Source organism: Aedes albopictus, chromosome 2 (assembly GCF_035046485.1).
Source record: "Aedes albopictus strain Foshan chromosome 2, AalbF5, whole genome shotgun sequence".
NCBI lineage: Eukaryota > Metazoa > Arthropoda > Insecta > Diptera > Culicidae > Aedes > Aedes albopictus.
In genome coordinates this window covers 354,224,678-354,781,970 of record NC_085137.1, presented here as the reverse complement: position 1 = coordinate 354,781,970, position 557,293 = coordinate 354,224,678, and the positions used below count along the sequence as shown (strand labels likewise).

Genomic DNA, 557,293 nt, shown 5'->3' with positions numbered 1-557,293 from the left:
ACCAATACCTTGTCCTGGTATGATATCTGACTTTGTTATGCTGTAGTTAAATGTCAGTTATTTGTTCCTGCTCGGGTTTGGGCATCTCAGCCAGGGACGTGAAATTTCGAAAGGAAAACATGACGCACGAAAGCTGTAGCAAATCGTTTCCCATGCGACGGGACTGCTGCGATGCTTCATAACTCACACAGCAACACGCTCGTTCATTATTGCTACCGAAACAAGTGTATTTGAAAATTGAAGTGAAACACTTTGGATTTTTCAATTGTGGGTCATTGAAAAATTTCAATGTGCTAAAAACACTATTTAAAACAATTTTTCAAATAGTGGTGCACGCCAATAGAATGATCATTATGTTTTATGAAAAAGGAACACAAGTTTGACCGCTTAAATCCAATTAACCGGCACCTGTAACCATTGAGAGACTAACGCGCAAGAGTAAGACACTACTGCTCTGCCGAGTGAAGCACAAGCAACGCCACCCCAAAGAGAGACTACCGAGTGCTACGATGAATGAGAACGTTTTCCGAATCGAAAAGAAAGACTCGAATAGTGTGTCAAACAGATAAAGTGACTCATTCAAATGTTGCATGAAAGTGTCTCATTGAAACGAAATTAAACGCTCCTGATCTCAGCTGATATGCGATCGACCCCTGGGGCCCTGTTCGATTTCATGCTACGGATGGCTGTTTCTGTCTCCTGCACTGATAGCTTCGGTGTTGACACGGGTTATGCGTCGAACCCTTGGCGGATCATGCTGAGGTGTTGATGGCGTGGCCTAGAGCGTGGCTGACATTTGAGTCAAGTACAAGACACTGAAGACGACCTTACACTGTAAGGCTTACAGTTGAGGTCGAAATACGTATCTGTCAAAGGATGCAAATTCTTAGTGGAATTCAAAGGAACAGTACTTAACCCGATTTTCTTTTTATTTATTTGAAAAAGGTTTCCAAAGTGCTCGAACCAGCGTTTCAACTGGTCAGCCGGGTCGGTCAGTAACTGTCCAAACGTGTCTTTCACGGGAATCGTAGCATTCATCTTGGACCCACTAAGGCAACGTGAAACATCGTAGAGAAGACGGATGTCGCCTGTGCTTGCGGCTTTCTCGCCTTCGTCGGCTAGGGAGTCTGCCCACGCTCTTTTGTTCCGTCTATATGAGTGTTTCAAATATTCGGGAGCGATCCCTCAATCACCTCAATCATCTCATTGTTGCCACAAAACTCTGCAAACAGCTCTCCGTTTTCGCTCATTTTTCCGAGACCATGGCGACATGCTCATAGTCCGAGTTGTCGGAACAAACCTTCGCGTTGAATTCACCCATGAGGATCTTGATATCACCTTTTGGAATCTTGTCCACGATAGCATTTAGTTGACTGTAAAAGTTCTCTTTGTCTTGCAATTCGGCAGCATCGGTTGGCGCGTAACATTGGATCATGGTAAGGTTTCGAACCCGTTTTCTGAATCTGGCTACAATTATCCTCTCATTAATAGGTTCCCACTTCATGAGCTCAGCGTGGGCGTGAGCGCTGAACAGCAAACCAACTCCACGGTAGCGAGGAGCGTGTTCACCCCGTAGGCCACAGTATAGTAGAATTTGACCCTGGCCAATCTGTGTTCTCCAAAGTTCGACCAACGGACTTCGCTTCGCTCAGTCCTAGGATCTCAAGCTTCATACGGCATACCTCATTAACTAGTTGTGCCAGTTTACCCTGCTGGGCTAGGGTTAATACATTCCAAGTTCCAATGGATCACTAAAATAACTAAAACGGCCACTATGAAATGAACAGATAGCGCCACCGTAGCCTTGTGTGTTTGACGTAACTCGACTGCTGTCACTGTGTTACCGTCCATATACGGTGGCGCTTTTTTTTTTGATGCGATGAGTAGCAGAAAAGTCGGTTTCAATGATCCATTCTTGCCCGTTGTTTCGCGTTACTCCCTTTTTCTTTGAGTAGTATTAAGTTCACCGAGAAAAGCCAATAAAATTCAATTATGATAAAGTCATGCGGTGATTAAACCTAGAAAGTAAAATCCAGTTGGCAAGAAAGAATGAAACTCGGTTCGAATAAGATCATTTTGGACACAATAGGAGCATACGAGATGAAAGCGCGAAAATCAAATAAGTAACGTTCGCTCGATATGAATCTCTGAACAAGTGTCACAGATCGATAGAACCGAAAGCAAAGCCGAACAACATTTAACAGATCACAACCACGATCTTTTTGCCTGTCTAGGGCTAGCAGTCATCATCAAACTACTAGTACCTAGCCGTTCAACACGAGAACGTTAGGCAAAGGGGTCGTCGTTGTGATTGTGTTGTTCAATTATGGCCCTCTGTTAATTTTCAACTTCTATTCAATTTCTCTCGTCGCACACTTGCGATTCTATCCACCGTTTCTTTCATTACTTTCGTTACTCCCTCCTTCTTTGAGTAGTATTAAGTTCACCGAGAAAAGCCAATAAAATTCAATTATGATGTGGTCTTACTGTTTTCCAGATGGTAAGTAGAGAACAACAACATTTTGATTAACTAACAACCAATGTTTTAACTTAAAAATACGATATTTTTTGGAAAACGATTTTTGGTTTCATCAAGCGTTTGTTCCCTCGTTTACAGATTTTCACCCCACGCTCCCCACCGTTTAAATGCGCGCCCGCTAGCACCAGCCGAGCTGTCAAAGCCCGGGTGCGGTGCTACCCGTGGCCACGTAATGTTCGCTGTCACTTTGAAGCAGTTTTTCGGTCATCTCTCGCCCAGCGAGTCCATCAGTCGTCCTCCGTCGTCGCGTATTAGTTTTTTGTTCCGTCGTGCGTGTGTCCCCGTGAGGAAAAGTGACCCCCGAAAAATCGTACCAATCGTTCGGAAAAGTGCGTTCCTGATCCGCCTCCGGGTGGTTAAAATGTTCCACAGTTGATTGCCGTCAGTTTGGTGCAAGGAAATCCGACAGCAAGCGCAATTCGGAGCTTGCAGAAGAAGCAACTACGTTCGCAGCCTTTGTGCGCTTTCCTAATCCTGCCTGTGCTACGAGAGTGTTCCGCAGTCGTGGGTTTTCAGTTCGTCCAGTTCAACATTGGGAAAGGTGAGAAAAAATTCGGTGTCCACCGATGGTGCATATCAGAATCACGCAGTGGAATAATACGAAGCAAAAGTGTTTGGAAAATCATTATCGTTAGAAAAAAAATGCTCCGCAGGGGCTCCTGGTTTTTTGATCCGGGCAGTGATTTTCTGGTTTACGTCAAATAGCAAGCAAGTGGAAGCACCAGTCACAGTGAATAATAATTCTCGAAGCAAACGTCATTGAAAAGGAGCTCCCCCAAGTTCCTCCTGGCTCCGCTTGCCTGCATCATCACTCTTGTGCCTCGAGCATGGGGAACCCGAAGTTGTGTGCACGAGTTCGTACGGGGGCAATAAATTGCCTTGATGGAGAATACTTCTCTGAGGGTGATTGCGTTGTATACGTGGTGGCGATGTGACAAGAAGAATACGGAAGTGGGTATTCCCGGTTGACCATTGAGTAGGAATATAATAAAAACCGTAAGTTACCAAGAAGCTAAGAATGTTTCCCCAGTGGAGCAGGTCGGTCGTCGATGCACCTAAATGGGAGCAAATTAGGTCAATATCAGTGCACCTTTTCGGAGGTTCAGAGAAATGAATCAAGGTAAAGCGTTACGTAGAAGAGGTGAATCGGAAAAAAAATCCACTGTGAAAGGGGTTTCAACATTTATATTTGGCGGAGCACCTTGAATGCTGTGTTCAACAGAGCAGTTGTTAAAAAAACCTATTGGAGTTCTTGAAGAGATGCTGTTAGAATTCGGTGGCGAAGAAAGAGTGGTCTTCCGAGATTTTAAATATCCGCGTGTATTTGGAGATATTTTAATATCCTGCATGAAATTTTACGATTATAAGACTCATATTTTGTTTGTTTAGTTGCTACTCACGTTTAGTCAATCTTCGTGTTCTTTGTCCCTCCTATGTCCAAACTCGATCCAAAATCCCTGACTAGCGTTGTGAGGTCTGATAGCATGTTATTTAATAAATATTTTATCCAATTTAAGCAAGTTTGTCTCATTTACCTGTAGGTCTTCGTGTTGAAATTAGATATAGATTTAGGTTAGCTTTAGTCTTAATTTGTGTCGCACTAAATTGTTCGCTAAATATAGGAAAAGAAGGATAATTTTGTATATATTCACATAGTATTAAGCTCAATTCACCTTTTAGCATATAATGATTTAGTTTAAGCAAATTTTTAATTATTAAGAAGTAAATAAACTATCAAATTTTAGCTTTCCAAATTGCATGTGTCTTCAATGACTTTGCTATTCACTCCTGCTGGCTTGTTTACATTTTTACCTCTCCCTCAATCCATCTCTATGAACAATAGTCCCTATCCATTGTCATCCATCGGCGCACGGCCACTCCGTAGATGGGGGTACGATCAATAGGAGCGATACAACACCGTGGGGTTGTAACAGATGCTGTAAATATCCTTAGAAGTTTCAGATTCTTGTGTAATCCTTAAACCTTGCACATTCATTATACAAATCACTAGAGGATTTCAAGAGCTTATATTTTTTTCGAACAAGAAAGGGCTGCATTCTTAGCAAGTTCTTCCTGAACTCATAAACATTTGTTAATAAATTAAGTAGAAGATATTTCATATGTCACTTTTCTGCGTTTTTAGGACCTACGTGATCCAAAAAGGCAATGAAAACAATATTATTGAAAATAATTATTATTATACAAGTTTCCATAAAGTTTTTTATTCCACGATAATTGAAGCGTTTCTTGAATTTCAAATGTCTTCTAAAAGTAATTCTAGAAAATGTGCTTCAATTAATTAGCTGCTATTAAATTTTAAGAATTATGTTGCAAATCCTAAGCGAAGTAAACCATACAAAACACAACAAAATAGATAACTTTTTTTTTCTGGAAGGAGGACCAAGACTTCGTACAATTTCTGTGAGAATTCTTTGTAAAAACTTTGGAATTTCTGTTAAATTTCCTGAAAAATTCTAATGGGACTCTGAAAACATTTGCTGTGCATTGCTTGTATGAATTGTTGAAGAAAAAAAATCTTGATGTATTGCCAGAATAAATTCATAGTGCAAACGATAAGAATATGGAGTACCTTTTAAAACTTTTAGTAAAACGCCTAAAAATTATTGTAATCGCAAAAGTGATTCGTAGAAGACATTTGCAAGAACATTTAATGAAATTCATTGAAAAATGTACGACGAACTTCAATATTTTTCGCCTAACTCACCGGATTGAATCCGCTCCTGAGGCAGTTTACCTTTAAGGCGAACTTGAAAATTGTTTCGCCTAGCTCAACGGATGGAATCCGTTCCTGAAGCAGTCCTTTCCAAAGGATCTTGTTTTTTTGTCATATTCAGAGAACAGAAGTTCGTTGCCTAGCTAATAACTTGTTTGGTTAAGTTGTTTTTTTTTTTCTCGCGAGATGTCCCATATTGTTGGCAGAGCAGGAGAAAAGTTTTTTCTTGACCAGGGTGTCTACTTCTCTAAAAAAAAAAACTGGAAAACCAGGAATCTTCAGGGAATTTCATTTAACAGGGAAAAACGTGGAATGCTCAGGGACTATCTTGAATACTCAGGGAAATTGTACTTCGATAAAAAAAAAAAAAAAAAACATTGTTCACTACATTGCTAGTATCGGTATGCATCTGGATCTATTCCCAGAGATTTTCTCGAAATCCTTACCGGAAATCGTTCCAAAATTCTGGATGTTCATTTTTGGGATTTCTTTAATAATTGCTTCCGGTGTTCTTGCGTGGATTTTTCAATGATTTTTCCCACTAATATCACCTGGGATAACTTACTAAATTCCTTGTAAGAAATTCCCGGAAAAATATCGGAAGATTGCCAGGTGAAATCTTGCTAGAAATCTTAAGAAAAACTTGAGAGATAGTTTGGACGAAATCCTGAAAAAAACTGAGAACATTGATGTGCTAAACTACCACAGTATCTATATAGTATTGGAATCTATAGGATCTATAACCCTACAATTTAATGTTCCAAGGATTGCTTCAGAAACTCAGCGATTTCATTAAAATACAAAATAAATTTCTGGAGATATTTCTGAAGAAATTCCTGAAGAAATTTCCGAAGGAATCCGTGGATACATTTCTGAAAAAAAAAACAATTACTGAAGGAATCTTTGAAGAAATCTCCAGTTTATTAGTTTTCGGAAGAATCTCTAGATTAGAGGGATCTGGAGATACCTCAGCGAAATTCCAGAAAGAACCCTAGGAGGAATTTCTGAATAAATTGTTGAGAAATGTTAATATTCCTTGGTAAACCCTTGGCGAAAATTGAAAAAAAAAAGATCTTATTGTACCCATTTAAAAAAATCCCGATGAAGTCCTCTAGAAAATGTTTTTTCCAAGGATTCCTTCAAAAAAAAAATCAGATTCTACAATGGATCTCTTTAAAAATTACTTCATGGATTTTTATTACTCATAAAATTCGTACAAAAAATCTTCTGTGAATTCTTTTAGAATGTTTTACAGAGATTCTTCAAAAAAGTTATTCATGGTTTCCTACAGATATTCAATTAAAAATTAAGATTTTTTTTTTACTTTAGGAAATTTTATGTTCCATTTGGTCGGCGTTAAGTCAGACTGGACCATCTGTTTTTCAATGATTTTGGGTAAATGTCAAGCAAAGGCTTAGGGTATCAAATCAAGCGCATTATTTTTTTTGAAAAACTATTATTCTTTTATGAAATGAAGCATCTGCATCAAAATAACATCGAAAAGTTCAGAGTTCGCTGAACGCCGACCATTTCATTGATTTTTTTTTTATTTTTTTACAAAAGTTCTTCGTAATATATTTTTTGAAAATCTCCCTGAGTTTTTTTTAAAGAATTTCTGCAGCGATTTTTCCATTATCACTTTAATTAATTCCAGCAAGTATTTCTACGGAGATTCCTGCAAAAAAATACACAGAGATTCCTTCACGTATTCCTGCATGTACACAACACAACCCGCCATAAACATAGAAACGCATATTGCAACACTCATACAGAATATTGCAGCACCTAAAAAGTTTTGTATCACACTAAAATGTGATTATTTCAGGTCTTTGAAGCACAAATCACTTAAATCACCCCCCCCCCAATTCTCTCTGAAAATGCAACTCGTATCCACACACTACCTAATTAATTCTAGGTTCACTCCATTTTTCCTCCTTATACAATTTTGGGTGCTGCAATACTGAGTATTGCAACGATTCCATACTATTGGCGGGTGGTGTATTTTCCCAGAAATTTCTCCAGGGTTTCCTTTATGGATTCTATAAGAAGTTCATTCAGAAATTTTACCATAATATGTTCTAAAAATTCAAATACAGTAATTCCTTTAGAAATTTGTGATTTGTACAGGAATCTTTACAGAAGTTTTTCTAGATGTTTCTCCAAATATTCCAAGATGGGGTCCTTTAGAAATACGGCTACTCCATAAGTATTTACAGAAAACCCTCCAGTATTTTTTTAGTAGACTATCTCAGAATTGTCGTTAGTATCTCAATAAGAATTCCACCAGGGAATTTTCAGTTTTTCCAGGTTTACCTCAAAGAATTCAGAATTGATCCTCCTGGGATTATAAATTTCGCTGGGATACCTCCAAATGTACCTCCACGTATTCCTGCAAGAATGCCCTAAGGGATTTATAGAGGAATTCAACTAAAGATTTATTCATAAGTTCCTTTCGAGATTATTTCAGTAATTTATGCATGGATTCCTTCCAAAATTTCACCAAGAATTCCTGCAGAAATGTCAATTGAGATTCCTTTTATATTTTTCATTTTGGATTTTTTTTTTTTTTAAATTCAATTTCAATGATTCATTTTTAAATTGCTTTGAAGGAATCTCTATAAGAATTGCTAAACGAATCCCAGATTTTTTTTTGAAGCAATATGAACTGCGGGACAAATGTCTGGAGATTCCTTGAAAAGACAGATTCCTGTACAAAATTTCCCTGAGAGAGAAGTCCCTGAGATACCTTCGGAGGCATTTCTGGAAGAAATGTATAAGACATTTCTGTAGAAACTCTGGAAATAATTTCGAGAAAAAATTCTTTAAGAAATTTCTGAAAAAGTCCTTGAAAATCATCCTGAAGCAATTTCTTAATGACAACCTTGAGGAATTTCCGAAAGAAATCCAAAAGATATTTCTGTAGCATTCAAAAAAAACATTCAGCGGAAATTCCTGCTGGAATTTCAAGCACAAGTGGTCAAGGAATTTTTGAATAAATTATTGAAGGGATATCTAAGCCACTGCCAGAAGGTTTCCTGGAGATACTTCCGAAGAAAATCTAAAAAGAATTTCTTGTAAAAATCCTGTACAGAAAAGTAGACAAAAATCCCAGAAGTAATTTCTCGAGTAATGCCTGGAAGAATTTCTTTAGAATTCTTTCATGAGCTTTTGAAGGACTCCTGAAAGAATAAATGACAGTTTTACTGGAGGTTATTGTAGAAAAAAATGAGTTTGATTGGGGTTTATTTTTATTCTTATGTCGAGTTTAGGAAAAGTAATCCAAATACATAATATGCAAAGGGCGCATTATCAAAGTCATTTTTTTGGGGGCCTAGCAGTATAGGAGGCGTTGAACCCTCGAGTAACGAGCTTTAGATTTGCCTGACAGCACTACTCCACAGACTCACCTTGCACCGCACCTCTTATTCTGAGAAACCCTGATCATCGAAAATACTACGTTTCCACCTACATATAGGGACCGAAGAAGATAGATAAACTACATAGTGAATGTAACTGCATTGCGTGGCACAGTCGTTATTACGACAGTATCAAGGTGGCGAAGCAAACTCGAGAAAAACACCGATTTATGGTCACTACTGTTCAGTAGCCTCGAACAAGTTGCAGAACGGCTGCGAAGTCGCCAAGCTTGTGTTATCACCATTGTGTATGGAAATAGGCTTAAAATTGTTATGAAGGAATGATGACATTTTTGTTTTGTTGCTTGTAATTACATATGTTCTCTTAGCTCTGATAACTGATTGGATATTATTTCATCCAATAAGCCACCATAATAAAAACAAAATAGTGCCAGTACACAAATTTTAAAAATAAAGATCAATATAAGTGCAAACAACTAAAAGAACTATGGAAAGTTCTCGGATAAAATGTGAAAACTGTTAAATTTTGAAATGCCCTAGTGTATACTTATATTTGCCAAACGATCTACTAATGGAAGAATCGTCAATTATCAAAAGAATGCCCCAAAATCTTTGGCAGGAACATTACAAATGATTCTCACTACAACTCCAATAAAACGTTGTCTAAATGTATTACATTTAATTTAATTTAATCACAATTCGGAGCTGGATTGCATATTCGCATCAATTAGATTCCCATGATTATATAAGGCTTCGCAAAAAAATGATTAGAGCATTTTTCACGGCTATCGCTAATGCCAAGGCTATATTGCCTACCTGTGAACTTCAAGATAACAACCAAAGAGTGACGATCACGCATGGCACGCGTTTGCGAATGTAGGTGTATAACTCGTGTCCACTCAGCGGGTACAAGTTGTGTGCTCAACGTGTCACACTAAATAGCGGGACAAGAGCGAGGTAATGACCCTTTGGTTTGGGTTTGTCCTAGGCATAGTGAGTATTTTTAGATCATCACTTATATGTGTCTCACAATTGAGGGGATTTGCCTTTGGCGAATGTGAACGTTTGAACACATGATGAATAAGCAGTAATTTGCGCACACGTTTTTACAGTGTAGCGAAAAAAATTTTACCAGATATTACCAGTCATCCAATGGCTTTTATCGCTATGATAATTGATAAGGTGCACAATACATAGTGATAAAGGCGACAGCATACAGAAACAGCACATGGTGTGGCACAATTAAAGATATTTTTTGATTAGGTAGCGTTACGCACTTAATGCCAGATATAAGGAAATAATTGCTAAGTTATGTAACTGGATTATTCATATTTTTTGTTTACCAGTGTTGAATGATTATGAATATAGGATGACAGAGGGTATTATCGGCAGGTTTGTTCTCTTCGTCATAAGGGGTTTTCGTCGGTCAATTAATCTGAAACTTGGTCAAATTATTCTACTTGTTTGGGAAAGATTTGAAACCAATTTTGAATTCAATAGCATTAGCATTAGCATTAGCATTAAGCGAGTCGCACAAATTCGTAGGTGGTACAGTCCTAGACCGCTGTTATGAGGGTTGCCTCCTTCCCGTCCGAACCAAAGCACAAAGATTTGGGACTAATCTCTGACTCTTAGACAAGACTGACGCAATCCTCCAATGGTCGAGCACTGTCCTGGCCACGTCCTTGCGACTGCTGAGGAATGGGAAAGGATGGTTAGTTTTGGACACCTATGAAAAATGTAGACAACTCTACGATCTCTCAGGCCTAGGTGTCACGGGAATTTGGGTGTTGTTAGTGGAAGGGTAAACTACAGATGATACGCTTGGTCAACGTTCAGGTACACCATTGTTAGTCTTCTTCGAATCCGTTGTCTGCCCGATTCATCCTGGATTCCTCGTCGTCTTGATGGCATTTGGTTGAATTACCAGATTCTTCGGTTGATAATCTGAACTGAAATATAAAATAATATTAACATCGTACGTCAAATAAGCTACATATTAGTGATACGCTCGCCACAGTTACATATTTTTAAAATATTATTTATATCGTACGATACATTTACCTGAATCCTGCTGAAATGAAATGTTAATTAGCAGTACATTGAAACACAAATACTACAAAACACAAAAAAGAGCATCAAACTTTGATCTTGGAATATTTGAAAATACGGTAAATATCAAGATCGAAATTTGATTTGGTAGATCTTACACCGCAACGCACCATTCTAAGGTGATCTACCCACGTTACGGGTGAGAAACCAATTTTGAATTCAATAGGTATAAAAAAGAACAATTCCGAAAATACGTAAGTTTCCCTATAAGGAAATTTTCTTAAATTTTCATTTCAAATGAAAGGTATGGACTTCCCGACTAGAACATTATAATATAATGATATTATCAAGTTTCTATCATATTGTGTTATGATGTTTTAATAATTTTATATAACTTGTTATGTTATAAACTAAATCCAAAATAATGTTAAAATAACTAAAATCGTGACAAAACACTGGCGAAATCAAGAAAATAACTAATTGTGTTGTAATCAAATCAACATCATAACAAAACGAGATATGAATCGTAGCTGCAATATAACTAATTTCTATCATAATTTGTTGCTACTTTGTAACATGCCAAAGAACCCAAAACTGAAGTATAATACTATGAGTTTTTTTTTATTCTTCAGTCACTTAACCTAATTTACAGCTCTCTTGTCCACTAGGACACTGCGGAAGCTGTACTTACACTTTGTACAACGTCTAAATGTATTCTATTTTAATTCTAATATATCGAACTGGTTGCCGTTGCGCTGCTTTTATTTTCTACTCTATCATGGTAGAATGATGAGCACGGGGATGTTGATGTGTGGCTGTTGGTTGTTCCTTTTTCCAGTCGGATTGGGGGTCCATAATGAGTTGCCGTTGGCCATTATGAGTTGCCCGTCCATTTGAGCCATGGGCTTAGAAGAGAATCAGTGTCAGCTGCTCTCAGGGGGAAAGAGCAACTGACGAAAGTGCCGGAGCTGGGATCGAACCCATGATCATCTGGTTATGATATATGTACTATGAGTTATCAAACATCATTTTACAGGGGATACTCAAAATAACTGAGATAGGTAAAATTTTCACTTTTCAAAAAATGTTCACCTCGCTGTAACTTTAAAAAAGGGCATCAAATATTCTCAAATTTTTACTGTAAGCTCATCAACTAGTTGTGTATCAGTGGTTCAAATTTGAAAAAGATCGGGCCATTCTACACGAAGTTATAAAGATTCTAGAAAAGGGTATAATTATTCGATAGCCAACTTTTGAGCACCCTCCCCCTGGATATTCGATCTTGACGCGATGGGAGGGCTTAACCCATTAGCACTTTAGCGCCAGTTCATTCACCACCGCTTGGACTTTGAGCTAGATATATCTTGTTTACGAGTTGAGCGCAAGTGAAGGAATCGCCGTAAGTGCTAATGGGAACCAAAGGAGTATCCGTCGTGCATTTATCACAAGTCAAAAACAAATTATAATTCAGCTTGCATAGACCTAATCTTTGTATTCTTTGAATTTTTTTCAAATTTAACAATAATTGTTAAATTGAACGTAATGCAAGAGTGGGTAGAGGAGGTCTCTGCGTTACACTCATCATTCGTTACTTGAATTCGTTAGTACACAGGACAGGGGACGCTAGGATAAGTTGACTTACAGCCTTACAGATTAGATTCATTACAATTAGAAAATTATGGACTGATTAGGTAAAGATAAAACTGTTGATTATAGGAGTTTATATTTGTATTTCTTATTTTTATGGGTTTTGTGAATTTATAAAAGTTGACAAATAATCATTATCATTTTTATTTTTGAAAAAAATCAGTTGACTGAACTTTTTGTTTTTATGTCTTAGACGGTATTATTTCACTGATCAAAAAAGCAGGAATTTAGTTAGGGCTTAGAACGGTTGACATTGTAAAGGGTTACGATGGATATAATATTACTTTGGACTGAGATGATCACAGATATGCAGAAGACGACTAGCGAAATTAGAAACACAATTTGATACATTATTGACTATATTTCGACAAATAGGGTTTGACAAATTTCTCTACAATATCGAATGGAAGCTCAAAAAGTGTTAAAAAAAACTAATGTGAGAGTTATTTGGGGATGATGCTGGTGCTGTCAATGACTAACATCGGTTATTGACACTATTGGTAATCAGCTTGAAATAATTTTCAGAATGTATTATAAAATAACTGAGAATATTATCAGATTATTGTTTGGGGAAGCTGTCAGAAAAACTAGTTGCCCATATCGGCTAAAAACGCTAGCTCTGGTAGCTGTCTTCGACTAATTTTCAGAAATATCAAATCTTTAAAAATTAGCTACGACACATTTTTTTCTTTTAGCTCTTTGTATATTTCTTAAGAATAGTACTCTGAAGGCGTGTTAACATAGACATAGACACCTTTTTTATCTCTGAATGTTGTCCAGTGTCCTCAGAGATTTTTGATTATTGAAATATTGTTCAATTATCAAATCATCTTTGGAGCTTCCATTCGATCGAAACACTAGTGCGATGGGAAAAGTTAAAAACAGTATTTTTAAAAACTACTACGACCCAATGCTAATTACTACACACTTTGCTCAAGTTGACGACATCGTCTAGTCCATCGTGAGTATTGGTCCTAGTAGGGGGAAAGTTGGGAAAGGGTCCAGGCTTTGCTATCAGCTGTCCTGCAGCTCCACCTGGTCACTCTTAAAAAAAAAAAAAAAAAAATTCCATGTTTTTTCAGTTAATTTATCTATTTTTCATATGCATCCCATTTCTTTTTCATTTGAATGAACGCTATTTGGTTGCTTTCCTTTGAAACATAAATATATTTAATTCAATTAGAGGGAATTTAACCCTAAAAGGGATACCTGGGGTCCATTGGACCCCAGGCGCCTTTCAGAGCTCGACTTTGATCGAACACACTCATCGAGGTGACGAAACTGAGACCATGAAGGTATCCCTTTTAGGGTTAAATGAACTATAATTACTATCTCGAATTTTGAAACGATGATGAAGTTTTGGATAAATTGGTGTTAAATTAGAAAAATAATGTAATCGAAATAATTTTCTATCGCGTGAAGAATTTTAAGTTTAGTCAAAGTTTTTTAATAGCTCATTATATAAGTCATAAATGATCAAAATTTCATTGGATTCGGATCATTGAATCCGGAGATATAACGGCTCAAAATTGGCTATCGGATAATTATACCTTTTTTTAGAACCTTTATAACTTTGTGTAGAATGGCCCGATTTTGACCACTGATACACAACTAGTTGATGAACTTACAGTAAAAAATTGAGAATAATTGATGCCCTTTTCGAAAAGTTACATCGATTTGAACCTTTTTTAAAAGGAAAATTTTACCTGTCCCAGTTATTTTGAGTATCCCCTGTATATTATATCATTTTAATAACCGAGTAATAAGTTTATGGGCACAATGACGATCAGATATTTCACAAACAATCTTATTTACAAACGTACATTGTTCACGTTTAAATCAGAACGCTTTAAAGGTAGCTAATCGTTTCGTGTTATACACCATAATCATAATGTGTTATAATAGTGTTTTAATTTTTCAAAAACACCTAATCAGCATTTTTACCGAATGAATTACAAATGTCATGGTTTGTTATAATTACCCAACACTTTAGCTGTATAAGAGTTGAACTGACAACTCTTAAGCAAACTTTAACTTAAGAAACTGTTATTCAGCTATCTCTGTTTCTTGGGTATGTTACATTTTTGTTAGAATCTTGTAGGCGCGTTACCTTCCCGTTGTGTCTACCCAGGTAACCACTAAGCATTTGAATAAGCCGTGTATCAGCCCGTATTACGCATTTAAACTGCTTGCTGCCCTACATAAGCAGTTCGAATGCATAACTGCCTTGAGTTAGCATAAGCTGTGCTGCTCAAATGCTTTTGGCTGTTGATTAGCATTTCCACTGCTTGAAGTGTTTTCACTTGGGAGCAATCAGAATGCTTTTCAACTGCTCCTTAAATGCTAGGAGCAACAAGGTTGGGAGATATGTTACGCATTTGACAACACATATTGTCTCTCTCTTACAGAGCCTATGCTTCTGTTTACAAATTTGTGCATCTTATTTGTTTCTTCATTTTCCCCTACTCATCCAAAAGCACCAAAGAAAACATCACTGCAGCTGGATTGGATTGAGAATTTGTCCATCAAAAAATCACCAATTATTCATCATTTCGTCGGAAAATGTGTGCCGAATAGGTGGATGCTTTGGTGGATCATAGGATTGTTTGAAAGAGGGAAGAAAGAATCATATTCCACAGATATTTAAAAGAAGGGATCGTAATGCTCTACTACAATGAAAACAAGTTTTGGATGTTGAATCTGAAGCTGTTATCGAATCATTCTTTATATTGGCGATTAAATCAACGCACGCCACCGGAACAGCTTTAGCATCGTGGATCAGGAGCAACAGAATCAGAAGCAGATATGATTCATCAATCTCCGGATCGTGAGTTCATACCTACATCACTACAAAAATCATCAAAAAAGTAAGGTACCCCGGGGCAAGTGAGAATCCGGGGCAAGTGAGACCTACAGCTATAATTTTTTTCTTTGTAAGTTTTAAATCAAACATTCTTCATAGAAAACATAGGTATCACATCAACGGATACTTTGAATTCAAAAATTGTTATTGTTCTCACCATAAAAAGACCATATATGTTATTGTTGTTCATATGTAATTTTCAATTCACTAAGTGAGATTAACGTACTCTACCACATTCGTCGTTTAAAAATAGAATAACAAATAAAGCAAAACTTTTTCGGTTTCAGGATAATATTTGGAGTGCTTGCAAATTATTTTAAGCGAAAAAGCTGGAATTTATTTTCATTTATTACCTTTTGTTAACTGCTCTCACTTGCCCAAGTGCATTTCAGCAACTGGGGCAAGTGAGACCTATGAGAGTAAACAAGTACAATTTCATAGTTTGATCTCGCTTTCTTCAGCCTAAGTCGAAATTTACACAAAAGTGAAGTAAAAATCGGCGCCTTACTTAAATCGTTGAATTATACCTTATTACTTCTATTCTGATGATGAAGCTATTGTTTAAAATGGTAAAGTCTTTGATAGAACATATTTTTTTTTCGAAATCATCTATTTTCCACATTTTCGTTCAAGAAAATTCTATTATGTTTTCGTTTTTCGCTGCATAATGAGTTTTTCTGAATGCTAAGGAACCGGCCATAAAGTATGAAAAAATTTGAATACGACTTATTCGAAGTTCACGATTTAAAAATCTTTATTTAACGATCGTAAAATTATGCAAGGGAAAACATAACATCTGTAAATCTTGAAAAATCTTTTGGCGAGACTCATCAACTACGTAATATGAAAAGTAAGTTTGGAAATCTTTCGGAATTTAACCTATGGGCGCTTTTTGTATAAATAAAATCAATTTGTTTTGCACGAGCTGCAAAAATTAAATCAATTTTTTTCTCAGTGATTCGTTATTATATATGTTACGTAATTCATGCACGATACCAAAAAACTTTTCCAACATAAATCGCTAAACATAGTTATTCGTATAAGATATTTATAATTTATGCTACCTTACATATATGCAGCAACTATTAAGCTATTTGTACAAACATTCCGAATAGGTCCCACTTGCCCCGTGATACGGAGTAAATGAAGATCTGCTCCACTTTTCATTATATGCATAATATACAAAATGTAAAATTTTTAAAACAGTTCTAACAGTTCTAATAAGAAGAAATATACCAACAATGTATTTTAGAACCATTGGAATTATAAAATTATTTATGTTAAGAATTTTTTGGCTTGACAAAAGCAAACTAGCATTTTTTTAGGTCCCACTTGCCCCGGGGTACCTTACCACCTAGCACCGGCTGGAATATGGAAGGATGATAAAGCGAGGAAGCTGGCTGAGAGAACGAGAAGCAGACGTCAATCTATTTTTGTTTTTTTTTGCTCGACGAGGCGTTACGCTTCTTTGACATTTCGTCACGACGTTCCTGAAGGGATAGCACTAAGACAGCCCGTTATTTTGCCAAAACCTGCTGTGGGCATATACGGCGCATGTACGGCTAATTAGCATTTAACGCCTTGTCGTAAAGGCTACTATAATGCTGAAGGAATGCTATTTTAAATGCTTACTGGTTACTTGGGTAGTATTTTGTCATCATTTTTTCCAAAAAGTGGAGTAAAATATTTCTAGTGAGACAAAAAATTTCCTTACACTCCATGTTTTCAGATAGCGTGCCACATCGTAAGCAGTTTCGATTGCCACACACTTGTTCGCACATTCCCCGTAACACAAAAGCAAAAATCGAAAGTTTTATCGAGGAGGAAAGTGTCGAAAAGATCAACAAGGGAAGTGCACATATGATGTGTTGTTCACTTTCAATGCCCTATTTACTGCACTTAATGAAGCAACGCAACGGGTAGCAGAATGGGGAACCAGCCGAATGAAGTGCGGAATCCTCCAAACCAATCGAAATTGAATTGTCGAAAACTGTTCACATGTTTTGGACTGTCTGATTGCGATAAAATCTGGACACTAAACATTAGTCTGATTTCCTATATAATTTCTTTTGCCCCGTTCTTTTACCCCATATCCCATTAAGTAGTGTATCGTCAATTAGTTAATAATGCTCACAACTCCCTTAAAATAATTTATTCAAAATATTATTTATTTTATTATTGAAAAAAACTGTATAAATTCTAGACAAAAGGAATGGCAGTTTTGATTTTATAAAATAATCATATAGTTGGGAATTTCATTTCAAAGATTAAACACATGCATTACTAGAATTACGCTAAAATTCACAAAAATTTAAAGATTAAAAAAAAAGGTTCTATTGGGTACATTCATTGAAGATTTTTTGGTGAAATCAATGGAAGACATTCCTAACTTAATATTTAGATAAATTTAGGAAAGTTTCAAGTAGAATGCATGGAGTATTGAGATACACCAGAAAACACCAACGAAAATATTGATGAAAACATCGGAAATTTTTTGCAGAAGCTGCTTGTCATGTACCCGCTGAAACCTTTGGAGAAAGTTTGAAGGAAATCTTTGAAAGAATTATTCAATGAACTTTTGGCACACTTTCTTGTGGAATTCCGGACTATCCACTTAAGAAATACAGGCAAAAATCTTCAAATGATTTTTCATATTTTTAGAAAAATATTTGTAAATGAAACTTTTTTTGGTAAACCTCTCAGGAATTTATGAAAAATCATTGTCGAAATATATATTCTATGAAGAAGAATAAAATGATTGTGACGTCTGTTTCTCTGTGATTGAAGGGACATTGTCAAAACCACATAAACTTTTTCATGAATATGATCCGGATTTTTTCGCGAATATACCCCATCCAGCTTGCCTCATATTGATCTCGAACCATATTACATATCAAATACTGCGAAAGCACCAGTCCATCCAGCAGTGGGTCAGTGGTGAATTGCTTTCGTACCTATCTGGATATATGGCGCTTGCCGTCATGGAGCTTGAATGAAATTATAAATTTGTTTGTTATCATCTCTATTTCACTTTGATTTTCGCTTTGACCGACGGAAGGCAATCTATTAGCACTGCCATTATTCCATTACTGTGTTCCATTCGCATAGTAGGTATCTATCTGCTCGCGGAATTTGCGTGCCGCGACTGTCGTCACGTGTTTGGAGGAATGTGTGTGCTCGCTCATGATGAATACCAAATAGGATTGCTATTTTTAGCACGTACACTGTATGTAGCGGCATTTTTTTTTGTCGAATTATGATTAATATGATTTTGTTATTTTCGCTTCGTTTACTCATTTTCGTTCTCGCAGCTTATATGATAGTTGACATTTAAAATTATGACCGATTTCATGGTTGGCCAGTTCATGTTATAGCAGAAAAAAAAAAACAGTGTCCGAATCATTATTATCAACATTTCTCGTAAACTCTTTCAAGAACCGTTCAATTGCACCTACAAATAATTTAGAGATTCCTTCAACAATTTTTCATGTTTAAACGTTTTTATTTTGTTTCAAAATAAGGGTTCGATGGTTTTTGCAGAAAATTTAAAAGCCTCGATGGGCAAAAAATTGAAAAAAAAAACATTGACTCCAGGAATTTTGCCAAAACCTAATTCAATAATTTTTTTTTTCATGAACTCTGGTATTCTCAGAGAGTTCCATGATTTTTCCGGGATGTATAAAATCTCCTCATAATACCTGGATTTCCACAAGTAGGAGATACAATTTTCTGGATTTTTGATCTTGTACTCTGAAACATTCATACAGTTAGGTGTGTTGAATCCTGCAATTTGTTGACAGCCAATTTTTAAATGACTTACATTCTCTTTTCAAAATTAAATTATGGCCCGTTACCCGAGCAAAGTCTGATAGCAAATTGAAAACTAATTTTGATGTTGTGATATTGCAAATTTTGATAACTCAGGTTGTTGTCGTTTTGGTCGTTTTAACGGTTAACATTATATACTTAAGGCTGTATCTATATCCTATTGTATCATAAAGAGTTGAAATATTTCCTTAAATTTGTTCGTGATATGGTCAAATAAATTGATACACAGTGCTGGTTGTAAAGAGACATCATTCGATTCAAATGACTAAATTTGGCATAATCTCTTCGATGATTGTTTAAAGCAACTAGATTTGTATTTCTCAATTGTCTAGTTGGAGCATTAAAAGTTATACACGATAGTAGATTTGCCGAGTAAATGCGTTGCCAAACAATATCATTTACAAATGAGACTATAGAAGATTCTCGGCGTTCCTTCAAGGTCTGGAAATCTATAAGCTAGCATCGAGCCTTATATGAAGGCAACGGAAATGTGGTCAGCCTAGATTGCGTAAAGCATATAAGAGAAATTGCTTTTGTATTGATTCAATTCGTTCTTTAAATGACACGGACAACGTCTTCAGCTTTCGGCTGTACAGACTGTTTTAAACTTAACATTAGACAATGGACAACGGAGCATGCACCAGTGGAAACGGGGAAGAAACTATTCTCACGAAAAGTTTCAACGTCCGAAGCGGGAATCGAACCCTCACCCCATAGCATGGTGCGATTATAAGCTTGATGACCCTAACCGCACGGCTACGAGGCTCCACATGTGTTATCATATAGGGAGACCAAACTATACTACGGTATTCTAGAACCGATCTAACATAAGCTATATACAATGCTTTAATCGTATAAGGGTCCTTGAAATTGTATCCGAAACGCTTTATAAAACCCAGCATATTGGTTGCTTTATGGATTATGGCATTATAATGGTCAGTGAATGCTAACTTAGAATCAAGAATAACTCCTAGATCTCTAATTCTGTCACACTTTACAACTACTTGATTTCCTAGAGATACAGTTATAGGCGGTGTGCTATGTTTCCTCCTATTGAACGTAATCAAATTACATTTTTTGACGTTCAACTGTAGTATACTTTTATTACACCATTGATCGAAAATACATATTTCTTTAAGATACGTGACCATGTCTTTTTCGTTTGTGATTTCCATAAAAAGTTTCATATCGTCAGCATATATTAAAATGTGTAGATGCTTAAGAAAGTACGAAATATAGTTAACAAATAATATAAAAAATAAAGGTCCTAAATGTGATCCCTGGGGAACTCCTGACGATACATTGATAGGGTGTGATTTTTTCCCCTCAAATTTTACTATCTGTTCTCGGTTGGTTAAATACGATTCGATCCATTTCAAAAGTCCCAATTCAATTTCCAATCTATCAAGCTTGAAAATCAGCATAGGAATGTCAAGTTTGTCGAATGCCTTACTGAAGTCACTGACTTCAAGTCAGTATAAAGTGATTCGACGTACATAGTTACCATTGTCCATTGCGGTTAAGATGTAATTTACAAATTCTAATGAATTAGTTGTAGTTGAGCGGCCTTTGAAAAAACCATGTTGTGCATTTGTTATTCTATGTTTTATTTGATTAAATACACTTCTGTTTATAATAGACTCAAAAAGTTTTGGAATGCATGAAATAATTGCAATTCCACGATAATTACGAACCTCAGATTTTTTCCCAGATTTATAGATGGGTATAAGAACAGATTTTTTCCATTCATTCGGAAACATTCCAGTTTCAAGTGATTTGTTGAAAAGCCAAAATAATGACGCTGCAAATTCAGTTGCCAAGTTTTTCAGAAATATCGGTGGAATCCCATCTGGTTCTGATCCTTTGTTGGCATCTAAATCTTTCAGACCTGTCATTATATCCCGTAACAAAATTTGGTTGACACCAATATCGCTGGTCAAATCAGGAAAATGTGTGAAATATTCTAAATCACGATCTGCATACGAAAATTTACTATAAGTTTCTTGAAAAAAGGTCGCGAAAAGGTTGCAAATTTGCTCGGAATTTTCACCTACTTTGCCATCCAATGACATTTTTGATGGAAAAATACTCGAGTTCAACCTAGTTTTTGCATAATTGAAGAATCTCTTGGGGCACGATTTTACTTCATTCTCTGTTGTCCTATTATATTCTTCAAGGGCAGCCGATACAGCTAAATTAAGATGATCACATGCACTCAAATACTTTCCTAAATTTTTTTGATTTTTGTTTTGTCTGTAAACTTTGTGAAATTTTTGTTTTCGATTTTTTAAATTGATAATTTGCTTGTTGAGCCAGACTGGATTTTTAGAACTATTATTTCGACGCTTCTTTATGAGTGGAACCTCAGAATGAATTATTTCCATCAAAATGTTATAAAAGACCTCTACGACACAGTCTACTTCGCAATGTTTCAAAGCGGATTGCCAGTTTGTATTATTTAGTTTAATTCTAATGTTGTCATAATCGGCATTATTATAGGAGTTCTTCAACTTTATTGCTTATTAACATAAATTCCTAATTGTGTCCAGGTGTCTCAGAAAATTCCAGGAGTTTCCATAGTAAAAGCCCTTGATAATTACAAGTTTTCAAGATTTTTCTGGTTCCGTCAAAGTTACAGTAAAGTTTTTTTTCCAAAAAGTAGCATAGAAATGTAAAAAAAATCACAAAAAAAACATTCAAGTACGAAATCAATCCAAGCGTTTTTATTATAATTTTTCAGGAATATTACCTTAGAATAACCGGAAAATAGTTCAGAAATCCTCCAGAAAAAAATAAATGTTTTTCTTTCAAGAGTGTATTATGGAAGGAATTTGATTTTTTTTTATTAAAATATATAAAAAAGACACGGACACCGTCTTCAGCCAGAGCCTGTACAGACTGAACAAAACTTAACACTAGACAACGGACACGATATACATTGCGAGCACCAGTGGATACGAGGAAGAAACATTTCTTGCGAAAAGTTTCATCACTCGGAGCGGGAATCGAACCCTCACCCCATCGCATGGTACGTTTATACGCTTGGTGACGCTAACCGTACGGCAGTGGTGGAAAGCATCATGCGCTTGACGTGTTTTTTGGTTCGCATCAAACACAATCTTTGCTCACGCGCTCGCGAACCCAAAAAGAGAGAACGGTTCACGATTTCCCGGATCGACGAACCAACACAAAACAAATGTCGAACGAGCAGAATCGCAGTTGGTTCGCCAGAAGGATCACAATGTAGAACACTTGGTTTGTTGCCATTTTTTGTACACTTAAAGGTAATTAGTTGGGTGTTTTTTGATTATACTGGTCAGGTACCATTCCAATGAATGATATCGACGAAAAAGTTTTTCAACATTTGATTTCATTACAGAAATATCGGCCGCGAACCTCTAAAATAAAAAAGCATCGCGCTTGCAAAAGATGCGATGCACTCGTTGGCGTTCGTGTCGTACGATCGTGTGCCACAGACGTACGAACACCATCGCACAGCAAAGGTTTGCGATGCGATAACAATTTTTTGTAGCGCGTAAGCACACGTTCGCGATCAATTTCCACCACTGCCGTACGGCCATGAGGCTCCATATACCAAAGTCTTAAATTGGTTGTGCTAATCACCGTCTGATATTTATCATTTTTATTGGTGTTTTTCGGTGAGCCTAAGAAAACAAGCATTTCATCCGTGTGACGTTTCGCTTTGGGGCTGTCCATAAACCACGTGGTCATTTTTTTGGGACTTTTCAAACCCCATTTGAACTAACATAGATACTAACATAAAATGCTTAAATCTCTCAAATTTGATTTGGTGAAACGAAATATTTTGCATAAGTCGTTGAAATGGATGTTGATTGACCAATTTACCTTTTGATTGCTCGAAAAAAATATTTCCATGCCTAATGGCTGGCAGTCAAAAAAGCTCAAAATCGCATATTTTGCCCTATAAATAGAGGTATAGCTCAAAATTGTGACGTGCTGGAGCAAACCTGATCTCGGACTCGGATTCAGCGGCCCAAAATCTGTCAGAGACACATAAGTTTGCTCTTGAGACAAAAAAATGTTGCGCTGTGTAAGGGTTCATATTAGCCTGGGACACGGTTTATATGGGGCTGTTCATAAACCACGTTGACCAACATTTGGCCATCTCAGACCCCCCTCCCCCCTCGTGGACTTTCGTCCATACAAAAAATTGAAATTTGTATGGAGCGTAGACTTTGGCCAGACCCCCCCTCTCCCCCCCAAAAAGTCTACGTGGTTTATGAATGGGCCCTATGGGAAATATAAAAAAAAGGAAAAACTCCAGCGCCTGTATACTTTTTGAGTTCGTCGATGAAAGATTTCTATAGTTATCTTTACGAGTAAATCGTATAAAAGCCGTTTAAGCTGTCGCAAAAATATAGTGTCTCCGATCGAGCTGAAATTTTGCACAGTTGATATAGGGCCAAAATGGGAACTCAAAAAGTGTAAAGGAGTTATTTTTTTTCTGTCTCATGCTAAGCCACATGCTTAGTAAGGGTACCAATACCCTATCTCAGCTAAAAATATACTTTTTGATTGCTCAAGAAAGATAAATAGGGTATTGGTTCCCTTGTTAAGCATGTGGCTCCCATTTTCATCCTACGAAAAACAAAGGATTGAAGCTCTGTTTGTTTTGTTACTTATTGTTGTATTTTTTGTTGGAAGTGAGCACGCATGGAAACAAAAAGAACGGAATCAATCGGTGCCGTAATCGCTTGTTTTCGAATATGATCAGTATAGGAGCGTGGGACTACTGATGGCACTCATACCCTACACAAATTCTCAAATTAGGATAATTGTTCCCATCGTTGTGGTAGTACCTAATGTTGCGGTAGTGGCAATTGAACAGTTTTTCGACTGAAATGTTACCAAAAGGTATTTTAATAGATGAATGGTGCTTAAATTACACAGCGCAACATTTGTTTGTCTCAAGACCAAACTTATGTGTCTCCGAAGGATTTTGGGCCGCTGAATCCGAATGTGGGCTCAGATTTGCTCCAACACGTCACAATTTTTAGCTATACCTCAATTTATAGGGCAAAATATGCGATTTTGGGTTTTTTTACTGCAAGTTATTAAGCATGGAAATATTTTTTTTTAAGCAATCAAAAGGTTAATTGATCAAATCACATCTAAATTAACGACTCATGCAAAATATTTCGTTTTACCTAATCAAATTTGATAGATTTAAGCATTTTATGTTAGTATGAAAACTTGCATGCAAATTTTGAAGGGTGACTTGTATGGGAAATATCGTACCTAGCATAAATCGCTTAAAACTATCAAATTTGATTCGGTAAAACGAAATATTTTGCATGAGTCGTTAATTTAGATGTTAATTGACCAATTAACCTTTTGATTGCTTAAAAAATATTTCCATGCTTAGTAGCTGGCAGTCAAAAAAGCCCAAAATCGCATATTTTGCCCTATAAATTGAGATATAGCTAAAAATTGTGACGTGTTGGAGCAAATCTGAGCCCGGATTCGGATTCAGCGGCCCAAAATCTGTCAGAGACACATAAATTTGCTCTTGAGACAGTCCAAAAGTTAATTTTTGTTACGCTGTGTTATGAGATTTCACCATTTGTTTGCTTAAAATTTGCCCAAAAACGTATTTAAAAAAAAATATTTTCCTCAATGTGTTTGCTGCTGTGTTCCTATTGTTCCGGTAGTGTTCCTAATGTTGTGGTATCCCATATGATTTCAATGGGATACCGCAACAATAGGAACAAATACCGCAACATTAGGAACACAATGTTCTTTCAGATAAAAACAGGGGCGTCTCGTGACCCGTAAAGCTGACTGTGCACTTGAAAAGTTTTCACATGGGACTGTAGTATGAATGGAAAACAGCAGGAACCTGAACTCCGCTAGACAAGCGAATCTATCGACGATTTCGTCGAGAAAACTGCCTTGTTGCTTCAATTGATGAAACGGGGGTTTTCTACCGCCATCAGTTTAAGCCTCTTTAGTCTTTGCTCGCTCATTGTAACTGAAGATAGGTTCTTATTCTTTTCAAGAATCTTTTGAGATGGAAAAACTCCTTCCAACGGCATCAGTTGTAGACGTAAGTGTTATTATCAGAGGAATAAGCAGATACGTTTCTGAGAAGACGTCTTCCAAATTGTTCTTAGTAAGCACCTTAGCTATCTCTGCGACTTTTTTCGTGTAAAACATTCTCAGCTCATTGGTCAGCTGGACTTAATCGAAATTTGGGAAGCGAGAGTAGACATTGCCCACCAATTGTTAAGGGATTTTTTCGGAATAACTTTTGAACTTCGAAGAATCCATTCAGAAGTGGATAACTGACACTGAAGAAGTGAAACACCCATTGCACAATTATGGGTCACTCTGTAACTTAGACGATTCGATACGCGGTACAAGCTTTTCCTCAATCGACCGCCTGGCAAACGAATTGCTGGAGTAGATTGTCTACGATATCGCGCTCCATTTTCCTTTGAATGTTGCTAGAAAATGAAACCGTACGCGACGTGCAACTAGTAGTGAATGAAAATGCCACCCATTCATGCACGCATGCCAAGAGTGGATGGGCGGCCTCCGTTGAATGGTACAAGTTCTCTCGCTTTGCTCTTTCGCCTCGCTCTCTTGCTGAAGCATACAGTAGCTCAAATGCGACGTTGCCAAGCTTAGCAGCTTCCCCGCGAGCGCAAGCTTGGTGTAAGCAAACAATCTTTCCTTTCCTCCGCCACCGATGAGGCCCACGTCCATTGGAAGAAGTGCACAAAAATTTTACTAATACATTGCCAAAGCAGCACAGAACAGTCGAACACAAGTAAACACAGTTCTTGCATGCATATACAGCGCTCCCGTGTACTTCTGGAAGTGAACTGAGGCGAGAGATTTTTGGCGATGCTGTCACATGGATGTTACGCATGCTTCGGCGTGGAGAACTCTGGCAGCGGCAGGGTGGTGGCATAGTGAGATTAAGTTGGAAAATTTACTTGATTCCTATTGGATACGCACTAGTATTTCATAGCGGTTTGTTCACTTGAAGTTGTGAACATCAAAAGGATCGAATGAGTAGTTTATATCGTTTGTAGCAAAATGTTGACATTATAGTGATTTATTTTAGTTTTTATCAACTGTGTAGTGAACGCAGTGGACCTATGGACGAGACGCCACTGGATAAAAACGAATAAAATGCTCATACACGGAGAAAAAAATAAAGTTATATCAACCATATTGCGGTCGCGATCAAGCATATTTGTGCACTGACTTTTATATAAGCCCTTTTTGAGATTGTATTACGCATAATACCATAGGACGAAGCATAATACAAGCTTGAAATGATTAAAATTGTTGAACTGATTGAAGCAAGACATATGGTTGACTCCATATTATGCATATGTCAACAATATTTATTGTTGATGGTTTGACAGCTCATTTAAACTCATGGTAGACTCAAGCATATGTATGCTTAACTTAATCATTCTTAACCCTACACTTGAAGCTTGAACTAACTGAATCGGATGATTGTTGTAAGCATGCACAAAAAATCGTTCAAATGGGGTTATGTTACTAGAATCAAAAGCTTCAAATTAAGGATGAACATTTCTATAATGGTGGTATTTTAGTGCTATATGTTCTAGTTATAACATATTGCACTAAAGACCACCATTAAAGGAACGTTTTATTAGCAAAAAAAATCCTTTATTTTCCTTTATTTTTATTGTTTTTGTGATTCAAATGATTACAAACCTAAATGCGTAATAAAATTCTCAAATATTCCTGGCGCACTCTTGGCGGCATCCACCTAGAAGTGCAGTTCACGCGAGGGCGTAGTAGTCGGCCAGGGACTTAGTCCGCTCGTAATAGGCTTCTTCTAGGCGTTTCATCACCGCTGGTCTGATGAATCAAACGACTGGTGGTACGACGCACCAACAGATTTACGTCGATTCCGGACTTGTGTCTTGTGCTTCTCCAGCAGGTCGTCCAGTTTCTTGACTTGCACAGTCGTCTAAGTAAAACCGTCCAGGAGGAATCCACTTTTGCACTCCAGATTGCAGTTTTTCCAGATTGGAATCGATCATCTCCTGTAGCAGCGGAGGCTGGTTTCCCTTGTCCGAACCGGGAGGTCCCAACCCCAACAAGATTGCGTTGATTCCGGTGGATGCCTCTTCCTCTGGTTACGATGCTACGGCTACTGCATTTCGGGCCATCTTTTAATCAGTGGTGTACGGTTAGCTGCATTCGGAAAACATTGAAAACAATATAGATACCTATCATGAATTTGCGAATTCATGCACCCCATTACCATCAGCCCACTTACCTGAAGCTCAAGTGAAGAATTCCATTAAGATAACTAGAAGCACACTCTTTATTCTCCCAGGAAAAAAACAATTCAAGAACAGTCAGGAAAACGATTCATTCAATGAAATTATGACAAGACGACAATATCGTCGTCGTCACATTGAACTGCCGCAGCCGCCATGATGAACAATGACTGAGTAGACAGTTGTCAGGCGTCCGGGTCAGTAAAGGGTTAACGTAATGACTAATATGCTTGGTTTAAGCATTTGAAGGTTAATGTTCAATGATGTTTATTTAAATGAAACATATGCTTGATGCAGACATCAAATCATTGTGAGTCAACCATTTGAAGTAATTAGCCCAAGAATATCTTTGAAGCTTGAGAGAACTATGGAAATGGTTATATGAATCAGAAGACATTTCTGTCCGTAATAACAACATCAAAGTGGCAATATTTTGTTATTTTTCCGGATGGATTTTACTATTTTCAATTAAATTCATGTAAAAAGTTTGCTTGGGGCGATACAATTGTGGTTTAAACATGAACCCAGTGCTTAACTCCTCCATGATCGGATCAATTACCCTATACGTCGTTTTACTTTTATATTTTTTGTTATCATGATAGGATGCATTTGAGAGCGTAAGATTACTAATGGCTCCGTGACCTTTTTGGTGTTACGAAAAAATGAATTTACAGTGTACATGTAATCATTTTTCAATTCGTCGAATAATCGGTTTACGGATTAAAAAGTGTAGTATGGTAGTATTAAATAGTGTCGAATAAGCGGGGTAAGACGGTAGTTAGTGCTAATAAGTACTGTTTTTCATCCGAAAATGAATTACTGCGGTGGTCTTTTTCAGTTCCACGTTGAGAGAAGCATTCACACACGGTTCGTGCTAACATGCTATATTCGTCAGAATCGGTAGCTCGTGAGAGTGAGTTTCACCACAGGTGACAACACTCACCTACAAAAAAAAAATGAATGAAATTTGGCACCTTTAGTTCTCGCACAGACAAACAGACGCCTCACTCTATTCACTTCCTATCGTTCTCTTTTAACCCCTTTCTTCCCACGACTTTGAACAACTAAACCTTATGCCATGAAGTCGTTCCAGAAAAAAGTGCTCGAACAAAAGCTATTGCAAATTGGCTATTTTTTTTTGAAATCAACAAAACATTTTACTTGTATTTCAAATTTACTTGTAAATCAATAGTTTTTTGATTGTTTATCAATAGTTGTTGATCATTTCCCTTCCGTGTTGTCGACTGGAATACAACCATACTAGGCAAACTGAAACGGTGAAAATGAAAAAAAGACAAAATATCGCAATAATTAACCTTCCGTCCAGACCCCCGACAACTCATTTTCAAAAGGCTGGCATTTCGTCAATTTTCTTCCGATTTTTTTGAAGTCGCTCTTAATTGATCATTAATTGGTGCAAGTTTATTATACTGAAGTGGCCATGTAATATCCGGAACCATAACGAAAATATTCCGGATTGTACTGTGGTCAGTTGGTTGGGGAGGGGTCTGTTTTGCCAAATGGTTAAAAGTGATTATTTCTTGTGCTATTGTGTTTGAGAGGCCCCCGCGGAACCTGTTCCAGGTATTCTGGAGCGGTCACTTCAGTTGATATGGGGGCATCCATTAAGAACGTCACGCTCAATGGGGGGGGGGGGGTTTGGTTTGTTCAGGAAAGTGTGACTTGTAATGCATTAGGTATACGAAAAACCCGTACGAAAATTCCTAAATTTTGCGTGACGTACTAAATGGATGCCCCCTAAATACTTTTTGCCCCATTCTCTCGAAATCATGAAGATAGATACGTCACACGGCATGTTTTGCTTGCAAACCAGTAATGTCTCCGATGACAACCCCGTGGAACCTGCGCTAGATGATCCGGGGTGGCCATATTAGTTTATACAGACTTAAGGCTATCGTTTCTGAGTTAGTCTTTCGAAATCATGAAGATTGATATGTCGCACGGCATGTTTAGGTTGAAAATCAGAAGTGTTCCCAATGAGGTCCCGCGGGACCTGTCACAGGGATCCGGATGGGTCAACTTGTTCAAATCTGGTTATCGCAGTTGTGTTTCGCTGTTCGCAACAAAAATTTCGCTAAAAACCGCTGGTTCAAACGCAATAACACACGAAATAATCAATTTTACCCAGTTTTGCAACACCCTGATCCCAGCAAAATCCGGTATATCACTGGAATGGTTCCAGATATTGCATGGCCACTTGAGTATAATAAACTAGCACCAATTTATGATCGATTCAGGACGACTTAAAAAAATTGGATGAAAATTGACGAAATGCCAGCCTTTTGAAATAAGTTGTCGGGGGTCGGGTACGTGAAGGTCAACCATACCTTACCACAACACGACAAATATTTGGTAAAAAAGCCCAACAGCTGATCAATACAACGTGATTCATAAAAAAACTGAAGTTAATGTTGGACTACAACGACGAATATATGGTCTTATCTAATAGACTCTTTAGGCTCTAGATTCGTTGAAATTATATATTTTAACTCGCAAATATATTCACAGACTCCTTTCAGGAATTTCCGTAGGAAGCCTTTTATACATTTCTTCAACAAAATTCCTTTATTTTTTCGGAAATTTCTTGCATCACCAATAATTTCTTCTGTCAAATATAATCTAGCAATTGCTTGACTTGAATTTTCAATATTTTTTATATTCAATCAACATCTTCAAAAAAAAATCCTGAAACTTATCCAAGTATCCTTTACTACATCTCAAAAATTTTCAAAAGTTTCTGCCAAGGTTGCGACCATTCATTTGCAAAGATTTACATTCATTTGCTGTTATCTCAGTTCAGAAGCATGCTATCGAAAAAAATGTAAATGAAGGTTTGCCGAATAACATTGGAGTCGCAAACGTATACCAAAGTCGTGAGCGAACTGTGAAGGCAACTCTCCACGCGGTGAATGTAAATTTCATTCACGCTATGGAAAGTTGCCTTCACAGCTCGCTCACGACTTTGGAATGCGTGTGCGACCCCAATGTTATTCGGCAAACTTTCAGATAAAACTACAAGGTTAAATTCATCCATACATTGTTTTTCGATAGCATGCTTCTGAACTGAGATAACAGCAAATGAATGTAAATCTTTGCAAATGAATGATTGCAACCTTGGTTTCTGCGAAACCTTCATGGGAAATGTCCCACAAGTTCCGCTTGAAGTGCTTCCAGAGCACTTCTTCAATAACTTCTAGTGACGTTGGAAAAAAATTAAAGTGAGGGGCCCAGATGCAAAAGGGGTGTAAGTGACCATTTTGTCGTTTTTGAGCAGAGCACATGGCTGAGCATATCAATAAATTCTCCAGATATCAAGCTTTCAGGTACTCTTTTAAGTTTATTTTTACGATGATAAAAAAATACAATAAATCTGAGAAAATAGGGTTGATTTTGAAGCTTTATGCATTTTGTATGTGATGACAAATTGGTGAAAAACTACCAATTGTAATCTTCCTCAGTGTCAGTTATCCACATAATAACTTCATATTTATCTCCGGATAATGGTTTCCCAAGTGAAAAATTATTTTTTAAATGCGAACTGTGCCACAAAAGTTCAGTCAATTGGACGCAGTGGCAATTAACCCAACAGCGGAGTAGGAAAAAATGCAAACTGTACAAAAATAAGCGTTTCGGTTTTCAAAAAATTTGATAATTTTTCTAGACATAACTGATGGCTCTAGAATCCTAAAGAGTGAAGTTTACATTAAAATTAATACTGGTTTTTGAGATATTTAGAATTAGTTTCGATCTCCAGCCAATTAAAATACATAATAACGATCACCAGCCTGAGAAAGTAGTATAAACATTACTGCTTTTTAAATCTGTATAAATGAAACGGAGATATAGTGTTTTCGATGAAAAAGGCAGAAAAAAAGTTTGGAAGATAAAGAATTCGGTAGTTAATTGAAAATGTAAATTAAAGAATTGATAAATTAATGAAAATTCTATCGAGTTAAACCAGATGTTTGAGCATTGGCTTGTTTTTGGTCAAATGTTTGACCCTGTGTACTCGCATTTGAGGAGTGTTAACTGTGACAATCTAACAGTGTAACCGTCTTGTAAAGTTTATTACCACTGTCTTGTAAAGTTTATTAACAAATACGAAGAAAACATCAACCAAAAAAAACTCATAGGGATAAAAGGACGTCAAAACATTAACTTCAAATTGATAAAAATGGTATTTCAACTAAAAAAACATTTACTTTTTTGACAGTTATTTATTGTTGCTAGAAATGAATTTCTTGCTTGGTTGATTGTAGGTTCCATTAGAAAGTTATATGTTGAACTGACGAGGCTCAAATATACAAAAAAATGCTTATAGATTCAGCCCTGGTAGCGTAGATCCAACTGGATATCCTTAAAAAAATGATACATATCTACGTACAAATTGATAATAATTAAAACAATTCCCACCTAAAAGCGTAATGTTCTTAGTCATTTCGCAACAATATTCTAATGAATGACATTATCACTGATTCAGAATGTCTGACGAACTTTGAATTCTGTTTCGTGGTCTGATAAAGTGTTTTCAACTTAAATTAAATTGCAGCTAGTCAGAATCCTATTCGTATGAAGTGATGAATATGATCCATATTAGTCATCTGAATTGAGAAACGGCGTTCGGCAAAATAAGTTTTTGTGGAATATTTTTTTTGCTTAGCTCCTACCTCCTCGACCAAAATTGCATGCTTGGCGTTGATCATTTCCTGGAATCAGAAAATACATCTAGACTTGCGGCGCAACTGTAAGTTCACATCCGCATCTTTCATTCTCGATCGAGTCATCGCCACCACCGCCACCGGCCGTTGTTGCGTTCCAATTCACGGCCAAGTTCAACGTGCTCTGTTGGTCGCATTTTATTTGTTTGTCTGCTGTTGATCATCATCACCCCCCAAATGCAACACATTGATCAATGTGTGGTCGGGACTAGTGAATGGTCCAAGGCACCAAGTCGCAAGCTATGGCGAAAATGTGTCAGTTTACATTCGCCGCCAACTGGTGTAGTCTGACTAAATACACTAAATACACACACCGAGTTCAAGCTCTCGAAAAAAGAAGGCATATGCCGTGCTCGTCTATAATGAAATCTGTCGGTAAACAGTTGTAGTGGTACAAGTGATTGCGCGTAACGGCGCAATGAGCACTAATAACCGATTGGTAGTTACAATAAACTTTACGTTGCTAGTAGCTAGCAGCTTTTGTCTGGTAAAACCGGCGGTACGAGTGGGTTATCTAAATACCACGTGTTTGCGTAAGGCGTGGAGAACGGGTGCATCTTGATTGTAGATAGGTACCCAATCGGTTCACCGGTCGATGAGCGTTGCCCTCTGGCCAATGCTAACTGCTGAGCTATGTATAATTGTGATTGTGGTAGCGGTATCACTAAGCGTTGTAATAAATAACTGATCGGTTGATTAGACTGGCCAACAGAGTCAGAAATATGAATTAGAAATTGCATGACATTTGTCCGCAATCAAAATAATATTGGAGCTCTGAGGTATCGTTTACCGTATACTTTGTGCATTTCGGTGAGCCTATTTCTTGGAAGCCAATGGAAATAGCCAATCATTAATAGATATTACGAAATGCCTCATTAGATTCGGATTGCGAAGAATTTGACAAACTTTACTAATTAACACCTACGGTCAAACTATAGTTTTTAGTCATCCTAATAGGATGTACTATGTAGTGTTAGGTAGAAGGTGTGCCGAGGATTGAATTCAAGTTGTGCACAAAATAGACGTGGACTAGACGGAAACAAAAATCGAGGAACAATTATTCAATCTTATTATATTTACGAAATTATAGTTCTTTAACATTTGTTTTCACATGATACAGAGACTAATTTATGAATTAGTAATTGATACCAAATTAGCCATGAGACATTGGGCAAGGTGCAAGAATAAATTCGATCATTATTTGTCGGAGCTTAGCTAAATGGGAATTAAATAAAACCACATTTCTTGAAGTATTCTTCGATAGCTTCTATTGCGTGATTCCATCATCTGTATTATAGCTTTATAATGCTCATTGACTGACATTCATTTTTATTCATAGTTAACCCAAGTGGATCCAACAGATGATGTCGAATCCACCTCAATACTATGGAATGGCAAATGGTTATCCTCCAGCAACTAATGGACCACAACAGCAGCAAAGCCAATTTCCGCCAACGTCCCAGCAGCAGATTATGCCACCACAACCGCAGCAACAGTATCCTGCGAAGAACATTATGATGAACGGACCATCACAGTATCCCCCAGGAATGCCTGGAGCCACCTCTCAATATGGTGTACCACTAACATCTGTGGCCCCGGTTCCATTGCAAAATGGACCACCGATGATGCAGAAGCCGCTGTTCAATACTCAGTTGCCGCAGCCGAACAATCGAGTAGCGAATCTAGTTTCGAATGGCAACAGTGCTACCTCATCTAGAACGTCATCACCTGCTCTAGTTAACAACAATATTCCGGCGTCGCAGTTGCCACCATCGATGAGCAATCGATCAACAGGTACCTCCTATCCGACGCCGTCTAGTCAAATTCAACAGACTGCTATGCCTCCAACCAACAACCACAGCATGGGTTCCAACAACAACTGGACGAGTGGGATTCCTGCCGGCACGATAAACACACCTCCAAAGACAGCTTCGGGTCTTTCAACTCCACTAAATGCCTCTACTCCAACGTTAGGAGGGATGGCACCCCTTAATGGGCCCGTCAGCAATCTAACAGCTAGCATGCAAAATCTAAGCGTCAATCGACCGCCATCTGCGCAACAGCAAGTAACCCAAGTAAATGGGTCTGGCACTCCAAATCCTTCAATTCCCGGCAGCAGCTATCCTAATCAACCTCAACACGGACAAGTACCACCACTGAAGCAGCCAAATGTTCCACCAACCACAAGCAGTATACAGCCTGCATATGGCCAGCTACCACCACTAACCAACCAACAGGGGCGACCTATGAATGGAAACCACGTCCCCAACCCACAAATGCCTACACAAACTCAACAGCAAATTCTGCCTCCTTCGAGTAGCGTAGGCCAAACTGGCCCAGGCATGCCACCAACCACTTCTTCGGTCGTGACCTCTACTACTTCAGCCATCGGCAAGAGACCTCTGTATCCCTCACAGACCATGCCCCCTATGCCCACGCCCCAACAAACCAACAGCTACTATCCAAATCAACAACAGCAACAACCACTTCAGCAGCAACCCCCAATGCCCGGTATGCATCCGAACCAACAATTCCAGCAGCAGCAGCCCCATCAGCATAGTCATCTTCCTCATCAACACCATCATCACCATCAACAACAACAACAGCAACAACAGCAGCTTCAACAACCCTACGGTGCCAACTATCAACAGCAGCAGCAATCACAGCAACAGCAGCAGCAACAGGACCCCCAGTACGGTGGCGTGGTGAGGGGTGGGTTCAACCGACTGTGGGGTAACAACACGGTAGACCTCCTGCAGAACCGACATATTCTGCCGGTGGAAAAGGTTCGGCCGCCACCGATACACCTGAACCATCCGTTCCAGGAGGCGGTCAACTGTAATCCAGAGTGAGTATCTTAAAGTTGTCTCACCTAACTATACGAGTCAGAGTTAACGATCGCCGATCACCTTTCGTTTTCAGTATTTTCCGGTGTACCCTGACGAAAATTCCGGAAACGAATCAACTGCTGCAAAAATCGAGACTTCCACTGGGTGTGCTGATACACCCGTTTAGGGATTTGAATGTAGGTGGTGCTGTATAGCAGGTTTTGTTTGGACCGTTAATTCATAGATTTGTTTTTGTGCCGCTTCAGAATCTACCGGTAATTTCCTGCAATACGATAGTGCGATGCCGGGCCTGCCGAACCTACATCAACCCGTTCGTGTTCTTCGTCGACAGTAAAAAGTGGAAGTGCAACCTGTGCTACCGAGTCAACGAATGTAAGTATCAAATCGTTTCATTTTTATTCCTGCTTTCGAGCCATCCGTATGATTTTTTTTATCCTTGACAAATAGTGGGACCAGGCAGTTCTCAATCTACACTGGCTGTTTCACACAAATTGTAGGGAACATATTAGTTCTCCATTTGACATGAGGTCGTTGGGCACAAGGTCACCTGGCATAAAGACGTTACAAAAATTCAGCTCATTAGACGCAGTGGCTTACTTTCCCCTATATCGGGAGGAAAAAATGGTGTCTTCTGCAAAGTTGCATGCAACGGAATCCCTACAGGAATTTCTGCTGGTATTACAAGGTATTTCATGGAGAAACCATTGAAGGATTTTTTAGGAATCTTTGAAAGAAGCACTGAGAGAATTTGTATAGGAATACTTGGGGAAACCACAGGTGCAATCTCAGCAAGAATTTTTGCTGAGAAATTCCGTCAGGAATTTGTGGAGAAATTCAAAGAGGGTTTCTCCAAAGATTCTTCCAAGAGTCCCTCTTGGCATTTATCCAGGAATTTCTCCAAGAGTACCTCCCTTACGGATTCTTTTAGGAAATCTTCTTGTAATGCCCACTAGGATTCCTGCAGAAGTTCCCTCTGTGATTTCTTCAGGGATTTTTCAAAAATGGCATCAAAATTCCTTGGAATTTCCCCAAGAATGCCTACTGAGTTTCCTTCAGAAATTTCTCATGTTCTCTGGAGTTCCTGTTGGAATTTATCCGAGACTTCGTCTGGGATAATCTCTAGAAAATCTTTCTGGCATTCCTCCAGTTATTCTTGATGGGATTTGATGGGATTCATCCAGCAATCCCGACTGTAAAAAGACTGTAGAAATTCACCTAGAGATTTCTTCAGAATTCCGTTAGGTATTCTTCCAGAAATTCCACTTAGTATTCTTACTGAAAATCCTCGACAAACTTCCCTGCAGAATTTCTGTTGAAAATACCCCTGGAATGTGGCTGATTATTTTTCTTGGAATTCGTGGTAGGAATCTTTCAAAAAGTATTGCTACAATTCTTCAAGCAATTCACTCTGGGAATCCTTCCGGAATTCCTGGAGAACTCCTAAGAGCAATAACAGCAGAAATACCATCTAGGAATGCTTGAATAATAAAAAGGAATGAAGGTATCCCAGCAGAAATTTCTAGCTGAAACCCATCAGACATTTCTAAAGGAATTCCAATAAGACTTCTTAATAGATATTTTCAGAAATTCCTCTTGGAAATTCTTCAGAGATGCCTGCTGGGGTTCCTCTAAAAATTCCTCTTAGGATTTCCATCTGGGTTGCATCGAAGAAGTCCTATTGAAGTTATTTTAGAAATTCCTGGTATAATTCGTTCAGAGATATCTTCAAGTATTCCTCTACAATTTCTCTTGGAATACATCCAGTAATTACTACAGGGATTCCTTTAGAAATTCCTGTTTGATTTTCTATGGGAATTCTTGCTGATATTTGTCAAACATTTTCAGCAGGAATATATCCAATTATTGCTCTTGACAATCCTCCAAGAATACCAGAAGATTTCCCAGCAGATATTGCATGGAACACCCGAAAACCAGAAAAAATCCTCGATTATTTCTACAATAAATGTCTAAAGGAATCGTAGTAGCAGTCCTGGAGGAATCTCAGTTGAAGTTCTTGAAATATTCTTAAGAATATTCACAGTAGGACTATTTTTGCAGCAATCCATGAATAAATTACTGTAGAAATTGTTGGAGGAACACCAGCAAGAACTTCTAGTCTTAACACCTGAAGAATTCTTGAATGAATCATTGCAAAAATTGCTGGATAATCTCAAGGGGAGTTTTTGGATGGATTCATGGATAAATCCCTTGAGATGTCTCAAGAAGATTTTTTAAAGGAATCACAGTAGATATTCCTGGAGGATTTTCGAGAGCAAAATCTGAAGGTATGCTTGAAAAAATCACTGCAGAAATTATTGCGGGAACTTTTGAAAAATCCCTGAAGGAACTCATGACGAAATTCTTGGAGAAATCCGTGGACAAATCGAAGAAGCAATTTCTGGAGAACCTTCACTGGAGGAATCTCTAAAATTCTGGAGGAACTTCACTGTAGGAATTTCAGAAGAAATTTCTGGACGAATTCTTGAAGGTATTTCTGCTGGAATTTCTAGAGACATTCCTGGCGGGATTCCTAGACAAATAAATATTTGGACAAAAATTCTCTTGGAATTTCTCCACAAATGTCTGATGGGATTCCTCGAACCATTTTTGTTGTAATTGCTTCAGAGGTTACTCCTATGATTCCTATACATATCCTTTCCGTGATTCCTCCAAAGATTCCTCAAGGGATTCCTCCAAGCATTCCTATAGAAATTCCTCTTACGATTCCTCCAGAGATTTTGTTCAAGAATTCCTTTGTAATTTATCTTAGAGTATCGGCAGATATTCCTACTAGGATTTCTCCAGGAGTTCTTGCTGGGATTTCTCAGGCAAAAGGATTTTACCATTACTGAATAAAAAAATGAATCTCATGGTAATTTCCAAAATCTGGGAGTTAGTTTAGTTGTACCTAGCGGTATTAAAAATACTACCTGCTTACTTGAACTTTTCGGCTGTCCAGAGGTCGATCACAAAGAGTTTTTCTCTATGTTTTGTACAATATACAGCATTGCGACTACACAGTCTTTGCTATAATAGCGAAGCCTTCTAGATATTCTAACTTTACGATACGTTTATGTCCTTTATTTTTACAGTACCGGAGGAGTTCCAGTACGATCCTGTAACGAAAACTTACGGAGATCCAACGCGGCGACCTGAAATCAAATCCAGCACGATAGAGTTCATCGCACCTTCGGAGTATATGGTAAGATCGGCAAAGTACCTCGTCACAAATTCCTCTTCAACCAAAACGTGTTCCTTTCCTTCGCATAGTTGCGACCTCCTCAGCCGGCGATCTACCTGTTCCTGTTGGACGTTTCTTCGCTGGCCCAGCAAACCGGCTACTTGCACACCGTCTGTAGCACGCTAATCGAACAGCTGGAAAGTTTACCGGGTGATGCGCGGACCCAGGTCGGCTTCGTTGCCTACAACAGTGCGATCCACTTCTACAACATTGCCGAGGGCTACAATCAGCCGCACGAGATCACCGTCCTGGATGTGGAAGGTTAGTGAACTAGGGGGTTTATTCAAGGGACAGAATATAATGTTTGTTTCAATTTTTTTTCTCAGATGTGTTTCTACCGTACCCGGACAACCTATTAGTAAACTTGAAGGAGTGTAAGGAACTGATCAAGGATCTGTTGACCCAGCTGCCCAAGCGGTTCGAGCATGCCCACGATAGTAATAGTGCGCTGGGTGCGGCACTACAAGTGGCATACAAACTGATGGTACGATTGGTTCAACAACTGTAACGTATACTTATTGTATAACAATTTCTTCAAACTTTCTTTTTAGAGCGCCTGTGGTGGTCGGGTCACCGTATTCCAATGCTGTTTGCCAAACTACGGCCCTGGTGCTCTGCAATCGCGGTGAGTTCCTTGGCCGCTTGAGATAGATAGAAACGCTCACATTCTTCTTTGCATTGAAAATTCTATATTTCTTTATTTTTTTTTCATTATTCAGGGAGGATCCCAACAATCGCTCATCAAAGGACGTGGCCCACTTGGGCCCGGCAACGGACTTCTACAAGCGATTAGCTCTGGATTGTTCTGCCCAGCAGATCGCCGTTGATCTGTTCCTGTTAAATAGTCAGTACTGTGATGTAGCAACAATTTGTAAGTTTCTTATTAGCTTTAGTGATTCAAAACCATGGATGATAATCACTAAATGTGTTTTTCTTTTCTAGCTGGAATAAGTAAATTCAGTGGTGGATGCATGCATCACATCCCGCTGTTTAGTACATCGAAACCACAGCTGGTGAAAACCCTGCAGAAGTGTTTCGAACGCTACCTAACCCGAAAGATCGGCTTCGAAGCTGTTATGCGGGTGCGTTGCACCCGGGGGCTAGCGATACACACATTCCACGGAAACTTCTTCGTGCGATCGACGGATTTGCTTTCGTTGCCGAACGTGAATCCGGACGCCGGCTTTGGCATGCAGGTAGGTTCCAAAGAGTATGTTCAAGTCTTGACAGAATAACCGTATCCTTCCCATTCGCAGATCACCTACGAAGAAAGCTTGGCCGACGTCAAATCGGTATGCTTCCAGGCGGCGTTGCTGTACACCAGTAGCAAAGCCGAACGGCGGATTCGCGTCCACACGTTGTGTATTCCCGTCACTGCGAGCCTGTCGGAAGTTATGTACTCGGCCGATTCGCAGTGCATCGTCGGTTTGCTGGCCAAAATGGCCGTGGATCGATCGCTGACCTCGAGCCTGTCCGATGCCAGAGATGCCTTCATCAACGCCACCGTTGACATATTCCAGGCGTTCAAGATTGCGCAAAATTTGCCGCAGAATTCCGGATCGATCGTGGCCCCGGAGAATCTCTCGCTTATGCCTCTGTACATCTTGGCGCTGCTGAAACACGTAAGTACCTAACACATAACTGAATTCTCGGCTAACCGGTATATACCTATTCTCGTTAGAGATTATAATAACTTTTCTAACGCGAAAAACAAAATTCAGGAAGATGGGTCTCTTCCGGGAAATTGTTTTCCGGACTTCTAAAAGTTTCCTATCAGAACAGCACACGAATTTTACAAACAAAACTAACATTTCAGGCTGCATTCCGGGTAGGCACCAGTACCCGACTGGACGATCGAGTGTTCGCGATGAGCGAGATGAAAACGATGCCCCTGGATCAACTGATCCGATACATCTATCCCGACTTCTACCAGCTGGACAGTCTGTTCCACAGTGCTACCCAGGAGGGAGCGGATGGTGAATCGCATTTGGTGGAACCACCGCGGTTACAACTGTCGGCCGAAAAGTAAGTTTTTTTATTAGCTACTTGGAGTCGTCGTTTTCAGTTATGCAATTTGTTATATTTCATTTACAGGTTCGATTCACGATCGATGTTCTTACTGGACTGTGGACCTCACATGTTCATCTACGTGGGATGCAATGTATCACCATCGATTCTGAATGATGTTCTTGGTATGTGTACCTGCTTATACTATATAACACTGTACATTTTAACTTGTAAACTTTTTTTACTCGTTTTTCTTTTTAGGAGTGAACAGTTTTTCGGAAATACCAGACTTCTGTGTCGAGCTGCCGAGCCGGGAGACCCCAGCCAGTGAGGCATTGTTTGCATTTATCGATGCCATCAACGAGGAGAAACCATATTCTTCTTACGTGCAGGTCATCAGGTATGTGTTGTCTTTTCATTGAAATTCATTCGACACGGCGTACAATGATGGTCGCTGATTGAAAAATGTGTGATTATATGACGGTGTGTAAAGAGAAGATGACACTTTGAAGTAAGGAAAGTTTATAAAAAGATGATGATCGTATAGACCTTTCTTCTACAGAAATTATTGAACTTTGTGAAATCATTTACAACTGTCGTCACGGTCGCCATGTAGATTTGAGATGAGCGAATTACCTGATAGGGGATGCTACAACATTTCATCCAAAGGTTTTACCGGTATTGCTCCCAGAATCCCTCGTGAGATTTTTCACGGTTCCTCCTATGGTTTACTCAAAGAAATTTTCGTGGGATTTCTACCAAGATTTATCACGAAGTTTCTACAGCAGTTTCTTTAAGGATAAATAGTAGAAATTGCCGCGAAATTTTCCCTATTAATTTCTTTTGGGATTCCTCGTGGAGATTTAACGCGATTGCTTTCGTTGTTACTTGGGACTTCCCCAGGAGATCTTCCCGAGATTTCTCCTTGATTTGCTACACTATTTATTGGTGGGATTTCCACGAGAGTTTCACCTAGAATGTCTAAAGAAGTTTTACACGAATTTTCTTCAGGAATTCCTCCCGGGATTTCTTACGCAGTTTTTTTTTTTCAAGAAATTTTCGTAAGCTATTTTCTATGGTTCCTCCTGGTACGGGTACGGGTACGGGTGAAATTCCGTGAGCGAATCCAAGAGAGATATCGGTAAACTCTGGAAGAAATATATGGAACTCCCGCAAGAATCTCATACAAACGACAAGCGAGAAACTGTGAGAAAGCTATCCCGTAATTCATTGAGACAAATTCGTGAAGGAGCTTTGGATAATTTTGAAAGGATCTCCAGAAGGTATCCAGCAAAAAAATCTGGAGGCATGTCGGGAAAACCTCTGGAAGAAATATCTTCAACAGATATTACGTGAAACACTCCTGCAGAGATCATGGAAGTAATTAGTATTTACATTTATAACAGATCAAAAGTGTTAACGTCGAGTCGATCCGCGAATGTTGTTCGTCCGCCTCACATAAAACTGCATCAGTACATTCAGGCGAAAGGTTTTTTCCTTCAAGAAGATATTGAGCCTATACAGAAGTAGAACGACGTAGTTTGTTCAGGCGGCTCAGGTACGGCAATGACGGCTAACGTTTCCAGTATAGACGCGACTTTGATTTTCAAATCCATCACCTCTTCATCGATGGTACGAGTTGTATTAGTATTTTGAACCGGCTCTTGACGATCGCGATATTTACAAAAATCAGCCATACAGCCACCACACAACCAATAACGTTGTTTGATAACGCATTCCGTTGCACGGTGGTCCGGATTTCAAAATACGTGGCAAAAATGCCAAATCATAGTAGTCTGCTAGTTTTAGCCACAATGAATATACTGAATTATTGAGTTGTCAATTTCATATTAACGGCATTTTCATTATTTGTCGATTTCTTCGAACGAATTCCGAACAAAATTACTGTTTTTCATACAATTGGGCTAAGTTAAGTATATACATATCAATATGGCGCTAATGTTTTGGCATCTCATGGCAGCTGTAATTGTCCTTAATCAATTCTGCATACTTAGACGAGTGTTTGAACCGAATATCGGCGCGGGGAGTAGCTGAGAGCGATTTGTTAGACACTTTGAAGTTGAAGTATAAGAATTTCTCGCACTAATAATATGTGATGTCAATTTTGAAGCCAAAAGTGTTATTTTGATCTCTTGCTCCATTGCAGATGTCTGATATACACAAGAACTTGAAAATATACTTTTGAAAGCAATTGTATTTATTACTTATATTAACAGACTTTTGTAGTGGTTGAACTTGTTTGTGTTCTTTGCCAAAAAATCGATACTTTTTCCATTAGCAGCTATTCAGTGCTGTAACAAGATACAAAATGAATATTTCCTACTTATTTTAAAGGGCAGTTAGTGCTCCTGGTAGGGGTAGGCGGGGCATTATGGACACACGGGGCAGAATGGACACCCTCAATATTTTGAAATATGCGAACTTTTTTGAACTTTTAATGAATGGAGAATATAGTCCATTTGTCTAAAACGTAGTTTCAGGAAAGAAACATTCGAAATTAAAATTAACCTTGATTTTACACGAAAAAGTTGCGTTCTCCGTTTTTTGTGCATGGAAATTATAATTTTCACACCATCTAAAATAAGATTTAGTGATTAATTTATTGCAGGTCGATTAAAACCTGATATTTCTAGAACACATGCAAGTAGTTTTGCTGTATCTACATGCTTAACATGTTTATATTTTCTTCTTTATTATACCAAAAATCAAGTTTGGAAATATCTTCTGCTGCCGGGGCAAAATGGACACTCACCTTTTTGAAAGAAGCGGCAAGGGAAAAATATAACCTAAATCACAAACCAACCAAATTCTTCCATTTCAGTATGTTTTCGATTAAATGTTCACTATAGTAGACGGGATGATAACATAAGGCTGAATTTCAAAAGGCTGAATGCACAAAAGGCTGAACACGGAAGGCTGAAAGTAACAAAAGGCTGAATTTCAAAAGGCTGAATGCACAAAAGGCTGAATTTGCGAAAATGTAGGATAGGAGTTATAGTACTTCTTCTTCATTTTTTATGGCGTAACGTCCCATCTGAGACGAAGCCTGTTTCTCAGCTTCTATACGCATTTCTACAGTTATTAATTGAGAGCCTTCTCTGCCAATGACCACTTTGCATTTGTGTATCGTGTGACAGGCAAGAAGATACTTTATGCCCGTGGTAGTCAAGTAGTTTTCCTTTACAAAAAGTTCCTGGTCCGAGCGAGAATCGAACCTGTCACTCTCCGCATGACTACTTGTTCGCTTAACACATTGGCTACATATATGAGCCCTAGTCATAGGTTGTGCTTAGTGAAGAGGCTAATGATGCATACCAACGAACATAAAAAATGACTGATGATATTTCAATCGGTGATTGTTATGCTGTTGAGATTGGTTGCCATTCAGCTGCTAACAATGTGATGAGAGATTTTCCCTTCTTTTAAACATATGCTATTCTTTGGAGAAATACTATCATAGTTATGGAGGTGATCAATAATGCATAGCGCGGACAAACAGTTCTAACGCTTCCCGATGTAAAACATAGTAACGGAAGCATGTTCGCCCAATGCCAAAAATGGTTTAGTTTGACCAACCAGTGACCAATAAGCGGTAGTGTGCGTCAAATGTCAAACTCAAGCAAACCAATACAAGTACCAAGGCTGGTTGATCGGCCAACTAGCAAATTTTCAAAAAGACCGTTATATCAGTGTACGATATGAATAATAAGAGCGTTATGTCTGTTTGTCTGTGATGTTAGTGTTGGGCTGGTCTTCAGCATGACTGCTTATGGGCTCGTCGTTTGAAAACTAGTCGAATCATTATTTCAGCCTTATGTTTTTTCAGCCTTTTGATATTTTCAGCCTTTCGTTATTCAGCCTTTTGTAATTCAGCCTTTTGTTATTTCAGCCTTTTGTGTTTCAGCCTTTTGTACGTAACCCATAGTAGACAAAGGGTGAAACAAATTGGTCAAAAAACGACAGAAGTGGAAAATAGATGTTCTAGGCACAGCTGTACATGCCGACAAAAACGAAGCTTTATCCAAAACAGCCTGAATTTAAATTAACTGAACAAAAATGAACTACTTCGGCGTATTATTCATCCATAATAGTTGTTTTGTAATGAAATGACTTTATAGGTGTAAATAATGTACGAAATTCGTAAAAGTCTCATGGTGTCCATATTGCCCCATGGGGGTGTCCATTCTGCCCCGTATGCTTGAAGACGGTCATGAAAAACTAACATTTTTCATAACATTTTTTGAAGTGAATAAATCATTTTTCTTCGTGAGCATTCTTATGCAATAGATGCTAAATAGACTTTAGAAGGATACATGTATCAAAAAACTAAACTTTTTTGACATCTTGCCAGGTAAAGTTGGCAAAAACCTTAGGGTGTCCATATTGCCCCGCCTACCCCTATCGTGGATGAATGTTCGATGTACTATATCCCATTTAGGACATGTTCAAAAATTGAGTTTTTGCCAGCTTTTCTCGAAATTGGACCTCTGTGTGCCATCTGGAATTATTCCAGCAATTTCATCCGCGGTTTCTCCACGAACTTTTTCCATGATTCTTCCAGCAGTTTCTTCTAGGATTCTTAGAGAGTTTCACAGGGCATTATCCAGGATTTGTTCAGAAGTTCCTACTAAGACTCTTCCAGGAATTTCTTCTTAGATTTCCATTTGGTATTCCTCCTGTCCTCGGGATTCCTCTAGAGATTTCTTCCGGAATTTCTTAAGGAATTCCTCCCAAGATTTCCCCACGTGTTCCTTTACGAGTTTCTTCCATTGTTCTCTCTGGAATTCCTCAAGGATTTTCTTCTGAGATTACACCAGGAGTTTCTTCCATTGTTCTCTCTGGAATTCCTCAAGGATTTTCTTCTGAGATTACACCAGGAGTACCTTCTGGGATCCTTCCAGAAATTTGAGATTTCTCCAGGATTTTCTTTATCTAGGAAATTGTTCCGGGAATTTCTTTCAAAATTGCTGCTAGTGTTTTTCCACTTCCGGGATTCTCCGAGGAAATACTTCCGGGAATGTTTTAGAAACTGCTTCGGGATTTTTTTTCAGGGATTCCGTCCATGATTTCTCAAGGAGCTCTTTTTTTGGATTCCTCCAGGAGTTCCTGTTGGAATTCCAGCAGATTTTTTTTTGGAAATTCACCAGAGGTCTTCCCTGAAATCTCGGATACTTATTCAAAACGACGTATAATACATACCATTCCTATGTTGATACGTCGTTTTGAAAAAGTATCCGAGAAATGTTCCCAGATATACCTGGGATGGAAATCCTCCAGGAGTCAATTATAGGATACCTCCAACGAGTTTTTTTGTGATATGATTTATGGAGCTACTTAAGGAATTGCTAATAAAATTTCTACAGGAGTTCCTTGAAGAATTCCTGCAAAACATTGTTCAGGAATTCTCAAGAAATGCCCGCTGGTGCTCTTTCTTGGTGTCCCCCAATAATTCCATTCGCGATTCCATTTGTCCAAGAATCCCTTCTGGAAATCATAGAATTCAAGCATCTGCGGGAGGAGATTCCAAAAGAAATCATTAGGAGAATTTCAGAAGAAATTTCTGGGGGAATCTTGGAAGTAATCTCGGAAACAATTCAGTGCTTGCAAAATGAAGCGTTTTCCACTGGACGAAGCAAAATTTACTCCTCTTTGACCGACGCTGTTCAACCCAGAGCGGTAGCTGTATACCTTCACTGGCTAACATGCTTCAGAAGCAAGTGGGAGCATGAGCAATCAATTTTACTACTGAGAGTGAGAAACGGTGGTTCATATGCGTGGTGGCTCTCTGAATCTTTCTCTTCGCCGGCGTATACGGCAATGAATATACTTAGTTTTTATCCCGTTATTACAGTGCAAATAACTAAAACCCAAATCAAATCGATTACAATAGTCACGTACAACATTCCCATACCAACAGAATGATTGTTTTTACATTTTTTGAGCAACAAATAAAACCACTGAATCATTTCCCCATCTTCACACTCACCGCAGCAACTGAGCATGAACGATCACTAGTCAGTTTGCTTCACAAGCGAACCGACCGATGAGGAACAGCAGTCGCAGTTGGTTCGGGTTTTCTTCGCTCCCTTTGCGTATTCGTTCGTAGTGGTTGCTGGCGCTGATAACTGGTCGTTTTCTTCATATTCACTCAATTTCAAGCGCTGAAACAATTCTTGGAGAAATCCTTCTTGGAGTTCCAGAAAGAATCTCAGAAGAATTCCATTGGAAACTTCTTAAGAATACAGAATAACAGATGCGGCTCCCTGAGGTGTTACTCCTACAGGAATTCTGGAATACATTTCTGGAGGAAGCACGTCTAAACTTTAGACTCTAAAGGAATCCTAGAGGGAATTCCTGAAGGAATCTCGGGACAAATTCTTAGAGACATTTCGGAAGTGATTTCTGGAGAAATCTAGGAACTTTTTTTTATCTGTATTAACGAGATTTTTAGTCCTAGGCTAGTTCATCTCGGGACCCACGCTTTACTTCCCTTCCGAAGGAAGAACTCACATTTTGCGAGTTTGTCGGGAGTGGGATTCGATCCCAGGTCCTCGGCGTGATAGTCAAGTGTTCTAACCATCACACCAGGTCCGCTCCTTCTATGAACTCTTGGAGGAATCTCACAGACGCGGAAGGAATTGCAGGGGAAATTCCGGAATGAATTCCTGTGAAATCCCAGAAGGAGTTTCAGGAGAGATGCCACCAACATGACATAAACAAGTACACTTTCTCACACACGCTGTGTAGTTTAAACAACGAGGTCACGAAACGTCAGAGACTTTTCTTTAGTAACTGTGGCGTGCAGAACCCTATATAGAAATAGTCGTTCAAAATCGTAGAAAGGACATGGTTAACTATTGAATGGCATCTTTAAGTACCTGAGATGAACCAGCCTCTTTCAGCCTATCAATATCCAGAACTTCAGCAAAGGAGATAGTTGAACACATCTTCCGCCTTTTGTTTATAGCAAATAGTCTTTGGATATGATTTTACTACATCTTGGAAAGGTTACTATCGCAAATGTTCACTTGAAGCTCTGAGTTCTATTCGGATTATCCAAAATATTTTATTTAATTATTCTTGAGTTAAATAGGGTAATGTTTCCTTGGTAATGTAAAATTACTGTTTATAACTGGTGTTGAGTTGAAGGACCAATCTCCGTTGCAGTAGAGGAAGAAAGTAATACAGTCCTGTTCCTGTTAGATTTCTCATTTATGATTGTTTTGTTAGTTAAATTGTCCCCAAGGCTAACGTTAGATTCCATCTTAAAAAAAAAAAAAAACAAACACATTCTACACGCTATTTTTCCGATTTTATAATATTTCTACGTTTCACATTCCACAGGGACAACAGTCAATTCCGTGCGTACTTCGTGGAGAAGTTTGTCGACGACAGGAATCAGAGTTCGCTATCGTACTACGAGTTCTTGCAACACCTGAGAACCCAAGTGAAGTAATGCAAAATAAACCGAAAAAAATGAAGATGAAAGTATATTTAGCTGTTTTCAAGTTGAATGTAGCGAGCCGAGCGGAGAGATTTTTAATAGGTAAGCATCCACACAAACACACATACACAAGAAGAACCACACCACACCACACACACACTGTAGTAAATGTATCGCAAACGGAACGGTTGGGGCGATAATTTTATCCTTCTGCGAAAAACACAGGACATAAGTATGTAGCAAATTATGTAAAATAAAAAAATATAGTGAGAGTAATGCAAAAAAAATCTAGCTAATCAATGGTTGCAAGTGTAAAGTGAAACAATAAAATTATATATATTTAAATATGAAACCATCGTAGGTAAACTGAAAGCAAATAAAAACACTGGAATATCGACGACTGCGAACGTTTACTGTCTACGATTGTAACATACTACGCTAGGGTAATGAAGAAACAGCAAATGTAATCAATTGATAGAAACACTGTAAGATGTATCCCCCTAAGATGTACCCAGATAAATAACTTATAGTTTACCTTTTCGATAAAAAAAATCTGGCGCGTTTCGGTAACATTTCCTACCTTATCAAAATCCGTAGTTCAAGAAACGAATTTACATAAATTGAGATTTTTTGAATTACTATAAACCAATAATGCATTCAAAATCAACACGATAGAAGCCTTTTTATCCTTCGACGATAGAACCTGTAGTTACTAGAGGAAGAAAACGTTTATGACTTTCAAGGCACCTGATAAGCTCGGTTGATCGATAATTTTATTTCTGCTCAAAGCAAAAAAAAATCTATTGGTTTCGCCAATAGAGAAGGCATTTTCATGTTATTGGTATTCTTGTTTATTTTTTCGTTTATTAATTACGTAATCGGTAGGTTAGTTCTGTAACATATTTAGAGTGCTTTTTTAAATGAAGAAACATCATTGTATTAGGTTGTACAGATCCATTCACTTATTATTGTTTAACGCAAAGTCATCATGTAAGAACAGCATGTACATTTGGATGCAACTGTGGAAACGCTACGCGGAACAAGAACGTTGCGCGGACGACTGGTGAGCTATATTTACTGTTTACCTACTATATTATGATAATTATGTATCCTTCAAAGTTAGGTTATTGTATAGTTATTTTGTTGGCACATTTCAATGTCCTCTTTCGGCTAAGTATGTTTGCGTTTAACTGCTAATCTATTGTACTGGAAATGGAGTATCATTGTTTAAAGCTTTACTACTGTTTGTTTATGCTACGATTGTTTCGGTAACGGGCAGTAAACGAAATAGTCAGAGTAAATGAAAACAATTTCGGTGTATGCATGATGTTGATTATACATAATCAAATCTTATGATATGAGTTATCAATAAATTACAGATACTGTATGAGCAGAGATAATGATTTTTATTCAGTTTGATGACAACATTTTCTAATCTAAATTCAAATTCCTCGAAGTTTCTTGGATACAAGAAAAGTTTTTAAGTGATGTGTGTTACGATCAACGATCAATCGATAAACTCTGACTACAGTATTGTTTCGATTTTATCTCGCCCCTTTTCAAAAATGCTGTGAATTATTCTACAAAATCTACACGCATTTTCAATATTTTTAACGATGCAAAACGCGTCTTCAACATTTATCTTAAATAATAAGGGAAACACTTGCTCTCAAATTTAACAGCAAATGAATGAGAAATGAAGGACAAACATGTGAAGGGTGTGATAAAATCGGAACATTACTGTATACATGTCAATGGTTGCTCCTCCGTGATTGATCTGAACTGGTTCAAATTGAGCTGAGATTTAACTGAATAAGGGGCTGAGACACTTATTCTCAAAGTGCAATTTAAGCAGCTCGTACATTTTTGATCAATAACGACGCCGGCCAAGTATAAGGCTGGGAAGGGAAAGGAATGTTAGGATGTACTGGTTTTTGCTACTGGAGAGCAAGAGCACTCTGCGTCCCCACATCCTGCACGGACTGTGGTATTTCGTTAGATGGAAAGGATGGAAGATCTGGGAGTCACCGTTGGATGATGCGATCCATGGACATTAGACTACTAATTTTTAAGTTGTCATATCTCGGAGAACATAGAACCGAATTGAATGAAATTTTGAACGTTTATTCACAATATGTTAATGCTTGAAAATAATAAAATTTTGTTTTTGATATCCAAAGATTTTCTGCTTCTGTTCATAAGATATCTATAAAAAGATATATTAGAGCCTATTTGGATTAAAGGAAGAACACATTTATTCTTTTTTTGCAGTATAGTAAATTTGACTCATTTTCCTCTAAATGGATGAAAATGTCAAACCATCATAACTTTTTTCAACGTTTAAAAAGTATCTATGTCCTGATGAATTTTTTCAAGCATTATCATATTGTTGATAATCGCTCAAAATTTCATTCAATTCGGTTCACTGGTCTCCGAGATATGACAGTTCAAAAATTGATAGTCTTAAAAATAGTGTTTTACCCTAGGTTTTACCAGATCAGTTATAACTTAGCGTAAGATTAACCAATCGAGCTAAAAACTGTACCACTGATGCACATATAATAGGTTAATGAACAGTAGGCCTGTCCAGCTTTTCAAAAATGTTCTCTGATTCTCAAGTCCACCCCATATTTTGATTGGCATCTTCAAAGAAGTAACTGGTCAAAATTTCAACCAAATCCATTGAAATTAAGAGGCGCATCAAATCAATTTTGTGTTTTTCGACTATATTTGAACTTCAAAAAATCATAACTACACTTAAACATGTCAAAACTTAATTCTTCCGGCAGAAATTGAAAGCTATACTTGTTTGCTACAACTTCTCCGAACAACGTGTGCCAATAAAATTGAATGAAACATGTGTAATTATCACATTTGTAATCAGAACAACCTTGAAAAGTTGATTTTTTGATAGATTTCGTTCTGGAACACTTTAATATACGTAATAAGTTGGATTTTTCAAAACAGCATCATATTCTGCAAGGTTTTTTGATTATTTGCTTCTTTGACACCAATGTTGTAGGAGTTGAGCAAAAATTACTAAATTTCGTGAAAGCCAAATGTGGCCTGAAAACTATATATACACTAACTTTTTTCTGCCGAACTCAGCAATATTTTTGACGAGATTATAACAGCTGAGCGCTCGGCGATCATTTCGGTAATTGAAACAATTACTGAGCGCTCAGTAGTCGCGGCACTTCAACGAACTGTCAAAAATAACTGAAGCGATTGCTATAGTTTGAAGACAGCTCAGCTATTTTTTGAAAACCGTTCGGTTAAACCATATGCATTTGGCAGGTAGATAGCTGACCAGCCCAGTACTTTTTTCTGACGAAGTTCGGTTACAATGGGATTGTTTTTATTCTACAAATAACTGAGAAGCTCAGTATTTTTCGACGAGTTTCAAGCAACCAGAGCATGTTTTAGATAATTATTATGCTGAAACCAGCCCTTTATTAAAATACAATAAAATTACACTGTTTGTTTATAAAAACCAGTGAATCGAAATTCAACCATCGCGCAACAATAACGACAATGTCGCAACCTGAATTTGTTGCGACATTCTACCCAATGCGACATACGTTTGTCCCAACTTGAACAGAATAGGACAAAGATCGTGCACCACCAGTTTAGAGATTTTTAAGGCTTGCATTGTGATTTTCGAGCGGTAACTTCGAGTCGGTAAACACTGCAACGCTGCTGAAGATGTACCATCAAAAAATTTCGATTTTGGGTTGGTAATAATTGATTATTCACGAGTTGAAAAGTACGCAACAAATTCAGGCTCCGCTTTGTCTGCAACAAAAAATTTCGAGATCATGTCATTATCTGTTACCAGTTGGGATAAAGAGTAATCGCCGCGCCTTCTTTGTTGCTTGTTTTGTGCCTCTTTTGTCTGACAATTCTCTTCACTGATAAAAACTCTTTCTTGGTGGTGCATTTGAGTCCGAAAGGTGACATCGTCAGAAGAAAAAGTACACGATATTTTCGTTTACCGACGTGCATTTCTATAAAAGGAAAAAGAAACATGAACATCAAAGTACTTACACTGATATTCTTTGTGCTTACATCACATTGTTATATACACTCGATAATTCCTTCCAATTTTGTTTTTCACAGCCGTAAAATTATACTTTCCCTGCTTAAAACTTCGAAATTTTACTTTCACTGCACACAGAATAGAATTAGATGGCGTGCGTTGTAACAGTTTGACAGCTCTGCCATGATTAACAATCGTACGGTAATAAAATGACGACCATTCAGTGAAAAGTTCAAGATTGCTGACTGATCAGTAACAATGTTTACCGAACTTTTAGACTACAGGGGAGAACTTAGATGTGCTGAACATATCAGCAATTATTTTCACCGTTCACATCATATGATCTTGAAAAATAGCAGTCGCCAGTAGTTTCTGATGCAATGTTCAGTACAGGCTCGAGAAAAGCACCGAGTGTTCAGCAATTTTGTAGTTTTGACGAACTTATCCGCTAAAAAAAAGTACCGAACATCGAGTTTGGGATTGAGTGTGATAGCTTTTTGGAGCTGCTCCAAGACAATGTGGGTGATAGCAGATGAAACAGCATTCAAACCTCACAAGTCCGGCTCAGAGCTAAACTATTTAAGCTGCGTGGATTTCGAAACCCTCAAGGTTGAACACTACTTTCGGGCTCGAATCGAAAGGTAAAATGACATTTGGTCGAAAGTACGTTTCGTCGAAAGGACATTTGGTCGAAATTTTATTTTAAGATCACCTATTTAACGACATTAAGTTGAACGTACGTTTGGTCGAATGGACGTTTAGTCTTATAGCAATTTAATCGTGTTTAATAATATTAAAAATTAACCCTAGTAGGATGTTGGGGTCAATATGACCAAGACAGGCACGCTGGACGTAAACTACGCCATTGGTGCAAAAAATCTAACATCTTAGGAGGGTTTAAAAGCAAAAAAATGAAAGCTAAGATATTTAAACATACCATATCAAAAAATTAGAGATGTATTTTTCTTCTTTCAAAAGTTATCTGCCGTTTTGTAAACCATACCACTTTTGCGCACTGGGCCTGGTGCCGGCCGCTTACATAAATTTTCGCAGTGTTTACGAACACGAATTTAAAATCTGAACCCACTAATGGAAAGCTGAAGGTATAATCTTTTCAAAACACTCTAAAATTTATAAAAGAAATGCCCGCATCATTGAGAAACAGTCAAAAAAGGAAACGAGCCTCCGATTTGCCCAAATTTTGCGGCAGGTGCCTTTGTGTATAAATGCAGGCGTAAACTCGGATGCTGTTGCATGTCGTTGCCGGTGCGCATGGAAATGTATGGAGAAAACTTGGCCTAATTTACAAAACGGCAGATAAGAATACATCTCTTATTTTTTGATATGTTATGTATAAATGTCTCAGCTTTCATTTGATGCAAAAATTCTAAAAATCGGTGGTTGCCATCATAGTGAAAAAAATGTTTTGGTATAAAAATCCAAGATGGCGGCCAAAATCAATATGGCCGACCCAACTTTTTATTATTGTAAATAGTAGCTCTATCTTTCCTCTTATCAACAACAGTTCGTTTGAGGTGTTTTTTTTGAAGAAACTTTCGAGTTATAACGGTTTATATGAGCCACCATTTGACCAAAATCGAGGGGTCTGAAAAAATTGTTGTGGCTCTAACTAACGGGGGCTCCATAAATTTGAGTAACCAAATGCATTTTCCTTATTTTTTTAGCGAGGACTTTCAGAAAATCGCCACCTTAAACATTTTTGAAGACAAGGTGTAAATAGTGGACCGGTCTCAGCAAGAGTTACCCAGTTTTAAGCTATTTATGTTAAGGACAAACGTCTTGAAATCCCACTCCAACAGTGCATCAGAATTTCAGACGCATAAATCTCAAGAAGCAAGTTTCAAACAACAGTGTATTTTATTATTCTGTTCTTGCTAACTTGTAATAAGCTTAAAATGAGAAGATCAGGTGCGCTGGTTTTGTTTACGAAGAGATTTGTGCGCTTGAAATCGTGAGTAGGTACCGAAGTCTTCCATTGTGCGGGCATTTTGAGATTCTAACAAGTCTGTCCTTAAGTACGATATTCCCATACAAGTCACCCTCCAAAAGTTGCATGTAAGTTTACTTACTAACATAAAATGCTTAAATCTATCAAGTTTGATTTGGTAAAACGAAATATTTTGCATGAGTCGTTAATTTAGATGTTAATTGACCATTTTACCTAGTGATTGCTTTAAAATAGTTATTTATGTAACGAGTTGCAAAAAGTTGATTTTTTCAGCACAAGTCGTACATTTATCCAACTAGGCTTGCCGATAATGAGTTGCATTATGAACATTATACAACTATTTTTCATTATGCAACTCATTTCAGTTGCATAATGAGCCAGTTCGGAAAAATTGCTCATTATGATACCAAAATGAGTTATATAAAATGTAAATTATGATACTGAATTGCATAAAAAATATTTCAATGTTTTATGGCTTGCAGTCAAAAAAGCCCAAAATCATATATTTTGCCCAATAAATTAAGGTATAGCTCAAAATTATGACGTGCTGGAGCAAATCTGAGCCCGGATTCGGATTTAGCGGCCCAAAATCTGTCAGAGACACATAACCCAAGTAACAATCAGCATGCCTTGAAGGTTTATTCATGTTTTATCCTGGTTTTATAAATTGGTTTATCAATTGGTTTGAAAGTTACTGGTGTTGATAGAGGTGAGTGTTAGTGGAAATTTTTCGGGTTTTTCATATGCGATGTTTGCCTATTCATAACTTTTGAATTTCTCTGCCAATTTTCATGAAACTTTCACAGAAGGTAGTTGATTATGTGTATTTTATGTCTGCAAAATTTGATGATTATTGGTATAGTACTTTCAATAGTACAATCGAAACAATAAAGGGTACTGATTAATTGCTGTCTGAGGGGCTAAAATCACGTTCAGTCCCAATACATGTTTTGACTATAAAACTGTTGATAGTGCATCGATTTTTTTGAGATTTTGCCTATGCAACGAAGGTAGATTGAGAGGTTTGTGTTCAAAATTACAGCCATTGCCTTTGCCAAATTCAAATGTTGCAGCGCTGGCCAGCAAAACTAGGGGCTGTACAAAATTCAATGGCGCACATTCTACTCTTTCATTGCTACAACAAAAAGCACTGCACCGATTCACATGAAATTTTGAAGGTGAAATGAACACATCTTAAGATGTTATTAGGCCAAATTTGAGCAATTTTAATCTGTATATTGCAGAGTTACAGCTGTATTTCTGTGTCCCGATTATTGCGGATACAGGCTTTACGAGCATGTCAAAAAGCTGGTTGTTCTAAACTAGTTTTATGTGGTAGTTTTTTACTTTGAACCTTTTGTGTTCCATAAAACTATCATATAACTTCTGCTATAAACATCTTCAGTTAAAGACTTGCAAGTAGACATGAATTGGTTTTATTACTTATTATATACCATTTCAATAAAACTTGCATTTGCGGCTGTTGTCGGAGAGATTTCTTTTTGTTAACAAATACACAAAACTGTGAGGCAATGCATAAAACCAACAAAAGATTTCGTGGCCGTAACATAAACCAAAAAATGCTGTGATAAAACCGCTAGTTCTATCATGAGCTCAGTTATGACTACCTCAGGAGGGTAAGCCCTATTGGAGGAATCATCAGGAACACAGAGTTTTATCAGAAAAATATGTCGCCTAGCCGGGATAATTTATGAAAATACAGAAAAATTATTTCTCAATTTTATGATTTCACGTACAGCTTAAGATCAAATTAAACCACACAACACGTTTCCGTCATTTTATTTTGTCAGAAAAATTACATAATGTCTTTTAAACTCCGCTGTGTTGAAAAAACTTTTTTTGCACCCAATTCCACCGAGTAAATTAAATGCATTTACCTTCAAAATTATGCATAGTTTGTGTGGCGCACTTAGTTTTTGTCATTGTCACAGTCACATTCACCACAAATTTTCCGTGGCATGTCTCCTGACACGTACCAAATAGGAAAACAAATCTGAATTCCATATCTGCATCTTTCCAATTGATGACTGGATAAACAACCAAGCATAGTTTATCCTGACGATCGAACATTGAGAGTGAAAAATAATCAAAACAATTATTTGACAAGTCAGAAGATGGTTTTATTTAAAAGATTGATAAAACTATGATACAACCCGAAATCCTAAGCCGGTTTGCGTACGAAGTCCTGTAGACCCAAATAAGACTGGGCCAACTAGTCAGAACGTGGGCTTATTGAGGCATACAAGAACTCGAGAGCATTTTCAAGTCGACATCAATGGTTTTATGTTTAGGATTTTTGAATCGCTAAAAAACTTTGATAAAATTAGAATTGTTACTTGGGAAGTTTGCTGTTGAGACAAAAACATGTTGCGCTGCGTGCATTGAACTCAAATGTATTTATGTGAATAAATATGTAGTATAAATGTTTTTGTTTATTTCTTTTGCATTTCTGAAAAAGATGGTATTCTGCTGAGGCTTCTGGCTTGGGGGGTTTGGTCGAACATATGTGAGAACTAGATTAAAACTTGAAAGGTCATTCCTACTGCGACCAGCAGTTAGCCTAGCGCACTGTATTAAATGATATTTCATAACTCAATGGTGCTTACTACTCGTGAAACCTAAAATTAATTTTCAGTGGTTAGAATTCAAAACGGTGGGATAATTTGAATGAACACGGTAGTTTTGTAACTACTGCAATAGACTGCAATGACCTTCATGACCGTCGATTTTTGCATTTTTCTTATAAAAGAATAAAATTATTCTGAATGTATTTTACCGATTATGCAAAAGTATAGCCTCAGATGTCCTGAAAAACTTTACTGAAGACCGCAAAGCGGTCCGAGTCTTGTAACGAAAGTTATAACCTACTGACCGCCTGAGTGTGCTTATCTTTTAACTTGTAAAGATCGCTTTGCGGTCTTCGACAAAGTTTTTCGGCGCATCCTGGGTTATGCTTTTACATTGGCGGGTATATAGTATAGGACAGTTTAGAGCAACTTTCAAGAAACATACGAAAAAGTATGATTTCCCATGTAAAATCCCATACAAACTTCTATCGCGATGCGCAAAATGTAGGCTAAACCAATCATGACCAAATTTTGCACAGTTATTTGGGACCTCAAAGGGCATCTTAAAAACTTTGATCTGATTGAATCTGACCAATTTTAAATTTTCCCATACAACGTTGACCCACCCTAATGGTTACTCGAACCTTTCGTTCGATGGACGTTCGCAACTCGATAAGCTCCTGAGCAACGGCGTAGGTAGACGATTTGATGAGCATATTACGATGACGCGAATGGGAAGGAGAATTTTCTGATACAGTCATAGCACAATCATGGGTCACCCAGAATTATGGGTCAATTCCATTTGAATTACATCGTGAACTGTCTGACTAATAATTGTGACAGAGTGATCCATAATTGTGCAATGACTGTACCTGAAAGTAATTTGCAACGGTGATCTATGCCAAGCCTGAGTCCAAGTCCCCGTTCAAAAAGTATAAAACATAGATTTTCAAAAACTTTTCCATTTTTTCGCCTTACAAACCTTCCTTGGGTGAAAACTAACAGAACAAAACTAAAACAACCCAAATCGGACGTTTCGGTCCCACGTATGCCACTGTTTTTTTCATGTACAAAGATACTCTGATGAAAAAAATATTTTTTGCAATTTCTCATCGTAATAGGTTGTTTTACCTCACGCAAATCTGATAGGAAAAGGCCTACTTTCCCACACCAAATTAACAGTGCTGTAATGGTTCATTACAGCACTGATTTGCGTTGCGTAATGAACCATTACAGCACTGTTTTCAGTTTTGGTCAACTTCTTGATGCTTTCTGGATGCAGTTTTGAAAAATAGTGACAACTGCACAGTATAACCTATTCTGATAAGATTTTCTTAAACATTGGCTGTGAACATCAGTGTGCAGTTTGATGAAAAAGTTTTGTTGAAAACTATCCTCAAGGGTAATTTATGAAATTGCAAAAAACGTTGTACGCAACTCGGTGCAGAACTCGATTTTTCCAGCACTCGTCGTAATTATCCAACTCGGCAAGCCTCGTTGGATAAATGTACGACTCGTGCTGTAAAAATCTTCGTTCTGCACCTTGTTGCGTAAACTACTATTAAAAAGGCTGAAAACTACTGTTGGGTAAATAAAATGATCTTTAAGATAATTTTCTTTTCAAAACGGAAAATGCTTCGATATAACGTATCAGGTATCAGGTATCAGTAGGTCGGCTCCAGAGGCACCCCGAGCAAAGGCGGATATCAAAATGATAACAAGTTCTGTTACCTAGTAATCATTCGTTTGATAATTTACCATTTACCATTTACCATTACCATTCGTTACATTACCATTTACAATTTACCATTCGTTTGTTACCATTTAGGTTGAATTAAGAGCCAACATAACAAAAATGATAACTCAAATTTACTCCACCAATACCAAAATGATAAGAAGTTGAGTTATCATTGAGTTCAAGTTGATAACTAATTGTGTTATACACTATTTTATTCAATATTACATTTAGTTATTTAGTTATCAACACGAAAAAATACAGCTGATTGATAACAGGTTTTGTTATCATTTAGTTATCATTCAGGGCTATTTTATCTACCAAAAATAGTAAAAATCTACTTTACCGACATAGTTAGCAGCTGAAAAAAGTTTCTTATAATTATAACTCATGTTTTCAACAATTGCGCCCAGTGGGTCTCGAACCCTGATCGAGTGATTACCGGTCGCAGCCGATAGCTCCTAAACCAACGGAACTCAGTGAGAGGGAGAGTAGTTGAAGGCTACGCTTTAGTACTGCAGTCGCATTAAAGATGGAAAGCGGAATCTATTTTAGATGCGAGGTCCACCAGACCCTCAGTTTTGGGGAAACTTTGAAATGTGCGTTTGGAAACTGATAATATATTTTGTTATCATTTAGTATTTTTATGTTATCGCGACATACCAAAATTATTGATACTAAAATTGTTATCATCTGATTATCATCAATTGGAAAAGATGATAACAAAAATAACAACATGATAATACCGATAACATAGTTTATTATCAAACTGATATCACTTAGTTATCCGCCTATACAAATGAATCAGCCTGTTGAGGCTTGTGATGAGCAAAATCATATTCAGGAAAACCACATTGAGTTATCTCAATTACGTTTCTGCTACGAGATTCCTCAAAAGTGATGGCAAGACTCCCGCATGGGGGCATCCACAAACAATCAATTTCCTAGTCGCTGCTTGACGTAATGCCGAGAAGAGATGTTGGTTTTTGAGCATTTGGTAAATCCAATTGGAAATGATTGAAAGATAAGTAGGACAATCAATGCGGCTTCCAATATGGAATCGAAAGGTACGTGTTCAAAAGTATCCTGGAAATCCAAGAAAACACCCAAAACAAAATTGTTTTTGAATGATTGCTTTTCCGATATCGTAAACAACATTGTGTAAACAAATCACAGTGGACTTCCCATTTTGGTAAGCATGTTGATTCCCATAGAGAGGCATGTTTGCCAGAAAAACATCACGGGTGTTATGCTCGACAAAGCGTTCTAATCTTTTCAGAAGAAAGAGGTCAAATTGATAGGTCTAATCTTCATACGATGCATTATCCACTAACGGAATAAACTTGACAGTATAATCCCACCAAGATTTGAGAATAGCAGGGCTGCAAACAAGCAGTTTTATCAAAACATTTTGAGGCTCGAGGCATGACACGCGAGATTGCCATTTCAATTTTACTGAAAGTAGCAAACATCGGGGCAAACGCAAAATGCGGAACCATATGGGTGTTAATTAAAGCATTAAATCTACATAGAAACCCGAGTAGGTGGAAAAATCTGATGAATGGCATATTCAGTTATGATTGATTGAATTACTGAAGAGCAAAAACTGATATTGGTTTGATTGATATAAGAGGTATAAGAACAGAAATAATAGCAATATCTAATATGGTGAACTACTCAATAATAGCTCGTTAAGATATTACAAGATCAAAACAATAGCAGACAAGATCTGTCACTTATTTCTAGAAAAAAAAATAAAAAATGTCAGCATCCAGCATCGAACCTACGACCTTAAGATTCACAGGCGGCGATGCTTACCACTCAACTGTGGCTCACTGTTGTTAATGACATGGGAATAAGAGCATGCGGTTCTTCGTTTCTACAGCTCAGAAAAGGGCACATGGCATTTCACTAACATTGAGTGTTCCATTTCGTGCAGAAGAGCTAAACTTGTTCTTATGTAGAAATTTTCAGCTATTTCGACAAGAACAAAAACTGATATCATATCACTTTGAGATATTCGTGCGATATTCATTAGATTTTTGAATAACTCATCAAAATCACATCGAGCTATGACAGCAAAACGTGTTCGATTTTAGATATGATTTAGATATTCTCGTCTACCCGGGAATTCCTTCTACGAAAGTAAGGTTCTTGGACCAAAACTGTTCTTTTATGCTGAAGATTGATCTGAGCTGTCATAACCATAGCCGTTACCCAAACTAAGCACGATCAACCTCTTACAATCATGTCGAAAGAAAAAAGAGCAGCGATAAAAACCATTTCGATATCGATTGAAGAACGCCAGAGACGAAGATACACAGAGGACACTGTGAAGAACGCATAATGCGAAGAGCCATATAGGTTATAATTAAAGCTAATAAACAACATACTAATAACCCCACCCTTATTGGGCCTCGCAGTTGAGGCTTAAGAAGGATAGCAGATTATCTCGGAGAAACACAAGGTCAACTGCACCATTATTGCTCCGGTTAGCGCAGTAAGGGCAGAATACTGTGGAGGGCGCCCTAGTACTCCACAGGCTCCGTTAAGCGGTTCAGATTTTATTAGACTCCCCTAACCATTTATTCCTAGGCACGGTAAGCATATAGCCGCATCACACCATGAATTAGGGGTCACCTGTTTAATGAACTCTTACCACCGGAACAGGCAGTCCGTAGTGTTATTCTTAGTCACGGTGTGTCTGGTGGACAACATTAATTTAAAAAAATCGGTATCGCTAAGACACCCACCAAACGAAAGCTAAGGGTCCCCCCTTTCATTTGAGACTTAAAGGAGAAAGTTCTATCGGCGGGACTAGAACAATTTTTTTTTTGATAAAATTTGATGTTTCTTCTTTTTTTTTCGATGAACACATTTATGACAAAGCACTGTTTTTCCATTGCAAGCATGATTTTCCGACGATATATTTTTTATATTATGTTTATCATTCTTCACATAAAAGCACAATAGTCCCATGTGAATGGGAAATCCAGCAGATGACAGTTTTGTGTTTATGGACAGTGTGGTGAAAGTACTAGAACAGTGAGTATAAAATCGAGTTATATGCTGTTCCTTTGAATTCCAATCTAGATTCCAATAATGTGTTTGCATCCTATGACAGATGCGTATACGTCTTTAGGGTCTCGTATTTGATTGGCACCAGCAGGTCACCAATCGACCACCTTTACAGCATATACCGTCATTTGGTTCTTCAGATTTGTGCTCTTGAAATTTCGGGGTGTGACTTCGTCATATATTCTCCTCAAACAGCTTCACAACTTCAATGCGCGTCTGGTACTCAAGACACATGTTTTCTTTCGTCTTCTTCTTCTTCTTCTTCTTCTTCTTCTTCTTCTTCTTCTTCTTCTTCTTCTTCTTCTTCTTCTTCTTCTTCTTCTTCTTCTTCTTCTTCTTCTTCTTCTTTTTCTTCTTCTTCTTCTTCTTCTTCTTTTTCTTCTTCTTCTTCTTCTTCTTCTTCTTGGTGAAACGTCCTTACAGGGGCAAATCATGCTTCTTAACTTGTTCTATGAGCACTGTAGGAGATGTAATAAGAATAAATGAAATCGTTTGATTTGTTTGAAATTTTCTTTTTTTATCTCCTACAAGCACTTTCACAGTTTTGACCTAAAAATTTCTTTTGCCAATTACTATTTTGCATGTGTATAGCGTGTGACTTGCACGAAAATAATGCATGCTCATTTAAGTCGAGGAAATTTCCTTCACGAAAAGGTCCTGGACTGACCGGGAATCGAACCCGTCATCCTCAGCATGGTTGTGCTGGGTACTCACGCCTTTGCAGCTGTGGCTTTATGGGCACTTTTTATTATCAAAAACAAATTATCGGCGAACAAAATCGGTTTACTGTTCTGGTCACTCGTTGACGCCGGTTTCCATCTGGATGGTAGTTCATGAATATTTGAGAGCTTCATCTGATCAGCCTGATCTCTGGGTTTTGCCCGCAAATATTCAGCAACCTCAGCAACTTTATGAGAAGTCTGAATGATGTTCAACAAGTTTCAATATACTTCAGCTTAAGTGCAAACAAGCTGCTTGCCTTTGATCATCTTCTTGTAGCATCTAGAACATAACTGCAACGAGCAATTTCTTTCTGCGTCATCGATAGTAGCGCTAGATCTGCCACGTTTGCCCTTTATGAGAAGTTGTAGTTCTTGCAGAACTACATATTTCACAAACAAGGGCCGTAACTCCATGTAGAAGGTTTCAAATAATATGTAAGCTCATAGAGAGTAAATCTAATGGGTATATTCGCCACCATTGAATGAGATAAATTTGAATGAGCAAGTCCGAACTTTTTTGTGGGGTAGTACTAACTGCTATCTCTGATATCTTTCAGAAAAAAAATTTTTCATAAAATCAACAACCTGCAAGTAGAAACAAGAACAAGTTAAGACATTTTCAATCCGTTCTGATTAATATGTTTGTGCTCAGACATATGTACTATAATGTAAAACATGTGTATATGTCAATAAAGCTGTAGAGTTGAATGAAAAGTTGCTAACTCGTCTATAATGCCGTGATGCTAGCAGAAGATGTGGAGCGGACCTGGTGTGATGGTTAGAATACTTGACTATCACACCGAGGACCTGGGATCGAGTCCCACTCCCGACAAACTCGCAAAATGTGAGTTCTTCCTTCGGAAGGGAAGTGAAGCGTGGGTCCCGAGATGAACTAGCCAAGGGCTAAAAATCTCGTTAATACAGACTAAAAAAATAAGCAAAAGATCAAACTATTGATAACCGACAGATTAGCAAATTGTTCTTACTACATATACCGTTAGACATGTAGCATTAATTATTCTGTTTTTGTCAGTTGAGTAAGGCTACCTGTTCACAAAGATATACTGTTACTAATATTTTTTGTCTAATTACCCGTTATTAGACAATTTTTCTAAACAAATCTAAAACAGTGAATATTAACTGCTTTCGATGATAATTGTGGCCGAAAAACACTTCTTCAAACACAAAACGTACTCTTTGGTTTGGTTTTCCTCGTCACTTGGGGGATTCTTGTCGTAGTTGTTTCTTTAAAAGTAAGGAGCTATACCTAACTGCAATAGTCTGAATTAACTAAAAATGTTTAAGTCTTAGGTACCATAAAGGTGCACAAATTGAACAAACACCGGCATGTGATAATTCTATCTGAACCACGGCATACAAGAATATAAGACAGGGCATCACATTGATAAAATTGGTGTGGAGTTCTAGATAGTTTTATTCATAAATTGCATCATCAAAAAACTTTCAGTTTTCCGAAATGGATTACCTTCCAAATGTTGTGCCCCGTTATCCGAGCTACTTTGATGTATATTCTATTTTTGTTGACATTACTCGGCCTACTTTGAAACTGTTAAATCATAAGACACTGTCAATAAAAAACAAGAAAATTGCAGCCGCAATAACTACTTCCACATGTATAAAAGGCGAAGTTTATTTGTATATATGCCCAGATACTGCTGAAATTCTATTCAACTACATTATTTTTTTTTGCACTTTATGTCTAAGCAATATTTTGTAAGGAAAATTTTAAATTTTTGATTTAACCCGTTTACTCTTTTAAAAAGACACGTTACTAATGGGCGACCTCATACAAGCCCATTTGGCTACACTCAAGGTTTAAAAAAGAAAAAAAACACAAGCCTCATTTGAAAAAAAAAAAATGTTCTAGACCCGCCGATAGAACTTTCTCCTTTTAGTCTCAAATGAAAGAGGGGACCTTCAGCTTTCGTTTGGTGGGTGTTTTAGCGATACCGATTTTTTTAAAATAATTTTGTTCAACCAGACACACCGTGTAGTCTTTGTGACAACCGCTACCGACACTACACAGCTATCTAGGTTGATCGAGAAAAGAAGTTAATATTGATGATCAACTTCATACGGACCCGAACAGCCGTGAAAATAATAAAGTAACTTCGATATATTGTCGTCGCGGTTGAAACCCGAAGTTTTCCCACACCCGACAATCGAATTTTATCAAAATCTATACATGAAGCCTAACGTCAGACGTAGTGCGCTGGACAGCGAATGTGGTCCTCTATCCAACGCACTGTGCCCGACGTACGTCCGAGGAACACGCTTCCCAATAAACGTTGAGCACACCGAACAGCGAATACTAACCATATTAGCATGGAGACGCATGGTCGATAACGCAACACCTAGTGTTGTTCATGTGTCTGATATAAAAAAAACACCGCGCGAATGGGAGGTTTCGTCAAGTTTCCCACGCTCCGCTTTTGAAATTCACCCAGAGCGAAAGAGAACGCGAGAGAGCTTCGAGAGCACGAGCAACAGTGAGAGGCGCGCTTTTTGGCACAGCACCTCCAGAACAGAAGGAACAGTCGATGGGAGGATGGTAAACGAACAAATTGAAAGCTTTTCGCATAATTTTTGCGTGAGGCAACAGTTCAACAACAGCTTGGAAGCTTTGAGTATGATTACCTACAATGTACATTGTATACCAACAGGTGCTCGGAGTTGTATAGTAATCCGTACTGGTCGTTAAAAACCGGGGGAATGGGATAGAGTGGGAGAAAATGTAAGAGAAATCGGGTGGTTTGAGGTTTTGGGTCGAATATCTGTCGATTGGTCATTACCAGCACGAGCAAGAGCTAGGCTTTGTAGTTTATGGAAATTTGCGGTTTCTTGTAGCAATAACTTCTTCGTCACCCCTGAGCTAAAATTTCTCATTTTTGGGATGATCGTATCTCGACCGGGGAAGAGCGCGGATGGGGGCAGCCTGGATTCGTTTCGTTTCGCTCCACGGAGCTTGCGGATTCAGGTGAATAACCTTCGTGAGCAAGTATTTGTGGGAAAAATTTGTGCCTAAGTTTCGGGGCAGCTTTGGTTGGTGGTTGCTCCTTTTCGGAGCTAGATCCGGGGAGTTATTTCTGATATGGTACTTGCCAGCCATGTAGCATCTCGTCGTGTATGTAGTACCTGTGTGTATGAATGATAAATTGCGTTGCAAAAAAGTCACCGAAAGAGCAAACGCGGATGATGGATGTGTGTTGCTCCAGCCTTCTTAAAACTTAAACATTCGCGAGACCCGGGAATTTATTTGTATTCTGTAGTATATTTAAAGAGAAGTACTGCTGTGACATGCATATCTGTTCCATTTGTATAGGAAATCCAGCAAAGATGGACTGATATGCGATTCACGGCAGAGTAGGAGCACAGAGAACAGACATCCAGGCTAGAAAAAATTTCATTCAGAAAGTCGTGTAAGGCTTTGAATCTTCACTTGAGTAAGGTTGCAAACCAATGCACGATGAACACACTAACGCCGCCAAACACCATATTGCCACAGTCAGTGGTGAATTGAAACATTTCAAGTGGTGAATTAAATTAGTATGGGAAATTAACCGATTGCAGCGCCGCTGTGTTGCCACTTGTGTTGCCGATTTCAAATGGCCGTTAAATTCCTTACACAGTTTGGGAACTGGACTTGGATGTCTGTTCTCTGTGGTAGGAGTACGTATTTCATTGTGGTTCTTGCATTTGCTTTCGGTAAATGTTGCCAGAAACCGGACGTTGCGGATTGGTACCCGGCAGAACAGAAAGCGGTACAAGGGAACGATAATGCTGAATAACCACGCCTTTACAGCTGTGGCTATAGGGTCCCTCCACACCTTCTTGTGACAACCGCATAATTAGCGAATACCAACTTTTCAGAAATGTTGTCCGGCATTCTTACAAGATGACCTGCTCACTGTATCCTTCCGGCTTTTGCCACCGGATGCAGGGTTTGCCGTAGAGTGTACCTAGCTCGTGGTTCATCCTTCTCAGGTTGATCTTCAGGTAGAACTTCAGCTGTTTCATTTCATCGTACTCCGCTTTTTGCAGGAGACAAGTGTGATCTTTGGTTTGCTTTGTGAAGTGCCTACAGTGAGACTTTGCTGTTAGGTACACGGAGAAACTGAAAAACTCAAAATTAGGTACTTTTAAAGTCAATTTTGAGTTCCTTTTCATGCGCTCTTTCTGTTGTTGTCAGAGAGTGAAGAGAGAAACAGCCCAACTTTTGCAGTTCCGTGCGTCAAGCCAACACTGAGTTTCTAGCACAGTACTCAAATTTGAGTGAATACAACCTAGTCAAAATTTCGGTTGGGTGGAAAAAACTTAAAAGTAGGTATTTTTTTTCCATGTGCAAGCGGGAACAACCCAACGAAAACATCGATTCCATCAACTCAAAATTGGCTTGACGCACGCAACCCCGAAGTTGGGTGGAAAGAACTCACTTTTGGGTAGTTTCGTCTCTCCGTGTACGGTGTGCAACATTTAAAAGGTGATATCTCTCGGAAAACTGACAGTTTATTTTTGTTGGAGTAGCAACCGAGCAACCGCAGTGCTGCAACCCATTATCAACAAGTTGGAAAATTTTCATTCATTTGTTAAATAACCTCTGTATAATAAAGACGTTCTATTCCAAACGCTCTGACTAATTTATTAGGTTATGGGCCCAGCGTGAATTCAAAATCATCGTAAGTGTTCAAGATGAGTGGCGAAAAACTTTGACTGTTTAATGGAGAAAACTTCGGAAGCTGGAAGTTCAAAATCGAAGTGCTGATGGAGGATAAAGGTCTGCTGGAGTGTCTGCAGATGGCTGTCGCAAGGGATCTTCCGGAAGACACTGCTGAGGAGAGGCAGCACAAAAAAAAAGCTACTGGACGAGCGGATGGCAAAAGATTGAAGATGCAAGAATCATTCAACCCGATCAACTAACCCTCTAATACTTAGAGAAACACCTATTGGATGAACAGGTGAAACGTTCCGGCTAGTGTTCGACAAACTCGGAAGACACTGGAGAATCTACCTTCGCCGGGAGAAAAATTGGTTTCAAGCTGCGGACGTTTTGGACTTAAGCGAGCAGACTGCCCGAAGCCCGTCAAGCCGAGAAGGAACGGTATTGAAAGTGCAGCAGTCACCGGTGGACTTGGACGATGATGACTATATTATCGAACTAGTGGAGGAAGAATTAGATGAATAACCTACGAAATTAACAAAATCGGAGCAACGTTACTCTGATGCGTGATACGAAAAAGAGAAGCGTCAGAAATAAGGTATGGAGACTCTACACTGAAATAAATTTTGTTGTGGAAACTACCGATTCCCTAGTAAAATTACCAACCGTATCTATGATTCTCAACCGAACACAAAATCTGTTAAGGTAACTGAATTATGCTTAAAATTACAATGCATTGTAGTAAATCCAACTAAAAGCATAGTCGTCTCAACAACAAAACATTGTTAAGTTTTCCAGGACACACATTTTACAACACAGTATGGTTAAAAATACAATGCTCATTTGTTAAATGAAGATTATTTTTGGTAATGTTAACTGCACTGCTAGTTAAGTTGACAGTGTTTTAGTGGAGTTAACTGGAAATTGTAGGTACGGTTAGTAATTTTACTATGGAATCGGTAGTTTTCATAACAAAATTTATTTCAGTGTAGAAGAGGTAGGCAAAGCGATACAGAAGCGTTACGATGAGTCGCCGTTTTATTTCGATCGGATCTATTTTTGACAACTATTGCGATCGGTTCAATGATATGGAATGAGGTGGTATTATTGAACTATTACAGAAAGAAAAACAAGAAATTTCACCATGGATATCATTTGACATATTTCGAAGGTAGTTCGTGACATTCACCTAAAATATTCGAAAAAGTGCGGTTTTTCTGTAACTTTTTGTAGAACTAGTCTAGTCGCACAAGCTTTTCATATACCATATTCTCAGGTTCAGCTAATAAAATGAGCTGTAGGTGGTTGAATTTAAATATGTCGAAATTACATTTTCAGGACTGCTTCCAAACTCCTTCTAGAATGCTTCCAGAATACTTTAAGGGTGCTTTCTGAATTCCTCTGGAATGCTTCCAAGTTCCTTGTGGGATGCTTTCAGATTCCTTATGAGAAGCTTCCAAAATCCTTCTGAGATGCTCCTATAGTACTTCTAGAATGCTTCCAGAATTCTTTTGGGATGCTATCAGAATCCTTTTGGGATTCTTCCAGAATACTTCTGCGATGCTTTCAAAATTCTATGTACTGGGATGTTTCCAAGTTCCTTCTAGAATGCTGCCAGATCCATTATGGGAAGCTTCCAGAATACTTCTAAGAATCATCTGGAATACTTTCAGAATACTTCTGGGATGCTTTCAGATTTTTTCTGAGATACTTCCAAGTTCCTTCTGGGATGCTACAAGATTCCTTGTGACATGCTTCCAGAATACTTCTAGGATGCTTCCAGAATTCTTCTGGGATACTTCTAGTTTCCGTCCGGGATGCTTCCAGAATCCTTATGAGAAGTTTCTTGAATCTTTCTAAGATGCTTTCAGAATTCTTCTGGGATGCTTCCAAGTTTCTTCTGGGATGCTTCCAGATTCCTTATGGAAGGGTTCCAGAATTTTACTGAGATGCTTCCAGAATCCTTCTGGAATGTTTCCAGATTCCCTCTGGGATGCTTCCAGTATCCTTCTTTGATGCTTCCAAAATACTTCTAAGATGTTCGCAGAAACCTTCTGGCATGCTTCTAGAATACTTTTGAGATGCATACAGAATACATTTGGAATGCTTTCAGGATTTTTCAAGGATGCACTGGTCGGTAGGATGCACTGATATAAATGACAGTACTTACGTCTCAATCTCGAAATGCTATTTTGTAAATTTGTACGGCCTCTGCAAGGGTTCATCGTCAATCCCGACATCACCTTTGGAAATCACATCATATTTAGGGGAGACTGAGGAGACTTGATCTTCCCATATTTTCTCGGAATCAAAAACAGTTTTCTTCTAGCATATTTTTTCCAAAACAACATCTGGACAGACGACAATGTTTTGGTTACAATTGGTTTTAATTGTGTATTGCATTATTTTTTAATGGCTGATGGTTTGTTTTCAGTCCTTCAGAAATCTTTTAGGCGATTCCGAAAAATATCAATAACTTTGTGAAAATTGAACCAAATCGTGTCAAAATTTCACAGCACATAGTATAAATAAAATACTATCAAACGTATTTATCCAAATATGGTTGTTATATAAATATTTCAATTAATGTAGCTTAGTGTATACAACAGTGACATGGGGAGACTTGATCCCTCGAGGATTACACACACATTATACATGTGAAAAATAAAATTGTATTTGGAAGCCTCTATTTACTCGGAATCCTAGTATATTCAATGATAAAACGTGTCAGATGATTATTATTTTATTACACACCATTAAGAGGGGGATCAAGTCATCCCATTTTCAAAATACGGCATATCCTTAACAATTTAAGGAAATCTTATAATTTCAAATACACCATATTCACCAAAAATGTAAGAAAACTTGAAAAAAAAAATATGAACAGGAAGCTTCTGGAGTTATTTTCCCTTTAAATTAAACATATGCTCAAAAGGGGATCAATTGTGACCCATTTTTGAAAAATACATCATGCCTCCATAAAAACACAGTTTTGACAACTTTAACAATAATTTAAAATCCTTCTGTTGTGTATAAACTTGCAATAGATGTTTACCTGCTATTCTGTACGAAAAATGGATCTAGTTTTGTGTTTTTTTCTTAAGTTACAGGCAAATTAAGAAAAAGGGATCAAGTCTCCCCTACTTCTGAGATGCATCAGAATACATCTGGGATGCTTTCAGAATTTCTCAAGGATACACAGGTTGGTAGGATGCATTAATACAAATGACAGTACTTACATCTTAATCTCGAGATGCTATTTTGTAAATTTGTACGGCCTCTGTAAGGGTTCATCGTCAATCCCGACATCACATTTAGAAACCTAGAAAGCATTTTTTGAAGATATCGCATCATATTTACACCAAAACACGATTTTACCCTACAGTTTTCTGATACCTTTCAGAATACTTAGGTATGTTCGGAAAATAAACGCTAGCACGGAAATCAAATACACACCGTCGTGGCGAGTCAGCGAAGCAGAAGGATGTGCCTTTAAAAAACGAGAAGCAGATTGCTTCTGTTGTTGATGTTGCCGGTGCTATCAGGTCCCCGCAGCGCAGCACAGCTCTCATGTGAAAATGTAGCTCACCTGACAGAAGCCTAATGGGAAGGTGAAATGGCACAGAGTCCCCAATGGAATAGTGGTATGTAACAGGTATTCGCACCATCCCGAACGATCGTCATCGTCGTCGTCGTCGTCGTCGTCGTCGATGCAATATGATGGTTATGGTACAGTGTATAAAACAATTGTCCATACAGCAATTTTTTGGTCAAAATATTTTTTCATTTAAATGTTTATAACTTTTTTATGCGTCAATCAAAAATGCTGAAAATTTGACCAATCATGAATCATATATACCTAAGGCTTTCATATGCAGCTATGTTTGGGGTTTTTTATTCACTACAAAAAATATAAAAAATGTGTTGACGATGTTCAAAAATTTACCATATTTTGTACATACAATCTGCCAAACGTTTTCCACCAATAAAAGTGCATTAACTGAACGAAAAATCCATAGGACCTACTACACTTCATATGTAGTTTAGTAGGTCCTGTATAAAAATATTACATTAAAAGAGTTTAAAAAAGTTGAAAACACTTGGCACTTTTATTGATCAAAATATGATAATTTTCCAAATGACACTCTGAACATATACAGATTTTTCATATTTTTTGTAATGAATATAGAACCTTAAACGAAGCTGCATATGAAAGCCTATAATAGGTATAAGCTGTGACACAAAAAAAAATGAAAAAGTTTCATCAAGTACGTATTGAGATATAATGTTTTAAAAATGTGTTCAAAAATCTTATAAGTTTTACTAAAAATTCTATAACTTTCAGAAAACTTATTCGATCTCGCTCAAAATTTTACCAATGGAGCTTTAATATGAGCTTTAATCTTTGGTCAAAATTTCAGCGTTTTTGATTGTCGTATAAAAAAGCTAGGGTATGTGTGCCATCAGTAATCTCACGCTCCCATATTCATCTTATTCGAAAACAAGCGATTACGGCACCGATTGATTCCGTTCTTTGTGTTTACATGGGTGCTCACTTCTAAAAAAAATACAAAAATAAGAAACAAAACAAACAGCGCCTCAATCCCTTGTTTTTCGTAGGATGAAAATGGGAGCCACATGCTTAATAAGGGAACCAATACCCTATAAACATTTAAATGAAAAATTATGTTGACCAAAAAATTGCTGTACGAACAATTGTTTGATACACTGTATATGGAAAGCTCTCGCCTCGTCATGCTGTCTGTATATGTGTGTGGGTATGTGTGGTGTGAAAGGAAAGCGATACGAAAGCAAAAGTGGAATGAAAAATGTGAGTTTATATTCTCTATGAAAGCAAACATTGCAAGCATCAGTGAAGATTTAATACGGATTATTGAAAACTTGCTCCGCATTGCATGATAGCTTGTCGATGAGCATGAATGCTAAAAAAAACATTGTAAAGGGTTTTGATTCAGCGATCGCTCAATATCCACATGAATGATTTCGCAGTTACTGATGCTGAAATGGTTTGCGCTGCGGGGAAATTTTAAAAAATAATGTTATGAATAGTTTTTATAAGCAATAGTGTGTATCGTTGTGCTTGCCATACAATAGGCGGCAATTTTCAATTAAAATGAAATTTGGCTAATGCCAACTATCTGGAAATATTTTTCGTTTTATTTGTTTAGCAATATTATTCACCCAACTTTTGAAAAGGGCGTATGGAAAAAAATGTTCTTCTTCTAGAATAAATTATAACTGGATAACGGTTTATTGACTACGAAATCAGTTGATCACAGATAACACCTGAAGGAACATATCACCCTAAAATTGATAAAACTCATGTCAAAATAAATTTCATAGGGTATTGTACCATTTGGGCAGGTGTACCTATTTTGGGCACTTGCCGCTATAACTAAGTCAATTTCAAACCGATTGATTTGAATTTTTGTACAGAGTTAGATACTGTACGTGCCTAGCTCTATACAAAATTTCAAATCAATAGGTTTGAAATTGTCTTAGTTATAGCGGCAAGTGCCCAAAATAGGTACACCTGCCCAAATGGTGCAAGACCCTATGTCCCACAATATACAGGGGATAGACAAAATGATCGGGACAGGCAAAATTTTCACTTTTCAAAAAATGTTCAATTAGCTGTAACTATTCGAAAAGTGCATCAAATATTCTCAAATTTTTACTGTAAGTTCTTCAACTAGTTGTGTATCAGTCGACAAAATTTGGAAAAGATCGGACAATTCTTCACGAAGTTATAAAGATTTTTGAAAATGGTAAAATTATCCGATAGCCAACTTTGAGCTGCTATATCTCCGGATTCAATTAACCGAATGTAATGAAATTTTGACCATTAATGACTTATATAATGAGCTATGAAAAACCATTGACTTAACTTAATATTCTTAACACGGAAGAAAATTATAACGATTAGGTTATTTTTCTAATAAAACACCAAATTATCCAGAACATCAACATCGTTTCAAAATTCAAGATGCAAATTATAGTTCATTTAGTTTCCCTCAAATTGACTTATATATAAATGCGTTTTGAAGGAAAGTAACAACATAGCCGCCAATAAATTGAAAAAGTAATGGGATGCATAATAAAAATAGACCAATTTAGTAAAAAATCGTAAACAAAATTAAATCGCTATAACTTTTTCGCTTGTTAAAAATTTCAAGTTAAGTCAAATGTTTTCCAGAGTTCATTATATAAGTCACGAATGGTCAAAATTTCATTGCAATCGGTTCATTGAATCCGGAGGTATAACAGCTCAAAGTTGGCTATCGGATAATTTTATCTTTTTCAAAAATCTTTATAACTTCGTGAAGAATTGTCCGATCTTTTCCAAATTTTGTCCACTGATACACAACTAGTTGAAGAACTTACAGTAAAAATTTGAGAATATTCGATGCACTTTTCGAAAAGTTACAGCTAGTTGAACATTTTTTGTAAAGTGAAAATTTTGCCTGTCCCGATCATTTTGTCTATCCCCTGTATATTTTTTACAAGAAGCAAATCGTCTGAAAATTTGGCGAAATTTTGAAGTTTCAGAATTAATTGCTAAGTGGATCTTTTTTTCTGTCATATCAAAATTTTTAGGCAATTTTCCCAAATGTCAATTTCTTGATTTTGCTTTGGCTGACCAAGCCATGTGGGAAATTACACTGTTGAAAATGCTTTGACATCCATGTGCACAACAGAACACGTGCTCGATGAACAAATTGAGATTTGAAATTATGAAAAGAAATCCACGTACTCCGGTGAGAATCGAACTCACGACTCCCAATTCGCTAGACGGGCGCTTCTATTCCTTCAAGCTACGGAGTCACTCGACTATCTCCGTCGCCAGCAGGCCTAGAACTGAACTCGATTCCACAATCGCACATGGTTATCTTCTTTTCACAATCCAAACCCCCTTCGGATGGGATTAGATGAACATCTAACACATTGTCTGTTGTGCACATGTATGTCAAAGCGAGAGAGGAAGCTCTCGACAATTAAAAATAACTTCCTCTCTCGCTTTGACATACATGTGCACAACAGACAATGTGTTAGATGTTCATCTAATCCCATCCGAAGGGGGTTTGGATTGTGAAAAGAAGATAACCATGTGCGATTGTGGAATCGAGTTCAGTTCTAGGCCTGCTGGCGACGGAGATAGTCGAGTGACTCCGTAGCTTGAAGGAATAGAAGCGCCCGTCTAGCGAATTGGGAGTCGTGAGTTCGATTCTCACCGGAGTACGTGGATTTCTTTTCATAATTTCAAATCTCAATTTGTTCATCGAGCACGTGTTCTGTTGTGCACATGGATGTCAAAGCATTTTCAACAGTGTAATTTTCCCAATCTTATCAGAAATCACTTTATTTCTCAAAAACCAAATATTTTTAAACACAGATTTACTGAAACAATGTAAAATGGATGTAGTGCATTCATTGAAAGGTATATTTTATCATTTTTGGATGTAGCTTTCATTAGAAACTGTAACCACTCTATGATGGATCTTTTTTGTGCCGGTCACTGTAGCGAAGTGAAGGAACGCCAAAGCAGCGATAGAGCGAGCGAAAACACGAGGAGCCAAAGCTGTTGCCCGTCAGTGCTATGCGGTTTTCTAGAAGGAAGTGAAACGCTCCTGCGGACGGGTCAAAAGAGCGTGGGTGGACTACCTAGCCAACGAAGGCGAGAAAGCCGCAAATACAAGCGACATCGCCTAAGTGAGACTAAGATGAATGCTGTGATGCCCGTGAAAGACACGTCTGGACAGCTATTGACCGACCCGGATGTCCAGTTGAAACACTGGCGCGAGCACTTCGGATTCCAGGAATTTATACAGGTTTTTTTTTAATGTCTTCAGCAGTTCATGAAGAAATATCCTAAAAGATTATGTATTTGGCACGGTTTGCTCCAAGAATTTCTTCAGGTATTCCACCAAGAATTTACACAATTCCAACAAAGATTGCTTCAGAAAGTAGTACATACATGTATCATTCAGAAATTTCTCAGGTGAAATGGTGAAATTTCCTTCAGCAATTTTTATTATGGATTTCTCATTTTTATTAGTTTAAAATAATGCTTTAAACCTGAAACAATGTGTAAAAAATGGCCAGCATCTGGCTAAAGGGTTACTCAATGATGAGTTTATATTTTTTATTGCAATTAGTCACATATTTCTGTATTAAGTTCAATATTTTCATAAACTGCGTATTAGACTAACTTCGAAGACACTTTCAAACTTTTGTGACCGTAGCTGTATCGCACATTTAATGAATATTAGAATGGATGTGTTTAGCTGCCAAGAATGCGCTAAACACAATTTTGTTATCAAATACAGTATTGTTCCGATTTTATCACGCCCCTTTTCAAAAATGTTTTGAAATATTCTTCAAAATCTATACGCATTTTCACTATTTTTAACGTTGCAAAACACGCCTTCAACATTCATCTTCAAGAAGAGGGGAAACACTTGTTCTCAAATGTAACATCAAATTAATGAAAAATAAAGGACTGATGTGTTGAGGGCGTGATAAAATCGGAACATTACTGTATTCTATAAATTTTCAAATTTATGCATAAAATTGCACTTTTCCGGAAGTAATCACATATTTAGTGTGAAAATTGCATACTTTCCGGCGTTTATTTTGGATTTATTAAATTTTAAACTTTAATATTTAATAAATTAGAAAATTTGTAGGAGTTTTGCGTAGTTTTTCGCATTCTAGGGTAGTAAATTTAGGTGAAAAATATATTTTCAGCACTTACAAAGGCATTTCATTTACTGATCAATTTCACCCCGAAAAATTATTGATTTTTAATTGTAAATTATATTTATTGCAAACCATTTCTTGCAGTAGAAGTTCAAGTAGTGTTTTATAGCATTGAGTTTGACCATATCGATAACTATTCAAAAATTAGACGCCAAAAGCTGTTAAAAGTGATCAATTTCACGCGAAATCACGGTAATTCTTCTTGACATTTCTCAGGAAATTCTTTTTGTATTTTTGACTACCTGCAGCGACGCCGTGCTCACGCTGTGTACCACAAGCGTGCATTTTTCATGGTGCATGTATTTAGTACACGACGCGACCGCTCCCGGGTTAAAAAATGCCTTCAGTTTTTTGTTCATGTATTCGTTCAAACTGCTCCGTAATTTTGTCTAGAAATAATACTACTGTAGGAGTACCAGTGTGTTCAAGGAGTAGTGCAGTGTTTTTCAGTTCTTCCTAGTATTTTATTAGAGATTCCATAAAAATGTCATTCAAGAGTTTTACTCAGTGATTTGTTGATGGATTCCTATAGGACTATGGTTTTCAAAAATTGCATCCAGCTTTTTACTCATGTGAGAAATTGTACAAGATATTCTTTGAAGCATTTCTCCTGAGGTATCTCCAGGAGATCTTTTGGGGATTGCTTCAGATTTTTTTTAGGTTATTTTTCTAGGAATCTACACAGGTATTCTCAACAGTAGGGGTTCAGTTCAGAGATTCAAAAAATCATGAAGAATTCCTCCAGTAATATTTTGTGCAATTTTAGGAAAATCTGCTGAAAAATCTTTGGAGAAAGAATTGGACGGAAACGCATGAGCATCTCAAAAAATTAAACATTTGCAGAATATTCTGCTAGAAACCGTGAAGGTATATCGCAAGGAACTTTTGGGGTAATCTGTGCAGGATTTTTTTCGAAAGCAGTGAAAGTTTATGAAGAAAAAAAACATGGAACAACTTTTAAAGAAATTCCTTGCTGAAATTTCTGAAATAAGCCTTACAACACTAAAAACGTCCCTGGAGATTAGACTGTCCCAAACAAAAAATCGATGTTCAAAAAGACAAGGTGCTCAACTCTTAAGTGAAATATACGCATATTTGAAGCATGGTTGTAGAACATTTCGATTTTCTAAAAATTCGTTTAGAGGTTCCGCCAGAGCAATTTTTGAAAACGACCTTTTTTCCTTAAAATTCTCACGAAATATTTTTTCAAATATATTAAACCTTTGTTTAGACGCATATGAATAGTTCTATCAGATATAAATTTAATGGCGGAAAATAAAAAAAAATGGTGCATGCATTTTTTTTAGTAAATTTTTATAAAAAATGATCAAAAATTAGATTTTTTACCAGCCTTGGCAAAACCTCTAAAAGATTTTTAGAAAATCGAAATGTTGTACAAAAATGCTCTGCCCATATTCGCATAGTCGATGTAACCACCAACATCTGCTCTGATGGGAAAACACGATTTTATAGATTTTTTCCATATTTACATATGCACCGACTATTTGAATGAAATAATCTGTCAGTTTCGTGGATTACAGCTACAAAAAGTGAGCCGCAATGATTTTAAGATGTTTCATGTAATTTTTCCATATTTAAAACGTGTACGTCAGTTTATGCGACCATTCAGTCGTTTTGATGAATGATTACACGGATAAGTTGACGTAACAACCAAATTGCTATGACCGTTATGTTAGCTATTACGGTACGCGTTTTCTGAACACGTGTTAGATTTTTTTCCGGAATGTCCGTCTTCTTCTTCTTCTTCTTCTATGTGGCTCTTCGTCCCCACTGAGACTTGGCCTGCCTCGGTTCAACTTAGTGTTCTTTGAGCACTTCCACAGTTATTAATTGACGGGCTTCCTTTGCCTGCCATTGCATGCATTTGTATATTGTGAGGCAAGTGCAATGATACACCATGCCCAGGTAATCGAAAAAAATTTCCCGACCGGAACGGGAATCGAACCCGGGTCTCTGGCTGAATGTCCGTATTTGTGCGTTAAATACATTCTTTGTTGATAGGCAGCAGTCCCGACTCGAAAGAAGATGTACTAACCGTGGTTTCAGAAAAAAAGCTAACACGTCACATTCTGAAAATGTGAACTATCTGATAGTGCGAGCGTACCATTAAGCGTGGGCATCGTAGTAAGATTCACAGTTGGTCGGCTTTAAATCAGACCGGACAAACTGTTTTTCAATGATTATGGGAAAATGACCTGCAAGAAATTGGGATATCAAAGCATGTGCATTATTTCTTGAAATACTATGATTCCTTGGCTTATCTTTACCTGTCCAAAAAATCGCCTAGTCCAATTTGACTTTACGCCGACCAGTTTTCTTATTTCGTTTAATGTGTGCAAAATACCGGAATTAACATTAATCCCCAGGCTCTGCGATGGATCCTAACAACTTTTTCCAATGCACCTTGCAATTAAGACCGTCTATATACCTTGTGCTATTACTCTACACTAAGTTTTTACAATTAAATTAGTAACATCAAAAGCTCATACACCCAACGCCTAATCAGATAGATATGGATTGAATTTATCTAAGTTTTGGAGGATATTTACGACTGGGAATAAATGTTGAACTGTTGTGGCTTTCTCAATCTAACAGGATTAAAACAGCTATGCCAAACTCCTGACCGTTTCACTTTTGTTAAAGCCACAACAGTTCAGTAGTATTGTTTCATTGATGGTTTTGAAACAAAACGTAAAACTTATAATAGTTTTGCTGCGGAATGATTTTACTCGTGGCTAATCATGAGTTTACTATTTCATTAATCAATGAGGTGCCACAAAAACTCAAGTTTCGGGTTTCAATGAGTTTGCTTCAAGCACTTAGTAAGTAGCTGAAAGAAGGTTTAAGGAGTTTACGTCGTAATTCAGGGGAAGCGATAGAGATCTACCATAACCATCCATACAAAAAATATAACTGTTCATACATGAGGTGTTTGGATTCTATATTTAGGAGATTTGACAAACACCCATTTAAGAGTAATTTAAAGTAAGCACGTTAACTGCGAACAATACTCGCTGCTAACCAGGATGCCAGGATCACGGCATATGGCGGCGTCGCATGAACTACGAATTGTACCAAGTATGTAAATAAATCGATACAGTATGAACCCAATTTTGTCAGCCCCACAAACTGTTTGCTCTCATTAACTTACGGTCAAACTTTAACTAATTCAATCATGTTCATCACTAAACTACTGCTTGAAAATCTTTTTAGATATTTAAGGAGAACAAAAAATGTGTCCCCGAAACAGGCTGACAAAATCGGTTAACTGATGTATAATGAAGCGGATAAAACACGGCAGCTCGTAAGCCAGAGAAATAACAAACTTATACCATATTAGCAGAGAACCAGGAAAGAGCCGTTGGCTTCGTGGTAGGGCAAGCACGTTGGCCTTTTAGGTCTTCCTCAACTGCATTTTGCGGCCCTAAGGGGCTCCAAAATCTCAGGGCGACTGGAAGCGATTGATCCAGGACTAAGACCAGTGGAAACGATTACTTCAATCGGCGTAGACTCACCATTACGAGTTGTAGGCTATCAAGTATCAATTTGTTAAATTATTCGCATGTTGTTGTCAAAGCATCATAAATGTTTCAGTATCTACATTTATGGATGCAATAAGTATTAAACATAATTGATAATATTCACTATGAAAGTTGTTGATATTGAAAATGATTTTCAGGCATCTGAAATCAAACAATTAGATATCTCAAATATAAACTATGTTTATGTCAATAAATTATCTCAATAAATTATGTTCAATCACGTTTTATGGGGAGATTTTAGTTTTCTTGTACACAGACGTCAGTATTGCGACCACATGGTGGTTACGTCAAAACGTTCTTTTCAATATACTCACATGTTTTAGAACAAACACATTTTTTTAATAATTGGAGCATATGCTATACATTGTGTAGGACAGGGGTTTTCAGACATTTCGGCTCGCGGTGCACTTTTTGAAAATAAATCGCTCCACGGTGCACAAGTTCATTATTGTTAAAAAAAAAACAATTATAAGTTCGTCAAAAGCTGTCGTCTTTTTCACAGCATTTCCAAAGTGCATACACTCGTCATTATTTTTTTCCACGAATTATGGCACTGTCTTTCATCATTTATCGGAGCATAGTGAAGTGACATAGTTATTCGACTTGGAATATTTCTTGCTCAGGAATGTTTCTGAAACTTACAGACAAGATCTTTATAAACGCTAAATGAAATCTTGAGCTGAATTAGTGGTATTTTGTTTTTAAGAACCTCGGGGAAGTCCTTTGAAGACTACTGTATTATTTCTAGTGTGTTTTTTTGATAGACGTTTTTCCAAGACTTTTACCATATTTCTTAAAAATTTCTAGCAAGACAGTTGGATTATTTTATTTTATTTGGTTTTTTTTCAGAACTTTGGCATATACTGACAATATTTTTGATTAATTCCTTCCAGGCTCTCTTGTCAATTCGGAAGGAGATTTCATTGAAAATCATAAATACGTTATCAGTAGAATTCTTGGTTAACTGATTTCGAGAACAGTGATAGTTCCTTCTCTGGTATTAAGCAAAGCCACAGAAATATTAGTAAGATTTCTTCTGAGATTTTTTTAACGAATTCATTGAAGATACATTGGAGATGCCTTGTAGGGTGCTTGTAAATGTACATTACGAGATCTTGGAAAAAAAAGAATAATATTTATTAGGAGAGTTTTGGCCAAGATTTTGGCAGATTTGTTCCGTGATTCTTTGCGAATATCTGAGACGTTTCTTGCTGGATTCGAGTTTAACTTGCCGGCTGGAATAATGGAAATTTTATTCTCAATCCCTTGAAGCACCTTCCAATAGTACAGTTGTTCTAATTTATTCGAATTATTTTTCATGAAATAGGTAATGAATTTAAATTTAAATTTGAATATGCAAGACTTTTCTGAAGTGCTGCGGTGCACTTGTCATGGCTTCGCGGTGCACCAAGTGCACCGCGGTGCACGATCTGAAAACCGCTGGTGTAGGATATGTTAAGCCAAAAAAGTGAATTTGGACCTATGTGGCGTTTACGTCACCTATGCGAATATGGGCAGTGCTTCAAATATGTATATCTTTTATTTAAGAGTTGAGCACCTTGACTTCTCAAACATTGACTTTTTTTGGGACAGTCTACTGGAGATATCTTAGAAGGAATCCATGTAGGAATTACTATAAAATTTTATATTTTTCTGAATAAATCTCCAGTCTAATTCATGTGAAAATTTCTTATGATATTTTTCAAGGAATCCCATGGAAATTTATGAAGGAATCTCAGGAGGATTTTTTTTTCAAGATAAATCTGGGGAAACTTCTCGGGGAACGCTTGGTGAAACTCCAAGATTTTTTTTTTTTGAAAAACTTTAGAAGAGTTCAATAGAGTACCCGGAGGATTTTCTTTAAAAATCATAGAAAATTTTTTAAAATCGTTTGAGAAACTTTCAATGGAGCCGCTGTAGAAATTTCTAGAAAATGTTTCTGGAGAAATTTTTGAACCCGTAGACATCCTAGAGGTCCTTGGAGGTAATGCTGGAAGATTTTCTGTGGAAATAAAAGGAGGAATACTACTTATATTCCTGAATCTAACTATACAAATTTCTGCAGGAATCTGTGGAGGAATTGCTGCTAGCTTCACTGAAAGTAACGGTGCAAGAATCTCTGGAGAAAGTGGAGCGGACCTGGTGTGATGGCTAGAGCACTTGACTATCACGCAGAGGACCTGGGATCGAATCCCACTCCCGATAAACTCGCAAAATTTGAGTTCTTCCTTCGGAAGGGAAGTAAAACGTGGGTCCCAAGATGAACTAGCCTAGGGCTAAAAATCTCGTTAATACAGATAAAAAAATCCCTGGAGGAATTCCTGCTAGATTTTCTGGATGAATCCCTGAAGTAATTAAAAAAATCCTGGAGACATTCCTGCAAATATATTTTTTAATGAAATCCTTGTAGAAATTTTCGAGGAAATCTCTAGAAGAGTTCGTGAAAAAAAAAATAACTATACGAATTCCTGAAGGAATAAGAAAAAAAAACGATGCGGGAAGAATTTCTGAAATCATCTTTAGAAAAATTTCTGAATGAGATGAACCAGCCTAGAGCTGAGAAAATCTAAAAGCTGAAAAATATAAAATTTCTAGAGAAAGTTCTGATTCCTTCAGAAGGATTTTCTTAAGGAAACCATTGAAGTATGTCTAATCCCCAGAGAAGTTTCAGAAGGAATCCTTTTAAAAACTTCCATAACGAATTCTTGGAGAAAATTTTGAAGAAATTCTTAAAAGTTTATCTGAAGGAATGCTGGAGAAATGTATTAAAATTCTCTGGAAGTGTTTTTGAATCCTTGGAAGATATTATGAATAAAATGATGGAGAAATTTCTGAAGATATCTATAGAGTAGTTTCAGAAGATATAATCCATAGAAGATTTTCTAAAGAAGACTTTTCTGAAGAAATCCTTTAAAGAATTTCCAATAGAAACTTTGTAGATTTTTTCACGAATCCCTGGAAATTTATCTTAATAAATCCTTTTTAGAACTATTATAAAGAATTTCTGAAAGAATTCTTGAAAAAAAATTTAAAAGATGTGCTAAAGAAACCCTTTGCGAAATTTCTGAAGGTATTCTGAACTTTTGATTTTATGAAAGAAACTATTGGAATTTCTTTTTAACAAGTCCGAGGATGAATTTTTGAAAAATCCTCTAAAAAAATCTATGAAGCATTTTCTGAGGAAACTCATGGAACTCTGGAGAAATTTCTGTAGCAATGGATGATTTAATAAAAGAATTCCTTTTGAAGGAAATCTCTGGAGGATTTTATAAAAGAATCGATGTAACAATTTCGGAAGGAATCCATGGGAGGATTTATCAAAGACTCATTTAGTTTCTGGATGAATCTTAAAAAACTTCAGAGTAATTCATGAAAGAATCTATGAATTTTCTAAGGAAGTAACCGGAAAAATCTTGAAGAAACTCTTGAAGAATTTCTTGAAGAAATTCTTGAAGGAATTCTCACAGGCATTTCAGAAGGAATCCCTGGCAGAATTACTAAAGATTTCATGAAAGACTTTCTAAAGTATGACTGGAGAATTTTCTGAAGTAATAAATGGAGGAAATTTTTAAGAAATTCATGAATGATTTTCTGAATAAGTCCATCGTGAAATTTTTGGAGGGATTACTCGAAGAATTTCTGAAGGAATTTCTTATGCATGGAGGAATCCCTGTAGCAATCCTACTAGATTTTTAAAATAAATCTTTGAGATTTTTTGCAGGAATATCCAATGGAATTTGCGAAGATAATTTCTAAATAGTTCTTTGGTACATTTTTAAAAAGAGTAAATGCAAAGGAATTCATGAAGGAATCCTTACAGAAATTCTTGGAGCAATAATTTTAGAAGACCTTCTTTCTCTCTCTCTCTCTTCTTGGCGTAACGTCCTCATTGGGACAAAGCCTGCTTCTCAGCTTAGTGTTCTATGAGCACTTCCACAGTTATTAACTGAGAGCTTCCTCTGCCAATTACCATTTTACATGCGTATATCGTGTGACAGGCACGAAGATACTCTATGCCCAAGGAAGTCAAGGAAATTCCCTTTACGAAAAGATCCTGGACCGACCGGGAATCGAACCCGTCACCCTCAGCGTGGTCATGCTGAATACCCGTGCGTTTACCGCCTCGGCTATATGGGCTAGAAGACCATCTGAATGACGAATTTCTGAGAGTATCCCTGAGAGAATCCCTGAGAGTAAGTAGCATCCATATTATTTTTTAACATATAGAGTAAATTGTAATATTCACATAAAAAATTATCTAATTTCTATAGGGGCGCAGAATGCAGATAGATCGTTTTATTATATTCAGGAAGGTGGAGTGAAAATTTCTTTCATACTGGAAAAGGAGATTTTTCTTACAAAGCATTTTGAAAATGGCACTAATAACTTTTCTTAAAATTATGGCAGCACGCAAAACTTTGAAAAAAAAAAGTCATGAGTCAGCTATAAGGACCGACCAACTTACAGTGCCGCCAAATTTATAATCGAATTCTTTCAAGCCAAATTTAAAATCGAATTGGTTCAAGCTCTCTGAATATGTCTCTTGTCGCCAAATGAACATAATACTGGATACGCAAAATTATCACTATCCCCCACAATATCAGGATCCTAGCTACGAGTGTGCGAGTGCGGTCACTCCTCGGGGGCAGGGCTTACCATCAACGTCAACAAGACTAAATCGCTCTACGGTAGCTGGGCAAGCAGAGGAGAATGTGGAAAGCTTCCAAATTGCGGCCGATGGCGGCACCAAGATTCATAGAAATGTATGGAAAACAGTTAGATTAGTCGACGCTCCAAATCCCGAATTTTCAACTCGAAGGTGAAATCTGTGCTGCTATACGCCAGTGAAACCTGGTGTGTATCAGTGGAGAAAACTCAACAGCTGCAGGTCTTCTTCAATAGATGCCTGCGGTATATAATTCGTGCATGGTGGCTCCAATGTAGAGCTCCATCGTCGATGTCATCAAAAGCCGATAGCGACAGAAGTTCGGGAGTAAATATGGAGGTGCGTGGGCCACACAGGGGTGAAAACGGAATCGGCAAGCAAGCGTTAGATTGGAACCCATCAGTACATCTTAGTAAAGGCAGGCCTAGGGGGTCATGGTGGCGCAGCCTCAACAAGAAAATAAAGGAAGTTGACAGAAAATTGCTCTGGCTACAGATCATGATGGTGACTGGCTATCGCCTAGGATGGAGATCTTTCAATCCGGGCCTCTGCACCACCATGGGTGCTCAGGAATGAAAGTAGTAAGTAAGAATTCTAATAACCTTTCGAGATTCCTCCAGAGTTGTGTTGGGATTACTCTAAGGCTCCTTCTGGAATTACTCAAACAACTTCTTCTTATTATTATTATTAAATTGCAGTTCATTGTATCAAAGGTTACATCTAAGCAATACAACAGAATACATCAAATGCGTATCAGGAAATCTGTCAACGAGTGACAGAGAAACTAAGACTGGTTCCAGGCATAGATTCGCAGCATTTGAAAACGAATAAATGATGATGGAACCTGATCGAATGGTGTCACTGGTGGACCGCGGTGCTTTTATGCCTTCCTTTGCTTGTGGGACTTTGATGCGGCAGGTGCTTAGGCATGGGAGGAGGTCCTTTCGTAGTTTTCCACTAGTATCGATCGGACCGGCGACGACATCCGGCTGGCAGCCGCGCCGTCAGCATGAAGCGACTATCGAGTGGTTAATTTGGTCCATTTGTATGCCAACTTTAATGGATTTTTCTGATAGTGAGGTTGTTGTGAATAATTAAATGGTCATTGGGCACGACCACTCCACTGTACGTCAGTCATGGGTTTTACATTTCTATTAGAATGATGAACACTCTAATAGTAAAATATGAAACATCTAACATGTGTGTTCTGATGAACCTTCTGGAAGACATCAATGTTATTTTATGATCTCGATCAGTCTACAAAACTAACTACGTTTATTCTAAGGATGTTATTGCCTTTAGCATTACGAACTTCGGTTTTATTATTCATAGATCAAAAGAAAGTCTTACAATAATGATAGGTTTTCTATTTTCAGCCGAGAATGACAGGTAGACGTCATATTACTAATCAATGTGGTTGGTGAAAGGAAAAAGTGATGAAACAATCGCACGCCCACAGCAGACCGTGTATAACAATGCACAAAAGCTCATGCCTGCATATGCCACTGTAAAGATGCAAAGCTCCATCTCCGCAACCGTTTCTACTGCATCTGCAGTAGAAACGGTTACTGACCTGGTATACTTTTATTTTCCCGATGATGATAGTGTCAGTACTGACCACATCTTTCAATTTCATGAAATGTATACATTTAGAATGGCAAGCTTCTCCAAATCTACAGTCATCGATTCCTTGTAGGTACATTTTCGGTTATTACCAAAAATAGAGTAGAAACTACGAATCTTACATAATTATTGTTTCTAATCTCCACTCAATATCCCCTTCACTGCTTCGTTGAATCCAAATTGATGCTCCTGATTGAGCAATTCAAAGTACATAAACTAACGTGTGTCGAGACAGCATGTGACTCGACCTTTAGCACACTCTATCTGCTTTTTTTTATTTTAATTTACTCCACAATACTCCATCCATCTTCAATCACATGGGTATCATGAATCTCTTCTTCTGATTAAAATTAAAGCGTGATGCCTGAGCGAAGCGAAAAAGCCTCTCTCAACGCAGGCTGAAAATAAATTAGAAAAATAGCGTAGCCAGAATACCAAATGCAGACTCCAAATCCGGAGCATTTTTGTACCTTTCCGGTTCTACCTTTGCCCGACCTTCGTTGGCTGTCCGCTGGGCCGACGAAAATCGCTCACCGAGAGTTGTCCTATACAAATAACCATTATGTTTCTGTCGGAATAGGTTGCCAGAAATATACGTTGCAGCACTACCCGTTGACTGTGTCTTTTTCGGGCTTCCGGGTCCGCCAACGAGCGGATTATGGTTGAATGCCGCTTCCGAACAGCGCGCTTTAATGGACCGGGAAGGCGGTGGAATGGGAAACCAGTATAGACTATAGACCATAGGACCTACCTATTTCGCATACAAAGGTTCGGATTGAAATATAATCCACCCACCTTTTTTGGCAACCGGTAGAAAAAATAACCAAAAATTACATATACACATTTCCCGCGCTGGTTGTTATCTGGCGAGTTATGTGAAAGCCAGCTGTCGTGCAGATTCCGTTCGCCATGTTACATTTTGGCTGGAACACTGCGAAATTGTTGCACTGAATAATTGAGGCAGTGAATGGATCCCTAGTTTTTTTTTTCATCTATGTGATCCTCATGGGTAGGAGTGGAATCCAAACTAGTGCAAGTTCAACATTTGAGCGTATTGTAACTTTGTATTCATATATCACTTTAACATTACTACTTATCTACTTGATACTTGATGGGCTACAACTCGTAGTGGTGAGTCTACGCTGAATGAAGCATTCACTTGCACTGGGCTTGGTCCTGGGCAAATCGTTTCCAGCCGTGTGAACATTTAGAGTCCTTAGGTCCTCATCAACTGCAAAAAGCCAACGTGTGAGTGGCATACCACGAGATCGATGGCCGATTTATGGTTTTCCGCTGACATAGTTTTAGCTTGTCGTTGCTTGGGTATTCAATCTGTGTGCACAGCCCACCGGAGCCTTCCGTGTTTTATTCGCTTCACTTTATCCAATCATCTCTTTATATACAGGGGGTGGCCAAAATGTTTGGGATAGACAATTTTTTTTCCTCTCACAAAAAAGTTCAATATGCTGTAACTTTTCATATAGTGCATCAAATATTCTCAAAGTTTGACTGTTTGTCAAACTACTAAAGTGTCAGTCCATCATAACTTTGTTCAACGTTTAAAAAGTACGTATGTTTAAAGAATTTTCAAGCTATAATACATTGTTGTTATTTAAACGATCAAAATTTCATTAAATTCGGTTCACTGGTCTCCGAGATATGATATGTAGTTCAAATATTGGTTGTCTGAAAATAGTGTTTTACAAGAACGGTTTTAGCTTCGCGAAAGATTAACCAATCGACCTCAAATTTGTACCAATGATGCACATATAGTAGTTTGATAAACAGTCAAAATTTGATATGTTTAATGCACTCAATGGAAAGTTACAGCATGTTGAACTTTTTTGTGAGAAAAAAAGGTGCCTATCCCAAACATTTTGATCACCCCTTGTAATTGATTAACTTCGTAGTTCATGCGACGCCGCCAGATGCCGTCTTCTAGTTTACCGCTGAGTATTGTTTACAGTAGCACAGAGGTCCAATTTTGAGAAAATCTGACAGAAACTCATTTTTTGAACATGTCTTTAGTGGGATACAGTTTATCGAGCATTCATCAATAATACCAGGAGCACTGACTGGCATTTAAATAATTTGGAAATATTGATTTTGTATCTTGTTACAGCACTGAATAGCGGCTGATGAAACAATTACTGAATTTTTGACAAAGAACACAAATGCGTTCAACCACTATAAAAGTCTGTCAATATAAGTAATTCAACTGCTTTCAAAAGTTTACTCGTAATTTTATGTGTATATCAGACAACTGCAATGGAACAAGAGATCAAAACAACACTTTTGGCTTCAAAATTGACATTTCTTGCCATTGGTACGAGCAATTCTTACACTTCGACTTCAAAGTGTCTTACAAATCGCTCCCCGCGGGGATATTCCGCTCAAATGCTCGTTTACGTATGCAGAATTGATTAAGAAAAATGCAACTGCCAAGAGCTGCCAAAACAATAGCGCCATGATGATATGTGTATAGCCAAATTGTAAGAAAAACATCCATTCTGTTCGAATTTCGTTCTAAAATAAACGACAAATAGTGTAAATGCCATTAAAATGAAATTGAGAGGTATATCATGTCCCAATTCATTCAGTTAGGCTTAAACTAGCGGACAGTTATGATTTATCAATTTTTACCAGGTATTTTCAAATCTGGACCACTGTGTTCTTGGTTTTCTATGGTTCTCCTAGTCTTATTGAAAACCATATATTTTTGTTGTGAACAATATTAAGTTAAATAAAAAAGAAAGAAAAGAAAATCGGGTTAAGTACGGTTCCTTTGAATTCCACTAAGAATTTGCATCCTTTGACAGATACGTATTTCGACCTCAACTGTAAGGTCGTCTTCAGTGTCTTGTACTTGACTCGACTGTCGAGTCAAGTACAAGACACTGAAGACGACCTTACAGTTGAGGTCGAAATACGTATCTGTCAAAGGATGCAAATTCTTAGTGGAATTCAAAGGAACCGTACTTAACCCGATTTTCTTTTTATTTACAGATATTCCCCTAACAAGCCCAGGTTAATCATCATCAATATTTAGTTTTTATTCATTTACTAGCTGTCCCGGCAAACTTTGTCTTGCCAAATTATGTTGGTTTGATAATTGTTAATGTCATTCCAGCACCGCACTCTAGATTGGTTTCGTTTCGATAGTGTTGATTTTCTTCCCAGCTCATGAAAAATCAGCATTTTGTCTATTTTCTTACATTTTAGTTCATTTTCCTAACTTTTTTTTACATATAAACACAGCCACCATGAATACGAATCTAACCATGCAAGAGTCATCCTGATCGGTTCAGCCATTCGTGAGTTTTGTTGCCTCAAAGGGACTTCAAACTCATTTTTATATATATAGATTGGTTTGTTCACAAACTTTGAACTGTCAGTAAGGTCCAACACAGGTTTTTGATTTTTACTGCTTACTATGCCATGCTTATCTTCTTATTCTGTGATGTAGTATTAAAATAGTAGCCACTTGACACAAGCAGAAGGAGATTTCTTCAAAACAGGAATATTTTAGTGCAGCGGTTTTCAGATCGTGCACCGCGGTGCACTTGGTGCACCGCGAAGCCATGACAAGTGCACCGCAGCACTTCAGAAAAGTCTTGCATATTCAAATTTAAATTTAAATTCATTACCTATTTCATGAAAAATAATTCGAATAAATTAGAACAACTGTACTATTGGAAGGTGCTTCAAGGGATTGAGAATAAAATTTCCATTATTCCAGCCGGCAAGTTAAACTCGAATCCAGCAAGAAACGTCTCAGATATTCGCAAAGAATCTCGGAACAAATCTGCCAAAATCTTGGCCAAAACTCTCCTAATAAATATTATTCTTTTTTTTTTCCAAGATCTCGTAATGTACATTTACAAGCACCCTACAAGGCATCTCCAATGTATCTTCAATGAATTCGTTAAAAAAATCTCAGAAGAAATCTTACTAATATTTCTGTGGCTTTGCTTAATACCAGAGAAGGAACTATCACTGTTCTCGAAATCAGTTAACCAAGAATTCTACTGATAACGTATTTATGATTTTCAATGAAATCTCCTTCCGAATTGACAAGAGAGCCTGGAAGGAATTAATCAAAAATATTGTCAGTATATGCCAAAGTTCTGAAAAAAAAACCAAATAAAATAAAATAATCCAAGTGTCTTGCTAGAAATTTTTAAGAAATATGGTAAAAGTCTTGGAAAAACGTCTATCAAAAAAACACACTAGAAATAATACAGTAGTCTTCAAAGGACTTCCCCGAGGTTCTTAAAAACAAAATACCACTAATTCAGCTCAAGATTTCATTTAGCGTTTATAAAGATCTTGTCTGTAAGTTTCAGAAACATTCCTGAGCAAGAAATATTCCAAGTCGAATAACTATGTCACTTCACTATGCTCCGATAAATGATGAAAGACAGTGCCATAATTCGTGGAAAAAAATAATGACGAGTGTATGCACTTTGGAAATGCTGTGAAAAAGACGACAGCTTTTGACGAACTTATAATTGTTTTTTTTTTAACAATAATGAACTTGTGCACCGTGGAGCGATTTATTTTCAAAAAGTGCACCGCGAGCCGAAATGTCTGAAAACCCCTGGTCTAGGGTATAACCTTTTACACAGAAGTCGGATCACTTTGCGGTCTCCAAACAAATTTGTTTGGCATATAGTCACCTACAATAATACCAAAGGGTTTAACTATTGAACGCTTACGGCGTGGCGCCACTTAGCGGCAAAATTCGAAAACTTAAGATTTCTGCATACATTTGGCCAAGTTTTCTCATACAAATTTTAAGCTTGTTGAGCGCCCCCTTAGGCTTAATCGATTTTGCTTAGATTTTTAACGTAGCTTCTAGGGGTCCCAAATAACTGGTTAAGGAGGTAAGACTTGGCATTTTCTCCTACGATTCAATGCTATAACTGCAGTTTTCAATAGACTCAATCGTTTGTAATGTGTTGTACCGTGTAACCGTGTAATTCCTGAAGAAATCCTCAAAAGAATTTCCGAAGGAATCCCTGGGAAATCATTGTAGAAATTCGTGGAGAAACCCCTAGAAAAATCCCTAAAGTTCCTGGAGGCATTTTTAGCGGAATTCCTGGAGGAATCCCTGCAGCAATTCCTTGAGGAAGATCTAAAAATTTTTGGTGGAATTCCTGGAAAATTTCCAAAAGGTATTTCTACAGAAAATCCTGGAACATGTTCAGAAGGAATCCCTGAAGGATTTTCTGGAGAAATTCCTGGATGAACTGGTGACATAATTTATTAGGGAATTCCTTGATTAATTCCTGGAGGAATGCCTACATGAATTTCTGGAGGAGTCCCAAAAAGAATTCCTGAAGCAATTCCAGGAGTCCCTGAAGCAATTCCTGAAGGAACATCTGGTGGAATTACTGGAGGAATCGCTGAAAAAATCCTGGAGAAATTTCAACAAGAATTCAATGAGGAATCTATGAAAGAATGCCTGGAAAATTTCTCGGAAGAAAGCCTAGGAGAATTGCTGATGGAATTCTTGGATGATTCTCTGGAATAATTCCTGGAGAAATCTTTAGAGGAGTTCGTGTACGAGTCTCTGGAAAAAATCCTTGAAGAAATTCCTTCAAAAAATCCTGGATAAATTTCTGTAGGAATTCCAGGTGGAATTCTAGGAATAATCCCGGGAGCAATTTCTGGAGGCATCTCTAGAGGAATGCATGGAGGAATTCATGAAAGAATTCATCGAGGAAACCTTGTAGGATTTCTTGGAGGAATCTCTGAAAAAATGTAGGAATTCCTAGAAGAACGCCTGTAGGAATTCCTGAAGGAATCTCCAAAGGAACTCCTGGAGAAACCTCTAGAGGAATTCCTGGTGGAATTTCTGGAGGAATTTTTAGAGAACTCCCTGCAAGAATTCCCAGAGGAAGCCCTTGAAAAAATCTCAGAGGAATTCCTGAAAAAACATCGTGGATATTTTTTTAAGGAATTCGTAGAAGAATACCAGGAATAATTCCTGATGAAATCGCAGATGGAATTTTTGGATGAATCCTTGGAATTTTAGGAGGAATCCTTAGAAGAGTTTCTGGAGAAACACCAGAAGGAATCCCGGAAGCAATTTCAAGAGGAATTGGTAAGGGAATCCCTAAACAGTAACAGTGCCTAATTAATTCCTGGAGGAAACCCTTAGAGAATACAAGGAGGAATAACTGAAGAAATCTTAAGAAGAGTTCCTGGGAGATTTCAGAATTTTTTTTTTTGCAGAAATTCTTGGAGGATACCCTAGAGGAATGCCTGTAGGGAATAACGAAGGAATCTCTAGAAATACTCCTGGAGAAATATCTGGAAGAATTCCTAGAGGAATCTCTAGAAGCATTTCTGAAGAAATTCCTGGATGAAATTTTAGGGGAATCCCTGCAGCAATTCCCGAAGGAATAATTCCTGGAGGAATCCCTGCAGGAGTTCCTGAATACCGGAAGTAGTCCCATTAGGAATTCCTTAGGAAATCCCAGGAAAGCTTTCTTAACAAATTCCTGGAAGATTTTCTGTAGGAAATAAAAATATGAAGATATTCAGGTCTGCAATAATTTTTGGTCGAATTTTGGTTGGAATCTTTGGATGGACTCCCAAAACAATGTTTTGTACAATGTTTCAAGGAACTCCTGGATTAATTTTTAGCTAATCTCTGGTAAAATTTCCTGTAAGAGTTTCTGGAAAATATTGCTGCTGAAATACTTCGAATAATTCCAGATTGAATTATTAGAGCAATCTCTAGTGGAATTCTTGAAGGTATATATGGAGAAACCCCTGCAGAAATCTCTGAAAGAATACTTGCAGAAATAACTGGAAGAATTTCTGTTGGCATTCCTTTGAGAATCCGTGGAGAAATTTCTGGAGGAATCCTCGAAAAAAGCACTGGAACAATCACTGGAGGAACCTCTAAAGATATCCCAGGAGAAACTCCCGGAGAATCCCATAGAGAAATTCTCGAAAAATCTGAAGGAAGCTATGAAAAAAATCCTGGAGGAATTCGTCGATACATTCTTGCAGAAGTATCTGTAAAAATGTCTGAAGGAATCGTGGGAAGAATTCTTGAATTATTTCTTGGAACAAACCCTAAAACAATCACTATCGGAACCCTGAGTATCTTATGGAATTCACGGAAAAGAAACTTCTGGAGAAGTCCCTTGAGGAATTTCTGAAACAATCTCTGGAGAAGTTCTTGATTAAATGCCTAAAGGAATTTCTGATGGTGTCCGTGAAAGAATTTGTAAAGAAATCCCAGGTATTTTGCTCTTAGCATGAGGTTTGTTTGAATTGAATACTAGTGAAATTCGTGTAGCAGTAGCACATAACTGCACTATGCAGCATATGGTTCTACAAAGTCCTGCTTTTCCCTACCGGAACTGGTTGCGACATATCTAGAAAATTTGGCATGCTTTTTTTTGTATTCGATGTTTTTACATCACATAATTTAGCCATTCAACCAAGCTTGTTATTTGTTAAAACTCTGTGATAAGATTGAAGTGGCTCTCTTGGAGAAATATTTGGCGAAATTTCCTATCGTTCTCGAGTAAAAAAAGGTTGATAAGTGTGGATAAAAACCTTAATTATTAGAATAGTTAATTTTTTGAGATATTTTTTCTGAAACTCTTAATTATTGATAATATTTGAGTTAGCTCGAATAAAAAAAACTGGCGGCCAGGGGGACGGGGGTGTTTAGGGGGCGCGTCTTGTTGTCTTCAGTCCTCCAAGTCCGCAAGTCTTGACCTCATCTAGCATTGGAGGTTCCGCATCCTGTCCGACGTCGTCGATTTGAGCTCTGTCTGTCACTCTTCCATTTCCACGGTTCAATAATTCCTTGAAGAGCTCTCTGCACCTGGCAGCCACCATTGTCACCACAGTCGTTTCACCACATGGTGATCTCCCGCTGTTTGTTCCGCACGAGATTGACAGTTTCGTTAAACCTCCGCATATCATTCTGTTCCATTCTCTTTTGCATCTGAGCAATCGCATTTTCCTTATGCTCTCTTATGCATTTCGTCTACTCTTGCTTCCCTACACACTTAATTGAGATTGCCGGGATATCAGCATTTTCTAATTCTTTTGCCGAGATTTGCACAGCCGAGCAATCAGCAAACAACAATTTTGCCGGGATCTCAGCAATTTTGACAGTTCAATGCTGAGATTCGGCAAACATTTTGCTGAGAGTCAGCTAACAAACGTCACTTTTTGCTGGAATATCAGCTAATAGTTTTACTGAGCACACGGCTGTGCGCGTTTTTGCCGAGCCCGCAATTCTGTTTTGAGTGTGTATATAACTTCTTGCTCTGCCGAGGCCCCGATACCAGCATCTGGCTTCTGGCAACATTCTTCTCGCCCGTTACCCTCTGGTATTCCTCATCGAACCACCCATTAGAATAACTAGCCACAGAAGTCCAATGTCGCGACTGTTCGTGTGACTAACATCTAGTTTGTCACGCCAGGACAGGGTCATTAGCGGTACTTGAAGTGTCAAATAAATTTTGTTTACCAAAACAAAAGATCCTCTACCATGTGGAAACTTATAAATAATCAATATTACTATTAAAGTTATTAATTTAATTAAATAGGGAAAGTGGCTACAGCGCCATTGGAGTTCTAGTGTATTTCTATTAACCACCCATTCCTAGGTCGCAGTATCTACCAACTCCCGCGCACTCATTGCTCCGGATCAGGGGCGTACAATTTCGTTTCAATGATACACTTTCATGCAGCATTTGAATGAGTCACTTCAAGTGTTTCATACATTTTTCTAATGACTCGGTCGTTAAAAAAAACTTTTCCACTCATCGTAGCACTTGGTAGTCTCCCACCCGGTCGCATTGCTTGTGCTTCACCCGTCAGAGCATTAGTGTCTCACTGGTGCGCGCTAGTCTCTCAATGGTTACGGGCGCCGGTTAATTGGATCCAAGTGGTCGAATTTGTTATCCTCTTTCATAAAACATAATTATCATTCTATTGGCGTGCACCACTATTTAAAAATGTGGTTTAAATAGTGTTTTTAGCATGTTGAAGTATTTCAATGACTCATAAATGAAACGAAAATCCAAGTGTATCATCCCATGTTTCATACACACTTGTTTCTGTAGCAGCAACGAACGAGTGTGTTGCTGGGTGAGAGATGAAGCATCACAGCAGTCCGTTCGCATGGGAAACGATTTGCTACAGTCGTCGTACGTCATGTTTTCCTTTCGAAATTGCACGACTCTGCTCCGGATACACTCTCACCCCACAGGGCGTTAAGGTTATCGCTCTCTTTGATATCACTTATCCGCTCGTTCAGCTTCTGGTGATAGTCACCTACCGTTCCGTCTGCTAAAACCCGCTGGAAGTTGAAACGCATCGATCGCCGATTCGTAGAATCTGACACGGTGTAAAACTGAGCTCGAATCTTACTAACTACGAGATGATGAAGCGAGAAGCTTTGATACACCTTAACACCCATTTATTCTATTACATGATAGATGCATCCCGATGCTGACATTGTCTGAACAATAATCATGATGCATTTTCAGCCATATCCGTTGAACAGTTCTTTAAAATGGTGCTCTAGAACGTGTGAGCTATGAACTCCAAATACCTTTCTTAAATATAGCTTGAAAAACAAAATGTAATCATGATCTCGTTATAGCTTTTTCGTTTGTTTTTTTTTTTCGATAAGAAACAACATAAGGCATTGTTCCATTATCACATTTCATTCCACCGAATCGACATCCTTGTTAGCGATCACTTTATTTTTCATCACCATCATCGTCACCATCGACAGCACCGTCTTGCATGAAATTGTTTCACTCGGCATCAGGTCGCTGTTGCTGGACCTATACATAAATTTTCTATCACTCATGGGTATATTGTACCTAGGTTGATGCATATGTGACCCAGCTCGCAGCTTTTATTTCACAATTTTCCCGTTTCTTACCATTATCCTTCCATCAGCAGGCGACATTTGCGCACTCATAAACACGGGCACACCATCATTCCAGCAGAGTGGTTTCCGGCGAGCGCGAGGCAGGATAGGTCGTTTTCGCGAACTTTATCTCACCGTTTGCGGGCTCTCGTGTTTCGTTTCGTTTATTTGCTTCATCGTACAAGAAGAAGCAAAATAAAAAGTAAAATGACTGAGCTGTGGAAACTTGATAAGCAGATTGCGAAGTTGCAAGGTGATTTGCACTCTGTTATGCTTCGCAGCACACTTTTAGAAGAGAAGTGGAGAAGGATTTTACTGGACTCAGTACCGAGCTAGCTTTGGTGGTAGACATGAAACACCTTTATATTTACTACTAGGCTCAGTGTACCAGTTATGGCTATAGTACCTCAAATTCGCCATAGTTGATTTTCAACCTTTAACGATGCAAATCATCAAGAAAAAATATGGGAACAATAGATCACGTTTATAAAAGATGATTGCACCCATTCAAATTTCACATTTAGCTCAATTTATGATATAAATAAATCATTTTCCTTAAAATTTCGGCTTCCTTGCACCCTATTTCGCCATAGTGTACCAGTTATGGCAAATCCCATAAGGAATGCATGTAAATAGTGCGAAGTGGAACCGAAATTAAAAAGTATGTCCATAACTGGTACAGGGTTCCTATCATTGGCACACCGCACACGCCGTAATAAATAGTAAAAGTGGGTTTGGCTCAGATTTTATATTTTTCCTGTAAAGCATGAAAACAAATCTATCATTTGACATATCGACGACATTCGTCCGTCTTCTTCTTATTTTTGTTGAAGTAGTTTTCCTTAGGTAGTGCGATAACTGGTACAGGCACCCTATTTATGAATCACCTTCTTCACGAATATCCGCCTATCCGTTGCAAGCGAATTGCGTCATTTTATCCACCTCCTTCCCCACATTGACCAGCAAACTGACGTATCAGGCACCATTCATTCTCACTTAAAAATAGAAGAACGCCAAAACTCACCCACTGAAGATGATTATTATTAGTTCCAAGCAAATATGCCATTAGTATCTATACCCAAGTAACAGAACTAGCTGAATGACAGTTTCTTAAGCTATAGCTTGCTTAAGAGTGCTTTGTTGCACTCTTGTACAACGAAAATGTTTGTTGGGTAGGTTTATTAAATACCACAGTTTTTCATATTTTTTTTTTTGCAGAGCTTATGAACTTATTTTGTCGAATTTTGATTATTAAGGAAATTTTTGTTATTTCAATTAAGAGATATCTTTCGCAAAACTGTTAATGAACTATTGCTGGCGTGCAGAGATTGTATTCTCGAGAGAATGAAAGTATAGTGTTATTTTTGCTCTGTTAAACAGGAGTTTTAATCTTCCTGGCATATTTTTGAACTAAAGTAACATAAAATTTGGACATAAAATCGTCTCAATGAGTTTTTATAGAAAATAATTGTAATTAAATTTCAGAAATTTCCATCTCATAACCAACTTACATGAAGCAAAACATTGTAATAACGATATCCAAGAATTCGTTGGACTGCATAATGCCGTGAGCACGCCATTACCGGCAGAAGTAGCGTCATAATTTAATAACATCACTTTCTGGCTGGCGTTTCTTTTGTATGAACAATTTTGACGTGACACAATATTGCCAGACAAGCAAGGCAGTACGTACATATAAAGGAAGGTACGGACGCCTAAAAGCAACCATCATCCCTTCCATCATCGTTCATCCACGCAAGCTGCAGACGCAGAGCCCTCGGTAAGCAGGAAGCCATTTCGGCAAAGGAAGATGTTTCAACTTAAAGTCACGCTATTAAGGGACACCACCACCGACCGGCTGGCTGGAAACAGGAATTAGACGTTGATTTCTTTTTTTTTCTTGGGGGATGATTGAATATTTCCTCTTCGCGCTCCAAAAGATCGTGATTGCATAATTTAATTCAAGTCTCCCTACGTTTTCACAACATTCAAAGGTAAACATGTATAAATATGATGGTGAGTGCTCTGGCGATGACGGAATGTAGATTATGGTGGCGATGTTACGCGTAAAATATTCTTGAGCCGCCTGAAACAGCTGGATCGTGTCTCGGAATAATTTTCGTTATGTTTTCACAGGGGACGATACCGGATCTTTTGCAGAGCTTGACAGTGGAAGTGGTATGAACAATGAAGGAAAACGGAACGAATAAATTTGCATTCTCGTGTTTTCCAGGTGGAAACCCTGTAGGGCCATAAAGCGTCTATCGATGAGTATCCATGAGACTGTATGCTGAAAAAAGTATACTGCTTCAGTTGAGAGAGATAAAGGTGGAAGACAAGTGGTGCACGTAACAATATGCTTCTCGAGAAAACAATCTACGAGGTAATTGCAACTATTTAATGTTTTATGTCGACGAAATGTATGCAGAACTTAGAGACATGACTGTCAGTACATTCAAAATGTTTGACGCATTCTTTCCGGAACATACATTTCCAATTAAATGTTTGGGGTCACCGCCTTATAAACATGGAATTTTTCAAAGCCCATTATATGAGATCGCTGTATGAAGAGCTGTAACGCGTCAAGGCCACACGGAAGTTCTACAAGAAGCTGAACCGCTTGTGCAGAGGCTTTGTTGCAGAAATGACGCGATCACAACGTGCCCACACATCACTTGTTGATGGATTTCAAATCGGCGTATGATACTATCTATCGAGAAGAACTATGTAGATTAGGCATGAATACGGATTCCCAGATAAACTGATACGATTGATCAAGGCGACGATGGATCGAGTGATGTGCGTAGTTCGAGTATCAGGGACAATCTCGAGTCCCTTCGAATCTCGCAGAGGGTTTGCTTTATAGGGTGAAATAAGGAGAGCGGGGATAAACACGAGTGGGACGATTTTAACGAAGTCCGTTCAGCTGCTTGGTTTCGCTGATGATATTGAAATTACGACTAGCAAATTTGAAACGATAGCGGAAACGTACATGCCACTAAAGAATGAAGCCAGGCGAATCGGATTAGCGAATCGGATTAATGTGTCGAAAACAAAATACATGACGGCAAAGGGCTCCAGGGAGGAATCACCGCGTCCGCCACCCCGTATTTCTATCGACGTTGATGTACTTGGGTTCACTGGTGACCACCGACAACGACACCAGCAGAGAAATTCAGAGACGCATTGTGGCAGGAAATCGAGCTTACTTTGGACTCCGTGATCGAACGTATTACAGAAGGGCCCGCATTAAACGTCTAAATGTAGGCAGTTTCTTAAAAAATCGTCTGACTTACGAGAAAAACTTGATTTTTCATACAAAAACAGTATGTTACCATCAAGTTTTACTTATAGTTAAATTCAATATGCTTAAGACCTAGCTTGGGATAAAACAAATCTACTCCTTGCGTGCCCTAAAATCTTTTACAATAGAACCAGGCTCTGACGTTTCTAAACTTCTGGGAAAACTCCCCCCGTCGATGCATTTCTGCATAGCAGACCTGAACATTTCGGGAGCCCGTGCAATAGTAACTTTTATGGCCAGGTTCGGAATTCCGTCTGGACCTGGGGCTTTACCTACGGTAAGAAACTTTGCTATCCCCGGAAGTTATATATCGGTGACCCCCTCCTCATCGCCAGCCCCAGTCACCTGCTGTCCAACGAAAGGAGGCCACGGACTAGGATCATGACGCGGAAAAAGTCCCCCGATGATTGCCTCCAAAACCACTCGAGATGGCTCTCGTCTTGGTCATCACGATCCTGTAGACATCGCGCCACGGAATCGCATTGGCACCCTGGTAGAGGCTTCCCACGGACTTATTTCCGTCCGCCACAGGTAGCTGTACCAAGGCTACCTGTGTCGCTGTCGGGCCCTTCCGTAGCCGAACGGCTGCGATGGCCACCTGCACTTCACACTGTTGCCGCAGTGCCGCGACGATCTCTTCCGCTTCGGTGATCTCGTCTAGGTTCTTCACCTTCAGAGTCGCCTCCATTGTAAGAGCTTTCACATCGACCGCTTCGAAAAGGACCTCTTCTGCCAGACTTTTGTAGACGGTGCTCTTGCGCTCTTTGTCGCGTTTGAGCTTCAGGATCATTTCACCTGTGCGAGTACGTCTAATACTGCGCACGTCAGCTCCCAGCACCCCGCGTGGAGTACTTAGACTGTTCGGTCTTGATGACAAGCGCGTCGCTTTTCTCGCGCTTGGCACCTACTCTCCTATGTCTCCTAGGTTTGCTATTTCAACGCTCCTGCCCATCTGGTGGATTTCATCTGCTTCCTCCTCCGCTCAACTTTCCCCTTTGTTCGCCCTACTTTGTGGTTGCTAACGGCCTAACAATGGTCGCAACCCACTGTTACCTTCCATCCGAAACGGGCCAGCCTTTTCAGGCTCGCAATTCCCAGCTTTCCGGGACGCCTGACTGTGGTCCTTGTTACTGGCATTATTGTCGGCCTTCGGGGTTAGTAACCGCCTAGCCTTGCGGACACCGTCAGGCAGCTCCTCATAACTAATTCCAAAATCGAAACATGCCAAAAATGAAATCCGACTGTTTTTCCCTAACCTTAACTAAATCACGAGTTTTACGAATCCATAAAACTAACATTACAACTAAGTCACAAACATGTAAAATATGTTGAAATGAGTTCAGCTTCGTAATGCCTGATGCCGGATGAGCCTTAAATAAATGATTGAACAAAAATTGTCTTATTTTTATTCGCTGTTTCTTTGGATGGCTCGACATTGGAAAAAATAGTTTATTTTTACCTTGAAAATTATATGTAGAATCTATGTTTTGTTATCATATGAAGTTTTCTTCTATTTGTTTATAAAGTAGATATAAAATAAAAAACCCAGATTAATCCACCTAGTGGTGATAGTGCCTTTCTCGTCGAATATGTACTCAACATTTTTCCGGCCATAAGCCGAAGTGTTCCTGAATCCTGAGAATACTCTAGAACGGAATAAATCTCATTTTCTTCTTTTGTCACAGTGCTCGTTGATTCGTCAATGTGGGGTGGAGTTGATAAATAACACAGCGTAACAAAAATTAACTTTTTGTCTGTCTCAAGAGCAAACTTATGTGTCTCCAAAGGATTTTAGGCCGCTGAATCCGAATCCGGGCTTAGATTTGCTCTAACACGTCACAATTTTGAGCTATACCTCAATTTATAGGGCAAAATATGCGATTTTGGGCTTTTTTGACTGCAAACCATTAAGCAAGGAAATATTTTTTTAAGCAATCAAAAGGTTAATTGGTCAATTAACATCTAAATCAACGACTCGTGCAAAATATTTCGTTTTACCAAATCGAATTTGATAGTTTTATGCGATTTATGTTAGGTACGATATTTCCCATACAAGTCGCCCTCTAAAAGTTGCATGCAAGTTTTCATACTAACATAAAATGCTTAAATCTATCAAATTTGATTAGGTAAAATGAAATATTTTGCATGAATCGTTAATTTAGATGTTAATTGACCAATTAACCTTTTGATTGCTTAAAAAAAATATTTCCAAGCTTAATGACTTGCAGTCAAAAAAGCCCAAAATCGCATATTTTGCCCTATAAATTGAGGTATAGCTCAAAATTGTGACGTGTTGGAGCAAATCTGAGCCCGGATTCGGATTCAGCGGCCCAAAATCCTTTGGAGACACATAAGTTTGCTCTTGAGACAAAAAAATGTTGCGCTGTGTAATAAATGTATTTGATGAAAAAATTCTTCAAAAAATTAAGTAAAACCGCGAAACTGGAAACATTTCCTCATTTTTTGGTTTTTGATTTTTTTATAAAATAACGAAGCAATATTTTCTAAATCGGTTTCCGTGCACATGTAGAGTATGCATCAGGGTATCTTCTGATGTTTTTACGCGGCATAAAATGTTTTTCGTTTCTGCAGAAACCATTTTTTAGTGAAATTTTGTTCAAATATGGTTTCTGCAAAAACGCAAAACATTTTATGCCGCGTAAAAAATCAAAAGATACCCTGATCCAAACTCTACATGTGCACGAAAACCGATTTTGAAAATATTGCTTCGTTATTTAATAAAAAAAATCAAAAACCAAAAAATGCGGAAAGGCTTCCAGTTTCGCCTTAACTAATCGGTTTTGATAAAAAAAAAACTTCTGGAAGACTCTAATTTCGCTTTAAAATTGAAAAAGTTATTGGTTTATTTATTTGTGCACATCTTCAAGATGTTGAATTCCGACCAAAATTTCCAAGGGGGGCCCTTCTGGACTTAAGGCGAAACTGGAAGCATTTCCTCACTTTTTGGTTTTGGATTTTTTATTAAATAACGAAGCAATATTTTCAAAATCGGTTTTCGTGCCCATGTAGAGTATGGATCAAGGTATCTTCTGGATTTTTTATGTAGTGGAAAATGTTTTTCGTTTTTGCAGAAACCATTTTTGAATGAAATTTCACAAAAAAATGGTTTTTGCAAAAATGGGAAACATTTTCCACCTCAAAAAAAATTCAGAAGATACCTTGATCCATACTCTACATATGCACGAAAACTGATTTTGAAAATATTGCTTCGTTATTTAATGAAAAATCAAAAACCAAAAAAATGAGAAAATGCTTCCAGTTTCGCCTTAAGAGAAAATCAAAATTTGTGTCAGTCTTATTCAGAAAAGCAAGAATTTTATCAAAGCCATAATTGAATTTGTAAACTTATTGATGGCTCATATTCCGGCGCTATGTTAAACGTATAGGCCGAGCTGAAAAATATCAAATCTCTCAGTTGACTGCTTGACCACCTTCACTAGCACTGGATGCCGATCATTATCAAGACATTTCGGCAATTTTTTTCTGTGTACTTTAGCCTATATTATCATTAGTTATAAGATTCATGTAAAATTTGGCAAAAAAAGTGCAAGCAAGCGAAATTTCCCCTATTAAAGCCCATTCAAATTTCAACCGTGTTACAGAGCGCGAGGACTCAACCAGTTGCATCAAAATTGTTCGCAGTAATTTTAGACGGAAAAGGGGATTGGTGCTATAAAATTTAAATTTTTCCATACAACTTTGACCCATCCTACTGTATAATGACGCCTCAGGAATCTAAAATGGTGTAATTTGACAAGTGCGCTTAAATTTTCATCAAGATTTTGTTCTTTTACACATATTAATCGCTTCCATCGATTTTGTTCACCTGCGTAATTTCAGCAATGGATCCAACCCTGATTCTGCAGAACTGCCGGTAATCTTGAGCGTGGTCAGAGATTATTTTCTTGCAGCCCGTTTATCTAGGGTATCGCGCTACTTGGGCGGTGGTTTTCTTCGTCTGTTATTTTCGTCTGTTTTCCACTGTAACTCGGTCAATTTTGAACCGATTGACTTGAAATTTTGTACACGGTTAGATACTATACCTATCTCACTGCATTCCAATAATTGTGTCAATTGGTTCAAGATTGACTGAGTTATAGTGGAAAACAGACGAATATAGAAGCCACCGCCCAAGTAGCGCGATTCCCTAGTTAACGAACATTTTTGATGATTTGATGTTTCGCGTGCATGGGTTTGGTTTAATTTTTTGATTGATCACTTCCGATGGGACACCTGGAACCAGTTCCGGAAGACAACCGCTTTAAATACAGTATGAAACTATTTTCTTGCTTACCGTTCATCTGGTTATCGAAAAAGACGCTCTTCGATGTGTCACATTCCTGGGTTTGGTTAACCTTTTTAATTGGCCACTTCCGGCAGGACATCCGGAACCGGTTCCGGAATACAATTAGTTCAGATATGGTCTGAAACTATTTTCTTGCTTACCGTTCATCTGGTTATCGAAAAAGCCGCTCTTTGATGTTTCGCATGCATGGGTTTGGTTCATTTTTTTAATTGACCACTTCCAGCGAGACAGCTGGAACCGGTTCCGGAACACAACCGGTTCAGATATAGTCTGAAACTATTTTCCTGCTAACCGTCCACCTGATTATCGAAAAAGCCGCTCTTTGATGTGTCGCATGCCTGGGTTTGGCTCACTTTTTTAATTGGCCACTTCCGGCAGGACATCCGGAACCGGTTCCGGAACGCTACCGGTTCAAACGTGGTTTTAAACTATTTTCCTGCTTACCGTTCATCTGGTTATCGAAAAAGCCGCTCTTTGATGTATCGCATGCATGGGTTTGGTTCATTTTTTTAATTGACCACTTCCGGCAGGACATCCGGAACCGGTTCCCGAACACTACCGGTTCAAACGAAGTTTGAAACTATTTTCCTGCTTACCATTCATCTGGTTATCGAAAAAGTCGCTCTTTGATGTGTCGCATGCCTGGGTTTGGTACACTTTTTTAATTGGCCACTTCCGGCAGGACATCCGGAACCGGTTCCGGAACACTACCGGTTCAAACGAGGTTTGAAACTATTTTTCTGCTTACCATTCATCTGGTTATCGAAAAAGTCGCTCTTTGATGTGTCGCATGCCTGGGTTTGGTACACTTTTATAATTGGTTACTTCCGGCAGGACATTCGGAACCGGTTCCGGAACACTACCGGTTCAAACATGGTCTGAAACTATTTTACTGCTTACCGTTCATCTGGTTATCGAAAAAGCCGCTCTTTGATGTGTCGCATGCCTGGGTTTGGTACACTTTTTTAATTGGCCACTTCCGGCAGGACATCCGGAACCGGTTCCGGAACACTACCGGTTCAAACGAGGTTTGAAACTATTTTTCTGCTTACCATTCATCTGGTTATCGAAAAAGCCGCTCTTTGATGTGTCGCAATGCCTGGGTTTGGTACACTTTTTTAATTGGCCCCTTCCGGCAGGACATCCGGAACCGGTTCCGGAATACTACCGGTTCAAACATGGTTTGAAACTATTACCATTCAACTGGTTATCGAAAAAGCCGCTATTTGACGTGTCGCATGCATGGGTTATGTTCACTTTTTATTTGGCCACTTCCGGCGGGACACCCGGAACCGGTTCCGGAACACTACCGGTTCAGATATAGTCAGAGACTATTTTCCTACTTCCCGTTCATCAGATAATCGAAAATGCCGTGGTTTGAGGGGTCGCATGCATGGGTTTGTTGCATTTTCATATCTGGCCCCTTCCTGGGGTACCGGTCCGGAACACCTAAATGGCCATAACTCCGGAACGGCTGGACCGATCTGAACCATTTTCAATAGGAAACAATGGGACAATATACCCCGTCGAATGAACCATCGGTCGTTGAAATCGGTTGATATTTACTATCTAAAAATGAGGTGACCTTTTTGTACACATACACACACACACATACATACACACACACACATACATACACACAGACATCATCTCAACTCGTCGAGCTGAGTCGATTGGTATATAACACTTGACCCCTCCGGGGGCTCTATCAAATTTTCGTTTTTGGAGTGAACATATAGCCTTTCGGTACACCTTGGTGTACGAGAAAGGCAAAAATAAGAAAAAGTAGTTAGATGAACTTGACTATACCAGGCTACTTGGCAAATTTTGAGGCTGGAAGGCAGCTTTCTCCAGAAAAAAAATGATTAAAGAGTCAAAGGATAAGTTGTAACCGGTTCTTTCCAGTCTTTAGGTTTACATGTGTATGAGTTTTCGAATTTGTGAAAATTCACGTATTTAAATATAAAAATATAGAAGAGTACATCCTAGCGAGAAGCCGCACCGCTGTAAATAGATCGAAAGATGATACTGAAGGGAACTACAAAGCATACAATTTATTTAATGAAAATGAGATAAAAATGGCTGATGCGAAATGCAGTACTTTTTCGATTATATCACGAATAAAAAAAATAATCACGTGATATACTGGAGCGTGATAAAATTGAAACATATTTTTTGCGAGTGTTTTTATTACTCAAAATACACCTAAATACAAAAAAGCAAATAAAAAACGAACGAAACATGAAATCACGCAATGGAAATTGAAAATTTCGGCAGCATTTAGAAAAAAAACAAAATTAGCCAATCGTCAATAAAGATCAAGAAGTCATCCTAGACTGTATTTATGCTGCATTGTAAAGCAATGTGAAGATATCCTTTCAACGCCTCAACTAACTAGTGAAGACGAAATGGAGTCACATGAAATGGAACGCATTAAGTCTGAAATGGCACTCAATAGTTTCCTCCAGTGAGCAAGCAATGAGTAGCATTTTCAGTCTTGAGTATTATTTAAGTTATGACATCCATGCTGCCGGTATTGGCATGGTAGCAATTGATCATTGATCATTTCATAACAGCCGTTTAAGTGATTTTAATGGTCTATTCTGACGAACATCTTTGGGTTCTCTTATGCTAGGAATCTTCCTAAACTTATATGAAGTTGCGAACGGAATTCTAATTAAAGATTGAATTTTGACATTTTATCAAACCAACTTTGATTGAAATGAGTTGAAATAATAATTGCAGTTTTATATAGCTTTTCGTTTGTTAGGTAAATATTTGAGATGTTTTAGAATGCTATTCTAGATAATCAAGTTCAGTACCCGGTCTGAAACCTCTTATCACCTTTTTCACTGATACCATTTAGAATAGAAGCATTAGTTTTGGCCATAATACAGATTGAAATCTTTCATATTGGCATATTGGTAGTTTTAATTGGTTAATTTGTAATTTTTAGGAATGGTTTCCCTCAGACTGACCAAAACTGGTGAACGAACGCTACCAATAATGTGCAAAAATAGCATACTTATGACAATTCGTATGTCCTACGTAGTTTGAAATATGTACTCGAAAAGATTTCTATCAAATATCATAGCGTGATAAAATTGAAAAAAATACCGTGCTAAATCGAGCGTGATATAATGGAGCGTGATTAAATAGAACCGTGACAAAATCGAAAAACCACTGTATAGAAACTTCTCATGAGTGCTGCCATCTTCTATATGTAAAGATTGGGCAGAAATAGAACAGGCGTCCGTGTGTGAAGACCATAGTTGAAAGTGCAATGCTAATTGTCTAATATACACAACACCACAACAACCCCCCCCCCCCCTTTAGGGGCAGGAATTGGGGTGCTGGCCTGCCTCCGTTCAGGTAATTACGTTCGGTATTCACCTTTTAACCACCCTGACGGACACCTCTAACTCCCTTTGATTAGGACACCGTATCCGTATAACAAAACGGTCACACACGGCGGCTCGGAAGTCAAGATGGCTTCCGAGCCTAATAGTTAAGGTGAAGATATGACGAAGCCACGCCTCAAAATTTTCAAGAGCATAAATCTGAAGAACCGAATGTCAGTTTGCGCTGAAAAGTTGATCGATTGGTCACCACCAGCAGGTTACCAATCGATCAACTTTTCAGTGCAAACCGACTGTCGGTTCGTCACACTTGTGCTATTGATAATTCGAGGCATGCCTTCATCATATCTTCACTCAAGGATTCACCATCGTTTAAGACGATGGATCTATGACATTTCGTCGAAAGACATTTGGTCGAAAGTACATTTTAGCTTTGATCTTATCTCACGGAACTAGACTTTTTCAACGCTGATGATTCCAACATCTATTGATACGTCTGGCAAGCTCTGCTGAACTCGTTCGAAGATTGGTGTTCCAGAAATGATTTGGTGTAAATACACCCGATTCACGGGTTTGGTTTTTACTAAAACTCAGTCAATTTTCAACCGATTCTCATGACATTTTGTATACAGGCACGATTAGTACTATCCGTGTACAAAATTTCATGGGTATCGGTTAAAAATTGACTGAGTTATAGCAAAAACCAGACCCGTGAAAAAAAAAAAAGAACTGGGTGTAAATGAAAAGTTATCTTATATGTTAAGAAGCAAAATCCCGTTCGGTTCTCGTACGTCCGGAAAAGTGCTCGAACGTGTGGATCATATACGCGACTTGGGAATACTTTTCTTCACCCTCCACTACAACGACATAATTTGCAAAGCTAACAGACATCTAGGCTTTGTTCTATAGACTGTTTCAGAAATTATAAATACACTAACGATTAACTGCCATTTCAATTTGAGCATAATATCCAAAAAAGTTTCTTCTAGCTCTTATAGTGACCATGCTAACGAAGCAAATAATACCAATTTTGTTGACGTTTCTGGTAAAAGTTAAAAAATAGGGCTCTGTAAACTAGATGATTAAAATTTGAAGTTGCACAGTGGTCAAAAAATGTAGCATAGTAGAAAAGAAAAAAATCTCACAGATAAAATATTTTATTTCCAAACACAATACAAATGGCTGTATTGATAATAAAATATATATCTCGATTGATAAGAGTAATTTGTACTGGAATATTTGATCAAGAACCATCATTACGGGCCTTCTCAATACAAAATTTTTTGTTTCAAATTTCTCAACAACACCAGTAGCAACAAACGTTAAGCAAACGAATGTCTTAATTACTGCTTACTGCATTCGTTTTTATGGTATGACAAGCTTTGCCATCTGAAGGATCGAATGAGCTGAAAAAATAAGTTTGTTTAGGTTAAATGCGTTCAGGAAAGCTAATAAACTGTGTGGTAGTTCTTAGGTTCCGCAGAATACCTTAAACAATAAGAAACTTGATATCCGAAAAAATGTTGTGGGAATGTCTTTATCGATTTTTCCCCAATTATGATCAAGGCATTACTTAGACAACTTGTTGAGAAAGCGAATGTGATAAAAATTTAGATAATTTTTGAGTGATAAGTAATGTTGAAATCATTAAAAACACATTTGTGCAAATGCAAATTTTAAAAATTAAGTTACAGTCAGGTTTTTTTATGCGGTTTTCATTTACGCGGCCGCGTAAATGAAAACCCCATATAAAAAAAAATTTCATCGTCTTATTTTTGCATGATTCGTCGAGAAATGGTGAGACTTTTTTTACGCGGTTTTTCGAATTTTGAACTGAGTTTTTTTTACGCGGTACGTATCCCCCGCGTAAAAAAAAACCTGACTGTATTTGTTAGAGAACTCGACTGTTCTTTGAAATATCAAGACAATTGAAAGGAAATATAAAAATATGGAGTACAATATCGGCACCAACATTTCAAAAGGGCGTAACTGCATTTGGAAGTAATACCTTCTTTCAAAGCTGTAGGTCGTACTGCCTCCCTTACACTCAAACCACCGTGGTTGTCGGAAAGAGGAGAGTTTTTCCCATCTGGTACTTGTTGTGAAAAACATGGAAATCATAACACATGATCCACAGCTTTAAAAGAAGGTGATGATTCCAAAAGCAGTTACGCCCTTTTGAAATGTTGGTGTCGATATGCTATACTCTGAAACAAGTTGGTAAAAATCATTAGAACAGTTCATTTAATTGAATAAACAAAGTGTATTTATAGTTTCTGAAACAGTCTATAAAAGTTACTGCCATTGGCGTAGCTAGCTTTCTCTTTTTTCTCACTCACTCTCGTAAACAATCACGAGAATGAGCAGGATGCAAGAGGGGGCCTGTTGGCCGAGTACCGGGCAAAACCCGCCACATTCACCGATCCCGAGCTGCCCCGGCGGCGTATTCCGGCTCCACGGTAACAAGTGCGGGAGCAGCCGTGTGGGCTAAAGCGACGATAAATCTACAGCAGCGGTAAGTGAGTACCACAAATGCTAGTTCGTAATCTCGTACACCCACACCCACACACAACATAGGGTTTTTAATAAATGTTTAAGAATGGGAAATTTCCTTAGTGTTTTCGTACGTTGTCGCGAAGCCCCTCCGATTACCGAGTAGCATGCCGGCCCTGAGATCCAGCTCGAGGGGTCTCATGTTACTGAGCTTGTCCGGGAGTTACAAAGTTTTTTTTTGGAAAAATTGATATATATATATATATGGCATCTGACATAGATCCGCGATGAATATTACTGTTAGTGTATTTTTTGAAGTCCTTCAAACATATTTATCCATCTTCGAAGACATGATTACAATCCATCAAACCACTTCCGAGTAATATTTTTTTGTAGAAAAAACGAATGAAAAAAGAACACGCTTTTCTCTAAAGACAGGGGAAGAATATTGTAAAACAAATATGTAATATAAAAAAAAATATTTTCGAATAGAAGTTCAAGCAAAATTTCATTTGAGTTGAGAAAGATTGCATCTACGTAATTCGTGCGTTGAGCTGGAAATGCTCTATGTGCTCTAGAAGTAACTGCGATCAAGAAATATTTATCAATGCACCAAATCAACGACGAACAAAATGCTCGCAAGACCGGTGGTCCTTTACGGCCTTAAGGAGAAACTTCAAAGAATACCAATATGGCTGCCACAATGGCCGACTTAGATCCCTACTCACGTTTTCAAGAGCACAAATCTTAAAAATTCGTAAACAAATGCGTTCGATTTCGAAAAGCTGCCTCTTTTTGCAAGTGAGCAAAGCCACGAAAATCAAGTGCGGCTTGGATCGATGCTTCGTTCGTTAGATTTGTGCCTCTAAAGTTTGTATGCAAAATTGCAATGGGATTTCTTGATGTTTCACCTTAAGTCTTATACCTATCGGACGCGCAAGCCTAAGACCTTTAACGGTTTCACAGTGAAAAGTTAACCACGAGTTCGCTGCACTCCTTATGGCAAAATCGGCATCCAGATTCCAGAAGGTAGTCAAAACTCTAATGATGTAACATATTTCATTTATTTTAACCTTTCTTTGACCTTAGAGTCATTTTTGACACAAACCTTACACTACGTAAGCGTGCTGTTCCCAACGTGATGCAAAAGGAAGGTTACGCAAGATCTTGACAAGTTTCTTTTATAATTTCTGGTATGTTTCGGAGTTGGAGATGCAACTTCAATAAAATATAGATATGTTTTAATCTTTTATGTAAAACTTACAAGAGTGAAAAGAAGTGTTCGGAGTGAGGCACAAAGTGGCTATCATCAAATTTTCCGTATCTTAGCAAACTTCATACCCGATAACTCATTCAAATCGATATCCCCTACTATAGTTTGCAATGTCTCAAAGTATCGCAAGTATCACCAGTCTCAATAGAAATATCTCGCTACCAATTGACTCAATTATGATTAATGATAATCGATCGATTACCCATAAAGAAGAGAAACTTTTCCATCAACTGCAAAACATCCTAATCAATCCCATTTTCCAGTGCCCCGCGCGTACTCCCTGCGGAAAACTTTTTCCATTATTTTATTGGCCACTTGCTAGGTTGTGCTTTATATCTTGACTCAACTTTTCTGCTTCGGTGTGGGATGATAGGCGGCGGCATAAAGTCTTTCCGAAGAGAAGCAATCTCGTCGTTGGGACGGGTTGTTGGGTTATTATTAACCTCCAGTCGATTCCGAAGTTGTCAAATCTCGGTTGTCAGTTATCAGGAGAAAGGAAAACATCAGAAAAAGAGGGTGGAAAATGATGGAATAAAACAAATGCACTCTCTGCGAGACAGTCTGACGCACTTTGGGGTTTGTTTTTCACATTTTGCTCGCATCCGCTTAATTCTTTTACAGACGGTTGTCTGTCGTATGGGTGTTGGATTGGAGGCCCTAGCAGAGTCTGACAACAAAATGATAGAAAATCGAAAACTCGATTTGTATTCAACAGCAAATTGATATCACATTTTGATATCAGTTGGTCTTGACTAAATTTGATTTCAAGCTTAGATTTCGTTTTGCTGTCACTTCTAACTATTTAAAAAAAATAAGTTTTTAAGTTATTTCATAACTTCTAAGCAATCTTGTATAATAACTCTAGGAATATACCATAAGTGTAATTATCTTATGGTATTTAGGATTTGATATCAATAAAAAAACCCTATATTTAACGATTTTTCCATTTTTTCGTACTGATAGCAAAAACAGTTATCAATTTGCTATCACTGATAGCAAGAATTGTTTTCAAATTGTTGTTACGGGAACATTTTTCTGCTCTCATTTTTGATGTTTTAACCGTTAAAACGACCAAAGCGACAACAACCTGAGCTATCATAATTTGCAATACCACAACAACAAAATTTGTTTTCAATTTGCTGTCAGACTTTGCTCGGGGGGAATCTTCGTCCACCAATGATTTTCCCAACTACCGGCCGGAAGGGGTTGTGATTGAAAAAGAACCATGGAGCGGATGGTAGAAAGAAAAAAAAACTATGTGATCAACAAGGCGGACAAACTTTGCCACCAAACTATGAGAACGATCTTGGTAGAAACGGGACGAAACCAATGGAAAAAGTTGGTCTCTTGCATTGTTTCAGTCACGTGGAGAAGACCACTTATCTATGGATAGAACAGGATGTTTGTTAGATTGACTGTAAAATCTCAAGGACGTGAATAAGTTGGACACTGCTTGGCCAGCGATCGATTTCTTTTGGCCACATTTAGTTATTAAGGGATTAGCTGGAACATGTTGTAGACTTCTACATACATAGGTTTTGTCTTAGTTTGGAGTACACACGAAGCTAAAGGATTCTGAACCATAAGACAATTCAAAGTATGAATGGTTGCCTTCCCTTATAGCAAAGAATAAGAATATCAAGGACAGGGCCCATATAGCCGAGGCGGTAAACGCACGGGTATTCAGCATGACCATACTGAGGGTGACGGGTTCGATTCCCGGTCGGTCCAGGATCTTTTCGTAAAGGAAATTTCCTTGACTTCCTTGGGCATAGAGTATCATCGTGCCTGCCACACGATATACGCATGCAAAATGGTCATTGGCAGAGGAAGCTCTCAGTTAATAACTGTGGAAGTGCTCATAGAACACTGCTGAGAAGCAGGCTTTGTCCCAGTGAGGACGTTACGCCAAGAAGAAGAAGAAGAAGAAGAATATCAAGAAAGCCCACTCCGCTGATGCTCGGGGGGACACTACCGCAGCGTTATCTGCGGAGGAAAGTTCAACCTTCATGCGGTAGTGTGCGTTACTGATTGTATGCGGATACCAAAACATACGAACACCACTTTCTCTTATGACAAATCACGAACACTGTTACATAGAGCTTCCACCATGAAACGCTTAGAGAGCGCCACTTGTCTTGTCGCTTAACGTTAACATAGAAAAAGACAAAAGAGTGCATTCTTTCTATTTTTTATTCTTTGCTTATAGGCTTCGTCTATTCTCAAGCAATGAAAAGTAATTATGGAACAATAGCTGTAAAATAATGGTCTTCGGTGTTCTAAAGTAATTCCCATTGTACCAACCCTTGTTTACACAATTTGCCTACGGTTACAGTTTACGTGGCTGCCTCTCAGACAAGGGTGTAGCCAGCTTTTCGGTCAGGGGGTTTGGCAAGCACCCTTAGCAAATTTGTACTACTAGTTTTTATAACTGAACGCAATACGATAAAATTGAATATAATAACATTATATTCTAGACGCATTATTTAACCCTTCAGCAGTTATGCTGTTGTTTTTTATACAATACGTTTAAAAAGCTAATCTGATCTACACTAATCAACGTGGTGCTAGTAGCGGTGACCAATTTCTGGAAGATTAAGGATTTTAGTACACTTATGCATTATTTTGCTCTGTTTTTTTTGATAATGTCTACAAAACATTCATAAGAAATTATAGCTGAACTCTTATGGAAATTACAAACTCTTTTGAGGACTAACCTAGAATTTTCTGGTTCCTGTATGAGTCCTTTTAAAATTATCTTCCAATACTATTCGCTGGTGGAATTCCTCCAGAAATTCTTGAAATAATTAAAAAAAATCATCAGGTAATCCTGGAGAAGTTCTTGAGTACATCCCTGAAAAGATGGTTGAAGGATTAATGAAATTTCCGAAGGAACTGAGTTTTTGAAGAGAACCTGAGAGGAATTTCTGAAGAAATCATTTGAGGAATTCGTGGAGCAATCCCTGGAAGATTTCCTGCAAAAATCCCTAAAGAAACACCTCGATGAATCCCTGGAGAAATTCCTACAGGAAGCCCTGTAGAATCCCTGGAGAAATTCCCGGAGGAATCCCTTCAAGAATTTCTGAGAAACTACCTGGAGGAATTCCTGTATAAATAATGGGAGAAATACCTAGGAAAATATCAGACATCTCCAGAGGAAATCCTAGAAAAATCCTAGATAAGTTTCTGAAGTTAGAGAAAATTCTGGAGAAACTCCTAGAAGTATTCTGAGAGGAATCCCTAGAAAAATTTCAGAAGAAATCTCTTGAGGAATTCTCAGAGGAAAGCTTAGAGAAATTTCAGAAGGAATCCTTGGAGGAATTCTGGGAGAAAACCCTGGAGGAATTGCTAGAGGAATCACTGAAGCATTTCCTGGGAAAATCTTTAGAGAGAATCTTGGAGGAATGCCTGGAGAAACTTCTGAACAAATTCCTGGAAGAATTCTTGCATGAGACCCATCACGAACTCTTGGAGAAATTTCTTGGATGAATTCTTGGAGCAATCCCTGAAAAAAATCCTGGAGAAACCTCCAAAGAATCCTGGGAGGAGTTGCTGGAGAAGTTTCTGAAAAAAAAATCCCTTGACAAATTCCAGGAGGAATTCCTGAAAGAACCCTTGGAAGAATTTCTGGAGGATTTCCTGGAGGAATCTCTGGGAATATCTCCGAAGAAATTCATGGAGAAATCCATGGAAGAATCTCTGAAAAATTCCTGATAGTATTCGTGGAGAATTTGCTGGAAGAATCTCCGAAGAAATTCCTAGAGAAATTCCTGGAGGAATTGTTGACATAGTTTCTGGAGTATGTCCAGGAGCAATTCCTGGAGAAATTCCTGGAGGAATTTCTGATGAAATTTCTGGAGTATTTTCTGGAAGAACTCCTAGAAAAAATCCGGGAAAAATTCCTGGATAAAATCCTGGAGGAGTTCCTAGAAATATTTCTGTGGGAAATGCTGGAGGAAACTCTATAGGAATTCTTGAAAGAATTACTGAATTTCTAGAGGAATCTCCAGAGAAATTCTGGGAGATTTCTATTTCTGTTATTTTTTTAATTCTGAAAAAAAATCCTTGAGATTAATCCTTGATGTCATCGACCAAAAGTTTGGGGTCACCCCTCAATATGATGTATCGGCCAAAAGTTTGGGGTCACTTTCGTTAAACATGGACAAGTGATTTGGTGATATCTTCGTCATCTATAGTTCAATTTTAATTATTTTTGGCTCATTTCAAAGATAATTAACTAAATTTACGTTTGATGTATTCAACTTAACGTATTTAACGATTTTTGTATATAAAAATGTTATGTCAAGTTAGCACATTTTACCACGCTTCAAAAAATGGGGCAACTTTACGTTAAGTTTTAGTATGTAAATTTCAACAAATATTTGTGGTTCAATGTCTATGCAGTAAGTATCATTCATTTTGTTTCAAATAAGCCAAGAAGAATTAAAATTGAATGAAAGATGACAAAGATATCAACAAATCACTTATCCATGTTTTACGATAGTGACCCCAAACTTTTGGTCTATGACATAAAGGATTAATTTACTTAATAACTTTTTTTCAAGATTTTTTAGCTAAGTTCTGTAAAAAGCAGTTGAAAGCTAATAGAAAATGGATCATATTACCGCTCTCATCTTAAAATTTGGTCGACCCAACTTCCAGCGACACTGCCGTAAGTTTATATTCATTTTTTAGAAAATTTGGCAACTTTGGGTTAAGTTTACATACATTTTTTTTTGAAAAAGTTTCTTTTAAATCATGTTCAAAATTTCTTTGACTTATTATCTTTTGAATGAAACCTAGGGTTTTGAAATCAGACGCAAATTGGCGGAGATATGGGCCTAAAAAAATGACATGTTTTTGAGGGGGTGACACCAAACTTTTGAACGGGAGTGTATACTAATAGAAAAATCTCTAGGGGAATTCTGAGAGATTTTTATTATTATTCTATTTCTGAAAAAAAAAATCCCTTGAGAAAATTTTGAAGGAATTTTTAGCAGAATTTCTGGAGGAATTCCTGGAGAAATCCTCGAATTTCTGAAGGCACCTCTGGTGGAATCCTTGAAGAAATTTGTGAAGAAATCTCTGGAGGAATCTCTAGAGGAATTCCTCCAGGAATACCTGGATGAATCCCTAAAAAAATAATATTTCTAGAGAATTTCCTGGAAGAATTTCTGAAGAAATCCCTAGAGGATTTGATGGAAGAATCCTTGGAGGAACTTCTGGAGGACTCCCTGGGAAAATCCCTGGAGAAATTGGAGGAGAAACCCCTGAAGCAATTCATGAAAGAATCTCAGGAGAAATTCTTGGATGAATGCTTGAAAAATTCCTGAAAGTACTTCTGAAGGACGCCCAGGAGCAATTCCTGGATCAATTCCTAGAGAAATTGCTGGAGAAAGTTTTGAAGAGATTCTTGGGTTAATTCAAGGAGAATTTTCTGGAAGAGTTCCTTTGGGAATTGCTGGAGGAATCATTGAAGGAATTCCTGGAGGAATCTTTGAAGGAATGCTTGCAACAATTACTGGATGAATTTCTAGGGGAATCTCTAAAGAAACTCTGGGAGCAATTTCTGAAAAAGCCCCTAAGAAATTCCTGAAGGAACTTCTAAAAAAAATCCTGTAGAAATGCTCGAAGGAATTTCTGAAGGAATCCATGGGGGAATCCTTGGAGAAATTTGTGGAGAAATCCCTGACTTTTGACGAATTTCCTGGAGAAATCCTGGATGATTTTCTGACATAATTTTTTGAAATTATTCCTTGATTAATTCCTGGTGAAATTCCTGGAGAAATCCCTGAAGAAATTCCTGGAGGAATGCCTCGTGGAGCCCCTGGAGAAAATCCTGGATGAAATTCTGGAGGAATGCCTGCATGGATTTCTGGAGGTATCCCAGGAGAAACTCCTGGAGGAGTCCCTGATGCAATTCCTGGAGGAATCTCTGCAAGAATCCAAGGAGGAATCCCTGGAAGAATGCCTGGAAAATTTCCTGGGAGAATGCCTAGGATAATTCCTGGTGGAATTTCGAAAGGTTCCCTGAAGAAATGCCTGGAAAAAATCTTTGGAGGAGTTCCTGTGTTAGTCTCTGAAAAAAATCCCTCGAAGATTTCTTGGATAAATTTCTGTAGAAATTCGTGGAATTCTTGGGAGAATCCCGGAAGCAATTACTGGAGGAATCTCTGGAGAAAGTCCTGAAGGAATACATTGAGGAAAACATACTTACCTTGCCGGTCAGGCTAAGGCCGGGGTGGACTCTGCTATACATAGTAGCCGCCTCCATTCCACTCGGTCCATGGCTGCTGTCTTCTTGTACCGGTCGGATGACTCTCGAGAACCATTTTAGTCGGGTTGCTATCCGACATCCTGATGACGTGACCCGCCCACCGTAGCCTCCCGATTTTCGCGGTATTGGTTCTCCCAGCAGCTGATGCAGCTCTTGGTTCATTCGCCTTCTCCAAGTCCCGTCTTCCATCTGCACTCCGCCGTAGATGGTACGCAACACCTTCCGTTCGAAAACTCCAAGGGCGCGTTGGTCCTCTGCACGTAGGGTCCATGTTTCGTGCCCATAGAGGACGACCGTTCCAATCAACGTTTTGTAGATGGTTAACTTCGTGTTACGGCGAATTTTATTCGATCGTAGAGTTCTGCGGAGTCCAAAGTAGGCATGATTTCCTGCCACAATGCGCCTCTGAATTTCTCTGCTGGTGTCGTTGTCGTCGGTCACCAGTGAGCCCAAGTACACGAATTCTTCAACCGCCTCGATTTCATCACCGTCGATATGAATTCGGGGTGGCGGGCGCGATGATTCCTCCTTGGAGCCCTTTGCCATCATGTACTTTGTCTTCGACACATTAATGACTAATCCGATTCGCCTGGCTTCACTCTTTAGTCGGATGTACGTTTCCGCCATCGTCTCAAATTTACGAGCAATAATATCAATATCATCAGCGAAACCAAGCAGCTGAACGGACTTCGTGAAAATCGTCCCACTCGTGTTTATCCCCGCTCTTCTTATTACACCCTCCAAAGCAATGTTGAACAGCAAGCACGAAAGACCATCACCTTGCCGTAACCCTCTGCGAGATTCGAAGGGACTCGAGAGTGTCCCTGATACTCGATCCATCGTCGCCTTGATCAACCGTATCAGTTTATCCGGGAATCCGTATTCGTGCATAATCTGTCATAGCTATTCTCGATCGATTGTATCATACGCCGATTTGAAATCGATGAACAAGTGATGTGTGGGCACGTTGTATTCGCGGCATTTCTGCAACACCTGGCGGATGGCGAACATCTGGTCCGTTGTAGCACGTTCACCCATAAATCCAGCCTGATATTGCCCCACGAACTCTCTTGCAATCGGTGATAGACGGCGGCATAAAATTTGAGAGAGTAACTTGTAGGCAGCGCTCAGTAGTGTGATCACGCGGTAGTTCCCGCAATCCAACTTGTCGCCCTTTTTGTAGATGGGACACACGATACCTTCCATCCATTCCTCCGGTAATACTTCCTCCTCCCAAATATTGGTAATGACCCAGTGTTGTGCTCTCACCAGTGCTTCTCCACCGTATTTTAGAGGCTCGCTTGGTAGTTGATCTGCTCCAGCGGCTTTGTTGTTTTTCAACCGGCCAACCTCCTCCTCAATCTCTTGAAGGTCAGGGGCTGGAAGTCTTTCGTCCTGTGCACATACTCCTAGATCTGTTACCACGCCACCTTCGGTACTTGCAACGTCGCCATTGAGGTGCTCATCGTAATGCTGCCGCCACCTCTCGACCACCTCACGCTCGCTCGTGAGAATATTCCCGTGATTATCTCGGCACATGTCGGCATGTGGCACAAAGCCTCTGCGCGAGCGGTTCAGCTTCTCGTAGAACTTTCGTGTGTCCTTAGCGCGGTACAGCTCTTCCATCGCTTCGCGATCTCGTTCTTCCTGCTGGCGCTTCTTCATCCGGAAGACTGAGTTCTGCCTGTTCCGCGCCTAATTGTAACGTGCCTCATTCGCTCTCGTACGGTGTTGCAGCATTCTGAGGAAAACATGGAGGACTTCTTAAAGGAATCTCTAAAAAAAATCTTGTAGGAATTCTTGGAAGAATCTCTGGACGATAAACTAGAGAAATGCCTGTAGGAACTACTAAAGGAATCTCCACAGGAACTCCTGAAGAAATCTCTAGAGGAATTTCTTGCAGAATATCTGGAGGAATCTCTAGATGAATTCCTGGAGGAATTATTAGAGAAATCTCTGCAGGAATTCCCAGAGAAATCCCTGAAAAAAAAACGAGAGGAATTTCTAAAGAAATTAGTGGATGAGTCTTTCAAGGAATTCATAGAGGAATACCAGGAATAATTCCTGAAGAAATCGCAGATTGAATTCTTTGAGAAATTCTAGGGAAATCCTTAGAAGAGTTCCTAAAGAAACTCCAGAAGGAATCCCGGAAGCAATTTCAAGAGGAATTCCTAAGGGAATCCCTAAACAATTCCTGAAGGAAGTTCTGAATTAATTTCTGAAGGAGTTCCTTAAAGTATACAAGGAGGAATTCCTGAAGGAATACTAAGAATAGTTCCTGGGAAGAGCCTTTGAAGGGATTTTAAAATGAGTTGTTCCAGAAAGAAACACTGAATGAAGTAATGCGCTGCAGAAAATCCTTGGAGGAATCCTAGAGGAATGCCTGTAGGGATTAACGGAGGAATCCCTAGAAACACTCTTGGAGAAGTCTCTAGAAGAATTCCTAGGGAAATCTCTGAAGAAATTCGTGGAGGAATCCCTCGAGAAATTCCTGAAGGAATCCCAGGAATAATTCCTGCAGAAACCCCAGGAGGAATCCAAGAAGCAGTTCCGAGAGGCTTTCCTAAGGAAATCCCTAAACAGTTCCTGGAGGAAGTACTGGATTAATTTCTGGAGGAGTTTCTGAAAGAATTCAAGGAGTTCCTGAAGTAATTCTCGGCCCCCCTTGCCCCCCTCTGGCTACGCCCATGCTCTCAGACGCATCATTTCGCTACAATTCAATGCTGGTCTTTCTCCACAATAACCCTCCTGTTTGCCAATGAAAAACAAAGATATGACTTGTTTGCATCAATTTATGTTTTATCTTTTGCAATTTAATTGAAAACGAATGGCATTATTGTCGAGTGCGAGTAGTGGCAATGCAAATACATTATATGTGTACAACCGGCATCGCCGTTGCAGAAACTACCTAGTACGCATAGTGCTAGTGCACTTGGCTCATCGTCGTCGTTGTCGTCTCGGTCGCGTACGGTATGCCATTCAGGGTATACCATTCCAGTCCACACGCAATAGTTGTTTGCATTGTCAATTGATTACGAGGATGGATATTTTTCCGCGTTCGGTGGACGGCGGCGCCTGTTTGACTATTCACGTAAAAGAGCGGTGTCGATGCGCACGGAGGAACTGTTTCATATTCATATTGAATGCGAAAAAATGGATTACCGCTTGGGTTATTCAAGAATATGTAGATTGGTTGAACGCATAAGTGTATAATTTTGAGATTGAATATATGATACAATGTTGGAAATAGTTTTTCATGCACTTTTTTCAATGAAAGGGGACGCATGGTGATTTGCTGCGTCATTCTTATTGTACATCATCGCAGCCCTGCCGTGTGTAGCATGTCCCATGTTCCAAAATAGCAAACTGGGAAAACGTGTTTTAAGTTTCAGCATTGTTTCCTCCTCTATGGACAAGTGTAATAAAAACACAAAGTGAATCCATCAGCATAGCGTTAGAATTGGGATTTATCATTGAAGTATGAACAAAAAGTTTCATAAACATTCAATCTACTTTGATTTTATAAAGATAAACTTTGGTGGGACTGTAATGCCGATAAATCTAGCAATTTTCGGGATTTTATCGTCATAAGCTGTCCCATCCCGACTAGAAAATTATATCAAGTTTATATCATATTGTGTTATGATGTTACAATATTATTCTATAAATAATTATGTTATAAACTAGTTGCAGGATGATGTTAAAATAATTAAAATTGTAACAAAAAGTACACTAGTCAAATCAAGATTATAACCTATTTTGTTATAATCATATCAATATTATAACAAAATGTGATATGAATTTTAGCTTCAGGATTACTAGTTTCTATCAAAATTTGATACAATTTTGTAACATAACATTTCAAATGTCGAAGACTTAAAACTAAATTATAATACAATGAGTTTAAAAACAATATTTGTAACATAACGTGATATAATTGAGTTATGGTATTTTGAAAACACTAAGGATGTTGAACATGATTATATCACAATGAGTTAAGAATATCATAGTTTGTTAGGATTATGTTTTATTTTTGTTACAATTTACTAGTCGGGATGTCATTTGAGATGTTCAGCATAAGCTGTTCCATATTGTAATTTTCATCATAAGCTGTCCCATGTCAAGTTTTGCAGCAAAAACTGACCCATATTGAATTTTACAAATGATATCAGGATTTCCGGAGAATACGTAATGAAACTTCGAACCGTAGTTCTTCTTATTAGTGTTAAACAACGTTTTTTTTGTACCTCACAGATGAAACGTCAAGGGGAAACAGTAGAAGCAACGATAACCAAGAAGTTATGTAGTACAGTCAACTTCCGTTCGTTGCACTAAGCTCTTAGCCCAGTTAGTGAAAGACTTTCACTGGGCTATCAAATAATCTATAACAATGAACATTCAGGTCTACCAACCTTAACAAATCGTGTTTCACGTCAAAAAGTGGCGTTTGTCTTCGATCTAATTGGGCTACCTAAACGTTGCCCAACGAACAAAAGTTTAATGTATTAATCCGGATTTCCTTGAAACACTGAAAATTTTTTTCAACGAGGAAAGTTTTTTTTTCAAGTGGGGAAGCTCTCCAAGATTTCTTTCAAGGATATCTTTTATGATTCATCTAGGAATTATTTCAAAGACTTTTTAACAAATTCCTTCAAGATATCAACGATTTTCAACGATTTTCGGGAATTCCTTCAAAATTCCGTTTAAAAATCCAAGATTTATTCATACTTCGAGCAGGTATAACTCCGTTTAACATAATGTCATTTGGAATAATAGTTATTTGGTATAATGGCGATTTGGCACAAAGCCGTTTGGCATAACATGAAGAACAGCCTTCTTGATAAGAAGGTGTAAATATTTGTTATGCCAAATGGCCATTATGCCAGATGTTCCTTATGCCAAATGGTCATTATGCCAAATGGGGTAGAGCCCTCCAAACATGATCTCAGAAATTTATTAAATGTATATTTCCATAAGAAACTCCATCATGATTCTTCTTTGTAGAAATGTTTAAAGTAGGTTCATCTGAAGCATTCCTTGAAGGGCTTCATAACATAATCCTTAAGGGACTTTATGAAGGAATCAGCAAAGATATTCCAAAATAAATGCTTGCATTGCGTTGCGTGGTAGCGGAGTAATTCGTAGATTGCATACTGAATGTTGTCATGCTAAAACTTTAATACTCCTATTCCGATTGCTTATGGAATGCTATTTGGGAAGGAATCAGAGGTTGAAGTAAAAAAAAACAAGAAAACTTCCATTTCCGGCCACGCCCATCTTCTCCGTTACGAGGATAGGAAACTATCAAATTAGATTTGGTAAAACGAAATATTTTGCATGAGTCGTTAAAATAGATGTTAATTGATCAATTAACCTTTAGATTGTTTAAAAAAATATTTCCATGCTTAATGGCTTGCAGTCAAAAAAGCCCAAAATCGCACATTTTGCCCAATAAATTGAGGTATAGCTAAAATTTGTGACGTGCTGGAGCAAATCTGAGCCCGGATTCGGATTCAGCGGCCCAAAATCTGTCAAAGACACATAAGTTTGCTCTTGAGACAGATTAAAAGTTAATTTTTGTTACGCTGTTTTCAAATTGCATGTTCGTCTTTCAAATGCAGAAAGAAAACCTTCCGGATGTTTCCGGTTTCAAAAGTAGCAACACTTTAAAAAAATCGTGATAATTATATTATTATATGATATTATTTGCCTATAAACGCTATTCGGCCCTCTCAACGTATTTTTGTTGGAAATTAGAATTCAACAGCTTTCAAGCAAAAAAAAGAAGTTAAAAATCGGTCAACTGGTTCAAGTTGCGATTTTTTGAAAAAAATTAGTTTTGAAAAATCTTGATTTTTACAATCATAAAATTGTTAACCCTAATGACGAAATAAAGAAAAAAACGAGTCTAATTATTTTCGATAAACTACAAAACCACCAAGTATCACGATGTTCGGAGACACACTATATCGGAATGATTGTATTAATTAAAAAAATCTTGTTGAAATCGGTTAGGTTGGTTGTTTCTCACTGCTAGGTGAATTTATTGTTATAAAATTCATTGAAAACTATGAAATACGTTTCATTACTAATTTGAGTTGCATTTGGGTTGCGAAAATACGTCAGAATAATTTTGATCAGTTTTGATGTACTAGGTGTTCCACTGTGTATCGTACAAATTGGGCCGAAAGGTCCCAGATTTTCATGAAACTTTCTTCACAGGCAGGGCTTATGGATATATAAATCAGGATCGTCTATTTTCCCGGAAAACTCAGGTGGATTTTTTTTGTTTTCCCTTGACACTACTTATTTTTTAAAATCATAACAAGAGAACAAAGCATCGTAGAAACAAAGTTTTATTGTGAAAATGAAAGAAAATTTTCTCAGGATTAAAAACAAATATGAACTGGAAAAAGTTTTCCACCGTTGAGAAAATTTGTAAAGAAGAGCCGGAAAAACTATGCCAAAAATCGTAGAAATTTGAAATAAAAAATATATTTGTGAGATGGTTATTTTATAAGCTTTAGTCGCTGAAATGTTTGGAATGCACTTTTTTTTCGTTTCTGAGTTATGGCCAATTTTATTGAAAAATGTTCAAATGTACTAAATAAGCCTTTACTTTGAAAAATCACAACTCAAGAACGAAGCATCGTAGAAAAAAATGTTTTAGAAAATGAGAGAAAATTTTCTCAGAAACCCCAAAAAAATATGAACTGGAAAAAGTTTTCCACAAAATTTTCCACGTTTGAGAAAATTTATTAAAAAATGCCGGAAAAACTGAACCCGAACTCGCGGAAAATTTTCAAAAAAATATTTTTGAGAGGGTAATTTCATAAGCCTTGATAGCTGAAATTTTTGGAATGCACTTTTTTTTCGCTCGGCTGAGTTATGGCCAGTTTTGTGAAAAATGACAATATCATATGCGTACATGGTCATTTCTTATAAAATTCCTAAGAAGATTTAGTTACAACTAATTTTTGATTACGGGGCCGCGAGTGTTAATTGTGATATTGTGCAACTAAATCGACACTGATTCTTCATTAGGGCCTAACTGACATTTTCGATTTCTCTTCATCGATCCTCTCTTTGTGTTATTACGGAAAGTGTATTAAATTTTCCAAAGATTTTTTGGTTGAAATGCGAAGACGACGACTACATCTTGCTCTAGAAACAAAAAGAATAGTAATTTTGTTTGTTTTGATCAAGTTATTAGCGAAAGAGAGAGTCGACGAAGAGAAATCGATCAAGTCAGTTAGGCCCTTAAGAAAAATCATTGTCGAAATGTATTGCAGGTATGTTTTGTACAGCTACAACAGTTTTGCTGAAGCGTAGATTCACCATCATTACCTCATTTTACCTGAAAACAAAAAGCCTTCCCAATAATTTGAGAAGATTGGAATTAATTTTACACAATATATTTTTGTCATCTCTGCACCCTTTGTCGACCCGCCATCATCAGCTGCGATGATAAAATACATGTCGTTAGTCGAATCCAACGTCGCGCTGCTGATGGCACCAGCAGCATTATATTGCTGGCTGTTCTCTGCCGCTGAAACCTGTCATAATCTGCAAAATGAATTATAGAAGGATCCGTTCACAAGTCCCAAGTGCCCAGAGTGCTCGAGTTCGATTTATGTGGGCCACTCGTTCATCCCCAAGGCCGGGTTGTTGGGATTTAATTAGCCATAATTCAGATATTCATAAACGGTGCGTGAAATATGATGATTGTTGTCACTGTGATATTCTGGCCGCTGCATTCGATGGTATAATGAGTGTAAATTAGGCATTTCAGGCTAGATAAATGGAATCAATTTTAGCTGTTTATGCGTTTATTCTAATAGGCGCTATTTTGAAACAATGTTTATGCTTTAGTAGAGAATGATATGCAATTAACTAGCGTTCAATTCGATTCTGATAGAAGCGTTGCAGCACGTTGGATCAAAGAGGTGGTAAAATGAAACCATGGTGAAAGCAATCGTGCTAGATAACTATGTTAAATTCAAAACTTCTCTACGAATGATGTATTTCTAAACCCCTTATTTCTTCAAGCTGTGTGGTTTTATTGAATACCTCACGCTAATTTTCAATTGCGTATCTAATTAGGAGCTCATTTTCGAATAAATATTCCAGTATCCGTGTATGATTGCCCCCTCGCGTGAGTTATAATTGCAGACGAATTGATTTTACAATCGTTAACTGAGCCAATAATACCTACATACTTTTTGCTGCATACTGCTTGCATACTGCCCATATGGACTGCATGTTCACATGACTCCATGTATCAGAAACGACACCCATGCGATTACAACAAACTCATATCACAATCGCCATGATGGAAACGACCTGGCTCAGGCAACATGTTGGCGCTGTATTTACGATGCTTTTTGTATACCCCTCGTTAGCTTGCAATGTAATGGAAGTAGCAAATGAATGGCTTTATTATGTTATCCCAATTTACAGCGTTTGTAGTTAAATTATCTGACACCTGACAAACACGAAAATAAACCAACAGCTATTTTAGATCCCAACATGGGATTGACTGATAGTGTCAGAACCATTTGGAATCAGAAAATAGGTGTTTAGCATCTGTATGATACCCTAATTGCTGTTATTTCCAATGATTAGCTGACAAGTATCATTGAGTATTATGAATTAGAAGTTTGAGCAGACAATTCAATAATTAAGCCAGCGGACCTATATACCGTTTGGAAATGCTTCAGATATTCCAGTAAAAATCTTTTGAGCAATCCTGGGAGGAGTTCTTGACGGATTTTTATTTTTTTTCTAAAGAAGATGACGATTATCTGACGACTTGGATTTTTTTTATTCTTAAATCACTTAATCTAATTTACAGCTCTTTTGTTCACTAGGGCACTGCGTGAGCGATTCTAATTGGAAGCTGTACTTACACTTTGTACAGAGCCTAAATGTATTATATTCCAGTTCTACTACACATATCGAACTGATTCCCGTTGCGCTTCTTTCACTTTCTACCCTATCGTGGAAGAATGATGAGCACGAGGATGTTGATGTGTGGCTGTTGGTTGTTCCTTTTCCACCCAGCCAACCACATATCGTAAATCATTGTGTGGAAAAAATCGTATATTTTCATATATTGAATCAGTATTGTATAATAATATGTATATTTGTTGACAATGATTGTGTAAAATCACATTTCATGCCAAATCAAATTTCAATTGCGATTTTGTTTCATATAGTCGCCTCCGATCATAAAAGGTGCGAGATACTATCGGTAGGATCGCACAGAATCGGATAGAATCGTGAAAAAAACATATATTCTTAGTGTCAAGCTGCAAGTTCGCTAGCATCGCATATATGATTTCTTTGAATCGTGGAAATCGACGCTTCACATCGTACATGAATCTGCTAAATCGAGCTTGCTACCTAAAGGTATGATGAAAATCGGTGAAATCGTATACAACTATAACAATGTTGTATATTAATCGTTTTCGTCACACTTGCATCGTTTATGAAGTGAATGAAATCGTAGAAATCGTATATTCATTTTAACAATTGCATATGATTGTTACTGCACTTTTAATAGTCGGACCTTAATCTCGGAAATCGTAAATGGTTTTGTTTACATATTTGTATGATGGAGAAAAAGAAAAAATGGTATTCATCACAAATTTGTATTTTTGTTGTTGTTGACACATTCCAACCATGGTAGCAATAATTTCAACCAAATATATGGGTTTGCATACTAGCAGATGACTTACAATAAGTGATGTATAGATTCCAACAACGATCTGAATTCCGGGCCTCTTGCAGGGCACCACTTTTGGTGCCACTCAATGCACAACAACAACGCTCCCACCACAAATCTCGCACCGTATCATGCTAATTTTTATTCGTTTCAGGCCATTCACTTTGAACTCTCTATTTTCAACTTGGCAATATAGCCAATAGAGATAACGCGCAGTTCTCAATCAAAGGACCTAAGTTCGATTCCCACTGAACGCCAATTGATTTTTTTTTTCAATTTAAAAATCTTGAGTCGTATATTGGTACTCTCAATCGTAATAAGATCATGCATAATCGTATATTTAGACGGATAAAATCGGCGAAATCGTAGAAATTTTTCGAGAAATCGTAAATCATGTTGGATGAAATCGCAGTAATCGTATATATGTTTCGATATGGCCTCCACTTTAGTATGTATATGCCTGTTTCGTGCATTGAATACGATTTCTTTGGTGCTATATATGTGTGACTATTTCAGTTGCAATTTCGATATAGCAACCAAATTGCTGGCTGGGCAGTTCGATTGGGGGTCCATTATGGGTTTTCGTTCGCCAATATCCAAGTATCCGGGTCCGTTTAAGCCATGAGCTTAGAAGAGGGTCAGTGACAGCTGCTCTCAGGGGGAAAGAGCAACTGACGAAAGTGCCGGGATTGGGATCGAACCCATGAGTATCTGCTTATGAAGCAAACGTGTGACCAATTGCGCCACGGGCCCCGGCTTGACGGAATTCCAGCAAGTATTTCTGGAGGTATTTCGAGAGAAATTCATAGAGAAGTCCTTATCGAAATTTCTAAAGGAATTATCGGATAAATTTCTGAAGGAATTTGACAAATCCATGGAGGAATCCCAGCAGAAATTTCTAGCAAAAATCTATCAAGCATTCCTGGAGGAATTCCAAGAAGATTTCTTAAAAGGCCACTCTAATAATTTCTCTTGGAATTCCTCTAGAGATGCCTGCTGGGTTTCCTCTGATAATTTTGAGAATTCCTCATTGAATAACTCCTGCCAGAAAGTCATCTTGAAGTTGTTCCAGGGATCCCAGCTCTGCTTTCTTCAAAGGTTTCTTCATGACGAAAGAATCCCTGGAGAAAACCCCATGGGATCGTTTGGAGTTCTTCCCTAACGAATTCCTGCAGAAATTCATCAGGATTCTCTGGACTGAGTCCTTGGAGAAATTTCGGAGAAAACCTCGAGAAACACGGATAAACTGCTGAAGTAATTTCTGGATGAATTTTCCAATAGATCGCTGCAGAAGTTCAAGGAGGATTCCTGCAAGAATTTTCCATAGAACCTCCTAAAGGAATTCGCCATTCAGTCCCAGAAGAAATTGTAATTGTAATTGTAATTGCTCAGTCCACACCCAGGCCGACAACTGTCAGCCCATCTGCTTGTAGGCAGATGTGGACCTACTAGGCCTCCACCGTTAACATGTCCTACACCGAATTAGCACACCGGGATCTTCCACAGACAGGCGCTGGCGTTACCAGTCCCAACAAGTGTCAGATACATTAAATAGATGGGGTAGAGGATATAAGAAGATGTGGGAATAGGATGGGAAGAGGCAGAAATGAAGAGATAGTAGAGAGGTTTCGATTTTGTTGCTGAAACGAGAAAAAGAAAGAATGATGAAGAACATTAGCGATATGTTCATAGATTTGGATTTGGTCGATAATTTCTCATCTATTTTGTTTCCATATCGTTGCATCGGTGACCATTTTCATCGCTTTTCTAGTTTTTGTTAGGACCATCTCGCGTTTTTTCGTCATGTCCTCTTTGCCGGTTGGCGACGTTCGGGATGTAAGTAGAAAAGCATGCATTTAATATGATTAATACGACAGTAATTGTGATTGCTCAGTACTTCCAGCCCATTTGTCCGCAGTACATATCAGGCATCCCGTTTTAACAAGTCCTACACAGAATTAGAAAACCAGATCTTCCACAGACAGTTCTAACTAGTGTCAGATAAGTTCAATTGAGGATAGGAAGCGGCAAAATGAGAAGACAGTAGAGAAGGTTTGGTTTATTGGTAGCTGCGTTCATGTGATGTTTGTCTGACATTGAAAAACTATTTTCCGTAAGTGTTCAACTCTCCACCCCAAATTTAATACCGGAAAAAACCGGAAAAATATCTGATCAGATGTATAGTTTGGCAATTCTATGTCCACATTGAAATGCTTTTGTTAATACATCTTTTATCAAGAATGATTAATGTTGTTTACTGTTATAAAATAATTCAGTTAAAGGACAGCTAATGTATTGTAATTCAGAATAAACCTACAGAAAATGTCTCAATAAAAAGTTAACTCTAGTTCAACTAACTACACAAACTAAAAAGTGTTATTATATTTTACCAATGATTTCATCCTTATCTTGACCCTAACATAGTTATGCGTGTAAGCGGACGCCGCTTATGATTTTGGTTGGACAATGACCAAAAATAGTGTTGTTTCGACAATAGTCACATACTATGCCCTAAGGACTGTATCGGAAATTAACTATAAACGTTCACAATTGCCTGAAAAATAATCTGTTCGAAATAAACAGAACTTTATTTTTGGAGATACTATATAAATCTCTTAAATAAAGAATGGCAGTTCTGATTTTCAAAAAATAATCATTTAACTTGGACTTTTATCTCAAAGATTGCACATATGTTTTTAAAATTTTGGACACCTCCTAAAAATTTAAAATTGCGAAAACTGTGGGAAAATATTTAATTTTTTCACTTATTTTTGCGCAAATATATTCTTTTCCAGAATGCTCATGATATAGGAAAATTATTTTTATCAAGAAAAATTTCCTCCGCAGTTTAGGGCAATTCTTAAAAATAAAAAAGGCCATTTTTCGAGGAACTCTTTTTTTATGCGTCTTCAAAGAACGATTACGCAAATAAATAATACATAAAGTTGAAAATTTGCATTTTTTTTCGATTGAGTATGTATTTAAATCTATTGAAGAGGTAGTTTTGCCAAAGAACGGAATTTTATAACCTCTAAAGATATTTAAAACAGAGCGTCAAAGTTCGACCAAAAAGTAGGTGTTTATTTGGGATAGACCATATTCTTAATGTTGAAGGTTTTTCTATCCAAAATAAGAATTTTAAAAGTCGGTTTTGAATGATATGTTATGTGTACATAACTGCTAGTAATAATCATTATTTTCCAGATTTTTCCCTGTACAATTTTTTTTCGCTAGAGATGTTTGAAACGTTAAAAAAATTAAAATTAAAGTGCTGTTTGTACAGATTGTTATTTTGTGTGGTATACTCATAGAGCCATATTTTCAATAATACTAAACATTTTCCAAATTTCTTCAAGCTGTTCTAAACTTAACTATATTGTGAAGATTTCATAGAAGAACCGGAATGAAAAGACCAACTGTGCGTCGAGATAGAGCATTTTGAATGTTTATAGTTAATTTCCGATACAGTCCTTACGACATTGACGATTCTATTGTGTATGGCTCACCTATTTAGCGCCACCCAGCAGGGACTTGGTCTGGTACCCAATTCAGTATATCCGCTCCACGTAATGTATCGTACCTCTTTTGATTTGTGATTTATTACGCGGAACATTACTCTCTTCATTCTGATAGCGGCTATGTAACCCATTGGATTAAAAACCTCCATCAAACATGAAGCGATTAATCGGAGACTGAAGACTCTATACTAAATTTGGCTCAGAGACAGGTAATTAGTGAGGTCAGTTTTTCTCGTTTGTCAGAGACGATTGATACGTATTATGTGACCTGTCGGTTACATCTTTAGGTTTTTATTTCTGTATGAGCCGAATGTTGGCAGAAATTTCATGTTTTTTCTGTATAGTAATAACACAGTAGGAATACACGACTGAGAGGGTTACTCCGCTACCAATATTGTAACATGGTATTACTGAAGGGATAGAACATGGCCATCGTGATTTTCGTGTTTATGTGTGTCATGGCTGTGCATTCTGTTCCATGGGCGCTGCCATCTTCCAAATTGAGAAGTTTTGAGGCAGAACAATATAGGCGTCCGTGTGAGTAACACCGATCCTTACGATCGGATAAAAGTAGTGCCGCGTAGTGTTGCTATACCCCCCCCCCCCTTCTTTTCCGATGGCGGGAATTGGAGCAACGGCCTACTCCCGTTCAGGTAATTTGGTCTACATTAGAAATACCCGACCACCCTGACGGAATAATAATATTTTCTTCAGGACCTCTTACCGTATTTTAAAATACGGTCCTCACACGGGTCGGCTCGGAAGTCAAAATGGCTTCCGAGTCTAAATGCCAAGGACACCCCGTCGTCCGATTCCGGACGAATCCCTCGGGCCGCCGGCCCTAATTATCTAGGAGGGACCTCTCTCGACACGGTCACTCTGGTCTCGTCCTGGGCCGTGCCGATACCGCCTATGAGAGAAGACGCCTTCAAGCCCAGCTACAACACCCCAGCAAAGCCGCTGGACAGATCCGATGTGCTTCCGGATCCACGGACACCATCACCTAGCTGCTCCGGCGGCGGAATCAGACCACACGGTAGTGCGGGAGCAGCCGTGTGGATCAAAGCGACAACAACAGTAGCTGGAGCCGTGAGTACTGTACAGATCGATCCCCTCTCTTACACGCCACCCAAAATGTGAACGAAACACCCACACGCCACAGAATAGGGCCAATAAAATGTGTTTAAAGAACATCAACATTCAGTGTTTCCATACTTTGTCACGCGTCCCCTTGATCACCCAGTAGTAAGCCGACTCTGAGACCCAGCTCGAGGAGTTTCTTGCTGCTGCTAGCTTGTACGGGTTAGTAGTTGGCAGGCAGCTAGTTACAATTAAGACAAACTTTCCACTGCATCTGCCAGCAATAATCGGTGATCGATCAACATTTCGAGTACCCCAATTTACATAAGAATGCCAAGGATCACCGCTCATGCTTTACAATACAGTTGGAAAAACTAGAACAACACCTGGCCACAATGATGCATAAAGCACTAAAGCGAACCGGAAGTGTTGGTGAGCCAGCCCCACCTCAGTTCCAGAAGAAATTCTCAATAAATTATTTTATGCATATTCTCTAAAAGAATTCCTAGAGAAATTACTGCAAGAATACCCAATGATTCCTGTGAATCGCTGAAGAAATTCCAGATAGAGTTCTTGGAGGAGTTTCCCAAAGAAGTTCATGCAGGATTTTTCCAAAGACTCACTGAAGGAATTTTCATTGAAATATCTTGAGGAATATGTAATGGAATCCCTAGACGAAGTTCTAAGGCATCTTCAAAGAAAAAAGTTCAATGGATTTCTGGAAATTTCAATAAGCATTCCTAGTAGCAATGCCCTCGAAAAAAATCGCAGGAAATCCCTCAAGAAATAACTTACAACAAGAAATTTCTTTAATCAGGACACTGGGCCTGAATTGGCGATAGCTGAAACTAACCCCTACACCTCATTTTCTATTTTTATCGTTACGACTATATTCATTTCATTTATTTAGTTAACATCAAATTCATGATAATACTGAATCAACAATTTGCCGCCATAATACTCGATTTGCAGCTGCAGCTCTCCAACGTCGGTCACGCCCAACACTCGCCAGATCACGCTCCACCTGGTCCGCCCATCGTGCTCTCTGCGCTCCACGCCTTCTTGTACCAACCGGATGGTTAGCAAACACCAACTTTGCAGGGTTGTTGTCCGGCATTCTTGCAACATGCCCTGCCCACCGTATCCTTCCGGCTTTGGCTACCTTCTGGATGCTGGGTTCGCCATAAAGTGCAGCGAGCTCGTGGTTCATCCTTCTCCGCCACACACCGTTCTCCTGCACGCCGCCGAAGATCATCCTTAGCACCCGTCGCTCGAAAACTCCGAGTGCTTGCTGGTCCTCCTCGAGCATCGTCCACGTCTCGTGCCCGTAGAGAACCACCGGTCTTATTAACGTCTTGTACATGGTACATTTGGTGCGGGGGTGAATCTTTTTTGACCACTGTTTCTTCTGGAGCCCATAAAAGGCACGACTTCCACTGATGATGCGCCTTCGTATTTCACGGCTCACGTTATTGTCAGCCGTTAGCAAGGAACCTAGGTAGACGAATTCTTCTACCACCTCGAAAGTATCCCCGTCTATCGTAACATTGCTGCCAAGGCTTGTCCTGTCTCGCTCAGTCCCACCTACCAGCATGTACTTTGTCTTAGCCGCATTCACCACCAGTCCGACCTTTGCTGCTTCACGTTTCAGGCGGGTGTACTGTTCTGCCACCGTTCCAAATGTCCTAGCAATAATATCCATGTCATCCGCAAAACATACAAATTGGCTGGATTTTGTGAAGATCGTACCCCGGCTGTTGAGCCCGGCTCGTCGCATAACACCTTCCAGGGCGATGTTGAATAGTAGGCAGGAGAGTCCATCACCTTGTCGTAGTCCCCGTCGAGATTCAAATGAACTGGATAGTTCACCCGAAATCCTTACGCTGTTCTGCACACCTTCCATCGTTGCTCTTATCAGTCTAGTCAGCTTCCCGGGAAAGCTGTTCTCGTCCATAATTTTCCATAGCTCTGTGCGGTCGATACTGTCGTATGCCGCTTTGAAGTCGATGAACAGGTGATGCGTTGGGACCTGGTATTCACGGCATTTCTGGAGGATTTGCCGTACGGTGAAGATCTGGTCCGTTGTCGACCGGCCGTCGATGAAACCGGCTTGGTAACTTCCCACGAACTAATTTACTTTAGGTGAAAGACGACGGAAGATGATCTGGGATAGCACTTTGTAGGCGGCATTCAAAATGGTGATCGCTCGAAAGTTCTCATACATTAACTTGTCGCCTTTCTTGTGGATGGGACAAATTATCCCTTCCTTCCACTCCTCCGGTAGCTGTTCGGTTTCCCAGATCTTGACAACTAACTGGTGCGGACAGGTGGCCAACTTTTCCGGGCCCATCTTGATGAGTTCCGCTGCGATACCGTCCTTACCAGCCGCTTTGTTGTTTTTGAGCTGGTGGATGGCATCCTTAACTTCCCTCAGCGTGGGAGTTGGTTCGTTCCCGTCCTCTGCTGCACCAACATAGTCATTTCCTCCGCTGCCTTGGTCCTCCGTGCCTACATTCTCTTCGCCATTCAGGTGCTCGTCGAAGTGCTGCTTCCACCTTTCGATCACCTCACGTTTGTCCGTCAGGAGGCTCCCGTCCTTATCCCTGCAGATTTCGGCTTGCGGCACGTAGCCTTTGCGGGATGCGTTGAGCTTCTGGTAGAACTTTCGTGTTTCCTGTGAACCGCACAGCAGTTCCATTTCCTCGCACTCCGCTTCTTCCAGGCGGCGCTTTTTCTCCCGGAAGAGACGGGTCTGCTGCTTCCGCTTCTGTCTGTATCGCTCCACATTCTGCTCTAGAGGGGCCACATCGAGCACACCCTCGTCCGGCAACGCTGCCTCGAGATTTTGCGCGTATGCGGTGGCGACATTCGGTTGCTTCAGTCGCTCTAGATCGTACCGGGGCGGCCGCCGGTAATGTACGTTGTTAATAACGGAGAGTTTTGGGCGCAGTTTAACCATCACCAGGTAGTGATCGGAGTCGATATTAGCGCCACGATAGGTCCTGACGTCGATAATGTCGGAGAAGTGCCGTCCATCAATCAGAACGTGGTCGATTTGCGATTCCGTTTGTTGTGGTGATCTCCAGGTGTAACGATAAGGGAGGCTGTGCTGGAAGAAGGTGCTACGAATGGCCATGTTCTTGGAGGCGGCGAAATCGATGAGGCGTAGGCCATTTTCGTTCGTCAGCTGGTGGGCGCTGAACTTTCCAATCGTCGGTCTGAATTCCTCCTCCTGGCCTACCTGAGCGTTTAGATCCCCTATGATGATCTTGACGTCGTGGTTTGGGCAGCGGTCGTACTCGCGTTCGAGCTGCGCGTAAAATGCGTCTTTGTCATCATCAGTGCTTCCTGAGTGAGGGCTGTGCACGTTTATTATGCTAATGTTGAAGAATCGGCCCTTGATCCTCAACCTGCACATTCTTTCGTCGATCGGCCACCAACCGATCACGCGCCTCTGCATGTCGCCCATCACTATAAAAGCTGTTCCCAGCTCACGTGTGTTGCCGCAACTCTGGTAGATGGTATGATTACCTCTAAACGTTCGCACCATAGATCCTGTCCAACACACCTCCTGCAGCGCTACGATTCCGAACCCGCGGTCCTTCAGTATATCGCCGAGTATGCGGGTGCTCCCGATGAAGTTAAGAGATCTGCAGTTCCACGTACCGAGCTTCCAATCGCAAGTCCCTTTTTGTCGCTGTGGTCGTCGCCATTGGTATCGGTTCGCATTCTTCTCTTGTTGATTTTCCGGTGCTAGTCTTTTTTACGGCTGGCTCGCAGGGCCTGACACCAACCCACTAACCCAGGGAGCTGGGCTTACCTTCCCGGAAGCTACGGGTTCTGCATTGGCATTTCCTCCAACTACAGTGCTAAATAGCTAGGCTCGAGCGCCAGTCTTCGCCGGGGGTGGTGTTTTTAATGGGCGCCCAGGAGATAATATTTTACCTGAGCTTCCACCCCCCGTTACGACTATATCTAATTCTTTATTTGTGCAATGTGAAACCTAATGATTTAAATTTGACAAAAAGAAATATCTTTTTTTTTGTGATATTTTTCGCAATGAGGTAAGAACTTTTTTTCATTTTTTAATGGAAAATTGAGAACAACTATGTTTATTAATTGCTCGGAGTTATGGCTTTTTAAAATATTTGTGCTGTGTCCCTCATTTGCCCTTAAGCTTGCTACGACAAGGTGTTGTATTTCTTTTGAATGATTAGTGCTTCAGAATTGTGCAAGTCCTTTTCAGTTTTTAGTACAACATGCTTATGCAAATTTGAAGCTAGAATAGCCTTACTTCCTACTAATTAGGTACCTACTTCTAATCCAAAACCAAACTTTCTTTCACGTTATCTGACTTACCATTCCAATCGAAGCTGTTTCTCGGAATCCTCTATCTCGTCTTTACTATAACCGCTGTTAATGTCAACACCACTGGAGCCAGACGTAACTTTCGACAGGTACCGGACTGGATATCGGACGGCAGCGCACCGAATACATAAACATTAAACAGGCAGCTTGGTAGCCCTCGCCTCGCCAGGTGTGTCACCACCACCAGCTGCACCAGATCGAGCGGAAATTGCGAGGGAAATTGTATCATATTCAATCAATTAATTCAGACATCATCAAAAACGACCCCCGGGGTTGGACTAAAAGCATCCGGTGAGTTGTTGGTAAGAGGGCTACGACGCGACGACGCCGGTTGTGATTGCTTTCGATTATGTGAAAGAGCAATTAATGTGTGACATGTCATCGCTCATTTCTCACCAGATATCCTTCAGACCGATATCGGGAATCGAATGGGGCTTTGGAATGGCAGCTCGAAAAGCATGATAAGGATGGGAATTCAATACTCTCAATGGATGCTATTATTTCGATGCCTTTATGGTGGTTTGTTCTACAGGCTCGTTGCTATTGTCTGCTGAAAACTCGATTCTTCGAGATGGGGAACTCAGTCTATTGTTGGTTGGAAACATAATGAAATGAATTTCCTTTCAACGAGATACAGTAATTCAGTTTCAGATTTGAGCAGGATGGTGTTATGAATCTGTAACAAGATCATAACTCAAGGTCAGAAAGTCAGAAGGACAAAAGATAGAAGATAAGATAGGAAAATGAAAAAAAAATAGAAATTACACGATATAAGATAGAAGAAGAAACACAGAGGATAGAAGACAGATTATAGAATATAGATGATACATCTGGAAGAGCATGGAAGATACCATCACTCTGTATCAATACAAAACTGAATCACGGTAAGGTCGCTGATGGACTTGTCTGCTGAAACAGTAACCGAGCAGAGTAAACTCAATCATGGCCGAACTTTTCTGTTTTTCGTGTGTCAGCTGAAAACATTCAATTTCCTAAACGAATATCAATTTCCTTCCATCACGTACCGGTCTTTTTTTACACTCTGCTGTCTGGCTCGATTCTGGCTCGTTATCGGCAAAGATACATTGTGGCAGGTGCCATGATGGATGGAGCAAATTTTCTACATTGTAGTGACTTTAACGATCTCTGGCAGTGCAGTGTCAAGGCCGGCTGGTTCATATGTATGTACATACCTAGCATATGTGCATTGTCATAAAAAATGAATCTTGTTTTCAAGCAATCTACCGTCAATAAATGAACTATTTGTCGATTGAGGATCATACCATTGATTGTGGTATGTATTTACGTTGAATAACGCGATGGATGATGATAATCGATATACACATAAATAGCGCTGATGTATTCTGGGCAGCGATGTTGGCTATATAAGTTCTCATGCATGGGGTTTGCTAATCTTTTAAATTGATTTAAGCCATGATTCTGGTAAAAAAGTACATGCTTATGCTTGCATATCCCTATTGGCAAGGAAAACATTCGAAAGGAATATACCAGTCAGACAATCCCATTATCCTTTATTCACAAATAAACAAACGGTTAACCCCAAGCTGTTACACCTTTTCTAGACCGGGTAACAACGTTATTACGTACAACTCAGCCAATAGGTACCGCATTTACTGCAGAAGAAACCGGCAGCTTGGACGAGCCACGTACTTACGCTTCTAACTTCCTTATTCTGGAAGACGTAAACTGAGTGACCCCAAAGGGATGTAGCTGGGGTAAGTCTTATTTTATTACGGTGAAAATGTTTAAAATTATCTGTAGGGTCACCATGTCATAAGTAATCTTATGCTCCCAAATTCATCCCATTTGAAACGAAGCGATTACGACATCGTTTCATTCCGTTTATTTGTTATCATTCGTGCTCACTCTTAACAAAAAAAAACACACACACAAATAATAAACTCATCAAACAGCGCTTTAGTACGGTAACCAACAACCAACCAATAATTCATAGCAGTTCATACCACTGGTAACCATTTTGGTCACTTTCCGCTATAACTCAGTCACCAATTGATTCATGAACGTCTCACAGTTGCATTGAACACTGCCCAAGAGTAGACCCTGTTCAAAGGTGAGATCCAATACCATGCGGCAGAAAAAGCGTCCGAAGGTTTGCACTACCGTTTTACACAGAGGTATGATGCCATCTCACAGCGACATACCTGCTGTATAGACCGGGGACCGGTAGTGCATACATTTGTCGTCTTCCGTTTTTGTGCTTCCTCTGCAGCGGGTAATGACGAGTTACGTGTTTATCTATTTGCCCACATTTATTATTTAGCTAGGTTTACATTACTTATTACGAGACGGGGGACCGATCCTCTGACGTGCTGCTGCTAGCTGGTGCTGGGTTGATTTGGCTGGCGGCAATGTCTTTTACTGCTTGGTTAATGCATTCGGGGAAAAATGTCGCTGGAGTTTTAAACCAGGATGACACTTGGTTAACGAAAAAGAAAAAAACGTTGACAGAACTCGGGTAGAGCGAAATGCCAAATCCATTTTGCGATATTTGGCGAACGATTAGAAAATAATATTTGTCTTTCTTCAGAAAATCGCATTTTCTGCAAAATGATTTTATTCTGTAATTCTTTTTTAGCGAGTAGGAATCGATTTCTCAGATTTTCATTTTTTTTATTAATTATTAATGACACTTTACACTATAAAGTGCATTCGTGTCAAGTATTGATACAGATTTTCATGAAACTTTCTCCACAGGCAGGGTTCATGGATATATGAATAAAAAATGAGAAAAACTCAGGGTCGCCTATTTTCCCGAAAAACTCAGGTGGATTTTTTTGTTTTCCCCTGATACTACTTACATTAAAAAATCATAACTCAGGAACGAAGCATCGTAGAAACAAAGGTTTTTTTTTATGAAAATGAAAGCAAGTTTTCTATGGAATCGAAAAAAAAAACATGAACTGGAAAAAGTTTTCCGCAAAATTTTTCACCTTGAGAAAATTCATAAAGAAAAGCCGGCAAAAGCTATGTCTGAACTCGCGGAAAATTTTGATACAATATTTTTGAGAAGAAAACTTTATGATTTTTCTTAGTAAGTAATGTCAGGGGAGAACAGAAAAAACACCTGTGTTTTCCAGAAAAAATATTTAGGCGACCCTGATCTTTTTCTCATTTTTTTATTTATATATCCATGAGCATGCGCGTGGAAAAAGTTTCATGAAAATCAGATACTCTTCGGCCCATATTGTACGATATAGACTGTTTCAGAAATTATAAATACACTAACGATTAACTGCCATTTCATTTTGAGCACTATATCCGAAAAAGTTTCTTCTAGCTCTTATAGTAAGCATGCCAACGAAGCAAAGAATATCAATTTTGTTGATATTTCGGGTAAAAGTTAAAAAATAGGGCTCTGTAAAGTAGATGATTAAAATTTGAAGTTGCACAAAGTGGTCAAAAAATGTGGCACAGTAGAAAAGAAAAAAATCTCATACATAAAATATTGAATTTCCAAACACAATAAAAATTGCTGTATCGATAATAAAAGATATTTCTCGATTAGTAAGAGTAATTTTTACTGGAATATTTGATCAAGAACCACGGGCCTTCTCAATACATTTTTTTTTTGTTCCAAATTTCTCAACAACACTAGTAGCAACAAATGTTAAGCAAACGAATGTCTTAATTACTGCTTACTGTATTCGTTTTTATGGTATGAAAAGCATTACTATCTGAAGGATCGAATGAGCTGAAAAAATAAGTTTGTTTAGATTAAATGCGTTCAGGAAAGCCAAGAAACTGTGTAGTATTTCTTATGTTCCTTAGAAAACCTTAAAAAATAAGAAACTTGTTTTCCAAAAAAATGTTGTGGAAATGCCTTTATCGATCCCAAATTTTGGTCAAGGCATTCCGTAGTCAACTTGTTGAGAAAGCGAATGTGATAAAAATTTAGATAACTTTGGTATTTAGTGATAAATAATTTTGAAATCATTAAAACACACCTTTGTACAAATGTAAATTTGAAAAATTAAGCTATTTGTTAGAGAACTCGACTGTTCTTTAAAATATCAAGACAATTGGAAGGAAATATAAAAATATGGAGTACAATATGCTATACTCTGAAAAAAGTTGGTAAAAATCATTAAAGCAGTTCATTTAATTTAATAAACAAAGTGTATTTATAATTTCTGAAACAGTCTATAGTAAAAAAGTCCTCTAATTTATAAATCAACTTCTGCCCGCAAAAAAAAGAATTATTGAATAAAATCAATTTGCAAAAAATGCACTATTTTAATTTAACGATTTTCTGAAGAAAGACAAATATTATTGTCTAAAAGTTCGCCATACATCGCAAGATGGGAACGTTAAAGAAAGAATAGTTTTTCTTACAACACATTTTTTATGTAATTTTATTTGAGCTGGTTTCTCGCAAACTCATGCAGTGTTGGTCCCAGTATCCCTTGAGAATCCAATAATATTTAACGGGCAGGATTAATTAGACTTATTGGACATCTTTGCTATGAAAAACATCCTGACTACCATTAGAAAAGGTTCAAAGTCATCCTATTTCTAGCACAACAAAAAATAAACTTTTAGTAAATTAAAATTTTGGGATTTGTTCTTTCATTTTCTAACATCAACAGCAAAGATGTCATATAAAATTAAAGTTCGTTGTTCTGTTTGTGTAAATGAAAACTCACGAATTTCTATCCAGTGGGTATTTATAGATTTTTTTATATATACAATTTAAGCTTATTTGTTTGATTCACAAATCTATCTGATACAAAGTATATTTTTTAGGATTCTCCTTTGAATCAGAAAACCTTTTATTTTGAATTAAATTTTCTGAAATTGGTACAAAGCAATGGAATTTCTGTGTACCAGACCTGATTTAATGATTCGAAGGAGAATCCTGAAAATATACTTAGTTGAACAAATAAAGCTTTGTTCAACATTAATATGTGAAAATGTATGTATATATACAAAACAATCCCACTGAATATTTATTGAGTATTCATGGACACAAACAGAACGTCGAATTTTATTTAGTTATATTTGACAAAGTATCTTACCAGTTAGAGATAGAAAATGAAAGAACAAAGCATTATAACATGTTTCAATCCAAAGTTCCTTTTTTGTTGTGGTAGGGCATGATTAATTAGACTAAGTGGACATCTTTACAACAAAAAAATCATCAAGAGATGTGTATAGTTAGCATTAGTTAAAATACACAAAAATAACAATTATAAAAAAAACATCATAAATACTATCATTGTACCCATTTACAAGTCTTTGATGGAGCGGACCTGGTGTGATGGTTAGAACACTTGATCATCACGCCGAGGACCTGGGATCGAATCCCACTCCCGACAAACTCACAAAATGTGGGAAGGGAAGTAAAACGTGGAAGTAAAACGTGGGTCCCGAGATGAACTAGTCTAACGGGTGGCCACTAAATAACGGGAATGCTTTGAATGTGCTCTTAAAAATATATGATCTTTAAAAATGGCAATCTGAATTTAACTATCAAAAAGGTTTAACAATGTACGTCCATGGAAAATATAAAATTTAAGAAAGTTGAACGTAGTAATTTGTACAGTATTTTTTTTGCAGTGATGTTGGAGCAACTGCTTTGTACGACTTTTCAGAGTTTACTTTCACTCATTTTCTGCGTCTGTGAAATCGTTGGTCAAAATAAATGGTTTCTCAGCTATTTTTAGCATCTACACACTCAAACAGTAATAAGAAAAAATGGGGATACTGACTTGTTTTTTTTTTGCTTTGGTTGTAGCCTTTTCCCGTAAATGACATTTATAGAAATTTCCAAAAAATGTTATTTTTCTGTATCACCAAAACATGTCGATGTAATTTGTGCACTGCGGTTCATTGTTGAACTTTTTTGTGCTATTTTTTTTATTTCGAACCATTTACATGTTGTTCAATGTGTAAATGTGATTTGATGTAAATATTTGTTATTTAACAAGGCATTCTATTGATTTATCCAGCCCATGTCACAAAAGAAGATTTTATTATGTGAAATGATATCATGCTTATTGGTTTTGCTAGTTTTCCTCTATTTCCTTCAGGATCTGTTTCTTGGGATGCCGAAATGTGGAATTCATTCAAAACCGGGCGGGTTCTAGTTTTATAATGGTTTACTATTAACTTTTTTTACGGTTGTTTTGAGCAATCAGTAGAGCCGTCCAAGGCGTTTTGGTAGTGCTTCCTGTTTCAATGTCGTTTTCTGCAGAACAGAATAAGTTGACACAAAATAAAAAATACGCTGACTTTGTGGATAGATAGACGATGGTTTTGTCTAAAAAATGTTTACTCTATGGACGCTTCTATTGTTTTTAATCAGCTGCTAAAAGCATTCCCGTTATTTAGTGGCCACCCGTTAGGGCTAAAACCCTCGTTAATACAGATAAAAAAAAGTCTTTGATTTCCATTATATAAAAATGGAAATTGAATGACTTTGACTCTTTTCAAATGATAGTCGAGATGATTTTTTATTGCCAAGATGTCCATTGCCTAATAAGTCCAATAATTAATCATGTCCGTTAAATTTGATTGAATTCTGAAGGAATTTCCGGAATTACAATTACTGAATAAGTTTGCGAGAAATATGATAAAAAGATGACATGAAAAAAATGTTTTTGAAAACATTTTTTTCTCTTTTTTGTTCGTTTTGTTTCTTTTTATTCGTTTATTTTAACTTAGGCTAATTCTTCACACAATTTTAATGATTTTCACAATGTTGGACCACAACGACTATTCTTCTTATATTTATCAACGATAGTTCGACTATTTTTACATAAAATATCAAAAAATTAAAATTGTTCTTCAAGTCGTTTTTTAAAGCTGCATTTTTTTGAAAATTTCAAGTTTTATGCTTTTTTACGTATGGAATGACCATGCGTCTCTATCATTTTAAAAAAGCCGTTTTCATTTTAAAAAAGAGTTTTTTTTTAATGTTTATGAGTAAAAAGAAATTCGTGTTGAGTACTGTTCCTTTTAATTCCACTAAGAATTTGCATCCTTTGACAGATACGTATTTCGACCTCAACAGGTCGTCTTCAGTGTCTTGTAAATACTTCACTCGACTCGAGTCAAGTCAAGTACAAGACACCGAAGACGACCTTACAGTTTAGGTCGAAATACGTATCTGTTAAAGGATGCAAAATCTTAGTGGAATTAAAAGGAACAGTACTTAACACGATTTTTTTTTACTTACAGGTATTCCACTAACAAGCCCACTAACAGGTTCATCATCATCAAAATTTTATGGCTGTATGTGTAAGTCATGGGCTACTAGTTCAGTTAGTAAGGATACCAGCGAATTCGCCTGCTGCAGAGTGACCATCCTCCAAGAATTGAATTGCTTCAGGCATTCCTTCAAAAGTTGCTTCTGAATTTCTCAATAAATTCCTATTGACTTTCCTACGGAAGTTTCTCTTAGAGTTCTTTTTCAGATTCATTCAGGAGCTCCTTCAGGAGTGGTGATTCTGGTAATACTTCCTCAAGGATTTTTTTAGAGTCTGTTTTGGATTCCTCCAAAAGCTCCTTCGAGGATTTCCTCAGGAGCTCCTTTACGAATACCTCTTGAAGTTCCTTCTGGGATTTCTCCAAAGTTTTCGAAGATTGACTAGAAGTTGTCCTTCAAAGATTCATTCTTCTGGGAATTTCAATCGTGATTTCTTTCAGAATTCACTCCTTCCTGTTTCGATTTCTTCAAGAATCTACTGGGATTTTTCAAGGAGCTTCTTCTGAGATTCCTCCTTTGAAAATTCCGAGATTTCTCCAGAAATTCCTGCCGAGAACTTCTAGGATTCCTCAAGGAGTTCCTTTTGGGATTTCTCAAGATATTCCTTCTGAGGTGTCTCCAAAAGTTCTTGCTGAGATTGGCCCAGGAAATTTTTCTAGGATTTCACCAAGAATTTCTTAGGGTTTTTCTATTTGCTTTTGTCGGGATTACTCCAGGAACAACTTCTAGAATTCTTTCATGAATTTCTTCCATAAATTCTTCTGGGATATCTTGAGGATTCGGAGATAATACCACAAGTTTTTTGCTGGTTTTTTTTGTGGAATCCTTTCAGAAATTTCTCCCGTATTTATTCCACGTTTCTCCAGAAGTTCTTACTGGGATTGCATAAGAAGTTTCTTCTTCTTCAGGATTCGGAGATTATATCACAAGTTTTTTGTGGGATCCTTTCAGGAATTTACCCCGGATTTATTCCAGGTTTTCTCCAGAAGTTCCCTCTGGGATTGCTTTAGAAGTTTCTTCCAAGCATTCTTTTAGAAATTCCAAGAATTTGTTCAGGAAAAACTTCCTAGAATTTATTCAAGAATTATTCTACGAACTTCTTCCAGGATTACTTAGGGATCACATCCGGACAAAAGCTCCTTCTGAGATTATATTTCTCCAGGATCTCCTTCAGGGAATCCCTGTATAAGCACTTCTGAAGACATTCCAAAAGGAATCCCATTTCTTGAAGGAAACTTCATGAGATCTCAGAAGGGACTCCTGGAGGTATCACAAAAATAACTCCTAGAGGATTGCTAGTACTCCTGGATGCATACCAGATGGAACCTCTTCAGGAATTTCAGCAAAAAAAACTGGAAGAATCACAAAGGGAACCTCTGAAGGAATCCTGGATAGACACCTGGGAAAATATGAATCACTTATATAAAATCACGTTGGAGTTTTCCAGAGTCATTCCGGAATTTCCCCTGAATCTCAAGATAGTCCTTTAAAATCTCAGAAGGCTCTTAAAGAAATCATAAAAGGAAGGTGTGAATTTCGGTAGGACCTTCTGGAGAAATACCACAAGAATCCACGGTTGAAATTTTCAGGAAATGCAATCTTTTAAGGAATTCTTGGATAAATCCCAGAAGTAACTTCTGGTCAATTTTGGAAAATTTTGAAGGAACTCAAAGAGGTATTCGTATAGGAACTCCTGAGGAAATGCTCGAAGGAGCTACTGGAGGAATCCAAGAAAGACTCTATGAAACTCCTTGAAGAATCTCAAAACGAAATCCTTGAAAAATAACAGAAGAAACTTTTGAAACACTACCAGAAGGCACACCTGAAGGAGCTCTTAAAAAGGAAATTCTTAGGAACTTTTTGACGAATCCAAGCAGAAGCTTTTTGTGGATTCCAAGATTTAGTTCCTGGAGGAACACCAGAAGAAACTGTTGAAGTTATTTTAGCAGGAACTCCTAAAAGTCTCTCCAAAAGTTTTCTCCAGAAGTTCCCTCTGGGATTGCTTTAGAAGTTTCTTCCAAGCATTCTTTTAGAAATTCCAAGAATTTGTTCAGGAAAAACTTCCTAGAATTTATTCAAGAATTATTCTACGAACTTCTTCCAGGATTACTTAGGGATCACATCCGGACAAAAGCTCCTTCTGAGATTATATTTCTCCAGGATCTCCTTCAGGGAATCCCTGTATAAGCACTTCTGAAGACATTCCAAAAGGAATCCCATTTCTTGAAGGAAACTTCATGAGATCTCAGAAGGGACTCCTGGAGGTATCACAAAAATAACTCCTAGAGGATTGCTAGTACTCCTGGATGCATACCAGATGGAACCTCTTCAGGAATTTCAGCAAAAAAAACTGGAAGAATCACAAAGGGAACCTCTGAAGGAATCCTGGATAGACACCTGGGAAAATATGAATCACTTATATAAAATCACGTTGGAGTTTTCCAGAGTCATTCCGGAATTTCCCCTGAATCTCAAGATAGTCCTTTAAAATCTCAGAAGGCTCTTAAAGAAATCATAAAAGGAAGGTGTGAATTTCGGTAGGACCTTCTGGAGAAATACCACAAGAATCCACGGTTGAAATTTTCAGGAAATGCAATCTTTTAAGGAATTCTTGGATAAATCCCAGAAGTAACTTCTGGTCAATTTTGGAAAATTTTGAAGGAACTCAAAGAGGTATTCGTATAGGAACTCCTGAGGAAATGCTCGAAGGAGCTACTGGAGGAATCCAAGAAAGACTCTATGAAACTCCTTGAAGAATCTCAAAACGAAATCCTTGAAAAATAACAGAAGAAACTTTTGAAACACTACCAGAAGGCACACCTGAAGGAGCTCTTAAAAAGGAAATTCTTAGGAACTTTTTGACGAATCCAAGCAGAAGCTTTTTGTGGATTCCAAGATTTAGTTCCTGGAGGAACACCAGAAGAAACTGTTGAAGTTATTTTAGCAGGAACTCCTAAAAGTCTCTCGAACGAACCTCTGAAGAAATCTTAGGAAGAAGTCGTAGATCAATCTCCGAAGGCACTTTTGGAAAAATTCCAGTAGGAGCTCCTGAATGAATCTTAGAAAGAACTCTTGAAGGAATCTAAGAAGAAACTTCCGTAGGAAAATCAGAAGGAATTTGTGGAGGAGTTCAGAAAGATCTTCTGAAGGAATACCTGAAGCAATTCTCGGAGGATGATCGCTCTGCAGCAGGCGAATTCGTTGGTATTTTTTACTAACTGAAGTTCAACCAGTAGCAAATGGCTAAACAAAATAAAAAATAAATAAAAAAATAAACGACATTTCTAAAATGATGGAGACGCATGGTCAGTCCATATTACGTATATCAGCACAAAACTTGAATTAAAAAAATGCAGCTCAATATGACTTGAACAACATTTCTTATTTTTAATATGTTATGTTAAAATAGTTAAACTTTCGTTAAAAATATAAAAAGGTATAGTCGTTGTGGTCCAACAAAAAACATAACACTGATATTTTGACTAATTTTGCATATTAAAGATAAGTTATTTTGTTTGGCGATATTTTTTTTTAAATCTAGAACTAAAAATCTTTTTGTTCGTCAAAAAATATTGAAAATCGGTCAATTGGTTCAAAAATGATGACAGTTCAAAAAACAGAAAAGTTGTTTTTTACTGCTTTATTTTAAAAATGGCTACCCTTATAGCGAAACAAAAAATTAAGGGTCTATTTAATTTCGGTAACGATCATTCCTACCAAATTTGAACAATTTCGGAGCACTTTTATTTTCGAGTCTATTCTTTTTTCATGGAGTGGCTGATATAAGAGAATGCCACCTTTAGTTTCCCTGACGAAATGTCGTTCAAGGAATCTTTATTTAAAACTCTTAACCGTTTGACCTTATTTACAGCTTTATAGTTTACAGGGCACTAAGAGGTCTTTGAACAGTACCTACATATATTCTATTCTATTATATTTATTACTCTGTCCATGGAATAATGATGAGCACAAGAATGCTGATGTGCGATTGTTGTTTCTGAGAGTCCGTGATGAGTTGCCGTTCGGCGATATCCAAGTATTCGGATCCGTTAGAGCGATGAAGCTCTGAAGAACGTCAGTGTCAGCCACTCTCGGGGGAAGACCAACCGACAAAAAATTGCAAGTGTCGGGGAATTCAAGGAATCTTAAAAAAGCTCTATTTCAATACAAAATATTCAAATGCATTTGTCTTTATCACTCGGTTGACTCAAATGAATGGCTTCTACAAAACACTTGCGAAACAGGCGTCAGTTTCAGAGCAGAACCTGTGCTATTTTGCTACAGTATAAATACCTTAGTGTACATATAACCACCACTGCTCGCTCAGCTGAAACCCCTACGGGAAACGTGGATGGATATTCTATTTGCGTTCGTAATATTTATGGCGACGAATATCAGCTTCGCCTCACTCTTCCAATAATGTCTTGTATTGTGGATGGATGGCAGCTTGTGGCACGGGAAGAACAATGAATGGCTTATTTGCTAGAGCAGACAAAAACGTTCTCTACGGAAGGTAATCCTAGTTTCCGCTCTGGAGTGGTAACTTATCGCACGCAGGGGAGATTGTTGTGGAACGCTTCGTTGGATTTTTTTTTGAGAATTTTTTTTTCATGTTACCAACCCATTGTATTCCTTTTAATATGTGTCTTGTGTTTCTTGTGTGTCTTGTTGTCTTGTGTGTCTATTGTGTTTTTTCTATCTTTATTTATTTTTTTTTATCATTTATCTTTATCTTCTATCCCGTATATTCTATTTTATTTCTATCTTCTTTCTTTCTGTTTTATTTTCTTTCTTTCTTTTGATATACCTAACTTTTTTGATTTATCGAAAGTTGATATTTTCTCTTCAGATGTTTTTATCTGATTTAATTTATAATATTTCGCTCTTAATGTTTTATATACATACTTTGTTACCATTCATTTTTTTTTATTTTCAATACAACTTTCTGAGATATTGGAATTCTGTTCTATATTTCAATAGTTGTTTTTTTGAATTTACCCAATTCATGCTCATCCTGTACAATTATCCTCTACAAGGCAAGCAAAGAAACCATCGCTTCGTTTACTACGGGATCCGGGTGCATTGTTGTTCGGTACCTACGTATCAAATTTCGTTGCGTGGAGTCTCTGCGATGCACAATGATGGGTTGGGTAGGTACATGCAGAAACCGGAAACTCAATGTTTCGCAACAATACATGGGGAAATGTGAATCCATCTTGCAAGCAGTGCAAGATGATAACAAAAAGTAAAATGGTACAAAATGGGATTTTATTCAAAAGAAGAAGCTAACTGATGCCTGCTAACCAATCTGCCACTGCCCCAGATGTTGCATTTATGGGTTTGCGTTGCAGATGCTGGAAGGTATAAATTTGGATTAGTGTTTAAGCTTTGTTAGGATTCACTCTAATGAGGTTTACATATTTAAAATAATGTTGGGAACCAAGTTAAACGGGAAGTAATTCACGCAGTAAAATGTCAGGCATAATATAAGGTTTGAGTATGGAAACTAACGGAATGAAACTTAAACTTGTTAAAAGTAAATAAAAAGAAAATCGCGTTAAGTACTGTTCCTTTGAATTCCACTCCGAGTCAAGTACAAGACACTGAAGACGACCTTACAGTTGAGGTCGAAATACGTATCTGTCAAAGGATACAAATTCTTAGTAGAATTCAAAGGAACAGTACTTAACGCGATTTTCTTTTTATTTACAGATATTCCCCTAACAAACCCAGGTTAATCATCATCTTGTTAAAAGGTTGAGGTAGGAAAACTATAAACAATTCAACAGTGCAGAAATAATGTACGAAGATAGTTATCTTCTATTTTTAGTTTTTTTCCTTTTCTGTTTATTTTTTTGTTATTATATAGCTATGTTGTCCCCCACACAACGCTGCTGCTTTGCTTATCGTGCCTTTAACTAATTTATTATAAACTAGGACACCTACTGGATTCCAGTGAAGACCTAATCTCGTTATCGTACGCTCAATTTGCTCCATCAAATTCATAGAACTAAGTATAGTATATGAGATAAAATGCTATCATCCAATAGACCGATTCTTCTACCAGATTTCTAAGAATAGACAAGGATCATCCCTCTATTTCAATCCCCAAAAGATACTACACCTATCCAAGAAGACATATAGCACAGAATGTTAAAAAGCGAATCGGACACGCACAGATAATTTCGCTTAGCTTTGCCCCGCTCCAACGAGCATCCTTGCTTTCCACAGTACCTGTCTAGCACGGAGGAAAACCCCACCCAGTCGACCCTGGCAGTTCACCTATTGAAGAAGTCAGCACTTGATAGCTCTCAAGTCATGCCAGAAAACGTTGCTCTTCAAAAAAAAAAAAGCAAAAAAATCGGTGCTTCCGTAAAGCTACAATTCGTAATTGAGGCAATACTTGTGTTTCCACAACCACAGTGCTTGCGGCCAAAATAATCCGAAACAAACAACAGCAAAAGGACCCCAATTCCTGGTAAGGCACAACCATACCCTCTTCGCCACATGCTGCTATTCGATCCGTCATCCACGTCTCGTCCCGTTCCCCAGCCCTAGTCCGGCTTCAATGATTGATGAGCTCATCCAATTTTCCCACACTGTTCAATCCGACTCGATGATTGTTTGGCGTCTTTAGTTATACTTAGCTCGCAAACGGAGGACGGAGGAAGCTGGTGAATTAAATCCTAGCAATGCGTTGGAAAAATCCGCTTGAATAATTTGAAACGACGACGACGACATCGCCACAAATATGCCGCAGTTGATTTCACAGGAACAGCCTGGAAATCGAAGACGAAAAGATGAAACACTTCAAATATAGGAGCTCCACAGGGATTGTAGAGGCTGGAGATGAAGAGGGAATCAAAGTGCTTTTTATTTTGGGAATGTGAAACTCAGTGGTATGTCTTTAGCACCATAATTCTTTCTGGCTCTACGCTCTCACTGGAACTTTGCATGCCTGTCTGGAATATCTTTGATCACTTTCATAATAAATCAGTGTTTAGTCCAAGTTGAAAAACGAAAACTCCAAAAATCATCAACAGCTATTTTCTTAACTAAATTTTACCAAAATTAATAATACAACTTATTAACTACTTTAGATTAGAAAATATGTTGAATCAGGATTTCCTTGGACTTCTGAATAGAGTAAGGCCTGTTGGTCAGTGTGTCATGTTGGGTAAAAAATGACCAATTACAATTTGCATCCTTAAATCTTTCGAATAAGCTAAGTATTTCATCGAAAGTTTGCATAGTTATAAATGATTGTGGAAGGTAATCGAAGCTCAGAATTTCCAATTTGCCTTCTTTGAGTTCTTGGAATGTATAAATCTTCTGAAAAATCGAAATGTATGTAAATGTTTGTCATTTTCAATTGATACCAAACACGAGATATACTCCACTTGTTGACCTCAGACGTCACTATACAAGCATCCATAGCACACCTGGTGGTGTGACGATCGCAATGATACGATAAGATCTCCCTCCACGCTCTTTATTTGCAAATCTCTTGAACAGTCTAAAGCATGTTAACGGTCACTCTAACGCAAAAATTATGACACTCCCTGCTAGATGACCATCGTCGCTTTGTTTGATCCGATGAGGGTCGTTTTGTTTGATACTATTACATGGCGCTACATTTATAAGTAAAGCATGCCCGAGCAGAAGGGAATAACAAAAGCATTAGAAAATGTGTTATTTTGGACAAAAAAACTGAGTAACAAAATCAGATACTTTTGTGTTATTAACAACCAGCCATCGTATAAGATGTTGTATAAGATGTTAAAGTGGAGGCGATATGCGTACATTTTACATGCGCCTAAATGGAGGCATGCACGCATATGGCCTCCACTTTATCATCTTATGCAACATCTTATACGATGACTGGTTGTCTGGGATAACATGTTATGTTATAAACTTGCCTGTCATAAGCGGCAAAATAACGGCAGACAATTAAACGTTCCATAATAAATACAAAATTTCCCATAAATAATTCGAAAAGTCGCAGTGAAAAAACAGGGGTGTGGGCAGTAATAAATAATAAAAGTTCCATAAACAAATAGAAAAATGCATAAATAAATCAAATGTTTAAATAAATAATTGATTTTTGAGCAATTAAAAACGTCAAAAATGCAATGAATAATTCAACTGTTGCAATAAAAAAAGCCAATTTTCTTACCAAATAACTTCGAATTTTCCATAAATAAATCTGATTTTTCCATAATAAATTAGATAATTCACAATAAAAAAATATCGAAAAAGCAATAAAAAATTCAAAAAATGCAATAAAAAATGACGAAATAACCCATAAAAAAACAAATGCAGGAAAGTATGAGACAGTGAAATGCTGAATCGCACTTATATGACTGAAACGACTGTAAAGCTTGCGTAACTATGATTGCAATTTAACGAGCAATTGCTTGCTGTCCGAGCTCGCTATCGCTCGTCGGACCTAAAAAAGAGATAACATTTATGTTTGCATTATACCGGACAAATTCTTGAATCTGTGGTTTGCCTAGACCGAATCGATGCAGTTGCGGTGCATCGGATATCGGAAACATCGGCGGCCTTCTGCCACCTCAGTTCCTCAATCCTCTTGCGGCTTCGCCGCATGGTCTATATAATTTTTGGCTCAAAATGCATTTACGTTTATTGCTCGTTTTTTGACATTTATTGATAATTTATTTTTTTGTTATTGCACTTTTTGAATTATTTATTACTTATGTATTTGATATTTTTTTATTGTGATTTTTTAAATTTATTATGGAAAAATCGAATTTATTTATGGAAAATTCGAAGTTTTTTGGTGGGAAAATTGGCTTTTTTTATTGCAACAGTTAAATTATTCATTGCATTTTTGATGTTTTTAATTGCTCAAAAATCAATTATTTATGGAAACTTTTGATTTATTTATTCACTTTTCTATTTGTTTATGGAACTTTTGTTATTTATTACTGCTTACACCCCTGTTTCTTCACTGGGACTTTTGGAATTATTTATGACGAATGATCACTTTCTTATGAGTCGTTTATATTTTAGCCCAAAATAACAAATTGCATAACAAAAAAATGTTCCTGCAAGACCAATTCAATAACATGTTTTATTAGTTTAAATAACAGCTTTATAACTGTTAATTCGGAAAATATTTAAAAAACAAATTTTAAACTTCAAGAGAGTGTTTCGGCTTTGACAGTCAACAAACTTGCATCGATTACTTAAGCAGAGGCTTAATCATCTAGATCGATGCCCCAGTGGAGGAAGACCAATCCTTTAAAACCCGACATTTTAAAATTAACAAATCAATATTTTAACTTGTTGATTTAAAAATCGAGCCCTGAAGAAGGTCCAATCCCCGGACCGAAACGTCAGCAAAGATTTAAAAGTAATCGATGCAAGTTTGTTGACTGTCAAAGCCGAAACACTCTCTTAGCACACCAACTCCAGTCGAAACCAATCCGATTTAAACTTTAAAAGTTATTGATAATAATCCAAAGGCAAATTTAGTTATACTATCAAATTCATAACAAAGTAAGTAAAAAAAGTAAAAAAGTCTATAACATATAACATAAAAAGTGAGGTTAGATCAAGTGCTTGAAGTACCCTATATTTGCCATTCAATACGAGGGACTGAAAATCTGGTCATAGTTGTCCAAGTACTAAAACTCCCAAGCTGAGAAGTTGGCTCTGTATCAGCTTAAATGTAATGCCAGAAAGAAGAGAAAGATGTACTGATGAGAGAATACGCACACACTCCTCATCACGCAACGCTCTAAACAACGGAATTCTCGAATAATGTGAATTTCAAAATTTGTTATTGTTGTCCTATTGTTGATAAAATATTTGTACACTCTCTATAATACAATAATAACTAAGCTTGGCCTGCAGTAAAACATATTATTGGAATTTTATTTAACGGATGTATACCAATAGCTTGATCATAACAAAATAAGATTGTCAAACAAAATATGTTAAAGGTAATGTCTTGATAAAAAATAATAACAAAACAAGATATAAAAACAAGTTGTGTGATTCCGTAGTTATTAATTTGATATTCTCCTTTGCTCGGGTGCCTTATGCATATAAATGTAAGGAATAGAACTAAAATTCATTGTGTTTCACGAAGAAGAAACGGTCACTGCTATTGGATACCGTTGACACTGCCTGGGTTAAAATGCGTGTAGTTGGAGAAACCATAAAACCCCTAGACAAACCAAATTTCTGGAATCATCCCTGCGAAAAGAATTGATGGAGGAACCCCAGAAATTTCTTGAAGAAATCCTTTGAGAAATTCCTGGAGTAGTCCTTAAATACAATTTATGAAAAAAAAAAAAATCCTGGTGGAATCCTTGGAGCACTACTCGGAAAGATCACAGGAGACATGTAAGAGAAATTCCAGAATGAATCACAGAAAAATAAAATGAAGAAATTCCAGAGGAATTCCCTAAAATAATCCCAGCAGAAATGTCTGAAGGATTCCTTAAAGAAATCCTGAGAGGAATTACATGAGGATTTTTTTTTAGAAATCCCTGCAGTAGTTTTTTGAGGAATCTCGGGAGAGATTTCTGGAGCAATCTTAGCAGGAATTGTATGAATTCCTGTAGTAATCCCAGCAGAAGTTACTGAAGGAATTCGTGAAGAAAATTTGTAGCGGATTCCCCAGTGGATACAAATTTCTAGTGGAATATCAAATCTGCAGAAGTTCCTTGAGAAATATCAGGAGGAATTTGAACAATCTCAGCCTGAGGAATTCCAATAGGAATTATAGATTTATTATTATTATTATTATTATTATTATTATTATTATTATTATTATTATTATTATTATTATAAGCTTTATTTACGAGGCTCTCAGCCCTAGGCTGGTTCGCCTCGGATAAAATGCATAAAAAATAAGAGAAATAACCTGAAGGGTTCAGCCTCCTCATTCCGTTTACAGAGTTTACAGTGTTTTAGGCAGGAATTGTAGAAATCCCAGTATAAATTTCCAGAGGAATCCCTAGAGGAATTCCTGGAGGGGTTCTAAAAAGATTTTTTTTTGTGCCGCGGAGAAATGCCTGGAGGAGCCCCCAAAGCAATTCCTGTAGGAATGTCTGAAAGAATTCCGGAAGTGATCATAGGAGAAATTGCTGAAGTAACCTCAACAGGAATTGCTTGAAGAATCTCAGCAGGAGACTGATGCGGCCGAAGAACTTACATTCGCGACCCTCTGATATAGTTACAGGTGATGGCCAAAATGTTTGGGATAGGCAACCTTTTTATCTCACACAAAAATGTTCATCATGCTGTAACTTTGCATAGAGTGCATCAACAATTCTCAAATTTTGACTGTTTGTTCACCTATTATATGTACATGATTGGTACAAATTTGAAACTCGATTTGTTAATCTTTCACGAAGTTAGAATCGTTCTGGTAAAACACTTTTTTTTAGAAAATTAATTTTTGAACTGTCATATCTCGGAAATCTGTAAACAGAATTGAATTTTGAACGTTTATCAACAATATATTGATACTAGCCATAAAATGTAATATTTTCTAACGATGGACAAAGTTATACCGGTTTGACATTTTCACCCATATAGAGGAAAATAAGTCAAATTTCCAATATCATACAAAAATTACTAAATGTGTTATCCTGTCAATCCAAATAGGCCATCTTATCAGATATATCTTGAGAACAGAAGCAGAAAATCTTAGGATATCAACACTAAAATTTAATGACATTGGTGTAAAAAAATTACAGTTTTTTTCAAGAAAGATCCAAAAAGATTCAATCTATGATAACTTTTTTCAACGTTCAAAAAGTGCCTGTGTTTTAATGACATGAGATGCATCAATGTATTCTTAATAAACGTTCAAAAGTTCATTAAATTCGGTTCACTGGTTTCCGAGATATGACAGTTCAACAATTAGTTGTCTAAAAAATAGTGTTTTACGAGAACGAATCTAGCTTTGCGAAAGATTAGCCAATCGAGCTCAAAATTGTACCAATGATGCACATATAGTAGGTAAACAAATAGTCAAAATATGAGAATTGTTAATGCACTCGATGAAGAGTTACAGCGTTTTGAACATTTTTTGTGAGAGAAAAAAGTTGTCTATCCCAAACATTTTGGCCACCCCCTGTACATACAGTCTTTAAGGTTTATTCAGATGAATTACATACAGGAATGGTAACAAAACTAACTAGGGCAGAAACTCCTGGAAAAATCTCAAGATAGTTGGATTCTGACCAAAGTTTACGCTCTATACAAATTTCGAATATTTTGTATGGACAAAAGTCTACGAGGGGAGTATCTCTGAGATAAAAAAATGTTTACGTAGTTGATGGACCGCGTCTTAAAAAGTTTTACAAGTATTTCTCCTTAAAATGTCCAAAAATTTTATCAGGAATTTGCATCCTGATTGAAATCTTCTGAGTATTTCCCCAAAAAAAAACTAGTTGTACCAGTAAGGGGTTTTTTATTCTTCTCTTGGCGTAGCGGCCCAACTGGGACAAAGCCAAAAAGAGGAATTAAAAACCCTTACTGGAACACTAAGCCTAAGCCAGTTTGTATTGCTGAATACCCACGCCCATACGGCAGTGGCTATAGGGGTACTGGGATATTTTTTTTTATCTGTATTAACGAGATTTTTAGCCCTAGGCTAGTTCATCTCGGGACCCACGCTTTACTTCCCTTCCGAAGGAAGAACTCACATTTTGCGAGTTTGTCGGGAGTGGGATTCGATCCCAGGTCGTCGGCGTGATTGTCAAGTGTTCTAACCATCACACCAGGTCCGCTCCAGGTCCTGGGATACTTTCAAAAAATCTCAAATAATTAGTCTATGCAATCACTTGATACGTTTCAAGAACTTAGAATTCCCCAAGAAGTTCTTCTTCAATTCCTCTTTGTTATCTCGTACTGCTTGGTTATCCCTTGGAATTTGATGATATTTTTCTAGGAAAGAGTTTCTGACGCTTAGGATTTCTTCAGGAGTTCCTTCCCGGATCAACAAAGATGTCCCTTTTTCATTTTTTTCTGGAGTTTCTTCCGGGATTCCACCAGGAATAGAAATTTGAGAATTAGGAAAATAATTCTGAGCTTTGACCAAGATATCTTTTTGAAAGTCGTCCAAGAATTACTTGTGAGATTTACCAAGACTTTCCTTCGGCAATTCCTATGGGAGTTCCTTCGATTCTTCAGAATTGCCTATGGGAATTCTTCCAAGACTATTTTCTGTAATCCTTCTAGAAACTCTTTCTGATACTCCTCCAGAAGTTCCTTCTGAGATTCCACCAAAAATTTTTTCTAGGTTTTCAGCAGGAGTTTCTTCAGGGATTATTTTAGGAGTTTTTTCTGGTATTTCTGAGATTTTGCTGAATGCAATTTTTTTGGAGGAAGTATACGACTGGGAGGAAATGTTGAACTGTTGTGGCTTTCTCAGTCTAAGAGCATCGAAAAAGCTAGTTTGGCATAGCCCGACGTTTCGGTCCCGTGTATTGGTCCTTTTTCAAGGGATAAGCAGTCAACCGTCTCTCGTTATGCGGGTTTTGAATGCAGTTGGAGAGTTGGAGCTTCCTGTAATGCCATTTAACATTAAACACATAAATTTTCCTTGTACTTTTGGGATAACTTGCACTGCACAGTACAGATCACAGAGAGCGACATACATCTTTCAATATTTTTTCATCTTTGGAACATCCCCAGTGTTTTCTCCTGCGTTTCCTCCGAGAGTTTTTTCTGGGCATCCTCCAGGAGTTGTATTTGGAAATCTACCAGGAGTTTCCTCTGCAAATCATCCAGATGTTCCTCCTGAAAATTCTTAAGGAGTTCTTTGTGGGAAACATTCTGGATTGATGGGATACCTTCAGGAGTTCTCCTGAGAATCCCTTATGATTTCCTGGTGAAATCCCTAGATCGAATTCCTGGATCCCAGACTGAAGTTCTTGTCTCCGGAGGAACTAATTCAACAGACTAAGCTTCTAAAGTACAGGGGGTGGCCAAAATGTTTAGGACAGGCAACTGTTTTTACTCTCACAAAAAAGTTCAACATGCTGTAATTTTTCATAGAGTGCATCAAAAATTCTCAAATTTTGACTGTTTGTCAACCTATTATATGTGCATCATTGGTACAAATTTGTGCTCGATTGGATAGAAAAAAAAGTTGCCTGACCAGAACATTTTGGCCATCCCAAAATGCCCAGATGGACATCCTGCAATACATCCAGATGGAATCCCTGGAGTGAACACCAATGTGGGTGCCCTTACACAATAAGCTCATTATTTGAAAAAAAAAAAAATGATGTGATTATTCGGGTTGTTTATAGTCCAAGTCCCAGATAGTCCAAACTTTGATGGTTTTCTATGCATGTCCCACCTGTTATTGATCTATCATGGTTAGCTACTTGTTTAACAGGTGAGTAAAGAATTGATAAAATTCTTCTAAGGTAGAAAAAAAAAGAAGTAAAATTATGCGTGCCAGAAATAAAAAGTTTAATAATGCACTATTTTCAGCTGAACGAAACGTAAAACGCATACGCTGGGTAGTTTATTCTTATTCATTCATAGATGCTTCACCTCAAGACTATTGTTCAACTATAAATAACTAGTATTCAAGGTACTTTGAAGAAGCTTTGAGTTTTGACAAAAAACGGAATAATATGTTGACGAGAACAAACTAGTTTGAAAGCTATCTAAGGTATTTAAACAAAAAAAGTCTTATGTGGTGTTTTTGCCAGTTTCGTGGTACTTTGGCCAACAATTTTGAATTTCATTTTTCTAATTTACTATAAGATCAAACTACATACTACGTTCTAATATCTGATTCGCTGTAATATCAAGCCAGTATTAGAGCTGCAAGCAAGGGCGTAGTCAGCTTTTCGGTCAAGGGGTAGCGAACACTCCTAACTTTACACCTACTAACTTTTATAACTAAACGCAATACGATAAATATGAATATAATAACATCATATTCTGAATACATTGTTTAACCCTTCAGCAGTCACGCAGTTGTATTTTGTACATTACGTGCAAAATAGCTCGCCTATTCTACACAAAACAGCGTGGTGCTGGCAGTGGTGGCCATTTTCTGGAATATTAGGAATCTTTCTTCACTCCTGCCTTTTTCTTTTGGAGCCAATATTTTTTGTTCATATCTACAAAACTTTCGTAAGAAGTCATAGTTGAACCTTGAGCTGAACTCTTTTGGAAATTACGAGCTTTACGAAATTACGAAATTCTTTAGGACTTATCCAGGATTTTATTCATGATTTCCTTCAACATTTGTTTCAACCATAATGGAAACCCGTCCAAATATTTTTTGAAAATAATTTCTTCCATAAGTAATTCGAGTTCTTTCAGTAATCATTTATACAGTTCGTATATGCTCATTAACAATCTTGGAATGTCCTGGATCTGTATTCCTCTTAGAATAAACCTTCAGTGGTATTGTTCCGAAGGAATTTGTGAACGAATCGCTGGAATATATTCATAAAGAAATGATTGAAAGAGTTTAGGTAGGAGTTCCTAGAGAAACTCCTGAAATTCTAACAACAGGATTCCGAGGAGAAATGTCTGAAAAATCCCTGGAGAAATTATTATAATAATTTCTGATGGAATTCCTGAAACTCTCCCAAAAGAAACTGCCGGGAGAATTCCCGAAAGAATCTCTGGAATTTTTTTAGGCAATTTCTTGGAGAAATTTCAATAGAAAATTTTGGAGAAATCTTTACACAAATTTCGGAAGAAGATACCTGGTGACAAACGGGCAGGAATCCTAGTGATCTTTGTACCGACTTTCCGAACCCTCTAAACAAAATACCCTCTTCGAATGAGTGTAACCAGTTTCGTACCTTTTAATTCAATAACTGACTCTGAGGAAGATTACAAGTGGTAGTCGAAATACGCGTATCTGGTAAATGATAAGCAAAATAGGGCGGAATTAAAAGATACGAAACTGGTTACACTCATTCGAAGGAATCCTAGGATAAGTCATAAAACAACCGTTGGAGGAAGCCCTTTAGACATTCCATGAGGTGTTTTGTCAAAAACAGATTTTTGAAAGAATCCCTGAAGGATTTTCTAAAGGAGCACCCTCAAGATATCCCTGGAAAAAACTCCTACAGGAATCTCTGGAGGAGTTCCTGATGAAATCAATGGATAGCTTCTTGATGTATTCGTTAAAAAAGAATCTCAAGATATATTCCTTAAGGAATCAAAGGAAGAAATTTTTAAAGAATTCCTGGAATACTACTTAGTGAATTTCTTGCCTCCTGTATGCATCCCGCTAGAATTATCTTTAAGAGTTCCATTCCCCAATGCCTGGAGGAATTCCTGGCAGAATACCTGCAGGAATTCTGGGAGAAATTCTTGGAGGAATTCCTGAAGGAGTCACTGGAGGCATTCCTGGATTAAATTCTGGAGGAATGCCTGGAAGAATGTCTGAAGTCATCGCTGGAGAAATTCCTAGTGGAATTCTTAAATAGACTTCGGGAGGAATTTCTGTTGGAATCGCTGGAGAAAGCCGTGGAGGAATCCCTGGAGGAATTCTTAGAGCAATCCTTGGAGGATTCCCTTGAGTAATTCCTAGAATCTCTGAAGGAATACCTGGAAGAATGCCTGGAGGAAATTCTGGAGGAATGCCGAGAAGAATTCTTAAAGAAATGTCTGGATGGATCCCTGGAGGAATGCCTATTAGAATTCATGGAAGAATGCCTGTTAGAATTTATGGAAGAATATCTAGAGGAACTTCTGGAGAAATCGCCAGAGAAATTCCTGTCCTAGAAAAATCCGTGGAGAAATTCTTGGAGAATTCCCTTGAGCAATTCCTGGAAAAATCGCTGGAGGATTTTCTTGAAGACTCCCTGGAGGAATTTGGAGCAATCCCTGGAGGAATCCCAGGAGAATTTCCAGAAGGAAACCCAGGAAGATTTTCTGAAGAAATACCAGGAGGAAATACTGAAGGGCCGAGATGAACTAGCCTAGGGCGAAAAATCTCATTAAAACAGATAAAAAAAAAAATTCTGAAGGAATTCCAGAAGGATATCTTGGAAATAGCCTGAAGGAATTCTAACAAGAATTCGTGGGTGTACTCCTGAAGGAGTACCTGTAGCAGCTCATTAAGTAATATCTGAAGGAATTCCACAAGATACCTCAGGATGAATCATAGAAGAAATTTCTAGAACATTCCTAAGGGAGTCCCTTAACAATTAATGTAGGAATTCCGGGATGAACTCTTGAAGGAATTCCTGAGCGAATCTCAGAAGGAATTCCTGTAGGAATTCGTAGAAGAGTTCCTGGTAGCATCCTTGGAGGTATATTGAAAATGATCCCCGGTGTTGTTCCTGAAAGAATCTCCTATATTGACGACGACTGTTTTGAAGACTTTCGAATAGTTTTGGCGTTTCAGTCTTTTCGGGGTCAAAAACAACTAAATGTTTTCTTCTATCAACGTTTCGATCCTTATTGGATCTTTCTCAGGGAATCGAATGAAATTGTTGCTTTTTCGTCCAGTGGTAGTTTATTAAAACTTTTAATCGTCATTTGTTGTTTTTTGAATTTGTCCGTTTTTTCTGTTCCGAAAAAGCTTCAAATTCAAAAAGATATTTTCGTTGGTCGGAAACCGGACCGCTATCCACTACTTTTACGTACAATTACGGACTTTTTGATAGAAGGCCCGGAGAGCCGATTCACATATACCAATCAACTCAGCTCGGCGAATTGAGGTGATGTGTGTGTGTGTGTGTGTGTGTGTGTGTGTGTGTGTGTGTGTGTGTGTGTGTGTGTGTGTGTGTGTGTGTGTGTGTGTGTGTGTGTGTGTGTGTGTGTGTGTGTGTGTGTGTGTGTGTTTTTTTTTCCTTCTAAACCATAGGGGGATAAATCTGCTCATCAGACACCCTAACAGGAAGGTTAGGGTAGTGTGGGGATGAGGCCGTTTTCTACAATGCCGGTAGAAGCCAGGACTACTCTCTCCTCGACCCACTAAAACACATTCCTATGGTCGCCAAACCCTACGTCTCTCCGGAACCACCAAGAAGGTATTGCTTCAGAGAGAGGCTAGTGCATATCGCACCCTCAAGGTTAGCTGCCGTAGCCTAGCAGCAACGAACATCGATGACTCGCTCTGGAGAGTCCATCATGATAGCATGCTGGCGCTTAGCCAGTTTCCCGAGTGGTCCTCGCCACTCCCTTTGTCCTCGGAAGGCGGGCAGGGTCAACCCCGCCCGCGCCCTACTGCTGAGCGGACATCAAGAACTGATGTCCACATGCAACCCGGTCTGACCTGCTGAAGGCAAGGGTATCACTACCCTTCAGGCCTTATCAGCTGCATCCGTAGGTTGCAGACAGCAGGGTCTCACCTACCCCGACCCTTGCCGGGGACCCCTTTCCAACCGCGGGCTCAGATCCAACCCAGTAGACTGACGCCACGACAGCACCGCTACCGGGACTTCCTCTCCGCGGCCACTTAATCGCTGTAAAGGTCGATCTCGACCGCAGGGTACCGGTATGACCTACGAAGCCGACTTCGAACCCCTGGACCACCTCTTGTACTGCATCTGGACTAGCCATTCTCCGAGTCCACGCGCCACCTCCTTTGTAGCTCCCAGACGATATGGGTGATAGCCGTTGAAACGGCATTCCAGCTAATCTCATCCCTACACATTCTCTGGACCAAGTTGTCCGGAGTTGTGTCCTCCCCGCATGTGGCATGCGGTCACGCATTGTGCGAAAACGCGGGCACACGAACAAAACGTGTTCCGCCGTTTCCTCTAAACCATTGCACACTGGGCATTCGGGAGAATCCGCATGCCCGAAACGGTGTAGATACTGTCGGAAGCAACCATGACCTGTAAGGACCTGTGTCAGGTGGAATGAAACTTCCCCATGGCGCCTATTAATCCAACTATCTACCCTCGGTATCAACCTATGGGTCCACCTTCCTTTGGTGGAACTGTCCCACGCGCGCTGCCATTTGACCATAGAGGCCATCCTGACAGTCTTGCGTATGCCTCTTGTGCCGCGCATTTCGAAGCACTCCATATCCTCACTGATAAGAATGCTGATGGGCACCATACCAGTAATGACACAGAGAGCGTCGTGTGACACGGTACGGTACGCGCTTGCAACCCTCAGACACATAAGCCTGTAAGTACTTTCCAGCTTCCGTCGGTAGCATTCAGTACTTAGCGCGGTACCCCACGCCGGGCCGCCATACCTAAGTATGGACGTAGCAACACTAGCCAGAAGCTTGCGCTTACTGGCGTACACCGCTGAGCTATTGGACATCATCCGGGACAGTGCCGCAATAGCTGTGGAGGCTCTTTTACAGGCATATTCGACGTGGCTACCGAAGGTAAGCTTATCGTCGATCATCACGCCCAAGTGCTTGACAGAGCGCTTCGACAGGATAGTGCAGTCTCCTACACTGATCTCCGTCTGCTGCGCCGACTGCATGTTGTTCACAACCGTCACCTCTGTCTTGTGGTGAGCCAGCTCCAGTTTTCTGGACCGCTTCCACGCCTCCACAACCTTGATCGAGTGGTCGGTAGTCAACTTCACCTCCTCGATCGTTTCACCGTAGACTTCGAGCGTAATATCGTCGGCAAATCCGACAATCACCACTCCCACTGGGTACTCTAACCTCAACACCTCGTCGTACATGACATTCCATAACACCGGACCCAGGATGGAACCTTGCGGGACTCCTGAGGTTATGTGAAAGCACTTCCGACCCACCTCCGTGTCGTATACTAGTACGCGATTCTGGAAGTAGCTTCCGAGAATCTTGTACAAGTACTCCGGTATCCCCAGACGCAAGAGCGCATCAGCAATAGCAGCCCAACTGGCGCTATTAAATGCATTCCTTACATCCAGAGTCACTACCCCGCAAAAGCGAATTCCCCTCCTCTTAGGCTCGAGTGCTTTCTCGGCGGTTTTTGTAACCGACAAGATAGCGTCTACGGTGGACCTCCCCTTCCGGAAGCCATACTGATTACTCGAGAGACCATTTACGCCCTCAGTGAACTTCAACATTCTATTGAGGATGATCTTTTCGAGCACCTTCCCCGCCGTGTCAATCAAGCATATTGGTCTATATGCCGACGGGTCTCCGGGTGGTTTCCCCGCCTTTGGCAATAGTACCAGGCTCTGCCTCTTCCAAGCTTCTGGGAAAACTCCCTCGTCCAGGCATTTCTGCATAGCAGACCTGAACAACTCGGGAGCTTCTGCAATAGCTACTTTTAAGGCCAGGTTCGGAACTCCGTCCGGACCTGGGGCCTTACCTACGCTAAGAGACTTAGCTATCCCCGCAAGTTCCACATCGGTGACCCTTTCCTCATCGCCAGCCCCAGTCCCCGGCTGTCCTACGAAAGGAGGCCAAGGACTAGGATCATGACGCGGAAAAAGTCCTCCAATGATCCCCTCCAACATCTCTGGAGATTGCTCTGTAGGAGCCATCACACCTCTCGTCTTGGCCATAACGATCCTGTAGGCATCACCCCACGGGTTCGTATTGGCACTCTGACAGAGACCCTCAAAGCAGGCCTTCTTGCTTGCTCTTATCTCGGTCTTGAGCGCGGCTTTTGCAGCGGCGAACACCACCCGCCGTTCGTTTCGCTCTTCCTCTGATCGTGCTCGCTGCATCCGCCGCCTAGCCCGTAGGCAGGCGCGGCGCAGGTCCGCAATCGCGTCGGTCCACCAGTAAGCCGGTGGCCTCCCATTTCTAGGGTGGACTCGCCTAGGCATGGTCGCATCACACGCACGTGAGAGCACCGCTACCAGCTCGTCGCCGTCTAAACCGAGTAAGTTTCGCTCACGGCGGAGCGCTTCCCTAAATACCTCTTCGTCGAAGTATGATGTCTTCCACTTACGAGGGCTTGGCCTTGGCCTAGCTGCCTCTTCTTCTATCCGCTGTCTGCTGTTGTTGTAGTCGATACTGTAGCGAACCGCCAGGTGGTCGCTGTGAGTGTAGCCATCATCTACTCTCCAGTTCGAACTACTTGTTAGGCCAGGACTACAAAAGGTCACGTCAATAATTGACTCCGCTCCGTTTCGACTATAGGTACTCTTGGTACCGACGTTAGCCAAGTCGACATCTAAGATGACCAGTGTTTCTAGCAGGATCTGACCCCGCTGGTTCGTGAAACGGCTTCCCCATTCCACAGCCCAGGCATTAAAGTCACCCGCTATTACCACCGGCCTTCGCCCTGTTAGCACGGTCGTTAAGCGGTCCAGCATTTGCGTGAACCGCTCGATCGGCCACCGCGGAGGCGCATAACAGCTACAGAAGAAGACCCCGTTTACTTTGGCGACCACGAAGCCCTCATAGGTAGTAGACACCAACTCCTGCACGGGGTATTTACCCGTCGTCCATATCGCCGCCATTTTCCTGGTCCCATCCGAGGCCGTGTGTGTGTGTGTGTGTGTGTGTGTGTGTGTGTGTGTGTGTGTGTGTGTGTGTGTGTGTGTGTGTGTGTGTGTGTGTGTGTGTGTGTGTGTGTGTGTGTGTGTGTGTGTGTGTGTGTGTGTGTGTGTGTGTGTGTGTGTGTGTGTGTGTGTGTGTGTGTGTGTGTGTGTGTGTGTGTGTGTGTGTGTGTGTGTGTGTGTGTGTGTGTGTGTGTGTGTGTGTGTGTGTGTGTGTGTGCGTATGTGTGTATGTGTGTGTACAAAAAACTCACTTCAGTTTTTGGCAGTAAACGCAAGAGAATAAAATCGTGACCAAAGCAATCTCATAAAATCACACCATTTCAAATTCCTTTGGTGTTAATATAAAGTACGATGGATCAACGTGTCATGAGAAAATTATAATTTGATCGCATCAACACTGAATCTCCTTTTGCGTCTAAAATTACTGTGCACAACTTGGTCCATAAGTAGGTCAAATTTTACATGAATCGTATTGAGCGTATATGTGTTCTCAGGATCGGCTAATGTCGACGTAAAGATCATGAGTACATATTTGACGAGAAAGGCACTATCACCACTAGGTGGATTAATCTAGGTTTTTTTTCTTGGAAATACAGGTATTCTTCGATATAACGTACCCTCGATATAGCGTATTCTCGATATAGCGAATTCGATATAACGTACATTTTGCTTCGATATAATGTACAACATTGAAAATTTTTATTTTTTTCCCAGGAATAACCCTCAAATAAACTGCGAAATCACTCAAATCAATGCTGTGTTGCAGCATTTGCCTTGTTACTTAAAATTAGCGCAATTTATGGAAACATTTTGTGTACGTTATATCGAAGCAAAATGTACGTTATATCGAAGCACAAAAAAACGAAATGAGTTTTCCGCGAAAACTTATGATTTTTATTATTGGTTTTGTGAACTTTACCGAAATCCTTATTTGGGATCTTCTGGGATTAATTTCACTTCAAATACATCAACACTAGCGTAAAAATATTATTTTTTTCTCTGCTTCGAAAGAGAAATATTTTTTGTACGTTATATCGAAGAGTACCTGTATTATGATAAAAGGATATCTCTAACAAACATTTCCATAAAACTTTCTCCGTGGACTACAATTCCCAGCAGATTACATTGATATTGAAGTACAAATTCAGTTGAATGCAAAGTTCCACAACGTAAATTTGTATTGCATATGAAAGCTGAATTAAACGCAACGGAAATTTGCGGCAAATGGTTGGCATGTTAGACAAAACATCACACCGCAAACCGTATTGCTGCTGAGGTTACGCTTAGAGTGTCGTAATTCGCGCCTTAGCACCTCTCTCGCACTAAACCACCTGTAACAGGCAGCCAGAGTCGCTGTCGGCTCCTGTCGCCCTCAGGTAAAGGAATCACCGAATTGGAGAGTGAGCATGGCGCATGGATGGGAAAACACAGAGCGAATGGAAAACTTAACGAAACATTTTCCCTCCAGTTCGCTCTCTGTTTTCAAACCCGTCGCTCTGGGAAAGCGGAAGAGCTTTCCTATCAGTAGCGGCACGTACCTAAGTCTACCCTGGGAGAATGAACCCCAGTTAGAGCTGAGGATGGTTGTACGCGGTGGATGATCGCAGGCCCCGACAGACGGACGACGAGAGCAAACATTTACTACACAAGGTAGGAAGAGCTTTCCGCAAGGCAACCGACGAGGAACCAGATGGCAGTTACTTTTCCCTTTCAGTCTGAGATAAACTTTGGTCGCGTTCGGTCGGGAAACCCACGTTGCTCCGCCCAGCGGTCCGGATCTAGGTGTTGAACATAGCACACAGCGCTTCACATAGACATCCACTACTGGTGACTTGGAGGTTAATTCTTGCGGGATAGACTGTGCTCCCCGGACCTTTCTCGTTTGCTTCTGCCAGACCCGTCTGCCGGAGAGCTGCGGGTGGTGACGCAGCAGCAGGTCGCATTCTAGCAGAGTTTCGAATCCCCGGTATCGTGTGGATTGTGAGTTGGAAATTCAATGCATCTGCTGGCTCTTCTGATGGAGTAGGATAGGTTGGAGTTTGGATAGTGAATTTCAGTGAGTTGGCACCCGGGAGGAAGTAGTGTTAAGGGCAGATTCGATGAGCGGTTGTCCTATGTGTGGAAATAAAAAGGAAGTACATAATAAAGTGAAAATAAAGCAGTAAGAAATTTCTATACTCGGTTCATAGCTATTCATGTTCACGGTTATAATGTTGCAGAAATAGTGACAAAGTGGCAAAGCAGAGTGGCTAGATAAAAAAACGGCTGAATGTCAGTGAGATTGCATTAGAAAGCGGAAACTCAACGAGGGAGTGAAAATAAAGCATACTCTCGATGCACAGAGCTTCGTTGATGCTGAATGTAAATTAATTGTGTGATGTAAGGTCAAACGGTGATGAAAGTGTAGATTGGAGAAGAATTTCAATTATATCAAAACGATTTCTTGGCGCAAACCGAGGCATCCGTCCTGACGAGGAAAAATATTCATTTCGTTCCGTTAGTGCTGCATACAGATGATACTGCAAAGTGAAGAGGAAAATAACGAGTATTAGTGACACGTGTCTTGAATCCCACTAAAGGAGAAAAGCAGTGAGTGAGCAAAATTGAATTTGCAATCGCACCAACAACCAACGCTTAGCCCAGAGCTCCACACGACGGTGATGTGATTTCGCAGTTGGACGTCATAAATTTAGGTAACTATCATAACCGTTTTATACACATCTGCAAGGAATGACGGCGAGAAGATTGTTTGTTTGGATTGAGATTTTCTCATGCCTCTTGCCTGCACACTGTGGGTGGTAAGTAGGGGAAAATCAATGGGTAGGTGCAAAGACATGCAACACACTGTCGATCGGACTGTAAACAATCGTTTCGAGTCACTAATGTTTGGAGTAATAATCTGTGTATTCTGAGAATATGTAGCAGATTTTTGAAACAATATCGAACATTATTAAATTCCTTTAATAAAGGGATCCATCTCGTCATATCTTGGGGTTTGGGCATTTTGAAAGTACATTACATGATTTTTGGTATCACATAATTTATGAGATTAGAAGAATAGATATGAATTTCTTATTTCCTCGATTTAGCGTTGCGTTTGAAGTAAAATAAAGTCGGAATTTCAGATTAGCGGTCCAATGGTTCTATTTAGCCGATGCACCGAAAGCACGGGTTTTTGACAAGTGGTGAAGGGTTCGATTTCCGTTCGTACCAGGAACTTTTCGCAATAAAAATTTCCTTGAATATCTTAGGCATAGAGCAGGGGTTCCCAACTTTTTTGGAAGTGGCGATCCCCTTTAAAAAATGTCAAAACATCTGGGGCCCAATATTTTTTTTTTAGAAAAAAGGAATAAAATAAACGAAATGAGTTATTTGAGTAAAGAGGCGTAGCCAGAATTTTTCTGTTGGAGGGATTTTCGATGATCAATGATACTTTTTTTACTTGGCACTCACTTGGCACTGATACCATGTACATTCAATTTGAGTCGTAGCTAAAACATAGTGGCGCAGCCGAAATTTTTTTGAAAGTGTTTTATACTGAAAATTTGTTCCTCAAATTGTGGCTCTTGGGGATAGCGGTTGTGGTGGTTAATTCCTATGTATTCCAAACCATTTAAAAAGATAAGCAAACTTCGTAAGAGGTAATTTGGCTTTCTTTTACGATTAACTCAATCTTCTTATCAGTTGATGATTATTAAGCCACTCTATGAGAGAATACATATGATAAAAGTACAAACAATAAACAGGTATTTACCTGGCTACACGCTTTTGTGATGGGATCTAACTTTGGGGCTCAATAAATCAGCTTTTTTAACATTAAATTGCTAAGTTTCCGCATTTTATTTTGACTTTCCCAGTTGTTTTAAACTGTTCCGTCCTGCATACAACGAGATTCAGGTAAATTTCATGGATTATGGAGAACGGCGGTGGAATGATTGTTTTGCGTTGTGACGGGTGGGTAAGACGGACAGTGTTGGGGTTATTTTGATAGTGCCATGCCATGAGAAACACATTAAAACCTACACATTATTCACAGATGGAAATCTATGGAGTACAATAATGATTAAAAAAGCCGTGGAAAGCATATCGTATTATGTTTTTTTTAAATTCATTATATTAGAAATTTTGTTGTTAGAGTAGTTTGAGTCATAAAACTACCAGATCATTGTTAGGCGTTTATCAGTGTATGGAGGCTTCCAATTTACAAAATTGATATTTATTTATAACACGTTTCCCTAAGAAAATTTAAAGCCAAATTTAGATGCTACTATGATTGATCTACCGAATATAAACGGCCATAAACATCATTTAACACAATTAATGGCTTATTAGCAAATTTTTCAAACCTGTCCATCTCACCCACACTGTTGAAAAACACACATTTGGAGAACACTTTTTAATTATCTCAAAAGACATAGAAATTTAAATTTTGTTGTAAAATAGGCTTACAGACTGTGAAGTACCTTAGATGAAGTAAAAAGTATGGAGATATAATTTCAATTATATCGCATTGTTTACACTGTCAACTTCTATTTTCCTGAACATGTCCATCTTACTCCCCCCTACATGGTGCGTGCGATATTTTTTGCACTACATGATTTCGATCATACAATATACCAACTTTTCTATTTTTTTTAATTTTATATAATTATTAGTTACTGATTTAATTTCATTGCCGTTGCCTTGAAATGCTATAAATGTTCTTCTAGGCTAGTTTGTTTCTGTGAATTTAACTCGTTACTATCATTTTCTCCCATGCTAACATTGCATCATTATCTTTCATCATATTGAATTATACTACATAATTATACTACTATAATAGTTATTTATGTAACGAGTTGCAAAAAGATGATTTTTTCAGCACGAGTCGTACATTTATCCAGCGAGGCTTGCCGAGTTGGATAAATACGAAGAGTGCTGAAAAAATCGAGTTTTGCAACGAGTTCCATACAAAATTTTATGCAATGATTTTTTCATAATGCAACTCATTTGAGTTGCATAATGTTCATAATGCAACTCAAATGAGTTGCATTATGAACATTATGCAACTATTTTTCATTATGCAACTCATTTCTGTTGCATAATAGACCAGTTCGGAAAAAATGGCCATTATGATACCAAAATGAGTTATATAAAATAGAAATTATAATACAGAATTGCATAAAAATATATAACTATATCACTGTTTAACTATATAACTATATAACTATATGATTTTATTACTGTATAGTATAACTATATAACTATGTAACTATATGGCTATATGGGGTCGGGAGGGAGCATCAGGGCATCATTGAAGTTGTAACTGTACTACGGAGTGGATTGCCAGCCGAAGTGAGGTGAGAAGATACTATAACATCCTTGTAGATGGGTGCTTCTATCCCAACAGTTGCAATGGTTTTGACGCGCCCTTCTTGTGACAAACCATCCCGTAGAAAGCTTGACTAGTGATGTGAATCTCATTATTCACCCTGTTGGATCATACTGTTGGAAGGAGATTCTTATAAAACCGCGGATTTCCTGTAAGTGTCTCTACTTACGGGTTGCTCCTCTGTTATTGCAAGGGCAACTGCATTTACACAAAGAACCAATAGATGATACTTGGGACTAGTCTTCTCCTCATTGTGTAAATGCTGGAACCCCAATACTTTACAATAAGCAATACCGCGTCCGAATGCAGGTCAATTGAGGATAGGAATGGAAGTTATAACGTGATTCTCGCTTAGGCCAAAAACCGACGAATTCTCTGCGTTACTATGAAAAATCACTAGCAGTTTGGATACGGGAAGGGAATATGTGTTAGGGCCTTTGTCTTGGTAAACAAATGGCTGCAATCACCGGATCGATTCTTGCTTTGCTATGAACGATGCACTCGCAAAAATTCCCTCTCCCACATACGTGTAATTTTCAGGGAATATTAATTGCCGATCACTTTTTCACGCGAAAGCAAGCTTAAATAATCCTATCGCGCGTCTCCACCCCGCTTGGAAGCAGAAGCCTTTAGTCCATTTCACACAGAAATAAATCGGTCATGACGTTTAACCTAGTTTGAATTGTCTTAGGAATGCTTGTTAGTGAAAGTATTTTTGGGACAGAACGCAGGTTGACAAGTGACATAATCAAACATCATGATGATAAAAAACATCTCAATTTACCTCAAACAAAACAAAAATTGAAAGCATTGTTCTATACCTTTGAAAGATTTAAGATCGTTCAAATTTTTTTGCAATGTGAAATTCAGAGCCATTCCAAAATACCTTTGATATATTTCACGGTTACAAATCTTTCCTACAACTAAGAATTTCCATCTAAGCTAAGATATGACGAAACCACATCTCGAATTTTCAAGAGCACAAATCTGAGCAACCCGAACCTCGTGCTGAAAAGTTGATCGATTGGTCACCACCAGTGGATAACCAATCGATTAACTTTTCAGCGCAAAACTTTTTATTGGTTTTTTCCCGCTACATAGAGTGACCCTTCGCAGTCAATCATGTTCACAGAATAGTAGTCACATGGAATTCTTAGAAATTTTTGGGGTATTCTGGGTAGTGGTTCTAGAGCTCAGTTCTTTAAAATCTATTGAGCATGAAGAGCAACACTTTCACAGACAAACAGACGTAACACTCTTCAAAACGGCTTGGCACATGCATTTAACGATCAATTCAAATTTCATTTGATTTGCGCGATCGTTCCACCTGATACGCTAGTGTTCGATCGCTTTGACGTTTGCCAGTGTACACGTTGCTGAATGATGCAAACGAAAATTACAGGCAATTTGTGTAGTAGTGTGCGTGTTAGCAAAACGTCAAATCGAAATCCATCATGGCTGACAGTGTCGCGCGCAGTTCTACCAACAGATGGCAGTGTGCTCATGAAAATGGCACCGGGCAAAAGTTCTTGATAAATTTCCTCTAAGAGTTACGTCTGTTTGTCTGTGGCACTATGACAATAGTTTCTCATATCGTAGCTTTATATAATGAAAAAAGTTACCGTTACACCCGTAGACTATAGAATGTAATCTCGAGAATGGTTTGGATGACCTAGAACATCCCAATAGATCTGATACTGTCTATTGAACTTTCAGAAGACTTACTGGACATGATGATTGTGATGATGATGGATGATTGTATAATGAAAGAAGTTACCGGTACACCTACAAATAGTAGCTTTTTATAATAAAAGAAGTTATCGTGACACCCGTATACTTTAGAATCTACATACAAGAACAGTTCGAATGACCTAGGATATCCCGACTGATCTGAACTTTGAATTTTCTGAAGACTTTCTTAACATGATTGATTACAAATCGTAGCTTGAAAGAGTCTACCGTTACACCCGTAGATTTCAGGATCTAAACTCAAGAATAGTGTGGATGACCTAGGATATCCAGGAAAAATATTCTGCATCATATTCTACCTATTTTAGGCTGTTGAGGACCAAGACTAAAGAAACATTTAGAAGAAAAAAAAACTCGTTTTATAACACTAGGAAAATTTCCGGTTTCAAGGGGTAGGAGGACTCCTACTAGACAGGGGTGAGCGTTATACTGCCTATGATCGCATAACTGCCCCATATGAATAGGAAAGCCAGCAAATATGGGACTGATATGTGATCATGGGCAGTTCAGGAGGCTTTGCGCTTATGGAGTTTTGGATATTTGGGAGTGTGGCCAATTATCTCGGGTGTTTTAAAAGATAGCTCAATACTTTCTTCGGCAAAGTTTTAGTGCTTGAAAAGATCTACCATTGAAAACTTAGGATCATATGATAAGTTGATAACTTGGCCTCTAGAGGTGCCATCAACAGTTCGAAACTAAATTGCACTAGATTAACCATACTAGGTTGTCAAACAACTGTTACGATATGCAACAGCTCAAGACTCTAATAATTCCCTCTCCCGACAAACTCACAAAATATGAGTTCTTCCTTCGGAAGGGAAGTAAAGCGTGGGTCCCGAAATGAGCTAGCCTAAGGATAAAAATCTCGTTAATACAGATAAAAAATAACCCTAATAATTTGGAAAAGTAGTGTCTTCGGAAAAGTTGTTGGATAGGCCAATAGGCTAATCCGGATTACCTCCAATTGTAGAGGCGCTTGGTGAGATAAGGAGAAAAGCGTTTGTTTAGATAAAAAGGTCAATTTTTTGTCGTCAAATTTTACTCATTTTTTGCTCTAGAAGTTGCTATTTTCCATTTGCAATGGCTTCTATTATCTTCATTCTTGATGCCCACGCCGACAGATGCCGGATTGGCCAGCTAACAAAAAATCCGGAAGATCACCCGCCGGAGGCATAGCAAGAGCTCCTCAAATTAATCACATAAATTGTTCGTAAGTACCTACCGGGTCTATGCGCATCTGGAAGAGAATCAAGCTATTGATAAACATTCACTAATGTCGTTTTCGGTTTTAAACCTGGGTCAGAGCTGACCCTGACTCGCAATAACCGAACGAAAACGGATCCGGATCCAACCCAAATCGAGTCAACATGTAAACATTGTGCAAATCAATCGAACTGTCAGTTGCACATTTTCGTTAAATTCTTCCTTTTAGAATTTAAACTCACGTGGAAGTGATAGTTGGCACATTTATTAATAAATGCAAATCACATTCAAGCGAGTCCTTTATCTCTAATATGCTTGAATAGTTAAGAATTTTGATTTTCTGGTTTTGTTTTGATGGATTGTTTACATCCATTTTGACAGATGAACCTCGTTCGGGTTGGATCGGAAAAAATCGGCAGAGCGAACCTCGCCATGTTTGGGTCGGATCTGGGGCGGATCCGGATCCGACTCGATCGAATAAACGAACGTTTTGACAGCAGTTAGGGCGGATCCAGAGCGAAACTAGGTTCGCTCCATGAATAAACAAAAACGACATAAATTACATTTCAATAACATGTTTTGTTGAAGTACAAGTTTTGTTATTGTTGTACTATTGACCAATTACACTAGTTTACAGCATTTTTGAACTCGATAAGCTGATGATCATTTTTGGTGTAGAATCATGCCCTGAGTTCGAAAACGTGAAAGAAAAAAATTACAGTAGAGCGGAATTTTTTTCGACTTTCCATACAAGGTTGATGATTTGAAATCGATTTTTGTTCTATTTTTAAGCAAAGTCGCTCACTTCAAACATCTCATTCTCCGTAATCAATGCTCCGATTGACCTGAAATTTTTACTGTAACTCGCCTACATATGATATGTCAAATAAATGCCGTGAGAGAATTTTTAAGTTGTTTTTTTCTTATTGAAAAAAATACATTTTTTCAAAAAAATTTGGGAATTTTGCTAAAATTTAAGGAGATCGTCCCTAAAACTCGCCAATATCTTGAATTTCATCAATCTGACGCAAAACCTGTATTCGGATGATCGAATGGTATTGTATTCAGCTTTTAATTTATGGAAAAAGATTTAAAATTGGTTGAACAAAACGCAATATATTTGAATTTCAGTAAATTATATATTTTGAAAAGTTGCAAAACTCGATATTGAGCTAAAACTCAAAAACTGTTCTACTTGAAAATTTTTGAAGGTCGGTTTCGAAATCAGCACTAAATTGTGCTTCAAAAATTTTGGTCGTTGACAGAAGTTCACGACTTTCGTTTTATTTTGTAAACTTGTGTTATCAACAACAGCACAACAGTAACAAGTTTTGAAATCAAAGTAACAATTCAATAATAATGACCTGTCTTTTTGTTTTGTTCCAAATCCTCTGAAAATTCCTTAAATAATATTCGAATACAAACACTTGGAAGTTCTGGAGGAACCCTTCGATACCCTGAAGAAGTCTTCAAAAAACTCCTGGCGCAATCTTCTTAGAAATTCCAAAAGTAATTCTTCTGAGCAATTATTAGAATTCTTGGCAAAATCTTTTGAAAAACTCCTGGTGAAATTCTCAAAGAAATTTTTAGAGAAATCTTAAGATGAAATAATCACAGGAAATTCTGAAGAAATCCTTGAAGGGATTCTGTTCATAATTCGGGAGGAATTTCTAGAGGAGTCATTGAAAATCTGTGAACGTTTTCGTGGAAAAACTCTCGGAAAAGTTTCTGGAAGATTTTTCTTTTACATTCTCTTAGAATGAATTAAAAACTGAATATAGTATTTTTCGATCATTTAAAGTATTGTTACTCATGTTATTGGTAGGTTTGTCAGACAAAGTGAATAATTTTATATAATACTAGCTGTCCCGGCAAACTTTGTCTTGCCAGGTTGTGGTGGTTTGACAATTGTTAAGGTCATTGCAGCACAGCACTCTAGATTGATTTCATTTCGGTCGTGGTGATTTCCTTCCCAGCTCATGGAAAATCAGTTCTTTATCAATTTTCTTACTTTTTCAGTAGATTTTCGTAACTTTTTCTACATATAAACACAGCCACCATGAATACGAATTGAACCGTGCAAGAGTCTTGCTGATCGGTTCATCCGTTCCTGAGTTTTGTTGCCTCAAAGGAACCTCAAACTCATTTTTATATATAGACTAGCTGTCCCGGCAAACTTTGTCTTGCCGTCTTGTGGTGGTTTGACAACGGTTGAGCTCAAAATAGCACCGCACTCTAGATTGGTTTTATTTAGATTGTGTTGAATTTCTTCCCAGCTCACAGAAAAATCAGTAATTTCACAATTTTCATACTTTTCTAGATGATTTCCGTAATTTTTTGCACATATAAACACAGCCACCATGAAAACGAATCGAACCATGCAAGAGTCATGTTCATCGGTTCATCCGTTCGTGAGTTTTGTTGCCTCAACGGAACTTCAAATTCATTTATATATATATACTAGCTGTCCCGGCAAACTTTGTCTTGCCGTCTGGTGGTGGTTTGACAACTGTTGAGCTCAAAATAGCACCGCACTCTAGATTGATTTCATTTCGGTCTTGTTGATTTCCTCCCCAGCTCATAGAAAATCAATTCTTTTTCAATTTTGTTACTTTTCTAGTTGATTTTCGTAACTTTTTGTACATATAAACACAGTCAGCAGGAATACGAATCAAACCATGCAAGAGTCATCCTGATTGGTTCACCCGTTCGTAAGTTTTGTTGCCTCAAAGGGACTTCAAACTCATTAGATATATAGATAATAAGTATCATAATTTACTTTGTCACGGTTTTGATATCCATAACAAATTTTGCTTTCGGATTATTATCAATAACATATTAATATCAAAATTTAGTATTGAAATATCTTCCAAATTCACTGTTATCAAGTTGTTATTGAAACTAACAAAACAAGTTATTAAAATGGTTTCTCAAGAACATTTTTTTGTTATGATATTTGTTATTTTGCCGCTTATGACAGACAAGTTTATAACATAATACGTTATGTTAATAACTTAACACGGTGTGTCTGGTTGAACAAAATTATTTTAAAAAAATCGGTATCGCTAAAACACCCACCAAACGAAAGCTGAAGGTCCCCTCTTTCATTTGAGACTAAAAGGAGAAAGTTCTATCGGCGGGTCTAGAACATTTTTTTTTTTTCAAATGAGGCTTGTGTTTTTTTCTTTTTTAAACCTTGAGTGTAGCCAAATGGGCTTGTATGAGGTCGCCCATTAGTAACGTGTCTTTTTAAAAGAGTAAACGGGTTAAATCAAAAATTTAAAATTTTCCTTACAAAATATTGCTTAGGCATAAAGTGCAAAAAAAAATAATGTAGTTGAATAGAATTTCAGCAGTATCTGGGCATATATACAAATAAACTTCGCCTTTTATACATGTGGAAGTAGTTATTGCGGCTGCAATTTTCTTGTTTTTTATTGACAGTGTCTTATGATTTAACAGTTTCAAAGTAGGCCGAGTAATGTCAACAAAAATAGAATATACATCAAAGTAGCTCGGATAACGGGGCACAACATTTGGAAGGTAATCCATTTCGGAAAACTGAAAGTTTTTTGATGATGCAATTTATGAATAAAACTATCTAGAACTCCACACCAATTTTATCAATGTGATGCCCTGTCTTATATTCTTGTATGCCGTGGTTCAGATAGAATTATCACATGCCGGTGTTTGTTCAATTTGTGCACCTTTATGGTACCTAAGACTTAAACATTTTTAGTTAATTCAGACTATTGCAGTTAGGTATAGCTCCTTACTTTTAAAGAAACAACTACGACAAGAATCCCCCAAGTGACGAGGAAAACCAAACCAAAGAGTACGTTTTGTGTTTGAAGAAGTGTTTTTCGGCCACAATTATCATCGAAAGCAGTTAATATTCACTGTTTTAGATTTGTTTAGAAAAATTGTCTAATAACGGGTAATTAGACAAAAAATATTAGTAACAGTATATCTTTGTGAACAGGTAGCCTTACTCAACTGACAAAAACAGAATAATTAATGCTACATGTCTAACGGTATATGTAGTAAGAACAATTTGCTAATCTGTCGGTTATCAATAGTTTGATCTTTTGCTTATTTTTTTAGTCTGTATTAACGAGATTTTTAGCCCTTGGCTAGTTCATCTCGGGACCCACGCTTCACTTCCCTTCCGAAGGAAGAACTCACATTTTGCGAGTTTGTCGGGAGTGGGACTCGATCCCAGGTCCTCGGTGTGATAGTCAAGTATTCTAACCATCACACCAGGTCCGCTCCACATCTTCTGCTAGCATCACGGCATTATAGACGAGTTAGCAACTTTTCATTCAACTCTACAGCTTTATTGACATATACACATGTTTTACATTATAGTACATATGTCTGAGCACAAACATATTAATCAGAACGGATTGAAAATGTCTTAACTTGTTCTTGTTTCTACTTGCAGGTTGTTGATTTTATGAAAAATTTTTTTTCTGAAAGATATCAGAGATAGCAGTTAGTACTACCCCACAAAAAAGTTCGGACTTGCTCATTCAAATTTATCTCATTCAATGGTGGCGAATATACCCATTAGATTTACTCTCTATGAGCTTACATATTATTTGAAACCTTCTACATGGAGTTACGGCCCTTGTTTGTGAAATATGTAGTTCTGCAAGAACTACAACTTCTCATAAAGGGCAAACGTGGCAGATCTAGCGCTACTATCGATGACGCAGAAAGAAATTGCTCGTTGCAGTTATGTTCTAGATGCTACAAGAAGATGATCAAAGGCAAGCAGCTTGTTTGCACTTAAGCTGAAGTATATTGAAACTTGTTGAACATCATTCAGACTTCTCATAAAGTTGCTGAGGTTGCTGAATATTTGCGGGCAAAACCCAGAGATCAGGCTGATCAGATGAAGCTCTCAAATATTCATGAACTACCATCCAGATGGAAACCGGCGTCAACGAGTGACCAGAACAGTAAACCGATTTTGTTCGCCGATAATTTGTTTTTGATAATAAAAAGTGCCCATAAAGCCACAGCTGCAAAGGCGTGAGTACCCAGCACAACCATGCTGAGGATGACGGGTTCGATTCCCGGTCAGTCCAGGACCTTTTCGTGAAGGAAATTTCCTCGACTTAAATGAGCATGCATTATTTTCGTGCAAGTCACACGCTATACACATGCAAAATAGTAATTGGCAAAAGAAATTTTTAGGTCAAAACTGTGAAAGTGCTTGTAGGAGATAAAAAAAGAAAATTTCAAACAAATCAAACGATTTCATTTATTCTTATTACATCTCCTACAGTGCTCATAGAACAAGTTAAGAAGCATGATTTGCCCCTGTAAGGACGTTTCACCAAGAAGAAGAAGAAGAAGAAGAAGAAGAAAAAGAAGAAGAAGAAGAAGAAGAAGAAAAAGAAGAAGAAGAAGAAGAAGAAGAAGAAGAAGAAGAAGAAGAAGAAGAAGAAGAAGAAGAAGAAGAAGAAGAAGAAGAAGAAGAAGAAGAAGAAGAAGAAGAAGAAGACGAAAGAAAACATGTGTCTTGAGTACCAGACGCGCATTGAAGTTGTGAAGCTGTTTGAGGAGAATATATGACGAAGTCACACCCCGAAATTTCAAGAGCACAAATCTGAAGAACCAAATGACGGTATATGCTGTAAAGGTGGTCGATTGGTGACCTGCTGGTGCCAATCAAATACGAGACCCTAAAGACGTATACGCATCTGTCATAGGATGCAAACACATTATTGGAATCTAGATTGGAATTCAAAGGAACAGCATATAACTCGATTTTATACTCACTGTTCTAGTACTTTCACCACACTGTCCATAAACACAAAACTGTCATCTGCTGGATTTCCCATTCACATGGGACTATTGTGCTTTTATGTGAAGAATGATAAACATAATATAAAAAATATATCGTCGGAAAATCATGCTTGCAATGGAAAAACAGTGCTTTGTCATAAATGTGTTCATCGAAAAAAAAAGAAGAAACATCAAATTTTATCAAAAAAAAAATTGTTCTAGTCCCGCCGATAGAACTTTCTCCTTTAAGTCTCAAATGAAAGGGGGGACCCTTAGCTTTCGTTTGGTGGGTGTCTTAGCGATACCGATTTTTTTAAATTAATGTTGTCCACCAGACACACCGTGTTAAAAATAATTCCTCCTAATGCTGTTGTTATTTCCTTCTGCTTGGGTTGTTTCTCTACGATGCGAAATTCGATACGAAAAAGTGAAAAAGTGCACTTTGCCTATGCTGCGCCATGGCAATTTTTGGCGGAGTCACGTTTTTCGTACGGTTCTCATTCGTGCCACCATATGCGTAGGGATCGTTTGCTTCCGTCAGATTTGCCTATAGCTTACAAATGATTAGCTGCGAAGTTCATAATTTTTCCACTAGGCGGCGCTAGTTAATATGTAAGTTCTCAAAACCTCATATCTCAGAATCCTTATAACTTAGAAAGATGGTGTCTTCGGCAAGGTTGATCAGTATAACATAATCTTACATAGAATGGGACACTAGTTTCGAAATTTTGCCTCTAGGCGGTGCTGTTAAACATGCATTTTTTAAAAATCTCATAGCTCAAAGTCCTGAAAACTAAGGAAGATGGTGTTATGGTGAATTCGGTGAAACTGGCAACACTGCATGAATCAGAATAATATATTTAGATAGAAAAGTGAGTCTGACGGTTGGAGGTTTGACCCTTTCGTAGTTACGGAAATCTACACTAGAATGTAAGTAGGCTCAATGTACCAGTTATGGCTATAGTACCTCAAATTCGCCATAGTTGATTTTCAACCTTTAAAGATACAAATCAACAAGAAAAAAATCGTGAACAACAGATCGCATTCACAAAAGATGATTGCAATCATTCAAACTTCACAATTTGCTCAAATTATGATAGAAATAAATCATTTTCCTTAACTTTTCGGCCTCCTTGCACCCTATTTCGCCATAGTGTACCAGTTATGGCAACTCCCATAAGGAATGCATGTAAATAGTGCGAAGTGGAACCCAAATTAACAAATGTGTCCATAACTGGTACAGGTTTCCTATCATTGGCACACGCCGTAATAAATACTAAAAGTAGTTTTGGCTCTGTTTTTATATTTTTCCTGTAAAGTATGATAAGTAATCAATCATTTGACATGTTGTTTACATTCGTCGGTCTTCTTCTTATTTTTGTAGAAATGGTTTCTCTTAGGTGGTGCGATAACTGGTACAGGTACCCTAATTGAAATTGTAAATAGCCATTCAATAGATTTATAAATAAATCATGCTTTCACCATTGAAGCTGCTTTCAATAGGTGTGATTATTCCGAAGAAAGGTGATCCCCTCAACAGATGTTGTCTTTGACAAAGTAATCAGTATGACATATACTTACATAAAATGGGACACTTGGTTCGGAATTCTGCCACTAGACAGCGCTAGTGAACATGCAATTTTTAAAAATTGCTGTTGCTCGGAATCCTGATATCTGAGAAAGATGTTGTCTTAGTACGAAACAGACTTCCCAGTAAACACAAAGTCTTATATGATGTTGAATAGGATGCTAAAGTGGAGGCGATATGCGCACATGCTTCCATTTAACCGCGTGTAAAGTGTGCGTATATCGCCTCCACTTTTGCATCCTATTCAACATCATATGCGATCGTGTGTTGATTGGGTTGAAATGGGATTTGTGTTTTGAGTTTCTGCCACTGGGTGGCGCTAGAGTGACCATCCAAATTTTAAAAAATTCATAGCTAAGAATTCTGATAACTTAGAAAGTTTGTTTCTTCGACAAAATTGATCAGTATGACATAGACACACTTTTTTCGAAATTCTGCAACTAGTTAGTTGCTACTTTACTAACTTCACAAGCGCCTCATACGTAGAAGTGCAGATAGATATGTTTTCTAGCACTGTTTACTGAGTCTAATTGCTGTTACTTTGTCCACCAAACTCGAAAAGCAGTTCTTCTTGATGTTGGAATGGACAAACTTGACAAACCACTCCAATTAAAAACCATCTTCATCTTCCTCCGAACCTCTTAATTATACAACCGCCCAAATTGATGCCTGCTGAGCTCGGCTCGGTGGTATTTAACTCCTTTATCCCGTACACTTTGTCAATTGAATTAATTAGCGGATAATCTTTTCCCATTTCCGTACGTCGTCGTCGTCGGTCGGTCGGTTGTGGCGAAAACGTTCGTTGTTGGTTGTGTCGCCCGTGCCTAGCCCAGTTTGTATTTATTGACGACACATGACGAGTGAGTGAGTGAGCGAGGCGCCACCTAATGGCAGAATAACCACATCGGAAAACATGATAAATGGAACAAATAACGGTCTTGGGTAGAAAGCATGCCGGGGCTGTTGGTGGCGGACTGAGTCAAAGTGACAAGGACATGATTCCAAGTTGGTGGGAAACGGAGAATTGACATGGCCGTAGAGAAGGAAAATGATAACGAGCAGTGATAGATAAGTTGAAAATAATCAATAGGAAAAGTTGTTTTTTTTTCGTCACGGTACCTCTATGGATATGCGTTTGCTGGAATCGATATATTTGTAATGATGCGATTGGAAGTTTGATGTCAATAATGTGGGCTAAGGTTTAACGATCTAGCAGGAAAACAAGTTTGGGAGAAGGTTTTTTTTTTAATTTGTCATTTATCAATGGTTTAAACAAAAAGGCCACTCGGGCTACATATTTTGAAAAAAAAAAATAGCGATTTAGGACATACTATTACACTATATTTGTATTCCAATTACTAATTAAAACTATTTGAGAAAGAACAGCTATCCAGTCAGACGTCAATGTAGGTAAAGCAAGAAAACTTTAGTTGCCGGCCACGCTCAATGAACCCATACTTGACGAAAGGCTAGCGACTCACCGACACCTTCATGGATGTGAAGGAGTTGTATGTTTGAATAGGGAATGTTCTAGGTTTCATTATAAACAAGCCCGAGCAGAAGGTCATACCTTACAAATACTATGCGAAGAGCAACATGTGCTCTAATACCTAATATTGTTCTTGCTGCGTTTTTCTACGAAATGTTATGAGAACATCACAATAACTGTTGGAGATATTTGAGCAGAGTTTGGTATTGATGTAGTATTTGTTGGTTTAGCAGTGAGAATAACCGAAGAACAAGATTAGCCGTTACATCATGAAATCACCAAACAAATAAAACATTTAATAACAAGAAATGTTATTAGTTTGTTATTCAATAACTTTGGGATAACAAATACAGCACTTGAAATTTTAGGTATGCATTCATTATTGAAATAACAAGGCTTGTTATTTTCTAGGTGTTATTTATACTAAATTTTGATATTTGTTTTTGTTATTTTGCCTCTTATTACCACCTAACGAAGGGCATATCAAGGTATGGTAGAATTTAAGATAAATAGCTTGATATGTTATTCACTTGTTATTTTCTTCTGCTCGGGATATTGGACCGCCTAATCGGACTGGAAAAAGGAACAACCAGCTGTCACACATCAACATCATCGTGCTCATCATTTTACCGTGTTAGGGTAGGAAGTGAAAGCAGCGCAACTGCAACCAGATCGATATAGTACAATTAGAATAGAATACATTTTAGCGCTGTTCAAAGTGTAAGTACAGCTTCCAATTGGGCGTGCGGCCCTAGCTGTAATAATTTTATTTTAAATTTGAGTCACCTACTTCTTCTTCTTTATGGCTCTACGTCCTCACTGGGACTTGGTCTGCCTCGATTCAACTTAGTGTTCTTTGAGCACTTCCACAGTTACTAATTGAAGGGCTTTCTTTGGAGTCGAGAAAATTTTCCCGATCGGTGCGGGAATCGCACCCGCCGTCTCTGGATTGGCGATCCATAGCCTTAACCACTTGGCTAACTGGAGACCCCTTGACCTAAAAAATATCAATTATTCAGAATTCCAGAAAAAAACACTCATGAAATAAACTAGTTTAATGATTAAGGATTTTTTTCCGTAATTATCAAACTTTTTTTCTCGGAACCTAAGAGAAACATCGCCAAGAGTGTCTTCAAGAGCATCATTTCAATCTAAAAACAGAATTTTACTAAATAACAAGCGTGCTTGAATGGCTAAATTTTGTGATTTTCATACCATTCATACATACATACAATAATACATAAACAACATGTCAAATTTCCTTCGGGAATTCCTCGAGGGACTTCTTCAGGAATTTCTTCTTCGTGAATACTTCCATGAACGTCTTTTGGGGTTTCGATAGTTATTGTTGCAGAGCTTGGTCCAAGAAATGCTTCACAAATGCCTCCGAAGATCCCTACAGAAGTTCTTACAGATACTTCTGCAATAATTCATCCAAGAATTCTTCAAGGAATTTTCCCATAATTTCCTTCAGTGGTTCTATCATGGATTCCACAAGAGATTCCATCAAGAATTCCTTTTCCCAGAAATTGCTCTGGGAATTTCTCCTGGAATATCTTTAGAAGTTCTTCCAGTGATTGTTCCAGTGCTTTTTCAAGGATTCCTTCAGAAATTTCACTAGGAATTTCTGCAGGAATCTATTTTGATATTTCCGCAGATATTTCTTTCTTCAGGGTTTTCTCCACATAGTCCTTCAAGAATTCCACTAGAGATCAATTCAATAATTACGTCTGTAATCATTCAAAGTATTTTTGCAGGAATTCCTTCCAAGATTTTTTTGCCTCAATTTTTTATGCTATACGCTCATCGAAGGAAGCACGACACTTGACAATGGACCAGCATGCAGCGCCCAGTGGCACAGCCGAAAACTTTCCTGACAGCTGCGGCGGGAATTGAACCCGCGCTCCTCAGCACGATGCGACTAAATGCTTGGTGACACTAGCCGAACGACCACGAAGCTACACATAGTTCACCCAAGGTTTATTTCAATAATAGTACGTTCAGATTACTGCAGACATGGATTGCTTCCGATTTATTTTTCAGATAAGACTACAGAATGTCTTACAGGGATTCGTTTTCATGAGATTAAATCCGGGATTCCTTCAGGGGTATCTTTAGAAATTCATTCACTTATTTCTCTAAGAATTCATTCAGGAAACCCTCCAGGTTTTTGCCTCAGGCATTTCTCCAGATATTCTCTCTAGAATTATATATGGGATTTGTTTCAGGAACAGCACCAAGGATTATTTTAAACATTCCTCCGGGGATTCCTCCAGGAACACTTTTTGGGATTCATTCAGGAATTCTTTAGGAATTTATCCAGAAATTCCTCTTAGAATTGTTTAGAGATTCCCTTAGAAATACCTCTTGGGATTTCTCCGGAGGATCTTTCGGAATTCCTGAAGGAAATCCTTCAGGAATTGTTACAGGGATTACTCCAGAAGTTCCTCCACGAACTTTTCTTCTGGTTTCTTCAGGATTTTTCGAAGAATTTGAGATTCCTGCAGGAATCCTTCCAGGAATTGCTCCAGGATTTTTCATTTTGGAATTTCACCACGGATTTATTCAGACATTTCTCTTAGGATTCATCCAAGAGTTCCTCCACAGATTCTTCTAGGGATTCCTCCGTGAATTTCTTCAGGAATTTCAACCAGCAATACTTTCCGGAATTCCTCTAAGAATTCCTCCACAATTTTGTCTAGAAATTTCTCCAGGAATTCTTCAAGAGATTTCTTCAGAATTTTTTGCCATTCATTCAGGAATCCCTTCAGAAATTTTCCCATGAATCATGAGATTCCCATTGGAATTTTACTACCTATTCCTTAAGAAATTCCTACATGGAGTTATCAAGTAATTCCTCCAGAAATTATTCCAAGGATTCCTCCAAGAGTTCTTTCATGGATTTCTCCAGAAGTTTCTCCTGGGAACCGATCACGCATTGCTTCAAAAATTCCCCCAGGGATTCTTCAAATGATCCTTCCAGGAACTCCTTAAAGAATTCCTTCAGGGAATGCTTCAGGCATTTCTTCAGGAATTCATCCGGTGATGCTTTCAAGATCTCCTTCTATTCAAGAATTTCTCCAAGAATTCCTCCAAAAAATATTCCAACAATTTTTCCAGGAGTTCCTCCAGGAATTAGTTCACGTATTCCTTCTGAAATTCTGCCAGAGTTTTTCCAGAGATTCCTCCAGGAATATTTTCAGAGATTCCTCTTGAAATTCCACCATGGATTTCTTCAGAAATTTCTCCTGGGATTCATCCAAGAGAAGATCCAGAGATTCCTCTAGGGATGCCTCCGAGAATCCCTTCAGAAATTCCTCAAGGATTTTATGCAGGAGTTCTTGCACAGATTCTTCCAGGAATTTCCCCAAGAATTCCTCTAGGCATTTATTCATGAATTCCTCCTGGAAATGATCCAGCAATTCCTCCTGGAATCCGGGCATTCTTTCAGGAACTCCTCCAGGCATTCTTATGAGAATTCATCCAGGAATGCTTGAAGGAGCTCCTCCAATTCAGGAACCCCTCAAAAAATTTCTGAAGAAATTCCTCCAGGAGTTTCTTTATGATTTAATCCACGTATTTCTCAAGAAATTTCTCCAGAAATTCCTAAAGTGATTCCTCCAGCAATTTCTCGAGAAATTCCTTCCAGAATTCTTCTAGCGATTTTTTCGAGAATTCTTCCAAGAGTTCTTCAATGTATATATCCAGAAATTTCTCCCGGGATTCCTCCAGGAGTTCTTTCAGGGATTTCTCCAATTCTTCAATGGGTTCCTCCAGGGATTTCTGGAATTCAACCACGGATTCCTTTACAAATTCCTCTAGGGACTCCTCAAAATATTTTTTTCTATAGAATCCTTCAAGCAATTCTCCAAGGATTTCTCCAGGAATTTCTACAGGCATTACTGCTGGTATTATTCCTGAAATCCAGGAAAAATCCTCCAGGGGTTAATCAAAGAGTAAAACCACGTATTTCTACAGAAATTCTTCCAGGTATTTCCTCAAGAGATTTCTCCAGAAGTTTCTTTCAGAATTCCTCGAGGGATTTCTCTAGCAGTTCATCCAGTTATTCTTTCATTGATATCTCCAGGGATTCCTTCTGGAATTTTACTACGGATTCCTTCAGAAATTCCTTCAGGGATTCATTCAGGAATTCCTCCAGGGATTTTTCCAGGAGTTCTTCCAGGGATTCTTCCAAGAATTCTCCCATGGCTTACTTCAGGGATTGCTCTTGTGATTCCACTACGGATTCCTTCAAGAATCCCTCTAGGGGTTCATCCAGGAATACCTCCAGAAATTGTATCTTTCTGCTTGTTTTGAAAATCGATTAAAAATAAAACTTCGATAAAAAATAATAACATGCCACTTGGCAAATTTTGAGGTCAGAAGTCAACTTTCAAAAGAAAAATAATAAAATATCGATTATCCTTGGCCATTTCCGTAGATATAATTTCAATCGATCAAACTGTTTTCGAGTTATAATCGAGTTGATAATGAATATTGCAAAACAAAAAACACGACAAACATTATCGAATAGATGCTCTTACATAAGCAACATTTCATTTGAATTGAAAAAGGTTGCGCCTACGGGATTCATTCGATTTAAGACAATTAGCTATTAAATTTAGTAGTTTAAATGAAAATCGAACAACAAGAACATTGATACCATTTCCATTCACATAGATGCAGAGAGGCAATTTTGCGTGCAGCACCTCGCATGAGATGCTTAGCGTCACCCAGTGTTGAAAATTTCATTTCGTCATATCTAAATTCAATCGTCTACAGCTAATTTTAGAAGCTGAACCTGAGAATATGGTATATGAAAAACTTGTGCAGCTAGACCAGTTCTGCTAGAAAGTCACGGAAAACCCCATATTTTTCGAATATTTAAGGTAAATGTCACGGACTACCTTTGAAAAATGCTAAATGATATTCACCGTGAATATCATTTGGCATTTTTTAAAGGTAGTCCGTGACATTTACCCTAAATATTTGAAAAATAGCGGTTTTTCCGTGACTTTCTAGCAGAACTGGTCTAGCTGCACAAGTTTTTCATATACCATATTCTCAGGTTCAGCTTCTAAAATGAGCTGTAGGTGATTGAATTTAGATATAACGAAATGAATTTTTCAGCACTGGCGTCACCCGTAAATTCGACCTGTCGTAAAATTGTGTGTTCTGTATGTTACTATTTGTTGGAGCAAAGCGAATCTACGGTAATATGGATACACGTACAGCCTGTCGTCGTACGTGTATGAGCAAAAATAAACAAAATGGCACATGACAAATAAATACCAAAAATGAACATTTTCCTTGCTTTCACTTGGTTTCGGAGGTGTTCGGTGTATGCAGCGCACTGTTGTGGCTGGTAGCTGGATCTCAAATGTTTGCAGACTGACAAAGAGGAAAAATAAACATCAATTAGAAAAGCGGCCTGGGCATAGAAGAACAAGTCGGTTACCTTTTTTCATACGGTGATACCTGGTGATACTGTGTAGTAGGTAGGGTGTTCGAAAATTATACATATTTAGAAAGCTTGGGAACTCACTCTGTAAAAGACAATGGAGAACATAAGGCCTGAAGCACACAGGGTCAAATATTTGGCAAGGTAAGAACTCAAGAAACAACATCAGTTTGACACTAATGAAAATTCGATAGAGTCAAACAAGATGTTTGAGCTTTGGTTTCTTTTGGACAAATATTTGACCCTGTGTGCTAACGGCTTAAGAAACAAACGTTTGTATAAAGGCGACTTTTAGAAATGACGTTTCAAGGTAGTTCCAACGAGATGTTTGGGAAATGATCAATTGTCGTTTGTTGGTACTGAACAAATATTTTTACCCTACAAATTTGACGAAACTCACTCTTTTTTAATTTTATTTTGAAACTTTAAATGTTATTTTGAAAATTTCGCCTTCATACAAAAATTTGTTTCCAACACTCTTAGCTATATCATTTGGCTAATCCTGGCCATCCTAGCCTGTGAAAATCTTGAAACACCCTAACGTGCAGGTCGTTGATTTTTTGAACTATGTACTTGTACCTTTTTGGGTGGATTTTATCAAACAACTAGACAGTAGGCATGTTCCGGTTACGCTTGAATCGTATTTAGTTACAAAATGGTAATTCAAATGTGCTTAATACGTCTCGTAAAATTCGTGAACCAGAATCATGAATCTGTGACAAAAGGTGGGTTATGACAGAGAGAAACAGAAGATCAAATCTTTATTTTCGAAGAAGGATGAATCTACCAGCTAAAAATATTGATCTTAAATTTCGACTACCTTCGGCATCCTACCAAACCCTGACGTCTGACCTACCAAACCCAAACATACAGCTATATATGATGTACCATGGGTATCACGTAAGGTCGGCATCACACCTCCAATTACTAATATTTATTCTACGCTTCGTTGCCTGGTTGCACACACTAACATTGGTTTAATTAATTCAAGTGGTGGAGCGGAGCGGCTATTTGATTTTCTGGTTTAGATACAGAGTTTAAATGAGGGTAAATAGACATTTCTGTGATGAAGTGTGTCCGGGGTGAAGGTGTCTCCCAAAATTGCTAGGCGTAACGCTTTGCTGTATGGTGGACATGCTGTCAATGCCTTTGTTCTAGATGTGGTAAGCCAATTTATACGGTTTCTCATCACACCGTTACAATTACCTTAGCGAACAACGTTCTCTAAATACACTTCCGCCTCATTATCACTACAAATAGACACAACATTCCAGTAATGTTCATCTTGCACCGAGTTAACTAATCAACTGAAATGTTTAATATCTACTGAATAATCGGAATTTTCATGATGTTTTTTTTGTTTGTTTGGGCAAATATTCAGGTATTTTTTCCAAAAGCTCGAATCCAGAAATTACGGATGGAGTTTTTTTCAGCAATTTGTCCAAGGATTTCTTCAGGAAGGCCTCCGATGATTCCAACCACAAATGCTCCCAAGATTGCTACAACAATTCCTTCAAGGATTTCTTTTATAAATTTCTCTAACGATTCTTTAAAAGGAATTTCTCCAGAATTTCAATGAAGAATTTCTCCAAGATTGACTCTAAATGAACTTTTAAAATAATACCCTTCAAGAACGGCTTTGGTCCATAGAAAAATACAAAAACATTGAAATAATTTAGAAGTTGAAAAAATATTACGAAATAAAACGATTTTTCTAAGAATGTTTATATAAATTTTCTTTTTTTTTGAAAATCGCCCTGGCGTTTCCTCTAATGATTTTTTTTAGGAAATCGAAATGCCCTAATAGAAATTTCTACTGGTATTCCAAGCAAAATACCTAAAGGAAACCTTGGAGAAAGCTGTAGGGGTTTCCCTGTAGCACTCACTCGAACGGTACCTATGTACTCGAAGGGTACGAATGTACCTATGGGAATCCTTGTAGAATCTTCTAGATCAATTCCAGTGGAGATTCCATCCGGCAATTTCACAAAAAATCTCTAAAAATTAACTCCTACAATTCCTGCAGGGAGTCCACTTGAAGTTCCTCTTGAAATTCTACATTTCAAGATTTTTTATTTTGCTTGCGCTGATAACAAAAACAGTTTTCAATTTGCTATTATCGATAGCAGGAATTGTTTTCAATTTGCTGTCACAGCAGGAACATTTTTCTGCTCTCATTTTAATGTTTTAACCGTTAAAGCGACTAAAACGACGACTACTTGAGTAATCAAAATTTGCAGTATCACAACATCAAAATTAGTTTTAAATTTGCTATTCAACATGTCTCGGGTAACACATCACAACATATTTTTTGTCTCAAGAGCAAGCTTAAGTGTCTCTGGCAGATTTTGGACTGCTGAATCCGAATCTGGGCTCAGATTTGCTCCAGCACGTTACAATTTTGAGCTATACCTCAATTTATAGAGCAAAATATGCGATTTTGGACTTTTTTGATTGCTAACCATGCAGTATGAATTTTATTTTTAAGCTATCAAAGGAAAAATTAGTTAATTAATATCTAAATTAACGACTCATGCAAAATATTTCGTTTTACCTAATCATATTTGATACATTTAAGCATTTTATAAGACACATAAGTTTGCTCTTGAGACAGACCAACAGTTAATTTTTGTTTCGCTGTGTAACTATTGTTATATTTCTTGTTATTTTAAAATGTGGTGTCAAGGGACGAAAAAAAAATTGCAAATTAATAATAGAGACGGTCGAAAATCAACCAACATCTGGGCAATTTCCCCAAACGGAGAAAAACCGTATCTTGACAATTTTACTGAATATAAATAGCTTATAAAATTTCCTTTCAAAAATATATTTTTTTGGGAATTTTTCCGGAATTCGAAAATAGTTTTTCCGACTTTTCCAACCGAATCTCCTCAAAAGTGGAAAATTTTGTGGAAAACGATTTTCATTTCACACTGACCACACGCGTATGAATCTTCTAAGGGTTTTTGCATCATAAAAATAATAATACAGAAGAAAATAAACCATATATTTCAATGTAGTCAAAACCAAACAGTAGGAGTATGTCTATACTTCTAATTCGTGAACACTTTGCTCGTTGAATTGAATGAAAAATGTTAAAATTTTGACTTTCTAGAAGAATGCCGGATTGTAATATGCATTGGATTATGTGCAAGCATCATTAGATGGCCCAGGGTGTAAACTGTGTATTCAATGCTCATATTTCTACTCTGGAGTAACGCTGATAGGTCGTATTTAAGATATTGAGATGTTTTAGAAGCAATACTTGTTGAGCAAGGCTAAGAAAATAATTCTTGCAAGAAGTTTGATATTTATATCTTTTTTGTCGTTGTGACATACCATTTATATTTCCCATTTAGGGGGATTAGGGGCATAATGGACACCCGGGGCGAAATGGACACCCCTGTTTTTGCCGAAACCGTTGACTTTTATGTAAAACTTTTAATGCATAAGTGTAAAGGAACAAGTCATTGTTCTATTTTTTCAAAAGTACCATTTATATTCCTTCAAAATAACCAAAATATCATTGAAATTGAAATACGTTTTTCTTATGGTGGATTTCTTATGATTTCGAAGCAGCTGCAAATAAGGTATTACGAGTGTTTGAGTGTGTCCACCATAAAAACAAGTGAATTGTTAGCTTATCTACATGTATACTTAGATTTAGCAATGGATGAAGTATTATATTTTTGATCAGAATTTACTCAAAATAGCAATTTCAATGTTGTAATCGATTCGGGGCGAAATGAACACTGGCAAATATGAATGGATGTTCGCCCGTTGCATACTGTTAGGCGTTTTAGAGAGTTTGGAAAAATCAATCCGATTATTTTAGCCTAAAGTTTATTTAATTAACTTTGATGTTATGTAAACTCGTCTAAGATGGAGTATTCTATCTGTGGTATTGATCTCCGTAGGAAAATTACTTAACTGGTCGATGTAATCAAAGTTATGGCTTAAAATATTCAGGGGTGTCCATTATGCCCCGATGGGTGTCCATTTCGCCCCGTGCCTTTCCTGTCAGCCCCAAAAAACACACGGTTTACAATTCATTATTTCTTCACAATAATGACATTCTACCTACTGTAAATGATTGAAATACGTAGAAAACAAGTTAAAGTTGCAAGCCAACTGATAATATGTCAAGTTTTTGTCTGTTATACAGGCCTAACATACTCATTTGCTTAGGGTGTCCATTATGCCCCTAATCCCCCTATTTGTGTTTTTCGTTGAAATACGATAAGTTTTCGACTGATCTACTATGCTTGACACAAATTTCGATTTGCTCTTATGTCACCGCCCCCCACGGAAAATTTTGATCGGAATTCTACATGTTATAACTACATAAATAATTCAGTGAATTTTAATATTTTAGAGTAAAATTTGAGTAGCCGAGAAAATTTCTTAACAAATTCAATGAGATTGATGATTTTGCTTAATTGTACACCTAATACATTTCTTCATTATTCCCCCCACCCCCCTCCTTGACGAGTCTACGAGCAAAGTGACAAAAGAAAAAAAAATGGGATTTGTTCCGGCCAATTGCCACGCGTCTTCTTCACAAATACTTGCTTTTGAAAGAGTTAGTGATAGCCTGGTTTCAGGGCCAGATCTAAGGTGGTCCGGGGGGCAGGGCCCCGGGCCCCCACAAAAAACGATTTGCTTGTCAAACATTAACTTTTTTACCTTTTTGCTCAAAAACAAAGAATAGCTTGTTTGTTCATTGCATTTGGACCTCTGAGGGGCCTCCACATCCGCTCCAGGCCCGGGCCACCACAATCATTAATCCGGGCCTGCCTGGTTTACAAAACATATGAGAAAAGTGAGTATATTCCACATTTTCAAAAAGCTTTGGATGTCAAGTTTTAGCGCCCATCATTGATAATATTTAAATAAGAAAACAGATGGGAAATTAATTTTGAAGAATACACCTTCGTTAATACATAACAAAACACCAGAAGAACACAAACTTTTGTAAAGAGGTCTACTAGAGTCCTACTGCGGCATTGAGTTTAAACATTTGACCAATTTTATAATTTTATGTATCAATATAACACTTGTCTTCAAAGATCTATATTGTATTAGTTGAATTTATCATCCATAGAAACTGTGGGGATGCTTATGAGCCAAAATGAAATCCGTAATACATCATTCAGAATAGTTACTGTTAGACAATAAATCAATCGCCTCAGAACTTCATGATACAAATAAAAAGATACATAAGAGATTTCATCCCTTAACACCTGTTTATGAAACTAGACCTTTTTCACAATAATTGTCGATGTTCGAAAACCACCTTAGTAACATTAAATATTTTACCCTAGTTTCGTTTAAAATGAGTTGTAGGACACCATACGATTACTCACATATTTTTCCTTATAATATTTCTGTGCTTTCAAATGAATGTTTCAATGGTAGCGAAATTGAGAAAAGCAATGCCGTTCTATTTTTGATGTCTAGTGTCCAGTTAAAACGTATTTTCATGAGTGGTAATCCTTATAGTATACCTATATTTCCAACACACATTTGAAGTGAAGGTAGACCCGAGCAGAAGGGCATACCTTACAAATACCGTGCAAAGAGCAACCTGTGCTCCAATATCTCAAGTTGGTATTGCTGTATTATTCTACGCAATGTTCTGAGAACACCATAATAACAATTGGAGGTATTTGAGTAAAGTAAGGTATTGATGTGGTATTGTTGATTTAGCAGGGAAAATAACTGAAGAACAAGATTTGTTATTACATCATGGAGCTATCGGAAAATGTTCAATTTCATAGCAAGAAATGTTATTACTTTGTTATTTCATACCTTCTGGATAACAAATAGAGCACTTGAAATTTATGGTATGCATTCATTGTTGAAATAACAAGACTTGCTATTTTTCAAGTGTTATTTATACAAAAATATGGTATTCATTTTTGTTATTTTACCTCTTATGTCCACCTAATGAAGGGCATATCGAGGTATAATGTTATTTAAGATTAATACTTCGTTATGTTATTTTGTTGCTATTCTTTTCTGCTCGGGGAATCAGTGAATAAATGTTTATATGGTTTGGCGATTTTTTAAAGTAGAATGTGAAGATGAACACCCCATGAGTTCTAAAAACCCCATTTTACGATATACCTTTCTGATCTGGTAGATTCATAGGTCGGGATTCACATTGGTATTAAATGATGCGAGCTTTGAAATTCTAGATGTGATTAAGACTTCCGGCAGCTAGGTGTCAGAAATAATATAACAAATTTTTTGTATGTTTGTGCATTAACTTTTAATGATACACCGGTTATGAGTTATTATTAAACTGCGATAGTTCCGTTCTGTGTTTAAAGGAACAAAGCCCAAAATGCTAAAGTGGTGTAAAATGCCCCAACTCAAAAAATCATTCCTAAATGTGATTTGCTCATTACTACATGTGAGTGGTATCAATATATGTTAGCATAAAACATCCAGGCAGGCAAACCCATGGAAAATCGTTTGATTTCCCAATGAAAAGTTGAAACTTGCTTGCTTCTGGTGATTTTATTATCAGCCAAGGAGATTAAGAAACAATGGAGGCGCATGGTTGCTGATGCCTACCCTATCCATGTTAACCTACACGTACCCAACCCCCAACAAGTCATTTTCAAAATGCTGGCATTTCGTCAATTTTCATCCGTTTTTTTTTTAAGTTGCCCTCAATCGATAATAAATTGCTGCAAGTTTATTTTACTGTACATGTAATATCCGGAACCATTCCGGAGATATTCTGGATTGTACTGGGATCAGGAGGTGGGGGAGGGGTCTGTTTTACCAAATGGCTTAAAGTTATTATTTCGTTTGATATTATGTTTGAAAGGCCTCTGCGGAACTTGTTCCAGGTGGTCCAGAGCGGCCATAGCAGTTGAACCATCAGTCATTTTTTTCTGCAATATTCTCTCGAAATCATGAAGATTGATACGTCGCATGGCATGTTTTACATTTTTTTTCCTCCCCTGTTGGGGAAATGAAGCCACTGCGTCCATTAGGCTGAACTTTTGTGAACTTTTGTGAACTTTTTTACATACTTGCAAACCAGAAATTTCCCCGATGACACCCTTGTAGAACCTGTGCTAGACGTTCCGGGTGGCCATCTTGTTTGGTACAGACTTCAGTCTATCGTTCCTGACTCAGTCATTCGAAATCATGAAGATTGATATGTCGCACGGCATGTTAAGGTTGAAACCCAGAAGTGTCCCCAATGAGGCCCCGCGGAACCTGTTACGGGTATCCGGATAGGCCAACTTATTCAAATCTAGTCATAGCAGTGGTGTTTCACTGTTCGCAACAAAAATTTCGCTGAAAATCGATGGTTCAAACACAACAACAGACGAATTAATCACTTTTAGCCATTCTGGCAACCTTCTGACCCCAGCACAATGCAGAATATCGCCGGAATGGTTCTGGATATTTCATGGCCACTTGAGTATAATAAACTTTCACCAATTTATGATCAATTGAGGACGACTTCAAAAAAACCGGTTGAAAATTGACGAAATGCCAGCATTTTGAAAATGAGTTGTCGGGGGTCGGGTACGTGAAGGTTAAATAAACCTCCAAACAGGTTCCCCAGCGCCCATTCTGATGGCTACAATAGGGCCAAAGCGGGTTTGAAGGCCTATTTGTGTCCTGCTGGACAGCTACCGTCTGTCTGAAAAACATTGTCGAAGACACCAACATTATATCTAGCATAGCAATTGATCTACGTGACTCGAGCAATTGGTATATGTGACTCGACTCTCCGGGCCTTCTATCAAAAAGTCGTTTTTGGAGTGAACATAAAGTCTTTGCAGTACACTTAGTGTACATGAAAAACAAAAATGGAATCTTACCCCAATAGGGTAATGCTAATGAGAAAAGACAGAAACACAACTGTAGCTTCACAAGACAAAGCCTCTGAAATCCTTTTTTTCCATGTCATCTACAAAAAAGACGATTAATTATTTCATAATTGGTAGAGTTGAACACTGCAACTATTTTTTCATTCAAATGCACATTATCCAATCATATTTGATTCAGTAATGCGCAGTGAATTCAAAGGTGCCGATAATGATTGCAGAAGTCAATGCTGCAATCATCATTACAAGCCCCAATGCAATGGTAAACACTTATCCGGCATCAGTGCGGCATTCCGTGAAATGTGACATAATCCGTTCCTTCCAATTTTAATTAGTGTTCGCCGTGGCAGTGGAGACCTCCATCCCGCAGGACCCACTCGGGATGCGTCTGCTACAAACCGCCATTACTGATGAGTTACTGCGAAATTATTTTCTCGGAATTCTGTATGTACATTTTCATTCACGACACCGGTGCGGGTTTTCCGAAGAGAAGTCGAGTTGTACTACCTAGTTTGCGTAAGCTTTTGAGCCGGTGCACTTAACCTCAGCGTTTTCCGGGCCAGTCATTCACCCATAAGAAAACTCTACCAGCACCAGCTAGGTAGAATGACGAATGCCAAGTAAAAGAGGATCAAGTGCCATTAATATTTATTCCCTCTCTGTTGTTTTCTTTTTCGTTGCGTATACACGCCCAACTACACCGTCATCATCGCGTTCTGGTGGTTCTGGGCTCTAGTTGGCACCATGAATGCGCAAATACTCGACCCACATCTGCCTGATGGTACCTAACAGCAGAAGGAGCAGAGGCATTCCACCGCCAAAATAAGAAACGAGAAACCTCCCGGGAAATATATGTAGCCACGCTAAGCCGCCAAGGGGTTGTTAGAGCAATTAATTTTGCTCCGAATGAAGAGCCCTCTTGACTCCGACCGAAGGCGAAGGGACAAGCACACTTGTTGGGCTGGGTTCTGCGAAAAACGAAGTGGACGCCGCCCCCTCTCTTGCTTGGGTGTATGAATGTTTTGCCTAAATTATTGTTCACGTAGTATGGTCTTTCTTTGCAGATGCTATAACTGTAAGAGCACGCAATGGCTTAAGTGCTTATAGACTCGGTTCCGGTTTTCTGGGAAAGATTTGAAATGATCATCTCTCTACTTCTTCTTGGCGTTGCAGACTAACTGATACAAAGTCTACCTGATTATTGAACAAAAGCTTCTACGGTTAATTTTAGCATAAGACATTTTCCACAATAATTATATTTTCAAGCATTGATTTTCATTTTATTTTGTTTGTTTTTTCCAAGGCTTTTGTCTATTTCTGATGGTGTTCCTACTGAAGTTGTTTTTTGTTGTATATTCAAGTAACTTGCCTATTTTTTGGAAATATTTCAAAAGCTTGTAGATATTGAGCGGAATTAGTGTTTGCATCATTTAGTTTCGCCCTCTAATGCTTAGCCTTTGACAGATACGCGTATTTCGACTACCAGTGTCAGTTATTCACTGAATTCTATATGCTACATGTAGGGTAGCGAACCACTTGGGCCGCGGCCGGTATTTTGGGCACTTTTCGTTATGACTCAGTCAATTCCAAACCAATTGACTTGAAATTTTGTACACGGCTAGATACTATACGTATCTCATCGCGTTCCAAAAATTGTGTCAATTGGTTCAGAATTGGCTGAGTTGTAGCAGAAAAGTGCCCAAAATAGGACCCCTGCCGAGATGGTTCCACTTTCCTATTACGGTTTCTGAATTGTTGTCTGCTATATCTCGAAGAACTGCTTATTGAGTTGAACGTTAAATAATGAAGCTTAGGTCTCATACATTGGCGTAGCTAGAGGGGAACGGGGGACTCAACGGAGACCTGAACTTGGAACACAAAAAAAAAAAACGCAGCAGGCAAGACAAAGTTTGCCGGGAACAGCTAGTACTTACAGTGTATCAAACAATTGTCCGTACAGCAATTTTTTGGTCAAAATAATTTTTCATTTAAATGTTCATAACTTTTGTATACGTTAATCAAAAACGCTGAAATTTTGACCAATCATGAATCATATATTAAAGCTCCATTGGTAAAATTTTGATCGAGATCGAATAAGTTTTCTGAAAGTTTTAGAACTTTTAGAAAAACTTATAAGATTTTTGAACACATTTTTAAACATTATAGGGTGACGATGGGTATTATCGGCAGGTTTGTTCTCTTCGTCATGGGGGGTTTTTGTGGGCCGAATTGCCTGAAATTTGGGCATATAACTCAGCTTGGATGGGAAGGATCTCAGGCCAACTCTGAGATCTACAGGTTTCAAAAAACCCCCCATGACGAAGAGAACAAAACTGCCGAGAATACACAATTTCCCCTATCTCAGTATGTACTCGATGAAACTTTTTTAATTTATTTGTATTACAGCTGATACCTAAGGCTTTCATATGCAGCTTCTTTAGAGGTTTTATATTTGCTTCAAAAAATATGAAAAATGTGCTTATGTAGTTGACGATATTTAAAAAATTACTATATTTTGCACATATAATCTGCCAAACGTTTTCCACCAAGAAAAGTCCATTAACTGAATGAAAAATACATAGGACCTACTATTCATATGTAGTTTAGTAGGTCCTGTACAAAAATATTACATTAAGAGAGTTAAAAAGCGTTGAAAACACTTGGCACTTTTATTGATCAAAATATGATACATTTCCAAATGACACTCTGAACATATACAGATTTTTCATATTTTTTTTAGTGAATATAAAACCTCAAAAGAAGCTGCATTTGAAAGCCTTATGTTTAAGCTCAATCACAAAAAAAAAATAGTTTCATCGAGTACATATCGAGATATAATGTTTTAAAAATGAGTTTAAAAAATCTAATGAGTTTTACTAAAAGTTCTATAACTTTCAGAAAACTTATTCGATCTCGCTTTTACCAATGGAGCTTTGATATATGGTTCATGATTGGTCAAAATTTCAGCATATTTGATTGATTTATAAAAAAGTTATGATCATTTGAATGAAAAATTATTTTGACCAAACAATTGCTGTACGGACAATTGTTTGATACACTGTATATATATATAGTAAGTCACAGTGAATGTGAAAAAAATTGAAAAAATCACAAGAAATATACATGAAAAAATCGTAGGACAAAATTTTTAAGAAACTCTTTTGCAGGATCAGCAAATATTTGAATATTTGAAGGAAATCATGGATGGATTCCTAAATAAATCTGTAGATGATTTCCTTAAATATTTCTCTGAGATAATTGTGAAAGAATCCCTTGATGAGTCTTGGAGAATATCCTGGCTCCTGTATCTCTCTAAAATTATCTTAAACAATTCCAAATCAAATCACAGGAGGAATTCTTCTAGGAATCCTTGAAGTAATTAAAAAAAAATATGCAGGTAATCCTGGAAAAACTTTTGGATGAACCCCTGGAAAGATGATGGACGGATTTCTGAAATTTCTGGCCGCACACCTGAATAATTTTTTGGAAAGATTCCGAGGGGAATTCCTGGGGAAACCCCTAAAAGAAATTCCGGAGCAATCCATCATTCACGAATAAAAATAAATTGATTGATTGATTTGTCTTTATTTGATAAAAACTAGCTGTACCCGGCAAACTTTTTCTTGCCTACTGCGTCTTTTGACATTTCAAGTTTCTATCCAAGACCAAGTCCCCGTTCAAAATGTATGAAAACCCAATTTTCAAAAACTTTAGATTTTTTCTTTTTTTTGTCTCATAAACCTTCCTTGGGTGAAATCTAACAGAACAAAACAAAGACGACCTAAATCCGACGTTCCGTTCGTGAGTTATGCGTGGTCCCACGTATGCCACTGCATTTATACACTCCCGTTCAAAAGTTTGGGGTCACCCCCTCAAAAACATGTCATTTTTTTTAGCCCCATATCTCCGCCAATTTGCGTCCGATTTCAAAACCCTAGGTTTCATTCAAAAGATAATAAGTCAAAGGAACTTTGAACATGATTTAAAAGAAACGTTTTTAAGAAAATTTTGTATGTGAACTTAGCCCAAAGTTGCCAAATTTTCTAAAAAATGAATATAAACTTACGGCAGTGTCGCTGGAAGTTGGGTCGACCAAATTTTAAGATGAGAGCGGTAATATGACCCATTTTCTATTAGCTTTCAACTGCTTTTTACAGAACTTAGAAAAAAAGTTATTAAGTAAATTAATCATTGATGTCATCGACCAAAAGTTTGGGGTCACCCCTCAAAGTGATGTATCGGCCAAAAGTTTGGGGTCACTATCGTAAAACATGGAAAAGTGATTTGTTGATATCTTTGTCATCTTTCATTCAATTTTAATTCTTCTTGGCTTATTTGAAACAAAATGAATGATACTGCATAGACATTGGACCACACATATTTATTGAAATTTACATACTAAAACTTAACGTAAAGTTGCCTCATTTTTTGATGCGTGGTAAAATGTGCTAACTTTACATAACATTTTTATATACAAAAATCGTTAAATACGTTAAGTTAAAGACATCAAACGTGAATATAGTTAATTGTCTTTGAAATGAGCCAAAAATAATTAAAATTGAACTATAGATGACGAAGATATCACTAAATCACTTTTCCATGTTTTACGAAAGTGACCCCAAACTTTTGTCCCATACATCATATTGAGGGGTGACCCCAAACTTTTGGTCGATGACATCATGGATTAATTTACTTAATAACTTTTTTTTCTAGATTTTTTAGCTAAGTTCTGTAAAAAGCAGTTGAAAGCTAATAGAAAATGGGTCATATTAGAGCGGTAATATCTTAAAATTTGGTCAACCCAACTTCCAGCGACACTGCCGTAAGTTTATATTCATTTTTTAGAAAATTTGGCAACTTTGGGTTAAGTTTACATACAAAATTTTTTGAAAAAGTTTCTTTTAAATCATGTTCAAAGTTTCTTTGACTTATTATCTTTTGAATGAAATGATAAAAAATGACATGTTTTTGAGGGGGTGACCCCAAACTTTTGAACGGGAATGTATATATGTAGATATATTAAAAAAAAAGGAATTCCGGGACTTATCCATAGAGGATGGAATTCCTGCAGGTATGCCCGGAGTAAACCCTTTAGGAATCCCTGGAGAAATCCTTAGAGCAATTATGGGAGGAATCCCTGAAAAAAAATCTGATGAAATCTCTTGAAGAATGCCTGGAGGAATTAGCAGACAACTTTCTGGAAGAATCCTTGGAGGAATTTCTGGAAGAATCCTTGGAGGAATTCCTAAACGAATTCTTGGAGAACGTTCTGACAGAATTCTAGGAGAAATGTCTGAAGCAATTCCTAGAGGAATCTGTAGGAAATCCTTGAGGATGTTCAGGAAAAATTCCTGGTTGAATCCCTGAAGAAGTTGTTGGAGAAATTTACGAAAGTATACCTAAAAAATTTCTGGAGAAATCGATAGTGGAATTTAGGGGATCCAGGGATTACCCAGGAAAAAAAATAACAGTATGATTTCCTTGAGGCACCCATGGACAAATTCTGGGACGAATGCCTGGAGCAATCCCTGGATGAATTCCTAGATGAATTCCCGGTGGAATATCTACAGGAATTTTGGAAGAATTCCTGGAACAATCCCTGGATGTATTCGTAGAGAAATCCCTGGAGAAATACATGGATGATTTCCTAAAGAAATACCTGGATGAAATCTTGAAGAAACACTTGGAGAAATCCCTGGAGGAATTCCGGGTGGAATTTGTTGAAGAATTCTTGGAGTAAACCATAGAAGAAATCCTTGGAGGAATCCCTGGAGAAATTTCTGAAGAAACCTGGAAATTTCTGGAGGAACCTTAGGAGAAATGTCTGGAGGAACTTCTGGAGATATCCCTAGAAGAATTCTTGGGAAAATTCCGTTGAACTATCCCTGGAAGAATTCATGGAGGAATCTCTAGAAGAATTCTGGGAGGAATCCCTGGTGAAATTTCTGTAGAAATTCCTAGAGGAATTCTTAGAGGAATTTCTGGAGGATTTCAAGGAGGAATTTTAAAGGAATTACTGGAGGAATCAATGAAGGTAAATAACTGAAGGAATGCCTGGTGGAATTTCTTGGGGGATCTCTTGAGGACATCATGGAAGAATTTCGGGAAGAATCCCTGGAAAATTCCTGAAGATATTCCTGATATTATTTCTGAAGGAATTCCTTGACGATTTCCTGTAGAAACTTCTGGAAGAATTACTTCCTGGATCAATTCCTAGAGAAACTCTTGGAGGGATTTCTGAAGAAATACCTAGGGTAATTCCTGGAGGAATTCTTGGTGGAATACCTGGAGGAGTCTCAAGAGAATTCCTGGATGAAATCCGGGAAGAACTCCTGGTGGATGGAAGAACTCGTGGAGAATACCTGGATTTGATTGATTGATTGATTTGTCTTTATTTAGGAGACTTTCAGCCCTTGGCTGGTTCGTCTCTGTAGAATACCTGGAACAATTCCTGGGGCAATTTCTGAAGGAATCCCAGGAGGGTTTCCTGGAGAAATTCTTGGAGAAATTGCATTCGTAGTTTATGGAGGAATTCGTGGTTCGATTCCGGAGAATTTCAGAAGCAATTCCTGGAAGAGTTTCCGAAGGAATCACTGGAGCAATTTCCGAATGAATCCCTGAATGAATTTCCTAAGACATTTCTGGTGGAATTCTTGAAAGTATTCCTGGAGGTGTCCCTGAATGAAATCCCGGAGGAATACCTGGGGGAATCCCTATAGTTATTTTCTGGAGGAACTCTTGGAGAAATGCCTGCCGGTATTCCTAAAGGAATTCCTGTAGGAATTGCTGGAGGAATTCCTGAAGGAATGCTTGGAGGAACCCCTGCAGAAATTCCCGAAGACATGCTTGTAGGAATTCCTGGAGAAATCTCTAGAGAAATTCCTGTAGAAATCGCTGCATAAATTCCGTGAGGAATCCCTAAAGAAAATCCTTGAAGAATCACTGGAACCCTTTCAGGAGGAATAACCAGACGAATTGCTTGAGGTATTTGTAGAGGAATAACTGGAGGAAATTCTGGAGGATTGCCTAAAGGAATCTCAAGAGGAATTCTTAGAGGAATTCTTGGACGAATCTCTTTATGATTTTTTTTTTGAAAAACCCCTGCAGGAATTCCCAGAGGAATCCTGAAAGAATTTCAGATGGAACTTCTGGAGAAATCCAAGGAGCAACTCCTGAGGGAATTCCAGGATGAATTTCTGAAGAAATACCAGGAGGAACTACCAAAGAAATCGCTGACATTCCTGAGGAAATGTAAAATTTGATTTTCCTGAGGAATTCTTTAAAAGAGTACGTAGAGAAACTCTTGAAGGAGTCCCTGTAGCAGTTTCAGAAGGATTCCTTGAGTTAACGAATAATCCCAGGAAGAATTCCTAAGAGAATCTCTATGCAGTTCCTAGAGGAAGTATTGAATTAATTCCTGGAGGAGTTTCAGAAAGAATTCCTGGAGGCATCCCAAGAAGAGTTCTTGAAGTCATTTTTCGAATAATCTTTGAAGTTGTTCCTGAAAGAAAAACAGAGTAATTCCCGGGTGAATCTTGGAGGTTTTTCTGAATCAACCCCATGAGGAAGCCCGGAAGCAATCTAATGAGGATTTCCTTGGGGAATCTCAAACTTTTATAGCGGATTCCTGGAAGAATTTCTTTATACATTTCTGGATAAAAAATCGGATGAAATCCAAGTCTGCAGTAATTCCTGGACAAATTATTGAAGGAATACTTGGATAGACTCCTGAATGATTTTTTGTACATTTTTTTAAATCATTTCCTGGATGAATTTTTAAATAATCTCTTGAAAAATTTTCAGGAAAACTACCCTCCTGCAGAAATACTTGGAATAATTGAAGTTATAAGAACAATCTCTAGCGGAATTCCAGAAGAAATATATGGAGAAATTTCTGAAGGATTACATGCAGAAATATATTAAAAGATCTCTGGAGAAATTACGTCGAAAAAAAAAGCACTGGGACAATCACTGGAACTCTAAGGATATCCCAGGACAAATCCCCGAAGAAGTGTCTGGTAAAATTCCTAGATGAATTATTGAAGGAATCTCTGAAGGAATGCTGGAATCACTGCAGAAAACCATGGAAAAATTCCTGGTGAAATTGTTCATACGCAAATAGTTTATGAAACTAGGAACTAAAAATCTAGAACAGTCATTTTGATTCCTGAAAACTTCTAAGCCGATTTGCATATTCACTTATCGGGCGCCCATGCCGCTCAAAAGTAATCTCAAGTCAGGCTCCCCTGGCCCCCCTCCAGAAAAAATCCTAGCTACGCCAATATAGCAAGTTCTGTAGTCTTGCAATAGCACCATAAGTACATACATTGATCGAAAAGTTTGCGCCTAGAACTAACCCTCAAAAACCACAGAAAGCTGCTTCCTTCATTCTCTGCACTGGAAGCAACCCTTAACTTTTAAGTAACCAAGAAGTCACACGCCAAGAAATCTTCCCCCGTTGAACCAGCACGAAAGCAGGCAAGGAAAAGAATAATGCTAGCCAAGTTACGCCTGCCCAGCCATTCCTGGCACATGATGCAACACTCCAAAATAGCCACTCGGTGTCACATCTGCCGCAGAACATTGCACTGCAGCAAGCAAGCAGCATCTCGACTCGACCCAGACCCACTCTTAGAAGCTTATGCTCTTAGTCAAGTTGGTGCTTCCCCCTCCTGTGTGTGGCGGCTGAGCTAGGAGTAGGTAGGTATGTAATGTACACATATGTAAGTACCTACATACAGAAAACCACTCTGCGGGTACACCGTCTTTGTTGTTGCCTTGCATGAGAGGAAAACCAAGGGTCTCGAGTGTTGCTGCAACATGCATTCGACAATAAAGTTGACTGTTGCTACTGGTATGAGATCTGCTGCTAGGGGTTGTGTGGTTAGTGGATGAGCAATTGCGGGTAGTAGCATGTTTATTATCCATAAATTATGAAAATGGGATTATCTATATGAGTGAAATGTGGTGTTTCGAGTTCTTAAACGTTAAGAAATATGGAGAAAGAAACTGCTATTTATCTCGTGCCTTTAGAGAACGCATTTGTTTGTACAACATAACAAGTACGATGACACATAATCAATATTAGTACCTAATCTGGGGAAAATTTGATCACTTTTCCTCCAATCTTTTCAATAAAATCCGGTACACTCATTGCACAATTATGGGTCACTCAAGGAACAATCATTTCATAATATGAATCGTTTTTCATACAAAAATAACACTTTCATTATTTTTATTTCATATTCTCATCATTGAAACTCCTTTTTATTGTTTTATATAAAAATCTGCTTGTAAAATTCACTTCAGGCGGTGAAAATTACTAAAATGTTGGTAAATAATGAAAACCACAATAATGGGTCAAAATTGGCTGTGTAACAATTATGGGTCAATTTATTGCCTATTATGGGTCACTCAAGATAAATCGGCTCAGCATTAATGTTTTGTCTATTTTTTTCAATGCATGATCACTTATTCTCGATAGATCAACTATAGCAGTATCTAAAACTGGTCTCAAACCTCTTAACGAAGCGTGTTTTCACGATTTGGAATCAATTTTTCAAATTTGGGACAAAATCTCCAATACAACCATCGATAAACGCCTAAAAGTATGCAATGCACATGTACGCAGATCTCTCAATATTAGGGTAAAAAATATAATTTGGACATGTATATAATTTGGACATGCACGGCAATGTATGTCTTGTTCCGGAGAACTAATTAAAGTAGATACTTTTCAATATGGATTATTGAATCAAACAGACCCTATTCTGATGACATACGTTGAAAATACGCTTAACAATTACTTCAAAATTATCAAAAATATAAATTATTTCACTAAAACCCCTCAAATGCACAGGTATGCAAGACGACATACACTTCACAGTCACATACAATATTCACCCCAAAATCGTTAAAATAATAATTGTAAGAAATTTGAATGCCTTATGGCAATGAAAAATGTTCAATAAAGAAGCATTAGACAGCCAATCTCTTAACATTCATCTAAAACGCTTAAAATCGGAGGTGTCCAAAATACATTGCATGGTTTCTACTGTTAACATATTTTGGTCATCTGACGAACTACATGGGGATGCTGTGCGATTGCATACTTGGAGGCGTATTCTGTGAGTCTGGCGATTTTTTCTCGATTTTAACAAAAACTGTAATAGTTATCAAAATGTATGCCTGTTAAGCGGAGAAATTTGATTATTTGCAAGAAAATATTTGTTAATTTATGATACTTCCATGATTTAGCAGTATTCATGGCTAAACATTGAGATAATTGCCCTGTCCAAATTGTGTATACCTAAGGGTGTCTAAAACATATATTGGGTGTCCAAAATGCAATTCTTACAGGTGAGTGAAAGTTGTGATTTTCTTAGCTTAAAATGCTTAAGGTTTTTGTCACCAGGAACGCAAAATACAATCATAATATGATTATAAGCATATTAGTAACTTTGTAAAATAATCAATTGCCTTCTAAGGAAGCTAGGGGACGATTTTACCAGCGTTGTCCTCAGCCTGTCCAAAATACATTAATTACCCTACTTGTTTTAAAAATATAAAACATGTAACATTTGCTTCAACAAGAGAATTATTCAAGAAAGATCGAAAATTTTGATCAATGTTACCCCGGATTACGGTAGCAGGAATTTTCCATGAATTGGAGAATGCAATTCATGGAAAATTCTTCGATTGTTGCATGGAGTGTGTTACGTATGCATTTAGTCGTATTTTTTGTATCGTATGCTATACTCTGGCTTGTGAAACTGTCCCAAAATTTAATGTGCATTTGTAGCGCTTCAAACATTTCAGGAGCGATCTAGTACAAAACACGCAAGCCGTCCCCTAACACGGACATCAAATTGTAGACGGTCTTGTGTTGTTGCTCAAATCAGGACGCCCCCTTAGGATTAGAAAGCGTGTGAACACGAACCAAGCTCCACATCCTCGAAGGAATGGCATCGTCGAAGTAGTCTTCCAAAATCTTCTCTCCCCTCGATTCCATGGTGGAAAGGTTGCCGCCGACCGCGTCTAGTTTTGTTGTTTTGAAGGTTTTTTCGAAAGTTCTCTGAAAACCGGTTGCGTCACCGACTGGCTTTCTTTGTCGGCGAACAAAATCTCCCGATCCGAAGAATCATCATCGTCGCCTGTATTCTTGTCAGATCGATTTTTTGGTAAAATTTCAGGACGTGCATTGGACCCCGAGGGAACACAATCATCCTAAACATCATTCTTTAACAGTTCTAATTTTGTATTAACAAACAACATTACAGTTTGTGCTGTTTTTAGATGTTTTTCTAATTTAAAGATTTCTGTTAACCTTCGGTCCCGTTTCACGTTAGACTTCCTAAGTTTACCTAACCTTAACCAGATGGATCAACAAAGAAACAATAAAATATAACATGAACATAAATATAAAATTTATAAAATTTATAAATGCACATTTTCTTTTGCGTATTGGGCCCCACGTTGGGCGCCAATGTAACGAAAAAATTGGAACCTTATAAATGTACATCCCACGTCTGGGAACTTAGATATGAAAAAGTTGAAGGGGTTGTATACTAGACACGACCGCAAGTCTGACGTTGAATAACGTCCGTTTATGCATTAGTTTCGATTATTGAATGCTGTATTAACATTGATAAAGACTGTGATGTGAAATTTTGGTTTGGTTTAGTTTGATTGTAGACGGCAATTGATAGTGGAGTTTATTATTTATCATTATTTTCGATCCGATTCATTCCTTATGAACTTTGCCGTTCAATTTGAATAGGTCGTAAATTTGCTGGGATTCCTATATAGATACGACCTATTCAAATCGAACGTCAGAACTATTTAAACCTGTGTACTAGCCCAGCACTAGGTTTTCTTGGTTCACCATTTATGGGCAGCCCAGGTACTGGTAGTCGTAACTAGTTTCTCTTTCATTAAACTATGTTGTTGCTTTCGAAATACAGGGAGTCAATTTGCAGAATAATGTCAGCGGGCCAACTGTAGTTTGCTAGACCTTTGAATTTCTTTGGATGCTAACAGGTAATTATTTTGCGAAGAAAATTGATGCAGGTTTCGAATATTCTCGCACAATTTCTCTGCTTTTGCAGGTTTATATATAGAAATTTAGAATGGACGCGACAAGACTTGTTCCGCGTAGTAGTTGGTTTTAAAATGTTTCCATAAACGAATTTTTCAAAACCATTTAAAAATCTTTACCTAAAATAGAATTGTCTTGGTAACCGTTCATTTTATAAGAATTTAAACAGATGCAATCCAACACATCATTCAATTATACCGTGGATACACAGTTATGGATCACACACGGTTACGGATCAATTCGATGTTAACGATCGTATGTTGCAGCTTAGCATGGCATGGAGTGGCATAGTATAGTGTTTGTGCTATGAAGACTATGCTATGTTATGTCATGTATGGAGGAGGTTCTGGGGGGGTTCAAAAGTCCCAAAAAATGACCACGTGGTTTATGGACAGCCCCTAAAATGATTATTATTAGACATTTCCAAATCAGTAGGTAGGCTTAGGATTAACCAATATTATAATGTTTAGTAAAGATTTCATGTATTTTCGACCAAAATTTCTAAAGATTACATATATTTGAAATTCTAAAATTCTTATTGAAATTTGGCAACGCTGGTTAACATTTTCATTTTCCAGCAAACCTACCATTTTTCAAGTTGAAGAAATTTAAAGCAGATTTATTATGCGCGCTTAAGTTTATGCTTTTGTCACCGTATCTTGACTTAAGAGTAGATCTGACATCAAGCGGTTAAAATATTCCCAGTTGTTGCCATGCCCATTCGCTACCGCACTGGGAAAATACTAATAAGCCACCGCCGCTGCTGCTAGGTTGCTGGCGGTGCTTGTACCGCGCTCGGCGGTCCTCTCAAAGTAGGTTTCAAGATGTTTGCACTTGCGTTTCTTCAATTTCTAGTGGAATTCAAATCAACTCTTACGTGGAATTTAAAATTGTAGCCCTAATAAGGGCTGTTTAATTTTGATTCACAAAACCAAACCGCGTTGCTGCCGTGTCGTCGGCGCCTATCCACTTCCGAACTGGGGAAATGATGAATTATTCCACCACCGCCGCTGCTGGTCGGATGTCCAGGGTTGTTACGAGAAGCGTGGAAAAAAATCCGCGCCAAATTTGAATCCGCGCCAAATCCGCGCGATTGTGAAATTAAATTCGCGCCAAATCCGCGAGAGCGTGGAAGTATAGTTTCATTTTTCTATACGTATATAAATATTAAACATAATATTTGAACAATCTACAATAATGTATCAAAAAGCACTTTCAACTGGAATGAACTGATTGAGTGCCGGGTGGAAGCTGAACTGTTGATTCGTAAATTAACGCAGTTCATCTTAAATGTTCTAAGCTTTCTGCAATTTGAAGATGTTTTGTCACAACTCTATTTCATGTTTTTTTTTTTCAGCGATATTCCTTTAAGATTTTTTAGTAAAATCGCTGTAGCAATCTACAGAGCGTTTTTGGAGATATCTGAAAGAGCTCGTAATTCAGGAGAATATACCAAAAGATTTGTGAAGAAATTTCTAGCAAAGAAAATATAGGAAAAATTTAAAAAAATAGTCGTCCATATTTAAGCTATACCTTAAATCCCTGTAAAAAACCTGAACGAAATGGAAGGAATTTCCGAAGTTTTTATATACAGTAGTTGATACAAACTTTTTCAAGGAATTCTTTAAATAATGAACATGAATTTGAGTAGAATATTGTGAGGGTAATTTTTACAAATTTGAAAAAAATAGTAATATCTGGAGAATCTCAAGGAGACATTATAGAAAGAAACTTGAACTTTAGATAAGTATTATATATAGATAATATTATATTATAGATAAGTAACTTTAGATAAGTATTATCCTTGTCAAAGTCTAAGCTTCATACTAATTTCGAAAATTTTGTATGGACAAAGTCTATAAGGGTGATTCTGAAATGGTCAAAAATGAGTCTACATTGTTTATGGACAGCGTCTTGAGGAAATACTGAAGAAATCCTAAGAGGAACACATGGGGAGATGCCTCTGTACAAACAGAAAATACCTTCCTCCGCAGTTAAAATACTAAAAGACCCCTACAACAATCATTGGAGGATACTCTGGGAAAATTCCTGAAAGACAATGTTGCATTTTTTTAAAGATTTTCTTGCTGGTTTAAACTTTCTCAGGTTTTTTTCTAGAATTTCTCCAGATACTTGTCAAGATACTTATCCATGAACTCCTTCAAAGATTTCTCAGGGTTTTTCTCCAAAGTTTTCACCATTATTTCTCAAAGACATTATGCATATAGCTTTTTTTTTATAAATTTCCTTCATGGTGCCTCGACAGTTTTTCTAAAATGATATGAGGATTTCTACTAGAAATGGCGTTAGAACTATGCGGTGTACCACACTGAAAATTCCCACGGTAAATCTATTGTTTAGGGAGCATTTCTAGTAGCTTCTGATGGATGGATTACTGCAGCCATGGATTCCTGAGAAATATTTGTAATAAAATTTTTAGAATCATTTTTTTAAAACTTGTATTTAAAAAATCAATTGTACCATATCCATGTGCGTAGCGAATTTGTCCCCTCAGTTCCAATGCCGTGCGCGCTTGTTCTACACTACAGTCAGCGTGCACGACTTTGGAACTAAAAAATATTGTAGTTTTGTCAGAAACTCTTTCGAGAATTTTCATTTTCTTTCGATATTTTTACAGGATTTTTTACAGAAAAATTTCAAGCATTACGAAACAATTCACTCGAGAATTTTATAGATGAAAGCATTAACCCAAAAAAGGAAAAAGTTCATTCAAAAAGATCTTAAGAACAATATCAGAAAAGATCCTTAGAGAAATTCCGGGGACACACCCTGAAGAAGATAATATGTTAAATATGTCGGATGATCATTTATAAAGGTGAGAGAGTGCTAGCATGTTTTGCTTAAATACCTATGTTGTAAAAACTAATTATACAGAATGAAGTTTATTGCTACGACAATAACCTACATAGATGAAATGTAACTAACATGGTTTCAGAGTTTTCTAGATCAATTTCGTATTGAATTATTATTGAAACATATTGCCCAAGATCCAAAGGCTCTAGAATTCATATATCAACGGGAATAAAAGCTATTTTAAGCACTAAAATGGTTTAACTCTCAGTATTTTCATATACAAGATTCACAGAACAAAGTTCATCGAAGGGATTCGTCAAGCGCTGGTTGGTAATCAGAGTAAAATCATGTACAAAATTTGCATGACGGAACAGAGAAAACCAATTCCGCGCCAAATCCGCGCGAGGGCCGAATTCCAGAGGCAAATCCGCGCCAAATTCGCAAAAATCGCGAAATCCGCGTAATTCGCGAAATCCGCGCTGTTGTAACAACCCTGGATGTCATCGGTGCCGTCCGTCCGTCTACCGCGGACGACAGCGTGAGAATGTGCTGTGAGAAGAGAATGCTGAGAGAATGCTGAGCGAAAATGCAAACCGAGCTGTGCTCCTCCGTCTCTGATCCGGTGAACGACTCCGCTCGAGCTGCCGCGCGATAGGACGCACCGCACCGACCACCGCGCTCGGCTTGCCAAAGAACACTAAACGAAAACGCAAACGGAGCAAACTGCACAGCTCTCTGCCGATGCGTTCCCCTCGAGTTGTTGATGAAGAATGAAGGAAGAGGGGAAGAAGAAATAGCTTTTATGGACTTATCCACCGATGAACCAAATTCATCGCGGTCCGAGAATTTTGACACTAGAGCGGGGTCTGTTCCAATCAGAATCGTCCAATTCTGATTGGAATGGCCCCGCTCTAGTGTCAAAATTCTCGGACCGCGATGAATTCGGTTCATCGGTGGATAAGTCCATACTGCTCGGTGCTCGGAGGAAAACCTGGCGCTCGAACGTGATTGGCTGGATGAAACTTGGGTTCACTTTTCCTAAATTTTCAATAGTTCGCTGTTGAAAATCAATAGTTGTCATTAATTGACATAATTGCTGGAAATATTTGCGTCTGATCGGTGCTGAAAATTTTAAAATTCGTTCAAAAATGACTGAGTTATTAGCGTTCAAAAGCTGACCACTTTTCGTGACGCGGCCGATTTTTGGTGTTTCTGAAGTTACACCCCTATATGTTGCCGAAGGACGTTATTCAACGTCAAAACAAAATGGAACATTACGAATGCACAAAACACAAACATGCAACATATAACATTAATTTGTGCCCAGTCATCCATATGGATAACGAAGTCCAATGCCAAGATGTCGAGGTTTCATAATTGTTCTTGGTACATCAGTCATCTTAGAATTGTATTTTGTTTGGCAGTTCGCCTTTTAGTTCGCAGCATCTGTTGCGGCTTTCATAGCTTGTTTTGGTCTAGGGATTTCTAATCCTAAGGGGCATCCCGATTTGGGCAACCACACAAGACCGTCTACAATTTGATGTCCGTGTTAGGGGACGGCTTTCGTGTTTTGTACTGGTTCGCTCCTGAAATGTTTGGAGAGCTACAAATGCACATTAAAATTCAGGAACGGATATACAAGCCACAGTATAAAATAGAAAATTAACTGACAAAATGTTCACAACTATTTACAAACTTAACATTCTCCAATTCATGGAAAATTCCTGAAACTAAATTACATACGTCACAACTACTTTACAAACGTAACACATTCCGTTACACTGGTCTCAAACCTCTTAAACGAAGCGTGTTTTCACGATTTATAATCAATTTTTCAAAATTGGGACAAAATTTCCAACACAACCACCGATAAACGCCTAAAAGTATGCAATGCCCTTGTACATTCAATATTATGCTGCACAAAAAGTGACCCATAGTTGTGTGATTTTCGGTGTTCCTTGGCACAATAATGAGTTACTTAAGTTTTGCCCGAAATAAGCTTTAATTAGCTGCAGTCACATGAATTTCTAGATTTAGAACGTAAATTATACCTTTATTCTGGTGACGATACCATTTAGCACTTGAAAATCACTAAAGCTCGCTTTAACAGAGCTTACGAAAGCAGCGCACGCACTTTCCGGTATTCGCAATCGAAAATATGTATGTTTTGACGTATAAGCCCGTTTGCGATACGTATAGTGACACAAAACAAATCAACTTATGAACGAACAATGATAATGGCTAACAATTGCTTGCAATTAATTAGTATTCATCTATTAAACTGGATAGTGACTAATAATTGTGTGTGACCTATAATTGTGCAATGTGTGTACATAATGGAAGATGAACGGATGTAACACTTTCTAGGTGACATTCATAGGCGCCAACTTAGGGGGGCAAGCATGGTTTTGCCCCCCCAATATCTGACAATTTTTAAATTTTCCCATACAAAACATCAGAAAAAACAGGCTTTGCCCCCCCAATAATTTGACCAAGTTGGCGCCCCTGGTGACATTCAAAAAGGTGATCGCCCTGAAATTCCCACATCCTTAATGGTCGCCTTTCTTATGAATGCTTATGAATGGGGCAGATTATCCCTCCCTTCTACACCTTCGATACACAGAAATAAATTCTCATAACTACAATTGACGTAAATATTAGGATGTTCAAATTCCCAATTTATTTAATTTCATTCGATTTTACATAACATAATTTCTTGCACGCAAAATTGTACGCAAGCTCCATACTGCAGATAACCTGTAATTTTACAATCCGATGGAGAATTGTGTTGAAAGTGATGGAAAGCATTTTGTTACAGCGAATTCGATGTAACTATTTTGAACTGTGTAGCTGTTCGGTGTCTCAGATCCCAGCTATCATTCGGTGTAGGCGGAGGGCGATTATTTTGGGCCATCCTCACCATCATTACAAGCTGCTTTTATACGCTAGACAAGTGCTTTACAAACTAAACTAACACGAAGTTTCAGTGCTTATAGGAAAATTCAACTCTCTTCAATCATGCATCGTTTTCCCTGACTGCGTTAAACAAAAACAATTGAAACCTAGATGGTGATCAACGTGTTATTCACACTCTTTCAAAACGGCGGCGGTTTTCTACAGAAGAAGAAGTACCCGAGCAAAGGCGGATAACAAAGTGATATCACTTTAATGTATCATCGGTGTTTTCATTTTGTTATTTTGTGAAACATAACCAGATGATAACAAATTTAGTTATCGATAATTCCAAACGCATATTTCAAAGCTTTCCCAAAACTGAGAGTCTGAAGACCCGCCTGGGCGCAATAGTTGAAAACATTGATTGTAAATTATAAGAAACTTTTTTCAATAGTTGACGATGCCGGTAACGTAGATTTTTACTATATTGGTCGATAAAATAGCACTGAATGATAACTAATTAATAACAAAACCAGTTATCAATCAGCTGTATTTTTTCATGTTGATAACTAAATGTAATGTTGAACAAAAAATTGTATAACACAATTAGTTATCAACTTGAACTCAATGATAACTTAACTTCTTATCATTTTGGTATTCGGGAAGTAAATATGCTCTTGGGATCTTTTCGGCGTATCAGTCTTCTCGGACACAGCCTTGGAAGCGAACGAAAACGAACCGAATGAGAGTGAGACAGTTTTTCGTTCGCTAACCAATACCAAGGGACTCTTAAAGCAGATAATAAAAACACTAGGAAGGGATTTCGACCAAAACAACACATACGGTTGGGAATCTACTACCACTCAACAAGGATAAGACACCGAAAGATGAGCAAAGCAACGCTGTATACAAGATCGACTGCGACAACTGTGATGGCTGCTACATTGGAATGACGACGACGAAACTGAAAACACGTATATCGGGACAACGCTCCAATGTACGCAAACTGACGACGCTAAGAGAAGCAGGACACACGAACACTGACGCAACGATAGTAAACATTAGAGAAAAGACAGCACTACTAGACCACGCAGCAGAAAATTACCATGTTTTCAGACTTGACAGACCCACACAAACCATCCAACCTTCCCATCTTGGAAACAGTGATGCCACATACACAGATTTACCTAGAATTACACAGATTTTTTCCCATTTTCGCCTACAGATATCTGTGATCACAGATCAAAGATTTTTGCAATAAAAAAGATTTTTAAGATTTTTAAAACAGTGACAATGATTTTTGTGAAAAAAGCTTTATTATAATTTTCAGGTACTCAAATTTAAATAATAGAAATTAAATATCTTCTAGTTGGATGGCCTAGGCCAAGCCTCAGGCGCATTGTTTTCAACATTCTTGTGGCTTCTGATGCTCTTCAGATGCAACCTGGGAGTGTTTTAGTCGACGTTATTCTAAGAACATTTTTTCCGTTTTTTTTAAACAAATTGTTCAAAAATATGCGGTTTTGGAGACATTAACATATTACAGATTTCTACTAAGATTTTCTGAAATTTCCTACAGATGAAAAAGATTTTTTTGACCAAAATCACAGATGAAAACCGAAAAAAATGTGGCAACACTGCTTGGAAAGCTGTCACATTAATAACACGACACACACGGTAAACAAACGTACAGACACAGATAACCTGCACGTAGTCTACGCTGCCATATTACACACGATGCAAAACCTATTGATTTGTCCAAAAAATGTCTCACGAAACCTAATGCAAGCCAATCCATATATGGGAGATCAAAAGTTGTTTACAAAGTTCTTACAAATCCTTAACACGGGAAGTTTGAACACAAACCACTACCACACAGACGTCTGGATTGGTCAATAGAGAACGACAAGTAGAAATCATAACAGAATCATTATAAACACAACGCACACACTACCATAACCGAATACACAGCACACGAAGAGGGAATTGATTGATTGATTTGTCTTTATTAGAGAGACTTTTAGCCCACGAAGAGGGACATATTTGACCGTCATTTTGAAAAGTGTTCAAGAAGTAGCGAACAGTGGTCCGAATTCCGACAATCAATTTTTGAAAATTTATGGTTTTCCGGTTAAAAACGGACGGAATTGTAAGTAATACTTGACACCCATATCGTAAATAACTGACGATAATATTTCGAAGCTAAAATATTAAATGACGGTTAAAAGGTTTAAAAATCTGTTTGACGAAAAAACGACAACTATTTCGGTAATGTGTAATTTCAGTGCAACGTCTTTTATAAACTAATCTAACGTGACAAATATATTTCAGAATTCTTGATAAAGATCCAATAAGGATCGAAACGTTGGAGAAAGAAATCAAACCGTAGTTTTCTATTTTTACGAGAAGACTGATACACCGAAAAGATCCCATGAGTGCAGTTATACAGTCGTGATTAAAGCAATTGAAGTAAATATGCAAACCAAACGCTTTCAGCAATATTTTGCTGAATTTTGCCGAGCTGAAGGGTCCAGCAAACTTTTTTGCTGAACTTTCAGCAAAGTTAGCTGATTTTCAGCAAAACGTTACTGGTGATCAGCAGAGTTTACTGTACAAATCAGCAAAATTTTGCTGAATTTCACAAAACTTTTGCTGAAACCTTCAGCTCGGCAAAATTCAGCAAAATTTTGCTGAAACCCTCAATCGATTTTTGGTGTGTGAGTTATCATTTTTTGTAATGTTGGCTCTTAATTCGACCTAAATGATAACAAACTCAATTATCAAACGAATGATTACCAGGTAACGGAACTTGTATCATTTTGTTATCCGCCTTTGCTCGGGTAGACCTGTGTGCCGATTATATGTCTTTTTCTCGGTGGCGGCGTGAGGGCCAGTTTTTTTTTTTTTTTTTTTTTTTTTTTACTTATTCGTTTATTTGGAAGGCTCGGGCGCCTCATGGGCATAACTGAGCCGAAATCATTTGTTGTTTTTTTTTACAATATATTTTACATTTTACAATATTTACTGCCTTAATGCTATGTTAGTTTGGGGAGCCGAAGTACTCGCGGCTGTTTCGAGGTTAGGGATAAAAAAAAAAATAAAATAAAATTGGGAAGGAGGAATTTAGGGGTCTTAAACTAAATTATTTGCTAACTTATACTAAAAACATTGATGGGGCAAAATGTCCTTATCTGAAATGGAACAAAAAAGAGAGGACTTTATCGGTAGACAACGACAAGAAGAGGACAAACGGAAGGGGGTGACGACAGACAGGGGCGAACAACAAAACCAAAGGGCGGACAACGAAAACAAGGAACGTACTACATCAAACTCTGACATCAACACGTTTCAAAAACTGGTAAATCAGGTTCATGTATTCCAAATCAAGTCCTGCCAACACTTCTCTAACGGGTTTCTGTTGTTTTCCTCGGACCCGGAGAATTTCATGCAGCTCAGATCTGACCTCACGATACTCATTGCATCCCCACACGACATGTTCGATATCCTGGTAAGCTACGCCACAGACACAGAGATTGCTTTCTGAGAGCCCAATACGAAAGGTATGTGCATTCAACAAATAGTGGTTGGACATCAGCCGACACATTACACGAATGAAATCGCGGCTCAAATCCAACCCTTTGAACCATGGCTTCTTCGACACCTGTGGAATGATGGAGTGCAACCATCTACCCATCTCTCCATCTCTCCATTTGTGTTGCCAGCTGATCAAGGTCTCCTGACGGGCCAATGCAAAAAATTCGTCGAAGGCGATTTGACGCTCGTCAGGGGCGCCAACTTGGTCAAATTATTGGGGGGGCAAAGCCTGTTTTTTCTGATGTTTTGTATGGGAAAATTTAAAAATTGTCAGATATTGGGGGGGCAAAACCATGCTTGCCCCCCCTAAGCTGGCGCCTATGACGCTCGTAAATATCGCCTCCGCTAGCGCCCACCTTAGCCAGAGAGTCCGCTTTCTCATTGCCCGGAATTGAGCAATGTGAAGGGACCCAAGCTATGGTGATGATGTATGAGCGTTTGGACAAAGCACTCAAGACTTGGCGTATTCCATTCAGGAAGTACGCTGAGTGCTTCATCGGTTTCATTGACCGAACAGCCTCCAGAGAGCTTAGACTGTCGGTAAAAATGAAGTAGTGCTCAGGTGGAAGAGTGCGAATGTACTCTAAGGTGTAGTATATAGCCGCTAGCTCAGCAATGTATACCGAACATGGCTTTTGAAGCATGTAGGTGGCGCTATGAAATTCGTTGTAGACACCGAAACCACTTTGGTCATCGGTTTTCGAACCGTCTGTGAAGAACTGTCTGTCCCCGCTAACATGCCCGAACTTACTTGCAAAGATCTGTGGAATACCTACGGAACGAAAAGATTCCGGAATACCGGTGATCTCATCCTTCATAGAGAGATCAAAATCCACTGAGGAGCTGTCGAAGTTTGAGAAGTTGTCACGATTGGTGTTAACCGGTGATGAGGGGGGGGGCAGTTTTGGTCAGCCGAAAATTGATTATGAAGTCAATATTGGCGATCTAAAGAAGTTGCCAGTCGATTTTGATACAATTTCTTGTTTGGTTTTCTTAGAAGCTTCAGAAGCTACTAAATTTGATAATTAGGTCGCACTATTTGGACTAAGTAATCCCCGAAAATCCAGGAGAAATTGTAGGATGAATTTCCAAAGGAATTCCTGGAGGAACCTTGAAGGAACTGAGGGAACTCCCTGAAAGGTGGAGGAATTCCTGAAGAAACTCCTGGACTAATCTTCGCAGTAGCCGTATAATACCATGAATGAACTTTTGCTTTAATCCCTTGAGAACCAAGAATCTCTCTTAGAGAGATTCCTGCAAAAAAAAAAAAACAATTATGAAGAAATCTCTAATTTGAATTATAGAAGAAATCTAGGGAGAATTCCCGAAGGAATCCTAAGAGGAATTATCAGAAGGAATCATCGAAGGAATCCCAGGAGGAATCTTCGAAGATTTTCCAGGAGGACTATTTTAACGGGAATCTTCGATGGAATTTCAGGATAATTCTTTGAAGGAATTCCTAGAGGAATCCCCGAGAAATTTCAGGAGGAATTCCCGAAGGATTTCCAGAGGTATTCCCCGACGGAATTCCAAAAGTAATCACTATAGGAATTCCAAGATGAATCCTCGAAGGAATTCCAGGTGAAATCTCCGTAAGAAATCCAGGAGAAAACCCTGATGGATTTTGAAAGAATTCCCGAAGGAATTCTAGGAAGAATCCAGGAAGGAAATCTAGGAGGAATCTCCGAAGAATTTCAGGAGGAATCCCCGAAGGAGTATCAGGAAGAAACCTCGAAGAAATTCCAGGAACAACCCTGGAGGAATTCATGGAGGAATCTCCGAAGAAGTTCTAGGAGAAGTCCCCGAGGTAATTTCAAGAGAATGCTAGAGAGGAATTCTCGTAGGATTTCTAGGAGGAATCCCCGAAAAATTTAGCTTTGGTCAACCTAACGACCCTTTAAAAGAATGTTAGGGATCTTCAGCAGGTACACATATGATATATGCATTTTCCAATAAATTGAATTGAATAAATTTACTGGAGAAATCCTTGAGATCAGGAGAAACCCCTGAAACAATTCGTGGAGAAATTGTAGAAGGAAAAACTGGAGGAATTCTTGTAGGAACTCCATGAGGAAATCCTGAAGATATGCCTGATTACAGTACTGAAGAAATTTTTGAAAGAACGCCTAGAAGAACTCCTGTAGGAATTCCTTGAAGAACTTCTAGAGAAATCTCTGGTATGCCTCCTGGAAGCATTCTTGAATCCTCCCGGAAAAACCTCAGAAGCACTCCTAGAAGAGATCCTGGAAGATTCCCTAAAGGAACATCTAAGGGAATTCCTGAGACAAGCCTTGAAGATATCATACCTGATCAAACTTCTGTAGGAGTTCTTGTATAAACTTCTGGGAAATCCCGGAATTCTCCTAGAGGTATCTTAGGATGCTCCTGTAAGAATCTCTGAAGGAAATCCTGGAGAGATCTGAAAAAAAAAAACTTCTGGCGAAACCCCTAGAGGAATTCTAGGAGTACATTTGCTAGGAGAAACATTTGCTCGAACCTATAAATCTCCTGGAGAAATATCTGAAGAAACTACTGGACAAATCATTGTAGGTATTCCTGAAAGAACTTCTGAAGGAATTCCTGATGAAACACCTGGAGGCACCCCTTCTCTAACTACTGGAGAGATCACTGAAGGACATTCTGTAGTAATCGCTGAAAGAACTTTTAGAGAACTCCTTCAAAGAACTCCTGAAAAAGTCTCTGAAAAATTTCCATAAGGCATTCCGAAAAAATAAACCAAGGGGAATTTCAGGAGGGATTATTGACCAAGCAATAATGTGATGCCTTTCTTTACTTTCAAGAGACAGGGATGAAAATACTTACTTGTACTGGGAGCGGACCTGTTGTGGTGGTTAGAACACAAGACTATCACGCCGAGGACCTGGGATCGAATCCCACTCCCGACATACTCACAAAATGTGGGTTCTTCCTTCGGAAGGGAAGTGAAGCGTGGGCCCCGAGATGAACTAGCCTAGGGTTAAAAATCTCGTTAATACGGACAAAAAAAAAACTTATTGTACTCAAATACACTCACTTGCTAATATCTCAGCTCCAAAGCTTGCAAACTAAAACGGTGTATGGAGAACTTTTAGAGTTCGCCGAATAGAGTAAGGGTCGCAAACGTACATAAGAGAGCAATGGAGGCGACACTCCACACGTTGGTTAAATGCAAATTTTGCTCACTCCGTGGAGAGTCGCATTCATAGCTCTGCTACGATTTTGGTATACGTGTGCGACCCTTACTTTGTTGGACAAACTTTTAGATAAAACTTCAAAGTAAATCTCCTCCATTTAGGCTTCTGAGCTGAGAGAATAGCAACTGAGTGTACCTTAGTACAAGTGGGTGTTTCCATCCCTGTCAAGAGATTTTGAGAATCGTCGTAAAACCGGGATGAATATATTTAGGCTTCTTGCTGGTGATGTTATAATCTCTTTTGGTATTTACTCGATTTGAATATGTTACTTGGGTGAAGACATTCCAGGAGGGATTCCAGAAGAAACTTCAAGGGAGACATTACTGAAAGAACTCCTGGAAGAATCATTGAAAGAACTCCTGCCGAAATTGCTGAAGAACACCCTGGCGTAATTCCTGAGTGGATTCCAGAAGAAATTCCCCTCTAGGAACCCTGAATGAAACTCTTGGAGAGATCCTCGAAGGAACTCCTAGAGGTACTGCTGAAGGAACTCGTAGCGAGATCCCTGAGAGAACGCCAGAAGAAATCCCTAATTGGACTTCTAGAGCAATTCTTGAAGAAGAAATCTCTGACTGGACTCCTGGACTAATTCCTGTAGGAAGTCCTGTAGAAATTTCTGTAGAAAATCTTGGACAAATCTCTGAAGAACTTCCTATGGGTATTCCCAAAGAATCTTATGGATGAATCACTGATGAATCTCCTGAAGGCATCCTCGAATCATCCTGATAGAATATCTGAAAGAATATCTGAAAGAACTCCTGGAGTTATCCCTGAGGAAACTCCTGGCGGAATACCTGAGAGATCTTCCTGAAAATTCCATGATGAAACTCTTAGAGGGATGCTTGAATCCTTCTGGATGAATCTCTGAAGGAATCAATGGAGGCATCTTCAAAGGAACTTCTTTAGATTAGAATTTTGGAAGAACATAGGAATCTTTGAGAGAAGTCCTGAAGGAATCGTTGAAAAACTTCTGGAAAATCTCTTGTAAGAATCCCTGATGGAGACATCACAGAATCCTTCTGGAGGAATCTCTGAAGAAACATAAGGAAAAATGTCAATGATAACCAATGAAAAATAATAAAAAAATTGCATTTGAATAAACTCCCTGGAATATCATTTAATTTTCTTTTGAAGGAGCGCCTAACACAGCTATGGTCCTCACAATTTCCTACCTCATGCTTCCACGGGTCAAGCGATTACAAAGAGCGCCAGTTAAGAGTTGTGGGCTTAGTTGGTAGTGCAGCCTGTGCACTGTTGTCATTCTGACTTCAGATAGATTGAGGAGGTATGTCCCGAGATTCTATCCCGAGCGTCTTTTCTCCAAGGAGGTGCGGCTCAAACAGCGTCTATTCTGGGATCCAGTGGCTGAGTATGAAATGCTCCTCCACCGGAAGCTATACCTAAGGGGCCGCCCCATCACGGTGAATAGGGGACCTTAGGCCAACAACCTACTGTTTCCGAAACCCAAAAACCGAGGTACCCATAAAGTAGTTCAATTTGTACGGATATCTATGTTCCATGTTCATCTTTGTTTATCAATCAGCAAGCTTATTCTAACTAGTTGCTTTGTTTCTTTTTTCCAGATCTTACATCAGTTAACTAGGTAAGTAAAAAACTTGCTTTCTTATTCGTTTTACGATATTTTAGAATATATTTCGTATACATTACCTGTGGCGGGCTTCATAGAGATCACGAAGAAAATATTACTGACATGGCACATAAAATCTCGGTCGTTAAACTTCTGCTACCTAAATAAGCGCCATTTCTACGAACGTTTTCGTTGTTGCTGACCGAGCCCAATTTCCAATGTAAATTTATGCAAATTAAATATTTGAACAGCGGTAATTAAATAATAACTCAAGGATTCGCACCAACTCGAATTCAATCGTAGTAGAGTAGAGTGCTTACGCGACCATCTACGCTACTACTGCGTGCCATTACCCGGCAACATTGAAAGAACTTCCAGCCCGCCCAGATGCCATCAACTTTAATTTTTCCTCTTCGACTTCGTATACCTACTGATTAGGCACGCAAATTTCGCTAATCGCATCGGAAAGTCGCCTAGCATCTGTGCTTTCAGCGCTAAGTGATTCAATAACAGTGCTGCTGATTCATAGCTTTTTCGCCATCTCGAGGAAAAAGTTTCCTCTCGAGCCAGCCAGCCGGCAGCGGACTAATCCTTGCTAAGTGGGATTCATTACGTTCTGGATGGTAGCTGATTCAAATGGTTATGACCCTTGTATGCTCATTCGCCTTAACTCTGGAAGAACGTTGGGAGAGGGTGGAAATCTGCACACTGCTGACTGTTTATAATTACGGCGCAACATGGTTCGGGGTTCACTTTTTGCCACGCGTTCCATTTTGGTCACGCGCTTGGACTTCCGGGAAGAACTGATTCTGAACAAACGAGGATAATTTTTGGCGCGGGCTGCGGTGGTATGCCGAAAAACCATTCCCCTACCGAGATAATGGAATGAAAAGCGCCGTTTTTGGAAACGACATAATGTAATTATGATAGCTTTTCCGAGAATGTATTTGTAACAATTATCAATGGGAGGAATTTTGTCGTATAGTTCAGTTGAAATGTATCGTAATTGAATTGATAACCGACGGTCGGAGTATTGTACAGGGAGCGAAGCGTTTGACCGATAGGACGTTTGATTGAAAATAATTTTGGTACCACTACGTAGACTACGTAGACGTGAACTCTTTTTTGGTTGGCTCCAATAAAGATTAAGACAAAGATAAAGATCAGCCAACAAATTTATTTCTAGATAAAGTTGCCGGCTGTTCGAGTCCGTATGAAGTTGATCATCAATATTAACTTCTTTTCTCGATCAGCCTAGATAGCTGTGTAGTGTCGGAAGCGATTGTCTCAATTGGCTAAGAATAACACTACGGACCGCCTGTTCCGCTGGTAAGAATCCACCAACAGGTGACCCCTAATTCATGGTGTGATGCGGCTTTATGCTTACCGTGTCTAGGAATGAATGGCTAGGGGGGTCTAATAAAAACCTAACCGCTAACGGAGCCTGTGGAGTACCAGGGCGCCCTCCACAGTATGTAGCCCTTACAGCGCTAACCGGAGCAATGGTGCAGTGGACTTTGTGTTTCTCCGAGACAATCAGCTGCCCTTCTTTAGTCTCACTTGAGGCTAAATAAGGGCGGGATTATGAAGATGTTGTTAATTAGTTTAAATTTTCACCTATATGGTTTCGCATTAAGCGATTTACACAGTGTATTCTGTGTATCCTCGCCTTTGGCGTTTTCCAATCGATACCGATTTGGTTTTATTCTTGCTGTTCTTTGTTGTGCTGTTGTAGCGAAGAGTTTAATCTTGCCTAGTTTGGGTAGTGGCTACGGTTAGGATAGCTCAGATCAATCTTCAGCATAAAAGAACAGCAGCGATCAATCTTTGCAGACTTATGCAAAATGGTACAGCCCAAGTGGCCTTGGTACAAGAACCTTACTTTCGTAAGGGAAATTTCTATCTAGGAAACCTTGTGAACCCGGTGTTTGGCACTTTCAGTAAACATGAAATGGCAAACTCGCGTGTCATGCCTCGAGCCTGTGTGCTTGTCAACAACGCAATAGTTGCTACACTCATCTCTGAACTTACCACCAGAGATGTATGTATGTGCTATCACAATTGATGTATCTGTTGGAAACCTCAACAGGAAATACGTCTATTGTTCGGTGTATTCACCGCATGATGAACCATCCCCTACGGATGCTTTCAAACAAGTCATCGCATACTGCACTTCAAAAGGCCTTCCACTAATTGTTGGCAGTGATGCTAATGCTCACCATATCATCTGGGGCAGCTCAGACATTAACTTGAGAGGCTCCAGTTTGATGGAGTACTTAAGTAGTACAGATCTTGCATTACTTAACATAGGCAACCGCCCAACCTTCATGGTATCTGCTAGAGAGGAAGTGTTAGACATAACGCATTGCTCTAGTAGAATTAGTCACGAGTTGACCAATTGGCATGTGTCAGATGAAGAATCTTTATCTGACCATCGCTATATCTTTTTTGAACATTTAAATGTTACTTCGCAAACATTGCGTTTCAGGAATCCTCGGTCAACAAACTGGGATCTTTATACTGATTTGGTTGCGGCCAAATTTCATGGATATTCACCATCCATTGACACTCCAAGTGATTTAGATGATGCCGTTGATACGACCTTCATCATGGAAGCTTTTGAAGAAGCATGCCCTCTACGGTCTGTGAAGATCACAAGAGGAACCCCTTGGTGGAACTCTGATCTGGCGAAACTCAGGAAACAATGTAGAAAGAGTTGGAACAGACGACGTTCGGCTGGTTCGGAGGCTTTCAGGTCGGCTCGCAAGGCCTACAGGAAAGCTCTCCGGTCTGCTGAACGATTCGGCTGGAAAAACCTTTGTACAAATGTTTCCAGCTTGAGTGAAGTCAGTCGGTTAAACAAAATCCTTGCGAAATCTAAGGATTTCCGGGTGAACGAACTTCGTTTGCCAAATGGCGATCTGACTTCCTCTGATGAGGAAGTTCTGGAATGCTTATCAGCACACACTTCCCTGGATGTGTGGATATTACATCTTCGGATGAATCTGATGTTTTTTCTTGTAGTTATGATTTAGCTTCGGCTCGGAGTATTGTAACTATAGAATCGATTGAGTGGGCACTTAATAGCTTTGCTCCTTTCAAATCTCCTGGGGCAGATGGGATTTATCCTATTTTGCTTCAGAAGGGATTTGATTATTTCAAACATGTTTTGAAAAAAACTACTTGTTTGCAATTTTGCTACAGGGTATATTCCCAAATCCTGGTGAGATATTATTGTAAAGTTTATTCCGAAAGTGGGTCGTGCGTCGTATGAAGAAGCAAAGAGTTTCAGACGTATCAGTTTAACCTCTTTTCTTCTGAAATGCTTAGAACGCATTGTGGATCATCACATCCGTGATGTTCATCTGGCCAACGTGCCTCTTCATGTGAACCAACATGCCTACCAATCTGGTAAGTCCACTGTGACTCTTTTACACAAGATTGTTTACGATATCGAGAAAGCATTCGCTCAAAAGCAATCCTGTTTGGGTGTTTTCTTAGATCTTCTCGACATTGCGTCTAGCAGGTATTAGGAAATTTAGTGATTGTGGATGCCCCCAAGGGGGAGTCTTATCACCGCTTTTGTGGAATATCGTAGCAGATACGCTATTGAGGCAACTCAATAATAGCGGTTTTCCTACTTATGGTTTTGCCGACGACTACCTAACATTGTTAGTTGGTATGTGCATCGACCTGATGCAAAACGCCCTTCAGATAGTTGAGGGTTGGTGTCGCCAATATGGCCTTTCGGTTAATCCGAGTAAAACATCTCTTGTTCTTTTTTACGGAAAGGCGAAACCGTAATGGCGTTCGACCTTTGCGTCTCTTTGATTCTGAAATCGATGTGACTGAACAGGTAAAGTACGTTGGTGTCATTCTTGATTCCAAGCAATGCCGGCGTATTTTTGGTACAACTTGGGGTCTAAAACCCAAGTATATCAAATGGATTTACACAACTGTGATTCGGCCAATATTGGCTTATGGATGTCTTGTGTGGTGGCAAAAGAGTGAAGTGAGAACGGTCCAATCAAAATAAGGCCACTTCAGCAGCACGTAATGGGCAAAGTAATATACTTCTGTTCAGATAGCCAGGCTGCTATTAAAGCACTTGCTTCGGCCAACTCTAGGTCGAAGGTAGTTATCGCTTGTCGAACTCAAATCGAGGAGCTGAATTCAGCAAACGCTGTTCACCTTGTATGGGTACCTGGTCATTCTTCCATCGCTGGAAATGAATTGGCTGATGAGTTAGCTCACTCTGGAGCATCACATGACTTCATTGGCCCTGAGCCAGCCATTCCGATATCGAAGTGTTGCATAAAGCTTCAGATTCACGCCTGGGTTGTCACTCAACACAGACAATATTGGAATAGTTTGGAGTCATGTCGTCAAACCAATTTGTATAGTGCTGAGCCATCTCTACGGGTGGCGAAGTATCTAACTAATCTGTCTAAGCAGAATTGCAGCATGCTGGTCAAAGCATTGACTGGTCACTGCCGACTCAGCTATCACATGGCGAATATTCAGCAAGCTGATTCATTTGCCTGTGATAGCTGTGAATCCGATTATGGAACTTCGTATCATTTGATATGTATCTGTCCAGTTTTCGCGTAACTGCGTTTACGAGTATTCGGTAAACACTTATTAAGTGAAACTGACTTCAGAAACCTGAATCTTCAGGATATTCTGTTGTTCTTAACCCGCTGTGGTAAAGAGCTATGGGCTCTCTTTCGCTTTATGCGTTATTACAGTGCCCTTTTCAGGGCGCTGTTTGAACCCATTGTGGTACGCTTGTGTGTTAGTACCCTCTTCCAGGGTATTTTTCCTATTTCCCTACCTGTCCCTATCCCCAGCCAAATCCTTTTTCCTCCCTTTTCCCTCAGGTAGATGATGAAATAGGCTGTTATTTTGGCGATGGCACAAATGTCCCAAATGGAGGATAACGTGCCTCTGGAGCCGGCCTTCTGATACCTGATAAAGATCAGCCAACAAATTTATTTCTAGATAAAGTTGGCCTTGAAAAAGATCCCAACATCTGGATCGAAACGTTGGCGGTAAGATAAGAAAACCAACGCTTTTCTGTAATATACGTAGATTCCCAGGAAACAGACCAGTATTTCATTGTCCTCCAAAACTTTGCGGAATAAAACATATTGGGATGAACAAACTGCAAACAATGCAATCCCTAAAGCTCATTTCCTTCCTGTTGGCTCCCCTTCCAGCACAAATTTCATGCCAGAAGGTGGTCCAGTAGCAGATCCTCCCCCCCCCCTTATTCTCTTGGGTCGACTCTCTGGACGGCGGCGACGTCTGTTTGCTTGCAATACAGCGATAGAATCTAGAAACTGGAAAATATTTATTACTTCGTCGGTGGTAAAGATTGTATCCCGCGGTGATATTTCTTATTTATCCGGTTTTAAAAGGTTCCGGCTGTGGTCTGGCTGTGCTGCTACAGTGGTGGTGGTGGTGGTCTGCCATGGTTTGCACCCTCATCAACTAACCGTCCGACGGTCGGTTGGCCAGTGCTGGTGGTGGAAAACGTCCAAGTCAGAGATGTTGATCGTGCGAACTAAGGAGCTCTTGTTGGCAGAAAGGAACCGCGCTGTGGCTGGCTGTGCGTCTTGTGGTCCACATCATTTGAGTGTAAGAGATATAACAAAGCGGGTCCTATTTCTTGGAGGAGTATAGCACCCGGAACCGGATTGGCATGATGGATGAACAATTGAAGAAGATTAATAATAATTCTCTATGTAGCTGGGGCGTAATGGCTCCTACAGTGGGAGTGATAAAAGACTTACATTACAAGTGCCAGGTTGCGCACTTGTAATGGCATTCGCTGTGGGATTGCTTTTTGGCAAATTTAAATGAACAAACATGGTTAGACATCAAATCAGAAAACAAATGCTTCCCGCGCTTGGTATTAGTTTCAAAATGTAAAAAATTATAATAATAACCAAGAAATTCCCTTCTTGGGATGAGTGGACATCTGGTTATCTGGAGAGATGTATTTCAGACGGCATCGTATGTTACACTGATTGCACACTGCTATTAAAGCACATGCTTCAGCCAACTCTAGGTCAAACTCAAATCGAGGAGCTGACTTCAGCAAACGCTGTTCCCCGTGTGTGGGTACCTGACCATTCTTCCATCGCTGAAATGGAATTGGCTGATGAGTTAGCTCGCACTGGAGCATCGCATGACTTTATTGGTTCTGAGGCAGCTATTCTGGTATTGAAGTGTTTGGTAAAGCTTCAGATTTACACCTGGGCTGCTTCTCAGCACAAACAATGCTGGAATAGTTTTGAGTCATGTCGTCAAACAAAATTGTATTGTATTGAGCCATCTTCAAGGGTGGCGAAATATTTTACAAATTTGTCAAAGTAGAATTGCAGTATGCTGATCAAAGCATTGACTGGCCACTGCCGACTCAGCTATCACATGACGAATATTCAGCAAGCTGATTCATTAGTATGTGTTAGCTGTGAATCCGATAAGGGGCTGTCCATAAACCACGTGGTCATTTTTTTGAGATTTCTAACTTCTAACCGACTCATAGAAACAATCTGTGAGGAAATGAACACGTTATTAGAAATATGGGTGCTGGAGGAACCAATTATGTTTCGATGGCGCTGATTGCCATTTTTCCAAATCACATTCAGCCAGACCGAACCAAGTCCACAGCATTTTAGAATCAATTTATTCTCAACAATACAAAAACCAACTGGTTTTTAATACCAGCGTTATGTCGATACACCTCATACTGGTAATTTAACACAGGAGCCGTTATTGAACAACATGCCTAATTAGATTTTTAAAGCTTGAAAAAAATCAAACACTTGGTTCGCTTTGGCTGATCGAAAAATGACTTTTTTAACGAAAACCATCCTTGAGAAGAATGTTTAGAACTTGATTCAGACTTAACGACTGACCTTCAGCAAGGTAATATGACCTAGAGGTATCGCGCTTGGTTATCACTCAGATGACCCAAGTTCGAATCTCTTTCATATTTTTGAAAACTTTTTTGTACTTAGTGCACTTTGGCAGAACATTTTCATGGTTTTCTACGACCAGCATAAATTTGAAGTACACAAATTGCTCCACATTCACATCTCAGGACCTCAGGGTATGCAAGGCCATCGTTTGACATAATCACTCTTGCTCTGTGCCTCCACATGCACCGCTTATGAAGAAAAAGCTTGGGTGGGAAAAGCTGAGCTGGGAGGGCTTCCGCCGTTCATATTTCAAACTATTTTGAGACCTTCGTGCTACCATACTATACGCGTCCTTTTTGATTCATGTAAATGATTGTGAGTGATATCGATTTCAACTTGATAGACGATGAAAAATCGAGATTTTTTTCTCTGTCCAACTGGTTTTACCTGAAACAAAAAATCACATTCAGCCAAACTGAACTATAAACCATTTTCTAATGTTTTTGATCAGCCAGAGTGAACTGAGTGCAAAGTACCAAGAAATAAAATGTAATTATATCAATGATTCCAAATAATTTACATGTATTCTTAATTTCTGATGGTTAATGAAGGCTTGTAAGTTACATGTGTGCGGAAAAGTTTCAAATAATCTCCGCTGTTGTTTATTTGTGAGTGGTTGAACTTTAAGCTTAATTATCTAGGAATTATCTTTTTGGCGCTTAGTTCGGTTTAGCAGAACTCCGGCCAACTGACATCGGCATTTGCTAGTGCTGGATCTTCTATGTGCTAGCTGCTGTAGAGAGCCCTGATTTTTTGATTAGCTTGATCTTGTAACCCTGCCTTAACCTTTTAAATCTGGATTGCTTCGCTACTGCTGTCGCAACCCCGCTGGTCTCTAACACGTTTGTTATACTCGGTTTCATCGCTGGTGTCAAATGGTTAAGGCGTTGTAAAGTTTGACCATTTTTGTATTTCTTTTCTTTCCTTGGCAATCAAAATTTTATTTTTAGTTGATAATTAGAACTATATATCTTGTGAAGTGTATTAACATTTTTCAAAAAAAATCATCTATTTTTTTTCACGTCTCAGATAATTCTTTAAGAATGCAACATTGATTAATTTATCTTTATTTGAGAGTCTTTCAGCCCTAAGAATGCAATATCTTTAATATAAGAGTTTATCGGAATTGAATGCATTCTATAACCATTTTCCGAAAAAATCAAAATATTTCAACAATGATCACAAATTCTCTAAATGTTTTCGTCTCCAAAAATCAATAAACCAAATAGGCTTCAGGGAGAAATATTAAAGTGTAGGTTCCAAATAAAAATTAGAAAAATCAAAACCGGGAAATCACAAAACTGTGAATAAAAAAGAGTCCGTTTCTATTTTTTAGCAAATTAGCTGCCTTCATTAATCTCGTAACCAATGCTTCAATTGAGCTGAAATTGTCACTGTAACTCTCTAACATATATAAATGTACCGTAATCTTGGGGATGGGGTAGTTTTTTTTTTCTCTGTTCGGGACATAACCACTGCGACCACTATTTTGATCTATTGTGGTATACCCCGTGTCCTTTGTATAGTGCATGTCGTATTACTTTATCACCATTGAGAAGTTATAAAGTATTCGGTTTTGTTACAGTAGTCATTTTCAACATAATCGCAAGGAAGGATTCTGATTGATAGGTTCCGCTTTTAACACGCTCCTTTTTCAGTCAAAATCGGATCCCTTAACGAGAACGTCAAGAAATGATACCGATATTGACCATGCATCGAAACCCTAGTCCTTTCTGTTTCAAACCAGTGTACACCAAATAAAAGATTAGGAATACTAACCCATGTTTCCTTGTTTCAAGATCCATCTCGGCTACACCTAAAACCGAGACCTAACACTTTCAACAAGGTGTAAAATGTAATAAGGACCAGAGTGTTTTCCTTTGATTACTCAAATGTGCTGCTCCACTAGTTGGAAGCAGTTAGGACTAGGGTTCGGTTTGGTAGATTTTTCGCCGCAACGTAACCCAAAAAGGTGATCTTACGCACGCTACGGGCTCCGTTAAAGATCGAGCATGTTTTAAACCCCCTCAACCATTCATCCCTCAGCACGGGTCGCCTGACACCTTGGATTGGGGTTACCTGTTTGGTGGACTTTTACCCCCGGAACAGGTGGTCCGTAGTGCTATTCTAAGCCGGCAACTACACGGGCAATGGGGTAGTTGATCAGCGGGGTGAAGTTGATCACTATGGGATCCTCGTCCTTCAACAGCTGAGGGCATCACAATTCTGTTTCCATGGAAAAACTTAAGACGTAAATCAATTGTGTGAATGTATTTGAAGAATTTTTGAAGATTTGTATGCTAATTGTGCTAAATTTTACATAAAAATATCGACTTTTTTGGATGTGTATAAAATAGATAAAAAGACTGTCTTTCAAAACAATCGATACTCTTCGTTTAACGTGGATTATTCTGTAACTTACTAAACTAAACTATTTTGTTTCTAACATACAAAATACACTAGTTGTAAGAATTTAAAACTTATTCAGATCATCACCAAATTTAGTTTGTTCAATAATTTTAGAATGTTATGTCCTTGATTGATTGATTACAACCCGGACTGAAAGTTTTCAAATTTAGCCATTTGAACATTTTTTTACAAAATGTAGCAGTTTCTCGTAAGAATTTCGTTTACGGAACTTGATACAGGTCCACCAGGCTGCGGCATATTTTTCAAAAGTAGTTGAAACCTGGAATTATTAAGCTCTTCTGGATTCAAATGACAAAAATAAAGAAACCTCTGAGTTTGAGCCAAAAATATTGAGATCTAGAGGTGGCGCAATCGTCTCAAAGTTAGAACACATACAATATTATAAATTTTTCCAAAGTTCAGAAAATATGAGTTTTTAAAGATTTAATTTATTTTTTCTTCTTATTACAAAAAAATTTAACTTAAGAGTCTTATAAATTTTTAACCATGTGTCCAATTTCAATTTTTTAGCTTTCTTTTGTAGGTATTTTTGTTGCCTAAGAATGCTGTGAATAAACTGTACCTTTCAAAATCGTTTCGAAATGGATAAATACCAAAAACCATTCAAAAAACACGCATTTTATTAGAAAAATCTCAATTTTGGCGAAATTTTAATTGTTTTCATGCTTAGTTTCAGGCTTAAAGTGAAAAATTTATTCTAAATAATCATATGGAAGCCCTAAACTTCAATTTTTGGGAGGGTTCTGAATCAAAACATATTTTCATGTTCTGAATGAGAGAAAAAAAAAAATGAAAAAAAAAATCCTTCAATGTGTTCTATATTCCAAAATATGATGTTTAGTATCTGGTTTGGAGTAAAAATTGCAAATAATTGTCAAAAACTCTAATTTTGCATGAAAAAATCAAGTTTTAAGACTTTTGGTAAAAAGTATCATAAAAATTACTACTTTGACGAATAGTTAGTTTGGGACAAAGATAGGCAACAGAAATATCTACAAAAGCAAGCTAAAAAATTTGAAATTGGTCAAACGGTTGAAAAGTTATCGGACTCTTTAGTTATTTTTTTTTGTAAAGAAGAAGAAAAAATAAATTAAATCTTTAAAAACTCATATTTTGCGTGACTTTGGAAAAGTTGAATGTTCTACGTGTTCATTTGACATTTAATTTGTGAGAGATTCATAAGAAAAGATTGAAAATTGATTGAAAATTGAAAAAGTTATGGCACTCGAAGTGAAAACACCTTTTTATTACACGAAAATTCAACTTTGAGGCGATTGCGTCACCTCTAAATCTTAATATTTTTGGATCAAACTCAGAGGTTTCTCTATTTCTCTCTCTCTTCTTGGCGTAACGTCCTCCTGGGACAAAGCCTGCTTCTCAGCTTAGTGTTCTATGAGCACTTCCACAGTTATTAACTGAGAGCTTCCTCTGCCAATGACCATTTTGCATGTGTATATCGTGTGGCAGGCACGAAGATACTCTATGCCCAAGGAAGTCAAGGAAATTTCCTTTACGAAAAGATCCTGGACCGACCGGGAATCGAACCCGTCACCCTCAGCATGGTCATGCTGAATACCCGTGCGTTTACCGCCTCGGCTATATGGGCCCTCAGGTTTCTCTATTTATGTCATTTGAATCCAGAAGAGCTTACGAACTACCGGTTTCAACAACTTTTGAAAAATAAGCCGCAGCCTAAGGTTCACTCAGTACATGTATCAACAATATTTGTTCGGAATCACATGCACTGCACCTTAATTTATTGAAAAGAATAGAGGAAAAGAGATTGACTTTACCCCAAATTACGGTACGATGAGAAAGAATTTTGAAATTGTTTATCTCTTAGGGCCGATTTCTTCACCTACCCGGCTTAACGACGTAAGCCTGGTTTATCTTAAACCACACTTAAAGTTAAGCCGAATGTTTAAGCCAGGTTTAAATATTTCCATTTCTTCACACCGGCTTAGCAAATGAAGGCGATGGCTTACGCTAAGCCAAGCTTAACGAATTTTCCCATATCATTCCAGTGACTTTCCAATAGAAACGTCATTTTAAGCCGCCGATATTTTGAAATGCCCGTTATATGCAGTATGGAGTAACAACAACAAAACATCCGCTGAAATTTGAGCAGGAAAAGCGAAATCGTTCGGTAAATTTTTCGGATGCAGAAGGAAATTAATAATGATGAACTACCTAGACTGTTGATATTTTACCCAACGCTAGTATCGAAGATCTTCGATTTAGTACCTACTTCATATGATCGTTCCACAACATTTGGTGTTCGAATTTGCCTTTCATTGTACAAAGTTGGAGTGCCACATTGCAGAAAAGGCGTTGCAATGTTGCTTTATGTTTTGATATCCAGAATTGCCTTCGAATAAATAATCTCCATTATCGCCTTGTTAAAGTGACTTTTTGAAAATGTGTTGGTCGTGTGATGCTTCAGAGTCTAGACCATTTTGAAAGAATTTTCTCTAAGATTCCTCCAGGAATATGCCTTGGGATTCCTCCAGGAACACCTCCAGGGGCTCCTTCAGGAATTTTTGAAGGACTTTCTCTAAGGGGTCCTTGCGGGAATTCCTCTAGAAAGTTATCTACGATTCCTACAGGAATTCCTGCATGAATTTCTTCCAGGGATTCCTCAGGAATTATTCCAGTGATTCCTAGAGGAATTTCTCCAAGAATTTCTCGAGGAATTCCTTCATGTTTTTCTCCAGGTATTCGTCTAAGGTTCCTCCAAGAGTTTCTCCAGGGATTTCTTCAGCATTTCCTCTGGGGTACCTCCAGGAATTTTTCCAGGGATTTCCCCAGAGATTCTTCCACAAGATCCTTCAGCAATACATCTAGGAATTTCTCCAGTAGTTCCTCTGAGATCCCTCCTGATTCCTCAAGGAATTCCTTCAGGTGTTTGTCCAGGAATTTCTTTGAGATTTTACCAGAGATTCCTTCAAGAATACCTTCAGAGTTTCCTCTAGCAACTCTTCCAGGAATTCCTTTAGGATTTTTTGAAAGGATTCTTTCAGAGATTTTTCCACTAGATCATCCAGGAATTTCTTGAATTCCTCTGAGATTCCTCCCAGAATTCCTCAAGGAATTTCCCCAAGGATTCCTCTAGGCACACCTCCAGGGGTTCCTTCAGGAATTCTTCCTGAATTTGTTTAAGGAATCCCTTCGGGAATTCTTCCAGGAATTTATTTGCGATTCCTACACATTTTTTTTTTTTTCCAAAAATCCCTTCTTGCAGGAATTTCTTTCGGGGATTCCTCTAGGAATTTCTTCAAGAAATTCTAAAGGATTTCCTCCATGGAATTCTCCAGAAATTTTTTCAGGGATTACTCCGAGATACCTCCAGGATTTTTCCAGGGATTCCTCTAGAGATTCTTCCACAAGATCATCCAGGAATACATCAAGAGATTTTTCCAGGAACATCCTCACTCCTCAGAGGCTCTTTCATGAATTCATCCAGGACTTTCTTTGAGGGATCCGGGAATTGTTGCAGGAATTTATCTGTGATTCCTCCAGGAATTCCTCTAAAACGAATTGCAAAACATTTTTGCAGTGAAAAACAAATCACTAGAATATGATCATTTTTATCAGTACCATCGTGCTTATGAATCATATTGCAACTTTTTGGTATAGTATGAAAAACTAGTCCGTTGTGATACGGCAAGTATAAATCAAATTTCATAGTGCTAAGTTGCGAAAAGATATTTAAAATCCACTTGCGTCATTTTTAGGTAGTGGAACTTATGTATTTTCAGCTGTTTTGTTTTCGTCGTCATGAAAGGTTTTTTGAAACCTATTGAACTCAAAGTTGGCCACAAATCCTTCCAAATTAAGCTGAATGATATGGCAATGTTTCAGGCCTTTTGGCTAACGAAAAACCCCCACGACAAAGAGAACAAACCTGCCGATAATAGCCATCGTCACCCTATTAGGTATTCAAAATAAGTCATGTTTAGAAGTACACCACGAATAATACTTTTTATATTTAGAATTATGAGTCAAATTGTTGAATATTCGATGGGCTAAACGTGCTTTGAACTAAGTTTTTGTAAAAAATCAGTGTATAAAAAGTTATTAGAAGAATTTTTTTGAGTGTAATTTGTTTGTTAAGAAAATAATATCTCTTGAACCTTAACATTGTTCATTGTGACCTGACATTATATAAAGGACTGGATTAAAATAAATAGAAACTTCAATGCAAATGTGCTTTCGATTTCCAAATCAGGATGACAAATTTGCAAACACGGTGCCTTTTTGAAGACTTCCAATCTAATGTAAAAACTCGATTGTCCCAAAAACCGATGTTGAATATTTTATATTGACGACCCGCTGGATGTAGATTATCATTTTCTATATGATCGCCTCCATCCGTATCCAAAAGTTTTACAATTGCATCGTTGTCGTGTACATGTTTCATTAAAAATATTTTCTGCTATTTCAAAAATGTATCCATGAAGCAGGTGAAGAAACCCAAACTCTGCAATTTGCGGCTTAGGCCTGGCTTAGCGCTGCTAAGCCACCTCAGAGCACCGCTTAAAATAAGCCACACTTAACGTAAACCGTAGCTTTATTAAACCGGGTTTAGTGGTTAAGTCGAGGTGAAGAAATCGAAAAAAGGTTAAGCCTGGCTTAAAATTTTGCTAAGCCTGGTTTAAAATTTAAGCCCGGGTGAAGAAATCGGCCCTTAATAAAACAAATACAAATCTTCATTATTATAAAAAAAAATGCTAAAATTTAAGGAGAATGTCCCATATACCAATATCTCGACTTCCATAAAAGTGACGCCAAAAGTGTGTTCAAATGGTTGGAACATATTATATTCTGCTTTCTAATCGTGCAAATAGATTGAAAATTTGTTGACTTTTTGAATTTTTTGAAGCATGGTCTCAAAATCAGCACCGAATTATCCAAAAATTTTAACCGTTGGTGGAAGTTCATGACTTTCGTTTTATTTTGTAAACTTGTGTTTTTTGTCATAAGAACTATCTCTATTGTCTCCTGCATGTGAAATGTTGTGATTCCTTAAAAAAAATACTGCAGAGCTAGAGAAATACAAATATTTATTAATTTTTAATTTCTTAACCTTTTTTTATTTTAATTGATCAGGATATTTTACCGCAACTCCAGGAGAAATTCTTAGTATGATTTCCAGAGGAACTCCAAAACTCTTTAATGCAGAATTTTAAAGTTTCCGCTGACTATTTGTGTTTATTTGTCTACATTGCGAAGAATTTTCCACAGAGTTCTTGCTAGAATTTCAGGAAATTTGATCGACATTGAGACTTATATGTGGAACTCTGCAGTGTGGTTTATTTACGACTTACGGCTTTTCAAATTAAGGAACTCCAGAACTGTTGAAACATGTTTGCAGGAACTTGAGAAATAATTTTAGGCGAATTTTTATGTTGAAAAATTTCCTGCCCTTAAATCTTTGAAATGGTGGGCTTCGTGTTCGTGTGGATAGGAACGCCAGTCTGAATCTGAAATGCCGGGATTTCAGCAGTTTCTCAAACTTTCGCTGAGATCCGGACAGCCGAGTGCTCCGCAAACAACAACATTACCGAAATCTCAGCAACGTTGAAAGTTCATTACTGAGATCCAGCAACTGTTTTGCTGATACCTAATCAACTAAAAAACATAATTCTTACTGAGATATCAGTTTTTGAGTTAGCTGGGTAGTCGGATGCGCGAAAAGCCGAGCCCGAGATTATTTTTTAAGTGTGTACGTATTTTGCCTTTTGTACAACATACTTTTAGCTGCAAGGGTTGCAGTTCATGTGTTTCGTCGTTCAGTATAAGGACTAGTAGAAGCCTGGTGTGATTTTTTTTCTTTCCTACATGGTTCAGATTTTATAACCGTCAAGTGAAGTGCTGCAGGAACGAGACATTTGTAATGAATTATCCCCAGAGACTGATGAGAAATCGATAAGCGGGGATTATATCTAATGGGAAAGCTCCGTAAAGTACTGTTACTGATATAGAAGATTATTGCATATCGTCTGCTGCGATAACGAATAATGTTATCAGCTGGGAAATTATCGTGAGAGTTTGTTATGACGATTCACGATAAGCTTATTTTCTGAATTTAGTTTTCTGTTCTGTTTCTGTTTCTGTGCAATATAACTTATTCAGCTTTGAATTAACTCAGATGAGTCTAACCTATTGTTATGAAACAGAACGGCAGTATTTTCTTTATCACTACCTGTAGAATCATCGAACATTCTGAATATTAGCTTTTTTGCACACATGAGAACACATATTGATCGAATGACACGTGGAAAACGAGAAGAAAAGCCAGAATCACGAACGACGAAAAATGCTTCCAAATCATTGGCTCGTTTATTAAAAGCAAACCTTTCTGCACCATCGTCGGAATGTTTTCTTTGTTTACATTTCTTACCGCCATGGGTTTTCACCTGGCGTTCATTGGCGGCGACGGTGGCGGTGCTGGTACCAATACCGTTCCGATCATATTCAGGTATGTTTTACTTTAACCAAATGTGCCACATCACTCTGCCCAGCCCCGTTCCGCACAAACACCTGCGGCCTGTTTTACCGAGCGTTTCGATCATGATATGTAGGTACGAGCGACGAGCTCCACTAGCTATTACTGCGGTTTGGTAGACGGAAAATGTACGTTAGGGTGATCTTACATCGAAACACTACCATAAGATATATGTAAGTAGCCAATTTCAAAATTGTTTAAAAGGATAATAATTATATAAAAGAAGTCAAAACAAAAAAAAGAAGCGGATTTAAAAGGTAAATAGCTCAATAAAGCAGCAACATGACATAAAAACTTAACACCAATAAAAAGTGGCACAAATTAATAAATAAAAATCAGTAACCAAATAAAGAATAAAAAAACGAAAATTAATACTATTCCAGCTCTGAAAAATTTGGAAAAAATAGATGCCTGCAGAAAAAAATATTTCGCCTTACCCTAGTGACATCGGAGGAAAGCAAATACGTACACCCCAGCCCGATTTCCGAGGAGAGATAGAGAGAGAGATGGAGCGTTGTTTCCCTTCCGAATTGTATTCCTATGGATATTCGACAGCCAAATACGCTTAATCATCGTTGGAGCCATACGGGTGAGCGATTGCAAGTCAAGCTCAATTTTCCCGGATTAAATGTTATTTTTGCTCGTTTCATATGTGGATCATCGAAGCCGACAGAACCAGACGTAGGTACCTACGTTGGTATCTGCGTATGGCCATATTTTGTAGAATGGGCACAACATACCAATACGATAAGACACACAGTAACGACGATGGCCTGGCCATGGACCGGAAATGAGGATATGGGAAGTCTGTCACCACAGACACGCACATGGGTTCTGGTCAAACAATAACTGTTCGATTGTGATGTGTTTATTGAGCAAATAGTAAATATGTGACCATATTGCGGATAGAAATAGTTGATTTGATGTCATGTTTTCCCAACGATTCTGCTGGATGCATGAACATCAAACGCAACAGCTTTTATTCTATGAATTTTGAGACAAGGCCAAATATATATTTTGAAAAGGATTTGCAGCCATTCAATAGAAAATAGATATAGTGCAACTTCGAATTGTGATACTTGGTGAGTTTTTAATTTATTTAAATAATATACACATATATATAAATGAATATCTGTCTGTCTGTTCGTCTGATCCTTATAGACTCGGAAACTGCTAGACCGATTGGCACAAAAAATAGTATGCGGGGTTATTTGGAACGGAGAAGGTTCTAAGCACGATGAATCCCATCCCATCTCTTGAAAGGGGGGCTGTCATAGAAATGGATTTTCAAGGAACTTCTCAGTGGAGTTGCATGTCAAAATACGCAGTAGGCAGGCAGTACTATGATTGCTGGAACCGCTGAACTTAAGAACATGTATAGCAGATTTTCGGATATGTTACGCCAAATTCTCTGAATTTTCTGATAAAAATATAGAACACACAGTGTTTTCTTCATCCATGAAAACATGAAAAAACTAATACGTTTGCATAATTTCAATTTTCTAACTTATTGTAAGTTGAATATCGGAAATGCATAGTTTTTTCATGAAACTTGTACGTAGAATTCATGAAAAAAATCTATTTTTTTTCTTTTGCCTTAGAACGTCCTAAAACCTCTCTGAAATTCTATTGATTAGGCAGTTAGCTTCTCTTAAACCTTCCAGAAGTCCCCGGAAACCACTTTACACCTTTTGAAACGCCTCAACACTCCTTGAAGCTCTCCTTAACCCTCTAATGGATACCTGGGGTCCAAATGGACCCCAGGCATCTTTGGAGTAATGGCAAACAAGTTTGGTAAAATATATTGACTTTATTTTTGCAATACCTTCAAACTAGACCTAGTTCTATTATTAAAGCAAAAATAAAGTTGATCTCGTGGCATACCTCGATTTTTATTCCATGTCAAAGTTGAACCGGGTGATTTTGTATACCTGGGGTCCATTTGGACCAGATTCAATTCTCTATATCTTTTTATTCTGTTGTTTTAGAATATTCATGTTTTCGTCATATTTGTTTGGTAGGTCAAGCGCCATCTGGCGGTGAATTGATTAATTCGAAATTTCCCCACTACATGGCGCTATTTGGAATTAACAATTTAGTAATATAATGTCTTAAAACGAAATTATCGGAAGATCTAGAGCTTGTAGAAACTTCACGTCTTCGGGAAAGTTGCTCAGTAAGTCGAGCGCTTACAGATAATGGACCGATTGATTTGAAATTCCACCACTAGGTGGTGCTAGTGTGTATGTAAATTTTGTATCTCATAATATGTCATATATATCATCACAGGATCCTTATCACTTAGAAAGATGACGTCTTCGAGAAAGTTGTTGTGTTGGTCAAGTACTTCCAGATAATGGGCCGTTTGGTTTGAAACTCCACACTTAGGTGGCGCTAGTGAGCATGCTAAATGTACATCTCTGGAACAACATTTGAAAAGGGCCCAAGAGGCCTTGTGTCTTTTTTCGAAAATGCTCCGTAGGGCATAACAGCAGCCCGCCCACGCAAATGAACACCGTTATCCGAAAGATCGATGTTTGCTCTATCTGATAACGGTCTTAGTTTTTGTGAATAAGCTGAGGGGGGCTCAGGAGCGACGTGTGAAGTCATTGTTTACCAATGCTTGTATGCCCCTTTCAATTGTTGCTCCAGATTCTCTTATATCTCAGGATCCTGGGATTGTGGGCTTCGTGGCCGAGCGGTTAGCGGCGTCAGTCGTTTAGGTGTCTCGTAAGCCTCGGAGTGTGGGTTCGATTCCCGCTCCAGTCGGGGAAAACTTTTCGTCAAACGAAAAATTCTCCACTGGGCCGCTGGGTGTTATGTGTGTTGTCCGTTGTCAAATGTTAGTATTGTTCAGTCTGTAGAGGCCGCATGGTCGAAGACGGTGTAATTGTCTTTTTTTATCCTGATCACATAAAAAGATGGTGTGTTCGCAAAGTTGTTTCATAGGTTAAGAATTTACAGATGATGCAAAATTTGATTCGGAAATCCTTACATAGGTGGCGCTACTGAGTATGCCAATTTTATACATACTTAAAATATCCCAGCATCCTAATAACTCTCTTATCGTCTCTACTATCTTCAGCAAAGATGTTTGATAAGTCAAGAATTTTCAGATAATGGATCGCTTGAATCTAACCTCTGTCACTAGATGACGCTAGTGAGCATACACATTCTGAATCATTTATACATCAGGAATCAGATTATTTAGAAAAAAAAAGATTCTACAACTAAGTTGCAAGAACTTATAAATTATGAGTCGTTTTACTCTGAATTTTGCTCATAGGTTGCGCTAGGAGCATGCAATTTGTATATCTCATATAGCACAAGATTCTAAGAAAGAGAGGAAAACGCACAATTAAAAATATAAATTTGCTCTCATGCAGAATTTGTGTGCGAGTGACTAGACTCCTGCGTGAGAGCAGTGAGAGCCAGCAAGTCATAATCCCAGTGCACAATTTCTGCACCCACTCAAAAAAAGTAAACACCACTCAGTTCATCCGCAGAGTGTTCACAGGGAACTGCTCAAATATTTTGATGAACCAAACGCATACCAGTGAATTCAAAAAAGCTAAGAGTCATCACATCTTAAAATATCAGAGACAAACAGACAGGGTTGAATACTTAGAGTATTGATGTGTTCAGCAATACACTAATAGGTGGCATAAGCGAGCCTGTAAATTTTAGTTTTTAAATATCTCAGGACGCTGATTACTTAGAAAGATAATTTCTTCGACAAAACTGTTTGGTAAGTTACGGGCTTACAGTTTTTTTTTTTTACCATTTAATGCAAAATTTCATCTCTAGGCGGCGCTAGTTACAAATTTGCAATAGGTTGTAAATGATTATAATTTCTAAAAATATATTCAACAAGCTGCCACTTTTTTCCCCTCAGACATATTTGAGTCAAGTCAAATGGTAACTGTAGTATCCCTCGATTACTATAATAATGGTACCAACCATGAAGTACCAAAAATGACTATTTTATAGCAATAGGCTTCTTGGATGTACGCTAACGGAAGTCGGTCTCTTTCACCATCCGACGGTTGGACCGATCAGTCGACCCGAAATTGGCCTAATACTAGTGTAACTAATTATAATAAATAAAGTGAATAGTTTAACTAATTGTGTCCGCGTGCAATTATTGCTTCTCCGAAGCCATAGCAACTTGGCGACGAGGAAAAACGGTAGTAGTGCGGTAGTGAATAGTCTCGCGTAGTGTATTGTGTTGCGCCGTCGGTAGAGCACGTGTTAGGAACCTAACCTCAAATGTCGAACAGTGACGAGGAAGGTGACAGTGCAAGTGGAACAACGTCGAAAGCAGTGAAGATGGAAGGAAATGCTGCAGCCGCCGCTCCAGTCATTAGAGCTGGCATGTTCGGTCAGATAGAGCCGTTTGTGGTCGGGGAGAATTTTGTGGAGTACATCAATCGTCTAGAGATGTTCTTCCTCGTGAATGATACTCCGGACGACAAGAAAGTCCCGGTGTTAATCACTGTTGCTGGTCCCAGTCTCTACACCGTCTCTGTGAGGCTGTGTGCACCAGAAGACCCCCGCAAGAAGTCCTACCAAGTCCTGGTAGATTTGCTGAAACAGCATCTCGCACCTACAACCAACGTGGTCGCCGAAAGATATAAATTTCGGAAGTGCGAGCAACATTCGTCCCAGTCCATCACCGATTTTATAATCAGCTTGAAAGCAACGTCGCAGTCCTGCAAATACGGAGATTTTCTACCGGACGCCCTCCGTGACCAGTTTGTTGCAGGGATTTATGACCAAAGTCTACGAAAACGGTTGCTCACGGAAGCTCAGCTGACGTTCGACAGTGCTTGCTCTCTTGCGAGAAGCTGGGAGGCAGCACTCAGTCAAAATCAGGAGATGTCAAATCCAGTGTCGTCGTCGTCGAGAATCGCAGCAGTCCAGCAGCATAGCAGAAAACAGCAACCCAAGCGAGGCAAACAGTTTAGTGACCACACGAAAACGTCATCGAACCAGAAGTCATGGAAGTCGTGTTTTCGCTGCAGTCGGCAGCATGACCCAGCCACGTGTCCTGCCCAAAGTTGGACGTGTTACGCGTGTGGCAAACAGGGTCACACATCGAAAGTTTGTCAGTCCAAGAAGTCGTCATCGAGTCAAAATCAGCATAAGAAGGCCAGAGGAACTAATCGAGTAGCGGAATTGTCAGAAGCATTGGAGGTCCTGCGACTGAATCTATTCGAGATCCCGAAAGCATCGGTACCAGTGTCAAGCGTCGACCATCGTACCGGTGAAAAGTCAAATGTCCGGAAAAATCGCCCTTCCGGCGATAAAGAGGCCCGTCCAAGCGCCTTGAACCGTCTAAACCAACCGGAATTCGTACCCCTGGTGTGCGAAGGTCAACGTCTCGAATTTGAAGCCGACTGTGGAGCCTGCCGAAGCGTCATCTCGGCGGAAACTTACCAGAATCGTTTTTCAAATTGTCCACTAGTTCCTACTTCTCAAGAGTATATTTCCGTTTCAGGTCAAACCATTCGTCCGAAAGGCAGCGTCACCCTCCACGTTGTCGCCCCATCGGGAGTATCCGGCCGGCTGAGCCTGATAGTGATTCCCACGGACCGCGAGATGAACCCGCTTCTGGGCCGTGATGGCTTGGATCTCATCTATCCGGAGTGGAGGAGGATCTTTTCCGATAAGTCCGTAAGTAGCCTACAACCGTCATTTGAATCGGAGTTAAGGACGAAATTCCCTAAAATCGTGTCCGAAACCGCGAAGGATACAATTACCGGTTTTTCCGCGGAAATCGTTTTAAAACCCAACGCGACGCCGGTGTTTCATAAAGCGTATTCGGTACCCTATTTGCTTCGCGATAAAGTCGAAAGTGGACTAGAGAAGTTGGTCTCAGAAGGAATTCTGGTTCCAGTGAAAACTTCTCCATGGGCTAGTCCAATAGTGAGCGTCCCAAAGAAAGATGGCACAGTGCGCATTTGCCTCGATGGCAAAGCCACTCTCAATCGTTATGTTACCGCTGATCATTACCCTCTTCCAAGAGTGGATGATATTTTGGCCAAAGTGGCCAACTGGAAGGTCTTTTGCAAAATCGATCTTTCAGGTGCATATTTGCAGGTTTCGCTGTCAGAAACGTCTCGTTTGATTTGTACAATCAATACTCATCGCGGATTATTTAGTTTCACTAGGATGCCATTCGGAATTACATCCGCCCCCGCGATATTTCAGTCGATCATCGACCAGATTTTAGATGATACACCAGGAATTGCTTACCTGGATGATATAATAGTAGGTGGATCGTCCATAGACGACTGCCGAAGGAACCTTTTCCAAGTGCTACAAAAGCTCAACGATCACAACGTCAAAATCAACCTGGCCAAATCACAATTTATCGAAAGTAGTATAGACTATGTCGGCTATACTATCACAAGCGATGGTATTCGCCCCAGCGAATTGAAAGTCAGGGCAATACTCAACGCCCCCGCACCCAGTAACGTTGCTCAATTGCAGTCTTACCTGGGTTTACTTAATTATTATCACCGATTTCTACCCAATCTGTCGATTGAATTACGTCCCCTATACGACTTGTTAACAAAAAACTGTCGTTTCGTTTGGACTTCAAATTGTCAAGATGCCTTCGAGAAAACCAAGTGTCTTCTCTTAGAGAACAACTTGCTTGAACCATTTGACCCTTTGAAGCCAATCATCTTAGCTGTCGATGCCAGTTCATATGGTGTCGGGGCCGTCCTTTCACATATGGTGAATAACGTAGAAAAACCTGTATGTTTTGCTTCCTCCACCCTCACACCTGCTCAGGCAAATTACGCCCAGGTGCACAAGGAAGGTTTGGCGGTCGTGTTTGGAATCACCAAGTTCCACAAATACCTATACGGAGCTAAATTTACGTTGGTGACCGATAACACTGCTATAAAGGAGATCTTCAATCCGTCTAAAGGTACCTCAGCTATCGCTGTGGCCAGATTACAGCGTTGGGCTCTACAGGTTATCACGCATAGATCGTCGCCAGTTCATCATATCATGTTTGTGTCTTCTACAACAAGTGCGCAGATTAGATAAAGTTTGACCGCGCAGAAGACACCGAAACGATTAAATGCAACTGCACATATTTATCTAATAGCGTTTTGGTCAACTTTTCGCATTGTCAGGCCAGCATAAAATGTGCAGAAGTCCATTGGTAACATGAGTGGATTATTCTTCAATCCACAAACATATTATCAAAGTGCTCATCTTAAATTTGCATTATTGCTTAGAATGTATTAAATTGCGCCAGATAATGGGGCACTGAGAAACACAAAAACGACCAGCAGATCAAATCAAAAACCGTAACCGAAACCGAACGTAAGAGTTTAAGGTGATACGGGACGCTGTGTTATTTTTCCTATCTTCCCTCTCTTTTTGACACTTTTCCTCGCGATTTTGAAGATAGTAATCTCGATTTCTATCGCACAGAAGAGGCTGAAAAACAATCAGCATTTGCACTGCAAGTGAACATACACAATGATAAGGTTTTGTTCCAAAATATGAGTAGATTCTGAGATTACCATCTTAGTAGCAACAGATCAATGGTGGGTATTTCCTCATTCGTCCCGTTCGCCCTTAACGATACAATTTCTGGTAGCGAGCGCAGGAACCTGGACCTGGTTCGGTCTGGTCCAGCGTGCAGCCGTTCACTCACAGCAAACTCTTTCCACGGTTGTAGTACGCAACGGCGGTGGCGGTCCCGTACAGCGTTGATCGGTTTACTCGCGTATTTTCACCATGTCTGATTATTTACACAAAGTCTTCTTTCGGCCACTCCAGCCAAGTAGATAGTTTTTTTTTTATCAGTTTTCGAATCTGGATTACGACTCATCAAACTTGATGAATTTACGAAACAATCTCATTGAATGATATTTGAAACAGTTTAGATTACATTGGTCATTTTTCTTGGTTTGATCATTATTGTAACCTGATGTGCGACATTTTAAAGATATATCACTTTTTTCTCCTGAGGATCCCTCTGAAATCCCTTCAGTAGTTCGTTCTAGTATACCCATTGGAGCTTTTTCTGGGATCAGAATTTCCTGGTTAAATTCCTCCGGATATGTTTGCGTCCATCGGAGTTTGACACACCGTCTCATTCGTTTATTATAGCGCGCGCGCTCGAAATACAACGAGTATTTTACCTTGTTTTTTCGCGGTCGCTTTAATCGAATCATACACCGGTCGACGCGGAAAGTGCTTTTTGTATAGTGGACAGTGAAGTTTTGACGGAAATAGGAAGAAAAACGGCTGAGAAAAGTGATTTTCATGTGGGCACGAGGTGCCAAAAAGTGCAAACAATCAACTAACAGAACGCCTCCCAGGCGGTTTCATTCACCGTTTCGGTGGTGAGAGCCGCGGTACACCCAAAGAGCAACCTTTGAAGAAAAACAAAAGTTCCGAAAAGTTTGGATTATTTTTTGGAATTTCCCAAAATTAAAAAAGTGATCGGTGGAAGACTGGGGAGCATAACAGTGCGTTCTGAAAGTGTGTGCCTACAGTGAGGCACGAAATTTTGCGAACACCTGAAATAATCACGGGGACAACGGAGAGTAGAGTGTTTTTTGGTAGGGAGGAAGGGGCACGTTAGTCGTGCCGGTGCTTTGCCGTATTCGGGTGTCTCCCTCACCCTACGCGTGTGAGAAAACCTTCTTTCCCTTTAACTTTTCCGCGAGTGAATATTTTCCCGGAATCCCAGTCCCTCGGAACATTGATCTGAGGTTTCGTCAAACAAGTTTCGTCTCCCGCCGGCATGGCGCTGGCGGCCAACTTCCCGCCCCTCATCGGGGACCCAGGGGGCCCTGGAGGAGGCGGTGCACCTTCGAACTGGGTTAACGGTGAGTACACTGGGGCTAGATATCCGTCCTTCATGGACCCGGAAGGCACATCAGGTCAACTCCAATACCTTCGAATGGCGGCTGTCTACGGAAACATACCGCATGATCCTTTTCTCCTCCGGATGTCGGTCGAGAGTGCCATAGGCGGCAAAATCGACGGAGCCTTCAAGGAGAACAGAGGAATGGCATACGTCCTCAAAGTTAGAAGCCCGGATCAATTCAGGCGTCTACTAGCGATGAGCAAGCTAGCCGATGGAACGGAAATCAAGATCATCGAGCATCCTACGATGAACCAGCGTATGTGCGTTGTCTCCAACGCCGATGTCACTAGCCTCTCGGACGACTACTTGACCGCGCAGTTGGCTCCACAAGGAATCAAAGCTGTTCGCCGAATTCGCAGGAAAAACACAAGCGGCGACTGGGAAAACACACCGACGATCATCCTCACGATTTCAGGAACGGTAATCCCTCCGCACGTCGATTTCGGTTGGTCGCGGTGTCGGACACGCAATTACTATCCGTCTCCGATGCTATGCTTCCACTGTTGGGAGTATGGCCACACCGGAAAGCGGTGCCAACAGCCAACTCGAGTCTGTGGAAGATGTTCCAGAAACCATACCACCGGATCCAACAACCCAGAAGGAGTCTCTATCGAACGTGCTAACGCAAGCCAAACCGACACCTCAATACAGACCTCCGAGCAGCCCATGCAGCAGTGCACCGAGGCTGCTTACTGCAAGCACTGTGAGACAAACGACCATCCTGTTTCAAGCCGGAAATGCCCGATGTACCTTCGCGAGGTGGACATTCAGAGAATTCGAATTGATGAAGGAGTGTCTTATCCCCAAGCTCGCCGGATCTTCGAGACCCGGACAAATTCGGCAAGCAGCCGAACGACCTACTCGGGAGCCGTGAATGCTAGCAAAGATGACGAGATTAATGCTTTGAAAAAGGACAACGCCCGACTCGAAGCCAACTCCAAAGCCATGGAGAAACGCCTCCATGAGATGGAGAAAGCGCTAAAGATTGGCAGTATAAGCGAGCGAATCGAAGTTACACGAAACCACGGCACCATAGAGGATCTCGTTCAACAAGTGGCCAGGCTCACGACAACCGTCGAACGCTTGGAGAAGGCTCTGGCCAACCGAAATGCAGAAATTGCTAAGAAGGACGCTGAACTGATGAAGCTACGCGCTTCTCAACCCAAGAGAGTTGAAACCCCGATTTCGCTCCTCGACGAATCTTCTTCAGACGAGCATACTGCTACCAGCCAAATCTTCCTCAACCCCACCGTAGTCGAGCAAGTAGCGGAATGGCGCGAAATCGATAAAAATGATCCGCTGAACATAACAGGCGAGACTACTGACCACGAAATGGATGGAGCAAGTGTAAACTCCAGTGAAAACCTGCAATCGATTCTTGCCACTGCAAGCGACTCGTCCATCACCGGCAAACGACCACTGGAAAAAACAGGATCCACAACGGATTCCTCCTCCGGCCCTTCAAAAGTCAAGCGGAACTCTAAGTCCCGCAAAGGCAAGGGTGGCGGCAGTAATTAAGGCCGCTCCGAAATTTTACCTACACTCAGTCCTCCAAAACGGCCTACGCACTATTAGTTTAACTGTTTTCCAACATATTCTCACCGAATATCTCATCTGAAGATGACTTGAACAACGAGCTGACTGAGTGTAGTACCAACCTACCCGAAATGACCAACACCACTAACGAACTGGAAGGAAGAAGATTGGTAACAGGGGCTTTGGACAGCCAGGGCCCCATCAGTGCGGACGTTACACCCCAACCGGAACTGGTGGACAACCTCTGGCATCCTGGCGGAACTGTTGCCTCCGGGACGCACAAGGGACTTCCTACCCATTCCCCGGTTTTCCCAGAAAACCACCCGTGTAGTCAGGGCCCCGTCGGTGCGGAAGTTCTGGCCGTACCGGAACCGGCGGACAACCTCTGGCGCTCGGCATGGTCTGGAAGAGGGACGCACAAAGGACCTCGGCCCTGTTCCCCTAAGGACTACGAGGGATTCAAGCTACAATATCCGTCAAAGGAAACCAAGGCTATTCCAGCATCTTTGCTGTGGGAGCAGCTTGGAACGCTTAATTCTCCAAAGGACGACGTGGGAGCCAAGATCCTTCCAGGAAGACACCCCCGTAGACCCTGTCCTAAACCGAATTCGCTCATCAATTCCAAGCACATGCGTGAGTCGAACCAAAACCCGGGAGCTGAATACCAAGCTCGATCCGAAAATGCAACGTCCGAGTATCCAAGGGATCTTAACCTTAACCTAGGCTGTAAATCCCACCTCAGATCGACGAACACTCACTGTGAGATGTCTGGGCATCCCGGACACATCAAGCCGGGCTGTAAGTCCCAACAACAATCATCGGAAGACCCCACGCTTTTATCTCCACTTGGACCAGCTGCTTGGAATGCGCAACTCTACGATGAGCTTCACCGTGCACGCTATGGACATCACGCCGTGATCGTAGCCGGAAGATCTAACGAATATCACAAACATCCTCACCGGGATTCGCACCACCTGAATCCAGCAGTACCTGCACAACTCTGTCCAGAAGAATCAGCCCTCCACGAGGATCAACGACACCACCACCAATCCCCCATCGGGAAAAAATCAGCCTACCCGAAACACGGCCACGTTTCTGAACAGGGCCCTCTTGGGCACTCCGGATGGCCCCGTCTGGGCGGTAAGCCCCATTTGCGTCCAACGATCAACACCTTCAAGCAACCTACCACTCTCGCTGTTCAGTGGAACATAAACGGTTTCCACCACAACCTGCCGGATTTGGAAATTCTGGTCCACGAGTTTCAACCGGTTGCCCTGGCCATCCAGGAAATACACCGCGCCACCCCGGCGACTATGAACAGCACCCTAGGCAAAAAATACAGGTGGTTCACTAAAACCGGCGCAAACATCTACCACTCGGTAGCGGTCGGCGTGTCTACGGACATCGCAGCTGAAGAGATTGATCTCGATACTGATCTCCCAATTGTCGCGGTCAGCCTTCCCTGGCCCTTTCCCGTTTCGGTTATCTCCGCCTATCTCCCGAACGGGAAGCTCCCGAACCTAAGGGATCAGCTAGAAGCAGTTCTACACAAGATCCCCAGCCCTATGGTGATGCTTGGCGACGTCAATGGGCACCACCGAGCATGGGGCAGTCGAACTAACAATGCCAGAGGAAAATGTATCATCGACATCGCATGCAACAACAACCTTGCAATTCTGAATGATGGCACCCCCACATTCATTCGCGGACAGGCAGAGACGGCCATTGACGTCTCTCTCGCCTCCGCCTCCATCATCAGCCGCCTTCGCTGGTGCGTGGAAACGGACAACCAGGGAAGCGATCACCATCCAATCATTTTAAGACTCGACAAATCAGTTAGCCCGGAAACCTCTCGCCGGCCCCGCTGGCTTTATGACCAAGCCGACTGGGCCCAGTTCCAAACTGGCATTGATTCCGGTATTGAACAAACACCCCCAGCCTCAATCACGGACTTAACTGCCATTATTACCCGATCGGCAGGAACATCTATTCCGAAGACTAGCCCAAACCCGGGCAGAAGAGCCCTCTACTGGTGGTCTCCCGCAACAAAGACGGCCACGAAAACCCGCAGAACGGCCCTGCGCGCCTTCAAAAGATCCCAGAAGAATCTGCCCGCCGAACACCCCGATCTCGAATTGGCCAAGAAACGCTACCAAACCGCCCGGAATGAATGCCGGCAAATCATTAGGGAAGCCAAGGAGAAAGGCTGGATCGACTTCCTCGATACAATCAACGAGGACCAGTCATCATCGGAACTGTGGAGAAAAATCAACAGTATACAAGGCAAACGCCGAGTGAAAGGGTTCTCGCTCAAGATCGACGGCGTAACCACCCGTGACCCCCAGACGATCGCAGATGCTCTCGCGAAATACTTTTATGGAATATCAGCCATCGATAAATACCCGCCAGCCTTTTTAAAGCGCCATCCGAACCCACAGTTAACTATAGTAAATTTCCCAACTACCCTCGACCAAGGACAACCCTTCAACCAACCCTTCTCCATGACAGAGCTCGACTATGCCCTGAGCAGGGTCAAGGGCAAAACTGCGGGGCCAGACGAACTAGGGTACCCGATGCTAAAGCAACTTACATACAACGGAAAAAGCAAGCTACTCGAGTTAATTAACCAAGAATGGACTGCCGGTACACTACCGGAGGACTGGAAGCACAGCCTTGTAGTTCCCATACCCAAAAGCTCCGGACCAGCAAACAGTTCCTCCAGCTATCGCCCGATAGCACTCACCAGTTGTGCATGCAAAATTGCAGAACGGATGGCAAATCGTCGACTGATGGAGCACCTCGAGTCCAACGGCCTATTAGGCTACCGTCAACACGCATTCCGGTCAGGATATGGTACCGGGACTTACCTAACGAACCTCGGTAGTATCGTTGACGACGCAATGAAGGCTCAGGAACACATAGAAATAGTATCCCTCGACCTTGCAAAGGCCTACAACCGAGCATGGGCCCCTAGCATTCTCAAGCAACTTGTGGAATGGGGAGTATCTGGTAACCTGTTGCGCTTTGTTCAGAATTTTCTCACAAATAGAACATTCGAGGTCGTGGTTGGAAACCACCGATCAAAGATCATGAAAGAAGAAACCGGAGTGCCTCAAGGGTCTGTGATTTCGGTCACCCTCTTCCTCGTAGCTATGAGCGAGGTCTTTCTGGTATTGCCAGAAGGGGTGCATATATTAGTATACGCAGACGACATCCTGCTCATAGTCACCGGAAAACACCCCCGGTTAATCCGCCGGAAGATGCAAGCGGCAGTGAATTCCATCACCAAATGGGCTGCCAATACGGGCTTCGACATCGCCCCCGAAAAAAGCTCAAGACTTCACATCTGCAACTCGACTCACCGCCCGCCAAAAACACCAATCACGGCCAACGGAAAGACGATCGCCTTGAGGAATACCCTTAAGGTCCTGGGAGTCACGCTTGATCGAACGCTCTCTTTCCGTAACCACTTTCTCGCTATTAAGGAGAGCTGTGCAAACCGTGTAAATTTGATCCGCAGCATATCCTCCAAACGGACGCGCAGCGACCGCGCCACGCGACTCCGAGTGGCCGATGCTGTGATCTGTAGCCGCCTCTTCTACGGAATCGAGATTACCAGTCGAGCACAGGACAACCTTGTTAAAACACTTGCGCCGATTTACAACAATACCATCCGAGCGATCTCTGGACTGCTACCCTCTACCCCTGCTGATTCAGCTTGCGCAGAAGCCGGCGTGTTACCTTTCCAGTACAAAGCTGCTATGACCCTCGGAAACCGCACCGTCAGCTATCTTGAAAGGACCAAGGAAGACGGGCAGACTTGCTTCCTCGAAGAGAATGCGAACTCTGCCCTTACCGCTGTTGCCAACATCCAGCTTCCACCGGTGGCCGGGCTCCATCGGATCGGACCCAGAAGCTGGTCGGCTAAAAGACCCCAGATAGCTAAAAACATCAAGACCCACTTCCGGAAGCAGTGCAATCCCACGGAGGTACAGACCGCGTTCAGAGAGGTCCTAAATAGGAAATTCAGTACTCATGAGGTCCGCTACACTGACGGCTCCAAGCTGGCGGAGCGAGTTGGCCTCGGCATTTATAGTCGAACTACAGAAATGTACCACAGCCTCCCTACTCAGTGCTCCGTTTTTTCGGCCGAAGCAGCGGCCATATTTTTAGCCACCACGACACCCTGCGACAACCCGATGCTGGTCGTCAGCGACTCGGACAGCGTTTTGTCTGCAATTACAAATCCGAGCAACCGGCACCCGTTTATCCAGAAAATTCAGGAAGCCTTAGAAAACCCATCTACCAGAACCACATTCATGTGGGTCCCCGGTCATTGCGGCATCCTCGGCAACGAGCGGGCTGACATACTCGCCGGCATCGGCCGTAACAGCCCGACACTGACTAGAACAGTCCCCCGCGATGATATTAAGTCCTGGCTTAAGGAGCGACTGTGGACCGCCTGGTCTGGAGCATGGCGCCGTAACAGAGAACCATTCCTCCGAAAAATAAAAAACACCACGAGCACGTGGCAAGATCAACCTTCTCGCCGAGAGCAGGTTGTCCTCTCGCGACTGCGTACGGGACATACGCGTTTATCACATGACATGGGTAGCACAGGGGGCGGGTTCCACCGCCAGTGCGAAACATGCGGAACACGGAACACTGTCGAACATTTTCTCATCAACTGTCCCATCCTGGAGCACTTAAGAACGATCCACGAGATTACCAGCATCGACAGCACCCTCCAAAATGATACTGTGAAAGAACGCCAGCTGATAAATTTTTTGAAAGAAGCCGGCCTCTTTACGTTAATATGACCCCTGCAATGACCCTGGACTTGTAAAGGAATTCAAAACTACCGCATATCTTATCATCACGACCCTTGCTACGACCTTGGACTCGATACGGAACTTGCACACCATTTGACAGCCTAGCGACCAACACCGCAACGTAAACTCTGTTAAGATACAATGTAACTAAACCCCCCTCTCCCCCTTCCCACCACTCCACCCCCTACTTTATATACGGGGATGAACCAGCCTCGGGCTGAATTTCCCCATAATAAAAAGTCAATAATAATAATAATAATGTTTGCGTCCTCTTAGAGGTCCATCTGAGAGTCTTAATGGAATACATTCTAGGATTTCTTTTGGATTTTCTTCTGGTATTTTACCGTTTTGTTTTTTTTCAATTCTGCCATTCAGATAATTTTTTCTGGGATTTATGCAAAAGTTTCTTCTGATTTTCATTAGAAAGCTCCTGTAGAAAGTTTGCCTGGAGACCCTTTATATCAAGTAGTTATTTCTGTGTTTTTAGAATTTCCTTTTGGGATTAAACCAAACATTGCTACTGGGATTCCTTCTCACGTACCTTAAACAAGAGTGAAGTTCTCCAAGACTTTCCATCGGTATTCTTTTTTAAGATAATTCCGATATTGTTCCAGCAGTTCATCCTTCTATTCCTCCGAAAGTTCTGGGTAGATTCTTAGATAACATTTCTAGAAGAATCGAAGAACAAACTCTATAGCAATTTCATGAATAAATTCTGAAAATCCTTGAAGAAATTCTAGGAGGAATATTAGAAGGAGCTGATGACAACATTTCGAAAGCCAAGGGAATATCCCTGAGAAGTGCAAAAAAAAAAAATCTACAGGAATCCCACAAAGAGTTCCTGGAAAACAAATCAGAAGAAACTCTTGGATAAATCGCGTAATGCTTATAAGTGTGACCATCAACGGTGGATTTAAGATGAAAGGTTCTTTTCATGTTTCCGGTTTTCCCAAAACTACAAAACAATATGGTTCTTCGTTTAAATGCTTTGACATCCATGCGCATTGAGCACAATAGAAACATGTGTTTGATGAACACATTGAGATTTACACCCTCATTCTTGCTTACGGACGTTTCCAAGTTCGATCGAATTTGGTTCCTTCGAATCCGTATCCCATTAGATTTTGTTGGCGAAAACGGGGATGCAAACGACGTTCGAAAGCGGATTCGATAGAAAACAATAATGAGGGTGTTAAATTGCGAAAATAAATCCACGTGCTCCATTGGGAATAGAACCCACGATTCCCAATTCGCTAGACGGGTGCTTCTTTCCTCCAAGCTACGGAGCCACTCCATCCCCTGTGCCTTCAACTGGACTCGATTCCACGTGTTTCTGTTGTGTGTGTAGATGTCAAACCATTTAAACGTTGTAATTTCCTCTTGGCTTGGTTATTTAAGGCTTTAATTTCCCCGACTGGAACAGGAATCGATCTCCGGATTGGCGATCCATAGCCTTAATCACTAGGCTAACTGGAGACCCCGTGGCATCTATTTTATTCATTATTTGCTTTGGATATTGCATCTGAAGCGAGTGAGTGACAGCGACGAGTGTGAAAATACCCCCACACTCGTCACTGTCACTCACTCGCTTCGACTGATGCACTTCCTAACAAAACGATCCGCTGAAAGCATTCCACACACGCATGTCACCTACCCGCTCCGACTTCATAAGAAAATGTAGAAAGTTTAGCAACATTTTCTGTAAAAAAATACAGGAAATTCTATAAGAAATGAACTTTTAGTTTTCGTTAGGAACTCATCATAGATTTTCGTTTAATCAAGCTTTATAACAGTTCCCGCTAAAAACTATAAAACTTCCATTACTCTACGAAGCTTCGTCAGATTTTTTTTTTAAAAGTCCTTTTGGGAGGTCGCTTTTTGAAAAGCCGTTTTGGGATGTCGCTCTAGGTTGTACCATGGTGGCCATCGATGCCGTTCGTTGTTGCTAACTGAAAGTTTTAGGTGCAGTTTGATCATAGTAATTAAAGTCAATGTTGGTGGCACGATTAATCTTCTGTGGTGATATTTGGGTGTAATGGTATAATAAACGAGACCATTTCATGCCGTTTTTCACGATGCCTTGATTTTCAGCTCTACTCTACCATTGTAGACCCTTGGCTATTTCATCGAAAAGTATGCCTTCATTTCAAAGGAGGCATCAATGGCAAAATGAAAAATCAACGAAAGCATAATGCTAAGGCTTCTAATGATTTCAAATATTTTCCGAGGAAACATTTCGAAACCCATTCTGCTGAAAGCTTCTGTTGTTGTTGCCGTCAGTGCCAGACATGGACAAACTTTGACTTGCCATATTTACTCTCTTTCAACTTTTTCGCTCCATCTTCAACAGGCAAACAAAAAATAACTTCTCCAAAGACTTACACGAACCGAAAACTTCCTGATTAAACCAAAAATAGGCAGCCCATTCAGTGCAGTCAGTGAACGTGCGGCTGTTAAGCAAGATCTGCCCAGAAGTTTTTTTTTGTATAACTGGAATTTCCTTGAGCATAGAGAATCTTTGTATTTGTCACATGATATACGAATGCAAACATGTTCAATTATTAAAGAACGCTCTTGGTTGAAAATTATGGAAGTGCTCATAGAAGTCCAAGCTTGAAAGTAGTTTTCGTCTTTATTGGTACGTTATGCCACAAAGAAGATGAAGAGCAAGAAAGATCGCAGCCCTCCAACATGGTAAGGGTATAGCAACAGCAGCAGCAACCTCTTGTCTCGAACGGAAATTTATGTTCTGTTGATTTTTTCACATCCAAAACAGAGGAAGTTGGGACGAAAACACATTCAAATCCAGCCTCGAAGCCCTAGTACGCTGGAAACAAAGGTTAAAAGCATATTTGGCGGGTGAGGAACGCGCGTCAAAGTTTAACCACACACAGCCACCCACAGCAGACCACGCACCAAAACCAAGACCGTCCGCTGCCGCCGCACAGCCGTATCAATGTGCGATCTCAATTTGCATCCGAAAGCAAAGTTTCGAAACCAGCTGCTACTTCTCCGTCCACAAATTGTGTGTGGGGTGGCAGGGCGGATGATGCTATCTAGGTACCACAAGAGCTGCTGCTCTGGGAAATTGTGTATGGCTTTTTCCGAACAATGGAGCCACGCGCAGCACAAGTTGATCACTCATCATCAGTCAAATTGAAGGATGCCAAAGATTTGCGGGTTTTGGATGAATATACACTTGAACGCAAAAGTTCGGTCGGGTATTTTTCCAAAACGACATATTGGGGAGAGAGGACCAAAATAGATTAAAGGAAGGTCCTTGGCGCTGTCCATGAACTACGTTGATTCATTTTTGGCCATTTCAGACTTCCCTTATCCCTCATATACTTTCAGGCGAAATTAGCGAAATTTGCATGAACCGTATACTTTCACTTACACCATCAAACCTCTTCCTCCCTAAGAGGCTACGTAGTTCATTTACAAGCCCTTAGGCAAATTTTAACTTGAAGTATCTCAAGCTAATGATTCAGAGCATTTTTATTTAAAATTACCCCAAAAATCATAATTTCTCCTGATTTCGAATAATCAATATTTTGATAACGCTCCAGTTTTTGCTCCTCCGATAACTTTCTATATTTTTGTTCTCTCTCGTCATTCCACGTTAAAATGTGTGTTTTAGACATCAAGTTAAGGAATATCTGAAGGAATACCTGAAGCTAGAAGTATTTCTAAAAAAAAGACATGGAAGAGTTTCTGAATCAATCCCCGCTGAATAAATCTCTGTTATACCGTCGATGGGGGTGAGATTGGGTCAAAACGGAGAAACATAAAATTTGAAATAGCTCAATAACTATCGCTAATTTCCCAAGCAACCAAAAGTTCGGATTCCACTTGAAGAACGAACTCAGAAGTTCAAGTTCGGTTCAATTCCAGGTTTCGTTGAACTTAATTCTCCAAAACGTTACTCTTGTATTGTTTATGAACTTGGAAGTACATGTACAAACTTTTGACTTCTCTTCAAAACGACATTAAAGTCGAAAAAAGGTTCAAAAAGAACTTATGTTGAACTTTAAAACAGAGTTCAATCAAATATTAACCGAACTCATGTTGAACTTTTGCGTGCCTTTAAAATTCAAATATAGTTCATTTGAACATATTCCAAAAACTTGAAATCATCCGTTCCGAACTTGTTTCGAACTTGTTTTGAACTTACTACTGAAAGTTCGGATAAATATTAACCGTACCAAAAGTGAACTTCACTTGAACTTCGGCGACAGCGGGGCCGGGGAGAAGTTCTCATTCAATTAAATCACTCGGAAATCGAGCCCAGCAGCCACAGCTTGTGTTAATTCCACAAGTTCACTTTGTTCCACTATAATATTTGAACGTACTTACTTGTAATCAACGCAAAGGATCCGTATTGTGTGGATCAAAGGCTGCCCCCGCAGCGGAAAACTGTTCCCCCTAGGATGCCGCCGGGGGTTTTTCGGCTGCGCACAAAAATTTTACAGCTTTGCTGGATGTTTTCACACCCGTCTCACTTGTCACTGCAGCGCACCGGTAATTATAATCGACGCAATCGTATTCACTGAAAACCAAGCTGAAAACTTATAATCTTTTCTTGAAGTCGATACACTGGCCTTAATTTATTGCTTTGCACTGCGAACCACAACAAACTGAAAATGTCAAACTGCATAAGTTCACAAGAAGTTCCACGTGAACTTCTTTCGAACTTTCGACTTCAAAAACTATTCCAAGTTCAGGGGAAAGTTCACACGCGAACCTGATTGAGCTCTACTATATGATATCAGCACATTGAGTAAAATCCCACAGTGCATAACAACACATACATGGAGTAGTGGTTAGGCACCGACTTTCAACGAGGAGATCTCGAGTTCAAATCTCAGTAAGTAAAAAACATCAAACATTATTTCAAGGTATTAGTCAATTTGGATTCCACATGAACTAATGGTTCTTAATAATAAATTACTTTTGAGCACTAAACATTTTTTTTTCATTTTTTCGAAGTTTATTTTTAAGCTGAATAGCGTTCCTTTCAGCGACACAAGTGTACTTTTTGTGAACTGAAGTTCGGTTAATTACTTAAAAAGTGAGCTGAATAGAATGCTATTCATATACCTTCGAATAGCTGATTAAGCCCAAACATGCTATTTTATCCGAACTTTTGGTTGCTTGGGTTATTTTGAAAACTTTATATTATTTCAAAGGGGAGATGTTTTTACACGTCATGATGCAGAATAAGATGTTTTGCAACAATCGTTTTTGCCTTTCTCGTACACCAAGGTGTACCGAAAGGCTATATGTTCACTCCAAAAACGAAAATTTGATAGAGCCCCCGAAGGGGTCATATACCAATCGACTCAGCTCGACGAGTTGAGATGATGTCTGTGTGTATGTATGTGTGTGTGTATGTATATGTGTGCGTGTGTATGTGTGTATGTGTACAAAAAGGTCACCTCATTTTTAAATAGTAAATATGAACCGATTTCAACGACCAATGGTTCATTCGACGGGGTACATTGTCCCATTGTTTCCTATTGAAAATGGTTCAGATCGGTCCAGCCGTTCCGGAGTTATGGCCATTTAGGTGTTCCGGACCGGTACCCCAGAAAGGGGCCAGATATGAAAATGCAACAAACCCATGCATGCGACCCATCAAACCACGGCATTTTCGATTATCTGATGAACGGGATGAAGGAAAATAGTCTCTGGCTATATCTGAACCGGTAGTGTTCCGGAACCGGTTCCGGGTGTCCCGCCGGAAGTGGCCAAATAAGAAAGTGAACATAATCCATGCATGCGACACGTCAAATAACGGATTTTTCGATAACCCGTTGAATGGTAAGCAGGAAAATAGTTTCAGACCATGTTTGAACCGGTAGTATTCCGGAACCGGTTCCGGGTGTCCTGCCGGAAGTGGCCAATTAAAAAAGTGATCCAAACCCAGGCACGCGACACATCAAAGAACGGCTTTTTCGATAACCAGATGAACGATAAGCAGAAACATAGTTTCAAACCTAGTTTGAACCGCTAGCGTTCCGGAACCGGTTCCGGATGTCCTGCCGGAATTGGCCAATTAAAAAAGTGAACCAAACCCAGGCATGCGACGCATCAAACAGCAGCTTTTTCGATAACCAGTTGAACGGTAAGCAGGAAAATAGTTTCAGACTATATCTGAACCGGTTGTGTTCCGGAACCGGTTCCTGCTGTCCCGCTGGAAGTTGTCAATTAAAAAAGTGAACCAAGCCCATGCATGTGACACATGGAAGAGCGGGGTTTTTCGATAACCAGATGAACGGTAAGCAAGAAAACAGTTTCATACCGTATCTAAACCGGTTGTGTTCGGGAACCGGTTCCAGGTGTCCCGTCGGAAGTGACCAATTAAAAAACAAAACCAAACCCATGCATGCGAAACATCAAATCATCAAAAATGTTTGTTAACCATTTACACGGGTAGCAAGAAAATAGTCTCTGACCACACTTAAGATTACCGGCAGTGTTGCAGAATCAGGGTTGGATCCATTGCTGTAATTACGCAGGTGAACAAAATCGATGCAAGCGATTAATATGTGTAAAAGAACAAAATCTTGATAAAAATTTAAGCGATCTTGTCAAATTACATCATTTTAGATTCCTGAGGCGTCATTTTACAGTAGGATGGATCAACGTTGTATGGAAAAAATTAAATTTTATAGCATCAATCCCCTTCTGCGTCTAAAATAACTGCGAACAATTTTGATGCAACTGGTTGAGTCCTCGCGCTCTGTAACACGGTAGAAATTTGAATGGGCTTTTATAGGGGAAATTTCGCTTGCTTGCACTTTTTTTTTGTCAAATTTTACATGAATCTTATAACTAATGATAATAAAATATAGGCTAAAGTGCGCAGAAAAAAAATTGCCGAAATGTCTTGATAATGATCGGCATCCAGTGCTAGTGAAGGTGGTCAAGCAGTCAACTGAGAGATTTGATATTTTTCAACTCGGCCTTTACGTTTAACTTAGCGTCGGAATATGAGCCATCAATAAGTTTCCAAATTCAATTATGGCTTTGATAAAATTCTTGCTTTTCTGAATAAGGCTGAAACAAATTTTGATTTTCTCTTAAGTCCAGAGGGGTCCCCCTTGGAAATTTTGGTCGGAATTCAACATTTTGAAGAAGTGCACAAATAAATAAACCAATAGATTTATCAATTTTAAAGTGAAATTAGAGTCTTACAGAAGTTTTTTTTTATCAAAACCGATGAGTTAAGGCGAAACTGGAAGCCTTTCCTCATTTTTTGGTTTTTGATGTACTATTAGATAACGAAGCAATATTTTCAAAATCGGTTTTCGTGCACATGTAGAGTGTGGATCAGGGTATCTTCTGATTTTTTTACGCGGTATAAAATGTTTTTCGTTTTTGCAGAAACCATGTTTAAACAAATTTTCACAAAAAATGGTTTCTGCAAAAACGAAAAACATTTTATGCCGCGTAACAAAATCAGAATATACCATGATCCATACTCAACATGTGCACGAAAACCGATTTTGAAAATATTGCTTCGTTATTTTATAAAAAATCAAAAGCCAAAAAAAAATAGGAAATGCTTCCAGTTTCGCCTTAAGCGGTTTTGCTTAATTTTTTTTAAGAATTTTTTCATCAAATACATTTATTATTTATCAACTCCACCCCTCATTGACGAGTCAACGAGCACTGTGACAAAAGAAGAAAATGAGATTTATTCCGTTCTAGAGTATTCTCAGGATTCAGGAACACTTCGGCTTATGACCGGAAAAAATGTTGAGTACATATTCGACGAGAAAGGCACTATCACCACTAGGTGGATTAACCTGGGTTTTTGTTAAATTTGTGGCTAAACTTATATGATGAAACTACTAGTAAATCACTCTGAAAAAATTTCTCCTTCGTAATGTTCAACACAAGTACCTAACAATAAATTTTCTTATAAGTGGTTAGCTGTAGGTATTACCTGGTTGATGTAATGAAAAAAGCGGGCTGTCATTGCTCTTTTTATTTAAAAACTTAATATTTTCGACCCTATGTCTAAATATTAAGAATGGGGGTGAGATTGGGTCAAGCAAGTTATCGAGTGCACATAACCTTAACTAAAAATTCAACTTGTTATCCAGTCCCCATTTGACGCTAGAGTGGTGCCATGTTTACCGTATTTTGACTAAAGCACGCTTTCTTTCAAAAATATGTCGAGAAGCGTCAATCGAGTGTGTTAATACGTTTAGTGCCTAAAATCATTTATAACAATACACCCATGCGTGTGGGCAACTCCTCTAATCATCAGCTAATCTTTAGTGTACTGCAATATCGTAAGCTCACAAAATAGACTTAACATAATATATTAACGACCTTCTATCTTGAGATGGAGTGATTTGCTTTAGCAATATAGAGGCCAATGGTCATGTACATAAGAGTTTATAACGGAGGGTTTGGTTAAACATTTCTTATGCAGTATACAAAAACTAGCATGTTTTTTTTTTACAATCAATCTTTCATTCTTTCTTCGCCCTTCCCCTAGCCCCTCCCTCATTGTAATCTCCCCTCCTCTCATGGAGGTTGAAACTCTTAATGAGGATGGTTATGATGGCTAAAAATGGTGATACAGTATACAAACGTTATTTTATCAAATTTCGGTTGTATTAGCCCTTTTAGGTGGATTAATCATCTTTTAAAATTACCTAAGCTTTTATTCGTCATGATAACATTGTGTTTTAAGTAGGTTTACTATATATGATCAATAAAATTAATTTATATTCTTAGATAGGTGATTTCTAATACTTTGACCCATTCTCACCCCCTCTAAGGGGTGAGATTGGGTCAATTTTCAATCATTTGTAGTTTACTAAGCAATTCATAAAACGTGATACTTTCTTGCTAAACTATCATTACCACATAGGAGAGTATACATACCAAATAAAAAGTTATTCCGACTTCAATTGCATTTGTTATTTAACAAACAATCTTTGAGTATCGTTTTTTGACCCATTCTCACCCCCAACGACGGTACTGAAGGAGTCTCTGGAGATATTTTAGAAGGGAACCTTGGTGGTATATCTGGAGAAATAAATGAAAAAATAAGCTTTATAAATATTAATGAAAAATCTCTTGAAACTATCTAAAAGAACTTCCAAATACAATATTTCCGGCAAGATTTCCAGAGAAATTTCTGATTGAGTTCCTAAAAAAACCTCGTGGAGCTTCTTTGTGGTATAATTGGAGAATACCCAGTAGAAATTTTCGAGAAAATATACAGATCAATACCCGGAGCAATACCTGTTGGAACTACTGAAAGAAACTATGCAAGAATCTTTGCAGGAATCCTTAATTCTTCAGAAATTTCCAATGAAATACCTGGAGAAATTATAGAAGGAATCTTTGCAGAAGTTTGTGAAACAATACCTGTACGAATTAATGAAGCAAAAACTGAAAAATGAGAAAAAATAATGGAAGAATTCCGAAAGAATCCTTGGTCTCTGGAAAAAATAAATCGGAATGATTTTTTTAAACAAAAAAAAAAAAACATTTCTGAATGATGGATGAATTTCTGAAGGAGTCTATAATGAAGGTTTTCTTAAAAAAAAAAAATAACGTTTCCATAAGAAAAAAAATGAGAAACGCTTAAACAAATGAAAGGAATACCCAAAGAAATCGCTGCAGGCGTTCGTGGAAGAATCTGTTGAAGATATTTTGAAGAAATTCCTGGAATAATTTCTGAAGGAAACTGTAAAGGAGTTTAGGGAGGAATTCAGTAAAGGTTTCATAGAAGAATCCTTAAAAATTTCTGGTAGAATTCATAAAAAAACTGAAACTTTCCTTTAAAGAAATTTTTAATGGAATCCCTAGAACATTTTGTGGAAAGAACCTGGAGGAATTTCTCAAGGAATCCCTTGAAGAATTTTTGTGCATATCCGTGGAAGTTGTCCCAAAATACTTTCTAGGGGGATTTCTGACGAAATTATTATATGAATTTCTACAGGAAATCTATGGAATATTTAGAGAAATCTGCAGACACCGAACCGATATCGAAATATCTGATGAAATTCTTGGAATGAAATCTGATGGAATAACAAAAAACTGTGTTTTGAAAATATCCTCGGAGTAACTCCTGATTTTTTTCCGAAAGATTCCCAGGAAGAAATTGTACTTGTAATACTAGTAGAAATTGCTGTATGAATTTTTAGACTATTTACTGATAGAATCTCTGGAAAGAAGCCTAAAAGTCTCTGTTGGATCTCGCTCCAACGTCGTCGGCCGGCGTCATCACAGGCTGCTTCAAACCGACCAAGCTGCGAAGCGTGTGAGAAACGGCCCATTGATACAACGAGCTGCGCTGCCTATTGTACGACAGTTTCGTCAGCCTAACCGCACGTTGGGCTCCCTGTAGCATGCAGTGCAGCGCGTTCATTCGATTATTTTCTATCTGTTTTGTGTCATTATCCGTACTATCAGTCACCTATAAAAGGTGACTGAGCAAACTGTATCATGTTAGTGTGTATCGTCATATCACCGCCGTGTGGAGCACTGCCACACGGTGGTGCGAATAAATCGTTATTAGTTGAATCAGCGTACACTTTTCTCTTGTCGTCTGGAGTCTCGTCGGTTAGTTAAAAGTACACAGCGTAGGGCCGTAAAGACATCCTGGCCGAAACAGTCTCTCTGAAGGAATTTCTGGAGTAATTCATGAGAGGAATACGAAAAATGACTGGAAAAATTTCTAAAAGAACTTTTAGGGGATCCCTAGAGGGATTTCTTAAGGAATTGTGGGAAATCATGAATGAATGCAATTCATTTTCTAAAAAGAATGTGAAATTTCCATAGACATCCATTGAAATATTTCTGAAATTCGTTGAAGAACATTTCCGATGAGTCCTTGAACGATTTTTTTTTGTTTATGGACTGCGCCAAACATTCCTGGACAATACTTGGAGAAATTTATGAAGGAATCGCAGGAGGAATTTTGAAGGAATTTCAGGAGCTTTTCCGAAAAAATGGGAAGCATTTCTAAATGAATTACTAGAAGATTTTCTAAATGAATCTCTGATGAAATTGCTGAATAAATCTATTCAGGAATTTTTGAAAACATCATGGAGAAGCTTTCAAAGCAATCCATTCAAACTGTCAGGCTTGATAATCCTCCTCGAAATCAAAAGAGGTTTGCAACATGCTCTAGAGCGGTGTTTTGCTTTTGCCTCGTCGCGAGGGAGCGAACGAACCCCAAACATAGAGGCAATAAAAACTGAGCGAGGAAGAGGGAAACGAAAAAAGAGCCGATGATTATTTCGGGGTTTTGAGTGCGATTTTCGCCTCGAGAGTCTTTGTTTGTATGGGAGTGGAACTCGCGAGAGCTTTTTGAGTGTGAGTGGACGTGAGAAACACAACAAGCAATTATGAGTGTTGGACGAACTCCTCGCTGCGCGGCAAGCTCGCGCTCGCAGCTGTTGAGGATTTGCGTTGTGATTTCTGAGTTTTGTTTTCACTCCTCAGAAAATCGCCAAAATCGCTTCCTCATTTTCTCGTTTCTGTCAAGCCTGCAAACTGTCAAAGAAAACTCTTTGTGGAATTTTAGATGGAATTCTCAGTGGAATTTCTACAGCAATCTCTAAAGTAATGTTTATAGCAATTCCTGTAGGAAGCTTCCTTACACATGATTTTTTTTAATGAATCCGTGTTGAAAGAGTTCCTGGAGAAACTTCTTCACGAATCATTGGAAGAATTTTCAAAGAAGTCCCTGGAGGAGTTCCTGAGAAAGCTGAGTGTAGAATTAGCAACTAGTTAAAATACACAAAAATAAAAACGAAAAAAAAAAGTTCCTGAGAAAGTTATTCTTCGGATATTTTTTGGATACATTTCTCATGAAATACCTAAAGTTTAGGAATATTTTCTAAAAAAACCTGGAGAATCTTCTTTGGAAAAAGTTGCCAAGCCCTGGAGGAAGTTTTTTTTGATAAATTTCTTAAGAAATACTGAAAGGGATTTTTGGAGAAATTTTTTAATACTTTCGTAGAAAACCCTTTTGAAGCTTTCCTGAAGAAATTCCTGAAGGAATACCTGGTAGAATTTCTGAATAAATATACAGAGGAACCTCTGGAATCTCTGTAAGAATTACAGGAAGGGTCCCTTATTTCTGGAGCAATCCATGCAAGATTCTCTAAAAGAACTTTGCGAATTTTCTGGTGGATTTTCTAATAGAATTTTCAAAGGAATCCATGGAGGAATTTTAAACGATACCTGAAGGAAACTTCCAACAGGACGATTTTTTTTATTAATCTGTGAAGGAATTCCAGGGGTGACTTCTGCAGGTATCATTGGAGAAAGTTTCAAAAAAATCCCTTAAGGCATTTCTGAGGAAAGTTTTTCAGGATTTTTTTTTTGATAAATTTCTTAAGAAATACTTAGAGGAATTTCTAAAAGAATCCTAGGTGAAATTTCTGATAAAATTTTTGGAAAACTTTCTAAAAACTTCTTGAACAGAAAATCTTGAAGAATATTCTGCACGAATATTTTAAATAAATATACAGAGGAACTTTTGAGAGAAATTCCTGATTAAGGCGAAACTGGAAGCTTTTTCTCATTTTTTTGGTTTTAAATTTTTTTATAAAATAACAAAACAATATTTTCAAAATCGGTTTTCGTACACATGTAGAGTATGGATCATAGTATCTCCTGAATTTTTTGAGGTTGAAAATGTTTTTCGTTTTTGCAGAAACCATTTTTTTTTGTAAAATTTGATTAAAAATGGTTTCTGCAAAAACGAAAAACATTTTATACCTGAAAAAAATTCAGGAGATACCTTGATCCACTCTACATGTGCACGAAAACCGATTTTGAAAATATTGCTTCGTTATTTTATAAAAAATCAAAAACCAAAGAGTGAGGAAATGGATCCAGTTTCGCCTTAAACAAACAGAGTAAAAAATCTCTGTAGGAGTTACAGAAAGGGTCCCTGGTAGAGCTTTTGAAGCATTCCTTGCAAGATTTTCTAAAAGAAGTCTATGTTAAATTTCTGACGGATTTGCTATTTATGTTTCTAAAATAATCTTTGCGGGGTTACTGGAACTTTTAAAACAATGCCTGCAGAAAAAAATGTTTCTTTAAATGAATCTGAGAAGGAATTCCAGGGGTCACTTCTGCAAGAATCCTTGGGAAAAGTTTCAAAGAAATCCCTAGACGAATTTCTGAAGGAAGTTTTTTTTTTATTTTTTTTTAACATTCTTTATCAAATCCAGAGGAATTTCTAAACGAATTCTAAAGAAATTTTCAAAATACTTTCTAAAAAAACTCTTTGAAGCTATTCTGCAAAAATTTCTGAAGGAATATCCGGTAAATTTTTTGAAGGGGATTTTTGAAAAAAAAAACCTGAAAGGATTACAGAAAGAGTCTCTAGAATATTTTCTGAAGCAACCGTTGCAAGATTTTCTGGAAATACTCTTCGTAAAATTTCTGGTGGATTTGCTAGTGGAATATCCAAAGTAATCCATGAGGAAACTAATAAAACAATACTTGAAGGAATCTCCCAAATACATACTTTTTTAATGTATCTGTGAAGAAATTCCAGGAGATCATTTTAAAGAAATCCCCAAAGGAAATTTTTGTAGATTCTCTAAAAAGAATCCTTGGAAGTAATTCTTTGTAGCAAAAATCTGAAGAATTTCATAAAGGAATACGAGGAGCAACTGCTCCAGAAACATCTCAAGGAATTTCTGAAAAAAAAAATCCCCAGATGAACGTCTGAAAAAAATATTAAGTGGAATTTCTGAAGAAATTTCTTGAGGAGTTTCCGAAGCTAACCCTGGAATATGTTTATTCTTTGGAAGTATTTCTGAAGGAAGGAGTCCCACTCACAGATTTTTTTGTATACGTATGGGAGCCAATTTGAAAAATACACAGGCGAGAAGTCTGCTATATTACCAAGGAGATTTTTCTTACATGAATAGTGACATTGAAAATCGTAATATGAATTCACATGTGTTTCAATTCAGCCATTCCATAGAAAGTTGATATAGTTAAACTCCGAATGCCGTGATGCTCGATTAGTTTGAAGTTCATCAAGTAAGGTAAGTAGTCATCGAACATATTTCGTTTTCATGATTGCGGGACCAAAGGGGCACCCTGTCTTTATGTCTTGATCTGATAATGCAGAAAATTTAGTGTTACAACTTACATTAAAAACCGCTTTTGAGCAGGTTTTTACCCTTCTTACATCCATTAGAAGGATATAAATATAGCTCGAAAAACCGACTTTTGAGCCGAGGCTGGGAGGGCCGAGTCTCAACACCAATCAATTCAGCTCGACGAATTGAGCAAATGTCTGATGTGTGGCTGTGTGTATGTGTGTGTGTATGTGCGTTACAAAACCTTAGCGCACGTTTCTCAGCCGTCTGTTAACCGATTTGAGTTCTTTTAGCACCAAATGAAAGCTACTGCATTATTGTAGAACGCTATTGAAATTCATTTTGATTGGACGTTCGGTTACCGAGATATCTTTCAAAGAGTGTGCAACTTAATTATTTTGGAGATTTTTGACAAAGTGTATCACCATGAATTTCTCAGCCGTCTATCAACTGACTTGAGCACTTTTAGCCCAAAACGAAAGCTACTGCATCCAAGAAGAATGCTTTTAATTTTCATTACGATTGGACATTTTGAAACCGAGATATCTTTCGAGGAGTACTTTGGAGTAAAACAACTTAATTTTTGAGAGGATTTTGACAAAATGTTTCATAATAAATTTATCAGCCGTGTGTCAACCGATTTGAGTTCTCTCAGCACCAAATTAAAGCTACAGCATCCTAGTAGTATGCTCTTGAATTTCATTCCGATTGGACATTTTGTTTCCGATATATCTTTCGAGGAGTACTTGGGAGTAATACAATTTACGCTTTTGAGAGATTTTTGATAAAATGTATCATAATAAATTTCTCAGCCGTCTGTTAACCGATTTGATTTGGTTTCTCTTAGCACCAAATGAAAGCTGCAACATTCTCATACAGTTGTATCAAATTTTATTAAGATTGGACATTTAGTTACCGAGACATCTTTTGAAGAGGTTTTTGTTAGTAATCTCAATAAATTCCTTATTTAGTGTTATATTTGTTTGCTGTTTTACGTGAGCTACAAATGATAATGCAAAGGGCCCCAGGTTGAATTGAAGTTTATTCAACAATATATAAATACTACAGGCTTCTTGCCATGACCAGCCACTTATGAAGTGAACGTGTGACCACTACGCCACGGGCCCCGCCTTTTTTATCATTCTTATGCCATAAAAATTGTATAAATGACGCTTGGTTTTGATCCATAACCACAGAGAAACGGACGTAACTTTTAGAACAAATTGTGCTTGGCTGGGCTATCACTAGGTGGCAGTAGTGAGCAAACGTCAAACGGGAGCAAAAACGACGCCAGCGCAGCGAGTGGTCAATCGACCTACTACCGAAAATTTGAATCAGTCGTTAAAAAGGTGATTGGTGGGAAGCGGGTGGAGTGTGACGTCTGTTTCTCTGTGCCATACCCATGGGTCCCAAGTACTTTAGAATTAATTTATTCAGCTGATTAAGAATATTAGACAAAGTGTATCTCGATGATTTTCTTATCTATTTGGTCATCGATTGGCAGTTAACAATAGATACAATATTTCAGAATGTAGAAGGCCTGAAGGTACAGAAGGCCTGTACTCGAAAAAAATGCACCGCAGAAAATAGTGTATAACTTTTGATTGAACGTATCCAAACAGCTGATTTTAAACAGTTACAGTACTCTATAGTATGTGTAGATGATGCCATGAAAATTTCATAAAAATCAATTAAGTATTGGCGAAGACGCAAAAATGAGATTTTTTTTTAAATTTTGCGCGAACGAAGATTAAAAAAATAATTCCTTTTTTACTATTTTAACCTTAGAGCCGGAAATACTCAACCGTTTTCGATGAAATTTTTTCTGTAGGTAAAGTATGTACATGGAAACATTTTGAAGTAGATTCATTCAATTTGACCTGACCTATAAAAAGTTATGGTCGTATTTGTGGCCAAATGTTGCAATAATCAAACATGTTTTTTATTGTGACATCCAAAGTGTACTAACTTAAAAGTGTTCATCCTAAACGGTTCAAAATTGGACTGGGAATGGTTTAATATAATAGTTTAATGCTGTCAAATTTTGGTAAGAATCTAGGAAGTATGGACAGTTCTACAGAGCAAATAGTGCATACGGACCTTGGCATTGTTAAAAAATGTTTAAATTTACTCTGACACGGTTTGAGTTCAGATTTCTAGAAAAAAAAAGTGGCGAACCGATTTTGATGAAATTTTTACCACTTAATATGTATTTGGTTGGGAACCCACAGTCAAATTTTCAGACTTTTTTTGCAAACTAACAGTAAAGTTATAGCCAAAACCATTTTTTTGAAACTTAGTCATGTAATTCAATATGGTTGCGAAGGATTTGAGGCCAACCCTGAATTCAAAAGGTTTGAAAGCATCTTATGACGAAGAGAACGAAACTGCCGAAAATACACAAGTTTCCCTAATTGCATATTTCATGCATCAAAACGCAATTTGCTTCCTTTAACATACTTTCTGAAGACTATTAGTTCGATATATTCCAAACAAAAAATAAAAAAGAAGTATAAAATCGGTCAACTAGTTGAAAAGCTCCTATTTTTAGTTTAAAAAACTTTATTTTTGGACCACTCTATCTTAAAATTGGTCACCCTAATAACGAAATAAAAAATATGGGCTTTATAATTTTTAACGAATTTCGATTGAATTTCGTAAAATAAAGCATTGTCCAGATAGAATCCGGACGCAGATAATCACTTATATCTCAGAGGTGAATAACAAACACAAAAGGTGAAGCCCTCAAAACAAAGATAATTTACTGTAGTTTCATGGAAAAATATCATTAAAATGATTTAATTCAATTTTTAATACATTTTCTCATTTTTTCCGTGATTACTTCCTTAAAAATCTGCACAATGGTAGTAAATTTTAACATCAACCCCTTCGGCGGATTTGTTTAACAATAAGGTCATCTCTGTAGTGTCCTGAGAACCTCTACCAATCTGATTAGGATTCCAAAGAAACTTTGCCAAATATTCTTGCGAAATTAAGGGCTATTCAGTGAATTCCAAAGAAGCGAAATTTGAATTTTTTTTTTTTGTTAATAAACATTATCCAACAGTGATGACACCACTACACATCTCAGGCTGTCGGGATAGCTCACCAAATTAGCTCAAACCTCTACAGATCCCTTGTGTACATTTTTGAAAAGCAGCACGCGATTCTTGAGGTTATCATCTTTGTACACATTTGGTGTCAAAATCGTGATGTGAGAAAACGATGTCCAGAGCTCGAACTTCCTGGCAAATCTTGGAATTCCAAGCAGATTTATCCATGAACATAAACTTCAATCTTCCTTGGGCACTTCCTCATGGCATGGTTAACAACATCTGTGCACATCACACATAATGGTTATGGAGACATTAACATTTTTCGCGACTGTCGTACCTGACCACGCTTGATTTTCAGCGTGTTTGTGCAAGATTTTTTTCCTTCACTTGTCTTTAATCTGAAATAACTCTTCACTCGTAGCAAGAAAATCGATGAAATTTTCACCATCAATAGAGGACTTGTTTATGATCAGACTAATGTAAAAAAACAATATGATTATGATCATTGAGAGCGTCACAATAAATTATCCTTTGCGTCCGGATTCTAACTGGACAATGCGTTATCGAAAAATCACAGCGGAAATTTTCTCAAACATGGTAGTTCCGATTAAATTATAGGCAAACAATAGTAATATGCTGAGAGTAATTTGAAAAGAACCTCCAAATAGTTGTCGACATCCCCCCTTGGTTGGGTGAAAAATAAAAACAGGAGAAAACCCCGCACCAACCGAACCACCATTTACACAGCGCAATGTGCGTGCCAGACTGCGTCGTTGTTGTAGAAACACAGGTGCGGCGGCGGCGGCAAGCGACACAGTTTAATTTCATTAATGTTTTAAAGCACCGACGGCCGAGAACCAACGACCAACGACCGAAGGTTGGATTCCCATAGGCGACCGTCTGTCTGTGGACAAGATGCGCAACAGGTGAGTCAGCTACCTGTGAGGAAAGAAAAAAACTTTTACCGGTTTCCCATGAAAATGGGGGTACGCATCCGGCTGACTGTGATGTTCGCAAACCACGTTGGTGGTCCATTGTAAAAGCGTTTTCTCTCTTCGTATTCGCTGCCTTACCACCGTGTGCTGATGGTACGTTGGGATTTCCCTATGGCAGGGAGCGTAGCGTGCCATTATACTTTTTTTTATATATTTTCTGCGGGTTCCCTATGTCCACGTAGAAGGGAGCCCTTGTGATAATGGAATGCTGGCGTAAAAACAGAGAAATTGAAATTTATTGATTTAATGAATATTTCCTGCGCCATCGAACGACCGACCGGACCGATGCGATGTTTGTTGGACCATTTTGCTCTTGCAATGCGAAGGCTTGTTTGTCACCAACTGCGCTGTTTTGGGATAGTGCGAGGATTTCAGCATAGCTAGTAGTAGGTGTATTTGGGACAGCAAAATTGATTTTTTGATTAAAATTTTGGGGAAAAAATACCTAGAAGAAACTGCTGTTAGTGGTTAGGTGATAATTGTAAAAAAAAACTATGAGATGTAAAAAAATATCTGAAGGAATCCTTAGAGCAATATCTGAAGGACTTCTTGGAGGAGTTATTGAAAAAAAAAACTTGGAGGAATTACTGAAGTAATCCCAGAATAAATTCTTTGAACAATCATTGAAAAAACTTTTTACATTTTTCAAGAGAATTCTTAGAGAAACCCTGGAGATTTTTGAAATAAATATTTTGAGGAATCATTTAAGAATTATTTTTTTTTGAGGAATTTCTGAAGGAAACCTAGAAAAATGTGAAAGAAATTCTTTGAGGAATTGCTGATGTAACTGTTTGATGAATTAACGAGCGAATCCTTGGAGGAATTTCCAAAATAATTCTTGAATAATATACGGTCCGACAATTTTTTTTGCCCAGCTCCAAATTTCACCTTTTTTGATTGCTCCCGACTAGAAACTCATAAATCTGAAGTTTTGACTCTCCCCCTCCTGGGAGAGGGGAGGGGCATAGATTTAAAATTTTGAAAAATCCAAAAATTCCGAGGTTTTTCGATCGTCTTTTCGGCTGAATGCACTACATCAAAAAAGGAAAAGGTTGAGCACGGAGCTTTAGGGGTTGTGCAACTACCAACAAAATTTCACGAAGATCCGTCAAGCCATTCTCGAGAAACGGTGTTTTTACGAAATGATGTTTTAAACATTTCTTATATTGCACGCAAAGAATCCAACTACTATATGGCACAATTGCTGATTTAACCATGCCGCTTAGCATCATGGTGTCTTCGAGGAAGTTTTTCACTACAATTACGTGCTTCTTTCAACCTGTAGGTAAAAATGATCAATCCCCCTAAAAATGAGATAGAAAATTTACTTTTTATTTTTTTTTAAGATAGAATATTGATGTCTTTACAAGAGTTGTAGAAAAAGCTATTCTGAATAACTTTGTCAAAGACGCCAAATTCGTAACTCCGTTAGTTTTCAAGATACGCTTCGCTTTTATTACCGACGACCCCTTGAAAGTGTTTTTTTTTCCTGAACAACTTTTTTCACTTTTTATTCCACAATTCTATTCTCACAGTCTCCAATAGGTCAATCATTTTGACTTTCTAAAAGAGACAATTACATGTACTTTCGCATTTGTATAAGGTAATTTGCTTACTCAAGGGGTTATTGATAATAAAAGCGTAACGTATCTACGAATTTCTGAATCATGAGAATACTTTTTTTAGAAAATCAAGAATTTTATCAAGGTCATCATTGAATTAGGGCACTTATTCCGACGTTATATTCAACATATTTTTTTCCCTTCTAAACCATAGGGGGATAATCTGCAAACAGACACCCTAACTGGAAGCTTAGGATAGTGTGGGGCTGAGGCCGTCTTCTACTACAATAGTAGAAGCCAGGACTACTCTCTCCTCGACCCACTAAACACATTCCTATGGTCGCCAAACCCTACGTCTCTCCGGAACCACCAAGAAGGTATTGCTGCAGAGAGGGGCTAGTGCATATTGCACCCTCAAGGTTAGCTGCGTAGCCTGCAGCAACGAACATCGATGACTCGCTTTGGGGAGTCCATCACGGTAACATGCTGGCGCTTAGCCAGTTTCCCGAGTGGTCCTCACCACTCCCTTTGTCCTCGGAAGGCGGGCAGGGTCAACCCCACCCGCGCCCTACTGCTGAGCGGACATCAAGAACTGATGCCCACATGCAACCCGATCTGACCTGCCCGTAAGGAAGGGTATCACTACCCTTCAGGCCCTATCAGATGCATCCGTAGGTTGCATACAGCAGGGTCTCACCTACCCCGACCCTTGCCGGGGACCCCTTTCCAACCACGGGCTCAGATCCAACCCAGTAGACCGACGCCACGACAGCACCGCTACCGGGACTTCCTCTCCGCGGCCACTTAATCGCTGTAAGGGTCGATCTCGACCGCAGGGCACCGGTATGACCTACGAAGCCGACTTCGAACCCCTGGACCACCTCTTGCACTGCATCTGGACTAGCCATTTTCCGAGTCCACGCGCCACCTCCTCTGTAGCTCCCAGACGATATGGGTGATAGCCGATGAAACGGCATTCCAGCTAATCTCATCCCTACACATTCTCTGGACCAAGTTGTCCGGAGTTGTGTCCTCCCCGCATGTGGCAAGCATGCGGTCACGCATTGTGCGAAAACGCGGGCACACGAACAAAACGTGTTCCGCCGTTTCCTCTAAACCATTGCACACTGGGCATTCGGGAGAATCCGCATGCCCGAAACGGTGTAGATACTGTCGGAAGCAACCATGACCTGTAAGGACCTGTGTCAGGTGGAATGTGACTTCCCCATGGCGCCTATTAATCCAACTATCTACCCTCGGTATCAACCTATGGGTCCACCTTCCTTTGGTGGAACTGTCCCACGCGCGCTGCCATTTGACCATAGAGGCCATCCTGACAGTCTTGCGTATGCCTCTTGTGCCGCGCATTTCGAAGCACTCCGTGTCCTCACTGATAAGAATGCTGATAGGCACCATACCAGTAATGACGTAGAGAGCGTCGTGTGACACGGTACGGTACGCGCTCGCAACCCTCAGACACATAAGCCTGTAAGTACTTTCCAGCTTCCGTCGGTAGCATTCAGTACTTAGCGCGGTACCCCACGCCGGGCCGCCATACCTAAGTATGGACGTAGCAACACTAGCCAGAAGCTTGCGCTTACTGGCGTACACCGCTGAGCTATTGGACATCATCCGGGACAGTGCCGCAATAGCTGTGGAGGCTCTTTTACAGGCATAATCGACGTGGCTACCGAAGGTAAGCTTATCGTCGATCATCACGCCCAAGTGCTTGACAGAGCGCTTCGACAGGATAGTGCACTCTCCTACACTGATCTCCGTCTGCTGCGCCGATTTCATGTTGTTAACAACCGTCACCTCTGTCTTGTGGTGAGCCAGCTCCAGTTTCCTGGACCGCATCCACGCCTCCACAACCTTGATCTAGTGGTTGGCAGTCAACTTTACCTCCTCGTTCGTTTCACCGTAGACTTCGAGCGTAATGTCGTCAGCAAATCCGACAATCACCACTCACCACCACGCTTTGCTCTAGCAGAATTAGTCACGAGCTGACCAATTGGCATGTGTCAGATGAAGAATCTTTATCTGACCATCGCTACATCTTTTTTGAACATTTAAATGTTACTTCGCAAACATTGCGTTTCAGGAATCCTCGGTCAACAAACTGGGATCTTTATACTGATTTGGTTGCAGCCAAATTTCATGGATATTCACCATCCATTGACACTCCAAGTGATTTAGATGATGCCGTTGATACTACAACGACCTTCATCATGGAAGCTTTTGAAGAAGCATGCCCTCTACGGTCTGTGAAGATCACAAGAGGAACCCCTTGGTGGAACTCTGATCTGGCGAAACTCAGGAAACAATGTAGAAAGAGTTGGAACAGACGACGTTCGGCTGGTTCGGAGGCTTTCAGGTCGGCTCGCATGGCCTACAGGAAAGCTCTCCGGTCTGCTGAACGATCCGGCTGGAAAAACCATTGTACAAATGTTTCCAGCTTAAGTGAAGTCAGTCGGTTAAACAAAATCCTTGCGAAATCTAAGGATTTCCGGGTGAACGAACTTCGTTTGCCAAATGGCGATCTGACTTCCTCTGATGAGGAAGTTCTGGAATGCTTATTCAGCACACACTTCCCAGGATGTGTAGATATTACATCTTCGGATGATCCTGATGTCTTTTCTTGTAGTTATGATTCTTTAGCTTCGGCTCGGAGTATTGTAACTATAGAATCGATTGAGTGGGCTCTTAATAGCTTTGCTCCTTTCAAATCTCCTGGGGCAGATGGGATTTATCCTATTTTGCTTCAGAAAGGATTTGATTATTTCAAACATGTTTTGAAAAAACTACTTGTTTGCAGTTTTGCTACAGGGTATATTCCCAAATCCTGGAGGGATATTACTGTAAAGTTTATTCCGAAAGTGGGTCGTGCGTCGTATGAAGAAGCAAAGAGTTTCAGACCTATCAGTTTGACCTCTTTTCTTCTGAAATGCTTAGAACGCATTGTGGATCATCACATCCGTGATGTTCATCTGGCCAACGTGCCTCTTCATGTGAACCAACATGCCTACCAATCTGGTAAGTCCACTGTGACTCTTTTACACAAGGTTGTTTACGATATCGAGAAAGCATTCGCTCAAAAGCAATCTTGTTTGGGTGTTTTCTTAGATATCGAGGGTGCCTTTGACAACGTGCCTTTCGATGCCATATTGGAAGCCGCACGGAGTCATGGTATATCTCCAATGATTTCCAATTGGATTCACCGAATGCTCAAAAACCGATATCTCTTTTCGACATTGCGTCTAGCAGGGATTAGGAAATTGAGTGTTTGTGGATGCCCCCAAGGGGGAGTCTTATCACCGCTTTTGTGGAATCTCGTAGCAGATACGCTATTGAGGCAACTCAATAATAGCGGTTTTCCTACTTATGGTTTTGCCGACGACTACCTAACATTGTTAGTTGGTATGTGCATCAGCACCCTTTTCGACCTAATGCAAAACGCCCTTCAGGTAGTTGAGGGTTGGTGTCGCCAATATGGCCTTTCGGTTAATCCGAGTAAAACATCTATTGTTCTTTTCACGGAAAGGCGAAACCGTAATGGCGTTCGACCTTTGCGTCTCTTTGATTCTGAAATCGATGTGACTGAACAGGTAAAGTACGTTGGAGTCATTCTTGATTCCAAGCTTTCCTGGACACCTCACATTGAGTTCAGAATCAAGAAAGCTTGTATGGCCTTCGGGCAATGCCGGCGTACTTTTGGTACAACTTGGGGTCTAAAACCCAAGTATATCAAATGGATCTTCACAACTGTGGTTCGGCCAATATTGGCTTATGGATGTCTTGTGTGGTGGCAAAAGGGTGAAGTGAGAACGGTCCAATCAAAATTAGGCCATCTCCAAAGGATGTGCTTAATGGCGATGTCTGGAGCGTTCTCTTCAACTCCTACGGCAGCGCTCGAAGTTCTCTTTGACGTTGCCCCACTACACATTCATCTCAAACAAGAAGCCCTTCCTTGCACTTACCGGTTACGGGTACTCGGTCTACTAGAGGAAACTCCTGTGAACCGCACATCAACACACACCTCGTTGTTTCCACTTTTAGTGAATTGGGACCTTGCTCCAAGTGATCTTACAATTGCTTGTAATTTTCCATATAGGTCATTTTCCACGAAATTCCCTTCCCGGGAAGAGTGGACATCTGGTTATCTGGAAAGAAGTGTTTCAGACGGCATCGTATGTTACACTGATGGCTCCCTTCTCGAAGGTCGAGCAGGTGCTGGTGTTTATTCTCGTGAGCTAAGGCTGTATCAGTCTTATTCACTTGGTAGACACTGCACCGTTTTTCAGGCCGAAATCTTTGCTCTTATGTGTGGAGTGCAATCAGCACTTCAGCAGCACGTAATGGGCAAAGTAATATACTTCCCAGACAACCAGTCATCGTATAAGCTGTTGCATAAGACGATAAAGTGGAGGCCTTATGCGTGCATGCCTCCATTTAGGCGCATGTAAAATGCACGCATATCGCCTCCACTTTAACATCTTATGCAACATATTATACGATGACTGGTTGACTGGGTTTTGTTCAGATAGCCAGGCTGCTATTAAAGCACTTGCTTCGGCCAACTCCAGGTCGAAGATAGTTATCGCTTGTCGAACTCAAATCGAGGAGCTGAATTCAGCAAACGCTGTTCACCTTGTATGGGTACCTGGCCATTCTTCCATCGCTGGAAATGAATTGGCTGATGAGTTAGCTCGCACTGGAGCATCACATGACTTCATTGGCCCTGAGCCAGCTATTCCGGTATCCAAGTGTTGGGTAAAGCTTCAGATTGACATCTGGGCTGCCACTCAGCACAAACAATACTGGAATAGTTTGGAGTCATGTCGTCAAACCAAATTGTATAGTGCTGAGCCATCTCTACGGGTGGCGAAGTATCTAACTAATCTGTCTAAGCAGAATTGCAGCATGCTGGTCAAAGCATTGACTGGCCACTGCCGACTCAGCTATCACATGGCGAATATTCAGCAAGCTGATTCATTTGCCTGTGATAGCTGTGAATCCGATTATGGAACTTCGTATCATTTGATATGTAACTGTCCAGTTTTCGCGCAACTGCGTTTCCGAGTATTCGATAAACACTTATTAAGTGAAACTGACTTCAGAAACCTGAATCTTCAGGATATTCTGTTGTTCTTAACCCGCTGTGGTAAAGAGCTATAGGGCATGGTACACAAATTACGTAACGCTAAAATCAGCGATTTCAGACTCCCCCCCCCCCTCCCCCATGTAACGCTTTTTGTATGAAAACCAAAAATGGTTTGTATGGCTCGTAACGCTAAGCTAGACTCCCCCCCTCCCCCTATAGCGTTACGTAATTTGTGTACGATGCCTAGGCTCTCTTTCGCTTTATGCGTTATTACAGTGCCCTTTTCAGGGCGCTGTTTGAACCCATTGTGGTACGCTTGTGCGTTAGTACCCTCTTCCAGGGTATTTTTCCTATTTCCCTACCTGTCCCTATCCCCATCCAAATCCTTTTTCCTTCCTTTTCCCTCAGGTAGATGATGAAATAGGCTGTTATTTTGGCGATGGGACAAATGTCCCAAATGGAGGATAACGTGCCTCTGGAGCCGGCCTTCTGATACCTGATACCTGATACCTATCGTCGATCATCACGCCCAAGTGCTTGACAGAGCGCTTCGACAGGATAGTGCACTCTCCTACACTGATCTCCGTCTGCTGCGCCGATTGCATGTTGTTAACAACCGTCACCTCTGTCTTGTGGTGAGCCAGCTCCAGTTTCCTGGACCGCATCCACGCCTCCACAACCTTGATCTAGTGGTTGGCAGTCAACTTTACCTCCTCGTTCGTTTCACCGTAGACTTCGAGCGTAATGTCGTCAGCAAATCCGACAATCACCACTCCCACTGGGTACTCTAACCTCAACAACTCGTCGTACATGACATTCCATAACACCGGACTTGGACACCGGAATCTTGAAACCGCAACATTTGCGGATTCACCTTCTTCTTCCTCTTCCGCTCTACCTTTGTCCAAGGAGGGTCCTCTCCTTGGATCGCCCTGCTCTGTGGCTGCTGAGGGCCCACCATTGGTCGCAACCCCTTGTTCCCATCGTTCCGGGACGGGCCAGCCTTTTCAGGCCCACCCTTCCCAGCTTTCCGGGAACCCTGGCTGGGGTCCGACTTTCCGGCATTACCACCGGCTTTCGGGGTTATTATACGCCTGGCCTTGCGGGCGCCGCCAGACAGCTCCTCACCTGACGGCTGCCTCGCCCGCTTCTGCGAATGCTTGTCGTTTTTGTCGCGAGCATTTGCTTCCACACTCTTCGGACTACCTGCAAAGGAGAAGGCCTCCGTTTGTGTAAACTTCGTCGCCTTCTCTTTTGCGGGTTCCGCCACTGCAGCAGCCAGCAACGCGACCGCGTGCTCCTGCTCAACGTATGGGCAGAGCTAAAAGTATCAGTAGTACATCACATTCAAATATCAACCACATTACAGAGCTCGCCCTCCAGCCGCATCAAAATTTTGCGTTGTAATTTTAGACGCAAATAAAGAGTTAAAGAATGTTCCGGGCTGATGCGCTTAAATTTTATTTTTTCCATACAACGTTGATCCATCCTACTGTAAATTTACGTCTCAGGAATCTAAAATGGTGTGATTTGATGAGATCGCTTTAGTTTTTTGCCTTTCTCGTACACCAAGGTGTACCGAAAGGCTATATGTTCACTCCAAAAACGAAAATTTGATAGAGCCCCCGGAGGGGTCAAGTGTTATATACCAATCGACTCAGCTCGACGAGTTGAGATGATGTCTGTGTGTATGTATGTGTGTGTGTATGTATGTGTGTGCGTGTGTATGTGTGTGTGTGTACAAAAAGGTCACCTCATTTTTAGATAGTAAATATGAACCGATTTCAACGACCGATGGTTCATTCGACGGGGTACATTGCCCCATTGTTTCCTATTGAAAATGGTTCAGATCGGTCCAGCCGTTCCGGAGTTATGGCCATTTAGGTGTTCCGGACCGGTACCCCAGGAAGGGGCCAGATATGAAAATGCAACAAACCCATGCATGCGACCCATCAAACCACGGCATTTTCGATTATCTGATGAACGGGATGAAGGAAAATAGTCTCTGACTATATCTGAACCGGTAGTGTTTCGGAACCGGTTCCGGGTGTCCCGCCGGAAGTGGCCAAATAAGAAAGTGAACATAACCCATGCATGCGACACATCAAAGAGCGGCTTTTTCGATAACCAGATGAACGGTAAGCAGGAAAATAGTTTCAGACCATGTTTGATCCGATTGTGGTCCGGAATCGGTTCCGAATGTCCTGTCGGAAGTGGCCAATTAAAAAAGTGAACCAAACCCAGGCATGCGACATATCAAAGAGCGGCTTTTTCGATAACCAGATGAACGGTAATCAGAAACATAGTTTCCAACCTAGTTTGAACCGGTAGTGTTCCGGAACCGGTTCCGGATGTCCTGCCGGAATTGGCCAATTAAAAAAGTGAACCAAACCCAGGCATGCGACGCATCAAACAGCGGCTTTTTCGATAACCAGATGAACGATAAGCAGGAAAATAGTTTCAGACCATGTTTGAACCAGTAGTATTCCGGAACCGGTTCCGGATGTCCTGCCGGAAGTGGCCAATTAAAAAAGTGAACCAAACCCAGGCATGCGATACATCAAAGAGCGGCTTTTTCGATAACCAGATGAACGGTAAGCAGGAAAATAGTTTCAGACTATATCTGAACCGGTTGTGTTCCGGAACCGGTTCCAGCTGTCCCGCTGGAAGTGGTCAATTAAAAAAGTGAACCAAGCCCATGCATGTGACACATGGAAGAGCGGGGTTTTTCGATAACCAGATGAACGGTAAGCAAGAAAACAGTTTCGTTGTGTTCCGGAACCGGTTCCAGGTGTCCCGTCGGAAGTGACCAATTAAAAAACAAAACCAAACCCATGCATGCGAAACATCAAATCATCAAAAATGTTCGTTAACCAGTTACACGGGCAGCAAGAAAATAGTCTCTGACCACACTTAAGATTACCGGCAGTGTTGCAGAATCAGGGTTGGATATGTAAATATGAACCGATTAATATGTGTAAAAGTACAAAATCTTGATAAAAATTTAAGCGATCTTGTCAAATTACATCATTTTAGATTCCTGAGGCGTCATTTTACAATAGGATGGATCAACGTTGTATGGAAAAATTTAAATTTTATAGCACCAATCCCCTTCTGCGTCTAAAATTACTGCGAACCATTTTGATGCAACTGGTTGAGTCCTTGCGCTCTGTAACACGGTAGAAATTTGAATGGGATTTAATAGGGGAAATTTCGATTGCTTGCACTTTTTTTTGTCCAATTTTACATGAATCTTATAACTAATGATAATAAAATATAGGCTAAAGTGCGCAGAAAAAAAATGCCGAAATGTCTTGATAATGATCGGCATCCAGTGCTAGTGAAGGTGGTCAAGCAGTCAACTGATAGATTAGATATTTTTCAGCTCGGCCTATACGTTTAACATAGCGTCGGAATATGAGCCATCAATAAGTTTCCAAATTCAATTATGGCTTTGATAGAATTCTTGCTTTTCTTAATAAGGCTGACACAAATTTTGATTTTCTCTTAAGTCCAGAGGGGTCCCCCCTTGGAAATTTTGGTCGGAATTCAACATCTTGAAGAAATGCACAAATAAATAAACCAATAGATTTATCAATTTTAAAGTGAAATTAGAGTCTTCCAGAAGTTTTTTTTTTTTTTTATAAAAACCGATGAGTTAAGGCGAAACTGGAAGCCTTTCCTCATTTTTTGGTTTTTGATGTACTATTAAATAACGAAGCAATATTTTCAAAATCGGGTTTCGTGCACATGTAGAGTGTGGATCAGGGTATCTTCTGATTTTTTTACGCGGTATAAAATATTTTTCGTTTTTGCAGAAACCATGTTTGAACAAAATTTCACAAAAAATGGTTTCTGCAAAAACGAAAAACATTTTATGCCGCGTAACAAAATCAGAATATACCCTGATCCATACTCAACATGTGCACGAAAACCGATTTTGAAAATATTGCTTCGTTATTTTATAAAAAATCAAAAACCAAAAAAATTGGGAAATGCTTCCAGTTTCGCCTTAAGCGGTTTTGCTTAATTTTTTTAAGAATTTTTTCATCAAATACATTTATTATTTATCAACTCCACCCCTCATTGACGAGTCAACGAGCACTGTGACAAAAGAAGAAAATGAGATTTATTCCGTTTTAGAGTATTCTCAGGATTCAGGAACACTTCGGCTTATGGCCGGAAAAAATGTTGAGTACATATTCGACGAGAAAGGCACTATCACCACTAGGTGGATTTACCTGGGTTTTTTAGGTTTTTGGTTCTCTTACACATATCTATCGCTTGCATTCATTTAGTTCACTTTTGTAATTTCGCTAAAACACCCAACGCTGCTTCTGCAACACCACCGGTAGCCTCTTATGTAATCTGAGTATATTCTGTATTGCTTACGAGACCCCCGGAAATGATTCCGTAACACTACCGGCATATTCAAATGTGATCTGAGTTTATGAAAACTGTTAATCAGGTTACCCGGAACTCGAAACACTACCGGTAGTAACTTCTGTGGACTATTTTCTTATCATCCATGCATCTGGTTACTGATAAGAAAGCGATTTGATGTACCGTAAGCATGGGTTTGATTCACTTTTATGTATGTCCACTTCCAGTGGGACACCCTTAACCGGTTCCGGAAAATTTACATGGTTCATTTTTACATTTGACCAATTCCGGCGGAACACCTGAAACCGGTTGTGGAATACTATCGGAGGTCTCTAACGTAATCTGCGCTGGTTTTCTTGAAAACGTTTCATCAGCTTATCGAAAAAAACCGCGGTTTGATGAAGCGCATGCATGGAGTTGGGTTCCCTTCTACATTTGACCACATCCAGAGGGACACCGGGAACCGATTCCGGGACACTACTAGTTTTCCCAAGCATGATCTGAGATATTTTTTCTTGGTAACCGTTCATCAGATGAAAATCGGAATTTTTCGCACTGGAATTAAAAAAAAATCCTGTTTGACGTACACGGTAGCTAGTATTCACTCAAATCATGAGTTTGAAGCAAGGGGTGTTACACAAGATCAAAAATATTTAAAAAAGATAGTTTCAATCACAATCAATTAAACAAAAAATATGGGTTCATAAACTATCGTTTTCAGTTTAAACCAAGAATCAAGGTAGGGTTTCGGAGCCTATTAGAGAATTACCTTACTCTTTGCCATCACTGGTCTACACAACACCCATTACCTTCATTTGTTTTATTGAGGATATAAGCAATGAATTATTTATAAATTCTTATTACGAACTATCTATTTATACGTGGATTTTTTTTTGGGAGGAATCTGTAAATTAATTCAAAGCAGAATATCGAGAACAAATCCGGAAGGAATCCCTCCTTGAACTCCAGGATCATAATTACAAAAATAACTTTTTGTGGGAAATTTCATAAAAAAATCGTAACTAATCAAAAATTGACATAGTGGAACCTTGAATAATCGAAATGTTTTACAATGTGATCGTATTAAGCGTATTTTTAATTTCAGGGTAAAGCATCTTGGCTTGATAAACATTGATTATATAAGCGACCCTATGAACAAGCATTTATTTTGCGTTATAATCAAATGTAGTTCAGAAGTAAAATCCATCGAGAAAACTGATACATTCTTCCATATCCTTCGCTATCAAGCTTCGATTCAAATTGCTTTGAGCACTGAATCTCCCAAACGTGACACAAAAATCCTGCACTCAATCAATGCTTGACACGGATAGAACGGCTTGTTCTAAGGATTCTCTGTCTAACCATCTCTGTCGATTCCATCTGTCCATTTCGTATGTGGTCAGATCCGATGTCACCGGCACATCCCGAAATGGGATTCGGTTTCTATCAAACACAAACATAGCCATTTGTTGGCTCTGAAGCAAAATCAAAACTGGACTTTTGCAGTATGTGGAATGCCTACACGAGTGACTGACTAACTACTACTGGGTGTATCCGGATCCGGATGGGACCGTGTGGACGTCGACTGCATCACGACGAAAAGATATTCAATCTCCAGAGCTAGTCCATGGCTGCATTGTCAGTCATATCCCAGTGCAGTGCCACTAGTACTCTGTGTAGCTGGTTAGGAATGTCGGTACAACTGATTTCGCGAGAAAACTCTCAAACATCGTTCATTTGACCAGATGCAACTAGTTTAGTCGAGCAGATAGAACAGTCTCACTTGATAAATGGGGAAAAAATTGAGTTCGAATGTGGGGCAGTTTTTATCTTTCTCTCGTGTCAAATGTAACAAATTGACTTCTATTTGGTTTTGCATAGTAAAGTTCAGATTCAGTGAGTGGCTTCTATAGTTATGAAAGGTGCAATAATCAAGTCAAGAAATGAAACGACAATATTGGTACTGGTCTATGTTTATAATGCAGACATTGCTGTTAGAAGTGTAATGGAACATGAGCACATTATAAGTTTTATTTCCAGAGCTCGGCTGTGCGACTTGGTAGACAAAGAAAGATTAAAAAGCTTAGGCGAAACAAAATCGCGAATCAGAGTTGGAAATAATTTCAATCAGGAAATAATTTATGGCAAGGACTAGAAGAGGAGTCAAAGAAACGGAACGAGTGGGGGCAAAAGTTTTTCGGTCCACAAATGATGTTCATTATGACGAAGATGACGGTATTAATGGTCTATGCCGAAGAAGTTTTAAAGCCAGCTGGCACCCAACCAGCTTCAGTAATGATAAAGACAATCACAAGACAAATTGTGGACCAAAAATTCATCCCACTCCGCAGCTTCCGCACCGAAAGGAACAGAGAGAGCTGGCAAAAACTTTCCTTGGGAAGAAGGATATAACGAAGATCCGGTTGGCAGGGAATAGTGCCTTCGAGGAAAATGGATGTTCTTTGAAGATGAAAATTCTGAAATTGTGAAACAATCACTGAATGATGGGAAGCACATAAAGCCGCAAAAACAATAAAGACGACTAGTGATTAAGTTTTCAAGTGAAAGTTAACCTCTTGGAAAGTCCCAGCAAAGAGGAGAAACCGAAATTATGATGTTCCTGGAATGCATTCCAGGCCGCTAGTCATGGACGGTCAAGGACCAACTTTCCAAGGTCAATTTAAAACTATCTCTCCAAGCACAAAGCGTTTTTGGATCTGCAAGTTTGCCAATGCCTTTTAAACTTCAAGATTGTCCTACCTATCGCATGAAATACGACGAAAATGTGTTTTCTTGACAGGGCAAATACTTGCTCCGAAGTCGATGCTCCTGAAGCAATAAATTTTCCTTGTATGCTGAAATATCATGAAAGTTCGCATAAACTTCAGCGAGTGGTAGAGGTCCTTATTGTCTCCAGTAACTGTGAACACATGTGACACTTGGTGCAGCAAGTGTGTAAACCGGGAAAAGTTTTTCAACCGCAAACCACTGCTGTCTGGAGTGTTCGATAAGATAGAAGATGTTGAGCGTTACATTGTGTGGTTTTGAATTCGAATTTCACCACAGAGATGCTGACTAATGCTGTACACGTAGGCGTCAACCCATACATTTTAGTCATCCTTAGCTTGAGAAGGACAATCATCATCAGAATGAGAAATATCATCCCAGGTAATAGCATTAGCATCTTTGCGATAATGTTTAGTTCCATGGCCCCACTCTTGGCTTATGCGGCACTAAGTATGGCTCTCTAGAAGTTTCTCCTAGATTTATATAATTGTTGTCACGTTCTTGAAGTGACTTCTTGGACTGCACCAAATCTAGTCCAATACCTCTTTCTTTATCTCGTTGGTCTGGTTCATGAAGGTCATGTACGAGTAGTACACTGTCATAAATTTTGCTTTATGAATTTGTTAGATTCTTCTTCTTCTTTATGGCTTTACGTCCCCACTGGGACTTGGCCTGCCTCGCTTCAACTTAGTGTTCTTTGAGCACTTTCACAGTTATTAATTGAAGGGCTTTCTTCGTCTGCCATTGCATGAATTGGTATATTGTGAGGCAAGTACAATGATACCCTATGCCCAGGGAGTCGAGAAAATTTTCCCGACCGGAACGGGAATCGAACCCGCCGACTCCGGATTGGCGATTCATAGCCTTAACCACTAGGCTAACTGGAGACCACAGTTAGATTAGATTTTCTAAATATTCAAATACCAATGTGTATAGCAGCTCAGAGCGGATAAGGAACCATAACACTACAAAACGCGCGCCGTTGTATAAAGTACAACATCATCAAAAAACCTCGCTTGTCGTTTACAATGTGAGCGCGGCGCAATAATATGTAGGCAACTCTTTCAGAATTTATTCAGCAATTTCTTCAACAATGCCTTTGGACATTCTTTTGGTTATTCCAGAGGAACTCCAGAACTGCAGAGTCAAAAAGTTCTTGTTGAATTTAAAGTTTTTGAAAATATGTTGAAGAATTGTATAGTTTTTTTTTTAATTTAGTGGTGTTTTTGAAGCTCTCGATTTTGATTTTACTTAGACAGATTACGACTTGCTCGAATCGGAGAACACCAAAACTGTTGCAACATTTTTTAGAGGAAATCTAGCTTGAAATTAAGGCAGATAATTTCGAAGAGTTTCAGTCCATTTTTTTTTAATTAATTTAATTTAATAGTTGCAAACGTCCAAAAATGGCAGCCAGCATGGCTGTCGCTTACACCTTTACCCCTCCTTGCCTTCGCCGTAATGATCGACGAGCACAGAGGATGAGTAAAAAAATCTTAAATAAGGCTAGCTTACCTGCTCAAACTGCGCTGCTATTGCTACTCGTGATGAATAACGAAATTGCACACTAGTTGCGAAGAACTCCTTTTGAATATTTTTGATAGTTTCATAATTTCGTGCCAAAATATAGCACACACCGCATCTTTCTTCTATGACGAGCACGCCTCGCACCTTTTTCAAAACACTTTTTTGGTCACTTCCGCATATACCAGCACGTGAAAATTTGATGCGGTACAGGTAGGGTGACCATATGGTATCCAAAAGGAGGACATGTCCTCCTTTTTGATCAAAATCCAAATGTCCTCCTTTGCTCGGAAATGTCCTCCTTTTTAACATTTAATAAAATTATAGTAATCAATTATCTGGCAAATCTCCTGAAGTTGGAATGGAGTATGTACAGTAAAAGTATCCCAAGTAAGAAGTTCTTCATTACAGGACTATAAAACTACTAGATGCTTTTATAGCAGCTGTGAATTTGTTTATGATTTGTTCTAGATTGCTTACTTGTTATTCAACGTTTGCTGCATCAATTCGACTGTTATACAGCGGGAAGCAAATAATTGGATAGTTAAGCGATTGATATAAAGCTATTTTCCCGATTTTCCTAATTCAAAGAGATTATTTTTATGAAAATAACACAATTTTATTGTGCCCCTATATTTTTGTTTTACTCATCAAATCAATATTTAGACAATTTTAATTTCATTGATCTATCATTCTCAATAGAATAGAATGACAGCTCAAAAAAGGACACACGGTATTTAAATGCATTTTAAAAATAGTTGCAGTAAGTTTACTAGAAATGATGTCATTTAAGATTTCAATTGATTTTTATTTAAGATTTCAATGAATTCCCGACCGATACTTGTTGGAGAGTAGGCCCACCGCGCGCACTACCACTAAGCTCGTTGATAAAGTGGACTACCTTGCATACCCAACCATGAACAGCGTAGCTGTCACTGATGGGTATGACTGGGATAAAACAAAATAGAAACATTGATGAAAGGAAAAACATATTCTACAGATACGAAACGTGGATTTTCTTAAAGCTAGAATACATAAAAAACCTGAATTATACTTATTTCTAATAGTTTTTTGAACTTGTAAGTACTGAAATACACTTAAAGTAAATTAAAATATGTAATTAACATGAATTGTTCTACAGATACACACAAATTTGTTATAAATAGTTGCGGACAGTGAACACGAAGGTTACAAAAAGGACTAAATTCGTAAGTTAAAATAAGTTGATAAACACGATTGTCAAACTAAAATTAATAAACTCCGCAGCTTAAAGCATTCTCCAACCATAGAACCGAGTTTGCTAAAAAGGCGTCCCGAAAATCCCGAAGGTGTTCACGCGCCGTAACAAACTTTAAGGAATTTACCTCGAAGTGGAGCGCATTAGCGTTCGGAATGTCGGTCTCGAATAGGACAACGAACAAGCGCCGCGGCGTCATCCGACAGCTGACGGACGAAGAAAGCTCCGTTGCCGCCCGTTGCCCTTCATGCGATCGGCCAGATGTGGCTGATAGATGGATGGTCCAGTGTGATCTATGCCAAAGGTGGTTTCACTTCTCCTGTGCGAGAGTCGACGAGAGTGTGCGAGACCGCAGTTTCGCATGTGGCACCTGCGCACTTCAACACGGGTTGGAATCCACTAGATCGACCACTTCCAGCACAAATTCGGCGAGAAGACGGCTCGAGCTCCTCCGGTTAGAGGAGGAAAAGGAACTTCAGGAGAAACTGCTAGCGGAACAAGTCGAAGAGGAGGCGGCTCTGCAAAGGAAGATAGTGGAAGAGGAACGGGAGCGTCGAAAGAGGACTATGCAGGAGAAGCTGGATATTGCCAAGCGGTATATCAACAAGAAGTACGAGGTGCTGCAGGAGGAGGAACGATCCAATCATGGTGGGAGTCGGAAAAGTCATTCCAGCACTCGAAGCAAACTGAGCGACGTTGAGAAGTGGGTGAATAACCAAAATTTGGCCTTGGTAACTGGATCCGGGACGAGTCAAGCCCCCATCGGTGCCACGCCAGTTGTCGAAATTGACCCCAAAACAACAGCTAGTAGTTCGTGTGGCGGTGCAGTTCCGATCGTTTCCGCGCAGGCTGGTGTTTCCAATGCATCTGTAGCAGCTACCGGTCCGTACAACCTCAACAATATCGCTTCTTGGGGAATACTGGTACCCCGGTCGGGTCAGGGCCCGTCGAATTCAGCTTCGGTTCCCCCTCCATCACTACCGACAACGTCCAGTACTCCGGTGCAGGAAAAGCAGATTCCTCGTAGCACCAATCACGTAGCAGCTGACATTTCTCCCCCCGCGACGACCCAGCAAGTTGGGCCGGCAGTGTACGATATGGACATTTCTCCACCTCACGTCGGCGAACGGTCCAGAGCGGATCTAGAGCGAGAGCTGCAGGAACTGCAGCAACAGTTAACCAACCTCAAACGAAGTTCGTCCAGTCAGTATCACTGTCCAGCTCCTGGCGGCATCAGCAACGTTTCAGTTCCAGTAACTAGCCTAAGTAACATGGCAGATACAGGTACGTCAAACTTGCATGATTTGTTTCAAGCGACTCAAGATGAAGGTAGACAAGCGCAGTTTCCGCGCAGTTACCCAGTAGGGACTCAGGCAAATGTTAGATTCGCTACACAATGTACCATACAGAACACGATTCCAAACACTAGCTTTCTTCCTCGCTGGAACCCGATGGTTTCATCAAGTCGCTTAACGTCGAACCCACCAGGGGTTCTCAATCCGAGTTTTTACAACGATCCCAATGTTCTCGCTGGTAACTTGTTCCAGCAGTATGAACCAAGAATTTCCAATCCCATTACCCGATCAACTTTGTCGGCAGAAGCACCTCCCTATCCTTTCGTCGCGAGTGAAAGAAGTGCTCCGAATCGGATAAGTCAGCCAGTCACTTTTCCGGTTGATATTACTTCTCGCCCTTTCGTCGCGAGTGTGCCGAGTGTCCCTAATCCAATCGTTACGCCAGTAGTGTCACAACGAGCGGTTCCTGATCCATCGGCCAGGCATTGTGGACCGAGTTCGCAGCAAATCGCCGCGAGGCACGTCGTGCCCAAGGAGCTTCCGGAGTTCGCAGGTGATCCCATAGAGTGGCCATTGTTCGTGAGCAGTTACAACAACTCGACTCGAATGTGTGGATATACCGACGACGAAAATCTTATGCGACTGCAACGCAGCCTGAAGGGGAATGCGAAGGAAGCTGTTCGGGGGCATCTCTACCATCCGTCATCCGTGCCACAGATCATGACCACCTTGGAAACCCTATACGGACGCCCGGAACTAATAGTAAAATGCTTGACGAGCAAGGTGTATTCTACACCGGCGCCAAAAGCAGATAAATTGGAAAGTCTCATCAGTTTCGGACTCGTTGTGCAGAACCTCTGTAGCCAGCTACAGTCTATGGGTATGGAAACCCATTTGTCCAATCCCTCACTTCTCCAGGATCTAGTGGACAAGCTGCCCGCTAACATAAAGCTTGACTGGGCTATGTATCAGCGACACGTTCCAGTAGTGGACTTGCGTGCTTTCGGCACCTATATGACCACTATTGTGTCTGCCGCTAGCAAGGTCACGCTCTACGCAGAGCCGTCTACAAAACCAGAGAAGCCTAAAGGGAAGGAAAAGGGTTTCGTCAACGCCCATTCAACAGAACCCGACAAGGAGGAGACAAGCGGCGTGAGTGTAGGCTATCGACCAAAGCCGTGTCTGTTGTGTAAGACGGAGGGACATAAAGTGAGGGATTGCGAGAGATTCAAGCAATTAACGTTGGCGAATCGATGGAAAACTGCTCATCAGCTGAGCCTTTGTCGTCACTGCCTGATTCCACACGGAAAGTGGCCATGTAAGGCCACAGTTTGTGGAGTTGCTAACTGCGAAGAGCGTCATCACAAGTTGTTACACCCTGGAGATCCCCAGTCGTCGGTTACCGAAAATACAACACCAGCGATAAACCAGCCCTCATCTTCAGCGACCGTGAATGTCCATCGACAGCATCCGTGTCCGGTACTCTTCCGAATACTGCCAGTTACACTCTACGGGAAGAATGCATCAGTCAACACGCTAGCGTTTCTCGACGATGGGTCGTCGCACACGCTTATTGAGAAGGAGTTGGCCGACGAACTAGGCGTTGAAGGCGAAGTGGAACCCCTGTGCCTACAGTGGACAGGCAATATACGACGAACAGAAAGAGAATCCCAGAACATTCAACTTGCAGTTTCGGCGATTGGTAACGACCGTAAGCATTCTTTGGATCATGTGCGTACGGTGGAGAACTTGGATCTTCCTCCACAATCGTTGCAGTACGAAGAAATGGCGCGCAAATTCGGCTATCTGAAGGGTATTCCTGTGAACAGTTATTCTAGCGCTGCACCTCGTATCCTGATCGGCGCTGACAATGCCAAGTTGCTGCTGACATTAAAGAAGCGAGAAGGAAAGTACTGCGAACCAGTTGCGGCGAAGACTAGATTAGGTTGGACCATCTACGGGAAAGCGGAAGGCCTTAACGACTCGCCTGAACATCGCCTTCTTCACATTTGTGGCCGGTCATCTGATCAACAGCTACACGATGCAGTGAAGAGCTTTTTTTCGATTGAAACGTTCCGCAAGTCGAAGCCGACGAAGATCGCAGGGCACGCGAAATTTTGGAAAAGACAACCATTCGCACAGCAACCGGAAGATTTCAAACAGGTCTGCTATGGAAGTTTGATTGTGTCGAGTTTCCAGAAAACCGATTCATGGCAGAGCGACGATTGACTTGTCTGGAACGAAGCCTCTCAAAGAAACCGGAATTATACGCGAACGTTCGTCAGCAGATACTCGACTATCAAGCAAAGGGTTACGCGCACAAGCTTACCGATGAAGAATCTGACAGCAGTGAACCAAAAAAGGTGTGGTATTTGCCGCTAGGAGTCGTGCAGAACCCGAACAAACCCGGAAAAGTTCGGGTCATATGGGATGCTGCCGCCAAAACTGGTGGTGTTTCACTGAACTCAATGCTTCTGCCGGGCCCGGATCTTCTCACCTCACTTCCATCTGTATTGTTCCGCTTTCGCCAACGAGAGGTTGCCGTCACAGGCGACATAAAGGAAATGTTCCACCAGATTATCATTCGTCCGGAAGACCGACAGGCCCAGCGTTTCTTGTGGCGGGACAATCAGGGAGACCCGATTCAGGAATACGTCATGGACGTAGCCACGTTTGGGTCTACATGTTCGCCATGTTCTGCCCAATACGTAAAGAACAAAAACGCTGAGGAATGGAAGCAGAGATATCCCGAAGCAGCTGCAGCCATAGTGGAGAATACCTATGTAGATGACTACGCAAACAGTGCGGATACGGTTGAAGAGGCAGTTCGCGTAGCACTCGAAGTGAAGGAGATTCATGCTAGCGCGGGATTTGTAATTCGGAACTGGCTCTCGAATTCCGGACAAGTTCTTCTACGGGTCGGGGAACAAGGTTCAGAAACCACGAAAACCTTTTCTGTGGGAAAGTCAGCCGATGCAGAACGAGTTCTGGGTATAACCTGGCTTCCAGAATATGACAGTCTCATGTTCGCCGCCAAGTTTCGCCCTGAAATTCAACATCTACTAGACGAAGACACGATCCCAACCAAACGTGAGGTGCTCAGGGTCGTGATGAGTATTTTTGACCCCCTCGGACTGGTGGCGGCATTTGTTGTTCACGGCAAGTGCTTGATCCAAGACATTTGGAGAGCAGGCGTCGGCTGGGACGACCAGATTCCACCGAAGATAGTCGATCAATGGCGGCGATGGGTCGAGGTGCTTCGTAATCTAGACCACGTGAAGATTCCGCGCTGTTACTTCCCTGGATACGACCCCCGCAGCCTTCAGAGCCTGGAACTTCATGTTTTTGTCGATGCGAGTGAGGCAGCGTATGCGAGTGCCGCATATTTTCGGATTGTCGATCGTGGGCATGTTCGCTGCGCACTTGTTGCTGCCAAAACGAAAGTGGCCCCTCTAAAACCGATGTCAGTTCCCCGGCTAGAGTTACAAGCTGCAGTCATTGGAGTAAGATTAATGAAGTCGATTCAGGAGCATCACACCTTACCGATCAGTCGTCGAGTGATCTGGGGTGATTCGAAAACAGTGCAGTCCTGGATCCGTTCAGACCAACGCAAATACCGGCAATTCGTGGCCTTTAGGGTCAGCGAGATCCTTAGCGAAACGAGTGCAGACGAATGGCGATGGGTTCCGACGCGGCTCAATGTTGCAGATGAGGCCACAAAATGGGGCAAAGGACCATGCTTCCAAACTGACAGTCGGTGGTTTATTGGTCCTGAATTTCTGTACAAGGACGAATCGGAATGGCCGATACAAGAGTCCTCCCCGCCAGACACTTCGGAAGAAATGCGCGTGGTTCACGCTCACCATCGAGTGGCTCCGGAATCTCTGATTCAATATCACCGGTTTTCCAAATATCAACGGCTGCTGCGGACCGTAGGATTCGTTCTTCGATTCATCGATTCCTGCCGTAGGAGATTTGATCCCGAACGACGTGATGCGAGAACATTGTCGAAAGAAGAACTGTTGAAAGCGGAAGTCGTGCTGTGGAAGCTGGTGCAGGCCGAAGAATACTCTGGAGAACTAACAACAGTGCGCAAGAACGCACAGTTGTCGCCGGAATGCGGCAAGCGGCTGGAGAAGAGCAGTCCACTGCGGAAGTTGTCGGTATTTTTGGACGAACAAGGAGTCTTGCGGATTGAAGGACGAATTGGTGCGGCCAAATGTGTTCCATATGGGTCCAAGTTTCCCGTGATTCTTCCGAAAAAGCATCGCTTCACCGAGTTACTCGTTGAATTCTTCCATCAGCGCTATGCTCACGGGTTTGGGGAAACAGTAACGAATGAACTGAGACAGATTTTTTACATCCCAAGTTTAAGAACAGTTGTTCGGAAAGTGGCTAGGAGTTGTCCATGGTGTACCGTGTATCGTGCTGTACCGAAGGCACCTCGGATGGCACCTCTTCCAGCTGTGCGAGTGACCCCGTATGTCCGACCGTTTACGTTCATCGGTATCGACTACTGTGGACCGTTTATGATTCGGATCGGCAGAAGCAACGTAAAACGGTGGGTTGTGCTCATCACCTGCTTGACGGTACGAGCCGTGCACCTAGAAATTGCCAGCAGCATGTCCAGCGAGTCGTGTAAGATGGCGATTAGGCGGTTTATAGCCAGGAGAGGTGCTCCACAGGAGATTTATAGTGATCAGGGCACGAACTTCGTCGGAGCGAGCAAAGAGCTACAAGCGGAAGTTGCAGCGGTAAATCGTGTCTTGGCAGGAAGTTTTACAAACCGCGACACCCAATGGCGGTTCAATCCCCCCGCCGCCCCGCACATGGGTGGCGTGTGGGAACGCCTAGTACGAACCGTGAAGACTTCGTTGGATTCTCTATCGATCAGCAGAACACCGGACGAAGAAACTTTCAACACTCTCCTCATTGAAGTCGAAGGAATCATCAACTCCAGGCCGTTAACGTTTGTGCCTCTAGGAACGGAAGATGAGGAAGCGCTTACGCCCAACCACTTCCTGATGCTGAGCTCGAATGGTGTTTGCCAACCACCGCAAATACCAGCAAAGGACAGTGGTCGGTCGCTTCGGGCTCATTGGGACCAGGTACGGTGCTTACTGGATGAATTTTGGAGCAAGTGGATCAAGGGATACCTGCCTACAATCTGCCGTCGCACGAAGTGGTTCGACGATACCAAGCCAATCAACGTTGGAGACCTGGTGTTCATAGTCGATGAAGGTATGCGCAACAGCTGGACACGCGGAAAGGTGGTGAAGGCGATTCCTGGCAGCGATGGCAGAGTACGTAGAGTGGAGGTGCAGACGAACAACGGAGTGTTCCAGCGACCTGTTACCAAAGTGGCAGTGTTAGACGTGGCAGTTAAAGGTACAGCTGAGGATGATCACCAGCAATACGGGTCGGGGAATGTTGGAGAGTAGGCCCACCGCGCGCACTACCACTAAGCTCGTTGATAAAGTGGACTACCTTGCATACCCAACCATGAACAGCGTAGCTGTCACTGATGGGTATGACTGGGATAAAACAAAATAGAAACATTGATGAAAGGAAAAACATATTCTACAGATACGAAACGTGGATTTTCTTAAAGCTAGAATACATAAAAAACCTGAATTATACTTATTTCTAATAGTTTTTTGAACTTGTAAGTACTGAAATACACTTAAAGTAAATTAAAATATGTAATTAACATGAATTGTTCTACAGATACACACAAATTTGTTATAAATAGTTGCGGACAGTGAACACGAAGGTTACAAAAAGGACTAAATTCGTAAGTTAAAATAAGTTGATAAACACGATTGTCAAACTAAAATTAATAAACTCCGCAGCTTAAAGCATTCTCCAACCATAGAACCGAGTTTGCTAAAAAGGCGTCCCGAAAATCCCGAAGGTGTTCACGCGCCGTAACAATACTGTTTATTGAATAATCTGGATACTCTTGACGAAATGCTAGTCAGTTAAATGCATTATAAGTCTAAAAGTGACTTTTAAGTGGAAAATATGTTTTGTATTAACTGCTGCTTTAATAAGTGTCCTCCTTTTTAAACAAATGTCCTCCTTTTTCAACCGAATTTGGTTTAAATGTCCTCCTTCGCTTGTTTTCCATATGGTCACCCTAGGTACAGGGAAATGGTCCTATTTTCCTTTGGTTGGGCGTTTGTCTTCGAAAAATTATTTAGTTCCCATTTTTTGGTCGGAAAACTGATTCAATTTCAGTCGCGGTCTGCTAAACTGAAACGCGCACCGTAAAACTGCGTGCTGTTGTTCAGTGCAAAATAAATTTGAATCAATCACTGTTACTGTTAATCACGCAAGACAACTTTATATTTAATAATTTTTTTTTCACATTATGAAAACATCTTTAAAAGTATGCCAAACAATGTTAAGAACATGTTTTTGTAAGTTATGTGTTATTAATATATTTGATGTCACCCCACATTACGGTAGTACCCTCCGGCGAGAGAGGTGCAAGAGAAGAGAAGAGAGAAGTGTCAACAAATGTAAATAAAACTATGCACAGTGTGGTAAATGTTGGCGATACTAGGCAAATATTGTTTGGATGAATATATATAAGGATGAATTCATGGTGAACTGATAAAATCCAAAGATTTGTAGAGAAAATATCAGAATAAATTTGTTGAGAAATTGACTAAAATTTTCCCGGGTTTTCCGCTAATTATTTTCAAGAAATTTAACAGGAAATTTATTAGAAGTTGAATCAGAAATTCCATCAGGGACTTATCATGGATTTCCTCTTCAACATTTTCTATTATATTTCCTCTTTGATTTCATAGTTTTGTGGAAAATTCTTGTTCACCAGAACCATCCCTTGTAGTCGCGATAGTACAAGTTGTTGTGAAGTGTTATTTCTTTATGATGATCGACCTGCAACTTCTCCAGAGATTGCAGCAGGGATTCACTATAAATTCTTTTTGGATTCACCGTGGGTGGAAGCTCAGGTAAAATATTATCTCCTGGGCGCCCATTAAAAACACCACCCCCGGCGAAGACTAGCGCTTGATCCTAGCTATTTAGCATTGTAGTTGAAGGAAATGCCAATGCAGAACCCGTAGCTTCCGGGAAGGTAAGCCCAGCTCCCTAGGTTAGTGGGTTGGTGTCAAGGCCTGCGAGCCAGCCTTAAAAGACTAGCAACGAAACATCAACAAGAGAAGAATGCGAACCGATACTAATGGCGACGACCACAGCGACGAAAAGGGACTTGCGATTGGAAGCTCGGTACGTGGAACTGCAGATCTCTCAACTTCATCGGGAGCACCCGCATACTCTGTTAATTCTGCCACTAGCTTGGGCTATGTTATCCAATCAAACTTAGAATAGGACAAGTTTGTGTTGCAACAATGTGGGAAAATTTATGGAAAACTTCGTTCATTACAACTTACTGCTTCTCTGTTGCCTGCGAACACTAAGATTAAGTTGTTCAAAACTCTTGTTTTACCGTATTTTATCGCGTGTGATTTTTTCTTAATGCAGGCCTCAGCAGATACTTTAAATCGCGTGAGAGTTGCTTTAAACGCTTGTGTTAGATATGTTTTTAAACTTTCACGTTTTAGTCATGTTTCACATCTTCAACCACGACTATTAGGTTGTTAATTCGACAACTTTCGTAAACTACGTTGCTGTCAACTAGTTTTTAAACTTGCTTTATGCTGAATCCTGAATATTTATATACAAAATTAAATTGTTTACGTAGCGCAAGGTCGAAGTCGTAGCTCATACCACTAAATTCGGCAATAGCTTTTTCGTAAGGGGTGTTTCAACTTGGAATTCTTTGCCTAATGGGGTATCATATCTCTAGATACATGTGTTTTTTGTAACACTGTACTGATAAATTATAACGCTAGAACAATTGAACAACAGTGACAACAGACATTGTATTAAAAAAAAAATTAAATTGTGAACGTAATAGCGAAGCTTCCATCTGAACAAGTGCTTGCTGTATTAGAGCAATTCCAAGCAACAGCATCAAAATTAAGGAAATTTTTTAATTCATGATTTTTTATTGAACTGAAACTTTGCACAGTTTTTCAGTTCCATCTAAATCGCCATTTTTCGATATCAAATTTTTATTTTGAATCACGACTAACTTTTCAAAAGGGTGTATGTGAAAATGGTTCAAAAATATTCAAAAATCTGCACAGCCAAAATGGTTTGTTCGATTACTATGAATTTTACAGCAAAGTTAGATAACTAAATGGTGATTCCTAAGAAAATATACACTGTGAAAAAAAAATCTTTTTTAACATGAAATAATATATTTTTTGCCACAACAACTCAAATAACTCAAAACCCTATCTTTTTACCAACGTATTGTTTTTAGGGAAGACGGTCCATTGTATTAGCAATCTGCCATAAAAATTTGGTGATGGTAAACTAATAAACAAAAAAGGTCTAACATTTCAAACATTTCACAATTTTCACATTCGGTAAATATTTTTTTTCTGTGTAAATTGTTTCGGTCAGAAATCGCAGTTTGATGCTGATTTTATTGTTCAGCAAAGTTAGATAACTAAATGGTGATTCCTAAGAAAATATACACTGTGAAAAAAAAAAATTAACTTTAAAAATTTAATTTTTGTCACAAAAACTCAAATATCTCAAAACCCTATCTTTTTACCAACGTAATTTTTTAGGGAAAACGGTCCATTGTATAAGCAATCTACCATACAAATTTGGTGATGATAAACTAATAAGCAAAAAAATTATGACAATTCAAACATTTCACAATTTTCACATTTAGTAATAATTTTTAGTGTAAATTATTTAGGCCGGAAATCGCAGTTTGATGCTGGTTTTATTGTTAATGGCCTTGCGTGAGTAAAACAAGCTGTTTTTATTATGTATTATGTATATTATATGTACAGTAATGTTCCGATTTTATCACGCCCTCCGCGCATTAGTCGTTTATTCATTAATTTGCTGTTACATTTGAGGACAAGTGTTTTCCCTCTTCTTCAAGATGAATATTGAAAGCGTGGTTTGCAACGTTAAAAATATTGAAATGGGTATAGATATTGAAGAATATTTCAAAACATTTTTTAAAAGGGGCGTGATTAAATTGTTTAAACAGATGTCGCTGATGGTACGGTGGCATGACTCTCTGCACTTAGCACTTCTGGCAATTTCTCAGTTGTTGTCGTTTTCGAACTTCCTGCGCCCTGCTTTATCGATGATATACAGATGGCTCGTTTGTCAAAGTCTAGACGGCAGGACGTGCAAATGCGTAAATTTGTATTCAATGTGAACATTTGGGCATAACCAGTCTCTTTCAGTTTATCTATGGTGCTTTCGGTGAGATTTCGTAACTCTTTTGAACATTTTTTTTTCATCAAACGGTCTACAAGAGAGCTTTGAGTTGAAGACCTATGAGAAATCGACTGTTCATGTTGTTCGTTAGATTATAATAAACAAAATCACTTATTAGTCTTAACTGACTAGTTTGGTGTTGTTTGCTTGGCTGAAGAAAAAAATTACTATAAAAATTTTAATATCCATAGCGGTAGTATTGTTTTGCTTTTTCGTGAGCATTGTCATGGTATGTATACAGACAAACAAACGTAACACTGACGAAATTTTCATTGACCACGCCTTTAACGATCATATTGAATCTTAGTTGTGGCTTTCATAACCAGGAGAGCGCCCATCGTGCGTTTGACGTTTCACACTAGCGCCTTCTGATGACGATATTGCACAACGCAGTGTTTCGTGAAACATTTCCACCAGGTGGTGGTAGTGTGAACTGGGCGATGGATTTTCACGAAAATTGTTCTAGGCGTTTCGTCTGTTTTTCTGTGGTATGTACCTCTCATGCATTTGTTGTTGTTGAAGTTACTCGCATTCTTCCGATCATAAAGTCTGTTCTCTAAGAGGTATTTTTTTTGCAGATAAACTAGACGTACACGCGTATATAAAACTTTTATTATACAGCTTTTGTCTTAAAAATAAGTTTAATTGGGTTGTTTAGTGAATCAAATATTGTCATTTTCTTTAGCCTAATCGAAAGAGCTCATTTTTCTGAGTATTAGATGTTTTTATTGCGTTCCAATTCCTTTGTTTTGATGGTTAAATAAACAAAACAGTTTTAATTTCCGTGGATAGAATGACAGTTCAATCGATAAAGTGACAGTTCACCCCGACCCAAAAAATTTCTCCATACAAACTTTAAATGCATTTTAAAAATAGTTCCCGGTCACCAAAAATGATGAACTTTGGATTTCGACTAGTTTTTGGACGGAGATTCCGATTATGCAATAATCTGGATACCCCTAAAAAACCCAATTCCATTTTTCTAATAATCAACAGCTTTTCAACACTATCAAGGGATTTTTTCACCAGTCACGTACAATAAAAAGTATGACACTCTCAATATTTTTGATCACAACACTGGATCGCGTCTAAGTTTCAAATAGATACTATAGTAATTATGAATAATCAAACAAAAATATCATGAAAACAACTTGTTTAATTCAGGCGATAGCCTTTACAATAAAATCAGCATCAAAATATAATTTTCGAAATAATTTACACAGAAAAAAAAAGTTTTTGTTACTAAATGTAAAAATTGTGAAATGTTTGAAATGTCATAACTTTTTTGTTTATCAGTTTACCATCACCAAAATTTTATGGTAGATAGCTGATATAATGGGCCATTTCCCCTAAAATATTGACGTTGGTAAAAAGAAAGGGTTTTGAGATATTTGAGTTTTTGTGACAAAGATCATATTTTTTTCAAGTAAAAAAAGATTTTTTTTACAGTATATATTTTCTAAGGAATCATCATTTAGTTATCTAACTTTGCTGAAAAATCCATAACAATCGAACAATCCGTTTTTGCTGTACAGCTTTTAGAATACTTTTGAACTATTTTCGCATACACCCTTTTGAAAAGTTAGTCGTGAGTGAATATGAAGGTTTAATATCGAAAAATAGCGATTTAGATGACTGTGAAAAGAAAACTGTGCAAAGTTTCAGATATTTTTGAAATAGTCGCTCAGGATCGACTGACATGACTTCGTGGAATTCCTCATTAGAGTTTGCTGAGAATAAAACGATGAATATCAAGGCCACAGTTTAAACAACAATCACAATCAGTTTGGTGAGATCTTTCTGATTATTTTTCTATTTGTATCAATTGCATAGAAAATTGCGGGAAAATGTTTCTAAGGGGAGGGTCGTATATCATTACTTTTTATATTTTATATTTTATTTCAGAGAGCGAGTAATGGCGCTTTAGCCTAGGCTTGAGAGCCAGGGCATTCGGAGTAAATACCTTTGTCCCATCCCAGGATTCCAGAGGACATGGAGTGACATTAACTTTCAAAGCAAAGTCACTTCCAACGTAGCTGTATATTAATCTCACTTTTTACGGAACGGTTGGTACGAGATGTCCCCGTTCTTTGGTTTTGATGTGGATATCCACTGTTATATAAAATAACGCTGCACAGTAGGCCTGGCCGCTTTACTGCTTGCAATGTATCTCCGATATACTGCAAGCATTGATAATGACAAGAAAAATGATAGAAGTAGTCGATTCTATCATTTTCCAGGATTCTTTCAATGAATGGCTGTGTATGTGTATGTAGACTAGACTAGAAATGTATAGAGCACTTGGCTTAAAATAGTAATTTAAAATGAAGTTCACTGTTTAAAATAAGACAATAATGAACGGCACTTCTTTTATCGATGAATTCATTGTAACATTTAAAAAGACAATATGTCCTAAGTTACTAATTAATAAATGATATAAGTAAATAAAATACTCGCTGATATACTGAAGGACCGCTGCAACAAACCGCCCATTGTTAAAATGCAGTTTGTTACTAGTTGATTCATCCACATATGTAAATGCAATGTTTATCATATAAGCAGTAGTTGAAGTGACCAAATTTACTTTAGACCAATCAATTAAAATTGAATCGATTTGGCCTAGATCCACTCGCCACTGCGAGTATAACAGGCTACATATAGCCCTTGCTTTGAATACTTTTCAAGTTCAAGGGGAGAAGACTTTGCATACACCATATATGCGACACAATATTTATAAACACTCTTTCTCTGGAACGATCACCGATGATTTGGCGTTCAGTCAGTCGAGAGTTGTTTATGTTTGGAGAAAAAATTGATCGAACGCGCGATCCAAACGAAATGCGTTTTTCTAGCGACAGTCTGTCTTGGGTTTTCTTTTTGTTCTTTCCTTTATGAACAGTCCCTTATGGGACGTGGCCTATGTATCGATGGATAAATACAGGAATCCATCCACTGGTTCATTTAAGGCATAGATTTAGCCACTTGTTCAAGGCGAGAACCTGGGGTAAGGAACAATCGGTCCGACTGTGATTATGAGTATTCGTACTACAGAGGTTCTCGAACGAATTTGAGTACGAGACATTTTCTTCATATATTTGAGTACGAACCAATCAATTGGGAAACATCATTTACATCACGGATTAGATCTTATCCCCATCACTTTGTATTAATAGTGTTTGGGTCCAAACTTATTTTATTTGTAGTGGAATTTTATTTATGGGTAGGGGTTGCAAATATGGACTAGACTACTCCACCATATTTCATGAATAACTATACCACAGACAAACAGACGTAAAACTTCGAACAATTTTCGATTCAAATCATAGTCACTGAAACATATTCGCCCAATGATAAAATGACTAAGTTTGGCCGACCATCAACTAGGTGGCGGTAGTGAGCGAACGTCAAACTCGAACAAAAACGGTGTGAGCGCCACAGGTGGGTAGTTGGCCAACTATCAAATTTTGAAAAAGATCGTTAAATCGAAGTACGATGGGAATTATCTGAGTGTTACGTCTGTTTGTCTGTGACTATACCTAACATGGACGAATGTGAACCCGATCTATCCCTTTCATTCGTCACTAATAAATATTCCGAAGCTTTACGTTCGTGGATCCGATCTCTCCCTTCCATTCGTCACGGATAAATATTCCGAAGTTGAACCGATTTCTCCTCACCATTTTTTTTAGGGATCCGAATTATCCCGATCCAGAACGAAAGCTTTCTTTCGTCATGAATAATTATCCCCGATGTGGCCGTTATTGATAATGTACAGTACCAGCAGTCGCCCCGGTACGATCTAGAACGACTGAAGCAACTGGATGTCGCCACCGCATACGCGCAGAATCTCGAGGCAGCGTTGCCTCGAGGTGGCCCCTCTAGAGGAGTGCTGGAGTACAGTGAAAGCAGCCATCAACAACGCAGCCGAGAGCACCATCGGGTACGTAGAACGGAGTCGATGAAACGATTGGTTTGGTGAGGAGTGCAGAGCGGTTCTGGAGGAGAAGGACGCTTCGCGGGCGTTAATGCTTCAGCATGGAACCCGATAGAATTTGGAGCGATACAGATAGAAGCGGAAGCAGCAGACCCGTCTGTTCCGGGACAAAAAACGCCGCCCCTGAAAAAGCGGAGTGCGAGGAAATGGAACTGCTGTGCCGTTCACAAGAAATACGTAAGTTCTACCAGAAGCTCAATGCATCCCGCAAAGGCTACGTGCCGCAAGCCGAAGAAAGCTTCTATTTTTATGAGCAATTTATTAGTTGTGTATGTGAATAAGTTCATGTGGGCTTAGGAAGTGACACTAGAAGTCATTGTTTATGAGTGTTGGTAGCCTCTTCTCAAATACTCCTCCAGAACCTAGTCCAGAACTATACTTTCGATAGAAGCTACCTTCTAAATGTTCCTGTGTGAAGATAAAGCAGTAGTTTAATTTCAAACAAGAAAAATCATGATTCGAAGGCAAACGTATGTTTAATTGATAAATTGAGAGGCGTTTTCACTAACATGTTTATTTGAATTAAGTAAGTATAACCTATCTTCTGATTAAGATTATTATCAAACTTCTTTAGTTTCCCTCAAATCTTCATTTTTCTTTGCTTAACCGCCAGCAATTTTGAAAGTTCATTAACTGGATCTCCGGTATTAAAATGCATATTCAAATTTGTTTCGCGTCAGTATCACCAACGTCAATCGTTTTAAATTTGAATTTCTTACCGACGAAACCATGATCCCGCCAGTGAGACGCTGAAACTAAGCGAATTCAAAATGCAATTGTCACCCTCGGGTTGGCAAACTTTTGCTTGCTTTCCGACTCACTCTTCGTCTTGTGCTAGAGAGGTGTTGCACACAAGAAATACAACGCTGCATAATCATTATAAATAGCTATCCATTCGGTCGGTGTTAGGATGCAACTTGTAAAAGTTTTTCCCGTTAACACCGACAATCTAGCAGAGAAAATCCGCTCATCGTCGCTCGCAGGAAGGTAAACTATCAAGACGAACATTAATTACTTTATCTTCGTTCGCCGCACCTGCCCGTACGCGAAAGTAAGGTTCACCATGAAGCCACGCAGAATCCTCATCACCACCATTTGATGGTGACTAATCGTGGAAGGTAAAGTTTTTTATGTTTTGAATTGAGTATAAAAATCCTTGATAGGAATTAATGATTCCTTCGGACAGTTTGTACCTACAACAGACAAAGTTTGTTCATTTTCCTGTTGCTTGGCTTTTCATGACACAGTTGATGGCGGTTCTGGCGAGCAGCTTGCTGAATGCTCACATATATCGTGGAAGTTTAGGGTCACAGCATTTTTGAAAAACATTTTGATTTTCTGTAAACTACATTTAGGTAGGAAGAAGCTCCGCCAGGGCGATTTTTTAAAAGGACCGTGATACATAAAAAAACTCTAAAAAAATTAAAGTTTATATAGTATGTTTTCTACTGTCATTAGAAAAGTTGTTCAACGATGGCAAAATTCCTTTTCAGCTCTTTCACCTGGCATCCCAGATGATAAGTGCGGTGGAATCAGCAAAATCCAACTAATGGTAGGTCAGCTATAACTAGCTATAGGTACGTGATTATGTATGCTTGGTTCCAAACTTGCAATTGAGTCGAAGTTAGTAGAGTCGAGTCGTGGGATTTTACCTAAATAAATTATGCCTTGCCTGGCAATGTGGTGTTGAAAACAGAAACGGTTGTTTGAGTCGTGTATACATTTGGGGCACAGCATAATGAAGTGAGATGAGACAGCACGAGGGGACATAATTTTATGGGTGTTGTGTTGTTACGATCCTAGCTTTGCGTGGAGAAGCATTCGGGTACAATTAAGCTTTAGGAAATGTGATTTTGGCAGAATTGCATCCCTTAGGAACGATTTATATCAATCATGAGCCGGGGATTTATTCAAACAGTTCATGCTTATTTTGTTGAAGTCTATTCTTCACAAACTACCTTCCAAAGTGTTATTACTATGTTGGACAATTACACAAATCAGTATGTTTTTGATTCATATTTTAGAAACATGTGCTATACTCATCACAGCTATGTAAAAATTATATGCATTTGATTCCATAAGCTGTTAAGCACAATTTCTAATTTACTACTTTCTTCTATCTTTGCACGGTGTCCATGTACAGGGGATACTCAAAATAACTGGGACAGGTAAAATTTTCACTTTTCAAAAAATGTTCAACTCGCTGTAACTTTTCGAAAAGGGCATCAAACATTCTCAAGGTTTGACTGTAAGTTCATCAACTAGTTGTGTATCAGTGTTTCAAATTTGGAAAAGATCGGGCCATTCTACACGAAGTTATAAAGATTCTAGTAAAAGGTGTAATTATCCAATAGCCAACTTTGAGCGTTTATATCTCCGGATTCAATGAACCGAATGCAATGAAATTTTTATCATTTATGACTTATATAATGAACTTTGAAAAACAGTTGACTTCATTTGGAATTATTAAAAAGAAAAAAAGTTATGGCGATTTAATTTATTCCATGTTTTTTCAGTGAATTTATCTATTTTTCATATGCATCCCATTACTTTTTCAATTTAATGCCGGCTATTAAGTTGCTTTTCTTTTAAACATAAATATATTCAACTCAATTAGAGGGAATTTAAATGAACTATAAATACTATCTCGAATTTTGAAACGATGATGAAGTTTTGGATAAATTGGTGTTATATTAGAAAACTAATCTAAAAAAGTTTTTAATAGCTCATTACATAAGTCATAAATGATCAAAATTTCATTGCATTCGGTTCATTGAATCCGGAGATATGAACGCTCAAAGTTGGCTATCGGATAATTATACCTTTTTCTTGAACCTTTATAACTTCGTGTAGAATGGCCCGATCATTTTCAAATTTTAACCACTTATACACAACTAGTTGAAGAACTTTCAGTAAAAATTTGAGAATATTTGATGCCCTTTTTGAAAAGTTACAGCTTGTTGAACATTTCTTGAAAAGTGAAAATTTTACCTGTCCCAGTTATTTTGAGTATCTCCTGTAGATTTTCTTCTAGGAAATAAGCCACTTCCACAAAATTCTTGAATCGTTGACGCCTCTCCACCGCTTTTTGATGTTTTCCCTCACCATAGAGCGGTACCCAAGGAACCATGGAGCTGTATATTGAACATTAATTTCACTTTATAGTGTATTATATGACTTGCGATATAAAGTTGCTATGCCATATAGGTACCATTAAAGTATGGTTACAGTTGAAAGTGACGCTACTATTGTGTATATAATGCTTCAACAACAAGCTTTTCTTTAGTCATTGCTAAAGTATATAAAAGGCTTATACCATATAGAAGCTGTTAATCAAATACAGCTAATGCAATAAAATCGTGTGTGACAAAAAGTGTTTATTGTCTGTCTACTTTATCCTGCTTCAACTTTCTCACTCTGATGAGTTTTTTTTTCTGTATCGGGAATCGAACCTTGATTGCTGATGCTGCTCCACAATGGAATCCGAACGCGCCTACGATGTGTGCTACAATTGCCATGCCTGTCTATCGGGAAAATTGCTCAATTTAAGAAAAGTACACTCAAATTTTACCTTACTGTATTCTCAACAGCTTGAAAAAGTTGTTTTGAATAATGTTGGCTCCCTCAGTGAATAATTTCGTTTGTGTCCCAACCAAGAAATGTTAAACCATTTCATTCAGCAACATCATTTCTATATATATAAAAATGAATTTCTGTCTGTCTGTCTGTCTGTCTGTCTGTCTGTCTGTCTGTCTGACCGCTATGCATTCGGAAACTACTGAACCGATCGGTGTGAAATTTTGTATGTGGGTATTTTGGGGGCCGGGGAAGGTTCTTAGCTAGGTGTGAGACCTCTCCGGTCGCTGGAACTGGGGGATCCCATACCAATAACTTCGCCGGGGACGTCCCAATGGAGCTGTATGTCAAAAAACACAGTAGGCAGGCAGTACGACGTTTGCCGGGACAGCTATTTTTTTATCATATAAAAATACTTTCCTACACAGATCGAAAAAAGCACAGATGAAAATAATGAGATTTACACGTCATGTAAACTTCATTTTAGTCATGTAAACTTAGTGTTATAATGGTTTATTTTTCGATCTGTGAGAGTGTAAAATTCTGTGACATATGATGCACATGTTTGAAGTGTGGGATATCCCAGAAGTTTACATAACATATCATGTAAAAGTAATAAAATATCATGTTAAATTCCATTATATGTCATGTAATTTAGCATGACTCTGAGTGTTTACATGACATATAACACAAATTTACATGATATATCATGTAAACCATCATAACACTAAGTTTACATGGCTAAACTGAAGTTTACATGACGTGTAAATCTCATTATTTTTATCTGTGTAGAATGGTTTTATATCCTTGAACGTGATTGATTCTTTCAATCAGCAAAGTAAATACAGTTATTATTGAATTGTTTGAGGACAAACATCATTTAGGTTTATCAACCAAGCCTAAACATCTAAAGCATATACAAATCAAAGCTTGACGCAATTCCTGAAAATTTTTGATTCAAGTTTTTGCATTCGTTAGAATGGTTCTTCCATCCAAAACCTTTGTGGATTTTTCTCCTGGATGTGTTTACATGTTTAAAAAATGATGCATACTTTAGTAATGGTATACATAAAGCAACCAATGCTTGCGTTATTGTTTGCTATAAGGCTTTTAAGATGGCAATGCAATGAAGCATTAAACAACGCCACTTTAGAACTATATTGAACTGTCAAAAATCCTTAATGCTTTTAATGCATTCATAATGTAGGTTTAATGCTTTATCACTTGACAGATGTTGAATAGAAATTATCTTGCATTAGCTATACTCAAATACGGTTGAATTAATGTTATGATATAATGCTTGTGGTAACTTGGGTATGTTTCAATCGATTGCAGCTATGCACAGTTTTGTGCATTACAATCCATAACTACGAAAGTAACGTTGTTTTGATCGTACACAGATAAAAATAATGAGATTTACACGTCATGTAAATTTCAGTTTAATCATGTTAACTTAGTGTTATGATGGTTTACATGATATATCATGTAAATTTGTGTTATATGTCATGTAAACACACAGAGTCATGCTGAATTACATGACATATAATGGAAATTTACATGATATTTTATGACTTTTACATGATAAGTCATGTAAACTTCTGTGATATCCCACGCACCAATCATGTGCATCATATGTCACAGAATTTGAAACTCTTTTTTCGATCTGTGTAGCAAATGATTGCATCTTTAGCCTAATGACTACTGGTTATATCTGGCCAGAGTAAGGATTTTAAAAGTGACATTTTTTTTTCAAGAAACGCAAGAAACGCTTTTTGAGACATTTTTTTTGCGATACACAACTGTTGGTACGAAAACCTGAGATTTAAGCTCACACGAACATGTTGCTCGCCATACTTGATATTTTTCAGGGATTTTTTCCAAGGATTCCCCGGGAATTTCTCGAGGGATTCCTCCGGGAATGTCTCCAGGGATTCCTCCGCGGAATGTCTCCAGGGATTCCTCCGCGGAATGTCTCCAGGGATTCCTCCGCGGAATGTCTCCAGGGATTCCTCCGCGAAATGTCTCCAGGGATTCCTCAGGGAATGTCTCCGAGGATTCCTCCGCGGAATGTCTCCAGGGATTCATCCGCGGAATGTCTCCAGGGATTCCTCCGCGGAATGTCTCCAGGGATTCCTCCGCGGAATGTCTCCAGGGATTCCTCCGCGGAATGTCTCCAGGGATTCCTCCGCGGAATGTCTCCAGGGATTCCTCCGCGGAATGTCTCCAGGGATTCCTCCGCGGAATGTCTCCAGGGATTCCTCCGCGAAATGTCTCCAGGGATTCCTCAGGGAATGTCTCCGAGGATTCCTCCGCGGAATGTCTCCAGGGATTCCTCCGCGGAATGTCTCCAGGGATTCCTCCGCGGAATGTCTCCAGGGATTCCTCCGCGTAATGTCTCCAGGGATTCCTCCGGGAATGTCTCCGAGGATTCCTCCGCGGAATGTCTCCAGGGATTCATCCGCGGAATGTCACCAGGGATTCCTCCGCGGAATGTCTCCAGGGATTCCTCCGCGGAATGTCTCCAGGGATTCCTCCGCGGAATGTCTCCAGGGATTCCTCCGCGAAATGTCTCCAGGGATTCCTCCGCGGAATGTCTCCAGGGATTCCTCCGCGGAATGTCTCCAGGGATTCCTCCGCGGAATGTCTCCAGGGATTCCTCCGCGGAATGTCTCCAGGGATTCCTCCACGGAATGTCTCCAGGGATTCCTCCGGGAATGTCTCTGAGGATTCCTCCGCGGAATGTCTCCAGGGATTCATCCGCGGAATGTCTCCAGGGATTCCTCCGCGGAATGTCTCCAGGGATTCCTCCGCGGAATGTCTCCAGGGATTCCTCCGCGGAATGCCTCCAGGGATTCCTCCGCGGAATGTCTCCAGGGATTCCTCCGCGGAATGTCTCCAGGGACTCCTCCGCGGAATGTCTCCAGGGATTCCTCCGCGGAATGTCTCCAGGGATTCCTCCGCGGAATGTCTCCAGGGATTCCTCCGCGGAATGTCTCCAGGGATTCCTCCGCGGAATGTCTCCAGGGATTCCTCCGCGGAATGTCTCCAGGGATTCCTCCGCGGAATGTCTCCAGGGATTCCTCCGCGGAATGTCTCCAGGGATTCCTCCGCGGAATGTCTCCAGGGATTCCTCCGCGGAATGTCTCCAGGGATTCCTCCGCGGAATGTCTCCAGGGATTCCTCCGCGGAATGTCTCCAGGGATTCCTCCGCGGAATGTCTCCAGGGATTCCTCCGTGGAATGTCTCCAGGGATTCCTCCGCGGAATGTCTCCAGGGATTCCTCCGCGGAATGTCTCCAGGGATTCCTCCGCGGAATGTCTCCAGGGATTCCTCCGCGGAATGTCTCCAGGGATTCCTCCGCGGAATGTCTCCAGGGATTCCTCCGTGGAATGTCTCCCGGGATTCCTCCGTGGAATGTCTCCAGGGATTCCTCCGCGGAATGTCTCCAGGGATTCCTCCGCGGAATGTCTCCAGGGATTCCTCCGCGGAATGTCTCCAGGGATTCCTCCGCGGAATGTCTCCAGGGATTCCTCCGCGGAATGTCTCCAGGGATTCCTCCGCGGAATGTCTCCAGGGATTTCTCCGCGGAATGTATCCAGGGATTTCTCCGCGGAATGTCTCCAGGGATTCCTCCGCGGAATGTCTCCAGGGATTCCTCCGCGGAATATCTCCAGGGATTCCTCCGCGGAATGTCTCCAGGGATTCCTCCGCGGAATGTCTCCAGGGATTCCTCCGCGGAATGTCTCCAGGGATTCCTCCGCGGAATGTCTCCAGGGATTCCTCCGCGGAATGTCTCCAGGGATTCCTCCGCGGAATGTCTCCAGGGATTCCTCCGCGGAATGTCTCCAGGGATTCCTCCGCGGAATGTCTCCAGGGATTCCTCCGCGGAATGTCTCCAGGGATTCCTCCGGGAATGTCTCTGAGGATTCCTCCGCGGAATGTCTCCAGGGATTCCTCCGCGGAATGTCTCCAGGGATTTCTCCGCGGAATGTCTCCAGGGATTCCTCCGCGGAATGTCTCCAGGGATTCCTCCGCGTAATGTCTCCAGGGATTCCTCCGCGTAATGTCTCCAGGGACTCCTCCGCGGAATGTCTCCAGGGATTCCTCCGCGGAATATCTCCAGGGATTCCTCCGCGGAATGTCTCCAGGGATTCCTCCGCGGAATGTCTCCAGGGATTCCTCCGCGGAATGTCTCCAGGGATTCCTCCGCGGAATGTCTCCAGGGATTCCTCCGCGGAATGTCTCCAGGGATTCCTCCGCGGAATGTCTCCAGGGATTCCTCCGCGGAATGTCTCCAGGGATTCCTCCGCGGAATGTCTCCAGGGATTCCTCCGCGGAATGTCTCCAGGGATTCCTCCGCGGAATGTCTCCAGGGATTCCTCCGGGAATGTCTTAAGTTATTCCTCCGGGAATGTCTGCTGGAATTGCTCTAGGAATTCCGCTAGGTAGACCTCCAGAAACTCCTCCAGGAACTCCTCCAGGGATTCCTCTAGAAATTCTTGCAGGAATTCCCATTTGAATTCTCTTTGGAATTCCTCTCGCAAGGTGTCAAGAGATTCCACTAGTAGTTCCTCCAGGGATTTATGTAGGAATTCCTCTAGTGGTCCTCTAGAAAACACTCAATGAATTCTTCTAAAAATTCTTTCTGGATTTCCTCTAGGAATTTCCTCATGGGCTATTTCAGAAATTGCCTCAAGTATTCTTCTAGGAGTTTCTTGATATATTTATTTTGGAATTCAGTCAGGGGTTTGTTTACAAATTTGTTTTTGTATTCCCCAATATATTTTAATTTACGAATTTCTTCAAAAGTTTATTCTAGAGTATTGTCACGTTTTTTTCAGGATCTCCTTTAGGAATTGCTTTAAAAAGTCTTCCGGGAAGAGATTTATGCAGGAACGCAGACTTTATTTTTCAGAAATGCATAACGTATTTCAATTGGCACACATAGTAAAACCAAAACAACAACATGAAATCCATCTTATTTTGGGGAGTGTCTAGGAACCGTCGTGAAAAACTTGAGTTTTGTAATGGTTCTGTGAACCACCTGCAAAAAACATGGCCTAAAATTGTTGCTTGAGAAAAGGTAATTAAGAAATCTAACAAATTACTCGCATTGTTCATTTCAGCATCTAGAATATTTCCCTCTTCATCACCGTTTAATTTACGACTAATATCATTTGAGACCAACACGTAGCTACCAAAATCAATTTACGTTCAGCCTAATTCGTATTAATTAAGCATAAAGCTCATTGAGCAAGCACTTCCGCAAACACCCTCCAGGCAAACCAGTCCGATCGTCGTTCCCAGAATAGTTTACCCCATCAGTTGATTGCGAAAAACCACCATTTGGTAGAATCATCATTCTGAGTCTGCCCATCGTCTTCTATGCCGAATGATAGTAATTCAATCATTCGGAAAATTCCCCATACCATGGAGTCTGACCAATGTGGCGAGGCGGGTAAGGAAACAACAATATCTATCAGGGAATCGTTGAGCAGCGAATGGATGGTGGAATTCTTCTTCTGTACGCATTTATAGAAAAAAAGCTGACAACACTGTAATAAACTTTACATCAAATAGGTAAAGTTCATTGAAATATTGTAAACTCAATTGAAAAGCTTGGGAATTCAGATTCAACCGAATGAATCATCTGAATCACAAAAAAACTTACAGCAAAATTGGAAAACTATTCTTAGTGTGTAACAAACAACATCACTCCAATCCATTCATCTTGAATTCGATGGAATTTCGGTAAGATTACAATGCGATGGAATCCTTTCGGCAAGCCGTTGGCGTTGCTGTTGCGTTGTTGGTGATATGGAACGTGTCAAGCTACAAATTCCTAGACCACAGCAAGCATGGTAGGCAGCCTTTATTGAGTTATTTTCTGTTCCTTTCACTCAACTCTGTGACTCAACCCTAGCTAAACGCTGCTATTGCTCGTAGGAGACGTAGGAGACACAACGCCAAACGGCGTGCCAACTGTCAACCGCAAATCGGCTGTAGGCTCAAGGCGACACAGTTCCCGGAAACTTACGATAATCCTAGATGCGTGTGATGGAAGGTGTGGAATTTTCCGAAGGCTTTGAATATTTTTCGTAGAATGGATTCGTCGGACGATGTGGAGATGGTGCCATTTATTACGCATGTTTATTTCAATCGATACTTATTAACTTCATATATCACAGAACGATGCTTGAAAATGAGGTCATATTCATCATAATTCATCCTATGATCTGTAATCTCATCTGAAAACTCATTATTAAGTTTTGTGATAGCGTAAGAACAAACTGACATTCACAAGACGCGGCGGTAAACAAAATATAACACTTATCGTTCTTAGGGGCTGTCCATAAACCACGTGGAGGGGGGGGGGGGGTTCGGCCAATGATCATTTTGTATGGACAAATTAAAATTTTTGTATTGACAAATGACCACGCGGGGGGGGGGGGGGGGGGGTTGAAAAATCCCAAAAAAATGACCACGTGGTTTATGGACAGCCCCTTACCATCGTCAAAGGTTTGTAGTCTTCTGAGTACGAATATACGTAACCAGTCGAACATTGTCTCAAATAAGAGAAACATCGCGCCTCGAACCGGTCGACAGAAAAGGTAGATTTTGATCTTGCCCAAACTCTTGAAATCAAGGGCCACAGATCAAACTCTATTCCAGTAATGAGCCAGAATTTATTTGATTGGCAAAACTTCCGTGATTTTGGAGAGTGCCAGAAAAAAATACCGACATTTTTTAAACACGCTTTTGTTTTAATGGAGGAATTCTTGGAACAATTCCCGGAGGAATTCTTAGAAGAGTTCCCGAAGGAATTCTTGGAACAATTCCCGAAGGAATTTTTGGAAGAATTCCCGAAGGAATTCTTGGAAGAATTCCCGAAGGAATTCTTGGAAGAATTCCCGAAGGAATTCTTGGAAGAATTTCCGAAGGAATTCTTGGGAGAATTTCCGAAGGAATTCTTGGGAGAATTCCCGATGGAATTCTTGGGAGAATTTCCGAAGGAATTCTTGGAAGAATTTCCGAAGGAATTTTTGGAAGAATTCCCGAAGGAATTCTTGGAAGAATTCCCGAAGGTATTCTTGGAAGAATTCCCGAAGGAATTCTTGGAAGAATTCCCGAAGGAATTCTTGGAAGAATTCCCGAAGGAATTCTTGGAAGAATTCCCGAAGGAATTCTTGGAAGAATTCCCGAAGGAATTCTTGGAAGAATTCCCGAAGGAATTCTTGGAAGAATTCCCGAAGGAATTCTTGGAAGAATTCCCGAAGGAATTCTTGGAAGAATTCCCGAAGAATTGCTTGGAAGAATTCCCGAAGGAATTCTTGGAAAAATTCCCGAAGGAATTCTTGGAAGAATTTCCGAATGAATTCTTGGAAGAATTTCCGAAGAAATTCTTGGAAGAATTTCCGAAGGAATTTTTGGAAGAGTTCCCGAAGGAATTCTTGGAAGAATTCCCGAAGGAATTCTTGGAAGAATTCCCGAAAGAATTCTTGCAATATCTCCAGGGATTCCTCTACGAATTCCTCCAAGAATTCCTTCAGGAACTCCTTCGAAAATTCCTCCAGAAATTTCTCCAGGGATTCCTCCGGGAATTCCATCAGGGACTTCTCCGCGAATTTCTTGAGGGATTCCTGCGAGAATTCCTCCAGGGATTCGTCCGGGAATTTCTCCAGGGATTTCTCCGGGAATGTCTCCAGGAATTCCTCCGGATTAGTCCGAGAATTCCTCCAGGATTTCATCCAGCAATTCCTCCAGGACTACATCCGGGAATTCCTCCAAGGTTTTATCTGGCAATTTATCCAGGGATTCCTCCGGGAATTCTTCCAAGAATTCCTTCGTGAATTCTTCCAAGAATTCCTTCGTGAATTCTTCCAAGAATTCCTTCGGGAATTCTTCCAAGAATTCCTTCGGGAATTCTTCCAAGAATTCCTTCGGGAATTCTTCCAAGAATTCCTTCGGGAATTCTTCCAAGAATTCCTTCGGGAATTCTTCCAAGAATTCCTTCGGGAATTCTTCCAAGAATTCCTTCGGGAATTCTTCCAAGAATTCCTTCGGGAATTCTTCCAAGAATTCCTTCGGGAATTCTTCCAAGAATTCCTTCGGGAATTCTTCCAAGAATTCCTTCGGGAATTCTTCCAAGAATTCTTTCGGGAATTCTTCCAAGAATTCCTTCGGGAATTCTTCCAAGAATTCCTTCGGGAATTCTTCCAAGAATTCCTTCGGGAATTCTTCCAAGAATTCCTTCGGGAATTCTTCCAAGAATTCCTTCGGGAATTCTTCCAAGAATTCCTTCGGGAATTCTTCCAAGAATTCCTTCGGGAATTCTTCCAAGAATTCCTTCGGGAATTCTTCCAAGAATTCCTTCGGGAATTCTTCCAAGAATTCCTTCGGGAATTCTTCCAAGAATTCCTTCGGGAATTCTTCCAAGAATTCCTTCGGGAATTCTTCCAAGAATTCTTTCGGGAATTCTTCCAAGAATTCTTTCGGGTATTCTTCCAAGAATTCCTGAAGGAATCCCTAGAGGAGCTCCTGAAGGAATTCCTGGAGGAATTTCTGAAGGAATCCCTGAAGGAATTCCTGGAGGAATCCCTGGAGGAATTCCTGAAGGAATCCCTGGAGGAATTCCTGACGGAATCCCTGGAGGTATTCCTGAATGAATCCCTGGAGGAATTCCTAAAGGAATCCCTGGAGAAATTCCCGAAGGAATCCCTGGAGGAATTCCTGAAGGAATCCCTGGAGGAATTGCTGACGGAATCCCTGGAGGAGTTCCTGACGGAATCCCTGGAGGAGTTCCTGACGGAATCCCTGGAGGAGTTCCTGACGGAATCCCTGGAGGAGTTCCTGACGGAATCCCTGGAGGAGTTCCTGACGGAATCCCTGGAGGAGTTCCTGACGGAATCCCTGGAGGAGTTCCTGACGGAATCCCTGGAGGAGTTCCTGACGGAATCCCTGGAGGAGTTTCTGACGGAATCCCTGGAGGAGTTCCTGACGGAATCCCTGGAGGAGTTCCTGACGGAATCCCTGGAGGAGTTCCTGACGGAATCCCTGGAGGAGTTCCTGACGGAATCCCTGGAGGAGTTCCTGACGGAATCCCTGGAGGAGTTCCTGACGGAATCCCTGGAGGAGTTCCTGACGGAATCCCTGGAGGAGTTCCTGACGGAATCCCTGGAGGAGTTCCTGACGGAATCCCTGGAGGAGTTCCTGACGGAATCCCTGGAGGAGTTCCTGACGGAATCCCTGGAGGAGTTCCTGACGGAATCCCTGGAGGAGTTCCTGACGGAATCCCTGGAGGAGTTCCTGACGGAATCCCTGGAGGAGTTCCTGACGGAATCCCTGGAGGAGTTCCTGACGGAATCCCTGGAGGAGTTCCTGACGGAATCCCTGGAGGAGTTCCTGACGGAATCCCTGGAGGAGTTCCTGACGGAATCCCTGGAGGAGTTCCTGACGGAATCCCTGGAGGAGTTCCTGACGGAATCCCTGGAGGAGTTCCTGACGGAATCCCTGGAGGAGTTCCTGACGGAATCCCTGGAGGAGTTCCTGACGGAATCCCTGGAGGAGTTCCTGACGGAATCCCTGGAGGAGTTCCTGACGGAATCCCTGGAGGAGTTCCTGACGGAATCCCTGGAGGAGTTCCTGACGGAATCCCTGGAGGAGTTCCTGACGGAATCCCTGGAGGAGTTCCTGACGGAATCCCTGGAGGAGTTCCTGACGGAATCCCTGGAGGAGTTCCTGACGGAATCCCTGGAGGAGTTCCTGACGGAATCCCTGGAGGAGTTCCTGACGGAATCCCTGGAGGAGTTCCTGACGGAATCCCTGGAGGAGTTCCTGACGGAATCCCTGGAGGAGTTCCTGACGGAATCCCTGGAGGAGTTCCTGACGGAATCCCTGGAGGAGTTCCTGACGGAATCCCTGGAGGAGTTCCTGACGGAATCCCTGGAGGAGTTCCTGACGGAATCCCTGGAGGAGTTCCTGACGGAATCCCTGGAGGAGTTCCTGACGGAATCCCTGGAGGAGTTCCTGACGGAATCCCTGGAGGAGTTCCTGACGGAATCCCTGGAGGAGTTCCTGACGGAATCCCTGGAGGAGTTCCTGACGGAATCCCTGGAGGAGTTCCTGACGGAATCCCTGGAGGAGTTCCTGACGGAATCCCTGGAGGAGTTCCTGACGGAATCCCTGGAGGAGTTCCTGACGGAATCCCTGGAGGAGTTCCTGACGGAATCCCTGGAGGAGTTCCTGACGGAATCCCTGGAGGAGTTCCTGACGGAATCCCTGGAGGAGTTCCTGACGGAATCCCTGGAGGAGTTCCTGACGGAATCCCTGGAGGAGTTCCTGACGGAATCCCTGGAGGAGTTCCTGACGGAATCCCTGGAGGAGTTCCTGACGGAATCCCTGGAGAAGTTCCTGACGGAATCCCTGGAGGAGTTCCTGACGGAATCCCTGGAGGAGTTCCTGACGGAATCCCTGGAGGAGTTCCTGACGGAATCCCTGGAGGAGTTCCTGACAGAATCCCTGGAGGAGTTCCTGACAGAATCCCTGGAGGAGTTCCTGACGGAATCCCTGGAGAAGTTCCTGACGGAATCCCTGGAGGAGTTCCTGACGGAATCCCTGGAGGAGTTCCTGACGGAATCCCTGGAGGAGTTCCTGACGGAATCCCTGGAGGAGTTCCTGACAGAATCCCTGGAGGAGTTCCTGACGGAATCCCTGGAGGAGTTCCTGACGGAATCCCTGGAGGAGTTCCTGACGGAATCCCTGGAGGAGTTCCTGACGGAATCCCTGGAGGAGTTCCTGACGGAATCCCTGGAGGAGTTCCTGACGGAATCCCTGGAGGAGTTCCTGACGGAATCCCTGGAGGAGTTCCTGACGGAATCCCTGGAGGAGTTCCTGACGGAATCCCTGGAGGAGTTCCTGACGGAATCCCTGGAGGAGTTCCTGACGGAATCCCTGGAGGAGTTCCTGACGGAATCCCTGGAGGAGTTCCTGACGGAATCCCTGGAGGAGTTCCTGACGGAATCCCTGGAGGAGTTCCTGACGGAATCCCTGGAGGAGTTCCTGACGGAATCCCTGGAGGAGTTCCTGACGGAATCCCTGGAGGAGTTCCTGACGGAATCCCTGGAGGAGTTCCTGACGGAATCCCTGGAGGAGTTCCTGACGGAATCCCTGGAGGAGTTCCTGACGGAATCCCTGGAGGAGTTCCTGACGGAATCCCCGGAGGAGTTCCTGACGGAATCCCTGGAGGAGTTCCTGACGGAATCCCTGGAGGAGTTCCTGACGGAATCCCTGGAGGAGTTCCTGACGGAATCCCTGGAGGAGTTCCTGACGGAATCCCTGGAGGAGTTCCTGACGGAATCCCTGGAGGAGTTCCTGACGGAATCCCTGGAGGAGTTCCTGACGGAATCCCTGGAGGAGTTCCTGACGGAATCCCTGGAGGAGTTCCTGACGGAATCCCTGGAGGAGTTCCTGACGGAATCCCTGGAGGAGTTCCTGACGGAATCCCTGGAGGAGTTCCTGACGGAATCCCTGGAGGAGTTCCTGACGGAATCCCTGGAGGAGTTCCTGACGGAATCCCTGGAGGAGTTCCTGACGGAATCCCTGGAGGAGTTCCTGACGGAATCCCTGGAGGAGTTCCTGACGGAATCCCTGGAGGAGTTCCTGACGGAATCCCTGGAGGAGTTCCTGACGGAATCCCTGGAGGAGTTCCTGACGGAATCCCTGGAGAAGTTCCTGACGGAATCCCTGGAGGAGTTCCTGACGGAATCCCTGGAGAAGTTCCTGACGGAATCCCTGGAGGAGTTCCTGACGGAATCCCTGGAGGAGTTCCTGACAGAATCCCTGGAGGAGTTCCTGACGGAATCCCTGGAGAAGTTCCTGACGGAATCCCTGGAGGAGTTCCTGACGGAATCCCTGGAGGAGTTCCTGACGGAATCCCTGGAGGAGTTCCTGACGGAATCCCTGGAGGAGTTCCTGACAGAATCCCTGGAGGAGTTCCTGACGGAATCCCTGGAGGAGTTCCTGACGGAATCCCTGGAGGAGTTCCTGACGGAATCCCTGGAGGAGTTCCTGACGGAATCCCTGGAGGAGTTCCTGACGGAATCCCTGGAGGAGTTCCTGACGGAATCCCTGGAGGAGTTCCTGACGGAATCCCTGGAGGAGTTCCTGACGGAATCCCTGGAGGAGTTCCTGACGGAATCCCTGGAGGAGTTCCTGACGGAATCCCTGGAGGAGTTCCTGACGGAATCCCTGGAGGAGTTCCTGACGGAATCCCTGGAGGAGTTCCTGACGGAATCCCTGGAGGAGTTCCTGACGGAATCCCTGGAGGAGTTCCTGACGGAATCCCTGGAGGAGTTCCTGACGGAATCCCTGGAGGAGTTCCTGACGGAATCCCTGGAGGAGTTCCTGACGGAATCCCTGGAGGAGTTCCTGACGGAATCCCTGGAGGAGTTCCTGACGGAATCCCTGGAGGAGTTCCTGACGGAATCCCTGGAGGAGTTCCAGACGGAATCCCTGGAGGAATTCCTGAAGGAATCCCTTGAGGAATTCCTGACGGAATCCTTTGAGGAATTCCTGAAGGATTCCTTGGAGGAATTCCTGAAGGAATCCCAGGAGGAATTTCTGGAGGAATACTTTAAGGAATTTCTGAAGGAATACCTGAAAGAATTCCTGGAGGAATTTGTGGAGGAATTTCTGAAGAAATTCTTGGAGAAATTCCTGGAGGAATTCTTGGAGGAATTCCTGGAAGAATTCTTGAAGGAATTCCCGGAGGAATTCTTGGAGGAATTCCTGGAAGAATTCTTAAAGGAATTTCTGGAGGATTTCTTGGAGGAACTTCGGGAGGAACTTCTGGAGGAATTCTTGGAAGGATTTCTGGAGGAATTCCTGGAGGAATTTCCGGAGGAATTCCCGGAGGAATTCTTGAAGGAATTCCTGGAGGAATTTATGAAGGAATTTCTGGAGGAATTCTTGGAGGAATTCCTGGAGGAATTCTTGGAGGAATGAATACGAGCTACCTCAGTATTACGGGTTCTACTCAAACAAGATCGAACGAAACACGTCAGACAACAAAAGATGATTGTTTTTCACTTCTGCTGACAAACATTGACAGCGAGACGACCAAACAAGATGTAGAGATGGTGGTGTATAGATGCCTCGATGCCCCGAATGGAGACTACTTGAACGTTACGAAGCTGGTTTCTAAACGAATGGATTGCAGCTTTCTAGACTACGTTTCTTTTAAAATTATTTTGAAGTCAAAATGGAAAGGAATAGCTATGTATAGGTCGACGTGGCCTGAAAAAATTGAATTCCGTGAATTGCGACGAAGAATGTTCGATACTTGGAAACCCTAACTGATTTATGAAAAGTCTGTATACCATTTGTATGCATCGTCATCGTCTGTCGTGATACTTTCTGGATGTTTATTTGAAATGTATTAGTTATATCTTTATTCAAGTTGTGTGCGAGTAAAAATGTTTCAATGAAATATGTATATGTTATCTAAATGTAGTGTTAAGTATCATTATCAATATCAGTCTGTACAACAGTTAGGTTGAAGGCGTTGGAATAAATAAATAAATTCTTGGAGGAATTCCTGGAGGAATCACTGAAGGAATTCCCGAAGGAATCCCTGAAGGAATTCCCGGAAGAATCCCTGAACGTTTTCCCGGAGAAATCTCTGAAGGAATTCCCGGAAGAATCCTTGAAGGAATTCCCGGAGGAATCCCTGAAGGAATTCCCGGAGGAATCCCTGAAGGAATTCCCGGAGGAATCCCTGGAAAAATTGCAGGAGGAATTATTCATGGAGGAATTTCCGGGGAAACCCCTGCAAAAATTCTGGAAGGAAGGAATTCCCGGAGGAATCCTTCAAGGAATTCCCGGAGGAATCCCTCAAGGAATTCCCGAAGAAACCCCTTAAATGATTCCCGGAGAAATCCCTGAAGGGATTCCCGGAGGAATACCTGAAGGAGTTCCCGGGTTTGGGGCTCGATATCTTTTTAACCGCTAGATCAATTTAAAATATTTCAGTGTGGTTTTGTAGCGTCGCCCCGAAGGACTCCTTGAAGGGACCCCGGAATGACTTGCTTAAGAATGTAGTCCACCAATTAGAATTGATGATCTTGTGAACAACTTCTATAAATCCAATATTTACTAATATTCCGTGATATCTACCTCTAATATTGTCCTTAAAATGGAATGCGAGGCGTATATGGGTTAATGTCAAAATAAAGCACTATCATTCTAGTTTTCCCTCTCAAGCACTTGTTATTGTAATGAACACGATAATGGCATACCTTGAAATTACCTTATTAAGTTTCTAATCTTAGCTATGTAGCATGCACAGCACAACACACAACCCGCAGTCGAAAGCACTAACTAAAGAATGGTTATCTTTTCTCCATTTCCTACAGGACGGACGGTGTGATACGATCTTCATCTGCTATGATTACCTCGGGTGGAAAAACGCGACGACGACCCTGCTAAGCATAGAAGGAAAATCGCAATCAGCAGCACTCAACGACACCGTGTTCCTGTTCCCGTTCGATGATTCGCTCACCTGGCCTGCAGCAGCTGATTCAAGGAGCGTGCGCGCGTAACAAGGTTCCACAGGTGCAAAAGTAACAACCCCTACGCGAAGAAGTGGTCTTTGTTGCTCCGGGCTGGCTGCACCGGTGCCTTCTTCTCGGAGCGCACCATAAAAAAGCACCAGTGAAATTAAAGCACAAAAGCAAGATTTCCGCCTGTTGAACACACCCGGTTCCCGATGGGCACTGTAGTAGTGGTAAATCCCTGCTGGCGGTTGGTCGTGGGGTTGAAGGTTCAACAAGCAAAGTGAGCAAGCAACTGGAATAACCGCAAAGAACCTCAGCTGTGGTGGTGGTGGGGAGTTAAATGAAGTGGGAGGAATAGAAGTTTGTGGGAAATATAGCCGCAGAAAAAGAGGCGGTAGGAGGAAACCATGGCCGCCGTAGTCGAGGAAGCCGTCTTCAACGCACTGCGAGGGCATCACAACGAAAAGACGAAGCTGCCGTCTCCTCGCATTATCAAGATTTATGTTGCAAGCTTAAAGGAAGGTAAGCGATTACTTACACATCGGTAACCTTTTGCTTCGGCCAGCTTTTTATGTGCTTTTTCTTCGGTTTCTTTTGTTTAATTGTGTCAGGTGGCGAAGGAATATGTTGAGGTGGTTCGTTTGCTGGTGACTGGCGAATAGTTACGGCTATTTTATTATAGGTTCTCAATGAACATTTTACAATTAGATGCAATGATACGTTCGATTTATATCCATTTGCGCACATTACTTTATAGAACCCGCAGGGATATGTCAAGAGCACTTTTTGTAGCAGATTTGTAGTGAAGCGCCCCGTTGTTTCTGGGGTTCTTCTAAAACTATTATACACAAGGATGTGATATCTCTTTTATTCACAATGTCCGTGTTTTTCACTACTGTAATTGATTTTACAGTTTATTTCATTATCTTTACTTCTAAATAAACACTATTACACAAATACGGTTATGAATGAATTCACTGTTAACTGCTAAATCAACTAACTCGTCCATCCTGACTCTGATCCGCGGTAGAATTCAACCAAAATGTCTTCTTCAACGTTGTCACTAAACTGTTCACAAACTGACTTAATTACTGACTTTATTTGGACAGTATCTAGAGGTGTCCCACATGGGAGCTCAAGACTTATCCGATATGCTGCCTGCGTAAACGTTGTCACCGAACTCCCCGACAACTGACCCCGACTGAAGCCAAGGCCTCCGTATTTATAGCCTAAATTTCCTAGCAATACCCGAACCAGCTTGGGCGTGTCTAAAATTCCTACGATCATTCTCGTCTTGCCGAAAATGTCATGATAATTCCTAACAATGCCCGAACCAACTTGGGCGTATCCAAAGTCCAAAACCTAGATCTCTACCTTTTCTTCCTTGTACTCATTGTGATTAAAATCCTTCTCTTCTTGAAAACATCACGACTCTTCTATCTTGGGCGTATCCCAAGCCCTACCAAGAATATTAATGCCAACGAAAAACTTATATCTCCTAACCACGCCTGACTTGGGCGTGTTCGCACAAAACCTACTGAGAATCTTTACACCAAGGCCTACATCTTCTAGCCCCGCCTCACTTGAGCGTATACAAGGCTTGGGTGTGTGAAAGAATTGAACCCCACCATCGACGTCATTATCATTCTCCCCATCATCATCATCGTCACCATCATCATCCTCATCGTCTTTGGAATTTGGCACCAAATTCTCCAAAGCAAAGCACCCGCTTTGATATTGAAGTGTACCTTACTAGGGCACAGTGAACCCTAGCCGAGGCCCGGCTGCGGATGTTGGTTGAAATTATACCCCCACATTCTTTTCTTTCAGTTTACTCGAAGTCAAAACAAATCGAGTGCAAAACAAGTCCGGCGCCGTATGTCGCCAATCGAAACAAAAATAAACAATCTTTGTTCCAGCGCGATCAATAGGATGTCGCGGTTCCATATCATTCTTTCGGGTTCATTACCCATCGTTGTCCCAAGCGTAATTGAAATTGCATCACACCGACCGGACCTAGCGCGTTGCAACACGATCGCACCCGGCCACCACCGGACGATGATGGGTTATGAAAACTTGGTCAATAACGAATAGTGCGATTTTCGTTGCTTCCAATATGACGCGCCTACGATGAAAATTGAATCTAAAATCCCCCCGGGCAGCTGTTGGGAATGATGGGTGAAAATGCATTTTTGTTTCAGTTGAATATTTGAACTTTGAATATCGGAGTGTGTGGGAATAATTAGGTCTATGCAGTAGCATAGCCGAATAGACTGCACACAGTATTGAATTTTAGTAATACAGTACTTAGGCGCTGTCCATAAACTACGTAGACTTTTTTTCGGCCATCTCAGACCCCCCCCCTCCCCCCTCGTAGACTTTTGTTCATACAAAATTTTCGAAATTTGTATGGAGCGTAGACTTTGGCTAGACCCCCCCGTCCCCCCCCCAAGTAACACAGAAAACATCTTTAAAAATCTTTGCTTCAAAATATGTATTATAAAAGAGTTATAAGCGCATCAGAAAACATCTTATGTTATTATTTAGCCATATTAATGTTGGCGAATAACAAATAAGAGAAAAATATAATTAGCTTTGTAGTGTTCGATATGTGATTTCGATGGGATTATTCTACACTTATAGAACATTGAACATCAACTGCCATACAATCTTGACAATAAATAATGTTTTACTTTTTCACTCAATCAAGATCAATTATCAAGACCACGATGCGGCTAAGCGCTAAGGTATTTTTCATCAGCAAAGTCTAAATCAGTAGTTTATTCAAAAAAAGAAAGTTACTACATATCTAACAAAGCTAATCACTAGCAGAATCGAGCACCATTTGTGTTCCAATGGCACTAGCTGCTCGATACACAACTAAGAACACTGAACGAAAACTCCCGCCAGATTTTGAATGATTTTTGCCTCATCCGAGCCCCATGCCTATTTTCAGACATGATTCGGATGATTTTCGTTTGATTGATTTTCCTTCAAAATCAAAACAAGCTGAATGATGAGAATCCCAAAAAGAGATGATTTTTGTTACTTTTTTGGAAACCAAAAAACAAATGATATTCATTCCTTTTCTGGTCTGACTTTCTATGGGGTCTGTTTATTTCTCAATTATTATTTAAAAATTTAAATAACAACAACATACACCATGTTGATTTGAATTTCATCAATTTATTCATATATACATTAACTTTTCCCTAAAAATACTTCAATATAAAAATTAAGCGTGCTCGAGCGTGGGTCCCTTAGTTTATCCGGGGTGTGAAAACGGGATATCTGGCAGCATCCTGTAAATAAATCAGCCAGAGATACAATAATGATTGAATCATACAATAATGAACAAAAACTACAATAATTCGTTCTTACCTTTAATAATGTGTTTTATTACAAAGTCCCGAAAACAACAAAGTCCGAGGCAGCCATACTTCTTTCAATGAGAGAAAGGTGTACAAGTGAAAACCTTTCTGGCATCGAATGATTTTTTGTATGGAGTATAGAGAAAAATACTTTCAGATGGATTTGTGATGATTATCAATCACAACAAACCCTAAGCGTAAAATCATTTATGAATTGTAACAATTGCAATCTTTAAACAAGATGATTATCACTCAGTAGGAGGCAGTAAAATCATTCTGCAGAATAATCATTCAAAATTCAGATTCTGCTGATTTGCAGCGCATTGAATGAAGAATCATTCTTTGCACGGCGGGGGCTTTTTTTCAGTGAACCAACTGCCTGTCAAGCTGAATTCTTCGGCAAGCAGCGGTACAGTGGACGCGTCTTTGTCCGGGGCGCTTTTCTCGATTTCAACGCCTCTGTCCCCGTCAAAGGGTCAATATCTACCTGCCGAGCATCCGGTCGGTGCGCTTGCGTTTCACATTCGGAATACGAATACTACGTCAAAGCAGCAGCCGCCATCCAATCTTCTATCTGGTCACATCAACCACCGTGGCTAGGCTATGCCTTGATCTGAATTCATTGTCATCTCGATCGTATCACTGAGAACTGCTGTCCAAATTTCACAACCGGGATTATTCTGAACTCTCATTAAGGACAGACTTGTAGGAATCCCAAAATGGCCGCCACAATGGTCGACTTTGGCACCTACTCACGATTTTGAGGGCACAAATCTCTTCGTAAACAAAACCAGCGCACCTGAGCTTCTTATTTTAAGCTAATTACAAGTGAGCAAGAACGGAATAATAAAATGCGTTGTTGTTTGAGGCTTGCTTCTTGAGATTTGTGCGTCTGAAGTTTCAATGCACTGCGGAAGCGGGATTTCAAGACGTTTGTCCTTAAACCCGCGAGAACTGCAAAATGACCATGAACAGTTATCAGAGTTATGTGTGTTTACATTTGATAATATTTTGGCATTTCGACAGACTTTGCCATGCTTAGCAATAAGGTGTAATTCAGTTACTTTGGCGTTGTGATATCTATCGCAAACAAAAATTAGAACCAATAATTGCATATGTTGTATAAATGCTACCTAGATGTTATAAAAACGTTATTGCAAGTTAATTTGCAATCTATTGTGCAGTTGTTCGAAAGGTGTAATTTAAAAGTAATTATAACTTCCATATGCTTTAAATAAAAATACTTGTACAAATGTTTACTGTCGATCATTAGAAAAAGAACCATACAGTACCGGATGAAAATATGGATCCACAACTGCAGAAAAAGAGAATGGCCACTATTTTTGCCTTTATTTGTTGATCATCATAAAAAGTGGATGTTGTATTGAGTATTAATTTTTAACTTTTACTTGAGCCTCAATCAGGAAGCAATAGATCATGAACTCCATAATTATAATAGTGATGATTGAAATTCGAATTGTTTTAGTATTTATGAGCGGCACTGTAAGTTCCATGGATTGCATGCCATATTGCTTTTTTTTCGTGCGGATTGGAAAAAAAAAACACACGCATCTGCATAAAATAGTATGTTCAAGATACATTTTTAATCCAGTTGAGTAGCGCATGAATTATTGATGAGTTAAATTGAAAACTACACGATAAATTCTGGAGCACACATGAAACAAGGCTAACGCTACTGAGTAAAGACCATTTATTAGTTTTTCGAATAATCAGATATTATTAACTTCAACTTTGGGAAGCATTTTTCATGTTTGCTTCATCGTGATTTTTCGCCAATCGTAAATTTTTCGTAAATAAAAATTTGTTTTGATGTGATTATTTTTTCTGTCAGTTACCTTGTTTTGCAATCGTGTTTCTCAATAGTGTGTTGTATAAGTGGATTCTCCAAGTCATGTAGCTTTCAAATAACTTTATTATAAAAACTAAAATGGTTATGATGTATAAACATGTTATGCAAGTTATATGACTTGAAAAAACCTCAATTCCAGCCTACGAATGTGATTGTATTATAACAGTATTCTATATGATTTTCAAATTGATAAGTAACCTGATTGCAACTATCCAATGTTAGAGAGTTGGTGGGAACGTACCTCGGTAGTATTATTAGTGTATGGGGTTACATCTTATATAACTTGTAAGATGTTTTATAAGCCGCCATTTTTTGCGCTGTTTTGATTATATAAGTGTTCAGTTTTGAGTCAGTAAAACAAAAAATAAACAAGTGATTATGTTTGAATCGTGAATTTAGAACTATTATATAACAAGTTGTGTTACTTGGGCCCCTAAGAGTCTACGTAGTTTATGGACAGGCCCTTATTTCATTTGTTGGTCGACATTGTTCGGTTAGCGCAGTGAAGGTATAATACTGTGGAGGACTCCCTGATTTTCCACAGGCTCTATCGGTGGTTAGCTGCATTACACCATGAGTTGGGTGTAACCTAGTGTTGGGGGACTCTTAACACCGGAACAGGCAGACCGTAACGTTATTCTTAGCTAATTGAGACAACCGCTACCGACACTACAAAGCTAACTTGGCTGAACGGAAACAGAAGTTTATATTGATATGAGATTCAGTCCTGAGGTAGTGAAGAGGGCCGAATTGAAAGATCTCCATCCTAAGCGATGGCCCGCCATCGAATTGACTTGTGGTCAGGTCAAATATCTGTCGACTTCCTTTGTTTCTTTGTTGAGACTGCGCCGCCATGAACCTCTGGGTCTGCCTCTGCTGCGATGCTGGGTTCCAATCTAACGCTTGCTTGCAGATTTCGTTTCCGCCCCTGAGTAGAGTGTGGTCGACCCACCTCCACTTTCACTCTCGAATTTCTGTCGCTATCGGCTTTTGATGACAACGACGATGGAGCTCCACGTTGCAGATCCAATTGTGCAGCCGTTGAGTGTTCTCCACTGATACCAAGTTTCACTGGCGTACAGCAGCACAGGTTTCACGTTAATACTCTCAGTGACGTCCACACGTCTTAAAAGTGGACGTCCGCACGTCCCCAACTAGCTCACCTACCTCTTTATCTCAGGGCAAAAAACCGCACTAGTGGAAACTCACCTGTACCTCTGCAACCGCCGCGAACAAAAGAAGCTGAAAATCAATTTCTCGGCTCACACAAGAAGCAAGGCAAATTTTAAGGCAAAATCAAAAAGCTAATTGTATTTAATTATTCTAGTTGATGGTTTTATTGGAAAACTCTAAAAGCACTTATTGGGAAAAGGAACGGACTCACATGCTCGATGATTCTGATGCGGCGTGATATCGCCACCACGCGGTACCACGGGCCACGTGGCGTCACCGGTTCTATACCGGTCGATGACTACTCGCTGGGCTTCACCGGATTCCTACCGGCGGATGGGGTTTCCTGGATTGCCGATCCCTGAATCGGTCGTGGGGTTCGCTGGGCTTTCACCGGTATAAACCGGACTTTTGGTGGCTTCACCTCTCACAGAGGACTTTCACGGTGGTGGTCGTATATTGACGGACGACCAACGGCTACCACTGGATAGTGTCCGTGCGCACACTCGAGAGGAATTATTGGATTTAGTTCACTCGCGGTACCCTGCAATCACGGTCAACTAAAATGTGCGGGCAATCACTGTACCGACTAAACTTTCGACCGTGTCGCGACCTCTCTTTAAACTGCCGGCCTCAACGTTAACTATTAGGAGCGCCGGGGCTAACTAGTAGCCTTACTAGTCACGATATTAACACTCGCGCACTGGTAACAGTCTTGATGGTGAACTAAACCACTTTTTCTGTATAATACAGATAATTTTGTCGCGGACTACTCACGCGGATATTTAACTTTATCTTTATCTTTAACTGCCGTCTAACTTCGATCACTATCCAGGATACAAGAGACCTTCCATGTGGCCAGGACAGCCTTATATAGGTTTGCCCAACTATTCGGGATGGATAGCCACAATCATACAGCAATCGGATGATCCTATTCCAAAACCCACGTTCTTCGTAGCTAAGGCCACATTCCATATTTGCTGGTGTTGGTCTTGGCGCCACCCGGAGAGAGTCGAGCAGTTTATCGCATCAAACTGTGCTACCTAGCTATCTTCGAATTTCGGAATTGCCCTAGCTCCTAATTGGCGAACCGTTTTTGAGAGAGCTCTCACTTGACGACACATCGTCTCTTTTTGCCGTGCTGCCAGCCTTTCCGATTCAATTCATTTTTTTCGGAAAGCGGCGTGATGGTCTAAATCAAAATCGGTTGCCATAAAACTCAAAGTATATTTAGCGAAATTCGATTTTTCTTTTATTTGGTTTTAATTCATTTAATATAATCCAAAATATTCTTGTGTGAATATTTACATTTAAATACAATATTATCTCAGGATATTAGCAATACATAAACCGAGATATGAAATACAGCTTGTAAACTGCAGCGAAGGTTACAACGTTCGAGTTGAAAATTTTGGTACGTCGACTAATCTGGTGTTTTTTTTCCATACATTTCTTGAACTAGCAAAAGCAGCCTTCGTCTTCTTGATCCACGTACCTATGTCGATCTTGGTGCCGCCATATCGTCAGCCATTTGGCTACCAAGATATTGGAGGCTTTCAACATTCTCCACTGACTGCTTGCCCAGCTACCGTAAAGCTGGAAGAGTTGACCGTGTTTACCTCTCACGATTTGGTCTTGTTGACGTTGATGGTAAGACCTGCCGCCGAGGAGCCGATCGGCAAGACCATCGACCTTGCTCTGCCACAGCAACCCGAGATTTGGTTCACGATCAATCGCACCTACCAGGACCTAATCGATTATGATAGGGAACAGTAGCGAAGGTAGGATGCATCACTGACGTAACTCCAGAAACGACCCGGCCGGGATCAGACAAGACACCGTTGTGCAGTACTCTGCACGAAAATGCCTCGTACTGTGCTTCGGTGAGGCCGATAATTTTCTCAGGGATACCTTTGCGTCTGAGGGCTTCCCACATTCGTGATTGAGTCGGTCGAAAGCTTTTTCATAATCAATGAACACCAGGTAGAGAGACTCTTGGAATTCACTGATATGCTCCAGAATGATACGGAGCGTGACAATATGGTCCACACAAGAATCGTCCGGCACGGAAACCCGCTTGCTGCCGTCGGAGAGTTGCGTCAATCTTGTCCTGTATCCGGTTGAGGGTCACTTTGCAGAGGACTTTAAGAATGATATACAGTACAATGATGCTCCGTCAATTATCGTATACATTCCGGTCACCCTTTTTGGGTACCTTTACTAAGACGCCTTGCATCCAGTCAACGGGAAATGTCGCGGTTTCCCATTGCAGAATAATTCCAGACCAACAATTGAAAACGCCACATCAACATTGCGTAAACAAACACGTTTCTGTCGACTTGAGGCCTTCTGAGATCCACCCACGCATCTCACCACCACTATCAGAAAGCTTGTTGTTTGCGCTTTCTGTTAGTGGTGGTGAGGTGTGTGGGTGGAGTTCAAAAGGCCTCAAGTCGATAGAAACATGTTTGTTTACAAAATGTTGTTGTGGCCTTTTCAATTGTTGGTCTTGAATTGATGCAAAAGTTGTACGGATACCACGGGGTCAGCTTTAAGCATCGATCTCCGAGGGCTCTGTTAGAACTTCGGTGTTGACACGGGTAATGCGTGGAACCCTTGGCGGATCATGCTGAAGTGTTGATGGCGCGACCGACACTTGAAAAAGGTTTCCAAAGTTCTCGAACCAGCGTTTCAACTGGTCAGCCGGGTCGCGTCGGTCAGTAAATGTCCAGACGTGTCTTTCACGGGCATCATAGCATTTATCTAAGGCGACGTGAAACATCGTAGAGAAGATAGATGTCTTTTTCACCTTAGTCGGCTAGGGAGTCCGCCTACGCTCTCTGTGATCCACTGCTTTCTCTGGGTGCGTAGCTCACCCAAATTATTCGTAGACCAGTCGTTGCCGTTGAATCAGTTCGTAGTCTTTCATTTTCGGTTTCTGTTTCGGTTTTTGGGTTTCGGAAACAGTAGGTTGTTGGTCTCAGGTCCCTTATCCACTGTGGTGGGGCTGCCACCTTAGGTATGGCTTTCGGTGGAGGAGCATTTCAAATCAGACGTTGTTTGAGCCGCACCTCCTTGCTGAACAGACGCTCGAGACGTACCTCTTCAATCTAGCTGAAGTCAGAAGGACAACAGTGCCCAGGCTGCACTACCAGTTAAGGCGAAACTGGATCCATTTCCTCACTTTTTGGTTTTTGATTTTTTATAAAATAACGAAGCAATATTTTCAAAATCGGTTTTCGTACACATGTAGAGTATGGATCAAGGTATCTCCTGATTTTTTTTGTGGAGGAAAATGTATTTCGTTTTTGCAGAAACCATTTTTGAATACAATTTCACAAAAAACTGGTTTCTGAAAAAATGTTAAACTTTTTCCACCACAAAAAAATTCAGAAGATGCCTTGATCCATGCTCTATATTTGCACGAAAACCGATTTTGAAAATATTTCTTCGTTATTTAATGAAAAATCAAAAACCAAAAAAATGAGGAAATGCTTCCAGTTTCGCCTTAAGCACACAACTCTTAGCTGGCGGTCCTTGTCATCGCTTGACCCGATACACAGTAAAATTGAATTTATTTCCCATCTGTAATTCAGATTTGCAAAGTGAATGTATTAATTGAAAGCTCACATAACTCTGATCAAATACAGTATATGTTTTGAAGTAAACTGTCCTTTATCCTTTTGTAATAATTGCAAATGTGTCTCAAGTTTCTTCCGGCCGGCACGCACGTCTGTCATTGGTATTTCGTCTAGTTTTTATTGAGTAATGGTATTAAGTTAAATCAAATTAGGTTGTTGTCCTCAGCATTAGTGGTTGCAACTATGGCCATACGAAATAATCTATAAGATTCAGATTGGGTGAAGTACGGACTCATTTTATTTTGATCTTTAAAGTTGCTAAAATTGCCGCTGTACCTGTTTCAATGATTTTGTTTTGTCAAAAAGTAAGGCTGCGTCATATCTCAGTTTAATCCATGATTATCTTTTCCAAAACTTGATTACACTAGTCGACAAAATTGAAACTTTTTTCACGCACTTTGACCATTTGTTCCATTTCTAATGGAATTTGGCCCGCTGAATCCGAATCTGACTTCAGAATTCCTGTAACACGTACAGTTTTTGAGAAAAATAGGGTTTTATTCACAAATTTTCATATTTTCAAAGAAAATTTAATATTGTCTTTAAAATTTTAAATTTTTCATCTGCTCATTATAACCAATATTCATATTCAATAGATTTTGATCCACTGAGTCTAAATCTGACCTAATAATTTTAGTAATACGTAAATTTTTTGAGAAAAATTAGGTTTTATTGGCAAATTCCATATTTTCATAGAAAATAGACTATTGTATTTATAATTTTATTTTTTTTATCTGCCCATCTTTACCAATATTTATATTCAATAGATTTTCATATTCTGATTTGCAATCTGACCTAAGAACTTCTGTAACACGTAAAATTTTTGAGAAAATAGGGGTTTAAACACAAATTTCATATTTTCATAGAAAATAAACTACTGTCTTTACAATTTAATTTTTTTTATCTGCTCATCTCAACCAATATTTGTCTTTAATAGATTTTCATATACTGATTCGGAATCTGACCTATGAATTTCTGTAACACGTAATTTTTTTTAGAATTATAGGGTTTTATTCACAAATTTCAGTTTTTCACATAAAATAAAATATTGTTTTTATATTTTTCAATTTTCCATCTGCTCATCATAACCAATATTTTTATTCAATAGATTTTGATCCACTGATTCAGAAACTGGCCTAAGAGTTTCTGTAAGACGTAAAATTTTTAAGAAAGTAGAGTATTATTCACAAAATTTCACATTTTCAGAGAAAAATTTTAAATTTTTCATCTGCTAATTATAACCAATATTCATATTCAATAGATTTTGATCCATTGAGTCAGAATCTGACCTAATAATTTTAGTAACACGTATTTTTTTTTTTTAGAAAAATTGGGTTTTATTCACAAATTCCATATTTTCATAGAAAATAGACTATTGTATTTATAATTTTATTATTTTATTTGCCCATATTTTCCAATATTTATATTAAATAAATTTTCATCTTATGATTTGCAATCTGACCTAAAAATTTCCGTAACACGTAAAATTTTTGAGAAAAATAGAATTTTAAATACAAAATTTCATATTTTCATATAAAATAAACTACTGTCTTTATAATTTTATTTTTTTTATAGAAAATAAACTACTGTCTTTATAATTTTAATTTTTTTTCTATCTGCTCATCTCAACCAATATTTGTTTTAATAGATTTTCATATACTGATTCGGAAACTGACCTAAGAATTTCTGTAACACGTACAATTTTTGAGAATAATAGGGTTTTATTCACAAATTTCATATTTTCATATAATAAAAAATTGTTTTTATAATTTTCAATTTTCCACCTGCTCATCATAACCAATTTTTTTTATTGAAAAGATTTTGATCTACTGATTCAGAATGTGGCCTAAGAATTTCCGTAACAGGTAAAATTTTAGTAGGGATTATTAAAAAAAATCATATTTTCATATGTCTTTATAAGTTTAATATTTTTATCTGCTCATCTTAACCAATATTTGTATTTAATAGATTTTTATATTCTGATTCAGAATCTGACCTAAGAATTTCTGTAACACGTAAAATTTTAGAGAAAAATGGAATTATACAAAAAAATCATATTCTCATAGAAAATAAACTGTTGTCTTCATAATTTTCATATTTTTATCTGCGCATCTTAACCAATATTTGTATTTAATAGATTTTTATATACTGACCTAAGAATTTCTGTAACACGTACAGCTTTTAAGAAAAAACACAAAATTTCATATTTTTAGAGAAAAGAAAATACTGTCTTTAAAATTTTATCTCCTCATCTTAACCAATCTATCTATATATATAAAAATGCAGTGGCATACGTGGGACCGCGCATAACTTGCGAACGGCTGGTCCGATTTGGGTCGTCTAAGTTTTGTTCTGTTAGTTTTCACCCAAGGAAGGTTTATGAGGCCAAAAACCTGGGAAAATTGAGAGTTTTTGAAAATCGGGTTTTCACACAGTTTGAACGGGGACTTGGGCGCTTGGCTAGGGACTTGAAACGTCAAAAAACGCAGTAGGCAAGACAAAGTTTGCCGGGTACAGCTAGTATTTAATAGATTTTGATCCAATGATTCGGAAACTGACCTAAGAATTTCTGTAACCCGTGAATTTTTTGAGAAAAAATAAAACCCCATTGTAGCGCAGGTTAATTAGGTTGTTACCCAGAAATATAAGTAGATCATTTTTTTTGTATATGCTATTGAATTAATCGAAATATATTTGCAACTTTGAAGCTGCCCAGTTTGGCAACTACCCAGACTGTGTTTTCCTTTTACTGACGCCAACAATTATTTTTCTTAAAAATTGTACGTGTTACAGAAATTCTTGGGTCAGATTTCGAATCAGTATATGTAAATCCATTAAACATAAATATTTGTTAAGATGAGCAGATAAAAAATATAAAATTATTGTCTTTATTGTCTTGTCTTTTTCCATGAAAATATGAAATTTTGTGAATAAAATATTTTTCTCATAAATTTTACGTGTTACAGAAATTCATATGTGAGAATACGAATAAGTGAAATAGAATCTTTTAAATATAGAATATGAATTAAGATGAGTAGATAAAAACTTTAAAATTATAAAGACAATATTTTATTTTCTTTGAAAATATGAAATTTTGTGAATAAAACCTCATTTTTCTCAAAAACTGCACGTGTTACAGAGATTTTTAGGTTAGTTACCAAATCAGTGGATGAAAATCTAATAAATATAAATATTGGCTAAAATGAGGAGATAAAAAATTGAAATTAGATAGACAATAGTATATTTTCTTTAAAAATATGAAATTTTGTAAATAAAACCCCATTTTTCTCAAAAAAATTACGTTTTACAAAAATTCTTAGGTCAGATTCTGAATCAGTGAATCAAAATCTATTGAATTTAAATACTGGTTATGATGAGCAGATAAAAAAATTATAAATATTAAGACAACATTTTGTTTTCTATAAAAATATGAAATTTTGTGAATAAAACCCTATTTTTCTCAAAAACTGTACGTGTTACAGCAATTCCGAAGTCAGATTCGGAATCAGCGGGCCAAAATCCTTCGGAAATGGGTCAAGTGGTCAAAGTGCGTGATCTACTGTCGACCAGTGTATTCCACCAAGAATTCCTTCTGGGTTTCCTACTGGAATTCCTTGGGGAATTTCTTCTGGAATTCATTCGGGGATTCCTTTTGGAGTTCCTTCGGTTATTTCTTCTAAAATTCCCTCACGAATTTCTCCTGAAACTTTTTCAGAGATACCCTCTGGATATTTTCCGTTGATCCATTCTAGAAATCCTTTGGCTATTCTTCCTCTAATTTCCTTAGGAATTCCCACTGGAATTCTTTTGGGGAGCCCTGCTGGCATTTCTTTGTGAATAATTGTTGGAATTCCTTTGGGACTCACGCAGGATTATTTTCGGAATTTTCTCTTGAAATTCCTGCGGGGATTCCTCCTGAAATGCCTTTGGGGATTCCCCCTAAAATTCCTTCGAAGGTGCCTTTTCAATTTCATCCAGGAGTTCCTCATGAATTTTTTTCGAGAATTTCTCTAGTTTTTTTTTCGATGGTTCCTCCGAGATATCTTTTGAGGATATCTTCACGAATTACTTTGAAAATTCTTTCTGAAATTTCTTTAGAGATTCTTTCTGGATTTCCTTCATGGATTCCTCCTGAAATTCTTTCGGGGATTCCTCTTGATATTCCGTCGTGGATTTCTCCGGGAATTCCTTCGGGGTATCCTCTTAGAGTTCCTTCGGGGATTTGTCTTGGAATTCCTTCGTGAATTCCTGTTGGACTTCCTTCAAAGTTTCCTCCTGAAATTTCTTCGGGTATTCCTCCTGATATTCCGTCGGGGATTCCTTCTAAAATCAACACGAGAACTTCTCCTGGAATAACTTTGAAGTTTCCTCTTAGAATTCCTGTAGTGATTCCTCTTTTATTTTTTTTCAAAGAACCCTCCTGGAGTTCCTGAAATACTCCATAGAATTCCTCCAGGACTGCTCCTGGAGTTCCTTCGGGGTTTCCTTCTCGAATTTATTCGGTGATTTTTTCAAGAATTCCTTCGAAAATTCTTTCTAGCATTCGTATATTCTTCCTAGAGTTCCTTCGAGGATTCCTTCTTGAATTTCTTCGGGGATTCCTTCTGACTTCCTATGGAAATTCCTCTTGGGGGTTTCCTCTTAAAAAACCTTTGAGAATACCACTCGGAATTCCTTCAAAGATTTCTCCTGGAATTCTTTCGGCGGCTCCTTCTGGAATTTCTGCAGAAAATTCTCCTGTAATTTCTTGGGAGATTCCTTCTAGACTTCATTCGGAGATTCCTTCTGGAATTCCTGCGGGGATTCCTCTTGGAATTCCTTCGGGGATTCTTCCTAGAATTCCTTCGAGGATTCCTCCTAGAATATTCTCAGGGATTTCTTCTGAAATTCTTCCAGAAATACCACTAAGGTATTTTTTCTTGATTCCTTTTAGAAATCCTTTGGGGACTCATTTTCGAATTTTCTTGGGAATTCCCACTAGAATTCTAGGATTCCAGCTGGAAATTCGTTCGGAATTTCTCCTCGATATTTTTCGTCGATTCTTCCTAAAAATCCTTGCTTAAAGGATTCCTTCTCAAATTCTTTAAGAAACTCCCGCTGGAATTTCTTTGTGGATTTCTGCTGTAAACCCCTTAGGATTTCTTCTTGAATTCATTTAGGGAATCCTCCTGGATTTCCCTCTGGAATTCCTCTAAAATTTCAATCTTGGATTCCTTTAGAAGATTCTTCAGAGATCTGTCTAAGGTAGATTCTTGAACCACCAGAGATTTCTGCAGTAGTTCTTTCAGGATTTCATACAGCAGTTGCTGCAGAGATAGTCCAGAATTTTATTCATGGATTTCTCCAGTTTCTTTTAAGGATACTTCGGAAATTCCTTCTGAGATTCCTCCCTGAAATCATTCGGAGATTTTTTAGTGTAAATAGTGCGATCTTATTATCAAATTTGATAGCTTTTGAATGCCCTACGAAAACGAAACATCAACTGTAGCAAAATCGATATTGTATTGCCTTCAATTGCAAATGGAGTAATGCAACATGAACTACACTACGGATACGGGTAATGTCACAATAGGTCTAATCACTGGTCGCAGCGACGGATCAGAGCAGAACTTTAAAAAAGGTATTCATTCAATCCTAATAGTTAATGTCATCAATGGTCATGAAACACCTCAGACTACAAATTCTATGGCGTAATGATAACTTGTTTGCTTTGCCAATGTAACATTATGGTCAAATTTTGGTCACGCCGATTCAAGCCACCGTCGCTGCCGACGAAAGCAGCCACCGGCGTGACGCCGCCGCCGCCGGCCAAAAATGGCCCTCACGCTGCCGCCGAGCAAAATGTAGTCGATGCACAGGTCCAGGTGGTCAGAATCATGAGGAAAACCATGTCAAAGTACTTCATTGTAAATGCACAAATGCACACATTGTAGATGCACACTGGCGCCACATAGCGGCGGAATTACGTACCGAACATACCACCATTTGAGGGTCATAAACCTGCTGAACAGCTTTGGCGAAGGTCTAAACTTTGCAGAGGATACGGTTTTTGAGATATAAATAGTTTAGTAAATCATATGGTTTTCAGGTGATGCCAAACTGCGATGCGATTCCTTATTTATGGCGGGTAGTGTATGTTGGACGCTCTTCTTATGGACTCACCGTTTTGCAGTCTAGTTTTAGTGTGCTTCTTGTTCTTATTGAAAAATTGAAGATGATGGAAAATGATTACTTTAAAAGATGTTCAGAGCCAGAAGTCGGTAGTGCTTAACAAGCCTTAGTATCTATTGTTTAATAACAAAATGTTTCTCATCTCTTCTGCTGATTTTATTGATCTGTTACCTGAATGTTTACTGCTACATATAGCCGATTGAAATATTTGAATTGTTGCTTCAATAAAATAATACCACTGTAGTTCATCAAAAGGGAAAAGAATAGAATTCCATTGTTCATCCTCAATCAGAAAAAATAAAGCCATTCCACATGCGATAAATCCGGCTGTTGATCTTGAAAACAAACAGATTCTATCTGTCCGCCCGGATCTGCCTTTATCGGACTGGCTACACACAATCACCACTCACGTGGTGGAATAAATCACCAGCACACCTGAAAGAACGAACCAATCGAGCAGCGTATTCCTGCTTGGATCTTTTTTCGTCCTGCCCGGCAAACGACCCGCCTCATCGAGCGAGCACGAACCAAGCCAGCCAAATGTCCTTGCCATCATGGATGGTACTGGTGGTGCTGGCTGGTGGCACGTTCTTCCACACACTCCAGCAGACTGTAGCTAACGCTTTTTCTATTTTCTATCGTTTTTTTTGCTCTCACTCTCTGGTGATCCCAACCCAACCGGAACCGGACCTGAAGACTTCAAAGAGGAACGACGGTTGCTGCTCGAAGTGATTGGACCCGATTTACAGTCGGTTTACGATGATCGACAAATTGAGGTAATTGAGGGGAAACGCCATGGAAATTCGTCGATTGTTTTTCAATTTGTACCTGTCGCGTGGCTTGGCTACCGGACGACTCCGGGATTTGACCATTGTACCTTCTTTGTGTGGCTATTTTTCTTCCTTTGTTCTGATTTTTCTTTCTTGCGAAGGTCGAGATTGTGGACATCCATTTCGGAACGGGCAGCGGATGTACGGTGGTAGACTTGGATCCCTATGTGCTGGACGACCATCTGTACGAAATCGAAACGTGCCACCGAGTTTCCAAAAGTGTATTTTTAATCGTAAGTATTCTGGAACTTGGGAACTTGGGTAATGCTTTGGAGTGGACTGTTTCTTAATTTCAATACACATGAACCTATATTCAATCTAATTCTATTTAACCGTTATGTGTCCGACAAAATTTTTGCTTTTTTCTACACCTTGCTTTTCAAATGGGCGCTGGGTACCCGGGTACCCTGTCGGCCACATAAGGGTTAAGTATTTGTGGCAATGTAGGCTCGGGTATGAAACTTTTTCAGGTATCAAAATCAATTAACTTGTAGGACGGAATTTTAGTAGAATGGCCTCGTTTACAATTTTGCACCCAAAAAATGTTTTTTGAACCCTGAAGAAGATCCAAACCCGTGCGTCGAAACGTCGGTGATAAACCAATAAAATCTACTCTTATTTGCGTGTATTATTGAACAAATACATCGGATGCATTAAAGTTTTATCATACGACTTGGAATGGATCGGCTTGTTTGATGGTTCATAACACCATTCCAAGACTGGCAGTTATAGACTGTACCAGATATTATAAGCACATCTACGCATAGCGGGAAAGTAATGATTTTTTTAACAAACAACTATTTTTATATTCTTGTATTATTATTTTAGGCATATTTGATTTTGAATGAAGTTTCGAGTTCTAAAAGTCTATATTTGAAACTAAAACTATTGATTGTCTGACAGATACGTATATTCACATTCATGAATGTATTTTTTTTTAAATTTTTGTTTAGTGTATTTTTTTGCGTAGAATAAAAATTGATCAATTTGTGCAAAACGTTTTGAAGGTACCTCTAAGGAATGTTGCAACTTCCAAATTAAGAGTCAAATGTGACTTTTAATAGCCGATATTTGATGTTAAGGCTCAATTGAGAATGGCAAATGTTCCAGAACTAAAAAGGCACTTTTTTCCAAAATGATCCACAAATCGAAGATAATAAGAATGTCCGATTGTTAATTTAGTAAATTATGACAATTGGACACGCTGGTTTTGTTTGCGTTTTCGTCATTCTGGAGAAAAGTGCTTTTTCTGTTTTGGATAATATGCGATTCTCATTTGAGCCTTAATGCATTCGAGCAGGATATGTGTGATAATTTGGATTGTTCTTGAGTTCATTCCCAAGTGGCGGTACTGCAAAGTTGTGCTTTTTTTCCTTTATTAGTATCTCAATCAATTTTTACATTCTCAATCTAGGTGTTGTGTGTATTCTAAAACACTATCATCCTAATTTGGTAAAATAAATTTAAGCTATTATTATTACTAATTAATAACATATTACATTTCATTTGCTGTAGCAGTTAAGATTTTTTGCAGGCTTTATTTTTCACCTGCGTGTCAGAACCCAGCCAACCACATATCGTAAATCAATGTGTGGAAAAAATCGTATATTTTCATATATTGAATCAAAATTGTATAATAATATGTATATTTGTTGACAATGATTGCGTAAAATAGCATTTCATGCCAAATTAAATTTAAATTGCGATTTTGTTTCATATAGTCGTCTCCGATCATAAAAGGTGCGAGATACTATCGGTAGGATCGCACAGAATCGGATAGAATCGTGAAAAAACATAGAGTTTTAGTGTCAAGCTGCAAGTTCGCTAGAATCGTATATATGGTTTCTTTGAATCGTGGAAATCGTCGCTCCACATCGTATATGAATCTGCTAAATCGAGCTTGCCACCTAAAGGTATGATGAAAATCGTTGAAATCGTATACAACAATAACAATGTTGTATTTTGATCGTTTGCGTCACACTTGCGTCGTATATCAAGTGAATGAAATCGTAGAAATCGTATTTTCATTTTTACAGTCGCATATGATTGTTACTGCACCTTCAATAGTCGAATCTTAATCTCGAAAATCGTAAATGGTTTTGTTAACATATTTGTATGATGGAGAAAAAGAAAAAAATGTATTCATCACAAATTTGTATTTTTGTTGTTGTTGACACATTCCAACCATGGTAGCAATAATTTCAACCAAATATATAGGTTTTCATACTAGCAGATGGCTAACAATAAGTGATGTATAGATCCAACAACGATGTGAGTTCCGGGCCTCTCGCACGGCACCATTTTTGGTGCCACTCAATGCACAACAACAACGCTCCCACCACAAGTCTCGCACCGTATCATGCTAATTTTTATTCGTTTCATGCCATCCACTTTGAACTCTCTATTTTCAACTTGGCAATATAGCTAATAGAGATAACGCGCAGTTCTCAATCAAAGGACCCCCACTGAACACAATTTTTTTTATTTGAAAATCTTGAGTCGTATATTGGTACTCTCAATCGTAATAAGATCATGCATAATCGTATATTTAGACAAATAAAATCGCCGAAATCGTAGAAATTTTTCGAGAAATTGTAAATTATGTTGGATGGAATCGCAGTAATCGTATATATGTTTCGATATGGCCTCCACTTCAGTATGTATATGCCTGTTTCGTGCATTGAATACGATTTCTTTGGTGCTATATATGTGTGACTATTTCAGTTACAATTTCGATATAGCAACCAAATTGCTGGCTGGGAAATACATTCAAAGTTGTGCTTAATATTTCTGGAACAGTCTATATAATAGAAAAAAAAACATTTTTGGGATTTGTATGGTATTATTGTTTTGTTTTTTTTTATAAACTGTTTATTTTAATTGTATTTTTAGGTGTTCCAGGTCTTCAAGGAATTCCTCCGAGAATTTCGCTAGAAAATCCTCTAGAAATTTCTTCAGGAAATCCTTTCAAAATTGCTCCTGGAATACAACTGGGAATTCCTTTAGGACTTCCTCCAGGAATTTCTCCAGGAATTCGTCTAGGACTCCCATCCGGAATTCCTCCGTTAATTCCATCAGGAATTATCTAGGTAATTTTTTCAGGACTTCTTCCGGTTTTTTTTCCAGGAATTCCTCCACATATTTCACAAGGAATTCTTCGGGGAATCTTTCCGAAATTTCTCCGTAAATGTTTTCGGAATTTTCCCCGGAAATTTCACAGAGAATTTCCCCAGGAATTATAACTGGAATGTCTCCGGGAATTTCTCCAGGAATTTCTCCATGAGTTTCTTCAGAAACATCTTCAGTAATTGCTCCAGAAATTCCGTTACAAATTTCTCCAGGAATACCTCCGAGAATTTCTCAATGCATTCCTCCGGGAATGTCTTCGGAAAATCCTGCAGGAATTTTTTTTTGAACTTCTTCAAGAAATCTTCCAGAAAACCCTCTAGGAATTCTCCCAGGAATTCCTTCAGAAATTCCTCCGTGGATTCTTCTGAAATTCCTCCGAGAACTTCTACAGGAAATCTTCTGGCATTTTCTCAGGAAATCCTCTTGGAATTTCTTCATGAATTCCTCTGAGAACTCCACTAGGACTTCCTCCAGGACTTCCTTATAAAATTTCTCTTTATTTTTTTCCGAGAATTTCTCAAGCTATTCTGGAAATTATTCAGGAAAGCCTCCATCCTGGAGGAATCCCCGGGGTAATTCCTGAAAAAAAAAAATACCCGGAAAAGTTCCTGGAAAAAAATCCCGGAAGAAGTCCTGGAGAAATTACCGAAGGAATTCCTGAAGGAATCACCGGAGGAATTCCTTATGGGAGTCATTGAGGAATTCCCGGAAGAAGTCCTAAAGGAGTTCCTAGTGGAATTCCAGGAGAGAAATTTTGGAAGGATATCCTGAAGAAACTCCAAGTGGAAATTCTGGAGAAATTCTCGTAGACATTCCCGGAGACATTCATGGAGGAATTCCTGGAGAAATTCTCAGAGGAATTGCTGGAGATGTTCTTAGAAAGTTTTGTCATTAAAAAACACGGAAGACTTCCTGAAGAAATTTCTGGAGAAATTCCCACAGGATGTTTAAAAAAAAAAAAAAAAACTGGAAGTTTTCCTGAAGAAATTTTCTGAGGAATTCCTGGAATAATTCCCGGAGGAATTCCTGGATGGATTCCTGGAGGATTTATCGGACAATTTCCTGAAGAAATTTCCGAAGAAATTCCAGACGGACTCCCTAGAGGAATTCTCAGAGGATTTCGGGAAGACATTCCCGAAGATATTTCTGGAGGAGCACTTGTAAATTCTTGGATGAATTCCTAATGAAAATCCCGGAGGAATTCCCGGAGGAACTCATGGAGGGCATTCCTGGGAAAATTCTTAGTAAATTCTTGGAAATGGAAATCCTTGAAAATAGAAAAAAAAATCGTAGGAGTTCCTGGACAAACTCCCGGAGGAATTCCTGGAAAAATTCGCAGTAGAATTACTGGAGAATTCACCGAAGAAATTCCTGGAAGGAATTCCTGATGGGAGTTTTAGATGAATTCCTAGAGAAATTTCTGGAGGAACTCATACATAAATTCCAGGTGGAGGAATCCCTGAATGAGCTCCTGGAAGAATCCCCGGAGGAATTCCTGGAGGATTTCCTGGAGTATTTCCTGAATAAATTCCTGGAGGATGTTCTTGAAGAATTCCCAGAGTTTTTTTTTTGCAAAAATTCCATGTGAAATTCCCGGAGGAATTACTGTAAATATTCCCGGAAGAATTCCTGTAAATATTTTCGGAAGGAAAACCGAGCAAAAGAAGCAATTTTGTGGGATGACAAGTTTTGTCTGCAGGGGGTCAAAGACGGTGTTGTAAAATATTACCTCTTGCACCACCGTACTCGACTGCCTACTATCCTGCTAAATGGCTCTTAGCTTGCTGAAAAACTATGCTGAAAATGGAATACTTTTTGTTCATTAGGTTGTTCATACAAGACTTTTTTTGTACTAGACGGAATCTATCGCCAAGGATACGTCTTACTTTCTCTCAGCTTTCGGAACAATTTGTTAAACGTTTTCGGATTTTAAGATAATTTTTTATGAACATTTTGATTGCTTGTGTCACCATCGCCGGATGAATTTCAACCTGCCGAATAGTTTTGCAGAAAACGTCATGCTTTTAGCTCATTAAAGAATAGAGATATACGCGTTTAAATATTGCACACAAGGTGCCACCTAGCGAATAAATCACGAATAAAAGACTCAACTGTCAGGCAGTTTTTAGCTTGCTGGAGAACTTTGGTGAAGACGACAACATTCTATCTTATCAGGATTCTGAGGTATATAAGTTTGAACATTTTTTACCCTGGCGTGGACGATTTTCGACCCAAAGACGCCATTGCCAGATAGTTCTTAGCATGCTGAACAACTTTGCTGAAAACGACATGCTTGTAGCTCACTAGGGTATCGAGATATACATGTTTGAATTTTTCAGATACAAAGCGCCACCTAGCGGATAAATCCCAAACCAAAGACTTTACTATCATATAGTTCTGAGCTTGCTGAAGAACTTTGTTGAAGACGACATCATTCTATCTTATCAAGTTTGAGATATGAGGGTTTGAACATTTTTTACACTGGCGCCGCTTTGTGGTCGAATTGCAAACTAAAGTCGCCGTTACCAGTTAGTTCTTAGTTGCTGAACAAATTCGCCGAAGACACTATACTTCTTCCTCATCGGGATCTTGAGGTTAACGTTGTGCAAAGTATTTGGCCAATTTTGGTACCCCAAGACAATCCGGAATAACTCCGGAACCATGTAGACCAGGCTCCCATGTCCTCGAAAATCCTAATCAAGAATAGTTTTTCGGGAAGTTGTGAAAGTTTCATGTACATCGAAAAACAAAAAAGTTCTCGAGCAGAAGAAAAAAAACTCAATAAAAGCATATTTTGATATGGAGATCAAAAAGTGATATTGGATTGTTTGATATAAAAGGTAAAAGTACTGGCAATAATAGCCGAAATTTACTCCTCGAGCAACATCATTATAACAAATTTAGCTCTTTAGAGAGCTAACCAATAGCAGCGAGCTATTCGGTTGATCTTCAAATAGCAAATTGTGCTATTGGTCAGACGTCCTAGGAACATTTTTTTGTTATTATTTTCAGTACTTTTACCTCTTATATCAATCAAACCAATAGCACGTTTTGATCGTCAGTACTTGACCTCTGCCCGGGTTGTGACCATTTTTGTGCTTTTCCGAAGGTGGAAAATGTACGTTCACTTGATGAAGGTCAATGCAGTGGCGTAGCTAGGAATTTGGGGGCCCGGTGCGGAAGCAAATTGGTAGGCCCACATGAAAATTACATAATATGTACATATTTTACAACGATAAATCTATACATTTAACTGTCGAATAATCTCACTGTTATATTTTGTACAAAACTTTAAAAAAATCTCGCTTTTCGTACTCAGTATTCTAGTGATGCTGGCAGTGATGGCCAAAGGAGGGTTAAAAATTATCTATCTTATTGCGCATTTCCCACCCCACTGGACCCCTTTCACAGTTAGTATAAGTGCGGGATCGTGAAAAAAACTGCGATTTTGCATCGAATTGTGTCGGAGTCTTCTGCGCACTTATGCATTACAAAGTGCTGAATAAGTGCGCAGAAGACACCGAAAGTATTCGATGCAAAATCGCAGTTTTATTCACGATCCCGCACTTATACTAACTGCGAAAGGGGTCCAGTTGGGTGGGAACTGCGCAATATCTTATTTTCTGTTTTCCTTTATGATTTTTTTCGGGAGCGCGGGATTTTTTTTATAAGAATTATGCTGAAAATGTTTTAACAATTTATTTAGAAATTGCACCAAATAATCATTTATAAACGCTTTCAAAGATTGCTTTACTTTTTTCTTTACGAAATTTTCTTGAAGAATAATTTGTATTCAAGAAACTTTTAAGTTGTAAATGCAAGGATATCATTCAGTACTCCTCTAAAAGCACTCCTTCAGGAATGATATTATTATAATTAGCCTTATTAATGAGGCTTTCAGTCCCTTGGCTGGTTCACCTCAGACATGCAGGGATGTTTTCAAAATACTACAGAGTAATTCAAAAGATTCTTGCAAAGGCTTCATCGAATATTTCTCGAAATATTAGTTCAAGAATCTATCATTTATATTCTGAGGATTCATCTAGAAGATCATCTAAAGAATTCTTTCAAAATTCCAGAAAAAAATACTACAAAAAAAAAATCAATGATTCATTTAGAACCAGATGTTCTCCCAAGAAATTAAATCGGGATTCCCTCAGAGGAAGAGAAGCCCTTCTAGGGTTTCTTTAAACATTCTTCCGTTTCTTTCAGAGAATCCTCTTAATATTCCTTTGGTGATTTTCCATAGATTCTTCAAGTATTTCTCAATTCTTCCCTCAAATAACTCTTTTAGATATTTCTCTAATAATTAAACTTGTAATTTCCTCAAGCATTCATCACTTATCTTAGTATGTATGTATGTATGTATGTATGTAGGTAGCCACCATCCTAGCTTGAGTCTTGCTCTGCATGCAGTTCCACTTAACAGTGAAGAATAAATTTCATTACCGCTCTGAATGCAACATACCGCTGTATGAAGGGCCAAAAGGGGGTGTGGCGGACCCGTAAGTAGAGACACTTACGCGAAATCCGCGGGTTTCTAAGAATCTCCTTCCAACAGTATGTTCCAACAGGGTGAATAATGAGATTCACATCACTTGTCAAGCTTTCTACGGGATGGTTTGTCACAATAAGGGCGCGTCAAATCCATTGCAACTGTTGGGATAGAAGAACCCATCTACAAGGATGTTATAGTATCTTCTCACCTCACTTCGGCTGGCAATCCACTCCGTCGTACAGTTACAACTTCAATGATGCCCTGATGCTCCCTCCCGACCCCATATAGTCATATAGTTACATAGTTATATAGTTATACAGTTATAAAATCATATAGTTATATAGTTATATAGTTATACAGTCATATAGTTATATATTTTTATAGTAGTATAATTATGTAGTATAATTCAATATGATGAAATATAATGATGCAATGTTATTCAATAAGTAAATAATAATGAAATATAATGTATATCATGTATCATATGTATATGTATATGTATATAATGTATATAATGAAGCACCCTCCCAACTCCATATAGTTATATATTCCATGTTTCAGTTCATTATAATTAGATGTATTATTCTGATCAGATATGATCAATCAACTAAAATAAATGAAATAAAATGTAATGATGTAAAATGTAGCAAAATGAGATATGGTATCAATTTGTAGATAAATTGAATGAATATTATTTGCTGTCGATTCCTTTCGTGATCTGGATGATATGATGGGACATTATTACATATATATATTATTACATATATATACATTAATAATCCGTTAACGCGATAGCTTATATATTATTATGATCAACCCTCTAGCGATCTGTTGTATTTTGTACATCACCATGTGAACAAATCTCGCCATTTGTTCTCAGCATTAGCGCGTTGCTGGCGGTGTTGACCACCCACTCGAATTACGGAAGATAAATAATGTACTATAATGTATCGTCGAATAATATGATGCAGTAAAAGATAATTATTTGAGAATAATGAATTTAGTTTTCTGGACTCCGCATACCACTGGATGAAGATCTAAAAGTATGGCGGGCTTGTTAGTGATGCGCAACCTGTGAAATGAAGTAAATCTTACATAATGTGGTTCCACACGTCTGATATTAAAATCTGCAGCACTCGTTAAGCTTTCAACTGGATAATGTTTAAGAATTAGTAGCTCATCCAATTCTTTACCACTGTTGGAGTTGAAAAATCCATCCACAAAGACGTTCTACAGTCTTCTCTGTTTACTCTGGCTGGAAACCTCTCTACCGTCCGGCTGTAACTTCACCTGATGCTCTATCCCAACCCCATATATACATAATAATATAAATTATCATGATGAAATAAGTTTATATAAGTATATAATATAATAATGAAATAAAATGTAATGACATTTTCTATAGTGATATTAATTAAGGCATGAATTTGTAGACATTTCTGCATAATTTGTTGAAGTGCTATTTTATGACCTAGATTATGAGGAGAACGTTATTATAGTATCAATGTGAATTTATCCTACTACTGAATGGAGGCCCACAAGGGGATGTGGTGGAATCGTAAATAGACACTTGCGTTAAATATGAAAACTCCGTTCAGCATGATCCAACAATATGAATAATATAGTTCACATCCCTTATAAAGCTTTCTACCGGATGATTTGTCTCGATGAGGGCGCAACCATTCCATTGCAACTGTTGGGATAGAAGGACCCGTTTACAATGATTTTATATTATCTTTTCACCTCACTCCGGCCCCCTCCTAATTCCATATAGTATATACAACCAATAGTATAGTGCGTTGTAATGAAATATCATATTTAAATATGGTCTAATCAATGTTAGAAATAAATGAATAATTAATTATAATGTAGTGTTATTTGGTTTAGTGATTCAGGAAAATTTCCTATTTGAAGATAATGAGTAAATGAATAATATCACTGATGAGCCGTTTAACGATCTAGATGATTGGATTATGGCAATGAAATGTCAACGCAATAAAGTATATGAAACCAATAATTTAATAGATTGCGGGTGAGTACAGTATCTGACAATAAAAGGTAATACCATATGCATAGCATAGCATTCATCACTTATCTTAGTATCCTTTTAAAGATTTTTTAAGAATTACTTCCTAAGATTACTTCAGAAATCCCACCAAAAATTCCCTTTTCCAAAAAAAATCTCCAAGGATTCTTCAAGAAGTTTCTCTAAGGTTTTACTAAGAGATTCATCATAGGATTTCTCCATTAATTAAACAAAATCTCCAAGGATTCCTACTGAAGAAATTGAATTAATTAAATTTAATTAATTAAATTAAATTTTTAGATGGACTTCTGAAGGAGTTCTTTAGGAATTCTTTCGAAAAATCCTTCTGGATTTCCTCTAACGAATTTTTCAATATCCATCAACTCTAGGAGTTTTCTCAAGAGTTCCTTCAGGAATTTTTGCAAGTATTTCTCTGGGCACTCTTCAAAAAAAAATCTATTTCTCCAGAATTTATGATTGATTCCTCCAGAATTATTACGTTATTTTTTATATAATCCGTGCTCACTTCTAACAAATATACAAAAATAAGAAACAGAACAAAAACGCTTCATTCCATTGTTTTGAGTGGGATAAAAATGGCAGCGTAAATGGCTAAATAGTAAAGAAACAGATATCCTATCTTATCAAAACAAATAACTTCTCCAGAAGTCTCTCCAAGGATTTAGGAAATGTTCTAAGGTTATTCAAAATTCTAAAGGATTTCCTTTAAGGCAGCCTTTAGAAATTGCTCCCAAAATTTCTTCAGGTTTTTTTCCAGAGGTTTCTTTAGTAATTCTCTTGCGATTTGCCCGAACATTCGTTCAGATTTTATTCAAGTATTCTCTTAGAGTTTCTTCAATTGATTTCATTCATTCATTCCTAAACTGTTTTTTCCAGATATTTTACAAATAATTTTGTACAAGAAATCTTTTGGGGTCTTTTTATGCAAGAATTTTTTCATGTATTTATTTAATTACTACTGCAAGGGTTTTCCGGAGATTCTTACACAAATTCCTCCAAGAAATTCCATAGGAATTCCTCCAGGGGATGCATTGAGTGTTTTTGCTAGATTTTTTTTAGAAATTCCTCTAATAAGCCTATTCAAGGATTCATAAATTCCTCCAATGAATACTTTAGAAACTCAAAGAAACAAAAGAATTCTTTCAATTCTCACAGAAATTCCTCCTAGAAATTCTATATAAATTTCTTCATTCATTTTTAGGAAATTGTTTGTGATCTCTTCTGGTAATCATCTTAATTTTTTGGAAATTCTTTTGGTAATTCTCTTGAGATTTTTCTCGGTCGTTCCGTTGTAAATTCGTGGATTTATTTTTAATTTGCAAAGATGTATCTCATAGAACATCAAAAGTAATAACAGACGAAATTTAATAAAGAATTATCAGAAGAAATTTACAGAGGAATTACCAAAGAAGCTTTTAAAAGTTGCCACTTAAATTTACAAACGAATCGACTAATTAATTTTCAAAGTACCTGTATGTGTCTCTGACAGGTTTTGGGCCGCTGAATCCAAATCCGGGCTCAGATTTGTTTCAGGACGCCACAATTTTGAGCTATACCTCAATTTATAGGGCAAAATATGCGATTTTGGGCTTTTTTGACTGCAAGCCGTTAAACATGGAAATATTTTTTTAAGCAATTAAAAGGTAAAATGGCCAATTGACATCTAAATTTACGACTCACGCAAAATATTTCGTTTTATCAAATCAAATTTGAAAGATTTAAGCATTTTATGTTAATATGTAAACTTGCATGCAATTTTTTGAGGGTGGTTTGTATCGTAAATAACATAACCGCGGCCCAAAAATCTGTCAGAGACACATTAGTTTGCTCTTGAGACAGACCAAAAGTTAATTTTTGTTACGCTGTGCTCTTGAAAGAATTACAATAGTAATTGTCAGGTATATGAGCAAAGGGACTGCTGGTAGAACTTTTAGAGAAATTGCTGAATCCCGTAATAAATTTCCAAGCCCAAAGAATTTCAAAAAGTTCTGTCAAAGATATTTTCAAAAATAATAACCTAATTCAACTTTGAATATTATTGCCGAGAAATTCCAAAAGAATAATGCCGAAATAGTTTTCAAAAACATTTGCAGAGAAAATTCCAAGAATACTCTTATAGGAACTTTCGGATCAAATCCAATCAAAGCATTTCCCAAGAATTTGCCAAAAAAAAAAACCGCCAAAAGATATTTGAAAGTTTTTTTTCTGGTAACTCACAGAAAACTTGCCGAATAAATTACCAAAAAAAAAATGCCGAATGAATTACCCAATCAATTCCCGTAGGGATTGGCATAGAAGTTTCCAGAAAAATGTTAAAGTTATTACCAGAGGTTTTCTCAATCGAATTGTCAAAAAAAAGTCAGTGAAAAGTTGCAGACGGAATTCCCAACAGAATTTTCGTAGAAATAGAAATCTAAAGAAGTTCGTAGAAATAAAAATCAGAAGCCATTTTTGTAGCATTTCTGAGAATTTGTTGAAGAAGTTTCCAAAGGAAATGCCTAACAATTAATCAAATATATCGTCAAAGGAAATTTTCAGAGCAATTGCCGAATGGATTCTCAAATTAATGTTTAAAGATATTCCTTAACGAATCTGTAACGGGTTTCCGAATTAATTACTGAAAAAGATAAAAACAAATCCGAAGAAATACTTCAAAAATTGTAATAAATGATGTAAAAAATCTCACAGGATTTGCTCCAAGAGATTCTACTGCAATTCCTCAATGAATCCTTTAGGAATTCTTCCAAGGTTTTTATCAGCTTTTTTTTCTATTGATACCTTTAACGGTTTCTTTAGCGATTACACCAGTTTCGTCCGGATTTCTTTCACAAAACTTCTAACGAAATGTTTCTAACGATTTTATCAATATTTTTTTCTCAAGTGCGGAGCTCCAAGAACTCTTACTTGGATATCTTTTACGATTCATCTGGGAAATACTTCAAGGACTTCTTTACAAATTCCTCAAAGATTTTCTGCGAAAGTTGCAACAGCGACTCCTTAGGAATTTTTTTGTTCAATTCCTTGAAGGATTTTCTTCAGTATTATGTAATCCCAAGAACTCTATAAAGAGTTTCTTAAAGATATCCACAAACGATTCGCACATGTTCTCTTCAGCATTTTTTCAGAGGAATACTTTGGAGTTCCTTCAAGATTTTTTAGAAACTTCTTCAAGGGTTCTTTTTGCGAGGCAGTGCATACGATTTTTCTTGGAAGTCCTTTCAAGGATTTCTTAAGAATTTGTTCAAGCATTTCCTTAGTAATCATACCTGCAGGGATTTCCTCATAAATTCCTCTAATAATTTCTGTAGAAAATCATTCAAAGATTCCTTATGCAATGTTTTTAAGTCCTTTTTCACAATTCGTTCAAGAATCTTTTAAGAAATTCCAGTCAAAATTTTTGCACCAAAGAATTTGGAATTCTTTGGGGTTTCCGTCATTGATTTCTTGAGAAATTATCTAGGCATTTCATAATTAGTTCTTCCAAAAATTGCTTACAGATTTTTTTCAGGAATCCTTTAAGTAATTACTCATGGAGTCCTTCCAGAACATCATCAAATATACCTCCAAAATCAACCCAATGATTCTTTCCTAATACATCTTAGAATTCATCTAGGCGATTCTTAAAGATTTTTTTTAGAAATTTCTTCAAAAAATCTTACAGGCATTTCTACAAGAGTTCCTTCGGGGTGTAAAGAATTAGCATTAAGTTAAAATTCACAAATACAAAGAAATTAAAAAAAAAGTTCCTTCGGGAATACATTCAAATTTCTTTAGAAAATCTCCCAAGAATCCATTCGGGTATGGCTTCAAAATTCTCAAAAAATCATCAAATATATTTTCCATGAGGAACTACTGCAAGATTCCTTCTTGAAGAAATCTCTAAAATCATTCTTGGAGAAATTCCTTGAGGTCCATCTGAAGGATTTCTTGAAGAGTTTCATGATATAATCCTTGAATGGCTTTATGAACGGTTCCGAAATGGTATTTCTGAACGACTGCTTGAAGAAATGCTTACAAAAAAATCCCAAAGGAATTCCTGAATGATTTCTTGATAATTGTTTGAAGAAATTCTCGAAGAAATGTCAGGAGGAGTTCCTGAAGCAATCATTGTAAGTATTCATAAACCAATGCTTAGAAAGTTTTCTTAAGCAATCCCTGAAAAAAGTTCTGAAGTAAATCATAGAGGAATTTTTGTAGAAGTCTTTGAAGTAACTGCCTGATAAATCGTAAAATATATTCTTACCCGAAGGAATTCCCGCAGAAACCCTTCAAGAACGTAATATGCGTTCAGTTCTTAATTTTGATAAATGGGGCCCCTGAATTTCAGCTGCTATCTTATGCTAAATCAATACCTATGTTTGGTTCTGTGGTTAGGATATCAGGGACATTTTCATAATGCTCATGAATTATATTTCCATATCGGTACTGAATATCGTAAAATTCAATTTTGATTTCGAACACATTTTTATTGTATTTTGGGGCTCCTGCAGGTACAAAGAGTAGTCATCAAATTAATATAAACAATACTAACGAAACTACATGAACAAAGTGTGTACATTTATAATTGTTAATAATAGAACATCAAAATAGCCATCTGTGTTCCCCATTCCAAAATCTCTTGATAATCACGAAGAGGCCCCTACATACCTATCAGCAGATCGGCAAGTATTTAACTTATACTTATGTGTAGGAATCTTTCGCTAATCACAGAACTTTATTCAAATTGGGCCCCTGAATTCAGGGGGCCTCCAAATCAGGGAAGGTTTATAACACTAGACCTGCCCTGATTTGGAGGCCCCCTAGGTTCAGGGGCCCGGTGCGGACCTCACCCTCCGCCCCCCCCCCTTGCTACGCCACTGGGTCAATGTACTGTCGAACATTCTCCTTATAATTTTATTCCAAGTGATCAGTAAAGAGAAATCTATTTTACTTTCGCGGCAATTCAAGAAACATGGCATGATTAAAAATAGAAATAATTCATGAAGAAGCCTTAAAATATAAATAAGAATATATAAGTTATTTTTTTTATATGGATCTCTACAGACATTTATATACGCGCTTCTCTAGATATTCCAACAAAATTTTTATTTTCAAAAAACCCTGCAGAGAATTTTATTACAAGATTCCTCTAGGAGTTTCTCTTTATATTCCCCAATAGTTTTTTTTACTAATGATTCTGTCCAGGGTTTCCCGACAGGTTTCTCCAGGTATTTCTCCAGGAAGTTCTTGAGAAATCTCGGATTTTTGCAAGAATTTCCTAGGGATTTCTAATGCTATCTTTTCAGCCAAAAGTGTTCCTAAGATGGAAATCGTGAAAGAATTCTTCTAGGGCTTCATTCTGAAATATCTGCTGGGCTTCCTTAAGAATTTCCTTTGAGAAGCTTTTTTTATTTCCATAGATTTCAAGAAAAATAGGGATTTCTTGAGGAATTTCTGCTTGAGATTTCTTGAAAAGTTCTTCCATTGAGTTTTTCAGAATTTTTCAGAAAATTTCTAAAAAATCCTACAGGGATTGTTTTGGGAATTCTTCTCAGGGTTTTTTTTTAGAATTCTTCAAAATTTTTTGATTGTTCATAAGTTCTTTACTTAAATTACTGTAAAATTCTTTCAGGAGTCCTTGTTGAAATGTCTATGAAATTTCTTAAAAAGCTCCTGGAGATACTTTTGCATTTCTTCTGGGAGAAATTATTGGATTTTTTTTGAAGGAACTGCTGGACAAAATCCTGAAGTTATTTCTGATGTTTTTTTCTGGATCAGTTCCTAGATAAAGACCCAGGATAATTCCTAGAAACACCTTAAGGTACCTTATACTTTTCTGGAAATAATCCTGAAAGACTTCTGGAGGAACTCTGCTAGTGCTTCCGAGGGAAAAATGCTTGAAAAATTTCTAGAGTTATATATGTCAGCACCCTGGAAGATTTTTTGAAGGATTTCTTGTAAGAACTGCTAGGAATATCTCTGAAGGAAATCTCAGAAAAATGTCTGGAAATTTCTGAAGGAATTTCATAAAGGAATTTTTGTGAGAATGACTGAATTTTCAAAGTAATCTTTGAAATCTTATCTGATAGAATTGGAGAATCCTCTGCAGATAATCTTTAGAAAATTGCTTTGAAGAATCCTTGTAAAATTCTCATGAATAGACTGCGGAGTAACTTTTGCAGATTGTTAAGACAGTAAATCTGAAAAGTCCTGAATGACTGTCTGAATGAATTTAAAGCAATGTCTTGAGGAATGTCTGAAAAAAAAAACTATTGGAGAAACCTGTGGGGGGACTTTAAGATGAATCTCTTGAGAATTTCCAGCGGAATTCCCAAAAAAAGCCCGAGGAAATCGTTGAATAAATAAAGTTATACCTTAAGGTAGGGGTAGGCGGGGCATAATGAGCAGCTTAAGCATTTTGCCTCCAAATCCAGTAAATTAAGCACAATTAATGTGTAATTTTGACGTATAATCCTCATTTGAACCTTTATTGATAAACACTAATCGTTGAAATTTCGAATAAAGCTATGAATGTTGCAAAATTTGATGTTTTTAGAAACATATTAAATCATGGATTGCGTTTTGGGGGCGGGGCATAATGAGCACCCTAGGTGGGGCAGGATAATCAATCCTTGTTTTGCACACAATCAAATGCTAAATCACTATTCTTGTCAATGATAAAGCATACCGGCAACAATTAATGGGAATTTGTGGGGATTATGGGATTTCATTAATAGGGAACTGTGGGGTTCCATGGAGTTTACTATTAGGGCATATTTAAACGGTGATAATACACAGATACTGATTTTTTTCAAGCTTAAAAATTGAAAATTAATTACAAAACCTTACTATATGCATCGTAACGAAGAAAACCAAAAGTGAAATTCACTTGTTTAAGATGTTTACCATTTTCCTCATTTTTTCACCAGTTGCTCATTTTGCCCCACCCAACTATCAACTTTTTAAAGTATATTTTTTACCAAAATAATTATACAAGAATTTTGAAAGTGTTACAAATACATTTCATAACCCAGGAAACAATGATGCAAATTATCACCTCACTAGTGCTCATCACAACTCATCAACTGTATATTTATCGCGTGCGATTGAACTGTGCACTGATCAGCGATGACCAGCAGCAAAGAGTTGGCAAAACGAACATGATGTAAATCACAAACGATTTTGCACACATCTGACTGTGCCGCCACACGCTCGACCGAACAGCCGAACCATACCGAATAGGTTGGTTTGCGAAGCTACGGCACGAACGCTCGACACGCACACAGAAGCAACATTCGCATGTACCGATACCATACTAATAAAGCTTCCAGCCAACGATGCTTCGCGATAAGCTGTCGAAAAGCATCGAAAGCGATGAAAAGAGATACTTGGCTAGAACGCAACGGCTCAACGGTGAAAAGGAAGAGTCAACTATGCTGATCAGTGTTGAGTCCGTTCGTGTGCTACTCGTATGGGAGGTTGATTGAATAAAGCGAGGATGGGTGAAAACGTATTCGTTGTCGAAAGCAAATCGCATCATTTCGCGAATGTTTTCATCAAATAGCAAGCTTGCCAGGAAATATCAAGAAACTTGATAGATACCCACTACGTTGATATTTCGATTTCAAAGCCTTATTTTAGGTCAGCTGATTCTTATAATATTTCTCCAGTACATGACCACTTCAGTCATTTTGGCTATTTTTTATAGTAAACGTATAGACAAATGTTTCTTGTTCAATTAAGCTACAATCAAGCAAATTGTTTCAAAAATTTGGCAATTTACAGTGAAAATACAAGGTGTTCATTATGCCCCGTCTACCCCTACCTCTGGAGAAATGCAATCTAAAACTTAAAAAAGAAGTTACTTAAGGAAAACCTGAGATAAATAACTGAAACAATTTCCGAATCTTTGTGGAAAAATAATAATGGTATAGCATCTTTTGAAGAAACGTTTCCAGGAATTCTTGGAGAAATCCATGGATTATTTTTTGGAAAAATTCCATAGAAAAGTTCCTGGAAAAAAAAAACTGACAATATTTATGAAGGAATTTCTTCTGAAATTTTTGAAGAAGTACATGAAGGAATACAAGTACGAACTTATGTAGTAATTATTACTGAAATTTTCAATATAAACACTTAAGAAAACACGTGGACTAGTTTTATAATGGATCTTTTGAGAAATTCCTTGAGAAACTCCTAAAAAGTCCCAGGGAAAATTCCCAAAGAAATTCCTGAAAGAATATCTGGAGTAATTATAAAATCCATGGTCAGGGGTTTATTTTTAAGGGATATGTACTAAGAAGCATTAGAAAAGGGATATGTACTAAGAAGCATTATTGGAAACATTACTAAAGTTTTCGACAAATCCCAAAACAATCCCCAAAGGTATTTGTATTGGTTTCCCTGGAAAACTTTCTAGAAATCCACACTACACAAAGTTATTCTACTTCCAACGGTTCGCTGCTGTCTTCTCGACTATGTTCGTATTTGTCTAGTGCTGCCAGTTTCACTAGAATACCGCCCCAACAAAGCCATGAAATCGTAGCGCTTATATGTGAGCATCTACTCATATGTTGGATTTTTCTTTGTGCGAGAATAGTTAAGCTTTGATGTACAATAAGATTTTTTAGAACTGTTTGACCTATGCAGGTATAGTGCTCAATAATTTATTATCCACAAAGTTTGTTTAAATCTACAGTGACATCCATGACGTCAAGAATGATGAGCGTTGCAGGCCTGTCACTTCCGTTTTCGGGATCTCTATTCTTCGTTTAATAAGTCCCATCTTTCCTAGCACATAAAGTGGGTCACCACACTCAGCAGAGTATGACGTAAATAAACTCCGGCATAGTCATCGCCTTTGCCATCTCTCTGTAAGGTTGAATAGAGCTTTGTGCTGGCAGATGACACTACAACACCTTTTGTACCCAAAATAACCGGATTATCCTTTCGGTTACCTGCTAGCTTGACCCCGTTTCGTGATTTGTTTCGGAAATCCATCACACCCTTTCGCATCGACGACGACGTACCTTCAATAATGGAATTTCCCCTTAATGGTTATCGTTATCCTTATTGCTTCCTCAGCCTCCAACAACCTTACACTTCTACATGTGTGTATGTAAGTATCCAACAGAGATGACAATATCCACTTTGGTGACAGGTTCACGCCCTTGTGTTTACCAGATTTGAATCCCGATTATGACACCCTTTGTGTGTAATCCCGGCCTAGCGGACGGACGGTTTGGCAATATTTGGCATGCATCCCGGGTAGAGGAAAAAAGCTCGATAATAACATATTATGATATTGAGATCAAAATGTGATATTGGTTTGATTGATATAAGAGATAAAAGATCTAAAAATAATATCTAAAATTTACTCCTGGGAAATCATCATCAGATCATATTTAGATCTTGTAAGATCTAACCAATAGCAGCAAGCTATTCGTTTGATCTTGTAATATCTCATTTTGATATTGTTCAGATGTTCCAGGAACATTTTTCAGATATTATTTTCAGATCTTTTATCTCTTATATCAATCAAACCAATATCACGTTTTGATCGTCAGTACTTCACCTCTACCCGGGATGTGTCAAAACAATAAACCCACTCGACGATATAACCCATCACCGTATCCAATCTGTACCCGATGAGTGGCAGCAAGTTGGGAGGAAAAATAGCTGAGATTCATCTTTTTCCCACTCGACTGATTTTGCAGCATCCCGCGTCTGTGCGGGGAAGATAGGAATTGAAAAGTTACCATAGGACAAAAAAACGAGGGAAAAATCTAGCTTATCATCGCTGCTGCCGTGACGCAAAAAATCCATATTCATCACGATGGGGGAGAGTCTCGTTCGGCAATCGTGACAGAATAAATATGATGATCTGTTTATGTGCTGATTTTTTATGTGATGTTTGCCCGTTGCCAACGGTGGACCATTCAGCCGAATTTGGAAGGCAGGACGCACATCATGCTTATCGTTGATGACATTTAAGTGTTGATGTAATTCAGAATATGGATGAAATGGAGACATAGAAGAAGTCTACTACATGAATTAGAATTTATTTAGATCTTCAGAGCTGATTTATAGCTAAAGCTAAGCTAAAGCTAAGCTAAAGCTAAGCTAAAGCTAAGCTAAAGCTAAGCTAAAGCTAAGCTAAAGCTAAGCTAAAGCTAAGCTAAAGCTAAGCTAAAGCTAAGCTAAAGCTAAGCTAAAGCTAAGCTAAAGCTAAGCTAAAGCTAAGCTAAAGCTAAGCTAAAGCTAAGCTAAAGCTAAGCTAAAGCTAAGCTAAAGCTAAGCTAAAGCTAAGCTAAAGCTAAGCTAAAGCTAAGCTAAAGCTAAGCTAAAGCTAAGCTAAAGCTAAGCTAAAGCTAAGCTAAAGCTAAGCTAAAGCTAAGCTAAAGCTAAGCTAAAGCTAAGCTAAAGCTAAGCTAAAGCTAAGCTAAAGCTAAGCTAAAGCTAAGCTAAAGCTAAGCTAAAGCTAAGCTAAAGCTAAGCTAAAGCTAAGCTAAAGCTAAGCTAAAGCTAAGCTAAAGCTAAGCTAAAGCTAAGCTAAAGCTAAGCTAAAGCTAAGCTAAAGCTAAGCTAAAGCTAAGCTAAAGCTAAGTTAGTAATCTAGATATTTGTCTCTTTATTATTGAGGCTCTCGGCCCTAGGCTTGGAATCGAGATTCTTCGTACCAACACCGTGCTTAAACTTGCGTTCACAAGACGAAATTTACACCCATGAATGGTTCACGATAATGCGATAATAACATAATAACATCGTTATTGGATCATTCGGGTAACTTCCGTCGCTCATAAATTCTAACCATTCACTTTGAAATTTCCAATTTTATCGCCACCCTTCCCCAGACATGGAATGAACCTTTTAATATGCCTGCTATACATCCTCGTTCGGCTTGAACCGGCTTCCAAAGAAAGAACAAACTCCAACATTCTTTGGCTAAACCTAAGGCAATGACGTGGAGACCGACCACCAAGTCGAAGTTTAGATGATTTATGTTCTACGCAGATGAGTGTGTAAACGCATTTTTACGCCCACCCTGCCTCCCATGGCAAAGATTGATATTTTTTCGTGAGAAATTATAACTCATATCCTCTGCTCCCGCAAGTGTATTGTTAGAAGGTATCGGAGAAACAGTCCAGTCCATGAAGCGTTCCAAAGAGCGCCCATAACTCAAAGTCTTCAGCCGAACATATTTTATTGACGCTTTTCTCTTTATTATTCTGTGTATTTCGTTTACTCGACTGGTCCTGGCCGCGGCACCGTGCCACCAAAAAAAAAAAGGTATTGTTAGGATCACGTTTAGGCAATTTTTTGCTGCCGACGAAGTTAGATTCGGAAGTTTTTACGGCAATCAACAAGCATTCGACGGCCGACGAGTGCGAGTGCCTCAGGAAATGGTACCAGGAGGATGCGGCTGCCGGAGGATACGTGTTGCGAACGCAGTTCAGGTAAGTGTGGGGGCTGACTGGGTAGACATTTTTTAAGTGGGTCATGGCATGGAAATATGGTGATTGCTGTGTTGATTGATGGGCCATCTGAATTGAGTAGGGAAAATTGATTGTTGTGCTTGTGGTTTATATTAAACACATTCTGGCAATAAAGTATAATTTTCACCATAACTTTCGCGAAATATCGGATGAATTTGGCACTCTCTTTTAACTTTTAAGTTATAACGTATAAGCCGTCATTAACATAAAATATGGCTTAAGGATTCATTACAAATAGAATAATTATGAATAACGCTGCTCAACAAATGTTCAAGGTTGTTCTCCATGGAATGAAACCCAAATCTTTATTTAAAATGATAATTTTTAATTTTTAATATGGCTTCAGATTGCCTCGTTGAGATTCTATCCATACTTGGCAATTTCGACGACTCGAATTTACTTCGGCAATATCTTTGAACAATCGTACTACATTGGTATTTTTTTCGTTAATGTTCGAAACATAGGTTTAGCTATTAATTTAATTGTTTTTTAATTCATTCGTTAATGGCTTTCATTTTTTTTTTTGTTAATTTTCTTTTATTTTTGAAAATTCTTTTTTGAACTTCTTTGGCTACGTCTTTAAAATTTCTTTAACGAGTTTTGTATTTCAAGATCACTAAGTAAATTGTTTTGAGAAAATAACACAGAATTTCCGATCGAAAAAACTTGGTATACTTATTATACCTTAACCCTGGAGACATAAGATGGTCGTTTGTCCAAAATCACCAAAATTTCATTGAAGCTTGTTCAGCAATCTGTTTGAAAATGCTAAAACTGCATTGGAAACTACTTCAGCGATTTTTTTTTTTTTTGGAATGCCTACGACAGTTTATTCGAGAATTTCCTTGGTATTTCCGTTTGAAAATCCTTCGGTTATTTCTTTTAAATTTTATTGAATATCCTGCAACAACTTCGCAGGAACTCCATTTCTTTGAAAATTATTTTGATAAATTATTCTGCAATTCCTTCAGTACTATTTTCGGAAATTCATTCGGCGATCTTTTTGGAAATTGGAAATTTCTCAAAAAAATCCTTAGAAATCCATAAGTTCGCAATCAGAATTTCCAAAGGAATTGACAATAGATCTACAGAATAAATCGTCGATGCAACTCTTAAAGAATTTCCGAAAATTAAAGAAAAAATGAAAAAAACATCCTAAAGAAATTACGAAAGCATTTGCAGAGGAATAAACCAAATTAATTATCATTAAAAATATCAAAGTTTTCAAAGCAGCATTTGGAAAAAATATGATGGGAATATCAAAAAAAAATTGCCGAAGCGGTTATTTTTACAATTGAGGGGGTTAGAAGCAAAAGGGTGTAAATGACAAAAACCCACTTTCGAGTAAATGAGGTTTAAAGGTCTTCAAGAATTTTTCATCCCCTACAAAATGTATGGAATTGCAAAATCGATCCAATTTTCTCTGATTTATTGTAACAACAAATTTAAAAAAGTTCTTGGAAGCTTGAAATCTGTAGAATTTTGTGATATATAAAATCGACAAAATGGTCACTTACACCTCCTTGCATCTGGGCCCCTGAATTTTTAAGTAATTTCGAAAAGACCGAATCAATTTCCAAGAAAATTGCAGAAAATGATTCCAAAGGAGTTTCTGAAAAAAATTCTAAAAAAAACATATTGATCCAGCTAGTGGTGATAGTGCCATTCTCGTCGAATATGTACTCAAGATTTTCACGTCGACGTAAGCCGAAATGTTCCTGAATCCTAAGAAAACTCTAGAACAAAACAAATTTCATTTTTTTTCGTTTGTCACATTCAGTGCTCGGTGACTCGTCAATCAGAAGGTGATAAATAATACATGTGTTTGATAAAAAAAATCCTAAACAATTAAGCAAAATCGTTGAACTCTTCGGATTTTTAAGGCATTTTCTGGAGGACTCTTATTTTACCTTAAAATTTCAATAATTTTTGATTTATTTATTTGTGCCCTTTCTCAAAATGTTGAATTCCAACCAAAATTTACCTAGGAAGAGGATAAAATCGAAATTTGTGTCAGCCTTATTCAGAAAAGCCATAATTTTATCAAAGCCATAATCGAATCTTGTAACTCATTGATGGTTTATATACCGACGTTATGTTAAACGTAGCTTAAAAATATCGAAACTCTCAGTTGACTACTTGACCACTTTCACTAGCACTGGATGCCGATCATTATCAAGACAATTCCACAATTTTTTTTCTGCAAACTTTTAAGCCTACATTTTATAAACATAAATATATAAGATTCATGTAAAATTTGCAAGTGTGCAAAGTGCAAGCAAGTGAAATCTCTCATAATAAGACCCATTCAAATTTCAATGTGATCAAATTTAAATTTTCCTATACAACGTAGATCTATCTTACTGTATGATTACGTCTCAGGAATCTAGAATGGTGTGATTTGACGAGATCCCTATAGTTTTGTCAAGATTTTGTTCTTTTACGCATATAAATTGCTTGCATCGATTTTGTTCATCTTCGTAATTTCGAAGCATCCAATCCTGGTTCTGTAACGCTGCCGATAATCTGGTTTGCTCACATCCGGTGGAACACCAGGAACCGGTTCCGAAACACAACCGGTTCAGATATGTTATTATGTGAAAACAAACTGTTTCGGTCATTTGGCACTGATAATTGTCAATATATCAGTGCCAAATGACCGAAATAGTTTGTTTAGCGTGACGCGTTTCGACCTACTATTCTTCAGTCAACATCAAACGCTTTCAGCTGGATTCAGTCCTTCAATTTTGTCAGTTTTATATATAAACGGTTCAGATATGGTCTGAAACTGTTTTCCTACTTACCGTTCAACTGGTTATCGAAAAAGCCTCTGTTTGATGTGTCACATGCCTGGGTTTGGTGCACTTTTTAATTGGACTTTTCCGGTGGGATATTTGAAACCGGTTCCGGAACACTACCGGTTCAGATATGACCTGTAACTATTTTCTTGCTTACCATTTAACTTATTATCGAAAAAGCCGCTGTTTGATGTGTCGCATGCATGGGTTTAATTATGTTTTAAAATTGTTCACTTCCGGCGGGACATGCGGAACCGGTTCCGGAACACAACCGGTTTAGGTATGGTCTGAAACTATTTTCCTACTTACCGTTCACCTGTTTATCGAAAAAGTCGCTATTTGATATGTCGCATGTATGAGTTTAGTTCTCTTTTATATTTGGCCACCTCCGGCAGGGCACCAGCAACCGGTTCCAAAACATTACCGGTTTAAATATGGTCTGAAACTATTTTGGTGCTTATCGTTCATGAGGTTATCAAACATGCCGCGGTTTTATGGGTCGTATGCATGGGTTTGTAGCGTTTTCATATCTGGCCCGGTCATACGAACCGGTACCCCACGGAACACCTAAATGGCCATAACTCTGGAACGGCTGGACCGATCCGAACCATTTTAAATAGGAAACAATTGGGCCAGATTCCGCGTCGAGTGAATCATCGTTCATTAAAATCGGTTGAGGTTTACTGCCAAAAAGTGACGTGGGTTTATTTTTGTACACACACATACACACACAGACATCACCTTAATTCGTCGAGCTGAGTTGATTGGTATATGTGACTTGACCCTCCGCGCCTTCTATCAAAAAGTCATTTTTGGAGTGAACATATAGCCTTTCCAGTACACTTGGTGTACGAGAAAGGCAAAAAGAACCGCAGGCACTCGCAATAAATTTCTTCAGGAATATTCAAAGAATAATGAAAAGAATTCCAAAAACAATTGCTTGAATAATTTCCAAAACAATTATTGGAAAGCAATGCTATTACCGATGGAATTTTTCTGAGAAAGAAATCGCTGAACAAATTCTTAAAAATAATGCTGAAAAGTTCACAGAGAAAGTTTCTTGAGAAATTCCGTAGGAATTTCAAAGAGAAATTACAAAAGTATAACTGAAGGGCTTTTCAAAGGAATTATCAAAAGATTTTTATAAAAAATACGAAAAATCCCGAAGGAATGGTTGAAGGAATCCCTGATTTTTCAAAGAAATTGCTATCAGAACTCTGTTTAGAAATCGCTTAGTATTTTTTAATGAATCTGATTGTTTGAATTAAGCTACCTTATTTAGCTTAAACAGGTCGTACATGAAACCGGAGTCAGACTTTGAAGCTTCATAAACATGTATTTGGGGGAACGAAATGTTGCATAAAGCTGAAATTTTGAAATTTTATCATGCCAATGTCGATTAATAAACGTTCAAAATTTCATCGTTGTACAGCATTCGATTTGCAAGGTACAGTGACCGGCACAAAACAAATCTGATTAATCCATCTAGTGGTGATAGCGCCTTTCTCGTCGAACATGTACTCATGATGTCGACGTAAGCCGAAGTGTTCCTGAATCCTAACAATACTTTATTGAGAAAAGCAAGAATTTTATCAAAGCCATTATCGAATAGAAAAACTTATTGATGACGCATATTCTGACGTTATGTTCAACGTATAGGCAGAGCTTAAAAATATCAGAGCTCTCAGTTGACTGCTTGACCACCTTCACTGTCATTGGAGGCCAATCAATATGAAGACGATGATTAAAAGCTAAGATATAACCTTTTTCACAACCACAGATCACTTTGGGGTCGTCGACAAAGTTTTTTCTGTACACTTCAGGCTATATTTTATTATCGCTGATTACAAGATCCATGTAAAATTGAACAAAAAAAATGCAAGCAAGTGAAATTTCCCAAACTAAATCCCAATAAAATTTCAAGCACATTACAGAGCGCGAGGGCGCAACCAGTCACATCAGAATTTTGTGTAGTAACTTTAGACGCAAAAGGGGATTAAAAAAAATGTTCTGGATTGTTGCGATTAAATTTTAATTTTCCCATACAACGTTGACTGTAAGGATGAGTAGGAATCTGAAATGGTGTGATTTGATGAGTTCTGAGATCAATTTAGTTTTGTCATGATGAAGAGAACAATTACACATATCTATCGCTTGCTATGATTTTGCTCACTTTCGTAGTTCCGGCAAAGCACCCAAAGTTGGTTCTGTAATACTGCTGGTAGTCTCTATTGTGGTTTGAGCCTATTTTCTTGCTAACCGGTAATCAGGTTATCAAAAAATCCACGATTTGACGTGTGGCATGCATTTGTTTGGTTAACTTTTGTATATGGCCACATCCGGCGGGACACCCGGAACCACAAACACTACCGGTAGTAACTAATGTAGTCTGTGCCTATTTTCTTACTAACCGTTCATCAGGTAATCGAAAAGGCCGTGATTTGATGCACCGAATGCATGAGTTTGGTTCAATTTTACATTTTACCACTTACGGCGAGACATCTGGAACCAGGACTGTACCAATTGTCCCAAATATGGCATGAAACTAGTTTCCTCTAACTGTTTACCCGATTTTCTAGAAAGCCACGAATTGATGTGTCACATGCATGGGTTTGGTTCATTTTTACATTTTACCAATTCCAGCAAGGCACCCGAAACCGGTTCTGGAACACTACCGGTAGTCTCTAATGTGATCTAAGACTATTTTCTTGCTGATCGTTCTTCAGGTTATCGAAAAAGCCGGTATTTAATGAGCCGCACGCATGTGTTTGGTTTCCTTCCACATTCGTCCACTTCCGGCGGGACACCCGGAATCGGTTCTGGAACACTACTGGCGCAGACAGACGTTCTAGCTCGAACAAATTTATTCAAATTTTCTATATAAATTTTCACTAGCGACACCTAGGCAACCGATTGCCACAGTGCAGTTGACAGTTTGAGAAACCACGTGCTTCCAGCCGCTTACTTACCACCCAATTCACCACCCACCGAGAAATAAAATCAAAACAAAGACTGTCAAAATCATTCCTACATTTCAGAGATGGCATTTCACCGTAGCGATTCACTGCGGCGTCAGTTTATCGACCACACTGGGGATAGGAACATTTTTCACCACACCAAGAAGCCAGTTTCTCTTGTTTTGGGTGGTAGGTAGACCAAGCGCTAGTGCGTGCTCTTGCTCGTCCGCCTTGGAACGAGTGTGGCTCACTCTTTCGCGCGCATCGCTCTCCGGCGCTCTCCCGTGTTTTCACCCAGCAGTCACCGAATTATCACCATGGTGTCGCCGGGGCGAGAACTCTCCGGTGTTTCACCGCAGCGCGCACTCTGGCGCAAAAACCTCACTGGAGCGCGCGCCCGGGTGATTTTTTACACTTTCACCGAAGAGAATTTTAAATCGCTCTCGCCGCACTGTTGTGTGGCCTAGTGCTCAGGGAGTTAAGAGATTTATTTCTACTCACCAAGCTTGCGCGCATCTGAATCGCAGTGGTGGCTCCACATATAAGAGAAGGGCTCCTGTTCAGATGCACAGCGTGAGTGGTGTATTTTCTATTTCTCTTTCCCTCACTGAGGATATGGACATCTCTGACGTCACATTCACAAAGATTTTCCAACGCGAGTGAAGTTCATCCAAATGCAGCTCTATTCAAGCAAATCTATGTAATATAAAAGTTATAATGTGTAAAATAGTTTACAAGAGTCCTGCGCTAATTTGTGCAAAAAATTTTAGACATTAAATAAAAGTCATTTACTCTGCACAAATTATGTGGAAACATTATTAGCGTGCAACACGTGCGATCTTTTCCCGCCATCCGGCTGGAAGACGACCGTGGTGACAGTTGTTGGTCGCAACGCACATGTGAGGCAGCGAACGTCGCTAACGCCATCTGTTCGCTGATTGCCACTTGGCAATTTGTGGCGGCCATGTTTTTTACACAAGCTGCTGAGTCAAACTTGAACGTCTGTCTGCGCTACTGGTTTTCCCTAATGTGGTCTGAGATTTTTTTTTGTTAACCGTTCATCAGATTACCTAAAAAGCTGCGATTTGATGTGTCACATGCATGGATTTGGTTCTCTTTTACATTTAACCATTTCCGGCGGGACAACTGCATCCAATTACGGAACACTGCCGGTAGTTTCTAATGTAGTCTGGTTCTATTTTCTTGCTAATCGTTCATCGGGTTTTCGAAAAAGCCGCAATTTGATGTGTTGCATGCATTACTTTGGTTCACTTATGTATTTGGCCACTTCCGGCGGGACACTCGGAATCGGTTCCGGAACATCACCGGTTCAGATATGGTCTAAGACTCTTTTCCTGCTTACCGTTCATCAGGTTATCAGAAAAGCCGCAATTTGGTGTGCCGCATGCATGGGTTTGGTTCACTTTTGTATTTGGCCAATTCCGGCGCGACGAACCGGTTCCGGAACACTACCTGTAGTTTCTAATGTGGTGTGAGCCTATTTTCTTGCTAACCGTTTATCAGGTTATCGAGAAAGCCGCGATTTGATGTGTCGCATGCATAGGTTTGTTCCACTTTAATATTTGGCCACTTCCGGCGGGACACCCGGAACCAATTCTGGAATACTACCGGTTCAGATATGGTCTGAGACTATTTTCCTACATACCGTTAATCAGGTTATTCTTAGGAGAATTTCTTGGCTTTTCAGTCCGATTGTGAGATCAAAAACACCTTATGTTCTCTTACTCCGACGTTTCGATCCGTATCGGATCTTTTTCAAGGAATCGATTCCTTGAAAAAGATCCGATACGGATCGAAACGTCGGAGTAAGAGAACATAAGGTGTTTTTGATCTCACAATCGGACTGAAAAGCCAAGAAATTCTCCTATGAATACACCAAGAACAGTCGTAGTCCATCAACGAGTTGATCAGGTTATCGAAAAAGCCGCTACGACTTCGGATAATCGAGTCCGACCTGTATTTGATGTGTAGCATGCATGGATTTGGTTCACTTTTTGCCTTTCTCGTACACTAAGTGTACTGGAAAGGCTATATGTTCACTCCAAAAATGACTTTTTGATAGAAGGCCCGGAGGGTCGAGTCACATATACCAATCAACTCAGCTCGACGAATTGAGGTGATGTCTGTGTGTGTGTGTGTATGTGTGTGTGTATGTGTGTGTACAAAAAAAAAACTCACATCACTTTTTGGCAGTAAACCTCAACCGATTTTAATGACGAACGGTTCATTCGACGCGGAATCTGGTCCCATTGTTTCCTATTAAAAATTGTTCGGATCGGTCCAGCCGTTCCGGAGTTATGGCCATTTAGGTGTTCCGGATCGGTACCCCAGGAAGGGGCCAGATATGAAAACGCTACAAACCCATTCATGCGACACATCAAACCACGGCACTTTCGAAAACATGATGAACGGTAAACAGGAAAATAGTCTCGGGCCACATCTGAATCGGTAGTGTTCCGGAACCGGTTCCGGGTGATCCGCCGGAAGTGGCCAAATATGAAAGTGAACCAAACCCTTCATGCGACACATCAAACAGCGGATTTTTCGATAACCTGATAAACAGTAGGCAGGAAAACATTCTCAGACCATATCTGAACCGGTAGTATTCCGGAACCGGTTCTGAGTGTTCCGTCGGAAGTGACTAAATATGAAAGTGAACCATATCCATGCATGCGATACATCAAACAGCGGCTTTTTCGATAGCCTGATGAACAGCAGGCAGGAAAATATTCTCGGATCATATCTGAACCGGTAGTGTTCCGGAACCGGTTCCGGGTGATCCGCCGGATGTGGCCAAATATGAATGTGAACCAAAGCCATACATGCGACACATCAAACAGCGGATTTTTCGATAACCTGATAAACAGTAGGCAGGAAAACATTCTCAGACCATATCTGAACCGGTAGTATTCCGGAACCGGTTCTGGGAGCTCCGCCGGAACTGGCTAAATATGAAAGTGAACCAAACCCATGCATGCGATACATCAAACAGCGGCTTTTTCGATAGCCTGATGAACAGCAGGCAGGAAAATATTCTCGGATCATATCTGAACCGGTAGTGTTCCGGAACCGGTTCCGGGTGATCCGCCGGATGTGGCCAAAGATGAATGTAAACCAAAGCCATACATGCGACACATCAAACAGCGGATTTTTCGATAACCTGATAAACAGTAGGCAGGAAAACATTCTCAGACAATATCTGAACCGGTAGTATTCCGGAACCGGTTCTGGATGTTCCGCCGGAAGTGGCTAAATATGAAAGTGAACCTAACCCATGCATGCGATAAAACAAACAGCGGCTTTTTCGATAGCCTGATGAACAGTGGGCAGGGAAACATTCTCAGACCATATCGGAACCGGTAGTGTTACTGAACCGGTTCCAGATGTCACGACGGAAGTAGCCAAGTATAAAAGTTAACCAACCCCTTACATGCGACGCATCAAATCGCAAGCTTTTCAGGCAACCTGATAAACGGTTAATAAAAGAGAATAGTTTCAGATCATATTTGGATCAACCGATAGAGTTCCGGAACCGGTTCCGGTGTCCCGCTGGAAGTGTTCAAATGTAGTAGATATCAAAACCCATGCCTGCGGCACATTAAACAGCGGCTTTTTAAATAACGTGATGAACGATTAGTCAGAAAATAGGCTCAGACCACAACGAAGATCTTTATAAAGGCTACCGATGATGTTCCAGGACCGATAGTGATGCAAAACCATCATTGGGTGCTTCCTAGGGTGCTTCGCAGAAACTTCAAAAATGAACAAAGTCAATGCAAGCGATAAATATGTGTAAGAAAACAAAATCTTGACTGAACTAAAGCCACATACATACAGACGTCTTACTCTACTCACTCTCCATCGTCCTTGTTTTCAACGGTTGAAACAAATATGTATTAATCGTTGTTGCTTGTTTGACGTCTACTCACTACCAACATCAAGCCGCAGTGAAACGCAACCTGATTAGCATTTGGCGATTATTTTTTTTTCGTAACGATGAATGTAATAGCAATATGTTACGAATGATATGTCTGTTTGTCTGTACTAAAGCAATCTCATCAAATCACTGAGGTGTAAAAATATACAGTAGGATAGGTCAACGTTATATGAGAAAATTATCGCATTAACCCCGGAGAAAGTTTTTTCAATCCTCTTTTCCATCTAAAACTACTGGAATTTTTTTATGGGATTTTTTTTATGGGATTTAGTATGGGCAATTTCACTTGCTTGCATTTTTTGTCAAATTTTACATGAATTTTGTAACCTATGATAATAAAATATAGCCTAAAGCGTGAAGAAAAAACTATGTCGAAGACCGTAAAGCAGGGCTGTCCAACATACGGCTCGCGGAATCGATGAATGCCCAAGGATTGAAGACATATTCTACCGTGATGTTACAACGTTTTGACGCATTCGTAGTCAGATTTTCCACTATAACTCATGAAAACGAGCGTAAACCGCAAAATATTATTTCATATTCGGATTCCTTGTAAAATTTCTGATATATTTGACCTATTGAACATTTAGTTTGCATTAGAAAAACAAGTTCAAAATGCGTATTTGTAGCGTGACGTTACAACGCGCTACCAACATCTTAAAAAATCTGCTCGGATTTTTATGATATTCTAAATTTTTTTTCCACCATTGAAATTTATTGGTTTGTTCTTCAATTCAATGGAATAAAACATTTAAATTTCGGATTTGTTTTTAAATAATCGACTTTTACATTTCGTGACGTTACAACGCCTGTTCAGTTTCAAACAGGGTTCTGCTCGCGTTGTAACGTCACGAAAATGCACATCATGTTAGAATCAGAATAATCAGCCAAATTTACCCGAATTTGTGAATATATAATTGCATTATCTTCACTGCTTCAAGGGGAACTTTATTCTATTGAAAATCCGTTTTGTGATAAATGGCTCGGAGGGCCAAGTTATTGCTATCAATAGTATGAATACTCCTTCATGAAGGTTAATGACACCGGCACCCATCTTTGGTTTAGTATCACCCATATTCTTCTAATTTTGTTCCAAAGACTAGCGCGCTGAGATCCATTATTTTGCACCACCAGATATTTTAATTTTTCAGCATATAACTCATCACGCCGTCGAGATAAGGCACATTCTACCGTGACGTTACAACGTTTCTACGCATTCGTGGTCAGATTTTTCACTATAATTCATAAAAACGACTGTAAACCTCAAAATATTTTATCATATTCAGATTCCTTGTAAAATTTCCGATATGTTTGACCTGTTTAACATTTAGTTTTCATTAGAAAAACTTGTTTAAAATGCGTATTTGTAGCGTGACGTTACAACGCACTAGAATTCGACCCCCTCTACCGCGTAAATTTGCTCGGATTTTCATTTTAAACTGAAAATTTCTCCCACCATTAGTTCTTCAATGCAGTGAAATAAAACATATTCATTTCGGATTCGTTTTGGGATAATCGACTTTTACATTTCGTGACGTTACAACGCCCATTCAGTTTCAAACAGGGTACTGCTCGCGTTGTAATGTCACGAAAATGCACATCATTTTTGAATCAGAATAATCAGACAAAATAAGCCCGAATTTGTGAATATATTATTGCACTATTTTTACTGCTCCAAGAGCAACTTTATTCTATGAAAAATCCATTTTGTGATAAATGGCTCGGAGGGCCAAGTTATTGCTATCAGCAGTATGAAAACTCCTTCATGAAGGTTAATGGTACCCATCTTCGGCCTAGTACCACCCAAATTCATCTAATATTGTCCCAAAGACTAAACTGTTGATATTCGTTACTTCGCACCACCAGATATTTATATTTTGCAGCATAAAACTTATCACACCGTCGAATTAAACATTTTTTCAATAATTTATGCAATGTCATTGATTCAATTGAATACGCTTTAACGTTGAACCATTCGTCATTGAAATCATCGTCATCATCAAACATTTGAAAGCAGTTTTTTCGTTCAAATCAATCATTTTTGCAACGAAAATGGATTCACTGTATTCCTTACGAGGAATAGAATACAGTGAATATATTTTCGTGGTCATTGTTTTGATTTACAGCGAAAAAACTGCTTTTCTATTTCCGAGATATGATGACGGATGCTTGAGCCTTAAGATGTGCGAGCAGTTATTGAACCAAAGACATACCTGAGGATCTGCATACCACTTAGGGGCATCAATTTCTGTGATTCCAGAGACAAATATACCTGATTCTGGCAAAAAAAAGTTGTTTGATAAGTCAAAAACTTACAGCTGATTTACTATTGGATGTGAGATTCAGTCACACTGATTAGTTGAGAAACTGTTTTTTTTTGGCAAAATCTTTGGGCACTTTATAAGAAGTTACAGCATGTTGAATATTTTTTGAATAAATATAAAGTGTATTATTTTTCAAAATTTCAACTACCACTAGTCAGTTAGAAACTTGAACCAAACGGCTTTTGAACTGAAATTTTTTGACAAGATAAACAACTTTTTCAAAGACATCAACATTCTAAAAGTCTAAAGTCTAAGTAATTAGAGTCCCGAGATATATGAGTTTCAATTTCGTAGGTGTTGCGTCTGTTTGTCCGTGATTCTTGTTATATGTATCAAAAATAGATGTAGCACTGACGTAATATCCATCCCATATATTTCATGATCCTAACTATTTAGACAGTTGGTGTCCTCGACAAAATTGCTTTGCTGGTCAAGAACTTTCAATTGATGGGCCGTATCTGGCCGTATGATTTCAAATCCTTCCACTAGGAGGCGCTAGAGGGCATAAACATTTTTAGTTTTACTTATCTCAGGATCGTGATTAATGGTTGCTTCATTAAAGTTGTTTGGTAGATCAAGGACTTTCAGTTTAATAGCCGTATGGTATTAATTTCTGCCACACAGTGGTGGTAGTTGCAAATTTTCAAAAGCATGCCAATTTTATTAATTACCCAAAACACATTCAACAAGCCGTAACTTTTTATAAAATATATAAAAAATTCTCAAATTTTGACTGATAGTTCCTCAACTTGTTATCTGTACTTTCTACAATTTTGGACTTGATTGGTTAGCTCTACACAAAGATGGAGCGCTTTAAGCAGAATCATATTTTTGACTGTGTCCTATTAACTCTTATATCTAAGGAATAAGTGAATCAAATTAAATTAAAATTTGAGAGTTAAGAATTATATATTGATCTTTGATTACAATTTGATTTGAATACAATATGTCCAAAGTGAAAAAAGTTCCAGCTTATAGAATACTTTTCAAGAAATTCTAACCCCTTGCCTGCTTTTGCAAAATGGAAATTTAATCTCGCATCTATTGGTAAATCAACTGCAAGTCCTTTACTTACCAAACAACTTTGCCGAAGAAATCGTATTTCTATGTAAAAGGGATCCTGAGATGTATGGAATTTAAAATTTGTAAGTTCACTAGCGCCGCCTGTTGGTGGAAGTTTAAATCAAACTATCCATCAACTGTAAGTCTTTGACCAACTTAATAACTTTGTAGTTTCGTCAGTGTTTCGTCCGTTAGCCACTCATATCACAGAAATTTTCGGTTTGAGTGATATTAGATTACGATTAAAAAATTTTACAATATCGCAGTACAATTACATCGTAGATTTTGACCTAACACCATCTCCTCCGACCTTCAAAAATCTACGTAGTTTATTAACCGGCAATGGTGAGCAATTTATAAACGATATCTCGAAAAAGAGCTCATACACAACGAGAACGAAACTGTTTTGAATATAAAACTACGTTTGTCCAATTCAGAAGCCGTCCAATCCAGAAAGATTTGGTCTTTTCCACAGAACTTTTTTTCGTGACGTTACAACGCAAACTTCAACCAGGTGAAACTCAGGCTTCCGTGAACCGATTTTCTTTTTTTTAGTCTCATTTGAAAGATCTTTTCGAGTACAAAGAGCATACAAAATTTCATGTTTGTAACGTTTTCCGTATTTCAATAAAATTTAAAAATGTGGATTTTTCGTGACGTTACAACGCAATAAAAACCCATACTATGACCAGTAATATTTCAGAGTTGTAAAGTCTTCCGATTAAAAATCTTTTTATGCTATAAAATCTACATACATTTATCTACAAATGATGGAAGACTTTTGAAAAATCAGTGTGTTGGTGTTTAAAATACGATAGTTTGGATGAAAAGTGTGCCTAAAAGACTTAAAATCACGATTTTAATGTTAATCTTAATCGTCGTTCAATTTATATTTATTGTCACACTAATATCATGTCGAATACATTTTTGGATGACAAAAGTAATGTAGAATGTGATAAAAATGTCAAATATGCCATAACTCAAGTTTGAAAAATTGGTATTGATGATACGGGGCCCGTAGAATGTGTCTGAAATATTTGAAGATATTTCATATTTAAATAAAATTTAATATTAAAAATAAACTCGAAATAGGTAGAGTGTTTTGTTAAAAATTTTCAAAGATTAAAAAATTTAAATACATAAATTTAAAAATTTTAAACTTGAAAGATACAGCCAAATTTGAAGCAGAATTTCAGCAAAATTTACTGAATTTCAGAAAAACGTTGCTGCTGAACAGCAGAGTTTACTGAACGAATCAGGAAAGTTTGCTGAATTTCAGCAAATTGTTTGCTGCAACCTGCAGTTCGGCAAAATTCATAAAAAAGTATTCAGGGTGATTTTTGCAAAACAATCAAGAATTCTTGCTCACATTTTATGACCCAAATGATGTTAGTGTTGTGATTTGCCGTGAGAACGGGTAATCGGATGTACAAAATTTCATTGTTGCATTCGTGCTTTCGAAATTTGATGTCGAAATTTAATGTCTGGCCCGTCGACTGGTATGGAGTATCACTTGTGGCCCGTGGCCACGAAAGGTTGGGCAGGCCTGCCGTAAAGTCATCTGTGATTGTGAAAGACGTTATATCCTAGCTTGTAATTATCGTCTTGATGTTGATCGGTCTTCAGTGATAGTGAAGGTGCTCAAGCAGTCAACTGAAAATTCTGATATTTTTCAGCCCAGTCTATACGTTTAACCTTCCAGGACGCGCGCCATCAAGCAGCTGAAACTGCACCGCGCTCGCACTGTTTACGACAAGCGAGGTTTTTTGGTAGTGTTATACTTTTTACAACGGCGCGCGCGCTGAAGGGTTAACGTAACGTCGGAATATGTTCAATTAATAAATTTCCCAATTTTATTAAAATTATTGCTTTTCTAAATAAGGTATTCTCAGGATTCAGGAACAGTTCGCATTACGTCGACGGAAAGATCATGCTTCGGAATGATGGCCCTAGCACAGAAACTAGCTTAACAAACAATAGTAGAAGATTCCAAAAACAGGACCGAATTCTAAACCGCCCGATAGGTAGGAGATTGTCCACAACCGAACGGACTCAATAAATACCAAAACTTCCGTATGACATTTTTAAGTTAGGCTAGGCCATCTTGACTAGGAAACCTTGACCGATTGAACCCTTGAAAAGGCGCCATACAGATCGAAACGTCGGAAAAAATCATAAACTAGTGTTTTCGATTCCCCCAAAAGGCTGAAGCTGAAGGCTGAAGGTAGGCATTATGTCGATCCGTTTAAGGCTTATGTTTTATTGAAGAAATGCTCTTTTCAAATGATAGGTGTGGAAAAAAGAATATGTATCGATGCAAAGAGTAAACATTCCCGAAATCCAGCGCATAAGTAAAAAAATGACCTCTATACTGGATCCATTCAGCCAATCGTGCAGTTGCTTACCTTAGCTATAGTGAAAGTATGACAAGGGGAGGTTAGGGAGAGAAGGAAAATATTGGGTGCTGTACTAGGTGCCACTATTGAGCTCACCAGACAATGTCTCAGAAGAAAACAAATACATGTGTTTAAATGGTATGTGGGACGATGTGACAAGTGATATTTTCAAAATGTCCAAATGGAGTACGATTGGATTAACAACCGTACATGATAATTGATTCAGCTTACATTAAATCCAATTTAATCCTCTGAATGGAGTGCCTATGCCAGATTTTAAAGCTTTGATTACTGCATGGAACATAACCCCGAACAAGGGCCCTCATCTTGACGACTATGGCCCTGTCAATTGCATAAACACATTCTAACGATGATCCAGATTATCCGGATGGTTTAGCTATATCGGAAAACCCCATCAAAGGCACTTTGCCTCTACGTACTCCAATCTCAATCCCATTTGAGGATGAGGCCGATAAGAATCTAATTTTAGCTTCTATGTCTCTCTGTCTCTCTCTGATTTCCGCTTGCTCCCCCAACCACTGGAAACTGGTCACAGGACAAAGGAACGTCAGGAGTGGATTACGGAAAGTCGGCAGCTGAGCGATATTCTCGAGAACAAAATCGACGAGATTTTAAAGGCATTCCAAGGTGGTGGCGGCGGAGGAGGTGAAGCAGGAGGAGGAGGAGGTGGAGAGGAAGGTGTAGGCATCACCTTAATCGATAGCAAACGGTTCTGTGATAATCTTAAACGACTGAAAACCAGAGCACTCGAGTTGGAAATCCAGAAGGGGCTAGGTAAGTGTTGTTTCTGATTTTGTCGTGTGTGATATTTCTTGAAATGTGTTCGGTCAAAGTCTTGCTGTGAAGTTCGGTAATTGAAACTAGGTGTCCATCAACAAAAAAAAAACATTCTAAAACTTACTCTAATTGTTACCTTACTTAAACTTATTTTAACAAATTGTATAAAGAAAGAATCGTATTAATAGACTTTTGACGAAAACTTGCAATCATTCGACACCTATTGTCTTCATATCGGAAATTCTGTTAAACTCAATAATTGTATACAAAGGAGAGATAACTGTGGTCCGGATGTAAAGCGATGGGTCACGAGATGAACTAGCCTAGAGCTGCAAATCTCGTTAATACAGATAAAAAGATCAATTCTGCCGAAAAGCAGCGATTGACTTCCAACTGAAAGCGATTTCACCTCCATCTTTAAAATGTATCACTTAATTGGCAACCATTGATGTACTTGATTGAAATGCCATCAATCAATTCCAGACAACACAGTCCAAAATAGCCGGACAACTTTTTTTTTCTCTGCCATCTGATGGCCGATCTCATTCAACATGAGTTGAGACAGACAAGTTAAAAGCACTTGGTCGGGTGATTCGGTGAAAATATGTCATCATCAGCGCAGCATCTGGCGAGATCTGGTGCGGACAGCTGGTGCTGGAGGCGTGTGCAAATAATATTCGGTGCTACAACAAGTTGAACTCGATGAATGGCCGCCAGGCTGTTCGTGGCAAACACTTGAATTGAGCATGATGAGGCTCAAATCAGTGAATGAATGCGTTTGTTGATTATTGAATAAAAGGATGACAATCCGGAAATTAGTTTGAGAATTTGTTTGTTTCCTGTTAAATGAAAAAATGATGACCACAAACAAAACAGATTGATTTCTTGTTTGAAAAAGACGTTCCTTGTTTTGAAGGCAAGTGATAAAAGTGAAGATAATGCAACAATTACAAGTGAATTGACGATGGTGGATGATCCAGTGGATTTCAGTACGTTTCGGATGTCTGGATGTGATGTGAGGATCTTCAGAGAACTTGATATCGACATTGATAGCACACTTATTGATACTATCATTCTCAGTTATATTCAGGCACTGTTATTAACCGTGGCAAACTGAAGAACTCAGTAACGACGGTTGCACAGTGGTTCAGAAACCAAATTTACGAGGAAAGATGCACTCAGTGCCTTCATATGATTTTTTCAGACAAATCAAGCCTAACTTTACCAAATACCGTATGTATCATATGTATGCAAACAAAAAAGAGATTTTCCCATGAGGCGCTGAATTTCGTTAAGGACTAAAATGCTGAATGTATGAGATGCTATGAGGGGTCTCCAATTAGCCTAATGGTTAAGGCTATGGACCGCCAATCCGGAGACGGTGGGTTCGATTCCCGTTCCGGTCGGGAAAATTTTCTCGACTCCCTGGGCATAGTGTATCATTGTACTTGCCTCACAATACACAAATTCGTGCAATGGCAGGCAAAGAAAGCCCTTCAATGAATAACTATGGAAATGCTCAAAAAACACTAAGTTGAAGCAAGGCAGGCCAAGTCCCAGTACGGACGTCGAGCCAAAAAGAAGAAGAAGAAGAAGAAGATGAGTTGCTATGGGAACAGCTAACTGGTGCACTTGGTGCACCGCAAAGCCTTGACAAGTGCACCGCGGCAGTTCCAAAAATCTACTTTCATGTCTAAATTCTGCTTTCAATGTCATTTATGTCCACAGCATCAAACATCCTACAAGAAATGTATCTTCAAAAATTTCGCTTAAAATCTTGGATGTAATTCAACTATAGTAGTACCGTCTACCCCCGTTGATTTGAACGACACGTTATACAGACCAACGTGGTTCGCTTATAATTTGAACTTCTAGTAGCCCTGAAAGACACTTTGCTGGTAATCTTGTTTGCTGTTTTGATTTGTTCCGTTCACCCCATTCTATGAGCAGAATGACGTTTGAACCAATTTTAGTTTGAATGATGTGCAGATTGGCGGGTGTCAAATTAAAAACTGCTAAGAATAGAAGCGGTCAAACCAACGGGGGTAAACGGTATTGCATAGGACCTGAGAAGGAATCTATCAATGATTTCAATCAGTTAAAGTTTTTTTTTAATTTGGCATGATTTTCACAATGAGCATGTTGTGAGGACCTCACTCGAAAATTTCAAGAAAAAGATTTCCCAGTAAAAACATTCTATCTCGAACAACTATGTCTCTCGAACGAAACTCATTTTTTCATTTATTTAGTTAACATCAAATTCATGATAATACTGAATCAACAATTTGCCGCCATAATACTCGATTTGCAGCTGCAGCTCTCCGACGTCGGTCACGCCCAACACTCGGTAGATCACGCACCACCTGGTCCGATCATCGTGCTCTCTGCGCTCCACGCCTTCTTGTACCAACCGGATGGTTAGCAAACACCAACTTTGCAGGGTTGTTGTCCGGCATTCTTGCAACATGCCCTGCCCATCGTATCCTTCCGGCTGTGGCCACTTTCTGGATGCTGGGTTCGCCGTAAAGTGCAGCGAGCTCGTGGTTCATCCTTCTCCGCCACACACCGTTCTCCTGCACGCCGCCGAAGATCGTCCTTAGCACCCGTCGCTCGAAAACTCCGAGTGCTTGCAGGTCCTCCTCGAGCATCGTCCATGTCTCGTGTCCGTAGAGAACCACCGGTCTTATTAACGTCTTGTACATGGTACATTTGGTGCGGGGGTGAATCTTTTTTGACCGCAGTTTCTTCTGGAGCCCATAGTAGGCACGACTTCCATTGATGATGCGCCTTCGTATTTCACGGCTCACGTTATTGTCAGCCGTTAGCAAGGAACCGAGGTAGACGAATTCTTCTACCACCTCGAAAGTATCCCCGTCTATCGTAACATTGCTGCCAAGGCTTGTCCTGTCTCGCTCAGTCCCACCTACCAGCATGTACTTTGTCTTAGCCGCATTCACCACCAGTCCGACCTATGCTGCTTCACGTTTCAGGCGGGTGTACTGTTCTGCCACCGTTCCAAATGTTCTGGCAATAATATCCATGTCATCCGCAAAACAGACAAATTGGCTGGATTTCGTGAAGATCGTACCTCGGCTGTTGAGCCCGGCTCGTCGCATAACACCTTCCAGGGCGATGTTGAATAGTAGGCAGGAAAGTCCATCACCTTGTCGTAGTCCCCGTCGAGATTCAAATGAACTAGATAGTTCACCCGAAATCCTTACGCTGTTCTGCACACCGTCCATCGTTGCTCTTATCAGTCTAGTCAGCTTCCCGGGAAAGCTGTTCACGTTCATAATTTTCCATAGCTCTGTGCGGTCGATACTGTCGTATCCCAAGCAACACACATGTTATATAAAAGTTACGACAGCGCAAGTTTTGGTTGTGTAGAAGTTTATTTTACGTTATTTCAACGCAATGTTAGAATTACGTAAAATATACTTTTATACAACCAAAACTTGCGCTGTCGTAACTCTATTATAACATGTGTGTTGCTTGGGATGCTGCTTTGAAGTCGATGAACAGGTGATGCGTTGGGACTTGGTATTCACGGCATTTCTGGAGGATTTTCCGTACGGTGAAGATCTGGTCCGTTGTCGACCGGCCGTCGATGAAACCGGCTTGGTAACTTCCCACGAACTCATTTACTTTAGGTGAAAGACGACGGAAGATGATCTGGGATAGCACTTTGTAGGCGGCATTCAAAATGGTGATCGCTCGAAAGTTCTCACACATTAACTTGTCGCCTTTCTTGTGGATGGGACAGATTATCCCTTCCTTCCACTCCTCCGGTAGCTGTTCGGTTTCCCAGATCTTGACTACTAACTGGTGCAGACAGGTGGCCAACTTTTCCGGGCCCATCTTGATGAGTTCTGCTGCGATACCGTCCTTACCAGCTGCTTTGTTGTTTTTGAGCTGGTGGATGGCATCCTTAACTTCCCTCAGCGTGGGAGTTGGTTCGTTCCCATCCTCTGCTGCACCAACATAGTCATTTCCTCCGCTGCCTTGGTCCTCCGTGCCTACATTCTCTTCGCCATTGAGGTGCTCGTCGAAGTGCTGCTTCCACCTTTCGATCACCTCACGTTTGTCTGTCAGGAGGCTCCCTTCCTTATCCCTGCACATTTCGGCTTGCGGCACGTAGCCTTTGCGGGATGCGTTGAGCTTCTGGTAGAACTTGCGTGTTTCCTGTGAACCGCACAGCAGTTCCATTTCCTCGCACTCCGCTTCTTCCAGGTGGCGCTTTTTCTCCCGGAAGAGACGGGTCTGCTGCTTCCGCTTCTGTCTGTATCGCTCCACATTCTGTCGGGTTCCACGCTGCAGCATTACCGCCTGCGCTGCATCTTTCTCCTCCAGAACCGCTCTGCACTCCTCGTCGAATCAATCGTTTCGTCGACTCCGTTCCACGTACCCGATAGTGCTCTCGGCTGCGTTGTTGATGGCTGCTTTCACTGTACTCCAGCAGTCCTCTAGAGGGGCCACATCGAGCACACCCTCGTCCGGCAACGCTGCCTCGAGATTCTGCGCGTATGCGGTGGCGACATTCGGTTGCTTCAGTCGCTCTAGATCGTACCGGGGCGGCCGCCGGTAGTGTACGTTGTTAATAACGGAGAGTTTTGGGCGCAGTTTAACCATCACCAGGTAGTGATCCAGAGTCGATATTAGCGCCACGATAGGTCCTGACGTCGATAATGTCGGAGAAGTGCCGTCCATCAATCAGAACGTGGTCGATTTGCGATTCCGTTTGTTGTGGTGATCTCCAGGTGTAACGATACGGGAGGCTGTGCTGGAAGAAGGTGCTACGAATGGCCATGTGATTTGGGCAGCGGTCGTACTCGCGTTCGAGCTGCGCGTAAAATGCGTCTTTGTCATCATCAGTGCTTCCGGAGTGAGGGCTGTGCACGTTTATTATGCTAATGTTGAAGAATCGGCCCTTGATCCTCAACCTGCACATTCTTTCGTCGATCGGCCACCAGCCGATCACGCGCCTCTGCATGTCGCCCATCACTATTAAAGCTGTTCCCAGCTCACGTGTGTTGTCGCAACTCTGGTAGATGGTATGATTACCTCTAAACGTTCGCACCATAGATCCTGTCCAACACACCTCCTACAGCGCTACGATTCCGAACCCGCGGTCCTTCAGTATATCGGCGAGTATGCGGGTGCTCCCGATGAAGTTGAGAGATCTGCAGTTCCACGTACCGAGCATCCAATCGCAAGTCCCTTTTCGTCGCTGTGGTCGTCGCCATTGGTATCGGTTCGCATTCTTCTCTTGTTGATTTTCCGGTGCTAGTCCTTTTTACGGCTGGCTCGCAGGGCCTGACACCAACCCACTAACCCAGGGAGCTGGGCTTACCTTCCCGGAAGCTACGGGTTCTGCATTGGCATTTCCTCCAACTACAGTGCTAAATAGCTAGGCTCGAGCGCCTGTCTTCGCCGGGGGTGGTGTTTTTAATGGGCGCCCAGGAGATAATATTTTACCTGAGCTTCCACCCCGACGAAACTCCGACATGAGCATGAGCATGAGTATGAGCATAGATGACCGCACAATTCGTAGTTGCTACTCCGTGATTGTCCAGAGCAATCGAAATTGCACAAGGAACCAATGAATAGGGCTTGGAACTAGCTTACTATTCTCAATGTACACAGGTCGAGAGCTCTCAACTTTAATAAGGTCAATAACGGCGCCGGCCACGTCCTTACGGTCATCGAGGATGGAAGGGAATGTTAGTAAGACAAACGTTGTTATAAAGACCGCGACTCGCTGCATCTCCACGTTTGTCTCAGGAAGGCATTTTTTGTTGGTAGGGTAAGGTACATTGTCAGTCCGGGAGTCACCTATGGGTGGTGATATGATTTGACAATGGATCAATATACACAAACCGCCGTTAACAACCGACCGCTTTTCGACGCAAGAACTAGCCAAAAGGAAAATTCTATCGCGCGTCTCCACTCCACTAGGGAGCAGAAACCTTTAGTCTATTCCACACAGAAATACACTAAACGCGATTCACTTGTCGGCGCCCGGATTTTTTCTCGACCGGCGAACCCGAACTAACATTTTTCACTCTTTTGTGTAAATGCAAAAAATGAAAGAAAATATTTATTATCAACTAAAAGTGTATTGGAAACTAGCGCCGATGGGAAGCGAAAAATTCGGAACCGACTCGAACCACGGCGCGCGCACACTCGTCCCGTCGTCGGAGCCCCGCAGAGAAGAAAAAAAATCGCAAAAATCTCAAGCATAATCACAAGCCAGCGCGCGAAGCTTTGCTGCTGCCGAACTACCGCACACTACTCCTGAGCTTCCACCCCGACGAAACTCCGACATGTAATAAAAACAAAACGCAAGTCAATATCATAGTCACATCTGTGTGGGAAACACTATTTCAAAAATGAGTGCATGCAAATGAGAGTCGCTTCAAAAACTACAACTTTTTTAACAAATTCGATACTGTACTTTGGACAATAATTACCAGGTGCACCGCGTAGAGATTTATTTCCGAAATGTGCACCGCGAATCAAAAGGCCTGAAAACCCCTGCAATACATGATTGAATTCTATCGTTTCTTAAAACATTTCTGAAAGAATTACTTCGGAAACATTGTCAGAATTTGTTCTAGGAGTTTTCTTTGGGATTTCTTCGAAAATTCTTCCAGAAATTTCTCAAGAAATTCTAACAATTTCTCCAACGGTTTCAGGAATTCTTCCAAACGTTTCTTTGAAAGGTGCAAATCCAGGAGGTTTTGTTTTCACAAAGATTGCGGAAATCTCTCTGGGGTTTTATTTTAGAAATTATGATTTTATTTTTAAAACTTTTTCAGAAATTATGACCTGAATTTCTACAGTGGTTCCTTTATGTATTACTCCAATTATTCAGTGACTTTTTCGAGCATAAATTTTGAAATTCCTCTAGAAAATTTGCAAGAGTTTCATCTGGAAGTTCATCCGAAGATTCCAAGTTTGATTCAACCATTCATGCATAAATTGCTGCAGAACCTATTTCTCCACATTTTTCATGAAATTTTTCAAGAAATTTTCCGATAAATACCTGCAGAGGATTCTCAAGTAACAATTCTATTACAAATAGGGTTTGAAATTGATTATTACATTGATAAAAGGTTGATGTATTTTTCAAAAATGAGTGACACTCGATCCCCCCTTGTACACATGGTTTATTTAAAGGGAAAATAACTCCAGAAGCTTCCTATTCGTTTTCTTTTAAAGTTTTGTTGTATTTTTGATTGTGAAATTTCCTTAAATTTTAAGAATATGCCGTATTTTCAGAATGGGGAGAATTGATCCCCCATTTCATGGTTTGTACTAAAATAATAACTATCCGACACATTTTTGAATATACTAGAATTCTAGGTAAATAGAGGCTTCCGAATAGAATTTTATTTGTCACATGTTTAATGTGTGTGTATAATCCTCGAGGGATCATGTCTCCCCATGTCACTGTTGTGTAAACTACTCTGCATTAATTTAAAAATATTTACAACAACCTTATTTGGATAAATAAGTTTGAAAGTATTTAATTTAAACTATGTGCTGTGAAACTTTAAAATGATTTGGTTCAAATTTCACAATGTTATTGAGATTTTTCGGACCTAAAAGATTTCTGAGGGACTGAAAACAAACCATTAGCCGTTTAAAAATAATTCAATGTGCAATCGAAATCACTTGTAGCCAAAACATAGTTGTTTGTCCAGGAGTAGTTTTCGAAAATTTATGCTAGAAGCAAATTGTTTTTGATTCCGAGAAAATACCCAGACAACCAGTAATCGTATAACATGTTGCATAAGATGATAAAGCGGAGGCCATATGCGTGCATACCTCCATTCAGGCATATTGAAAATGTACGCATAGCGCCTCCACTTTAACATCTCATACAACATCTTATACGATCTCTGGTCTCCTCAGTCTCCCCTATTCTTTGAGAAATCTATGGTCGAATTTCTGAAAAAAAAATGCTTGAATACCTAGAGAAACGCATAGATAAGCGTCTTCCAAGATTCCTAGGAAAAGTTCTTGAGATATTCATAGGAACTCCTAGAAAATATAACAGAACATGTGCTCGGTGAACAAATTGAGATTTGAAATTATGAAAAGAAATCCACGTACTCGTAGCGAATTGGGAGTCGTGAGTTCTAGTCGCACCGGAGTACGTGGACTTCTTTTCATAATTTCAAATCTCAATTTGTTCATCGAACATATGTTCTGTTGTGCACATGGATTTTCAACAATGTAATGTAAAATGGATTGAAAGGTATATTTTATGATTATTGCATGTAGCTTTCATTAGAAACTGTAACCATTATATAGGGGATATTTTTTGTGCCGGTCACTGTAAATCGGTGAGCTCATTTCATGCTATTGTTCCATTGTTGAAGTTTTTTGGAAACTATGTTCCGAAATAGGGTGACGATGGTTATTATTGGCAGGTTTGTTCGTTTCGTCAATAGTTCTCAAAAAACTTCCATGACCAAGGGAACTGCCGGGAAGGCAAACACAATTTCCTCTAATATAAATTTTTACATAATATTACTGCGATTGGTTTAGAATCAGGCCCAGTGGAGAAAGAATCTTCATTCATCATAGATCCAACGAGAAAAGCTGCAGCCCAATGAGTAAATGAACTAAACATGTATAATAAAGTATTGCATATTACATTGCAATTTAAACTTCATTTCATCCACCAATACGGCATAGTGTGGTATATATCGAATAAAAGAACATGAAAACTACATAACAGTTTTACACTTTTAGCCCTTTTTTCTATGTTATTCAAGGCACGTGCACCTCTAACAACCAAAACCATCAGCTGAACCATATACACTCATTTGCTCCTCCATCCAAGCATTTACCGAAGCTATCTTCTTATCTCTTCTCCGTTTATAGCCTGCTCGAAGGAAAACATGTTGGCCGTTTTTCGCCAGTGGGATGCGGAAAACGGAAATGGCCCCAACGACGAGAGCGGAATGGAGCAAATAAAATCATCTCTACGGGAGGCACTACCTGCTGACAATCAAGAAACGCTAACGTAAGTTTCCTGTTTTTATTTCTGTGATCCTTGATTGCTTCCTACGGCTGCGTCTGACCTAAGTCGTCGTCGTCGAGGTCGTCAGACTGTGTCACTCCTCCTAATAGTTGTGTAGTCGATTTTATTGGCACTTCTGTCAATTTACTTCACCGCAATCAGGAACCATCAACGGTCATTCCTGTGGCGCGATAACCATCCAAGTTCATACCTGCGCTTAACGATCCCAGTCCCCTCCGAGTTGCGTCCATTCTCACAATCAACGTCAATTTACGATAGGGAGCTCGCGATGTCAAATTTTCTCGTTTCCTTATATAGGTTATGCTCTTCAACCTCGAAGGATGAACGGTTGGTTCATGTGTCAGTGTCACTCATCGGTTTTTTTTCGCTGTTTTATCTCCCCATTCTAGAGCGCCATGGACAGAAGGAGGAATTGATCCAGAGTTGGACAGCCACGAGAGCTATCTGAACGACTTCAAGGAATTAATCTACGATAAGCTGAAGAACGCCATCGATCAAAGCCTGGCGAAGGAACCGAATGGAGGCAAGGGTCGGAAGAAAACCGTTCAAGTAAGTGAAAAACGACAAGTCTTCATTCTGTAATCATTTGAAATAAAGGAGAATGAAGGCTTTTCTTGTTGCTAGTGTTCCCATTATTGGCACTCTGTTTATAAACAGAAAATCCTAAATCAAGTTAAATTTAAGAATATTTTACGATTTAAATCAGGCAAGATTATCCGGTTTAATAAATAATTGTATTGTAAAGATTAAAATTTCTGTCGGAGTTATTTTTGATATTTCTCATGGAGTTCTTTCCTCTTTTCTTTTCAGTGGTTTAACAGACTTTTCTTCATAGTTTTACAGATTTTTGTTCAAAGATTTTTTTTAGAAATTTCCGTAATTACTACCAGAGTTCTTCTCGGACGCCCTAACGGAAATTTTTCTGGAAATCTGGGTTTTCTTTAGAATTACCCTATATTTTTCCATAACTTTCTTTTCGTGATTTTATTGAGATTATTTTAACACCTTTCGCGGAGTTCTTTTAGGGATTTTTCAGGAGTTTTTTTTTTTTCTCGTAATACCTTGTAATCAGAAGTTATAGCTGCGAAATTGCTTTTAAGAAATTCTGGAAAAAATATCCTGAGAACTGGTAGAAAATCCGAGACATCTCAGAAAATAATTTCTGGATGTAGTCCCGAGTGTAAATATAAGTCAAATTCCATAAGAAACTTTAAAAACCTTGAAAAGAAAACATAGGAGGAACTACCGGCAAAACCTCGCGAGAATACCAGAGAACTTTCGAGAAGAAATTCCTGTAAGCAATTCTGTAGATGTAATGCAAAAACCCAGGGTTCTTTTCAGGTATTTCTCTGGGATTCTCCAAGCATTTCCTTAAGAATATTCTCAGAAGATTCTGTTAGAAGTTTCTTCCAAAGAGTTTCCCAGAAGATCATCGGATATACCTCCTGGTGTTACATCATAAACTTCTGTTGGGATTTATTGATCCTTCAGGTATCCTAGGAGCTTTTATGATTCTTCCATTAATTCTTACAAAAATCCCTTTAGCATTCATTTCTTAATGTTTCTCCAGAAATACATCCAGAGTTTTTTCTGGAAATTACTGCAGAGCATTCTTCAGTTTTAAAGAAACTCCTTCAGAAATTTTATAAAATAATGCAATTTATTTGGAATTTTATTTTGGCAATTTCTTCATGCATTCTTCCAGGTTTGTTTTATATTTCTGCTGTTAAATTTTTCTTTAAAAAATTCCCCTTGGAACTAAGGATTACTTCAAAAATTGCTTCAGGGATTTTTTTCCACTAAACTCTTTCAGTAATTTTGCAAGAAATTATTTCAAGAATTCCACCAGAAGAATCTCCAAGAGTTCTTTCAGGGTTTGGTTCATAAACCTCTAGAAATTTTATCAGAGATTTATTCAAGAATTCCTCCAGTACCTTTGACGGTTATTTCTGCATGAATTGTTGTAGAAATATTTACAAGGATTTATCTAAGAAATTCACGGAATTCTTGTAATTTCATAAAATATGACTGTTAAAAACTTGAATAATTGATGAAATCTCAGGAGACATTCCTGAAGGAAATTCAAGATAAATTCCAAGAAGAAACCTTTTTAGAGATTTATGCAGTTTCCCCTGATAAAATTTCCGTGGCATTTCTGAAGTAACCCTTGGAAGAATTTCCGAAAGAAAAGCTAAAACAAATCTTGATAAATTTTTGATTTTTTTTTCGGAAAAATTTCTGAAAAAATGTTTGCTTGCTTGCTGACATTCATGAAGAAATCCTTAAACTACTGAAGAAGTCTCAGGAGATATTTCTGAGAAGATTCCTGAAGCAGTTTTTGAAGAAATCCGTGGGGAGTGTATTCGACTCCCCTTAAGGACAGACTTGTTAGAATCCTAACATGGCTGCCACAATGGCCGGCTTTGGCACATACTCACGATTTTGATCGCAAAAATCTGTCCGTAAACAAAATCAGCGCACCTGAGCTTCTTATTTTAAGCATCAGGTGGGAGCCTAGGATTCTTTCCTAAGCGAACCATATCCACACATCAGTGTGGATGTGGACTTACCACCTTTGGCATCGGGAGGTGACCGAGCACCGACACATACGAACTGCTCAAGCGGAGTAAGCCTATGCGTGTCGGGGAAGCAGCAGTGGGCTCTGCTGGTCCTCTTCAGAAATTCCACACATCCGGAAGCAACTCTGTTCAAGCGATATGGCACCGCTTCCAAAGTGTCACAGCCCAGCTAGATGTGCCTCGGGCACATCAGGAACGATGCCAGTAAGTTCCTGATTATGGTTTACTGGTCATGCTTAGTAATTGTAATGCCTGATTTGCACAGCGAACAAGGGCCACACGACGGGCGGGCCTGAATTTCCAGGCACGCGAGGAGGTCGAAGTTCCAAACGATAATGCAGGTTACACAACTAAACCTGTACCACTGTAAAGCCGTACAACAGTTGCTGTGGCAGTCAGTATCGGAGTCAAATACAGACATCGCACTACTATCGGACCCATACCGCATCCCTCCCGATAACGGAAGCTGGGTAGCGGATAAGGCCAAGCTAGCGGCGATCTGTACAACCGGTCGTTTTCCGGTCCAGATAATAGTTTCCACGTCGCACGAGGGTTTCGCAATAGCAAAGATCAACGGGGTATACTACAGCAGTTGTTATGCCCCTCCCAGGTGGCAATAGACCAGTTCTAGTCTATGCTGGAATCGTTAACAAGCGCAATAGTGGGATTGAGTCCCGTGGTCATCGGTGGAGACTTCAACGCCTGGGCGATTGAGTGGGGTAGCCGCGTGACTAACGCGAGAGGCTGGGCCTTACTCGAAGCTATGGCTAGACTGAACGTGGATGTCGCGAACGTAGGCGACAAAAAAAAAACTACAGTAGGAATGGTGCAGAGTCCATCATTGATGTGACCTTCTGGAGCCCGGGTCTAAACCCTAGCTCGGACTGGAGGGTCGACGATGGATACACGCAGAGTGACCATCTGGCGATTCGATACAGAGTGGAATACGGAGAAAAACGGCCACAGCCGAAGGTCATCGACCGTCATCGGGGATGGCTGACTTCGCGATTTGATAAGCTGGCATTTGTGTAGCGATTGTTTATGGAGGGTAACACCGACGATCTATCCAGCGATGATCTAGTCGGAACCCTAAGCCGTGCATGTGACGCCGCTATGCCAAGGCGATCCCTACCCAGAAATGGACGCAAACCGGTGTACTGTTGGTATCCAGAAATCGCAGAACTCCGCACATCCTGTTTAAGAGCTAGAAGCAGGATGCAAAGGGCTCGTACCGATGAGGATAGAATTGAACGAAGCGAGGACTACAGGGCGGCTAAACTGGCACTGAATAAAGAGATTAACCCTCGAGTGATCGCGCTGTTGTATTTTGTACAACACGTTGAAAAAAACTCGCTTTCTGTACTCAGCGTTAGCGTGGTGCTTACGCAGGTAGCCAACCGCGCGAGTTACGGAAGGTTAAGACACGTAAGCGGGCGTGCTTTGAAAATCTCTGCCAGGCAGCGAACACGACCCCATGGGGTGATGCCTACAGAGTAGTCATGGCCAAAACGAAGGATGCGTCAGCACCCCCAGAACGCTCTCCAGAGATGCTGCAGAAGATCGTGGAAACGCTGTTCCCGCGCCACGATACAAGACCATGGGCTCCCGTTCCCTATAGCCAAACCGGCCATAGCGAGGTAGCCCCGGTGACGAACGACGAACTCATTGCAATAGCGAAGTCACTTAAGTTGAACAAGGCTCCGGGTCCGGACGGTATCCCGACATTAGCCATCAAGACGGCCATCGAGGCTAAGCCTGACATGTTCAGAATGGCTATGCAGATGTGCCTAGACAGAGGCGAATTTCCGGAGAGGTGGAAAAGGCAAAGATTGGTTCTACTGCCCAAACCCGGGAAGCCACCTGGCGACCCGTCGGCATACAGACCTATCTGTCTGCTGGACACCGCCGGAAAACTGTTGGAACGGATCATTCTTTCGAGGCTAATGTTCTATACCGAGAAACCCGATGACTCTGGTTTCTCGGATAACCAGTTCGGCTTCCGGAAGGGTCGATCTACGGTGGACGCTATTAGGGCTGTAACCAAAACGGCCGAGATAGCGCTCCAAAAGAAGCGAACAGGAATCCGCTATTGCGCGGTCGTCACGATGGACGTTAAGAATGCGTTCAACAGCGTCAGCTGGGCCGCTATTGAGTGCGCAATACACCTTCTAGGAGTCCCGGTTAGCCTATGCCGGATATTAGAGAGCTACTTCCAGAATAGGGTGCTAATCTATGACACCGAGGAAGGCGAGAGGAGCTACAACATCACCGCAGGGGTATCGCAGGGGTACCGCAGGGGTCCATATTGGGCCCGGTACTATGGAACTCGGCGTATGATGGCGTATTGAGGCTCAAACTTCCACCGGGCGTAAAGCTGGTCGGCTTTGCCAATGATATTACCCTCGTGGTATACAGCGAGTCGATGGAGAAAGTGGAACTGACAGCAACTCACGCAATTGCCATAGTGGAGGACTGGATGAGGTCGAGACATTTGGCACTCGCGCACCACAAAACGGAGGTGGTGGTGGTAAACAACCGCAAGTCTGAACAGCAGGCAGTGGTCACCACAGGTGGATGCACGATCAACTCTAAGCGCTCACTGAAGCAAATAGGGGTCATGATCGACGATAAGCTGAAATTCGGAAGCCGCGTAGAATATGCCTGCAAAAAGGCAAGCATGGCGATACTGGCATTGTCAAAGATAATGTCTAATAGCTCGGCAATAGTCTCGAGTAAGCGTAAGCTGCTCGCGGCAGTAGCGGTCTCCATACTACGGTATGGCGCCGCTGCATGGTCGAAGGCGCTAGTGGTTAATCGAAACGTGAAGCGACTTGAGAGGCTGATGTGCCTTAGGGTGGTGAGCGCATACCGCACGATCTCAAAGGACGCGGTATGTGTGCTAGCGGGCATGATGCCCATAGCTTTAGTGGTGGCAGAGGATGAAGAATGTTTCGAGCGACGCGGCATAAGAGGCGCGAGGCGTATCGCCAGAACCTCATCTATGCTGAAGTGGCAGAGGGAGTGGGATTCCTCCAGCAAGGGTAGATGGAGCGTGTCCAAGTGGACGAGCAGGCCCCATGGCGAGGTGAATTTTCACTTGACTCAATTTCTGTCAGGCCATGGATGCTTTAGGTGGTATCTGCACAGATTCGGACATGCAGGCTCCCCCGCATGTGCGAAGTGTGCAGACTGCGACGAGACCGCGGAGCATGTGCTCTTCGAATGTCCACGTTTCGTGGAGCAAAGGTCGAGTATGCAGGAGGTATGCGGTAGAGATATCACGCCTGACAACATTGTTGAAAGGATGTGTGTATGGGGTCGGACAAATGGGACTCCGTTACTTCCACAGTTTCTCGAATCGTACTTGAACCACAGAGTAAATGGCGAGCCGAACAACAGCTAGTTGAGTTGCCCCCCCTTCCCCATTTAGGAGCCAGGACCCGAGCCTCCAGGGGAGAGTGAACAACTTAAGGCGGTAGCTGGTGGAACGCTTACTATTAGAGTGTACTCATGTACGGTCCCCCCTTCTCGAAGTCATCCCTAACGGGCGTACCGCGAAGGTAAGGAAGAGAGAGAATGAGTTTTTAGTGGGTCGATCCCCACATCACCCGAGGAACCACCTCTTGGGTATCTGTTGCAGATTTTCTCATTCTATAAAAAAAAAAAATAATGTAATGCACTATAGTTAGAAGTTTGCTTCTTGAGATTTGTGCGTCTGAAGTTTTGATGCACTGTTGAAGCGGAATTTCAAGACGTTTGTCCTTAACTATTTAACTATAACAGAATGTTGGGAAAATTTTTAAATATGCTAATTGTAGCGATTCAATATAAAATAAACAATGACTTCTGAAAGGTGACTAAAACATTATTTTGAAATTCCTGAAGAAATCTGTGGAAGAGATCTTGAAAACATATCTGAACGCATTTGTGAAGGAATCCTCAGAAGACTTTTTGATGAAACCGCTGGACGAACTCCTGGAGATACATCTGAAGACATTATTGGAGAAATTTTTGGTGGAACCCCTGGGGAATTTTCCAAACAAAGCCCTATAAACATTTTAAATACACTAGAAAAAATCCTATGAGAATTTTCTGGCCAAGTTTTTGATGGATTCCATGGAAGAAAAAAATATTGAAGAAAATCTGAAGAAATTATTCGAGATAAGTTCGAATGAAGCCTTGAAGATATTTATTGAAGTTTCACTGACAAAATTTAGGCATTCTTGAAAGAATCCTGGGATAACTTTATACCGAAATCTCCGGAGTTATTTCTGGTGGGGAAATGTCCATGAATTACCTGACGCTTTGGGAAGGAAAAGGGGTTCAGCAAAGTGTGACAACCCCATACACAAATTTCAGAGGTCCCATATAAAAAAATGTGTCAGAAGGTTCCCCAAGCAACACGACTTGTTGCTAATCCAGTAATAGCAACCTTAGTGCAATTTATTCACTGTCCGTATTACGGACGACAGAACACAATTGCTTCTTCTTTGAAACCCAAAAAGCGCAGATTCTGAATTCTTATGCAACATAAACGAAAAAGAATGATAAAAAAGTTGGGAAAAAATTTTGTCCAGACTCGAACCATGGACACCAGGAGTATTATCTATTCACCTTACATACTACACCAAAAGCTCTGTGAAAGAATCAATGCTCAACACACCATAAAAGCTACTGAAGTTACTTGTTACTTTATTGCACCTTCTTTGTCACAAGTTAGAGAACTGTCAAAATGAAAAGACGCTCAAGTTTTCTGTAACGCATATGGAACCTAATCTGAACAAACAAACCAGAGTTAGATGTTTCATGCATGTTACATAACACATTTAATGTAAGCTGACTTTATTATCACTTGCGAGCAATATGTATGCTCCGCCTCCACAGATCGATGTCCAACACGTGGTAATTTGTGATTTCTATGAAACAAAGCCGCAACTTTAAGATGGAAGTTTCGTGTGCTTCCCTTGCAACTCATTTAGACCAAAGCAAAGAAAGCCACAATCTGCATGATGTTGCAGGTGCTGCTTGGGTCTTCTCGAAGATTTCTTGAGCTTGAGCTGGAGCTTTATTGACCGCCTGTAGGCTAGAGTAGCGTCTATCCAGCTATACTCACACAAGGAACCAATGAGATTATCTGCCGGGTACTATCAGGCATTTTCAGTGTGTGGGCGTTGGTGATCTTCTATTTTTTAGGTGACAATGGCGCCTGCCACGTTAGGTTGCAAATCAATGTGGGAAAAGGGAAGGAAATGATGATTGCAATTGGTTGTATCGACATCAGACCGAATATACCTCTGCGTCTGCACAAACTCATGCGGATGTCGAAGTGTTTGGTGGGGTATGGTTGCCCAAGTAACATATTTTGGTCATTTAGACTACACACTACGAACAAAATCTGTAAATTTATGACGAACTGAATGTAACAAATTGACCTTCATCGTGTTCGATAGAAATTTATGTGTGATCTTAAAATTACACTGCTGATTGCTGAGAGAAAAGTGTTAATTAAGCACCGACTTTTCAGAGAAACTTAAAAAATCTTTATACGAGAATCAAACTCAGATCTTCCGAGTGAGAGTTCACGTCTAACCCCTCCAGGCTGTCTCACCAAGCTGAAGAGAAGGCAATCAAAGATAAACATGTTCCACCATAAAGGAACCAACTGTTGTACCGCTTCGGCCACAGAGCGAGATAGTAGTCTCCGTAGCGAGGCAGACGACTGAGCGTAACTGTCCTCGTTTACGTTACTGCATGTAAATTTCAAGCGAATATGTCTCAAAAAATGTCAACAGTACGCATGATTGGCTGATTAATGAGCGGATAGTATCATCTTTCAATAAATGGCTGTAATTTTGAAACTTCTGCTATAATTTTCAGTCGTTGCTTAACTTACGTGTTGTTTAATTTTTATGATTTCTTTCTGTGTAGAAAAGGTTCTTCTAATCATCATAAAACCAAAATAAATGGTATAAGGTTTTATTTCAGTTCTCAAAACCTTTACAAGATTAATTGGTCACCGAAACATTACTTGGGTGGCACATTGGTTCACACATTGGTGCGTGGAGGCCAGTGCGATTGAAGCTATTAAGCGGCACAGTTCGCTTGATTACATAACTCGTAGGCGTTATCTGATAGATTGACACTGTGCTGTGAAAATTGGAAGGAAGGGAAACGGCTTTTCAACCGTTTCTGGTTCTAGTGATGGCTATGAGCATATGAATATACATGAGTTGTATATGTAGAGAGGAGAGTATACATAAAGTGGATAGAAAGATACACAGTAGAAGGAAACGGACGGGCCAGGGTTTGAACACAGGACCTTCTGCATATGAATCAGAGGCGGTAGCCACTAGACCACCAAGCCCGTCGAGGAGGTTCTTCTCGAGGATTTCTGAAGAAAATTCTAGTGAAAATTTTAAAAACAATCGTGGAACATTTTTAAAGGATTCGGTGATTTTTAAAAATGATTTTTCAAAGAATCTATAAGAATTTCTGAAAAAATCACTACATTATATTAAACATTAGTAGGCTAACTGGAGTTAAAGCGGGAATTTGCCGAGGATACTGTAATTGGTGACTTCTTGGCACTGGCCGAGGATACTGTAATTGGTGAGTATCGACAGAAATCCTCCATACGTAAATTGCGAAAATTTTGTAAATATGCACGTTTTAAAAAGTTACAGCATTTTTAGAAAAGTGAAAATTTTGCCTGTCCCGATGCATTGAAACTAATACATACCGTTGAAAATGGAAACATTGAAGGTGCTAATCCAATGTCTTTTCATAATGTATGCTTCATTTTCTGATAAAAAAAAACTTCTCTCTTTTTCTACCTCCGCAAAGCTTAAATGCTTCTATGAAAATCCTGATGGATCATCGCCCGTCCGCTTTGGTTTGTTCAAGGAGAAAGTAAAATCGCACTGCGATAATAGCGCATACAGAATCTCACCTTAACGGTATTCCAACAATCTATCTCATGATCTACTCTACCCAGCACCCGGTACATATTGAATGCACCAGCAGCAGAAGGAACATTCTGGTCCGGGTGGCATCACGTTTTATTGCCATTATATCATCGCAATCACATGCCCGACCTCGAACCTTCGAATCGCAGTGTCTGAAGAGGAAAATGTTTCCATCTGGTTCAGTCGGTGCCATCCATCCTGACGAATCTTTGCGTGTCTCACTAGTAGTGCTGGAAAATCTTTTTTCACCTTTGCACTATCTTCCAACCTGATGTTTTCGTTCTACCGAACACACGAGATTGCACTCGAGGCGCTTATTGGGACGTATTTTAAGTCTCGAAACGGAGCATAAATTTGAATAATTCAATGAAGGGAACATTAGCATAGGCGGGGGTTGTTTGGAGTTCTGCTTTCAGTTCCCTCGAAGAATTTGAATCACATTTTTAGTCGGATATGCCATGTTGTTCGGTGTTTGGATTTTTTGCACGGTGCATATGAAAATATCCAGCGACAACACACCGCACATTATGCTTATACAAAACATACTTCTCAAAATATGCCATAACAAAATAATAGATCGACCAGATAGTTTACAGCAATCACTTAAACAATTTTTATCATCACCTCACCAATAGTATAACCAGAACATTTTTTTTGTAGCATGACACTGCCACTATACCTCCTTAAAATAATAAAAAAAAAAACAACTTGGGTGGCATTAATTTTAGCATCCATTTTTAAATCGAAGTTTTTCTATCCCCTTGATTTTTTATATTAGCCTTGACCATGGTTGGAAAATGTCAAAAAGTATACCATTTAGTAATTTTCAAATTACATTGTCCCTAGCAAGAAATGTAAATCGACGACTTTGTTATTTTTCCATAAATAACCAGCATTATTGTAATTTGGATTGGGCGTGTATATTATGAGTCTGTCCATAAACTACGAAGACTCCTCATCAGCAGATCAAAGTGTAATCAGTCTGAAACGTCTTGAAGTCCTTCTGAACCCACCTGAAACACCCATGCTACACTTTGAATAGCACCTGAAAGACCCTGAGGCTCACATGAGAGCCCTCTGAAACCCCTTTGAAACTTCTTGAAACACTTTGAAGTCTGAAACGCCTTAAAATGCATCTGAAAACCCCTGAAATCTCCCTGATGCTTATTTGAGAACCTGTGTAGTCTCCCAAAACATTTTAAAACTTCCTCAACTGCCTTGGAAGATCTTGGAACGCCATAAAACGTGGTTCCATGGGGTTTCATGGTGGTTCCAATGGGTTTCCAGGGCATGTCTGGGAGTATCATGGCTTTCTAAGGGGGTCTCAGGAGCATTTCAGAGAGTCTCAGGGGGTACCTGATGGTCTCAGGGGGTGTCTGTGACCTTTCAAGGGCTCACAGGGGGTTTCAAAAGACTTACAGGGTCTTCCAATGCTCCTGAAACCCCAAGCTCCGATATCCCGTAAGAAATACCTTTGAAACCCTTTCAAACGCCCCTGAAATGACATGAATCGCATTTGAAACCTCCATAATCCTATTGAAACGATTTTGAAACATCCCTGCAAACCCCTTGAAGCGCTCTTGAAATGCTATCAACTGCCCCTGAAACTTTCAGAACGTCTTTAAAACGCTCTCACTGGAACGCCTCTGCAATACCTTGGAACACTCCTGTAACCCGCGTAACAACATTGCAACGCACCTGAAACCCCTTGGGGTGCCTTTAAAAGGACCCTGAAACCCCATGAAATGCCACTGAAAACCCTTTGAAGTCCTTTAAAGGCTCCTGAGACCCCCTGAATCCCCATTAACATGCTTCCTGGAAACTCTCTTGGCCCCATCTCAAAGGCCCAGGAGCAATATCTGTTCTCCCGAACTAAGTTTCGAACTGTTCTATGTAGGTAGTTTATTTTTGCTCCTACCCTTACTTCTTTATTGTCAATTTCTGATTTTGTTATGGAAAATAATCCCTTCTTCATGAGTTTTTTATATTTTAGCCAATGAAAAAACAGTTGCTATGCTGCTTACGTCAAATCTCCTAACCGTTCTGAAAAACTGTAATTTGTCTCCAAACATTACCAAATTCAAACATAAACATGAAACATTATAGCTAGAAATCAACCTGCAAGCACTAACTCACCGCAAAAGTTTAACTATGTTCTCACTTTGCTTGCCACATTTGCTTACAGGAGATCTTTTACGAGCACTCGACCCACCTAATGTACTTGAACGAGCATCTCAGTGCCAGTAAATACATATCATCTAAAATCCCAGACCGGATACGGCAGAACGTGCAGCAAAACTATCGCTCTGGCAGTCGCCACCCACCGTACTTCATCTACGGTGGTCACGGCAGTGGCAAAAGCACACTCCTTTCACACATCTACACGCAGCTAACGGGCTGGTTCGAGCACATTAAAGTACACCGTGTGATCCGGTACGCCTCGGCCACCCCCCGGTCCGCCTACAATCTGGAACTGCTGAGAGTAATCTGTCAACAGCTGGCAATTATCCTCAATATACCGGAAGGCTATTTGCCGAAGGATGCCTCGTTTGATCCGCTCTACATCAATAATTGGTTCCAGAACCTGCTGAAACACTGCGAAGATTTGCACAACGAGATACTGTTTCTCTTCATCGATGACCTGCACAGGCTGAACCCGCTGGACTGTGACATTGTGGCCGCTTTATCGTGGCTTCCAATCAGCCTGCCGTGGAACGTTTTCCTGGTGGTTTCGACCACTGTGCCAATCGATTCGCTCAAGCTAACGCCGATGCAGAAGGAACGGTTCAAATACTCGGATTACTTCTTCGATCTCTCGCTGGAGCAGAACGAGACGATTGTGCGGAAGGTGGATAGCTCGCAGTCCTTTGAAGAGTACGTGAACAACATTTTCAATGCAATGGAGCAGCGGTTTGGCCAGAAGGGCTTCAGCAAACTGGCAATCTACATTACGTGCTCGGAGTACGGGCTGACCGAGACCGAGTTTCTCGAGCTTTTGATGCCCACCCAGGACTCGGATGCACTCATCGATACGAACGAGGGAGGGTTCAATTTCTCCACCTTTCGGACCGCCCGCAACGAGATGAGTATGTGCGCTTTGTTAATTTCTGTGTGTGCCAACAGTCACAGTGGGGAATATGGCTAAAAAATTTTCAATGGGCCGTTGACTGTGCATTTCATCGCTGGCCATGATGGCCATGGTACAGTATATATTTTAAGTATATCAAAAACTCTTGTTACGTCCGTTTATTTACGCCATTTTATTCTACGTTCACTTTTTCTAATTGAATAGCGTCCATATATTATGGATTATAAAGTTACATCAAAATATACGCATGATACTATGTGAGGGGTTTTGGGGATCAAACCCCTTTTTGTTACAGATGTTTCGTGAACTAGGCGCCCCTCCGTCCTAGCTAAAATTAGGAAAAATCCCTCCCTTGTCGCTTTTTCTGAGTACGGGCCTGGGTCTCTCCTTAAACTACGTAGACTCGAGCAACCCAAGCAACACTTACACACTTAATATACAATGCCGAGTCTCGGTTTACGAATGCCGAGATTTGCACAGCTGAGCAGTCAGTTAAATGTTTTCATGAATTCTCAGCTTATAGATGCCGAGAATCAGTATAACAAACCCTGTTGCCAAGCAACCAACCAATTTGTTAGCTGAATCTCGGTTTAAATTCAGAAACCGAGATTTGCACAGCCGAGCTCGGGAAATAAAACGGAGTGTGTATGGTTATAAAACAGTCGCGGCAGCGTATGTAAGGGTTGCACAGAAGTCACTGTGAATTACTACGCAACCCTTACATACGCTACCGTGACTGTTTTGTAACCATATGTGTTCTACGACAAAATGATAGCAAATTGAAAACACGATTAACCTTCTTCGTGCATTAGCTAATGGTCACCCTGCTGATGCAGTACACGTTTTGGGGTCATATGACCCCAATGTACGACTAGGGTTAATAATCAGCTGCATATACATATCACATTTAGATATGTATCAGTTTATCTTAAGGAAAGGCTCAATAGAATCCCAAGATGGCCGCCAAAATGGCCGACTTTTGAACCTACTCGCGATTTTAACACAAATGGCATTTAATTTTCATGCACAAATCTCATGAAAACGTACACTAGCGCTCCGGATTTTTTTTATCCTAAGCTTATGACAAGTGGAGCAAGTACGAAATAAAAATTTCACTATCGTTGGTTCTTTATATCTTGAGATTTGTGCATTTGAAATTCATGTACATAGATGATCTGTGATTCAAAGACGTTTGTATTTTGTATAGAGTTATGCACGCAAAGTATCTAGTCTAGTCTAGTCTAGTCTACACATACACAGCCATTCATTGAAAGAATCCTGGAAAATTATAGAATCTACTAATTCCTAATACTTTTTTCTTTTCATTATTAATTCTTGCAGTACATAGGAGATGTAGTGCAAGATTCAAAGCGGCCAGGCCTACTGTGCAGCGTTGTTATTGTTATTTAAATCAAAGAACGGGGACATCTCGTACCAACCGTTCCACATACGTATCTTGAATATAAAATATTAACGGTGGGAGTGACGTTGCTGAAAAGGTTAATCTCACTCCTTGGTCCTTGGTTTCATGGGATGGGACACAGGTATTTCCCCCTTGTGCCCTGGCCCATATGCCTAGGCTTAAGCGCCTTTACTCGCTCTCTGGAACGAAAAGAAAAAAAACTAATGCCTCCCACTATTACAGACAGGCTTTTTACGGCATCATCAGCATCGGCAGCCGTGTTGGATATGTGGCTCGAAATTTCATATTGATAATTCTCTGCCATTAAAGCGAATATTCGTTTGAAAACGTATCATTCTATATGTTCACTTGCAGTGATTGCGATGATACTTTTTTAGCTGCGTTGCTGCAGAATTGCCCGTTTTTTATCACTTCAAAAACGCGAGGCAAATAATCATTGAAAAGCAAAAAGTCAATGATTCGTTTTAAGACTCAGTGATGCATCATGACACCTTACAGGAATCCATATTTCCAAATTATCAATAATTATCACATTAATGTACCTGAGGCTTATGTTGCACCCAATTTCAAAACTAAAATGATATGTTTCCCGAATGTACAGAAAAACAAACCATTACAATAAGCACAACAAAAAAGTTAATTAATACACTTATGTCACTCCATCAGAAAAATTTTAAATGATAATTTTATGAAGTAATATAATGATTTCAGTCCTCCATAAAACAAATAGCAAAAAATGCAATATAATGAAAATCAGCTCATTGATCTCACCAAATTTCATCCGAAAATTGACTCCAATATTCTTGAGTGCTTCCTTCAACCATCACCATCAACACCATACATGTACGTACCACTGTTATTTTCTTCAATGATTGATTTTTTTTTATTTATACTCAGCCGCGAACGAAATTCATCCAAGGTAGCACTGTTATTACTTTGCGCACCACATCACCGGTCATCTTTTGACAACACATCAGATGCATAATTTAGCGTGGGTCATCGGAACAGTTTTCTCAGATCAAAGCTTTTTTGGTACCGTTTCGGGTCCTGAGTATCTGTGCAAAATTTGAGCACGATCGGTTGCGTGTACACTTTGCGCATTGCAATTGAAATTTGTATGGGATTTTGTATGGGAAAACATACTTTTTTGCATTTTTGTCATAAGTAGAAAAAGTTTGTCTGAAACTTTTCAACCGATACTTTAAAATGATAGCCTAGGATGTTCTGAAAAACTTTGTTGAAGACCGCAAAGCGATCCGATGCTTGTGAAAATAGTTATAACCAACGAACCACATGCATGTGTTTATGTTTTGACATGTAAAGGAATAACAATAGCAACAAAATCATGCTGTTTCGCCAAGCAATGCCAACGCTATAACTTTTTTTCATAAGCATCAGATCACTTCGCGGTCTTCGACAAAGTTTTTCAGCACACCCTAGGCTATGGTTTCCCATTTTCGGTTACATGGTTTCAGAAAAATTCGAGCTTGTTATGAGAGAAATGCAAAAAAGTGTGTTTTTCCATGTAAAACCTCATACAAAACTTCAAACGCGATGCGCAAAACGTAGACATAACCGATCCAGCCCAAATTTTGCACAAAATTGGATTGGATCAAAACTATAACTATCGTATGTTTGCTCTTATTGAAATCAACTACTGAAACTTATAGAAATCAATATTGGTAATTATGAATGTCATGTCACAAGCAAAATGATATTCGTATTTATATGTTTTGAATTTTGTGATGAAATAATTCTGCTCCAACTCATGTCATGCATTTTGAATTACTGCGTAAGTAAAATGATAGATTTCTCTTCATCGATCATTGATAGGTACTTTCATTTAAGGACAAACGTCTTGAAATCCCGCTTCAACAGTGCATCAGAACTTCAAACGCACAAATCTCAAGAAGCAAGCTTCAAACAACAGTGCATTAGATTATTCTCTTCTTGCTCACCTGTAATAAGCTCAAAATAAAAAGATCAGGTGCGCTGGTTTTGTTCACGAAGAGATTTGTGCGCTCAAAATCGTGAGTAGGTGCCAAAGTCGGCCATTGTGGCGGCCATTTTGAGATTCTAACAAGGATTCTAACAAGTCTGTCCTTAAGAATGCAAGTTTTCATGCGGTTTTTTTTTCTACACAATGCAGTTAAACTTGCTTCTTGTCACTTTTGCGAGAACGCTGGGATCAATTAAGAGGAATCGATCATTTTACTTACGTATAATTCCATTCTTGTTGTTGTTTTGCGAGAATTTTTGGGCACTTAAAGAAAATCAATTTGATTTTGAGTGTCCGAATAGCTCCGAAAACTGATCTGTGAGTAATGCTTGTTTGTCTAAGACGAAGCTAGCTGGAATCCATACCATTGTAAAGATTTTCATAGATTTTAATTATGGCTTTTTCACAACCATGCCGCTTAAGTCAATCGTAAGTTGTAGATATGGAACGCGTTCGCGACAACTATGAAATCAATAAGCGAGTAATGAAACAGAAAAACAGTCCTTTCATAAGTTGCGACTTATTAAATTCCTAAGTATTTTTGCCTCAGTGTAGGCTCGTAATCTAATCTCTTTTTTCACTCGCACTTAAGTGATTTTTTCTTGCAACACAACGCGGCGTTTTTTCTTCGCATTTGCACGTGTCACTATCTTTCAGAAGGCTTACTTTTAGCAGATTATTGAAATAGAAAAAGAAAGATGCATCGTACATAACTTCGCATAAATTTTTCCGAAATTCGCGGATAAAAAGTGAACAATTATTTAATAAATAATCCTGGTTGCACAGCTACAGCAGTCCATCAACTCGCAATGTTTTATTGGAACTACGACACGCTCCGACGATCCGGCAATGCCGCCAGCTGCAGTTGGGCCAGGGCAGTTTGGGCTCTTCCAATTTGGTTTTTTGTGGTCCCGATTTGCACTTTTGTATGAGCACTTCACTTTACAAGTATTCTGAATATACCAAGAATATACCTACACTCAGCGAAAAAAACTAGCGAAATTCATCGAAATACCTTATGAAAATTTGCTATAACTAATTCTTATGGATGACATAAGAATACCTTATGAAAATTGATCGTGCTTGCTATGACAAATTTCATAAGATAGGCTTATGAAAAGAACAAAAAAATCTCAAAATGATGCAGACTGGATTCGATCCATGAACGTCGGGATCACCGAGCCCGTGTTTTATCCACACGGCTACCGACGCTTGAGAATACCATATTGCTAAACATGAATAAAAGCCAAGCTGTGAGACGATTTTACGTCATAGAGTGACCTTATGAAATTCATCCGAATCATTATGAATTATTTAAAGGCCGTTTCATAAGTTGGGCCTTATGGAAATCTTAAGGTTATTTGGCTGAGTGTACAGTTCACTTTAACCACATGCGAAAACTCTGAGAATAGCAGCAAATCCACGACCGAAAAAAATTGACGTCTATTCTCATAGACTGCACGCACAGTATCTGTACAAAAATTCAAAACGATCGGTTTGAAATTGACTTAGGGTGACAATGGGTATTATCGGCAGGTTTGTTCTCTTCGTCGTGGGAGGTTTTTGTCAGCCAAATTGCCTGAAACTTGGCCATATAAATCAGCTTAGTTGGGAAGGATTTGAGACCAACTCTGAGTTCAATAGGTTTCAAAAAAAACCCCAAAGACGAAGAGAACAAAACGGCCGAGAATAGGTAATTTTCCCTATGTCGAATTCGTTTTTGAACCTGGGTTGGTACTGGATCTGCGGAAAATGTGTAAATAAACAAGCGTCAAATAAATTTCAACTTGTGCGAACCTGAGTCGGGTTGATGTTGCAACTGTGATCTGATCCAGTTCCAACCCAGGTTGGAAGTGAATCAAAAACGAAAACGACATTAGTTATAGTGGCAAGTGCCCAAAATAGGTACACCTGCCCAAATGGTACAAGACCCTATGGATTACTGCACGAATTTATTCTGGCCTGCTTACTCTCACACGAAATTTGACGTTTGAGCGGTGTCGGCACCTCTCAAACGTCAAATTTTCTGTGAGAGTAAGCAGGCCAGCAGAAATTCGTGCAGAAGTCCATTGCTAATTCAGAGAAAACTTTCCGTTTTCCGGTAGAACGAAAAGCTACCGCAGCTGTCAGACTACTGATTTTCACCGAGGTTTCATCGATCTACCCTAGCGAGTCCTAGCAATGCCTTGGATAGCCTTGGATACGAGGACGCCGATGATCATTGTTTGTTGTTGGTTTTTAGTTCAATTCACCCAGCAAGCATGCTTTGATTTGGCCTTCAGTTTCAATGATAGGATGATTTTCAAGCCTGCGGTAGGACTTTGACAGCTGCGGTAGGTTTCGGTGGCTACCGCAGAGTGGAAATTTTTCAAAAAATCCGCAATATTTAATTTTTAAGTAATTTGTATAACATTTAGCAAACCATGCATAATAACTTTAAAGATATAGCATAAGTGCAATTATCTTAACGCATTTATGTTCTGAAATCACCCTAAAAACTCTTCACATAACGATTTTTTTTCCCACATTGATCCATAGCAAAAGCAGTTATCAATTTACTATCAGTGATATCATGATTTGTTTTCAACTTGCTATAACAGGTATACATTTTTCTGCTCTCATTTTTTTTTATGTTTTTGCCGTTGAAAGGGCTAAAACGGCAACAGCCTGAGTTATCATAATTTGCAGTATCACAACAGAACAACCCCACGGACAAAAGTCTACGGGGGGTCTGAAATAGCTAAAAATGAGATTTTGTAGTTTATTGACTAAGTTTATTGGCAACGCTGTTCAAGAAGACTCAATACAGTAAGCATTCGTTGATTGGGTCGCGCTGCGTCCCAATTGGCCTATCGGATTGGTTCTTTCTATGCAGGCATCCAATTGTTCACTCCCGTGATCCACGGATTACTCCACCTCCGCGATCATGATTTTTCACTGCTGGAGATAAAACTTTAAAGTCTCTCACTGCAGCGCTCACGATAATTCTCTTTTTCTCCACGCACAATTCACGGATAAACAACAAATCATCACATTTCTTCGAGCATTTTTCACTCCGTCTGCAAGTCACATAACGTCTTCACCGATGCATGAGATCAACAATCTGACATTTAGTGGTACCGTGTTTACATTAAATGTACTTCTTTTCAAGACCATCTAGATAACACGGCCACCACCCAGACGTCAACCGGATGAAAACGTGTTTTTGAATCATGCCAAAAGTAGTGCACATCTTTCCCGTTGTTGTCAGGAACACAGGATTGGTTCTTTCTATGCAGGCATCCAATTGTTCACTCCCGTGATCCACGGATTACTCCACCTCCGCGATCATGATTTTTCACTGCTGGAGATTAAACTTTAAAGTCTCTCACTCCAGCGCTCACGATAATTCTCTTTTTCTCCACGCACAATTCACGGATAAACAACAAATCATCACATTTCTTCGAGCATTTTTCACTCCGTCTGCAAGTCACATAACGTCTTCACCGATGCATGAGATCAACAATCTGACATTTAGTGGTACCGTGTTTACATTAAATGTACTTCTTTTCAAGACCATCTAGATAACACGGGCACCACCCAGACGTCAACCGGATGAAAACGTGTTTTTGAATCATGCCAAAAGTAGTGCACATCTTTCCCGTTGTTGTCAGGAACACAGCGCACTAGATGCGAAACAGTTGCAACACTTGTGGCCCAAGAAAATGGCAATTTTTGATTGAATGTCTGTCTTGATTCCAACCGGAGGCACCGGAGTGAGAGAAGCGGCGTCATGGTCGCGATATTTCCCGCAGTCAATTTCGCAGACAGTACCCACTTGCGTAATTTATTGTTGGTCCTTTGCTGTCAGATCGGTGTAACACGCTGAACATAATTTACACAAAATGCAATTTATACTAAAAAAAATACGCGGTAATGAATATTATTGGGTACCCGGCTGGACACACAAAATTTAAATGATTTCTTTGGTACATCGAGGTCTTGAAATTAGTCTATGGTGAGAGCCTTTTGAATCGTCTATGGGTGCTAGGAAAATATCACGGGCTGCTTTATCCGGATAATATCGCTGTGTGATAGATCGTTACTCGCGTGAGTGAGGGAGCAATGTGATGCCTGCAGGGTTGTGCAGTTTCAGGAGGGTCAATGTCGAATGACACTCGTTCTAACCATCACTTCATACGACAAACGCAGTCCATCAAAACACAATCGATTCACGCAAAAGCCACTCAAGCCAACCCTCGTTCAATGCAGAGTCAACCACATCCAACAGCAGCGATCGTCTCTTGTTTTCGAACCACACGATGAAACACCGAAGCGAGTTTTTGTTCTACGCTTTGCATTCTATTCATAGGGCGTGCTATGTTTGTGTTTGCTGCGCCATGCAATACTACTTAACAAATTGACCCTCATCCTGGCATTTTCAGACGAGAGTCACCCAGCAGTGAGTGACATAGCTCTGCGTCGGAACGACGGTTAAGAAGCGTTCGATTACTCAAGAGATTTGCAGAGAAAGAGCGTGGCGGCGGCAGCCACCGTATCAATGCGTTCGTCTCGAATGTGTTCGATAGCAACATAGAGACGGTCGGCTGTAGCGTTGATGGAGGAAGAAGGGCAATGTTGATGTTGCGGCTTTTTTGTGTTATGATGGTGATAATGCACAAGACTGGATGCCTGGTTCGTTGACAACTGATTTAAATGATCTAGACACACATATGGCGATGAATGGGCTGTCTCGATAGCTGAATGTTCACTGGTTGGGGCAAAACCCAACTAAAAAGCACTGTCAATGTCAAAATAAATGTCAAATCGAGTTTTACGTCTGACCGCCGTTGCATCGGAGCTGCTGTATACAGAACGTTTGTGAAAGTATGCGAGTGTTTCGTGACGTATTTCTCGTCACTCGCGTGTGTCTAGAGCATTTTGATCAGATGTCAGTCGCCCCAACGAACGAATACGGTTCGCTAATCGGGGCGCAATCGTGACCCAACCAGCGAATCCAGGCTGTATTTGTTAGTAGGTTAGGGTATGATCCACTTGTTATATGGAAAACACGTCGCGGTCTTCATCACAATTATGATTTATTTAGCAGGTAATAGCAAGAGTAACGCACATACGTCAATAATTTTGGAGTGATTCGACTGAGATTTTTTGATAACTATGGGAGTTTTTCGGCTTTCAGTTGAGATCGACGAAAAACAGATGATCAAACAGCTGACCCAACTATCTAACCCACACTAACAAATTTTACTACCCAAATTACACCAAAGATACCCACCCCCTAGTAAAACCCGAACGGCCGCAGTGTTGTGTTCCGCTGATTTCTTGTCTCGAGTGTCTCCCTTTCGTACCACCCACTCAACATCCCACTAGGGTGCTGGTGATGAAGTTAGTTCGGTACAATATTAACTATATCTCGAACATTCACATGGATTTTACACCTACAGCGAGAAAAGTGCAGTGTCTTTTAGAATCCGACAAACGATCGTGTGCAAAATACGATTATCACAAGTCGATAAGATCGAGTGAGTAGGAGACAGAACTAACAACTTTCAACAATAACTAACAGATACCCTTGAAAATATAACAGGCCCTGAGGAAGATCCCAACCCAAGAATCGAAACGTTGGCAATGATATAGAAGTATCAACGCTTTTTCTGTGACTGAAAGCCGAAAAACTCCCATAGTTACGTCAATAATGGTTGTTCAATATTAAACGCGTCAGTGCATTGATCGTTTACCTATAAATATATTTATGAAAACCGACGTTCCCACGAAAATTGTCGCGTGATTCTGATCCCGGATTCCGCACTCGCGTCCTTATCGCCCTATCGTAAAAACCGACTGACCCACTACTAGTGTCGCGCAATTCTATCTGCTTGACCGTGATTTCTGTGATATCAAAGACATGCAGACGTAACGATCAACGATCAATACGATCAAATCTGACTATACATGTCAATGGTTGCTACTCCGTGATTGATATGTGCTGGTACCAATTGCACTGAGATCCAAATGAATAAGGGCTGGGACACTCCACTTATTCTCAAAGTGCAATTCTAGCAGCTCATACATTTTGGATCAATAACGGCGCCGGCCACGTCCTTATAGTCAGTTGGGAAGGGAAAGGAATGTTAGAGTGTGCTGGTTGTTGCTACTAAAGACCGAGATCACCTCTGCATCCCCACAACCAGCACGGACTGGGGTATTTGTTAGACTGCAAGGATGGGAGATCTGGGAGTCACCGTTGGGTCGGTGATGCGATCCATGGATATGGGGTTATTTATAGTGTTCGTAAGGTGATAGATTGTGTGGTGAATGAGGTGAATAAGGTCAAGCGGCACAGCACGCTTTGGTTGCATAACTTGTAGGCGGTATATTCACTGTGCTGTGAGTGGAAATTGGGAGGGAGGGAAACGACTTTTTTCGAATTCGTTTCTGGTTCTAGCGATGGCTATGAACATATGAATATACATGAGTTGTATATATAGAGAGAGAGAGAGAGAGAGAGAGAGAGAGAGAGAGAGAGAGAGAGAGAGAGAGAGAGGAAGTGGATAGAAAGATACAAAGTAGGATGAAAGGGACGGGCCAGGGATTGAATCCATGACCTTCTGCATATGAATCAGAAGCGGTAGCCACTAGACGACCAAGCCATATCAAAGACATGCAGACGTAACATCGACAAAATCTCCATCCCATATGTTCCAGGATTCTGATTACTTCTGCCTTCGGAAAAAACGTACGGTTGGTCAAGGACTTACATTTGATGGGCCATAGGATTCGAGATTCAATTGAGTAGGAGGCGCTAGAAAGCTAAATTTAATTTATCTCAGGATCATAATAATTCAAAGAGATGGTCTTTCTGGTGGTAAGAATGAAGGTCGTAAGAATGTAGAACCATCTAATCCGAAGCACTTTGCCCATGAACGCCAACCTCGACGATAGATCTAGAGCTCTTGAACGTTATATCGAAAGAAATACAAACTGATCCAGGTAAGTTATGGCAAATCAATACCAGAACTAAGATGTAAAATGTAGTAATTATCCATCTAAAGTACCTTGTCTGTCCAGAACACTAGACAGTTGCAGTAAATCTAGATCTAACACTAAGGCCTACAAATTTACTTACCTTACCGGTCAGACTAAGGTCTGGGTGCCCTCTACTGTACGTAGGAGCCGTCTCCATTCTCCTCGGTCCATGACTGTGCATCTTCAGTCCTGCACTCTGCGAAGGGTTCGCAGATCGTCCTCCGCTTGGTCGACCCACCTAGCTCGCTGCGCACCACGTCTTCTTGTAACGTTCATATGACGATTTAAGTCGGGTTGTTATCTGACATCTTGATGACGTGACCCACGATGTCGAAGTTGCGGGGATGTAATTCGTCGTAGATTGTCCTGCCACATCCTGCGAAACCAAGTGACTTACAATTCCATCTTCCAAGATTCCAATCGCAATCTTTTTTTCGTCGCGTAGGTTCTTGCCGACTGTATCGAGTCGTATTTTCTCCTATGTTATTCGTAATGGGCATTTTTACGGGTGGCTTATTGGGCCTACGTCAACACTCCTGTCTCGCCGGAAGGCCATCACCAGTTTTATTTAACGTCCCAACCAACACTGGAACGACCACGCTGATGGGGCTACCATTTTGGATCAAGCTGGGCGTGATGCAGCATTTCTTACTCAGCCGCTGGATGCCAGAACAAACGCTGCTTGAGCCGCACCTCCTTGGTGAACAGACGCTCAGGTCGTAACTCCTCAATCTAGCTGAAGTCAGAAGGACAACAGTGCCCAGGCTGCACTACCACTTAAGCACACAACTCTTAGCTGGCGGTCTTTGTCGTCGCTTGACCCGTGGAAGCAAGAGGTAGGAACTTATGATGACCAGAGCTATGTTGAATGCTATCCTTATCGACTCACCGTTTTGCAGCCTGAAGAGCAAGGTCGCTAGGGTATGAAAAGGGCCGCCACAATGGTCGTCTTTCGTTTTAATCGAGTTTTCTTGGGCACAAATCAGGAAATTTTCCAAACATATTTTTACTGAAATAGCTACTCGTTGCTTTCCTGCATGCTGTGAAAATTGAGTAATATTTTCAGATCGCTGCGCTTGGCGTGTCTTCAGATCTGTGCTCAAGAATATGTCATAAAAAAAGATGTGATGTATTTCCTGTAAATTGTATAAAGAAATGGGAAGATATGTAACTCTTAAAATGATAATATTATATTTGTATTTATATTAGTTAATAAGATTAGTATTTAGATGGCGTAGTTTTTCTACTTCACCAACGACTGATTCTACACTTGATTTTAAGCCATGTCCCCACTGTGCGATGGATTGGAACACAACACGGCAATTCTAATCAACTTTTTTTTTCTCCTTTTACAAATGCTACCTCTCCACTCGCCGATCCGCATCCCAATCCGAACGTGTGTAAACTCCATTTTAAAATTTAATCCCCCATGTCATCCCATCATGACGGAATCCCGCCGTTTGACGCCTCCGCCTCCGCTGAACCGTTTTTGCAGGAGCCCTTTTGCGGGAGAAACTAATGTCCGGAAAGTTGCTCATCGTTTGGCGGCACAGCATCTGCTCGGAAATCACCAAAGTGCGCTACATGACACCGGATATCTCCCGGGCGGTCCATTCGGAAATTGTGAATTTGTTCTTCCCGCCGGATAGCGAGGAGAGCGACGAGATTTCCAGTGCACAAAACAGCAGAAAATCGAGTAAGTACTTACTACTGTATAGTTACTACTACTACACATACTTTCACTATGAAGGGCTTAGCTGAAGCTGACGATGGCAGTTTGAGATTAGTTGCGACGGGTTTTGCATGAGAGGTTAGTAATTTGAAAAGTTGATAGTCCTTTGTGTGGATGCGAGTATGACGTTGTGGCATTTTAATTTTTAACCTATCGTGCGGTATTTCTGCAAACTGGAACGCTTGGACGACAGAGGATCGCTACTTTATTATGAGGCCAAATAATATCCATGATGGACTCAACTTGCTTGAACATAGAGCATCATCGTGCTTGAGGTATGGAATATGTATGCCAAAAAGTATAATTGTCGGAGAAAGTTATCTGTGAAGCATCGCGGAACTGGGATAGCATGCTTTTCCTAGTATGGCAACATTCCAAGAAAAAAGATTATAGGAAGAACCGAAAAAGGGTAACAAGTTAAAGAGAGTGATATATGGAAAGCAATTAGTTAAGAATATCCCAAATTAAACAGTTGCTACAATTTTATGTCATTCCTCGAGCCAACGATGCAATTGTTTAATACCCATGAAATTCCGGAATCCAGAACCGATAAAAAAAACTATGGATGCCTCACAACTACAACAACTTGCCAAACGGACGGGTGTCGACTTTTCTGATTAAAAGAAAACCATGTGACAATCCTGATACAGCCCGAAAGGATTCACACACAATGGAAAGCAACAAAAGTAGCCTCACAGTCTAACGACTACTACTGTCAGCTGTGAAGGGCACCGAGAGATTCCGAAAGCTCCGGGGTATGATCCTTTTTCTTGAATTTTATTTCCACCAGTCGACCGGATTCCACTTCCGCCCCGGGTCCGTCTGTGTGTACATACCGTGTGACACTAACTGCATTCGAGTTCCGATTTCTTTTTTTTTTCTTTTGTCATCCGAACCGTTCCTTCTCGGAATTTTACGACTTCCTTTCATCGTTTGCCGTGTATTTGTTCCTTGTCTAGCCCGGCAGCATTGCTATTTGAATTTGCTTTGTTTTGAGATACAAATAATCTTGTTTGTTGAATATTTGCTCACGGTGTCATGTTGGATGTGCTAGATGTGACTCAAGGTTGGGAGACAATTTACAAACCAAAATGAGCTTCCTGGAAGAATAGTCTGTCCCAGTTGGGCTACTAATCCACATGACCCAGTTCGGGATTCAGACTAGCTCAACGGTGGTACCTACCTATTACTTTTCTTGGAATACCTTTTCCAGGAAAACCATTACTCAGGAGTGACATGCCTCGGAATGTGTGATTTCCCGGAAACTTTTGGGATTGCTGTGTCCATTGAAAAGTTGTCGGATCACGTGCCGTGATGATGAATGAAAACGCCAATCGGACTTAAATTCTTTCAATTTTTAACCGTATAACCTAATATATAGCTCTATTGTCTACTACGGCACAAGGTGAGCGATAACAATTAACAGCTGAATAAACCTCAGGATTCCGGGAAAACCACTCTTCAGGTTGCGAAAGGACCCCTCTCAGAATTCTCACAAGGGAAGTTTACGATGGTGTCCTCCGGGGCTTTCAACCGGACTATTTTTGTTGGATTCTACATGGGGAAGTATAATTTGACCCAAAACCTTTCGAGAGATGGGCCAGTAGTGTAGCCAGGAGGGGCCTCCAAAGAGGCAAATTTGACAATATCTAGATTGAGTTTAAATAAGGGCGAATGTAACATGAGAGAATTCTCTTCATCGACTCTCTCTTCTTCAAATTAAAGTGACAAGATGCAAGTATTGTTGAACTTTTTGGTCATAAATCGCTAGGTTGCTATGCAATCTAGCGTCTAAGTGTAAAAAAGTTCGATTGAATTTGCATCTTGTCACTTTAATTTGCAAAAGAGAGAGTCGGTGAAGAGAACTCTCTCATGTTACTTTCGCCCTTATTTAAACTCAATCTAGATATGTTACAATAAAGTGTTACCTAATTTTCATCCCGGCAAAACCTAAGGGTAATTGCATTTGATACGTATTTGATTTTTATCAATAATGTCACATTTGGTCAAAATTGACCCTTGGAGGTCCCCTCCTGGCTACACCACTATCTATCACCCGAAGAGCTTCGAATTTAATAATATTTTCACTTGAAGAATCTAACAAAAATAGTCCGGATAAAATCATGGCACTGGGAGATTAGGCAAAATATAACTCCACATAAAGGAAACCCTCTCAGGATTCAGGTAAAAGATTCAGGGAGGATATTTCTCTGGATTCAGAGTAAATCCTTCTCAAGCTTCTCAGGAGAATTTGAGGGGATTCCCCCAAAATCCTGAAAGCAATTCTCTCAGAATTCTGAAAGGCATTCTCTAAGAATCCTAAGAGGAATTCTCTCAGAATCCTGACAGGGATTCTCTCAGAATCCTGAGAGGGATTCTCTCAAAATCCTGAGAGGGATTCTCTCAAAATCCTGAGAGGGATTCTCCGAGAATCCTGAGAGGGATTCTCCCAGAATCCTGAGAGGGATTCTCCCAGAATCCTGAGAGGGATTCTCCCAGAATCCTGAGAGGGATTCTCCCAGAATCCTGAGAGGGATTCTCCCAGAATCCTGAGAGGGATTCTCCCAGAATCCTGAGAGGGATTCTCCCAGAATCCTGAGAGGGATTCTCCCAGAATCCTGAGAGGGATTCTCCCAGAATCCTGAGAGGGAATCTCCCAGAATCCTGAGACGGATTCTCCCAGAATCCTGAGACGGATTCTCCCAGAATCCTGAGACGGATTCTCCCAGAATCCTGAGACGGATTCTCCCAGAATCCTGAGACGGATTCTCCCAGAATCCTGAGACGGATTCTCCCAGAGTCCTGAGACGGATTCTCCCAGAATCCTGAGACGGATTCTCCCAGAATCCTGAGACGGATTCTCCCAGAATCCTGAGACGGATTCTCCCAGAATCCTGAGACGGATTCTCCCAGAATCCTGAGACGGATTCTCCCAGAATCCTGAGACGGATTCTCCCAGAATCCTGAGACGGATTCTCCCAGAATCCTGAGACGGATTCTCCCAGAATCCTGAGAGGGATTCTCCCAGAATCCTGAGAGAAATTCTCTGAGAATCCTCGGAGGGATTTTCTCATAATCCTGAGAGGGATTCTTTCAGAATCCTGAGAGGGATTCTTTCAGAATCCTGAGAGGGATTCTCCCAGAATCCTGAGAGGGATTCTTTCAGAATCCTGAGAGGGATTCTTTCAGAACCATGAGAGGGATTCATTCAGAATCCTGAGAGGGGTTCTTTCAGAATCCTGAGAGGGATTCTTTAAGAATTCTGAGAGGGGTTCTTTAAGAATCCTGAGAGGGGTTCTTTCAGAATCATGAGAGCGATTCTCTCAGAATCATGAGAGGGATTCTCTCAGAATCCTGAGAGGGATTCTTTCAGAATCCTGAGAGGGATTCTTTTAGAATCCTGAGAGGGATTCTTTAAGAATCCTGAGAGGGATTCTCTCAGAATCCTGAGAGGGATTCTCTCAGAATCCTGAGAGGGATTCTCTCAGAATCCTGAGAGGGATTCTTTCAGAATCCTGAGAGGGATTCATTAAGAATCCTGAAAGGGATTCTTTCAGAATCCTGAGTGGGATTCTTTAAGAATCCTGGAGGGATTCTCTCAGAATCCTGAGAGGGATTCTCTCAGAATGCTGAGAGGGATTCTCTCAGAATCCTGAGAGGGATTCTCTCAGAATCCTGAGAGGAATTCTCGCACAATCCTGAGAGGGATTCTCTCAGAATCCTGAGAGGGATTCTCTCAGAATCCTGAGAGGGATTCTCTCAGAATCCTGAGAGGGATTCTCTCAGAATCCTGAGAGGGATTCTCTCAGAAACCTGAGAGGGATTCTCTCAGAATCCTGAGAGGGATTCTCTCAGAATCCTGAGAGGGATTCTCTCAGAATCCTGAGAGGGATTCTCCCAGAATCCTGAGAGGGATTCTCTCATAATCCTGAGAGGGATTCTCTCAGAATCCTGAGAGGGATTCTCTCAGAATCCTGAGAGGGATTCTCTCAGAATCCTGAGAGGGATTCTCTCAGAATCCTGAGAGGGATTCTCTCAGAATCCTGAGAGGGATTCTCTCAGAATCCTGAGAGGGATTCTTTCAGAATCCTGAGAGGGATTCTCTCAGAAACTGAGAGGGATTCTCTCAGAATCCTGAGAGGGATTCTTTCAGAATCCTAAGAGTGATTCTCTCAGAATCCTAAGAGGGATTCTCTCAGAATCCTGAGAGGGATTCCCTCACAATCCTGATAGGGATTCTCTCAGAATCCTGAGAGGGATTCCCTCCCAATCCTGAGAGGGATTCTCTCCCAATTCTGAGAGGGATTCTCTCACAATTCTGATAGAAATTCTCTTACAATCCTGAGAGGGATTCTCTCAGAATCCTGAGAGGGATCCACTCAGAATCCTGAGGAGGATCCTCTTAGAATCCTGAGAGGAATCCTCTAAGAATCCTGAGAGGGATCCTCTCAGAATCCTGAGAGGGATCCTCTCAGAGTCCTGAGAGGGATCCTCTCAGAATTCTGAGAGGGATCCTCTCAGAATCCTGAGAGGGATCCTCTCAGAATCCTGAGAGGGATCCTCTCAGAATCCTGAGAGAGATTCTCTCAGAATCCTGAGAGGGATTCTCTCAGAATCCTGAAAGGGATTCCCTCAGAATCCTGAGAGAGATTCTCTCAGAATCCTGAGAGGGATTCTCTCAGAATCCTGAGAGGGATTCTCTCAGAATCCTGAGAGGGATTCTCTCAGAATCCAGAGAGGGATTCTTTCAGAATCCAGAGAGAGAGATACTCTCAGAATCCAGAGAGGGATTCTTTCAGAATCCAGAGAGGGATTCTCTCAGAATCTAGAGAGGGATTCGTTTAAAATCATGAGAGGGATTCTATCAGCATCCTGAAAGGGATTCTCTCAGAATCCTGAGAGGGATTCTCTCAGAATCCTGAGAGGGATTCTCTCAGAATCCTGAGAGGGATTCTCTCAGAATCCTGAGAGGGATTCTCTCAGAATCCTGAGAGGGATTCTCTCAGAATCCTGAGAGGGATTCTCTCAGAATCCTGAAAGGGATTCTCTCAGAATCCTGAGAGGGATTCTCTCAGAATCCTGAGAGGGATTCTCTCAGAATCCTGAGAGGGATTCTCTCAGAATCCTGACAGGGATTCTCTCAGAATGCCTGAGAGTGATTCTCTCAGAATCCTGAGAGTGATTCGCTCAGAATCCTGAGAGGGATTCTCTCAGAATCCTGAGTGGGATTCTCTCAGAATCCTGAGAGGGATTCTCTCAGAATCCAGAGTGGGATTCCTTCAGAATTCAGAGAGAGATACTCTCAGAATACAGAGAGCGATTCTCTCAGAATCCAGAGAGGGATTCTCTCACAATCTAGAGAGGGATTCTTTTAAAATCATGAGAGGGATTCTCTCAGCATCCTGAGAGGGATTCTCTCAGAATCCTGAGAGGGATTCTCTCAGAATCCTGAGAGGGATTCTCTCAGAATCCTGAGAGGGATTCTCTCAGAATCCTGAGAGGGATTCTCTCAGAATCCTGAGAGGGATTCTCTCAGAATCCTGAGAGTGATTCTCTCAGAATCGTGAGAGGGATTCTCTCAGAATCCTGAGAGGGATTCTCTCAGAATCCTGAGAGGGATCCTCTCAGAATCCTGAGAGGGATTCTCTCAGAATCCTGAGAGGGATTCTCTCAGAATCCTGAGAGGAATTCTCTCAGAATCCTGAGAGGGATTCTCTCAGAATCCTGAGAGGGATTCTCTCAGAATCCTGAGAGGGATTCTCTCAGAATCCTGAGAGGGATTCTCTCAGAATCCTGAGAGGGATTCTCTCAGAATCCTGAGAGGGATCCTCTCAGAATCCTGAGAGGGATCCTCTCAGAATCCTGAGAGAGATTCTCTCAGAATCCTGAGAGGGATTCTCTCAGAATCCTGGAAGGGATTCCCTCAGAATCCTGAGAGCGATTCTCTCAGAATCCTGAGAGGGATTCTCTCAGAATCCAGAGAGGGATTCTTTCAGAATCCAGAGAGAGAGATACTCTCAGAATCCAGAGAGGGATTCTTTCAGAATCCAGAGAGGGATTCTCTCAGAATCTAGAGAGGGATTCTTTTAAAATCATGAGAGGGATTCTATCAGCATCCTGAAAGGGATTCTCTCAGAATCCTGAGAGGGATTCTCTCAGAATCCTGAGAGGGATTCTCTCAGAATCCTGAGAGGGATTCTCTCAGAATCCTGAGAGGGATTCTCTCAGAATCCTGAGAGGGATTCTCTCAGAATCCTGAGAGGGATTCTCTCAGAATCCTGAGAGGGATTCTCTCAGAATCCTGAGAGGGATTCTCTCAGAATCCTGAGAGGGATTCTCTCAGAATCCTGAGAGGGATTCTCTCAGAATCCTGAGAGGGATTCTCTCAGAATCCTGAGAGTGATTCTCTCAGAATCCTGAGAGTGATTCTCTCAGAATCCTGAGAGGGATTCTCTCAGAATCCTGAGAGGGATTCTCTCAGAATCCAGAAATGGATTCCTTCAGAATTCAGAGAGAGATACTCTCAGAATACAGAGAGCGATTCTCTCAGAATCCAGAGAGGGATTCTCTCACAATCTAGAGAGGGATTCTTTTAAAATCATGAGAGGGATTCTCTCAGCATCCTGAGAGGGATTCTCTCAAAATCTGAGAGGGATTATCTCAGAATCCAGAGAGGGATTCTCTCAGAATCTAGAGAGGAATTCTTTTAAAATCATGAGAGGGATTCTTATAAAATCATGAGAGTGATTCTCTCAGCATCCTGAGAGGGATTCTCTCAGAATCCTGAGAGGAATTCTCTCAGAATACTGAGAGGGATTCTCTCAAAATCTGAGAGGGATTATCTCAGAATCCAGAGAGGGATTCTCTCAGAATCTAGAGAGGAATTCTTTTAAAATCATGAGAGGGATTCTCTCAGCATTCTGAGAGGGATTCTCTCAGAATCCTGAGAGGGATTCTCTAAGAATCCTGAGAGGGATTCTCTCAGAATCCTGAGAGGGATTCTCTCAGAATCCTGAGAGGGATTCTCTCAGAATCCTGAGAGGGATTCTCTCAGAATCCTGAGAAGGCTTCTCTCAGAATCCTGAGAGGGATTCTCTCAGAATCCTGAAAGGGATTCTCTCAGAATCCTGAGAGGGATTCTCTCAGAATCCTGAGAGGGATTCTCTCAGAATCCTGAGAGGGATTCTCCCAGAATCCTGAGAGGGATTCTCTCAGAATCCTGAGAGGGATTCTCTCAGAATCCTGAGTGGGATTCTCTCAGAATCCTGAGAGGGATTCTCTCAGAATCCTGAGAGGGATTCTCTCAGAATCCTGAGAGGGATTCTCTCAGAATCCTGAGGGGGATTCTCTCAGCATCCTGAGAGGGATTCTCTCAGCATCCTGAGAGGGATTCTCTCAGAATCTGAGAGGGATTCTCTCAGAATCCTGAGAGGCATTCTCTCAGAATCCTAAGAGGGGTTCTTTTAGAATCCTAAGAGTGATTCTCTCAGAATCCTAAGAGGGATTCTCTCACAATCCTGATAGGGATTCTCTCACAATCCTGAGAGGGATTCTCTCACAATTCTGAGAGGGATTCTCTCACAATCCTGAGAGGGATTCTCTCAGAATCCTGAGAGGGATTCTCTCAGAATCCTGAGAGGGATTCTCTCAGAATCCTGAGAGGGATTCTCTCAGAATCCTGAGAGGGATTCTCTCAGAATCCTGAGAGGGATTCTCTTAGAATCCTGAGAGGGATTCTCTCAGATTCCTGAGAGGGATTCTCTCAGAATCCTGAAAGGGATTCTCTCAGAATCCTGAGAGGGGTTCTCTCAGAATCCTGAGTGGGATTCTCTCAGAATCCTGAGAGGAATTCTCTCAGAATCCTGAGAGGAATTCTCTCAGAATCCTGAGAGGGATTCTCTCAGAATACTGAGAGGGATTCTATCAGAATCCTGAGAGGGATTCTCTCAGAATCCTGAGAGGGATTCTCTCAGAATCCTGAGAGGGATTCTCTCAGAATCCTGAGAGGGATTCTCTCAGAATCCTGAGAGGGATTCTCTCAGAATCCTGAGAGGGATTCTCTCAGAATCCTGAGAGGGATTCTCTCAGAATCCTGAGAGGGATTCTCTCAGAATCCTGAGAGGGATTCTCTCAGAATCCTGAGAGGGATTCTCTCAGAATCCTGAGAGGGATTCTCTCAGAATCCTGAGAGGGATTCTCTCAGAATCCTGAGAGGGATTCTCTCAGAATCCTGAGAGGGATTCTCTCAGAATCCTGAGGGGGATTCTCTCAGAATCCTGAGAGGGATTCTCTCAGAATCCTGAGAGGGATTCTCTCAGAACCCTGAGAGGGATTCTCTCAGATCCCTGAGAGGGATTCTCTCAGAATCCTGAGAGGGATTCTCTCAGAATCCTGAGAGGGATTCTCTCAGAATCCTGAGAGGGATTCCCGACTAGAAGATTCTAACAAAAATATAACATAATTATAACAAACTATGATATGTATAACTCATTGTGATATAATCATGTTTAACATCATTGGTGTTTACAAATATTAGAACTCAATTGTATCATATTATGTTATAAATGTTGTACAATAACTCATTGCGAAATAATTTAGTTCTGATTCTTTTTCATTCAGAACATCATCTTACACAATTGTATCAAAATATGATAGAAAATCGTTTTTTGAAGCTAAAATTTATATCATATTGTGTTATAATTTTGTTCTGATTATAACAAAATAGGTTATTATTTTGATTAGACCGGTGTACTTTTTGTTACACTTTTAATTATTTTAACATCATCCTGCATCTAGTTTATAACAAAATAAGTTATAGAAAAATTTCATATCATCATAACACAATGTGTTATAAACTTGATATATTTTTCTAGTCGGGTTCTCTCAGAATCCTGAGAGGGATTCTCTCAGAATCCTGAGAGGGATTCTCTCAGAATCCTGAGAGGGATTCTCTCAGAATCCTGAGAGGGATTCTCTCAGAATCCTGAGAGGGATTCTCTCAGAATCCTGAGAGGGATTCTCTCAGAATCCTGAGAGGGATTCTCTCAGAATCCTGAGAGGGATTCTCTCAGAATCCTGAGAGGGATTCTCTCAGAATCCTGAGAGGGATTCTCTCAGAATCCTGAGAGGGATTCTCTCAGAATTTTGAGAGGGATTCTCTCAGAATCCTGAGAGGGATTCTCTCAGAATCCTGAGAGGGATTCTCTCAGAATCCTGAGAGGGATTCTCTCAGAATCCTGAGAGGGATTCTCTCAGAATCCTGAGAGGGATTCTCTCAGAATCCTGAGAGGGATTCTCTCAGAATCCTGAGAGGGATTCTCTCAGAATCCAGAGAGGGATTCTTTCAGAATCCAGAGAGGGATTTTCTCAGAATCCTGAGAGGGATTCGCTCAGAATCCTGAGAGGGATTCTCTCAGAATCCTGAGAGGGATTCTCTCAGAATCCTGAGAGGGAATCTCTCAGAATCCTGAGAGCGATTCTCTCAGAATCCTGAGAGGGATTCTTTCAGAATCCTGAAAGGGGTCCTCTCAATATCCTGAAACGAATTCTCTTAGAACCCTTAAAGGGATTCACTCAAAATCCTGAGAGGGATTCTCTTTGAATCAGGATGAGAAAATCCCTCTCCGAACTCTGAGGCAATCCTTATCAGGTTTCTGAGATAACCCCTCTCAAGATTCTGAGAGTATCCCTCTCAGGATTCTGAGGGAATCCCTCTCAGAATTCTGAGAGAATCCCTGTCAGGATTCTGAGAGCATTCCTCTCAGGATTCTGAGAGAATCCCTCTCAGGATTCTGAGATAATCCCTCTCAGGGTTCTGAGAGAATCCCTCTCAGGGTTCTGAGAGAATCCCCTCATTCAGAGTGGGATTCAGGATTCGAAGAGGATCCCTCTCAGGATTCTGGGAGAATACACCTCTGCATCCTGAGAGAGTCCCTCTCAGAATTCTGAGAGTATCCTTCTCAGGATTCTAAGAGAATCCCTCTCATGTTTTGAGATAATTCCTCTTTGAGAATTTCTCTCAGAGAATCCCTCTCAGGATTCTAAGAGAATCCCTCTCAGGATTCTGAGTGAATCCCTCTCAGCATTCTGACAGACTACGTCCCAGGATTCTCACAGACAACCTCTCAGGATTTCCTCTCACGATTTTAAAAGAACCCCTCTCAGGATTCTGAGAGAATCCCTCTCAGGATTCTGAGAGAATCCTTCTCAAGATTCTGAGAGAATCCCTCTCAGGATTATGAGAGAATCCCTCTCAGGATTCTGAGAGAATCCCTCTCAGGATTCCGAGAGAATCCCTCTCAGGATTCTGAGAGAATCCCTCTCAGGATTCTGAGAGAATCCCTCTCAGGATTCTGCGAGAATCCCTCTCAGGATCCTGTGAGAATCCCTGTCAGGATTCTGATAGAACCCCTGCAGGATTCTGAGAGAGTCTCTCTCAGGATTCTGAGAGAATCCCTCTCAGAATTCTGAGAGAATCCCTCTCAGGATTCTGAAAGGATCCCTCTCATCTCAGGATTTTGAAAGAATCCCTCTCAGGATTCTGAGAGCATCCCTCTCAGGATTCTGAGACAATCACTCTCAGAATTCTGAATGAATCTCTCTCAGGATTCTGAGAGAATCCCTCTCAGGATTTTGAGAGAATCCCTCTCAGGATTCTGAGAGAATCCCTCTCAGGATTCTGAGAGAATCTCTCTCCGGATTCTGAGAGAGTCCCTCTCAGGATTCTGAGAGAATCCCTCTCAGGATTCTGAGAGAATCCCTATCAGGATTCTGAGAGAATCACTCTCAGAATTCTGAGAGAATCCCTCTCAGGAGTCTGAGAGAATCCCTCTCAGGATTCTGAGAGAATCCCTCTCAGGATTCTGAGAGAATCCCTCTCAGGATTCTGAGAGAATCCCTCTCAGGATTCTGAGAGAATCCCTCTCAGGATTCTGAGAGAATCCCTCTCAGGATTCTGAGAGAATCCCTCTCAGGATTCTGAGAGAATCCCTCTCAGGATTCTGAGAGAATCCCTCTCAGGATTCTGAGAGATTCCCTCTCAGGATTCTGAGAGAATCCCTCTCAGGATTCTGAGAGATTCCCTCTCAAGATTCAGAGATAATCCCTTTAAGAATTCTGAGAGGGACTCTTTCGGAGTACTAATAGAGATTTTCCCGGAATTCTGAGAGGGATTCTACCAGATGCTCCCAGAATCCAGGGAGAAGTTCTCATAGCATCTTGAGAGATATTCTAGCTTATTTCTGAGAGGGACTTTTCTAGAATCCTGAAAGAAATTTATCTAGAATCGTCAAAGGGATTCTTCCATAATTTTGAGAAGGATTCTCTCAGAATCCTGAAAGAAATAATCCTACAATACTGAGAGGAGTTCTTCCAGGATCTTGAGAGAAGTTTTTCTCTCAGAATGCTGAGAGGGATTCTCTCAGAATCCTGAGAGGGATTCTCTCAGAATCCTGAGAGGAATTCTCGCACAATCCTGAGAGGGATTCTCTCAGAATCCTGAGAGGGATTCTCTCAGAATCCTGAGAGGGATTCTCTCAGAATCCTGAGAGGGATTCTCTCAGAATCCTGAGAGGGATTCTCTCAGAGTCCTGAGAGGGATTCTCTCAGAATCCTGAGAGGGATTCTCTCAGAATCCTGAGAGGGATTCTCTCAGAATCCTGAGAGGGATTCTCCCAGAATCCTGAGAGGGATTCTCTCATAATCCTGAGAGGGATTCTCTCAGAATCCTGAGAGGGATTCTCTCAGAATCCTGAGAGGGATTCTCTCAGAATCCTGAGAGGGATTCTCTCAGAATCCTGAGAGGGATTCTCTCAGAAACTGAGAGGGATTCTCTCAGAATCCTGAGAGGGATTCTTTCAGAATCCTAAGAGTGATTCTCTCAGAATCCTAAGAGGGATTCTCTCAGAATCCTGAGAGGGATTCTCTCACAATCCTGATAGGGATTCTCTCAGAATCCTGAGAGGGATTCCCTCCCAATCCTGAGAGGGATTCTCTCCCAATTCTGAGAGGGATTCTCTCACAATTCTGATAGAAATTCTCTTACAATCCTGAGAGGGATTCTCTCAGAATCCTGAGAGGGATCCACTCAGAATCCTGAGGAGGATCCTCTTAGAATCCTGAGAGGAATCCTCTAAGAATCCTGAGAGGGATCCTCTCAGAATCCTGAGAGGGATCCTCTCAGAGTCCTGAGAGGGATCCTCTCAGAATTCTGAGAGGGATCCTCTCAGAATCCTGAGAGGGATTCTCTCAGAATCCAGAGAGGGATTCTTTCAGAATCCAGAGAGAGAGATACTCTCAGAATCTAGAGAGGGATTCTTTCAGAATCCAGAGAGGGATTCTCTCAGAATTCTGAGAGGGATTCTCTCAGAATCCTGAGAGAGATTCTCTCAGAATCCTGAGAGGGATTCTCTCAGAATTCTGAGAGGGATTCTCTCAGAATCCTGAGAGGGATTCTCTCAGAATCCAGAGAGGGATTCTTTCAGAATCCAGAGAGAGAGATACTCTCAGAATCTAGAGAGGGATTCTTTCAGAATCCAGAGAGGGATTCTCTCAGAATCTAGAGAGGGATTCGTTTAAAATCATGAGAGGGATTCTATCAGCATCCTGAAAGGGATTCTCTCAGAATCCTGAGAGGGATTCTCTCAGAATCCTGAGAGGGATTCTCTCAGAATCCTGAGAGGGATTCTCTCAGAATCCTGAGAGGGATTCTCTCAGAATCCTGAGAGGGATTCTCTCAGAATCCTGAGAGGGATTCTCTCAGAATCCTGAGAGGGATTCTCTCAGAATCCTGAAAGGGATTCTCTCAGAATCCTGAGAGGGATTCTCTCAGAATCCTGAGAGGGATTCTCTCAGAATCCTGAGAGGGATTCTCTCAGAATCCTGACAGGGATTCTCTCAGAATGCCTGAGAGTGATTCTCTCAGAATCCTGAGAGTGATTCTCTCAGAATCCTGAGAGGGATTCTCTCAGAATCCTGAGTGGGATTCTCTCAGAATCCTGAGAGGGATTCTCTCAGAATCCAGAGTGGGATTCCTTCAGAATTCAGAGAGAGATACTCTCAGAATACAGAGAGCGATTCTCTCAGAATCCAGAGAGGGATTCTCTCACAATCTAGAGAGGGATTCTTTTAAAATCATGAGAGGGATTCTCTCAGCATCCTGAGAGGGATTCTCTCAGAATCCTGAGAGGGATTCTCTCAGAATCCTGAGAGGGATTCTCTCGGAATCCTGAGAGGGATTCTCTCAGAATCCTGAGAGGGATTCTCTCAGAATCCTGACAGGGATTCTCTCAGAATCCTGAGAGTGATTCTCTCAGAATCCTGAGAGTGATTCTCTCAGAATCCTGAGAGAGATTCTCTCAGAATCCTGAGAGGGATCCTCTCAGAATCCTGAGAGGGATTCTCTCAGAATCCTGAGAGGGATTCTCTCAGAATCCTGAGAGGAATTCTCTCAGAATCCTGAGAGGGATTCTCTCAGAATCCTGAGAGGGATTCTCTCAGAATCCTGAGAGGGATTCTCTCAGAATCCTGAGAGGGATTCTCTCAGAATCCTGAGAGGGATCCTCTCAGAATCCTGAGAGGGATCCTCTCAGAATTCTGAGAGGGATCCTCTCAGAATCCTGAGAGAGATTCTCTCAGAATCCTGAGAGGGATTCTCTCAGAATCCTGAAAGGGATTCCCTCAGAATCCTGAGAGAGATTCTCTCAGAATCCTGAGAGGGATTCTCTCAGAATCCAGAGAGGGATTCTTTCAGAATCCAGCGAGAGAGATACTCTCAGAATCCGGAGAGAGATTCTTTCAGAATCCAGAGAGGGATTCTCTCAGAATCTAGAGAGGGATTCTTTTAAAATCATGAGAGGGATTCTATCAGCATCCTGAAAGGGATTCTCTCAGAATCCTGAGAGGGATTCTCTCAGAATCCTGAGAGGGATTCTCTCAGAATCCTGAGAGGGATTCTCTCAGAATCCTGAGAGGGATTCTCTCAGAATCCTGAGAGGGATTCTCTCAGAATCCTGAGAGGGATTCTCTCAGAATCCTGAGAGGGATTCTCTCAGAATCCTGACAGGGATTCTCTCAGAATCCTGACAGGGATTCTCACAGGATCCTGAGAGGGATTCTCGCAGAATCCTGAGAGGGATTCTCTCAGAATCCTGAGAGGGATTCTCTCAGAATCCTGAGAGGGATTCTCTCAGAATCCTGAGAGGGATTCTCTCAGAATCCTGAGAGGGATTCTCTCAGAATCCTGAGAGGGATTCTCTCAGAATCCTGAGAGGGATTCTCTCAGAATACAGAGAGCGATTCTCTCAGAATCCAGAGAGGGATTCTCTCACAATCTAGAGAGGGATTCTTTTAAAATCATGAGAGGGATTCTCTCAGCATCCTGAGAGGGATTCTCTCAAAATCTGAGAGGGATTATCTCAGAATCCAGAGAGGGATTCTCTCAGAATCTAGAGAGGAATTCTTTTAAAATCATGAGAGGGATTCTTTTAAAATCATGAGAGTGATTCTCTCAGCATCCTGAGAGGGATTCTCTCAGAATCCTGAGAGGGATTCGCTCAGAATACTGAGAGGGATTCTCTCAAAATCTGAGAGGGATTATCTCAGAATCCAGAGAGGGATTCTCTCAGAATCTAGAGAGGAATTCTTTTAAAATCATGAGAGGGATTCTCTCAGCATTCTGAGAGGGATTCTCTCAGAATCCCAAGTTGGATTCACTCAGAATCCCAAGAGGGATTCTCTCAGAATCCCAAGAGGGATTCTCTCAGAATCCCAAGAGGGATTCTCTCAGAATCCCAAGAGGGATTCTCTCAGAATCCCAAGAGGGATTCTCTCAGAATCCCAAGAGGGATTCTCTCGGAATCCTGAGAGGAATTTTCTCAGAATCCCGGGGCTTCCCTCAGAATCCTGAGAGGGATTCTCTCAGAATCCTGAGTGGGATTCTCTCAGAATCCTGAGAGGGATTCTCTCAGAATCCTGAGAGGGATTCTTTCAGAATCCTGAGAGAGATTCTCTCAGAATCCTGAGAGGGATTCTTCCAGAATCCTGAGAGGGATTCTTTCAGAATCCTGAGAGGGATTCTTTCAGAATCCTGAGGAGGATTCTTTCAGAATCCTGAGAGGGATTCTTTCAGAATCCTGAGAGGGATTCTTTCAGAATCCTGAGAGGGATTCTTTCAGAATCCTGAGAGGGATTCTTTCAGAATCCTGAGAGGGATTCTTTCAGAATCCTGAGAGGGATTCTTTCAGAATCCTGAGAGGGATTCTTTCAGAATCTTGAGAGGGATTCTTTCATAATCCTGAGAGGGAATTTTTCAGAATCCTGAGAGGGATTCTTTCAGAATCCTCAGAGGGATTCTTTCAGAATTCTGAGAGGGATTCTTTCAGAATTCTGAGAGGGATTCTTTTAGAATCCTGAGAGGGATTCTTTCAGAATCTTGAGAGGGATTCTTTCAGAATCTTGAGAGGGATTCTTTCAGAATCCTGAGAGGGATTCTTTCAGAATCCTGAGAGGGATTCTCTCTGCATCCTGAGAGGGATACTCTAAGAGTCTTGAGAGGGATTCTCTCAGAATCCTGAGAGGGATTCTTTCAGAATACTGAGAGGGATTCTCGCAGATGCCTAAGAGGGATTCTCTCAGATTCCTGAGTGAGATTCTGTCAGAATCCTAAGAGGGATTCTCTTAGAACCCTGAGAAGGATTCTCTCGGAATCCTGAGTGGGATTCTATCGGAATCCTGAGAGGGAAACTATTAGAATCCTGAGAGGGTTTCTGTCAGAATCCTGAGAGGGGTTCATTTTGAATCCTGAGAGTGGTTCTCTCAGAATCCAATGAGGGATTCTTTCAGAATCCTGAGAGGGATTTTCTCAGAATCCTGAGAGGGATTTTCTCAGAAACTCAAGAGGGATTATCTCAGAACCCTAAGAGGGATTCTCTCAAAATCCCAAGATGGATTCTCTGAATCCTAAGAGGGATTCTCTCGTAATCCAAAGATGGATTCTCTGAGAACCTCTCAGAGGGTAATTCTTCCAGAATTGAGGGATTCTGAGAGGGATTCTGTCAGAACCTTAGGTGGATTTTATCAGTGTCTCAGTGTCAGTGGGATTCTCATTGAATCCTGAGAAGGATTCTGAGAAGGAAGCTATCTGAGAGAATGCCTTTCAGGATTCTGAGAGAATCCTTTTCAGGATTCTGAGAAAATCCTTTTCAGGATTCTGAGAGAATCTCTTTCAGGATTCTGAGAGAATCCGTTTCAGAATTCTGAGAGAATCCCTCTCAGGATTCTGACAGACTACCTCGCAGGATTCTGACAAAATCCCTCACTTGATTCAGAGAATCCTTTTCAGGATTTTGAAAGTATCCCTCTCAGTATTATGAGAGAATACGTCTCAGGATTATGAGAGTATTTCCCAGATATTCTCAGAATCCACAGATAGATTTTCCTAGAATGCTTCTCCTAACATCCTAAACGGGATTATCCTTGAATTTAAAAAATCTAGCCAAATTTATTGGATTTGACTAGTGCTAAGAAACGCACTCAACCCATTTTGGAATTACTGAGAAGCAACAACCATCAAGTTGTAGCTGTATACTGCTCCTACTGGAACTTTCAACCAACTAATGAGCGACCCACGTCACGAATTCTGCCACCCTTTCGGCACATCAAAATCACGCATAATGAAATTCCTCTTTTTTGGCACTTCGTCCAATGGAATAATGGCTTGAAGCAATTAAAATGCTTTCTCGCTCTTCGCAGCTTGTTTCGGTCTACTTTTTAGTATATGTATGTACTGTACTATGGCCAACCGCAAACTTTCCGGACCTGACTTGTGGGGTAGATGTAACTCAACCCCATTACAATCAATTAAATGTTTGTACCGCGGAAAGTGTCCCTGATGGGGGCGATGATTAGTGATTTTTCGGAACAGAAACATATACCTAGAGGGAAAGAGTGGACAAAAAGTGACGAAAGCGGATTCAAACTTTTCCCATTTCCTGTTCAGATCAGGTGGACCGGTGACTCGGCAATCAAAGCGAGCATGGGACCCGAAAAGTTTTAATCATTAATAGCATTACCGGAGGAGTTTGAAATGGTACTTTTTCACGCATTTGGTGGCTTAATTCATGGCAAAGATGAAATTGGACCTTTTCTAAACGCTGCCTCCTAACCCGACGTCTCCACTAGACAGAAATGTCTTGCCATTTTGCTGGACAGATGTGTCATGACAGAAATGTTCTCTCGCTGTTTGCATTGAAAGCAGCGGTGTTGTTCATTTCTGTTACGTTTTCTCTTTCTGGCAGCAAAATGGCAAGACATTTCTGTCTAGTGGAGACGTAGGGTAAGCTAACTTCGTTAAGTTGACTTTAACCATTGTGAATAATATACTTCAAACAGGCATAATATAGGCTGTGAAGGCGGTAACAGTTCCATAATTTTAGAGTCTTTGATCCTCGTAAAGCTAGTGGACGGACATGCTATGCTGACACGCCCAAGAGATTCCTTTCAGTAAAAATCTAAGCGACCCCCAATGGAGTTCTCTCATCGATCAAAGGGCTGTGCTATGACACTACTGTTCCAAACGCTGCAAAGTACTTCTTGCCACTAAAAACACATTGTATGAACAGCAGTACCCTTTTCAGAAGCGCAACTGTGGCATGCTAGCATGTGAAGGCGTCAAGCAAACTAATACCTTCTATGGCCGGTCTTTGGCGTTCGTTGGGACGCTCGAACGAAGGTACCGTGCAATGCGGAAACATAGTACAAATTGGTCTTCCTCATAGCATATTACAGCTAACGCTTTTCTTCGAATGAGTTTGGGCCTATGAAATGTGTGTGTGTGTGTGTTTTTTTTTAATTTTCAATTGTTCAACTACATAAGACACATGAAAATTAATTGTATTACTTAAAAGAATTTGGACAGCATATCCAGACTCAAATATCTGAAAACTGAGACAAAGTATTTCCATGATGGAAGCGTACAAATAAAGTTAAAAATCACGTTTCTGGTCCAGACTCAAAGACCAAACATTCAATTTGGGAGGATATTTTCAATACAAACCAACATCGCGTGTGTCTCCAAATTACCAAAAACTGAAAATATGAATAAAACGGTAAGTTTACCATATGTATTCAAATTCTTAAATAAGTTTTGTGTTAGATCAACGCTTACTAAAAGGTTTAGTACATATCTACTTTTTTTAAAGAATAAAATATACAGCTTTTGCCCGTATACAAGAAGCATAGGAAAACCTGTAAAAATGTTCAATGTTACCCTGATTGACGGTACTGTAAAGCTTCCTACATAAATGAAGACTTCTGCGCGATATTCACTGCGTTCGGTAGTGTGCATGATAGCTCGGAGTATAATTAATTTTCAGGCTCCAGCATCTGACATTTCAAACACCTGAGCAGAAGACAGCCGTGTCTTGGGTAAAATGACACAATGTTGACTGCTGGGTGCGCGCCCCTGCCATTACATGCTGGGATTTGCCGAAGGTAATTAAATTAAAGTTGCATCGACGGAGACGGGTGTTGAATGAAGATAACTATGTTCGACGTGAAGAACCGAAGGTGTCTTATTTGATATTTTATTTACTTCAAATTCGTGTACTGCATTCACTGCATTGACGACTGTTTTGAAGACATTCGGGTAGTTTATTGGCACTTCAACCTTTTCGGAGATCAAACATAAATTTACGTTTTCTAATTCCAATGTTTCGGGTCTTTTTTGGATCATCTTCAGGGAATCTGTAATTAATATTGCGATTGATTTGAAACATTGGTTTTTACCTTGGTTTTTACTGATTAGACACCGCTTATAACGTGCAGAAAAACATGTTGCCTTTTAAACAGTAGTTGTTTATTATAACTGTTTTGCTTATCAATGCCAGATATTTTACGTATAGTTGAGCGGGGTGTTTGGCATAATAGTCATTTGGCATAATCGAAATGCGCCCTTCTTTATTATGCCAAGTATCCATAATGCCAAATGACCGTTATGCAAAATATCATTATGCCAAGTGACCTTATTTCAAACGCCTGTATGCCAAATGACGCAGACCCGTTTTTGATCCCCAAAAAGACTGGAATGCCACACCACCACCCAAAAGTATTGCATTCTTCAATTAAATCGAAATGTTCTGTAAACGGCTAACTACTATCATAATTTGATGAATTCAATCTAAGTATAACACTTGTCTTAAAATATTGCATTTTAACACTAACGTCATATTATGTCTATGTCTATCCCAATGAAAATGGGCTCAGAGTTATTGGAACTAAAAAGTTGGTGAGTGGTTGACTGTTCTTGACTGTTCTCTCAGAATCCTGAGAGGGATTCTCTCAGAATCCTGAGAGGGATTCTCTCAGAATCCTGAGAGGGATTCTCTCAGAATCCTGAGAGGGATTCTCTCAGAATCCTGAGAGGGATTATCTCAGTATCCTAAGAGAGATTTGCTCAAAATGCTGGGAGGAAGCCTCTCGGAATCCTGTGAGAGATTCTCTCAGAATCCTGCGAGAAATTCTCTCAGAATCCTGAGAGGGATTCTCTAAGAATGCTGAGAGGAATTCTTAGAGAATCCTGAGATAGATTCGCTCAGAATTCTGAGAGAAAATCGCTCAGAATCCCGAGGGATTATCTCATAATTCTGGAAGAATCCATTGCAGGATTCTGGCAGTATCTCTCATAAGATTCTGTGAGAAACCCCTTCAGGATTCTAGAAGATCTCAGGATTTTAGAAGAATCCCTCTCAAGATTCTAGAAGAGTCCCTCTCAGGATTCTAGACGAATCCCTTTCAGGAATTTAGAAGAATCTCTCTAAGAATTCAGAAAGAATCCCTCTCAGGACTCTAAGAGAACCCTTCTCAGGATTTTGAATGAAACTTTCTTAGGATTCAGAGAGATTCCATCTCGTGATTCTGGAAGAATCCGTCTCGGAATTTTGAAAGAATCCCTTCTCAGGATTCTGGTTGAACCCCTCTCAGGATTCTAGAATCTAGAAGAATCCCTTTCAGGAATCTAGAAGAATCCCTTTCAGGATTCTGGAAGAATCCTTTTCAAGATTCTGGAAGTATCCCTCTTAGAATTCTGGAAATATCCTTGTCAGGATGTTGGAAAAATCCATTACAAGATTCTGGAAGAATCCCTCTCCGGATTCTCAGGGTTCTAAAATAATCCCTTTCAGGATTCAAATAGAATCTCCCTCAGGATTCTGAGAGAACCCATCTCAGAATTCTAGAAGAATCCTTCTCAGGATTCTAGAAGAATCTCTCTCAGGATTCTAGAAGAATCTCTATCAGGAATCTGTAAGAATCCCTTTCAGGATCCATGGAGAATCTCTCTCAGAATTCAGGAAGGATCCCACTCATGATTCTGGAAAAATCCTTCTGAGGATTCTGGAAGAATCCCTCTTCGCTTTCTAGAAAAAACCCTCACAGGATTCTGAAAGAATCCCTTTCAGGATTCTAGAAGAATCCTTCGCTGGATTCTGGAAGAATCTCTCTCAGGGTTCTAGAAGAATTCCTCTCAAGAATCTGGAAGAATCTCTCTCAGCATTCTGATAGACTCTTTCTCCGGATTCTGATAGACTTCCTCTCAGTATTCTAGCATAATTTCTCTTTGGATTCTGAGAGAGTCCCTCTCAGGATTCTGAAAGAATTTCTCTAAGTAAACTTTGTGTATCTCTCTCAAGATTTTAGAAAATTTCTGTCAGGATATAGCAAAAATCTCACTCAGGATTCTTATTGAACCCCTTTTAGTATTGTAAGAGCATTTCTCTCTCTCTCTGGATTCTGAGAGAATCCCTCTCAGTATTCTGCAACGATCCCTTTCAGGATTCTGATACAATCACTCCCTGGATTCTGAGACTATCCCTCTCAGGATCCTGGAAGAATTCCCCTCACGATACTGGGAGTCTCAAGATTCCGAGATAAACCTTCTCTTGATTCAGAGAGAATCCCTCTCAGGATTCTGAGAGAATCGCTCTCAGGATTCTGAGAGCATCGCTTTCAGGACTCTGAGAGAATCCCTCTCAGGATTCTGAGAGAATCCCTATCAGGATTCTGAGAGAATCCCTGTCTGGATTCTGAGAGAATCCCTGTCAGGATTCTGAGAGAATCCCTGTCAGGATTCTGAGAGAATCCCTGTCAGGATTCTGAGAGAATCCCTGTCAGGATTCTGAGAGAATCCCTGTCAGGATTCTGAGAGAATCCCTGTCAGGATTCTGAGAGAATCCCTGTCAGGATTCTGAGAGAATCCCTGTCAGGATTCTGAGAGAATCCCTGTCAGGATTCTGAGAGAATCCCAGTCAGGATTCTGAGAGAATCCCTGTCAGGATTCTGAGAGAATCCCTGTCAGGATTCTGAGAGAATCCCTGTCAGGATTCTGAGAGAATCCCTGTCAGGATTCTGAGAGAATCCCTGTCAGGATTCTGAGAGAATCCCTGTCAAGATTCTGAGAGAATCCCTGTCAGGATTCTGAGAGAATCCCTGTCAGGATTCTGAGAGAATCCCTGTCAGGATTCTGAGAGAATCCCTGTCAGGATTCTGAGAGAATCCCTGTCAGGATTCTGAGAGAATCCCTGTCAGGATTCTGAGAGAATCCCTGTCAGGATTCTGAGAGAATCCCTGTCAGGATTCTGAGAGAATCCCTGTCAGGATTCTGAGAGAATCCCTGTCAGGATTCTGAGAGAATCCCTGTCAGGATTCTGAGAGAATCCCTGTCAGGATTCTGAGAGAATCCCTGTCAGGATTCTGAGAGAATCCCTGTCAGGATTCTGAGAGAATCCCTGTCAGGATTCTGAGAGAATCCCTGTCAGGATTCTGAGAGAATCCCTGTCAGGATTCTGAGAGAATCCCTGTCAGGATTCTGAGAGAATCCCTGTCAGGATTCTGAGAGAATCCCTGTCAGGATTCTGAGAGAATCCCTGTCAGGATTCTGAGAGAATCCCTGTCAGGATTCTGAGAGAATCCCTGTCAGGATTCTGAGAGAATCCCTGTCAGGATTCTGAGAGAATCCCTGTCAGGATTCTGAGAGAATCCCTGTCAGGATTCTGAGAGAATCCCTGTCAGGATTCTGAGAGAATCCCTGTCAGGATTCTGAGAGAATCCCTGTCAGGATTCTGAGAGAATCCCTGTCAGGATTCTGAGAGAATCCCTGTCAGGATTCTGAGAGAATCCCTGTCAGGATTCTGAGAGAATCCCTGTCAGGATTCTGAGAGAATCCCTGTCAGGATTCTGAGAGAATCCCTGTCAGGATTCTGAGAGATTCCCTGTCAGGATTCTGAGAGATTCCCTGTCAGGATTCTGAGAGAATCCCTGTCAGGATTCTGAGAGAATCCCTGTCAGGATTCTGAGAAAATCCCTGTCAGGATTCTGAGAAAATCCCTGTCAGGATTCTGAGAGAATCCCTGTCTGGATTCTGAGAGAATCCCTGTCTGGATTCTGAGAGAATCCCTGTCAGGATTCTGAGAGAATCCCTGTCAGGATTCTGAGAGAATCCCTGTCAGGATTCTGAGAGAATCCCTGTCAGGATTCTGAGAGAATCCCTGTCAGGATTCTGAGAGAATCCCTGTCAGGATTCTGAGAGAATCTCTGTCAGGATTCTGAGAGAATCCCTGTCAGGATTCTGAGAGAATCCCTGTCAGGATTCTGAGAGAATCCCTGTCAGGATTCTGAGAGAATCCCTGTCAGGATTCTGAGAGAATCCCTGTCAGGATTCTGAGAGAATCCCTGTCAGGATTCTGAGAGAATCCCTGTCAGGATTCTGAGAGAATCCCTGTCAGGATTCTGAGAGAATCCCTGTCAGGATTCTGAGAGAATCCCTGTCAGGATTCTGAGAGAATCCCTGTCAGGATTCTGAGAGAATCCCTGTCAGGATTCTGAGAGAATCCCTGTCAGGATTCTGAGAGAATCCCTGTCAGGATTCTGAGAGAATCCCTGTCAGGATTCTGAGAGAATCCCTGTCAGGATTCTGAGAGAATCCCTGTCAGGATTCTGAGAGAATCCCTGTCAGGATTCTGAGAGAATCCCTGTCAGGATTCTGAGAGAATCCCTGTCAGGATTCTGAGAGAATCCCTGTCAGGATTCTGAGAGAATCCCTGTCAGGATTCTGAGAGATTCCCTGTCAGGATTCTGAGAGAATCCCTGTCAGGATTCTGAGAGAATCCCTGTCAGGATTCTGAGAGAATCCCTGTCAGGATTCTGAGAGAATCCCTGTCAGGATTCTGAGAGAATCCCTGTCAGGATTCTGAGAGAATCCCTGTCAGGATTCTGAGAGAATCCCTGTCAGGATTCTGAGAGAATCCCTGTCAGGATTCTGAGAGAATCCCTGTCAGGATTCTGAGAGAATCCCTGTCAGGATTCTGAGAGAATCCCTGTCAGGATTCTGAGAGAATCCCTGTCAGGATTCTGAGAGAATCCCTGTCAGGATTCTGAGAGAATCCCTGTCAGGATTCTGAGAGAATCCCTGTCAGGATTCTGAGAGAATTCCTGTCAGGATTCTGAGAGATTCCCTGTCAGGATTCTGAGAGAATCCCTGTCAGGATTCTGAGAGAATCCCTGTCAGGATTCTGAGAAAATCCCTGTCAGGATTCTGAGAGAATCCCTGTCAGGATTCTGAGAGAATCCCTGTCAGGATTCTGAGAGAATCCCTGTCAGGATTCTGAGAGAATCTCTGTCAGGATTCTGAGAGAATCCCTGTCAGGATTCTGAGAGAATCCCTGTCAGGATTCTGAGAGAATCCCTGTCAGGATTCTGAGAGAATCCCTGTCAGGATTCTGAGAGAATCCCTGTCAGGATTCTGAGAGAATCCCTGTCAGGATTCTGAGAGAATCCCTGTCAGGATTCTGAGAGAATCCCTGTCAGGATTCTGAGAGAATCCCTGTCAGGATTCTGAGAGAAGCCCTGTCAGGATTCTGAGAGAATCCCTGTCAGGATTCTGAGAGAATCCCTGTCAGGATTCTGAGAGAATCCCTGTCAGGATTCTGAGAGAATCCCTGTCAGGATTCTGAGAGAATCCCTGTCAGGATTCTGAGAGAATCCCTGTCAGGATTCTGAGAGAATCCCTGTCAGGATTCTGAGAGAATCCCTGTCAGGATTCTGAGAGAATCCCTGTCTGGAATCTGAGAGAATCCCTCTCAGGAATCTGAGAGAATCCCTGTCAGAAATCTGAGAGAATAAATCTCAGGATTCTGAGAGAATCCCTGTCAGGATTCTGAGAGAATCCCTGTCTGGAATCTGAGAGAATCCCTGTCAGGAATCTGAGAGAATCCCTGTCAGGAATCTGAGAGAATAAATCTCAGGATTCTGAGAGAATCCCTGTCAGGATTCTGAGAGAATCCCTGTCAGGATTCTGAGAGAATCCCTGTCAGGATTCTGAGAGAATTCCTGTCAGGATTCTGAGAGAATCCCTGTCAGGATTCTGAGAGAATCCCTGTCAGGATTCTGAGAGAATCCCTGTCAGGATTCTGAGAGAATCCCTGTCAGGATTCTGAGAGAATCCCTGTCAGGATTCTGAGAGAATCCCTGTCAGGAATCTGAGAGAATCCCTGTCAGGATTCTGAGAGAATAAATCTCAGGATTCTGAGAGAATCCCTGTCAGGAATCTGAGAGAATCCCTGTCAGGATTCTGAGAGAATCCCTGTCAGGATTCTGAGAGAATCCCTGTCAGGATTCTGAGAGAATCCCTGTCAGGATTCTGAGAGAATCCCTGTCAGGATTCTGAGAGAATCCCTGTCAGGATTCTGAGAGAATCCCTGTCAGGATTCTGAGAAAATCCCTGTCAGGATTCTGAAAGAATCCTGTCAGGATTCTGAGAGAATCCCTGTCTGGAATCTGAGAGAATCCCTGTCAGGAATCTGAGAGAATCCCTGTCAGGAATCTGAGAGAATAAATCTCAGGATTCTGAGAGAATCCCTGTCAGGATTCTGAGAGAATCCCTGTCAGGATTCTGAGAGAATCCCTGTCAGGATTCTGAGAGAATTCCTGTCAGGATTCTGAGAGAATCCCTGTCAGGATTCTGAGAGAATCCCTGAGAATCCCTGTCAGGATCTGAGCGAGAATCCCTGTAAGGGATTCTGAGAAGAATCCCTGTCAGGATTTGAGAGAATCCCAGTCGAGCGCTGCGAATCTCCTGTCAGATGCAACTGAATCCCTTTCAGGATTCTCGATGAGAATCCCTGTCAGGGATTTCTGAGACGAATCCCTGATCTGAGAGATCCCTGTCAGGATAGAATCCCTGTCATGATTCTGAGAGAATCCCTGCCAGGATTCGTAGAGAATCCCTGTCAGGATTCTGAGAGAATCCCTGTCAGGATTCTGAGAAAATCCCTGTCAGGATTCTGAGAAAATCCCTGTCAGGATTCTGAGAGAATCCCTGTCAGGATTCTGAGAGAATCCCTGTCAGGATTCTGAGAGAATCCCTGTCAGGATTCTGAGAGAATCCCTGTCAGGATTCTGAGAGAATCCCTGTCAGGATTCTGAGAGAATCCCTGTCAGGATTCTGAGAGAATCCCTGTCAGGATTCTGAGAGAATCCCTGTCAGGATTCTGAGAGAATCCCTGTCAGGATTCTGAGAGAATCCCTGTCAGGATTCTGAGAGAATCCCTGTCAGGATTCTGAGAGAATCCCTGTCAGGATTCTGAGAGAATCCCTGTCAGGATTCTGAGAGAATCCCTGTCAGGATTCTGAGAGAATCCCTGTCAGGATTCTGAGAGAATCCCTGTCAGGATTCTGAGAGAATCCCTGTCAGGATTCTGAGAGAATCCCTGTCAGGATTCTGAGAGAATCCCTGTCAGGATTCTGAGAGAATCCCTGTCAGGATTCTGAGAGAATCCCTGTCAGGATTCTGAGAGAATCCCTGTCAGGATTCTGAGAGAATCCCTGTCAGGATTCTGAGAGAATCCCTGTCAGGATTCTGAGAGAATCCCTGTCAGGATTCTGAGAGAATCCCTGTCAGGATTCTGAGAGAATCCCTGTCAGGATTCTGAGAGAATCCCTGTCAGGATTCTGAGAGAATCCCTGTCAGGATTCTGAGAGAATCCCTGTCAGGATTCTGAGAGAATCCCTGTCAGGATTCTGAGAGAATCCCTGTCAGGATTCTGAGAGAATCCCTGTCAGGATTCTGAGAGAATCCCTGTCAGGATTCTGAGAGAATCCCTGTCAGGATTCTGAGAGAATCCCTGTCAGGATTCTGAGAGAATCCCTGTCAGGATTCTGAGAGAATCCCTGTCAGGATTCTGAGAGAATCCCTGTCAGGATTCTGAGAGAATCCCTGTCAGGACTCTGAGAGAATCCCTGTCAGGATTCTGAGAGAATCCCTGTCAGGATTCTGAGAGAATCCGTGTCAGGATTCTGAGAGAATCCCTGTCAGGATTCGTAGAGAATCCCTGTCTGGAATCTGAGAGAATCCCTCTCAGGAATCTGAGAGAATCCCTGTCAGAAATCTGAGAGAATAAATCTCAGGATTCTGAGAGAATCCCTGTCAGGATTCTGAGAGAATCCCTGTCAGGATTCTGAGAGAATTCCTGTCAGGATTCTGAGAGAATCCCTGTCAGGATTCTGAGAGAATCCCTGTCAGGATTCTGAGAGAATCCCTGTCAGGATTCTGAGAGAATCCCTGTCAGGATTCTGAGAGAATCCCTGTCAGGATTCTGAGAGAATCCCTGTCAGGATTCTGAGAGAATCCCTGTCAGGATTCTGAGAGAATCCCTGTCAGGATTCTGAGAGAATCCCTGTCAGGATTCTGAGAGAATCCCTGTCAGGATTCTGAGAGAATCCCTGTCAGGATTCTGAGAGAATCCCTGTCAGGATTCTGAGAGAATCCCTGTCAGGATTCTGAGAGAATCCCTGTCAGGATTCTGAGAGAATCCCTGTCAGGATTCTGAGAGAATCCCTGTCAGGATTCTGAGAGAATCCCTGTCAGGATTCTGAGAGAATCCCTGTCAGGATTCTGAGAGAATCCCTGTCAGGATTCTGAGAGAATCCCTGTCAGGATTCTGAGAGAATCCCTGTCAGGATTCTGAGAGAATCCCTGTCAGGATTCTGAGAGAATCCCTGTCAGGATTCTGAGAGAATCCCTGTCAGGATTCTGAGAGAATCCCTGTCAGGATTCTGAGAGAATCCCTGTCAGGATTCTGAGAGAATCCCTGTCAGGATTCTGAGAGAATCCCTGTCAGGATTCTGAGAGAATCCCTGTCAGGATTCTGAGAGAATCCCTGTCAGGACTCTGAGAGAATCCCTGTCAGGATTCTGAGAGAATCCCTGTCAGGATTCTGAGAGAATCCCTGTCAGGATTCTGAGAGAATCCCTGTCAGGATTCTGAGAGAATCCGTGTCAGGATTCTGAGAGAATCCCTGTCTGGAATCTGAGAGAATCCCTCTTAGGAATCTGAGAGAATCCCTGTCAGAAATCTGAGAGGATAAATCTCAGGATTCTGAGAGAATCCCTGTCAGGATCCTGAGAAAATCCCTGTCTGGAATCTGAGAGAATCCCTGTCAGGAATCTGAGAGAATCCCTGTCAGGATTCTGAGAGAATCCCTGTCAGGATTCTGAGAGAATCCCTGTCAGGATTCTGAGAGAATCCCTGTCAGGATTCTGAGAGAATTCCTGTCAGGATTCTGAGAGAATCCCTGTCAGGATTCTGAGAGAATCCCTGTCAGGATTCTGAGAGAATCCCTGTCAGGAATCTGAGAGAATCCCTGTCAGGATTCTGAGAGAATAAATCTCAGGATTCTGAGAGAATCCCTGACAGGATTCTGAGAGAATCCCTGTCAGGATTCTGAGAGAATCCCTGTCAGGATTCTGAGAGAATCCCTGTCAGGATTCTGAGAGAATCCCTGTCAGGATTCTGAGAGAATCCCTGTCAGGATTCTGAGAAAATCCCTGTCAGGATTCTGAGAGAATCCCTGTCTGGAATCTGAGAGAATCCCTGTCAGGAATCTGAGAGAATAAATCTCAGGATTCTGAGAGAATCCCTGTCAGGATTCTGAGAGAATCCCTGTCAGGATTCTGAGAGAATCCCTGTCAGGATTCTGAGAGAATCCCTGTCAGGATTCTGAGAGAATCCCTGTCAGAATTCTGAGAGAACCCCTGTCAGGATTCTGAGAGAATCCCTGTCAGGATTCTGAGAGAATCCCTGTCAGGATTCTGAGAGAATTCCTGTCAGGATTCTGAGAGAATCCCTGTCAGGATTCTGAGAGAATCCCTGTCAGGATTCTGAGAGAATCCCTGTCAGGATTCTGAGAGAATCCCTGTCAGGATTCTGAGAGAATCCCTGTCAGGATTCTGAGAGAATCCCTGTCAGGATTCTGAGAGAATCCCTGTCAGGATTCTGAGAGAATCCCTGTCAGGATTCTGAGAGAATCCCTGTCAGGATTCTGAGAGAATCCCTGCCAGGATTCGTAGAGAATCCCTGTCTGGAATCTGAGAGAATCCCTCTCAGGAATCTGAGAGAATCCCTGTCAGAAATCTGAGAGAATAAATCTCAGGATTCTGAGAGAATCCCTGTCAGGATTCTGAGAGAATCCCTGTCAGGATTCTGAGAGAATCCCTGTCAGGATTCTGAGAGAATCCCTGTCAGGATTCTGAGAGAATCCCTGTCAGGATTCTGAGAGAATCCCTGTCAGGATTCTGAGAGAATCCCTGTCAGGATTCTGAGAGAATTCCTGTCAGGATTCTGAGAGAATCCCTGTCAGGATTCTGAGAGAATCTTTGTCAGGATTCTGAGAGAATCCCTGTCAGGATTCTGAGAGAATCCCTGTCAGGATTCTGAGAGAATCCCTGTCAGGATTCTGCGAGAATCCCTGTCAGGAATCTGAGAGAATAAATCTCAGGATTCTGAGAGAATCCCTGTCAGGATTCTGAGAGAATCCCTGTCAGGATTCTGAGAGAATCCCTGTCAGGATTCTGAGAGAATCCCTGTCAGGATTCTGAGAGAATCCCTGTCAGGATTCTGAGAGAATCCCTGTCAGGATTCTGAGAGAATCCCTGTCAGGATTCTGAGAGAATCCCTGTCAGGATTCTGAGAGAATCCCTGTCAGGATTCTGAGAGAATCTTTGTCAGGATTCTGAGAGAATCCCTCTCAGGAATCTGAGAGAATCCCTGTCAGAAATCTGAGAGAATAAATCTCAGGATTCTGAGAGAATCCCTGTCAGGATTCTGAGAGAATCCCTGTCAGGATTCTGAGAGAATCCCTGCCAGGATTCGTAGAGAATCCCTGTCTGGAATCTGAGAGAATCCCTCTCAGGAATCTGAGAGAATCCCTGTCAGAAATCTGAGAGAATAAATCTCAGGATTCTGAGAGAATCCCTGTCAGGATTCTGAGAGAATCCCTGTCAGGATTCTGAGAGAATCCCTGTCAGGATTCTGAGAGAATCCCTGTCAGGATTCTGAGAGAATCCCTGTCAGGATTCTGAGAGAATCCCTGTCAGGATTCTGAGAGAATCCCTGTCAGGATTCTGAGAGAATCCCTGTCAGGATTCTGAGAGAATCCCTGTCAGGATTCTGAGAGAATCCCTGTCAGGATTCTGAGAGAATCCCTGTCAGGATTCTGAGAGAATCCCTGTCAGGATTCTGAGAGAATCCCTGTCAGGATTCTGAGAGAATCCCTGTCAGGATTCTGAGAGAATCCCTGTCAGGATTCTGAGAGAATCCCTGTCAGGATTCTGAGAGAATTCCTGTCAGGATTCTGAGAGAATCTCTGTCAGGATTCTGAGAGAATCTTTGTCAGGATTCTGAGAGAATCCCTGTCAGGATTCTGAGAGAATCGCTGTCAGGATTCTGAGAGAATCCCTGTCAGGATTCTGAGAGAATCCCTGTCAGGATTCTGCGAGAATCCCTGTCAGGAATCTGAGAGAATAAATCTCAGGATTCTGAGAGAATCCCTGTCAGGATTCTGAGAGAATCCCTGTCAGGATTCTGAGAGAATCCCTGTCAGGATTCTGAGAGAATCCCTGTCAGGATTCTGAGAGAATCCCTGTCAGGATTCTGAGAGAATCCCTGTCAGGATTCTGAGAGAATCCCTGTCAGGATTCTGAGAGAATCCCTGTCAGGATTCTGAGAGAATCCCTGTCAGGATTCTGAGAGAATCCCTGTCAGGATTCTGAGAGAATCCCTGTCAGGATTCTGAGAGAATCCCTGTCAGGATTCTGAGAGAATCCCTGTCAGGATTCTGAGAGAATCCCTGTCAGGATTCTGAGAGAATCCCTGTCAGGATTCTGAGAGAATCCCTGTCAGGATTCTGAGAGAATCCCTGTCAGGATTCTTAGAGAATCCCTGTCAGGATTCTGAGAGAATCCCTGTCAGGATTCTGAGAGAATCCCTGTCAGGATTCTGAGAGAATCCCTGTCAGGATTCTGAGAGAATCCCTGTCAGGATTCTGAGAGAATTCCTGTCAGGATTCTGAGAGAATCCCTGTCAGGATTCTGAGAGAATCCCTGTCAGGATTCTTAGAGAATCCCTGTCAGGATTCTGAGAGAATCCCTGTCAGGATTCTGAGAGAATCCCTGTCAGGATTCTGAGAGAATCCCTGTCAGGATTCTGAGAGAATCCCTGTCAGGATTCTGAGAGAATCCCTGTCAGGATTCTAAGAGAATCCCTGTCAGGATTCTGAGAGAATCCCTGTCAGGATTCTGAGAGAATCCCTGTCAGGATTCTGAGAGAATCCCTGTCAGGATTCTGAGAGAATCCCTGTCAGGATTCTGAGAGAATCCCTGTCAGGATTCTGAGAGAATCCCTGTCAGGATTCTGAGAGAATCCCTGTCAGGATTCTGAGAGAATCCCTGTCAGGATTCTGAGAGAATCCCTGTCAGGATTCTGAGAGAATCCCTGTCAGGATTCTGAGAGAATCCCTGTCAGGATTCTGAGAGAATCCCTGTCAGGATTCTGAGAGAATCCCTGTCAGGATTCTGAGAGAATCCCTGTCAGGATTCTGAGAGAATCCCTGTCAGGATTCTGAGAGAATCCCTGTCAGGATTCTGAGAGAATCCCTGTCAGGATTCTGAGAGAATCCCTGTCAGGATTCTGAGAGAATCCCTGTCAGGATTCTGAGAGAATCCCTGTCAGGATTCTGAGAGAATCCCTGTCAGGACTCTGAGAGAATCCCTGTCAGGATTCTGAGAGAATCCCTGTCAGGATTCTGAGAGAATCCCTGTCAGGATTCTGAGAGAATCCCTGTCAGGATTCTGAGAGAATCCCTGTCAGGATTCTGAGAGAATCCCTGTCAGGATTCTGAGAGAATCCCTGTCAGGATTCTGAGAGAATCCCTGTCAGGATTCTGAGAGAATCCCTGTCAGGATTCTGAGAGAATCCCTGTCAGGATTCTGAGAGAATCCCTGTCAGGATTCTGAGAGAATCCCTGTCAGGATTCTGAGAGAATCCCTGTCAGGATTCTGAGAGAATCCCTGTCAGGATTCTGAGAGAATCCCTGTCAGGATTCTGAGAGAATCCCTGTCAGGATTCTGAGAGAATCCCTGTCAGGATTCTGAGAGAATCCCTGTCAGGATTCTGAGAGAATCCCTGTCAGGATTCTGAGAGAATCCCTGTCAGGATTCTGAGAGAATCCCTGTCAGGATTCTGAGAGAATCCCTGTCAGGATTCTGAGAGAATCCCTGTCAGGATTCTGAGAGAATCCCTGTCAGGATTCTGAGAGAATCCCTGTCAGGATTCTGAGAGAATCCCTGTCAGGGTTTTGAAGGAATCCTTTTCAGGATTATGAGAGAATCCCTCTGAGGGTTTTGAAGGAATCATTCTCAGGATTTTGTGAGAATCCCTCTGAGGATTCTAAAAGAATCCCTCTCAGGATTCTTAAAGAGTCCCTCTCAGGATTCTGAGAGAATCCATCTAAGGAGTCTGAGAAAATACCTCTCAGGATACTGAGAGAATCCCTCTCAGGATTCTGAGAGAATCCTCCTCAGGATTCTGAGAGAATCCCTCTCAAGGTTTTGAAAGAATCCCTCTCCGATAAAAATCGTAGAGGTATTTTCTGTAAAACTTTCAGAAGAATAACCGGTGGAGCTCCTAGAGGAAATCGTGGTGGAACTCATACAGGAATTTCTGGAAGAGTCTTAAGCAAAGCTCCTAGATAAATTCCTGAAAAAAACAGTTTCAATTTCTAGAGGTATTTCCAACTTAACTCTTTTATTCGTTGGAGATTGCTTACACTGTGATGTGAAATTAATAGCATTCACTCACTAATCGCGATAAAAAGTTCCTTTTTTAGCTTCAATATTATTCACATGAACTCAGACTTTTCAAAGGTCACATAAATCTCGTTTCTTTTCAAACATCACTTTTACAATAATGCACTTGTTCAATGGGTGGAAACTTTTTCAAGATTTTTCTCCTCTCTGCCATACATACCCGTGTGTGCAACTCAAGAAATAATAGACCGCTGACAGCAAACAGCAAAGAGAGAAAAAAAACCTTTTCTATTACATTCACCTGACGATGTGACACGGTACTCGGGCACCAGGTAGGTAGTGACGCCAATTCTCGCTTGACTCCCGGCAGCCAGTCAGTCGTCGACGAGAGTGGAAAGATCTTTTCTTCCATTGTCAATCTAGTTCAAGCGAAGGGCTCGCTCTTGTCGTTGAATTCAAGCGAAAAAGGGGCAGATACCTACGTAACTACTTTTTTGTCCTACAATGTAGCAAGTCAAGTTGATTTCTTATGCAACATCAACAATGTGCCCGCGAAGTGTACGGTATTATATCGGATTTTCACCTGAACGGAGCTTGACTTTTTGCTTTTAATGATGGGGTGCTTATGGGGACGAGATGTATGCTTCTATTTCTAGGTTAAGAGTACAAAGTAAAAACTAGAATAAATTGTGGGAATAACAGAATAGAATCACTCATTGTTAATTACTTAAACAAAGATTCTATGGCAGGTGTGTAGATGAGTACAATTTTTGACTTATCCACTCCTTTATGCTGCAGATGGACGCCACGAAAGATCTTTCAGGATTGTCAGTCATTAACTTAACTTAGCTAACTTGGTCTGTTTCCAGGCCAAGTCGAATTATCTACTTCAAGCCTAGTTTGGTGTTTGAAAGGAATCGCTCAAGAAACTTCTTGACCGATTCCTGGCAGAAACTTTCCACGGTGACTGCCATTTGAACTGTCATTTCTTCGCAACTGCGTACTGTGATCGAAGAAAAACGGTTTCTTGGGCGATTCAGGCAAGGAATTTCCCCTGCATCAAGATAGGCCGATAGCGCTTCAGGCATATACGTTCTCCGTTGATACACACTATTATGCCTCTCTAGAAAAATCAGAATATGGCGATTATCTGCCTCTGGCTTCTGATATTAGCGCGAAAGTCACTAATCATAACAGCGTCACCAGATTTAAAAGTATATAATTCCATTATATGGGGTTTGACAGCAAGAACACTCATTCCACTGAGCCACTCTTGCCGTTCGTCACAAATACATTCAAAAAATCTGTCACTTCGCGAAATCCATGTGCTTTTGTTTTTGGCGGGAACAATGTTTCTTTTGTTTTGCCTTGCGACTGTCATGCGGCGGTATGCCTTGCGAGCGTACGACCGCCGCAGGACTCTAATAAAAGATAAGCGCGACAATATGTTTCACCGGAATTCAAAGGCTCACAATTCACATTAGAGTCGAATATTTTTGAATTTTGTTTCAATGCTTGCAACATACACCATTGCTTGCCCAGCTATTGTAAAACTGGAAGGATTTACCGTGTTAACAAACTTTCCCTCCATGTTTGAACGCCATTGGGATATGAGAGAGGAGATCATGAGGATGGTGATCCTGACTCTAAGTTGCTTTGAGGCTGAAGCAATAAATCATTAATTAAACAGTTTTTGGATCTTTTATGCTGTGCAAAACATAATCTTCGTTTGATTTTTGTAAAAGTATGTTAGCTTAAACCTCAAAAGTAACGTCCAGCCCGTCAGCAAATTATTCACTACCATCGTTTCCAACGTCAATCATGCGAGTGTCAAAACTCCACACTGCCCACATTCACGATTCATGTGCTCCCGCTGATTAGCAGGCTTACTTTGAATTTCCGTTCGTTTTTTTTTTTCGTTCCGCAGGTATCCAAACTCAGCACGATGACAACGTGACCCAGATCATTACCCTCGGACCGGACATTTCCTACAGCATACGGCACGTCGAGGAATCCTGGCACCATCTAATTAAATCCGATGACACGAAAAAGCTCAAAGAGATTGCGGTGTGCAATTTCGACTTTCTGCTGGCGGCCGTAAGCATCCACCTACTACCTAGCACCGTTTGGCATTGCGTTGTTGCTACTTTTAATTAACACATCACACGATACCCGGGGCGTCTACCGGTCGCCCGGTTCACGTCCGACGGGATTCGTTGTAATTTGTAAAAGTTGTGTGCCGTAGCTACAACATTTTGAACAACATTTCGATGCTGATTTGCTCGTATACTACGGAATTAGGCGACGTTTTTCCTTTTTTTTTTATCGATAGGTACAAACAGTGTCAATTAGCTATCTGCGGTGTTTGATTGAGCACGTGCGGTGTTACATTCTGGATCGTGACATCGAGCTCGTTTACTACACCATCCGGAAGTCGAGCGACGTCCTGACGAGGGATCCAATGCAGCTGGGAGCACAGGTTGGTACATTTTGTATGGTCTATTATGTATGTATGCTCATATCGTTACATTGCCAACCTTTTTTTTTTATTTTGATTGCCTTGAAACTATAAATATGAATAATTTTATTGTCCATCAATGCTGTAAACAACAGGCACAAACCGCAGAACAGGCCGAACACAAGCACTACATAGAAGAATTTCGCCTTCGGCAAGATTGACAGCCATTCTTCTAGTCTTGCTAGTTCACTATCGGGCTAGTTGATTGTAGGTTTGTCCGCTAGGCGGCGCAAGTGGGCTCTAAAAATTATGAACTTCTGCATCTCAAGAACCAGACTACATAGAAAAATTTCGTCTTTGGCAAAGTTGATCAGTACATCAAGGGCTACCCGATATTTAACTAAAACTATCACTAAAATTTAAAAAAACATAAAAAAAACTGGTTCGTTCTAGGTTTATCCGCTTGGTGACGCTTGTGAGCTCTAAAAATTCTGAACTTCTGTATGTGGAGAATCAGACTACATAGAAGAATTTCGTCATCGACAAGATCGATCAGGACATCAAGAGTTATCCGATAGTGAACTAATTGGTTCTAGGTTTATCCGCTAGGTAGCGCTAGTCGATTTTAAAATTTCTTAGCTACTGCTATTGAAATACGACTGTATGGTTGACTCTCTTGATTAACGGCTACGCAGTCTTAGGATTTAAAAAGCGAGTTGATTAATTCACCCGACGTTTCGACACGGGGATAGTGTCTTCCCCCTGAGGAAGACACTATCCCCGTGTCGGAACGCCGGGTGAATAAAACATTGATAACATATCCAACTAGGTATCAAACTGCCGTCCCTCTTCATATTGATAACTAAATATAATATTGAAGCAAATATACTATAATATAATAATAGGAGGTGAACCAGCCTGTGGCTGAAAGCCTCACTAATAAAGAAATAATAATAATATAATATAATAAGTTATCAACTTCAATCCAATGATAACATTTTTTTTTCATTTATATAAATAAAAATGGAATGGTGTTTGTATGTCACGAATAGGTTTGGGAACGGGGTCAACAGATCGACATGATTCATTCACGATTGCATTCCGCTAGGCCTCCGACGTGTCCGTACGAAAAAATAATTAGAAAAAGTGACCGGGAAGGCAAGAAAAACGGGAAAACCTGAAATTCCATTTTGAGGGGCATTTTTTCATGGAACCAGATGTCAAAAAACACAGTAGGCAGGCAGAACGACGTTTGCCGGGACAGCTAGTTTTGTATAAATTTTCATATTATTTCAAGGAATAAATTTTTATTTCAACTTGTATCTTGTTGGGTCGTGATTAAATTTACATGATAACACACTAAATTACAAATTCACTGTTAACCAGGTAACGAGCTATCAATTTTTTATATTTACTTGGGTTCATTGTAACTCTCGTCTTAAAAATATTCGTTTGGGTCGAACATGCCTCTGGAGCCGAACTACCGATTGGTCGATTTCATGCAAAATAGCTGTAGATTAATAATTTGAACGAACTTTGATCAATTAGCGCCCAGCAATCTGGTTAGAGACCAGAAGACTTGAACGCCCAATGGTCTATTCACAGATTAGTAGATTTAGCTAATACCTTGGGAAATGAAGCATGTGGCACCGTCTTCCATTCTCGTCTTTCTCGTGGTCGTTCAAGAGAGTTGTTATTCGATGATCAACTAGTTCGATTAAAGTTTGCCCAGCTTCAATGATTCATATGAATTTTGAACATGTGTATCTCGAGAAAAGAACTACATACATATGGGACTCGGGCCCATATAACTACCGCTGTAAATTACGTGAGCCATGAAATATGATCACGCATCATCAGTGGAAATCGCTTCTACTGTGAGCTCCGGAAGAAGCTGAGATAGACGAGAATAAGAAGTAAAGAACGCTAATAAGGGAGCATCTATAAAGTACGTCACGGTAAAATTGAGAATTTTCAACCCCCTTCCCCCCTGTATAGGTTTTTCCTATACCTGATACATTGCTTGTCACACTTTCACAAACCCCCCCCCCCCCTCTGAGCGTGACGTACTTAATGAATGCCCCCTATGGTGGTCCTTTATAAAAAAAGAACACTTGCAAGCACTTTTTTTTTATATGTATTAACGAGATTTTTAGCTCTAGGCTAGTTCATCTCGGGACCCACGCTTTACTTCCCTTCCGAAGGAAGAACTCACATTTTGCGAGTTTGTCGGGAGTGGGATTCGATCTCAGGTCTTCAGCGTGATAGTCAAGTGTTCACCAGGTCCGCTCCACATTGCAAGCACTTGTTTTTTTTTTTCGTATGACGAGTGCTAAGGATGATCTTTGGCGCTGTATGTACAAGAGAACGGTGTGTGGTAGCAGAGGGTGAGCCACGTGCTCGCTACGCTCTGCGGTTGCTAAAGCCAGAAGGATATGGTGGACAGGACATGCTACTAGAATGCCGAATGTCAGCTCATTATGTATAGGAATTATTAATTTGATGCATGTTGGAATGCCTAAAAATGTTAAAAGCCATTGATAAACAACTAGTGTTTTTTTTAGTTATTCTTAACCCTAAAAGGGATACCTGGGGTCCATTGGACCCCAGGCGCCTTTCAGAGCTCGTCTTTGATGGAACACACTCAGTGAGGTGACGAAACTGAGGCCATGAAGGTATCCCTTTTAGGGTTAATGTAATTCTTTTCTGGAACATTTCAAACTGTATTTTTTATTGGGAGAATCTCAACTATTCGTTGCATCATGATCAGTTATCTAAAAAAGAATTATTTAGCTCACAGAAATTAGGTAGCTGTGCAAAAAAAAAAAGAACAATATTGTTTCAACGTTCCACGTGTATATGCCCACTGTGTATTACAACGAAAATTTCATCGTATATTACCGTTTAAATGACTGCAAAAACTTTCATTTAGGGGCTGTCCATAAACCACGTGGTCATTTTTTTGGGACTTTTCAACCCACCCCCCCGCGTGGTCATTAGTCCATACAAAAAAATTTTATTTGTCCATACAAAATGGTCATTAGCCGAACCCCCCTAATGACCACGTGGTTTATGGACAGCCCCTTATGGGTTTCAGGTACTCCAGAAAAATCAGACATCTACTGTGATTGTGGCATAATTTGAGGGTTCGGGCAGAAAATCAATTTTAGAAGGTAAAGGCCTTATGAAAAGACACTTCATACCGGCTTCAGGACATACCCAGCATCACTAACCCTAGTCAACTAACAACAAACACAACGCCCAATGGCCTAGATGAGAATCTATTCAGATAACGTCCGCGATTCGAGCCGGAATCCAATCTAGCTTATCAGATGATCAAACGATTGACGCCCTTAACGTACACGGCTCCAAAACCAATAAGATCGTGGCAATGCCAATGATAATTGCTCATATACATAACAACAAACCATGTGCACTTCGACCGTGACTAAGCTGTGTTGAAAGAATCAACTAAGAGCAAAATATCAACATAGGGTCTTGTACCATTTGGGCAGGTGTACCTATTTTGGGCACTTGCCGCTATAACTAAGTCGATTTCAAACCGATTGATTTGAATTTTTGTATAGAGTTAGGTACGTACAGTATCTAACTCTGTACGAGAATTAAAATCAATCGGTTTGAAATTGACTTAGTTATAGCGGCAAGTGCCCAAAATAGGTACACCTGCTCAAATGGTACAAGACCCTACTGTAACAAGTTTTACAAGAACGGCTTATATACGAAATTCCGTGAAAAATATCCTAGGAAATAGTTTGTTCATTTGATAAACTTTCTTTGGTAAAATTTCAGACTATTATTTATTTATTTATTATTGAGAATTTCATCCGACAGTGATGTCTTAATGAATAAAAATATACAACTAATTGAACATAACACGTGTTAGAATAGCCTTAAACCTCTCAGTCGTAATATTAAAATCAAACAAGTGTACTACTTCGTTGAAGCACTCCATCATTGATCGCACCGGCTCTTGGAATGCATAATCACGGCGTCTGAAAGGCAATCGGAGGAATTCGGGGCGACGAAGAGCATATCCAGGAACGTTGAAGTTGATCATCTGAAGCAAGTTGGGCGCGTCAATCTCCGCCGATAGAAGTTTTGCTACGAACATAGCCTTAGCCCGTTTTCTTCTCTGCTTCAAAGTTTCCAGTCCTATCAATTCACAGCGGCTCCCATACGGTGGCAGATTTAAAGGGTCATTCCACGGCAAGTTCCGTAACGCGAACCTGATGAAAAGCTTTTGAACGGATTCTATCCGGGAGGCGACAGTGCTGTGATATGGATCCCATACAATCGAAGAGGTTTCGAGAATAGGTCGAACGAGACTAACATACAACGATTTGAGCGTATACGGGTCTCTAAACTCTTTGCACAGTTTGCTCACAAACCCTAATTGACGGCGTGCTCTGTCGATAACTTCTTCATGGTGATTCCTGAATGATAGAGCCGAATCTAGTGTCACGCCAAGATCACGAATTGATTCGGTTCTGTTTAACAATTCCCCGTCAATGGTGTAATCAAACGGCACATGACTCATTTTGCGGTGGAAACTAACGACAATACATTTGGGGATGCTTAGTTGCATCTTATTAGCACTGCACCACGCTGCAAACTTATCAAGCACAGTCTGGAGTTTGCGACAATCATCAATACTATTTACTAGGATGAACAGCTTCAGATCATCAGCATATGCTAAGCAAAATCCGTCTCCAAGGTGTAGGATAGCGTCGTTTATGAACAAAGAAAAAAGAAGCGGGCCCAGATTGCTTCCTTGGGGTACACCCGAACTACTTACAAACCAACGCCGAGTTGGGTATGGACGTATGCACAGTAAAGAATGTTGTATTTTTTATTTCATTGACAAAATAATTAAAAACAAGTAACATATCTCTGAAAAAAGTATTTTTGTGTTGTTGAACACTACCACTTCTGCGTGTTTTTTTGCCAGTTTAGTCTTTGTTTCATGTAATGTAAATTGTTTTATATAATTGAATCATCAATTATACTTGTATGTGTGTGAACAATTTTTTGTTTATGTTGAGTGTGAGCAAAAATGGTGAAACATGAAAAAAATATCTGTCGCAAATTTTTTATTTACAATTTATCTGGATGGACAAAGTTAAAAGTCGAAAGATGAATAGTAGTTCTTGCAATTATCGAAGAAAGGTGTTGATGTGTAAAAAAGTCTAAGAGTTCTGGAGAGCCAAAGTCGAGCCATTCTATAGAGATTTCACATTTTTGTGCTCCATTCCGAAGGGGATATGCTATAGCGGACTAGTGTAGTTTCTTGCACTGTGGGTCAAGATGGAGAAATTATATACAACAACTATCGCTCTTACAGTCGTCAAGAAGAGATTTTAAAAATTACCTTTTGTCGACCGGTTTAACAATGCTATCTTGAAGCATGGTTTAAGCGTTCTTTCTATCATTTTGTATCATTTACCGCGTCCAATTCTTCTCAGGATCCGAAGGCACTATCGTGTTAACTTCAGCAGTAAATCCTTCAACCTATCAGACATACAGACATACAGACAAAATGATCGGGATAGGCAAAATTTTCACCTTTCAAAAAAAGCTCAACGAAAAGTGCATCGAAAAAATCTCAAATTGTCACAGTACATAATTTGGTCAACTAGTTGCCTACCAATGATCAAAGTTTGGGAAAGATCGGGCTATTCCACATGAAGTAGGAAAGATTCTGGTAAAAGACGTAATTATTCGATATCTAAATTTGAACTGTTATATCTCCGGATTCAAAGAACCGAAGGTATTGAAATTTTGAGCGTTTATGAACTTCATAAGACTTTTTACTTAACTTAAAATCGGTAACATGGAAGAAAACTATAACGATAAGATTATTTTTCTAATAAAATGCCAAATTTGCCAAAATTAGCTTCAAAACTCAAGATGGTAATTATAGTTCAGTTATATTCCCTCAAATTGCCTTGAATATAGATATGTTTTGAAAGGGAAGTATCAAAATGTCCGATAATCAATTTAAACAATTTTTGGGGTGCATGCTAAAAATAAAACTATTTACTTAAAAAATGATACAATAAATTAAATCGCTCTTACTTGTTTTATTATGAACAATTTCATGTTATGTACAAAAAAGGAAAAGTCAAACGTTTATATATGTCATTCATGATCAAATTCATTGCATTTGGATCATTAAATCCGGAGATATAACAGCTCAAAGTTGGCTATCGGATAGTTACGTCTTGTAGCAGAATATTTTTAATTTCATGTAGAATGGCCCAACCTTTCCTAAATTTGGACTAGAATATATTAAACAACTAGTTGATAAATTTACAGTGAAAATTTCACATTTTTTATACACTTTTCAAAAAATTACAGCTGGTTGACCATTTTGCCTGTCCCGAACATTTTGTCTATCCCCTGTAAGTTGAAGGATTCACATTGCATTGGCTGAAGGATTAACTGGTGAAGCTAGCACGATAGTGTCTTCAACTCGCGAGAAAAAATTGGCAGGGTGAAGGTAGGTACAAAATATTTCAAAGACCGCTTTGGCTATGCTTCAGTACAACCTGCAAGTATTTGCATTATTGACACTTCGCGTATTAAGGACTATCATAAGTAGTAAATGTAGTAAAAGAACGGTGTGTACCAGAAAAATAGTAAAAAAAAAATATATTTAAATTTGAGATATGTAATTAAAATATCACTCGTAGTCTATTTTTTCAAAACAATGACAATTAATACGTCACACGTCATGTTCTGGTTGAAAACCAGTTACGTGCCCAAAGAGGCCCAAGCGAGCTATGCAAGATGTCCGAGAATGGCCATATCAGTTGTTACAGACTTGAGCCTTTCTTTCGAAATTAAAAAGACTAATAAATATGTCCCATGACATGTTTTGGTTGAAACCAGAAGTGTCTCCAAAGAAGCCCCAGCGGAACATGTTCCAGGTATTCCGAAGCGACCATATCAGTGAATACAGACTTCAGTCTTTGGTCTTACCCCACTTATTATACACTTTTTAATTCGTACACTATTCATTTGACATTTGTCGAGTTTAATTAAAAATGTTCAAATGTCATAACGGTGTACAATGTAAATGCGAAACAGTCCGATATTGGATATTGCGCTTATACTCGCAACCGTAGCAGCTCCTCTTGCTGTGGCTACTTCTGGAAGTCCTGAAGTTGTGCTATCCGACACCCGAATCGCTTGGACATCAACCGGAAGGAACTTCGTAAGCTAACAATCGTAGAATAAGCGAGCTTTTTATTCTCCTTAGCACTGTATTTGTTTTATTTGTGTTTAATTACAAATCCGGACATCAAAACAAAAACAAAATTAGAGTTTCCAAACTTTAGTGAACATATGTAGGTGAACGATGACCAGTTTGTCGAATTAAAGGTTGACCCCGGTAATACGACACCACTTATTGAGCATGAGCATCAGCATGAGCATAGATGACCGCAAAGTTCGTAGTTGCTACTCTGTGATTGACCAGAGCGATCGAAATTGCACAAGGAACCAATGAATAGGGCTTGGGGTTAGCTTACTATTCTCAATGTGCACAGTTCGAGAACTCACAAGTAATGTCAATAATGGCGGTCATCGAGGAAGGAAGGGATTGTTAGTAAGACAGCCGTTGTTATAGAGACCGGAAATCCCAGTGTCTCCATGACTGTCTTGGGAAGGATTTTTTGTTAGTAGGGTAGGGTACATTGTCAGTTCTAGGAGTCACCAATGGTTGGTGATGTGATCTGACAATGGATCAATAAACACTAACTTTGCCGCACAACCAACCACTTTTCTATACGAAAACATGTCTAATAAAAGAAAAACTGTCGCGCGTCTCCACCCCCTTAGGGAGCAGAAGCTTTAAGCCCATTCCACACAGGAATGAACTGAACGCGACAAAGGACAAACCAATGATCCAAACCTGGTATATATTGTCGAGTTAGTTGGGTAATACGGTATCTTTCCTGTCTCATTCTTTGTAGGCAAATCATGGAGAATGATACCTCGCACCACATATTTTGGTTGAAATCTAGATGTGTCCCCAAAGAGACCCTGGTGGAACCTATGCTAAATGTTCCGGATTGGCCAAATAATTGTATACAGAATGCAGTCAGTCTATCTTCCCTGGTAAATTCTCTCGAAATCATGGAGATTGATACTGTGGGGTGTGAATAATGATTAGTGATATTCCCCTTGCGTGTCCTTCCCCTAGTAAGCATCGGTGACAGCAATCATCATGACGAGACAGTGAGTGTGTTGCTGCCTCATTGAGGAGTGGAGCTTTGGCGGAGCCAGTCGCCTGTATTGCGAGGTCCCGTATCATGCCAAGTGATTCTACTGCAGTTTGCTATGAATGTCGGAAACGGATTGTTATAGTGAGTTGCGTAATATTCACAGATACATCGTAAAGCATGTTTTGGTTGAGAACCAGAAGTGTCCCCAAAGAAGCCCGGTGGAACCTGCCACAATTTATCAAAAAATAATAAGGGGTGATTTTATTCTGGATATTCCAATTTATTCTGGATGGGTTGCAATTTCTTATGTACTGTTGTTAAAAGCCTTAAAAATATTTATAAATATTGCAATAGTTACTAAAACAGAAAGAAACGCGTAAATTATACTTTTTCTTTTTACCCACGGTGCAATATGTAATATTGGATCTCCCAGAAAATAATAAAAGATGAAAAACAGAAAAAAAGTCCGAGAGTTGAATAATTCCCAAAAAAATATTTTTTAACCCGCTGTATCTCGTTAACGGTAGCATTCAGAAAAACACATTTCCGATCACAATTTCAAGCAAATTTTTAATGCGTATTTCAGCCTTTTTTTTTCGTATCATAAATTTTTGTCCACCATATCTCCATCTTGACCAATATTACAAAAAAGTGCTTTGGAGGTTCGCTGTAATATATCAAAATATAAAAAATAGAAAAAAAAAATAAAAATTTCCCGTTTTGAGATAGTTAATTATGTTTTGTTTTTTAAAATAAAATTAAAATACAACTTTTTTTAACCGTGTATGTATACGTTTTTCACATAGTCCAATGACTTGTCTAAGTAATTGCCGAAAACAGCACATTAATACGAAAAAGAATTTCTAAGGTTCATTTTACAGTCATACCTCGATACCTCGATGTATAACGTAACCTCGATATAACGTAACTCGATATAACGTAACTTTTACCTCGATACATATAACGTAACATTTTTTTGGTTCCAACTTTTCACTATTTAAGTAATTAGAGTGATTTACAAAATTTTCTATATGATATTACACGCCTCCCGGAACCAAGCCTGCTATCCCGCAATGGGTTATACGACCAATTTCAAAGTTTTATAAAGAGATATGAGAAATGTTTTATTTATTTATTTTAATCCATCTGGCAGTAGTCTATATGAATATATGTTACATAACTCTTCACCAGTGGAGAGAATTGTCAGACAAAGAGGCACGAAACAAGCAACAAAGAAGGCGCGACGATTACTCTTTATCTCTACTGGTAACAGATAATGACATGATCTCGAAAATTTTTGTTGCAGACAAAACGGAAGCTGAATTTGTTGCGTACTTTTCAACTCGTGAATCATCAATTATTACTAACCCAAAGTCGAAACTGTTTGATGATAGATCTTCAGCAGAGTTGCAGTGTTTACCGACTCGAAGTTATCGTTTGAAAATCGCAATGTGAGGCTTAAAAATCCCTAATCTCGTGGTGTACGATGTTTATCCTATTATTTTCAAGTTGGGACAAACTTATGTCGCATTGGGTGGATTGTCGCAACAAATACAGGTTGCGACATTGTCATTATTGTTGCGCGATGGTTGAATTTTGATTCACTGTACTTCACAGAACAAACATTACATCTTCTACTTATTATTGACATTACATCCCTACTGGAACATAGCTTTTTAACTCCAAACGAGATGACAGTAGACAGCATTGGAAGTGAACTCGATTTCGTGTGATACTGGGTGTAAGAACGCCAGTAACGGTCCACTTTGTCTTAAAGTAAATTTTGCAGAAAATCACTAGAGAAATTCTCTGATAAATCCCTGGAGAAATTCGCGAAGAAATCCTCAGAAGAACTCTTGAAGGAATTCCTGAAGACATTCCTGAATAAATGGTGGAACTCCTGGAGAAATGCCTGAAAAAAAATCTTGCTTTATCCTCGGAGGAATTTCTACCGCAATAAACACAGTTATTCCTGGTAACATTCAAGAGCAGTCTTTTATTACATAAGGAAATTCTGTATGAATCTCAGCAGAAACTTCTGGATAAATTCGTGCACTGGTGGAATCCTAGTTGGATTTTCAAGAAGGGTCACAGTGAGAATCAATGAAAAAAAAATTAGGTTGAATTCCTGAAGTAATTTAAAAAAAGAATTCCTGGAAAAAATCAAATAAGGAATATCTGGAGGAATCTTTGAAGAAATTTCTAGTGGAATTATATCTGTTATTCTTGGAGAATTCCTTACAATACTTTTTTAAAGAATTACTTCTGTACCTCAGAAGGAAATTTCCAAGGAATCTCTGGAGAAACTTCTGGAGAAATCACAGAAGTTTTTCTAGCGGAATCTGAAGAGAAAATCTTTTGGAAACTCCGTCAAATTGTACTGGATGAGTTGCAGCAAGAATACCTGAGTGAATCTTGGCAAATACCCCAAGTGTAACACTTGTCATAGAAGAGTCACAGCGGTGCAGGTTTTCATGACGCAGAAGTCACTGCGATTTACTTCTACCAAGTAAGAATTCATTTGTTTGAAGTATGTCACAGTGACTCCTGCGCAACAAAACTTGGGCCAGGAATAGTTGAAATATTGGAACATTTTGGAGGATCCTTGCAGGAGTGTCTGGAGAAATCCAGAGTAGAAAATTTAAGAAGAACGATAGAATTGAACCTTGGAAAAATTGACAGAATAAATCTTGAAAAGCTAAACTCTTTGGGGAATCCTACAGAAATCCCTTCAGAAACCACAGGGAAAATTCGAGGAGGAATCATATCAAGAGCATCTGGAGCTGCCTTAATTGGCGTTCCTAAAGATATTATAGCAGATATAACACTCACTAAGAATTAATGGAGAAATCATAGAAGATTGAAGGATCTTTGGATAAATAAGCTTAGAGAACTTCAGGATGAATCACATGAGGTACACAGTTCGAAAAAAAAACCTGTAAAATTATGACGGATCGAATGTTGTAACCCCGTCAAGGACCCCGTCATATATGACGGAAATTTTTGTGCGATCTTAAAATTACATTACAGATATCTGTTAGAAAATATAAAGGTAAATTGAACTCCGAGCGAGAATTGAACTCAGATCCTTGGGGTGTGAGTAGCACGCCCGAGCTCTCTCGGCTGTCTCAGCTTGTTGAAGAGCAGACAGTCAAAGTTAAACTGCTTCTACGATAATGCACGCATTCCCGACATGCTCCGGCTGCTGCAGAGAGTACTGAGAGAGACAACGGGGAAACCGCCACAGCTGCGAGCAGCCGCTCGTTTGGCTGATGACGGAGAGAGGTCGGCATGATTCATAGCAGATGCATGTAAATTTAAAGCGAATATGCTTTAAAATCTGTAAACAAACCGTCTGACCAACAGTGGGCTGCTCGACTGACGTTAAATGTTGGTGATTTACATTTTTCTGCCGCAATTTTCAGTTGATCTTCAAGTTACATGCTGTTTAACTTTCATATTTTTTTGCTGTGTATTTCATGAGGCACTCAACCAGGAACTCCTGGGTGTACTCCCGAATTATTTCTAGAGGAATCCCGAGAGGAATTACTGGGGGCATCATCGGATTACAATTTGGCCTGCGTCACATAGATTTCCTACTTATAATCACACCAATATATAACGCTTGACGTTTGACCAGTTCTAGATATGCAAAAAAGATCTTGATTTATGAGACATTGGCTTAAATAGTTAAATATAAAGAGACATGCTAAGTATTCGACTTCTGTATGATCTTACAAACTTCTTAAAATATATAAAATTCAATGATGAAAAAAAATATATATGAGAAAGGCTGGAAACCACTGTTGGGTGACTAACATAATTTTTTTGGTAATTTTTTTTTCAAAATATGTATTTTAAACGAAATACGTAAAAAAAAATTTTGCTTCGATATAACGTAGCTTCGATATAACGTAACGAAAATAAAATTGCAGTTACGTTATATCGAGGTATGACTGTATTGAACATTTTCAATTATCTTTTGCTAAAACAAATATCATTGAAGGGGGAGCGGACCTGGTGGGATGGTTAGAACACTTGACTATCACGCCGAGGACCTGGGATCGAATCCCACTCCCGACAAACTCACAAAAAAATGTGTGTTCTTTTTTCGGAAGGGAAGTAAAGCGTGGGTCCCGAGATGAACTAGCCTAGGGCTAAAAATCTCGTTAACACAGATAAAAAAAAATATATCATTGAAATCATGTGAGAGTACAGGGGATTTTTTTTTATTACCGTACGGGTTTGGGCCGAAGGGTTTCAAATTTTCATGAAGTTTTTTTCACAGGCATGGCTCATGGATGAACAAAAAAAATTGAGAAAAATTCAGGGTGGCCTATTTTCCCGGAAAACTCTGGTGGAAATTTTTTGTTTTCCCCTGACACTACTTACTTTGAAAAATTATAACTCAAGAACGAAGCATCGTAGAAACATTTTTTTTTTTTAGAAAATAAAAATAAATTGTCTCAGAAATAAAAAAAAATATGAACTGGAAAAAATTTTCCACAACATTTGTCACAGTTAAGAAAATTCGTAAAGAAAAGCCGAAAAAACTATGCCCGAACTCGTGGAAAATTTTCGAAAAAATATTTTTGAGAAGGTTATTTTATAAGCTTCAATCGCTGAAATTCTTTGAATGCACTTTTTTTCGTTTTTGAGTTATGGCCAGTTGTGTTAAAAAATGTCCAAATGTGCCATAAAAGCCTTTTCTTTGAAAAATCATTACTCAAGAAGCATCGTAGAAACATTTTTTTTTAAATGAAAGTAAAAGCAAATTTTCTCAGGAATTTAAAAAAAAATCAAAAAATATGAAGTGGGAAAAGTTTTCCACAATATTTTCCACCGTTGAGAAAATTCATAATTAAAAGCCGGAAAAACTATGTACGAACTCGTGGAAAATTTTCTAAAAAATATTTTTGAGAAGTTAATTTTATATGCTTTGATCGATGAAATTTTTGGAATGCACTTAATTTTCGTTCCTGAGTTGCGAAAAATGATCATAGAGTAATGCGGGGCAAAAGTTCGCACCTAACAGACTACACAAAATAACTATTGAACAAAAAGAAAACAATATCGTTTTTCTTCATTAAACGGGTCCCTATCATGTTGCCTTCAAAACGTAGTACTAGATTTTTTCGCGTTCCTTGTGTAGTTTTAGTAATACAATTTTTAAAACAAGTACTCCAATGCGAACTTTTGCCCCATAGTGAGGGCAAAAGTTCGCATTATACGGGGCAAAAGTTCGCACCTTGTGCACTCCTACAGTCAAAATGGTGAACAGGTGGTGATGCAGTGTTGTATTTGATCATTAACAGTTCTTAGGCAAAATTTTAGATAATTTTAAAAAAATACGGTAAGATGCAGCTGAAGTTGAGAGCATGCAGACATATACCAACAAAACTCGAAGTATCAAATGAATGACAAAAAAATCCAGTAAAGTAATTTGTTTGAAATAAGTTGCTTTCCAAGTACAATCGTTACCAACATTTCAGATTCGAAGCATTTCTGTGTTCTAATTAAATCAATTCTACGGAAATTAAATTCATCAATCATCTAAAAGTTAGTGCCGTCAACGGCTTTTCCTCGGCTTCATGCTTGATTGCTTCCTGAACCTGGGAACCTGATTACGTAGCTTACCACCGTAGCGGTACGATTGATACCGATCCACCATTTCACCGGCACATTATTACTCACTTCACAACATCACAATCACAACCATCAACCACCATCGCAATCCTCCGCAACCGACGAACACCGACCGGATGTTGACTGATTAATCTCTTTTCCCCAGCTGATATCCTGGCTCAAATCAGTGGCAGCCCACGAAGGTCCTCAGGCGTTGCTGAGCGTGACGGTTCAATCAGCGACGGCGTGGTGCGATGGCTACACGGTTCCCCTGCTGGTGCCCCTTACCGGTTGGCTGCCGGTGCCGCTGCCATCGCAGATCCGGTGCATGACGGTTCCCGGACCGGGGCCGGTGCGCTGTATCGAGGTGTCCCCCTCGAAGCAACACCTAATCCTCTCGCCCAAGGTGGGCGACCCACAACTATGGCACATCATGAGCAACAGTTTGGTGCACACATTCAAGGGTAAGTGGGAAGGATTTAATTACGAGATAATAACCGTGAAATAGCGAGGGTAGTGGGGAGACTTTCAGGGATTGTGGCATGTTCTGTTTTCTTTCGACTGTGTTTCCTTCGGTGGTACTTCCTGGAACGCTTGATTGCTCTATAACCAGAGACGGAACTGACTAACGATCTTCATAAAGAGCACTTAAGTTGATTGAAATGACAGTGAAAACTAAACCGAAACAGTGTTAATGTGTCTAAGAGTCGTAATGCCTTTTATAATGAGTAATCAAATTTTGATCTCTTCTTCAGCACAGCGGAGGAAGAGTAAGCTAAGCGTATTGTGGGTTGTGTTTCCTCAATTTTTGGCGGAATGTCAGTGGTACTTTTTTGATTTTTATGATTATAACCGACAGTCAAACAGATAAAGAGGCAGTTTTTATACCCATACAATGGCTTTCTTCTGGCATCTTCTGTCCTTTCCATAGAGTTTGGTATGTTCATCTATGATATTTTCAACATTCGAAGCATCCTTTTGCTCTAATATTGTGGGAACATTCTTAAGAGAAATGCTGTCAAATGCTTTACTAACCCCACGTCTCCACTAGACAGAAATGTCTTGCCATTTTGCTGCCAGAAAGAGAAAATGTAACAGAAATGATCAACACCGCTGTTCTTCATGCAAACGGCGAGAGAACATTTCTGTCATGACACATCTGTCCAGAAAAAAGGCAAGACATTTCTGTCTAGTGGAAACGTGGGTAATATCAAGCGACAGCACATTTCGACAGCAGTTGTCTTCTGCATTCGTTTCTCCTCGAGAATTCGTTTGATAATGAACAGGTGATCTTGACGGCTTTTCGGGCCCATATGAAGTTGATCACCAATATTAACTTCTTATCCCGATCAGCCTAGATAGCTGTGTAGTGTCGGTAGCGGTTGGCTCAACTGGCTAAGAATAGCGCCTGTTCCAGTGGTAGGAGTCCACTAATCAGGTGACCCCTAACTCAAGGTGTTATGCGGCTTAACGCTTACCGTGCCTAGGAATGAATGGTTAGGGAGATCTTATAAAAACCTAATCGCTAACGGAGCCTGTGGAGTACCAGGGCACCCTCAACAGTATTTGCCCTTACTGTGCTAACCGAAGCAATAGCGCGGTGGACCTTGTGTTTCTCCGAAACAATCAGCTGCCCTTCTTCAATCTCATACTTGAGGATGAATAAGGGCGGGATTATGAAGATGTTATTAATTAGTTTAAATTTTCACCTATATGATTTCGCATTATGCGTTTTACACAGTGTATACTGTGTATCCTCGCCTTTGGCGCACTCAAATCGATACCGATCTGGCTTTATTCTTGCTGTTCTTTTTTGTGCTGTGATTGTTAAGAGTTTAATCTTGCCTAGTTTGGGTAGTGGCTACGGTTAGGATAGCACAGATCAATCTTCAGCACAAAAGAACAGCAACGATCAATCTTTGTAGACTTATGCAACATGGTACAGTCCAAGTGGCGATAGTCCAAGAACTTGCTTTCGTAAGAGGAATTTCTACCTAGGAAACCTTGTGAATCCAGTTTTTGCTACTTTCAGTAAACATGAAATGGCAAACTCGTGTGTAATGCCTCGAGCATGAGTGATTGTCAATAACGCAATCGTTGCTACACTAATCTCTGAACTAACCACCAGAGATGTGTGTGCTATCACAATTGATATATCTGTTGGAAACCTCAACAGGAAATACATCTATTGTTCGGTGTATTTACCGCATGATGAACCATCCCCTACGGATGCTTTCAAGCAAGTCATTGCATACTGCACTTCAAAAGGCCTTCCGCTAATTGTTGGTAGTGATGCTAATGCTCACCATATAATCTGGGACAGCTCAGACATCAATTTGAAAGGCTCCAGTTTTATGGAATACTTAAGTAGTACAGATCTTGGATTACTTAACATAGGCAATCGCTCAACCTTCATGGTATCTGCTAGAGAAGAAGTGTTAGACATAACGCTTTGCTCAAGCAGAATTAGTCACGAGCTGACCAATTGGCATGTGTCAGATGCAGAATCTTTATCTGACCATCGCTACATCTTGTTTGAACATGTGAATGTTACTTCGCAAACTTTGTGTTTCAGGAACCCCCGGTCAACCAACTGGGATCTCTTTACCGATTTGGTTGCAGCCAAATTTCATTAATACTCACCATCCATTGACAATCCAAGTGATTTAGATGATGCCGATGAAACTATAACGGCCTTCACCATGAAAGCTTTTGAAGAAGCTTTCCCTCTGCGGTCTGTGAAGACCACAAGAGGAACCTCTTGGTGGAACTCTGATCTGGCAAAGCTCAGGAAACAATGTCGAAAGAGGTGGAACAGACGACGTTCGGCTGGTTCGGAGGCTTTCAGGTCGGCTCGCAAGGCCTACAGGAAAGCTCTCAGGTCTGCTGAACGATCCGGCTGGAAAAACCTGTGTACAAATGTTTCCAGTTTGAGTGAAGCCAGTCGGTTGAACAAAATCCTTGCAAAATCTAAGGATTTTCAAGTGAACGAACTTCGTTTGTCAAATGGTGATTTCACTTCCTCTAATGAGGAAGTTTTGGAATGTTTATTCAGTATACACTTTCCCGGATGTGTGGATATTACATCTTCTAATGAACCTGATGTCTTTTCTTGAAGTTATGATTCTTTAGCTTCGGCTTGGAGTATCATAACTTTAGAATCGATTGAATGGGCACTTCATAACTTTGCTCCTTTCAAATCTCCTGGGGCAGATGGGATTTATCCTATTTTGCTTCAGAAGGGATTTGATCATTTCGAACATGTTTTGAAACAACTACTTGTTTGCAGTTTTGCTACAGGGTATATTCCCAAATGCTGGCGGGATATTACTGTAAAGTTTATTCCGAAAGTGGGTCGTGCGTCGTATGAAGAAGCAAAGAGCTTCAGACCTATCAGTTTGACCTCTTTTCTTCTGAAATGCTTAGAACGCATTGTCGATCATCACATCCGTGATGTTCATCTGGCCAACGTGCCTCTTCATGTGAACCAACATGCTTACCAATCTGGAAAGTTCACTGTAACTCTTTTACACAAAGTTGTTTACAATATCGAGAAGGCATTCGCTCAAAAGCAATCCTGCTTGGGTGTTTTTTTTAGATATCGAGGGTTCCTTTGACAACGTGCCTTTCGATGCCATATTGGAAGCCGCATGGGGTCACTTTTGTGGAATCTCGTAGCAGATACGCTATTGAGGCAACTCAATAATAGCAGTTTTCCTACTTATGGTTTTGCCGACAACTACCTAGCATTGTTAGTTGGTATGTGTATCACCACCCTTTTCGACCTGATGCAAAGCACTCTTCGGGTAGTTGAGGGTTGGTGTCGCCAATATGGCCTTTCGGTTAATCCGAGTAAAACATCTATTGTTCTTTTTACGGAAAAGCGAAACCGTAATGGCGTTCGACCTTTACGTCTCTTTGATTCTGAAATCAATATGACTGAACACCTCATGTTGAGTTCAGAATCAAGAAAGCTTGTATGGCCTTCGGGCAATGCCGGCGAACCTTTGGTACATCTTAGGGTCTAAAACCCAAGTATATCAGATCGATCTACACAACTGTTGTCCGTCCAATATTGGCCTATGGATGTCTTGTGTGGTGGCAAAAGGGCGAAGTGAAAACGGTCCAATCAAAGTTAGGCCATCTCCAAAGGATGTGCTTAATGGCGATGTCTGGAGCGTTCTCTTCAACTCCCACGGCAGCGCTCGAAGTTCTCTTTGACGTTGCCCCACTTCACATCCATCTCAAATAAGAAGCACTTTCTTGCACTTACCGTCTACGGGTACTCGGTCTACTAGAGGAAACTCCTGTGAACCGCACATAAACACACACCTCGTTGTTTCACTTTTGGTGAAATGGGACAAAGTTGTCCTTGCTCCAAGTTTTTACAATTGTTTGTAATTTTACATATAGGACATTTTCCACGAAATTCCCTTCCCGGGAAGAGTGGACATCTGGTTATCTGAAGAGAAGTATTTCAGACGACATCGTATGTTACACTGATGGCTCCCTTCTCGAAGGTCGAGCAGGTGCTGGTGTTTATTCTCGTGAGCTAAGGCTGCATCAGTCTTATTCTCTTGGTAGATACTGCACCGTTTTTCAGGCCGAAATCTTTGCTCCTATGTGCGGAGTGCAATCAGCACTTCAGCAGCACGTAATGGGCAAAATAATATACTTCTGTTCAGATAGCCAGGCTGCTATTAAAGCACTTGCTTCGGCCAGCTCCATGTCGAAGATAGTTTTCGCTTGTTGAACTCAAATCGAGGAGCTGAATTCAGCAAACGCTGTTCACCTTGTATGGGTACCTGGCCATTCTCCCATCGCTGCAAATGAATTGGCTGATGAGCTAGCTCGCACTGGATCATTGCATGACTTCATTGGCCCTGAGTGAGCTATTCCGGTATCCAAGTGTTGGGTGAAGCTTCAGATTGACACCTGGGCTACCACTCAGCACAAACAATACTGGAATAGTTTGAAGTCATGTCGTAAAAAAAATGTATTGTACTGAGCCATCTCTAGGGGTGGCAAAGTACCTAACAAATCTGACAAAGCAGAATTGCAGCATGCTGGTCAAAGCATTGACTGGCCACTGCTGACTCAGCTATCACATGGCGAATATTCAGCAAACTGATTCATTTGCCTGTGATAACTGTGAATCCAATTTATGGAACTTCGTATCACTTTTTGCGCAACTGCGTTTCCGAGTACTCGGAAAACACTTATTAAGTGAAACTGACTTCAAAAACCTGAATCTTCAGGACGTTCTGTTGTTGTTCTTGACCCGCTGTGGTAAAGAGCTATAGGCTCTCTTAACGCTTTATGCGTTATTACAGTGTCCTTTTCAGGACGCTATGTGAACCCATTGTGGTACGCTTTTGCGAGTATGACGATCCTATTCCCTTATCTGTCCTTTCCCCTGTCCTATCCTTTTTCCTTCCCATCTCCGTCAGGTAAATGATGAATAGGCTCGTGTTCATGACGATGGCACAAATTTCCCAAATGGAGGAGAACGTGCCTCTGGAGCCGACCTACTGATACCTGATTCTCCTCGAGAATTCGATTGATAACGTACAGGTGACCCACTTCAGTTTTACGCATAACTGTCCCATGTTGTATGGGAATGTCTATGTACATGAGACAACTATGTGTATAACTTGTAGAGGTTTAACTGGCAAGTTGATTTGTTTCTCGGGAGATTTCAGCTTTCAGTCAAAGAAAACCGTTGATTCGTTTTATCTCATCGCAGGCGATGAGATTAGAAAATCTACGCTTTTCTTTGACTGAAAACCGTAATCTCCCAAGAAATATGTGTATAACGGCAGTGCGGATCCCTGGTCCATCTGATATACAGGAAATCTGTTTAATGATAACCAATAGGAGTAGTACACTTAATCAAATCTTGAAGTCTTGTTTTTTTTTTCTTTTTCACAATCTTGAAAGAGGTATATGTATCTTATTCTACTGCTATGTAAGCACTCCATTCATCCTTATGAAGGGTAAAATCTCCAGCTACAACATTTGAGTACACTTAGGACACACGCCACCAAGGAGATAAATCAATGATCTCTTATTTATATCTCACACTAGAGAACAAAAAAAATCAATAGACAACCACACAGCAATGCGACGGCGACCGCGGTTCAACAGGTCCATTTTCATCCCATTATTCTTCCGCTCTCGGGCAGAAAGGCTAATAAGTATTCATTTTTCCTTGCCATATACACTGTATGCTATGGGTTCGTTCTGACTTGCCATGCCAAGTCCCGGAAAATTGGGAGCTCGTTTGGAGAATGTTTGCTAGATGGTTTGCCTTTAACGGGCTCATAAAAGGACTTCTGCCCTGCGTTGACTGCTCCCTGTGTGTCTTGTGCAACACGTGCCACCACCATCGCCCCGCGGTCGGTCGTTTTCGAGGGATATAGGCACCTTCTTGATTGTGAAGGAATAACAGGGCAGAGTGCTCATTGCTTTACTGTTTCTTCATATTCTTACCATTTTATGGCTGTGGGGGATGCAATCAAGGGGAACTTAATCAAACCAGATTCCGAAATCCCCACGCTAATTCAATAAATTTGAATGGGCTGTGGAAAAGCGGTAGAGGGAGATTTTCTTTGCCCTCATCAGTCGGTTGATATTGAAGGCCGGTTTTTACATTTTTTTTTGTTGTTTTAGCCACACGCTGAGATTAGAATAGGTTCACAAACGATTAGGGATAGAATGGTGCGACTCAGAATACAATTGAAAAATGCCTGAAACCTCAATTTACACTCACTTTGTTTACGCCCGACCCAATTTACCTTCTTCAAATTCAAATTCAGATTAAATTTAACAAATATGCTGCAAAGTTGTTAGGATAACAAATTTCTGAAAAAATCGACAGTATTATGAGGAAGTGCAGGCGTTGTCAAGGCTCAATGGTTTATAATCTGGGCAACAATACAATGAGTTTCGAATCGTGTGTTTCAAGCAGCTTTAACGACATTTTGGCTTTCACATATTTATTCATTTTATTCACATTTTCAATTTGAAATATCTCGAGAATCTTCAGGAGGAATTCACAAGGAACTCTTGGAGGACTTTTCTGGGAACTTCTGGAGGAGTTCTCGAGGAACTCGTTGGGGAATTTCCGAGCAAATTCTGGAGGAATACCAGAGCAACTTTTGGAGGAATTCCCGAGGAACTTCTGGAGAAAGAATTCCAGAGGAACCACTGGAAATATTTCAAAAGAACTCCTGTAGGTATTATCGAGGATCTCCTGGAGTTATTCTCGATGGACTCTTGGAGCAATTTCCGAGACACTCTTGGAGATATTTCCAAGAAACGAAAACATGTGGGAAGTTCTCAGGGACAAGGGTGTCCCTGAGAAAATCATCGGCTTCATTGGAGCACTGTACAGGGCATTTTTGTGCAGAGTACTGCACAATGGTTTCTAATCCGATCCCATCCGGGTCGTTGCTGGAGTGAGGCGTGCATGTATACTATCACCGCTACTGTTTTTCATCGTGATCGAAGAGATCCTGGTAGGTGCGATTGATCGTGAACCAAATCGCGGGTTGCTGTGGCTATGAAACTCCTAAATTACTTAGAACTGGCTGATAACGTTGCTCTTCTAGCTAAAAGGCGCTCTGATATGCAGAGTAAGCTGGATGATCTTGCCAATCGCTCCTCGGCAGCAGGTCTTATTACCAACGTCAACAAGACCAAATCGTTAGATGTAAACACGATCAACCATTCCAGCCCTTCCAGTAGCTGGGCAAGCAGTGGAGAATATTGGAAGCTTCCAATATCTTGGTGGCCAAATGGCGGCCGATGGCGGCGCCAAGATCTACAAAGGTGCACGGATTAAGGGAGGGCTGCTTTTGCGAGTTTAAGAAATGTGTGCAAAAAAAGGATTTTCAATTTTTAAAGGAGCAATTCATATTTTCTATGGTGTAGTTTAATAATACTTATGGAGAATTCATCTATTTTCTATGGTACAATTTCAATTTTTCATGGTGCAATTAAGTTTTTCTGTGGAGCAATATTCAATTTTCTATGAGTACAATTTTATTTTTTTATGGAGCATTTGCATTTTTCTATGAAGCATTTGCATTTTATTATGAAGCATTCCAGTATTATTTATAGGATCAAAATTTCACTTTTAATGAGAAAACTTTGTTTTACCGGTACATTTTTTATAGGGTATGGAACGTTTTCAATTATTTATGGGTAACATTGCACATTTTTATGGAACATTTGTTCATTCTTTATGGAGCGCTTTTTGATTTTCTATGGAGCGTTTCTATTTGTTTATGGGTGCAATAAATAGGCTGCCGAATAAAATATTGCTATTTTTTATAGCCATATCGAAAGAGCATATTTTTCTAAGTATAACGTGATATTATTGAGTTCCAATGTCTTTATTTCGATGGTTAAATTAACAAAATAATTTTAATTTCTGTGGATAGAATGACAGTTTAATCGACAAAATGACAGTTCGGCCCGAACAAAAAAATTTCCCCATACAAATTTTAAATGCTTTTTAAAAATACTTCCCGGACCCCAAAAATTATGAAATTTAGGATTTTGATTAGTTTTTGGGCGGAGATTATGAAACAATCCAGATACCCCTAAAGAACCCTATTGGATCTCCAACGTGGAGCTCGATTGTCGATGTCATCAAAAGCCGATAGCGACAGAAATTCGCGAAAGTGGAGGAGGGTCGGCCACACTCTACGTAGAGGCGCAGGCGGAAACGAAATTTGCAAACGTTAGATTGAAACCCAAGCACGACATTGCGGCAGAGGCAGACCTAGATGCTCATGACGGTGCAGCTTCAACAACGAAATAAAGCAAGTCGACAGAAATTTGACCTGGCGATGGCTGGCAATCGCCCAGGATGAAGATCTTTCAACTCGGCCCTCTGCACCACCGTGGGTGCCCAGGACTGAAAGTAAGTAAGAGTATTCTCTTGGATTGTACGACATTTCCCCGAAAAACAGTTCCCCGAATGAAGTTTCCCCGAAAGTTATTTCCCCGAAAAAAACTATTCCCCGAACAAACCGTTTCTCCGAATTTTTTTTAATACTATTTTTAGTACTGGTTTCTGATCATTTCCTTGGTTAACTCCATTGTCTGAACTAGTCATTGGAACGAAATGGCGGAAAGTTAGCCTGAGTACAAAGTGTGCCGATGTGTAGTCTTTGGAAAGATATCAAGATCATGGAAATTTCACACCTCATTGATAATGTGCATTCCCTCTTATCATGAATTTTTCGAGATATAATGTTCTTCATGGTGCTTCAATGAAGTTTGCTCTTCTTTTAAATATGGGCCATTCTTTTCTGTTGTACTGATTGAAAATGATATGGCACTCAACTAAGAACACGCTTATCATAATTTTTCCTTCTTTTATTCATAGGCTGTTCCTTCTATTTATTTTTGAATACTCAATCGATGAAAACGCTCCATAATACCTTTCAAACGAGTCATTGTGATTGTGGTAGTAATATGCAAAAGTTCATTGTCATTGTAAAACACGTGATCCAGATAACTTATACTTTAAGTCTTAAAGTATTCTTGCTTGCGAAGGGTGCCTATGAGCACAACTTTAATGTGTGTTGTCAGACTTTAAAACGAAAAGTCAATGGAACTCATTTTTTTTTAGACAAATGGATTTGAAGCTAAGCATTTATCAGATTTTTTGTAAATCAATTGATTAATCATGACCGAAGTAGCATTTGGAATTGACATTTCTACAGAATATATTAGTAGTTAGACTGCCGAAAATATTTCGAAAGAACAGTATATGATGAAAGAAGGGAGAATCTTTGATGAAGATTTCTACTATAACGCCTTGAGATACTTAAACAGTTGATCACAAAAACAAAATAATAAATATAGCAGCAGTCAAATTACTGATGATTAATTGCGCAATTCAACTTGAAAGAACAGTATAGGTTTGAAAGAAGAAAAAAATTATTAAATGAAAGGTTATTAATCGATCCAAAAATAATAAAACGGTGCTGCATCTTTAGGCTGAAGTATGTCAGGCCGGAGTACGTTTTGCCGCAGTTTATTAGGCCGAAAGTGTCTTTACGCCGAACGGGCATCAGTCCGGTTGAATTGAAAGTCATGATAAGCCCAGTTTGATCATATATAAAACCCAATACTCAAAAGAATAATCGACTTCTCAAAGGAAGTAAATCTGTCATGGTACAGTCAGTGGTTCAATTAATTACTACCGTCAATAAGCTATGTAAAAGCGAAATTTTCAGATGGAATGTTGGCAGAGTGATCAATTAATTACACAGCGCAACATTTTTTTGTCTCAAGAGCAAACTTATGTGTCTCCGAAGGATTTTGGGCCGCTGAATCCGAATCCGGGCTCAGATTTGCTCCAACACGTCACAATTTTGAGCTATACCTCAATTTATAGGGCAAAATATGCGATTTTGGGCTTTTTTGACTTTAAGCCATTAAGCATGGAAATATTTTTTTAAGCAATCAAAAGGTTAATTGGTCAATTAACATCTAAACTAACGACTCATGCAAAATATTTCGTTTTACCAAATCAAATTTGACAGATTTAAGCATTTTATGTTAGTATGAAAACTTGCATGCAATTTTTGAAGAGTGACTTATATGGGAAATATCGTACCTATTAAAATTAAAAATTATGATAATGAATATTATGATAAGCGTGTTCTTAGTATTGAGTGCCATATCATTTTCAAGCAGTACAACAGAAAAGAACGACCCATATTCAGAAGAAGAACAAATCTCATTGAAGCATCATGAAGAACATTATATCTCGAAAAATTCATGATAAGAGGTAATGCTCAATATCAATGAGGAGTGAAAGTTACCATGATCTTGATATCTTTCTAAAGACTACACATCGGCACACTTCGTACTTAGGCTAACTTTCCGCTATTTCGTTTCAATGACTAGTTCAGACAATCGAACTAATCAAGTAAACGATTAGAAACTAAAAATAGTATTATAAATATTTCGCCCAAGTAACAATTTAAATTCCATTTAGATTTGTTCATTTTTATGGAAGCTTTATCGTAGCATGACCAATTCATGGAACATTTGTGATTGTTTTGATCAAGAGAAAACAATCTTCGTTCGTTTGCGGTTTTTAGGTTTTCTTCAAGTTAATTTTGAAAATTGCGCATAAAACGACTGGATCTACTAGAGTATTTCATCTTATCATCAGTTTTAAGTCGTATTTGAAGTTATTTTCAACACTTAACACCAAAATATTTTAATAGAAGTTTATGCTTCGTTTATTCAAGTGCATTTCATCTGAGTTATCCTTCTTTAAAAACTGCTTGAAACCTTCTATACTTGAGCTAGAGCCACTACTCTGGAACAAGAACTAAGCGAAATCATAAAAAAATGAACCCAAACCCAAACGATAAATTATGCAACAAATTGGTAGTTAAGCTGCGTTCTCATGCAAATGTAAACATTTAATCTTTTTGCTCACTGATAATTCATCCATTTTGATGCTCAAAAGTAATCATATCGACGAATTGATTATTTTATAGCCAATCAAAAATGCGAGTAGCTTGCTGCTGTCGCCCTACCTAGCTAGTTACTCATACAGGCCACAGCTATACGAACCGAAAATGATATGGGTACTTACTGTGATTCTTCTTATGTTCATGCTAAATAAAGTAATTTTAGTAAGTTGCACTTCATTATTGCAAAAATACACGAAAATATCTTCGAATTGGCAAATCTTGACGCGAAATGAACAGAGACAATTTTCTAGCTCCAAAAACGTAAACAAACAACTGTCAAAAGCTGTTACTCTTGAATAAAGCGCACAAGTTTCATTTAAGACGAACAAATCTGCCTTAAGATTACTACTAGTAAAAACAATCTTCAATAAATGCTGTAGCTTTCATGCAAGCCAACTTAGTTCCATCATAGCTTTGAAGTGGGTTGGATTAAAGGTAATAACAATTGATGGCGGCTGCACGAGTTTTGTTCGCTTGGAACGGCAGCCATGTCTAGCAGGAATTGAAAAAGTGGCGTAGCACTTTGTTTTTATATGAAATTTTTGTCTTCGTATATTAATGAATGATATTATTCTTGAGGCGCTATGTTATTTTCGTATGTTTTAGATGGCATATTAACGAAGTAGTGGATATGGCACGGAAAATTTTGATTCCCTGTCATTAACGATCTCTCAGGCAATTTAAATGCTTTGGCCATTTCAATTTGATGAAATTAATTCGCAGTTCAATTAACATTTCATCCATGAAGCAAAACTTGTTCGCATCTGCATAATGCTTAGGTAAAAGATTTCATTTATTGTGCACTTCTAGCACTTTTGGGAAAGACAGCTAAAAGATCAACATCCCTCAAGCTATTCTTGTTAAAGTTTTATGAAGTTCTTATAATCAATCATCAGTGCAAGTACATAAATACAACTAGTTTCAAAGCAGTCTTCAAATGCAGCCTTGGAGATCTCCTGAAGAGTGGGCCAGATTCGTCTTATAGATATTTTATGCCTATTTTATCTCGGATTTGCAGAACAAAGAGCTTTATTGCTAAGTTTTATTATTCTATCTTAGAAATTACTTCAGGATTGTCACAAAAGTATAATTGTTACTTGGGCGGGGAAACGGTTCGTTCGGGGAATCATTTTTCGGGGAAATAACTTTCGGGGAAACTTCATTCGGGGAACTGGTTTTCGGGGAAATGTCGTACAATCACTTTCGGTTGCGTCGTTGATGGCTGCTTTTACTATATTCCAGCAGTCCTCTTGAGGGACCATCCTCAAGCTGACCTTCGTCTGGCAACGCTGTCTTGAGATTCTGCGCGTATGCTGATGTGACATCTACGACAGCTTTAACGAGGTCCTCATTATTTTTTGCCTAAGCTACAATATCTATAGTTTATCTTGAGATGTTGCAAGAGCCCAGAGTACAGCAACTATGAATGCTCCACATTATTGGGCGTAATACTATTTGGCATACGGGATGAATGACCCATAAAAGGTTAAAATCCCTGGTAATAAACAAACAGACAACAACTATTTGGCATATTACTGTTTACGATAACTACAAGTACCGTCATTCTAAAAGAAAGTAGGGTATCGGGATGCTTCGTGGGACTATGCCAACGTTCGGCCTATCTTAACGATAACCAAAAACTAAAACAAACACGCATAACTGGAGATCGGAAAAGCTATGCGCCAAACAACTTTAACATTTCGTTTCAATTTTAGCACTTTGGAACATTAAAATTGAATGAAAATGTCACTTTGTTTAGCTTTTGTAGACGCCATGATTCTTCGGCTTAGTGGGTAGTCTATACACATGATCATAAGTGTCATGATTCTGGAATATTTCGAATTGACTTTTCAATAACTGAACATTTTATGCGACGGTCAAAGACGCTATTTTGAAGTTGTATATTTGTTTTCAACGAAAAATAACTATTTTACAAATTAAATGTGGGCCGAATATTGAGGACATTTTTTTTACTATGTACCCAAATCTTGGCCCATCAGTAAAGTGACGTCAACAACACCGAAAAAGTGACGTCAACAACATTGCTTGCTTATGAAGCAGAAAAAACGAACAGGAAGAAAGATTTTGTGTGCGGAGATTATAAAAATATAACACAATAATAGGGTTGCTTTGTTTTCGTTACTAAATTAGGAAAGAGCTTTAGTTTAAGTAGTTTATTTATAGTTATTTGAAAATTTGGTCCGAAAATGTAATTTGAAGGCTAGATTGGTGAACAAACAGTGATAATACTTCAGTAGAAATATTAAAAAATGAGAGAATAAGTGGTTCTAGCGCTTGGAAAGCAATAGGCCAACGTTGTATCCACTAATAGGCCAATTTTTGTACCGTAGACCAACGTTGCATACCATCGCATCGAATCTTTTCAACGTAATTAAGTAAGTTCTTGAATATTTACGTGGGTTTACTTCCAGTTGGAGAAACATGCACTGCCTAGAGTGCATGATAGCTTAGATGATTAATACATAGATTTGCAACTTATGAAAATAGCTGGCAACAAAACAGTAGCGCCTATTTTGAAATGGTGGTCGACGGGTGAACTACTCGTTATTCCACCCTGCGCATTTGTAGCCTGTTGTTTTGTATCTAAGTAACCTTCTAAATAAAGTATAAAAATTGCAATCAAACAAACTGTCATTTCGAGTTCGTTTTGAAAGTTTGAAACGAAAACGACGTATCGCCATATTTCGTAACTGTGGAAGTTACTGATCTACGGAATAAACGGAATCAACCGCAGGTAATATACAGTAATATGATTTCACTTATTCAAAAATTTAAATTTTTCTTTTGTTCCAGCTCGTTTGAACTCACACTAAAATCCCACAGCCAGAGCTGTTGGAGCACAGTGTCCCCAAATATCTACGAATCCCTTCGCCAAAATCCGGAAGCAGTTATTGAGCATGTGTCGCGGCGGTACCCCACAGTCGTCGCAGCTCTCAAAGGATTTGTAACCCTCATTTACATAATTATATAATAAAGAAAGTGTCCATCCATTGTTTTTTTTATATTTTTTTTCTGCCATTTCAATTTCATACAACACCAGAGAATGATGCATGTACATATGTATTACAAAATCATCATCCATCAAAACATTATGATTTCTGATTGCATCCTTTCTTTAAGATGTGCGGGTATTCCGGTGTAGGCTTCCCGAGGGTCCAATGTGGTCCAATAGAAATTCTTTTCAATGCACCATATCGAGCTTCAGAAAATTCTCTCTATAGTTTAGTACCGATCTCTTTAGTCTCACTAGACGATTTGGTCATACATCGAAATAGGTTTCCAAGAATTTGCTAAAGATGTACATAATCCCAGAGACAGTCGCAGGGAAAGCGTAGTGTTGTAGTTTTGCCCGGAGATGCAGCCCAACCCAACTAATCGCGAAAGCTACTTGAAGATACCATGAAGAAAGTTAGTTTCAGTACTGGAAGGAGATGTCAGTCATGCATTTTTTTCTGCTCCGGCTAACAGAAGGTAAAGTCATTTCAATTATCTATACCTTGATCTATATATTTTAACGCCAAGTGGGTAGGTAGCGGTCATCAATAACACAGATCCCAGGCGCTGACTGTTCTGGGGACTCGAAGCACGTACTGCACCGTCTTATTTGGTTACATTTTTTCACAAAACACAACACGTCCGTTGCTAAGGTTTCGGCAAAACCATAAAGTGCGCAGGGTGGTGCCATTGAAAATGCGCACCTCCTTCGGTGGTTTACTTCACCCGTCGACCAAAAGATGGGGTAAGTGCAGCGATGCCAACTGCATGCATACTGCGATGCATAAGTTGGATATCTATCTATTAATTATCTAAGATGATAGGGTCAACACATCATTTCTAGTGCTATGAATTCACGAGTTATGGTCAAAATTGTCAAGGCGGCTGGCATATTAGGTCAAGGAATGGTACACATACCCTACATTTTGTTATGAAAATTTGAAACAACTCCTGAGAACTCAGTAACATATTCAACACAACTACTTCCCTTTTTGGGAAGCCTTGCAATAAATGACTTAATCTCAATTTGCGGAAATTGAGTGCAGACATTGAAGCTATCTTTAATTCCCTCTTACACATTACAACCAACTAGCTCTAACGGAATATTATCCTGGTTATAGAACCAAGTATGAAGCTATCCATTGAAGCATCCACACTCTCTCGTCAGGTATCTCCCTTCTTTAACTTGCATAACAAACACCTGAATTACAATTTTCCATTAACTATCCCTCGTTTTTCTAATCCTCCTCTTCTGCTTCTTCTTCCTCTCCCTCAGGTCACAGTGGTCCGGTAACGTATATGAAAGTACAATGGCAATACCTGCTCACCGCATCCGAGGACACATCTGTTATCGTCTGGGACATGCAAACACTGGCGATGAAGCTGAGATTATGGTAATGTACTCCCCCTCTTTCCACTGGATATCCGGTGAACCTAGACTAAACGCCACTTAGCCATTCAGGCAGCCACAGTCAGCGACATGTGGCGGTTAGGGTGAGGGTGGTTTGTCCCTCGCTTCCGGGAGACGTGCACATACGGTCGGGATGTAGAGTTGATGTATGTGCACGAAATTGTGCGTGCAAAACCGGTGGTGCTGATGATGCTCTTCAACTGCTGTTTGTAGCAATACATCTTAAAACAACATAAAAGTGGCACTCTCTGGGTTGGTGTATGATTTCTGGGAACGTCTTCCCCAGTGGCGGAGCTAGGAATTTCCGTCAAGGGATGAGTACGGACTACCAATACTCCCAAGTCAATAAGTCGAATGGCACCTCTGTAGACATCGACCCAGGGGTTTGAGTGGCACTTTCAAGTAGCTTTTGGAAGCATTCCTTCTGGATTAACACCTTCGACAAACTCCTCCTCCTTAATTACGCCAATGTTTCTTTCTGGACTTAGAGCTTAGCTGACGAACGATACTTTTGACTTGAGTCCATTCCTACCGGCAAAGACGACGCCACCGTTTCTCGCCCGGGAATAACGAAGTTGTTACAGGATATTTATGCAAATTTATTACAATGGATGCCTTGTTGCAGCACGGGCGATGTTCGTCCAGCCATTAGGAAGTGAAGGAAGTGCAATGGAAGGAAACACGAGTAGCACACTGATGCATTGTCCCAGCGACTTTCCCGCTTATGCCTTCCCATCCCACCCACAACTGTGTCTACAACAGCCATCATCATCATTCGCACATGAGTTTGCACGTCGACTCGTCGAAGCATCTGAAATGCCGGTTGGTTGTGGACCGAAGAGAGTTTGAGGGAGTGTGCAGTACACTGCGTTCGTTCATAGATAGTTGAGCTTTTGATAGATTGCTTCCGGTTTCAATTGTTTTCTATGACTTCCCATTGCAAAATAGTTTGACTGTTGGGTCCTGTTTCATGTGCACACAGTCCATCACTCATACGAACTTTATGATTTAACTTGAGTTGTGGTTGCGAAAGCAAGCAATAGATCAAGTATCATTTGATTCTTTTAGGAGAAACAATTAGTTTTTACTCGATATCCCAACTTTGCTCGCAAATTTGTACCTCTTAGATGGAATCAAGGCGTAGCCAGAGGGGGGCAGGGGGGAAGGGGCCGTTCAAACCCCCCCCCCCCTGGCCGCCACATCCATTTTTTAATATCGAGCCAACTCAAAGATTATCGAAAAATTATTTAGAGTTCCAGAAAAAAATATCACAAAAATTCAATATTTTAATATTTTAATAATTAAGGTTTTAATCCACAATGATGTAACCTTTTTTACTCGAGAACGCAGGAAATTTCGCCAAACATTTCTCAAAGACAACCACTTCAATTTTATATCTGATTTTTAACCAAATAACAAGCTTGGTTGAATGGCTACATGTTATGATGTTTGTTCATGGAATACAAAAACAGCATGCCAAATTTTCTAGATATGCCGAAACCAGTTTCGGTAGGGAAACAGAAGGACTTTGTTGTCCCATATGCTGTTATAGAGTGCGGTTATGTGCTACTGCAACACGAATATTCACTAGTATTCAATTAAAAAAAATGTCATGCTAAGAGCAAGATACCTGGGATTTCTTTAAGAATACTTTCAAGGACACCTTCAGAAATTCCTTTAGGCATTTATTCAGGAACTTCTTCGGGATTCTTTCAGAAATTCCCCAATGGACTTCTCCAGGAGTTTCTCCTTCGTGAATTCTTACATTAGCATCTTGCAGGGTTCCGATAGTTATTGTTTCAGGGTTTGTTTCAAGAAATGCACCAAGAATTCCTCCCACGATTCTTTCAGATTTTTTTTACAGATTCATCTACGAATACCTTCAGTGATTCTATCATGGCTCCAAAGAATTTTCAAGAATTCATCTTTGGGTTTCACCAGACATTCCTCCGGAAATTTATACTGGGATATCTATAGAGGTTCAGAGCAGGAATATCTTCCAGTAACCCTTACAGGAAATTTTATCAGAGATTAGCTAAAAATAATCCACGACTTCCTTAAAACATTGTACAAAATTATCTTTTTTGAATCCATTCAAAAATTCCAACAATAATTCGACCAAAAATTATTCCAGGAATTTGATAAGAAAGTTTTCCTGGGATTTTCTCAGTGGCGTCTCGTAACCTCACTTCTTACCTGTTCAACGGCCCTTTAAACTTGTAATTGCGAAGGATTCAGGATCAGAATCAAATGTGATATGGACGGAAACGGATATTTTCGTCATTTTCTACAAATTACAAGCCAGTTTATTGAGAAAATTCAAGAATTTACATTCGTTGAACAGGTAGATTTTAGGTTTGGGGAATCGTCACTGGATTTTCTAAGAAACTCCGCATGGGATTGCTTCCGAGATTCCTCAGGGGTTTTCTTCAGAAATTCCTCCATGTTTTCCTTCAAAAACTCCTCCAGGGATTCACCCGGGAATTTCTTCTGTGTTTCTTCCAGGAACAACTCCACGGATTAAGGGAACGTCCATAAATTACGTCACGCAAAAATTGCCCATTTCCAACCCCCTCCCCCCTATGTCACACTTTTTGTATGAGACCTCTAAAATTTTTGTATGGGCCGTCACGCTTTGCTGAACCCCCCCTCCCCCCTAAAAATGTGACGTAATTTATTGACGTTCCCTTATTTAAAAAGTCCTTCAAAGATTCTCTCAGCAACACTTTTAAAGATGTTCCTCTTGGAATTCTTTCAGGAACTCCTCCAGGAATTAATCCAGTACTTCCTCAAGGAACTATTTAGGGATTCCCTTAGGAATGCCTCTAGGAATTGCTACAGGGATTCCTTCAGGAACTGCTACGGGGATTCCTCAAGGAGTCCCTTCAATGAATCTTCTTAGTATTCATTCAGGATTTCTCCAAGGATTCTATCTGCGATTTCTTCAGATTCCTCTGGAAATTCCTCATAACTCCAGTAACTCATCCAAGAAGCAATTCTCACAGGAATACCTTTAGGAATTCTTCCAGGCATTCCTCCAGAATTTTATCCAGGAATTCCTGCAGGAAATTCTCTAGGAATTGCTCCTGGACATGTAATTATGTCAGTAATTCCTCCAGGAAATTCTCCAGAATTACTATTAGGAATTTTTCAGGGATTCCTTTAGACATTCCTCCAGGAATTCCATCAGGGATTCGTCCAGGATTTGCTTCAGGGGTTCCTCCAGGTAATTATCCTCCAGGGAATCCTCCAGAAATTTCTCCAAGGGTTCTTCCAGAAAATCCTCCTAGAATTTCTTAAGGGATGTTTTCAGAAATTTCTCCAGCAATTCCTCCCAAAATTCCTATGGAGATTTCTCCAGTATTTTTTCCAGGGATTGCTCCAAGAATTCATCCAAGAAATTTCTCCATGAATTTCTTCAGGATTTCTTGTTGGGTCTTATTCAAGAATTCTTCCAGGAGTTACGTCAGGAATTGGTTTAGTAGTTTCTCAGGCCATTCTCCAGGATTCTCTCTAGAGGTTTTCCCAGGAACTTGCTTCAGGGATTCCTCCTGGAATTCCTTCAGGGATTTCTCCAAGAACTCCCACAAGGATTCCTCCTGAAAATTCTCTAAGATTTCTTTTGGGAATTCTAGAAAGATTTCTTCTGATTTTTTTCTAAGGATTCCTCCAAGACTCCCTCCAAGAATTCCTCCAGGAATTTCTCCAGAACTTTCTCCAAAGAATCCTGCTGAAATTTATCTAGGATTCTAGAATTTCCTCATGAGATCTCTCCAGATATTTCTTAAGGTATTCGTCCCATATTTTTTACAAGAATTCCACCAGGTATACTTCTTAGTATCCAATAAATTTTCTTGGTATTCATTCAGGATTTCTCCAAGGATTCCATCTGCAATTTCTTCAGGAATCCTCTACGAATTTCTGCAGAAATTTCTCTAGAAATTCCTCCAGTAATTTTTAGGGGATTTTTACACAAATTCCTCTCAGAGTTCCTCTAGACAGAGTTTCCCAAATTCATCCAGTAATTGTAGCAAGAATTTCAACAAAAATTCCTCTAGGAATTTCTCCTGAGATTCCATCAGGAATCGCTTCAGGAATTTCTCCAGAGATTTCTGCATAAATTTCTCCAAGGATTTTCCCATGGATTACTCCAGGAAATCCTCCAGAAGTTCCTCCAAGGATTATTCCAGGAAATGTTTTAAGGATTTCTTCAGAAATTCTTCCAGGAGGAGAACTTCCTGGAATACCATCAGGAATTTTTCAGGGATTCCCCCAGATATTCCTCCAGGGATTTCTTCACAATTTTATTCAAGGATTCCCGCAAGGATTTCTTCAGGAATTCCTCCAGAAATTCCGCTCGTGTCATTTTTCAGATATTTTCAGGATTTCATCCAGGAATTCCTGCAGGAAATACCCTAGGATTTTTCAGGAATTCCTCCAGAAAAAAATCTTTAGGAATTGCTCCTGGACATGTAATTATGTCAGCAATTCCTCCAGGAATTTCTTCAGCAATTCTTCCAGGAAATTCTCCAGGAATACTATCAGGAATTTTTCAGGGATTCCTCCAGACGTTCCTCCAGGAATTCTTTCAGAGATTCGCCCAGGAACTACTTCAGGGGTTCCTCCAGGTAATTATTCTCCAGGAAATCCTCCAGAAATTTCTCCAAGGGTTTTTCCAGGAAATCCTCCTGGAATTTCTCAATGGATATTTTCAGAAAATTATTCAGCAATTCCTCCCAGTATTCCTATGGAGATTTCTCCTGTTTTTTTTTCCAGGGATTGCTCCAAGAATTCATCCAAAAAAAATTATCCATGAATTTCTTCAGGATTTCCTGTTGGATCTTATTCAAGAATTCTTCCTGGAGTTGCGTCAGGAATTGATTTAGAAGTTTCTCCATACATTTCTCCAGGATTATCTCTAGAGATTCTCCCAGGAACTTGCTTCAGGGATTCCTCCTGGAATTCCTTCAGGAAAATAATATCTTAAAATTCGTTAATGAGTTTCTTAAAATACTCCTTCAGAAATTTCTCCAAGAATTCCACTAGAATACATTATATGGGTTCCTTTGGCAATTCCATTTACCTTGCTCATTGTGGACAATATAGTTTAGTTAAGGTTTTGTACCTTGCTAGTAGTTCATTTGTTTGGCAGAGTTGTTAACCTTCACATATCCGACCTCCAACATCTCATTTTCAAAATGCTGGCATTTCGTCAATTTTCATCCAACTTTTTTGAAGTCGCCCTTAATCGACCATAAATTGGTGCAAGTTTATTACACCCAAGTGGCCATACAATATCCGGAACCATTCCGGAGTTATTCCGGATTGTACTGGGGTCAGGTAGGGTGCCGAAATGGCTAAAAATGATTATTTCGTGTGTTATTATGTTTGAACCATCGATTTTCAGCGGAATTTTTATTGTGAACAATAAAACACAACTGCGGTAACCAGATTTGAATAAGTTGACCTATCCGGATCACCGTGACAGGTTCCACGGGGCCTCATTAGGGACACTACTGGTTTTCATCCAATACATGTCGTGCGACATATCAAACTTCATGATTTCGAATGACTGAATCAGAAACGATACACTGAAGTCTGTATCAACTAATATGGCCAACCCGGAACATCTAGCATAGGTTCCACAGGGGTGACATCGGGGACATTTCTGGTTTGCAATTAAAACATGCCGGGCGACGTATCAAACTTCATGATTTCAAGAGAATGGAACCGAAAAAAAATGACTGAAGTATGTAGCAACCGCTCTGGAACACCTGAAACAGGTTCCGCTGGGGCCTCTCAAACACAATAATACACGAAATAATCCCTTTTAGTCATTTGGCAAAACAGACCCCTCCCACACCCCCTGACCCCAGTACAATCCGAAATATCTCCGGAATGGTTCTGGATATTACATGGCCACTTGAGTGTAATAAACTTGCACTAATTTATGATCGATTAAGGGCGACTTCAAAAAAATCGAATGAAAATTGATGAAATGCCAGCATTTTGAAAATGAGTTGTCGGGGGTCGGGTATGTGAAGGTTAATCAATACATACAAAAGTCGATGTATGTATGATAGTATGTTTTTATGCTTGTAAGTTTATATGTTTGTATGTTTGTCTATTTGTATGTTTATATGTATGTACACTGTGGTGCACAATTGATTGGACAAACGCCGTTTATCATTTGTCTCGGGCAGCAGGGACGGATGTCCTGGGGCCTGACGCACCCCCCCGCTTGCGAGTCAGCCGTGTAGTTGCCGGCTAAGAATAGGACTACTAACCCCAATTCAAGGTGTCAAGCGACCCGTGCCGAGGAATGAGTGATCGAGGGGGTGAAAAAGATGCTCGATCTTTAACGGAGCCTGTGGGGCACCTGGGCACCCCCCACAGTAAGCTGTCCCTTACCGCGTTAATGCAGAGCTCTGGCGTGGTGGACATTCTTTCTCGTGCGACTCGTGGGAATCAAATATGAGTAAAAATCTTAAGAATCAAAATACAGGTGGAAGTAGCGGTGCGATCAACCCCTTCGCAAGAAGCGGGTTGATGAGGTCTCCTACAAGGAGAAGCGAGGAGTCAGGTGCTGGAAGCTGCTTACGCAGCTCAAGCGTGGGAGCTCCTGTCCACTCCACGGCAAGCCAGCCAGCGGAGGTCATGGACGGAGCATGGTTGCTGAGGGCCATCAGCCAAGCTGCAGAAAAAGGACGGCCCGCATTTGAGGTAGCTGAGCAGCAGCTTGGCAAAATTATCGACTTTGCGACAACTAAGTCGAATATAAGCAAGGACCTGAAAACGGCCTTGCTTCGGCTTAGGGCGTCTGTCGATGATGCCAAGCAGGAGCACGCGGTTGCGTTGCTGGCTGCAGCAGCGGCGGAACCCGCAAAGGAGAAAGCGTCTAAGTTTACACAAACGGAGGCCTTCTCCTTCGCGGGTAGTCCGAAGAGAGTGGAAGCGAGTGCTCGCGACAAAAGCGACAAGCATTCGCAGAAGCGGGCGAGGCAGCCGTCAGGTGAGGAGCTGTCTGGCGGCGCCCGCAAGGCCAGGCGTATAATAACCCCGAAAGCCGGTGGTAACGTCGGAAAGTCGGACCCCAGCCAGGTTTCCCGGAAAGCTGGGAAGGGTGGGCCTGAAAAGGCCGGCCCGTCCCGGAATGATGGGAACAAGGGGTTGCGACCAATGGTGGGCCCTCAGCAGCCACAGAGCAGGGCGATCCAAGGAGAGGACCCTCCTTGGACAAAGGTAGAGCGGAAGAGGAAGAAGAAGGGTAATCCGCAGGCAGAAGTGCAGGTCGCCAAGCCAAGGCGTAGGAAGGCAGGTGCCAGGTGCGAAAAAGGTGACGCTATCGTCATCAAGACCGAACAGTCGAAATACTCGGACGTCTTGAAGGCGATGAGGTGCGACGCCAAGCTTGAGGGTCTTGGAGCCGACGTACGCAGTATCAGACGTACTCGTACGGGCGAAATGATCCTGGAGCTTAAGCGCGAGAAGGATCACAAGGGCGCCGCCTACAAGAGGCTGGCAGAAGAGGTCCTTGGTGATGGAGTGGAGGTGAGGGCTCTTACGCATGAGGCGACTCTGAAGGTCAAAGACCTAGACGAGATCACCGAAGCGGAAGAGCTCGTCACGGCACTGCGGCAACAGTGCGATGTTCAGGTGGCCGCCACAGCCGTCAGGCTGCGGAAGGGGCCAGCAGGGACACAGATAGCTCTGGTTCAGCTACCTGTGGCGGACGTTAAAAAGTCCGTTAAAGTAGGGCGGATAAAGGTGGGCTGGTGCGTATGTCCTTTGACATTCCACGAGCCACCAGAGGTTTGCTTTAGGTGTCTGGAACCAGGACACAAGTCGTGGGACTGCAAAGGCCCCGACAGGCGCAAACTGTGTAGGCGATGCGGCGCTGAAGGTCATAAGGCCCAAAGCTGCACGAGTCCGCCCATCTGCATGATCTGTACCGGGAAAACCTCGAAAAACAGACATGCGATGGGTGGTCCAGGGTGCCCGGCCTTTAAGAAAGCCGCAGTGAACAACAAATCACAGTGCAGGTAACGCAGCTGAACCTGAACCACTGTGATGCGGCTCAGCAACTGCTTTGTCAGGCGGTTTCTGAGTGGGAGACGGATATCGCCATCATTTCGGACCCATACCGAGTACCCGCCGGCAACGGCAACTGGGCCTCGGATGGGACCAGGAAAATGGCGGCGATATGGACGACGGGTAAATACCCCGTGCAGGAGTTGGTGTCTACTACCTATGAGGGCTTCGTGGTCGCCAAAGTAAACGGGGTCTTCTTCTGTAGCTGTTATGCGCCTCCGCGGTGGCCGATCGAGCGGTTCACGCAAATGCTGGACCGCTTAACGACCGTGCTAACAGGGCGAAGGCCGGTGGTAATAGCGGGTGACTTTAATGCCTGGGCTGTGGAATGGGGAAGCCGTTTCACGAACCAGCGGGGTCAGATGCTGCTAGAAACACTGGCCATCTTAGATGTCGACTTGGCTAACGTCGGTACCAAGAGTACCTATAGTCGAAATGGAGCGGAGTCAATTATTGACGTGACCTTTTGTAGTCCTGGCCTAACAAGTAGTCCGAACTGGAGAGTAGACGATGGCTACACTCACAGCGACCACCTGGCGGTTCGCTACAGTATCGACTACAACAACAGCAGACAGCGGATAGAAGAAGAGGCGGCTAGGCCAAGGCCAAGCCCTCGTAGGTGGAAGACATCATACTTCGACGAAGAGGTATTTAGGGAAGCGCTCCGCCGTGAGCGAAACTTACTCGGTTTAGACGGCGACGAGCTGGTAGCGGTGCTCTCACGTGCGTGTGATGCGACCATGCCTAGGCGAGTCCACCCTAGAAATGGGAGGCCACCGGCTTACTGGTGGACCGACGCGATTGCGGACCTGCGCCGCGCCTGCCTACGGGCTAGGCGGCGGATGCAGCGAGCACGATCAGAGGAAGAGCGAAACGAACGGCGGGTGGTGTTCGCCGCTGCAAAAGCCGCGCTCAAGACCGAGATAAGAGCAAGCAAAAAGGCCTGCTTTGAGGGTCTCTGTCAGAGTGTCAATACGAACCCGTGGGGTGATGCCTACAGGATCGTTATGGCCAAGACGAGAGGTGTGATGGCTCCTACAGAGCAATCTCCAGAGATGTTGGAGGGGATCATTGGAGGACTTTTTCCGCGTCATGATCCTAGTCCTTGGCCTCCTTTCGTAGGACAGCCGGGGACTGGGGCTGGCGATGAGGAAAGGGTCACCGATGTGGAACTTGCGGGGATAGCTAAGCGTAGGTAAGGCCCCAGGTCCGGACGGAGTTCCGAACCTGGCCTTAAAAGTAGCTATTGCAGAAGCTCCCGAGATGTTCAGGTCTGCTATGCAGAAATGCCTGGACGAGGGAGTTTTCCCAGAAGCTTGGAAGAGGCAGAGCCTGGTACTATTGCCAAAGGCGGGGAAACCACCCGGAGACCCGTCGGCATATAGACCAATATGCTTGATTGACACGGCGGGGAAGGTGCTCGAAAAGATCATCCTCAATAGAATGTTGCGGTTCACTGAGGGCGTAAATGGTCTTTCGAGCAACCAGTATGGCTTCCGGAAGGGGAGGTCCACCATAGACGCTATCTTGTCGATTACAAAAACCGCCGAGAAAGCACTCGAGCCTAAGAGGAGGGGAATTCGCTTCTGCGGGGTAGTGACTCTGGATGTAAGGAATGCATTTAATAGCGCCAGTTGGGCTGCTATTGCCGATGCGCTCTTGCGTCTGGGGATACCGGAGTACTTGTACAAGATTCTCGGAAGCTACTTCCAGAATCGCGTACTAGTATACGACACGGAGGTGGGTCGGAAGTGCTTTCACATAACCTCAGGAGTCCCGCAAGGTTCCATCCTGGGTCCGGTGTTATGGAATGTCATGTACGACGAGGTGTTGAGGTTAGAGTACCCAGTGGGAGTGGTGATTGTCGGATTTGCCGACGATATTACGCTCGAAGTCTACGGTGAAACGATCGAGGAGGTGAAGTTGACTACCGACCACTCGATCAAGGTTGTGGAGGCGTGGATGCGGTCCAGAAAACTGGAGCTGGCTCACCACAAGACAGAGGTGACGGTTGTTAACAACATGCAGTCGGCGCAGCAGACGGAGATCAGTGTAGGAGAGTGCACTATCCTGTCGAAGCGCTCTGTCAAGCACTTGGGCGTGATGATCGACGATAAGCTTACCTTCGGTAGCCACGTCGAATATGCCTGTAAAAGAGCCTCCACAGCTATTGCGGCACTGTCCCGGATGATGTCCAATAGCTCAGCGGTGTACGCCAGTAAGCGCAAGCTTCTGGCTAGTGTTGCTACGTCCATACTTAGGTATGGCGGCCCGGCGTGGGGTACCGCGCTAAGTACTGAATGCTACCGACGGAAGCTGGAAAGTACTTACAGGCTTATGTGTCTGAGGGTTGCAAGCGCGTACCGTACCGTGTCACACGACGCTCTCTGTGTCATTACTGGTATGGTGCCCATCAGCATTCTTATCAGTGAGGATATGGAGTGCTTCGAAATGCGCGGCACAAGAGGCATACGCAAGACTGTCAGGATGGCCTCTATGGTCAAATGGCAGCGCGCGTGGGACAGTTCCACCAAAGGAAGGTGGACCCATAGGTTGATACCGAGGGTAGATAGTTGGATTAATAGGCGCCATGGGCAAGTTACATTCCACCTGACACAGGTCCTTACAGGTCATGGTTGCTTCCGACAGTATCTACACCGGTTCGGGCATGCGGATTCTCCCGAATGCCCAGTGTGCAATGGTTTAGAGGAAACGGCGGAACACGTTTTGTTCGTGTGCCCGCGTTTTCGCACAATGCGTGACCGCATGCTTGCCACATGCGGGGAGGACACAACTCCGGACAACTTGGTCCAGAGAATGTGTAGGGATGAGATTAGCTGGAATGCCGTTTCAACGGCTATCACCCATATCGTCTGGGAGCTACAGAGGAGGTGGCGCGTGGACTCGGAGAATGGCTAGTCCAGATGCAATACAAGAGGTGGTCCAGGGGTTCGAAGTCGGCTTCGTAGGTCATACCGGTGCCCTGCGGTCGAGATCGACCCTTACAGCGATTAAGTGGCCGCGGAGAGGAAGTCCCGGTAGAGGTGCTGTCGTGGCGTCGGTCTACTGGGTTGGATCTGAGCCCGCGGTTGGAAAGGGGTCCCCGGCAAGGGTCGGGGTAGGTGAGACCCTGCTGTCTGCAACCTACGGATGCATCTGATAAGGCCTGAAGGGTAGTGATACCCTTGCCTTCAGCAGGTCAGATCGGGTTGTATGTGGGCATCAGTTCTTGATGTCCGCTCAGCAGTAGGGCGCGGGCGGGGTTGACCCTGCCCGCCTTCCGAGGACAAAGGGAGTGGCGAGGACCACTCGGGAAACTGGCTAAGCGCCAGCATGCTACCGTGGTGGACTCTCCAGAGCGAGTCATCGATGTTCGTTGCTGCTAGGCTACGGCAGCTAACCTTGAGGGTGCGATATGCACTAGCCCCTCTCTGAAGCAATACCTTTTTGGTGGTTCCGGAGAGACGTAGGGTTTGGCGACCATAGGAATGTGTTTTAGTGGGTCGAGGAGAGAGTAGTCCTGGCTTCTACCGGCATTGTAGAAGACGGCCTTAAACCCACACTACCCTAACCTTCCTGTTAGGGTGTCTGATGAGCAGATTTATCCCCCTATGGCTTAGAAGGAAAAAAAAAACGCCGTTTATCATACAAAATGGCCAAGTTTGGGATGCTATAACTTTGGTTTGCGCTGATGGATTGAGCCTATTTTTTGACATGGAACTACTAATATGCTGAATTTACGTATACGAAATACAAAAAGTTTTCGTTCACAGGTTTGGGTGTGGCAATGCGTTCAAAATGTGCAAAAGTGATCGGACAGCGGCACGCGTGTAATTTCGATAGATTTCGATTTCGATCGAAAAAAAAATCGATAGAAAAAAATTAAATTAATTTTCGTCAGAACAAAATAAAAGAAATCCCCGAAGAAGTTGCAATACAGTTATCAAGGCAAAAAGTCTCCTAGTAAACCAAAAATAAATAGAAAGTATTACCCAGAGGTCCTAGGTAAAAGGCCCACGGTAAAAATATTAGAAGGTGCTCCTCACAGAGGTGAGAGAAAAATTTACGCTGACCAAACAGCTTGTTGGAAATATGTCAAAGTTCCAAAAAAGAAGCTTTCAATGATATTGTAGTGATACTTTCCGTGAATTACTCCAGATACCCAGTGAAGTGAAGGTCTTGGTAAAACGCCTATCAAAAACTCTTGCTTGTATTTATACAGAGGTCACCGCAGTATTTCACAGAGGATCTTGCTAGGAAGCCGTCAAAACTTCCCACTAATGTTTTAGGAATTTCACTACGAATCTACTCAGCATTTCGAAGGATTTTGCCTGAGTATTTTTTAGAAATATACACCGCAATAAAAGTGTTAATCGTACTAAGCTCCGGCAAGTTGTTAAAACAAAATACAAGTCAGTGTCACAATCACATCTATATAGGAGAAACATAAAAAATACAACAGTTTCATTCTATTAAAAATTCCATTATTTAACTATAATGACCTGGTGCATTGAGTTGCAATTTATTTCCAAAAAGTGCTCCGCGAGCCAAAAGTTCTGCAAACTCCTGATCTGTTGACAAGTTGAAGGAATTTTTAAATAAGTTCTCAAATAGATTAAAGAAATTGTACAATTCTCACAGCAGTTGTCGACCGAATTTGCAGAAATCTGCGAAGATTCTCTAGATGTTTTTTTGATTCTCTCATCTCACAATTTGCCTAGAAAACCATTTTTATGCAATTGCTTGTTATATTTTGCTGTAGCTTATTCGCTTGTTCATGGAGTCATATACAAAAAGTCCAAAAACAGAAAAAAAAACAAAAAAATAGATACAACCTATTTATATAGATGGTCATACTGGTCCAGTTTACCTAGTGGCGAAGCTATGGATCGCCAATCCGGAGACGGCGAGTTCGATTCCCGTTCCGGTCGGAAAAATCTTCTCGACACCCTGGGCATAGTGTATCATTTTGATTGTCTCCCAATATACAAATTCATGCAATGGCAGGCAAAGAAAGCCCTTCAAATAATAACTGTGGAAGTGCTTAAAGAACACTAAGTTGACGCGAGGCAGGTCAAGTTCCAGTGGGGACGTACAACCATAAAGAAGAAGAAGAAAAAGAAGAAGAAGACGTCATACTTGAAATGACCTGGTGCATCGCATTGCATTTTTTTCCAAAAAGTGCTCCGCGAGCTTAAAGTTTTAAAAACCACTGTTATAATGAAAAAAATAAAGAATTTTCAAAGAAATTCCCAAATGGATATCTCAAAGAATCAATGAAATTGGATAATTCTCACTGGAGGTGCCGATGGATTTTTCAAAAAACTGCGTTATTTTTCGAAAGTTCTCTATTGTTTTTATTTCCGTAAGGACGACGAGAATATCTAAATCGAAGCTCAATTCGAACAATTTTTGCTGTCATAGCTCGATGTGATTTTGATGTGTTATTCAAAAAAATAAAGAATATCGAACCAATAACTCAAAAAGATATGATATCAGTTCTTGTTCTTTTCGAAATATCTGAAAATTTCCACGTAAGAACAAATTTAGCTCTTCTGCACGAAATGGAACACATACACCCATGGAGATGGCTCAATGTTAGTGAAATGCCATGTGCCCCTTTCCGAGCTGGGGAAACGAAAAACTTCATGTTCTTGTTGTCATGACATCCACAACAGTGAGCCGCAGTTGAGTGGTAAGCATCGCCGCTTGTGAAGCCTAAGGTCGTAGGTTCGATGCAGGGTGTTGGCATTTTTTTATTTTTTCAAGAAAAAGGTCAACAAATCTTGTCTGCTATTGTTCTGATCTTGTAATATCTTAACGAGCTATTATTGAACACTTCTCCATACTAGATTTTGATATTATTTCTAATGTTTTACCTCTTATCTCAATCAAACCAATATCAGTCTTTATTCTTCAGTAATTCAATTATTAACCTTCACATACCCGCCCCCGACAACTCATTTTGAAAATGCTGGCATTTCGTCAATTTTCATCCGATTTTTTTTTGAAGTCGCTCTTAATCGATCATAAATTGGTGTTAATTTATTACACTCAAGTGGTCATGTAATATCCGGAACTATTCCGGAGATATTCCGGATTGTACTGGGGTCAGGGTGTGTGGAAGGGGTATGTTTTGTCAAATGGCTAAAAGTGATTATTTCGTGTGTTAATGTGTTTGAGAGACTCCCGCAGAATCTATTTCAGGTGTTCCGGAGCGGCCATATCAGATTGATATGTCGCACGACATGTTTTGGATTAAAACCAGAAGTGTCCCCAATGAGGCCCCCGCGGAACCTGTCACGGTGATCCGGATGGGTCAACTTATTCAAATTTGATTATCGCAGTTGTGTTTTATTGTTCATAATGAAAATTCAGCTAAAAATCGATGGTTCAAACACAATAACACATGAAATAATCATTTAAAGCCATTTCGGCACCCTCCCTGACCCCAGTACAATCCGGAATATCTCCGAAATGGTTCCGGACTTGCACCAGTTTATGATCGATTGATGGGGACTTCAAAAAATTGGATTAAAACTCTCGGAATGCCAGCATATTGAAAATGAGATGTTGGGGGTCGGGTACGTGAAGGTTAATAACTGAATGTGTTATTCGTTAGATTTTCTCACCTACTCGGGTTTGCAAACAATTGAACTAGATTCTGGAAAACCATTGTTATGCAATTGTCCATGCTAACTTTTGGTAAAGTTCATTCTCTTCTTCATGGAGCCATCTACAAAAAGGTCGTAGAAAAAAAAAACAAACAAAAATTATGGAGCACTTTTTTATATAGATGGTCACATGAAGCAACTTCTTTCGACCTTCTTGTCTTTTTGACGTTGTGTCATTCAGTCTTTTGTCCCTGAGCTTACAGTCGGCGTAAAACAGACATTTAAAATTTATTTACGCAGCATTCACATATGTATTCAGAAAAATTTCAACCCCAACAAAATAATTTAATTAATTTCTTTTCACACCGTTTCTAATATTTAACTACATCAAAGAAATGCGAGCACGTGTCAATTAGCCTGCCGCGCCAAACAGCGCAACCTTATACACACTGCGCTCTTCACCTCCCTAGTCCAAACACCTTGCCCGTCTGCTGCAACCAGCTGGAAGTTTCCGGTTGTCTTGGAATCTAACTCTGATTTCATTACCGGTAATTTAATGAGCTCCGTCCTTGTTACCTACAGCCGTCAATTCATCAACAACATGTATTGTAGAGCTGCTTACAGAAGCTGGTTCGCACGACAAAAAAAAGTGTGAGACTGTGATGATGGGGATAACTTTTCTTTTAATTCTTGGAAAGAGCGCCGCAACCAACGGCTGCCGTTGTTAGTTGCTTACCTGGGATGATGGGTTATTTGCATTTGTCCCCCGGTATGTCTCATTTTACACGTCAATTACTTACTTTTCTGTCTATCTTCTCCATTTTGCTTCGAACAATACAGCGAACACATAGCTCCGGTGACGTGCTGTACGCTGGCACTGGATAATAAGTACCTTATCACCAGCAGTGAGGACTCCAGCATTATTGTGGCTCTGTTCGAGAGCGGGAAGGTGGTAAGTAGCCAAGCTTTCGACATTGTTTTGCACTTCCGGCGAGCAGATTGGGTTTACCTGGAACATCACCTGGCGATAGACAGTACAAGGCGGAGAAGGACTTGTATGTGAATGATGTCAGCCATGGAATGAGAGTGAGAGTTGATAAATGTGTAATAGATTTAGGTTTAGAATGACGTAACGTCGTCTTTTTCACAGAATATTGGTAACCTGAGCAGGAGAAAATAGCTGCTTTTTTTGTTTGTGTTAACGTGTATTTTAACTTAAATGCTAATTTTACACTAAAATAGCTGCTGAATAACAAACTCATGTATGGAAACCGAATACCTACAACCTGAATGAGGTATGAAGAAGCCCTGTATAAAAGGTAAAATACCTAAAATAATAACTGGTGTATATTCTGCGCATAACACGTGAATAATAATATCAGATATGGCAATACCTAAATAATAATCGGTGATTTTTCCATACAAAAAGCGATTTTTCCATAATTGAATAATACCTCAAGCAGTCCTCAACTCCAAACTAAAAACTCGTTGAGGTATTTTATCAATATCTACAAAATACCAAAACAAGCTATTTTCAATAACAGGGTAACCGACAAATACCTCGTCTTGGTATGATACCTGACTTTAATATGCTGCAGTTATGTGTCAGTTATTTGTTCCTGTTCGGGAAGATGGTGATGCATTTTTTTATATTTCACATGTTCATTATTTAATGGGTGAGCTCGTTCCATATTGTTAGTCGTATATATTATGGTTCTGGTATTAATATGTCAATAACTGGATCGTAAGCTTAGACTTAAATAAAAAAATGAACTATGGATGCATCCAAATCCAATAGTTTCTCAAATTAGTAATAACTTATCAATGCCTGTCGTATAATTATCAGCTTATCATCCATCAGCCTATTACCTGGAACACCCAACATACAGCGACATCCAAATCCATCTCGATGAATTTGGATACTCAATTATCGGCCGTTTGTCCGCGTGATGATTGAATAAACTGTAATTGGATCGATTATCCCTTCCGTGCAATTTGTTGATGGGGGTTGCGTACCGATTTAATTATGTATTGTTCGCTCCAATTAGATTATATGGTTGACGGAAATAAATGAGCTTACGCGCAGGATCGCGTAGAAGCAAATCGATGTCACAGTGATAACAGTAATACAAAGTTAATTGCTTTATTTTGTCTGGGAACAGTGGCAGCGTATTTATTGGTAAATAAATTAAACAGGCAATCCGGAATGTGTGGTAAAGTCTTATCCACATGTTCAAGCTACCTGTTACATATTGCTAGACAAATTCTCCCTTTCAAAAAAAAAAAAAATAATCGAATGATATCCTAAGATGGAGCATATTATATTATTTGTTTTGTTCCAATTGTTTTCTTTTGTGTTATTATTTGAACTACTCGCGCATTTTTAACAAAAAAACGGAAAGATCGGTGACGATTAGACGATTAGCTCTAGAAAGTATGAAGAGCATATCAGACAGGATCTACAAAGTTAATTCTTTGGAACAAGGCTTTTTCGTTCTTATTCAGGGTAAAACGTATTGTGATTTCGGGTGAAATTGATCACTTTTCACAGTTTTTGGGTTCTTATTTTTGAATAGTTATCGACATGGTCAAACTCAATGCTTTAAAACAAGTACGTACGACCACGGTTTTCATCAGTCAACGAGGTCGAAACTGCGTATCATTTTATTGCAATAAATATAATTTAAAGTAAAAAATCAGAAATTTTTGTTTCGGGGTGAAATTGATCAGTCAGTGAAATGCCTTTGTAAGTGATGAAAATATTTTTTCCATCCAAATTACCCACCCCACATTGCGAAAAGCTATGCAAAACTTTTACAAGTTTAGTAAGTTTTAAATTATTTAAACTTAAAGTTTAAGGACAAGGTATTTGGAGTACATGCTCAAAATTTCTAGAGCATCGTTTTTTTTAGAACCGTTGAACGAATTTGGATTAAAATGCATCACGCTGTTGACAACCACTGAACAATTAGCGTGATGCATTTTCATCCAAATCCGTTCAACGGTTCTAAAGAACGGTGCTCTAGAAATTTTGAGCTATGTACTCCAAACACCTTGTCCTTAATAAATCATAGGAAAACGCCTGAAAGTGTGCAATTTTCATACCAAATAAATCATTACTTCAGGAAAAGTACAATTTTATGCATAAATTTCAATATTTATAAAAATTTTGATGATGGAATCGGGTTTAGCGAATACTTGGCAGCTATAATCATTCATTCGAATATTTATTCCATGTGCGATACTGCTACGGTAAAAAAAATGAAAGTGTCTTTGAAGTTCGCCTAACACGCAATTTCGGAAAATAATTAGTTTAATACAGAAATATGTGACTAATAGGCTGTATAACATGTAAACTCATCATTCAACAACACTTGAGCCAGATGATGGTCATTTTCTACAAATTGTTTAAAGTTTAAAGCTTTATTTTTGACAAACAAAAAAGGCCCTCAAGTCGATCAATTTCACCCGAAATCACGGTAGTCTTTAATGTGACCTATTTTCTTGCAGACCGTTCTTCGCGTTATAGAAGAAGCCGTTCTTTATTGTGCTGCGTGCATGCGTTTGGTTTCGTTATACATTTGACCACTTCCGGCGGAGCACATGGAACCGGTTTCGGTACACTAAAGGTCTTCCAAAGTATGATCTATGATTTACATTTGACCGGTGGAACACCCATAATCGGTTGCGGAACAGTATCGGTAGTTTCTGATATTGTCTGAAAAAAAATCTTGCTAACCATTCATCAGGTTATCGAAAAATCCGCGATTTGATGTGTTGCATTACGGGTTTGATTCACTTTTATATTTGGCCATTTCCGGCGGAACACCCGAAACTGGTTCCGGATCACTCTGAGAATATTTTCCTACTTACTATGCATAAGGTTATAAAAAAAGACGCGGTTGGATATGTCGCATGCATGGGTTTAGTTCACTTTTATATTTGACCACTTCAGGCGGAACACCTGGAACCGGTTCCGGAGCACTACCGGTTCCGATATGTTCTGAGAATATTTTCCTGCTAACTGTTCATCAGGATATCAAAAAAGCCACTATTTGATATGTCGCATGTATGTTTTTGGTTGATTTTTATACTAGGCCACCTCCCCGGCGGGACACTAGAACCGGTTCCGTAACACAACCGGTTCAGATATGGTCTGAGACTATTTTCTTGCTTACTGTTCATCAGGTTATCAAGAAAGCAGCGGTTTGATATGCCGCACGCATGGGTTTAGTTCACTTTTATGTTTGGCCACTTCCGGCGGCTCACCCGGAACCGGTTCTGGGACACTATCGATTCAGATATGGTCTGAGACCATTTTCCTGCCTACCATTCATCAAGTTATTGAAAATGCCGAAATTTGATGTGTCGCATGGATGGGTTTGGAGCGTTTTCATATCTGGCTCACTTCCTGAGGTACCGATCCGGAACACCTAAATGGCCATAACTCCGGAACGGCTGGACCGATCCGAACCATTTTCAATAGGAAACAATCGGACCAGATTCCGCGTCGAACAAACCGTCGGTTATTAACTCTCTAATACCCAACCCCGCCTTTAGACGGGGTATAGTTTGAGCATTTTTGTATTTTTTGTTTTGTAGAAAATCATTTTTTTTATATTTTTGGCTGATATTTAGGACTGTTTTGTATATCTCAAAATGGTTTTTGTTGTATTTTAAAGCGTATTTACATTTTTTTTTCAAATCATTGAAAAATTGATGTATTAGTCACCTTTTAGAAGTCATTGTTTATTTTGTATTGAATCGCTACAATCAACATATTTTAAATTTTTGTCAAATCATTCTACCCTAGTTCAATAATTTAAGGGAATCGAATACACTCTATAATTATTTTCCTCAAAATTACACGGAAAATAAAATTTTCTTTGAAAAAAGTTTAAAATAAAAATATTTCAACAATAATCATAAAATCTCAAAATGTTTTCATTTCAAAAAATCCGTACCCCAAATAGGCCTTCAGGAAAAATGTAAAAGTATAGGGATGTTCGAAAATAAAAACAAGACAAATCCAAAACTGAAATTCACGAAATTGAGAATTAAAAAGAATCATCTTCCAGAACATTTGGAAAAATTTGGGTATTAGAGGGTTAAAATCGGTTGAGGTTTACTGCCAAAAAGTGATGTGAGTTTTTTTGTACACACACACACACACACACACACACACACACACACACACACACACACACACACACACACACACACACCTGGGCGTGATGGTCGACGACCGCTTAAACTTTAACGCGCACGTTGACTATGCCTGCGAAAAGGCGGCGAAGGCGGTTAACACAGTAGCGAGGATTATGCCAAACGCGGGCGGTCCAAGAAGCAGTAGGAGGCGCCTCTTGGCAAATGTTGCAACCTCAATACTTAGGTATGGAGTGCCAGCCTGGGCTCCGGCGCTAAAAACGAAGAGAAACCGTGGAAGGCTGGGCAGTGTGTTCCGGCTCATGGCTATGAGAGTCGCGAGTGCCTACAGAACAATCTCGTCGGAGGCTGTATGCGTTATCGCTGGGATGATGCCCATCTGCATCACCCTAGAGGAAGACGTCGAGTGCTATCGGCGGAGTAACGTAAGGAATGCGAGAGCAGCTGCTAGAATGGACTCGCTGGTGAAGTGGCAACAAGAGTGGGACAATGCGGCGAACGGAAGGTGGACCCACCGACTGATCCCAAATGTGTCGGCGTGGGTGAACAGGAAGCATGGGGAGGTGAACTTCCATCTGACGCAGTTTCTGTCCGGGCACGGCTGTTTCCGGAAGTACCTGTTTCGATTCGGTCACGCGTCTTCCCCTCTGTGTCCGGAGTGTGTGAACGTGGAGGAAACACCGGCGCACGTCGTCTTCGAATGCCCTAGGTTCTCGGAGATGCGCAGGGATATGCGCGGCCTGACAGTCGACAACATTGTCGAAGAAATGTGTCGCGACGAAGCTACGTGGAACGCTGTCGACAGAGCAGTAACGAGGATGCTGTCCGCGCTGCAAAGGAAGTGGCGCGAAGACCAGAGAGCGCCGGAACGCGATCGGAGTAGGCTTGATCCACCGCCGGGGACATGACTGAGTCGTCCGTTGCGTAGTACCGGTTTTTGGTCGTCGGAGCGCCGGTGAACCGGAAGTCTACCACCAACCGGAATCGCCGGGTCGACTTCGGCACCTTACTGGTCGGGATGAAAACATCGGTGTCGAGAGAACTTCCACCGTCGGGGTCTTTCTCTGTCGGAGTAGGCTAGGTCCGTCCACCGCCGGGGACTAGACCGAGTATATCGCGGAGAAGCACCGGAACTTGGTCGTCGGGGCGCCTGTGAACCGGAAGCCAGTCTCCAACCGGAATCGCAGGAGAGACCTCGGCACCTGTCCGGGAAGAAACGGTTTCGGAAGATGTTCCACTGCCGGGGAAGTCTTTGTCGGCGTAGGGTAGATCCACCGTCGGGGACTATCCGAGTCGTGCGCGAAAAACTGGAGTGCTAAAACGGCACCGTTCCTCGGAGAAACTCAGTATGATCCGAAGTACTTGCTGGTGGTATTAGAATAACAAATTTGGTGTGTGTTTGTGCTAACTGTGTCGCTGAATGGCGATAGGTTAGGTACGAACACGAGAACGACTAGAATAACAAATTTAATTTTAGAATAACAAATTTGGTGTATGTTTGTACTAACTGTGTCGCTGAATGGCGATAGGTTAGGTACGAAAACGAGAATGACTAGAATAACAAATTTAGAAGCGACAAAAAGTGCATGAGCACAATAGCAGAAGAGCGCATGAGCGCATTGCCCCCCCTGAAGCAGTCGCATATCAGTGGTACCAGGGGGATTGAGGCGTCAAGGTGTAGCAGAGTTTTTCCAATCGGTTTTCTCTGCTTGGGAGGTTGGGAGGAAAAAAAAAAAAAAAAAAAACACACACACACACACACACACACACACACACACACACACACACACACACACACACACACACACACACACACACACACACACACACACACACACACACACACACACACACACACACACACACACACACACACACACACACACACACACACACACACACACACACACACACACACACACACACGCCTGTGGGGCGCCTGTGAACCGGAAGTCACCCTCCAACCGGAATCGCAGGACCGACCTCGGCACCGATCTGGGAAGTATCGGTTCGGAAGATCTTCCATCGCCGGGGAACTCTTCGTCGGAGTAGGATAGATTCACCGCCGGGGACTATCTGAGTAATCAGCGCCCGTGGAAAACCACTGGTTCGGGTCGTTGGAGCGCCAGCGTACCGGAAGCCATCCTCCAACCGGAATCGCCGGACCGACTTCGACACCCTGCCAATCAACATCGAAGGAATACGCAACGCGAACAACGGTTTCGGGAGATATTCTACCGCCGGAGAACTCTCCGTCGGAGTAAGCTAGCTCCACCGCCGGGGACTACGCTGAGTCGCAAGAAACTACGTCGAATCAACCGGGTTCGAGTCGTCGGGGCGCCAGCGAACCGGAAGCCACCCTCCAACCGGAATCGCCGGACCGACCTCGGCACTCAACCGGTTCGCCCAGGAAAAGGTCAACGAACGCAGCGAGAAAGCCACCCGAAGTAGAATAGCCACCCTCCAACTGGCATTGCCGAACTGACCTCGGCATTCCACTGGTCAACTTGGAGAGCAGCAGCAGTATGTCAAAGCTCACGAGAGCGCAGCTGTTATGTTGGAGATAAAGTCAGCGATCTAGCGTGACTAGCTATGCCTGATAACAAGTGAAGTGCATGAGCACAGCCCCCCCGATATAGTCGCTTCTAGTGGAATCCGGGGGAAGCAGGCACTGTAGACCTTGGTGGAGGTTAGAGGCGTAGGGTTCAGAGTTCTCTTCTCTGTTCTGAGTCCCTCACGAACTGGCACGCGATGGACGAAATCGGTAGCACTGGTCATGCTTATCGAACGCGTGTCGGGAAGGCGTAAAGGCTTTATTACCAAGTAAAAACACACACACACACACACACACACACACACACACACACACACACACACACACACACACACACACACACACACACACACACACACACACACACACACACACACACACACACACACACACACACACACACACACATTGCTACGTCCATACTTACTAAGTATTACTTAGGTATGGCGGCCCGGCGTGGGGCACCGCGCTAAGTACTAAATGCTACCGACGGAAGCTGGAAAGTACTTACAGGCTTATGTGCCTGAGGGTTGCGAGCGCGTACCGTACCGTGTCACACGACGCTCTCTGCGTCATTACTGGTAAGGTGCCTAGCAGCATTCTTGTCAGTGAGGACATGGAGTGCTTCGAAATGCGCGGCACAAGAGGCATACGCAGGACTGCCAGGATGGCCTCTATCGTCAAATGGCAGCGCGCGTGGGACAGTTCCACCAAAGGAAGGTGGACCCATAGGTTGATACCGAGGGTAGATAGTTGGATTAATAGGTGCCATGGGGAAGTTACATTCCACCTGACACAGGTCCTTACAGGTCATGGTTGCTTCCGACAGTATCTACACCGTTTCTGGCATGCGGATTCTCCCGAATGCCCAGTGTGCAATGGTTTAGAGGAAACAGCGGAACACGTTTTGTTCGTGTGCCCGCGTTTTCGCACAATGCGTGACCGCATGCTTGCCACATGCGGGGAGGACACAACTCCGGACAACTTGGTCCAGAGGATGTGTAGGGATGAGTTTGGCTGGAACCCCATTTCAACGGCTATTACCCACATCGTCTGGGAGCTACAGAGGAGGTGGCGCGTGGACTCGGAGAATGGCTAGTCCAGATGCAGTACAAGAGGTGGTCCAGGGGTTCGGAGTCGGCTTCGTACACTGAAAATATATTTTGTTTCATTGTACAAAATCGCTCGTCATGTTTACAAATGCCGTTCGTTGTTTTCTGCAACGAAAAGCTTCGTAATGTGCATGAGTTCGTTTCGTACAAAATTGCTCCGACAAGTTTTTGTGTCTCTTTTTTTGTCGGAATTACATAAATCATGCTTAAAAAAATACCACACGTTCGTCCACTTAGATATCACACGCTTCGATTCACGTATCTTCTGATTGGTACCTACCAGTGCTAGCCACCCATCTGTGGGCGCTTGTTGAAGCCGTTCGAATACAACCAGAACGCTTTCTACTTTGGTTCTGTTTATAAATAACTTTTACTTCCAACCAAGAGCATGTTTCCTTTCCTCTTCTCGCATACGCACCGTCATATGCTCATGAAAACATGTTGCTTTGCTTCTCTGCGATCCAATCAATCGTCAGTGATGACTGCAAAGCTTAGTTGCATTCTACGAAACGAAATTTTCTTTTTACGCATGGTTAGTAAAAAACGTTTGACATTTGTTTATTTTGTTTTATTTTGCAAAGTAGGAGCTAAAATCTACGAATGAACAAGTTTAGCGTCTGTCGGATTCGTGAATTCGTACATGATACAACTCTATTTGTACTGTTTCAGCATGGTGGTACGAATGGACCGTACATTATACGCAAATTGCTTTTAATTTACGAAAACTAGTTTTACGAAGCATATTCGTTGAGCTTTTACGAAAGAATATTCTGAGTGTAGGTCATACCGGTGCCCTGCGGTCGAGATCGACCCTTACAGCGATTAAGTGGCCGCGGAGAGGAAGTCCCGGTAGCGGTGTTGTCGTGGCGTCGGTCTACTGGGTTGGATTCGAGCCTGCGATTGGAAAGGGGTCCCCGGCAAGGGTCGGGGCAGTTGGAGACCCTGCTGTCAGCAACCTTCTGGTGCAGCTGATAGGGCCTGAAGGGTAGTGATACCCTTGCCTTCAGCAGGTCAGATCGGGTTGCACGTGGGCATCAGTTCTTGATGTCCGCTCAGCAGTAGGGCGTGAGCGGGGTTGACCCTGCCCGCCTTCCGAGGACAAAGGGAGTGGCGAGGACCACTCGGGAAACTGGCTAAGCGCCAGCATGCTACCGTGATGGACTCTCCAAAGCGAGTCATCGATGTTCGTTGCTGCAGGCTACGCAGCTAACCTTGTGGGTGAGATGTGCACTAGCCCCTCTCTGAAGCAATACCTTCTTGGTGGTTCCGGAGAGACGTAGGGTTTGGCGACCATAGGAATGGTTTAGTGGGTACGAGGAGAGAGTAGTCCTGGCTTTTACTTTTGTTGTAGAAGACGGCCTCAGTTAGGGTGTCTGTTGAGCAGATTATCCCCCTATGGTTTAGAAGGGAAAAAAAAATACACACACTTATTTCTGAATTGCCTGTTCGGTACTTTTTTGACGAGATTATAACAGCAGTACGATCTCGGTAGTTTCGGTAATCGATTTTACTGAGGCTCAGTAAAACAACTGTCAAAATCGTATGGAAAAGGTAAACAATGCATTTTTGCTGAACGAGTTCGGTGCTCAGCAGTTTTAATCTCGTCAAAAAATTACCGAACTCGGTAATCAAAATTAAGTGTGCACACACACAGACATCACCTCAATTCGTCGAGCTGAGTCGATTGATATATGTGACTCGACCCTCCGGGCCTCCTATCAAAATGTTATTTTTGGAGTGAACATATAGCCTTTCCAGTACACTTGGTGTACGAGAAAGGCAAAAATCTGTATCACTATCATAAAAATGTGAATCCCATTCATTACCCAGATGGAAAACCTGTATCCCTTGCAAAAATAACAACCTCTCACGGTGTGTTGAAACACGATTATTATCGCACTTTCATGAACCTTAAATATTTTTTCGTTATAAGTCAGCCTTAGCTGTGTAGATTAAGATTCTGGAGGTTAAAAAATCTTTCATCGGGGAAAATGAAAATAAATTCGATTTTAGTATTTTACCACTTTTCTCATATAATATGGTGTATCACGCAAATCTGATGAACCTAAACTACGCTACAAAAAGTCCCCTTTCTAATAATAAATTTGAAACCATTTAGAGAGAAACGAATGCAAAAGTCTTTACAACGAGCTTAAATTTGTTTGGCGTTCGTTTCATGTGTCCAGCCCACTGCAGTCTGCCGAAAGTCATAAATCATAAAACTCTTCATTCCTTCCATATGTCTGGTACATAAGTATTCGTAATGGAGGTAAACAAATACCTCCCATTAGTGCGACTCATACATTTGAGGAAGCACCATACACCTGTGACTTATACCATTTGCAGAACATATTCTTCATGTGCTAATTTGCCTGAAATGGCGGGTATTAGTTGCACATACTTTGCATGTCAAACAAAATCCACATGGTTATTTGCCAAAAAGTATGAGTCGACTATACTGAGCGAGTGTGACGTATTTGTAAAAGTTCTTCCTCTGATCTGTTGAGGACTTTTGTCCATACAGAATCTTAAAATTTTTAAAGACTGTGGATTTTGTTCAGTGAATAGTCTCACCGCAGTTATCTCTTTGTTACTTATAAAATGATACCTTTAGGATTAAATGGGCTGTTGAGTCTCAAATACTAACATAATTCATAAGATTGGCGTTGTCATATTATGTTAATGTGTTCAAAAATGATTATTCAACATTAGGTTTAAAATAAGGTACACCGGGGTAAGATGAAACAGCGTGTTAACATGATATTATATAGTCATGATGAGCAATTTGAATGTCATAACGATTTGTTTTAATCAAACAATCTTTTGTTCAAGGAAAATTATACAAATTTTATTTAAATCTTTTTCAAAACATCACAAGTATTTATTAAGAATTTACCCTACCGAATGCAACGCATGCTTAATATATGTCAATGTGAATGACATCTTATAGTTTAAGCATAAAATATATTGGAAACAAATAAATTTGCAAGTAACCTGAAAAATTTCAATAATAGTAGTCTCGTGCAGTGATTTTTTTTCTATGTTCGTCTGGGTTATCAAGCATTTTTTTTATAAAACACTTTGGTCTTGATAAAAACTTCATGCATTTTAATGGTTTCAATATTATGATTGCATAAAATAAAGTTTCTTTTTCTCAAGTAAAATTCATTTCTTTTTTGCAAAGTGAGTTTGACAACTGATTCAGTATGGGGAGAAATGTCACTTGTTCTTGGAAAGCGTGATAAGAACGAAATGAAAAAGGAATAGTGATTAAAACGACTAGTCAGAAAACTCAAAGACCACTGCACTGTACTTACAAAGTGGAAACTATCCATTAGAGTTGAATTACAAAAGTTACCCGTATACTCGATACCTTCCAACCATTTTCCATGTATTATATTATAACTATTAAGCAATTAAAATGTATCAATACCATCCATTGATTCTGAAATGAAGCACAGAAGAACTAATAACAGTTCTTAAAAAGTTGTATTGAAATCTCAAATTGCGTCAATATTGCCTCACTTTGCGCATCACTGTTTGTTGTTGTTTTTATACTTTCTAATATTTCCAAAACATTGATGTTTTCTTAATCTTGTTCTACATTTTCAATTTTTATTTTATCTGTAAATTTAATTAATTTTTTTCTCAGCATAAACAACAATGTAACATGAGCATATCTAAAACTAAGTAAAAAGAAAATCGAGTTAAGTACTGTTTCTTCAATTCCATTAAGATTTTGCAATCTTTGGCATATACGTAGTTCGACCTCAACTGTTAGGTCATCTTCAGTGTCTAGTATTTAATCCGATTTTCTTTTTACGTACATGTATTCCACTAACACTGTCCGGCACTCTTTACAACAAGACGTAAGTTCTTCGTCAAAGGGCTGTTAGAACCATCTGACATTTGGAGAACAACACCTAGTAGGGAATCGCGCCACTTGGGCGGTGGCTTCTATATTCGTCTGTTTTCCACTATAACTCAGTCAAATTTGAACCAATTGGCACAACTTTTGGAATGTGGTGAGATAGATATAGTATCTACCCGTGTACAACATTTCAAGTCAATTGGTTCAATATTGACTAAGTTATAGTGGGAAACAGACGAATATAGAAGCCACCGCCCAAGTAGCGCGATACCCTACGGTAGTGCAGTTCATTCGAAATGTCGAACCGTGCTGGGTTAATGCTATTAATCAAACGATGGCGATCACTCACAATAGTGGTACGTCATCTTGATATACATAGCTATAATAAAACTTATCAGGGGCATATGTCACAATAGATCAAAAAAACTGGTCGCAGTGATGGAAATACCCGACACGGAATAAAAAGTAAAAAAAAACACGCCCAGGTTATATTAAAATTATATTTAAAACTGTTTCAACCAAACATTGATTGATTTCACTGTAAAAAAATGATTACATATGCTTAGTTTAAAGTACGTTTATCAAGGGCGTGTGCCGAAAGAGTAATTAAAAGCTATTTTCAAAGGGCTGATTTCTTCACTTCGGATTAACCGGTAAACCAGGCTTACCCATATAGTTAAACCTGGTTTAACGCTTAAGCCAGGGTGAAGAAATCGGCCCAATGTGTCCAACATGCGAATAAAAGTATTCATAGGATGAATTTTCACTTGTTAGTAAAACATCGAGCCATGTAAAATCAGAGCACAGTATACTTAACCTTCCGTAACTCGCGCGGTTGACTACCTGCATTAGCACCGCACTAATGCTGAGTACAAAAAGCGAGATTTTTTCAACGTGTTGTACAAAATACAACAGCGCGATCGCTCGAGGGTTAATAGTTCTTATTATATTCGAAGAGTTATCAGTATTTCTGCTTAACTTGCTCAAAAATAACTTAATTGGACATTACATAAATTTTAAAATTTAGCGTTATTAAGTCCCCATATTTGTTTAATGATTTATGACTTTCGGCAGACTGCAATGGGCTGGACACATGAAACGAACGCCAAACAAATTTAAGCTCGTTGTAAAGACTTTTGCATTCGTTTCTCTCTAAATGATTTCAAATTTATTATTAGAAAGGGGACTTTTTGTAGCGTAGTTTAGGTTCATCAGATTTGCGTGATACACCATATTATATGAGAAAAGTGGTAAAATACTAAAATCGAATTTATTTTTATTTTCCCCGATGAAAGATTTTTTAACCTCCAGAATCTTAATCTACACAGCTCGGGCTGACTTATAACGAAAAAATATTTTAGGTTCATGAAAGTGCGATAATAATCGTGTTTCAACACACCGTGCCTCTCTAGATCAAAAATCTGAATTTCACTTAAAATGTAATCAGTACTGACGCTCAAAAATCTGTAGATAAATCTGTATTTATGGCATCCCTGCCATTCATAGACCCCATTCTCCGTAAACAGTGCATTGATTGAGCTGAATTTTTCATGTAACTCCAACTCGTTAACATCATTAATTTTAAGTATACGTTGAAATAGGAATTTGAAATAGCTTTCTCTTATTTAATTATTTTACTAGATATTTTTTTATATTTTTCTTGAAAATTTGCAAAACATATAGTGATAGTCCTATTTACTCATCAATATATTGATTTCCATCAACCTGACGCAAAATTTTTCTGCAGATGCAAGACCCGATATTCTGATAAATATGTTTTATCTGCCCCCTCAAAATGCAAAATCCGGCTAAAAATGTTTGAAGGGGGGAGATAAAAAGTCAAAATCAAATTTGTATCAGCCTAAATATATTATATTCAGCTTTATACTCATGCAATAACATTGCAAATTGGTTGGCTGCAACGCAAGATATTTGACTTTTAGTAAATTTCACATTTTTCAAATTGTGAACTTGATTTTCAGGTTTTACTCAAAAACTAATCAACTTACCTATTTTATTATCATCAAAAATTTTGGTTGTTGATAGCAGTTCACGTCTTTCATTTTATTTTGTGAACAATTGTAATCTATTTCGTCTCAACCTGAGACGAGACTCGCGAAGACGGTCTTCTTTTTCTCCACTTTGTTATAATTTTCTTCTTCCTATCTGTGTTGACATTATGTTTTGGGCTGGTGGTTCAAACACGTACGTGACCACATCACCTCACATGCAGTGTGACTGAATCCCATTCACGCACAAAATCATGTTGAGGTGAAATTTTGCATCGCCAACAATCGCCAAGCAAAGTAATCATTGGAATATTTTGTTTTCAATTTATTTTTGACAGTACCAGGAGAAGAAATTGCTGCTCGGAGTGAATTTTGGCTTCAGAATTTATCTCGGATAGCAATACTTTACTCGTTTTAGGTAACGTAATCAAACGGGCTACAACTGACAGCTCAGTTGGGCTGCACTTGATGTTGCTTTTTTTCCTCTTCGCGAGTCTCGTCTCAGGTCTCAACTACTCGAAATACACTGCCCATGTTCGCATAGTCGACGTGACTACCATTGCCAAAGTCAGCATGCACAATTAAATAAAATTAAATTAAATTAAATATCTAACGCATGTTCATTTGTCTGACCAGTTTTATTAAGTAGAGTGCAAGATTCAACCGTTAGTTAGATAATAACTTGGAAAAAATCTTGAACTTCGTACTGTTCATTGTCATAAATGCAAATGTGTGTTGAAAACTACAGTGGCGCTTACGTTGACTATGCAAATATGGGCAGTAACACGGCGATATATCTTTGTAAACTACAGACTACATCAACAACGTCCCACAGAGTCCTAAATTGAATTGATCCGCATCCATTTAACTGCATTTTCGCCATTATCGCTGGGTCGCGCAAAATGCATTAAATGATTAAAAATTCCATTTTTGCTCGATGGAAGTGCAGAATAAATTGTATTCATTATATGCAAAATGGTAATTGCTGCGAAAAACACCCATCAACACACTACATGCATTCTCCACTTAACTATTTATAGATCACAAAAATAGACCACCACCGAGGCCCGGTCACGGCCATCCACGTCGCCATGCCCAGCGAGGTGCTGGTCTCGTCCAGCCACGACGGAACCGTATGCCTCTGGTCCCTGGACAATTTCACCCTGCTGAACTGCATCCAGTTGCCCCATCCGGTGCTGAACTTTCAAATTTCCTGTGATTCGGTAAGAAAAAGAAAGACAGAAATTGAGTAAATTTTGATTACCTTTCTGCGCGAATCTGACCTACAAAGAAAGCAAAAAGATAAAAATTGACTAACTTTTCTCGAGAATTCCTCCCACCACCGTACCGCACCGCACCGCTGAACCGTGTCCGTATTTCGTTTCAGATTTTCCTGCTGGCGTACTGCGAGGACAATGGTCTCTACCTGCGGGCGCTCGCCACCGGGACCGAGCTGCACGCTTTAAAAGGGCACAAATCGAAGGTAAGCTCCTTACAAGCAATCTAATCCCGTAAACGGAAATTACACCGCCCTGAGGGGAGGGGCAGCCTGGAATAAGGATGCTGTGAGTGACGGCAGGATAGACTGGAAGATGGGACCGGGCCATAATAGAAAAGTCAAACGTGAATGTTGTTGGGGATCTTTTGTCGCGCTGTCCATAATGCTGCTGGAATCAGACGACGACGTGACGCTGTTACATTATTATCAAGTAAATTTGCTTAAGCTTTCAACTTCGGAACGAGTCTTTTCCAATGGCTTCTTATTAAAGAGGAGTCTAATGAATGAACTGTTCTAGCTAAAAAGCGTCTGCTTAATGAAGTTAACGCTAAAAAGATCGAATGATTTCTAATTATAGAAAGTTCATGTAGTTTTTGGTTATTAGCTTAAACATTATGATACCGATTCTGTCACATTCGCCCGAAAACCATTCGCCCGAATGACAAACGCCCGAAGGACAAACGCCCGAGTTCCAATCGCCCGAAAAGACCATTCGCCCGAAAGACCATTCACCCGAAAGTCATGCGCCAATTCCATGCAATTTCTTAGGACCAGTTTTTTTTTTTGGTTTGATGAAAGTTTAAGGACAGGCCCATGGTGTACTTAGTATCTGACCAATCGCAAGAACAGCTGGACTAGCGCCAATAATAATCATATCAGCTTAGTTTGAAAGAACGGCCTATGTTTTGAAGAAGGACTAATGGCTTTTGAAAATATTACATAACTACGTTTCGTTAAAGTGAACAATAATTGATAAAAATTGGAACGTGTGAGCTAATTCAGCATTCTTATTTGAGCAAGCTGTTCTTTTGAAATTATGTTTGGCATCCAGAAGTTGTAAAAACGTAAAACGTCAAGGTTCCCCATAACAGAATAACTTAAAAGAACAGCTCATGATTGCAAGAAGGGCAAATTTCTGGTAACAAATGACATAAAATTGAATTTAATTTCCTTGAAGGTGAAACAAGAAAGATAAGCCTATTAACAAAAGAAGGGACAATTCTAATCAATGTTTCCACAGCTATATTGCCGAAAATGTTTGTAACAGTATAAGTCAGACTGTGTTCAAAGAAAGCAAAAACCTCTGATGAAAATGCTTGCAGAAACTTTTAGTTGATAATAGCGTTCAGCCATACGCGTGGACGACGACTAAACTGATTTCAGAAAAGTGTTCTAGATTATTATGATTTTCGGGCGAATGGTCTTTCGGCCGAATGGTCTTTTCGGGCGAATGGTCTTTTCGGGCGAATGACTTTCGGGCGTTTGTTACATTCGGGTGTTTGTCATTCGGGCATTTGGAATTCGGGCGAATGGTTTTCGGGCGAATGTGACAGAACCCCATTTTGCACACTGTGCTTCTGTCCTGCTTATAGCAACCGGATTTATAGCGAATACCATTTGCAGAGCAGGTCCGGATTAAGGATTATGGGGGCCCGGGCCAGAACAGATGTGGAGGGCCCAAGGAGCGATGAGAGAATTTTTTTTTTCTTGTTTTTGAACTGTATTTGAGCAATATGAAAAATGAAGTTGATGCGTTGATAATAGCAGAATAGCAGAATATGAAAAGTGAAGTTGATGTGTAACAACCAAAAATGGATTTTGTGGGGCCCCTAAAATATGTCCCCCCCCCCCCCCTTAGAACCGGCGCTGTGCATACATACATACATTTATTTGTTCAACATCATTAAGACAAGACATAATCAACAATAGTACGCCACAATACTCGGTTTGTGGCTGCCGCTCTCCATCCTCGGTCGCGCCCAATGCTCGCCAAGTCACGCTCCACCTGGTCCGCCCATCGTGCTCTCTGCGCTCCACGCCTTCTTGTGCCAACCGGATCCGTTGCAAACACCAGCTTTGCAGGGTTGTTGTCCGGCATTCTTGCAACATGCCCTGCCCAACGTATCCTTCCGGCTTTGGCCACCTTCTGGATGCTGGGTTCGCCGTAAAGTGCAGCGAGCTCCTGGTTCATTCTTCTTCGCCACACACCGTTCTCCTGCACACCGCCGAAGATCGTTCTTAGCACGCGTCGCTCGAAAACTCCGCTGTGCACTAGCTTGTAAATAATTCGTCTTTTTCACTCGGTACTGTATTTCAAGTACCGTTTCAAATGACTGGAAGTAGCGAACAGTGGTCCGACTCTGGTTCTGACTACTAATTTTTAAAAAATATGGTTTTCCAGTTAAAAATGGACGGAATTCTAAAATATCAAATGACATTAACCGGTATAAAAATCTGTTTGACGAAAAAACGACAACTACCTATTTCGAATCCATGATAAAGATCCAATAAGGATCAAAACGTTGAAGAAAGAAATCAAAACGTATTTTTTTATTTTTACGAGAAGACTGATACGCCGAAAAGATGCCAAGAGTACTTATCGATATTGATATATTTAATGCTTTAAAACAAGTACGACCATGGTTTTCATCAGTCAATGAGTTTAAAAATTGTACTCCAAATCATTTTATTACAATAAATATCATTTGAAATAAAAATTCAAAAAAAATTGATGTCGGGGTGACATTGATCAGTCAGTGACATGTTTTTGTAGGTGCTGATTTTTTTCCTCCTAAATTAACCACCCCGAAATGCAGAAGGCTATGCAAAATTTTGTTTTGAAGTTTAATTAATCTTGAGAAAACGCCTGAAAGTATTCAATTTCCATACTAAATATGATATAACTTCCGAAAAGTACAATTTTATGCATAAATTTCAATGTTTTTAGAACTGTTGATGACGAAATCAAGTTTAGCGAATACTTTGCAGCTAGAAACATTCTTTCGAATATTCGTTATATTAGAGATACAGCTACGGTAACAAAAGCTTGAAAGTGTCTTTGTAAATCGCCTGGCAGGCAGTTTCGGAAAATATTGAATTTTATACAGAAACATGTGACTAATTGGCTGTAAACAAATAAACTCATCATTCAATAACTCTTGAGCCAGATGATGAACATTTTTTACAAGTTGTTTTAAGTTTAAATCGTTATTTTTAACAAATAAAATGGCCCTCTCGTCGATCAATTAAACCCCACTGATCAATTTCACCCGAAATTACGGTAGGGGAACAAAGCCCAAAATGCCAAGATGGGGTAAAAGGGCCCAACTCATAAAATCATTCCTGAATGGGACTTGATCATTACTATAGGTGAATGGTGTCAAGATATGTTTGCATCGAACATTCTTCTAGAAGCTAGGCCACCAAACCCTCGAAAATTCTTTTGATTTCCCAATGAAAATTGGCAACTTCCGGTTTTTCGTGCTTGCAATTAAGGTTTTCTGGTGATTTTTTTACCAGCCAAGTGTTTCCAACGAAATTGAGGCACCCATGGAGACACATGGTTGTTGATGTCTACGCTTTCCATGTTAGGGGTCATTCAAACATTACGATCATCGTTTTGCGGGGAGGGGGGTAACACTCCATTTATTGAGTATACGAAAAAGCGGGACAGAGGGGGGAAAAGGAGTCGGAAATGCCCGAAAACTGATGGACGTAATTTTTGAATGTTTTCATGAAGTGGCATCTTAACCCATGGCAGATGGTCGTTTTGCACCACTTCCGTTTCACGAATCAGTTTTTAAAATCGCTAAAAATCGATGAAAATGCAATAGTTTGGTGAATAGTTTTGCTGAAGTATCGAGCAAATATTGTCTAGTTGCTGTTACCACTTTGAAAGCCTAACAAATGAGGCTAATTATCATTGAAAACGATGAAAGTTTGAAAAATGGCATTTTACCCCACTTGACCCTACCTGCAGGTCCGAGCATGGTTCAATCAACGTAGATCACCATCGATCTTACTAGCATTGTTTACCGACATGGTTCTTCATCGCAGTTTTCTCCCATAATAGGCACGAATTCCACTGATGTTTTGCCTTCGTTTTCCAACACACATATTGTTTCAGTCGTTCTTTCATAAGTTAAGCAAGAATTCTAGCAAGGCATTTCTAGAAAATTCTCCAGGATTACCTCCAAGGATACCGCAAAAATTCCAGAATTGAGCTCATAGCCCATAGCACAAGGGGTTTAATCAGTGCCCTAAAAATGGCACTGTAAAACGCAAAAGCGTAAAGAAAGCCTTTAGCTATTGGAAGTAGCCTGTGTTGTCATGCAACTTTCAATATGGCATGGAAAGGCATGTCATCGAAAGCATCCTCAATATGCAAGAAATCACCCAAGCAAAAACTACGTTTGAGCGAGTGCTTTCTTGGGAGGCATGTTAGTTCGTTCATATGAATAGGCATCCCGAGCAGAAGAAAATAACAAACGAATAACATATCAAGGTATGTATTTATCTTTAATACCACCATACCTTGATATGCCCTTCATTAGGTGGTAAAGAGAGGCAAAATAACAAAAACTAATACCAAAATTTTGTATAAATAACACCTAGAAAATAACAAGTCTTGTTATTTCAATAATGAAGGCATACCTAAAATTTCAAGTGCTGTATTTGTTATCCCAAAGTCATTGAATAACAAACTAATAACATTTATTGCTATTAAATGTTACATTTGTTCGATGACTTCAAGATGTAATAACAAATCTTGTTCTTCGGTTATTTTCACTGCTAAACCAACAAATACTACATCAATACCAAACTCTGCTCAAATACCTCCAACTGTTATTGTGATGTTCTCATAACATTTCGTAGAATAATGCAGCAATAACAATTTTAGGTGTTAGAGCACATGTTGCTCTTCGCATGGTATTTGTAAGGTATGCCCTTCTGCTCGGGATGTTAGCCAGACGAACATCACAGATGTGATAATCGATAATGCGTTTCAAGCATTTCAGAAAGAACGAGGTAACCAGGTAGATCTGAAACACATTCCTTCTTTACACAACGCACGCACATTTTCGGAATAAAAATATAGTGTAACTTTACGCCATGAAAATACCCAATGGAAAACTACAAGAGTTTAAAATATGTATGAAATACTAAAATTCCTCTGGAGAAAAATAGGACAAAATCCCAGTTTCTCCTGTAGATTTGAAGTAAGCAGAGCTTTTTAATGCTCACCAAATCGATTCTATAGCTACGCTACAATCCTCGGGACAGAAGCTAGTGATTCGTAGCTATACAAAAGACTGGTTTATTCGAAGATATTTTGAGCTTCAACCGATCAGAGTTCATTTTAGGGATACCTCTTGCGGCCCGCACAGACCACAGAGGACAAGCTTAGTTCAAAACAATAGTTACGGTATACCACAACGTTTTAGTAACAAAACCTCAATGGAACTCTCTTGGGGTAGCAATGGAACCGAGATATCCATAAAATGTAATCGAAACCAATTAGTACAGATTCCCTTGAGCAGGGACGCCTGCATACGCAAATTTTGCGAAGGGACACTCAAAAGTGCAAAGTAGGTTAAATGGAGACTCTTCATCTGACACATGCCAATCAGTAAACTCATGACAAATTCTGCTCATAAGAGTTGGGTTAGGTGCAATTCTATGTTAAGTTATCCATGAACTGTACTACCTAAGTAATCTATCAAACTGAAGCATCGCAAATTAATGTTTGAGCTACTTCAGATGATGTAACACTAGTTTATAGCATTTTTGAACTCGGTAAGCTAATGATCATTTTTGGTGTAGAATCATGCCCTGAGTTCGAAAACGCTAAGGAAAAAAATTACAGTAGAGCGGAAATTTTTTCAACTTTCCATATAAGGTTGATGATTTTAAATCGATTTTTGCTGCAAAGTTGCTTCTTCACACATATCATTCTCCGTAATCAATGTTCCGATTGAGTTGAATTTTTACTGTAACTCGTCAACATATGATATGTCAAATAAACTTTGAGAAATAATTTTTAAGTTGTTTTTTTTTCTTTTAAAAAAAATACATTTTTTCATATATTTTTGGAAAATTTGCAAAAATTTAAGGAGATCATCCCTAATACTCGTCAATATCTTGAATTTCATCAGTCTGACGCAACCTCCATTCAGATAATTGAATGGTATTATATTCAGCTTTTAATTTATGGGAAAAGATTTAAAATTGGTTGAACAAAACGCAAGATATTTGAATTTTTTTAAATTCAATTTTAAAAGTTGTAAAACTCGATATTGAGCTGAAACTCAAAAACTGTTCTACTTTAAATTTTTTGAAGTACGGTTTCGAAATCAGCGCTAAGTTATGCTTCAAAAACTTTGGTCGTTGACAGAAGTTCACGACTTTCGTTTTATTTTGTAAACTATTGTAATCATCGAAGCAATACTGCCAAATATCAGCCAGCTTGCTTGAAGACATCCATAAGAAAAGGTTGAAACATACAGTTAACGTTATTCTAAAAAATAGCATGCTCGAGACACGAATTTTCATTTATAATGAAAGATGCCAAACTGGGTTCACAAGGTAACCTATACAGAAGTTACCCTACGAAAATGAACTTTTTGAAGTAGAGCCACTTAGCCTGCACACGCTTTTTACGCTGAAAATTGATTTGAGATTTCCTAGCCGTAGCCTTTACTCAAACTAGACCGGATTACACTCTTCACAGTCACAGCACGAAAAGGAAACAGAAACGACAAACCAAACGCCAATGGCGAAAACGCATTAATCGAAACCGTATATAGAGAAACGTTATGTTTTCCGGCCTTGGCATGAAGCAATATTGTTCTTGCTGCTCTGAAAGACTGCCAAGGCCGGAAAACATAACGTTTCTCTAGCTACAATATCCAGTCGTTAAGCAATCCTTCCGTCGAAACCGTATAGGTAGTAATGTAAGCTAATTTACAACATTTGAATAATCCGGCCCTTATATAGTCTCAAATTTGAGACTTAAGGCTCAAGCATTCGTCATCATTTTTCGGAAAATAAAAAGCAAAATCAAAACATTGACCATGAAAATATATTCACTGCAATATATTCTTCATTTTGAGTACAGTTAATATATTTGCATAGCAAAAACTTTTGCTATACATTCCAAAAGAATTTCTGAAACAGTTTCCAAAAACATTGCCCAAGAAATTCCAAAAAAAAAAAACATATATGAAGCTTTGGATCAAATCCAATAAAAATTGCTGACAAGATTTCCAAAGAAATTGCCGAAGAAACACCGCGCCAAAAGGAAATTTGAAATATTTTCACAGAGTAACTTTTGGGGAATTTGCCAAATCGATTTGCAAAGGAAATGCCCAAATAAATACCCAATCGAGTTCAGTAAGAATTGGCAAAGATGTTGCCAGAAAAAATGTTGAAAAATTGTCAAAGCAATATCCATAGGATTTTCCAAACGAATTGTAAACATCAAAAAGACCTTTCAAACGGGACTCCCAAAGAAATTTCCGTAGAAGAAATTTCTAAAGAAGTTCACAAAAGTCATTGCCGAAGCATTCGCTGCATAAATTAAAGTTTCCAAGGGAATTTGCAAAACTTTTTTGCCACAGAATATTGTTTTAAGAAATTTCTAACGAAGTTTCTAAAAAAAAATCTTGAAAACTTCTATTGCGAGTTCAATTTTTGACAAAATAGCTGGCAGTTTCCAAATTGCCAAAAAAAATCCAAAAATATTGTAGCAGGTTCAAAAAAAAGCCAAAGAAATTCCCGAAAAAAAACTTTCAATGTAATTTTAGAACCGATTTACAAAGAAATTCCTCAAGGAATAGGAAGCAAGCAGCTGCGGTTATGCTAAAGTGCCGATAGTGGCGCTTTTCTGATAAATGCGGTAAGCATGATAACAGTGTAAACAAGCAGAAAAGTTTGCGCTACGGAATCATAGACGGCGCTCGTGTTCCATGTGTTTTTCACATATACAGCGGCGCTGCCTGGCACCTATTCACTCGAAACATCATGCGCAACACGGGTGGAAAATGCCAGTCAGGAAAAAAGAAGTAAACAACTTGAAATTTGTATGGTGATGTATTGAATTCTCTATTACTGCAATGAATCCAGAAGAAACGCGTAGGAATAATGATTTTGTTTCTAATTTGCAACTTTTTGCCCCAAGGCACAAATCGCTGCGATGCGGAACAAGTGCAAGCCAGCGATTTGTCCATACAAGAAAAATGATTTTACTTTTAATGTGGTGGCGCCATCTCTGAGAAAAACAAGCTTTGATTTCTTACTATTGCTGCACAGATATCCGAAGTTATAATTGATAAAAATAAATTTCCGGATAAACTAATTGATACTGAAATCAAACTGACAGCCCTAAGAAAACAAGTGCTAGGAAGCTTTTGAAACATAGTAACATGGATATACAACAATTATAGCAAGCTTTCAGCTTCTAAGATCAAAACACCCCAAATAATCTTTGCTGCAATTTAGAGTGATTCTCGAACTATTTTGTTTCTATGCGAAAACTCTTAGTCGACTGAGCAACTTTGCCGAAGACAGAATCCTTCTAAGTAAGCCAGAACACGAGATACACGACGTTCAGGCAGAACTGGAAGCTCATAAGGCAAATAGTGCCACGCATTGACTGGTTCTCGAACTAAATTGTGATTCTATGTGAAAGCTCTTAGTCTTTTGAGCAACTTTGCCGAATACAGTAACCTTCTAAGTGGTCCAGAACACGCGATATTCCACAACTACTGGCAAAATGTAGTGCTATCCCACATGTTCGGCATGGTGCCCTGTGTAGCAGATTCTCGGTGGCCAATGTTCCCGGAACCACTATTTCAACATATCAACACATTCTTGACAAAATTACCTATCGATTCAGACATTGGCCATTTGAATTGGTGAAAAAATCATCATTCTATGAGAGTTTGCATTTCTGGGTCATAATGACCCCAACGCATTATTCATGACTTTTTTGTAGCGCCACTTTGGTTTCACCTTAAGATTTTTTTTTGTTTTAAATGCTTCGTTTCTACAAAATATTAAAAGTCAAGAAGTTTCATTACTATAAGTTAATTTATAAAAGAGATATTAATGCTTGAAATCGCGTTTTGGGACATAATGACCCTAATGCACGATGAAGGTTAAGTTGAACAAGGCTCCGGTTCCGGACGGTATTCCGACAGGAGCCATTAAGACGGCTATCGCTGCTAGCCCTGACTTGTTCAGAATGGTTATGCAGATGTGCGGATTTCCGGAGAGGTGTAAAAAGCAAAGATTGATTCTATAATTTGGTTTGATTGGCTGTTATCGGTGAATTGAAACACAAGTTGCGTGCATTTTATTTGAGACACACGCTTTGGTTTGGAAGTTCCAAAAATAATTTGCCAAGATTTTGTGCGGATTATATTATAAATTGCATAAAATTCCCAAGGTGGGACAAAATATCTGCCCCGGGCTAAAATACGTCTACTACCTTCCCTACGCTTCAACCATCATCAGACTCAGCATGCTGACCTAGACCGAACAGCTTGGATTGTCAAAGCTGCTCATTGAGATAGCGACGGCGTCAGAGCAGTAAAGAAATGGAATGAGTCGTTTACCAAAAAATTTCGATTGAACTTTTACTAAAAATCTGAAATGGATGGATTACTGCAGATCTTCATAATTTTCTATGCTCAACAAGTGACTGAAAAATTCTACCCTGTGCAAAATTTCTACAACTTAAATAGGGACCATTTGGGCAGCGGGACCTATTTTGGGCACTTGCTGCTATAACTCAGTCTATTTCAATCCCATTGACTTGAATTTTTGATTATGACTAGATACTGTACGTATCTGATCATATCCTGAAACTCAAGTCAATCGTAAAAAAGTTGACTGAGTTATAGCAGCGAGTGCCCGAAATAAGTCCTACTGTCCAAATGGTCCCAGACCCAACAGCCTCACGACGCAAGGACAAAAAATTTTCCCGACCTGCAGAAAAAAAAAACAGTCCCTATACTCTTCCCCAAACTTAAATCCAATCTCTTGCACCCCATAAATTTGCATTATTTCCTCGTGAGAACTTTGGCCCCAAACGCGATATGTTTGCCTTACATCCGTGTCGACATAATCATAATTCCTATTCCCTCGTGTCGGAAGCCCTTCACGACATGAAAATTCACCCCCAATTGGCGACGGTCCTACTGCTCGACGAGGCGAGGGTGAAGCTTTTCATGCGAGAAAGTCGGTTTTTATCGGCATCCTTCTAACCATATTTGCTTCAGCGCGTTCACTTGTTTTCCCGTTTGATTCGGTGTGCGTCGAAGCATGGCCAACAGTTTGGTATGTAGGTAGGCGGGATGCTTTGCCCGGTGAATCTCCGTTGGCTGGTGACGACGACGACGACGACCAACGGCGCGTAAGCTTGCAATGAAGGTTCATTAATGCTTCCGAGCACGTACACCATTCGGTACACCTTGACATCCAGGTGGAACATCTTGATTTGGTGCTATCTGGAGGATTTATCAACGAAGCGTTCTTCTGTTGGTTGACTTTCTGGTTTCGGGAAAAATGTGCCACTGCCGTTTTGCTTTGCTATCCAAGGTTGGAATGATTCTACTGATTTACGCCACGTAGCTATCTAGCAAGCATACACGTTTATAGATATCGTAAGCAAATGGCAGAATACTGTATAAGTTATGATGTTTATACGATTAGGCGACCAGAATTATGATTGAAATTTACATCTTATGTCAATATCATTTTATACATATACGCTTTTCGCATATGGCTTACATTCAGGGTAGAATATATTACCTATGTATCTGAATCGAGAGGGAGGATAATAAGAATCGCTTGCTCAAAATAGCGTTGGCTGTTTGGTGTTATTTATCGAGCGAAACGTCGCGTCGTAGCATAACGAGTGGATGCTACCATTCAGATACGGTAAGTTGATTATGCAGATCAGCACCCCAATTTGAAAAACACGAAACGTTCTTATGTGATCCTTGAACTATTTATTGTTCATGTTTTATTTTCTCTTGGAGCACAAAACTGAATTTGTATTAGCATCAACATTGCCCAAATTGTACAATATCAATGGCAATCAAATGTGTGGTTAGGTAGAGGAAGATTTTCAACTTCAGCAGCAAACATAGCATATTTTTGGTTTGTATTCCCGAGCAGAAGGGCATACCTTACAAATACCATGCGAAGAGCAACATGTGCTCTAATACCTAAAATTGTTATTGCTAAGTTATTCTACGAAATGTTATGAGAACATCATAATAACAGTTGGAGATATTTGAGCAGAGTTTGGTATTGATGTAGTATTTGTTGTTTTAGCAGTGAAAATAACCGAAGAACAAGATTTGCTATTACATCATGAAGTCATCGAACAAATGAAACATTCAATAACAAGAAATGTTATTAGTTTGTTATTCAATAACTTTGGAATAACTAATACAGCACTTGAAATTTTAGGTATGCGTTCATTATTGAAATAATAAGACTTGTTATTTTCTAGGTGTTATTTACACAAAATTTTGGTATTCGTTTTTGTTATTTTGCCTCTTATTACCACCTAATGAAGGGTATATCAAGGTATGGTAGTATTCGAGATAAATACCTTGATATGTTATTCACTTGTTATTTTCTTCTGCTCGGGTTGTATTAACCCTCGAGCGATCGCGCTATTGTATTTTGTACAACACGTTGAAAAAATATCGCTTTTTCACTCAGCGTTAGCGTGGTGTTGGCGGTGGTGGCCAACCGCGCCAGTTACGGAAGGTTAAAGTTAGCAGAATCTGCAATAATTGCACTTTTCTTTCCCTAGTATCAGATTCTTCTATGGATTTCTACAGGAATTCTTCAGGATTTCTTAATAAAATTCTTCATGGGTTATTTCAGGGATTAATCTAGCGAATCAGGAACTTTCACAACGACTTTATTCTAGAGTTTTGCTTTTTTTTCCTGAAAATCCTTAGTTTTTCCGTGAATTACCTATGATTTTTATTCGAACATCTCCCACGAACTGAGCTTAAGCTCAAGAATTCTTCCAATGACTTATTCAGGAATTTTGTTTGAGATTCCACTACTCATTATTCCAGGGATTCCTGTAGGGATCACTTTCATAATTCCTCCAAGAATTGTTCAAAATATTCTTTCAGGAATTCCTCTCACGGATATTCTTCCAATAATCCTCCAGGAATCTTTTCAGGAATGGCAAATTCTAAAATCCTGCGAGAACTCCACAATAAATATTCTCAAGAATCCCTCCAGCAATTCTTTCCAGAATCACTACAGCATTACTTCAAAAGAATTCCGGTAATTCTTTCAAGGGTTCTTCTAGGAATTCTCACAAGAACCCCTAGAATCCCGGAATTGTTTTCACAGATTTCTCCAGGATTTTTTCCAGAAACTACTTCAGGTACTAATCTTAAGATTCCTTTGGTGTTATTTCTAGTATTACTTCGGGATTAATCGCTTGCCGTGCACAGCATCAGCATTCAGCGTGATGCTGACGGTGGTAGTCGACCTCGTGACTGGTGGGGGTATATCAAAAAATCTCTCCCAGTATTTAATTTTTATTATTGTCTCCAGAACTCTTCGTCTTCCAAGGATGCATCTTGGAATTCGTTCGAGGGTTTTTCCAGATTTTGTATTGTTGATTGTTTATTGGATTGCTCCACAAATGTTTCCAAAAAATCCCAAAGAATTTTTGCCTAGGATATTTCTAGATACTCTAATAATAATTCTTTCGGTTATTCTTAGGAGAGCATTTCTGGGACTTTTTTTCTGAGATTTCTTCCAAGAATTGCTCCAAACATTATTCTAAAATTCTATCAGGTAATAATGCCTCCCATGATTGCTCACTTCTTCGAAAGGATTCATCCGGCAATTGTTTAAATGGAGTTTTGGTGATTCTTTCCAAGTGTTTGAGGACTTTTGAGGGTTTTCAAGTATTGCCTCCATGGATTTCTCTTGGAATCATTATAAGACGGAAACATATTTCATTTTGACAATTTGTCCTCCCCTCCTTCAAACATTTTTGGCAAGATTTTGCATTTTGAGGGGGCAGATAAAAAAAATAAAAATAGTGGGGAATTGCCAATAATTTAAAATCTAATTCTAATAATTTTAAATATTTTTCGAAATAAATAAATAAATTATTATTTTTAACGCCCCACCCCCTTGACCAGCCAAAGGGTGATGCTGTAAATATTGGTTACAGCCTAATATACTATTTAAGAATCCTTTTGGATTTTTTTTTAACATCCGGTAATTCACACAAACATTCTTGGGATGATTTTTCCAGAAATTCCCTTTTTTTTTGGCGAGCGACTGGAAATATGTTGATGATTCTATGGCCGTCGGCAGAATAAAATAAATAGTTCAATTTTCAAGACTGAGATTGTCAAATTCCTCTGATCTCTTTATTAATTATTCGATAATCCTTTAAAGGATTTGAGTTCTTTCGAAAATTTCTTCAACTATTTATTTAGGCCATTTTGCAAGGAAACTGCCAGTAATTCTACCGATGATCTCTTTCAAAAATTTCTTCAAAATCTATTTCTAGGATTATCTCCAAAACTCTTTCAAATAGTGGGCTTCATGGCCGAGCGGTTAGCGGCGGCAGTCGTTTAGGTGTCTCGTAAGCCTCGGAGTGTGGGTTCGATTCCCGCTCCAGTCGGGGAAAACTTTTCGTCGAACGAAAAATTCTCCACTGGGCCACTGGGTGTTATATGTGTTGTCCGTTGTCGAATGTTTGTAATGTTCAGTCTGTAGAGGCCGCAAGGTCGAAGACGGTGTAAATGTCTTTTTTTTTTTAATATTCGTTTAGGTGCTCGTTTGTAGATGTACACAGGAAATCTTGCATGCATTTCTCTGGAAATTCTTTTAAAGATTCCCCCAGGAATTCTTTCAAAGATTTTTCAGCAATTCCAGGATTACAAGGATACTTTCAAAAAAATCATTCTAAACAATTCTCAGGGATTTCTTCCGAAGACTTTTTTAGAATTCTCAAAGAGATTTCTCCGGAATATTTCCAGAGTTTTCTGCAGAAACTACTTCATTTCTTGACCGCTTAACCTAATTTACAACTCAAATGTCTAGGACACTACAAAAGCGATTACTATTGACAACTGCAATTACACTTTGTACAGCGCTTAAATGTATAGGTACATTCTGCTATTTCGAACTGGATGCACATTTCTACACTGTCCATTGTAGAATGATGAGCACAATGCTGTTGATATGTACATGTTGTTCCTTTTCCAGTTCAATTGGGGGTCCATTTTAAATTGCCATTCGCCGAAATTCAATTATCCGAATCCGTTAGAGCTATAGGCTCAGAAGAGGGTCAGGTGTCAATCGCTCTCGATTGAAGAACAAATGATAAAAACTGCAAATGCCGAGGCTGGAAATCGAACCCATGACCCCATCCGCTAATGATGTGAACGTGTGACCACTGCGCCACGGGCCCTGGCTTTCTGCAGAAGTTATTGTTTACATTCTTGGTAAAAATCCCATATGTATCCGTGGATGATCTTCGAAAGTAGGGATTATTGAAGAAATTCTTTGAAGGATCCTTTAAAGGAGTCGCTTGAGGAGTTTTAGGATGAATCCTTGGAGGTTCTCATGAAATTATATCTGGAGAAATATTTGAAGACATCCTAGAAGAAACTACTGAAAGAATTTTCAGAGAAATTCTTGAGGAAATCCTTGAAAAGATTCTTGGGGGAACACTTGAAAGAAGCATTAAAAGAAGCAATTGCTGAAGAAATCATTGGAGAATTTTTGGAGTAATACTTGTTATGAGAACTACAAGACTTATTGTCTATTTACAAGACTTATTGTCTATCAAAATGTTGCTTGAGTTGGATGAATTTTAGAAGGAATACTGCAAGAATTTCAAGATAAAGAAATGTTGGGAATTTTTTTGTGTAATTCTTGAAAAGTTTCTGGAGAATTTAAATTCTTAGAGGTATTGTTGAAGGGGATGGTAACATATTTAAAGGCTGAAATTAAGAAACTGTAACAAAAGGCTGAAATTACAAAAGGCTAAAAATACTAAAATGCATAAATAAGTTATAGCACCTCTTATTTTTCCTGGCGTTACACCTCAACTGAGATAAAGCCTGCCCACAAAGTCTTATATGATGTTCAATAGGATGCTAAAGTGGGGGCCATAAGCACATGCATCCATTTAAACGCGTGTAAAGTGTGCGTATATCGCCTCCACTTTTGCCTCCAACATCATATGCGATCGTATGTTGACGGGTGCTTCTCAGCTTTGGTATATCGTGTAACAGGCACGACGATATACAAGGCCAAAAGAAGTTAAGGAAATTGCCAAAATGAAAAGTTTCTGGCCCGGACGCCAATCGAAAGCGTTACCATCAGCATAGTCTTGCTGATTACCTGTGCTATATTGGCACGCATCGGTTACGTGGGCCTTAGTTAATTTTTCCTTCTTTAAACACGAGCTGTTCTTTCGCGTCATGCTGATTTGGAGATTTTTGTCATTACAGCTGCAAACAATATTATCAGAGATTTGAAATATATGCAATTCTTTTGAGAAGTTCTGTCATAGTAATGTTGGCATTCAAAAATGCATAGTATAAGATTGTAATTGCTGGCAAACAGTTGTAAAACTTTTCGATTAAGAACATAGTAACGAAAGCATGTTCCCCTAAGATGCATCAAACGTCAAGCTCAAGCAAAACCAATGGGAGTGCCACGGCTGGGTAATCAACCAACAAGAAAATTTTCAAATAGACCTTAGAATCAGTATATAATGGGAATAATGAGAGTATTCTGTCTGAGTTATTATTATTAGAGTGGTCTTCAGCATCATTTCTGCTGGCACCGTTTGAAAACTAGTCAAATCACTATTTAAGAATTTTGATGCATTTAGCCTTTTGTAATTTCAGCCTTTCGTGGTTCAGCATTTTGTACGTAACCCTGTTAAAGAATTTCTGGAGCAATCCTAGCAATAATACTAGCAGGAATTCTTAGAACAGCTCTTTGAAGACTGTTTAAAAGGTTCATTGGAAGATTTTTAGTGGATTTTTTGAAAAATGCCCGGATGAATCATTCCAACAACTTCTAAAGAAACTCTTGGAAGATTCCCTGGAGAAGTGCTTAAAGTTTTCTTAGAAAAAATTCTGAAGTATTCTTTCGAGATTATCTAGAGGAACCCTGGAAGAATTCCCGGATATTTCCATCAAAGAACTTCTAAAAAAATATTTGCTGAAATTTCCGGGAAACCTTGGAAAATTCCACAAGTATTCCAAGGGAACAAGAATTCTTGGAAAAAAAATCTTGAAGATGTGTCTTTGATATATAATATGATGTATCCAGAATAAGCTAACGGGTTGAATCCGGAGGGTATTTATGGAGTAATCCCCACACAAATCGTTGGAAATAATCATAGAGATAGAAGAATTTTTGGACCAATACCTGGATGCACTGTCTCACGGCGTACAACATTTTAGAAGGTGATACATTCAGAAAAACTTACAGTTTTTGGATGACGAATTCATTTGGTTCAAAGGCGTTATCATAATGATCACACACAACACACAGATAAAGAGACATAACTCTTAGAGGAAATCCATTAAAACATTTGTCCGCTATCTTTTTCATGCACACGTTGCTACCTATTGGTAGAACGGTGCGAGATACTGTCGGCCATGATGGATTGCGATTTGAAGTTCGTCTGTCTAGCACGCACGCTACTACACAAATCACCTGTAATTTTCACTTGCATCATTCAGCAAGTGAACACTAGAAATTCGAATTCATCGTTGAATGCATGTACCTTGCTCTTTTGAAGAGTGTTACTTCTGTTTTTGCCTTTCTCGTACACCATGGTGTACCGAAAGGCTATATGTTCACTCCAAAAACGAAAATTTGATAGAGCCCCCGGAGGGGTCAAGTGTTATATACCAATCGACTCAGCTCGACGAGTTGAGATGATGTCTGTGTGTATGTATGTGTGTGTGTGTGTGTGTGTATGTATGTGTGTGTGTGTGTGTATGTGTACAAAAAGGTCACCTCATTTTTAGATAGTAAATATGAATCGATTTCAACGACCGATGGTTCATTCGAAGGGGTACATTGTCCCATTGTTTCCTATTGAAAATGGTTCAGATCGGTCCAGCCGTTCCGGAGTTATGGCAATGGACTACCCGCTTTGCGCGCAGCCACAGTTGATCAGCAGGAGTAAATCAATTTAATTTTGTATGGCGAAATGCATCTAAACTTGAATTACTTGAAATACAAAGCTTTTCCCGAAAAAATATTTGGTAGGCTTAATAGTGGTCACCATTGTGCACAACCACCACCAAATATTTTTTCGAATAATGTGTTCCACTTTGAAGAATTTGCCTTTAGATAATATTCGCCATACAATATTTTTGCGATTTACTTTTAGCGATTTTTCGCGCATAGAAGCTAGCGCCACATTGGTCGATGCGGAGAGTAGGAAAACAGCCGATGCAGGTAATTAATTTAGGTGTTCCGGACCGGTACCCCAGGAATGGGCCAGTTATGAAAATGGAACAAACCCATGCATGCGACCCATCAAACCACGGCATTTTCGATAATCTGATGAACGGGAAGTAGGAAAATAGTCTCTGACTATATCTGAGCCGGTGGTGTTCCGGAACCAGTTCCGGGTGTCCCGCCGGAAGTGGCCAAATAAGAAAGAGAACATAACCCATGCATGCGACATATCAAACCGCGGCATTTTCGATAACCAGTTGAATGGTAAGCAGGAAAATTGTTTCAGACCATGTTTGAACCGGTAGTGTTCCGGAACCGGTTCCAGATGTCCTGTCGGAAGTGGCCAATTATAAAAGTGAACCAAACCCAGGCATGCGACATATCAAAGAGCGGATTTTCGATAACCAGACGAATGGTAAGAAGGAAAATAGTTTCAGACCGTATCTGAACCAGTTGTGTTCCGAAACCGGTTCCAGGTCTCCCGCCGGTAGTGGCCAATTAAAAAAATGAACCAAACCCAGGCATGCGACACATCAAAGAGCGGCTTTTTCGATAACCAGATGAATGGTAAGAAGGAAAATAGTTTCAGACCATGTTTGAACCGGTAGTATTCCCGAACCGGTTCCGGATGTCCTGCCGGAAGTGGCCAATTAAAAAAGTGAACCAAACCCAGGCATACGACACATCAAAGCGCGGCTTTTTGGATAACCACATGAACGGTAAGCAAGAAAATAGTTTCAGACCATATCTGAACTGCAGTGCCGATTTACCACGCAATGCAACGCAACGCAATATCTGAACTGCAGTGCCGATTCATTTGTTGGCGGCTCGCTAGATGGGCTGTCTTGATGGTTGGATGTTCGCTGGTTGGGGCAAAACCCAACTAAAAAGCACTGTCAATGTCAAAATCGATGTCAAAATGAGTTTGACGTCTGACCGCCGTCGCATGGCACCTTCTACATACAGAAAGTTTGTGCGAGTATGTGAGTAGTTCGTGACATATTTTTCGCCATTTGCATGTGGTTAGAGCATTTTGATCAATGGACTACCCGCTTTGCGCGCAGCCACAGTTGATCAGCAGGAGTAAATCAATTTAATTTTGTATGGCGAAATGCATCTAAACTTGGATTACTTGAAATACAAAGCTTTTCCCGAAAAAATATTTGGTAGGCTTAATAGTGTTCACCATAACCAAATATTTTTTGGAATAATGTGTTCCACTTTGAAGAATTTGCCTTTAGATGGTATTCGCCATACAATATTTTTGCGATTTACTTTTAGCGATTTTTCGCGCATAGAAGCTAGCGCCACATTGGTCGATACGGAGAGTAGGAAAACAGCCGATGTAGTTAATTCATTGTCAGTTGCCCCAACTAGCGAACACAATTCGCTAATCGAGGCGCAATCGTGCCCCAACCAGCGAATCCAGACTGTAATTGTATTCCGGAACCGGTTCCAGATGTCCTGCCGGAAGTTGCCAATAGTAAGAATCAAAGCTTGTAAAATCATTTTTGTTGTATGGACAAATCGCTGGTTTGCACTTGTTCCGCATCGCAGCGATTTGTACCTCGGGGCAAATAGTTGCAAATTAGAAACAAAATCATTATCCCTACGCGTTTCTTGTGGATTCATTGCAGTAACAGAGAATGGACTACCCGCTTGGCGCACACCCACAGTTGATCAGCAGGAGTAAATCCATTTTATTTTGTATGGTGAAAAGCATCTAAACTTGAATTACTTGAAATAGAAAGCTTTTACTGAAAAAATATTTGGTAGGCTTAATAGTAGTCACCATTGTGCACAACCACTACCAATGGGAAGCAAGCAGCTGCGGTTATGCTAAAGTGCCGGTAGTGGCGCTTTTCTGATAAATGCGGTAAACGTGATAACAGTGTAATCAAGCACAAAAGTTTGCGCTACGGAATCATAGACGGCGCTCGTGTTCCATGTGTTTTTAACATATACAGCGGCGCCGCCTGGCACCTATCCAACACGGGTGGAAAATGCCAGTCAGGAAAAAAGAAGTAAACAACTTGAAATTTGTATGGTGATGTAATCAATTCTCTGTTACTGCAATGAATCCACAAGAAACGCGTAGGGATAATGATTTTGTTTCTATTTTGCATTTTTTTGCCCCAAAGTACAAATCGCTGCGATGCGGAACAAGTGCAAACCAGATATTTGTCCATACAAGAAAAATGATTTTACTTTTAATGTGGTGGCGCCATCTCTGAGAAAAACAAGCTTTGATTTCTTACTATTATTTTTTTCGAATAATGTATTCCCCTTCGAGAAATGTGTCTTTAGATGGTATTCGCCATACAATATTTTTGCGATTTACTTTTAGCGGTTTTTCGCGCATAGAAGCTAGCGCCACATTGGCCGATGCGGAGAGTAGGAAAACAGCCGATGTAGTTAATTCATTCATTGCATCACCATATAAATTTCAAGTTGTTTACTTCTTTTTCCCTGACTGGAATTTTCCACCCGTGTTGCGCATGATGTTTCGAGTGGATAAGTGCCAGGTGGCGCCGCTGTATATGTGAAAAACGTTCCATCATGAGCGCCGTCTATGATTCCGTAGCGCAAACTTTCCTGCTTGTTTACACTGTTATCACGTTTACCGCATTTATCAGAAAAGCGCCACTACCGGCACTTTAGCATAACCGCAGCTGCTTGCTTCCCATTACAAAGGTGAACCAAACCCAGGCATGTGACACATCAAAGAGCGGCTTTTTCGATAACCAGATGAACGATAAGCAGAAAAATAGCTTCATACCGTATCTAAACCGGTTGTGTTCCGGAACCGGTTCCAGATGTCCCGTCGGAAGTGACCAATGAATTACCTACATCGGCTGTTTTCCTACTCTCCGCATCTACCAATGTGGCGCTAGCTTCTATGCGCGAAAAATCGCTAAAAGTAAATCGCAAAAATATTGTATGGCGAATAGCATCTAAAGGCAAATTTATCGAAGTGGAACACATAATTCGAAAAAATATTTGGTAGTGGTTGTGCACAATGATGACCACTATCAAGCCTACCAAATATTTTTTCGGGAAAAGCTTTGTATTTCAAGTAATTCAAGTTTAGATGCATTTCGCCATACAAATTTAAATTGATTTACTCCTGCTGATCAACTGTGGCTGCGCGCAAAGCGGGTAGTCCATTAAAAAACTAAACCAATGCGAAACATCAAATCATCAAAAATGTTAGTTAACCAGATAAACGGACGGGCAGCAAGAAAATTGTTTCTGACCACACTTAAGATTACCGCCAGTGTTGCAGAATTAGGATTGGATGAATGGACTACCAGCTTGGCACGCGGCCACAGTTGATCAGCAGGAGTAAATCCATTTTATTTGTATGGCGAAAAGCATCTAAACTCGAATTTCTCGAAATGACAAGCTTTTTCAAAAAAAATATTTGGTAGGCACCAAACCGGTCACCATTGTGCACAACCGCTACCAAATATTTTTTCGAATAATGTGTTACACTTCGAGAAATACGCCTTTAGATGCTATTCGCCATACAATATTTTTGCGATTTACTTTTAGCGATTTTTCGCGCATAGAAGCTAGCACCACATTGGTCAATGCGGAGAGAAGGAAAACAACCAAAGCATTTAATTCATTGCTGAAATTACGCAGGTGAACAAAATCGATGCAAGCGATTAATATGTGTAAAATAACAAAATCTTGATAAAAATTTAAGCGATCTTGTCGAATTACACTATTTTAGATTCCTGAGTCGTCATTATACAGTAGTATGGATCAACGTTGTATGGAAAAATTTAAATTTTATAGCACCAATCCCCTTTTGCGTCTAAAATTACTGCGAACAATTTTGATGCAACTGGTTGAGCCTCGCGCTGACACAAATTTCGATTTTCTACAGAAGGGGTCCTTCTTGGAAATTTTGGTCGGAATTCAACATTATGAGGAAGGGCACAAATAAATAAACCGATAAATTTTTCAATTTCAAGGTGAAATTAGAATCTTCCAGTTTTTTTTTATCAAATCCGATGAGTTGAGCGGTTTTGCCTAATTGGCTTCTTTAGCGGTGCTGAGATAATTCCATATTCAGAATCTGCATGCAAAACTGAGCCGAAATCCAAATTTTCATGAATTTTGGTGCCCGGGAACCTATTTAAAAATCAGTTTGGGAGCGATTTGTCGAATCACCCCTCGTCGCATTTTGTACTGGGCGGAGCTGTCAAGCAGTTGGCCAGCTGTCAAAAGGTGATTTCGAAAAATCTCTTCGAAAGCGATTTAAGGTACCAAAATGAAGTTCTAAAAATCTGAAAAAAATTATGGTGGTTCAGAAAAAGGTGCTCTTTTGTATAAAATCAAAAAATTAATACATTTTTCTTAATTTAAAAACCCAATTGTTTCAGAATTTTTTCATCAAATACATTCATTATTTATCAATTCCACCCCCCATTGACGAGTCAACGAGCACTGTGATAAAGGAAGAAAATGAGATTTATTGCGTTCTAGAGTATTCTCAGGATTCGGGAACACTTCGGCTTATGGCGACGGAAAAAATGTTGAGTACATATTCGACGAGAAAGGCACTATCACCACTAGGTGGATTAATCTGAGTTTTTTTTTATAATCTTGCCTTGTCATGTGGTTCACCGTTTTTCTTTTTTTCTCACTTTTTCACACATGTGCATAACACATGTGCAAGAGCCTCGTCTTCCATCCCTTTTCGTATTTACCTAGGGGAGTGAGTAATGACCAAGAAAAGCGGTTTATGCATGTATCCGCAGTAATGCTTGGCGATATTTCCGGAGAAATTCATAAAATTGTTATTTCAGGAATCCTTGGATGAATTTCTGTAGGAGTCCTTAGAGAAGTTCCTCGAGGGGTGAAAACAGAAATTTAAAAAAAAAATAATCTAAATATATTCTTCTAAAAAGTTATATAGTATAACTAAGAAAAATGTATTTGTGATTCTGCAAAAAAATTGATAGCGTTTTCGAAAGAATACTTGGAAAGCGCCTGGAGTAATTCATTTAATAATGTCAAAGAGGGTGAGGATTCCTGCTGAATTGTTGCACTTACTGGAGGAATTTTCAAAGGATATCTTCGTAAATCCACGGATAGAAGAACAACGCAAACAAAGCGTTGGAGGATTCCTTGGAAGATTTCATGATAGAATAATTGGATTTTTTTATAAAATTATCATAAAGGATTTACAAAATCCTAAAGAAATCCTTGTAGAAATTGAAGAAGGAGGCCTCGGACAAATATCTGAAAGACCTCTTCAAGAAATCCTGTGGGTAATTACTGGTGGAAACCTGCAAAGAGTTTATGAAACTTATCCTTAGTTAAATTTGGTGAAACAGTTCCGATCAGAAGAATTTCTGCAAAAAAATCCTGGAGTTCCCTCTTTTAATAATATCTTGAAAGAATGCTTGGAGAAAGTCCTAGATGATTGCTTGACGGAAGTGTATGTTATCCCTCTAATACCCAAATTTTTGATTTTGATCTAAATATCATTTTTCGTCATTTAAAATCGATTTAAACATGTTTTGGAAGATGATTCTTTTTAATTCTCGATTTCGTGAATTTCAGGCTTTGATTTTCCTAATTTTTATTTTTGAACATCCCCACACTATTATATTTTTCCTGGAAGCCAATTTGGGGAACGTATTTTTTGAAATGAAAACATTTTGAGATTTTATGATTATTTTTGATATATTATTATTTTAATTTTTTTTTCGCAGAACATTTTATTTTCCGTGTAATTTTAAGGAAAATAATTTTCGAGTGTATTCGATTCCCTTAAACTATTAAACAAGGATAGAATGATTTGTTAAAAATTTAAAATATGTTAATTGTAGCGATTCAATGCAAAATAAACAATGACTTCTAAAAGGTGACTATAACATCAATTTTTCAATGATTTAAAAAAAAATGTAAATACGCTTTAAAATACACCAAAAACCATTTTCAGATATACAGAACAGTCCTAAATATCAGCCAAAAATATAAAAAAAATGATTTTCCACGAAACAAAAATTACAAAAATGCTCAAGCTATACCCCGTCTAAAGGCGGGATTGGGTATTAGAGGGTTAAAAGAATTCTTGGAGCAGATCTTACGGAATTCCCGGAAAATGTCCGAGAAACTTCAAATAAAACTTCTGTGAGGTTTCTCTATAGACTCTAGCGAAATTACTACATGTTCTTCTTCTATGGCTCTACGTTCTCACTGTTACTTGGCCTTCAACCTAGTGTTCTTTTAACATTTCCACGGGAATGAGATTTGAACCCGCCATCTCCGGATTTTCGATCCACTAAGCTAACTAGAGACCCCAAATTGCTGCAGGTACTCCAGCATAAATTCAAGCTGATATTGCTGGGAAAATTTCTCTCGAGCTCCTGTAAAGGTTTCTGGAGGAACTTCTAAAGAATTTCTGGAAAGTTTATGAAAACCTTCTGAAGGAAAGTTGTGTTCGAAGTTTACGGTGGGAAACATCCTCATAGACGAGTTTCATCTGACACTGAATCTAAATAAAAGTTGATACAGTTAAATACGTAAACTTACTGTTTCTAATCATTTCCCCTTATCCTTTCAGGTCCGCGCGCTCTGTATCGCCATGGACAGCCAACGAGCTATCGTCGGAGGCGAAGACACCCGCGCCCTTATCTACGACATGCACTCGGGCCGTGTAATTCGATCTCTTCCGCCGAACCCGGGCCCCGTCACGGCAGTGTACATAATGGCCAAGGACGACTATCTCATCACGGCCGGCGGAAACAAAATTACGTTCTACTCATTCCGAAACGAAGACTCCATAGTGCATTTCTTCCCGAAGAAGAAGAAAACCATGAAGAAAATAGCCAAAAGTCGGGTTGCTTTGGCAGCGGCGGCAAGTCCTGTGATTTGCTTCGACATTTCGCGGGACTCAACGACGGCCGCGGTTGCGGCGAGCCGCTGCATTCAAATATGGCAACTGAACACTCCGGAATTGACGGCGATTTTAGAGGGGCATAGTGGTACGGTGACGTGCGTGAGTTTCGCACCGAATTGCGAATTCGTGGCGTCTGGATCAGAGGACAAAACTGTAAATGTGTGGAGTTTAGCTTTGGGGACGATTGCGACTACCTTTAAGGGTCATAACACGTTTGTTACGTCTGTTACATTCCTGATGGATTCGCGGCGGATTATTTCCGCTGATCGGGAAAGTTGCCTCTTCGTGTGGATGGCCGACTCAGGAACGATTCTTCAAAGTGTTCAAGGTCCCTTCAAGTGTTTAGCGGTTACGAATAATATGAAGTTCGCGGTATGTACGAATGGTGATACAAGTTTGCGGATATGGTCGCTCACTCGAGAAGATGAAAAGTTCTTGGTATCTCACTCCGGTGAAATCACGTGCTTTATCATAACCGCCGACTCGCTATACTTGATATCGGGATCCAAGGATATGTCCCTGAAGGTGTGGCAAGCCTCCGGAGGTAAGTTGGCTCAGGTTTTGGTCGGCCATACCGATGCAGTTACTTGCGTGGCGGTTTCCGTCACGAACAAGAGTCAAGTCATATCAGGATCCAAGGACTCAAACCTCATCATTTGGGATATTCATACGGGAGAGGAGATCCACACGCTTGCTGGCCATTTAGCGCCTGTTACGTGCGTCAAGGTTTCGGCTGATGGTAAGTTAGTAGATCTATTAAGAATTGCAGTTTTTTGAATAGATATCTTCAAACACAGGCACAACTGCTGTTTCCGGAAGTGACGATAAAACGCTTATTGTTTGGGAAACGAAGCGTGGATTAGCTCTGACGTCACTGCAGTTGCATGTTCAGTTTACTCGGTTCGATATCAGCTTAGAATGTTCTAGGATCGTTGTTCAACTAGTGGACAGTTCGTGTCTTCCCATTATATGTCTACATAACTCACCTGCTTCGTACATTAAGCTTCCAACCTACTCAGCACCAGCACGGGATGTCGAAGATCTACGACCTGCTGGACCCAAGCGTCCAACGCGAAGATTACTGAAAAAGGAAGTTTCCCTGGATACATACACCTGGCAGAAGAAGTACGCCCATCTGACCTCGTCGGTCATGATGGCACAAGTAGACGAAAGACTGAAACGCCGTTTCTCGGTGTCGGCTAGTATGGAAGAAATATCCAAGCTGGCTGAATCCAAGACCATGGAATCCCAGCAAAACCTTGGCCCAGAACAAGCTGCTCTGGCTCAGTCACAGCACTTCGATCAGCTGGAAGCTCTGTGGAACAAGCGATCTCCTCCAAGAAGACGAGTTAATGCGGTTTGTTGAAACATCGTCCAACATATTGAACTACTTTTAAATAATCTCCCTTTTCAGTCTCTTTCGCGGCAGTCCTCCCTGGTGGAAGACCGCATCGAATCGTCCGATGAAGATGAGTTCCTGGAAGAACGTGCAGGTACGTCCAAGAGGCATAAATTTATTTCAATGCGTCCCGTTTCGCTTCCAGTAGATGCATGGCACTATTCTAGTTTTTTCCACTCATCCTTCACCCACCACCACAACCGAAACCAAAACCAAAGTCACCAGCAACAACAACAGCATCCCGATCTGCTTCGGGAAGTCCTGTTGCTGAAAAAGCAACATTCCGTACCTGCTCCGAGTCTACCGCACGACGACACAGCTTTTGCGGGTTCTTCCGTGGAGGACCGCCGGAAGTTGAAATTTTCATCGACCGAGACCGATCTGCAGTCGTTCTTCGGTACCTGTACCACTTTCGGTAGTTTGTATTGTAACGCACGGCGAAAGCATGCCCAACAAAGTCCGGAATGCGAAAGCAGGGCTTACATGCGTCGACAGTCCAGATCGATCGAGAATTTGCGGTTCGGGGATGAGGCCCGTTTGCGACGCAAGTATCGGTCCTGTTTGATGCAGTAGGGGTGTCATAGAGATAGGTATGCGTATGCAAAGTACAAAGTGACCATCGACTTGAGTAAAATTCCCAACTTGTTAGCTCTCATATTAACTAAAAAAAACCCAGATTAATCCACCTAGTGGTGATAGTGCCTTTCTCGTCGAATATGTACTCATGTTGTTTCCGTTGACGTCCGAAGTTATTTTTGATGCTTTAAGCGTATTAGTGTTCTCAGGATCGGTTAATGTCGATGTAAAGATCATGAGTACATATTTGACGAGAAAGGCACTATCACCACTAGGTGGATTAATCTAGGTTTTTATTTTATATGGAGTATTTGCAATTTGTTAAGGTCGAAATTACCTTTTGCCGAAAAAACCTTCTAAGAAATGGCATCCCAAGTAACAATTTCATTGCTGATTGGTTTTGTTTGATTTTTATTAGGGTTTTATTACAGCAATAATTAAAACTCGCAGTTTTATGACTGCTTTCATGAAAACCATTGATAAAATGTTTTATAGTATGCTTGAAGATATCCATAAAGACAGATTTTAAGAGTAAACAAACCTTCTGGCAATCATTATTACCACAATAAAACTGTTAAAACTCTCAACAGATGGCGATCCGTTCGATTAGTAACGACATCTTTTGGTAGAAAAGCAGAACTACAACATTTCTAGGTTTATTGCGGTCATCATAAAAGTAAACTTGCTTTCGTTTTATTTTCGCGGATTATGGTTGTCGCCATATTGAAGAATTAGCTAACGTGAATGGAAAATAGTTAATTTTGCTCAAACTACCAATGAATTGATAGTTTGCCACCGTTTCCATAACATGCTCACATAAATAAACTCTCTCTGATGAGTTTTCTTGTGATTCGAGATAGTTTTACTAAATAAACAAATTGATTTATTTCATTCCAAGGTGATAATATTTACTATTTTTGAAGCGCATTAATTTTATGATTCTGCAACCCCAATATTCACGGTAAAATTGAATGCGCATAAGTCTACCAACGCAATAACTTAAAACAAAAAAAAAACAAAAAAAAAAACGCAATAACAACTAAACTATTACTTTGAAATGACCGCTTCTACTTACGAATGATGTATCGTCCTGAACTTTACGAGCCATCGAAGAACCTTCTCTGCATCTTGAGCTGTCATAGTTTTTGTTGAAAAAAAAAACAACAACAATCGAGAACAGGAAATTTTTCTACTAGGTTTTAAAACGGTTTTATTGCTACTCTTAATGCGGTTTGCGAAACCTCTCCGAGAGTGGTCCACTTAGCCGGAAGATGCTCTTAAAGAGGTTATCAAGAGGTTTTGCCCAAGTAGCACCTGCAACTAAAATGGAAATGATCATCGTTGCAAACATGTTGCAACTGAGTTTTCATGAAACAAACAAAATTAAAACCTATTAAAATCCTGGTGTTAATGCCAAACTGAGGTGTAACAGTTTTATAACAACTAGCAAAATGAAAACAAAACGTCATCATTAGTCGAAACTTGCGAAACCAATTTGTAACTGAAGTATAGGGTGCCTGTACCAATTATGGCACTACTTAAGGAAAACTATTCGTACAAAAATAACGAGAAGACCAACGAATGTCACCAATATGTTAAAAGATAGTTTAGTTTCCATACTTTACAGGAAAAATATAAAAACGGAGCCAAAACTACTTTTAGTGTTTATTACAGCGTGTGCCAATGATAGGAACCCTGTACCAGTTATGGCTACATTTTTTAACTTCGGTTCCTTTTCGCACTATTTGCATGCATTTCTTATGGGATTAGCCATAATTGGTACACTATGGCGAAAAAGGGTGCAAGGAAGCCGAAATTTTAAGGAAAATGATTTATTTCTATCATAATTTGAGCAAAATGTGGACTTTAAATGAGTGCAACCATCTTTTGTGAACGTGATCTGTTGTTCACATTTTTTTTCATTGTTGATATATATCGTTAAAGGGTGAAAATCAACTATGGCGAATAATTGGTACTATAGCCATAATTGGTACACTTACCCTAATATGATTGTTTCAACGAATCTTAGTTACAACCGTTTACAAACCAAATCAACCAAAACATTGATTCTGATTGTTATAAACATGTTGCACCTGGAACTTATTTAGAACATAACGAACAATTTTGACAGGAGAGGTAGATGTTCCAAAATGTCCGGCAAAATGTTTTTGTGATCATGAAAAATATAAAATGCACTATAAAAAAACCAAAATGTTTAAAAAATAACGAAATCATGTTCAAATAAAATGTAACCTTTTCTTCATAAATTTATCGACATATTCCAAATTTTATAAAATTAAAGTGGTAAAAATTTAAAAAATTCTGATTGGAAGTATAATATTCACCCAATAAAAAAAAATTCTGCCCCATTTTCGCAGTACTGAACGACTGGTACCTACCACTGGGAAAATTTGAATATATGGGGTTTTGAGAAATCTTACGTAAAGTATAAAAATATTAGGAGTTTCCCACGAAAAATTTTATAATGGGTTTACATTTTTTACAAAAAACGTGAAATTTTCGTTATGTAATAAATGGACAGCCTCTTGTCGACGTAAATGGGAAGTACACGCCAAGTGTCTGTTTTTTGGCTAAAATATAAACGACTCATAGAAAAGTGATCATTTTCCATACCAAAATCAGAAATTGCCAATAAAGAAGTAAGGGTGGGAGCAACAATAAACTATAAAATTTCCATAAACAAATCAAAAAGTGCATAAATAAATCAAAATTTCCCATAAATAATTGATTTTCGAGCAATAAAAATTGTCGGAATTTCCACAAATAATTCAAAAATTGCAATAAATAACTACATTTTTTCCACCACAAAAGTTTAAATTTTCCATAAATAAATCTGATTTTTCCATAAATAATTAAAAAATTTCCAATTGAAAAACATCAAAAAAGCAATTGAAAATTTAGCAATAAATATGAAACAATGAGTAAAGTAAAAGTTTCGGCGGAGCCATGCGGCGGACCCGCCGTAACTGCGTCAATTCGGATCTAGGCAATCCACAGATCCAAGAATTTGCCCGGTAGAATGCGAACAGAGTTGTTATCCCTTTTTAAAGTCCGACGAGCGTTAGCGAGTTCGGACAGCAAGCGATTGTCTGTTAAATTGCACGCTTAGTTTCAGATTTTCTATCATAATAGTTCTGTGATGTACTATGTTCGAAATTTTTTGTTGGAAAAAATGTAGTTTTTTATTGCAATTGTTGATTTATTTGTGGAAATTCTGGCATTTTTTATTGCTCGAAAATCAATTATTTATGGGAAGTTTTGATTTATTTATGCGCTTTTTGATTTGTTTATGGAACTTTTATAGTTTATTATTGCTTCCACCCCTATTTATTTATTGGCAATTTCCGAATTATTTATGGAAACTTTTTAATTTATTATGGGGCGTTAAATTGGCTGCCCTGTTTTTTTGGTTGTTTATGCCCTGCACGGAAAATTCCAACCACCTTATTTTGGGTCGATTTTACCCTAAAATGAGTATATCAAATGGATTAGTTACCCAAAATTAGGTTGTTTTTCCTCTCTCCCCTACAGATGTTGTCGTTAATAAACAGAGATGCGTCTATCCAACAGGGGTCCTTGAGGCCAATAAGCCAATTGTGGGTAAATGTAGATTTACCCAAACTTGGGTTGAATGAAGGGGGTCTTGGGTTGAATTTACCTACTCTTGAGTATATTTTTAGCTGGAGGTAAAGGTAATTTACCTTGCGTGAGTTTAATCGATTCATTCAAATGTTGACTAATTGGGCCGAATTATGGGATTGCGTCAAAAGCATCCAATTTTGGGTAGTTTGACGGTTCCGTGTACCGCGTGCAGCATTTTTGTACTTTGTCAATACGCATTCCCATAGACATGATTTAGCAAACAGTATCTTTCTTTATTCTAAAATTAATTTTCAGCATTTTACGGGTGCATTAAATAAGCTGTTGAAATGCACTCCGTCGAAACAATATGGCGAGTTAATTTTTACCACAAATGCCTAAATTTTCACTCGCAAAATGATCGGTAGACTGAGGCGCGTTGAGAATACGGAGCTAAAATGCGTAACTTACCGATAAATCTGGAACGGCACTCAAATTGACGTTCTCGGTCAGCCTTATTTGCGGTATATTTAAGCACACAATTTATTAATCACATGAATGAAACTGTTGAAGCATTATTACTGGCAGTGACAAATGTGGTGACTAGCTGACTAGTTGTCGAATCTGTCACCATTTTTTAGGTCGACTAAAAGTTGTATCTTGGTTATAAATTGGTTGCGTATTTAAACCGTTCATATCACGAATGGATGTTTTATATTGGCTCCACCTCTTGCGCTTTTTTGGTTGCAATTTAGTTGTTAATAAGACGATTGGTTCAAATGGCATAACTTTCAATATAGTTGCATACAAATTACAGGAACTTATTAATGTCCAAGTGTGTTGCTTGGGTGATGTATAAATCAGTTTTATTGCAAGTTTTATAAAATTGGTCATGAAGATCTCTTGTAGAGCCGAACAAAACTTAAAATGTTACTTGGAATGGAATCATTCTGGCATATTAGTGTATGTTCTTGCTTACCTTTCCTCAGGTTATCGAAAAAGCCACAATTTGATATGTCGCTTGTATGGGTTTGCTTCAATTTACATCTGACCACATCCAGTGGGAAGTGGTTCCGGAACATCACCGGTAGTTTCAATTGTAGTCGGAGCCTATATTCTTGCATTTATCAGGTCGTCGAAAAAGCAGCGATTTGATGCGATACATGGCTTCAGTGCATTTTTACATCTGACCACATCCGACGTGACAACCGGAACCGGTTTCGGAACACAACCGGTTTTTTTTTTCAAATGTTATCTGAGCATATTTTCGTGCCAACCGTTTGTCAGACTAGCGAACAAGCCGCGATTTGATGTGCCGCATGCATGTGTTTAATTCACTTTTATCTTTGATCACTTTCGGGGGACTCCTAGAACCGGTTCCGGAACACTACAGATACTTTCAAATGTGGTCTAAGCCAATATTCTTGCTAACAATTCATCAGATTATCGAAAAAGCCGTGATTTGATGTGCCGCATGTATGGTTTTGATTCACTTAAACATTTGACCGCTCCCGACGGGACACCCGGAAACGGTTCCGGAACATAACCGGTCCAGATATGGTCTGAGTCTTTTTTTATGCCAACCTTTCATTATCATAAAAGCCGCGCTTTGATATGTCGCATGTATGGATTTGGTTTACTTTTATATTTGGCCACTTCCAGCGGGACATCCGGAACCGGTTCCGGAGCACTACCGGTTCAGATATGGTCTGAGATTGTTTGCTTGCTAACTGTTAATCAGGTAATCGAAAATGCCGCAGTTTGATGTGTCGCATGTATGTGTTTGTTGCATTTTTATGCATGGCCCCTTCCAAGGCTACTGGTCCGGAACACCTAAATGGCCATAACTCCGGAACGGCTGGACCGATCCGAACCATTTTCAATAGGAAACAATGGGACCAGATTCCGCGTCGAATGAACCATCGGTCATTAAAATCGGTTGAGGTTTACTGCCAAAAAGTGAGGTGACATTTTTGTACACATACACACATACACACGCACACACACACACACATACATACATACACACACACATACACACACACAGACATCATCTCAACTCGTCGAGCTGAGTCGATTGGTATATAAGACTTGGCCCTCTGGGGGTTCTATCAAGATTTCATTTTTGGAGTGAACATATAGCCTTTCGGTACACCTTGGTGTACGAGAAAGGCAAAAAATGGAGACTCAACTAGCCATACTATATCTTATAGAGTTTCGTCAATTATTATCTGCTGCTAATTCTAAATCATTTTATAATCGATAGGTTTAAGTTTGACTACTTCATCGTCAGTTTTCATGTGAAAATGGTTTTTCATATTTATTTGCTGAAACGGTTATTTATCAATTGACCTTTTTTGCAATCCAGGATACCAATCGGCCCATTAGACTTAGCGGTAAACGTGGGGGTATGCACAGAGCCGTAGCGTGATTCCATGGTGCCCTTTGGCAAGCATCCAGATTGGCGCCCCACGATAATTGTTAACTTGCAAAAGTTTGTAGTTATTCATGTTTTTTTTTGGTGCATTTTGGTGATTTGAAGAAACAAATTCTCCCGATTTTCTTTTATTTTCCTTAGAGTGTTTGTCATTCGTATATTTCTTTAGAAATTTTATTGGGATTCACCCAAAAATTTTCCAATATTTTCATTATACAAGTATACATACGAACACATTTTGCATTTCAAGATCTAACCAAGACCATCAAAGTTATTATTTCAAATACATTACATATACATTTCAGATTCCTAACATAAATAATGCAGATATTTTCCAAGACATCTTATTTTTTTCTTAATTTAACGTTCAACTTGATTTCGATTTCAAAAATACTAAATTGAGTTTCAGGGATTTTCAGGAATCCCCAAACGGTTTTACCAATTTTCATCATGGGCATGAAGGAATACCAGCACCAGGAAGGATTTGTTGGAATCTTTGGAAGAATTCCTACTGGAATCACTGCACGAAATTATGCAAGAATCTCTGGAGCAATTCCTGCAGAAATACCCAGAGGAATACCAATCCGGGAATGTCTAAGCAATAATTTTCAATGGAATTAATGGAGTAATAATTACAGAAATTGTTGGAACAGCTCGTGAAAAAAATCCTAGAAAACTGCTGGGAGAACTTCTGAAAAAGTACTAAGAAGAATTTTTGAAGGAATTTCTGAAGAAGTTTCATAGATTGATAGATTTTCTAAAAAAATGTTGCAAAGAGTTTTATGAAAAATTCTCTGAGGGATTTTTTCGAAGGAATCTATGGAAGGCATTCACATGAAACCTTTGAAGAAATTATCAGATTTTCTAACGGGTTTTCTGAAGGACTTCCCAATTTATGATTTTCTTATTATATAGGAATTTGTTATAATTTCCTAGGCAATTCTAGCAAAAATTTAAGCAGCAATATCTAGGGAACATGAAACCACTTTGGAAGGAATCAATGGAAGATTATTGGTTTGTGAGACTTTTTCTTTCTTTAGAAATGTAGACAAGATTTTAGTCGAATTTCTGAAGAAATTTGTAGAAGACTATCTAAAAATATCTCAGGAAGATTTTTTGAAGGAATTTTCAGAGGCATTTCTGAAGGAATTCGTGGAGGAATATTTAATGGAATCACTGCAGGATTTTCAATAGGACTCCATGGAGGAATTAATGCAGAAATTTGTAGAAGAGTTTCTCAATTTTTTTAAAGTTATATTTGAAGGAATCTTCAAAGATTTTTAAAGAAATACATTGAAGGTTTTCCAGGATGAAAAATGAAATAGCAGCATTGAAAAATAGAAATATTAAAAAACAGAAGCATAAAAATGGCAGAATATACCTTAAGAATATTTTTTTGAAGTAATCAGTGACGGTATTTATGAAAATACCCTTGAACAAATTTTCCAAATTTATCCCTGAAAGATTATTTGAAATAACATCTGCAGAAATTTCGTTAAAAAACTATGGAAGTATTTTATCTTGGGGAAGTATCGGTAGGAATCCTTTCTGAATAAATTACTAGATAATTTGCAGAAAGCCTCTCCGGAGGAGGAATTTAGAGAGGAATCTCCAGAAGATTTTTTTGTTTTTTTTTTAATATTCGCCAAAGGAGTTTCTGTGAGAGTTTTTGGAGGAAGTCTTTAGGATTTTTCTAAACAATTCTCTATTTCTACAAGAGTTTTTGAAAGATTTTCTGAACTGAGAACTTCGAAAAAAAAATCCCGGTGGAATTTATAACGTTATTTCTGAAATAGGGGAAATTGTGTATTTTCGGCAGTTTTGTTCTCTTCGTAATGAAGGTGTTTTTGAAAGCTATTGAACTCAGAGTTGGCTCCCAACCAAGCTGAATTATATGACCAAGTTTAAGGAAATTTGGCCGACACAAACCCCCAATGACGAAGAGAACAAACCTGTCGATAATACCCATCGACACCCTATTGGTTTGGGGAAATAAAAAAAACTATACAACTTGAAACATTTACTGGAAACAACATTGTTAAAAACTGAAAGAGCGTCGTCTGAACATAATAGTAGAAAATTCCCAGGAAACATCATGGCAAATATTCAAACAATCTAGAGATATCTGATTTTTTGAGAATTCAGAAGAACGTAAATCTTAGTTACTGTAAATAGTGAAGCCTTGATAACATTCCAGAACACAATAGCCTTTTCGGCACCCGTCTGTTGCTAGCGCCCTTGGCGAGGGCCAACCTGGCCAACCGTATGCTACGGCTCTGGGTATGCAGCAACAGCATGTCGAAAGTTTTGCAGATATTCTTCAGTCCCTCGGCATAGAGTAGCATCGTATCTACTTACCAAATGATGTACACATGTAGAATGGTCAATTGGAAAAGACATCTCTCAGTGAATAACTGTAGAAATGTTCGTAGAACACTAAGTTGAGGAGCAAAATTTGTTCCAATTAGAACCTAACACCAGAAAGTTTACACAAACGTTGACCCATTCAGCATGATCTAACTGTATTGCAACATGTTATCCTGCTTAGCTGCGGGGGTCCATTTATGTCGCTTATTCACTAGAATCAATCCAGTCCACCCATGATGGAGCAGACGGCCAACGTAAAATATCCCTATCCCCATTTTCGGTGATTGCCCGACATCGTTTTGAACTGCTACCCAATCAAAAATTTCCTCTGCTACGTCCTGACTCTGCTACGATGTCCATCTGGTTTCTAGTCAAACGCTTTCTTTCGCTCGTTGATAAAGACCTATTTATCAAATATTCTGCACTGATACACACCAGATTTTACTGGCATATTCATATTTGCATATTTCATATAGTAGAACGGATTTGGAGCCTCGATTATTCAGATTTCTTTGCATAACTCGCAAAAAAAAAAACATTTTTCTTCGCTAACAAATGGGGGAAGTAATCTTTCTCAACAGACATCTGAGAAAGAATTTTTGTAAGTTTGTCGGGAGTGGGATTCGATCCCAGGTCCTCGGCGTGATAGTCAAGTGTTCTAACCATCACACCAGGTCCGCTCCTCAATTTAAAGTTGAGGTAGTGAGGGACTGAAACATCCTCTCGTCAACAAAAGATAAGGTACTACTTTCTCCCACCATACTCTAAACCTTTATCATTGCTGTCAAGACCATCGTCCCCCAGGGTTCTATCAGAAGGTGTTGCTTCGGAGATGGGCTAGTGTTGTTCGCACTTTCGAGCTGAGCTGTACAGTCATGCAGCTACGGACTTAATGACTCCCTTTTTTAGGCGGACACCAAGGTATGGCGCAGATATATTGTCAGCTTCTTATGCCCTCAGAATGTGTGGTCTGTGGTAGGGTCGATACCACATCTGCTTGCCACTGCATTGACAATAAATACATACATTTATTTGCTCAACACTATACAGGGGATGGCCAAAATGTTTGGGATAGGCAACTTTTTTTTCTCTCACAAAAAAGTTCAACAAGCTATAACTTCTCATAGAGTGCATCGAAAAATTTCAAATTTTGACTGTTTGTCAACCTATTATGTGTACATCATTGGTACAAATTTGGGCTCGATTGATTGATATTTCGCAAAGTTAGAATCGTTCGCGTAAAACACTATTTTTCAGACAACTCATTTTTGAGGTGTCATATCTCGGAAACCAGTGAACCGAATTGAATGAAATTTTGAACGTACACTAACAATATGTAAATGCTTCACAAACAATTAAAACATAGGTACTTTTTAAACATTGAAAAAAGTTATCATGTATTGACACTTTTTCGATTTTTCTCGAAAAAATGTAATTTATTTACGTCAATGTCAATAAATTTTAGTGTTGATATCCAAAGATTTTCCACTTCTGTTATCAAGTTATCTCTAATCAGATACATTAGAGCCTATTTAGATTGAAGGAAGAACACATTCAGTAATTTTTGGTGTGGTATTGTAAATTTGACTTATTTTCCTCTATATGGGTAAAAATTTCAATCCGGTATAACTTAATTCGCCGTGAGAAAATATTACATTTTATAACGTCGTATTAAGTATCAATATATTGTTGATAATCGTTAAAAAATTCATTCAATTCGGTTCACTGGTTTCCGAGATATGACAGTTCAAAAATGAGTTGTCTAAATAATAGTGTTTTAGCTGAACGGTTCTAACTTCGCGAAAAATTGATCAATCGAGCCCAAATTTGTACCAATGATGCACATATAATAGGTTGACAAACAGTCAAAATTTGAGATTTTTTGATGCACTCTATTAAAAGTTACAGCATGTTGATTTTTTTTTGTGGGAGAAAAAAAGTTGCCTATCCCAAACATTTTGGCCATCCCCTGTATTTTGGACAAGACATAATCAACCCTAGTACACCACAATACACGGTTTGTGGCTGCCGCTCTCTATCCTCGGTCGCACTCAATGCTCGCCAGGTCACGTTCCTCCTGGTCCACTAATCGTGTTCTCTGCGCTCCTCGCTTCCCTGTGCGAACCGGATCAGAAGCGAACACCAGCTTTGCAGGGTTGTTATCCGGCATTCTTACAACATGCCCTGCCTACCGTATCCTTCCGGCTTTGGCCACTTTCTGGATGCTGGGTTCGCCGTAAAGTGCAGCGAGATCGTGGTTCATCCTTCTCCACCATAAACCGTTTTCCTACACACCGCCAAAAATTGTCCTTAGCACGCGTCGCTCGAAAACTCCAAGTGCTTGCAGGTCCTCCTCGACCATGGTCCATGTCTCGTGTCCGTGAAGGACCAGCGGTCTTAGCGTTTTGTACATGGTGCATTTGGTGCGTGGGTGAATCTTTTTAAACCGCAGCTTTTTCTGGAGCTCGTACTAAGCCTGACTTCCGCTGATGATGCGCCTTCGTATTTCAAGACTCACATTGTTGTCCGCCGTCAGTAAGGATCCGAAGTAGACGAATTCCTTCACCTTCTCGAAGGTATCCCCGTCTATCGTAACAATACTGCCCAGACAAATCCGATCGTGTTCGGTTTAGCCTACCAACATATTTTTTTTTTTCATTCACCACCAGCCCGACTTCTACTGCTTCGCATTTCAGGCGAGTGTACAGCTCTGCCACCGTTCCAAATGTTCTGGCGATGATGCCCATCATCCACAAAGCACTCAGACTGACCGGATTTTGTGAAAATTGTTCCCCGGCTGTTGAGCCCGGCTCGTCGCATAACACCGTCCAATGCGATGTTGAAGAGTAGGCATGAGGGTTCACCCAAAACCCTTACGCAATATTGCATACCGTCCATCGTTGCTTTAATCAGTCTAGACAGCTTCCCAGGAAAGCCGTTTTCGTCCATGATTCTCCATAGCTCTGCGCGGTCGATACTGTCGTATGCCGCTTTGAAATCGATGAACAGGTAATGAGTTGGGACCTGATATTCACGGCATTCATGGAGAATTTGCCGTACGGTGAAGATCTGGTCTGTTGTCGACCGGCCGTCGATGAATCCGGCTTGATAACTTCCCTCGAACTAATTCGTTTTAGGTGACAGATGACGGAAGATGATCTGGGATTGCACTTTGTAGGCAGCATTCGAAATATTGATCACTCTGAAGTTCTCACATTCCAAATGGTCGCCTTGTGAATGGGGCAGATTTCCCCTTCCTTCCACTCCTCCGGTAGCTGTTCGGTTTCACATATCCTGACTATCAACCGGTGCAGATAGGTGGCCAACGTTTCTGGGCCCATCTTTATGAGTTCAGCTGCAACATGATCCTTACCAGTTGCTTTGTTGGTTTTGAGCTGATGAATGGCATCCTTCACTTTCCTGAGCGTGGGAGCTCATTTCCGTCCTCCACTGCATTGCCGTCGTCGTTTCCTCCGTTTTTCTCCCGAAAGAGGCGGGTGTGCTATTTCCGCTTCTGTTTGTAACATTCCATGTTCTGTCGGGTTCCTTGCAGCGTTACTGGCCGCCCTGCGTTCTTCTCCTCCAAAACCGTTTTGCACTCTGTCGAATTATTCGTTCCGTCGATTCCGTTCCACGTACCCGATGGTGCTCTCGGCTGCTTCGTTGATGGCTGCTTTCACTGTACTCCAGCAGTCTTCTGGAGGGGCCTCATCGAGCTCATCCTCGTCTGGCAACGCGGCTTCGAGATTCCGCGCGTATGCTGAGGTGACATCCGGTTGTTTTAGTCGCTCTGTCTAGGTTGTATTGTGGCGGTCGCCGGTAAAATACGTTGTTGACGACGGAGAGTTTTGGGTGCAAATTGGCCATCACTAGGTAGTGGTTGAAGTCGATGTTGGTGCCACGATAGGTCCTGACATCGATAATGTCGGAGAAGTGCCACCCGTCAATCGGAACGTGGTTGATTTGCGACTCCGTCTGCTGTGGTGATCTCCAGGTGTAATGATCAGAGAGGCTGTGTTGGGAAAGAGGTGCTACGTATGGCCATATTTTTGGAGGCGGCGAAATCAATGAGTCGTAGGTCGTTTTCGTTCTTCTGCTGGTGGGCGCAATCGTCGGTCTGAATTCCTCCTCCTGGCCTACCTGAGCGTTCAAATCTCCTATGATGATCTTGACGTCGTGGCTTGGGCAGCGATCGTACTCGCGTTCGAGCTGCGCGTAAAATTCGTCCTTGTCATCATCAGTACTTCCGGAGTGTGGGTTGTGCACGTTTATTATGCTGAAGTTGAAGAAGAAGAAGTTGATCCTCAACCTGCACATTCTTTCGTCGATCGCTCACCAACCGATCACGCGCCTCTGCATATCACCCATCACGATGAAAGCTGTTCCCAGCTCGCGTGTGTTGCCGCAACTCTGGTAGATGGTTTGCAGCACATTGTCAGACAAGGCTCTCAGTTAATAACTGTGAAATTGTTTATAAGCAACGAGCAAGTTGAGAAGCTGATTTTATTTTAGTTGATAGTTGGCATAATAAAAATAGAAGAAATGGTTTTAACAAACTGTAGCCGAAAAATGCATCTAATTAAAACAAAAACAACGAATAGAACGCCGTCAAACATATGATCCACTCAAGAGAGCTTGTCGCATAACATGGGTAAAATCTCATAAAATTGAATGCCTTTCAATGCTTCGATAATACTTTATTGCGAAGATATTCGAAAACGGAAAGTTTAGTTAACCCCAACGCTGCGACGACATTTTGCTTCCCTCTTACTCACCTTGAGCAAATGCAACCACAACCCATAAGAAGCATGCACCACACGACCGTCTTCCAAACAAATACGTTAACTCCTTCACTTTCAGCGATGCTTTCACCTATTTATCTTCCGATATTGACAGACCACGTAGTAACCGTGTAGTTCTGTGCATCACCGTACTTGTCTATTCTAATTACTCATTGATTGGCTATGGAAATTCACGGCTTCAATTTAGTTTCTAATTGGCTTTGAAAACTGCAAGTCGAACCACTCGCTTCCGCTTCGTCCTAGCAACTTTATCTTTCTAGTCTAGTGAACAGCTAACTTCTTCCGACTACCTACCACCAGCTTGTGTAACGTACAATAAATAGATGAGTGAAGTTTCGTCCTTTTTCTATATACATATAGTAAAGTGCAACCGTAATTCAACTTTATTCAATATCTCTTTCTCTCGCATGTTTCGTTTCCGTTCAAATCACATTTTATAGCATAGTCCGTTCTGAGAAAATTTGTAGTTAGTAGAAGAATTGTACGCTTATTACCATGTAAGTAGAATCGAGATTTTTATACTATTTTTAGTGTAGAGTTCCAGTTTTACAATATTCTTCAAGTTTTTTCGCTTTCACAGTTGACTAGCATAGAGTTGAAATCTTTTGATAAAAGGATCAAAAATTTGTTCCGATTTGTTCAGAAACGACTAACGCTTGATTTCGACTTTTCGTTCCAGACGTTCTAGCGGATTAAGTGTCAGAATACCAATTAAGTGACCGTTGTTGTATTAAAACGTATTTCACACAAGTTTTATAGGTTCACCGATCGTGTCAGTGTGGTGCGTACATTCCCAACATTCCAGCAAATATCATACGTTACATTACAGCACCGCAGTGCAGACACAGAACCACACCGGAAAAGCTTCCCTTTTCCATAATCATCATCGCTATAAGTTCTCTGCAGCAATTGTGCGAAAGTTATCTTCCTTTTCCAAACGGACGCAGCCACTGAATGGTGGCAGCAGTCGGAAAGCTTGCAAACGCTAACTCTCCACCCACCCACTCGGGCAAGCTTGTACTGAAAGCATCCAAAAAATAACACCGCAATCGTATGAAGAAAAAAAAACTTTTATAAAACCCCTAAACGAACAAAAATTGAAAAGCTCACAAAAAGGCCGTGAATTATGTACACTATTGGAAATATGTAAGGAACAACATTTTGTGCCGACGAATTGGATTCAGATTAGCGGGATTTGTTACCCCTTATTGTTACAACTCTTTCCTGTTGCCACAGGCCATCCCTCGAAACTGAAGCTCCCTCTCTCCTTGTAATGCTTAAGTGATAGACGTTAAGGTTTTGGTGGATTTCAATTACGTATATGCATGCCATGTAAGCAGAATCAAGTTGGAATAAGGATTTGCTGCATTTTAATAACTGGATGTGTTCAAGAAAATTCAAAAATGAAAAGCTGTTGTAGCGTATAATGAAGGAACTGGATAAAAGATATTAAATTGATGATTATTTCGGGCGAACAAAGGTTAAATCTTATTCAAATCAATCTACAGACAAACCATCAATGACAACTGATTTGACAAATATGCATGCACAATTGAATAACGATGATTAAATTACTAATACAAGTACAATATTCTATTCCTATGGTGTTTTAACTATATTAGGTATATTAGGTTTCCTATGAAATTCATGGTTTGTGACTTTTCAATGGTTGTCAGGTATTTCTTACTTGGAAAAAATGCCTATGCTGTTCAAATTCTTATTTTGTTTTTTCAATATGTCCGTTATTGAGTTGTTCTACAAAAAAAAACACTAAAGTATGCTCTGAATTGAGCTCTGAAATAACCAAGCCATGATGTTTTTTTAATACGACATATATTTAACAAAATACTGCTTAGCTCCAACGATATGACCTTATAATATAGAAGTTCTTTGCAACTTGAGAACATAAATCACACATAACATTTATCTGGGTTTTGAGGATTCATGGAGGAATTGAATCAGTAAACTTACAAACTACAAGTGAAATCCTTAAAAATTACAAGTGAAATGCTTAGTGAAACTTTGTGAATAATACTTAAACGACTTCAAGAGAGAAGAAATTCCAAGAGGAGAGTGTCTGGATGAATCAGTGAAGGAACTTCGGAATACATCTATGCAGGAGAATTACGATACAACAATTGTAAAAGCCAGGACTACTCTCTCCTCGAACCACTAAAACACATTCCTATGGTCACCAAACCCTTCGTCTCTCCGGAACCACCAAGAAGGCATTGCTTCAGAGAGGGGCTAGTGCACACGTACCCTCAAGGATAGCTGTGTAGCCTGCAGCAACGAACATCGATGACTCGTTTTGGAGAGTATGTCACGGTAGCATGCTGGCGCTTAGCAAGTTTTCCGAGTGGTCCTCACCACTCCCTTTGTCCTCGGAAGGCGGACAAGGTCAACCCCGCCAGCGCCCAACCGCCTGGCAGACATCAAGAACTGATGCCCACGTGCAACCTGATCTGACCTGTTGAAGGCAAGGGTATCACTACCCTCCAGGCCCTATCAGCTGCACCAGAAGGTTGCTGACAGCAGGGTCTCTACCTGCCCCGACCCTTGCCGGGAACCCCTTTCCAACCGCGGGCCGGAATCCAACCCAGTAGACCGATGCCACGACAGCACCAATACCAAGACTTCCTCTCCGCGGCCACTTAATCGCTGTAAGGGTCGATCTCGACCGCAGGGCACCGGTATGACCTACGAAGCCGACTCCGAACCCCTGGACCACCTCTTGTACTGCATCTGGACTAGCCATTCTCCGAGTCCACGCGCCACCTCCTCTGTAGCTCCCAGACGATATGGGTGATAGCCGTTGAAACGGCGTTCCAGCCAAACTCATTCCTACACATCCTCTGGACCAAGTTGTCCGGAGTTTCATCCCCCCGCATGTGGCAAGCATGCGGTCACGCATTGGGAGAAAACGCGGGCACACGAACAAAACGTGTTCCGCCGTTTCCTCTAAACCATTGCACACTGGGCATTCGGGGGAATCCGCATGCCCGAAACGGTGTAGACACTGTCGGAAGCAACCATGACCTGAAAGGAAATGTATCAGGTGGAATGTAACTTCCCCATGGCGCCTATTAATTCAACTATCTACCCTCGGTATCAACCTATGGGTCCACCTTCCTTTGGTGGAACTGTCCCACGCGCGCTGCCATTTGACCATAGAGGCCATCCTGGCAGTCCAACGTATGCCTCTTGTGCCGCGCATTTCGAAGCACTCCATGTCCTCACTGATAAGGATGCCGATAGGCACCATACCAGTAATGATGCAGAGAGCGTCGTGTGACACGGTACGGTACGCGCTCGCAACCCTCAGGCACATTAGCCTGTAAGTACTTTCCAGCTTCCGTCGGTAGCATTTAGTACTTAGAACAGTGCCCCACGCCGGGCCGCCATACCTAAGTATGGACGTAGCAACACTAGCCAGAAGCTTGCGCTTGCTGACGTACACCGCAGAGCTATTGGACATCATCCGGGACAGTACCGCAATAGCTGTGGAGGTTCTTTTACAGGCATAGTTGACGTGGCTACCGAAGGTAAGCTTATCGTCGATCATCACGCCCAAGTATTTGACGGAGCACTTTGACAGGATAATGCACTTACCTGCACTGATCTCCGCCTGCTGCTCAGACTTCCGGTTGTTAACAACCGTCACCTCAGTCTTGTGGTGAGCCAGCTCCAGTTCTGGACCGTATCCACGCCTCAACAACCTTGATCGAGTGGTCGGTAGTCAATAAGGTGGCCCACACTTATATGAAAAACAAAAATTTCGAAAAATGCCAAGTCTTACCTTCTCAATCAGTTGTTTTGGACTCCCAGAAGCTACGTTCAAAATTTGAGCAAAATCGGTTGAGCCTCAGGGGGCGCTCAAAACACTTGAAGGTTGTATGGGAAAACTTGGCAGAAATTTTAAGTTTTCGAATTTTGCCGCTAGGTGGCGCTCTAAGCGTTCAATAATCAAACCCTTTGGTATTATTGTAGGTGACTATATGCCAGAGAACTTTGTCGAAGATCGCGAAGTGATCCGACGGCTGTGAAAAAAGTTATACCCTAGAAAAAGTGAAGATAAACTTTATTATTATTATCTTTATTAGGGAGATTTTCAGCCCGAGGCTGGTTCATCTCCAAGGATAAACTTTATTATTATTTTTCCAGTACATGTAAAGGAATAATATCAATAATGAAATCTCAATACTTTGCCTCACTTTACCTAGGGTATAACTTTTTTCACAGCTGTCGGATCACTTCGCGGTCTTCGACAAAGTTCTCTGGCATATAGTCACCTACAATAATACCAAAGGGTTTGATTATTGAACGCTTAGTGCGCCACCTAGCGGCAAAATTCGAAAACTTAAAATTTCTGCATACATTTGGCCAAGTTTTCCCATACAAACTTCAAGCGTTTTGAGCGCCCCCTTAGGCTCAACCGATTTTGCTCAAATTTTGAACGTAGCTTCTGGGAGTCCAAAATAACTGATTGAGGAGGTAAGACTTGGCATTTTTCGAAATTTTTGTTTTTCATATAAGTGTGTACCACCCTAGTAGTCAACTTCACCTCCTCGATCGTTTCACCGTAGACTTCGAGCGTAATGTCGTCGGCAAATCCGACAATCTCCACTCCCACTGGATACTCTAACCTCAACACCTCGTCGTACATGACATTCCATAACACTGGACCCAGGATGGAACCTTGCGGGACTCTTGAGGTTATGAGAAAGTACTTCCGTCCCACCTCCGTGTCGTAAACTAGTACTCGATGCTGAAATTAATTTTCGAGAATCTTGAACAGGTACCCCGGTATCCCCAGACGCAAGAGCGCATCGGCAATAGCAGACCAGCTGGCGCAATTGAACGCATTCCTTACATCCAGAGTCACTACCTCTCAGAAACGAATTCCCCTCCTCTTAGGCTCAAGTGCTTTCTCGGCGGTTTTTGTAACCGACAAGATAGCAGCGTCTATGGTGGACCTCCCCTTCCGGAAGCCGTACTGGTTACTCGAAAGACAATATTCGCTCTCGGTGACCTCAACATTCTATTGAGGATGATCTTTTCGAGCACCTTCCCTGCCATGTCTATCAACCATATTGGTCTATATGCCGACGGGTCTCCGGATGGTTTCCCCGCCTTTGGCAATAGTACCAGGCTCTGCCTCTTCCAAGCTTCTGGGAAAATCGTCAAGGCATTTCTGCATAGCAGACCTGAACATCTCGGGAGCCTCTGCAATAGCTACTTTTAAGGCCAGGTTCGGAACTCCGTCCGGACCTGGGGCCTTACCTCCTCTAAGGGACTTAGGCCCCGGCTGTCCTACGAAAGGAGGCCAAGGACTAGGACCATGACGCGGAAAAAGCCCCTCGATGATCCACTCCAACATCTCTGGAGATTGCTCTGTAGGAGCCATTACACCTCTCGTCTTGGCCATAACGATCCTGTAGGCGTCATCCCACGGGTTCGCATTGGCACTCTGACAGAGACCCTCAAAGCAGGCCTTTTTGCTTGCTCTTATCTCGGTCTTCAGCGCGGCTTTTGCAGCGGCGAACGCCACCCGCCGTTCGTTTCGCTCTTCCTCTGCGGGATAGTCTTGAAGCGTAGGATCGCCTCACCAACACTGTGACTGAAGAGAGGGTGGTAATCACTATTTGGAAAGTGGAAGTCCTTATCTCGAAGTATAATCGTGTGATAGTCCGATCGTAAGCTAGTTGTTCGTCAACTTGTGACGCTGGATGTTAACACCATGACGGAGATGACTTGGCAGATAAGCTTCCGATTGGACAGTCCGATCAAGGACGAAGCTGAAGGCGCTACAAAAACGTGGCAGTTCAACCCCTGGCTTGCGCGATTAGTAGCCCCTGGCCTTGGCCATTTGCTCGTCGTATGTAGGGGAAGGTGGGGTAATATACACCCCCTAAGCAAACGTGGCCCTGTAACTAAGATTAAGATGATTTTGTGGGTGTCTTGCGTTTTGAAAGTTAGTTTACTGATTGGACTAAGAGACTCTAACTTTTGGTTCCTGTGATATCAATTTTACCGAATCAAATTTACAATTTAAAAAGTGTTACGATTTGGGTGCTGAAAAACTGTTGGTGGCAAAACGCACCTTGAGGTGGGGCAATACGACCTCTGGAATTTTCCGTTTTGAACTCTAGTGAAGTACCAGGCGGCTCCATCTTACTATTTACGGCAGCAAATGGAAGGTGTTGGAGGCGGATGGTAGTTAATACCCAAGTAACAGAACTAGCTGAATAACAGTTTCTTAAGCTAAAGTTTGCATAAGAGTAGTTTGTTCCACTCTTGTACAACAATAATGTTAGTTGGGTAGGTTGATTCCATATAACCACCGCGCAATTGCTAAAATTGGGCAACCTTTCCAAATGTGGAAAATCATCGTTTTCCACGCTTTACATTCGAAAATTCTTTGCATTCTTTGGCTTGTCCGACCCAATTTTACGTCTAGTTAGCTTGCATCAGATGGAACTTCACTTATATAATGCAATAGCGTGAAGGCGTTTTGCCCCAGGTTACCCTAAGGAGATTCCGTCTAGCGCAGAAAGCTACGTACCACTCCAGCATATAACAAAACACCGGTCAGTAACCTGCTGGTGAGCCAATGAAGCAGGGGACTCTGTCAACTCACTGATTTCATCAGGGAGATAACCGATAATGAATTGGATCTGGTGTAATCTACAATTTGAAGATCACAAATGAGTTCATGCTTGTAAGTATGAAGACGTACTTTTGAGAAATTTGTAAAGTTTTCACAGCTATAAAGTTTTCTTTAAAAACATTTGTGAAAAAATATAAATTTAATTCTGAAAGAATACGCTGAGAAACTTTTAGAAGTTTCTTTGGAGGGAATCCTAGATGAAATATTTAAAATCACATGAATACCTGGAGATATTCCTCTCTATGAATTTTTTAACGGATATCTTAAAGAAAACCATAGTAAAATCTTTGGAGGAATACCTTCGGGAATTACTGAGGAAATCCTGAAGCAATCCTGCAAAAATTTTCAACGAAATCTAACTAAATGAAACCCAGGAGGAGCCCCAGCCAGCAATTTGGTGTCTATATCGAAACTGCAACTGAAATAGTCGCACATATATAGCACCAAATAAATCGTATTCAATGCACGAAACAGGCATATACATACTAAAGTGGAGGCCATATCGAAACATATATACGACTACTGCGATTTCATCCAACATGATTTGCGATTTCTCGAAAAATTTCTCCGATTTCGCCGATTTTCTCCGTCTATATATACGATTATGCATGATCTTATTACGATTGAGTGTACCGATATACGACTCAAGATTTTCAAATAAAAAAAATGTTTTCAGTGGGAATCGAACTTAGGTCCTTTGATTGAGAACTGCGCGTTATCTCTATTGGCTATATTGCCAAGTTGAAAATAGAGAGTTCAAAGCGAATGGCATGAAACGAATAAAAATTAGCATGATACGGTGCGAGACTTGTGGTGGGAACATTGTTGTTGTGCATTGAGTGGCACCAAAAGTGGTGCCGTGCAAGAGGCCCGGAATTGACATCGTGCATATAAATAGTATGAAAACCTATATATTTGGTTGAAATTATTGCTACCATGGTGGGAATGTGTCATCAATAACAAAAATACAAATTTGTGATGAATACCATTTTTTGCTTTTTCTCCATCCTACAAATATGTAAACAAAACCATTTACGATTTCCGAGATTAAGATTCGACTATTAAAAGTGCAGTAACAATCATATGCGACTGTAAAAATGCATATACGATTTCTACGATTTCGTTCACTTCGTATACGACGCAAGTATGACACAAACGATGAATATACAACATTGTTATAGTTGTATACGATTTCACCGATTGTAATCATACCTTTAGGTAGCAAGCTCGATTTAGCAGATTCATATACGATGTGAAGCGACGATTTCCACGATTCGAAGAAATCATATATACGATGCTAGCGTACTTGCAACTTGACACTAAAAATGTATGTTTTTTTCACGATTCTATCTGATTCTGTACGATCTTCCCGATAATATCTCGCACCTTTTATGATCGGAGACGACTATATGAAACAAAATCGCAATTGAAATTTAATTTACATGAAATGCGATTTTACGAAATCATTGTCAACAAATATACATATTATTATACAATTCTGATTGAATGTATGAAAATATACGATTTTTTCCACACAATGATTTACGATATGTGGTTGGCTGGGGCTTGTGATGGAATACTTAAAAGAATTCCAGAAGAAATTTTTAGAGGCATTTCTAATAGAATCTTCCGAAAATTTATAAATTTATTGACGACAAATTCATGGAAGATTTTTTGAAGCAATCTATGGAATAAATTCGAAAGCAATTTATAGAGAAATATCCAAAGAACATCCTGAACGAATTCCTCAAAGATTCCGTGAAAAAAAATCTGAAGTAACCGTTAGTGGAATTTCTGAAAGAGACCTTGGAAAATTTCATGAAGGAACTCATGGATCTATTTCTGAAGGATACTTCGGAAGATTTTCTTAAATAATTATGGGAGAAATTTGTGAAGAAATATTTGATCCTTTTCTGAAAAAATCGCTGGGGGAATTTCCAGAAGCATCACTGCAAATCTTCTGGATATTCCTGGAGGAATATAAGATTATGTTTAATATAAGATTTTCTGGAGAAAAACCAGAGGAACTAGAAAAAAATACTGTAAAAAAACTTACAGGAAGAACTGGAGGGCTCCTTGGAGATTTTTTAAGAGATCCAGAGGAGAATTCCATAAATCGCTGAAGGAGTTTCTAAAAAAAAAACCCTTCGGAAGATCATGTGCTAGAGTTCTTGTAGGATTATTATACATGAATATAAACTTACGGCATACATTATCATACATATCCACAAATCCTGGAGGAATGTCTAAAAAAATGTGAATTTCTGATTTTCTCAAGCAATCGCTGGAGGATTTTTTGAAGAAATCTGTGCAAGGTTCTCTAAAAGAATCCCGATGGAGTTTTTGAAAGAATAAAAAGGAATTTCTAAAGCAATTCATTGAAATTTTTCCGAAAAAATCCCTGGAGAAAATTCTTAAGGAATCTTTAAAAGTTTTACTGAATGGATTCAATTAAGTAGTTTTGGAAGAAATCCACGAAAGATTTTCTAAAAGAAAAATTTCTTAAAGAATCTTGACACGGTGGAAGAATTTGTAAAGGATTTCCAAGGTTTTTTTAAGAATACCTGAAACATTTAAGTAGGTATCGTTTAAATCAAGCAATACTTTCCATTTTTCAACAGTTTAACTCGAGCGTTGGGCTGCACATGCAGTATGGAAGATCTAATAAATTCTCATCTCATCTATCTTCTAGAAGAATCCATCTAGTAATATGTAACTAAAAAAATCTGTGGAATGTTTTCCAAAGGATTGAATTTTTGATGAGTTTCATGGAAGAATATCCCAAGCACTCTAAGGTAAATGCTCTGAAATTACTCCTTTTTAAGCTTCCGAAGGAACATTATTTTAGAAGTATTTTTTTTTTCATTTTTTGAGCTTTTTTTCATAGTAGTTTATCCCCAACTATTGAACTAGGAATAATAAGAGCAATCTCTAGATCAACTTTCAGAATAAATCCTTATAAGATTTATTGAAAGAATTCTTAGAGGAATGCTTAAAAGATTTTATGTATGATCTCTGGAGGAAATTCTTGGGAAATCCTCTGGAACTTTTTGAATAACTCCTTTGAAAATTTTCTAAAAGAATGCTCAGAATTTATTGTCGAATCAATCCCTGGCAAACTTCCTGAAACTCTTAAAGAATTCTGAGAAAAAAAATTCTGAAGCATTTTATGCAAGAATGTCTGAAAAAATTATTAAGAAATTTCTGGAGGAATCACTAATAAAATTTTTAAAATAATCTCTGAATTTACACTCGGACGATTTTTTCAAAAAATCTGTAAAGAAATTTCAGAAGCAATTTTCTAAGGAATCTTCAAACAAAATTCCGAAAAAAAACCTCTAATGTTAAAAAAATGTTTGATGCAAACTCCGGTAGGGTTTCTGTATGTGAGTATTGAGAATTAATGCATCAATTTTCGAAGGATATTCTGTTTCTCTGTAGGAAATAATTTCTGAAGAAATTCTCGAAAGAAGTTCCTATCTTATAGAGACATTTTTGTCCGCATGGAGGAGCAACTTAATCGGAATTCTCAAAAAGATAAAAAAAAAATGCAAAACACTCCCGATCAAAAGTTTGGGGTCACCCCCTCAAAAACATGCCATTTTTTAGACCCATATCTTCGCCAATTTGCGTCCGATTTCAAAACCCTAGGTCTTATTCGAAAGATAATAAGTCAAAGAAACTTTGAACATGATTTAAAAGAAACTTTTTCAAAAAAAAAATGTATGTAAACTTAACCTAAATTAAATTAACCTAAACAATTAGCATCTAAGTTAAAATACACGAAAATAAAAACTAAAAAAAAAATATTAGCTTTCAACTGCTTTTCACAGAACTTAGCTAAAAAATCTTGAAAAAAAAGTTATTAAGTAAATTAACTCTTCATGTCATCGTAAAACATGGAAAAGTGATTTGTTTATATCTTTGTCATCTTTCATTCAATTTTAATTCTTTTTGGCTTATTTGCAACAAAATGAATAATGAGTATTGTGTTGTTCTTTGCTGTACATGCATCGCTCCTGTAAGGGGTGAGTAGGGCAGCACAATCGATCGCGTTCGCTATTGTCTCGCGTGAAAATCAAAACAATAGATGCAAGGGTGTTTAGTGTTCAGTATTGTGTTGTTCTTAGCTGAGTATTGTGTTGTTCTTTGCAGAGAAGAATATTATTCAAGACAATTAAATGATCGGCATTGAACCACAAAAACCACACAACAATTAGTGAGATCCTTCCATTATTATTTCTTTATAAATAATTCTAGTTCAGTATATATTTGCTATATAACTGCATATAAGTTGAAAATTCGCTATTTTCAACATCCTTTCATCTATTGGAAACTGCTTCAGTTCTGGGCTCTTTCTAAGTTGATGAAGGGATTTATAAATGCTTGCAAGGACTTGGCCTGGTGTGTGGAGCTGAGTGAATCTATGACATTGTAGATAGTAGCGACATCAGCAATGTTAATGGAAATATTCAACTTTGCAACTCCATCCAAGATTTGTGCAAGTATTCATGCTATGCTATGCTATGCTATGCTATTTGCAACAAAATGAATGATACTTACTCCATGGACATTAAACCACACATATTTGTTAAAATTTACATACTAAAACTCAACGTAGAGTTGCCCTTGGAGTTGCCTCATTTTTTGAGGTGCGGTGAAATGTGTTAACTTTACATAACATTTTTATATACAAAAATCCTTAAATACGTTAAGTTAAAGACATCAAACGTAAATTTAGTTAATTATCTTTTAAATGAGCCAAAAAGAATTTAAATTGAACTATAGTTGACGAAGATATCACCAAACTATTTTTCCATGTTTTACGAAAGTGACCCCAAACTTTTGGCTGATACATCATATTGAGGGGTGACCCCAAACTTTTGGTCGATGACATGAAGAGTTAATTTACTTAATAACTTTTTTTCTAGATTTTTTAGCTAAGTTCTGTAAAAAGCAGTTGAAAGCTAATAGAAAATGGGTCATATTACCGCTCTCATCTTAAAATTTGGTCGACCCAACTTTCAGCGACACTGCCGTAAGTTTATATTCATGTTTTAGAATATTTGGTAACTTTGGGTTAAGTTTACATACAAATTTTTTTGAAAAAGTTTCTTTTAAATCATGTTCAAAGTTTCTATGACTTATTATCTTTTGAATGAAATCTAGGGTTTTGAAATCGGACGCAAATTGGCGGAGATATGGGCCTAAAAAATGACATGTTTTTGAGGGGTGACCCCAAACTTTTGATCGGGAGTGTAGGTGACTTTTCAGTAACGTGGAAGAGATTTTTCTGGAGCGTATAAAGCAATGAGATATGTAACAGTCAGCAGGGTTTTCATTCTTATATTTGTAACCCGAGTAGAAGGTCATACCTTACAATTACCATGCGAAGAGCAATATGTGCTCTAAAACCTAAAATTGTTATTGCTGCGTTATTCTACGAAATGTTCTGAGGACATCACAATAAAAGTTGGAGGTATTGGAGCAGAGTGTGGTATTGACGTAGTATTTGTTGGTTTAGCATTGAAAATAACCGAAGAACAAGATTTGCTATTACATCATGAAGTCATCGAACAAATAAAACATTTAATAACAAGAAATGTTATTAGTTTGTTATTCAATTTCTTTGGAATAACAAATACAGCACTTAAAATTTTAGGTATGCATTCATTATTGAAATAACAAGACTTGTTATTTTCTAGGTGTTATTTATACAACATTTTGGTATTCGTTTTTGTTATTTTGCCTCTTATTATCACCTAATGAAGGGCATGTCAAGGTATGGTAGTATTTAAGATAAATACCTTGATATGTTATTCTCTTATTATTTTCTTCTGCTCGAGAAGGGCTCAAAAAGATTCGAAAAATCATATAGGGAAATTACCTATTTTCGGCCGTTTTGTTCTCTTCGTCTGGGGGGGTTTTTTGAACCCTATTGAACTCAGTGTTGGCCTCAAATCCTTCCCAACTAAGCTGGATGATATGGCCAAGTTTCAGGCAATTTGGTTGACAAAAACCCCCCATGACGAAGAGAACGAACCTGCCGATAATACCCAATGTCACCCTAGGTGATTTTATTATATTCAGAATAATCAGAATGAGGGAGTGAAACTTTTCATAGATCACTCTGCTGAGAAGAAGGTTTGTTCCAGTTGGGAAGTTGTGCCAAAGAGAAGACGAAGATGGCGCAGAATGAGGGTGCAAAAATGGGAAACTCAGAAAAGAAAGTAGTTTGGGGTAATCTCGATGACACCATTATTGTCGAAAAACATTTCATATACAAATGCTCCAGATTGATTTTGACATATAATTGTCAGTGATTTCCTCAAAAATAATGCGACGATGTGTCTTAATTTCAGTATAATTCTAAATAGTTGCCATGGAAATTCATTTTACCGCTGTCAACGAATGTAGAAATACCAAAGTAACTTAATATCCAGTCCAACATTATTCACTCGTGAAGGCATATTTGATCATTTCTACACATAACCAACCATGTTATTCTCAACAATAAATCATCAAATAAAACATACCGACAGCGGGAAAAGGACACAATTATGAAACCGTGAAAACCTTGAATTACTCAAATACAATATACATCTACAAACAAAATAATCAACTGTAGAACTGCAAGATTAAATACGCTTCATATACAATTTTATAACACACAGCTTGAAAACCAACCACAAAAAAAAACAATATCAACTAGCATGATTCGCGTAAACAGTAATCCATGAACAAAAAGAACGACAAGTGTTATTGTGGAGTATATTATCAGCAATAAATGTGGCAATTGATTAGAGATATCCAAATCTAGCAGTAGTATAACATAGTAGAGTGTCTAGATTATAACATGATAGGCCAATGTTGACTATTTCAATCATCACTACATCTAGCATCCACCATTGCAAAAGAACTGTTATATCAACACACGGGGACTGATGTCCCAAATACCTGCGAGGCTATCTGTACTAGGAAAAATAACAGATTTTAATTTTAAAAATACCAAACAACTAAACTAGTGTTAAAATCAGCATTACTAGTACATACCAACGTAGTGAACCTTTTATAGCACCGACAATCACTCTGTCTGTTGACCCTTTTCTAAAGAAAAAACGAAACTGAAGCAAATCTCTAGAATGCCTGTTTGTACGATCCAATCTTGTTATCGATCCGTGACCCAACAAAGCGGCATCGAAAGTTTTAACTGTTTACTGTAAGTCCAGAAGAAGTTTAAACATCTCCCACAGTCGTTAAACGAAGCCATCTATAACCAAATCAGTTTGTTAGGAAATCTTTCTGCTAGTTTCTCACAAATCTAACCGTACAACAATTAGCTTCCCGTTATGGCTCATTGTATAGGTTATCGCAAGAAACAAACTATTTTTATAATGACTATCGTATAAGTTAGTTTCAAATCCACTATAAGTGTTCCTTTTATTGAGGAACTCTCGACTCTGGAGAGCTAATCCCCTACTTCAACGGATGGCATTTCATCGACCGTGTAGGTGCAGCCCCACCTCAATTAGTTACCTTTACCTATTACAAAATGAGTATATCAATTATGACGTGTTCTTATGATTCATACGTTTCATCCAGCACATCGTTTGCATAAAAAATAATTGCATTATAACAGAGTTATTGACGTAATTCCTGCACCCCATAAGAAAATATGTTGTGTTTGTTTGCATAGTAGAAACATAAACAATACCGTACGAAAGTGTAATGTCGTGATAGCACACTCAGTGTAGTAAAAGTAGTGAAAAAAAAACAATGTTAACCGAGCCCAAGGATATCTCCGGGATCGCAATAAATACCGTGAGGAATCATTGACCCTTCAGGTCTGGATTTGTGACGTTCATTAGATTTTGAAAGAAATCCATGTGCAGGTCAGAAATAACCAAAATAAAACTGATCGGTTACCTGATCTTTAAAACAGTCTTTGGACTTCTACCACATTTGTATTAATGTTGTTTGGCAAAATAACAATGTTGCCCCTTCTTATCAAAATAAAACCTCTTCATGTTATGCCGTTATTATCATTATTAAAAGTTATTAAAGACACTTTACCACTCTTGTGGTGTTCGTGTTCGCCAATGGCGTTATGGGTTATCTCTTCTCGAAGGTCGAGCAGGTGCTGGTGTTTATTCTCGTGAGCTAAGGCTGCATCAGTCTTACTCATTTGGTAGACACTGCACCGTTTGTCAGGCCGAAATCTTTGCTCTTAGGGGCTGTCCATAAACCACGTGGTCATTTTTTTGGGACTTTTCAACCCCCCCGCGTGGTCATTAGTACATACAAAATTTTTTATTTGTCCATACAAAATGGTCATTGGCCGAATCACCCCCCCTAATGACCACGTGGTTTATGGACAGTCCCTTATGTGCGGAGTGCAATCAGCGCTTCAGCAGCACGTAATAGGCAAAGTAATATACTTCTGTTCAAATAGCCAGGCTGCCATTAAAGCACTTGCTTCGGCCAACTCTAGGTCGAAGATAGTTTGTCGAACTCAAATCGAGGAGCTGAATTCAGCACCTTGTATAGGTACCTGACCATTCTTCCATCGCTGGAAATGAATTGGCTGATGAGTTTGCTCGTACTGGAGCATCACATGACTTAATTGGTCTCATGGCGAATATTCAGCAAGCTGATTCATTTGCATGTGATAGCTGTGAATCCGATTATGGAACTTCGTAACATTTGATATGTAACTGTCCAATTTTTGCGCAACTGCGTTT

The 557,293-nt window shown here is 39.8% G+C and overlaps 3 protein-coding genes across 4 annotated transcripts; all 3 read left to right on the top strand.

Annotated features, from left to right (window-relative positions):
- Window positions 1-2,726: 2,726 nt before the first annotated feature.
- LOC115263293 (protein transport protein Sec24A) lies at window positions 2,727-49,049 on the top strand. Its single transcript, XM_029866450.2, has 15 exons — window positions 2,727-3,080; window positions 33,434-34,942; window positions 35,017-35,119; window positions 35,189-35,315; window positions 38,036-38,145; window positions 38,214-38,445; window positions 38,511-38,668; window positions 38,736-38,809; window positions 38,904-39,055; window positions 39,127-39,380; window positions 39,441-39,806; window positions 40,001-40,209; window positions 40,279-40,376; window positions 40,453-40,591; window positions 47,557-49,049. The coding sequence occupies exons 2-15, from the start codon at window positions 33,456-33,458 to the stop codon at window positions 47,666-47,668; spliced, it is 3,621 nt and encodes a 1,206-aa protein (XP_029722310.2). The 5' UTR covers window positions 2,727-3,080; window positions 33,434-33,455; the 3' UTR covers window positions 47,669-49,049.
- Window positions 49,050-164,804: 115,755 nt separating this feature from the next.
- On the top strand, window positions 164,805-543,571 carry LOC109416238 (protein qui-1). 2 transcript variants are annotated; one of them, XR_009997894.1, is made up of 22 exons: window positions 164,805-166,090; window positions 318,673-319,335; window positions 335,733-335,812; window positions 335,968-336,099; window positions 356,809-356,975; window positions 373,066-373,304; window positions 382,203-382,344; window positions 382,752-382,911; window positions 394,092-394,992; window positions 406,938-407,138; window positions 441,232-441,401; window positions 441,637-441,783; window positions 455,803-456,100; window positions 471,441-471,558; window positions 487,121-487,232; window positions 502,033-502,215; window positions 502,380-502,475; window positions 526,366-527,440; window positions 527,499-528,058; window positions 528,116-528,194; window positions 542,323-542,379; window positions 542,562-543,571. XR_009997894.1 is itself a non-coding variant. In XM_062852727.1 (21 exons), exons 2-21 carry the CDS (start codon window positions 319,221-319,223, stop codon window positions 542,576-542,578), a joined length of 4,992 nt encoding a protein of 1,663 aa, XP_062708711.1. In that variant the 5' UTR covers window positions 164,805-166,090; window positions 318,673-319,220; the 3' UTR covers window positions 542,579-543,571. The 2 variants fall into 2 exon arrangements, 1 of the variants encoding a protein (XP_062708711.1); XM_062852727.1 differs by lacking the exon at window positions 542,323-542,379.
- LOC134286755 (uncharacterized) lies at window positions 285,655-292,784 on the top strand. Its single transcript, XM_062848424.1, has 3 exons — window positions 285,655-285,890; window positions 285,953-289,519; window positions 289,561-292,784. The coding sequence occupies exons 2-3, from the start codon at window positions 286,204-286,206 to the stop codon at window positions 292,782-292,784; spliced, it is 6,540 nt and encodes a 2,179-aa protein (XP_062704408.1). The 5' UTR covers window positions 285,655-285,890; window positions 285,953-286,203.
- Window positions 543,572-557,293: the final 13,722 nt, after the last annotated feature.

Coding starts and splice junctions, on each gene's coding strand:
- LOC115263293 (XM_029866450.2), top strand. CDS start 33,456: ATGATGTCGAATCCACCTCAATACTATGGAATGGCAAATGGTTATCCT. Junction 34,943..35,016: donor GCGGTCAACTGTAATCCAGA/GTGAGTATCTTA, acceptor TTTCGTTTTCAG/TATTTTCCGGTGTACCCTGA. Junction 40,377..40,452: donor GATTCTGAATGATGTTCTTG/GTATGTGTACCT, acceptor TTTTCTTTTTAG/GAGTGAACAGTTTTTCGGAA.
- LOC134286755 (XM_062848424.1), top strand. CDS start 286,204: ATGTCGGTCTCGAATAGGACAACGAACAAGCGCCGCGGCGTCATCCGA. Junction 289,520..289,560: donor CAAACAGGTCTGCTATGGAA/GTTTGATTGTGT, acceptor GATTCATGGCAG/AGCGACGATTGACTTGTCTG.
- LOC109416238 (XM_062852727.1), top strand. CDS start 319,221: ATGGCCGCCGTAGTCGAGGAAGCCGTCTTCAACGCACTGCGAGGGCAT. Junction 382,345..382,751: donor GACAATCAAGAAACGCTAAC/GTAAGTTTCCTG, acceptor TCCCCATTCTAG/AGCGCCATGGACAGAAGGAG. Junction 382,912..394,091: donor GTCGGAAGAAAACCGTTCAA/GTAAGTGAAAAA, acceptor ATTTGCTTACAG/GAGATCTTTTACGAGCACTC.